The sequence below is a fragment of the Heptranchias perlo genome, chromosome 24 (genome assembly GCF_035084215.1).
Source record: "Heptranchias perlo isolate sHepPer1 chromosome 24, sHepPer1.hap1, whole genome shotgun sequence".
In the NCBI taxonomy this organism is placed as follows: domain Eukaryota; kingdom Metazoa; phylum Chordata; class Chondrichthyes; order Hexanchiformes; family Hexanchidae; genus Heptranchias; species Heptranchias perlo.
The window spans coordinates 31,472,958-32,020,510 of NC_090348.1; the positions used below are offsets into that span (position 1 = coordinate 31,472,958).

At 41.6% G+C, this 547,553-nt stretch overlaps 2 protein-coding genes across 5 annotated transcripts in view; both read right to left on the bottom strand.

Annotated features, from left to right (window-relative positions):
* LOC137341668 (plexin-B2-like) overlaps positions 1–13,812 on the bottom strand; it is a 241,438-nt gene extending 227,626 nt beyond the window's left edge. For 2 of the 4 annotated variants that reach the window (XM_068005020.1, XM_068005019.1), the window contains exon 1: positions 13,518–13,616. The gene's annotated coding sequence lies outside the window, so the exon portion shown is untranslated. The other 2 variants (XM_068005021.1, XM_068005022.1) reach the window with 2 other exon arrangements.
* Positions 13,813–56,402: 42,590 nt separating this feature from the next.
* On the bottom strand, positions 56,403–485,099 carry pcloa (piccolo presynaptic cytomatrix protein a). Its single transcript, XM_068005288.1, has 26 exons — positions 484,900–485,099; positions 483,242–483,887; positions 469,267–470,793; positions 271,302–271,961; positions 254,285–259,427; positions 253,357–253,908; positions 251,789–253,287; positions 210,083–212,231; positions 207,374–207,510; positions 204,942–205,023; positions 173,087–173,212; positions 148,136–148,244; positions 145,787–145,854; positions 142,859–143,067; positions 135,815–135,862; positions 134,553–134,683; positions 129,241–129,267; positions 123,484–123,577; positions 118,302–118,373; positions 110,490–110,670; positions 108,628–108,822; positions 93,447–93,585; positions 92,353–92,453; positions 61,802–61,936; positions 58,917–59,062; positions 56,403–56,576 (listed from the first exon to the last, which is right to left on the bottom strand). Exons 1-26 carry the CDS (start codon positions 485,097–485,099, stop codon positions 56,403–56,405), a joined length of 14,550 nt encoding a protein of 4,849 aa, XP_067861389.1.
* Positions 485,100–547,553: the final 62,454 nt, after the last annotated feature.

The following is a 547,553-nucleotide window of genomic DNA, read 5'->3' on the forward strand; positions in this document are numbered from 1 at the left end:
GTATCCGATACTGCAAATTGGAGTAATGTTCCCAGATCATTATCATAACTTGTCGCCCCAGAACCACTGACCCTGAAGACATCTACGTCTTCTCAGATTTGGTCTCTCCTGTCGCTAGCTGCAATGGGATATTAACAGCGATCACGATGTAAACGTATCTGATGTGACCCTGTACCCAGATTATAGCACCAGGTCCAAGTATTAACACCATAAAATATAACCTTAAAGCAAATTTGTCTCTATTTCTACTGAAATGTTAGGCCAGACACAACCTTGGACTAAATTAAGACCTTGCCAAACTTTTGATGTTGCTTTGATGATGAAAGACCAGAACATGAATAAATATCTTGGATTTTTCAATTGTCTCAAATTCATAATTTCAGAAAAGCTTTTAGATGGTGCAGCAGCTTGTTGGGGATCCGTGTGCATTGTAATGACAAAGGTTCACATCACTACTCTCTACACCCAAGGATTTTTTGGACAACTTTTGCTCCTCCTCACAAATTCACATTGAAATATGGTTCTAGCAGGTTGTCACCAAACAGCAATCACAACCTCATACCCTGACTGAGGTTTCTCGTTTCTAACTAAATAGTGCTCATAATGTTACCCTGGCTGAGATAACTCAGCAGAGTCGGGATACTATAACCACTTCACACATACTAACGCCAACCTAGGAAATTAGCAAAAGCTGACTAACAACTTCAAAAAAACCAAAAAAGCTAATAGACCCCAAAAGGTTAATAACTCAAGAATAGCCCTGAGCTGTGCAACATAAGCTGTAGGTAAAGGAATGTTGGATATACATGTATTGATGGGTAAAACGGTGAAAGTACAGGAGAGCCGAACAAGGAAGATATCCAAATGACAAAGGCAAAAAAATTGGTGCGGAATTTCTAAAAAAAGGGAGGAGAATGTTGGAGGCATGATTCTCCAGGAAATTGTGAATTTTTACATTAAAATAGTGCATTCTGGCTAACTAAATATTTCACAATTGATAGGCTTTTTTAAATCTTAAAAATGGATTTTCAGCAGACTAACCAGACTATCACTTCCCCAAAAGTTACCTCATTCGCCCACAACCAACCCACCCCCCTCCCCCAAATAAACCAGGTTCAGAGGCACACTACGCCTCCAGACCCAAATCAGAGACACTGCACCTCATCCAACTCCTTAACTTTGCAGAGGCACTCTCCTCCTCCAACCCTTCCAGTTCATACTGGCACCCTTCTTCCTCTTCCCCAAACTAGTTTAAACTGTTACTCTTCCACCCCCCATTTGTAAACAATTTTACAACACCAAGTTATAGTCCAGCAATTTTATTTTAAATTCACAAGCTTTCGGAGGCTTCCTCCTTCGTCAGGTAAATGTTCAGGAGCTCCTTGAAGTCTACGCATTTATACATCACAGAACAATACATGGTGTTTACAGACTGCCCCTGCAACTGCCCGTTGCCAAGGCAATCACCGTGTTCAGACAGAGAGGTGTCACCTGCAGAACCCCCGAATACACATTCAACAAAAAAACAAACAGGAAAAAAAAACAGAGAGAGGCAGAAACATCCGGAAGGCAGAGAAAGCCAGCAAATGACCCATTATATTAAAAACAGATAACATTTGTTCACTGGTGGGGTAACGTGTAGCGTGACATGAACCCAAGATCCCGGTTGAGGCCGTCCTCATGGGTGCGGAACTTGGCTATCAATTTCTGCTCGACGATTTTGCGTTGTCGTGTGTCTCGAAGGCCGCCTTGGAGTACGCTTACCCGAAGGTCGGTGGATGAATGTCCATGACTGCTGAAGTGTTCCCCGACTGGGAGGGAACCCTCCTGTTTGGCGATTGTTGCGCGGTGTCCGTTCATCCGTTGTCGCAGCGTCTGCATGGTCTCGCCAATGTACCATGCTCTGGGGCATCCTTTCCTGCAACGTATGAGGTAGACAACGTTGGCCGAGTCACAGGAGTATGAACCATGTACCTGGTGGGTGGTGTCCTCTCGTGTGATGGTGGTATCTGTGTCGATGATCTGGCATGTCTTGCAGAGGTTACCGTGGCAGGGTTGTGTGGTGTCGTGGACGCTGTTCTCTTGAAAGCTAGGTAATTTGCTGCGAACGATGGTCTGTTTGAGGTTGGGTGGCTGTTTAAAGGCGAGTAGTGGAGGTGTGGGGATGGCCATAGCGAGGTGTTTGTCCTCATTGATGACATGTTGAAGGCTGCGGAGAACATGGCGTAGTTTCTCCGCTCCGGGGAAGTACTGGACGACAAAGGGTACTCTGTTGGTTGCGTCCCGTGTTGGTCTCCTGAGGAGGTCTATGCGATTTTTTGCTGTGGCCCGTCGGAACTGTCGATCGATGAGTCGAGCGTCATATCCCGTTCTTACTAGGGCGTCTTTCAGCGTCTGTAGGTGTCCATCGCGGTCCTCCTCGTCTGAGCAGACCCTGTGTATTCGCAGGGCCTGTCCATAGGGGATGGCCTCTGACGTGGTTAGGGTGGAAGCTGGAAAAGTGGAGCATCGTGAGGTTGTCCGTGGGCTTGCGGTAGAGTGAGGTGCTGAGGTGCCCGTCTTTGATGGAGATTCGTGTGTCCAAGAAAGAAACTGATTCTGAGGAGTAGTCCATGGTGAGCTTGATGGTGGGATGGAACTTGTTGATGTTATCGTGTAGTCTCTTTAGTGATCCCTTGCCGTGGGTCCATAGAAAGAAAATGTCGTCGATGTATCTGGTGTATAGTGTTGGTTGGAGGTCTTGTGCAGTGAAGAAGTCCTGCTCGAACTTGTGCATGAAAATGTTGGCGTATTGGGGTGCGAATTTGGTCCCCATGGCTGTTCAGTGTGTTTGGGTAAAGAACTGGTTATCGAAGGTGAAGACATTGTGATCCAGGATGAAGCGGATGAGTTGTAGGATGGCTTCCGGAGATTGGCTGTTGTTGGTGTTGAGTATTGATGCTGTCGCAGCGATGCAGTCATCGTGGGGGATACTGGTGTATAGTGCCGAGACGTCCATCGTGGTGAGAAGTGTTCCTGGTTCAACTGGTCCGTGGGTACTGAGTTTTTGTAGGAAGTCTGTAGTGTCGCGACAGAAGCTGGGGGTTCCCTGTACGATGGGTTTCAGGATGCCCTCGATGTATCCAGAGAGGTTCTCACACAGGGTTCCGTTGCCTGATACGATGGGACGTCCGGGTGTGTTGGCTTTGTGTATCTTTGGGAGGCAGTAGAAGTCTCCCACGCGGGGATCACGTGGGATGAGAGTGCGTAGGATGCTTTGAAGGTCTGGATCGAAGGTCTTGATCAGTTTGTTGAGCTGGTGGGTGTGTTCTTTGGTCGGATCTGCGGGTAACCGTCTGTAGTGTTCCTGGTTGTCCAGTTGTCGGTATGCTTCTTTGCAATAGTCTGTTCTGTTCTGTATGACTATGGCTCCTCCTTTGTCCGCTGGTTTGATGACGATGTTGCGGTTGGTCTTGAGAGCGTTGATGGCGTTGCGTTGTGCTCGGGTGATATTCTGGACTGTCTTCTGAGTGCGGCTGATGAATCTGGCATTGACGCATTTCCTGACAGCTTGAGCATACATGTCCAGCTGAGGGCAGCGACCCTCCGGAGGAGTCCAGTTTGACTCTTTCCTCTTCGGTTGCTGTACCGCGGATCCCTCTGTCTGCTGTTCCGGATCGTCAATTGTCTCATTGGGTTCGCTGCTGAAATCTTGGGGTTTGTGGTAGAATTCCCGGAGCCTCATTCTCCTGATGAATTCCTCTGTGTCCGCCGCGAGACTAGTGGGATCCATTTTGGTAGTGGGGCAGAAATTGAGCCCTCGGCTGAGAACTTCGATTTCGTCTGCTAGCACCAATCCTCCTCCCCTAAATCAAGCTGGTACATTCTCCCCTCTCTGCCCCTGCCACAAGCTGGCATTCTCCTCCCCCCATTTCATGTTGGCATTCTCCTTCCTCCACAGCACAAGCTTCTGCACCTTTGACTTCCCCTTCCCTTCATTGCTATCCATTCCTTCTCCCCCAACTCCTAGCTGCTGCATATCATGGGTGGGAACTCCTCTTTCCAGCTATAGTATACAGAAGTCATAATTATTTCCATTCGCAGCAGGACTCTTACAGCAGTGGTGCCGAAGGAAGAGGGACCTGGTCCAGGCAGATTTTTTAAAATCAGTAAATTCTGACATATGGTCCAGACCCCAAGATGTTATGCTAACTATTGACATGTATGCAAATTGCAAATAGGGAAGGAAAAATATTGCATTTAAATCAATACATTCCTTATGTGATGCTGTAAATTCATCATTTCAAATTACTCCATTACTTCATCCCAGTGTTATATAGCTCAAAGTACATAACACATTTGTAAAGTCTAAAGTCTATAAATGTACTGCAAGGCTTTGCCCACAATTCAAATGGGCATAGCATAAAAATTTCACACACCATTTTCATGCCATTAAGTTTCATAGAAATTCTGACAACACTGAACATTTGCTTACTCAGCAGAAAAACCAATTCCTCAAAATAGTAGTGCTCAGTTATGAGTAACTTTGCCTATTTGCTAATTTTTGAGAGAGATCCTGTATCCCTTAATTCAAAAAGAGAATGAAAATTATGCAAGGTTGTCACTATATTGTTATTTCAGAATACATTTTTCAATCATAGGAACAGGAGTAGACCATTCAGCCCCTCAAGCCTGCTCCGCCATTCAATCAGATCACGGCTGATCTGTATCTTAACTCCATAACCCTCAATACCCTTGCCTAACAAAAATCTATCAATGTGTTTTGAAATTTTCAATTGACCTGGTCTCAATAGCTTTTTGGAAGAGGGAGTTCCAGATTTCCACTATCCTTTGTGTGAAGAAGTGCTTGCTAACATCACCCTTGAACAGCCTAGCTCTAATTTTAAGGTTACGCCCCTTTGTTCCGGACTCCCGCAACAAAAAAAAATAGTTTCTCTCTACCTGCCCTATCAAATCCTGTAATCATTTTAAACACCTCAATTAGATCACCACTTAATCTTCTATACTCGACAGAAGACAAGCCTAGTTTATGCAAACGGTCAGTTCACATCTGTGATCTGTACATGTTGTATTATAACCTTTGAGTACAACACTTCCAAACCAAAAACCTAAAGTAAAAAAAAGTTTTAAGATCTTAAAAAGGTGTTGTTGTAAGAATACTGGGTCGTCCTGGTTTTGTATATACTTCTTATTTCTAATGACTAATTAGGGTAAAAATATGCATGGATATTCAATGAAAAAAAACAGCATTTTGGAAGCCAATAAAGTTCTTTTTCTTAAAAAAACTACAGCCAAGCACAAAGATAAAAATGGCAAAAAGATTTAGACATTTATCCTGAGAACTCGCATAAAAGTAAAGATGTCCCTTTGAAGACACAGTAAGTACATGATTTACTCTTTTACCAAGTAATAGCGATGAGCTATCCAACTACGTACTAATCAGTGCAACTTTTTTTTTTAAAAAGTGTGTATCCCGGCCCTTTACTGGCCAGAAATTTCCAAAATATGAAAATATTGCATCATTGCAATCTGATCCTTCCACTTGACCCAGACAGTCCATTTGTAAAAAAAAAAATTCCTGTACAACATAACTGCTTTGCAAGGCCAAAAAGTGACTCTAAAATGTTGCTCCATAGAGTTTAAGGGAATAGATCTGAGCCCCATTCTACAGGTTTCATGAATATGAAGACACAAAAGGGATGGCAAGATGACCATCAGGACCATCGATACTTACCCTACTCACCACATGATACAATCTCATGAGCCACCCTTCCCCGGGTAACACCCAAAGGCAAAAAAGAAAAATCTTTGGCCAATTTCAGGAAAAAAAACTGGGAATCTCCTTCCTGACTCCATAAGGCATACTCACTCAAAAGACCATGGTTATCCATGGCATATCACTAGATGAACTAAACCACACCTCCCTGATAGGCAGCAACATACCATATCCTCAGGGACTTGATCAGTCCCTTTTTAAAATGTTCATACTTGCCACAAATACCCCAGCCATTGTTGTCACTACTCTTATTTAACATACTAAACCTGCTAAGTCTCATTCTATAATATGGGAAGGGAGAAGAAATAAAATGAAGAACAGAGCAGAGGTCTGCTTTTTCTCCTCAGGGAAGGGAAAGGGATACAGGGGTGGTGCCAGATCCCAGGATCCTTTCCATAGGGGAGAAGAGGTATAAAAAATAAGACTGACTCCACTGATCAGGCAAGAGGCGGTGTGGAACCAGACTCCCTGCTCTCCTTTTGGCCACAAAAGGTACATATCCCCAAGAGGGATCGGTAAAGAGAATAGTAAAAAGCATGCATTACATGAAGCCAACAGGCCCGCAAAAAAAGGTCGACAAATGAATAGCATTTAATAAAACTTTTGACTTTGAAGATTACACATAATGTAGAAAATGAAAGCTGCTCTCTACGGGCCATAATCCTGGGAAAGTCCCGGCAGTTTTCCTCCAATATTACTCAGTTAGAGGTACAAGATCAGCAGCAAATGCCAAAACTCATTATGTACTACCTATTTTCATTTCTTAGCTCAGTTATTACCACAATGGTACCAAAGGCATACACAAAACACAACTTACAATGGCACCAATCTTATCAACTATTTAAAAACTTCATGTTGCAGATTCTGATGTTTGTAACCTGCAAACTGATCAGAAATTCGCAAGTAACTTAATCATTCCTTAATTTCTACCAAAATATGCCCTAAATATACCAGACATTTGCTATAAATTACACATAAATAAAAGTAACCATTGATTTACTGAATATTACTCAATAGATGTGAATGAGCCAAGTTGAAACATATAAGATTATGAAGGGGCTTGATCGGGTGGATGCAGTGAGGATGTTCCCAAGGATGGGTGAAACTAGAACTAGGGGGCATAATCTTAGAATAAGGGGCTGCTCTTTCAAAACTGAGATGAGGAGAAACTTCTTCACTCAGAGGGTGTTAGGTCTGTGGAATTTGCTGCCCCAGGAAGCTGTGGAAGCTACATCATTGAATAAATTTAAGACAGAAATAGACAGTTTCCTAGAAGTTAAGGGAATTAGGGGTTACGGGGAGCAGGCAGGAAACTGGACATGAATTTAGATTTGAGGTTAGGATCAGATCAGCCATGATCTTATTGAATGGCGGAGCAGACTCGAAGGGCCGATTGGCCTACTCCTGCTCCTATTTCTTATGTTCTTATGATCTGGCACAAGTAGCTTATTCTCCATATTTCATTCATTCCCTCCTCTACCACCTCCCACTCCTCCCCCTCCCCCCCCACAAAAAAAGCAGCTTCAGTAGCACCTTTTTTTAAACTGGGGCAGGGTGTTTCATATAGTACAGCAACCAAATTCAGATTGCCAATGCAAATTATATCAAATTGCATCAAGTCAGTATCAGTGCATTAATTACAGAGAGCACGTATCAGTGATCTGCAGTGTTTGTTCACATGTATTAAAACTAACGTGAAAAAATTAGCAAAATCTGGGTTCTTCAGTGCCGATAATGTCACAATAAGTGAAAATTAAAATCTTGGTCTAGCTATGAGTGTTGTAGCACCAACATGCAGCGCTATAGGCTGGTAGGTCTCTCTTTCTCCCCCCATCCCCCTCCACAGACTTCACATAAGTACAGCTGCTGACCTCAGGGTGCTGGCAGAAAGAATCAAGCATAGGCTAGGCACTTTCCCATAAGACAGATGGAAAATAAGGAGTCATTCTTCAGTTCCCATATTACATCTAAACCAAGATAGAACAAAGACTTGCAAGGAATATTGATGCAGCAAATCAATATCATTTTGATAACAGCAAGGGGGGGGGGGGGCAGCAAAGGGCTGGAATGAAACTAGATCCCAGACAAGGTTTATTGTAGGGTAGAAGATAGGCATAGGTGGATATAACTACACTGCTTAGACATCTCTAATGTGAAAAAAGACAAGGGATATGCTGCAGACCACCAGGTCAACATAAGGAGGACACTTTGTTCTATGGAAAAATAGGAAGGATGAGAAAATAGGAAAGTTATTTTAATGGACAACATCAAATCAACCAAATATAAAATGGAAAAACCCAAACAGTTTAGTGTCACGAGTTGGTAAATGCAATGCATGACTGCTTCATGACACGATGTCAGGGAAAACACAAGATTGTGACTATATTCATTTATGATTCAATGTACAGGAAATGGAAGTCATTGCACTTCTGGGATACAACAACCGCAGGATCACTGAGTTTAACATAATCTCCAAGTCCAAAATACCAGAGACAGGAACCAGGTATATAACTTTAAAAACAACCAATTCAAAAAAAAAATGAAGGAGCAACCAAAGCAAATTAAACCTGGGGGGGGGGGGGGGGGGGGGGGGAGGCAGAGTTATTGTTAAGTAACAGACAAGGAGAACATTTTTAAAGGAATGTTTTATGGAGCAACTTGGATTCAGAAGGGGAGACTTATTCCCTCAATCTCTGAGGAAATGACAATGGTCTGTGGAATGCCCTACAATGTAGTGTACCTAGATTTCCAAAAAGGCATGTCAAAGTTCTACATGAACGGCAATTAAAGCGCAGCTAGATAGGTACATGAGGGAGAATGGAATGGAAAGTTATGCTGATAGGATCAGATGATGTAGAGTGGGAGGAGGCTCGTGTGGAGCATAAACCCCGCCATAGATCAGATGTGCCAAACGGCCTGTTTCTGTGCTGTAAATTCTACATAATATAATCTGTGGGGATTTTGACCAGAAATTTAACTGGACCAGCCATATAAATACCGTGGCTACGAGAGCAGGTCAGAGGCTGGGAATTCTGCAGCGAGTGACTTACCTCCTGACTCCCCAAAGCCTTTCCACCATCTACAAGGCACAAGTCAGGAGTGTGATGGAATACTCTCCACTTGCTTGGATGAGTGCAGCTCCAACAACACTCAAGAAGCTCGACACCATCCAAGATAAAGCAGCCCACTTGATTGGCACTCCATCCACCACCCAAAACAGTCACTCCCTTCACCACCGGCGCACAGTGGCTGCAGTGTGTACCATCCACAGGATGCACTGCAGCAACTCGCCAAGGCTTCTTCGACAGCACCTCCCAAACCCACGACCTCTACCACCTAGAAGGGACAAGAGCAACAGGCACATGGGAACAACACCACCTGCACGTTCCCCTCCAAGTCCCAACTTGGAAATATATCGCCGTTCCTTCATCGTCGCTGGGTCAAAATCCTACAACTCCCTTCCTAACAGCACTGTGGGAGAACCGTCACCACACGGACTGCAGCGGTTCAAGAAGGCGGCACACCACCACCTTCTCAAGGGCAATTAGGGATGGGCAATAAATGCCGGCCTCGCCAGCGACGCCCACATCCCATGAACGAATAAAAAAAAATTCAGGTTAAATCTTAGGAATAAATAAGAAATTAGCTGAAAGGTAAAAAACTATGGATTTGGTTGGAAGGTTCAAGTCAAGCTCGCTGGGGGGGGGGGGGCAGTGGAAGAGAAAGAGGAGAGGAGAAAAGGAGTACTGTGCAGAATGCCTCAGTATGACTGTTTCTAATTTACATTGACTTGGATCCAGAAGCTCGATTGAAATTGGTCCAATTTGCAGAAAACTATGCAACAAAATTTCAAACACTTTCCATGGAATATAACAGTTAAATGCTGCAGTAGCACACCATAAACTTTAAAAATCCCCACAATTTAAGCAATCTCACTTATCTATTTTAATGAGTACTTGTACAGATACATACAAGGCGAGGCACTGAAATTGGAGGAGGCAGCTCAGGAATCACAGAACAAAATATGTATATGTGCAGAACACTAGTACATAAAATTTAATGCAGAAAAGTGTAAAGGACTGGACACAGGAGGAAAAATGAGTGAAACATATACTCTGTGAATGATGTTGAAATAGCTATGGAATAGTCCTGACACTCAATGCGTCCAAACAATAAACAAAACCAATAGATTGTTAAACTATTTAGCTAAAACAGTAAAATACCACCAAGACACATTCAAACACTGAAGACGGTGTATCAAACATCTGAGTTATGAGGAAAGACTGGAAAATTTGGGACTTTTCAGACTAGAAAAAAGCCTTCTGAGAGGCAATCTTATTGAGACACAGGAGATAAGTTAACAGGATGGAAAAGATAAATCTGGAATATTGTTTTAAATTAAGTTGCAAAAGTAAGCCAGGACGACTCAGGCTCAATCTAGGAAAATGCAAATTTACAGTTCATATAGGGAAATTCTTCTTCACACAGAGCGATCAACACACGGAATGGACTTTCAGATAGAACAGGGGAGATGAAAACCATAGAATTATTTGAAGATCAACTGGATGCTGGGAGGTAGGGGGGGGAGGGAAAGAGACTTTAGGTTCATTGTGGATGCATGAACTAAGATGGACCAAGTAGCCTTCCTCATCTGTAAATGATCGTGATCACTTCAGTGACTGGTTTCAGAGAGGTATTGGCTGAGGATTGAATACATGTTTCCTACCCATTCCCCCAACAACAGCAGCATAAAAATACCAGAGAGCATTTAGACAGAGAAACACCTCAAAAGGAGCTGGACTTTAGAAAAAGGAAAAATTACTGCAGTTTGCATCCTATCCTTAAAAGCATTTTGATTGTATATTAGCTACAGGTCTTGCACGCAAGGTGAATAAAAAGGAGTAACTCAACATGAAATCAGCAATACAGAACTAACCCACCTCCACATGACATTCAACGGCATTACCATCGCCGAATCCCCCACCATCAACATCCTGAGGGTCACCATTGACCAGAAACTTAACTGGACCAGCCATATAAATACTGTGGCTACAAGAGCAGGTCAGAGGCTGGATATTCTGCGGCGAGTGACTCACCTCCTGACTCCCCAAGGCACAAGTCAGGAGTGTGATGGAATACTCTCCACTTGCCTGGATGAATGCAGCTCCAACACTCAAGAAGCGCAACACCATCCAGGACAAAGCAGCCCGCTTGATTGGCACTCCATCCACCACCCTAAACATTCACACCCTTCACCACCGGCGCACTGTGCCTGCAGTGTATACCGTCCACAGGATGCACTGCAGCAACTCGCCAAGGCTTCTTTGACAGCACCTCCCAAACCTGCGACCTCTACCACCTAGAAGGACAAGAGCAGCAGGCACATGGGAACACCACCACCTGCACGTTCCCCTCCAAGTCACACACCATCCCGACTTGGAAATATATCACCGTTCCTTCATTGTCACTGGGTCAAAATACTGGAACTCCCTTCCTAACAGCACTGTGGGAGAACCTTCACCACACAGACTGCAGCGGTTCAAAAAGGCAGCTCACCACCACCTTCTCAAGGGCAATTAGGGATGGGCAATAAATGCTGGCCTCGCCATAAATGAATAAAGAAAAGGGGGAGGGGGAGGGGGGTGGGGGGGGGAGGAAGGGGAACAGAAGGGTCATGATTTACCAGGTCTTTCACACAGAACTATGTTTTCCTTTCTCCCTTAATCTAGGTCTCCAACACCATTCCCCAAAAGGGTGGCAGGTAAACGGCTCCAAGGCTTCCGTTAACGCTACACTCAGATGTTCGCAGGTGTACAAGGGCAGCCTGGAGTGATTTCCCAGCAGAATTTCTCTCCCTCCCTGTAGGGATGTGTCTGGCCTCTACTTAATGTCTCTTGCTAGAAAACACACAATTAGGAATTCAGCATATAAGGGGAAAAAAAGACAAACCTGTATCCTGCCGCTCACCACCACACACACTCATGAAAACATGTTTTCACACTCTGGATACATTGAAGCCATTCCACAAAGCAATCTCTCCCCATGTCAGTAGTGTGGTCACATACAGCTTAATAGTAATTCAAGTCTGAATCATTTATGCTGGGCAGAGAATTTCCCAGCAATCAAGAACCAAACAACCTCACAAAAGGTAATCCCCTAGTGTGAACGATTAGGAACACTGTGCCTATAGATGACTGCAAACAATACAAAGCCAAGTCATTGTTATTGAGGTGTGCAAGCATACTAAGAGTTGTACATGGCCCACAAGGAGCCGTCCGTATAAATCAGGAAGGTCATCTGAAATCAATTTGTTCTCAAAAAAATATGAAGTCAGCTGAAGCTCGCCAATAACAATCACAATCTTCACATCAATAGGCATCAAGGTGCTCTTTTAAATACACATCTGTGTCAGCAATGGGCACATCGGTGTCAAACATGAGTCTATAAATGCATACTATGTGCCATTCAAGTTTTCTTCCTGATTTCACTTGGCAAAATTGAAGTAAACAGCTATAGAAACTGCAACAAGCTAAGTCATGATAAAAGCTCGATGGGAGAAATAAAAATGTTTAAATATTAACCAGTTTTATTAACTTAGTTATAACCCATTAAATTCTTTTTTCTGACCAAAGACCATGAAATTTGATTAAAAGTCCGGAAAAACATGGAGTTCTATTCACCGTTGACACTTATGTACCTACCTTGTAGCACCACCTGCGCCAGCAAAAAAAATCCTACTGAAAGTAGGCTAGGCTGATTCGAACAATAAAAGAAATGGCTTCATGGAACCACAGCATTACTTTAAAAGACCTTCCACCGCACAGCTCTTCCACCAAAGGGTTAATCTCACATAAGCTCGCTTCAGAAAGTTGGGGAAGAATTTGTCAGCATTAAATTTTGATGATAGCGTCTAAATCCTCAAAGACAAAAAACACCCTCCAAGATGAGTGAAATCGCTAACCACGCCCAACGATTGAATACGCTGCCTTGAAATAATCAGTGTCAAAAAGAAATGAGTCAAACTTTTTTTTTCCTGAAAAGGAACCAACTATGCTGTGTATATTTGACACATTCGTCAGTTGGAGATAGAAACATTGGAAAAAAAGGATCCATTGAAAAGTAAGAATACATCGAGCCAAGAGTGTCTCGACCAGTAAATGGTTAAACCAGAGCCTGACGTCAGGCTCAAACTTGAATTCTAGCGATCCAGAGCTCAACACCCCCCTTTTAGGTATCAATTTGCCACAATTCATCCCCCCGAATTGCTATGGTTATTTTTTTTCCTGTACATACACACAAAGGGAGAAAGAGAGAGAAAGGGAGGGTCGCGCCAACAATAGGAATCAGCCCATGTTCTCCTGTAGGGTTGGGCTCGAGACAGGAGCTCGATTAATCACAAACCAGGGTCCACGTCTTCAATGAGGAAACCAATCTCTTAAAAAATGTTTTAACTGAAGAAAATGCAGATATTTCTGGTCCTTGCATCCCTCGCCAATCTTCCCGGACAATGCAACCAGCTCCCAGGTGAACGCCGAGAGTGAAGTTACAAGCTTTCAAAGTTCAAACCCCGAATCAGCGATCGCGCTCTAGTTCATGTAACTTTTTGGTTCAGTTCTTCCCTTTTTTTTTTGGTTGGTAAAACCATTCGAGGAGGGGGACGAGGAAAGAAAAAGAGACTAAGGATATAGAATCCAAAAAAAAAACCCACACATACACACACACACCAGCGGCAGCTCCTTACCTTTATGGAGTACGACCAGCCCCGAAAGACTTCAGAAAGGTGAGTGACTCACATGACTCGATCTGTGTTTTAATCCTGGAGAGAGAGGTTAACAAAAAAAAAAGAAAGGACTCACCTGTGGGCGATGCGCACATCCGCTCTGGGTAACAACGACGCGAGGAACAGGAAACGGAATCTGCCGATTCCTTGCGAATAATGAGAAGGAGAAAGCCTCTTCCAGCGGGCTGGCCAGACGCCTCACAACGAGGGCAGGCACCAGAGGGAAAAGTTTGCTGTCTGCTCTCCCGGGACTCTTGTTGGAGATCGCTTGTGAAAAGAGCTCGCCGCGATAGATTAGAAAATTGTCATTTTAACCTCTGGGGAAATTATCCTCCCTCCCTCAACCCAACCCCAGACAGACAGACAAACGTCACCAGCAAGAACCCTACAACTTCTCATTTATTGGGAGGACGCGTGTTGCAACTGTGACTTTCTCGTTACTTGTCAGGAATTCGGACTGAATTGGAGCACAAAAACTCCAACCGGGCTTTGTTTGTTTATTGTAAACCGAGCAGAGCTGTTTTATGTTTGTGTGGATTTATATTTCGGTGACCTTTCTCCTTTTTTAAAAAAAAAACAGATTCCTGAGCCCAGCCTTACTGTCTGTGTGTGTCCCCCTGTCGCGTTTGGCTGCGCGCTGTGGTGGGGATTTTACCGGTAGTTACACTGCACAGATTGTGTCGGGGTTTTTTTTTTGCCAAACTGCTGTCGACTTTCGGACAGTTTGGGGAAAGCTGGAAGTTGAAACTTTAATGTTAAAGGCGGTTCAGCAGAGTGTCTGAAGTTCAAACTGGGGAAGAGCAGATATGCGATAATCTGCTCCTTCACCACAAGGACCCTGGCAGTGGGAGGCCGCTGAGCAAAATAAGTATCCACATTAGTCACGTCATTCCAAATATGCTACCAGACATATAACAGCACCATTACACATTGGTTCTTGAATTGGTAATAGTAGCATCTGGTAGTTGTTATAGGTATAAAAGACCATTGGTTTGCAATGACACTGCGAAGTTTAGCATTCAAACCTTATTTTATCTGATATTAAAATACACCCATTATAATAGTGTACAATGGAAGCCCATACTGCTGTATTAAACTTCTGCAGGCTAATCTTCACCGTGTAATTGTAAGGCCCATATCTAGCCAGTGCCACTAGCACTAGTTCATCAGTGTTTTATACGTGGGGAAAGTTGAGGAATTGGAAATGGGGCTAAAAGGACCTGGCTTTTCTGTCCTACTTCTGTGATTTATTGTGTAGATACAACAGCTATTGAGGTCATAGAGGTTTTCAATGAACTTTCATAAACAGAAGCAATAAAACAAACCTCAGAACTCATTCTGATTTCCCATGCCTGCATATGGACTTGGCAAAGGCAGCAACCCTAATTTCCCCCAAACCCACTCCTAACCCGGTACCTCCTCTTTATAGGCTATTGTTCCCAAATTCCACTATTATGCAAATACTGTGTGTATATAATCAATTACATTTAGTAGATAATAGGAGCAGAGCAGAGTGCAAGGTTCTTGCTGGGAGTGGGAAGAAAATTAGCACTCAAGTCACTTAAATCTGATTCTGCCTGCCCCCGAGGGGCTAGTCAGAGTGACATTGGCACTTGGGGCTTGGGAGCAGTCACCTGACAAGTTGCTGTGTTGTGGAACAGTGCAAAAGTAGAGAAACCTGGAGAGGTAATTAATAACAAAATATTTTTTTTACCTCCAAGATCTCTACAATCTAAGGGGTCCACCTCATAAATTCCTTTCTACATATCCACCTGCTTGTCTAAAATTGTTCCACTCTGAGCTTCTGTCCCTGGTGAAAAAATACCTCCCAGCTCCTTTCCAAGAATGCTTTCAAACTCCAAATCGCCCCTCAACTAGCCTGCTACCTGAAATGAGCCAACATCTGTCAATCTACTCCACAACTGCCTTGCCTCCACATTTCTGACATCCATGACTCCTCAGATCCCAGATGACCACCCACCCACTGCTCCCTCGTAGAAGTGCCACCGACATGACCTCAAACCACAAGCTTGATCGCATATGGTAATTAACCAGCCAGGCTGTTGATTGCCGAATCTAACTTGACCACCTTAAGGTGTATTGTTGCTCCCTTTTCTCAGCTGCAAGAACATCCTGGGAGTAGAGCAGAATCAAATACAAAACTTCTCCACTTCCAAACTCCCTCTCATGCACGTCTAAAGTCAAGGCTGTCCACATAGCTGCTTATGTGTCCTCTAATGCCGCCTGTCCTCTGACTCCTCAATTTACAGCCTTCCCTCCTGCCTTCTTCCCAACTGAGTTCCACCCACCCCAGACTCCAATTTTTGTCCAGTATCTCCCCCAGCCCTTGTTACACTCATCCATGAAGCCTCTGCTTCCTTGGTCCTCTCTTTTTCAGCTTCTTACAAATCAACTATCTCTCCTTAACCCCATGCTCACCAACATCATCAACCCGTCTCTATTGTTCAATACTGTCTCTACCTCTTTCAAAAAGCAACATTATCACTCTACCTCTCAGGTCTTCCTGTTCTGTCCAACCACTGTCCTTTCTCCAATTTCACTTTCTTCCAAAGTCCTGGAATGTGCTGTTGCCCTGAAACTACAATCCGAACTCTCTGATAACTCCTTTTTTGAGATGGTCCATCAATATCCTCCCCGCTCCCAGCACTGAGACTTCATGGGTCAAAGTGCAAACAACATCCTGTGCAACTGTGATCCTGGCACGTCATCTCTCCTCATTCTTTTTGACTTCTCTGCTGTTTTGACAAAGTTGACAACCCAGTCATTTTCTAATGTCTCTCTCCACCTAAGATCTCACTCATTGGGGGAGACCAAAACTAGGGGCCATAAATATAAGACAGTCGTTAATAAATCCAATAGGGAATTCAGGAGAAACTTCTTTACCCAGAGAATGGTTATAATGTGGAACTCTTTACCACAAGGAGTAGTTAAGGCGAGTAGCGTAGATGCATTTAAGGGAAAGTTAGATAAACACATAAGGGAGAAAGGAATAGAAGGATATGCTGATAAGGTTAGATGAAGTAGGATGGGAGGAGGCATGTTTGGAACATAAACACTGGCATGGACCAGTTGGGCCAAATGGCCTGTTTCTGTGCTGTACATTAATTACTCCTGCCTTCTACCCTATCACAGATCTCTCTCTTTTGTTCTTTTCCTGCCCCCTTTTCCCTGGCTCTGAACTTGCTTAAAAGCTGTTCTTCTCTAACATCTTCCAGTTTTGTTGGAAGGTCATTAACCTGAAACGTTAACTCTTTTTCTCTCCACAGATGCTACCTGACCTGCTGAGTATTCCCAGCATTTTCAGTTTTTATTGTATATTTTTATGCCATGTGGAACCTGTCAGGTTATAGCCAAGCCTTTGAAGTCTTCAAGCAAACTGAGAGTACAACACCACTCACAACTTGTGGGGAAAGGCATTAATGATGGAATATTACTGTCTTCTTACAAATATCTCCCTTTAATGGTTCAGTGATCCAGAGAGATCTGCTCCATGCTCTGTTACTACATTAACTTTTCAAACAATTAGTCCCAACCATCAAGTAAGCTTTTATTTAATTTCTGAACAGAGATATTGCATCAAACAAAGGGGATCCACCCAAGGCTGATATTTCCCATTGTCATAGTCTGATTGTTACATGTATTGGTCACCCTTACAATGGGGGTAATTTTGATTTTGGGTGATAGTGTAAAATGGGCGATATTGGATCAGCTGCCCATTATACATCTCTCCTGATTTTCACTTCCCATGGAAATGTGTAACAGGTGGCTGATCTGATATCACCCATTTTACTTTATTGCCCAAAATCAAAATTACCCTAATGAGGTTTACCTGGAGATAAACTGGCAGAAGCCGGTTTTTAAGTTACATTTATCCTGCCGATCTAAAGTATGTATAAACTGAAAACACACTATTTTGCCACAGTTATTACCAGATTTCTTTTTGTTATTGTCTGCTTGGCTCAGTTGATAGCACTCTTTCCTCTGAGTCAGAAGGTTGTGAGTTCACGCCCCACTGTAGGACTTGAGTACTAACATAGGCTAACATTACTGTGGACATAATGTCAAATTATATTACATGAGACGAGAAATTGAAGCCCTGCCTTGTGCTTCAACATCACCTAAACAGAGCGACTGATCAATCATCACATTACGGTTTGTGGGATCTTATTGTGTAAAATTGCTGCAATGTTTGCCAACATAACAGTCACTGAATTTCAAAATAATTTACTGTATGAGAAGGACTTCTGAGATATTTCTGAGAGATCAACACAACAAGATAAAGTGATATATCAATACAAGTCACAAAATTACAAGATAATTACAGGTACAGTTAATTAGGGTATGATAGCATAGTGGTTATGTTACTGGACTAGTAATCCAGAGGCCAGGACTAATAACCTGGACTAAAATCCTGCCACTGCAGCTGGGGAATTTAAATTCAATTAATTAAATAAAATCTGGGAAAAAAAACAGCATCATTAATGGCGGCCATGAAACTACCAGATTGTTGTAAAAACCCATCTGGTTCACTAATGTCCTTCAGGGAAGGAAACCTGTCGTCCTTACCCGGTCTGGCCTATATGTGACTCCAGACCCACAGCGATGTGGTTGATTCTTAATTGCCCTCTGAAATGGCCTTGCAAGCCACTCAGTTGTACAAACTTGCTATAGAAAGTCACAAAAAGAATAAAACTGGACGGACTACCCAGCATCGGACCACTAGGCACCGGACACGACAAAGGCAAATGAAGCCCAGTCGGCCCTGCAAAGTCCTCCTCACTAACATCTGGGGACCTGTGCCAAAATTGGGAGAGCTGTCCTGAAGACTAATCAAGCAACAGCCTGACATAGTCATACTCTCAGAATCATACCTTTCAGCCAACGTCCCAGACTCTTCCATCACCATCCCTGGGTGTGTCCTGTCCCACCGGTAGGACAGACCCAACAGAGGTGGCGGTACAGTGATATACAGTCAGGAGGGAGTGGCCCTGGGAGTCCTCAACATTGACTCTGGACCACATGAAATCTCATGGCATCAGGTTAAACATGGGTAAGGAAACCTACTGCTGATTACCACCTACTGCCCTCCCTCATCTGATGAATCAGTCCTCCTCCATGTTGAGCACCACTTGGAGGAAGCACTGAGGGTAGCAAGGGCACAGAATGTACTCTGGGTGGGGTACTTCAATGTCCATCACCAAGAGTGGTTCGGTAGCACCACTACTGGCTGAGTCTTGAAGGACGTAGCTGTCAGACTGGGCCTGCGGCAGGTGGTGAGTGAACCAACATGAGGGGAAAATCTACTTGACCTTGTCCTCAACAATCTACCTGTCGCAGATGCATCTGTCCATGTATTGGTAGGAGTGACCACCGCACAGTTCTTGTGGAGACGAAGTCCCGTCTTCACACTGAGGACACCATCCATCGTGTTATGTGGCACTACCACCGTGCTAAATGGGATAGATTCAGAACAGATCTCGCAGCTCAAAACTGGGCATCCATGAGGTGCTGTGGGCCATCAGCAGCAGCAGAATTGTATTCCAGCACAATCTGTAACCTCATGGCCTGGCATATTCCTCACTCTACCATTACCAACAAGCCAGGGGATCAACCCTGGTTCAATGAGGAGTGTAGAAAAGCATGCCAGGAGCAGCACCAGGCGTCCCTAAAAATGAGGTGCCAACCTGGTGAAGCTACAACGCAGGACTACATGCATGCTATAGACAGAGCTAAGCGATTCCACAACCAACGGATCAGATCAAAGCTCTGCAGTCCTGCCACATCCAGTCGTGAATGGTGGTGGACAATTAAACAACTAACGGGAGGAGGAGACTCCATGAACATCCCCGTCCTCAATGATGGCAGAGTTCAGCACGTGAGTGCAAAAGACAAGGCTGAAGCATTTGCAACCATCTTCAGCCAGAAGTGCCGAGTGGATGATCCATCTCGGCCTCCTCCCGATATCCCCACCATCACAGAAGCCAGTCTTCAGCCAATTCAATTCACTCCACGTGAGATCAAGAAATGGCTGAGTGCACTGGATACAGCAAAGGCTATGGGTCCCGACAACATCCTGGCTGTAGTGCTGAAGACTTGTGCTCCAGAACTAGCCGTGCTTCTACCCGACAATGTGGAAAATTGCCCAGGTATGTCCTGTCCACAAAAAGCAGGATAAATCCAATCCGGCCAATTACTGCCCCATCAGTCTACTCTTGATCATCAGCAAAGTGATGGAAGGTGTCGTCAACAGTGCTATCAAGCAGCACTTACTCATCCAATACCTGCTCACCGATGCTCAGTTTGGGTTCTGCCAGGACCGCTCAGCTCCTGATCTCATTACAGCCTTGGTCCAAACATGGACAAAAGAGCTGAATTCCAGAGGTGAGGTGAGAGCAACTGCCCTTGACATCAAGGCAGCTTTGACCGAGTGTGGCACAAGGAGCCCTAGTAAAATTGAAGTCAAAGGGAATCAGGGGGAAAACTCTCCAGTGGCTGGAGTCATACCTAACACAAAGGAAGATGGTAGTGGTTGTTGGAGGCCAACCATCTCAGCCCCAGGACATTGCTGCAGGAGTTCCTCAGGGCAGCGTCCTAGGCCCGACCATCTTTAGCTGCTTCATCACTGACCTTCCCTCCATCATACGGTCAGAAATGGGGATGTACGCTGATGATTGCACAGTGTTCAGTTCCATTCGCAATCCCTCATAATGAAGCAGTCCTTGCCCGCATGCAGCAAGACCTGGTCAACATCCAGGCTTGGGCTGATGTGGCAAGTAACATTCGTGCCAGACAAGTGCCAGGCAATGACCATCTGCAACAAGAGAGAGTCTAACCACCTCCCCTTGACATGCAACGGCATTACCATCGCCGAATCCCCCACCATCAACATCCTGGGGGTCACCATTGACCAGAAACTTAACTGGACCAGCCACATAAATACTGTGGCTCCAAAAGCAGGTCAGAGGCTGGGTATTCTGTGGCGAGTGACTCACCTCCTGACTCCCCAAAGCCTTTCCACCATCTACAAGGCACAAGTCAAGAGTGTGATGGAATACTCTCCACTTGCCTGGATGAGTGCAGCTCCAACAACACTCAAGAAGCTCAACACCATCCAGGACAAAGCAGCCCGCTTGATTGGCACCCCATCCACTCCCTTCACCACAGGCACACCGTGGCTGCAGTGTGTACCATCTACAGGATGCACTGCAGCAACTCGCCAAGGCTTCTTCGACAGCACCTCCCAAACCCATGACCTCTACCACCTAGAAGGACAAGGGCAGCAGGCACATGGGAACAACACCACCTGCACGTTCCCCCCCAAGTCACACACCATCCCGACTTGGAAATGTATCGCCATTCCTTCATCGTCGCTGGGTCAAAATCCTGGCACTCTCTACCTAACAGCACTGTGGGAGAACCTTCACCACACGGACTGCAGCGGTTCAAGATGGCGGCTCATCAACACCCTCTCAAGGGCAATTATGGATGGCCAATAAATGCTGGCCTTGCCAGCGACGCCCACATCCTATGAACAAATAAAGAAAAGTGAGGAAGGGCATTCAGCCCATCTTGCTTCATCCATACAGAGAGATCCTAACGCCCCCCCCACCCCCGCCGCACCCCTCTATTATACCATGCCAATGTTTCTTAAATGATTCCAGGGTTTGTGACTCTACTACTCTATATAGAAGTTTATTCCACTTGTTGATCAATCTTTATGTGAAGAAGAATTTCCTGATAAGTCCTCAAAGTTCTTTTCTCGAGTTTGAACCTAGTTCTACTCCCACAGTTTCCCTTAAAGTAATATTCCAGATTAACTTTTTCTATACCCATAACAATTTTATATACCTCTGTAAGATCACCTCTCAGAAAGCTTCTTTCTAAGCTGGAAAGCCAACGTTTCTCCAGACTTTGCCCGTAACTCATGCTTCTGACACTGGGGATTAGCTTCATACCTCTCTACAGTGAATATCTCGTTTCCTGGCAATCAGAACTGCAGCAGGGTGGGGGGGTGCAAGGATGCAGTATTCAAGGTACAGTCTGACTCGAGCATTATATGCCCGTCTTTCTTTCTTTAATTAGCTGTATTAACAAAACCAAAAGTATATTTTAAAAATAATAATGCCATTTCTCTGCTGGTTCTAAGATTCTGTGAGTTTATGCAGTATCAACACAATTTTGAGTGCTGCTTTTCATGACTAAAGCTGAAGAATCCCGTTGTATACTTAAACTACTGTTTACAGCTGAGGGTGGGGTTGGGAAGGATAGAACATTAAAAATCACATCTCCACACAAGAAAGCAGTTTTTAATTTACATGCTTGGGTAGACAGCTGATTCTGGAATCCAGTAAGCCTAGCATAATATTCAGCCTCATACCCAACTCCACTTATAAAGAACAGAAGCTGAGATAATGGTTTCAGCTGGTAAGACAGAAATGGCATCGTAAACTGTAATAAAGAGTTTTATTAACATTATTTTTTCCTCCCCCACAGGAAGCCTATTTTTCAGTCTCACTTTTATTGTTCTTGAGTGATTCAGATAAACCCAGTTCTAAAAGAATGCACTATTTGTGACCTCTCCATTTAAAAATAATAGAGACTGAACTACTAGTTTAAAAATAGAATAGAACTTTTACTAAAGATGCTGCCTTCATGCTCTTAACAACATTTAAATTTGAAGGAGTTACACTTTTAAGGGTGTTTTTGTTTCAGGAAAGTTATATGCACTCAAGAGGAAAGGAAGGGTTCAAGAAAAAGAGAGTACTTTAAAAATGTAGGTGCCAAATTAGACGGACTATAATGAAGGATGCCTCAAACATCACCATGCTGTGGGAAACTGAACTTAAATGAACATCACGGAAAAGTTGAACAGTTCATATTAATGGAATCAGTTCTTATTCTGCTGTCGCTGGAAGCTACACAACCCATCCAGGTTTCTAAACCACACTACCCCAGTAGAAGTCTTTGAAAAGTCACTAAGTTGTTCAGTTGTCGCAAGCAATCCTGTGGTAGAAAAGAAATCTTGCTGCGGTGCTGCCCTCCCGCTATTTAATATCATTATATAGAAACATATAGTGGTTCAAAAATTTGGTATGGTCTTATTCATTTATGTTGGTTATTCCACATTCCAATAGTTTAAGCCCAGCCATAGAGAGGGAGAAACCCCAATGGCACAGGCTGTATCAAGAATTTTGAATACATCAACCTCACAAATTTCACATGATTCCCTCCTTTCTCACTGCATAAGTAGCCCCCTTCACAGGCCACTTCCCAGTTTTTTTTTGATTGAGTCAACATTGAAGAAGGCTGAACAGTACTGCAGTAAAGGAAATAAATATCTATTTACCCCACGCTCTACAGACTAGAGACAGAAGCAGGGAATGGTGGAAGGTTTTTATTCCATCGGTCATAACCAGCTGAACACAAATGCCTCAAGATATGCCACTGCACTCTTTTGTCTGCCAGCTCACGCAGCTGCCTGCTTGTCATCATTTTCAGGCTTTCTGTACACAGACCTACCATCTCATCTGTGTTTGCAGCTGACACTCATTGCATCACCTTCGTGGGGTACTGTTCCTCAGCTGTGTGGTAAATTTTCCTGCCCATCAGGACCTTCTTGCCATAACACACACTAAAATCATTCAGGCTCTGCACTTACAAGGCCCCAGCCAAGTTAATTTTCTTGATTTCTTGAACCGTGTCATCAGATGGTTTAACTTATTACCGGATATAAGTTGAGGTGCAGTAGATTAGAAAATAGCAACTTTTCAGTTCAGTACTAACTGAGCAGGGTTACTGTGCAAAGTACCTTTTTGCTTGCGAGCCTGAGAATAAGCCCCTGTGACTTTACCTTAAGAACTTCATCTCATGACAGATACAGGCAAGAAATATATTCCTTCTTCGCAGACAGATCAAATGTTTAGGAAAGTAATGATGATTACACCCAAGTAGCAGTCTTACAAAGTGGAATCTATGGTTCCATAAAGTCTAGCAAATAAGTTGTACCTTCACATAGGATTTTGAGACCTGCAAATCTGCAGATGCTACTTCTGCAACAGTAACAATGATGTTTTACTGCTTGGCATAAAAGTGAGGTGTAACTTGTACACAAGCTTTTTCAGTAATTTTAATGGTGTGCATTGCTCTTGTAGAATGTGCTTCAACCTCACCAATCAGTAGCAAAGCAAATTATATCCTGCAGTCTATCGAGTGAAGTACTGTTTTGTTAAGGGTTTACCTTGAGTCCTGTTATCAAATAAAATTGCTATCTGTTAAAATGAAATTATTTAATTTAATGAAAAAATAGCATAATAAATGGCCAAATAGTTAGAAAAAAGCTCAAAAGACATGAATACAATGGTATGTGCATTTCACTTTTGATGAATGAAAAGTTAAGTAAAAGATGGGATTGCAACCTCTTTAGAGATGAAACACCATCAAAATCTTGGGGAAGAATTTAGGGGAGGCCAAAGGACAGGATTTACTTAACTCCACAGAAAGAAATACTATTTCCCTTAGCAGAGAGGTCAATAACCAGGGGGCATGGATTTAAAGTGATTGGTAGAAGGATTAGAAGGGAACTGAGGAAATTTTTTTTCACCCAGAGGGTGGTGGGGGTCTGGAACTCACTGCCTGAAAGGGCGGTAGAGGCAGAAACCCTCAACACATTTAAAAAGTACCTGGATGAGCACCTGAAGTGCCGTGACCTACAAGCTACAGACCAAGTGCTGGAAAGTGGGATTAGGCTGGGTGGCTCATTTTCGGCCGGCGCGGACACGATGGGCTGAATGGCCTCCTTCTGTGCCGTAAATTTTCTATGATTCTATGATTCTATTGTTTTTAATTTTAAGGCATACAAAGCTGTGTGCTCAAAGGATGCACAAGAATGACGTGGAATGAGATTAGAATCCAAGGCTGTTCAAGGCTGTACTGATTTGCATGCTTCCCTCACAAACCTCCGAAACAAGAACATTGCCCTGTAAGAGTATTGGTAGGCTAATAAGTTGAAATGGTCTCAACATGAACTCCAACAGAACTAACTTGGCTCAGTAAGATTTAAAGATATTGTAAAAGAGTTGGTACGTTACAGCTGACTGGGTAAAACTAAGTTTTTGATTCTATACTGCAAATCTCTTCCATCTGGCATTGTAAGCTTTGAAAACAGAATATTTTCTATACACCAGGGAATATTTATCATGCAAGGAACACTCTGGTTCCCTGAAGTGCCATATGGAGACTTATGAATTAGGGTACTAAATCTGGCCATCTAATTATGAAGTGAGTTTTACACAGTTAATACTGGCTAATTATTAATCCATGCTAAACTCTAGAAGGTCTGAGAATTAGCCTTTTTGCAGCTAGTAAGATATATTAGAATGACTGTGGTATAATTCCTGCTATTTTGTGAAATGCTCAGGATGAGTGAATGGTGGAAATGCGTAGGGAAGTATTTCCTGTCAAGAGAGTGAGAAAACTTTTTGAAGAAATAGCTACTGCTCTGCAATTTCAGGCTCTGCAACAGACTTCCTCCAGTTGCCTGTTCTGGAAAGCAATTAGGAAAACCACATGAAGATGATAGCGTTGGAGTGAAGAATCTACTCATGCAAATGTATTGCATCTGTTACTGCATTCTGTACTGCTTCAAGATGATGAGCAGATAGAGTGATTCAGTGTCAGTGGCTTCAATGCTAACACTGAAATGGATTGAGGTGCAAAACATTGGTTCCACTCTCTGTGTTTGTTCAGATTGTGATGAAAAACCTCATTGTTTCCCCTATGACTGCACCCATTGGTGATACTTGTCAGTATCTCTTCCATCCCAAGCTGGGACATTCCAGGAGGTTTCTCAAAACCCTAGGTTTGTAAATAAATCTGCCCAAGGTTGTTTGGTTTAGAAAATTGGTGTTCCAGGCACAAAGCTTGAAGGTACAAAAAAATGATAAGACAACCAGTCTGTGGTGGATCCAAGCTCCCTATGCATGTCCACCCTAAACGGTGAGAGAAATATCTGGCATCACAAGAGAAATAGCAGCCAATACGTGGCTGATTTTAATTATCCTGTTGTAAAATCATTGCCTCTAGCTGTCCAAGTAACAAAGTATGTGTAAGAGAGGAGCAGATTGGTTGTGAATAAGCATGAGTAAGAATGTTGCTGCACAGTAAAGTCAATTAGTGGCATGAGATGCATCTGTGAACATTTTATTAATTGCCTGCAAGAATAATTACAATTAACAGTCTGGGTTTATAATTCCTGATAGTTTCAGTTGTGGTTATTAAGGCACAAAGGAACATACAAGCTACTGATCCCTAGTGTTGGAGGACAGAGTTATGAGGAAAGAGTGGGAAAACTTGGACTATTCAACCACAAAAGGAAGTGAATGAGAAGGGACCTTATATAAAATACTAGGTGGAATAGAAAAGGTTGAATTGGAGCCCTATATCAAATTAAACTACAACTGCAGGACAAGAGGATAGAAATAGAGACCAGTAAAGGAAAGTTCAGGACTAATGGCAGAAAACATTTCTTCATGCAATGAGGGATTTGTTGGGATAATTCCTTCCTTATCCTTTTAACAGATTTGTAAAGCTAGAGACAGTAATATGTCTGAGAATTAACTTTATTCTTATTTCAAAACATTCATCTTAAACCTTCATACAGAATAGTACACATTTAGCCCTACATCTAAAAGCATCTGTGCAGGGATCATCTAGAGGGAAATCACGAGAATAGCTTATCCAAGCCTTCAACGTTACCTGGTCTTGAAGGTAGGCAAAGTTTCTACTGAGTGAAATGTTGTATCTATTTTTATACCATTTTCTTTTATGGTCCAGTTCCCGCTGGATGTAACACTATTGGGTGTTTTATGACCCCTAGTTCTTTGAACAGATTGCTAGACAGGGATGAGGGGCTCCACACCATACTATTGCTTCTTATGCTTGTTTTTCCTGAGTCATAGTTTTTGTTATACAAATCTTTGATATAAAAGGAACCTATTGCCTTTTTATATTGCATTCTTTTACACTCCCCCCAGCTGTGATCAAAAGCCTGTGTGTTGAAAGCCTATCCTTTCAGAACAATGTCTTCGGCCCTGAAATTCATCCTCTCCAATGTTATCAGGGTCATTGAGGGGAAAAGACAGGATTTGCGAGCACACCGTTTAAATCAATTCTGCTATATTAGCTGTTCTGTCTTTGTTCTGTATTAGAATAATATAAAAACATATCTATATTCTTACAGGATTAGGAAAGGTCTTTCATGGAGAGTAGTGGAAACAAAAACTCTGGAATCGTTCAAGAGGCAATTAGATGCAATCACATAAGGACCATAGGTTTCTATGAGGAATAAGCTGAATGTGTAAAATGGCCTAATTCAGTTACATTTATCTTTATAAAGTTGCTGCCGCTGTGTGATACAGATGATAAAGGTCCCAGTTGAGGTAGTGGCAAGAGCTGAAGAATCCGTGGGTGAGGAACGGCAAAACTGCCCTGGATCTTTCACTTGATTAGTGTACAGTGATTCTTGCTGAAAGTGCATATGTGGACAGGATTGAGCTTGGCTCATCAAGGCTTGCGCATTAATCATGCCCACTTGGATAGACTACCATAAGTTAACAGCCATCCATGCAACCATGCCGCACTAAGGGAGTCAATATCTTCACGAGAAGAGTGAGGGAAGATAATTGGAGAGAACAAGAAGCCTTTTTTTCCATTTCAATTTCTGCCTATCATTGGTAAAAATCTAGTCCAGAGAGTCACATCAACCATCACTCAGAGGTAGTCACTAGCTTACACTTATGTTCTATGTTGGTATTCCTAGCAGAAAAATCTTGTGGCAAAATCCTTTTATTTTTGTATTGTCTCCTTTCTGAGAAAGGCACAATGATTATTAGAAAACCCTGTTGAGTTTCATTTAGTTTGTAGCATGAATAGTATTACTCAGCTGGATACAAATACCAACCTTCCAGTATGTAACCATTACACCCTCAGCCTAAAAATGCAGCTAAACAGAGGGATGAATAACAGACTGGGTGATTAGATAAGACCAAAACATATTGTGGTGGAACATATTGGCTTAGTCACGCTTTTTTTGAAGTATTACCGTGGAATTTGACCAACCAGCTTGAACAAAGATAAAACTAGAAGTGAGCATTTGATGGAATGCAAAAGTGCAGATTAAAACAAATTTTCTATTTTTCTTTCCTGATTGCACCTCATCCTGCATTTACTCTGGCTCAAATGGTAAAAACAATTGGCAAGATCTATTCAAATGATACTGCAGCATTTACATATAATGTACATGGTAAAATAAAAAAACAGCCGATAAACAGAGATAGAGGAGCCATGGGGTATAATTTATCTCCTTTTGCTCAAGCTAATGAGGGAGTGCGGATGAGCCCAACGTCACCATGACATCTGCAAGCACAACCAGAGAAGGAAGGCACCATTGATAAAAATGGACAGCCTATCCATAGTAATAATGTGGGTAAAATCTTGCGGCAAAATCCTTTTATTATTGTATGGTCTCCTTTCTGAGAAAGGCACAATGATTATTAGTAAACCCTGTTGAGTTTCATTTAGTTTGTAGTATGAATAGTATTATTCAGCTGGATACAAATACCAACCTTCCAGTATGTAACCATTACACCCTCAGCCTAAAAAAGCAGCTAAACAGAGGGATGAACAACAGACTGGGTGATTAGATAAGACCAAAACCATAGGTGGTGGAACATATTGGCTTAGTCACGCTTTTGTTGAAGTATTACCTTGGAATTTGACCTACCAGCTTGAACAAAGATAAAACTAGAAGTGAGCATTTGATGGAATGCAAAAGTGCAGATTAAAATACATTTTCTAATCAAAAACAATCAATATCCTGTGGTTCCCACCAATCATGAAAAGCTTTCAATGAACATCCCAGAGTACTTCACAGGAGCATTAGCAGACAAAAATTGACACCGAGCCAAAAGGAGACATTAAGACAGGTGTCCAAGAGCTTGCTCAAAGAGCTAGGTTTTAAGGAGCGTCGGAAAGGAGGAGAGAGAGGCGGAAAGGTTTAGGGAGGCAATTCCAGAGCTTAGGGCCTAGACGGCTACTTAATAGCTTGATTAAAAAGCCACACATCCCAAGATTTATGTCTATGATAGTGAAGTGGGCCATTATGTGGTGGGAAGTTTCCATAATCAGAGACACTGTGGGCCAGCAATTTATCACCTTTGAGACTCACCAGCCATTATGTATGATTGGGATTGGTGTGTCATGATTTGGAGTGGTCTTGAGTACTTGTGCACAGTGTATCTTTATTTCTGTTTGTTTCTTGTAACTGAAAAACATTTTCTATATAAATCTCATATAACACATTTAATACCATTGGTGCATCTGCTTGTTGATGTATACTTCATTATATATGATAGAGTGTGACAAGCAATATACTTTCAGAAATGGTTCATGGAAGTTGCCTGCTCTGTACAGCTCAGCAGCAAACCAGGAGATGATGGTTTGATATTACTGAACTAAGTTTTGTGTGGATAATTTCTGGGAGCAATATCTAAACATTTCTAAATTGGTTTGCTTTTTACTCAGGTAGATTAAAACAGAAGGAACTGAAGCCCACAGTTTTGTGTTTGAAAGGGGAATGTTTGTAAATCGAATCCTGGAGCCATGATCATGGCTGCTGCTCTCAAGCTTTTGGAAAACGGCAAGTGGAAAAAAACACTTATATTAGTATGTTCATTGGGAATAGTTTACAACCTGAGAATGGCAAGATTTCCCTTGTTGTTTATATAAGTTCCTGTGTTAGTATGGGCAAGAGAAAAACATTTCCACCATTGGTCTTTATGTGCAAAAGGGAGAGGGTAGAATAAACACAGTAAAAGCTAGATAAAGTTTTCAATCAAGGTAAAAATTGCTTTGGGCACTTCAGGATTAAAGCTCCTCTGGAATCTCCCTAGCAAAAATTGTATATTTCATTCCTGCAACATCAAAATAGACTTGCATACTTTGTTCCTAATTTTTCCATTTATAGAAGCTATTTTGCTCAGGAGGAGGAAAGTTTTGGTGTTACCATATAATGGCTAGTGCCAGTTTAGTCCAGTTGGTATAACTCGCGCCTCTGAGTCAGAAGGTTGTGGGTTCATGTAAGCAACTAATCCACCTGCACTCCAGTGCACTACCGAGACAGTGCTTCAGAGTTATTCTGCTTCTGATAAAACCTTAAACAGAGGCCCTGTTTGCCTTTTTCAGTGGTTCAGGCAGATGTTAAAGATCCCACGTTTACAAATTTAGTAAACCATCTTGCAACATTATAGAGCTAATTTAACAGGTAACAGGTGCGGTTTGGGAACCTGACGATTCCAAGGTTAATTTTACGTCTTCCAGCCTAGCGACAATGTGAGCCTTGTCCATAAATGCTAGGCACAAAAGGAGTCCTGGGAGTTAGCCGACTGAAGCAGGTTTCTTGAAGAGAGAAGATAAGTTTTACAGGAAGTAATTTTTCTTTTCATTTTCATGTACCCATTGCTGCATTTTGATCCCTGCATTACTTGGTACTGCTGGGGTAGTCTTCCATTTTTGATTTTTTTTTCTCCCTGCCAGTACTTTGTTTCACAATTTTTGGTTGCTGCTGGCTTTGATGTTGAATCTTACAAGGAGGTGAGGATGACTATTCCATTGTGAGTTCCAAATGCGCTGCATAATTGAGATGAGGAAGAGGATCTTTCAAGGGGCCCACAAATGCAGGTTCAACAATCTCCGAAGCGTTTGACCACACCTGTTACTAACTTGGAACCTGCGTATATAGACCATACCACATGTACGTGGTCATGTCAGAAGAGACCTATCTTCACTTCACAAGAGCAGCTGCCAAAAGCTGCACCATCTACTGCATAATGACCTGCACACAACATTGGATCAGGGACGACTCTTCCAATAGACATAATGGTAGCTTTCATGGTATAAGATCGTTGCAAGTCGCTCCAGGTGACATCTGCCACATCAGGCAGTCTACAGTGCACACATGCATCAAGCAGGGGACAACCGCTATGTTTACAAGGGCAACACTTTAATCACTTTTTTTCTGTGGAGAGGTTGAATCATCTGTAGAGGGTGCACAACTGTCAAAGCATGGCAGAGTTTCCTTAGGAATTCAATATATTTGCAGTCTTTGTGAAGTTTTACTAATTTTGTTCCTAAGAAACCTTATCGATGAATCTTATATGACCTCTGGACTCTCGGTCATAAACTTTTTAGAAAATACGCAGGCTAAAGTTTTGTGACTTTAGTGCAGTGTTTAACACTGACATTTTGTCAAAGGCCACAGTCCAAGTTTCGTACTGGGAGGCTGTTCCCAGGAATACCCCAACACGCTGCACCATTAAGTGATGAAATGTGGGTCTGTGTATGCAGTTTGTGACACAATGATCTTAAATATGTCACACAGGGCAGTTGAAAGAGCCTTGGCATATCCCCAAAGGAAAAGTTGGGGGGGTGGGGAGGGAAGCGCAGAATCTATTATTCTATTAAAACTACAGGTTCAGTTGTTTAAGAAGGGGCTTTTAACTTGTCATTAAACATCATAATTTCTCCCCCCCCCTCCATTACGACACTCCCCTTTAATTGTACCTGTCCCTTTAAATTTGACTTGCATACAGTTTCCCTCTCCCACCATTAATGGTTCTCCCAAAGACCTATCTGGGAGTGCTGTAACAAATTCTTTGGGAATAGGAGCCTCCAGCAGCACTAGGTTTGCCAGATTGGGATAATTTGCCTGTCTGTGCTGATGGGGGAGGGCATGGAGCATGTCTCAGACAGCCTGACCTGGCTGGTGTCCAAATGTAGCTCCGTCTCCTCTTCCCATTACAAAGCCCACTGTTAAAGTGCTGGTAAAGTGAATCGAGATCAAAAAAATAATAATTGACAACTGGCAGAGAGACTCATGAGAGCCTAAAGGTCAGCAGGGAAAAACAAACAGGCCAGAAATGGCCAGAAACACTTTGTCTGTAAATCGCAGCTGAAGGTTCTCCCCCTGCAACCTGGGATTGCCATATGCTTTGGACTCGGTGTCCAGAATGCCCTCTAGATGGAGAATGGAGTGTGAGTCTTTGGTGCAATCTTTTTAATATTGAAATGAAAGTCCGGTATCTTCAACTCATTCAATACGCAATATCTGTTCTAAATAAATTTTTAGGAGTTGGCTCAGGAATTGGGCCCTATTGTAAAGTGGATGTGTGCCAACCAGTGTGTATTATGTTCCATGTTGTTTTCTGTCTTAACACCTGCCTGGAATAGTTAGATTTAAAACAGTGGAAAGCACCAACTGACCCAATTCCCTTCACATTATTAACGTCTGTCTCTATTGTATCCCTTTCTTCATTTTTACTTGCAAAGCAACTTTTTGTTTACCAGTATAGTTGGGCGGTGTTCCATTTTATTCTCGGTTGTGCAATACATGCCATAACCAAAGATAGTTTTTATTTTAGATATAATAAGAAATCTAAAATAAAACTTGTATGTATGGAATGCTTTATTTCCCTCCTTTATATATATCATTAAAAAAGCTGCATTTTCACCTCACCTACCATGTTGCATCATTCTCTGGCCCAGAGCAAAAGCAGCTGACTTGCTCCTAGGACTCTCACACTGCCTGTCAAAACTTGTAGGGGGTTGAATTGGATAACCCCCGAAACCGGTTACGGGGGGTCACAGTGCACAATTAATCCGTGCCTGGTCGTTGAGATGCAGGCAGCACGTAACATTGGGGCTGTCTGGTGATTTACCTGATATCTGTGAGCAGCCAGGCCTAGCTGTGTGGTTGAGTGGCTGCTCACGAGCAGGGGGGCCCTGATATTGCACAAGTGGCAAGCATCACGTAAAGGCAGCCTGCACCTCTTAAAGGCAGCCTGCACTCTTATTTGCAAAATATAGGATATGGGTCTGCACGGAGATCAGATATCGCACACATAAAACACAGATGCAGGTCCGGTCCCTATGTTTACAAACTGTTGAGTTATGTTAAAACATTGAATAAGGGTTGCGCGCTACTAAATCCCACATCCTCCAATCTGCATGCAAGACCTCACCAGTCTGCCAATCTGAGTTTGTACCAGGCCCACGAGAGAGAGAGTACACCAAGGTTCTCTGATGATGCACTGGTAGCCTTGGTGCAAGAGGTATATAGAAGGAGGGGCATCCTATATCTGCAGGGGGACAAGAGGCCCTCCAGACATACACTCAAGAGGCATTGGGAGGCAGAAGGGGAACGAAGTCAATGCCAGGCGCAAAGCACCATGAACATGGATGCAGTGCAGGAAGAAGTTCAATGCTTTGACATGAGTGGTCAAGGTAAGTGAGGTCAACTGTCAAGTGGCATCTCCTACCAACTACACCACTAGCCGCATCTACTGCTCCACGCACTACACCCCCATCACCCACATACCAACAAACTCTTTCAATCATTACTCAACTCTTCCAATCGGATGCTTCATCTCACCCTCACACAGTACCACTGTTGCAAGTCGCACATCCACAATTCACAGGTCTCACACGCACTGGCAGCTATTCAACATTGACAGACACATCACTCAAACATCTTGCAGGACACTCACTGACACACGTCCCGCTTTCTTGCAGGAGAAGGTGGCACATAATAGGAGGCAGCAAGTGGCAGTGGCTCCATGGAACATGAACCCGCTGACCTCTCTCAGGATGACAGCATTCCTGTCCCACCACTGCCACTCTGCCAGTGCCCTCGCTGTTGCCTGTCAGCTCGCTCTCTATAGAATATTGAAACTTTATTATAGGAAGATAGGAACAGGAGTAGGCCATTTAGCCTCTCGAGCCTGTTCCGACATTCAGTGAGATCATGGTTGATCTGTGACCTAACTCCATATACCCGCCTTAGCCCCATATCCGTTAATACCTTTGGTTAACAAAAATCTATCAATCTCAGATTTAAAATTAACAATTGAGCTAGCATCAACTGCCGTTTGCAGAAGAGCATTCCAAATGTCTACCACCCTTTGTGTGTAGAAGCATTTCCTAACTTCACTCCTGCAAGTCCTGGCTCTAATTTTTATGCTATGTCCCCTAGTCCTAGTATTCAAGTATAGGAGACCTCCAAAAATAGGTACAAATACATCAGTAGCCTGAAGCAATAATCCAGCAACTAACCTGTAAATCCTGCATGATCCCTTTAAAGAGCACTGTTGGGAGGTCCTCCACACAGTTTAAGACCTGTTCAGCGGTGCCGGGTTAAGACAGTGCGTTGGCTGGAGCGTTGAGTTCCAAAGTCGCATCTGTCCCTTTAAATCAGCGTTGCTCACTGATCTACCGCATATTCACTCTACAAGCTGCCAGCGTTCGCTATCTGCGCGTGCGCAAACGCCTTTACACAGATGACATTCGGCGCACGTCAGGCTAGAAGTGTGCACGCACATTCTGGACACCATTTTGGGTCCTTCGGAGTCCGCATAGCGCCTACACAATAGGAGCTACGTGGCCCAATTTATAGCCCGTAGCTCTTCTACAGCACTGCACTGTTTCATAGTATTTTTGCATGCGCTAGCTTTAGATTTAATTTTAAACAAAATCACAAACTTATGAGCAATCAAATGGAAAAGAACTCATTTTTCGTTTAAATTTCATTACTAAATTATTCAAGATAAGCTCCCCTGGGGGTGGGGAAGTGTGGGTCATGTTTCACATTTTGATGCAAAATGAACATGGCAGCCTCCAAAATTAAGAAAGGTGGACCCCTTTCACCCTTATTGAGGTGCCCATATTAATAGAGCTCTCTCAACACACCTGATTGGGTATAAAAAGCTCCTGCAGACACAGCTCTTCCCCTCTTTCATTAAACATGCATTACCCATGCACAAAGCCAGCATGGTGCAGGTCTGATAGAGAGGCCTGACTAGTAGTTACTGTGAAAAGGTGGGTAACAACCAGCAGCAACATCAGATTTGATTACTTAGTTTATTAATTTTTTTACCTATTTTCATTTCGAGCTCCACCAGAGAGCCTCAAGAACCCATGCGAAGCTTAGTGTCAGCTTGGCTCAGGAGTAGCACTTCCACCTCAATCTGAGTCAGAAGGTTGGGGTTTCAAGCCCCACCTTGGGACGTGAATTCATAATCTAGGCTGACGCTTGAGTGCAGTGCTGAGGGAATGCTGCACTGTTGAAGGTGTTGCCTTTTGGATGAGATGTTAAACTAAATTTAATATGTTCAGTGTGTTTGGGTAGATGTAAAAGATCCTATGGCACTACTCAAAGAAGAGCAGGGAGTTCTGATGTCCTTGATCAAATCAGAATATTTGGCACTTAAGTTTTGTCATCGCTGAACATTTAACCTTTCAAGGAAAGGAATGACATTAGGGTGAATTTTGCAAGGCCCTGCATCAGCAGTGCGGGGGACTCACGCACAGCAAACTGTCATGATTTTCTGTCCACTGAATTTTCTGAGGGGCGTCACCATACTCACCCTGTGGTGTTTGACTATAGCATGTAATTACATATATATTCAGCAGATGGAGCCAAGTTGTTGAGGCAATGGTATCATTCATTGTAAGGAGTGATTTCCAAGAATACTGGTTTGTGTTTATCACAGGAAAATGACAAAAAGAATACAATCCTAAAACAGACCAGTAAAAATGGCAGAAAATAGAATCATGCAATGTAATTAAAACAGAATTTGAATTATTCAGTCACCATAAACAAGTGGGCTTAATTGTAGACAGATGCAATTGTGGAATGCAATCCCCAAGACACCAGCAAAAATCTCGGAATGCAACATAATAAAAATGGAATTTGAATCATTTTTCCTCCCACTTTGGTGTGCTCTGAACCCAGATTTGTGGGTTAAGGTAATTTCCATAGGACCAGTGCACCCTCGACACGACCCCCACCCCTGGTAGGGTTTTGTACCTAGAAACAGGATGGGAAATAGAGCTCAATGGCTGCCAGCTTCATGGCTTTTTAGATGCTTTCCAAAAACAGGTCCGAAGATCTCTCCGGAAGCTGTTAAAAAAAAGGTTGTACTTAGATTCCACAATTGTATTCAGTTATTGGAGGGGGTACAGAGAAGGGCTACACAGTTGATCCCAGAACATAAAGGAATGACATGAGGAAAGATTGACTACCCTGCATCTTTTCTCTCTTGAAAAGGGAAGACTGAAAGGGGATATGATAGAGGTGTTTAAAATTATGAAAGATTTAGACAAATTGGATCCAAGTAAGCTTTTCTGCTGTGTACAGAATTTAAGCACTGGGGTCAAATTTAGAATTTAAAGACAATGAAAGAAAATAGGAAATTCAGGAGCAACTATTTTACTAAAAATAGTTGGTAAGTGTGTGGAACAGATTACTGGCATGGATTGTGGTACAAGAAACCTTAATGGGTTTCAAGAATGAACTAGACAGATTCTTGTCCAGAAACGTGATTCAGGGTTATTAGAAATGGATCAAGGGAATCTATGGATAGGTGGGCTATATGGATCAAAGGTCTTCACCTGCCTGAAACTGTTACTATGTTGCTTATCTTTTTCAGCCTCTCAGTTTGTCTCTCTCAGATCTTCCATTATGAGGTGCAGGGTTTCTGGCATCCCTGTATTTGGGCATTCGAGCTGCGTACCTGGTGCAAAATGAGGCAAGACCCTTACCAGGCCCCTCACATGATGAGTTTACCAACTGAACCATCAGGGTTGCATAAATGAATCTAACTAACTTTTATATATGTGTGTTGTGTATATATATATATATATTTTAATTTAAAAACACTTTTAAATTTCTATTTCCATTTTGCATAAAATGACTTCTTCGCCTTGTAAATTGATATCAGTTGTAACTCTTAGACTGCAGACTGGTCCACAGCACGGACCATTTCCTTGCCTGGTTGGTTTTTATGTTTTCAGCTCACAAACTGTAAAGCTGAAACAAACACTAATATTCTAATACCAATATCTATATTATTATACAGCTAAAATAAACATTTCAAATACGATGTTAATTAAAATAGGTTGCAGACATGTTCATTCTGTTTGAGCTGTTTCCCGTGCCTCTTTTCTTCTTCCTCAGATTTTTTTTTTATATAAAACTTTATAAGTGGGAGATTGATATGCTGAAGTGATAGATGTGACAAGGTCAATCTCACGTGTAGAATAGTATCAAAACAGGAAAGACTGGAGCTGGACCTATGCACTCATAGGTTCAAAATCTCTCATTGTTTTCAACTTATGCTCCAAACACAGACTTTTGTGTTAAAATGTTGGACCGTAAATTGCACTAAGCGGCGAACGGACGTCACCCGTCACTTGGAAGTAACTAACTCACCCACAAACATTTTGCGAGTTTCTGGGCACCATCTTGCTTTAATTGAAAGTTAATTTTCAGTGCCAGAGAGGTTGTCTGGCAGTCATTAATACTTACCACGCTGTCAAAAGTTAGTTTAGACCAGGTGTAACTCAGCCTACCTTTTTTCTGGCGAGATTAGTTAATTTCCAGCTGGGCAGGAGGGCGAGTTCGCGCTGCTCCATTGATTCCTGCGTGCGATATCTCTTTAAAGCTTAGCTGTCAGATCAGCAGGGAATCTGGAAGAGTAAGTTTTGGATTTCCACTTTTGACTGCGCACGTGGGGTTGCCAGAACTTGCTCTACGATTTGCCCATTAATAACATTGAGTGCTGTTAGGCTCTCCATTATTTTACCCAACAATTTCCCGCCCCATTCCTGAGGAAATGGGTTGGACAGATTCAGTGATAGTTTACTAATCTTATGGAATTGTAAACAATTTTACAACACCAAGTTATAGTCCAGCAATTTTATTTTAAATTCACAAGCTTTCGGAGGCTTCCTCCTTCGTCAGGTTCACATCGTTCACCTGACGAAGGAGGAAGCCTCCGAAAGCTTGTGAATTTAAAATAAAATTGCTGGACTATAACTTGGTGTTGTAAAATTGTTTACAATTGTCAACCCCAGTCCATCACCGGCATCTCCACATCTTAATCTTATGGAGACCTCTAGTGGTGGAATGGTGACATTTTTGCCACTCTCAGGATTAGTAATTCGGGGCATCTGACAACAGGATTAGATGAGAACTAATGTGGGCAATGTGACATAAGAGTGTCTCTGGTAGACCATTCAAAGACTCACTAATCTGTAAAACTGTACTTCAAACACAAGGATAAGCAGAGCTAGATTTTGGCATACCAGTGACATGAAGTGAAATGAGTGAACCTAACTTGCATAGATAATATCAGCAGCTGATTCCTACTGTCCATGTTACAAGATCAGTTGTGGTGAGATAGATATTGGTAGGCATGTCATATACAGACTCCAAGAGAGCAATAAAGACAACTATGAAATAATTACATACCTGGAATATATAGTTTCTGGTTCATAAAGAGTTGATGCTTCTGTGAGCAATCTCATCGCCAATTCCCATTGAAGTACCATCCAGATTTTCTGCCAAGATGTGCTAATGGAAGAAGCTCCGTTTGGTGTCCAAACCCTGGACTAGTATCAAGAATAATTCCATAAAATCTTTCCAACTTGACAACAAGCCGACGGATAAGCAACTCCTGAAATGTCTATGACAGAAACGGAAAGGAGCTTCAGAGTTGGATAATTAGATGGATCTTTTTATAGTCCACATAAAGTAGACACTGGACTTGAATTAAAAAAGGTAAAAGCACTCCTCAGAATATTTAAAGTGCCATTTTGATAGAGGAGAATTGGCCAAATATGTGATTTCCAAGTACAAACTATGGTCTCCGGAAAAATCATAGGATGATTCCCTGGCCTTGATTTTCCTCTCCACTGAATTTTATAAGATCAGTTTAATTTAAATAATGAATGCAAGCTCTTGGCAATATCACCCCTACTGCTGGGAGCTTGACATGGGGTTGGTGGGGGGGGGGGAGGAAATGGTTCCTGGGGAGGGATTTCAATAGCTGCTGCAGCAGCACTACCAAAATAAGGTTGTGAATTCACAAAGCCTGACTTTATCTATTCATATCATAGGAAGTGGGAATTTCTTAAATGAATAAATTTGGGCTGCACAACTTTCCAACATCTTTCGTTCGTTAGGTAGAAGAAAGTGAGATGATTTTTCCAGGCATAAAATGTCCCCAGGCTGAGCTTAAGCACGATTATCATTATAAAACAATGCAAACACTGGGAACTGACTATAGTTTGAGTCCCTGGTCCAGAGACAGGGAGAGGCCTGTGTAGATGACATTTCTTACAGGAGTTTCTAAGATAAAACTGATAAGTTTAAGGCTAATTTTAGTGACTTATGATTTTTTTTTAATGTGTATATTGTTGTATAATTAATATTTAGGCAAATGTGATAGTGCATTTAAAACCAACATAGCTGCTGAAAGAAATAGGAATAACATCTTTTGTGCAGTTTGCCTGGTTTTATGGTATTTTTTGGTTAATCAGAAGTAGCTTTCAAAAAAGAAATTGAACAAATTGGTTGAATTTTTTTGGCAGTTGCTGGTTGTTAGTTTTTCCTACATGGAGAATGAATGGAACTGTTTTCTGATTGGTTCAAATATCCCATTGACTAAATGTAAACTAATTAGCATGGCCAATTTAATAGTAGTTATTTGAATGAATCATGGGCCCAGATTTTCCTGGGGACTTGCACCTTTGTAATGGCACATCTACGGTATCGGGACCCTTGAACGGCACAAAAGAGGAAACTATGGATGGAGTAAGTGACTTACACCATTAATTCTGATGTGGAGATGCCGGTGATGGACTTAATTCTCCATCATTAATTCTGCCACTCCACATTTTCCTGGGACTTTTGCACTGCCCCACCTTTACCCTCACTGAAAACAGTGAGAGGTTAATTATCATAGCTCTGCCCCCATTAAAATCAATGGTGATCATGATTTTCCTGCATTTAAGCCGGTTTTCATACCTCAGCCACTTAGACTTAAAAATAATGGAGCTGGAGCCCTGGCAGTGCCGTGATTTATGGACTTGTATTTGAGAAGGAGGTTATTTTATTTCCCAAGCTTTGGGAGTTCTTGTGGAGCTCAGCACAAGCCACACACAAACTCTTGCCTATTGAACCAAATTAGCATATAATAAACATTATTGGTAAATGATCTAAGCAATCCAGGTCTTTCTGTCAATCAATGCAATGCTGGCGACTTGGGAAGTAGCCTGATCCTTTGTGAGATATATTCATGTCTCCTGACTCTACCAATCCAAGAAAAACCATGATCACAGACAGTCACTTTTATACCAGTGGCCACTTAAAATCCAGCCCTTAAAGGGACTGTAGCCATTTGTTACACGACCGCAAAGGTGCCTGAAATTAAAAGTCTTCACAAATAAATAATTGTTTTCATTATAGTTTTTAAAAATCTGATAAATAATTTTCATCTTTGCATCCAATTTCAAGAAAGCAACACAGAAACATATGTAATATCTAAATGAATACAGATACAAAATATGTTACCAACAAAATGGAATTATTTATCTCTTTAAAATGTTATCTGCAACTATAGCTGAAGATATGAGGCTGGAACAAAATAAGCAGTAGTTACTAATCTTTTAACTATATGATCCTTTCAATAAGTGGTAAATTAGCTTTCCCTCTAACAAAGACTGTATTGCAAGCAGCTGTAAATAAGACAGATTGACCTTCCCTTAACACCTTTTCTGCTGTCAATTAGAGCTCTGGAATTCATCCCTAGATTAATCTATATCTGTAAAATTCCAAAAAAAACCCTTTGCATACAGTGGCTTGTTTAAAAAAAATGAAAACATCTGCTACATTCCGGTTTAATTAACTGGTGGCAAAAATCCAGCCCAGTTTCTCAACCAATTTCAAATGAGTTTGCGACTTGATAACAGATCAAGTAATAATGTAAGCAAGGCTTTTTAAATTAGTTTTCCCCCCTTTCGGCCACTCTGGTTTGCCATTACTGTATTATTAAATTTGTGACTGTATAAGAGATTACACCTTTCTAAACAGTTTAACCCCTTGGTCCCTAAATAAATGAAATTACAATAAGTAAAGCAAAGTTCAACGGTGCTGTTTCTTCCCTCTGCACAAGGTATTGTGCATTGGGCCAACTGGAAATGGAAAACCCCCCATCATCTCTGACAAGCTTCTTAAAAAGATATCTCCAGGTTATATCTTCCATTTTCTGATATCTTCAGCTCGTACATCTAACTAATCAATCACAAGAATTCATTAACAGTTAACTGGATAAAAGGTGAATCTGTGGATAAACAGCTGGTAGTGCTGTAGAGCTGGAAGAGTTCAGTAACTTTTGACAGCGCCTTGAGCCACCAACCAAGTGATAGCTTCCACTTAAAATCATAGACCACCAACTGCTTGAGCTTAGGAGCTCTACTCTCTCCGCAGAATATGCCAACGCATTTTAAAACCAGCTTGATAAACAAATTGCATAGAATGTACTGCATAGAAACAGGCCGTTTGGCCCAACTGGTCAATGCTGGTGTTTATGCTCCACGCGAGCCATCTCCCACCCCTCAGCATCTAACTCTATCAGCATATCCTTCTATTCCTTTCTCCCTCATGTGGTTATCTAGCTTCCCCTTAAATGTATCTATGCTATTTGCCTCAACTACTCTTCCCCTTAAATGTATCTATGCTATTTGCCTCAACATTCTTACCACTCATTGGGTAAAGTAAAATTGCCTTATTTTGTGTACTTTAGACTCATTATGTATCATGTTTTGGGAAATAAAGGGCATTTTTTGTAGCAAAGATAAATCGCCCCGTCAGTGGTGGGATCAGTACACTGGCCATTGGCTGCACTGCTTCTGATTCGCCACTAGCTTGCAGTATTGTATTTAGAAAACCGGCAAAATTTAGAAAACCGGCAAAATTTGGAGTAAATTATCGGCACGCTAGACAGCAAAATTTATGATGTACATCACTCATCTCACCATTGTAGGAAAATCTGGGCCATGATGTTTTTTGTCCTGCAGATACTGTTGAGGTATAATGCTTTAAAGTGTGACACCCTATGGACATGTGTTGGATGCAAGACTTGTAGTTAAAGAGATAGGTGTTTCTATTTTGATTACCTTATTTTTTAAAGGAAGGTTCTTAAGCCATAGAGTCTAAATATACTTTTCTCCTGTCATCTCTAAAGACATTCGATTTTATAGACGCGCCAAGGTTATTCTGGCAATTCAGAAAATGACATTATCACAGAGTTGTTATGGCAATGTTGGAGAGAAATGATCACTAACTCTAAAGCTATCAATTGCAAACACTGATCGTTTCATTACCTGACAGTTTCATTCCAAATAAATCAACCCTTGTTACCGAGGGGTGAGAAATTTCCTCTCTAACCAAACAAAGTTGGCGTGAGGATAAAGAAATATTCCCCACTTAAAACACGCAGTGATTTTTTCAATTAAAATTAGCAATAACAGGAATGGTCTTGGTTCAAATCCTAATTAAATGTACTACACGGTATTGCCAATAGAGGGAGTCACTAAACTATATTTAGGTAACAGTGTTGCTGCTGTCAGTAACCTCAGGTTCAGATTTTGTTAATAATAGTTAAAAGGATCATCAAATAGAACTCGAGTATTAATGGGCTTGATGTACAGACAGAAACTCAGATAATCTGGAGGGGAGTACTTCTAACATCATAACTAGGGAATTTTCTGTGATTTTGCTTGTGTTGTATTGGATGATATACTATTTTATGACAAGACTATTATACCACATAACACACAAAGTATTATAATATAGTTGATCTCGAATGACATTGCTCTTGGAAAAAACTCTCTTCCTGTAACTGTGTCTATACATTTTTTCCACACTCAATTCTTTTTGTGTCCCTTGCTGTTTTTGTCTTCTGCTCTTTCTCTTTCTCTCACACTCTATTGTTGTATCTGAATCACTTTGTCCGATACTCTATTTCACTGTTTAGGTTAAGGTCTTTATCTAAGTCCCTCCTCCCCTCTGTCGCCTCTCTCTTCTGCGTGTCTTCAATGTCTCTGAATGGCTTTCACACATTTCCTTTACAGATGTACTCCATATCTATCTCTCACTTTTTTAAAAGGCTAGGATTTGCAGGAAGATGGGAAACAACTTATACCAAGCTGGGGATGAAGGAAAAAGGTTTTGCAATATGGATGGTTGAGAGAGGTGGGGCCAAGGGTTGGCTCAGGGTGTACTGGGGAAAAATTAGACGAGGAGAAAGGAAGGCATTGGGTAGGACCATGGAGGGAAGGAGTGGACCTGGGAGTAATTGTGGAAGATGGAATGTAGAAACACCTGAGTCTCAGAGGACTTTTTGGACGGTTGGGCTATGGCAACACTCGTAGGAGTCTGGGCTTTGAATGATGTGCAAGGCCTGGGAACACTGTAGCAGCTGGCAAGGGGATGTGCCTGGGATTTCTCAGGGGAAAATGGAGACTGGGAGGGTTCAGAAGTTTGGGAGCTTGAGAAAAGGGGTACCTGGCAGTCAAGGGGTGTTTCGGAGGGAGACTGGGGGCACAGGACACTAGGATCTGGAGAGAGGGATCAATGGGCAATAGCTGGGGTGTAGAATACAGTAATATAGGAACAGGTGTAGGCCATTCAGTCCCTCAAGCCTATTCCACCATTCCATCATGACATGGCTGATCTGTACCTCAAGTCCATTTACTTGCCTTTGATCCATATCCTTTGATACTCTTACCTAACAAAATACTATTGATCTCAGTATTGAAAATTTCAATTGACCCAGCATCCACAGCCTTTTGGGTTAGAGAATTCCAACAATAATTTGCATTTATATAGAGCTTTTAACATAGGAAAATGTCCCAAGGCGCTTCATAGGAGTGTAAAGTTCCACTACCCTTTGTGCGGAAAAGGTGCTTCCTGATTTCACTCCTAAATGGCCTAGCTCTAATTTTAAGATTGTGCCCCCTTGCTCTAAATTACCCCACCAGATGAAATAGCTTTTCTGTATCTACCCTATTGAATCCTTTCATCATTTTAAACACCTCAATTAGATTATCCTTCAGGAGTGGTGTGGGATAGACTGGAGTGTGGGAGTACCACAAGCAGGAGTGGGAGCACTGAGGGAACCTTGGAGTATTGGGGGAGAGAAATGGGGAATGGGAGTACAGGGAGGAGAGATGGGGAATGGGACTATTGGGGGGATGAGGAATGGGAGTACTGGGGGTGAGAGATGAGGAATGGGAGTACTGGAGGGAGAGATGGGAATGGGAGTATTGAGGGGCAGATGGGGCAGGAAACATTGAGGAGAGAAGGTGGTAGTTGGGAGGTGCTGGAGTGTGTGGGGTGGAAGCAAAAGTGCGGGAATAAAACACAAGCAAAGCCAGCAGCAGGATAGAAGTGCCATGCAGAATTCCAAAAGTGGTGGTGAGAAGCAGAGGACTGGAGCAATGAGAAGAGGTGCTGGAAAGAAGGCACAGCTGGATATTAACCTCTTAGTTCACATGAGGAACTCTTCATCTCAAGGAACCCGGTTAAAATTCCAGTTGAAGATAATTGAATTCAGCCCTAATCAGCTTTTTACACCCCTCACCATCCAAGTCTAAGTGTTAATTAAGCTTGTAATGGCAATGAATATTTTATAAACTTACAGATGTAAACAGATGACTTCAGCTAGTGGGAGAGGTTTGTGTGTGATTTGTCAATGTGTACGTTAAAGCCAGCACTGTAGCCAACTACTTGGAAAATACTTTTTGTGAAAAACTGCTGGTCAGATAAATTACCAAGTGATCTGTCAAAACTTCACATAAAACATAAAAAGAGTTTGAATTTTTACAAGGTGTTCTTAAGTGTGTGGTACATTAACAATTCTATTCCTTGATTGACCTTTGAAAGAAATCTAAAAATGGGAACAATGTAGCTTCTCAAGAAACTTAAAATTTCAGCTTTAGCACTCAAAGAATGGAATAGGATTCATAGGAACATTAGGAACAGGAGTAGGCCGTTCAGCCCCTCGAGTCTGCTCCACCATTCAGTCAGATCATGGCGGATCTGTACCTCAACTCCATTTTCCCACCATAGCTCCATATCCCTTGATACCCTTACCTAACAAAAACGTATCTATCTCAGTCTTGGAAGCTCCAATGGTCCTAGCATCCACAGGCTTTTGGGGGAGAGAGTTCCAGACTTCTACTCTTCTAATTTCTACCAGGAGCTATAAGGATTCTTAGATAAGATTACAGCACCAGGCAATGCAGGCCAGTTAAATACAGTTTTCTGAACAAAACCCTAATCAAATATAAAACTCTTAATAATATTAGAAGTTACTAGCTGTGTGCTCACTCATAAAAGGCAACGGTCTTCTGCTAATGATCAGGCACTTTAAGGATTGAGCTGACCTAGTAACAGTACCATCTATAGAAGTTTGCTGAGCAGAACAAAGACTCCAAGTGCTGGATTTAAAAAAAAACGGCTGGTGGAGAATTTGTCCATAGTTTGCTTGTTTAGCAAGATTGAGGGGTAAGCGAAAAATTTTGAAGAGAAAGTGCTTTGAAGACACTGTGTTGCTGTATTAATGTAAGTACCATTAAATTTTAGAAGGTGGCTTTCAACTTCTGTATTCCCTCCCCATGATTCTCCACATGTGGAGTTCAATCATATCTCCCAGTGATTTTGTAACTTTGTACGTAACTTATACATTACTTGCTCTGATTGATAAATGCTGAGAGGTGCTTGTCCACGTGCTTATTGCGCCACATCAGGGGATGCATCTTCTTGCTGCTGGAAGAGACATTAATGTAAATTTACAGGGGTTCCTTGTCCTGCCAGAAGTGCAGCAAGTGCATAGAGCTTTGTAAGGGGAGGGGGTGTGGTGAAGATCATTCAGGAACCTCCTCCTAAACCTTTATTAGCAAGAGCTAAATAGGACCAAAATGTGTCCAAAATCGCGACCTCACTCATCTGTCAGGTGATGTGGAATTTTCTGTGAGATATTTGTAGTGAAAGATTTCGAGCTGGCCATCATGTTGGAGGTCATGAAGGTCAGGGCCTCCTTCCAACCTTTTCCTGAGAGTGGGTGTCTCAGGTTAAGCTTCCGGGAACTACATGGGTATTAAAATTTAACCCCAGATAACAATAGTGACAATAAGGTGACATCTCAGCAGGGGGGTCAATAAGTGGGTGGGAAACGAGGAAAAAATTTTCGTGCATGTTCCTGAGCGATCGCAACTCAATTGAAGGCATTTAATTCTACTTCCGGGTTTGCATCTCCAAGCTGCGCAGCAGGCACATTGCACACTTGCATGACACGATTTAAAGCTTACTATTTAAAGGGCCAATGCAACAATGGATTTTGAAGGAGAAAGGAGTAAAAAGCAGAATGGAAGGACATGGAGGAAAAGCAGCGCTCAGGTACTCGGACACCTCCCTTGGGATACTATTGGCTGGTGTGAGAAGCAGGAGGGGGTTGTTATACCCAGGTGACAGGAGGAAGAAACCTGCTTCTGCCACCTAGAAGGCACGGCAGGAGGTGGCAGAAGAGGTCAGCAGCAGGAGCATGGTGCCCAGGTCTTGGCTGCAGTGCAGGAAACGATTTGATGACCTAACCAGGTCAAGAAAAGTGAGTACATTTACTGATTCACCTAAATCCTATGGCGCACATCACCCCCCCTCACTCTGTCTTGCCAAGCCTACTCCATCACATTACTCCATACATCCACTTAAGTCTAATAATCAACTTACCGTCACTTTCTGTGTACTTCCTCACCTTCCCATTTGTGAACCCACCACTCCCACTCACCCCAGTCCTGATGCAATATCATGAATTTGTCTGATACTCACCCTCTGATGCATCATTTTCATGGGCAGCCTTACCCAGAACAATGCATCCATCGGGTAACCCTGTCATCCTCACTCACTCACACATCTGTTCTTTCTCCCCTTGTAGGTGAAGGGAGTGCAAAATGCATGGGAGAGGAGTAGGACTGGAGGGGGGCCACCACAAATAGTGGCCCTGACAGAGATGGAGGAGGAGGCGTTGGAACTAAGCTGGACGCAGGAATGCCTGGCCGTCAGGGATGCCAAGACTGGCTCCCCGCAAACGTCTGGTAACAGAACTTTAACATCCCTCACACACATCATGAATTGATGTTATCAATGATTGACCTCTTGCACACCTCAGGATGCTCATTGCATCATCACTTCTGTGATGATTCTTAATATTGCTGTATGTTCTCTTCCAGGGCCTTCAAGGAGTGCTGAACAACGTGGACAAGGGCGATTCCTCAGAGGAGCTCCGTGCCTCTGAGGGTGCATCGTCACATTATAGCGAGCCATGCGCAGATACTCACACCTCAGTGGGTACTATTCGAGAGTTAGTTGGGTTGTCACCTGGTGAGTCGCCACACGCAAGTGAGCACGAGCAAACACTGGTGGCGGGGGCAGATGTGGAGAGTCTGTGTCAGTGGGTGCAGTCCTCCCCAAGCTCTGCTCAGCAGGACACAGATACTGAACCCTTGAAAAGGAGAATGATCGAGGTACAGACGCACCTTTGCGATGTTCTAGAAGACTTGCCACGCTCAGTCTCCACATTAGCGGAGAGGATGGAAGTGTCCACCTCCAGCATTACTGGACTGGTGTGGGAATACCTGCGATGGAGGGAATAGCAGCCTCCATGACGCTTCAAGCACGGATCACAAATGAGTCCATTCTGGCCCTGACAAAGGCCGCGCGGACTCAGGGTGAACAACATCCTGCCGCCTTAAACAGGCAGATAGATACATTAGCAGTGGCCTTACAAGGCACCATGCATGTCCTCCAAGCTGTTTTCCAGCAGAGTGGTAGGAGTGATGTGGCCCTGGCCCAGGAGAGGAATGATGGCAAAAGGGGACATAGAAGTGGGTACTCCACTAAAAGCACCCCCATGTCTCACCCCTTACTCCCCCCCCCCCCCAACCAGTACCCACAATGCTGCCTTCTCTCCCGATAGCCGAGTTGCCCCTGCACAGGTGCAGGTGGAGCAGTATATGGCGGGGCCCTCACGGGCTCCAAAACCCAGAGGGTGCAGGCCAAGAGCATCTCAGCAGTCAAGGCACGGACCTGAGCAACCTGCCATTACCTCTGCTGAAGGGATGCACCACGTGGAAGTAGTAGGAAGAGGAAGGCAAAGGTTTTGTGATCACCAAGGGTATCCACAAGGGTGTCTGTCGCAATGTTATTTTTTTCATTTATAATTGTTTTTTCTTACCTGCACATTAATTGTTATAATTTTCACCACCACTGCCACGTCTTGTCCATTCTTGGGTCCCTATCATGAAAGCGCCCTTACATGTCCCTCATCATGAACGGCGAGACTTGATTCCCACTCATTGGGTGTGTTTACAATGGGTGTATGTGTGGCTGTAGGACTGTTTTGTGCAAACAGAGGCGGGGGTGGGGGCTGGTGTTGGTGGTGGCCGTTCGAGGTGGTCTGAGAACTTGATTATCTTCACTTTGCAGATTTCCTTGAGAATCTATCAAATACGAGTGATTTTGTGGCATCATGAGCAGCCAGGTATGCCGCTGCTCTGCCGATGGGTTGCCCATCGTCGTTCTCCTCCTCCTCGTCTTCTTCAATGTTGATGGCAGGTGCGGAAGCTTCATGAGCGCATGGGACCTCATCCATCTGTAACCCTCTCTGTTGAGCGATGTTGTGCAGGACGCAATACACGACTATTATTCTACACACCCTCGCCCTTCTGCATACTGAAGGGATCCCCCAGATCGATCCAGGCACTTGAAGTGCATCTTGAGCATTCCTATGGCTTGTTCAATGACAGACCTGGTAGTAATGTGACTCTCATTGTACCGCTGCTGTGCCTCGCTGGTGGGGTTTCTCAGAGGTGTCGTGAGCCATGTCTGCAGGGGTTTCCCATGTCTCCAAGGAGTCAGCCCTTAAGTCTGTTTTGTGCGTGGAAGAGGGCTGGGTCGCAGAATGAAGGAATCATGGCAGCTGCCAGGGAATTTGGCACACGCCTGCAGAAACCTCTTCCGGTGGTCGCAAACCAGCTGCACACTGAAGGAGTGATATCCCTTTCGGTTGATGAACAATTCTGGCTCGTGTGCAGGTGCTCGGATTGCTAGGTGTGTGAAATCAATTGCGCCCTGTACCCATGGGAAGCCAGTCAGAGAGTGGAAACCACTGCCCTCTCAGTCTGACTGATAGTCGGATGCCCTGGCAAACAAGCCACCCGTGACCTGTCATATACACTTATGTGCAGACAACAGAGAGATCCTGGTGATGTCACCGGTGGCACCCTGGAAGGATGCAGAGGCAAAGAAATTGAGGGCGGTGGTGACTTTATGTGCGACGGGCAACGCGTACCCACTAGGCCCACCCGGGAGCAGCTCTGCATGAAGGAGTGTGCAGATGTCTGTGACCACCTGACGACTCAGTTTGAGCCTTTGTCGGCACTGCTCCTGAGAAGGGTCCAGGAAGCTTAGCCTCTGTAGACCCTCTCACGTGGGTAGTGCCTCCTGCGACCTTGGCCCCTCGTTGGTCCCCTCTCTGCTCTTCTGCAGGTTCTTGCATTGCACCTCTGTCTTGTGGAGATGCAACTCCCGGAACTGCACGCTGTGCCTGCCGCGGATGCTGATGTGCCTCCTCCTCAGATGTACTGCTGAATAAATCCACTGCGCCCCTCCCCATCCTGATGGGATCAGTTTGAAGGGGTCTAAAATGTAAGTAAATATGTGTGAACACAAGAATTCTGAGTGTGAACAAAGAAATTTCAGTCTAAACATAAAGAACTCCCAGCCAAAGGTTTGAGAGAACTGATTGCCCTGCTGCAAAAACTTACCTTTTATTCACACGTCAATCACTGGTTTAAAGATCCAAATGAGGGCCGGCTGCAAATCGCCTGCGTTTCCATGGCGTCTTTCAGAGGCCACGGGAGACACGTTAAGGGAAAGTTAAAATAGTTTGTCTGGATGAATACACAAAAATTTTATCCCCTTAACTGCTTCAACGGCATTAATTGGACCTTTAAATATTGGCACGCCGATTTTAAGTGCCAGCCGGACTTTCGGGTTTCAGAAGTGCGCGGGCCCATGCAGATGTGTCTGGGTCAAACCCGGAAGTCGGCGGGTTGGAGTCGGGATTTGGTCCTGCTCCCAAAACCAACAATTTTCACAGCCCACCCGCCCCAACCCACCTGTTTTTAAGCTGCGGTGTCTAGAAAATACATCATTGATTAGTGGGAAAAGATGAGCCTGTAAAGCAGCCCATTGTTACTGAGGGCCAGTTATAATGGGGTCAGTTTGTGCCCTATTTTCCTGACCATGTCAGGGTCCTTAAGGAAGTGTCAGAATTTGAGGTAGTGGAACAGTCATTTTATGCAATATGAAAGTTTAAGTACTTCCTCTAAGGGAATGACTGCTCTTGAACACATCATATTGATGGACTCAAAAAATGACAAAACTAGAGACCTGTAAAATAGGTTACTCACTTTTCCTCTTGGTCAGGGAATTGGGAGTGGAATAAAGAAATAAAAATAGGCTTAGTTTTGATGCTTGCAGTTAAAAGTCTATCACTAAACTATAATGATTCCTGAAGGAGTTTTGTAAGCATGATTTATGTTTTTCATATGTATTCGGACTAGAACAAGAAATGACAATCTTTAACTATCTGAAGAAAAAAGGCCTAAAGGACAATAATGTATACAACTGAAAAATGTGCTTTTAAAAATTCTGTAGCGACCCATCAAAATCACTTACCACTTATTATGAAGGGAGATGAAAGCATCTGGTTTTAAAAGTAAAAACTCTTCAGCGCTTTTTAAAAAGATTATGAAGTTGGTTTGGCGGGTCAAGTACATTCACAGTCTACACATACGGAGTCAGCGAACAAAAAAAATTAAGAGTTAATATTTTAGGAGTCAGATAGATCGCATGACACTCTCACTACAAAGGCCATAAAAAAGTGTCAACATCAGAAAGTGATCACAATTTCCCCCGCCCCTCAAACCTACATTGTTCGGAGACAAATAAGACAGTCAAATCCAAAGAAGCTTCAGGCTGGGACTGGTAATGACTCAACAAAGAGAGGCGTGCCTCATTAACCAGAACATCTGCTGACTTTAGGTATTAATGAAAGGTTCCCTAGAATATTTTTAAATTGGACAGCAGCTGGTCAGTTTAATCAGTGTTCAACAGGTTTGCAGCAGCTTAAAGAAAGTACCTTTAAAATTCATAATTTAACATGCAGAACCGTTCTAAAAGAATTTGGAAACAAGAATAAGAGCTGTTACTATGGGTAACTGTTTCCAGATAAGGGTATGTGCTGCATTTGGATTCCTGATCGGCCAGAGTCTGTAATTAATTAGCTTGCTGAGATGATAAACAGAAAACTCTAGAAATACACAGCAGATTGGTCAGCACAGGTTAACATGTTGGGTGTGACTCTTCAGATATTAGCTGTATAGTTTGACTAACGAGGCTCACTAATGTTAACAAAACTTACACATACATCTCAGAAAGTAGAAACCTCACAGGCAGTTGGCACGATACAGAAAATGAGGCATAAGAGCAATTTGTGAGGCACCTGATTTTCTGAAAGCCGATTTGGGAAGAAATAGTCAGGTTGTGCTACAAACTTACATAGTCGAATTTTCAGAGATGTCAGAGATTTCCTCACCCTCAGCTTGTTTCCTTCCTCCCCTCCTCCTACTACCCACTCCTCCAACTCATTTCCCTCAAAGAGGCTTTGTTTGCTTTCAAAAACTGACTTTAAAAAAAAAAGCTTTCAAATTAGGATGAGAAAAGTTACTCTGTCTGTATCTCTCCCTTTCTGTTTGTGTGTCTCTCTCTTCCTCTATCACAGCTGTCAAAAGTTAGAATGTTTGCATTTTTAAGGGCCACAAAAATACAGGTGTGAAATCAGAGGCTGTTTGTTTCAAAATTGAATTAAAAATACTCAAATTCGGATGAGCTTAATATATTGCTGAGAATACAGAGTGAGAGGTACGGAAGATGCATCAGATGGAGTTAAATATCTGGGACCTCAATTCTTAGAGTTCTTCTGATCTCTTGCCTTGACTTCGGTAGGGACCCTGGAGAAACAATACAAACAGTTGTTTTGAACCATGCAAAGATCAATTTTGGCAGTAACCTGTTGGAGCTTTTCACTCGCCCTTTATACAACATGCCCGCTTCTCATTCCATTGATTTCAACAGAACGAAAATCAGGCAGGTTCTACAATTGGCGGACAATCCACAACACCTGGTTACTGACCAGGCCGCGAAGCTGAAAATTACTCGGTGTGTGTGTCTCTCTCTCTCTCTCTCTCCGTCTCATAGGCATCAGTAAGTAGAATGTTACATTTTTTAACAATCAACAAAGCACAGATGGTAATCAGATGATAATTACAGGCTTTGTTTGCTTTCAAAATGTCACTTTTTTTAAAAAAAAGGAACTTAGATTAGCATGAGGAAAGACAATTTATCTGTGTGTGTCTCTGTCTGCCTCCCTCTGACTCACAGGTGTTAGTAATTAGATTGTTTACATTTTCTAACTTTCAATAAAACATAAGATGCTCTGTGTGTTTCTCCGTCTCTCAAGGTTAGTATGCTTTATTGAAGTTGGCAGAACATTTATCAAAACAAACTAAAACTACAATAGCTGTGTAAGCAGTACAGTTTGCCATGAAATCTTTCTCTTTCATATGCACATACATGTACAGTCTTTCTGTTTTTTTTAAGAAAAGTTTTATCTGAATAAAACTTCAAATTTTTCCTCTTTTTTCAAAATCATTTGAAGGAAAGCTAATCAAATAGATTTTGTTAGGGACTGAGAGAGAAGCATTCAATGCTATCAGTGCATCTTGTATGTACTTTTTTGATTTTTTAGGTTTTATTTAAAGCCCTAATTTGGAGCATTATAAATGTCCGTTATTGAGAAAACAATGTGGTGACCAGTGATTCATCCACAAATAGTAACAGGAAATTGTTTATATAGGAAGATGCCATTATAAAATGTTTACTAAGGCAGTTTTAACTGTGAACCTACTTTGTGTTATTGATGTATAATGACAACTACAACCTCAGAATTAACAATTACAATTTAATGCTTATATTTAATGCTTATAAACATAATAATTGGAAAATTTTATGGCTAGCATATGCTATATAAATATAATTAAATAGCTGGTGTGTGCTATACAGTTGTAATAATTCTTTCTTTCTTTGTGGCCAGGTATCGTATTCTATTAAATATGTAAAGGCCTGACCGCTGTATCTTTTCTAATACTTGATCACAAAAATAATTTTAAAGAAGTAACCCTGATGAATATACTCTGGAGTAAACAAAGAAAGAACAGAAGCACTTTGTTTTTTCAATATTTATTAGTGAGGATAGGGTAACAGCCTTTATACACCACAGTTTGCATCTAGTGTCCCTAGAAACACTCTGTGTACAACCACAAAACCATGACATCATGATCTTTACATAGAATGAGATTCCAGACAGATTTACAAGCATTATTTATACAGGTATCATGTGGAATAATTGTCTTCATTTATACAACCTTCATATTGATTCTCTTTGTAGAGAATCTGGAAGCAACAAAAAAAAATCAACTTCATTTAAAAATTAAAGATAATGAGCCACCCACAAAACATGCAACATCTACAAGTGGATCAGAAGTGTGGCATCACATGACTTTTTTTAAAAATCAGGGACAACTGCGATTTATTTTCAAAAAGTAAACAACAGGTTTGCTGTACAGGTACTGAAAGGTTGACAGCACACACGCAATTCAGCCATCACTGAGCACCTCAGCACTTCACTGAACACTTGGAACAATTATACACAGTAGCTTTTTGTGGATTTTTTTTAAATGTTTCCTTTTGTCTTTTTTTTAAAGTTTTTTTTCAAACAACCAGTACATTTTCACATTCACATGCTGAATGTCAGACCAAAAAAACGGTTCAAAATCTGCTGTAGAAAAAAAGTTATATTTACATGGTACAAAGGGACCACTTTATCCCGCATCAGACAAATGTTTTATTCATACTTAAGACAACTAGAACACTCATCCATCAGGTAAGGTTTAATGGGCATAGGGTTCACTAAAACAGACACCAAACAGCATTAATACAACGATATGGCATTAAAGAAACAGTGGCCCTTTCTGCAGGTCTACATAGGCTGTATTTCAAGGTATTTAAATACAATCCCTACAGTTTTCTTACCAACACCACTAAGAATTATTTCAAGACAGAATTTTGTCGAAAGTCCAATAAAATTGAAGACTATTCTGAAAAATTAAAATCAGGAGTGTTAAAAACACAGATTCCAGTTTCTTGTGTCACACCGACATCTTTAAATAAAGTCAAGGCAAAGTTATATTTCTACTTTAAATCGATCCTTGTCTCACTCCAACTTTCATTAAAACTGGAATGTATTCATGCTGTTAATTCTAATTGTTTTCCGTTTTTGTTTTCTCGTTTGGAAATAAAAGAATCTTTTAAAGATATTTTAGGAAATATAATCTCAGTATGCAAGTAAATTTGATGTGCTCCTTATATACCCAGAAATAAAGACAGCCGCCATTCATGATGGTTGGCATTACTGCGATAACCCATAACAATAACATTGATTGATATAAATGGCCTGTAGGACATGCTGTGAAATTGCTGTCATCTTGTATGTTTCAATTATTTTCTTAGTTCCTTGTTTCTAAATGTAGAATGTTTGGATTGAAAATTGTTAGCAAGCAACATAAATCCTAAGAATTATATTATAGTGTCAGATCTAAAAAGTACTGTTAATAAAAGTTATGTTACCCAAGATACAATGTCATTTTCATCATCTCTTACACACTTAACAAAAGCTGCATAGGAATGTTAAAGCCAGGCAGTGACATGTTGGAGAAAATGTTATCTAGATTTTATTTTTGCAATTTCTTTTTTTACTTTGACATAAAGCCTGTGTAGGCAAGCAAAAGGAGTACCCTCTCTTTAAAATTATGGATTACGAAGGAAATTCGGTGCTGTACAGTTTTCCCTGGCAACTGCTTAATCTATTTTCAGCCACCTTTTTATTTATACAGTGAACACAGTAATTAATATAGCATTAGCACAACCTTTTCCACTGTAAATGCTGTACACGTCACTGCATTAGAGTGCAACACAATAAGAAAACATATATAATGTGCTTTTACTCACAGGTTAGTCCCAACCTCTTTTCATTTTTTTTAAAACGACTGCATCCAAAATTTGTAGAGTCTGTTTTGCATAGAGTACCTCCAGTCAAACTGAGCAAGTCTTATTTTTAATATATAGATATATATATATGTATATATATGTATTTACGTATAGAACAGACCGTACACACTTTGGAAGCATATTCCAAATGCTTTACTGCACAATTCATCTTCAGGATTGATCTTTTCTTCCCCAATCTCCCTCCCCCCCACACACCTAAAAATATACACGCACACTTATATACAGAATTGAAGATATGCATGTTAAATAAGACTAAGCAGCAATGGAACTCAATTAAACATTAAGGGCTGCAATAGTAGGAACATTGGTTGAATCATGCACATGTCCTCAGCAAGCACTCTGGAACCAACAGCAAGTCAGGATTGAAAAAGAAAATCAGTCTTTCTACCAGAAGTACAGCATGATGTAACAGCTCTGTTGCTAACTGGTGATGATTATAGGTCTTCCAGAATCCTACTGGCCAGGTCTGGTACACACTGGAACAATCAAGGCAGGTCTTCACTGTTTATGAATGTCTCTCAAATATACTGCCAGTCTTTAATCATTCTACTCAAACCCCATACATTTGTAGGTGAGCAAATCTTCCAGTTCTACCATCAAATTGTTTAAACAAAGGCTGCAAATTCTGGGAAGAAAATAAGAAGCCCTGTGTAGGATTTAATATACTGCCTAGAAAATGTCAAATTTAAGAATGATTTGTGATTACCTTCGAGTTTCCTGTCAGACAATGTATCTCTTCCTATAATTTATATTATGTCCACAACTTAATACAAAACCATTCTGTCTTCTTCCTATTAATAAACCAGTACATATTTATTTTTTTGCTTATGATTCATATCTACAGTCCTTCACCTGAGTATGTCAGAGAATTACAGTAATCCACACAAAGCCTTCAAAAGAACGTCAGCCCAGCATTCAGTGCCACAAGTCCACATTCAGCCCCGACAGAAAAAGGCCTCGTCTGAAATGCACATGTTCCGTTTATAATCTCTGACTCACATAGCTCTCACCTTGCTTCCTCAACAGATTTCTTTTTTGTAAAGTAACAATAGCCTGAATACTTTTATTTCAGAGATACTTTTTTTGAACAATACAAATTGTAAGAATTTTTTTCTACCATCAAAAATACTGCAAGTTTGTGTGTGGGACTGAATATCGGAACAATGTAGTGATATTTTCACCTGTTAAAGGCAGCTTTCACACACTGGAACGCGTGGTATGGTTATGTTAACTTTCTGTGCCTGTAAGCACCGACCTGCACAAACTTCCCCCTTATGCCACACAAAGGATCAAATTCCATTACCAGATCTCCTTTGTCTCAGCTGGACTCTATATTTGATGCATCAGCACCTGCCTATAGGTGTATATTACTCCTTTCAGCATTTTACTTTCTTTACATTTATACACATTGAGGGTGGTAAGTATGTTACGACCCAGTTTCTCCCTTTTAAATGCTCTCACTCCAAGCCACTTAAGACTGAACTATACTAGACCTCAGTGAGGCAGGATAGCCACAATCCAAACAGACTGAGATGCATTCTCTTTGCCCTTCTAGAAGAACCTAGCTATACAAGAAGACAGGATCAAAGAGCTGGATTTCTGCTTTCCACGTGGTAATGATGTCAGTTTTGCAGATTGAAACCAGGTGCAGCACCTCGCTGGCTTTCTGTCGAGCTGACTAACAACTTGTGCCAGTTAACCACTCTCTTCCTCAGATCCACTTTGTCGAGCCAGATATATGCCTCACCAATCAGTGTCTTCCTCATGAATTTCCCACCATTAGAGACTAGCAAAATCTAAAACAGAGAAGGCAAATGGTTAATCCTATCATATTGAAGTATGAAAGGCACAGTTTAACAAGTGCTTAATGCTGACAGAAGTTACAAGTGTACTATATTTTCACAGGTGCTGCTGATTTTTCCAATTTCTTTGGGATAACCCCAACTTTTTATCTGGAAAGGAATAACTTGCAGAAACTGTATTTTGATGAAATAAAATTATTAGAAAGACTATCTGTTGGGTCACTGTTATATTAATTTTATTTTAGTCCAACACCTGATTCAACACTGAAATTAGGGGAGTAGGGATTCAGCGTTATGCTATGCCATTTCATTGTGCATCATTTTCAAGCACCTTAGTGCTCCAGGAATTAACTTCGGAAGCAACAATCCCAATGCAGAGGATAGGTGTTGGTAAAGGAAAAAATAGAATAACGGAGGTTAGATTCATCTTTGTTTCTTTTTATCAAAAGAGCATTCAATTACTATGATTCCAAACATGATTTCTATGAGACTTTCCTGGAGAACTTTGATGTCCTGAGCTCCACCTCAGTAAGATTGATTCCAGGTTGGTAAGCCCAGTTTGTGCTCTATAAAAAATGTTCCCAACCCCTCTCCATCATAGAGATTTATCTGAAAACTGTGCTTCAAGCTAAAGGAGTTACTGGTCTGCCACAATGTTGACTATTTTTAAACAAAATTGTTGACTTTGCTCTATTATCCACCACTCTTCCTTTTGCCTTTGTCCCCAATTTTTTCTTCAATGTTGACAAGCAGAAAATCACTTCATGATACAGCAGACGGGTGCAATGAATTTCAGGCTCTCACCAGATAGTTATCTTGTGCTTATTGCTAAGAACCACTCCCGTAATCAAACCCTTGTTTCTTATGAACCAAAGTATGACCTTATATAGATAATATCTGGTACTGTGGCATTGCCCAGAGTCAAACAGAAAGCCTTGTTGCTGTCATTTGTTCACTGGAAATATCATGAATCCTCTCGCATTCTTCTAGTATTCAGATAACAGAAGAATTGCTCCGTCAGACCTCGTGGCTTAGGCTATAATCTATGATCAACTTTATTAAAAGTAATAATTAAACATTAAAATAATAAGAGCAGATTCCAGAAAAGGACAACATTTAACTCACAAAATAATAAGATATGATGCTTCGCTAATTCTCCTAATAACACTGAACCTGGGTCAGTGTCTGGAATATAAAATGTATATATGAGGTCGAGTTTACAATCATGGAGCCTTCATGCATTCACTTCTACAGTGATGAACAAGATCTGAGCTGACATAAGGCTGCTCTGCCTGGGCAAGGATCTGTCAATCAACTCCTTCCCCCAGAGACAAAGGACTTTAAAAGCTATCTTTTACAATTAGATAAAACAGTCAATCACAGTAGGGCAGAAAAATATACGGTTATCTCCAGCCATCCGCCTTAAAGCTGATCCCCTTTAGGTAATTTTCAATAAAAGAACTACTTGAAGAGAACAAGTTGTATATATTGCATGGCTGGTAAACAAGGATGTAATTAAAACAGCATTTTAAAGCAGTTTTGTCTCGTTGCAGGAGACTGTAGAGACTGTCAGGACAAAGACACTGTTTAGTGAGTTACCCTTTCTAGTCATGGGATGCCAAGGCTAACGATGGTATTATGGTATCAATGCCTTTGCAAAGGTCAGCTAAAGACAGTGTATTTAACAGAAATTTAGTGCTAAAATTTTCCAGCTAACAAGAAATTAATTCATGGGTTGTAAATATCGCCTATCATGCAATTAAAGTGTTAAAATCAAGACCCAGCACGTTGTCTCCTACTGTAATGTACTTGTTTCCAGGACCTCAAAATTGTGGACCTCTTCACTTCCCTTGGTCTTTCCTTCCTCATGCAATCTTCAGGTGTTAAATTTGGTGTCACCTAACCACTATTTCTTAATTGACCTTGTTCTCTTTCCTATTCTGTTCATTTTTGGTGGTATCTTCCATTAGGCATCTTGGCCTATCACCAAGGATGTCTGAGTAAAAGAAAGACGGAAATGGAACGAACTGGTGATTTGATTGTTTTCTATTGCTGGAGTGGCCTTTAGTGACCACGGAGCAGTTATAGTGCACTGATGTGCTATGGTAGGTTTTTAATGATTGAGTGGCATGAAGCAGATTCTGTAGCCGTGTTTTCTTTGTTTCTTTATTGCAGCAAGAACATACAGGATTAGGAATTCACTGTTTCTCTGGAAACCATGGAGAGATTTACTGTAATACTTTGAACTCTCAAAATGATTGAGCAGAAGAGAGTTAACTGAACAATTCAGTGATATACAACATACTCAGAACCTGACGTTGTAATTAACATTACCTGAAGGGAGTGTCCAGCTGGACTAAGGCTAAAGCGAAATGTCTCATTAAATGATGGCTCCCGGTCGTGCCTGCAGACCCTAGTTTTCTTCTTAAACACTCGCTTTTGTGTTGAAATGTTTATGACGTATAATTTCACATACAGGTCTGCGAAAAGATACACAATAATGTTATGAGAGTTTCATCCCAATGGCTTCGTGAATACATGCATTGCCCTGTGCCGTAGTGAGCCATACAGAACAGGAAGGACCCAGAGTTGACCCGTTATCGGTCCTGATTTAATGGATGTCAACCAGGGGCTGGTGGGGATGTTAAAATTAGCCTCAGCATTCCTGCACCTGGGAGCAGAGAAAAAAACACCCATTCACAGTCACCATTCAGTAACCCTGGTTGAAAATTGTGTGGAACAGCTCAGGTTCAGGCCCAGTTGTGGTGCATTTCATGGTGGAATAGCCTACTCATACTAAGGCCCTGAAATTCTGTGTGGTTCTCCCGGTCTCCCGTTGAAGTTACAGCGAAAACTCAAGAGGAATGACATGAGTGATCGTTTTAAGCCATTTATTCCGTTTCTCCAGGGGTTCCGGCAGTCTTCCGCCAAAGAACCTCTTTGGAATTTCCAGGCATAACTAGGTCTAGATTTGCACATGAAGAATGGCTCTGTGAGTAAGTTAACGGAAGGCTGCAGTTGCCCAGAATGAGTCACTACCTAAAGAGAGAAAATTGGAAAAAGTATAAAAGATTATTATAAGGAAAACTGGGCACCTGGGAGTGGTTACTAGTTAGTAATTTCATTGGAGGATTTACAACTGTCGTCTGTACACCACATGAGATTAGAGTTGTGAATCACTCCACTATATCAATTACTTTAAATCGACAGTGTGAAATTTACAGAATGGTTTGACTCCATTTTGGGTCCTTTTTATGCTAGTCATCATCAACGCAGATGCTGAAGGTCATCACTGTTGTCTCAGGATACCTGCATTGAAGAATTAATGGGAGAAACTTTCAACTTCGGCGGGGGGGCATAAAACATTCGCCCATAATACACCACGTCCGATTTTCCTTTCCAGTGACTTCAATGACTCATTTTGAAAATTTTCTTTTATCTCTATAAACTGTTTATTTTGTCACCCCACTGAACTATAGTGTCACAGGCTACAAAGATGCATGGTACCACGTAGGAATGTGGAATTAAAATAAATCACATGCATTAAATTGATCTGTCACTGCACATTACTGCCTCAATGATTTGCTGCTGGGTAGAAGTCATTTATTTTGTTCTTAGACAACATTAAGAAAACAATATTTCAAAAACACCACAGTGAATAAATCACTTCAGTAATCAGGTAAAAATTCTATCCAACTTCAGTGCCAAATGTGTTACTCAGGTTTCCTCGAGGAGCAATGATAGAGTATAAAGCAGAGTGTGGAATTATATAGTGTTAACTGTTTAGACCACAGAGCTTTATTCTGAGAAAGATGTTGATGCCATGGTTCTGGATATAATTTTACAAAGGGAAATTCTAGGACATAAGGAGGAAGGGAGTTCCTCTGAACTTTCCTTTCTTGTTTCTTGTTTCTTCCAAACTCCAAACATGCTCCTCTCTGTCTCTTTCCCCTGCATCCTCATTGTGTTGATGTCATGACTTATCACATCCTCTCCTACTTCAATTCATTCTTTTCGAGGAGCTCCTTACCTTTCTTAGTCTTTCCTCCTATATTCTAGAGGCATTTAAACTCAAAGGTTGGCATCCCTCCTTCTTGAGTTATTTTGTCTTTTCTCTTATCCTTTTAAGTCTTTCATAATGGTCCCTCCATTTAAAAAAAAGATATTCCCCAGAATGCCTGTATTTCTTGGTAACCAACTGAGTTTAAATTTCATCCACATTAGTATGAAGCACATATTTTTCTAGGTTATTTGGCGATACTTCTGTCATGCCCAAAATATTTACCTGAAATCATACAATCGTACAGCACATTCGGCCCATCGTGCCAGCTCTTTGAATGAGTTATCCCTGCACTTTCCCCATAGCCCTGCAATGTTTACAACTTTAAGTATTTATCCAATTCCCTTTTGAAAGTTACTACTGACTCTGCTTCAATCCCTCTTTCAGATAGTGTATTCCAGATCATAACAACTAGCTGCGTTAAAAAAATTCTCATCTCCCCTCTGGTTCTTTTCCTAATTACCTTAAATCTGTGTCCTCTGGTTACCGACCAACCGATCTGCCAGTGGAAAAAGTTTCTCCCTATTTACTCTATCAAAACCCCTCATAATTTTGATCAAAAACATTGAATAGGTCTCTTTAATACAGTGTGTATTCTATGATTATTAATTGAGTGAAATTGTGTTTCAAGGCAGTAACATACTTTAGACTCCGATTACATGGTTTACAACAACATGTGAACACAGAGGAAGATTTCCTATGTGTGCTATGTGTAACAATATTGTAAACCTGTTTATAAAGAATGTGTTTATGATTTTACTACATATAGTATACTATATACTATATATATTCCCCTGATGTGCTCCTGCATTATGTTCAACCACATGAAACAATAGTACTTCATTTCAAATCATGTGACTCAGCTGTAGCGGCCTGCTATCTGTCATGACACAAGCTGCCAGCAAGCAAAAAAATACACAGATCAAAACTGGCTAAAACGAGAACACAAATCTCACCCCTCCCCTAACCAGACTGCATCTACATCTCAGGAATGAGATGATGTTGATATCCCACTGAGTTGTGCTCTTGTAGTTTATGCCATCAGCTTTGATGTGTTATTGCCTTTAACAGACCCCTGCATACATGTCTTCCCATATGGCATACAGGCCAAAGGGCTCCATTTTTCTGTCTGATATCTGATGTCAGCCAATACTGATACCTGGTAAATGATCAGGAGACTTAAATTTGTAGGTGATGTTTCTGCATTGAAGAATCTCCACTATTAGCTGCTCTCCATCTGTCTTCATTTCCTTCTTCAGGGCTATTTTAATTTCTCCCATCACTTGAGTTTTACCTGTGTACAAGTATAGAAGAAAAAGGAAGGATATTTCAATAAAACTGACTCGATGTGAATTCACCATTTTCAATGCTGCCAGTCTCCATATTTTTCTTCACAAATCAGGTTGATCATTTCAGAAGTTTCATTCTGTTCTAAGTATGTTGGATCAAGTATTCACAGAGAGCCCATCAGCACTGACATTTCACTACTGGGTTAAAAAGCACTGTGTAATATTAATAACAACAGTGTTGATGTGTTCACGAGTTAACATGGTCATGAATAATATTGCAAAGCATTATTTCAACATCTTTATTAGTTAAATAAGAGTGATGTTTACAAAAGAACTGTGGGTCCCATTTTACCCTTTATACTTAGCAAAAAGAATATACAGTGACAGCCCACCCAGGCTAAATAATTGAGTACAGTGTTCTGAAGAGAGGAATAAGAAAAAGGTGAGAAACATTCACAGTAACTAAAAGGAAAGAAAAGTGAGGTCACTTCTTCACTGTAGTTTAATTCTCCATTACATATTTGTCCTAGAGAACCGCATTGTTGAGAAGCTGAGAGAGCACGATGGTATGAAGGTTTGTCTGAGGCTGCACATATACTAAGACTAAGAGCTGTAGCATCAGTTTCGGCCAGGCAGTACTTTGTACCATTATTCTCAGATTGTAATTCTCGTTCCCAGGGAGAATTGTACCCATGTGCAGAGCTCCATTCCTCACTGTTAAAATGTAGTTGCTCTACTCTCAAAAATGTTACTTCAACTCCATATTAGCTTAAAAAGTGTTTAAAATCTTTTAAAACCCGATTTAACTCCATACAATATCCAACTCATGAGGTGTGAGATTGCCTCCTCCAGGGAGTCCCACATTGTTCCTCTCTGGAGTCAGCTTGGGAGCTAAACTGCAACTTTAGCATTGTTGTGAAGAGAAAACTGCTTTGCCGCAATGCTAAAGTTGCAGTATAAATGCACCCAAGAGCACTGCCCTTTGTCTCTGGAGACATAAGGAACGGGTACATTCAGATAAACTGCTTATTGTTCTCCAGTGGTTGCTAAAGGATTGTTCAAAGAAAACAGGTTGTAGCCTTCTGTGTGTAGCAACCAGCTGGCATACATCTAGGGGAATTAAAGTTATTGTTACACTATGCAAGATCTATGCTACCACTTCTGATTCCCAACACACGGGTCTTGTGCAGCTGGCTGAAGGTAAACCTCCTGGGATTTGCTAAGGCTGGTATCCAGGAAGACCCGGGGTGTTAGAACAGATCTCATGTGAACATGAGGATGAGAATTTAAAATGTAAAGTTTTGGGGAAACAGAAGCAAATGTAGATCAGCAAGGAAAGGTGCTGGATGACCAGGATGTGTGGCATAGGATACAGGCTGCAAAGTTTGGATGAGCTGAAGTTTATGGAGGGTAGAGGATGGGACGCTGGTCAGGATTGCATTGGAATAGTTGAGTCTGGAGGTGACAAAGGCATGAATGAGGGTTTCAGCAGCAGATAAGATGAGATAGTGGCATGGTCAATATTATTGAGGTGAAAGTAGGCATTCTTTGTGACGGAGAAGATATGGGGTTGGAAGCTCAGCTTGGGGTCGAGTAGGATGCCGAGGTTGTGAACAGTCTAGTTCAGCCTGAGACAGTGGCCAGGGAGGGGGATGGAATCTGTGCCAAGGGCACGGAGATTATGGCGGAGGTTGGATGATGGCTTTGGTCTTTCCGATGTTTATCTGGAGGAAATTACGGCTCATCCAAGACTGGACATCGGACAAGTGGCCTGACAATACAAAAGCAATGAAAGGGTCAAGAGAGATGTTGGAGAGGTGGAGCTGGGTGTCCAATATAATTGTGGAAGCTAACTCCATATCTGTGGATGATGTTGCCAAGGGAAGCACGTAGATGAGGAAAAGGAAGAGGCCAAGGGTAGGTTCTTGGGGGACTCTGGAGGTAATGGTGAATATGGTCATGGTAATAGCTGGAAGAGAAATTGAGTTCAGAGGTGACAAAAGCCTCCATTAGGTATTTGGCAGAGGTCAGGAAGTGATAATGTACCTCAGTTGCTATCACAGAGGATGTAATTTGTGACTGTGAGTCACAGAGTACATTGATACATTTGTCAAGTTGGGGGTAATTTTTATCTTCACCACTTTGGCAGTAAACTGGTGGAACATATTGTCCACCTGTTATAGAACTCGTCCGATTTTCATTTCCATTGGAAAGAATGGGATATAACTCATGAAGATCTACATGACCGTGGCTGTTCCACTGTTCTGGCTGAAGATGATCAGGTGATGACAACCAAACTATTTACAAGAAATAACCAGATGTTGATAGCAAGATGGATATATCTGAGAATTTGGTTAATTTAAAATTACTCAGATTTTTCTCGTGTCTTCAATCGAAATTCCCTGACTTTCACAGATTTTCTGAAAACTTTCAAAATGAGTCACATGAGAAATAACAAACGTGTGAGAAGCTTCAGTGAAGTGTTAGCTATGAAATATACATGGAAAAAAATAAATTACAGCAGATATTATTAATAAAAAATTGTGCACTAGATTTCATTGTTGTTAATGTTTTATGTAAACATCTTTTTGTCATTAGCAAGTAACACTGAGTCTTGTTGAACAGCAATGCAATGAATCATGCTGTTGTTCACAGCAATTAATTGCAGAATTAGAACTTAATTTGCCTGATTGGAATTAGATCTAAGAGAAAAAAATCTGCATTCTTTGTACTATAACTCAGAAAACTCAGTGTATTCTAACTCAGCTACAGTGACACGGAATTAAGGAGCAAAAACATAGCTACAAAATCCCATTTAGTACTGGTTTAGGTTGCATGGAACCTCTATGGCAACTGTGAGAGAGGAAAGCAATATGCAATTTAGATTCCCCGGAATTTCCCCATAAATTGGCAACAATGCTTACTATACATCTAATCTTTCATTCTTTTGCTTTTATCTCAATCAGGTATACACATCACACCATCTGTTGTCTACAATTTTTCTCGGACTATACTAATACCAGGTAAGACCTAATTTAGACAGAAGGTGTTAATAAGTCCTTGATAAATGTACTAGATTGTCCGAAAGTCACTACTATTAGAATTGTGCACCCAATCTCACATAAGCGGCGTATTAGCAGAACTTTATAGGATTTCATCTATTCTTCACTTACCCTTAAAAAAACCCAATGAGAGACAGATCAGCATTGTGCTGGATCAAGTAGAGACACTGTCATGGTCATTGTCACTGTCGTTACATTGACCCTCTCACTTGCATGCTATTCAGTCAGATCCACTCACCAGTGGGACCCCAATTTACATTCTCTATGCAATTAAACAATCAATGGGGAGTATGTGGCTGGAATTAAGGTATATCGTTGTGGTAGTGAACATTTGGTTTGTGGTCTGAACCTTGAAAGGTTTGTTATTTGAAACTGGGTAGCACAAATGGGGAGGTATTCCATTCCCCAGCATTGATATCCATCATCTTGACCAAAGCATTCACCAAAATGTAGACGTGTATAATCTATCAAGTGACCCAGCTAAATCTTGAAAGAATATTGAATAATTTAGCAGCATAGCTGTGTGAAATTCTAGCATGCCACATGTTGAGATGGCACCAGACCAGCTAGAACTGATCTTCCAGGGAATTTGAACATCTAAAAGTTAAGCTAAGCACCTAATTTTTACTTGTCTAGGACTTCTACAAATTCTTAGAAGAACTATTAATTATGCCAAGATCCATTTTATTTGAGGATGACATGTGGCTGAGTCATTTTAGGCTATTTGGGCTGAAGCATTTTGCGTCTGTAACTGTAGAACCCTTTATCATATCGAATTTATTTGACTTGGAGGGAAGACAATTTTACTACAATTGGAGATTGTACATTGGGGAAATCAAAATCTGAACTTTGTACTCAGAACTCTTGGACCTAAGAATACACCACAATGAATTTTATCTGCAACATCAGGCAATCTCTCTCACAACCCTTCTTGTTATACTTCACTGGAGTGGGTATACATGATTTGAGCAGGACATTTAAAAAGCAAATTTCAGGAACAATAACAGATCTGACTTGACAGTATTTTGATTTGGGATGGACTTCAGTGCTAAACTCTAATTAGAGTTGTGGAAATGCTTTTTATAGCAGTTATGTGCCATCTTGGGACACTGAACCTCAATGGCGTCCTCTCTCTCCGCCGGCGAATCAATGGAGTAAGATCACGAATGCGCACACGCACACTAAAACCCAGAAATCATGAACTTGCTCCCATTGGTTCGCCAGCGGTTTGACAGGTTCGAATTAAAGGGCCACCTACACTGCAATCAATAAAATCATTAAACATTCAGAAACTTACCCATTTGCCCAGTTGGAACAAAGTTACTACGCCACCAAAAGGTGGGCTGGAAAATACCAGCCCTACACTATTTTTTAACAGCACGATGACTGTTAATTACTGCGAAGCAATAAAAAATTAAAATTTTAAAAATGTGGAATGTCATATTACTCTTAATATTTTTTGATCATTAATTTTTTTTTAAATTTAAAAATTAATTTTAAAAATGTTTTAAACTTCTGCAAGTTTCATTTAAATGTTTTTAATTCATTCATGGGATGTGGATGTCTCTGGCAAGACCAGCATTTATTGCCCCTCCCTAATTTCCCTTGAGAAGGTGGTGGTGAGCCGCCGTCTTGAACTGCTGCAGTCCGTGTTAGGAAGGGAGTTCCAGGATTTTGACCCAGCGACGATGAAGGAACGGCGATATATTTCCAAGTCAGGATGATGCGTGACTTGGGAGGGGAACGTGCAAGTGGTGGTATTCCCATGCGCTTGCTGCCCTTGTCCTTCTAGAGGGCGTGGGTTTGGGAGATGCTGTCGAAGAAGCCTTGGTGAGTTGCTGCAGTGCATCCTGTGGATGGTACACACTGCAGCCATGGTGCGCCGGTCGTGGTGAGAGTGAATGTTTAAGATGGTGGATGGGGTGCCAATCAAGTGGGCTGCTTTGTCCTGGATGGTGTCGAGCTTCTTGAGTGTTGTTTGAGCTGCACTCATCTAGGTAAGTGGAGAATATTCCATCACACTCCTGACTTGTTCCTTGTAGATGGTGGAAAGGCTTTGGGGAGTCAGGAGGTGAGTCACTCCCCACAGAATACCCAGCCTCTTACCTGCTGTTGTAGCCACAACTTAACTGCCTGGTCTAATTAAGTTTCTGGTCAATGGTGACCAAGATGTTGATGGTGGGGGATTCGGCGATGGTAATGCTGTGAATGTCAAGGGGAGGTGGTTACACTCTCTTAGACTCTCTCTTTTTGGAGATGGTTATTGTCTGACACTTATGTGGCGCAAATGTTACTTGCCACATATCAGCCCAAGCCTTGATGTTGTCCAGGTCTTGCTGCATACGGGCATGGACTGCTTCATTATCTGAGGGGTTGTGAATGGAACTGAACACTGTGCAATCATCAGCGAACATCCCCGCTTCTGACCTTATGATGGAGGGAAGGTCATTGATGAAGCAGCTGAAGATGGTTGGGCCTAGGACACTGCCCTGAGGAACTCCTGCAGCGATGTCCTGGAGCTAAGATGATTGGCCTCCAACAACCACTACCATCTTCCATTGTGCTAGGTATGACTCCAGCTACTGGAAAGTTTTCCTCCTGATTCCCAGGGACTTCAATTTTACTAGTTCACAAGCAAATTAAATCATTTGCTTGGCTGTTTATAAGATATGTTATCTTTTATTTAAACTAACATACAGAAGTTAATTGTGAAGGAATGATTTTTAGTTGCCTGCTTATGGCCGTGACTTCTCTTCTTGACAGATTCTGTTGGTGCGGCATCCATTCCCACAACCTCTATCGGATCCAAAAGAACCTGCGTTGAATTCACAGCGCTGAACTTCAAAAAAATTGAAGAGGGAGCAAGTGGACGTCAGAGACCACGAGGTAAGTTTTTTCGTAATGTTTGTCCGCATGATGCGCAGACATCCTTGCTACGCCAGTCGGAGCAAGTTACGGACCGATGTTTCCTCATTCAGTACAATGGCAGGTCACTGCTCGCTCCAAAAATCTAAGACTGACATTTTCTATGGAGTCTCCCGGACCTGCTGGTGATGTGGAAGTATCACAGTAATCAGTCCATTGGGACACTCCTTCCACAATCACAAGCAGTAACAAGATTTTGCAGTTTGGATCAGGTACATATGATATGGTCTTCATATAAAGCAGTTGCCAGTTCACCTTACTGCTTCGAAGGATAATTAGAACACTTTCCATCACTTATTCAGTACTTTTTCTCAATAATACTAGTTTTTTTATTGTAAATAACATTACTGCTCAGTAATCTATTATTGTTAGCTTTCATTTGCGAATTGTAATTTCAAGAGTGCAGTAGGATGGAATCTAGACATAAGAACATAAGAAATAGGAGCAAGAGTAGGCCATACGGCCCCTCGAGCCTGCTCCACCATTCAATAAGATCATGCCTGATCTTTGATCTTAACTGCACTTTCTCGCCCGATCCCCATATCCCTTGATTCCTCTAAAGTCCAAAAATCTATCTCTCTCAGCCTTGAACATACTCAACGACTCAGCATCCACAGTCCTCTGGGGTAGAGAATTCTGAAGATTCACAACCCTCTGAGTGAAGAAATTCCTCCTCATCTCAGTCTTAAATGTCTGACCCCTTATCCTGAGACTATGCCCCCTAGTTCTAGACTCTTCAGCCAGGGGAAACAACCTCTCAGCATCTACCCTGTCAAGCCCCCTCAGAATCTTATATCAATGAGATCACCTCTCATTCTTCTAAACTCCAGAGAGTGTAAGCCCATTCTACTCAATCAATCCTCATATGACAACCCTCTCATCCCAGGAATCAATCTAGTGAACCTTTGTTGCACCGCCTCTAAGACAAGTATATCCTTCCTTAGATAAGGAGACCAAAATTGTACACAGTACTCCAGGTGAGGTCTCACCAAAGCCCTGTACAATTGTAGTAAGACTTCCTTACTCTTGTACTCCAATCCCCATTGAATAAAGGCCAACATACAATTTGCCTTCCTAACTGCTTGCTGTACCTGTATTTTTCTTGTACGGGGACACCCAAATCTCTCTGAACACCAACATTTAATAGTTTCTCATCATTTAAAAAATATTCTGTTTTTCTATTCTTCCTACCAAAGTGAATATTCTCACACTTCCCCACATTATACTCCATCTGCCACCTTCTTGCCCACTCACTTAACCTGCCTATATTCCTTTACAGAGTCTTTGTGTTTTCCTCACAGCTTACTTTTGCACCTAGCTCTGTATCGTCAGCAAACTTGGATACATTACACTCGGTCCCTTCATGTAAGTCATTAATATAGATTGTAAATAGTTGAGGCCCAAGTGCTGATCCTTGCGGCACCCCACTAGTTACAGCCTGCCAACCTGAAAATAACCCGTTATTCCCTATTCTCTGTTTTCTGCCCGTTAACCAATCCTCTATCCATGCTAATATATTACCCCCAACCCTATGAGCCCTTATCTTTTGGGACTCTTGGTCTCGGCTGCAGAGAATAGTATCTATCTCCCTCACTATACTATTCCCCTACCACTACCACATCCCTTTTTACTCCCCTCACTTGAATGGCCTCTTGTACCATGGTGCCGTGGTCAGTTTGCCCACCTGTTGGACAAGGTCAAGGCTCCTCCATCACTACATCCTGGGTCCCCATACTTGCCTGACTCATAATCACACCCTACTTTCCCTGACCACTGAACAAATCTAAACTGCTACCTAATCTAAGGAGTGTGACTGCCTCCTGGATCAAAGTGTCCAGGTAACTCTCCCCCTCCCTGATGCATCGCAATGTCTGCAGCTCGGACTCCAGCTCAACAACTCTGAGCTAAAGTTATCTCGAGCTGCAGACACTTACTGCAGATGTGGTTGCCTGGGATCATGCTGCTCTCCACAAACTCCCAAATGCTGCACTTATGACAGACCTCCTGCCCTGCCATCCCTATCTAACCTTGTTTTATTTATTTACTTTATTAGAAATTTTATTCACTCACTAATCTTAGTTTTATCAACTAATTAGTTTATCTACTTTAATTTATTGATTAAAGCTCTTAGTTTAACCCACTGCCCTAACTTAGAGAGAAAAAAACCAATAGGAATATTCACCAACCAATCACCTACCTGACATATCTAACAGAAAACAAGAGTGTTCCGAACACACAGAAGCAGCTTCTCACTAACAATATGCTGCCATTGTATTTGTTGACTTTGATGTACATTAGAGGCACAGGGAAGACCATTTGCTGATTTGTCAACATGTCCCATTGTACTTTAATGAACATATTGACATGAGGTAAATTTCAATTTGGTTTATATCAGAGGCGCACAGTTACATTTGGATCAGGCCCGTTAGACTAATAGTAGTTTCCAAGAGATTCTTTCTGAAATTAAGAGCCATTTAGAATACAACTAATGGCAGAATCTCTGAGCAGACTTCTTAACCTCAACATAATACTCAGTCCAGTAATGGAAACAATGTCAAGAAACATTTGGTGAAGTTTGAGTAACTTCTTGAAATTAGCAACATGCATAATAAAAATAATATCTACCTGGGCAAATTTCAAGATTATAATTTGATTTGGGGTTTCAATACTTGCCAAAAACCATTCTAGCTTTGCTCCACCAATTTGTGATGTCATTTAAACCCCTTAATGCATGACTTCCTTGTAATCACCCACATATCTGTTATTCTTTATTCAATCAGCACTGCTCTAAGTGGTGCAGGAGTTCAAACAAGTCCAAATTGGAATAAACTCATTTGCATGTAATTCTTATCACAATTATCTAACTTGTTTAGGATTTTCTTTTTGATAAGTATTTTAAAAGCTCTAGTAAATGAATAAAGATACTAGGTATTCTGTACCACCAATCAAGCCTCAGAATCTAATTAGACAGCTATCTGCTGCATCAGGTAACAGTGAACAAGTAATTTGTTCAGGCTTAATTTCTGGAGAATTTCACAGAAAGGCAGCAGATGCTTTTTCATTCTCTTTCACAAGCACAAACATACATATTCTGTGAAATCTGTATCATCTCACCTCTCAAGGGACTCATCAGAAGATGATCACTAGACCCTGAAGTAGCATGAGCAGCTAACTACGCAGGTGTGACAGCAGCTCAAAGGCTATGGCGAGCTTCATGGAAATTTGTGAGATAATGAACTGTTATGGGTTATTTGTGTGGTCATGTAACTGCAACCTTTCCCTACTCCAGATTATCATCTTTAGCAGATCTGCACCTGTACAATGAACTCACTCGCAGTCTTACAGAGACACCTATGCCAGTTGTGTGTTATTCTCCTTTAATGATTCTCTCCTCTTTAGATAGAAAGCTCTGTAGTACCTCACCCAAGTTGACTGCGGTGGTTACCTCCATATCCACATAGAAAACAGTGCAGGCAGATGAGCATGGTTGCAGGTTCTGATGTAGTAGGTGGCAGGCCTGCCCAATTGCGTGTTTGGTGAAGTGTACTTCATCATCTCCTCACTAAGGTCCTCAGATAACCTGTGCTGCCTCTATATTCTATGAGGGAGGGTAATATCTGGTGGGCTGTATCCTACTTAAATGTTGCTTGACTCTCCTTTCCTCCATCCTGTGCTCCACCTCTTCCTCCACCGTGATAACGGCACACAAGGATATGCCCATAGGAAATGCCATAGCTGCTCCTGAGAAACCTTACGTGACTGGGGGGTGGTAGTGGGTAAATATGCCGGTGGTGTGAGCCTATCAAAAGCAGTGAAAAGCTCGTTCAGGTTGTGTAAGCAGAATGGCCAAAAAAAAAATCACTGCAAAAGGTGTTTCGTAGCTGTAGAGATTACTAATGAAACTCTGCAGACTCTTCAGGCTTAGAAATGGGACACTTATGTCTTTTAGTTCCTTGAGACATTCTTCATTTAGAATGACGGAAGAGCTTCCAAATTTGGTTAGTCCTCGGGGTCGTTCTGTGCTCCAAACTTGCCTCAAAGGATTTTTCCATCCACTCCTTCAAAGCTGGAAGCACCATGCCACTAAGCACCATGCCATCTCAGCAGATCCCGGCAACAGTTGTACTGTATAATTCTCAATCTAAGTTGGCCTTTGTGCATTGCAAGGGTAGAAGCAGGAAATTCAGAATGGCAGGGATACTGGCCCTCATTATAATATATGTAAATGAAGACAATCGGGACTCGACGGACGGATCATGGGAAAGGCCAAAAGGGTGCGAGGTAACTCAGGGAGGGGGCACAATGGTACGGCAGGTAACTGGTGGAAGTGGCTTCTGCCTGATTTCCCTGCCACAAAAATTTACTTGCCTCGATTATACACCAGAAAAATGCCGAAAATAGTAAGGAAATTCACCCCTGACAACGGAGGAAAATACAATTTTAGACTGTTATCAATTAGATGAATTCATTTAAAGTGGATCTGCAGAGGGTTCAATGAAAATAAACAATGGGCTATCTTTTGGGCAGCTTCAAGGGGACACAAAACAACAAAAAATATTTGTACCGACATTTCCACTGAATACGCTGTCGAGGGCTAATTGCCTACGGCCAGACACGTGCATTGCACATTTACAGACCAACTTTGTCATCATTGAACAACGGAAATTTCATGGACATCCCAGAGACACAGCTGGTTGATGCATTCTTAAAATGATTTACCCTACTTAAAATCAAATAAAAGCACCTTCAAAACACCAACATGGCAATCCTGCAGCTCCAGGATACCACTCTACAAACTAAACAAATTACACAAATAACAGGTAAACCAACAGGAATCGGGCAAAGTGGACAGTATTTGTAACTTTCACAGTAGAACAAACCATTATAGTGAGGTGCCCTATCTAGTGACCTAACCAAGAGGCAACTCTGTGCCCTAATCACTAGGTTGCTGGAGCTGTGAACTGAGCTGCAATTTCCTCATTTTCTGCAGAGTTGTATTTAATATGCAATTGGCAAAGGGATGTATTCAGCAGTTAATAATAGTTGCTATTATTAACATTTACTCCATCCAGAAATAGAGATTGTCAGTATCCGAAGCCACAGTAACAAGACAAACCTGGAGTCATCAATCCCTTCAGTGTTAGCACTGATGCCTTTCTATTTTTCTTAATAGAATTTCAGGAAGGTCAGGAATCAATGCTTAATGGCTTTTCACATCACACAAATATGGTGACCTATTCAGAAGGAATGGTGTTAATTACTTTCTAGCAATGTGTAGCTGTAACAGTTCCAATTGTATTAGAGTATGATTTCACATTACAAGGCCATTAATCACTTTGACGTCTAGAGCTAGATTTTGCTTGAAATAACTGCCCATTTTTAGGTCGTTTTGCAGTGCTAAAGAGAGTTAAAAGAGACAGTAAGGATACAGCCTCAAATGCATCCCAAAAAAATTGCACCAGAATTATCCTCTCAAAATACTGCCATTTCCTGTTTGTCCATGAACGTGATGTACCAAACATATTATTAACTGCTCACCATCGCCTTGTGAGTATCACAAAAGCTGCTTCATTGTGTTTGTTTGTGGTCTTAAAATGTGAGGCCAGTGACTGAATTTTCTATTTGGTGATAGAATTCCATTTTAACAAAATGTCTCTTCTAATGTCTCTCCACCTCTCCTCTCTTGAAGGTGCTAAATTATCTTGGGATATGGCTTCACAGGTACTCGATAGTTTTCATTACCTCTCCTAAATGGCCATTCCTAATGCAAGAACTTAGGTGGTGAGTGTCAGTGGGCCATTTCATTGTAGGAGACATCACATCCAAGCCTTTCCTGGCCACATCCCACACACTTGCAATTTCCAGTCGGGATCACTGAATAGTGATCAGGAGAGGGAACCCACACTAAAGACCACTGGGGATTGAATTTGGTCTGCTTAATTCTACACCTGGCAATTTACCAGCAGAGAACAGAGCTCCTTTACGATGCCTTCAACGACAACTTCCAGAGTCACCTTAGGAAGTAGGACTTTGTGAAGTGAGTGGAACTAACTCCCACATTTTACTATCCTTTTTGGCCATTTCCTGCTCTAAACAACGAGAATCTTCTCTGGAGCCTAATCCAAGCTTATTTTATAAATATATTACCTTGAATGTTTCATAAATTTGATTGAGATGCTAGGACATCAAGAAAGAGAGGCAACAGATAAAAGAACAAAAACAGTCAGCCGTGTAAGTCACTGACATTCTAGCTGTGTAATTCAGACCCATTATCAATTCAACGCGTACACAATTCCCTCTTGCGGCATCTGTTTTAGATTGGCTGTAGATCCTGGTAGTGCTTACATTACAAGTGGATTCCACAGACCTAGTGAACCGTACCTTTAAAGTTATCATATTATAAAGGCAATTAAGTGAAACTGCTTCCTGCATTGATGTAAAAGCTTCAGAAGTACAGTATTCAAAAGCCAGTTATGATTGTGTTTACTTCTACTAGACATCATGCTGAGATCCAGAAATGTACAATGTAGTCCGTCATCTTTACAGGAGCAGCTGCTCTTTTTCCTTAGCAAGTGAATAAACTGTATAATTGCCATTGTAAGATGATAGATTTAAGGTATGGGTCAATGGATCACTTGTGAGTATCACCAAGATTTTCTGCCCATTCGAAACAGATGTCACAAAAGAGAATTACATACGTGTTGAACCAGTAATGAGTGTGGATGATATTTTTATTTACCTGCCAAGGAAAAAGCACAGCTGCTCCTAAAAGGAAGAGTCAGACTGTGTTTGTGCCATCTTGGCCTTGCCAGTGGTAAATGCTAACGCTGAAAGGTCATTCTCTCTGATAATTTTTACCAGTCAGGATCAGAGCAAGAATGTTCAAGGGAAATACCAAAATTGTACAGTATGATTTTTTGCAAGTTTGATTTATGAACGACTCATTTTATGTGAAATGTAGATAGTACCTCTTTACTCTTTTGCTGCTGTACCTCTTTACTCTTTCGTCAAATAAGTTCATTAATACTACACCTATGACTGAAAATTTTTAAAACATGCGTTTATAACTATTTTGCCATTTTTGTTAAAAATAACATTAATAAAATCTAAATTTACTGAATCCCTTAAAAATAAACATTGATACCTGAGTATGGTAAACATAGAAAACTAGGAAGCCCAATTAGCGGTCTTGCTCTCAGTTCCTTTCTGATTGATCTCAACCCTAATGACCTGCCTTTGCATGATAATCCCCTGTCGCTCCACAGTCTGGTTTCCTCTTGAACTTTTTTATTCTATTTGCTTCATGCTAACTTATTCCACGTGTTTATTACCCTTTGGATCTAATAAGTTCCACCCAAGTTCCCTTCTCGCTCCTCTTTTCCAAATTTTTTATGTGTGCCTTCTAGTATCGGAATCCTTTGCTACTGTAAAAACTTTGCCTGGATCAACTTAATAAATCTCTTCCGTAATCAATTTTGCAGCCGATTCTTTTCCAAAGAAGCCCAGGCTTCTTCAGCCTTAACTTAGAACTTAGATTCTGAATACCTCAAATCATGTTAGCTGTTCTTTATGTATACTGTCAAGGCCAATAATATCACTCTTACAATTAAGTGAGCAGAATTGTTCAGGGTACTTATATCTGTTGGATATAACCTCTCTTTTGGAGCCCAGTAACAAGTTTGCCTTTTTAGATGATATTGTTTCCAATCACCATGCTGTGTGGATAGACCAGTTAACAAATACTCAGAGAGATTTTCTGCTATGGATGCCCAGTGGGCATCTGCCCAGCAAAAAGCACCACAGGTGCGCTGCACCTTTGAGGAGGCAGCTGCCTCTGTTTTTCCTCCCCTGGGCCATTTGCATGATCTGGGCAGACTACAGAGACAGGACCACTCCCTGGCTGGGACATGTGTCTGAAAAACCAGGAAATGTAAGCAGAGCATGATTTACACCAGCCTATTACTGCCATTTGTTAGAAGCATTGGCATTGAAGATGGAGGCAGTTTTTGAGCAGACCATGTTTATAGTAACAACTATATTATTTTGTGATAATAACTTGGGTAACATTTTTACAAACAATTCTATGTAACTGGCTGAATTACTATGTGAAAGATGTTGACCAACCATAATTCTACTAGTCTGTCATGAAGTATAGACATTAGAGACTGAATTTGTAGGGTGTTGATTTTGGATTAGTTTTAAAATCAGCATTTGGAGATCAATGCATATTGTATTACTACTATTTAAAATAGTCTCAACAAATCCATCGATTTTGAAAGAGTGAAAACAAACTTCTTTAGATTGCAAACAATTATGCTTATCGTTTCATTCTTTGAGCCAACTATTATTGAAGTTCAATAATTTCTAAAATGGAGCACTTAATAATTTAACCTATGGAATAGGTCGACAGCTATCAAGTGTCTGAAAACAGAAACACTGCATTAACTCATTAACTGCTACTTTATAATTTGTAATGAAAGTCCCTTTAACTTTGAGAATTGTCAAAAATTGGACCTTTTAAAAGCTCTATGCAAGAAAGAACCCATGCATGATACATTTAAGTGGCTAGATCCCTTTAAATTTAGCCATTATCCTTTGTTGCCTGCACAAATTCCCCGTCCTTCCCAGCAAGCTTCCAGCATCAGGCTCAATATGGGCAGGAGGTTCAATGAAACAATTAAAATTAGGCTGACCCTAAAAGTTTCTTCAATGTCAACTCTCCTCCGACTGGGCAGGCTTCATTCCAGGTCTGGACATGGACTCAGTAATCATTCCTAGCATCTCTTTAACTACAGATTGGATGAGGTGAATTTCATTTAAGCTGTTTGATAAATATTAGAACTGAATGGCTGAATAATTAATTGATCACACTTCACTCTTACTAAAATGCTGCCACCAAAGTGAATGTCCTCAGAATTTCACAGCTAAAAAAATAATTCCTTTTTGACTTGTTAGTGCAATGAGGCCAAATGTCTTTTGTTAAACAGGAACCAAACAACTGGGGCCGATTTCCATCTCACTACCGCCCCATTTTTAGGGATAAATGGGGTGATACTGGGACAAAAAAGTTTTAAAAATGTAGCCAGCTGGCACTCCGTCCACTCTGATTTTCGAGCAGACCTTGACTTAGGTGGTCAGCGTCCTGCCCAAAACTGATGGGGTCTAATAAATATATACAAATTAGGGTCAAATGACACAGTCAGGACCCTGACAGCATTTTCTATCTTTGATACAGTAGGAGATGGTTGAGTGTTTTCCTTTGTGTGTTCGTCAAGGACGTGACTCCAGGATGGTATGTTGCCTCCCTGGTGCTAGGGTCAAGGATGTCACGGAGCGGCTGCAGGACATTCTGAAGGGGGAGGGTGAACAGCCAGAGGTTGTGGTCCATATTGGTACCAGTGACATCGGTAAAAAAAGGGATGAGGTCCTGCAAGCAGAATATGGGGAGTTAGGAAATAAATGAAAAAGCAGGACCTCTAAGGTAGTAATCTCAGGATTACTCCCAGTGCCACGTGCTAGCGAGAGCAGAAATAGGAGAATAGACCAGATGAATGCGTGGCTTGAGAGATGGTGTAGGAAGGAGGGGTTTAAATTCCTGAGGCATTGGTACCGATTCTGGGAAAGGCGGGACCTGTACAAGCTGGACGGGTTGCACCCAAGCAGAACTGGGACCAATATCCTCGTGGGGGCATTTGTTAGTTCTGTTGGGGAGGGTTTAAACTAGTATGGTAGAGGGATGGGAACCAAAGGGCAGGTACAGATAGGACAAATTCAGACCAGGAAACGGAAAGTAGAAAAGCAGTTAGTGACGTAGTTAGTGACTCAGAAAGGCAAAAGAAGCAAAGGTTAAATAGTGTTCAGCACAGGAATTTGACGGGGTTAAAGGGTATATACTTGAATGCAAGGAGTATTACAAACAAAGCAGATGAGCTAAGGGCATAGATAGACACATGGCAGCATGATATCATATTGCTATAACGGAAACCTGGCTTAAAGAGGGGGATTATTGGCAGCTCAATATCCCTGGATATAGAGTTTTCAGGCAGGATAGAGTGGGTGATAAAAAAGGAGGGTGGGTAGCATTATTAGTTAAAGAATCAATTACAGTTGTGAGAAGGGATGATATGCTAAATGGATCATCAATCGAGGCCATATGGGTTGAGCTAAGAAATAAAAAAGGGGCAGTCACATTACTAGGAGTGTACTATAGAGCCCCGAGTAGCGGAACGGAGGTAGAAGAACAAATATGTAGGCAAATTTCTGAATGCAAAAATAAGAGGGCAATAATAGTAGGGGACTTAAACTACCCTAACATCCACTGGGATTCAAACAGTGTGAGGAGCATAGAGGGCGCAAAATTATTGATCGGTGTCCAGGAGGACTTTTTTAGCCAGCACGTGACAAGCCCAACAAGAGGGGATGCAATTCCAGATTTAGTCCTGGGAAATGAAGATGGGCAAGTGGGTGAAGTGACAGTGGGTGACCATATTGGGGATAGTGACCACAATTCAGTTAGTTTTAGCATTATTATGGAAAAGGACAGAGTTAAATCAGGAGTAAACGCTTTAAATTGGGGGAAGGCAAATTTTACAGAACTACGAGGTGATTTGGCAGAAGTGGACTGGACACAACTACTTGAGGAGAAATCAGTGGCAAGCCAGCGGGAGGCACTAAAAAGTGAAATTCTACGGGTACAGTGGAGACACCACCCCTCAAAGAAAAAGGGTGGCACTGCCAAATTTAGAGCCACCTGGTTGTCTAGAAGTATATGGGACCAGATAAAGCAGAAAACTAAATACTGCAGAAAGCCTAGAGGAGTATAGAAAGTACAGGGATGACGTTAAAAAGGAAATAAGGAAAGCAAAGAGAAGGCATGAAAAAACATTAGCTAGTAAAATTAAAGAAAACCCAAAGATGTTTTATCAGTACATTAAGAACAAAAGGAAAGCTAAGGAAAAGGTCGGACTTATCAGGGATGATAAGGGTAACTTGTGTGTAGAAGCAGAGGATGTGGGTAGGGTTTTAAATGAATATTTTGTCTCTGTATTCACAAAGGAAAGGGATGATCCGGACGTAGTAGTTAAAGAGGAGAGGTGTGAAATGTTGGATAAGGTAAACATAACGAGAGAGGACGTACTAGAGGGACTGGAATTCTTGAAAGTTGATAAGTCACCAGGGCCGGATGGATTGTTTCTTAGCCTATTGAAGAAAGCCAGGGAGGAAATAGCGGATGCTCTGAGGATCATTTTCCAAACCTCTCTAGATACAGGGAAGGTACTGGAGGACTGGAAGACTGCAAACATAGTACCATTATTTAAAAAGGGTACGAGGGAAAGGCCAAACAATTATAGGCCGGTCAGTCTTACCTCAGTAGTGGGCAAACTATTAGAATCAATACTGAGAGATAGGATAAACTGTCACTTGGAAAGGCATGGTTTAATCAGGGATCGTCAGCATGGATTTGTTCAGGGAAGGTCATGCCGTACAAATCTGATTGAATTCTTTGAGGAAGTGACAAGGAGGATTGATGAGGGTAGTGCAGTGGATGTTGTCTACATGGATTTTAGGCATTTGACAAGGTCTCACATGGCAGACTGGTCAGAAAGGTAAAAGCCCATGGGATACAGGGAAATGGGGCGAATTGGATACAAAATTGGCTCAGTAACAGGAAACAAAGGGTAAAAGTCGACGGATGTCTTTGTGAATGGAAATCCGTTTCCAGTGGTGTGCCACAGGGCTCAGTGTTGGGTCCCTTGTTGTTTGTGGTATATATTAATGTTTTGGACTTGAATGTAGGGGGGCATGATTGGCAAATTTGCAGACGATACAAAAATTGGCCATGTAGCTGATAGTGAAGAGGATAGCTGTAGACTCCAAGAAGATATTAATGGGTTGTTGGAGTGGGCGGAAAAGTGGCAAATGGAGTTCAACCCGGAGAAGTGTAAGGTAATGCACTTAGGGAGGGCAAACAGTAAAAGGGAATACGTCGTAAACGGGAATATATTGAGAGGGGTAGAGGAAGTGAGAGACCTTGGAGTGCATGTGCACAGGTCCCTGAAGGTGGCAGTACAGGTAGATAAGGATGTGAAGAAGGCATACGGAATGCCCTCCGTTATTAGCCGAGGTATAGAATACAAAAGCAGGGGTGTAATGATGGAACTATATAAAACACTGGAGAGGCCACAGCTGGAGTATTGTGCTCAGTTCTGGTCACCACATTACAGGAAGGACGTAATTGCTCTGGAGAGAGTGCAGAGAAGATTTACAAGAATGTTGCCAGGGCTTGAAAATTGCAGCTACGAGGAGAGATTGGATAGGCTGGGGTTGTTTTCCTTGGAGCAGAGAAGGCTGAGGGGAGACTTGATTGAGGTGTACAAATTATGAGGGGCCCAGATAGAGTAGACAGGAAGTACCTGTTTCCCCACCAGAGATTTCAAGAACTAGAGGACATAGATTTAAGCTGATTGGCGGAAGGATTAGAGGGGACATGAGGAAAAACTTTTTTATCCAGAGGGTGGTGGGTGTATGGAATTCGCTGCCTGAATTGGTGGTAAAGGCAGGAACCCTCAACTCTTTTAAAAAGTACCTGGACCTGCACCTAAAGTGCTGTAAGCTGCAGGGCTATGGACCAGGTGCTGGAAGGTAGGATTAGAATGGGCACCTGGTTGTTCTTCGAGCTGGCGCGGACATGATTGGTCGTCATGCCCCCTTTTTTGCTGTATCTTTTCTATGGTTCTATGGTTATCTGCAGTGTTCATTTTACATGGTGGTCTGTTGTTGTTTTTATTTCCTATTGTGATCACCCATTGGTGTGTGTGTGCGCGTGTGCGTGTGCATGCGCGTGCGTGTGTGCACGCGTTTGTACATGAGCTTTCTGGGGTGGTTCAATGACACTGTTGGGCTGCTTTCATGAACGAGTGCTACTGCCCAGGAGCCTTGCCCACTGAATGCTTATGCCAGTAAGTCATGTGTGCGCTATCCACGATTTGGGCATCGATTTTCTGATATGTACAACTGCTAGGCAAGGCTCCCTGCTGGTAGCATACATTTATAAAATTAAGCCTTGCATCTCTCTAGGTCCTTAGCAGCTGGCATACATCCAATTCTTTGATGACATCATGGTGTGTATCCACGTCCCATTGCATGGCAGTCCAGGAGTAGGCATGTGTTTGACACCCTGATGTTCTACTGGTGGGTATGATTCAGTTTCTTGATGGTCTAGTGCCTCATATGCATTAAGTTCTCAAATAGTCATATGGTGGATACAGACACGGTTATTGATGTGCTTTGCTCATTCATACTTTAGGTTCAGACTCTTATTTTTTGAATGGTCCAAATCTGAATATCTGGGGATTTAATTTGAACGTTTATGTCTACTTAATATTACAACAGATATCGGTTCTTATGCAACAAACTTAAACATTCTGAAATTTTCTACAAACTCTGTTGGTACAGGAAGCTGGTTAAAATACGTCGAAGAAAGTTACTTGTGTACATTGTCAATTAAGAGTGTGGAACCCATCTCCCCCTCTCCACTCAGACTTCAAAAGCAATTAAATACAACATGCAAGATTGATGTTGGCGGGGGAAAACCTCCTGATGACATCCATGGGGATTCTACGGCTCATCTATCTTCTAAACAGCAGGCAGTCTTTTCCCACAAAATGAGGTGACACTCATGTGAACTGATTCTATTTCTTTTGCAAAAATGGTGCTGAATGCTGGCAGAGCCTCATACTGCATCTCATACACTCCCTACAAATGCATATCTTGATGATGCATCCCAGTCATATAAAAGTTCACTTCTGCTGAAAGCAGTCAGACCAGAGAGTGATTGTGACAATAGCAATAAATAGACATAGATTTATAATGATTCCCAAGTATGCCTGCAACATTAGCAAAGGCGTTTGTTGTATCTTCTGTGCACTATGACGTGAAAACGGTAATAGTTTGCATCTACGTTCAGTTGCTGTATAAATGGGACACAATTCAGAGCATAAATGAATGAGCGCGAACATGAACATGAAGTGATTCCACTTTTCAGCAACCCTAATTAGTTCACACAAACAAAGAAAGAAGAAAATAACTTGTCACTGGGTTGAATCTCCAGTCACCAGTAGTAATACACATTAACATTAGTTTAAACTTAAGAACAATATAAAATTATAAATGATATATTTGTAGTCATTTTGACAGAGGACAATTGCACAGTATGTCTTCTAGCATGTGCAAAATAATGTGTTTTCCCCTTAAATTAGGCACTGAATAATCAGACTCTGCATGCCAAGTATGCCTAAGATGCTGTTATCTTGCAGAGCTCTGAAAAAAATGGAATGACATTCATTTTACAGAGTCCGTTAGATGGATGTCGGAGATTAGCAAGTAATATGAATCTGAAATGTGACATATTTATTAGTCTACTTCAAACAAACAGCACACTAAATATTTGTTACTTAACATTCAAGATAATCTATGTACAAATGAAATTGTGTGTTAATATGAATAAGTGTTGCCTGGAAACCCAAAATGTGGAATGCTAATGTTTACTATATAATGGTATTGTTTCAGGCACCATGTAGAAATTCATCTTAATCTGGCAGAGCATATAAATAATTTTAAAGTGGTTGTTCAGTGGGTAAAGCAATTTATGGGCCTAGAAATTAGTCCGCACAGTGCCCATTGCAGCAGAAGTCAGAGTGTGGTGGCAGATTGCTCGGCACTATAGTGTAACCTCCTCACCAAGTGACTCATGCTAGCTTGATGCAGAAGTATACAGTGTCCTGGTAATGTTATGGCCTAGAAATTCAATGGCGCCACGCCTGGTTTTTGGGTGCTAAATGGGCGCCTAAGCCTTCAATGTGGCAGGCAGGAAGTGCACGCACATTAGGAGCTGGAAGTGCGCTGACTGCGATATTGGTATTTGCAAAAAAATAGGCGTCCAGCGCCCGCGGCTGAAACAGGCATTAGGTCATTTTCATGCAAATAATAGGCCCAATGCCTGTTTAAGGCCCCCTCTGCAATACTGGTTTGCCCTCAGGCAGCCAGTGCTGGCTGAATTCAGGAAAACCAGGTCTACATGCAGTCCTTCAAGGGATCAAAACATACCGCCATGAAAAAGGTAAGTTTGTTTAAAATACTTACCTGAATGTGGAGCCTGGAGGAGCAGGAGTACTCCTCCCGACCCCACATTAGAACTGCGGGCTGCTGCCGGCTACCACTCGCACCCCCTTCCCCCCACCGATCATGACTTCACGGTGATCGCGATCTTGACCCTCCAACCCCCCCACCTGCCCCTGATCGCTGCTGCAATTGACCCAGCTCCTGGCCACCACTGCACTCCCTCCCAATCATCCCCCTTCCGCTCGTCCCCTTCTCCTAGTCCTCCGCTTCTTCTAATCGTGCCCTCCTCCTGGTCATCCCCTCTTGAAGTCCTCCCTTTCTCTCCATTGTTCTCTCTTCCCAATTGTCCACCCCCTCCCGTTCGTCCCCCCTTCCCAATCGTCCCCCTCTCCTGATTGTCTCCCCCTCCCGATCTTTCCATTCTCCTGATGGTCCCCCTCTCCTGATCCCCTTTAAGGACTTATCTGAGGGCCGCTGCCAGCCTCTTCTCCAGCGAACAACCTGGGGATGCCCATGAGGTATCCGCAGCTCGCTGTGTTCAATGATAATGAGGCCTGAGGCCCAATATTAGGTGCGCCTCGGGCCTATCCATTCTTGTGCTCCCCTGCGAGCCCATTTGTGGCTGCAGATGAATTTTTCCCCCGATAGGTCTTTCTATCTCTTTTCCTGCCATTATATGTGCATATATATTTTTTAAACCAAATTCTTAAAGTTTCAGAGGAGATTAACAACCAAGAGCCTTTACTTAATATTTTCCACAGACCGTGTAAGCATTTTCAGTAATAAAATTTTTCACAAGCTTTCCTTGAAAAAGCCCAATCTTTTTGCTCATATGAAATTACCCAGCACTCTGAGACATTTGGCAGATGACAGTGATTTAAATGCATTTACTCCAAGGACATCACCTAGTTTCAAAGTAAGAAAAGATAGCTCATGAATTATATTGTTGCTAAAGCAGCTAAAGGCATAGGCTGCAAAAATGCGCAGGGACTGAAGTACCAACTTTTGCATATTTTTCAAAATATGATTTACACATTGCTCCACCATTGACGGCCGTGCCTTCAGCTGCCTGGGCCCTAAGCTCTGGAATTTCCTCCCTAAACCTCTCTGTCTCTCTCTCTCTCCTCCTTTAAGACACTCCTTAAAACCTAAGTCTTTGACCAAGCTTTTGGTCACCTGTCCTAATATCTTCTTTATGTGGCTCGGTGTCAAATTTTGTTTGATAACGTTCCTGTGAAGCGCCTTGGGATGTTTTATTTCATTGAAGGGGCAATATAAATGCAAGTTGTTGTTATTGTTCACTCAATGAAAATTAAACTAATGTAGGTTCCATAGCCTGCCCAGTTTGGTTTGACCCCAACAAATTTTGAGTCTGTCGACTGTTTTATGTTGGAGGATGCTGCCTTCACAGTTAATAATTTGTTTGGCAATATTTTGTTCCTAAAAATGTCAGGATTCCCGTTAAAATAATTCAATACCATCATTATGACATGTCCAAGTTTACTGTAAGTTAAGGAATCAGTGATGACTACACAATTATATCGAGGAACCAAGCAAGCCGTTTACCCATTAGCTTCTCAGGTTCTCTGATCATAGACCTATATTTTGTGTATCATAACACATGATACCTAACTCGTAAAAGCAGACATTCACTCTGAGCTTGCACTAAATGCAGAGCTGCCAAATGTTGCTCATTAGAAGTGATAATTATTCATTTTGGCATAAATAGAGTCAATTTTGCTGTATATGCTCTTAAAAAAAATCAAAACAGCTCCATCTGTGTCCCTTTGCTCCCTTCCTTCCTGAAGACTGTGATTTAAGTTGGGCTACACTTGCAAGAGGCACCAGCAGAACTTTAACACGTCACCAAAGTGGCTATTTTTCAAGAGTTAAAATTGGCCCCAAGCTCTTTTCAAGAGAAGGAAATCCAAGTGGATTGTACACAGACTTAATTGCTGTACATGCATATATTTATTTCACTTGGGAGTGTGTGCACTTGATATTCATTCTTCAGTTAAAGGTTTAATGGAAATAAGTGGCAATGGAGCAGTGTTTTAGATCAGTGGTACCTGTCTGTAATACCACACTTGGTGAGTTGTTGAGTCTCAGCTGTGTGATCAAAAGGAGGCGGCTAACACAGATCTGGCAATTCTTCACAGGCAGCGAGGACAAATCAAAGGGTGAACCAGCCCCACACACTCTTATACACCTCCCAGCACTTTATGACACTACACTCAAACTTAATTATGAAAAAACAAGATAACAATTATAGCCTAGAAATTGCTATTAATTTTAAATGGGTTACTGTCTCCACTAAAATAGCGAAGGAATGTCACATGAACATGTTAAGTCGTCTTCTGCTTATACTGTAATTTCTAAGCTGTATGTAATTGAAATACTGTGCGATAGACAAATCTGAAATTCAAGCTGAAAAACATGGTCATTCACCTTATTAATGTCTTTCTTAAACAATTGATGTTGGGAAATTAGTCAGAAAATGGTTTTGAAAATGTCACAGCAGTTAAGAAATACTCTGTAAAGTGCTTTATGCAATTCTGTGTTACAGAATTGATTCCACAACTGGGGAAGGCCTGTTCTACTTCTCACAGCAGTCCCGTCCCTTGCTTCCCTTCACTCTCCTACAATCACTGCACCACACTTCACTCCAGTCAGTCTTTGTCAAGGATCTATCCTTGGCCCCCTCCTATTTCTCATTTACATGCTACCCCTCGGTAACATCATTCGAAAACACACATGTACGCTGACGACACCCAGCTCTACCTCACCAACACTTCCCTCGGCCCCTCTACTGTCTCTCATTTCTCACACTGCTTGTTCGACAACCAGCACTGAATGAGCAAAAATTTCCTTCAACTAAATATTGGGACGACCGAAGCCATTGTCTTTGGTCCCTGCCACAAGCTCCGATCCTTAGCCACCGACTCCATCCCTCACCTTGGCCACTGTCTGAGGCTGAACCAGACCTTTTGCAACCTCGGCGTCCCATCTGACCCTGAGATGAGCTTCCGACCACACATACGCTGCATTACCAAGATCGCTTACTTCCACCTCTGTAACATCTTCCATCTCTGCTCCTGCCTTAGCTCATCTGCTGCTGAAACCCTCATCCATGCCTTTGTTACCACTAGACTGGACTATTCCATTGTTCTCCTGGCCAGCCTCCCATCATCCACCCTCCATAAACTCGAGCTCATCCAAAACTCTGCTACCCGTATCCTAACTCGCACCAAGTCCCGTTCACCCACGACCCCTGTGCTTGCTGACCTACATTGGCGCCTGGTCCGGGAACCCCTCAATTTTAAAATTCTCATCCTTGTTTTCAAATCTCTCCATGGCCTCACCCCTCCTTACCTTTGTAACCTCCTCCAGCCCTACAACCCTCCGAGATCTCTGCGCTCCTCCAATTCTTGCCTCTTGCGCATCCCCGATTTTAATCGCTCCACCATTGGCGGCCGTGCCTTCAGCTGCCTAGGCCCTAAGCTCTGGAATTCCCTCCCTAAACCTCTCTCTCTCTCTCTCTATATATATATATATATATATATCTCTCCTCCGTTAAGACGCTCCTTAAAACCTACCTCTTTGACCAAGCTTTTGGTCACCGGTCCTAATATCTCCTTACGTGGCTCGATGTCAAATTTTGTTTGAAAATTGCTCCTAGGAAGCACCTTGGGATGTTTTACTACGTTAAAGGTGCTATATAAATGCAAGTTGTTGTTGCTGTCAGTCTTTGTGAAGGCTGTAAGGGGAGGGCATAGAAGTGGCAGTCAGAAATAAAGTGAAAGAAAACCCAATGTGGAAGCACAAAATGGAGTCTATGTAGAATTGACAGATGGGTGTAACACCTGACTACCCATCTGACAGCTGCTGGGTGAAGTGGATGTGTTGCTGCATGAGGTGCGTTGCCTCGTTGGCACTCTGTGGCTCCCTGCTCAGCAGTGCACCATGCCTTTCAGCAGGTCGTGACAAGGCTCCACACTGTATACTGTACCTGCAGGCCCAGAAGTGAGAGAAGACGGCACACTTTAAGGAATGTGGCAAAGTAAGCCTACTGAACAGCTTCACTTCCCGGTCTGTGGCCTAGGAGGTTTCTGCGTGCTGAACTGTCTTCTATGCTCCCAATAGTGTGCCGTGGCCTCCATATTGGATAAGACAGATGCGCTGGTGGTAGCAGCGCACGTCGGGAACATTTTAAGTGCAGAATAATTTATTTAAATTTGGATCCTGTGCGTCCCACAGGATCTATTTCCGATCTTCAATTACACCAGCACTTCACTCGCCATGTGTTGAACTCGTACCTCACAACGTGGCGCTAACCAGCATGAAGACCCTCTCACCAGCGATATTTAAAGGGATCATGCAGTACTCACAGTTTAGTTGCTGGTTTATTTTTTCTGCTGCTTGACTTCGGGGCCTTTTTTGGTGTATTTTGTCACTCTGAAAAGTTCACTCTGTCTACGCACAGAAAAATTTTGCTGCTCTTGCACTGTTGTTGTTGTTTGCCTCAGAAATAATCTGGCTGCAGACATGGGTGGTCTCACAGGGCTGCTTTCGGAGCTGGTGGACGAGAGGGAGCAGCAAGGAAGCCACCACGGAGGAGGAGCAGCTGCCAGAAGAGGGAGGAAGTGGAGGTGCAAGGGGCCATATCCATAGCAGGTATTCAGGGTATTCTACATTAACTTTACTCAGGAGCAATGCCTTAGGTGCCTACGCTTCACCAAGGAGGCTGTCACTGAGATATGTCACCTGCTGCAGCCGCAGCTACAGCCTTGAAGCACTGCCTGTGGCTGTCAAGGTTACCGTGGCCCTCAACTTTTATGCCGCGGTGACAGCAGCAACATCTCCCAGTTTGCAGTACACAGATGTATCAGGGAGGTCACCAAGGCTCTCTACGCCACGAGGAATACCTACATCTCGTTTCCGATGAAGCAAAGGAGTACGAGAGAGCACTAGACTTTGCCCGTGTGGCCGGCTTCTCCAGGGTGCAAGGTGCCATTGACTGCACACATATTGCCTTACGTGCTCTCTCTCACCAGCCTGGCATCTTTATCAATCAAAAAGAATTTCACTCTCTCAACGCACAGCTACCTGCGCTGTTCATTGGCTGCACACTTGCGTGAATATTATATGCTGCCCGACTCATACTAACAGGTGCGTACAGTGCACGCCCTGGTCTTGGCGCCATCGGATTTCTAGGCCAAATGTTCAAGATCACGCCATAAAGTGTTAACTTTCAACTGTTCACCCATGGCAAGCCCTCACATAATCTCACTGGTCTTTTAGTGAAACCCATGCTTATCCATACCTCAGCAGGGTTAAACTCATATCTTCACCAATCAACTCATGGCAAGACAACCTAGCTGCATGATCACTTACTGACAATCAGGTTGACCTGTGGGTTGGGCACATTTACAGTGCATGTGGTCCTTCAACTTACTTCTAAAGACTACTTTTCTGGTTGCACAACAAGATGGCACCAAATTTGAGGGAACAGCCTGAACTGGAGAAATGCTCACTATTCACAGGCCCTCTACGCCAATCACAGGCCCTCGACGCCATTCACAGGCCCTCGACGCCAATCACAGGCCCTCGACGCCATTCACAGGCCCTCGACGCCAATCACAGGCCCTCGACGCCAATCACAGGCCCTCGACGCCAATCACAGGCCCTCGACGCCAATCACTGGCCCTCGACGCCAATCACAGGCCCTCGACGCCAATCACAGGCCCTCGACGCCAATCACTGGCCCTCGACGCCAATCACAGGCCCTCGACGCCAATCACAGGCCCTCGACGCCAATCACAGGCCCTCGACGCCAATCACAGGCCCTCGACGCCAATCACAGGCCCTCGACGCCAATCACAGGCCCTCGACGCCAATCACAGGCCCTCGACGCCAATCACAGGCCCTCGATGCCAATCACTGGCCCGCGGCTCCAAAGGAGGAGGCCAGCTTGGACATCAGGCATATAGAGCAAGCAGATGTAATGCGCTAATGAAAATGCGGATGAAACTAGCTGGTAAAATAGAATGAAAGTTTCCAACCTACACTCAAATCTCCAACACTCTTTTATGAAGCCAATTTCTAAAGGCCAGGCTGGTCAGTCATACATCTGTTTTATATAGAGGAGGTTTGCTATGTGGGAGGAGGCAATGCAAAAGACATCAAATCCACTGTGGCACCCCATTGTACTTCTATGTTTCTCTACAAGCTTTTCATTTACCAGCCATCTGGAAGGGGGTGACCAGATATTTAATTTATTTTTTAATTGTTTATAGTTGATATATAGCTTTTGAGTCTCGAACTTAATATGTACATTCAATCTCCCTGGAAGTCTGGTAACACATTTGCCACATGTTGTTTCTGGCAGTTTAATGGGACATGTGGAATTATCCCTGGCAGTGTAGCAAGGTTTCATAACTTTGAAATTTGACCATTAAAATTTCATAGGGGTAGATTTTAACAATTGGGCAGCTGATCGATGAAGTGTACCGGCTGATCGTGCCAACGGGAAGCCTGGTCCATTTTGAGGGACAGGCTGCATTACCATATGATTGGCGAGCTGTGGGCATCAAATGAGCACCTCGCTGCAGCTCACCATCTCCAGGCTGGCGCAACATTGCGGCCCAGAGGCTGATCCGGCCGGAATAAAGGTAGGTCTTGGGAGAGGGGTCTATTCGCAGAAGGGGGAGGGGGAGCCTTTGTGGCAGCAGCTCACGTTGCTCTTGTGATGCCCCAGAGCAGCACTCCTACTCCCACAAGAATATTTTAAAGTTAACCTTTTTTTGGTTGCCCTTCCGCAGGACCTCCAGGTGAAACTGTGCCCAGTTATGTCCTAAAATGCCAAACAAGGTCCTATGTACGTCATAGGACACTGATTTGCATAGAACAAGGGCCTACTGACTGAATTGGGCAGGCGCTCCCAGCAATAGGACCTTCTGAAGATGGGGGGGCGGGAACAGGGCGGTAAGTTTTCCCCCACCATTTTAGGGGCTGTACCGCCTAGGTTCTGCCTAGTGGTGCCAGTGAAAATCTTCCCATTAAAGGCCAAATTCATAAGTCAAAAACCCTGAAAGCTCTTCTGCAGCAGCCTCACCACACAGGCTTCACTGGTCTCGTTTAGCTCAGATTGGATCCCACGTACCTAGAGAAATATTTCTGAAACTGCATGTTTAGCTCCAGTAAGCACGCATGCCACTCTTGATATGAGTTTGGTTTGATTCATATTATGCCTCCCTGAAACCAGTCAATAAGATTTAAAAAAAAACTTCTTTGCCTAAATACTACAAAAATTTCCAACAATGTATCAATGTTAATGACATGTTGCACAATTATACAACTTCTGAAGAATTTTGACGTAGATTTATTTGATCTTCTTTAGCTCCAGTCATTAGCGAAAGGTTACGATGATGTCAAAAATCAAGTATAACTAATTATGATCAGCCACTGTAATACAGCTGGGCAGTGATCTACCTCAGCAGCAATATCTACTTATCAGGTACTTACTTGTGTAGAGTAAGTCTTTGTTGCTGATATCTAACATCTACTATAGCATTAAAATTAACAGTTACACAGTTACAGCCCATTTATCATTGCTTCAGGTTTTAAAATATTTTTGATAGAGTGTGAATTTGCTGGATCTTGGGAATATAAGAGATTTTTTAATGTTAATTTTTAAACTATCTAACATTCTATGGGAATCTACTGCAACCCAAATTCTAATTGTTTTTGTGTCCAGTTTTCTGCATTAAGTCACTGACTATCAGGGGTAAGGATTCAGGGGTAAGGATTCAGGGGTAAGGATTCAGGGGTAAGGATTCAGGGGTAAAGTTTCAGGAGTTTCAGGGGTAAAGTTTCAGGGGTGCTGCCTGCCCTCTGGTACCTCACCATTTTGGAACATGATCATATCTGGGCCTAATTGGTGAGTGTTGGTTGGCTCCTCAGACCTAGAGGGCACCATATTGGAGCCCAATCCCACTCTCACCCCATGCACACTTTCCGTGATGGATCACCCGATAGTGATCAGGACTGGAAAGCTGAGCATTGCTGTGGCCAATTGTAGCATCTCTACTGCTGCCCCAGCTGAGATCAGCCAACTCAGCACAGGCCAGGAATCAAACTTAGTGCCTTTGTGTCGTGACTGTTTTTAGGCTAAACAACAGTTCACATATACAGTGCACACTGGGTAAAAATAAATCAAATACATGCTGCACATTGGCCGGTCATCTTTACCCAATCACATCACACTGTGTATTCACATCTCACATATTCTTACAAACTGCATGCCTCACGTAAATCTCTGGGTCAGCCACTATATCCGAATATTGTGAACTGCATTAATTGTGCATTCGCCATAGTCGAAAAACTGATATTCGACAGTGGTACAAGCTATCCTGGAGGTGTGGTTCATTTGACCAGTATTTAAGATCGGTGCAACAATCTACTTCACATACAGGAAGTGCATATTGCATGTCCAAATAAGGATTACATTTCCATGGGGATTCTCCCGATCGTCTGCTGTAAGTCTGGCGTAAGAGCTGCAGGAAGCTCCGGAGAAACACTGCTGACGCTGTTCATACCGTCTTTCCATGGTGGTTCCTTGGCTCTTCTAACGAAAGTACGTTGGATGAGTGGGAGAGCCCCAGTGGAAACTCAGCTCCTTAGTGTCTTGATCCTATACAACATATATGTCATGCACACATAATACAAGTAGAATCATAGAATCTTACAGCACAGATGGAGGTCATTTGGCCCGTTGTGCTTGTGCCTGTACTAGTGCTGTGTTTATGCATAGATTTTCTGTACTAAATTGAAAATGAAGTATGGCATGTTTTAAACAATTCCAGAATAAGTGAAAATCCCAAATCATTTCTCACCTATGTCTATTCTATTGATTTTAAATAACTGGGTAATGTTACCTTCGTATTCTTGCTATATGTGTACCCTTTTACCCTAATCACATGTTTTGCCAAACTGGACAGCAGATCGCTGTGGTCTTTCTAGTGAATTTGTAAGTTCTTTCAAAAAAGCTGTTTATGCCATTTCTCCAGAGATTCCTCCAGAGAACCCCTGTGAAAATTCCAGGTGCATATTGCTAACTGTACCCCTCAAGTATTTTTGCATGGGCATGGAAAACATTGAATGTTACTGAAATTGGTTGGAATCACATGAAAATATTGGTGTTGAACAGAAATATATTGATAACACGCTTAATAAATCTGCGTACTCCCTCTGGATCTCTTATTACAAACAGCTCATTTAGATACGATCCTCTATGCATTGTATTCCCATCTTACCTTCAGTTTCTGCCAGGCCAAGCCCCTGCTGCTTCAATTGGTCTGATACTTTGTGCTTTTCACCTTTCAGGGTTATATCTGTGTCTTGGCTCATTTTACCCCTATTGAAAAGTAAGAAGTTACATTTTATAGAGTTACAAGTAGAATATGGTGGACTTGATACTTTATTTTAGTTTTTGCCAATATACTTGTCACACCAGATAAAATTACAAAAGTTGATATGTGTTCAAACACTGGGAACTCATACAGCATCTGACACTAGTACAATTATAGAATTGCAAACATTTTTAGTCCAAAATGTTAGTATTTTTGGGAAAGATTTTGAAATGTGTTTATCTGAAAAAGGATCTGATCTTAATGCTGCTACATTTGTATTTTATGATTTACACAGTGACCACTGCCATTCTATATCAAGATTCTGAACAACCCATTATGAAACAGCAGAAATCTCTCATCTTAACTTAAAACTCAAGGGCCTGGTTTCCGCCCAGATATTAACGCAATCTGGGCGGAATCGACTGAAATAGCGCGAAAGAACGGGGAATTTAAAACGTGAGTTTCCACGGTCTTTTACACTGGTTCAAAAGTCAATTTGCCCGAAACAGTCCCCGCCCACAAATCTGGCCAGGCCCCTAGGTTGGCATGGCGAGTTTCCGCCGATTGCACTCATTCAGGGGTGTTCATCACATTGCCCCCAGAATTTTGGGTGCACAGGTATCCGTGGTCACATTAATCCATCCTTAATGACCTGAAGCTACAGTGACCAGCAGTCAATTGAAGCCTCACTCAAGTCTGTTTTCCATACCGATGCTACAATTACTTTAAATTACTTTACGTTCAGTTTAAATGAGTTCAAATTTTCAGTTTAAATTAGTTTAATTCAGTAATCTTGAGGCCCCATTGGCCATATTCCAGTCAATAATCGATTACGATCGATAATGCTGCTTGACTGTGCTGATTCATGGGAGATTTTACGTTCGGGCTTATGCAAATGATTTTGAGCGGAAACTTGGGGGTAACTTCACCTCGTCAAAACCGAGCAATTTCCAGTGCCCTTAGCGGAAACCCCAGGCCAAGATGCTTAGTTAACTTACATTTGAGGGGCAGTGAACACGCTGTATTCCCCTCCCGTTGTGCTGCCTTCACTGTCTACACTGTAGCCACTTCCAACACTGCTGATAGATGAGGCAGTGGAGATAGACGACTCGGTGGTCCTGTGACTGGTAGACCTCGCTATATAGGGAGCAGAACAATGGTTTATTTCACAGTTAGCTCAAAATAGGAACGTTCACCACTGTTGGCCAGCCACGAAATTTAACCATTTCCATTACAGGCAAGTCTGAAAACTCGATGAAGATGTTGGTTACTGGCACCAGAAGCCTAGTAAGCAGAATGTGAGGAGCACAATTGTACTTCATTATAACAGATCCTTGCCATTAAAAACCTCCTCTTCAAACAGGAATATCCTTTGGACGTGAAGGTTCCATTACGCTCAGTAAAGAAGCTAAAACTTCTGATAAGAAGGCCTTCTATGTCAATCCACACAAGTTCTTAATAATTAAGTTTGACTGTATATAGTATGACACAAACTTCTCCAAATAATGAGTGATATTTTTCAGAACATTGTGGCACTCTATTAATCTCAGTTTCGATAACATAAATCTCAATTGAAATCATTTTTTATATAATCAAGTTTCCATTAATAGTAACATATTATTTTACAAAAATGGAATTAATTTTATCAGAGGCTGTTCATTATTACAAACCAGGAGGACATTCCCTCTGGAATAAGTTACACAGTTATACTATATACATTTATATAGGCAAATATTATATATATATATGTATAGATAGTAATAAGGAATAAGTTACATGGTTAATAAGGCAGATACTATATATATGGTAATGAGGACTAAGTTACATGGCTAGTAAGGCAGATACTATTTACGGTGGCAAGCATTAGCCTGAGCACTAACTTTTTCTGACAATGGCAATGCTGTTAGAAAGACTCTTACATTGTCGACGACGGGAGCACAATTTCTCCCATTAGTGAACTCCTAAAATTGCTTTTCTGTCTTTCAAAGTAGTCTAGTTAATTTTTATTTTTAACCAATTTTAATTTCTTCTTTCCTAATTGAACATCTCGGTAAAAATAAAAGTTGCTTTCTGCAATCTTGTCCGTGACTGTGCTGATGTACGTGTTTGTCACTTGATCAGAAGTCTGGCAGTTTTCTGTTGTCAATGGAAAAGGGTTAAAGTACAAAAGCTTCTATGATCTGGATTCCAGCAATCATGGTAAAGGTGACATTCAAATTGACATTTTATTTGAGAAGTGCGCTTGCTGTAAAAGTAGATTATTAGCAGCAGAACATAAGCAGGTTCTATGGCGCCTCCTAATATAATTCAGAACAGTTTAAGTTACTTTTTACAATAATTGGAGATAAAAATACTGTACCTTCAAATAGTTTCCTGTAAGGTTGTTAGAAAGGTGAAGAACATATCATAACAAATCTATGTACAGAATCTTTTCAAATATCACTTATAACTATTATTAAAGAAAATAAAAGTGAAGTCAATTTGATGGCTTGAATTGCATTGAAAGAACAGAAAGAGAAAATGGAAATCACAAATGAAAGATCTGGTACAAGAGAAAAGGATGTCAAAAATAAAAATGGTGTTGATATGATCACCAACTAGTAATTAATTTAGAATAAAAGAGAAAGTAATTTGGACCTCTCTCATACCTCAGGATATCACTGCTCTGTCCATGGTGCAATCTGCACAACTTACTCTCTTTTAGTCTTTAGATATATCAGAACACAGCATTGGGTCTATTAGGTAGATTATAAATAGGGCAGTATTAATGGTAGCTTGGAATCTATCATGGAGCCTCATTGTGCCAAATGAGGGGGCAGAGCTGAGAATCATCCTCCTGCCAGGTTTGTGAAATTCAGACAGTTGAACCCAGCAGCATTACTATCATAACATCGACACGATAACAAATACAAACAGAGCATTTCCAAGGCTGGGAGTTCTTTGGTAAATCTAAAGTTTTGGTAGGTCAGATTTTCGTACAGTGAGACACACCTTGCAACACCGCAGCTATTGAATTAGGAGTTAAAACTATCCTAGCCCTGATTATTCACCCTCCTTCATGCAACGCTCTGTTAGTATTCACTGTAATGTTTGTTACACTGGTAACATTGCTGGGTTGACTGTTTTAATGTTGAAGGCCCTTGTGTTAGTTCTCAGCGCTGTTCCCTCATTGGTGAATAAATCTTATCTTGCAACTCCAGAGATCTTGGATTTTAACCCTACCAAATGGGACCTGGATTCAATTATTTCAATAAAATGAGGTTCAACTGTGTAATACTCACACTTGGATTCTTGACAAGGAGACCAGCTTAAATTACACATAAAAATGTTCCCTTATTATCAACTTATTAATTTTTAGCATTCTATGTATAGTCCATTCACTGCCAAATCGTCCTTTCCGAATAAGGTCTACATGGGCCCGGTTGGAAATTGGGACATTAAGTGGGAACAAAGTAAATACAATCCAAAGAATAACAATGGCATGAATTTTACCAGCAGGCCCATCAGAAAGCATGAATATAATGGATATGGAGAAGATATCATGGTTCCTTCACAAACCACGTGCAAGTTATGAAATGATCAGAAGTACACACACCAGTGCCTAGGACACTAAATACTTTCATCTGATCACCATGCAGAATGAGAAATATTTAGGGAGATTTTCCTCAGTCTGTGCCCAGGTGTACTGGATCACTGGGACATAGTGCATGTTGGAAAATTGGGTCAGTTGGAATGTCGCCTTTACAGCAATTCACTTCCATTTAGGTGATTTAATAAACTTTGGCAGTAATAAAATTAGGTTTGATTAATTTCCATTTCATTTCATACACTAATACAGACTACCTTCAAATAAACTTGATTCCAGGCAAATGCATCCCTAATCCAAGCACATAATCCCAATATACAAGGCCTTTTCCCATCTGCTCCCAAAGTATAGAATTTTGATGTAAAATACAACTTCCTGTCTCCAGCCATGTTATAAATTTCCAATGTATCAAACCATTCCTCATATAGATTTCTTAATCCAAATATAACTGTTCAAGGGTTAGTAATTTATAACAAAAGAAAAAAGTGCTACCTGATTTAGTAGAAATTGATTCATAAATTTTGAGTCACTCCTAAGTTTGCCAAAACTGCTATTTTCAGCTATTAGCACAAGTGGCATCTGGTCAAATTCATGGGTGGATGGGATGGTTCCAATGAATAATTATTTTATTAACTTGGGCTACTTTACTAATTTAGTCATGGACAAAATGATAATAATGTTACCATTGCAATCTTGAAAATGAGAACAATAGTGAGAATGAGAATACTTTATGATGTAGTTGTTTATTTCTTCCAGTGATAAAGTTTTGGACACTATCTAGCTGTTAATTAGTGAGCCTACGTATTGTATAATTTACGTGCTTTGTTGTTGTTACAATTCTAGTTACTTTTGAAAAGTGATAAGCGAGCAAATATTTCTGCAAAGTCAATATTTATTATCACAAAGCTTGTTTCAAAATAAAATCCTTGTGCTATCAATTTTTTAATGTAAGATTATTTCTTCAATTTCGATTTGAAACATATAGATCTGGATTGTGCAATAATAGCATACAAACCCTAAATGTGTTTGAATGCAATTGTTTAGTCTGCTATTTTAGCAAAGGAGATAATCTAATTAAAATAAAATATCGGACAAAGGCATTCCATACAACAGTGTTAAAAATAATGGACAATCGAATTTCATACAAATGTGTTAAGTGTTTGTACACTAATATTGTACAGTGTAATTTCCGGGGCATATCATCAATCTGACTTTGTTAGTTGTTTAATGGACTGTTATGCCATGACTGCTCACTGGGGGTCAGTAGAGACCAACTCATGATGTTGACCACGAGGCTCAAATTAAAACTTGATGAGTAAATAAATATGTAAGCTTAATTTGTTTGTACGCTTGGCATGCGTAGAACCCACCTGCTGCATATCAAATGATTGACTGACCACTTGGAAATCAAGCCCAAGGAAGTTCCTGTAACCTTTTCCAATTGCATTATTTATTACAATTTGTAGAACCAATGGGCTAATCTTCTGAGTACTCCCTCAATTGGGAACCTTGTCCCCAGGCAACATATCAGAAAATTACCCCGTGTCTATGTTCTTAAAAACAGCTGTGCACATACTGTATCCTTTTTGATAAACTATTCATTATTTTCTGCCATTTGTCATACACAATTCTCAATTAAGCCAATGGCCCTATTCTAGAGCTGCGCAATCGGAATCATACAAGAGTGACCTGTGGGATGACTCGCCTTCCAATTCTCCACCAATAAGGAATCATGGGTACAATCTGATGCTATCACTCCATGACAGAGCATGTTGAATCTTACACTTACTGCACGTCAATTCTACAGTGTTAAGCGTTTCTAATCGTACCCCTGCTTATATACTTTGTACATTGACTGTTCTGGACAAGAAGCTTTGAGGGCAAATACAAAGTTTTCAGTTTATTTTTCTTCAGATGAGCTCGGATTCTTTGAAAAATGTGTCTATCTTCCTTTACATATTATTTTTTGTAATTTCTCTCCCGTGCGTTCCTTTCAATTTCCTCGGGAATGGTGGTGAGATGTTTCACCTACTTTCATCTCCATGGTCAACATCTGTGACTGATTCAGCAGGAAGTGTGCTTAAACAATAAGGTAAGAAACTCCACTCTGGCCAATTCACCCTTCCCCAGGTGAGCTATTGAGGCTGGTATTTGCCCCATCTCCCATTTCCTAGAAGACCAGGTGTAAATATGAGTTGAGAATAGAATTCAGACTTGGGTCTCCTAGCTGAAACACCAATGTTTTGGTATCACAGCTATCGTCTCATACTTTCCAACACCTCAAAACTGCGTATCTTTACTTCCCTTAGTCTTCCTTTATTCCTACAATCTATAAACTTTTAAATCCCAAACTTGGCATTATCTCACCACTACTGTTTGATTTACCTCATCTTTCCTCTTAGTGTTCTCAACCTTGGTGGTATCCTACCTACACTAAGGAGCCTGGCCACTCACCTCGGTTTCTCAATAGTTAAACACAAGCGAGTACACGTTTTAGTGATTCTGTTATCTTTGCATGGTACAAAAACACGTTAAGTGCTACTTTTTTATTATATTAGGCCAACGTGTAAGGTCAAAAGTACTCCATAAATTTGACTTCCTTTCTTTTAGAGGCAAATACATTTCAAATCTGTTTTCAAATTGTAGAGCACTTTCTGGCCAATCTGCGGTGCAATATAATTGTCATTTTAATTAAATATTCTTGATATTCTTACGTCCTGTGCAATAAAATGCTATTAACTTCATTCATCAGCCAACATTGAAGAACTCAAAGACTTCATTCAACACAAAGAACATTGGAGAACCTTTTGCTTCTCCAAATCAGTGTTGGTATCATAGTATCATAGTAGGTACAGCACAGGAGGAGGCCATTTGGCCCATCGTGTCTCTGCCGGCTCTTTGAAAGAGCTATCCAATCGGTCCCATTCCCCTGCTCTTTCCCCATAGCCCTGCAATTTTTTTCCCTCCAAGTGTTTATCCAGTTCCCTTTTAAAAGTTACTATTGAATCTGCTGCCACCACCCTTTCAGGCCGTGCATTTCAGATCATTACAACTCGCTGCGTAAAAACTGTTTTCTCATGTCGCCTCTGGCTCTTTTGCCAATCACCTTAAATCTGTGTCCTCTGGTTACCAACCCTTCTGCCACTGGAAATGGTTTCCCCTTATTTTCTCTGTCAAAGCCGTTCATTATTTTGAATACCTCTATCAAATCTCCCCTTAACCTCCTCTGTTCTAAGGAGAACAACCCCAGCTTCTCCAGTCTCTCCACATAACTGAAGTCCCTCATCCCTGGCACCATTCTAGTAAATCACTTCTGCACCCTTTCTAAGGTCGTGACATCTTTCCTAAAGTGTGGTGCCCAGAATTGAATATAATACTCCAGCTGGGGCCTAACCAGTGATTTATAAAGTTCAGCATAACTTCCTTGCTTTTGTACTCTATGCCTCTATTAATAAAGCCCAGGATCCCATATGCTTTTTTAACAGCCTTCTCAACTGGTCTTGTTCAAAGATTTGTGTACATATATCCCTAGGTCTCTCTGTTCCTGCGCTCCCTTTAAAATTATATCAGTTAGTTTATATTGCCTCTCCTCATTCTTCCTATCAAAACGTAACACTTCACACTTCTCTGCGTTAATTTTCATCTGCCACGTGTCTGCCCAGTTTACCAGTCTGGCTATGTCCTCCTGAAGTCTATTACTATCCTCCACATTGTTTACTACATTTCCGAGTTTCGTGTCATCTGCAAACTTTGAAATTATACCCTCTATACCCCCAAGTCCAAGTCATTAATATATTTCAAAAAGAGCAGTGGTCCTAATACTGGCCCCTGGGGAACACCACTGTAAACTTCCCTCCAGTCTGAAAAACGACCATTCACTACTACTCTCTGCTTTCAGTCCCCTGGCCAATTTTGTATCCACGCGGCCACTGTCCCTTTAATCCAATGGGCTTTAATTTTACTAACAAGTCTGTTATGTGATACTTTATCAAATGCCTTTTGAACGTTCATATACACAATATCAACCTCACAACCCTCATCAACCATCTCCGTTACTTCATCAAAGAACTCAATCAAGTTAGTCAAACACGATTTTCCTTTAACAAATCCATGCTGACTTTCATTTATTAGCCTATACTTTTCCAAGTACTAATTAATTTGTTCCAGATTATTAATATATTATAAATTTAAGAACAGTGTTCAAGAAGTCTGAAATTTTCCAATTTTACAGATATCAGGAGTAAGACTGGATTTGAAAACTAAAATCTGATTTATTGCTAAGCACTTTTCAATTAACAGACAAGTGGCATTACAATAGATTGCAATTGAGGTTGAGCCCGTATGTCAGGCTGTCTATTCTTAACTGTAATCTACAGAAAGGTGTCCATTACTGTTTAGTCCTATTTTACAGCTATTTGTAGTTTAAATTTTTTGGGTGAAGGGCTGGGTGTGAGCAAAATTTTACATTTCTTGGCGAACATTATGCTGTTTTTAGAACCCCTCTCCTATGGCTCAGTTCAGTAGAATATCTTACGATGTCATATATTCTCAGTCAAACTTGCCTGTCCTTCAATCAAAATTGAAGGAAATCTTGCCACCAGTTAGATTTTAGATTATGTGCTCTTCAGTTTCAATTGAAGGATATTTGAAACCAATTCAAGGTACCTGACAGAAGTCATAATGCTATTGTGACATTAGATCTGGTTAAATCAGAGACACTGGGGGAGGCAGTATAAAGAGCTCAGTAAACTATGTAAATAATAACAAAATCAGGATTAAAAATATAAACTTCTTTAAAGTGTGATTGAATATTTATAGTGAACAAGCAGACTCACAGTGAGTTAAAGGTAAAGTTTGCCCTTCCATCAACTGCCTGACCTCAATTACTATGTACTGCAGTTACATTTTTACATTACTGCTTAGCTACACAAGTTAATTTTATTGTTGAGTGTGCCAACATTCTGCTTGTCAGTACTACTAAATTGTTTTTTACATTATGAATCACTAAATCACTCATTCTGGAGTGACATTTCACAGCACAGGAAGTTGTTAACACAATGCGGAACCGGTGTTTTTATATTGGGTAGCATCATAAAAGTGTACAACTGTAATGATAACAGATGATTCACAAGTTTGACCCTAGTTTCTGGAAAAACAGACAAGAGAAATTGTATGGAGCACAAATAGACAAATTACATGGTCCAACAATCCTAGTTCGGTGGGTGATAATTAACTCAGCATTTGAAACTATGTACTAAAGAGCTGAGGTAATGATACTGTCTGGGATGGAGGCCCATAGATAGAAGTCAGTGACATTTGACCATTGATATTCAATGCAACTTTTTTGGATTGATACAGAATGTTGAGGTGCAGCTGCAGCAGCTTTTGGCTGGGTGTGGGATCTTGTATGCAAAATGGCTATCGCATCTGTTACATACTCGTTGCATGTTAATTAATTGTATGTGAAGCACTTCGAGGTGTTTCTGAGATGCAATAAGGTGCAATATAAGTAGAAGTCTTCCTTCTTTCTTTTCTGGTACCAGGACAGGCTGGAGATCAAACCTGCAACTTTCTTAGGCACAGTGGCTTTCCTACCCACTGGATAATATTGCTGAGCTATATACACATTGTCATCTTTAATGTGAGGGGTAATTTCAAATCCTAGGCAGGAAACCAGTGGGATGCGTGGGCCACCTGGGAGCTGCAGTGAGGAGGCCTGATCCATTTTAACGGCTGGGCCTCATTAACATCCCACCGGCCAGCTGCCCATCCAAAACGAGTGCCCTGAAGCAGCTCACTGGCTTTGGGCCAATGAAAATCGGGCTGCCTGGATCCTGTCAGGCTGGCAGTCAGGTAAGCCATGGCAGGGGGGGGTGGGGGTTGTTCGGGAGGGGCTTGCGGGTGGGAAGGGGGAGCCCAGGGCCCAGGGAATAACACTCCTGCTCCTCTGGGATTGACGAATATAAGCTTGATACTGACCTCACCCGGCCTTCGCTGGGTGCACACCAGGTTTTACTGAGTCGGGCGTCCATGGTGGGCATCCCTTTCAGTAGGCAGTTAAAATAGTACTGGGGTCCCATCTAAGTGATAGGATTCTGATTTGCATATTTATGCAGCTTCAGTCTGAGTCAGGCGGGCACCTCACCCGCCCAAGAAAACAGCCGTGGGGCAGGAAAGGAGCGGTAAGTGTAGCATTTGAATTTTAACTCTTGTTCTGCTTGGTTTTTGCCAGGCAGAGGGAGTGAAAATTTCCCCCTTATGATGTGACTAGAACCGATTAATTGAATTGCTGAATGTAACTTATCATTTATTATATCACAAAATCAGTTCACCTTACTAGGACAAGAAGGAACGGTTTATCTTCAGATTTTTGGACTGAGTTGTGGAATACTGAAGTATGACTATATGCATAACATCTTCTGTGATTACACCCAGTTAATTTGAAAAAAATCAAATCTGTTTAGTATCCTTCACACGTGTGAATTCAAAGGGAAAAGAATCATCCAGGCAGTTTGAATAAATAACTTTAAAATATGAGTCTGTGCCCTCAAATAGCAGCTTAGCGTGTAGATATTAATCATCAGGGTGAACCCTGTTCATCTAGTTCAGTAACACTCCATCTATTGTAAGCACCACTTCCCAAGAAATAAACCATTCAAAAGGAAACAAATGAGATTCTTTCTTTATCATTACTGTGCTATTCCACTGCTCACAAATCTCAGAAGTGACTGTTGTACCCAGATAGGTATACGTTGAGCTGTATGTTACAATAATGACACTGCTAGACCCCAAAAAATGTTAGTTCATAGATTACCAGAAATGAGCAATCTGATTATGGCCGAGATAGCAGTCATTAAACGTGTAGTGAAAATCCACATTATTAATGCACTAAATGTTCCACTGTTTTAGGCTGCATGGTGAGACTTTCATGCTGTTAATCAGCTCTTGGTCTTTTTTCCCCAGAATAAAATGTGCCCTTTATTACACAGTTATCATGAAAAAAAAATAACTTGTTAGTGCCTTATTACATCTCTCAGAAGCATCTCATAGCACTTCACATACAATAAATTACTATGCCCCAGTGGCTATTGTTATGTAGGCAAACATTTTGCACACAGCTGGATCCCATGAACAGCAATGAGATGAATGACCAGTTAATCTGTTGTTGGTTGAGGGGGGAATGTTGGCCAGGATGATCAGTGAACTCCTAGCTCTTCTTTGAATAGTGTGATGTGATTTTTAATATTCACCTGAACTTGGCACAGACTGACGGTTACATGGATTGTAGTTGTGGTCACTTTCTAGTCCCCTTGTATAGTCGTGGCTGTTATTGGTGCTCCTACTGGGGGCACCTTCTCGTCATTTGCTGTGGCTGCAGTCACTTTCTGACCCTTTGCTGTGCCTGTGGCCATGGTTACTTTCTACTCTCGGTTCCCTAACTCCAATGCTGCTAAATGCCAGAATGCCCCAGTACTGCCTCCAACTCACTGTGAGCAATGCCAGAGATCATCTGCTAGATTATCTTCGAAGCGAGGTCAGAATTCCTATTTATACCTGTTGTCCAGGATTATGTCAGAAGATTGTCAGATATTGTCCTACATTTTGTCAAATATTGTATTGTGTCAAACTGTTTGTCATAAAATTCCTGCTGATCCTCTATTTTCTTAGTTATACAGTGAAACATACTCATTCTGGTGACAATAGCCAAGGGATTCCTTTGGAGCATATGGACTTGCAGCATCAGTCTCAGGGTCTTGTATTTGATCTGTTTTCAGTTATTGCTTTTTACTTTCTCCTCAGTTTTTTTTTACACAAAGCTCTTCTGCAATACCTTTCAATTTCAGCTGCTCTGGAATGTGACCCATTTACGTTGGGGGCGGTTTCAGAACAAGCGAGTTTACACATGTATGGCTGGTGAAAGTCTACATGTTGTGCATGTGGGGAAAATCAGCAATTTTGCTGGTGCTCTATGCTACTAAGGGCATCAGCCCTGCCTTGTTGATATTACTGCACTGCAGCTGGAGCTGGGCTGTCGCTGGCAGCAGTGTTATAATATAATCAAAGTATAAGATGGCTCAACAAAGGGATCTTTAAATTGTCAAGCTTGCTGAGGAGAAAAAAGATATTGCTTCAACATTCTTATATATCCCAGAGATACTTTCTTCCTTAATGCTTATGATATTTGCAGCTCCTATGAGTAGACCAGTAACTATGATATCTCAATTATTCCATTCTGCAGCCCAAGGTTGTTTGCTGATTTGCTTCTTTTGTGCAAACAAGAATATAGACGTCACAGGCCATACTACGTAGGTACATCTGGAAACTGGACTTTGGTTTGGATACTTGGACCCTTTCCAAACTGACCTGAGCCCATCACACTCTTCTAGACTGAACCCTTTAAACCACGGCATATTTTACAAAGAAATACTCTTTAATTTTCCTCACTTATAGTTTAACCATTGCTCACAAACTGTAACATAATAACTTTACGAAAATAGGCTGTATCAGTATTTTACATCAAAATTATTTGTGCATCAGACAAAAGAAAGACAAATGAGGAGTAGAAGCACAGATGTTTAGATGTACTAGCACTATTATATGCTAAATCGAGGAACTAAAATTAATTCCTGGGAGGTTAAGGATATTGTGCCCTGTATGCTCCTGAAGGGCCCAACAGAACCGATGCCTGCTGGGAGTATGCATAGATTTTACTGTGGAACTAGTAATGGCCCCAGAATGGCAGGGCAAGCAAGTAATCGATCCTGAAGAGGATTGATTATCTTGCGTGGATAGCTCGATAACTCCTTTTGGGCTCCTTTAGTCACCAGAACCAGGCGGGGGCCCAATAAATATGTTCAAGTGGGGTCAAATAATGCAGTTCAGACCCCAGCATGATGTTCATGTCAATCGGTACCGCCATCGCTACTTCCCCAACCCGCCAACAAGTCATGGATGGCCCAGGTCGGGAGGTGGAATTTCCAGCACTACTTAAAGGGATCATTAGCTGCAGTAAGGGATAGCTGGAAGCAGGACTGGCACTTACTTTTCTTTGATTCATTTGGGAGTTTTGAGCCTCAAGGCTTTCTTAATTTCTAATACTTGCTGTTGGGTGCGCTCTTTAAATTTCTCCAACACTGAAATAAGCTGCTCCATTGACTTTCTGACCTTTCCAGCCTTCCTCTTTAAGGTACTGTTGCAGGTCCACGATCAGTGTCTGTCCCACAAGATTTCCTGCCCTCCCAAATGTTGAACTGCCTATAAACAGCACAGCTCGCCTATTCAATGATAATGAGGCCTGACTGCCAAAATCGATTGGGCCTCCCACCTGTTCAATCTGCACTCCACACCAAAATAACCCCCCATTCATTCTAAGCTACAGAAGATATTGTGTTTTTTTCAAAACTGCCAAACTTTGTGAAAAATCCATTAAATTCTGCACTGTACACCTACTTCAAATTAATATGCAAAGCTCCAGAGATACATTTTGCTCAATGATTTGTTTCAACTTGCAAACATGGCGAGTTATAAATAGATAGATACTTCTTGTGCATGTTGATTAAAAAAATATTTTAATTAAGTGAATGAAATGAAAGTGAAATTATCCAAACGAGCTGGCAGTGTAGTGATTAAAGAAACTATTAGAAAGTAACACACACAAAATGGGGAATGAGAGAATTCACAAAACTAGTGGCCCAGTAAAGAGATCTTAACAGCAGTGCAATAGACTGGTGGCCTGGGGGAGAATCTCAGCCTCACTTGACATTTGCAGTGAGATTGCTGCCAGATGGTGAACCAGCAATCTCAGTCAGATTACTGGGTGCACCACTGGGTGTTCGAGATATTCAGTCAATGTCAAAAAGGGAGTGGCAAAATAACATTGGCCAGGGGTTCCATATTAGGTTGCACTTTAGCATTTCATAGTAGTTGACGAGAGAATGGTAAAGGATAAGAAAATATCTGCTGTCAGCCATTCCATCCTCTTTGCCAGAATTCAGGAGCCTGGAGAAACTGATTTGAAATACATTGACAAACAGTTCACAAACACAACAGCTGCAATTCCATCATTAATTTAGAGAAGATTGCTGAGGTAAGATGAATGCTTCAAATCAATGGTTTGGTAAGCACTTAAGAATGCTGACAATGCATTCCCATCTGCCCGCTTGTGTAGAGAATTATGAAGATCTTTAATAATGTTGATCTCCTTACCTCCTTCAGACTTCGGCGATCCTTCTGACATCACCTTCCTTATGGCGAGCTGGCTTTGGTCTTTGTTCTCATTGGCTGGTGAAGGCAGATTGTCAGACTGAGTTCTTTGAATAGGGAGGACGCCTGCAATGCTGTGTCTGTGCTTCCTGGCATGATTTTGAGCCTGACCGCTTTTATGTGCTGTGGCAGTGTGGGTGAAATGGAAACCCAGAGTGTGTATCCTCAGATGGAACCAGCTTAAGTGTTTTTCATGCAAACAGAAGTGTTTCATTTAAATAAGTAGTGTAAACACCAAGAAGAGACATATCATGCAGAGCATTAAGGAGTCAAAACTGGCCAGTTCCTTTGCCAAGACCTAATTACATTTAGTTTGGCCAAACATTACTGTGATGTGGAATGTTGACCACAAGTGTCCCACAGACAGGATTCAGAGTTGTAAACAATAATAGTCAAAACGCATTAATAAGAACTCTGGTGGAATGAGGACCCTACATATATATGAACTCAGTCTGTAGGTCCCTATATTTAATTGTGTTATGGTACATGATGATGATATGATTCTGGGATAGTAATCACTTTTTGTAGTCCCATGGAGTTCTTACTAATGACGATTATCTGTACGTGTAATGGATTAAATATCCAACACTAACTTGCATGCAATACCATAAATAAAAACAGATCATTTAATACTGTAAAGCTATTATTTAGGATCATCTGAATAGAGAGATCCATATTCTGGTCACACTAATTTCATACTGCAATTGGGTACAATAACAGAAAACAGTACAACAGGCCTGCTCTGTGTTTTAAAATTCAGCTGTAGTTCCTTGGTGTATGCACAAACACCTCCCCTCGTGCAAAAGTGAACCACTATAAACCAGATTTGGATGAATAAATCAGCACAGAGATATAATGATTACGATGCGTTGACCTGTCATGTTTTAGGTTCTGTCGGGCAATGTGATTAACAGTATAAAGGTCCACAGTGTTCTTTAATGATTAATAATAAGTCTTGTGCTGCATTGGCCACAGGGCATGGCAGAGCGGAATGACTAATCCTAAAGTGCAGTATTTGTTGATAATGCATGCTATTGTTCATACTCTTGTTATAATCATCATTTCATTAATGCAGTAGTTACCAGTTTTGTCAAGTACTAGTACTTGCTTGTTTCTTTCAGCAGGACCAAGTTTGGTACTGGCGTTAATAACTTAGAAGCTCTGGTGTGTGTTCTAGTCTATCATAGACCAATTCATAATATCCAAAATCAATTTAAGAAACTGGGTGCATATCATCTGTAGCCCCCAAAAATGCAGCTGATATCTGTTTTATGAAAGAAATCTTCAAGTGACAAAAGAGACCTACATTAAAAAAGTTAAGAATAAGTAGCTTTTTTCTTCTAGTTTTTTTCCTAAAATGAAGTAGTGTATTGCATTTTAGAATTAAAGGTAGTTTGTGAACAAACCAACGACATCACTCCAGCTGTATAAAATGGGTCTGTTCTGCAATTCCACCCAATTGCAGTGTCATAGCCAATGACAAAAGGCACAGCTGTAAGCACCTTGTAAGGTGGATTGTTGCTTTTTTTTTAAGATCCATCTTTAAGGTACTGTCAACCCGTTCACCTTGCCACCACAGATAGCAAATGCTCAAAGTTCTGCATATAGTAATTATTTATTTGAGTTTTGATCCACATGAAAGAAACTGATATTGAACTGTTTTTTAAATTATTATTTGATGTGTGGTCCCATGGAATTGTAGGATGCGGATTCACATCTACAATTACTAGCACAGGATCTTCTGGGTTGTGTCAGAAGGAGACGAGGGAGAGAGGGAAAGATCAGTGTCAGAATCATAGGCAGTTCTTGGACATCTCTTATGGTTTGCTCAGAATGTCACTTCCAGAGGTCTGGGAGCAGGTCAACTGCTTATTGTGCAACTGAAAAGACTCAAGGACAAGGAGAAAATAAAATTATTAAAATGAAGGGGTCAAGGAGACATTAACTTCAACAGAATGACAAACAAATTTGAAATTTTGAAATAAAAACAATGCACGCTGATATATAGGTTTATGTCAACCATAAGATACTTTGTTCAAACCCATATATACAAAATAAAATTGTGTTGGTGAAGGGGCTAACAGCACAGGAACAGCCAGTTTCACTGCCTTATCCCAAATTAAAAGTCACAGTTAGGAAAAGTGATCAGTGATATATAATACGACTACACAAAGAGGTACCACTACATACAGTGAGCAGACTGTGCAGACAGTAATAGAGAACTGAAGAAAACCAGAGTAACTGAGGCTCAGAAAGTTAAGGGAGCTAAGAAAAAAGGCAACAGATGAACGTTAAGCTGCCATGCTGAGGAAGTTATTTGCGTCGTTTACTTGGCTGGAGTCGGAGCTGATGAACGGCTGCTTCTGCTGCAGCAATGGCGGCCCCAGCATCTTCTAGGTGGGTTTGAGTGACGCTGGTTTTGCTTTGACTTCGTGATGGTCCATGAGAACGTAAATGTCCTTCTGAAGATGATTTTGAGCTAGCAGGGCTGCTCTGGGATTTCTCAATGGTGGGCATATGCATCTCTGAGGAAACAAAAATTGACGATGAATGTTTCACTGATATATTCAATATTATTTATTTTAAGTTTTTGCCTTCGAGTCTTCACATATTTTTTCCTTGACTGTGACCACAGGCCACAGTTCTGCTTCTAGGCCTCAGTTAACTGTGGGAGAACCGTCACCACACGGACTGCAGCGGTTCAAGAAGGCGGCTCACCACCACCTTCTCGAGGGCAATTAGGGATGGGCAATAAATGCTGGCCTTGCCAGCGACACCCACATCCCGTGAACGAATAAAAAAAAAACTTTGCTCCATAACTGGCCACCAGAAATATCAAAGTAATCTGCGGGCTTGGTTCTTCTCCAGTCTTTCCTTCTTCTTTGTGGGCCAATGCTTGGCTTGTTCTTACAGTCCCCATGACAGCATGATTGAGATTAAAACAAGCACCATTGGATAAATTTACACCTTCACTGCATGGGCGCTAATTTGGCAGAGCAGATCGCCCGCCTGTTGTAGAACCCGTCCAATTTTCATGAAAATCCCACTGATTCACATATATCATAAGCTTGTGATTCCAACATTATATCCAGGTGCTGGCCTGATTTCTGACCCTTCCTTCATACTCCTGCTGGATTAATGGTGGGAGTGGAAAATGTTTACCTTCAGTCACTAGCCACAGCAGCGTACATGTTATTTTTTTTACATTGATACCACATGCATCATAATCAAACAGAACAATCTGTTTGCATCATCACAAACACTAGAACATTCAAAAAAGGAATACTGTTTCACATTTATCAGGGTGAGGAAGATGGTAGTGGTTGTTGGAGGCCAATCATGTCAGATGTATCATACATTTTAAAAAATCAATATATCTGCCAATTATAATGTAAATTTTCTTCATACTACGGGCATGAAAGAATTGGAAAAGGTCTTGAGGTGGCATGAATGGGGAACAAAAAAAAAGATATGACTGCATTGTCTTTTCTTGTTCCTATCTCTAATGCTCTTATTTCAGCAAAATCTGAAAAGATCAGATTATTTTGGTGAAAAGTTAACAGAATATGGAATTATCAAATATGATAGCATCAGTAATGTGATGTAAATAACTGATTGTGGCCTTGTGGTTTTTTTGACTTGCTTATCATATTTTTGTTCATAAATCAATACAACAGTCCTGACCAGACGCCTCAAATTACTGAATCAGAAGACACTATCAACAGGCTGAACGATGCCTTGAGTATGCTCTTGCAACCAAACAACATTGTTTCCATGGCAACTCAGATCAACTTGCTCAGTCTTGTACTCCAACACGCAAGAATGTTCTCCAGAATCTTATTTAATGCAAATTTACATTTAAGGCTGGAACAATTTATCAAATTGTTGTAATGAAACATGGAGGCAATTGCTTCTGTTTCAGACCACCTTCTCTCAATTCCCTACTGAATGCTGAACCCACAAAGTATTGTCTTTGTCGTTCCAGAATGAGGATGCACCTCTTTGTACGGCTATGTACTTTCACGTACTTGCAAGTTTTCCTCCTAAAATGTTAGTAGAGCAACAAAGGAAAGAGAAAGACTCTTTCTCCTGTGCAGTGTTATAAAACATAAATATGAGGGATGACCAGAGGTATCAGCAAAGAGGGAATTGCACAAGCACTTCAGTGAAACATGGAAACAGTGTCACATACCCTTGGATGGATCTGGAAAGATACCGTGGCTCCGACTCTTAATGACTGATGGTTTTGACGATTGCTGGCTGCTTTGTCCAGAATGGGACCTTGCATGGTCAATACTTTCAGTTTGCTCCTTTAGTGGATACCACCTCAGTGTGTTATCAAAGTGTGAGGTATTAGACAAGTCAATCAGCACCTTAGAAAGAACAAGATGACAGAGGTTCAAAAGAAATGAACATACCGGAGTTTAAGGAGCCTAACCTACAATCAGAGCCTAAATATATTAATTACATTTATCAAAATGATATAATTAGAGATGAAACCACAAATTTTAAAAAACTTTAAAGCACTGATTAAGAAAGTAATTTGATCACTGATGAAATTTAAAAAGTTCCATTCCATAGGTGTACTGATTTTCTTATAACCATGTTTTGAAAGTCTCCATGTAGTGCATTATGTTTTGAAAATGTACCAGTGGTTCCAATCCACACTTGCATAAGTGGAAGAGCTTGGCATGTGAGACAATCAAATGAAAACCCATACCTGTACTGTTATATTAGATCTCAGGTAAGCATATGTGACTCGGAAGCCAATTGTTTCAGTAAAACTGCAATGAAAAGGCAATTTAAAATAAATACACTAATAATTTCAGAAGAAAATGCATTGTGCCAGAGGCAGTGTTTCAAACATTGCCATTTGTCTTCAGACCAGATGGAATGAAGATATGATGAAGTTGCAGTTTTGCTTCTCTTGATGTTTTTGAAGGTTATATTAAATTCGAACAAAAATAAATCAACTGTGGCCCTTGTTTAATTTTTGTACATATTGTTTCATTCCTTTTTCCTTGAGGGGGCATTTAACTTCAATTGTGGTAGTTTATTTGCTGACATTTACTTACATCAGTTACAGACAAATAGAAGCAAAGGAGGAGGAGGCTCCATGAACATGCCCATCCTCAATGATGGCGGAGCCCACCACGTGAGTGCAAAAGACAAGGCTGAAGCGTTTGCAACCACCTTCAGCCAGAAGTGCCGAGTGGATGATCCATCTCAGCCTCCTCCTGATATCCCCACCATCACCAGAAACCAGCCAATTCGATTCATTCCACGAGATCAAGAAACAGCTGAGTGCACTGGATACAGCAAAGGCTATGGGCCCCGACAACATTCCAGCTGTAATGCTGAAGACTTGTGCTCCAGAACTAGCCGCGCCTCCAGCCAAGCTGTTCCAGTACAGCTACAACACTGGCATCTACCCGACAATGTGGAAAATTGCCCAGGTATGTCCTGTCCACAAAAAGCAGGACAAATCCAATCCGGCCAATTACCGCCCCATCAGTCTACTCTCAATCATCAGCAAAGTGATGGAAGGTGTTGTCGACAGTGCTATCAAGCGGCACTTACTCACCAATAACCTGCTCACCGATGCTCAGTTTGGGTTCCGCCAGGACCACTCGGCTCTAGACCTCATTACAGCCTTGAACCAAATATGGACAAAAGAGCTGAATTCTAGAAGTGAGGTGAGAGTGACTGCCCTTGACATCAAGGCAGCATTTGACCGAGTTTGGCCCTAGTTAAACTGAAGGCAATGGGAATCGGGGAAAACTCTCCAGAGGCTAGAGTCATACCTAGCACAAAGGAAGATGGTAGTGGTTGTTGGAGGCCAATCATCTCAGCCCCAGGACATCACTGCAGGAGTTCCTCAGAGCAGTGTTCTAGGCCCAACCATCTTCAGCTGCTTCATCAATGACCTTCCTTCCATCATGAGGTCAGAAGTGGGGATGTTTGTTGATGATTGCACAGTGTTCAGTTCCATTTGCAACCTCTCAGATAATGAAACAGTCCGTGCCTGCTGCAGAAAGACCTGGACAACATCCAGGATTGGGCTCATAAGTGGCAAGTAACATTTACGCCAGACAAGTGCCAGGCAATGACCATCTCCAACAAGAGAGAGTCTAACCACCTCCTCTTGACATTCAACAGCATTACCATCGCCGAATCCCCAACTATCAACATCCTGGGATCACCATTGACCAGAAACTTAACTGGACCAGCTACATAAATACTGTGGCTACAAGTGCAGGTCAGAGGCTGGGTATTCTGTGGTGAATGACTCACCTCCTGACTCCCCAAAGCCTTTCCACCATCTACAAGGCACAAGTCAGGAGTGTGATGGAATACTCTCCACTTGCCTGGATGAATGCAGCTCCAACAACACTCAAGAAGCTCGACACCATCCAGGACAAACCAGCCCGCTTGATTGGCATCGCATCCACCACCCTAAACATTCACTCCCTCCACCAGCAGTACACCGTGGCTGCAGTGTGTACCAACTACAAGATGCATTGCAGCAACTTGCTAAGGCTTCTTCAACAGCATCTCCCGAACCCGAAACTGCTACCACCTAGAAGGACAAGGGCAGCAGGCACATGGGAACACCACCACCTGCACATTCACCTCCAAGTCACACACCATCCCAACTTGGAAACATATTGCCGTTCCTTCATCGTCGCTGGGTCAAAATCCTGGAACTCCCTTCCTAACAGCACTGTGGGAGAACCTTCACCACATGGACTGCAGCGTTTCAAGAAGGTGGCTCATCACCACCTTCTCAAGGGCAATTAGGGATGGGCAATAAATGCTGGCCTTGCCTGCGACGCCCACATCCCATGAATGAATAAAAAAAAGACATCCATCAAGCTGGAATAAAATCCACAGGAAAAAGAACAGCTTGGTTCCCTACTTCATCTTGCAGTGAAATAACAAAATGGAAAACTACAGTAGTTGGTTCAAGATTATCTCAGCCTAAGCCAAGCTGAAATTGGATTCTTTTAAATTTTCTTTTAATTTATATTTTTGGTCCTTTGTACACCATACAATTGTCTGTCTCAGAAGGTGGGAAAGCAACCTGCACCTAGGGCTGTCAGTGCTACACTTTGTAATGAGGTTTATTTATAATCAATAGTCAGCATGTTCTCTGCTGCTCCATTGTCACTTTATGCTAGCTTTCAAAGACATACACAGTCTCAGCATTGCTTCTGCAATCAGTATTAAAGAGATAATTCTATTTAATTACTATACCATGAACTGATAGAGCACCTCCAATCCATTTAAGATAAAACTGTATCAATACCATCACACTCTAGAGCTGGCTCACTGAGTCTCATGTTCAGAAGTATGATCGCTGCCCCTCTGAGTTTTTTCTGCCTCTCTGATGTCCTGACTGAGGTTGATATTCGGGAACTGAACCTGCAACATATCCCTGTGTGCCATGATAGACCATTAATGCACTAATCAACTGGGGAACTGGCTGCCCTCAGTTCTGAGTCTATCCATTCTCATTGTTCTGCATCAGAGTTGTTGATGTGAAATTAAGAGAGCAGAGAGCAGCCAACAATAACAAAAGTAAATTCAACGCATCATGGGGTTAGCGCAGTGGTACAACATTACCGTCACCAATACAAAGTTTGGTGGATTGTCACCTGTGAGCCCCCATATGACCAACCTCGACCATGCCACCACGTACAGCCAGTTTACGATAGGCCCTAGACACTTCCTCAGAGGGGAAGAGAAAGATCAGGGAGAGTGGTATTCCTAGATGATTCATGCTCCTTCTAGCAGAAAGCTCAAGGACTGCATGGGCACTGGAAGTGAAGGCACCTGCTTCCTTCTGGACCACAGTCAAAAGGAGAAAATCAACTTGAAAAAAAGGGGTACATTTGTTATTCAAAAGAAAATTTAAAACTAAATAAAAATATACATACCCCATCATTCAACAATAATTAAAAACCTAAAGGTTTGTGTTATTCACCTGCCCCATGTGCTGCCCACCTGGACTCTGGCCCATTTGCACCCTTTGGAGGAGGTCACCTCATCTCTCTCAGCAAACCAGCCTCCAATGAGTCCCTTCTAAGCTGGGGAAATGGGCATTCCTGGCATAGGGAGACCCTGCCCCTTGCTCTGTCTGGCCCCTTGATATCATTCGCCTTATAAGGATCAGATGGAGGCTCTATCCCTTACAATGCTGACCATGAACTCCCATAGTCGGTGGGGACCTGGAGTATCCGGGTCACTGACATATTCCAGAACCTTCCACTGGACTCCTGCCAGAGTTATGGTGGGAGTCCAGAGGAACAAAGGAGGAAATTCAGGACCTATTAGTTGGTTGATACTCAAATTACAAAGTTGACATCAAGATGAAAGGAAAGAGAGAGCTGCATTAACCTTCCAAGTGTTAAACACCCTTTCCCATTTCCATAACCATGGCAGGAGTTTTAACCCCCAAGAACGGGAGTGTTGGGGGCAAGTGGAAAGTTAAAATAATACAATTTTGCAGCACGACCGCAACCCGGCTCCAACATGCCCACTTCCGGGTTTAACGGAGGTGCGTTTGGTTGCGTGAGAGCAACCTACTCGCCAAAGGCAGGTCAACAATTAATGCAGGTGGGTAGGTACTTATCGGAGCAATTTAGCTGATTATCGCATTTCAATGAGGCGATTTTAAATTGAATTTAACAGGCATTAGAATTTAACGCCTCCAGCACAGGTTTCCTGGGCTGTGTGAATCCTGACAGGTGAAAGGAGGCGAGAAGGGCAGATCCATGAGGTAAGTGCCTGTATTGCACAGCTTCTGGGCCAGGAGGAGCAGGAATGCTTCCCTGCTGCTCACCAAGCTTTCCTTTTAAACAACCGTGATCGGCCGACCCCCTCCCCCATGATGTCCGATGCCCCCAATCTCCCCCCCAATGATGTCTGACATCACCCAGCCCACGATGTCTGACTTCCCGGAACCGGGATCGGCCACCCCATCCAAACCTCGAAGATCCCGATCTCTCCCCCGACCCCCCCCATCCAAACCTCGAAGATCCCAATCTCTCCCCCGATCTCTCCCCCGACCCCCCCCATCCAAACCTCGAAGATCCCAATCTCTCCCCGACCCCCCCATCCAAACCCCGAAGACCCCAATCTCTCACTGGCTGCTTTCCCGCCTGACAGGCAGTCAGCCTGTCAATCTGGCTGGCTGTCGGGCACGAAACCTGTTGAAAATATTTTAAAGATGTCCTACCGTCAAAATCATCACGACGTGCAGGAAACCATTACTTCCGGGTTCCCCATCTGAAAATCCTCCCCCCACCGCTCTCTTCCCGGCTCTGAGTTAATATCCAGCCTGCCATCTTTTTGATATCAGCAAAACATTTCATTTTTCAGCTCCCAATACTAAGTACAGTTGAGTATACACCTAATGTTCCAAGAAATTACAAGCCTGGACCATAATGTGGGAGAAAATGGCAGGGAGTAGACTGGAATTCAATGCTTGGTATTTACTTATAGAGAAGGCACAGAATTTTGAAGAACTGGATAAATTAAAAGAATGACAGAAATATACTTTAATTTGCAATATTCTCTACATTTACTTCATTGTCTGCATACATATACATCTTCTCTTTGTGTAAATACATTATCATTAATTTGAGCATAATCCTAATTTCTGTCACAACACTGACAAAGCTGTCTTTGGTAGCCCAGAATAAATCATAACACATAAATGCATCACTTTTTTTTCCCACTATGGCTTGTAAAACTTCCATCATCTATTGCAGCCATCTGTTGTCACTATGTCCGTTCACCAACTGAAAGGCTTGAAGATTTCCACTCACGTAATGTACTGTTTTTGACAAGCGAGATAGGAGACCTATTTTGTTGGGAAATGTAATTTTAAATGATTCCTTGTTGGAAAAATAGTTCTTTATGGTTATGGACTGTGAGGTTATTTTTTGAAACAGAGCCAGTGTAACAGCTTTACAACAGCTTTTATCTGCATTCATAAAACAGTAAATGATCCTGACTAGATAGTTCTTTGCCAAATGACTTTTAATGATTTTTACAGCACTAGAGAAGCCATTAGAGCAAATGCTTCATCTGTGATCAGCTTTCCGATGTTTGCAGTAGCATTCTGTACACTCTGCAAAGGCAATTTATTTAGACCATGTAGATAATTGGTATTCAGCTATTATTTGTGATGAGACATGTTGTCATGGTTCTATACACTAAGTGAATCTCAGGCTGTATTTAAGATGAAGTGATAAGTCTATGATTTCCACCAACCCACCCCTATTCTTAATTGTACAAGCAAATGACCAGTTACCAAAGGAAATCTGAAATAAAAACAGAAAATGCTGGAAACATTCAGCAGGTCCGGCCGCATCTGTGGAGAGAGAAACAGAACTAACGTTTTAGGTCGGTGATCTTCACCAGAACTAGACATCTTCCAGTTCTGATGAACGGTCATCGACCTGAAATGTTAACTCTGTTGCTCTCTTCACAGAGGTTGCCTGACCTGCTGAGCATTTCCTGTTATTCATTTTGGCCAGTTACAATATGGTTAAGGAACTATTTGCTTCAGCCTTATGTGTGAGATACAAAGAGTACTATAGCGAGACGTTTATTTTGCTTAATTTTTAATGGTACCAGTAATGTTCATTATTACAGAAGTGCACTGTATTGTGCTCAGTAGTTGCTCAGAAGCCATGCTCAAAATTAACCCTGCAGTTAATTTTATGATGATTATTGCCTGGGAAATTAATCTATTATCAGTGATCTCATAAATACTTCCAATGGCAATGTCCCATAGTAATCATCATGGCACATTGATTCAGACACAAAAAACAAGATAGCAAAAGTGTCATTAAATTAGCTGTGAAAACACAGATATTTGGATATTCTGGTTATTAAGAAAAGTACACATCAAGATATTCAACCAGGAAAAAGAAAAGTATTTTTCATTTGAGCCCTTGATTCAACAAGAGAATCATTTCCATTTCACGTAATACAGAAAGTGCATAATCTAATGAGGATATAAGTTTATCCCACAAGTGAGTGAGATCTCATAATTGCAAAGGATTATGAAGAATCCTATTCACTAGTGGGAGCAACTCAGTAGCATATTATATTTAATAAGGAGAATTGGGGGTTGCTTGCAATAAGCAGTAAGGCTGGAATTTAAGCAGTTCAATCACTATATTAATTTGCAACTTTTTATTATTTACCATCTGTGGTTTAAATAGGCACATCCTGAGGTCAATTAGAGACAAATTGTTGTGGAAAGCTTCTGTAGATTCAATCCTTGATTCCTGTCCTTGGCGAGAGAGCAGGTTAACAAGGTCAGAAGCAGGAAGTGGCTAGCTTTCTATCATAACCCTTGATCATTTTGAACACCTCTAGCATATCTCCTCATAACTTTCTTTGTTCGAATGAAAAAAGCCCCAGTTTTTCCAGTGTTTCCTCATGATTATAGCCTCCTATCCCTGGTATCATCTTAGTGCATTGCTTCTGCACCCTCTCCATGGCCTTGACATCCTTCCTAAGATAGGGCATCCCAAACTGGACAGTGTGCTAACTGCAGCTTGACCAATGATTTGTATACATTTAGATTGACCTCTTTGCTTTTGCACTCAATGCCTCTAATTTATAAAACCTAGGATCCCAAATGCTTTATTTTATAGCTTTATCACTTTTTTTCTCCTACTTTTAAAGATTTGTGTATCTGAACTCCTGAGATTTTCTGCTCCTCTATTTCTTTTAAAGGTTTACCATTTCACACAGGAAATGTATGTCTAAGACTTAATATACAAGCTGAAGATGTGATTAAAAAAATATGGATATTGCTCTAGGTGATACAGAACATTTATGAATATTAGAAATTCAAAAATAATGCTGAAAAACTGAAAATAGCGAAAGTGACATAAGTAAAAGCTTTATTTGGGTTTAATTTGAACAACTGATTTACTGTACTATAATATTTATCTTGCATGAAATAAAAAGTACTCACTTCACCAAGAAAGTCATTGGAGGAGAACCTATCATAATCCCAGACAGTGACTTCCAGTGTCTTCTTTTTGAGCTGCAGTTAAAACAAAATATCATTAACGGGGATTCGATCATAACCTCTGGTATAGTTACAGTCACCATTTTATCATCACGACACATTTCCTCTTTCTCAGCTCACTGAGGCAACAAGTCAGTTTGCTATACAATAACAGTATCGATCCATATAATTAATTCTGGAAGAGAAAACATTGTACGTTTGATGGAGTGAAATACAAAATGGGTACCTATCGCAAGCTAAGACTGTGGAGAGGTGAGATTGACGTTGGTAATTGTATTTGCCTGAGCAGAAATCACTGGCGAGGCTGTGATGAGTGATGGCACATAATCTGTAGGAGATTCAAATACTAAAACAGAAAGCTACAAAAAAGCACTGTGTTTGTGTCACCATTGGCAGTTCACTATTGAGCCGGTTACGTGCTCTACTGTAATACTGCCTGAGGTGAAGTCAAATAGTTCATCAATTTCTTTAGCTGAATTCAATATTTCCTTTAAAACAATAAAGCCTTTAGATACACTCTTGGTATAGGTGAGTCAAAACAATACCTACTCTGTGCATTCTTGATTAAATGTACTCTAAAAAGCATATGGTTTTTAAAATAAGCTTGAAAAGGAACATAAGTGTACTCCTCTAAAACATTTCTTTCAAATTAGATTTGTTGTATTTTACGCAATACATTATTTGATATTAAACAATACATGAGTGAGTGCTAAGACATATCCTGTTTCTTAGGAAGTTGTTATATTACTAATTTCATACTGATGTGAAATGATTTCCACTTCATAAGGATGCAAAATGGGCAGTGTAACTTGAGGGTCTATTAAGTGGTTTGCACCTGTAAAATGGGCGTGTGCCATGGAATTTCTAGGCCTCAGCGTCAGCCATTATCAAATATGTCGAGGTCAGTTAGAATACAGATACAGAGTACAGATCCTTCCCTTCTGCCTCAACATGCTTTAATCCCAACCTCAAAAGGACACCCGCAAGTGCACTTGTGTGGCAATTTACCTATTTTCCACACCAACCATCTTAAAGGCCTATCTGAGTGGCATTGCAAATTAGTGCCTAATTAAGGGCAGTTCTGCACTGTAGGCCCATGCCTGTTAGGAACTGTATTGAGGCTGCCCAAACTCATTTCACATAGAACCCTTACAGCCAGCACGTGGAGGAGACTTTCATCCATCAGTCTGGAGTAGATTTGAACCCAGGTCTCAGACATGAAAATGCCAGTGTGTAACCCATTGTGCAACTCAGTTCCTGCAGGGCTTAGGGAATTTGAGTATATAAATAAAAATGTATGAAATGGGTGGTGAAGTGAATAACTACACTGACCTTTCAGCCCTGGGACTCTCCTTTTTGTTATTTATAAAGATATGAAGGAAAATCAAATTGGACAGTTTAAACCCAATTTTAAATGGAAGTGGAACCACTGTGTAAAACGGAACATAATACTGAACTAATTAGCACTGCCCTGTTTAAACTTACTGACCTAGGCATGTTCTGATTCCTGCTTCCCAAGTTCCAGATGTCAATTTTTGAAATGTGGACAGGTTTATATATTACACATTCAATGGAGGTCAGTATCCACCATATCAATGGACAGTATCAGACATATGCAAAACAACTTATGTTCGGTTCTAGGTATTTAGCACTTCCAAGCCTGACAGCACTATTCCCTCAGATGGCACATGCCTACTTAGCTTTTCCAACCTTGCTCGCTAATTTGGTGGTGTGGTCCATCATTTTCAGCTAAGAACTGTGTACCCTGACCCTTTTAGGCAGGCTCTGACTGGCAACAATGGTTTCGGGACTCATTATGTAGAGAAGCCAGAACAAAATCCTTATGTTTCATTTGATCTATTTTGAATACTTCATGAGTGCACTAAGGGTTCATTCACACGACAAATATAGCGTTGATGCAAAATGGTTTTGCTTTGGACCAATGCTGCGGTTACAGTGTAAATGCAGCCTGAATCCAGAGTCAGTCTGACATGAAACTTGAAAGAAGCAAAGAGAGACTCCCAGCAAAAGGGAGCCTCATTCCACCTCACTTTAGAGTCAGTTCAGGCCTTCACATCCAATTTGCAATCCAAGCTTTGGGTCAGTGTTGAACTTGTGGAGTGCAAAGGCACCATATGGTAGTTGGTTGAATTTGAAATCCTTCCAAAGTAATGGGGAGATTAGAGGAGCTTACATCAGGATGACTAGTGTGCAAAATTCAAATATCACACAGCTGCAGTAGCAAATACACGGAGGCAATGTAGAAAGAGCTTGATATCATCCATCGCTTTCATGAGTGCAATATTTGGACAAAAAACACAATTTTTTAATGTAGTATTGAGTTTTTTAAAGATGCAAACAGAGACTGTATGAATAATTTTTAATGAAAAGGTCACAAAATATATTAGTATAATGGTATAGACATAAAAGGATCAGATCTATGAATTAATGAGACTATTGTATATATGCATTCATTTGGGTAAATCTTTGGTTGACACTTTCAAGAGATAAGGAGATTAGAGGTAGTGGAAATATAAATGAATGTCAGGAAATGTAGAAAATAATTAGAAGAAAGTGAGGCCATTCTGAGGGGCAATTGCAAGGTTATATTTGAACACACTGAGACCCATCAATCATACAGAGCTATGAAAAGAGTTGTCTATAGGTTCAGAGACTGTCAGAATAAGAAGGGGACTTAAAAACTGGAAAACTCTTTCTCCTTTATAGAATCATAGAAATCATAGAATATTACAATAAACTGGTCATTTCACCCGTTAAATCTATGCCAGTATTTTCTCCATGAGCCTTCTATCTAGTCCCACTATTCTGTTCGCTCTTCATATCCTTCAATATTCCTCTTTCAAGCAAACATCTAATTCCATTTTAAAATAATTTATGGACTCTGCTTTAACAACATTTTGGGGCAGAGTTTTCCACATTTGAACCACCCTCTGAGTAAATACATTTTCTCTAACCTCCACTTTAATTCTATTTTGCGATTATTTTGTTACTGTCTCGCTGAACAATGAAAACAATCTATCATTATTTAGTATATAGACATTTGTTTGGCTAATGTTAACCTAGCTAGGAGGAGATAAATCATGAAGGCTGCATTGGGCAGTAAAGTCAATATGGGAATGTGCATCTATAAGAGAAAGAAAGAAAAATAGAAAGAATTTGCATTTAGGTAGCGCCTTATTACAAATCTAAAGATGTCTCCAAGTGTTTCAGAAAGAATCAGTAATTTTGAAGTGTAGATTAATAGAACAACTAGTTTGTACATGGCAAGGTCCCACAAACAACACTGTGATGAATGACCAGTTAATCTGCTTTTGGTGGTGTTAGTTGAAGGAGAAATGCTGGTGCAGGGCACCAGGAGAACTCCCTGCTCTTCTTCGAATAGTGCCATGGGAGCTTTAAGATCCACCTGAGTTCACGTGCAACATTCACGCCCTAACACATCAAAGTTGCTGCTGAAGCATATTAAGATAATGAAAATAAAGAAGGATCCGCACTTGAAACATTAACTTGTCTGTTCTCTTCGCAGAGGCTGACTGACCTACTGCCTGTTTCCAGCACTTTCTGTTTTTGTTTCAGATTCCAGCATCCGCAGTATTTTACGTAATTAAACTATGCTGCCACCTTTCTAAATTATGTTACGAATAAGCAATCTACTCAGGATCCACAGATATTCTGCTGAACATTCATCTAGAAATGTACATAATGGTACCTTGAACCACTGCAGCATTGTGCGCTTGGTTGAGAATCTGATCTGTAAACCAATAAGTTTCTTAATATTTTAAATAAAGATGAGGAAATACTTAAAAGATCAGTGCAGAGCATTATGTATTTTCTTTTAGCAAACTGTTTGGCTTAGGCTCTGTGTCTCATACTAACAGCCTAATTAATTTTTTTGCAGGTTGACAAGATGTCAGCCAGTGCACATCAGCCCACTCTGCTCTTTCACCTTCTGCTACACCAGATGTGCCTCATTCCTCTTTCCATCCTACTTCTACACCTGTAACAACTGCTGCAAAAAATGGGTCACCTTGAAAGAATGGGGCACTTGCCATGCTGCTTCACCAAGAAGACATCCTGAGGAAAATGTTCCGCTGGAACTATCGGGTTGATTCTAATTGTTCCCATCAGGTGGGAAATAGGCGGCAGCAGTCTTCCACCCGTTTTACACCCCGCCCGACGTCCAAGTCAATGGATAGGAAAACCGGGTGGGCTGTAAAACGGGTGGCAGCGGCTCAGAACGAAATTCTCTTGTGTGCTATTTTAGCGAGGCATTTACCTGTTAAAGGTAAGAAGGTTAGTAACTCAGTTCAAATAGGGACTGAGGAATGTCATCCAAATATATTAAACACTTGTACGCAAATGTAGCAAAAACTGAGACTATTCTTCAATGAAACATGACCTTGGCAGTAAAAAGCCAAACAGAAAAATGTACTGGCAACAGCTAAAAATGTTCAATCTTACTTCTGTGAGAGTCAAAAGTATTCCAATCTACATATGTAAAAAAATTAAAGGGTACATATATACGAACAGGCAAGGTTAATCCTTTCACCTTCCATCCCTCCCTCCAGTACAAAGAAAATAGTGCAAGGGGCTTAAATATTGCCAGACCTGAAGAGTTAAATAGGAAGTCATTTTTCTGAATGATATTTATGAGTTCCATCTCTGGCTGTGGAAATAGAGATGGGGATTGCAAGTTTGAAGGGGACTTCTGATGTTTTTTTGTCAAAGGTGAAAATACTTTTAGGAGGAAAGCAATATCACAAAAATGTTCATACTTGAGAAATGTCATTAAAAAGACTGAGCAGAGCATGCATGTGTCTACCAGTGCAAGTTTCCAGATTCAATCATTTCCTTTCACCATATTCAACTCATGTACTATTAATATACCAGCAAATGTTAGCCTCAGGATGGCTTATGCACATCTCCATGATCTGCTACAAATTTGAATTCTTCCCACAATTTATTGTGGTAATTTTGTGGTTGTGCTATTCCAAGTGGAATCAATTCTTTTTCTGCTGCATCTTATTTTCCCAAAGATATGCCTTGTCTCTAAATCACTCTGTCTCCAATGCAAATATACTGAGTTGTTAAACTACAGTATTACCTGCTCCATTGAGATGTTTTTGTAAATCACAGTTTGATTCCATTCTGGGTTGAGGCTTTTCTGCACATGCTTAGTTCTGCGCTTGTTCTCTACACTGTTGTAAAACACAATGCATCATTAAATAAATCAGATGCTAGGAATTATATATATGTTGTATTTAAAGACAAAAGTAATTATAGAAATAAGAAAACATATCTGCATTTTCAGTTTTTTTGAGAAAATGGGAGAATAGTTTCATTCTAAGCTTTTGCTTGCCCAATTGGATTCAAGTTGGTAATTTTGTTTTACTTAAAGAGCAACTCCACTTTAAATAAAATGTATGAGAGAATAGGCTCCTTACACTATTGCAAGTGTTTAAACTCAAAGTTCTAGTATAGAGTCTTGAGATGTTTTCCTACATTAAAGGCGCTATATAAACGCAAGTTGTTGTTGTTGTAGTGAGCACTGGCATGTGAAAAGAACAGTGAGACAACTGCCAATACATTCCAATTACATAAGTAGCTCAAAAGATAACCTTATTTTCATCACAAAATTCAGGTTAAACACGTATAATATGTCTGTGCATTTACCCCCTACTAGTGAACAATCTACATTTGTCTTGGTTAAAGTGCACTTGCCTCCCATTATTTTCAATGGCCACAGAAAGTACTAATCCCTTGACCTTACAGATAAGCTGTCTTTCTAAACAGAACTAGTTGAATAGGATATATTAAATAGTTTCTTTACAAAACCTGGTCACTGATCACTGATTTCCAATAGGTTGTTCATATTTTGTTTTTCTTTAGGCCTATGTAATTATGTGCAAGAATTCCTCAGTATAAACACTTTCTGCTATGGTGATAACTTGCAAATGCTTTCGAATTAATATCCCAGAGAAAATTCCTGTCTGCCATTATGTTACTACAGCTAAAACAAAATACCAATGCAGATATACTGTGGCCTCAATGGAGCTAATTGGCTGACTACACTGCTGTACTAATGCCGTATATTCTATGTGACAAAACATGGGTCTGACCATCAGAGGTAGGGTTCTGGCAATGTTTACCCAGAAGAGGATAGTGAAATTGAAGGGTAACTCAATTCATGCTGCTCTTGTGAACCTTTTAGCATCTGGCTCAGCAAGAGTTGCAGAAAGCTGTGAGCAGATTGCCTGCTTTCCTATCCTGGTACATTGTACGCCAATGTTTTATAATGGGTGGGAAAAAAAGATACATGGTGATCACTGCATAATTGTCATCAACTATTGTTTTAATCTCTCCCATCTCTTTATTATGCTCACGAAGACCGTGTGTATGAAAGAAACAGTCTTGAATTTCACTTAACTGGGTGAAAATGTAGCCAAAAATATGGTGCCATTTGTATATGTAATAGAATGAGATCACTACTGACTCTCAGTACAAACATCCAACCAAAAATAGTAATTCTGAACTGTGCCTGTGTTGAAATGAATTTACAATTTAACTGTTCTATTCGGCTAATAAATGAGTCTCAGGAGAAAAGCCACGAAAAAAAATGTTTTTAAATGTGTTTTACCCAAGATTATTTCAGTTTTCCTTAAGCATTTCTGTTAAAAACTGAGAATGCAGAGACCTCAATATTTTTAAACCGATTAAATTTTTACCGCCACCAAAAATGCTTCTGTTCAAATGTATATCTGCTAAAGAAAGCCTGGTGAAAGCAAAACGTTAATATCAATATCCAGGTTCTTGGCCCACAGTCAGTGTCAATCTCATTAAATAATCTTTCAGATATTCAAGCTCTGCCACAATACTTATTAGAGTTTAATTTCACGTTTATTAGTAATAGATATAAACCCATGTAACATTATATTGATATAATTGCATTTCCTTCTGTCTTCTGCCCAAAGAATCAGTGATCTCTCTACACCATCTGGACATACAATGTGTATGACAGTGGGACAGTTTTTACCTATGGGAGGTAGTTGTAATCAATGCAATGGGAGAGTTGATGACACATCAAAGAGGTTAGTCATCAGCATTTGATGTATATGAACTCATGAGCAAAGTGATATGAAGCTTATACTGGCACCCTACTGGATAGCTTGCTAGTGTAAAGGTTAAGAAACTTGCTTTCTGAATTGGCGATCTTAGGCAGACTATCTAGGAGGGCACTGAACAGGCGTGAATCATAATCCCACCCCTCCAGGAGCAAGGCAAGATTGGAAGACTGATGGGACTGTTGTTAAACTCATTAGCTGGAGTAAAAACAGCGGTAGCAGTGCTGGGACCTGTTTAGCTCCCATCTTCTATGTCAATGTGTAGTATTTAACAATAAAGGACTCAAGAGGAGAAAGTTTTTCCAATAAAACATGAAGGGAATAGTATGAAAATGAAATATGATGGGACAGAAAACTGCAGGCTTATGATCCTAGTTTAAATGCCTGGATTTGCCTGTTGATGACCTCCAGTGCTGACTCTGCCAAAGTTTGCAGGGTTAGGGGGAAAACACCTTATTTGCAAAACCTGGGCAGGTACCTCTACCATTAGGGCTGTCCACCATGGTGGAGATGTGGGGAATCCTAACGTAGGGTGCGGGGGGGTGGGGGGAAGGGAGTTGATGGGTCTCCCCTCTTCGGAAATAAAATGGAATTGCCCCTTCAGCCCCCTCTCTAAGGGTGCTGAAATATCCTCCAAAAACATACTCAATCTTCAGGAGTCCAGGCCACAGTCAAGGCCTGGACCCGAGGTGGGCTTCACTCTACCAATGGATGGGCCAATACACTTGGTCCAACTTGGTGTACCAGTCTGCAACACTGCAACCAGCTTAGGAATGTAGGAACTCCTGGGCTAGGAGTTCCGGGCCCCGTTTAGCTAAGCCCCCTCCTATGCCGCTGACTTTGTTTGGGAAGGTGGAGGCTCTGTCCCTTGCAAGGCCAGGCGGAAACACCTGGGTAAGGCTGGGACCCCATGTATCCAAGTCCTTGCATTATCTGCACCCTTCTGCCACCTTCCCAATGGAGTTATGGTGGGAGTGTGCCAGAATGGCTGCAGATTTTTGGCTCCAATCATTTTATACCACTGCTGATAAGCTTCAAGTTAACATTCAACAAACAGAAAAATAAGTTTATTACTAAATGCCACATCAACTATTTTAAAATCTTGAAACTTTGCAAATTAGCAGAGGTGAATAAAATCTATTTTCAATTTGCTAATATATTATACTTCATTGAAATTAAGGGATACTCGAAGCTTATATTTTACACTTTGAAGACAGCAAATAAATGCTTCATCTGAATATTAAATGCAGTTATCCATATTTTCCTCTATTGACAAATTTTAGCAAAAAAGTAGATGGAAAATGCTATTTTATACCTACATCAACTTTTTCACAGAAATTAGTGAAAAGAGCAAAACATACTAATGTAAAGAGTTTTGCCAATTGTCTGCTGGACAAATAAACATGAAAACCTATGGATGCCAAATGCTTGACCGTGGAATATTTCATCTATATTGCCCTCCATCAAGTATGGATAACCATGGGGGAGGAGCGGGAGTCCTAACCTACCTTCCTAGCTGAAGAAGATTAATTGGAGGCAAACTGCTTAATTGGAGAGGAACCAATAAAGGATAAATTTGTAATCGTGTTTGCAAAAAAGAAATAAACTACAATGGTACTGGGCTCCAGAAACTGATGACAGAATTATTAAAGGCAAAGCTTGGTTATAATTTGAGCATTAGGAAATAAGCAGGCCAAGGAAATGGAATATCGTCTCTTAACTAGAAGTGCCCCAGATTCAACACTTGTTATATTAGGATATTTTATTTTTCGATCTGCACATGCACAGAACAATATTTGACAAACTACAAAATTTGACACAAAGGGATAGATTTTGATTTTGTGCGATAGTGTAAAACAGAGGATAGTAAATCAGCAGCCTGTTTTACCTCTCTCCCAATTTTTTTCCACTGACTTCAATAGAAATAAAAATCAGGAGAGATTTAAAAGGGGCTGCAAATTCGCCATCACCTATTTTACACTATTGCACAAAGTCAAAATCTACCCCAAAGACTTGTTAATCTGCTCTTTTGTCATGCATCTCATGAATGGAAATGCAGCTTTGATTTTGAAAAAAAGAACTGGTTGATAGTAGGTCCCATTTTTTGATACCTTTAAAACTTTTATTAATAAAAACAGTAATTGAAAATGGAGAAGTTTGGAATCAAGATGTAAATCCTAATATTTTGGTAAATACTTTGCTTAAAATTATATAGTTAAAAATCTAAATTCAAATAGTTAGCCTTGCATCAATTTAACCATACTGGGCTGGCTGCGTTTGGGCCAATTGTTTAATCTAGCTCCACAGTACACACAACACAAAAGCTGACATTGGTATGTATATGTAGAGCACATGTGTATCAAATAGTAACCATAAAGGGGATATTTACCATTTGTACAGGAGGTATACAATTTATATGATGCTAGACGAACAAACAGTTGCTCCTCGAGCATCACTACAGCTTGTCCTAATTTCAAATAGTGACTCATCTACTATTGTCACGCCTTACAGAAGGAATGGCGAAGCTTTTTGTTTTTGTGGGCCACCATAGGGGCTCACAGGCCATATATAAATATCGCAATGTGGGGTACGAGTAAATCTTTGAGTTCTGCTGTAGTATATAAACATCAATGAGATTACAGTGCTGAGAATACCCATTTCCAAACTCCCAGGCCCACAAAACTGAAACACGACAAATCAAAAAGTAAAAAATATAATTGCAAATAGAACCGAGTTACTTTGGCTTTGTGTATAGACTTGCAGGATTCATGAGGTAAACATGGCCTACAGGCTTTACTTTGGACACCTCAGCTATACAGGATTTGAAGCTGAGGGGATAGAAAGCCAGAGTGAATTGTCAGATTTTATCTGGTGTGTACTGTACATGCACATTTGATAACTTTATATCTACTTTAGGAAGTTAAAAAAGGTTTGGATTTTGTCCTTTGTTGATTACCCAAATTGTATGCTGGCTGACTGTAGTATGGTCTTTGAGAATGTTCAGCTATAAAAAAAGGAAGCAATACTATTTCTTTAAGTAGGATTGTTGTTTGATTTTGGATGTTTTAATGTAAAATTGAATTCTCCATTTAAGAACATATCATAACCACTGAAGATACAATGGTGATGTTGATAATATAAGGCAAAACTTAACTTCTCCAAGTGTTGTGTTGTTTCTGTGCAGATTTCTTCATATCTGCTATTTTATTAAAACCTGTACTGGTATTGGTCTGATGTAAATTCTGTTGCAGTTTGGCTTGACTGAAACAAGCAAATTTACATGGATTCAAATCTGGATCTGGTACTGTATTCCCATTCTGTCCCTCTCTTCCCTGCCCCAGACCAAAAGCATTGTACTGAACCAGCATAAAACATGGGTAACTAAGTCAGAAAATTGGACATTCTTTTTCATTATTGCATTACATCATTTCCATGAAAACCCAATAATTTCTAACTATCCTGGTACAAACAGTCAGATTATCAAGTCAGAATCGTATTTCTTTTATACTTAGGAAGTGACTAACTTTAGAGGTGCATTCTTATTTTGAAGTGTTAAGGAGTCATCAAGAAAATTACTGGTTAGTAGAACAAATAAATAATGCCTGTTATGCCACACAGCCCGATATAAATGTGCAAAGAAAATCCAGCTCTAAAGTCAGTCCATCCAGGCGTTGTTAGTGTAACTTGCACAATGGTCTGCTCAACAGAAATTACAAGCAGAAGGAAAAAGCAAACACTACCTTGCATTCTGGACAACCATAACTTGGCTGAATACGCCCAAAGGTTGAGGAGAGAGCAGAGCAAATAGAAATAAAGAAGATGCACAAAGGCAAAGACAAATCAGAGTGAGATAGAGAGTTAAGCTGAGCATGTGAACTAATTCATATTAAAAGTGTAGGGAGGGGAGGAAAAATAAGTATTTGGGTTAGGACACTAAAACAAACAGCTAATGTAATATGAAACAGACAGTTACCAGCCTTCTCCCTGGATTATACAAGGCTCTGTACATTATTTAAAATTAATATCTAACATAATAAAACCGACAAAAAAAAAAATCAATATTTTGTAATTACATTTTTGATAGAATGAATATGGAAACATTTTTATTTCCTCCCTCCACTTCAGCCCAAGTAGCTACTTTTCAAGTGTGATCCTAGAGAATGAGTGTCTATAAGTTACTTTGTCATGGGGAAACCAATGCTAAGTCTAATCCTGCCCTCATTTGACATCCATATTGTGGAATGACCAGAATGAATACCAGTGCTTTCCTAAACAGTTTAGATGTTCTGAAAAAAGTTAAGTTTTGGTTCAAGTTGGATTCCAAATGGCCTTTCCCTTGTAAAACTTGTAGTGCTGTTGATAGATGTCAGGTTAAATTACTTTATGGATTGGTTTTATCGACATGTGGAAGGCAGTAGAGTGGCAACATTATAGGATAAGAAAGCCTCAGTCCATGTATACTTCTCAAGTTCGGTCCTCAGCAGACAAGGACTCCAGTCACGTGTTTGAATGGGATTCCACTGGCGGGTTGTTTATAAAAACACTAAATGTTTTCCCATTTAGCATTCAGTTTATTACTGGGACAGATATCTTGCTCCCTTTTCAATATTTTGGGTGTTAAAATAGCTGAATACTTACAACAAAGAATCTTAATGTTCAAAATATGGAGTTAGAGTCAGCAACAGAGGATAATTACTACAGCAAGCTGTACCACCTACCCATTGGAAAATACAGCCCTGTGCCAGAAGCATTATACAGAAGCTTTGCAGAAGAAAAAAATATTACATTTGAGGTAATTACTGATTGTTCCAGCTTTGGTAGCTCTAGATTGATATTCGGTCTGATCTAAAGCACTAATTTCTCCAGTAACTCATGTCATTGGAATGGCTCCATTGAGTAACTCAGTGTGAGAGGAGATCCAAAATGGTGGGTCTCCATAAAAGACAGAATGAATAATGTATCTGCTGCAAGGAGACACTTGCTTCGATTTTTTATATTATGTAGTTAAAGGAGCACTTTATGCTAAAAGTATTGCTCTGCATGCTTTCCTACATATTTAATATTTGAGGAAGGCACCATTCTGGCCCTTACTTCAGTGTCTCTCCTGTTGGACTGCCCTTCTCCAGGAGTGTACTGCGCAGTTCCAATATGCCTGTTTGCTTACAATGGGGCTACTGCAAGTTGTCGTGACAGCTCATATTGGACAATGAACTTTAAGAAGAACTTTTATTCAGAATCAGACCACATCAAATACAGATGGTCCAAATCTGAAGCTTGAGAAAGCAATCTGGCCCAAGTGTGAAGGAGGGAACCCCTTTGGATGACATTGGCACAAGCCCCCTTAAAAATATTAACAAAATATATCATACATAAGGCCTATTGGTAGAGTTTCTATTCTTTATTAAAAGGTTTATTTAGGTCAGTTTCTTCAAGGCATTTATGAAAGCAATGAAGTGAGGGGGGTGGGGGGAGGATAATATATTTCTTTGACCTTCAGTGAATACTGCTTCAAACCATTTTTGTGAGAATTTGCAATGACATTTTGAATTCATGATCAATATAATTTGTCCTATCTCACACCTGTAACTATAGCTACCTAGGACATGGTAATTGGGCTTCTGGCATCATACAGCACCAGCCAGCTAATAAATCATTCTTTGTGCTGGATTTTAATAGGTCAATCTAAAATTGATTCTCCATCTAGTAGCTACAAACTTAGGTAAAGCCAAATCAGATTGTTTAGAAACTGTTGAAATGGGTTGTGTTGTTTTGGAGGGGAACTTTCTGGTTAGGCTCAATATTGGAAAAGGCTACATCCCAAATTCCTGATCTTTAGGAAAACCTTGGTTGATACGGAACTCTGTTGGCTGCAGGGCAGATGTTACTGCACTTATTTTTGTTTTAATAATTTTGGAGTCTAATTTTGAATTTCAATATGACCAGTTCAATAAGCATGAAGTGACTTGATACATATTAATGATGTTATTCCACACACAGTGTTCACAGGAAGGGAAGTTGCATTGCAAAATTTAATCCCCTGGGGCCATATTTTCTTCCACTCATTAATTTTAGCAAAAAGTAGACATGAGTATAAAGGAAGGAACACTGCTTTACACTCATGTCTGGCTTTTTACTAAAATTAGCAAATGGAGAAAAACATACCCTTTAATGTGTACAGAGCCTGATCCTTTTCTTTCAGATCACTTACTCGATTAAGTCTTAAATTTTGCCATGTTCCATTTTTATTCAATAAATGTCTTTGGTAATATTAAAACATTTTATGAAAACAGCTGACATGACCTTCAAGCTAACGTTTGGTAAGCAACATCCAAAGAATAGTACAGTATTAATTTCAGTGTAGAAAATTCAAAGGAGAGGTATCATAGATTAGATCAATAATTTATTGGCCAGTATTTTCATGAAAAAATGTTTGCTAAACCTCTTTAGTTGGGAAAGAAGTGACATAGGAGCTGTGTATCATTTTTATCACAATGTGGTCAATTGTTTGGGGGTAAACAATAATGATTTTTGACTTAATTAATATCATTGTGTTGTGTGTTAATAAATAAAAAAAGACTTTTGACAATTTTTTTTCATGAGGATAGTACTTTTAAGAAGTGTGTAGCATTTACACAAAGAAGGGAAATCAATTGTTTTAAACTCAAATATTTCTTCTATGGTGCTGAGTAGTGGTTCACACTTAACATTTGTTCTCAGGTGCATCTGTAGAGTATAGATAGTTATAACTTTACAAATATGTACATGAAGTGTGACAGGAGGTCAGGAATGGCACTGATTAGCGAGTGCAAATGGAGGGGGAGTCAATGCAGAATGGTGGGGACTGGTAACGGAAGAAACTAGGACTAGTTCCTTGGAATAAAGTACTGTCGTCATTAATATCCTTTGTCGTCTATTGTGACAGAACTCTAACACAACAGCATCAACTGCTAAAGGGTGTGCTTACATAAAACTTCAGTTTTTCTTCCATTGAAGTGGAATGCTTTCCAATTTTATAGAAACCAACCAATCCCCAAGATGAGAATTGATTAAAGTTGCCTCAGGTGTGGAGGTGGATTAGAATGACGGGCAACCCAGGGATATGAATTATTGACCAGTAGCCATTGGGGATGTCAATATTGGCTATTTACAAATTGATATTTAATCCATATTCCTATTTCCCAATTAAAAAGCTGGACTTCAAAAATTTTTGATGTTATAGAATTGATTTTCTTGGGTCCCTGTCAGCCTGACACCGGGACAGCAGTACACCTGAAGTGCACTACTCCTGTCAAGGCCCAAGTGTTTGGCATAGCTTGGGGAACCCTCAGCACAGGCACACCATGCTGCCAAAGTCTAGCACTGGCAGAAGGGGTAGCAAATTGAAGCAGAGCTACAGCCCCCCCTGGTCTTCCAGTTGGCAGGAGTCCAAAGGCAGGCCATTGTACACTGTCTCAGTGGGTACCCCCGCACTGAGGTGCCCAGCCGGTGAAGCCCCAGCAAAATAATGCAGGAGGCCCTGAAAACCCCATTCTGCCTCCTTAACATAGCTGTGTTGGCTCTACCCCCTCAGGGAAGCATGGAAATCCCGGAGCAAAGTAAAAGGGACCTCTGCTGCCTTTTCCTGACCTTTGAGCTTGGGGAAATGGGCATTCCCTGGGCCTAAGGGTCAGAGAAATCTACCCTTATATCTTTTATTGAATTTTTTTTACTTACCAAGATGAGAAATATAAGTGACGGGAAATGTAAATTCTTCAACTTATTGACACATGGTGCTGGCAACAAATACTTCCAGACATATCTTGGGCCAGATTTATTTACTCAATCTACTTAATTCCAAAGTTGTACATTAATCCAATCCTTTAATGCACCTATGCAAATTTTTCCATTTCTCACCCCAAGTATTCTTGTTGCCTCTCTGAGTGATTTAATCCCAATTTGTCCAAAACGTATGGACAGCTTTCCCTGTGGGTGCACACCCCCTAGGAACTGGGTTGAGACTGCCCAAGGTCTTTACAGAGACACAGGCAGAGAAAGAGGAAACATTGATTATTTTCGTCTGGGATGGGTTAGAACAAAGTTTCTTAGAAGTGACAGGAGAGTGTTTTAACCCACTGAGCCACCAAGGCAATAATTGAAAGTTGGATTCTATTTTATGTAGGCAAAATATTTCTGTTACTTCTCTCATTCTGGTCAGGGGATATTAATTTATTCTTTATGAATTAAATCAACAGCTATATAAAACTACAATGTGTCAGTAAATTTCATTTTGTGTAAAAACAGTAGACCTTAAGCATTATCTATAAATTGCTTTCTGGATTTCAAGGCTATATAATTGGTCTTTGGAATGATCAGTGCAGTTTTTGTTATTGGAGACATTTCCAAATACCCTTTCTTTGACCATTCTACATATATACAATCCTAAATTAAATATGTTTCAGAAGTTAAAAAAAAACAATAATCTAAGCTTTGTTATGCAGAATACACTGCTTTATATTAATGCCATTGTGGTAATATCTGGGACAATATGTGTAGTTCCAAGGTCTCGTACCTAGCCTATGCCGTCCCTAAATTATTTGTGTGCAGTTCATGGTAACTGACATAGAAGATAACTCTGATAATCAGGTGATAGCATTGTCTCCACCCCCAATTAAAATTCCTTTCCCCAGGTAAATTGCAACACACTGTACACATTATGGCCATAACTCTTTGCAAAGTTTTAACACACTGCAAACCCACAACCAGGAGTCCTGTGGGTCAGAATCAGCTTCTGTGTTCAATTTTACTTACTGTGCACGAAGGACTTAAGTAATAGTGTCACCAAGGTTACAGAGACTTAAAATACAACTCTAACCAGTATCTTAGTAGCCCTTAAAATCTGCAAACAATTTCTGCGGAAAAGGCTGGAATCTCCATGAACATTATTTATCTGCAGTTCAACATTGTACAAAGGAAACATAATCTAATATCAGCCCCAAAGCAATTTCACAAGAGCAACAGGGGGAACAATGTTTTATTTTGCAAAAACATTATAGTTCATGAATACTTTCCTTACCCTCTGCCTGGAAGTAGATAAACCTTAACAAATGGATCTGAATAACCATTGTTGTCTCTCGGAGCAAGATTCCGGGCTTGTAGCACATGAACAATGAGATTTCCAATGTGCTTGTCATAGTTCATTTGTAACTAAGGGGAAAAAAAGGATTCTAAGTGACAGTAAGAAAAAGGAGTTGACATCTCTTTTTTTGTTGATTTTATTTTCTGACGCCTTTTCAAGTTGCAAAATGCAATGAATGAATGAATGAATTTAGGTTCTGTAAGCTTATCCACTTAATTCTCCATCTCCTACTCCCCTATTGCCATAACTAAATGCTCATTTCCATAAACCGTCCTGCAGTTTGCAGAATAAGTCAATTGACAAGAAAATTTTATATCCAATACCACTCTATGATTTCACTACAATATATAAACAGGTACAGTCCAACAATCAAATAGATGCCAGTTGAACATAGGATTACCTCTAGTTACTCTGGATCCAGTTGGATCTAGTCTGACCATATGATGCATGGAACTAACTATATGAATTATGTCTCACACTCAACAAATCATTGGTATTTGCGTTATCCATCACAATGCACCTGTCATTTGCCAGGAAGGAATAAAACCTTACTGTGATTATTATGAGCTCAATCGTATCTTTCACTCTACATCAAAGGAGCTTGCAGCCAGAATGGGGGAGGAGAGGGAGGGAAGGTGAAAGAGTGAGGTCGTAAATCATGTGTGTTGATTTAGAGATAATTCTGTGTGACTTTTAGTGTAAATACAAATTTCCAGTGGGAGCCTAAATTGTCTCCATGTTTCCAATTTCATTTGAAAATATCCACTTATACTCTAGGATCAGCTTAAACCCTGATAGCAACATAATTTAATAATGTATATTGTACTGCTATCATTCTATCATTACCACACACTTAAGAAAATCCATTAGAACTGACCTATAATGCTCTTGGTTTATGGATCTTTCACATTATGCATCAGTCCCGGTATGACATCATATATTTATTTGCTATTCCAAAATGTGAGACTTAAAATTTAAAGAATGATATAAAGCCGCAATTATTACCTTGTTCTGCTTTAATTTGGTACCTATTTATGCAGTATATCTTTACAATGTGATTTCAGATCAATAATCTTATGTAGATATAAAACAGAACAGTAGACAGATTTTGGAAGCTCAATTGATAACCATGTCTGGTACTGTGTAGTGTTAGAAAAATGAAGCATAAACTGCAACATAGAATGAAATGACACTTTTACCTGAATTTCACCGGTAATTGGATGTGACTTGCTTGCTGTTTCAGGAGGCTGCAAAATAATGAAAAGAAGATGTAATAGCTCTCTCATATAATGATTAGACTTTTCCTGAAATTGTTACTTTTAGCTCTTGGATGTCCCTGGATCTTTGGGTTGATTTTCCTTTTTTTAATGCAACAATGAATAATACAAAAATACACACAAGAAAAAGAGTGATTCAAAGTTATGAAATTGATATGTATGTTATCTATATTGTTTGCCCCTGCTTCAATTCTGTTTCTCTTTTTTTATTGTATTTGTTCCTTGCTTTCATTTTCTCTTTCACCTCACATTTCTGATCTCAATTGCTTATTGATTACCTTCTGCCAAATCTCTCATCTATCCCATTTTATTCAGATGTCCTGACATTAAACAGTGTTGCTGGGAAAAAGCAGTCATAGTGCAAAAGTTAAAGGAAAGCACCAATCCGAATTCTACCCTTTTAACACATTGCAACTTCAGTGTTTCTCTGCTATTTTTCTCCCTCTTTTCTCTTCAATCTTTCTCTCCTTGTACTTCTCTCTCCTGTATCCTTTCTTAATTTTGTTTTACAACATAAAAGTACTCTGTGACTGCTCTTGGAACTACATTTCTGTGTAAATTTTGTGCTTGCCCAGATAAAAGATCGGTTCTACAGAGTGAAACACATGAACATAAGAGAGTTCAGAGAGAAAAGACCAATCAGCCCATTCGATAAATATTTGTCCAGTTTTATGACATAGTTTCATTATGAAACACTTCCAGGTCAATGCTGTATGGCTAAATCCATTGGACCTTAATACACCTTAACTCCAGCTTTAGAAAAACACCTCCTACTGGGCTACTTCCATTTTCCAAACCAGCTGGCCTTGAGTGAGACTGTCATTTCAGTGTAATTTTGTTCTAGATTGTGAGATGATTTGTGCTTTTGACTCATGACCATTCAGAACTACGTTAAGCCTTATAAACTTAATTTCATTAAAGATAACTACAGCCCTTAGAGAAAGATTTCAATATCATCAATTTAAGCTACATCCAAAACAATGTTAGAGTTCAAAGTCCATTATTGCAAACTGCTGCATTACCCAGCCCTTAGATAGGCATTACTTTTGCGTCCTGATGGCTTAGTGAGTTTATCCTTTCAGTAGCTGATCCATACAAACCTGGTAGGTCTTAGGTTTGATCCCTGATCGTACTGAGGCTGTTGGGACACTACAATTGACCTCAATATCAGTAGGGTATGGAATTAGAATAATTGGCCAAGGTCCTTGCTGCTGATTACTATCCAGTGACTCCTGCTGGGAGTAGTGGGTGTCAGGTGAGAACAGCACGGTTATTATGCCCCAACCAACGATGGTCAAGTTTCCTGCTGAAACTCACTATCAAGGCTCACACATTAACAAAGATTCCTTGGGGAAAGATATTGGATAATGATTGGTCCTAGTAGAACCGTACCCCAGCAAGGAGTCAACAACTGCAGGAGAGGAGAAAACTGGTGAGAAACTAAACAACAGAAATACATTACTCTTCATATTATTTACATGACTTCAAACTTTGATTATACTGAATGTATGAAACCTAATGTCTCTACAAGGTTGGAGTATGGTGAGTTCATATAAAGCATAATAACTTTTTTTTTTATTCGTTCACGGGATGTGGGCGTCGCTGGCAAGGCCAGCATTTATTGCCCATCCCTAATTGCCCTCGAGAAGGTGGTGGTGAGCCGCCTTCTTGAACCACTGCAGTCCGTGTGGTGAAGGTTCTCCCACAGTGCTGTTAGGAAGGGAGTTCCAGGATTTTGACCCAGCGATAATGAAGGAACGGCGATATATTTCCAAGTCGGGATGGTGTGTGACTTGGAGGGGAACGTGCAGGTGGTGTTGTTCCCATGTGCCTGCTGCCCTTGTCCTTCTAGGTGGTAGAGGACGTGGGTTTGGGAGGTGCTGTCGAAGAAGCCTTGGCGAGTTGCTGCAGTGCATCCTGTGGATGGTGCACACTGCAGCCACAGTGCGCCGGTGGTGAAGGGAGTGAATGTTTAGGGTGGTGGATGGTGTGCCAATCAAGCGGGCTGCTTTAACTTGAAAACACCATGCACACAAACATGAAGAATGACACCTATGGGGAACTGTACCAGTTAGGATTTGCAAGTATTTAATTAGAAGATAACAAAACTATTTCACTGCAGAAATTGCCTATACAGATAAGATAGACAATCAACAGAATAAGATTTATTACAGACATTCACAAATTCAGTTTCTTTCATTCCAGATTTTCCACACAGGTTGGTTGTTCTAACCCATAATAGCAACATGTTTCTTTGAGATAAACCAAGTGAATATGTTATTCTTTAATTGTATAATCTTCTGCTTGAAGTTGACTGGTACACAGAGACCCACTAGTGTTCATCTACAACAGCAACATTACTTTATAGTGCTAGTTAATACTGATGAGTAAAATCGGGCCTTCTCAGGATTCTGGCTATGCTATCAATGGCGATTCTCAGACACAATGACCTTTTACACCCTCAGGTCATCGGCAACGTTAGGATTGCAGACTTAACCCCCGAGAACAGGTGGGTTGGGGGCAGGTGGGAGGTTAAAGTACCAGCTTTTTGGAGCAGGACCGCATCCTGGCTCCAACGCGCCCACTTCCTGGTTTAACCCAGGCAGGTTTGGATGCGTGTACAACAGAAACCCAGAAGTCCTACCGCCACTTAAAGCCAGTGGGCCGATATTTAAAGGGTCAATTCAGGTAGTTGAAACACATTAGCTACTTAATTTTTTGTGGATTCTGCAACAGAAACTAGTTTAACTTCTCCTGAATGTGTCTCCCGTGGCTTCTGAAACACGCCATAGAAATGGAGGCGAGATGCAGCCGAAGGTCATTTGGCCCTTTAAACCAGTGATTGACACATCTTAATAAAAGGTGAGATATTGCAGCTGGGCACTCAGTTCCCTCAGACAAATTTATCTACATTTTGGAGCCTCTCAAACTGACACGATCAGGATGGGGGCAAAATGGATCTCTTCAACAGTACATCAGAGGAGGAGGCACATCACCATCTGCGGCAGGCATGGTGTGCAGTTCTGGGATCTGCAGATGAATAAGACAGAGGTGCATAACAAGGGCCTGGCGAAGAGCAGGAAGGGGCCCAATGGAGGGGCTGAGGTCGCCGGAAGCACTACCCATGTGAGAGGGTCTACAAGCAGAGGCTAAGCTTCCTGGACCTCTCTGAGGAGCAGTGGCTATTTAGGCTGAGATTGAGTCTGCAGGCTTCTTCATGAAGAGCTGCTCCTGGCCAGACCTGGTGGCCATGCATTGTCGATTGCAGTTATAGTCACCACTGTCCTCAATTTCTTCGCCGTCGGATCCTTCTAGGGCGCCAAAGGTTTCAGCTCCAGGGTGTCTCAGTCATCTGCACATAGGTGTATATGATAGGTGACGGATGGCTTGTTTGCCAGGGCATCCAACTATGTCATCTTCCCCCGCGACGACATCAACCAGACTGAGAGGGCAGTGGTTTCTTTTTTATTTATTCGGTCATGGGATGTGGGCGTCGCTGGCGAGGCTGGCATTTATTGCCCATCCCTAATTGCCCTTGAGAAGGTGGTGATGAGCCGCCTTCTTGAACCGCTGCAGTCCGTGTGGTGACTGTTCTCCCACTGTGCTGTTAGGAAGGGAGTTCCAGGATTTTGACCCAGCGACGATGAAGGAACGGCGATATATTTCCAAGTCGGGATGGTGTGTGACTTGGAGGGGAACGTGCAGGTGGTGTTGTTCCCATGTGCTTGCTGCCCTTGTCCTTCTAGGTGGTAGAGGTCGCGGGTTTGGGAGGTGCTGTCGAAGAAGCCTTGGCGAGTTGCTGCAGTGCATCCTGTGGATGGTACACACTGCAGCCACTGTGCGCCGGTGGTGAAGGGAGTGAATGTTTAGGGTGGTGGATGGGGTGCCAATCAAGTGGGCTGCTTTATCTTGGATGGTGTCGAGCTTCTTGAGTGTTGTTGGAGCTGCACTCATCCAAGCAAGTGGAGAGTATTCCATCACACTCCTGACTTGTGCCTTGTAGATGGTGGAAAGGCTTTGGGGAGTCAGGAGGTGAGTCACTCGCCGCAGAATACCCAGCCTCTGACCTGCTCTCGTAGCCACAGTATTTATATGGCTGGTCCAGTTAGGTTTCTGGTCAATGGCCAACTCCCTGGCTGGCTTCCCACGGGTGTAGGGTGCAATTGATTGCGCACATCTAGCAATCCGAAGACCTCCACATGAGCCTGGACTGTTCATAAATCGAAAGGGATATCAATCCATCAATGCACAGGTGGTGTGCAACCACCAGGAGAGATTTCTGCAGGTGTGTGACAGATTCCCTAGCAGCTGCCATAATTCATTATTTTTGCGTGAGTCCAACATTCCAGACCTCTTCCATCCAGAAGACAGACTTAAGGGCTGGCTCCTTGGAGATGAGAGATACCCACTGCAGGCGTGGCTCATGACACACGTGAGAAACCCCATCAACGGGGCATAACAGTGGTACAACCAGAGCCACATCATCACCAGGTCTGTCACTGAGCAAGCCATAGGAATATCGAAGATGCGCTTCAGGAGGTCGAATGCACTCATGAAGCATCCTCATCTGCTGGCAACATTGAAGAAGAGGAGGAGGATGAGGATGAATATGAGGTGGAGGATGGGGACGAAGAAAATGAAGATGGAGAACCTATCGCTAGTGCAGCAGTGCACATGGCTGCCCATGATGCCAGGGATGCCCTAATCTCTAACAGGTTCTCATGTTGAGATGTGCAAATTGAAGACTTTGAAATACTCAGGCCGCCTGGAACAACCATCACCACCAACGCCCTCCTCCCTCCGGTTTGCACAAAACAGTCCTTCAACCACCCATTGCACAAGCAACCAATGGGTGGCATCATGTATTGGCATTCACGACGAAGCACATGAAAGGGCGAATTCACAAAAGGGCCTCAATAATGGCCAAGACGTGGCGGTGGTGGTGATAATTATTAAATTTAATGTGACATTACTAAAAAGATATAAATTAACAACATGACATTTCGTCAAACACCCTTGTGCATACCCTTGGTGAATTACAATTGCTTAGCCTTTCTCTTCCTACCGCTTCTACATGATGCGTCCCCTGAGGCTTCAGCAGAGGTAGTGGCAGATTGCTCAGATATCTGCCCAGACTACTGAGATGTTCTTGGCCTATGACCTCTGGGTTTAGGAGCCCGTGAGGGCCCCGCCAAAGACTGCTCCACCTGCACCTGTTCCGGGGCAGACTCGGCCATCTGGACAGCGAAGCAACATTGCAGGTACTGGTTGTGGTGGGGGGGGGGGGGGCAACAGGTGAGAGGTGGGAGTGCTTTGAGTGGAGTCTGCACTTCCACGTCCCCTTTTGTCATCATCCCTCTCCTGGGCCAGGGAGTCGTAGTAAAATTAAGTGCTTTCAATTGAGCTGTGATCGCTCAATCCAACGCTCTAAAATTATTTCCGGGATTCCCGCGTGATTATTCACCTACTCGCTGAGTTCCCACCGCCATACTAAAATCATGCTCTACATCTCTACTCACTTGGAAGGACCAACAGAAAAATAAACAATAACGCCTGACAATGTCAAATCATTTCATTTTGAAAAAACAGGTTCTCTTGAAAGAGAATAAAAATAATATTTTCGGGAATCAATTAATATTTTGTAAATCTGTTAATTTATTATCTATTACTATGTAGTATATTGAAATCATTATTGGTTTATAAGGAACATTAAGGCAGCTATGGAGAATCATTTGAACTAGATAGGTGGGAAGGGAGGGTAGGGAGGTAAATGGATCCCATGCGAGACTGATTGAAGAGTTTCATGTCGTCAACAGCTGGGTATGAATTTACTGTGAGCGGCAACGCCCATAGACTTTTTATGAGCTTTTGCGCTGAAAGTTGCTGTAAGTTAGAGATCCAAACAGCGTGGCGCCCTCTACAGGGCATCTGGGACCTGTGTGAACAGGGCAAGCAACTGTGCATCTCCGAAACCAATCAGATTGAAGAATCGTTAATGAGCAGCGCAGAGTCTGAACCAGGAAGTGTAAGTTAGAATCGTGAATTCAATGTCAAATCAGGTACAGAAAGTGAAATAAAGAGAGGGAAAGAAAGATTGAATTAAGAGAGAGAGAAAAAGAGACAGAAAGAAAAAGTAAAAAAAAATGTTATTTAAATTTTTAAAAATAATCTCTAACAACAATTAAAAGCTGAAAGAATGAGACTGCACACTTGTACATGTTAATTTTCAGTGCCAGAGACATTGTTTGGCAGCAATTAAGACTTATCACGTTGTTAAAAGGGTACTTAGACTGGAACGGACAAGCCCTAACTTTTTGTGGCGAGTTTAGTCTGTATCTACCATGTAAGTATAGGAACTTTATGCCATTCAGTGTATTGGAATGGTGAGTCAGACAGTGAGATGCCGTTTTCGCGAAGCTGATGGAGGGGCCGCGCATCTCAGACAGCAACTTCCGGATTTTCGTGATTAACTGCGCACGTGCGCTCGCCGGAAGTTGCTGTCCGATTTGTGCATAAATAACGGTAAGCGGTTAGCCTCACCGTTACTTTCACAGTATATTCTGGGCCATTATGTTCCCTGATCAAGGCCCTTGCCATCCATGAGCTTATTGTGGATGATTACATCGACATCATGGTCTAAAACCTAAATTTGGCCTTGTTTTTTGGTTTACTTCTCATTATAGATGTAGTTTCCACTGCTAGATTTTTTTGTTCTTTAATGCCTGATCTCTAAACAGAGTGAGCCCATTAACTTTTTGCTGACAGCAAAATATATTCCTTTAATGAATTACTAGATATTTTATTTCACTTCAGTAAACTTTTTTTTGTAGATGTATAACTTATAAACTATATTTTATTGAATTCAACCAGTCTAATGTCTGATTCCTGTAAAACATGTTTCATTGGTAAATTGAGTTTGCTTTCGGTATTAGCAAGCAAGCTTATCGTTTGACAGCATCTGCTCACCTTGCTGCTGTGTCGTTTTTTGCTAACTGAAGGTGAACCAGGCTGCCCAGGGCTGGGGACAGCACTAGAGGTAGCTGATGTAGTTCCTGAATGGGTGTGGGGTCCTTTTTCTGTGGCTGAGGTAACCACAGAAGGTGCCTGCTGAGACACCTTCTGTAGTTCAGCAGCCAGCTGTTTAGGGTCAACTCCTGGAGACTTTTGCTTTTCTCCTGAAAAAAAATATTGAAAACATTGCTTAAGAGAAAGAAAAGAAAACCCAATGTAATCACATACAAAATGGCAGTGATGCTTCTGCAACTTATATTCCTGCAGCCTCAGCTAGTGACAGAAACCAGAAGTGTAGTGATTCCAGAATGTTTCTTTGGCTAAAGCAATTAATTGTGAGGAGCAAGAATTTCCTTGTCACCCAAAAGTGAAAATTATATTTACATAGGATTTCCTCTGCACATGAAGTAGCAGTTCTTAATGTTCTCACACTACCCATAAATCTAAATGAATACTGATGCCACTACTAGCTGAGACCCTAAATAAATTAGAGAGTACTTTGAGCGCAGTTTTAAGAAACAACTAAAAACACATATTTTGGGGCAGGAAATTCAAGAGAAATATTGAGTAATGTTTTGTTACTGGGTAGTTTGCCTTTGAATCTAAAACACAGACTGTAAAGGACTGTAATCAATATAATGAATGCCACATCCTGGGCCATCATTTCATAAAATAACCTTAAGAGCAGAGGCAAAACCTTGCTGTCAGAGTAGCCTTTTTGTGGAAGACTGGTCAGTTCCAATGTTCTCAATAGTTAATAGGCAAGTACTTATTAGAAGGAATGGCTGCAACTGTTTCTGTATGAATATGTTTGTGTTATGTGTCTGTGCACATTTAAAGTGACTGTGTGGCTGGGTGTATTGCAGCAGGAACAAATGGCATTAGCTTATAATGGTCCCTCCAAACAGTTACTGTGAGGCTGGAGTACTGCTGAGGCACTCCAGCTGCATTGTGGGGTGGGTGCCTGCCTCATTTCAAAAGAACTTGAGGGCCAAAAGAGCGTAACATGTGTGCTGGCTGCCAGCTCCTTTTGTGCTCAACGAGCACCTTGGGTGAATTGTAGGCCTCAGGCCTTTGCTAGCTCTGGTAGGGGAGCTAGCACTGGCACAGGCACGATTGGTTGAATAGCTGCACCAAAATTTCAATCATTTACCATTATCCCAATTGATAGTTTGTCAGTGAAAATGTTACAGTTCTAAATATGGCAGATACAGGCCCCAAAATTCTTCAGATTGTGCCCAGCAATGCCCCCCAGCGCTCAAGCTGTTGGAGATTGCAGGCTCAGCATTAGGGCATCTCCTTTGCAAGGGTCAGGTGGGTGCAAGCACCAATTCGGTCACACCTGCTCAAAATTGATAGAAAGTCTTGTGCGTGGTTGGTTGCCCAGCCCTCCCTCTCCATCTCCCTCTCCCCTCCCCTCTCAAGGCCGGCCATTATGCTGAGCAAGGGGACTGACCTTTGAAAATTTTTAACCCCAAAAAATATTTTACCTTTTCGGGAATTCAGGCTGCTTGCCCGGCCTGGCCCCATTAGTGAGGCCTAAAAATGCCCTTCTGGAGGCTGGTACTCTTTTACTCATTTGGCATACCAGCTGCCAGTACAATGCTGGGTCCCGACTGAAGCTCAGGAGCGGGGACTTTCCAGCTTAGGGTGTCCCAACCTCTGGCTCCGTCCTCTGGCTGTCATTTGCCTTGTAAAGAACAGAGGCTGCACTCCTTACAAGGCAACCAGTCTGGAAAGAGCAGAGACTCGGCACAACTGGGTTGAGAGGAATTTCGGGGCGATTGCAATCATTTTTATTTTTATCCTAACAAAGTGCAATCACGGAATGATTATATTAACAGAATCAGTCTGGATGAAAGGAATGTTCCCTAAAGCAGTACTTATGTTATGCACGTCTGATTGCACTCATTTATAATGAGCATGAAAATAGTATAGTTCAACACTGTCGAAAGGAAAATGTATTAAGACCATATTAGGGCCAATTATATAATTTCATGGATGATTTCTTTTAACTTGATTTGGTGAAAGAATGCAAATTATTTCTTACAAAGTCTATTTCTTCCAAAGTTGTTATTCCTTAATTATTATACATAATGGAATTGAAGAAAAGTTATGTGCTACTTTGTATTTAAGAGTAATTTTCTGTTACTCCAGTACTGCATACTCACATGCTCAACCTTTCTCTCAAAAAAGAAAATCAGAAAATCTGTAATGATTTGGAAACATTTTAATTTTTCTATGGTATTTTTGACCTCATGGATTTCACCTGCCATACCCCTTATTAATCACTCTGATGACACTCTGTGTGTGCCCTGGGGTGGTTTTATTATATTTTATGGGAGCCAGTGCTTTAGGCCATCAGTACCGTTATCAGAAAGCAAGAATAGACTGTACCTATTTAGTCATTGTTAGATGAGGTCTGGGAACATGATCTGGATGACTAAATGAGCAGGATGGACTCAGTGAACCTTTATGCTACCTACATTCTTATATTTATCATCACCTCCATTTATTCATCACCTCCACTACATCACTAAGTCTCCTCCTTTTCATAATGTAACGCTTCTCTCCTTTGGGATCCATACAGTGTTCTCGGGACAACTGGGTGGACTGGCAAACTTGCTCTTTGACCTGCCAATACTAGATAGCTCAGCTTAAACCATGTGGGAGATCATGGCAGCAAACCTGCAGTCTACCGCTTGTTGCATTAGGTGTTAGTTAACCAACATACTGCATCACCAAACCAGCCCACATCTGTTCAATATTAAAGCATACTTACTGTTCACGATAATTTCAGACATTATATTTCAGCTGATGTTTAGTCTTTACAGTTTAATAACAGATATTTTACTTAGCATAAACACTTGTAATTTTTCCTACCAGCCTTTGCTTGGTCGTGCAACTCCAAATGCTGGAGGTTCTCCGAATCGGATAGCATGTTGAGGTCCCTAAAGGAAAATATTAATAGAATTTTCAGATCACTGTAAATAGCCCCATTAGCATTTTACTATTTAATCGCAAAGATAATATGAGCAGTGGTTAATGATACAAGGGCAGTTTCCAGGCATCCTCCATTACCGATGCACCAATAAACTGGCTGTAGTGTAGTGCCAAACAGCTAATGGATGGGTTTGTTTAAAGTGAAATCTTTATTATCTGAACAAGTTTGAACCATTATTATAATGCATTAGATTTTATACCAGTCAATTCAAACAGTAATTAACCATGTATCAATAAAGGTCAATGGTCATTGATTTCTCTACTGCAAATGCAAAGTGATTTGTATTTTAATTACAACTGTAAATGAGCTGAAAGACCTTTACTATTATGGCCCATTAATAGTGGTCTCTAGCTGTAAAATGCTGCTCATGTTAGAAGTTATTGCTTTAATTCATATATTGTAGAAAATTGGGGAGCAGAAATAATGGCCCAAATCTTGCTGGAGCAGGGCATCTCGCGGTGCATGCCGTTAGTTAGATTTTCCCTGCACCCTTCCGCGTGAAAACTTTTGCCCTGTAACTTGCTGGAAGTGCGAGCTGATAACGGTGTGGCGAGGGCAATGGGCCGTCTGAAACGTAGTGAACGGCGGGACCAACAGTCTAGCTCTTTAACCTATGAGATTTAAGGATTGAGAAAGAAACAGAGGAACAACAGAGAAGGAGGGTGAATTAGAATGGCTGAATTAGAGTCAAATCAGATATGGAAAGAGAAATAAAGACGGAAAGAAAGATTGGATTGAGAGAGAGAGAGAAAAAAAGAGACAGAAAGGAAGAGTAAGAAAAACATTAAAAATTTTAAAATTAATTTACTACATGCAGGAATGAGACTCAACAGTTTAAATAGTTCCCTTTCTGGGCTGGAGAGATTGATTGGCATTGCATTAACAATTATCACGTCGTTAAAAGGGTACTTACGCTGTTAAGTACGAGCTCTAACTTTCTGCGGCGAGTTTAATTTGAGTTGAATGTGCAAATCCAGCAAGTTCTTAAAAATAACGGGGAGGCTTAGGGCGAGATGCCGTTCGTGCGAGGCAAACAGCAGAGCGGCATAAATCGACCAGCAAGTTATGGCGATTCGCAACTCATGGCATATCTCTTCTTTGCCTGAACTTGCTGGCCGATTTGTGCATTAATAACGACGTTATTTTTCCAGCAGGACTTGGGCCATTGGCTTGTTCTTGAGATGGTGAAGCAGCCAGCCCTCCCCCTATTCTCCAATAAACAGATAAACAAATACCATGGCATAGTACTAAGCAACACAGACCTGGAGGTTCCCAAATTTCATCCTTGAACTTTGCTGATTTAACCAGTCTCACTGGGAATTGCTATAAGAACATAAGTAACAGTAGCAGGAGTAGGCCATGCGGCCCCTCAAGCCTGCTCCGTCATTCAATAAGATCATGGCTGATTGTTTACCTCAACTCCACTTTCCTGCTCTATCCCCATATCCCTTGATTCCCCCAAAAATCTATCCATTTATATCTGGCTTCAGTATCCGCAAGTTGTGGTAGAGGGAAAGGCAGAGGGAGGGAGAGGGGTTGTGTTGTCATTGGTGCCATTGTCAAGTGTCTAACTAGCCCTGACTGCAGGCTCACGCAATGACCATTTGAGGGAAAGTCATTGGTATATGGAATCACACTCCAGAATGAGTTGCTCTTTTCAGTATAGGAGGCAAAGGAAGAAAATTATGGGAGATGAGATAATTCAATATGGGCAGATAGATCCATTTAAAATGCTTTCTATGGTTGTTGATTTTTCTTTCAGTTTTTGTTAGCTGTCATAATTATAGAAAAACATCTTTTAACCTCACCCTCAGTAATAACTTAGGTTGAGGTTTTCTTTGAAATGCTCAATTGTTGTTAGTATGTTTCATGAACACTCTTTGTATATCAACATCTTTATCGTATTCATGATGAGGATTTAGGCCTGAGACAAAATAAACATTGAGGTACTGATACTTACTTTGGGAAGAATGTATAGTTTTAAGCTAAGAGAATAATATGCACAATTATTGATACTAAATGTAATTTTTCCTTATTGAAGGAACAGCTGAAATAAAAAGGCATCTCACTAGTATTGTAATATTCCTTTGTATTTTAATGCACACCAATTATGGGAAATTATAGCGGTCTCATGTAACAAGGAGTTTTATAAAGGTTTCACCTTAACATGATATAAAATAAAAGGCATGAAGTTTGAATGGTAAACAGAAAGGTGGGGAAAAACTCACAGTCTTACACATATTTCAGCTTCCCCAATTGGTACACCAATGATGCACTGTACTTCCTCATAGGTTTTACCAGTCAAAGGAATTCCATTCCATTCAAGAACTTGCATTCCTACCAAACAAAAAACACAGAGTGAGACAGTCAAAAAGCTCACAAGTACAGTATTGGCTATATATGAGAATCATCCAATTCTTTTAATCCTAAAGAAATCACTTCATCTTCAATTAACTCTCCATCCCATAAAAGCCTGTCATAATCTATAATGGTAAACAGTGTGAAGCACTGCCCAGAGCAGCAGTTTATTATTTCAGTTAGTGGGCACTAATATATTTAGCGGATATGGAAATGATTGCTGCTGAAAACCATCTCTTTAGAAATACCACAATACTGTGGAGTGTGCCAAAGAAATACGTTGCAGCATCCAAAATGTCTAACTAAATTTGGAAGACATTAATAGCTAAAACACTTTAATGGGTTAAAGAGTTGTTTCACAGCAAACCTAGGGAAAATCTTTTTGAAACACAGCAAACATGCAATTTTTTTTTAGTACTTTTACATATTAAATCAAAACACATTTCAAATTTTTCAGAGAATGGTCAAAGACAAGAAAAAGCGGTAAAGGTTAAGCAAAACAACTGATACTCCAACTTGCACTTACAGTAATGTTAGCGAGTCAATAGAAAGGGTCGGTAATTATGGCCAAAAACATTGAGTGCTGCACAAAATAAATGGCAAAATAAAAATTACAATAAATATGCATTTACAAAGAAGACTATCTTTTCCATACTGGTATAGTCTATCTTGCATTTTCTTTTTTTTCCAAATACAATAGCCTGCCAGCATAACATACGAGACAGCTTATAAAACACGCTTTATATCACACACCTTTAATTGAAAGGCAGTTTTTGAATAACTTGCAAACAGAGGACCACAAAGAGGGTTTATTGTAGATTTTATCATCATCAATTGCACAAATCTTCCCATATTTCTTTTGCATTAGCTATGTTCACAAAATCTTTTCAGCTGATTTCAGACACTGATATTCCCACGGGTACTGCCCGTGCTAGGCTGCGATCAGTTGACAGCAGGTATGCTTAGAAGAAGTCAAACTAGGCAAACTTATTTTGCTATCTTGAGATATGATCTGCCTAGTGGCCTGGCTGAAAATTGACATAACTCACCACAAACAAACATGGGGGAAATTCAAGTGCCATGCAGCCTGTGGTAATTGCTTGGCTCTATCTACATACAATTCTTTTCTATTTCTTGGACACGCAGTTCAAATGCGGTCAACGTTATCTGCTGAATCAGAACACCTGAAGCATCCCGGTAGGCTATGAGAAACTTATGACTTGCACATTTGTACCTGGGACAATTTCTCTTGAGTCTTTCTATGGTCATAGAGACATCTATCTTCATCACATTTGCTCACTGTTACACCCTGTTGTTATGCCACCTGTTATATATAAAAAGGGATCCTACAGAACAGATTTTAAAACTGTGGCTGTGGCCAAAAGAACCCTGAGGTTCCAACTCTGAAGGCCTACTGTCACATGTGAAGCAAAAATCAATATATCAACTCAGCTGGTTTAGACTCCTTTGTATTCAAACACAGAGTTCAAAAGCAGTGGTTACATCTTTATTCCCAATCATAATCTAGAACTTCAGCATCAAAATCTAAAATATGATGCGATTTTAAATTTTAAGTCTGTTCTACGAATAGCATTGTAACCTTTCTGATATTTGGGACAAGACCAATTGACACATCAATTGAAACTGAATAACTATTGTTTTTGAGATATCAAGTATTTTACAACATGTAGTTGATAGTTTGCATAGAAAGCTGGGATTTTAACATTTAATTGAGCCATTTTAAAAGACTCCTGTAGAAAGAGTTCAGCAAGGAATTTAGCAAGGACGAGAAAAGACCAAGGCCCATCTAGTTTGCCTTTTATTATGCTGATACAACGATAATGGAGTTGTTGACTAATCATAGCAATCAATCTCTATCAATTAGTCTACAACAGACCGAGGAAAACCCCAGTGGTGGAGAGCTTTGGGAACCATAGGTCCTAAGTCACCTTTTTCCTCCCAAGCATGCTACACCTTACCACACATCATGTCTCAAAATACTCATATGCTGTATCCCAAAATGTTATTTTCTGAAAGAAATCTCTCTAATTTGCATTTGAATGACTCAATACTCTATGAATGAATCGAGGTTTTACATTTCATGAAATGCTCGTTACAACTTCAGTTCCAGTTTATAGAATTTAGTACCGCAAATTTATGAAAAGCCGTTTTGCTAACTTGAAGCACTTTATATTATTATTGACTCTACAAAAATAATAAATCAGAATTTTGATTGCTCTTCAGTTTATAATTTGAAAACAGCGTATGTTCTTGTGTATTCCTACAACTACAACTTTCACTTATATAGTGCTGTCAACATAGTGAATATTCCAAAGTGTTTCACAGGCAATGCAAGAAAAGGGAGAGGATTTAGGGAAAGTGGCTGACGATGCAATTAAAGATGTAGGTTTTAAGGTTAGGATTTTGTTCTTGAACTTTTAGAAAACAAAAATGATGGAAATGTTTATGCTTTGTCAAATAAAAATAGTTTTTAAAGCAAACAGCACCACAATATTTTGAAATGTATAAATGGAGCCCATTTTTGTGAACTTTTGCCCAACACTGTACAGTTAACGAAGATTTTTTAAAGTTATTTTTTTGCTCACACACTGAGCTCCATTCTAGTAAATGTCTTTCTCTATTCTATTTTTCACTCTCTGGGAAAAAAACCCACTATGCAATCCTATTTATTTCAAATGTTACCCTGTTGAGGCAAAATAAAAATCATTGACAACTACCAGTGTGCAGTCTAAACCAATTGTTCAGACTGTGATTAGAAATATTGAGCTTGTAAACTATTTACTAGCTTACAATGAAAGTCTTAGACCTTTTCTTTAGAGGACTGGTCTTTTTTTGGGGAAAATTAAATAACTGATCATTTTTAAGTGAGATTCCCATATACTCTTGAATATGTGGTGCAGAAGAGATTTATTAGAATGGTACCAGGGATGAGGGACTTGTTATGTGGAGAGACTGGAGAAGCTGGGGTTGTTCTCCTTACAGCAGAGAAGATTAAGAGGAGATTTGATAGAGTAAATAAGGAGAAACTGTTTCCAGTGGCAGGAGGGTTGGTAACCAAAGGACACAGCTTTAAGGTGATTGGCAAAAGAACCAGAGGCGACATGAGGAAGAAAAAAATTACGCAGCGAGTTATTGTGATCTGAAGTGCACTGCCTAAAAGGGTGGTGGAAGCAGATTCAACAGTAACTTTCAAAAGGGAATTGGATAAATACTTGAAGGGAAAAAAATTGCAGGTCTATGGGGAAAGAGCAGAGGAGTGGGACTAATTGGATAGCTCTACCAAAGAGCCAGTACAGGCACGATGGGCCGAATGGCCTCCTTCTGTGCCGTATCGTTCAATGAATCAAGCATTTCAAAAATAGTGTGGTTTGAATAAAAAACATTTCATACTGTATATGTAAACTACATAATCTTTGAATAGAAACATGCTGAGCATAAATATACATTGGTGCCTCTGGGAAGTAAAATGTTTACAATGGTTTAAATGACTTAATCGTAAACCTGCATTTTTGTTATCAAGTCCTATAGTTCTCTAAACCACATGAACTGACACAATGCAGTTATATAAGCCTATTTCTGATATAAGTGAGTTGTCATCTGAAATCTTCTCTCTCCTACTTTAGTGAAATTGTTAATCCACTTATTTTAATCTGATTAATGGACTCCATTAAAGGAGTGAGCAATTTCAGATGCACTTGTTAAGTTGGTAACACTAATTAATAGGATATCGAGTTTTCAGAAGCATTAGAAACAGCAAAATAATTCAAATTCATCGAGGCACAGGGCTGGATTTTGAAATTGGGTGGTATAGTGGAGGAAAATGGAGGAAAAATGGGCAGGGAGGCCAACCGCTGGATCCCTGCCTCTGTAACTATCGCTGGAACTGTTCCTCCTCTCCCCCCCTACCCTAGCAGAGTACTTGCTGCCTGATCTTCAACTGCCCAGTCGCATTTAAATGATGGTAGAGGAGTGGGGGGAGGGTGTAGGGTCATGGAAACTGGCAGATTTTGCTGCCTCCCACCTGAAGTACTGCCAACCCCAGCAACGGCAGGAGAGGGGCAGCAATACATGATAGGGCAGTGACAGAAAGTTTGTTGGAGAGAAAGGGCCTAGTAGTGGTCATCTCTCTCTCTCTCTTTTGACCCTATACTTGTTCTTGGAGGGCCCATGAAGAACTTATCTTTTAATTTTTTTTAATACAACCTATGATTCACTCTTCCCCCTTTAATCCAGCCATCTGCTCGTTCTGGTGCCACTGAGTTTGCAGTTGTAGGCTTCCTCTATGTGACACAGATACTACCAGCTGCCTGCCCTGCATCTCCAATGAACCCCTTTCCAGGGAGATGGGTCAGCACCACGGTGGGATTGGGCAGAAGTCCCATCCTGTCCCACCTCTGGGGGTGAACCCATTCCAGAGGAAAATATCCAGCAAGAAACATTGGGACAGATTCTTTGTGCCCCTGCCTGCCGTAAACAGGGTGGTAGTGGCCTGAAAATGGCATTGGTCACTTACCGTCCCGCTTCTGTTGGCGCTCTGGCCACCATCATTTTGGGTAAAGTCCGGAGGTGGGCAGTCAGAATGCCCGCCTGCTTCAGGCAGGTGGCCACTTGTAATATGCAAATCGGGGTCCTATCATGTACATAGGATCCCAATTGCAATTTTGAGATACAAATGGGAGGAGCATGTTCTGTCCATTTGTGCCGGCACTGAGTGGCCTAAGCAGCGGTCTTTAAAGGAATGCTTCTCCTGGGCCCAGAAAAAAAACTCCAGCCCCCTGGAGGCTCATGTGAGGCCCCCCACCCAACCTCCTGGAATTGTCTCCCCCCCCACCTGGCTCCAAATGTTGGCTGGCTCTGTGTAAATTTCCCTCCCTCCCCAGCTGGCGAGTTGCTTCATAGCGCTGGGGTGCTGCCCGCAGCTCACCAGCTGCATGTAAATGAGGGTTGGGGCAATGGCTCGGGCTTTATGGCGGTCACAATGGGCAGGCAGCTGGCACTCTCTGCTCGCCGATCACCTCATATAAAAACAGCCCACATTTTGTTAGATAAGAGCAAACAATCGTAATACTCTGTAGTCCTATCGACATTAATGGGTGGAGCAGCAGTGCAATGACATGGGGGTAGAAAACTAAATATAATTTTGTGTCTGTAGTCCCTCATATGCATAAACCACTGAATTAGGGAGAGTTGGGGAATTTAGGAAGTCGAGTGGGAACTGCGGAAAGGCAGAGCATTGGGACGTAGTTTGGATGGGCAGGGTGCTTCAGTCCTGTTTGGTACAATTTAGTGCCTGTCTTCATATGATGTCTGTCTGATCTCAACTGTGCGATTGAGGCAGGGGGTTAGGCAATGAATGGAGGTTAAATACTTCTCTGTATGGAAAGAAAGAAAGCTGAGGATATGCCACCTTTGACACTTTTGTGTACCTCCTAATGGTCAGCTTAAGAGCAGCATTGACAAAGTCATGGGTGCATACTGCCCAGTTGCTGGTTTAGTTGGACATCAGTCCATAAAAAAGCAGAACTTAAAAATAAACCCTGTTATTGTATAACTGAATTTTGAATAGCTGTGCACATATATGGGTGGGCAATTACAGATGTACACTGTTGTACAAAAATTAATTAGATTGGACTGCAATGAACAATGAAGTGTTAATTGGGCCTCTTTAGATGAAAAACAAGAAGTATGTATTTCACAGGAATAGAAAGGGGTCATAATTCTGCAAGTGAAATCATAAGCATGTTTATAAGGAGCATGATGTGGAGATGCCGGTGATGGACTGGGGTTGACAATTGTAAACAATTTTACAACACCAAGTTATAGTCCAACAATTTTATTTTTAATCCCACAAGCTTTCGGAGGCTTCCTCCTTCCACACCACCTGAGGAAGGAGGAAGCCTCCGAAAGCTTGTGGGATTAAAAATAAAATTGTTGGGACTATAACTTGGTGTTGTAAAATTGTTTACAATTATAAGGAGCATGTGAAGGTATGACTTCACTACACCTAGCAAATGCTCCAATATGTGGACTGCAAACTGTACTCCAATTAAAATCAGTCTCATTAGTAGACAATTAAAGGAGAACTATATTTGTCTGAATTAATTTTAGAATGGAGATCACTGTTCATTAATAATAATAAAAACAATCTGTCATGTCTCTCAGTCATTCCTTACTTCGATGTTTTATCCGCATCTGCATTTTGTCTGTGTATATCTATATATATATATATATATGTACCAAATCTAGACACGTAGATAAATATACCAAATTCCCCCATTCATGACATCATGGAATTGCATCATGTCACTGCAGGAAAATACAAGACATCTGATGCCAGGATGCCAAAGAACAAATGAAACCTGTGGTATGACTGACCATAACATAGTTCTTCATAATGCTTTTTGAATTCAAAAATACTAAAAAAAATACTAGTTTATCTCCCACAACATGGCTAATATCATAGTATCATAGTAGGTACAGCACAGGAGGAGGCCATTTGGCCCATCGTGCCTGTGCAGGCTCCTTGAAAGAGCTATCCAATTAGTTCCATTCCTCTGCTCTTTTCCCATAGTCCTGTAAATTTGTTCCCTTGAAGTATTTATTCAATTCCCTTTTGAAAGTTACTATTGAATCTGCTTCCACCACCCTTTCAGGCAGTGCATTCCAGATAATTAGAACTTGCTGTATAAAAAAATGTTTCCTCATGTCGCCTCTGGCTCTTTTGCCGATCACCTTAAATCTGTGTCCTCTGGTTACCGACCCTTCTGCCACCGGAAATGGTTTCCCCTTATTTACTCTGTCAAGGTCGTTCATGATTTTGAACACCTCCATCAAATCTCCCCTTAACCTCCTCTGTTCTAAGGAGAACAATCCCAGCTTCTCCAATCTCTCCACATAACTGAAGTCCCTCATCCCTGGCACCATTCTAGAAAATCTCTTCTGCACCCTTTCTAAGGCCTTGACATCCTTCCAAAAGTGTGGAGCCCAGAATTGAACACAATACTCCAGCTGCTGCCTAACCAGTGTTTTATAAAGGTTTAGCATAACTTCCTTGCTTTTCTACTCTATGCCTCTATTAATAAAGCCCAGGATCCCATATACTTTTTTAACAGTCTTCTCAACTTGTCCTGCCAGCTTCAAAGATTTGTGTGTGTGTACCCTCAGGTCTCTCTGTTCCTGCACCCCCTTTAACATTGTACCATTTAGTTTATAATGCCTCTTCTCATTCCTCTTACCAAAATGTATCACTTCACAATTCTCTGCATTAATTTTCACCTGCCCATTTCATCAGTCTGTCTATGTCCTCCTAAAGTCTATTACTATCCTAGTTTCGTGTCATCTGCAAACTTTGAAATTATACCCTCTATAGCCCCAAGTCCAAGTCATTAATAGATATCAAAAAGAGCAGTGGTCCTAATACTGACCCCTGGGGAACACCACTGTATACTTCCCTCCAGTCTGAAAAACAATCGTTCACCATTATTCTCTGCTTTCTGAATCCTTGCCAATTTTGTATCTATGCTGCCACTGTCCCTTTAATCCCATGGGCTTTAATTTTACTAACAAGTCTATTATATGGTACTTTATCAAATGCCTTTTGAAAGTCCATATATACAACATCAACCGTACTACCCTCATCAACTCTCCCCATTATTTCATCAAAGAACTCAATCAAGTTAGTAAAACACGACTTTCCTTCAACAATTCCATGCTTTTTATTAGCCCATACTTTTCCAAGTGCCAATTTATTTTGTCCTAAAAGTTTCCCCACCACTGTTGTTAGGCTGACTGGCCTGTACTTACCGATTTATCCCTCTCCCCTTTTTTGAACAGGGGTGTAACATTTGCAATCCTCCAGTACCGTCCCCATATCTAAGGAGGATTGGAAGATTGTGGCCAAAGTCTCCGCAATTTCCACCCTTACTTCCCTCAGTTTCCTAGGATGCATCCCATCTGGACCAGATAACTTTTCCACTTTGAGTACTGCCAATCTTTTAAGTACCTCCTCTTTATCTATTTTTATCCTATCCAATATCACTACTACCTCCTCCTTTACTGCTACAATGGCAGCATCCTCTTCTCTGTGAAGACTGATGCAAAGTTTTCAGTTAGTACCTCAGCCATGCCCTCTGCCTCCACAAGAAGATTTCCTTTTTTGTCCCTAATCGGTCCCACTCTTCCTTTGATTACGCTTTTACTATTTATATATTTATAAAAGACTTTTGGGTTCCCTTTATATTAGCCGCTAATCTATTCTCATACTCTCTCTTTGCCCCTCTTATTCCCTTTTTTAGATCTCCTCTGTATTTTCTGTGTTCAGTCTGGTTCTCTACTGTATTATAAACCTTACATTCGTCATAAGCCTCCTTTTTCTGTTTCCTTTTAATCTCTATATCTTTAGACATCCAGGGAGCTCTAGCTTTGGATGCCTTTCCTTTCCCCCTCATAGGGATGTGTCCACTCTGTACCCAAACCAACTCCTCCTTGAAGGCCTCCCATTGTTCAAATACTGTTTTGTCTAACAATTTTTGATTCCAATCCAACTGGAGAAGGTGCCTTTTTAACTCATTGAAATTTGCCCTCCTCCAGTTAAGCATTTGCACATTTGATTGTTCCTTGTCCTTTTCCATAACTATTCTAAACCTAATGATATTATGATCACAGTTCCCCAAATGCTCCCCCACTGAAACATGCTCCACCCACCTCACTTCATTCCCCAGAACTAGATCCAGAACTGTTTCCTTCCTGGTTGGGCCGGAAACACACTGTTCCAGAAATTTCTCTTGAACACCTTTCAGGAATTCCTCCCCATCTTTGCCCTTTACACTGTTACTGTTTCAGTCGATGTTGGGATAATTGAAGTTCCCCATTATCACTACTTTATAGTTCTTGCATCATTCTGTAATTTGCCTGCAAATGTTCTCCTCTATTTCCTTCCCACTATTTAGTGGCCTATAGTATAGAAACATAGAAAATAGGAGCAGGAGTAGGCCATTCGGCCCTTCGGGCCTGCTCCGCCATTCAAAATGATCATGGCTGATCATCTAACTCAGTACCCTGTTCCCGCTTTCTCCCCATATCCCTTGATCCCTTTAGCATTAAGAGCACTATTGTACACTACTGTTCCTTATTTCTAACCAAATAGATTTTGTCTTTGACCCCTCAACTGCATCATCCCTTTCCAGTGCTATAATAGTTTCTTTGATCAATACTGCCACCTCCCCCCACCCCCCTTTCAATCCTTCCCTTTCCTGAATATCCTGTAGCCAGGAATATTAAGGGATCAATCTTAGGACGGCCGAGTGGGTGCATTCGTGGCCGGGGGGGGGGGGGGGTCCTAAAATTGGGGAATCCCGGAGGGGGTCTGGAGCCCGGCTCCAACCCGCCCACTTCCGGGTTCCACAATGATGCAAATCGGTGCACACGCAGCCCCCGCATGCGGGAATCCCACCGGCAATTAAAGCCAGTGGGATGACAGTTTAGATAGTTAGGGAGGTACTTGAGGTCGTTGACAGACCTCATTGGGAAGAGATTTTAGCAGGGATGTGATTTTGGACTCTCCTCAGCGTGTTTCCCATGCTGTGGGAAACACTCCCTGTTGTTGCAGACGTGTTTCAGTCAGCAGCCATTGGGAGATGCACAAGATTCCTTGACAGTTGGGGGGAATACCTCATTCATTGCAGCAGGGCACTCTGTCAACCCAGACAAAGTTTTGACTGCCACACCGTTGTCTCCACACTCAAAATTATTACATCATTCCCTAAACTCTGCTGTCCAAACACATTTACCTACTTTGCGGACCCCCTCACACTCACACTGTCAGGATTGGGGGGGGGGGTTCCCTAGCTGCATTCATCACATCATTGGAGGAGGAGCAACATTACCAGCCTCACCAGGCACGCCGTCCACCTCCGCCACATGGAGCTACACAACACAGTGCCGCGCAACAGGCACCTGCGCAAAGTAGTCGTGCAACTACACATACACCCACTGTAGGGTGACCCAATGGGTGGCATCAAGGGTGTTCATGGAGAACCTCATGAAAGGGCCTTATTGCACAAGCCAGTCAAGAATGGCCAAAACGTGGCAGTAGTGGTGACAATATAATATGTAACGTGAGTTGATCAGAAATCAAATATAAGTAAAAACCATGAGAAATCCTCAAACACCCTTGTGCATCCCCTTCATGCTCGCCCTACGCTTCCGACTACACATACGTGATGCATGCCCTGTGGCTGCAGCACAGGTAGTGGCAGGTTGGGTGAGGCTGACCGTGAAAGAGATGCATGAGAGGGTGAGTATGAGATAGAGCCAAGAGATTGTATGAGGATTGGGTTGAGTGCTAGTGGTGGGATGAGTACTGGCGAGGTGAGTAAGTGCAGGTAAGATGAGGATGAGGGTTCTGTGGGTGTGAGGAGTGATGTGATAGAGTAGTGTTGGCAGTGCGGAAGGAGATATGGGGTGGGGGCGGTGATATGGCAGACGGAGTGTAGGGGAATGCATAAGAGTACTCACTTCGGCTGACTTGGTTAGGTCATTGAAGCACCTCCTGCACTGTATGCAGGTGCGTGATATGTTGGTGGTGCTGGTGACCTCCTCTGCCATCTTGAGCCATGCCTTAGTGGTGGCAGAGGCAGGCCCACTTCCTCCCGTCTGCCGGGTGGAAGATCTCCCTCCTCCTCCTCCTCACCCCATCCAGTAAGACCTGGAATGAGGCATCATTAAACCTGGGAGCAGCTTTCCCCCTGGGCTGCTCCATGCTGTAATTTTGCCTATTTTCTGCAGCATCAGTCAGTGGAGGACTGTCCCTTTAAATAGGGCTCCTCCAGCTGACAGCCTATGATGCGGGTGCACAGTCCGCCCGCAGCGTAGCTTTCCAGCGTGAAACCCGGAAGCCAAGGTAAGTGGCTTCAATTTACTTACGATCGCGTGCCAAACCCACTGATTTCACTGGGCGCGTTACCCACGCGCCCAGTCGACCCCCCCACTGCCAACCCGCCTCCCTCCTAATATCGGGCCCTAAGTACCCGATCATCCCCTTCTTTGAGCCAGGTCTCTGTTACTGCCACTATATCATAGACCCATGTGGCGACTTGAGCCTGCAGCTCACCAACCTTATTCACCACACTACATGCATTTACACACATGTACTCCAATCTAATCTTAGATTGCCTCGCATTTGCCCCCTGTCTGATCCCTCCTATTTCTAAACTATTCTTTACTTTGGTACTACTTGTCCCTCCCAGTCCTCTGTGAACCTTGTTTCTCCTCTCTAATGTTTCATCCTGGTGCCCATCCCCCCACCAAATTAGTTTAAACTGTCCCCCACAGCACTAGTAATCTCCCCGCAAGGACATTGGTCCCAGCTCTGTTGAGGTGCAACCCGTCCATCTTGAACAGATCCCTCCTGCCCCAGAATTGATCCCAATGCCCCTGGAATCTGAACCCTCCCTCCTGCACCAATGCTTAATATACAAAACTAAAGGTTAAAAAATCTGTTTCTTTCTTTCTGTAATAATGGAAATGAAAATCGGGTGATTTCTATAATGAGTGCCAGTCCACAATGGGTGGCGAGTTGAAAATCCACCCCTTTATCTCTGCTTTTCTCTCACTAATTCTTTATTTCCCACTCCCTGTCATTCTGTTTGTCTCGTACTTTTTCTGTCTCTCTCTTTCTCTTTGTATGGCTCACACATTTTCTTTTGTTGCTGTCCATGTTTTTCCATTGTCTCAGACCTTTTCATACACCTTTTTTTCTGCAAATTGGCCCTCTGTCACTTCTCTCTCTTATGCATGCCTCCCACTCTCTCTGTATGTGTCTCATTTATGTTCTTTCACTGATGTACCAAATTTATATCCTCCATAACCTACTCACCGATGTTCAGTTTGGGTTCCGCCAGGATCACTCGGCTCCAGACCTCATTACAGTCTTGGTCCAAACATGGACAAAAGAGCTGAATTCCAGAGGTGAGGTGAGAGTGGCTGCCCTTGACATCAAGGCAGCATTTGACCGAGTGTGGCACCAAGGAGCCCTAGTAAAACTGAAATCAATGGGAATGAGGGGGAAAACTCTCCAGTGGCTGGAGTCATACCTAGCACAAAGGAAGATGGTAGTGGTTGTTGGAGGCTGTAGGAGTTCCTCAAGGCAGTGTCCTAGGCCCAACCATCTTCAGCTGCTTCATCAATGACGTTCCCTCCATCATAAGGTCAGAAATGGGGATGTTCGCTGATGATTGCACAGTGTTCCGTTCCATTCGCAACCCCTCAAATAATGAAGCAGTCTGAGCCCGCATGCAGCAAGAAATGGACAACATCCAGGCTTGGGCTCATAAGTGGCAAGTAACATTCGCGCCAGATAAGTGCCAGGCAATGACCATCTCCAACAAGAGAGAGTTTAACCACCTCCCCTTGACATTCAATAGCATTACCATCACCGAATCCCCCACCATCAACATCCTGGGGGTCACCATTGACCAGAAACTTAACTGGACCAGCCATATAAATACTGTGGCTACAAGAGCAGGTCAGAGGCTGGGTATTCTGTGGCGAGTGACTCACCTCCTGACTCCCCAAAGCCTTTCCACCATCTACAAGGCACAAGTCAGGTGTGTGATGGAATACTCTCCACTTGCCTGGATGAGTGCAGCTCCAACAACACTCAAGAAGCTCCAGGACAAAGCAGCCCGCTTGATTGGCACCCCATCCACCACCCTAAACATTCACTCCCTTCACCACTGGCGCACCGTGGCTGCAATGTGTACCATCCACAGGATGCACTGCAGCAACTCGCCAAGGCTTCTTCGACAGCACCTCCCAAACCCGCGACTTCTACCACCTAGAAGGATAAGAGCAGTAGGCACATGGGAACAACACCACCTCCATGTTCCCCTCCAAGTCACACACCATCCCGACTTCATCGTTGCTGGGTCAAAATCCTGGAACTCCCTACCTAAAAGCAGTGTGGGAGAACCTTCACCACACGGACTGCAGCGGTTCAAGAAGGCGGCTCACTACCACCTTCTCAAGGGCAATTAGGGATGGGCAATAAATGCTGGCCTCGCCAGCGACGCCCACATCCCATGAACGAATAAAAAAAAAAATCATTTTTGAAGGCTAGGGCATTCAACAAGATGGCAGCTATCAGGTGCTGGGTTGGAGGTGGGTAATAGGGTTGGGCAGGGAGAGGCTGGGCTGGTTTGGAAGAGGCCAGCTGAGAGCTGCAGTAGCATGCACGGGGAGAGAGGAAAACTAGTGGGCTGGGTGGGAGTAAGTGCTTTGAGTGGAGATGTGGGTTAGGAGGCACATCACATGACTTGCTGATTGATGCTGCTTGTAAAAAAAAATGAAGCAGAGAAGCATCAGGATCAGCATTGAGCAAATCAATGATTCAAAAATGGGATTAAGATAAAGAATGACTAATTAGATGGGTAACATGTTCACTTGGTTTAGATCATTGAATATCTATGTTCTTTAACTGCTGAATTCTACCAGAACAAAAAACAAGCTGCTGGAAAAAGGCACACACCGAACATGTTACCAAGCAGTTCTGTTTCCCCAAGAGTGTTTTCCTCCTGACTTGCATAACAGCTGCTGCCTCCTCAGGCGAAGCTGGTTTGTCAGACTCGACAAAAACAATCTGAGCTGACATCCTTTCATCCACCAAAATATAAAATACTTTTAGAACAGGATCTCAGGGAAAAATGCCACAAGCACTTTATTGATTTATATAAAAGCTTTAATCAAAAACTCAAAAAAATTAAACTTTTTACAACAGTTCAACTGTTGCACTTAGCTTTACGGACAAAAGGGATCAATCCCTGCGCCTGAATGGATGGGCCCAAGGCGCACTTAATATTGGGCCTTAGGCCTCATTATCATTGAGCCGGAGAGCTGCAGATTGGGCTAGGATTGCCTTTGTCGTGTACTGATCCGATTCCTAGGTCGCAGCCAAGTGGTCCACCCAGTTTTATTCTTGCTATTCGTTGTAGCACTTTGATACAACTGAATGGCTTGTTTGGCCACTTCAGAGGGCAGTTATGAGTCAACCACATCTCTCAGTAACCTGTTCTGCCAATGGTTGAGTGGACTTTCTCTTCCACCTGCTCCATTGTAGGTGCAACAAACAACAGACTACAATGATCTTTGATACCTCATCACAGCTAGAAACCAACATCCCCCAATTTGTCCTAACATTCAAAGCTTTGTTTTAAAATTCCTATGGAGTGTTCAACCGTGATCCTGGCTGTTGCATGTGACTCATTATATTGCTTCTCAGCTCTTGTTCATGGCTATCTCAGAGAAGTTATGAGCCTGAGCTGACAGAGATACCATTGGTCCTCGAAGAGGCATCTGTCCATTCTTCCAGCCCCCACAAGTTAAGGTCCAAGGTACTACAGTAGATTGTCATCAAATGAAGGTGTCAAGACTGATACCGTGGTAGTGGACATTCATGTGCATAATCATAGACATAGGCCAGCTGCACATTAATGGAGTGGAACTTTTTGTACAGCCTTTTTCTTTTAGAAAGCTGTGCTATCAGGGGTTAAGGCCTGTATGGCCACATACATGTCAACAACTATGACCCATACTTGGGGGAAAACCGGCCACACAGAAAAAGTGCAGTGCTCTCTTGTGCTTCTAGCTGCTTCCTTGAGGAAAGTGATAAAGACAGCCCAGACAAATAAGACATCTGTCACCTGCTTCATGCATTGTTGTACTGCTGTTGCGAATGTATCACCTGCTGTTGTTTCAAAGGGTCCAGTAGTGTAAAAGTTCAAGGATCTGGTCAACTTGGTAGCTATCGGCAGAGCCATCCCTGATGTGGAACTTGTCCGAAATTCTGGCTTCACGAGATAGCATACTTCCATGACTCCTCTCTAGTGAATCGTCGCTGGATCAAAATCCTGGAACTCCCTACCTAACAGCACTGTGGGAGAACCTTCACCACATGGATTGCAGCGGTTCAAGAAGGCGGCTCACCACCACCTTCTCAAGGGCAATTAGGGATGGGCAATAAATGTTGGCCTTGCCAGCGACGGCCACATCCCATGAACGAATAATAAAAAAAAGTATAGTGGCAAAGGCAGATACACGTCATCGGGTAATGGTGGGTGCAGCAAGACCACCTCACATGTAAAGCCTCTTCAAATCTTCCTTTGCCTCCTCCAAAACAACCACAATGAAAGGTATAATAAAAAACAGAAAATGCTGGAGAAGCCCAGCAAGTCAGGCAGCATCGGTGGAAAAAGAAACAGAGTTAACGTTTCAGGTCGAAGACCTCTTGTCAGAAGATCTTCGACCTGAAACGTTAACTCTGTTTCTTTCTTCACCGATGCTGCCTGACTTGCTGAGCTTCTCCAGCATTTTCTGTTTTTATTTCAGATTTCCAGCATCCGCAGTATTTGATAAAGTGAAAGGTATACCCAGAGAAATGCCCATCTTCAGAACTGTGATTCTTAAAATATCAGCTGGCAACAAGCCACACAAACTATATTTTACATCCATTATTTCCTGTGTTAAAGTGGTAGGTTGTGGAAACACCACAAGATCAGTAATTCTGGTGCTGGGGTGAACAGTAGCTCCTCATAGTGGTATACGTTAATATACCTTGCTCAAACGGCACAGTTTGATGGATACTTCAACAGCAGGTGGAATTTATAACGGCAATTTTATAAGGCTCCATTTCCAGTGCAAAGCCTGTTTCGTGGCGAGGGCAGATCGGAAAGTTGGTGTGATAATGTTGTTACCCTATCTCTGACACAAACTCGTGGCTACGAGGGATTCTGCCAGCAGCAAAGCCTCTCAAATTTACCTCAATATTATATGTCATTGCCAGCTGAAGTATCCCAAAGGGTGATCTTGCTTTTGTTTAACCTAAGTACACACTGAATTCTTCCACACTAGTCAACTTTATTGCCATCACTGTAACTTTTTGTGAAGAGGTACATGCCATGTAAACATCTGGAGCAACAACTTCATCTGAATAGGCAAAGACAGGTTTACCAACAGCAGAGTTCAGGGTGGATCTCCTATAGACTAATTTTGGTATGCAAATGGCTACTGAGCTGACATTACTTGTCGTGGCAGGCATATTTGATGGATGTTACCAGTGTTTAGAGCTGCCGGGCCATCCATGACATATACAGTCAATAGTCTTTTTTTGTCCATGTGTCATATTCAATTTACAACAGCAGTATCATTGATGCATAGTTGGCCATATCCTGGCACCCATAGAATTGTACCACTTCAAAACAGGGACTGCATTGTGTCTCCGCACATGGTACGCCACCTTTCACCCACTTCATCTGAGGACTACACTTGCTCTTGACTCTCCATGTGTAATGCTTTAGGAGATCAACCCATATTCTACAAAAACCTTCAGTGCATTTTAATTGTAGAAAGAAATTGATGATCTGAAAATAACACATTTTCAAATAGATCCCTTAGTACTTTTGAGGAAGTTTTATTGCTAAGTATTTAAATTGTCTGAGACAGATGACGAGCCCCATCATTTCTTGTCACCTGTGGCAACTAGGATGAGTTTTGAGAGCATTTGGGTTGGCTCCTTTGCAGAAGGATCCAGTAATCATGGATTATTAAATCTGAAGGTGCGCAGACCAGAGGAGAGAAGGGAAACTACACCCAGTTATAAACTTGATTACTGTTCGCTACATGTACTACAAGCATTGACAAACAACCATGGACAAATCGAGAACCTGGACCTCTTTGGCATGATCCCTTAATTTTCATTGAGAAACCTGGCAAAGATAAAGCTAGATAAAGGAATGGATAACTAAGGAATTACAAAATTGTTATTGGTATTAAAAATAGTTTCTTCTATAATTTAAAATTAAGAGTCTGTCCATTTACAAATTGAAAGCAGCAACATTAGAAGTGTTATTATTCCAGCGAGCTACTTCTATAAATGCAAATGAGATCACTGCTGAAGATATTAAATTGCAATTAGTCTTCAAAGAAGCATCTCTTGTATAGCACATGGACAGAGTAAAATGCTAAAGCACAAGGGTACTTAGGTAACAAATAAGAAAGGACACATTAAAATGGAGTGGCATTTTATATGGCCAATTGGGAAACCTTAGCAAATAAGAATTAATTATTTTAATACAGTGATCTCCTGACCATTCCATGTGCAATGTTTGTTGCCCTGATCACTCTGCTCCCAAATATGGGTGTGATGAATTCATAATGCTGTCTGATCCCCAACACGAATCGTTCTATTCCCAGCTGGCTAAGTTGACAAAATAGACTTTATAATCTGAGTTCCACAATGAGCAGTCTGCATATTTACATGGGTTTTGCTGTGAAAATTTATTTCTGGAACTTAAAGCAACCCACTTCAACCCCCTCTCCAATATACAAGTATAACACGGGATAATTCCATCGAAATGCAGATGCAATGAAGAAGAGTCAGCTTCAGTAACACATAACAATTCCTTTTCAGGAAGGAGGGGAAAAACACTATTGTAAATTTCTTGAATAATTTAACATCTAAAAGCATCATTTTTTAAATACATTTAAGGTTTAAAGGAAGATTACTTCATCAAAAAACCTAGTTTGACTTAGTGTGAAATTTTAATTTATGCTGTTATATATTCTAATGTTTTATATTATAAAAACAATATTTTCTTTCAGTCCATTCTCCTGTTGTGTTGAAAATGTATCTTCACAACAGCTACTTCTTGTCCTTTGTTTCACTTGTAATTGCACAAATTATCTTGCCTCTAAAATACGGATTGCAACTGATAACAACATTAGCAATTTTGATAGCGTTATCAATACTAATTAGTTGAATTCTGAAGATCAACCACTCAGGGCAAAGGTGCAGAAATCAATAACAGTAATAATAGGTTTAGAAAACAAATACCCTCCTCTCCCTCAAGATACAATACAGGGTCCCAAGATTTTTTTAAAGAACAAACATCTCTAACTAGTTGTACAGTTTACCATTTGTAGCTATATATCTATCTTTGCCTTTTAAAGTTATTTCTATATGGCTGAAAAAGCTGTAATGGCTCATCCCATATGTGATACTTTATCCCTTGATTACTTGGCTAACGATATCTATATCGATCAACAATTAACTCTTCTTATTAATGAGACTTGAATGAATTACCCAATATATTGACCTGTGCAAGTCTATGATGAATAACAGTCACTATATTCCACCTACACAGATAAACATTGTTTAACTGCTATGTGAATTATAAAAGACAGTTTATACAGATAAATTTAAAGCTCCCCTTCACTCACAAGGTGTATAGATCAGAGAAAGACCTACAACACTGTAGTGATGCTTGTCTGACCTGTGTTCCCTTCACAGCTTCCCACATGGACTGCTGAGTTTACGCTTTAGGGATTGATCTGTAATCGAGACCTAACTTTTCTTACTGGTGTCAATGTATAGATAGTTTATCATTGATTTATTACCAAACATTTTCAATGTCTCAGCAGATTCCAGGCTCATACTTCTTAGCAATCATATAGGGCTTTCTATTCATAACATTGCAAAGGAATTTAGGATGGCCTAGGTCAATGGTTAAGGAATGTATGATGAATAATCAAAACAGCTGACTATTCCCTTAATAGTCCTTTCCCTTTGGTCCTCAAAGGTCATGAACAGAATGAAAAGATAGGCAGTCAACCAAATCATATGGAGAGCCAGGAGGTGGCCAACTGGAGGTCTTTGAGGGTGGGGGGCGGTGGTAGGCTCAGGTATGGGCAGCAGCCAATATAAGCCTGAAGGTGGATACAGGTAAAAACCTTAAATTGTACAGACAAGAGGCAGAGAGCTAGGCATAGCAAAGAAGTCCATACCAGAGGGTCTGATGATTGGAAATAACCAGTCTAGCAGTTGGGTAAAGTTGATGAGACTAGTCTATGTGCGTGTGTGTGTGTAGGTCATGTGATGAGACACTCTGGCAGCTTCTTGTAACATTCAAACCATTTTAACAGCTGTGATGTATTTTTGACATACACAGGCAAAAAAACATTGGATACATATTTAGAATAAAGAAAAATTACTGAACACAGTTTACTATGATTGAATGTATGAGCCAATTAGAGCCTTTTCCTTCTTTATCCAATGGACTGAATCCTGCCAAGGTAGACCAGATGAAGATCTTTCCTTGGAATAGCTGTTAACCAAGATTAACTTGTGCTATCTCAAGCCAGAACCAACTGGACATGAGTAAACGACACAAACATTCGCTATGAACACAAAGATGTTAAAATGGACAGTGAATTAATTCTACTTAAGAGTTTGGAAATATAGAGCTTGGTTAAGTCATCATGTCATATACTGTTAAAATATTAACTGAGCTTTAATGTTACATGAGCTATTTAGGTCACATTGGCGATTGCTGTTGCTTTTTGTTTAAGAGAATGGCAGTACCTCATGGCTGGAAGCAAGCAATCTCATAAAAAAATTATGGTGCAAGAAATAAAAATCTATTATTATTAACAGCAGTTATTTTCAATATAGGCAACTGGCATTTAAACTGATAGTTTGCCTGATTTTATTCAATTACTAAATTTCAATCCAAGGTGCAGACGAATGACCATTTTGTTCTTTGAGCTTCCTTGTTATATTTTATTTTTCAGCTACTGCAAAAGGAGGTAAGATATTCGTTACCAAAGATCAATCTGACAAACATCATAAGCTATCGTGAACATTTGTCTTGTGGCCTAACAACATTTTTAGACAATATGGTCATTTAAAGCCACATTCTATTGCTTGTTTGCTCATACCACAAGAGCTTATTCATCAGGTCTCACATCACTTTATAGCTGCTATTCACTTCACAAATGGTCAACCCTCCCCCTTCCCCTTCCACCCTTTACACTGTAGATCACAGGAAGGACTCAAAAACACACACTGTGGTGAGGGCAAGCGCAGGCCATTTTTGCTCAGTTAAATCATATCATGACTTCTGCTTAACCGTGAACAAAACAAATGCCATAATGTCAATGTTTATCAGACATATTACTGATCTGTATTCTCCACACAGTTTATACTTATTCTGTATTAACACAAAGATGCCAAGTGCTCAAAGGGCAATTTTTATACTATTTCCCCACTAGTTTAAAGCCTGAATGCCATTTACCCGTATGCAATATCTGCTTGAAATCAGTACGAAAGCATCCGAGTTCAATCTTCAAAGGTCCATTTAAAGTACATATATCTCACTGTTTTCCATGATGTACGTGACAATTCAGTTACATCTACTTGGAATTGTTCTCTTTATCTACTCAACTAACTAAATCTTTGGATACACTTCTGAAGATGTCACTATTTCCTATGAAATAATAAAGATATTTTTTTCTCTAAAATTCACTTTGACCACAAACATGCAGTTATTACCGTGGGTTAATTAAATGGTGGTGAATTCTTATATTATAGCTGGAATTTCAAAATAATTTACTTTTACTTTATGAATTCCAAAGAATTATTAAAAAAACCATCACAGAAAAAGTTTAATTTTGATGGGCACTTTTTTATGATCCACACTTTGATAAATTGTGAAATAATACCAATATCTGTTTATTTTCAGAGATTTCATTTCTATTGTGCTGCAATAGCTGAAATGGCTTAGAGGCTTAACATAATAAAATATTACAGTATGTGTATAAGTGCCTCTATAATATGTGCCTCCCACAATTAATAACTAGATCAGAGACAACTTCCTCCAAAATCGGGCGGGCGGTGGGCTATACACACACACGATGATGTTGTCGTGAGATGAACCATTTTTGAGTTTGTACCTCATTACAATATTTATGCTCAACTGCCAGCTCTAACTGTGCTTGTTATTGGCAGCTTGACCATGAGGAAGAGTGGGGGGAGAGGGGAAGGTAGAAAGTCTGGCAGGGCTGCTGCAATATAAAGGCAGCCTGCACCTCTTCCAATGCTGAGCCTTGCAAAGTGTTTCTTTGACAATTCTAGAGAAAACTACTGCAGCCAGGAGCTCCAGGTTCTCAGATGGTGATGCTGAGGCGTTGGTGGAGGAGGTTGCAGCCAGGAAGGAGATAGTCTTCCACACAATTGGCCACAGGGTACGCAAGCAAATAGTGCAGCAGCAGTGGTTAGAGTTGACGGTAAATGTCAATGTTAGAAGCACTGATTCCTGGACATGGAAGCTAGGGTGCAAGAAATTTAATGACCTGACTGGAGCTGCTAAGGTAAGAATCCCATTCACTTTTCTTACTCTCTGCACAGCCGTGCACCATCTACTGAAGGCTCAGCACCACCAAGTGTTCGCTCCCCGCTTCCCATCTTTCTCCTCCAATCACAACAGCACAATTCACTGCTCATCCTTCTGCTTGGTCTTGCACACTCAGCATCTACTACAGCCCTCAGATCTGTAGCTTCTTTATCTCACCATGCACACTATGTTATGCTGCTACATACAACTTCACAATCCTTCATCAGGGCAAACACTAACCCGCTCCTGCTCTTCTTGCACGACAATCTCACGCACAAGAGAGAGATGAACAGAGCAGGAAGGGTGTCCGCAGCCATACAAGTGCTCACACCAATGGAGACCAGCATAAACATCATTGGCAGAGGGAGGGGACACAGCATGGAAGACAACAACGCTGGAAGCTATGAGCAGCAGGACAGGAAGGGACACTGGATCCCAGGGCAAACCTTTTCCCTTGACCATCACTTGACCGTTTCTTTTTGTCATGGTAATTTTCAGTATAAATAGCAAATTTGGTATTTTATGAGCCTTAGCCTTCTTTAAAATCCCAGTAGTGGACAATCAGGCAACTAACGGACAGAGGAGGCTCCAAAACATCCCTCAACCATGGTGGAGCTCAGCATGTCAATGCAAGAGCTCCACCAATATTTGCTTGCATCTTCAGCAAAAAGTACCAAGTGGATGATTTCACCTGTCCTCCTCCTGAGGTCCTCAACGTCAAAGATTGTGATCATCGGAGGCTAATCGTCGCAGCCCTAGAATATTGCTGCCGGAGTTCCTCAGGGCAGCATCCTTTGCACAACTATCTTTAGCTGCTTCATTAATGGCCTTCCCTCCGTCATAAGATTAAGAGTGGGGTTTATTGCTGACAATTCTACAGTGTTCAGCTCCATTCACAACTCCTCCAATAATGAAGCAACCCATGCCAGCATATGGCAGAACCTGTACAACAACCAGGCTTGGGCTGACAAGTGGCAGGCAACATTCAAACTACATAAGTGCCACCAATGATCATTTCCAACAAGAAAAGGCACAATCACATCCCTTTGTACTTCAAAAGTTCCACCACTGCCAAGCCCTCCACCATCAACATCACTGACTAGAAGTTTAACTGGACAAGCCATATCAATATCATGGCTACAAGAGTAGGGCAAAGCTGGATACCCTGATGAGTAGCTCATATCCTAATCACTCAATGCTTCTCCACCAACTACAAAGCTCACGTCAGGAGTGTGATGGAATATTCGCCCCTTGCCTGGATGGTGCAGTCGCAACAACAGTCAGAAAGCTCAACACCATCCAGGACAGAGCAGTTTGCTTGAATGTTGCCCCTGCCACTGAACCCAATATCCACCTTCTCCACCATCAGTGCATTGCAGCAACTTGCCAAGCTTACTTTGACAACACCTCCCAGCTCTGCGACCTCTACCATGGAAAAGGACAAGAGCAGCAATGTCATAGGAACACGATCACCTGCAATTTCCCATCTAAGTCACACACCATTCCGACGTGGCTATGTATTGCTGTTCCTTCATTGCTGCTGGGTCATAATCCTGAAATTTCCTATCTAACAAGATTGTGGGAGCACCATCACCACAATAACTGTAGCAGTTCAAAGAACAGGCCCACCAACACGTTCTCAGAGCAACTAGGAATGGGACTTAAATGCGGCCTTGTAATAGTTGCCCAGATGTCCAGCACACAATTTAAAAAAAATGCATTTCAAGTACTTCCTGACACGATACAAAGTAATCTGGGATAGCCTCCCCGGGTGAACAATTACCCCTTACTCTACTACTGGATAGTATTTAGGGGTTCCAATATAGAGTTAGCCATGCCAAACACTTTTAGTAACAGTCTAAACTATCAAAATAAGTTTATTCATGGAGAGAATTATTGGATCAATTTTAATACCGCAGGCTGGTGACAGTTAACAAAGCATAAAACAGATTGACCAGTCAGATGAGATCCTTTGAAAACTTCCTTGAAGAACTTGGGATAAAACAAATGCGACAGTTGACAAACTGATTATTGAGCCAAAAGAATAGTCTTTGCAGGATTTACATAGGCATGTACCCAGAGAGCTGTGTTCCGTATCCTCCCAACTCATGGCCAGACCAAAACTAAACTGTTTATACTTGAAGTGTACAGGATCTTCATCAAACACTTTGAAGTCAGTCTGTGAGAGGTAATCTATTTGAACAACACTAGCAATCTATACACTGCACAAAAGTGTGACGGTCTGTGATTAGGCTGTTTGTCTTCCCATTGACACGTGGTTCACAGCACCATGAAGTCAATTGACCAATTTTATATCAGGAAAACTGCAGTCTCCCTGATTGGGTTACTGAGATTATTTCTAGTTAAATTCACTTTTGATAGGTTTTTGCAACCAAAATGTTCACATAGTGAACTATAGATATACAGTCTACAGACAGTCGATATTTTGGCTTTATTGCGAATATGTTGGCTTTTAAATGAATGTGTAATTTCAATTTTGTGTCTTAAAACTAATTTAAACTAAAAGTTACAGTAAAGAAAAAATAAGAAACAATAAGCAAAATTCTTCAATTTGTCACAGCTGACTCATGCGTCCATGCACACTAGCATCCCTCGTAGTTTGCCTAAGTGATCGCTCTTCCTGTGTCAGCTTAGTGTCAATGGACCATTTAACCATAGAGGACGTCACAGCTGAGCCCGATCTTGCCCTAAAATCTAAATGTGCACCTTCTGGTAGGGATTCCTGGACAGCAATCAAGAGCAGGCACCCTGGTTGATTTTTCCTTCCTTTTTCAGGAGCATTGAGGCCTCCAAAATAAGATTGGCTATCTCAGCAAAAACCTTAAGATCTATTGGTCTGCATTATACCGGGTGGTGCATTTAAACACTAAGGTACTAGGGTAGCTTATAAGCAATTTTCAACATTAACGATTGAGCAAACCCCAATCTGTTCACTATTATAAGACACTTACATTTTAAGAATTAGACACTTGTCACAGAAATCTTACTTAGCAGAAACAGAAGCTAATTGGTACAACAAATCCAAATTATTACCTTCTGATGACTCCAATAAAATCACCTTTAAGTGTAGATTTGCACAATAGAACAGGTTTGTACCAATGATAAATGTAAATCATAACTCTTTACAAAGGATTTTTGTTGCGATGTTTTGCCTGTAGTTATTCTAAAAATTCCTTTTTATTACTTTCCATTGCAATAAAGTATCTTGCATTTAGTACAAATAAAAAAGAATCATGCTGCAGTGTCTTCCATGGTGCAAACTTGCCATAGCAACCAAATATGTGGCATAGCAACAGAACAGAGTATGTGGGTAAAGTGCCCATTGAGGCAATAATGGTCCTTTAAATTGTCTCTGCAATGGTAAATGGAGCTTCAGTGCATCAAAACAACTGTACAGAGTATGCTAATCCAGAGCCAACAAATATTACATCTGATTTAAAAGGGATTTGATCTTTTCTCATTGAAAGAAAAATCAATGTATAGGTGTGATTAAAGATTCTGTCATATCTTGAATTAGTTACTTAAAGGTTTCTCAGTGTAATTGGGAAAGCTCTTTACCTTCTGTGAGCTTGCCTGTTTGCTCTGCAGTTCCCCCGGGAAAGATCTTGGCAACGTAAGCACCGATTTCTCCATTTCTTCCTGGAATCTCTTTCCCACCAATAATCCTGATTCCTAATCCATTTCCTGTTATAACAATAAAACAACAAACATTAGTAAGGAGAAACAATAAATATTTTGGGACCACATATTTCAAAATTACATTTATTTGAATTTCATCTTAAGCTAATTTGTTGAAAGGTAATGTGGAGGTTCAGCCATAGTAGTTTTGCACAAGTGGCTGGCTGAAGAGCAGTAGCATTGGATGAATGGACCACTGACCTAATCTCTCAGTTGGAGAGTGGTGCGTAGTGACCAATAAAGGAGAAGAAAACTGTGTTTTGGGTCGGAGGGAGAGGAAAAAAGAAACTCATTTCTATTTCGCTAAATTCGAATAGGCCAAAACATTTGTATTTTCTGTGTCAGAAACCAAACACAAAGTATGCAGGCACTGTTTAAATTAAGTGTTCAGCAGAAGTCAAGGTCCTGTGTTGGGGAACATGGAGCCAAAGGAGTCAGCGAGGAGGGAGTGATGGATGGCAGAGGTTTAGACAAGTGATTGGAGTTTGTGTAGAGTGGAGCTTGGGAGCTCTGATTAAGGAGAGCATTGAAGAAATCAAATCTGGAGGCAAAAAATGTGGATAAGGGTTTCTGCTGCAGTAGGAGTGAGGTCAGTGGAGGCATTGTTGAGGTGATAAAAATAAGTGATTTTTGGTGATGAATAGGAGATTGGGTTTGAAACTCAGCTCAGGGTTGAACAACATACTGAGACAGCCCACCATCTAGTTCAACCTAAGTGTGTAGGTGGGCACGGAATGGAGTCAGAAGCAAGAGTATGGGGTTTTTGGCAGAAGACAAATAAAATGGCTTTGGTCTTACCAATATTCAATTAAAAGAAATTCTAGCTCTTTCATGATTTAATGTTGGACAGTTTGACAACATAGAAGTGATAGTGATATCAAGGGTAGTGCAGAGAGGTACAGCTGTGTCCCTGCCACAGCATGGAGACAGCCCTAATCTAAGTCACAAATGACATCCTGTGACTGTAACTATGACCGTGGTGCTTTAACCCTCCTCGCCCTCTCTGCAGCCTCTGACACAGTAAACCACAAGACCCTCCTCCAACATCTCTCTTGGTTCCACGCTTAACTATCTGATCGTAGCCAGAGCATCTCCAGCAATGATTTCTCTTCCAGCCTCGCACCGTTACCTCTGGACTCCCCCCAGGATCTATCCTTGACCCTCTCCTCTTCCTCATCTACATGCTAACCCTTGATGACATTATTTGAAGACAATGGGTCAGCTTCTACATGTACACTGATGACACCCAACTCTACCTCTCCACCACCTCTCTCAACTCTTCCACTACTTCTATGTGATCAGACGGCATATCTGACAGGCAGTCTTAGATGAACCACAATTTCCTTCAGCGAAACTTTGGGAAGACTTAAGCCATCGTCTTTGCCAGCGTCACAACCTCCTTACTTCTTGCCAGCAATTCCATCCCCTCCCCGGCCATTGTCATAGATTGAAACAGATGATTCGCAACCTCAGCATCCTATTTGACCTTGAGCTGACCCCTCATTCTCTCCATCAAAAAGACTGCCTACATTCACCTCCATAATATCGCCCGCCTACCCTCCCAACTCAGCCCACCTGCCACTGAAACCCTAATCTATGCCTTTGTCAACTCCAATGGTCTCCTGATCAGGCTTCCATCTCCAACTTTCATTAACTTCAGCTCATCCAACATCCTACTGACTGTAATTTATCCTGCACCAAGTCCTGCTCACCAATCATCACTGTCCTTGTTGACTTACACTGACTCTCGGTTCCTCAACAACTCAAATTTAAAATTCTCATGCACGTGTTTAAATCAATTCATGGCCTCGCCCCTTCCTATATTTGTAACCAACTCCAACATTACAACCTTGCTCTAACTGTCTATACTCTGACCTCTTGTGCATCGCCCCTCCCTTCACCCCATCATTGACAGCCATTCTTTTAGCCGCCTAAGCCTTATGCTCTAGAATTATCTCCCTAAGCCCCTCAATCTCTCTCTACTCCTCAAAGATATCCATTAAACCCACCTCTTTATCCAAGCCTAGATCACCCCTCCCAATATCTCCTTCTTTGGCTTGGCATTCATTTATTTTTATTACACCTCTATGAAGGCATATGGAATACTTTCCTTTATTAGCTGAGGCATAGAATGTAAGAGTAGGGAGGTTATGCTAGAACTGTATAAAATACTAGTTAGACCACAGCTAGAGTACCATGTACAGTTCTGGTTACTACATTACAGGAAAGATGTGATTGCACTAGAGAGGGAACAGAGGAGATTTATGAGGATGTTGCCAGGACTGGAGAATTTTAGCTATGAGGAAAGATTGGATAGGCTGGGGTTGTTTTCTTTGGAACAGAGGAGGCTGAGGGGAGATTTAATTGAGGTGTATAAAACTATGAGGGACTTAGATAGAGTGGACAGAAAGGACTTATTTCCATTAGCTGAGGGGCCAGTGACCAGGGGGAATAGATTTAATTTTCTGGTAGAAGGATTAGAGGGGAGTTGTGGAGAATTCTTTTCACCCAGAGGGTGGTGGGGGTCTGGAACTCACTGCCTGAAGGGTGGTAGAGGCAGAAACTCTCATCGCATTTAAAAAGTACTTGGATATGCACTTGAAGTGCCGTAACCGACAAGGCTACGGACCAAGAGCTGGAAAGTGGGATTAGGCTGGATAGCTCTTTTTCAGCCGGCACAGACACGATGGGCCGAATGGCCTCCTTCTGTGCCGTAAATTTCTATGATTCTACAACAAAGTGCATTTGGACATTTTTCTATACTAAAGGCGCTATATAAATGCAAGTTGAAGCTGTTGTTGTGTTGCCAGCGTATAAATGGACACTGACTCCATGCTTATGGATAATGTTGCTGAGGGGCAACATGTAAACAAGGAAAAGAGAGGGCCAAGGACAGAGCCTGGGGATACCCCAGAGTTCACCATGTTGGAGTGGGAGGAGAAGCTATTGCAAGAGAGGTGCTGCCTATATTGGAAGAAGTAGCAATGGACCCATGCAAGTGTGACTGAGATACCCAAACAACCTTGCTCAATGAACCACCGCAGCTGCACCAACATTGCACCAACACTGAAAGTATATTATTTCTCAGTGAAACAAACTCTTCTTGTCTGTTAATCTATAATAATACCAGTTTTGTATCATAATATAGGAGAACAATTCTTATATATGAAGTAGAGTTGCATAAAAAAACTTGGTGGTCAAGGTGAAAGTGATAGCAAAAGAAAGGCTGATGATAAAATCAAACAGAAAACCGCCAAAACACTTTAAAAACACAGAAGATTACATTAAATATTAAAATCAATGATATCTGGGAGCACATTCAAGATTTCAACACACTGTCAGGGTTTCTCTGATTTTATTACATCATCTGACCCCAGGTATTATAGAGCAATGTTATTTTGAAGTAATCCACTGCAAATTAACTTCCTGCGCTTTGCAGCAATGTCATTAAAGAAGTAATTCTGAATGCTAATACCATTAGGAACCAGCTCCAGCTGCTAATACTCAGCCAGCAAGACACAAATAGAACAAACACGACACAGTGGAGAAGAAAATGACTATAAAATACTGGAGTCATGAGTTCAAATCCCACCACGGCAGCTGGGGAATTTAAATTCAATTAATTAAATTCAATTAATCAAATAAAAAACCTGGAATTAAAATACTAGTATCAGTAATGGTGGCCATGAAACTACCAGATTGTCATAGAAACCCATCTGGTTCACTAATGTCCTTACCCGGTCTGGCCAATATGTGACTCCAGACCCACAGCAATGTGGTTGATTCTTAATTGCCCTCTGAAATGGCCTAGCAAGCCACACAGTTGTAAAATCTCGCTAAAAAACGTCATAAGAAGAATAAAACTGGACGGACCACCTGGCATCGGACCACTAGGCACCGGACACGACAAAGGCAAATGAAGCCCAGTCGACCCTGCAAAGTCCTCCTCACTAACATCTGGGGACTTGTGCCAAAATTGGGAGAGCTGTCCCACAGATTAGTCAAGCAACAGCCTGACATAGCCATACTCACAGAATCATATCTTTCAGCCAACGACCCAGACTCTTCCATCACCATCCCTGGGTGTGTCCTGTCCCATCGGCAGGACAGACCGACCAGAGGTGGCGGTACAGTGATATACAGTCAGGAGGGAGTGGCCCTGGGAGTCCTCAACATTGACTCTGGACCCCATGAAATCTCATGGCATCAGATCAAACATGGGCACGGAAACCTCCTGCTGATTACCACCTACCGTCCTCCCTCAGCTGAATGAATCAATCCTCCTCCATGTTGAACACCACTTGGAGGAAGCACTGAGGGTAGCAAGGGCACAGAATGTACTCTGGGTGGGGGACTTCAATGTCCATCACCAAGAGTGGCTCGGTAGCACCACTACTGACCGAGCTGGCCGAGTTCTGAAGGACATAGCTGCCAGACTGGGCCTGCGGCAGGTAGTGAGCGAACCAACACGAGGGAAAAACTTACTTGACCTCGTCCTCACCAATCTACCTGTCGCAAATGCATCTGTCCATGACAGTATTGGTAGGAGTGACCACCGCACAGTCCTCGTGGAGACAAAGTCCCGTCTTCGCACTGAAGACACCATCCAACGTGTTGTGTGGCACTACCACCATGCTAAATGGGATAGATTCAGAACAGATCTAGCAGCTCAAAACTGGGCATCCATGAGGCGCTGTGGGCCATCAGCAGCAACAGGATTGTATTCCAGCACAATTTGTAACCTCATGGCCCAGATTATTCCTCACTCTACCATTACCAACAAGCCAGGGGATCAACCCTGGTTCAATGAGGAGTGTAGAAGAGCATGCCAGGAGCAGCACCAGGCGTACCTAAAAATGAGGTGCCAACCTGGTGAAGCTACAACTCAGGACTACATGCATGCTAAACAGCGGAAGCAACATGCTATAGACAGAGCTAAGCGATTCCACAACCAACGGATCAGATCAAAGCTCTGCAGTCCTGCTACATCCAGTCGTGAATGGTGGTGGACAATTAAGCAACGGGAGGAGGAGGCGCTATAAACATCCCCATCCTCAATGATGGCGGAGTCCAGCACGTGAGTGCAAAAGACAAGGTTGAAGATGGTTTGCAACCATCTTCAACCAAGAGTGCCGAGTGGATGATCCATCTTGGCCTCCTCCCGATATTCCCACCATCACAGAAGCCAGTCTTCAGCCAATTCGATTCACCCCACGTGATATCAAGAAACGGCTGAGTGCACTAGATACTGCAAAGGCTATGGGCCCCGACAACATCCCAGCTGTAGTGCTGAAGACTTGTGCTCCAGAACTAGCTGCACCTCTAGCCAAGCTGTTCCAGTACAGCTACAACACTGGCACCTACCTGACAATGTGGAAAATTGCCCAGGTATGTCCTGTCCACAAAAAGCAGGACAAATCCAATCCGGCCAATTACCGCCCCATCAGTCTACTCTCAATCATCAGCAAAGTGATGGAAGATGTCGTCGTCAGTGCTATCAAGCGGCACTTACTCACCAATAACCTGCTCACCGATGCTCAGTTTGGGTTCCGCCAGGACCACTCGGCTCCAGACCTCATTACAGCCTTGGTCCAAACATGGACAAAAGAGTTGAATTCCAGAGGTGAGGTGAGAGTGACTGCCCTTGACATCAAGGCAGCATTTGACCGAGTGTGGCACCAAGGAGCCCTAGTAAAATTGAAGTCAATGGGAATCAGGGGGAAAACTCTCCAGTGGCTGGAGTCGTACTTAGCACAAAGGAAGATGGTAGTTGTTGTTGGAGGCCAATCATCTCAGCCCCAGGACATTGCTGCAGGAGTTCCTCAGGGCAGTGTCCTAGGGCCAACCATCTTCAGCTGCTTCATCAATGACCTTCCCTCCGTCATAAATAGGTCAGAAATGGGAATGTTCGCTGATGATTGCACAGTGTTCAGTTCGATTCGCAACCTCTCAAATAATGAAGCAATCCATGCCAGCATGCAGCAAGACCTGGACAACATCCAGGCTTGGGCTGATAAGTGGAAAGTAACATTCGCGCCAGACAAGTGCCAGGCAATGACCATCTCCAACAAGAGAGAGTCTAACTACCTCCCCTTGACATTCAACGGCATTACCATCACCGAATCCCCCACCATCAACATCCTGGGGGTCACCATTGACCAGAAACTTAACTGGACCAGCCATATAAATACTTTGGCTACAAGAGCAGGTCAGAGGCTGGGTATTCTGCGGCGAGTGACTCACCTCCTGATTCCCCAAAGCCTTTCCACCATCTGCAAGGCACAAGTCAGGAGTGTGATGGAATACTCTCCACTTGTCTGGATGAGTGCAGCTCCAACAACACTCAAGAAGCTTGACACCATCCAGGACAAAGCAGCCCGCTTGATTGGCATCCCATCCACCACCCTAAACATTCACTCCCTTCACCACCGGCGCACTGTGGCCGCTGTGTGTACCATCCACAGGATGCACTGCAGCAACTCACCAAGACTTCTTCGACAGCACCTCCCAAACCCATGACCTCTACCACCTAGAAGGACAAGAGCAGCAGGTACATGGGAACATCACCACCTGCACGTTCCCCTCCAAGTCACACACCATCCCGACTTGGAAATATATCGCCTTTCCTTCGTCGTCGCTGGGTCAAAATCCTGGAACTGCCTTCCTAATAGCACTGTGGGAGAACCTTCACCGCACGGACTGCAGTGGTTCAAGAAGGCGGCTCACCACCACCTTCTCAAGGGCAATTAGGGATGGGCAATAAATGCCGGCCTCGCCAGCGACGCCCACATCCCATGAACAAATTAAAAAAAAACTTTGTCTTGATCACCACCATGCCGCATTATACTGAGCATTTTCACTTAACATTTTTAATAAGCTTCAATTATTCCACCAAATTTGTGTAGAATTTTTTTTTAAACAAAAAGTCCTTCATACATCACACAATGGAAAAATAAGTGCTCTACACAGAGCATTTACAGGCTCCCACGTTCCACCGACTGTGCACCAACAAGTTGGATTTCGTTTCAGTTTCTTTACTTCATTATTTGTGAAACGCAATGGTGGGAGGTGGGAGTTATTACAATGAAAATAATACAACCGTGATACTCAGAAGGCAACAGAATGCTTTTCTTTGTGGTTTCTGATGTCTCTGACCTTCTCTATGAGATTATTTTCTCTTTCAATCACTCCCTCCTACTTCTCCACATATAATATACTCCCACCCACTGCTCTTCATCATCTATCATTTTGCAGGGTTCAGCACATCAAATAAAATCCAAGTTCTCAATTACCAGCTCTGTATCCAAAATTTGAATAGCTCCTCTATCTTTCTATAGCATGGCTTTAGCTTTGTTGAATCACTACCCCTGTAATAACAATACATATAGTGTTCTAGCTTTTTAACCCATAAGAGTATGAGAGGAATTTGCATGTTTGAAACTATGCAGTTTAGCTCCTGATTGCAGGTACATTTTTATTTATTACTAAAAGTGCTTCTATGACCTCCCAACTGACAATATTCTGTGGAGCAATCACCTGTAGATAGATACATATCTGTCCCAAACAGAATTTACAGTCCCAGCACACTAAGACACCCCTCATTCACTGGCCTAGAAATTCAAATGCACCCATAAACAGGCGCGCATGGAGTGATCCATGCGTTCAGTGGATAGACCTGAGCACGTAATATTGGGCCTCATTATCACCGCGCCGTCAAGCTGCATACACCTTATGGGTGTCGCCAGGCAGCTGCCGGAGAAGAGGACTCAAAGAACGGGCTTCCGTGACGCCAGCAGCGGCCCTCAGGTAACGACTGCCTATTAGGCCGCATGTAGACCTGGTTTTCCAGAGCTGGCTGCGTTCAGGGCAACCCAATACTTCAGGGGCCTCAAACTAGCGTTAGGCCCGTTACTTAAATATGCAAAGGACTGTTTCAGATGTGGGCCCAGGATGCCTATTTTCTTTATCTACACCAATATGGCAGGCGGCGCACTTCTAGCTCGTAATTAGAATGCACTTCCTGCCCACCTTGGTCCTTCTGGTCTATATAACTTAGCATTAGAACATCATTTATTCACTGTACAGTAGTGGACTTAGATGTCTAGAACATTGATGTGGCTGGCACAGTGCAAACTGTTTTCTGTAGGTTCTCTGCCACGCCAAAGGGAACTCTCCATCATATAATTGATGAAAACATTCTCTATTGAGGGATGGGTTTGCATCTACTGGAAGGTACTAACTGAAGGTAGAGTAAAAAAATACATGCACCTGGATCCAGGGTTTCGTACCTACCTTCACTCGGTTGAAGACAAGCAATCAGTTGCTGCTGAAGCTCACACCTCTAACTGGTGGAACTACTTACTGTTCAATGACTCAAGCCCGTGATTGCCAGTTGTCTAATGATCAACTGGTGAACATTAGTCAACTCCTGGGGAGGGGGAAGGTAAACAAGGTGTTTTTGTAGTTACGTTGACTCCAAGCTGGCACACCTGGTGATGGAAGATTTAAGCAGGCTTGATAATCTGATACCTGAGTCAGGCAGCTGATAGTACTGCAGGATTCTTTTTGGTGATTGGCCAGCCAGTCTGGCTGGAGGGGTAGACTACTTGTGGGAGGGGGCTAAGATTTTTCTGCTCGGTTCCAAAGAAACCTGAAAACCAATGGGTAAGATGATCCAAGCTGGTCAAACAGCAAGAAGCTCATCAATGTGCTGTGATGCTAAGCTGCTCGGCTTTAGCTGCTTAAACCCCAGCAATAATCCTGCACGTGCCTGGGAGTCGCTAAGCCATGTATTTTTCAAATTTATATGCCTAAATTCTCTGAGCTTAGATATGTGGCCCTTGTGTTCCCAACAGGAAAAGAGTGTACACTCCATTTTGGCCAAAGAGAAACTACACCTCTGTGGATTTTTCAGTAGTTTGGTTGGAAGATTCTTAAGCATGGTGCTCAGAGTTTCCTCATGTCAGACACCTAGCTGACCAAAAAGATGTATCCACCCACTATGTATTTGGAGGAATTCTGGGGTAGTTATTAAAAGATGTTCTTGCCTGTGCACCATGACTTTTTTTTAAAAAAGGACACAGGTAGAGAAGGTGAGAGCCTTTTGCAACATAAAATGCTCTCACAATGTAGGTAAATAACTTTTTAAAAAAATCATTTAAAAACTCCAACCCGTAAGTATTTTAAATTAAAGGATATTTTTCCTCCTCCACAGAGACCTCCAGGGTGACTGACTCACTAGGCAGCTGCATCAGCTATCTGGCCTGTCACCTGAAAATGGCATCCGTTCAGGACTTGTACGCTGATTGGAAAATGACTGAACCAGCAAACATCTGGACCAGCCAGGTACACAGCACTACTTCATCTCAGTGCCCTAATGTTGATTCAGGGAAAAACACAAATGTTTGCCTTGATTTCTATGCAAATTATGGATGCTGATGAGAAACACTTTGGAGCATGTAATTATTGCAGCTGCTATTTCAACCAGAAATTCTGAAAATCTCATGCGAACTGCGCAAACTAATATATGCCAATCTGGAGGAAAACAAACATTTTAAATAAATGGTTGGTGCAAGCTGAATCCACATGCAATATTGTTGGGGAGGGAAGAGTATAGATGATCATTCACAGCAGCAAATTAATAATAGGTAGGGGAAAGCAACATGTGAGAAAACACTTTGAATCCTCCACTTTTATTTTATCCCTCTAGCCAATTTACGTCCCTCCCTTTCTGAAGGTGTCAACGCTTTGCTGAGCTATGGTTCCACAGATTCTGGTCATCCTCGAATATCTCACCCAAGTGAACATTAATCATATATGAACCATGACAGCAAATGCGGACACAGGGGATGCGTAACTGCCAAGCTTGATCCTATCCTCACCCAACAAATGCAGAGTTCAAACAGGGGTCACTGGATACTGTATAGCATTGGTAACCCTGGTCGATTTTCTCCCTTCCTACCTGAGTAATGCTGAGGCCAATGTTAGTGCTCCTATTAGCATCCCAGCTGAGATTAGCTAACTCAGCACAGAGGGGGATGGAAACTCCCTGATCTTTATGGCTCAGCCATGCACTGAATAAACTTGCTAAGCCATCAGGGGAGCCAGATCCTCCACCTTCATAAAAAATATGAAACTGATCACATTATGAAACTTACTCCTTGCCTTTTGCTGATGCATAGAATTTAATTCTAACATATAGGATGCTTGTTTCTATCCCTCAGATCAATTCTGAAAATCACAACCCATGAGTAGAGAGACAGAAGAGGCAATAACTTCAATTTAAAGCAGCGGTTATTTTTATTTTTAGCGGTTACCAGGCAGGTAGCTCACTATTTGAGACTGCAGTGTGTTGCTGATAAACTCCACCTGCCACCAAACACATTGTGCGCAACCTCCTTGTAATGAAACATCAGATTGTAATCAGTATATTGAATATGCCCATCTTCAACTGATTCATTGTGCACCATATATAATTATTGACAACTGGACAGGAATACCCAGGCAGGCCTTGTCCTGCAGCTCCTCCCCGTTTTGATGATTCATATTCTCAGCAGCTACCAACTGCTTTTCTGAAGACCTAATTTCACTGACAGCCAAAGGTGTATTCCAAGGGAGGTGCAGTCTGGATGATTCAGTTCAGGGATATTTTCTTACTACAGGGCTATACTGAATCGAGGATAATTATGGATATTGGCAATGCTTTTTCGGGAGAAACATTTTTCAAAATTCATTTGAATGTCATTTCCATCCCAGCTTGAAGGAACAGCTGTTCACGAATAAATATAATAAATCTGAAGCTATATCAATAATAAATCTGAAGCTATATCAATATTCTAAGAAATATTTTAAATGATACTATATATACCTTCCTGACTATATTATTCAATTATTTCTCAAGCCTATTTTAAGACAAAAGGCAGAGAAGAGGAATAAATATAAGGGAGTAGATTTTTATCTTTTTTCCTGGGGTTAAACATCGCCTGGGGGTTAAACATCGCCTGGGGGTTAAACATCGCCTGGGGGTTATGCATTGCCTGGGGGTTATGCATTGCCTGGGGGTTAAACATCACCCGGGGATTAAGCATCGCCTGGGGGTTAAACATTGCCTGGTCCGAGCGCGGAAAGGGAAATCTGACGGGAAGGTTTGCATGACCCTAACAGAACCCGCTGGATTTCCCTTACATTAATTTCAATGATTGTGAGGGTCTGATTGGTCTGTGGTGTCACATGGTTAGAATGAACCAAGCCGTGCGGTTAATATGTGGCTAAAAGGGAAATGGTTGCAGAGAGGATGGGGACCACTCTACACCGAGCAACCTGGAATGGGAGCCAGACTCATGTTGTTTTCATTGGTCAATCAAATTCTCTATCAGATGAAATTTCTTTGACATCAATGAAATGTTTTAAGGAGAGTAGCTTATTAATTATGAAATATGTGAGTAATGTAACCATGAATATTTTTAATGGACTTGTACTGTACAATGCTCAGTCGGTTGAACAGCTCAGCACCCAAGAATAGTTATTTGTTGACTGATTGGGATTATATTTTTAATCAGTCTTACCCATGAAAAAAATTGTTGACCCAGCTGAATTGAAAAGTGCTGACTCTGGGAGAGCACCTCATTTACATGCTCTACAGCCATTTCTGGCACCTGTCTGCTCGAAACTCTGACGCTTGGCTGCCATCAGTTGGGTGGTGGGGGGTGGTGGTAATGCGATGCCTAGATCCTTCCCTGCAGGTTCCATATGGACCTGCTCTCAGGCCCCTGTGTAAGGGGGCTAATAGAAAAATTAACTTAAGCACCTTTTGAATGATCCATGCAATGGAATTGTTGAATCAAGATTTAAAAGCACCGCTCAAGGAGTTCCCTGATTTTGGTCAGCACCTCAGTGTCGTGCCTCTCTGCCCTATCGGTTGTCACAGTGATTGATATCATTACCCAGCATCAAAGAGGATATCCAGGATCCCCCAGGAGCCATCCACCCAGTCTGCCATCTCTTGTGGAACAGATCTTGAATGTTGGACTGGTGCAGGGTGAAAGAATCATGTCAACATCCAGGACACCTGGCATTAATGTGTAGAGCACTGAGGCTGACATTACAAACTATCTGCACATTGACTGAAGAATATCCTTTTCTATTTTTTTCTGGCTGTTGCGCTTGATGGAGTCTGAATGAACATGTGAGCAACTCATAATGTCCTACATCCTTGGAAAACCGTCAATATCAAAGAAACTTTGCTGTCTGGATCTCGCTGCGGCGGCTTGGTGACTAAGTATATGCCTTAGCAGTGCTTCGGTGGCATTCTTGACTCGTCAGTGCACTGGAGAACATTTTACTCCTATCAAATCCCCCGTGGCAACTTTCAAGGACTTTGAAGCATAGAAATTCAGGGCTGCTATCGCTTTAGAAGGAACAGGTTGTGCTCATGTTGGGATTGTCCCTCCAGCTGGGGCCCCACAAGATGGCACCACCACCCGTCTCCTTGGCAGTCAGTGGCATTGCATGGTAGTGCTCTGCAGTCATATCCAGGTTATTGGTCCTGAGGTGGTAGGCCATTCTCACAGATGACTGATGAAAGGGCAGGGAGGACCCTATGGAGTCACTCCTCAGCCTTCTTTACCTATGGATTCAATACAAACATTGGCAATGCTGCTTATTATGTAAACTGCACAATATTTGCTGTACTCCTGCTATTTTAACTTTAGTTTCCAGTAAGGGTGAACAATGACTGGAGTATTTACATAGAATTTTATAGCACAGGAACAGGCCATTCAGCCCAACAGATCTGTGCCGGTGTTTATGCTCCACACGAGCCTCCTACTTCATCTCAGCTTATCAACATATCCTTCAATTCCTTTCTCCCTCATCTACTTATCTAGCTTCACCTTAAATGCATCTATGCTAATCACCTCAACCACTCCATGTGGTAGCTTGTTCCACATTCTCACCATTCTCGAGTAAAGGAGTAAGTGGAATCAGTGAAAGATAGTATTGATAGAACCAATAATGCTGCAAGCAGGTCGTGATTGGCCTTAACAGGCTTGATACCAGCAACAAAAAAAAATTACACTAAATATTTTAGCCTAATTCGGACTGACGGATGAAATCTAGCTTCCGTCTGCAGGGGCAACTGTCGTTGCTCCCTCAATGTTTGATGTTTTCTGTCGGGTTTAGTGACACACATTCTGAGTGAAATCTCACAGTGCATTCTATTCAGAACGTCTATTGTAAATTCACTGTGACTATGACCTTTCTGATGCCATTACTATTAATAAACATGCTGCTCAGCACCGACGGCTTTCTGTGCAGCACAATGTCTTGTCAACAGTCTTTTCTTTCTTCAGGCAAGAAGTTCTTGACAACAGAGGAACTCCATAATTTCAATCAATTTGTAAAATACTTGCAACTAATACCAATCAGTGTAAGGGGGATGGGCTTTGAGGGAAGATTAGAGAAGCTGAAGCTGTACCTATCTAAAAGGGCAGTGGTTATGGGGAAGGTATATAAAATATTAAATAGAACAGATAGAGATACATTTAAATGAGTGAAAAGTACATTTAAAATAGATATTAGGGAGAATTTCTTGAACTGCAAGAGGCTGATTAAGTGAGTTGCTGATGTAGTGAATTTTTGCTGAGAGAAGGTAAGGAAGGGAGCTTGCTACTGATACAAAATAGTCCTGAATCTGGAAAATGGGCAGGTAAGTAAGAAGTATTTCCAATTAATTAAGTCCGCAGTAGCACAGAAGTTAAGAGGAATATTAAAGGTAATGGGGAGTGAGCAGGATAGTGGGATTAGGTAGGCAGCGCCTGTGGAGAAAATCACTGCCATAGACTTGATTGGCTAAATTGCCTGTTTTGTGCAGTAACATTTTTGATTAACTGGTCATATATCTCGATGTTATTTGTGGGATTTTTGCTGTACATTAAATGGTTACCATATAACAGCCATTGCACTTCAAAATAATTCACTGTATCTGGGAGATGTGACAATGCGCGATATGAACACAATTGTTTAGAAATTCTGGAAGCTCTACTCTGTTGCCGGAAGTCCGATGGAGTGGGATTTTTGCCTGCTTATTTGCTCTTGTCTTGATCCCATCCCAAATCCCAGGAATTAGATCATTTGAATAATAGAGGCAGGTGCCCATCCCACAGAGCCAGTGGTATATTGGAGAGACATCTTGTCGCTCAGTCGGGGTCACAGGCCATCTTGCCTAAGTTGTACAGGCCAGATGTATGAAATTTAAGTGCTCTTTTGGTAATTTGATGTTGTCCAAGTAAGAATTGATGTTTCTTCAATGGCCCTGGAATCAGTGCTGGGGCCGTTGCTGTTTGGCCATGACTTTGGCCATTAATGACTCTTGCAGACATACATGCCACTAACCATATGATAGGCAAAATGGGCAGGATTTCTGGGAGAACTAGGATCCCCCTAGTCTAGCCTCCAAAAAAGTCAGCACAATGAAAGGGATGCAGGCAGAGTAAGCATTCGTCCCCTCCTCCATCGGGATTTATGACTGAGCCCAGGAAGGGACAGAAGCAAATAATGTCCCAAATTCTCCCTTCCTGGCCAGAGTATGCTAATATTGTGCTGAAAATGTTGAGGCTTTCCATTATATATATTTATATTGCTTAAAAATTAGCACAAAGGTATTAACAAAAGGGCATTTTAAAACATCCATCTGATTTTCACATACAAGTCAAATTTACATGCCAGTTCACTCTAAATGAGTGATCTAAATGGTGCTGTTGAGAGTGTATAATAAAAGGTTACCAGATCCAAGGTAAGTCCTGAATACTAAGTGCCAATTTCAATCATGATAAATCACGGCTCTACAGATTTCAAATCAGTTTACCTGTTATAATAACGCACTTGTGAACATTAATGTCCACATTCTCCAAGTAAATATTAGTCACTAGACTGTGTTAAAACTAAAATTTGTAACAGGTGTCAGCAATCGTTACACCAATTACTGTGCAATGCCCATATGCATTCACATTTACCACTACCCACTGCCTGCATTCATTATGAGCCCTATTGATAGTCATAATAATTTGATACTGACAGTCTTGTAATAAACCCAATGTGATTTGCATAGGCTATATTACATTTGATAAGATTAAAGGTCTTAATCAGCATTTTAGCACTAAATGGTTTCCTGGATGTAGTAAATAGAATATGTATAACAAGATTTGAAGTACACAGAAAATAACTTTTGCAGATGTATTTAATAGAAAAAGGAGAAGTGACTGCAGGCAACAAAGGCTCCAGCCTAGACTGATCTGTCACCGAGTACCCTGCAGGGAAAGGCAGCATCATGATGAGCAAGACTCCTTGCCAAAGCTCCTCACACGAGGACCTGAATTAAGCAGTTGATGATGAGTCAGCCTAGCATGCAGCACTGAACATCAAGGTGGCTGGCACAATGTGTGCTGTTCTAAGTAGGTCATTCCACCAATTTGAAAGCAGAAAGCTGTTGTATAGCTGATGAGGAAACTAAGACTTGGGATGACAGCTTTTGGAAGGCACTCCCTGGAGGTTGGTAAGAGAACACGCAATCATACATTCAGGGCTTGGTGCTTACCATGATTGGACTGCAAAGAGGAAAGCAGTTGCTGCTGTAAGTCCGTCCCTGTAACCAATGGAACCACTGTTCAAGGAGACATAGGGGTCAATTTTAGGATGGCTGAGCAGGTGCGTTCGTGGCGGGGGGTTCCTAAATTTCGGAGCGGGTCTGGAGCCTGGCTCCAACCTGCCCACTTCCGGGTTCCCCACTGATGCGAATCGGTGCGCGCACAGTCGCCACATGCGGGACTCGCACCCGTAATTAAAGCCGGCGGGATGACAGTTTAGATAGTTAGGGAGGTACTTGAGGTCGTTGACAGACCTCATTGGGAAGAAATTTTAGCAGGGATGTGATTTTGGACTCTCCTCAGTGTGTTTCCCATGTTGTGGGAAACACTCCCTGTTGTTGCAGACGTGTTTCAGTCAGCAGCCATTGGGAGATGCAGAGGATTCCTTGACAGTTGGGGGGAATACCTCATTCATTGCAGCAGGGCACTCTGTCAACCCAGACAAAGTTTTGCCTGCCACACCGTTGTCTCCACACTCCAAATTATTACATCATACCCTAAACTCTGCTGTCCAAACACATTTACCTACTTTGCGGACCCCCTCACACTCACACCATCAGGATGGCGGGGGGGTGGGGGGGGGGTCCATTGCTGCATTCATCACTCCACTGGAGGACGAGCAACATTACCAGCCTCGCCAGGCATGCCGTCCACCTCCGCCACATGGAGCTACACAACACAGTGCTGCGCAACAGGCACCTGCACAAAGTAGTCGTGCAACTACACATACACCCACTGTAGGGTGACCCAATGGGTGGCATCAAGGGTGTTCATGGAGAACCTCATGAAAGGGCCTTATTGCACAAGCCAATCAAGAATGGCCAAGACGTGGCAGTAGTGGTGACAACATAATGTAATGTGTAAAGAATCTTACAACACCAGGTTATAGTCCAACAATTTTATTTGAAAATCACAAGTTTTCGGTTGCGAAAGCTTGTGATTTTCAAATAAAATTGTTGGACTATAACCTGGTGTTGTAAGATTCTTTACATTTGTCAACCCCAGTCCATCACCGGCATCTCCACATAATGTAATGTGAGTTGATCAGAAATCAAATATAAGTAAAAGCCATGAGAAACCCTCAAACACCCTTGTGCATCCCTTTCATGCTCACGACACATTTGCCTTACACGTCCTACTACACATACGTGATGCATGCCCTGTGGCTGCAGCACAGGTAGTGGCAGGTTGAGTGAGGTTGACCGTGAAAGAGATGCATGAGAGGGTGAGTATGAGATAGAGCCATGAGATTGAATGAGGATTGGGTTGAGTGTTAGTGGTGGGATGAGTACTGGGGAGGTGACGAAGTGCTGGTAAGTTGAGGATGTGGGTTCAGTGGGTGTGAGGAGTGATGTGATAGAGTAGTGTTGGCAGTGCAGAAGGAGATGTGGGGGGGTTGGTGATGTGGCAGACGGAGTGTAGGGGAATGAGTAAGGATACTCACTTCGGCTGACCTGGTTAGGTCATTGAAGAGCCTCCTGCACTGTATGCAGGTGCGTGATATGTTGGTGGTGCTGGTGACCTCCGCTGCCACCTCGAGCCAGGCCTTCTTAGTGGCAGAGGCAGGCCACTTCCTCCTGTCCGCCGGGGAGAAGATCTCCCTCCTCCTCACCCCATCTGTAAGACCTGGAGTGAGGCATCATTAAACCTGGGTGCAGCCTTCCCCCTGGGCTGCTCAATGCTGTAATTTTGCCTATTTTCTGCAGCATCTGTCAGTGGAGGACTGCCCCTTTAAATAGGGCTCCTCCAGCTGACAGCCTATGATGCGGGTGCGCAGTCCGCCTGCTACGCAGCTTTCCAGTGCAAAGCCCGGAAACCAAGGTAAGTGGCTTCAATTTACTTACGATCGCGTGCTAAACCCACCAATTTTACTGGGTGCGTTACCCACGCGCCCAGTCGACCCCCCGCTGCCAAACCACCTCCTCCTAATATCGGGCCCATAGTGTCCATCCTGTGATCAGGAGGATGGTGGCAAAACACTCACATATCTAATGGAGAGTTTTATTTCCATTTAGAAATATGACTATCACATAGAAGAAGATGTTTGGGACAAAACCAAGTCAATCCATTTGGCTGATTATAAAGCAGTGTTGTCCAATTATAGAGCATGTTTGTCATAGTTGTGGACAAGTCTGTGGCATGTACTGCCACAATTTCCAGAGGCAGGTGAGGCAAGGATGGGAAAGAGAAGATTTCCCTCCCTGAAACTGCTATAAAGCAGCTTGCAGGATTCTTTCTTAGTTTCACAGCTGAGAAGGAGACGAGGAGAAGATTGAAAGGAAAAAAATGGTGTTATAAAGATTATTACAGGTACATAAAGATTGGCTACTACCTCTATGTTCCTAGTAACAAATTTCCAATCTCAAGATGTGTAAATTTCAAAACTGCACATTTACACAATTTTGTTAGCTGGTCAAAAATAATGCAAAGCAAACTTTCTTTTAATCTTCTTTTTCTGAGCAGAATACAGCTCTTTATTGTGGCTGATTTGATTTCTGGTTGACTTTGGATAATCTAGAATGGACATAAATCCATGGAATAAAAGGTCCTGAATGAATTTGATTATTCCAACCCTGAATGATTTAGGATTGCCAGTGGGGACAATATGTATAGCAATCTGAAGTTTGGACTGAAGAGCAGGGCAATAGGAACCTTATATCAGCAGTTGTCAATCTCACTGTGGTTATAAGGTGTATGACTTTATGACTTAAAAGTGAGAACTGTCACATTTATTTCTCTCTTTTTGTCTCATTTGTGCAAGCAGTTATCCTAAGTGGATCAGATCAATGACGACAAGAGAGCAAAACAGGTCCTATTTCTCGGCACTCTCATTCCTCAATTTATGGATGAAATCTTTTATCTTTTGCCTCTCATAAGCATAAAACTGTGTGGAAAAAAAATCAATGCTGAATCCAAAAATTAAAGACATTAAAGAACACGATAGCATGTATGAAACATTAAAACTTAGCCAGTCATCTAGAGGCTTTAATGCAATAAGCAGATGCTTTGCCATCAGCTCATTATTGCGATTTCGTGTTGTATGTTTTCCTCCTTATTATTAACAGTCCTTCACATACAGGAGCACAGTTCACCACTATTGACAATTCTTTCTCGTTACCATAGAAATCTACAAACAGGAACATTGTTGTGCAGCATTCAGTCACTTCAATGAAGCAATTATCAGTAATGTTATAAGCAGGCTACTCCTGGTAAATTCAATTTTGCTTTTGCTCTAAAAATTTAATTATTCAGTCATTTGAATTAAGCAACATAAATAACACAGCGAACTGGGACTTTAGTGCTTAAAAAACTGAATTGGATTTGTATGGATCTCCGATACATATCCTGCTTATCAGGTGTTTGTATACTACCGAAAACCAACACTGAATAGTGGGTCTGCTGTACCTGGAAAATCCTGTAGTTTTGGCAAGAGAGCGTGTTATTAATCTTTTGTTTCTAACAATAAAGCTGCTGTTGCTCCCATACGTAAGGATAATAACACATCACAATTCATTAAAGATCTCTTCAGTCTATTTGTTTCCTATTATTACGAGGTTAACAAGATCACGTACTATATATAGTAGCTAATCTTTCCAGAAAGAATTTATCTCTGTAATTTCAGTAAAGCTTATGCACGATGAGCCATCTTCATGAATGTTTTTTAAAGATTGTCGCTTAATGCTGCAAAAGTATGGTAAGTTTACGAATTCTCTGAATGGTATGATACATTAACCAGTGTTTCTGATCAATTTCTTTTACCAGCTTAGAGTGAAGATTCAATCTAACTCATGAAGGGAAGGAATATATAAGGTCTGTGTCATTAGAGTTCTCAGTTAAAATGAAGCTGATCCTGTGGGAAGGGAAGAAACAACATAACGAACTACTCTGGTTACACACTTAAATATGAAAACATCCAATTCAATGCCATGGGTATGCATAAGAAGAGATAGATATGGTCTGTGAGAATAGGAAACTTATTTTAATGGGAGACTTCAATCAACCAATATAAATTGGGAATAACCACATTGTTTAGAATCAGAGTCAGTAAATATAAAGCATGTCTGCTTAATGGTCCAATGCATCAAGGAAACCAAGAGAAGCATCGTGACCTACTCTTCATTAATGAGGTGAAGGTGGAGGGGGCTTACAGGGGTTTAAGGAGGTGGCTGGTCATGGAAAAGGGTGCCTTCATTTGACTTTGCTGTCTAGGGTGTCCCTGAAGTATTAGCAGTTTTGGCTAAGGAGAGTGAAGCACAGTAATGCTTGAACAAATCTGCCAATTGATGACTAGGGCAGTTGTGCACTAGATACGTTCGAGTTGGTGTCCATCAACTTGAGGAAGCGAAGATGGGGGCTATATCAACGCAGTAGAGCAGCACTTATCTGAACCAGTCCATAATGAACATTGCAATTTGTTTGTACCAGTGACTGACTCTACTTACAATAAATGTAACTGCTTGTCAGTTTACTGTTAAGGCAGGTATGTACTTTAATTTAAATATGTATGACGAAACTATCACAACTCTGAAATATTCAATAGTGAAAATAAACATAAAATTATTAGCACTGCTTTGGAACAGCATTCAACAAGGAAGCATTTGTTTCAAACTTTTGAACCAATGCCCTGTGCAATAGAAATTGCTCCCTTCACCATTAGGAAGAGCTCTTTTTAAAGCAACATTTCTCACAAGGTTACTGATCTGTGCGGACAGCTATTAGATTAATGGCATTCCACTGTAGATAAAAAGGGGGAAAATAGAAACAGGGGAGAGATGGTCATTGCTGCATGCATGAATGGGTTCTTAAGTATTCTCAGATGTCATGGATTTGCAAATTTCAGCATTTACATTACTAGACTCACTTGATGTGGCAGAATCCAATTGCTGGGCTTAACTTTGGTTGGTTTACAATCTCCTACTAAACATATTCTAGAACATACAAAATTGACAGGCAGGTGAAAACCAGCTGGTCAATCAAGCCTGCCCCACATAATGATGGCCGGACCAACATAACCAAACATTTCTTCCCTCCCCCTCCCCCCGACTCATCCCTGCAGCCATATAATCCCATGAGAGAGGAAAAAAATCAGAGGAAAAACTCAGGGCCAATAAGGGAAAAAATACTCTGGAAAATTCCTCTCCAACCCCCCTCAAGCGATATTCTATTGAGAAATATTCAATTTTCTAGCAACATCCTCTCTTTCTTCATGAAAATGCCATTTCCTTTTTACTCCCAAGATCAATGCTGTGTCTGTATTCTTCCATCTGCTGGGAGGGAGGTTGCATGGATCAATGAATAGTCCTGATTGGGAGGCACAAGGTAAGATCTCTCCAAAACTTATCTCATTATGTAACTTCTACAGAACTGGTGGTGCAGTGTGTTAGAAAGCGATCATTTCACCTCTTTTTGATTCCAATTCAGCAGAGTCAGGATAAAAAGCCCGAGGGGCTTTCATAAGACAAAGTTGAGTAATTTTAATACAGTCTGTGGTGGATATAACATCACAGTTTAAAAAAAAAATAATTTTCTCATTAAGTCCTCTAAACTGCTCATTATAAGGCTGAAATCCACATGAGATCACAAGGATGAGAATTAATGGTAAATGGAAAGTTGAAAATTGTACACGTGTGGGGAGATTGAGCTTCTCTTCTAGTATTGGGCATTGAGGTCAATTTTGAAGGTCTTGTAGGAGCAGTTCTGCATTCTAAATGGCCTTTGTCCCACATACTTGATCTGGAAGTGGTTCAAAAAATAGAAAGTCTCATGAAAAGCTGCGGAGTGATATAAATCAGGAAGGTCCCAGGTTCAGCCCTTAGTCTGTGCTGAGTTAGCTGATTTCAACTTGAGCAGTGGTGGGATGTTACAACTGATCTCAGTTGGGAAAGAATTAGCCTGAATTCCCACTCCTGATTATAATGCAAGAGGTGCTGTTGGAGGCGTGAATGTGTGGACATCGGGTGAAGACAGGGCTGGGCTTGGCTGTGAAAAGCGCCATGGATAAAAACCCAGCTGGTGACTCGCATTTGATTTTCGTGCATGAACAATGACTGCTTGGCTGAGATGCTAGATGGCTGTTGTTGCCTGTACCCAGCATATGTAACTGCCTTCGGGCTGGGGGCTGAAGAGAAAACTATTATTTAGCACTGCATTATCTCTCAATAGATGAGCACATATGCATATTTTAGTACTCAGCATATGAGTGCATATATATATTTTAGCACTGTTATTGCATAGGGTATGAACACATTTCATTATCTTAGCACTGTGTTACCTCTCAGCATATGAGCACATATATTTTAGGGCTGTGTTATGCCTCTATGTATTTGTGCACATTCTTACGTTTTGTAAAATAAATGTCATTTCTTCCTTAATATTTGGGGCTAATTCAGATATTTAGAAATAATTATTATTTTAAGTAACCTCACAATTTTGTGAAGACCTGGAGAAATCCTAACACTGTTGTGTGACTCTCGAAATTCTACAACATCAATTTGGTATGTGTGTGTATAATACACAAAAAAACCCCAAAGAAACTGGCAAACTGAATAACCTAAGGAACAAAGAGTCAGACGAGGCAAAGCCTGCAAATGTAGCTTTTAGCCTTTAAATTATTCTTTCAAGTCCATGTTGATTACATTTATCTACTGGAACCATAAAGAAAAGCCTTAAGCAGATTCAGCAAATGTAGGCAGCAGTTCGTAATGAAGAATTCTTAAAAATTTATCTAACAGCTGAGTCTGACGTCACAGAAAGATCAATGATTTGAGCACAAGGTCGTTTTCAGAACTAATTTTTAGATTCCAGGTTATTTATACATAGATCCCATAGCTGTCAACAATCAAGAAGCAAACTGGGGCACAAGCAGATGGTAAGATTAAAAAGTCGATTATTTCCATGCTGTGCACGCAGAATGAAATTCTCTCATCAGTGTCAGATTGCTGTCAGTTTGGTTCAGCTAACAGCACTCTCGCTTTCAAATCAGTAGGTCATAGTTTCAAACTGCATTCCAGGACTTGGAACACATAACATAGGCTAACATGTAAGTGCAGTACTGAGGGAGTGCTGCATTGTCAGAGATGCTGGGGGGAGAAATCCAACTCGCTCTGGTTTCCCGCGCAAAACAGGTAGCACAATTTGAACGTTTGCTCGAAGACCTGGCTTGAGGCCTAATCGAAATTGGGTCTCCAGCCTCATTTGCATTGCACAGTCAAACTGCGGACGCAAATCGGGCGTCTCGTTGCAGCTCGCCTGTTGGGGCCTGACCAATTCTGAGTCGAGCCGGCCTGCAGTTAAGCCCTGGTGGGGGGAGGGTGCGGGGGGTGTAGGCAAAGCAGAGAGGAGACAAGCCTGGCCTGACAGTGGCCCGCAGTATTTTTTGTGGAACCAGGAGGAGCGCATTGACATTTATTGTGCAACAACAACTTGCATTTATACAGCGCCTTTAATGTAGTAAAACATCCCAAGGCACTTCACAGGAGGGTTAGCAAACAAAATTTGAAAGCGAGCCACAAAGGAGATATTAGGACAGATGCTCAAAAGCTTGGTCAGAGGTAGGTTTTATGGAGCTTCTTAAAGGAGGAGAGAGAGGTGGAGAGGTTAAGGGAGGGAATTCCAGACCTTAAGGCCTAGGTAACTGAAGGCACAGCTGCCAATGATGGAGCAATTAAAATTGGGGATGTGCAAGAGGCCAGAATTGGAGGAGCGCAGAGATCTCAGAGGGTTGTAGGGCTGGAGGAGATTACAGAGATAGGGAGGGGTGAGGCAATGGAGGGATTTGAAAACAAGGGTGTGAATTTTAAAATTGAGGCATTGCTGAACTGGGAGCCAATATAGGTCAGTGAGCACAGAGGTGATGGGCGAACGGGACTTGGTTCGAGATGGGTTACGGGCAGCAGAGTTTTGGATGAGCTCAAGTATATGGAGGGTGGAAGATGGGAGGCCAGCTAGGAGACCATTGGAATAGTCAAGTCTAGAGGCAACAAAGGCATGGATGAGGATTTCAGCAGCAGATGAGCTGTGGCGGGGCGGAGACGGACGATGTTACGGAGGTGAAAGTAGGCGGTTTGGTGATGGAGCAGATATGGGGTTGGAAACTCATCTCAGGATCAAATAGGACACTGAGGTAGCTAACGGTCTGATTCAGTCGCAGACAATGGCCATGGAGAAGGATGGAGTCAGTGGCTACGGAACAGAGTTTGTGGTGGGACCGAAGACAATGGCTTCCGTCTTCCCAATATCTATTTGAAGGAAATTTCTGCTCATCCAGTACTGGATGTCGGACAAGCAACATGACAAATCAAAGACAGTAGAGGGGTTGAGAGAGGTGGTGGTAAGGTAGAGCTGGATGTCATCAGTGTACGTGTGGAACCTGATGTGTTTTCAGATGATGTCGTTGAGGGACAGCATGTAGATGAGAAATAGGAGGGGGCATGGATAGATCCTTGGGGGACTCCAGAAGTAAAGTGCGGGAGTGGGAAGAGAAGCCATTGCAGGCGATTCTCTGGCTACGACTGGATAGATAAGAATTGAACCAGGCGAGGGCAGTCCCACTCATCAATATTGAAATAGCAATCTGTAGTACACCCTAATGGATACTAATGATACCACACTTCAGAATGGCTAACTCTAGGTGAAGCAGTAACCAAATCACTGTTGATATACGTAGATGGATTGGATAATGATGGGACAAATGAAATACTATCTTCAACCCAGGGAACACCAAACCAATAACTCTGTCAAACAAAGACAGACTCTGAAGGCTACTTTATTCTATAAGGTTATAAATCTGCTCAGTTACAAACACTCAGTTCCTTATGATAGCATATTGTAGTCCAATTTGGCAGCCTACAGAGAAATCCATCACTTGTTCTGGGGCACAAAGTCTAAAAGTCATACACAGACCCATATATATGACCAGGATAGCCTGTTTCATGCCAGACTATCCCACTGCCACCCTAACACTGAAGAACTGTGGTTGGGCTGTCAGATATCTAAAAGGGCAGGAATGTAATAGTACCATAAGCCTTGCTACAGCTCTGAGCAAATTCGGTGCCTATATCACAAATACAAGAACTGCTGCTCTGCACTTCAACATTCAGAATCAATTTCCAAAGATTCTGTACAGAGTTCAACCGTCACTTCTCCTGTCAGTGGAATTCTTTGAGATGATGACATCTGAAACTTGGTTCCTGCACACAGTTTACACCCGGAGTTAACTATCACTTCATGATCCAGGGTTACTAGAGCATGTATTGGCTAATAGGAAAAATGTGTCTGTCAGTAGGCTAGTGCAGGTATTTCTCTGCTCCCAGGCACCACAAGAATAAACATCTATCCTCGTCGGTTATCTCTAGCTGTACCCTGCTGCTGTGCAGAAGGAGAAGATTTTTTAGTAACAGGAAACAAGCCATTTAGCCAAACAGACTCGTCCCTATAATGCAATAGCTAGCTTTATGGATATTAGAAATTGTCCATTACCAATTGGAAAATCTACGTTCGAAAATCATTCCCCTCCCCCACCTTGTGGCCAGGTGATTTAATAGAGGATAGAGTGGTGATTCTGTGGTAATAATTTGCTTCCTGACTGAATTCAGGCTTTGTATATCAGTTTGATCTGCCTTATACAAAAAGTTAGCTGCTTCAAATCTACAAGATCTCCACTTTGTCTCTCATTTCTGTTTGTGGTAATTACCAAGATAGATCTCTGGGTCGCTGACCCTTTCCATTTGTAGATTACCTTAATGTTTATGCTGCACTCATCAGGCAGGTTACTTTCTCATTATTGTCAACTATCTAGTGACCTTATCGTCAATGAATAGTGACCTCTGTTCTGTCATCCTTTCATCGTCACTAACATGATGCGATAAAGTTAGACGACCTTCTCTGCCTCCTTTGCTTGATTGGCAAAAAATGAAGAGGTCTATCGTCCTATTTTTTTATTATGAACATTTCCACTACCAAGTGAATGGCTACAGGCTCTTTAATGCAGCTGATACCATTTTGAACTTGATGGCTTCACAGTTGTTTCTTTGATTCACCTGGAAAGTGTGGATTTAGAACAGTTATCAGGAAGAACTTCCTTTCTAAAAGTGTAATAAATGTTGGTAATAAAAAGTTACATAAAGATTGTGGGGAATGCAAGGGTCACTGTTATGTGCATGGAATTGTTCTTAGATTCAGTTGGAGGTGCATCACTGGGTAATACAGATGGTGTACTGTAGTGTGCTGCACTTCCTAATTTTTTATTCACAAAATTGTGATAATGGAGCACTTGATGCAGCTTTTCTTCACTTTATAGAGGTTTTAAGGCATTTAAAACTGAGAAGAAATGATGCAATTACTCTTATCCACTTCTAAATAAATCCGTACCGGAGTCTATTACTTCAGAACTGCTTATATAAGGCAACAAATTGTCAAATCTCATGTCTTCAGTAATGCTATCTACTAAATAGCCAGTGCAATTATCATTCCAATTTTGTCCTGAAATTGTATTATTATTTATTGGTATACAACTACTAAGTAATTATTGCTATAAAAATGTGACACAGTTGACAAATTTGCATTATTTCTTTACAATCCTTTGTATCTATGGCCATTAATTGCAATTGTTCTTGCAAAGTCTTATGAAACCTGAATAAACCTGAACAAAATTGCGGAAACCACTTAAGTGTCCTAACTATACCATATCACTGCTGTTACGTAACTGTCTATATTAAATTAATAATACAAAATGGGTACATTTTATTCATCATAACCAGAGCACAACTTACTGATTTATTTATTTGATTCAAACGCAAAGCAGGAGTCATCCTAGTGATAATAAATACGTTACTTTTTAAATAAAAGTTAATTTTGCTCCCTTGCTTTCATCTTACCTCTGTCCTTTTCCCACTTTGCACTACACTGATGGAACAGTAGTCATCGATTCCTTTGCAAATTTTGAAGACTAAGATGCAATCAACAAGAGACTACTTTCCATGGGTGAAATGAACAAACCTCTCAGTATTATCATATTTTAGGATGCTTTATTGAGCAACACAATTGAAAGCTGTCACCATTGGTATTGGTTAGTTGATTTGACTGTCCACCCAATATCTGGGTTGTTCGATGGATCATGGACCGAAGTCCAGTCGTCAAGTACACTTGGATTTCATAGGAGTAGCCCAGTAGTAGTATAATACTTTCTGCCACTGGGGTGCTTTCCTTTTGTAATATGATACCGTATCATATAAAATCATATATCATATTACAACCTGCTTTGCTGTCAGAATTTTTACTGTGAACAAGGAAAGAGTTTTCAAGCAACAATTTGGAAATAATAAGTATTTTGTAGCACAAAAATGCATTTAGAATGAGAAATTCCTTCAGGACAGACGCTTGATGTGTGGTCAGCAAAACCCAATCAATATATTCCATTTTATTTGCAATATACTGATGGATTTAAAATCCATCAAGATAACTAATGTACATGGCTATCTGTGGCATTGTTCCGGTAAGCTAATTGTTGTCTTTTGTACATAAATTCAATGACACTGCCTAGTGTCCTAATTGCTTTATAAAATTCCTATTTCTAAATACGTTCTTCTATTGTAGACTGCTTGCCTTCCAGCAGTCTCTTCCAACAAGGATTGGAGGATATTTTGGATGACAATTTAAGGAAGTTGACTGATGTTGGCTTTTGACTTCTTAGTGACAGTCCATCTGTTGGACTGAAAAAACTCTAATAATGGTTGAGGCAGTGTGCCCTGCTGGCTCCTCTAGCAGTTCAAACCAAATGATAGGTTGAGTCATTATGGCACCTTTTATTACCTCTGCTGACATACTCCTTAACCCTGGTGATTTTAGTGTGCAATTCCTCTATTTGTGACAGGATTTTAGAAGTATGTATTCCATAAAATCATATAATTTTACAGCACAGAAGGAAGCCATTCAACCCACTGCAGCTGTGCTGGCTTTTCAAAAGGAGCTATCTACTTAGTCCCATTCCCCTGTCCTTTAATCTTTTTCAAATATTAATCCACTTCACTTTTAAAAACTATTATGAATTCTCGTTCTATCACTATTTCTGGTAGGACATCGCATGTTGTAACAATCCTCCATGTAAATAAAAAATCGAAACCATCCTTTTGTTCTTTTGGAGATCATTTTAAATTTATGACCTCTACTCGTCAACCAGCGGAAATCGTTCTCCCAATTTAGTTGAAGTTGAATTTAATCCCCCATATCAGAATTTTTGACGAGCTGAAGTTTATGGAGGGTGGGAGGCTAGCCTGGAAAGCATTGGAATAGTTGAGTTTGGTGGTGATAAAGGCATGGATGAGGGTTTTGGTAATAGATGGGCTGAAGCAGGGACAGAGACGGGCAATGTTAAGAAGGTGGGAGCAGGCGGTCTTTGTGATGGGAGGATACGGGATTGGAAGCTCAGCTCAGGATCAAACAGTATGCCAAGTGTGCAAATAGTCGGCTTCAACCTGACAGTGCCATTCTATTTGACAGTGGCCGAGGAGGGGGCTGGAATCGGGGAAGAGGGTACATAGTTTGTGATGGAACTTCGATATTCCCCATGTTTAATTGGAGGAAATTGCAGCTTATCTAGGACTGGATGTCAAACAATTAGGCTAACAACACAGAGGCAGTGGAGGGTTTGAGAGCAGTGGTAGAGAGGTAGAGATGGGTGTCGTCAGCGTACATGTGGAACCTGACATCATGGGCATGATTTTGACCCTGAGCCGGGAAGGGGGTTGGGGGGGGGTCAAATTGTGGATGGGAAGCCTGGAAGTACAAGTTTCCTGGAAGTCCTTACGATTTTGAAGTCAGGGCGTCTTTTTTTTTGTTGGTTTGTCGTTGCTGGGGGGGCGGTGTCGGGGGTCATTGCAGGGGTCCGCGATTGTTGGGGGGGGGAGGTCAGGGATCGTTGGGGGGGGGGGGGTGGACGTTGTGGGGGGGGGGCTGTTGCAGTTAGGCTTGTTGGGCCTGGGGGAAGTACTCCTGTTCCTCTGGGCCCACAAGCTGTGCCAGAAAGGCATTTACCTGCAGTTTCGGGCCTTCTCGCCTCCTTTCATTTGGCTTGAAGGAGAAGACCCGGGAATCCCAGCCCCCAGGGGTTGAAATTGCAAATTCTGCAAAAATGGAGGCCCGTAGTCTCCTTGAACGGTTTTAGTCACCAACCCGCATCCTGGGAGCGGGTTGGTTGCCCGCCCCTCGTCCCACTCCGGTGAAAACCGGAAATGGGCAGGTTGGAGGCGAGTCTGAAATGGTTGCGGTTTTGAATGCACCCCGCTCCCAATTCACCCATTTTTCAATGTTAAAATCATACCCCACCTCTTCGAATGATGTTACTGAGAGGCAGCATGCAGATGAGAAATAGGAGCGGGTCAAGGAGGCTCCAGAAGTAACGGTTCAGGAGTGGGATGAGAAGCTACTGCTGGAGATGCTCTGGTTACGATCGGAAGGTAATAGTGGAACCAAGTGAGGGCAATTAACTGGACAACGGAGGAGAGGCATTGGAGGAGGTTGGTGTGGTCAACTGCCAAAGGTTGCAAAGAGGTTGAGAAGAATGAGGAGGGATAGTGCACCATAGTTATAGTCCCATAGGAAGTCATTTGTAACTTTGATTAGGGCAGTTTCAGTGCTGTGGCAAAGGTGGAAACCTGATTGGAAAGATTCAAACATAGAGTTGCAGAAAGATGGGCGTGGGTTTGGGGGGGCGACGGCACGTTCAAGAAATTTGGAGAGGAGAGGGAGGTTGGAAATGGGGGCGGTAGTTTCCAAGTTTTTGGTCACCCCTCCTAATATTTTCTTCTAGATGTCAGTCGTGGTTCAGTGGGTAGCACTCTTGCCTTTGAGTCAGAAGGTTGTGGGTTCAAGTCTCACTCCAGACACTTGAGCACAAAAATCTAGGCTGCGCTGAGGGCGTGTCATGTCTGCCCTCTCAGGTGGACGTAAAAGATCCCATGGCATTATTTCAAAGAAGAGCAGGGGAGATATCCCTGGTGTCCTGGCCAATATTTATCCCTCAACCAACACCACTAAAAACAGATTATCTAGTCATTATCACATTGCTGTTTATGGGACCTTGCTGTGCACAGGTTGGTTGCCGCGTTTCCTACATTACAACAGTGACTACACTTCAAAAGTACTTAATTGGCTGTAAAGCTCTTTGGGATGTCCTGAGGTCATGAAAGGCGCTATATAAATGCAAGTCCTTTCTTTGTCTTGACGTCCAATTTTGGCTGAATACACCTCTGTGAAGCGTCTTGGTATGTTTTTCTACATTAAAGGTGCTATGTAAATGCAAGTTATTGTAATTATGAATTGGGCTGCTCTCATCTAAGCATGCCAGTGACCTGACGAATACATACATATACTGCTCTCTGGCTGATGTTACAGAGATCCCCTGTGGCTGCCTGAAATGACACTGTGCTGTAGAAGTTGAGGATGGTGGTCACCTTCATAGCCACTGAGAGAGCAGTGCAGCAGATCTGTGGGGCTTCAGGACTTCCTGTAGTAGGTTATAGAGATGCCCCATTGACTCGTTGGTGAAGCACACTCTTCTACTGCAGAGCTTCTTAGAGAATTCCTCATTTAACCTGTGCTGCCTGTATATTCTATGGTGGGCTAACTCTCCTTAGCTCCACCCTGTGCTGCTTCTCCTTCTCTTCCATGATAATGGTATACAGTGGCTTCCCATAGGGAAGGACACACCTGCTCCTGAGATGTCCGGCTGTAGGTTGGAGGGGTACAAAAATCTTTCAGCGGGCTGACCCTGTGAGACGCAGTGAGAAGCATGTGCAGGTATTTGTAGATAAATCCCAAAAATGGGTTCAAAAGCATTTCCTAGCTGCAGAAATTAGTGTTTAAACACTCCAGACACTGCAAGCTCACAAACTCCTCACTTCCGCCTTGATCTGGTGATCCTGCTCCAGCCTCCTAAATCTCAGACTGTTACCCCAAATGCATTAGTAGTGCAAACCCAGGAAAATCGCAGCTGCTGTGCCACTGGCTCACACTGTGACATGTGCAAATGAGGCCAGTTGAGACTCAACAGGTGGACCGCAGGAATGGTGAGAAAGTGCATGGGAACTCAGAGGAAGCGTTTTAAAGGTGCACAACAGGTGGAAATGACTTCCACTTGATTCTCCTCACTCAGAAAATGTCCTACATTGTTTATGATGTGGAGATGCCGGTGATGGACTGGGGTTGACAATTGTAAACAATTTTACAACACCAAGTTATAGTCCAGCAATTTTATTTTAAATTCACAAGCTTTCGGAGGCTTCCTCCTTCGTCAGGTGAACGATGTGAAAATGAAATCCTCGAAATGAAAATGATTTCATTTTGAGGATTTCATTTTCACATCGTTCACCTGACGAAGGAGGAAGCCTCCGAAAGCTTGTGAATTTAAAATAAAATTGCTGGACTATAACTTGGTGTTGTAAAATTGTCTACATTGTTTATACACAGCTAATGCGCTGAAAATGGTGATGGAACTCACCCCATAAAGTCTTGTGACCTTAGAGTACTCCATACGGAAGCCCGACTGAGAACTGCTTACATAACTGATGGAGGTGACTCAAGTGAAAGTGAGACCTTGCGACCCACTACATCAACGCATAGTAAGTAGAAATTTGTAAATCGGTACTTTATAAGTTGCAGTATAGCTGTCAGAACAGCTCATTTGTAATATCATCAGTGAAACTTGACCAAGATTCACTCAAACTTCACAATATTTTGGTCCTAATCTATGAGGTATTAATTAGAAGAGCTTTTCCCAATAAAGTTACACATGGAAAACTGACGTTGGAAGAAAAATATTCAAATATTAAGAACATTATAGCTTTATACAGGTCGCAGGGTTGTACTTAGGGTTTTAAAGGCTGAAAAGAAAAAGCTATTAACAGAACAATAATATTGATACATTCATGATATTGCAGTCACATATCTTAACATTATTGATATGTGTGCCTCATATGAAAATGCAATAGACAACTAGCATTAAATTAAAGCATAGCAAGTATAGCAGGAAGGGAATCTAAATTAAATTAGAACAAAGCATACTCGGGGTGGGGAGGGGGCTGGAGACAAAGTTATTCTACCTGATACCGTGTGGTCCTTTGGATCCCTTTGAACTCTGACTCGAGAGTGGGGGAAATTGTACTGAACAGGCTTCCCACCAACCTAGAGAATAAGAAACAAGAGTTCTATGCTTTAAGGTATTCTCCTTTTGGAAAACGCTTTGCACACAAGAAACAGAAACAACACTCGTAAAAATGAAGCATGTAGTCCTTTATTCATGAAGGAGCGGTGGCCAATTAAATTAAGAATCAATAAACTACAAACCATGTACAATTCTCCAGGGAAGGTTACTTTAGCACTCTATTGATTTCCATCGTAAAGCCAGTTAAATATTACTCTAGTCAAATACTTTTTAAGTGTTATGCTAGAATGTCTAATGGTAATCATAGCCCAGCAAGAGAAGATGAGAAAATGTAGAAAAAAATAATGGATACACTTTCCACCACTTTTAAATAAATTATTATTGAATGTTTCTTTGGAAACTAACATTGTTCTGATTAACTTCAATATTAAATTTGAATTATCATTCTCTGTCAGGGATTTTGAATTGTTAATATGCTCAGTATCTGTGTCTTACAATGAAATGCTAAGTAATTTGATTTTTAATTTATCTTTCTCAACTGACTTTCTCACTATGCCCCCCCACCACCCCCATGCCACACAGCTTCCAAAAGGTGGCCGTGGGATCCATGTTTCTCTTGCATACTGACTAGTAGGGATAAAATGAGGTCCACTAGAGAATATTTTGCAGTGATGCTCCCCCACCTACCCCAGCCTTTACTGACAGCTCCCCACAGCAATATGATTTAAAAAAATACTTGGGATGTGGGCATCGCTGGCAAGGCTGGCATTTATTACCAGTTGCTCTGAAAGATGACGGTACAAGTGAGTGGCTTGCTAGGCCACTTCAGAGGGCAGTTAAGAGTCAACCACATTGGTGTGGGGCTCGAGTCGCATATATGCCAGACCGGGTAAGGACGGCAGGTTTCCTTCCCTAAAGGACATTAGTGAACCGGTTGGGTTTTCAACAATCCGACAGCTTCATGGTCACTTTTACTGATACCAGCTTTATATTTTCAGATTTTTAAAAAAAAACTGAATTCAAATTTGCAAACATGGTAGGATTTGAACTCTTGTCCTCTGGATTATTAGCCCAGGCCTCTGGATTACTAGTTCAGTAACACAACCACTACACTACACCCGTCTATTCCAATGATCTCCTGTCTGACCTCTCATCTTCCACCCTCCATAAACATGAGCTCATCCAATACTCTGCTGCCCGCATCCAAACTCACACCAAGTCTCATTCACCCATCACTCCTGTGCTCGCTGACTCATATTGGCTCCCAGTCCGGGAACACCTCGATTTAAAAATTCTTTCTTGTTTTGAAATCCCTCCATGGCCTGGCCCCTCCATATCTCTGTAACCTCCTCCAACCCTACAAGATCTCTATGCTCCTCCAGTTCTTGCCTCTTACACATCCCCGATTTTAATTGCTCCACCATTGGCGGCCGTGCCTTCAGCTGCCTAGGCCCTAAGCTCTGGAATTCCCTCCCTAAACCTCTCCACCTCTCACTCCTCCTTTAAGACGCTCCTTAAAACCTACCTCTTCACCTGTCCTAATATCTCCTTATGTGGCTTGGTGTCAAATTCTGTTTGAAAATGCTCCTGTGAAGCAGCTAGGGATGTTTTACTACGTTAAAGGCGCTACATAAATGAAAGTTGTTCTTGTCATTGACTGAAAGATTGGGAACTCAGCTGAATAGAGGATTCCACCACTCCATGGCAACAAGTAATTCATATTTGTAAAATCTATTTATTTTGTTTAGTTTTGCAAAGTCATCTTTAGTTTGTCCCACTGGAATGAATGAAAACTGGCAGAGTATTGTTTGTAGAGTACTGTGCTTATACTATTAATTATATTTCATTCTTCAAAGATTCAGTGAGCATTCTATAAACGCCTTCGTTTCAAACTCATTTTAGAACGTTCAGTTAACGTGTAAAAAATGGACACCAAGTACTCAGCACTGAGTCACAATGATAACAAATTATCATGTGGTCAGCTCCGTGATATACAAGCCTAAAAATGTCTTTCTTTATCACATTCAAACATTTAATGTGTCTGTGTGACATCCCTCTGTCTATTATTTTAACAGAGGTGCTGATCTATTTATTTTAAATGGACAGAGGAATATCATATGGACATGTTAAGCACTTTATGCTAATATTGCTAATTTCTAGGCTAAAATATTGGTTTAAAATATTTTCTAAATACAAAAGTCTACTGTCCATTAGGATCTGGTTTTCAAAATTGAAGAAAAGCAGATCAATACTACATTGTACATTTTATAATTAACAAAGATTTTAAAAAAAAATTAATACTTTTAATTCATATTTAATCATGAATAAGATGGGTCAATGTAAAAGTAAAACTAATAAATGGTTTCTTACTTCTGTAGATTGATGTTGAGATTGTCTCGAGTGGGCTAATTTCTCTGGAAGTTTGCGATTTATGCCAGGTACATCCTCAAGGCGAGATTCACGTGGCTTGTCAAACCAATCTGTTTCTTCCCGACGCAGATGATATGCTTTGAAAATCAAGGAAATGTCAGTTCTCCAGGCCAGGCAATAGGAGTTTAGGAGTGGCAGCTAGCTACCAGGAAAGGAGGGCATTTGTGCTATTTGGTTACTGCAGCATGCAAGTCTATGCATTTTTCAATATGTTCATGCAAGATTACAACCTATGACACAGGGCAATGGCAATTCACAAGAAGTGCAACTGAAGAGCAGAAAGGCAATTTGTAAACATATCACAGATTTATTAACTAGAGACTAAAGGTGTGCAAACCATCTGATGTTGAAATCATTAGATAGTTTTCTGAACGTTAATAGGGTACTAGTTTTTGTACAGGAATACTGTGAATACCCCATTATTACTACTTGTCAAATTTTTTTGTGAAGATTTTTTTTCCCAAGAATGAACTATATAGTTATTTGTAAAATATATATTCAAAATTAAATATAAAAGAACCTTCATAACCCAGGGTTATAGCCAGATTAGTTGGTCAAAAATATCTTCACTGAGTCAATTATTTTTCATAGTTGTGATGGGAAATTGGAAACTAGTCAGGACAACACCAATTCTGCCATAGATTCTGGGAAACATGCAATGCTTAGATTCAAAACCAAGGGTCAAGAAACTGGACAATATAAGAATATAATATTTGGAATGAAAAAAAGGCTAGTCAGCCCACTCCTTCTAATGTTCTATATCAATTTGCACTGTCATGGATTTTGCCTAAATGATCACGGGCTAGATTTTCCACCCATTGACGATGAATGTGTGAGGAATCTACCCGTAATCTTTTGAGGGCAGATCTCTAAAACCAGCTCTATGCCTAGAAACTGGACAACGTACCAATACAATTTGGTTTGGGATTTGCATTTGTCTAATCTGAAGCAGTAATATCCTCAGTTAGAACATGAAGCATGTTTCATATCTTAAATGTTTCATATCTTAATTGTTAAGATGAATAGCTGAAACTGAAAGCCTAGCAACAATAGTGCACATAGATTGGTCTTTAGTTTCCTTTGGTATTTTCAATACACAAATCTTCCCAAGAACCAATTACCATGCCTTGCATATATACTATATAATGTCACTCAGTGCTCCTTCATTAGCTAGCAAACTCAATTTAACAAAGCTGAAAGTCCAACCAAATCATTCAACTCACAATTGATTTCAATGAACCTAGTTTGGTTGGGTTCAGTTAATTGATTCAGTGCTGTGCACACCCCTGTTTGATATAAAGCAAGAGAAGGAAAAAGAAAGAAAAAAAGCAGTATCAGAATAGTTAGGTTTCTCAGATAATCTTTTTTTATTTATATGCGATGTAGGGCACCAAGAATTGTAACTGCGGTGACCCTTTGCTTGTTAAAATAATCAGCAGCAGCATCTCCAAACTAAAATCTGCAAAGTCATTATCTGTACTTATTTCTTCAGTTAGTATTTGGCCAAAGGGGGGGGAGAAAAATGCATACAGTTGTAATAAATTCTGAATGTCGTAAAGCAGCAATGGAAGTCTTTGTTCAATAAGCATTAATAAAATTAATGAGAAATCTGTATAACCCTTTTGGAAACTAAATAAAATAATTTTAAAATTGAGAAATAAACTTTGTGCGTCTGTACTCTACTATATCACTTTGCACTTAACAGAATATTTGGAGTGGAGTTCTATAATGATTAAACATATGCAGCGATTGTAATATTGGCAGAGTACACACTCACTGATGCAGTCACTAACCTAAAGTTGCATACAGCTATGGCACAGAGAGCATTACTTGTCTGAGAAGTCACATACATTTGTGTATTCTATTTGTTTTACTTATTAGGCTCTGCGCACAGACATTTCCAGAGTGGGATTGGCAGCTTTCTTGTGCAGCCAACTCCAAAATATAAAAGTAAATAAATTAGAAATAAATTGACAGAATCTCCTCTTTGTTGGCCTAGTTAAGCTATAATTCAAAATGATCAAAACACACCTCTTCCAACATTTTCCAATTTTTTGTCATTTGTTTAAATTAAAAGAAATGTTGTAGAAAGTCTTCAAGACAGCTTCCCCATTTTTATCAAATTATCATATACGATTAAAAGAAACCATGGCATCCTACAGTACAGTCTGACATTTCAATACAAATGCTGCCGATTTCTCTATGGCTACACAGTACTTAGGGCTAATAAATGGGAATGGTTTTAATAGCACTAAAATGTGGACTGATTCACATACAAAAAATTAAATTATAAAGAAAATAGAAAAAAAACAAATTGTTCCTCACAAAATCTTTATAGGTAAGCAATATCATAAATTAAGTAACATCGTACACATTCAACTGAAAGAAATGTATGGCAGTTCATTAACATCCTAATTTCCTTACTTGCAAATAGGTGACAGAATATCCTCTATGTAAAAAGAAATCTGTAATGGCTTTGTAACATGCTTGCATGAAAAACTTTTCTCTGCTGAGGTACACACAAATACACAAATGAAAATAAAGTACAGGCAAGAACAAGAGAGTCCATGAAGAATGAACAGAAATGATATACATGCATAGAAGTGAAATTTGGTTGATGATAATACAACATCCTGAGTCCCATTTTACCTTCACTATCTGACATGGCATGTTGGAAGTCATCCATAATGAATGCTATGTCACGGTCATATCCACGTGTCCGTGACTCCTCTCTCATGTGTTGTTGTACTTCAGGCAGTGAGTGGCTCGAACCAAACTGTTCCCTTGTATCAGCAGATATTGGTGGCAATGGACCAGCTGCTGCACGGGCCATACCCATAGGCTGTCCAACTGGACTTAAGGGGCTTTCTTCCTCAGAATTCTGGGCTACTATGGGAATTCTCCCTCTACTGTGGCTAATAGGTAAACTGGATGGTTTTGTTCGTACGGAAGGAGTGCTGTGTGCATAGGCGATATCTAATGGGTCATTTTCCTGACCTTTTATCCGTAGTGATGTACTTGAAGGGTCTCTTTTAATTGACAAATCAAGTCCATAAACTGACGAGGGCCTGGATCTGGTTCCACTGGTGTACGCTTTGTCAACTTCATCATCTAATGTAGATCTGATAGTTGGCCCAAGAAACTTCTGCTGGTCACGGATATTTTTTCTTAGGCCAAATGTTATGTCATCCTGAATAAGCCTTGCCCTAGAAGTAACACCAGTTACTGATGAAGTAGTGCCCATGTAGCTAGCATAGTCAGGCTCTGCATCTCTGGCTTCTTGAATGGGCAAAAACTTGGAGATTTTGGGGTCCAGCAACTGTTTTTTGTGTTTGCTTTGCTTTTGGTAAATAATGGATTGCGGCAATTGTTTTGCAGCTTGCTTTTCAAGAGTAAGCCTGCCTATGCTGTATTTCTCAGACTTTGGAAAATGCCTGTAGCTGCTATCTCCATGGTAGTAGTGGGGAAGGCCAGAAAGATGTTCTAAACCTTCGGTACCTCTGCGAAACTCTTGTTTGATTTGTTGCTTCAACAGCTTTAGTTCATAAGGATCCTCCATAGGATCCTCATCTGCTTTTCCATAGGAGTGTAACCGGGATGAGGTCTGCAGCGGTCCAATAAAATCTTTCACATCCCCAGCTCTGCGGGCTTCACTTGCACGGAGCAGACGCTCGCTCTTTTGTACTTCCTTTTGTATTTCGTGAAGATTGAATCCGGTAGTAAGGGAAGTAGATCCTTTAGTGAGTTCCCCAATGTCATCAATCAGAACATAATTCCGAGGTGTGTGCTGCTCTAGGTCAGCATAAAAGGATTCTGCAGAAATGCTTGACATTGGGCTACTTGTCATGGTTCCCCTTTCATCCAGCCCTATTCTAAGGTCTAAATTACTGTATTTATTGCCCAAGTGGGGAACTGCATAAGTGCTGTCTGCCGAAGTGGAAGCCATCAGCAGAGGCTGATTACGGATCACCTCATAGTTTGTAGTTATTTTGGGTTCAAGGTCAACAAGTGTTGCCTGCCTTGGTTTTTGTTGAATCATTATCATCTGTGATGGATGCGGGTAGACTGTTGGTTGGGTTTGAGAAGGAGGGGACTGTTGTTGATAAGTGATAGTGGGGACAGCCTGATATGTAGGCTGGGTTTGATAGGGAGAAACTTGCTGATGGTACAATGCCTGCTGTTGGTAAGGAGACTGCTGTTGGTATTGAGTTTGGGCTTGGGTTGGTGGAGGAGGAGAGTACTGGTATTGTGTATAATGGCTGGGAGTGGTCGCATACTGAGGCTGCGACTGGGTCTGAGGTGATAGAAACTGATCATAGTCAGGCTGTGGAGCAGTTCTAGGTCTCTCTAATCCACGTTGACCATCCATTCTGGTCTCTCTTATGTTGCTTACTTCACTGTCTGACATATAATCTCTTTCCTCAGCCACACCCTGCAAATAAGCACGCTCCCTTTTTTCTCTCTCCTTCAGCAAAGCTTCTTTCCTTCGATTAATGCCCATTTCCAAATATCTTAATTTGGCATCAATTTCTTTTTCCTCTTCATCCAGTTCTGCCTGTTTTTTCCTGAGTTTGGAGGACTCTCTTTCCACAAGTTCCAATTCCCTGTCAATGTCCTGGAGAATCTTAGCTCTGGCCATGGTGTTGGTCCTGCAGGCTCTTCTTCGGGAAACAGAGCCGACAGTGGAGAATGCCGCCTGGCTCCCAGCAACGCCAGCCTCCTCTGGAGGAGGGTTGGGAAGAGTTCTCTTCACTTTTTTCTGAGTACCTACCGGTGTGGTACTTTGAGAACCTTTGGTCTGAAACGGAAACAAAGTACTCAAATCAATATTGTTTGGGATGGTCAAGAAATTGCAACCGAAATATTAGAATCGAAATAAAATTGACTGAAAGTGCATGTTAGTTCAGGTAAGTGTGCAGGACATCCTCACTTGCTATCTGTTATGATTTTAGGGCTTCACCAGAGATCGTGTTTAAGTGCCAAGAATCACTGCCATACCTGAGCCCTTGCTTCCTACAAAACAAAGTCTAACATTATGCGCACAATATCTGGCAATGTAGCATTGTCCAGGGATTGAGCATAAATCCTTGTTGCTGTAATTAGGTCACTAAATTGGCACAAATCCTCTTGTATCTCCCAGTCTTTGGATAACAGAAGAGTAAGCACTTTATCAGACTGAGAGTTTTAGGCTACAGAATACAAATAAGGTTTATTAAAAGTAAGGCATAGACAGTAGCATAAAATTAATACAGCAGATTTCAGTCCACTCCAGAACTTTTATCTTACATCTCCTTTGTTATAGAAAATAATAAAATTGAACAGAACGCTTTTCTAACTCGCAGCAACATTAAATCTGGATTAGCGTCCGTAGCATAAAACTTAGACATGAGGTTTCTTTTAACCTCCACCTCAATGAGCTCAGAAGGATTGAAGAGCTGTAAGGGGCTGCCAATATATATTCCTCTAGCTGGGCCTACAAGTGTCAGTTAACCCCTTCCACGGAGACACCTTGTGGACCAACCCCTGCTGTGAGAAACTGTGCCACTCCAAATCAGATTGAACAGGTATCTGGATTGTAAACCCACTTCCTGCAGATGAAATGGTGCCTGTTATAAATCATGCAATCTGTTACCAGAGATTGTCTTCTGGACAAAGCAAGCAGAATGTGTAAAGTGGTTTCTACTTGTTTTGCAATCAAATGGTATTCGCATATGAAAAACATAACAATTTCCAGCCGCCCATAAGGAATGTAGATTCTACCCCAAACCAGAGATACTGTCCATGTAAGTGGGAAGTTACATTCGAAATTTGTGGGCCCATTTTGCCGATATCAATTTACTCTTAAAGTTCCTGCTAAATGTATTAGCATACGCAGAAATGTAAAATGCGCCTTAAACAAGCGAAAATCAGGGTAAACAAAGCTAAGTGGAGCCCGAGGAAAGCGTGGAAGTCACACATAAATTCCTTCTTTAAGTTTCAAACCATCTAACCATCATGCACATTAGGTACAGCATGTTTAAGAACATGCAATCTTGGAAGCTTTTCAATTTTTAACGCGACTCATACTAAAGCCATAAAAATGCATTCAAAGAAACAGAAAATACTGTGCAGGGCTCAGTGAGGATAAATAAAAAAATTTGCTTAAAAAAAAATCACAATAAAACACTGGAAAAGTGACCATATTTCCTGCTACTTCCAGGTCATCGGCCTGAAATGTTAACTCTGTTTCTCTTTTCATGGATGCTGCCTGACCTGCTGAGTTTTTCCAGTATTTTCTGGTTTTATACTGGAAAAATGGACTGTGTTTCCTGCTACACCTAAAATTCTGGGTTTAATTTTATACCCGTTTTGAACCGGCTCTTTAGCCGGGAAGGCGGAACCATTATAATGAGCTGTGATGTTCTTGGGTGCAAGCCCGATAGACGGGCATAAACGATCAAGGAAATTCAGGCTTAGCATAATTACGTGCGTTACACACTTGTGCCCGAGGTTATTCGATCTTTAATGCCAGGTATTTGCCCCGATTACAGTTGTCTCTGGGCGCAAATACACAGGAAAGTCCATCCCAGTATTATTATGTGTGCAAACAGAAAAAGATTACAATTGTGACCCCATGTTCTCTTCCATGGAATTTGAATACTTCTCTTAGAAAGTTCTTTCTAAGTTACTTTTCCCATTCCATGGGTTTCCCAATGACTTATGCCATATCCGGAGAGGGTTGGCCTGTTTTCGTGCCAATGCTTCATGACTACTTTGGGCTTCACTTGCTGTCTGATTTGCAATGTTGACCACCTCCACCTCATCCTCAATACTCCTGAAACCTTTATTCATGTTTTCGACACATAGACCTCAAAGTGCTGACAGCTGTTCTCCTGATCACCACCCTCATAAATTATGTCCCATTTGCCTGTTGTCTGTCCTATACTGGTTCCCAGTTCTGTCAACTACTCAAATTTAAAATCCTCATCCACATTTATGTGTCCCTCCAGGCCTCACCCTACCATACCTCTACAAGAACCTCCAGCCATGCAGGTCTTCCCACGCCATCCATTCCTCATGACTCTGATCTTCTGTGAATCACCCTTTCCTCCATTTCATCATTGGTGCCAAAGCCTTCAGCCATCTCAGCTGTCATCTCTGGAATGCCCTCCCTAAAATCCCTTACCTCTCTACTTCCTTCCCCACATTTATAAGTCTCCTTAAACCCATCTCTTCAACCAATTCTTCGTTGACTTCTCTTAACACCCGACAAAGGGTTCCTTTCTTCTTCTGTGAAGCACCTTGGGAAGTTTCTTCACATTAAAGATGCGACATAAATGCACGTTATTGTTGATTTTCCCTTCTTACGTGCCTTATCTCTGCTCAGAGTTATAGTGGAAGCCTAACTGAGATCAAGAGGTCACTGTGTGGGGAGTTAGGGGTAACATCAAACTAGAAGCCTGTGTTATGCAACATAGTTCATAAACCAGAAACCATTTTAAAACATGCTATTTTTTCTAAAATCACAGATTTTTAAGCAAAAATTCTCAGACTTAAATTATTTTTAAGAAATCAAATTTTAAAACATTTACATGACCAGCTGTGCACTAGTTAAATATCACATCTTTGCTTTCACTAAGTGAAATAATTAGAAATTATATAATTCCCTGTTAAATATTTGTACACTCAGCTGCTGAACAATATGTCAATAACATAAGGACCTCATAAAATAAATCTTTCCAAGTAATCTTTTACCCTCAACATGAATTCAGTATAACTGCAATAACAGTTCTTACCTCAGAGTCTTTGTTATGCATGATGCATAGGAATGTGCTTCTTTCACAGAGAAAGAGCTGAGGCTCAATTCTCAACAGGAAGGGCAACCACCAAGTACAATGTTAATGCATAAGATTCTGAGTTGGTGCAGTGTCAAAATAATTTTACAATAATTCATTCCTATAGGGGTTGATTATGCAGTGGAGGTGGGACTGCTGCACAGGTGATGTATCGTCTGCCAAGAGTGGAGAAAGCTGACAGCGAGGTCAGCTAGTCTGAATATCACTGAGTCGCTCCCTGCACAGACCGCCTGGTGTGCTGTGAGCGCGTTTGGGTCAATGGGTGGAATATCTGGCAGTTGTTAAAAGGCTTACAGCTGCTCTGCACGTTGCTGTGCGAGGATGTTTCTCACTACAAGTTGACTGTGGCAGCAAGTAGGGTAAAGGGCAAGATTGTTTCTTTTGAGGACACTGCTTTAGACTCCCTCAATTTCCAGTCCATTTGAAGTGGAAGTATGGGGAAAAGAAACACACTATTAGAGAAATAAAATTGGGTTAACTGTAATTCTAATGTGTCCTGACAGTTTAAGTGGAATGAGGCAAGATAGTAGTCAAGGAAGGGAATAGTTTCCGTGGTAGATGTTGTAAGGCAGAGAGTAATATTGTGTGTGTTTTATAACTATTTCTTCTGACATATCTCTACACCATTCCATTTATAGGCAGGAGTCCTATCTCAGGCCTTTGCTTATGCCAGTCTGCAGCTGGTTGATACGTATGTGAGATTTGGGACAGGTTAACTCATCCTTTGATTTTCTTTTCCTCAGTCCCTCATTGCCCAGACAGTGCAGCTCAGATTGGGAACACACTGAATTAGAAGCGATAACGTTGTGGTAGTGAACAGCTTAACTGCCACTGTACAATCCTAGCCAGCATTTCTTTTTCAATGCCTAAATATCTTCTCACATTACATTCTGAGTACACATTATTCTGTGATAATATTATAGAATCATAGAATTTTACACCAACTAAGGAGGCAATTCAGTCCAACAAACATCATGTCATATAGCCACTTGATTATCCCATGTATAAACGGGTATATTTTTCCAACACAGATCCATTTTTAAAATTTACTGCTTAAAAACTGTTAAACTCAATACTACCTCTTATCCTTCCACAGGGTTCTATCAATAATTATATTTATTATGACCCTAAACATCGTATAATAATTATTTTATAGAAAACAAAGAAAATGAATATAGATATAAAATGCTTTGATAACTGCCCACTGTTATATGTGTGTAAGAGAAAATAGTTCAGGAAAATTCTTATCCACTTTAAGCAGGTCATAAAGATGGAGAATGGGACAATTACAAAGCTGAATAGTTGAAATAGGTGAAAACTTCCATTCTCCTGCATGGTCACCCCCATCCTAATCAGCTCACAAAAATATTTGTAAAATATAAATTCTGAAACACAGCCTTTATAGTTTTACTAAAATATACATATGGTATACACATTAGGAGGTGGGAGATATGCAAAGTAAAGGGCTCTATGGAGAAAGGTACCTTAAAGCACATGGGAGACTGGTTAAGGAGAAAGATAGTGAAGGAAAGAATTAAAAAAACTGAAAGGAAAAGGGTATTTGAGCAGGATGAGTATGCCTGAGTTGCAATGTTTCGATGTGAATGTGCAAAACATTGGAAATGAAGTTGGGGAAGTCAAGAACTCCAGCAGTAATTAAAAAGGAGGAATATAATTTTTTAGCCTTTTCAGAAACTTGGCATCAGCCAGGGTGAGACTGGGAACGAAATAGTCCCAGCTATAAAAATTTGACTGGAGCGATAGCAAGAGATAAAAGGGAGAGAGGGAGATGGCCTTATTGATTGAAGATACATAGAAAAGAAAGTTTTAATTGATGGTGGTGCTCACAGTCCATCTCTGTAGAGTTAAGAAACAGTAAGGGATCTGCCACCATATTGAGAGGACATTATAGATCACTGAATAGTGGGAAAGAAATGGAAGGTGAGATTCGCAGGCAATCGAGAGAGGTTTGCGAGTAACACGGTGTACATCAAAGGCTGGAGTTTCATGGATAATTAGGTTAAAGCAAAAATGAAATTAAAACAAAGAGGCATATGATAAATATAGAAGGGATAATAAAGAAGAAAACTGAGAATTATACTATGAAAAGAAAGCAAGAAATAAAAAATAATTAGGATGGCTATGAGGAAATATGAAAGAAGATTGATGGTCAATGGAAATAGCAAGGTGTTTTATAAGCGCATAAGAAATAAAAGGATAATCATAGACGGGTTGAGGCTGCTTAGAGATCTTGAACTTGAGGGGATGGTGGAAATGCTTAATAAGTACTTCTACAGAGGAAGCTGAAAATGAAACTTTTTAGGAGAACCCAAGAGGATGTGCAGGAGTTATTACTGGGAATACATATTCTGAAAGAAAGTGTATTAAAAAAGACAATGAGATCAAAAGTAGAAAAATCACCAGACCCAGATGGTATGCATCCAGAATTCTGACAGTGGTTAAGGGGAAGATTACAGAGGCACTAAACGTAATTTTCCAAAAATCTTCAGAAATTAGAAATGTGCCAACGAATTGGAGGGTGACAAATATTATAGTCGCGTTCAAGAATGGGGAAAAGGCAGAGACCAAAACATCACTTAAAAGGGAATTTGAAAGGGAAGAATATTAAAGATGTAGGAAAAGAACAGGGAAATGGGATTGGAGTAGATACATGTAGCTAAGGAGCTAGCACTATCACTGGCCCAACGTGACAAATGGCCTCCTTCTTTGCTGAAATTTTTAAAATTTCTATGAAACAACTGAGGAAGAAGCTAGACCTCAATTGATTTGTGAATCTTAACAGCCATTTATGAAAAGAAACCTTCAGGTTTTTCCCATGTGCTGGGTTTGAGCTCAGTAGGTCTCCGGAGTGAAGGGAATACAATCAATAGCTTTCACAGCTATTTACTCAAAGATTATAATATAACTTTGCAATGCACTCGGTAGGTCAAAAATAACAACACTAAGGGAGTTATCAACTGTGTTAATTGTCACAGACTTCTCACTGCACCCTTATAATATGCAGCACATTTTGAGTTACTTTGAACCAGTTCCTACCGATAAGGCAGCTATATTTCAGGTTAGGTCACAATAGTTGCACTTCCCTCTGATTCCGAAGGCTGTGGGTTCAAGCCCCACATCAAGACTTGGGCACATAATCTTGATGGATACTACAGTGCAGTGCTGTATTGTTGGAGATATCATCCTCTGGATGAGACATTAAACCAAGGCCCCATTTATGTGGTTCAGATGAATGTTTTAAAAAGAGCAGAGAATTCTTCTAGTGCCCGAGCCAACATTCTTTACTTAATGAGCACCACCAAAAGTAGATTATTGGTCAATCATCTTCTAGCTATATGTGGGGCATTGCTGTAAGATGGCTGTTGCACTTGCTTATATAACACTGAGTGCACTACAAAGCAATTCATTGTACCTGAAGCGCTCTGAGATGTCTGAGAGACATAATAACGTGCTATAGAAATACAAGTTCTTTTATCTTAAAATGAATGTGAAAAAAGCCCTTTAATTTTCCAATGACAAATCAGTGCGGATGGGAAAGCCAGCTTTTCTGGCACAGGAAATTTCAGCCAATGGATGAACAGAACTCTTCACAAGCATTTAAGTACACAGAGGCTCTCTCTAAGGACCATGCGTATCTATTTAGTAGCAATATATAGAATTATATAGAATTTTACAGCACAGAAACAGGCCATTCGGCCCAACAAGTCTATGCTGGTGTTTATGCTCCACACGAGCCTCCTCCCACATTACTTCATCTCACCCTATCAACATATCCTACTATTCCTTTCTCCCTCCTGCACTTATCTAGCTTCCCATTAAATGCATCTATGCTATTCACCTCAACCACTCCTTGTGGTAGCGAATTCCATGTTCTCTGAGTAAAAAGTGTCTCCTGAATTCCTTATTGGATTTATTAGTGACTATCTTATACTTATGGCCCGTACTTTTGGACTCCCCAACACCGCCACTCCGCGCCCCCCCCCCCCCATCATACTAAAAGATGTAGCTAAGAGTTGATTGCAATCCAGCATATTGATATGCTTAATACACAACTACAGGGATAATTTAATTTTTTCTGCATGTTTTGTCAATTTTACCTGTACCCCCATTGCTAAAACTAAGCATTCAATGCTCATCGGGCCACTACTGGACTGAAAAGTGGCATTCTCATAGCATCACTTATTCATTGGGATGGATTAGAACTACTGCTCACTTTACAAAATATAACAGAAACATTTAAAATATAGTGTAATACTGACCCCTACTTGTACCAATTAAACACTCCCATCAATTCAGCATGTGAGTGACATATGTTACCTTGTATACATGGGGACATTTAAATCTTGAAATGGGATTAGTGGTTAATGTCAAGACATTTCAAGTGTTTATGCAGCATTGAAGTATTTACTTCAATATTTATGTGTCAAAAAACAAAATAAGGAAAATAGAAGTACATAATTGCAGTGATGTATGTACACTAAAAGGCAGAACACAAGTGATAAATTCTTCAGAACATAAAGCAAACAGAATTTAAGGAAGCTTCATTATTATTGCAAAGGTGCCTTTGGTCTCTCCAATTTAGTTCAGGCCTGGTTCTCATCAATAAGTGACTTGCTCAGTAGTGTGGGCCATCAGGCAGAAAACTACTTTCTACATCACTGCACATCAGCATTCGGAATGCAATTTATATGTTACAGTTGGGTTTTTTGCTTCCTCCCCATGTCTTTTTCTCAGCACTCTGATGCCCTACTAACCTGCAGAATACTGGGCTTACAAACCTAAGAACTTTGGTTACCATATGTTGATAAGAAAAGTGAAATTATACATAATTTATAAAAGTATTAAGAATTTACATTATTAACATTAAACACAAAAAGAGACTATAACAAAAAGGGTCATAAGTTAATAGTTACTGGTAGGAAGCAGACAATGTATATTGAAGTGTACATCAAGTTGTATATTATCCCAGTCAGTTCACTTGGTTTTGAGGCACCTCCCCCTTAAAAGTAAAGTAGAAACTACCAGTCAACCAATACTAGCAAAATAGGGGTAACGTTCTGACTTTTTGCTTTCAGTGGGAACTTTACCTGTCCGCAATGCAAAGTCAGAAAACTAACCCTTATACATTACAGGATGAAAATGACAGCTGGTCAATAATCAGGAACAGAAAATGTTGGAAACGCACAACGTCTGCAAAAAGAAAAGATGGGCCGATGTTCAAGGGGGAAGATCCTTTAACAAAACTCTTCAACAGAATGGTTTTGACCAATTATATTTTGAAATGATAAGAATAACAATCATTCTTACATGCCATTTCGAACGTGTTTATGTTCCACCTGCACCATTCATCCTTCAGTACCTCTCCCAAGGGCCATAATTCATGTCTAATCCTCGACAAGGAGTGTCAACAGGCTATTCACCTGCCGGGGGGCCGGGAAGAGCTGTGCCTGATTCGGTTTTCTGCCGACATCCACCCATGTACAACTCTGGCAGGCTTGGCTGGATAGGAATCAGGAATGGGAAATCAGGCCCATTTTCCCTAAGGTCAACTGTAGTACCCCTACTTCCACCTTGGCTGAGAACAATTAGCTCAGCACAATCTGGGGATGGAAACATGGAACTTCCTGGTATATATGGCTTAGCTACTCTCTGGTCATTTTTTTCCTGCATTTGCAGAACTACCTGATTCAGGAGCTCATTTGTTAAGAAAGATTTTAATTCTACTGGGAATATTCAGGCACCTGCTACAGTCTCTGTAGCATACACCAGGTATTATGTTGTATCACGTCATGATACTGACAGGTTCCCTCACCTCCCCAGTGTGATTCACACAGATGAGAGGTGATTTCCAGTGTGAATTCAACCCCTCCTGTGATATGGCCATAATCAATTGGGGACAGATTGTCACTTGTGCCTTGTGGAGAGTAGCAATGGAGGGTGAGGTCAACAGGGACTCTTTTGCTGGCTTACACAATTTAAAATATGACTGATATTTGGTATCCCTGAAGCTCATTTTTTTTTGCTAGGAAATGGTTTGAGGAGCTAGCTTGGGAATAAACTGGGAAGCGCAATTACTGAAATTAAAATTATTTAAAAAAAAGATTTGGTTGACTGCCAAAAATTGGCTAGGAACAGCTGTGAGACTGACATCTAAATTTGGAATAATTTTTTCAAATTAAAAAAAAATGAATCAGCACAATGCTTAAAAACAATAAAATCAGGTATTAATATAACTCTTTCACAATTTTTTTTAAACAATGTATGATCAACAAGATTTTTGGATGAAGCAGTTATATTTGTTTCCTGGTAGACCATCGAGATGTGATAATGCATGTGGATGATGCAAAGCAGAGTTCATCCATGGAATTCGGAACTTTTGCCAGACTAAAGCTGAGCAACGAGAGCTGTGATTGCAATGTCTTTCATGTTCTAGCCATTTTTTTGATGCAAGCAAACAAGACTGAGAGTTTAAAAGTTCCCATATGTCGTGATGATGCCTGGACCCTCACTATTTCCTCAGCATTAGAATTGTCTTTTCTATAGTGCGTCAGTCTGCACACAAACTGTTTCTGCCATGAGCCAGTGTTTGAATTATTTGGCTACTGAATGAAGATTTTGAACCTAACAAAGAAAATTTCTGTAGAACAGGTGTTTCTTATTGAATATGCTGTCAAAGTCTGATTTTGCAGTCAGTTTTGTGTCTTGCTACTGAAAAATGGTGTCCTCCCAGAGACATTGGTGGCTAAAATTTTTAAATCAGATTTAACCTATCTTCCACCACATAAAGACAACCTATTCCCTCTGAATATTATTTCCTAAGACAAATCTACTGTAAGTGTGATATCCAGTCTTGGGAAGATGTACAGAGGAAATGACAACTTACAGATATTAACACCTCATCTCAACAGGTTTAAATCTGTTTAATTCTCAGTTCGTTTGTGTTCTTAAAAATAACTGGCTGTAACATGAAAGATGTTCCATGGCATACATCTCTGGTTGCTAAATTTTAGTTTTGACAAAAGATCTGAAATTCATGGGTGAACTGAAATTTCTGTCATAACATCTTAAAGGTCTACAAAAGAAACAATTGTGGTTGTTCATTTTAAGGCCCCATTGCTTGTAATAACCTGTAAGAAATACCATACTGAAAAAAGATTTATTAACCATTGTGGACTGATTCTAGTTTCATTATTTTTAGGTATCGTGCTGTTTAATATCTCTCTGTATCTCCTTTGCTTGTATTATTCCACTTGTAAATAAATTTAACTAAGTAGTTTTAACCTATACACAATGCTGTGGTGAAGTAATATCTTCTACCTTCAAAGTGGATTGGAGAGTGTGGTGGCCATTCCATGCAGTCACCAGTAATTGTTTCCCATGGTTAGGGGCTAACCATTATACTTCAGTGCACTAATCTGTAAACAGCATGAATAAGGAAACAACTTTTGGAACATAAGATTGGTCTGGTTGAAGGAAACTGCCATCTAGCAGTGAACTAGATAAAATGTTGGGTAAAGGCCAAACTGTAACTGTTCCCCCTTTAATTACAGAGGATGACAAACAGTTCAGGTAAATTGATCAAATGTGCGTTATCATGAAATTTTCTGACTTACTTACCTCCTCAGATTTCCATGGTGACTGCCAGTGGCTCTCTACCACCGGATTACACCATATAACTGTAGTTAAATGAGGAGGAAATATGCTGATAGTACACACAGTTGAGGTATCATGCATATAACCACTAATAGTTTATTTGATTTAAAACCATTCTGTGTCAGTACAGATTGACTCAGCTGTTTAGGTGCAGAGGAGAAAATATTTATATTAAATAAGCCAAAATGGAGTAATCAGGCAACAAGATCAATCCATTCAGGAAAACAAATCCCTTAGTAATTCAGCACAAAGCAGTACGACATGTAATACTCTAATGTGGGACAGCTTGCTGAGAGAATATACTGCTCTAGTGTTCAAAGTAACAACCATTCTCTGATCAAATTGTAATTAGGGTACTACTAATTTCTGTAACCATTTTCACCCATTAAGAGATTTACAATGTGTTCATTGGGAGCCTATTCACCAATTTTCTTGCGTGCTATATCAGTGCTCAGGGGGCTGTTTTATACCCACTTCACGTTCCTGGGTCACAGTGTTCCTTGAGTCATCACTCTAATACGCAAGACTTTGGTAAACATTCTCTTAATATAACAGAAAAGAATTCACAGCACAAACAACCCCTCAAGATTTAATAACGCAATGAAGCTCACTGAGTCGGTAGTCTTGTCCTTGGAAACTCGTTGTGTATCCAGAAACATGTTGTTTGAATGATGATGTTAGGAGCATAATAATTATAGATTTTTGTGGCTGAGTAACAGCTCAATACTCCGCGTTTATTTATTGGTCAGATAATTAGATTTTAAATTGCACATTAATTTCCCATTGTTTTTCATTAATTTTGGACTGTAAATGAAGCACTCTCCAGAGGCATTAAAATATAGATATTGCACAGATGTGAATGACATGACTATTGAGATTCAAAGATCCCCCAAATGGAGTCAGGAATGATAACATTAGTCAGCTAAGAAGTAATAATCGACTCATATTAAACAGTTTATTAACTGAATTTAGATATTATAGCCACATCACTTAATTTACTAAACTTTAATTTACTAAACTGCCCAGAAAATTCAATTTCTTTCCTTAATTCCTTTTTAAATGATTTCCTGGTATGTAGATAAACTTATCATTTCACACACTCTAAAGCATATAACTGGCTTTCCATAATTTGCTGGGGTATATGGTAGAGCACTATAGCATTCGAAGATATAATATAATTATTTATCCTATTCCATTAATGTAGTGAAATAATGAAAAAGCAATTACCACGTAATATAATTATTTATGGTTGTAATAATAGTTCAATAAATATATGGCTGGGTTTTCCACCAATCTCCAGCCCAAAAACTGAGCAATATAGTTGTGGAAAATCAAACGGAATTAGTCAGGGAGGCCTGCCACTACATCCCCACCTCTACCAGCAGCTTCATGGGTTTTCCTTCACCTGCCCAGCAGGGATGTCGGCCAGCTGCCCTGTGACTGCCCTGCTGTGTGGGGGCCGGGAAGCTTTCAATTTTCCTGGCCCCTGCTGCTACTACTGCTGATCCCAAAGACCGCCAGGAGAGGGGAGGTGGGGCAGCAATGGAAGGCCTGCTGAAGGCCCTCTCAGAGGGACAGCACCCAGTCAAGGGTATCTCTTCTCCTCAGGCCCCAAGACTGATCTTTTTTAGGACTTGGCTCAGTCTGAGGTCTAGAATAACAATTTTCTGCAGAATTTCAGGGCTATTCTGCAATCTTTCGTTAGGTCCCTCATGTTTGGGACACCCTCTGTTGCACTAGTGCATTCTGCAGTATTCCAGCAGCGGGCTCTCTCTTGGTAAGAGGGATCCTGCTGTTATCCTGCTCTGCATATCAAATCAACCTTGACCCAGGAAAATGGGTTGGAGTCACAGCAGAGATCAGTGGGTGGAAGTCCCACCCTGATCCTCCTCTGATGGTGCACTTGCCCTGGAGAAAAATCCAGGCCATGGTCTCCTAAACATGTGGCCTAAACCCAAGTCTCTGCTTCAACTCATTGTTCAACTTGGCAGCTGTCATTATCCCAGTGCCAGCTAGGTTGTTGGATGAAGCACCCTTTTCCTGAGTATGGGAAAATTGCCTGGTCTAGGCCCACCCAGCAGTAGCACTGGTTGCATTGATTACAGACAAACCAGGAATGGAAATGAAAAATCAGTGGGAGGGGCATAAATATTTTTTAAAAATGTTATTTACATTGACAATTACATTAAAGGATATTCTCCACTGATTTCACTGCTGGTTAATATAAAGAATAACGGCTTCAGGAGTTATGATGTTTCACAACAGATTTTATACTGAGTAGTAATCCCAAGGTAAGATACTAGACTGTAGCATCCAATTAACTATAAGGCATTAAACTAATCATTAGAATTTAATACTGATATAATTTGCATTTGTGAAAGTAAGAATAGGGGCCATTTGTTGTTTAAGTGCACAATGTACTGGTCTGAGTAACCAGACTTCACTACAAACTGGCTTGAACCAGCATATTCTTCCAATATTTTGCTTTCGTGCTCCATATATTTTTGCAAATGCAGTACATTTTTAATGAGGTTTTCTAGTTGACTCAGACGTCAATAAAATTTAGTGGCTTTTTCTTGTTATCTCTGGTCATACTGGAAATTGCTTCCCTGAAATTTAACTCCAAGATGCTTGAATAAATTGAAATATGAATGACCTTAAATCAGGATAGTCTATAATAAAGCTGTCAATAATTACATATTAATTGAGCTAATGACAGGAGCTGATAAAAACCTAACTTCATGCAGTTTTCAATTCCTGCTATGCACAACCTTTCTGTACATCACAACCTCTAGTATATCACACATTCTTTAATAACTTTCATCAGTTCAAATCCATATAGGCAATCCTCTTACCCTGTTTACAAACTACAGTGGAGATTTTCTGATAGTGATAGGGCACAAGTGTATTTTGCATCATGGCTGCATGGAGGGGACCTCCCAATATTTTCTGAGGGACAGTCATTTAAATAATTCTGCAGTGCTCCCAACGCTGATTGGGCCATGCACTCGCAGCACGGAGTTGGGGTGCGATGAGATATGCTGTACCTTAAACTGGCGCCTTCACTTCCTGTAAGGTGAAAAGGCAGTCAGTTGAAAGTGTTTTTTGCTACAGCTTTTGAAGTTGTCAGAGAAGATGGAAAGGGCTCAGTCCCTCCTCCCTTTGCAGACAGAGCCTGAGAGGTAATGTTGAAAGAGGTGCAACATAGAGGTTGCTATGTATAGGTTGGAAGGGCGCCTTCCTCTAAAGTGAGCTGTCTGGGTTGCATTGTAACAGATGGCGGAGCAAGTCAATGTAACTTCTGCGATAAGGAGGGTCCTTGTTGTAGAGGAGGAAGAAAATTAACCCAATGAAGATATTTGCCATGGTTAGTAGCCGTTGAATTTACCTCTTCACAGTGCTATGGAATGGCAGCAAAATGCACTTTCATTTCAACCATATGCATCCTTAGATGGTTTTCACGTTCATCGTTGGGAACCTTTCAGCCGTTGGAAATAATCCTAAGGAAATCATATCCATGCATGACACATCTTCCAATTTCAAACCTTTTAATGATGGTGGATAGAACCATAAAAGACTCCATTAACACCCACCTGCCTAAAGTAAATTATTTTAGAGATTGTGAGCTCCCACTTGATACTTCCCATTGGATAAGGTCAGCAGGTGACCAACGCCCATCTCCAGGCTGGTACCCATCACTTCAACTTAATCTTACCTCCATGCATTTATCACACATTCAGGCAGTATGTCAACCGGAAACTTAGTAGGCATCAGATCATCATAGCATAGCACCTGTTGGTTACAAGGTTATAACTGCTTCTTATTGTATTTCTATAGGTGTACTTGAGGAGCACGACTGAGGATAGAGGGCTTCCATCTCACAACACACAGCAATATTCTCTCCACCTGTAGCGAGTCGCAGCTCAGGAATGTACACTTCCAGGATTCGTATTTAGAGTTAGACTTACAGCAGGGATCACTGCATAAAACATATAGCATGAGAAGGAGGAAATGTAAGCAATAGCAGAAGATCAGGAAGGAGTGAATGAGAGGACCGCCCTCAGCTGCTGAGTTCCAAAATTGGTGCCATCCAGGAACTGCATACAAAAAAATTCCACTTTCTGAGCACAATCAATTCAATGAATCGTCTGAAAGTGTGCAGAGCATCCTACACGATGTGATGGCCAGTGTGGAGGAGTTCATTATGCATCTGTGCAGTGCTGTTTTACTATTTCACAGAATTGCAGTTCATGACACTTCTAGAAGAGCCCCTCTTAATGGAGTCCTAAGTGCAGTTGTGGTTTCTTTCCAGAATGTCAAACTGATGCTAATGAGACCTTTGGCACCAATGTCCATGAGTCCGTTCTGCCTGGATTCACCATACTAGGGACTTGTCTGGACAGCACTCTGGTTCAGGGCTTCAGCAACCCATTGCAGCTCTGTGGTCTACTCCCACACAGGTGGCAGGATATACCGAGGGAGTGTCCAGAAGCAGAGGTAGGCAATCTCTCAGGGCAGCTCTGCATCCATACCATCCAGTTGCCCCACTCATGTGACCTATACAGAGTCAGAACGTGAGCTGGTCTAGGAAGCCACCACAGTAGCAGAAATGATGCCAGCAGTTTTATCACCATCTTATGGCTCTACAGAAGGAGGTACAGAGCCACCAGCATGCAAGGAATCATTCAGGGCCATGCAGCAGCCAGCTACCTCATTTCTTTCTTCCATAAGTGCAGCATCTAGAAGGAGCACTAGAGCAGGTAGTGAGAGAAACACTCCATACACAGTCACAAAGAGGAATCACTGGAGTAAGAGGCACTGACAGACAGCAAGAATGACTGCACTATTACATCTTTGGAGTTGAATTTGGAATTTGTGCAGAGAGTTCATTTGCCCTGGACCATATTTCTGCAGCAGATGAATGGATGTGCCTGCATGGTGAGTAAGGTGAAGTATCACATCAGTTCACTGGGAACATGATACAAGAATTCTTGTGCTGGGTGGGGGGAGACTTCAATGTTTAAATAAAATGCTGCAGCTCCAGTGGAACTGGAAACTCCTCAGCCTCCATCTTATTGTTTCATTCCTCATTTCCCTTCCAGACCCTGTTCATGCACCTGCTGCATGATACCTCCTTCCATAATTGTGCAGTATACAGCATATTCTTCTCATTCTGGACACCTTGTGGCAGCTGTACAGCAGGACACTCCCAGATCTATCCAGACAGTGGAATCTTTGCTTTGCATACCTGTTGTATGCTCTAGCTATGTCTTAGTGAAGGCATTACAGCTTTAAGAACTTAAGTTCTGAATACCTGGAAGCAAGTATGCCTGTTTTACAGAGGTGCACAATGATGATGTTGCTTTGGAAGAGCAAAGCAGCAAGAAGTGAGGGAAGTCCTGCCCTAATTCTCATAGCTTCTGGCCTTTCAGTTAGGTCATGCACTCCAGCCGAGTGAGCACATGGAGCCTCCAGAGCTGCTCGGATGGAAAATACCAGGCAGTGTGCAGCTGGTGCATTTCCAGCGCTCTGAATTGGTGCCTGATTTTCCACCCACCCCCGTGTGCCTGCTGCGCTCATTTGCCGCTGGTTGACGGAAGCAGAAAATCTCCCCTTCTGCGCCTTACAGTAACACATATTTTCTTTGACTCACACAGAACAGTATCATAGAGTTTGCTGAATTTCAAATATGAAAAATGTCACATGTCTGCTGGGTTGCAGTGTTCTTTCACATCCTCATTGCAGGTGCATATCCTGGAGGTAGGTGATATGTTTTATGCACTAGCTAGGATCTAGCGTTAAGCTGGAATAATTAGTGAGATGTCTTTGATAAACAAACATATTTGTCTCCAGGGAAAAATGGACTTTTCAGTCTTGCCCCTCAGCAAATACGCAGTCCTAAAAAGCGTATAAAGCTTTCAGAAGTCATGTGGGATCGGCTGACTCTCTAGAATTAAATTTATTGCAGTATCTGGCCAGATATTCTAAACAATTCTGATAATTTATTTCTAGCCTTGGGTTTGAAGTGTTGGAGTTCATTTGAATGAAACAAAACAGAAACACAGGAACATTTTCCAATTCGCTCACTCCCAGTCAACTAATATGCTGCCCATGTGAGAGGATTTAATCACCAATTTCAAAAGATGTATTGGAATGCCTGGTAATGATGATCATCACTTGTCATCCAGTACTGAAATAGTTCAGCAGGCCTGGCTTCATGCTGACAGAGCAATTTGCCTGACATCTAAAGCAGTTCAACTGATGGCCCAATGATGCAATTTTCCCCATGATACATTTCCCACACTACCTCTTTGTGCGGAGCAGTTTCTACTGCTACCTCAGTACATTAATCTGCATGAAAACGTAAAGTGCACAGTGACTGCTCCAATGACCAACTATTTTTGTCAAAGATAAAGGGGGAGATATTGGTCCTCATTGCACCTGTTTTCTAGGCAGAAAATGTGAGCAAAAAGGACTAATTTCAGGTTGCAATGTCGTGCCCCAAGGAAGCCTGAAATACGTCTGGCCCCATATTGGGTCAGGTGATATTCAGGCGTCCCTAGTGGCAGTCTAAAACAGATGTTAGGCATCTTAAATATGTAAATGAGGGGCCTAACAGCTGTTTATGTACCTTTCCATGATATTCTGTCAGTGCTGATGCTGAGCAGAGCAGGCACCAGGCCTGCTCTGCTCAATATTTTGGTTCCTAACATCATGGCTTAAACAGTGGGCCTTATCGGTACCACTGGAGGCCGCCACCAAAAAGGCAAGTAAGTCTTTTTAAACTTACCTTTATGTGAAGCCGGGTTGTGGGGGGTGCGAGCATGAGTGTTCCTCCTGGCTCTACAGCACTACTGTGGGCTGCTGTCAGCCCGCCATAGCCTCCCTCCCATTCTCCTCTCCCCCCCTCCCCCCCTCCCCCCCCAGGACTTACTTTAGTCCCACGCTGATCAATGAGCTGCCTCTGAGCCTCCAGCTTTTAAACGCTGACACTTTCAGGCCCGAAAGTGGGCCAAGACAATTTCTAGTCCAAGCAATTCTACAGACGTTATAATTTCCCAGTATTGCACCTTCTTTTTGCCCACAATAATTATATAATTATTAATTTGTTTTAAGTGATCTTTTTTTCTAATCAAGGTGAGAGGTGTAAAAGTTGTGGATTGGAACAATTTTCTCAGTTAAACACTTATGCATCATAAATTACATTAGGTATACAGAATGAAGTGCTCTTAGTGTTGTCTCAACAACCTGCCTTAATCTCAGGCCCAGAAAAGCACCCTTGTGGAGCAGTATGGCATTTTGTTTACCCACATCAGCTAATGTACGGCTTCTGAGTGAGTTTGTACTCTGTGTATTTTGTGGCAAACTAAAGGCAGTGGTTCGGTGATACCAAGCTTGGGTTTTTAAAGCTTGTAGATTGTAAGAGGAAGAGAAGATTGAATTAGGCAAGTATTTCCCACAGTTATAAGGTCCTGGGAAGAAATGAGTTAAGAATAGGAATTGGTGTGATGGGTCCTGATTGCAACACAGATAGGAGAAAGAGCATATTGGACCCTGTATTTTGAGCTTAGAAGGAGCATTCTATAGTCAGCATTAAACTGCTTGAGAGGAATTGAGAGATTTCAACACTTATATTTACACCAGGCTTATTATGCAAAATAGCTCCCCAATGTAAATGGGAGTCATGATTCTAGGGTCTGCAAAATATTTGAATGATTTTCTAAATTCATCCTTCATCACATCATCAGAAAATGTCATAAATAGTCCTTATGAAAGATTGCAGCAAAAATATGTTGGCCATTTGTGTATGCTGTCTATCTCCTTTACCCAAGTCTTGCATTTTATTTTTTCAGTTTTTTTTCAGCTATAGAGCTCCATTCTGCATAAACTACAAATTGTCCAAAGCTCCACCACTCCCACTAAAAGTGTGGAAAATGGGGCAATTATTTTCAAATAAAATTGCAAGAACAAATGTTACAACTTGGGTTTGCTCCCAAAACTCTTTACTTGTGTTCACCACAAGAGATAGCTCTTATGTGCAGGTCTGTGGCTCTCATGAACCGAAAGCTAGCCTCTTGTATGGAGTGAATGGGACATAGCACGCCTCAGGGCTAACAACTTCCAGCACTGAGTTATAACAGTTATAGTGGACTTGAAATTCTATATGGCCATTTGCCCTGATGTTGCACTGCTGAGCTGGGGCTTCCAGCTGCCGATCCACGTCAGTATTGATCCTACTGTAAATTGCGAGGTCAATTCAATTAAATATCCACTGGTGTTGGCTGAACTCAACTCTCATATAACACAAGTGTATTGGGCTGGAGGGGTTCACAAAGCAGCCTTTAAAAAGCCTAGAATGATTGAAGATTGCAGCAACAAGCTGGGGAAGTCGCTGGTAATCATTAAATGGTTTAAACTGTTAGGTAGGGTAGCTGCAATAGATGACCCATGTGAGGTTTTGGTGGCACTTTTGAAAAAATGCCTTCAAGTGGAAAAATAGGCAGAGGCACCCAAAGAAGGGAGCAGGGAATTGGAAGGATGCAGAAAAGAGCAAAACGTTTTATTGAGGCCGATTTATAGACAGTCCTAGATGAAGTGCTGATGCGGAGATGCCGGTGATGGACTGGGGTTGACAATTGTAAACAATTTTACAACACCAAGTTGTAGTCCAACGATTTTATTTGAAATTTACAAGCTTTCGGAGGCTTCCTCCTTCCTCAGGTAAATGTTTACCTGAGGAAGGAGGAAGCCTCCGAAAACTTGTAAATTTCAAATAAAATCGTTGGACTATAACTAGATGAAGTGCACCAAAGGAGAAAAAGACTTCTGGCTGCCTAAGACCTGCAGAAGGATGTTTGAGGAATGTCACCTAGATGCAGACTTTGAGGTCAATCTCTGAGGATGTGCAGCAACTGACTGGATGTGATTCTGGAGACAACTGCCCTCATTTGCGGTAACACCAAGGAAGCATTTTGCTTTTTTGCAAGCATCAATGAAGCATGTAGCGGCTGCACTGGAATTTACGACAGCCCCCCCACTTCAGAAGTGGCCAGGGACCAGAGGTGACTGTCTCCACGGAAGAAGACTCTAAACTTCTATGATTCTATTGGGCCAATTGCAGGCAATTGGGACTAGCTTAGTGGTATAAACTGGGCGACATGGACATGTTGGGCCGAAGGGCCTGTTTCCATGTTGTAAACTTCTATGATTCTAAGACTGCTGACCTTAAAGGACAGAATTAGACAGCACTCGATGTTCCAGCTTTCCCTGGATACCCAGGGCTTTCAGGATCTGATAGCTGTCATTTGACCAGCCTGCCCACTGATCAGTGGATACACAAATGCAGGGCTTAGCAGAATGGAGACGGCAGGAGTGGACCTGCATGGGGATGTCATTTCTCAGGTCAGCAGCATGTGCCAGGCATTAGGCTTTCCCCTCAGAGCACCACACAAGTAGCACATGGAAGTCGATATCAGGTTGTGCAGGCACAAGCTCCAGAAATGCAGCCAGCAGTGGTTCCCTCCCAGGACAAAACTTCTATGAGAGGAGAGCCACTTCAGTCCCATGAGCCTTTTGTACCACTGCCTCATGATACAGGCCATCAGATTGCTCCTAGGAAAAGCAGTACAATAGGGGAACGAAAAGCACATTTAGACATCCAAGGAATCATGGTGTGAGGAAAAAAATAAGTTGGCCCATGTTCATTTTTGAGTTTCTTGTAATAAAGGAGAATGTGCACTTAGTCCATGCCCAGTTATTCATAGAATTATAGGCATACAGGAAAGGGTGCATTAATGGCATGGTCAGTTATTCATTCATATTATTTAGAACTTACATGGACATTTTGGGTTAAAGAAGTCTGATGTGAAGCGATGTTCTGGGATGCTTACTGGATTGAAGGCTTTGTTGTTTATGTGACGGTGAAGGATAAGGAATAGTGGTAGTGGTGACAAAGGAAGAGAGTTAGGTGAGAACACTTGATTGATAAATTGAGTTTTCTGATGCTCTTTTCAGCCATCACTATGAATTCCACTGAGTGCGGGGCCTCCTGATGCTGCACTCCATGACCTTCTGCCTCTAAAGCAACTCAGGCCGTCTTCTCAGGAATCTCCATGTCCAGGTCTTTTTGGATGGAAAAGTTGTGCTCGGCCCAGCAAACTACAACTATGAGGGTTATCTTCCTAGACGAGCTCAGGGAGGCCAGAGTTCTTGAGAACGAATGTATCATGGCAAGAAAGTTGAGGGGGTTAATGGTAGGACCTTGCAAATTCTATGTGTGTGCCATCTATTGCACCCTGCACTTTGGGGAACCCAGCAATGCAATAAGACTGGATGGCCCAATAACGTTGCTGGCTTGCTATCATGCCACATTGGACGTATTCCTTAGCTCGCCTAAAAAATGTATCAGTTACCAGACTCCATTTTGATGATATTATGGAGATCTGCTTTGGCTGCTTGAAATGAGCCAGTGGCATAGAAACTGAGTGTGATCATCACTTTCAAAGCCATGAGCCAAGCTGTCCAGGCAGATAATCTTGGCCACAAGTCTTCATGCAGTAGCTGGCTCAGCTCCTCTATTGTCCCTTTGATGAAGCGCACCTCTCTCACACAGAGCTCCTCACTGAGATCTTCATATGATCTGTGTGGTCTGTAAATTCTTTTGGGGAGGGGAGTAATACCACGTAGGGTGAATCTTCTTCATTTGCTGCCTCACTCTCTGCAGCAAAATCCCTCCCTCGTCAGGTAGGTGCCTCAGAAACTGCAAGGACACCCACCCAAAATACTCAAAGTAATCTGACCCCAGTATTACTGATAGGGTCAAGGACACTGGCTTTGGCAGGCGGAAGTTCTATTCCACCTCAGAATCACCCCCTTCCAGACCTCACTCGAAATTTCAGGGCCCCGTTATTCAAATTTTTATGGTTAAAACAGGATATATCTTTGTATCGGCAGACTTAGTGTTATGCTGTATTAAATCAATGACCATTTACTGAATTACTGCACTGATGCCTATCTTTCTGGATCCAAGATGATGGACTGAACACTCATAGTCTGGAAGACTCTGCTAAAAAGAGTAAATCACCTTTTTTTTGCTGATTAATATTGCAACCGGTCAGTCCTCAGCAAGCAGTTACTGTATTCAGTTCTTGAATGTACCTTACTGCCATTCAGATAAAATTAGTACATTAATACTGCTGTCAATTAAGGTAGCAGCTCGGGTAGATAAGGTGGTTAAGAAGGCAAATGGAATAATTTCCTTTATTAGCCGAGAGCAGGGAGGTTATATTAGAACTGTATAAAACACTAGTTAGGCCACAGCTAGAGTACTGCGTACAGTTCTGGTCACCACATTACAGGAAAGATGTGATTGCACGAGTGAGGGTACAGAGGAGATTTACGAGGATGTTGCCAGGACTGAAGAATTTTAGCCATGAGGAAAGATTGGATAGACTGGGGTTGTTTTCTTGGAACAGAGGAGGTTGAGGGGAGATGTAAGTGAGGTGTATAAAATTAATGAGGGGCCTAGATAGAGTGAATAAGAAGGACCTATTTCCCTTAGCAGAGAGGTCAATAACCAGGGGGCATAGATTTAAAATAATTGGTAGAAGGATTAGAGGGGAGTTGAGAAGAAACTTTTTCTCTCAGAGGGTGGTAGGGGTCTGGAACTCACTGCTTGAAAGGGTGGTAGAGGTAGAAACCCTCAACGCATTTAAAAAGTACTTGGATATGCACTTGAGGTGCTGTAACCTACACGACTACGGACCAAGGGCTGGAAAGTGGGATTAGGCTGGACAGCTCTTTTTCTGCTGGCATAGATACGATGGGCTGAATGGCCTCCTTCTGTGCTGTAAATTTCTATGATTCTATTATATATAGCAAAGCAAGTAATCATTATTAGCATTCTCTATATCTGGCTGGTAAATGTTATTTCATTATGCTTTGCACATTATCAACCACACAAAGAACTAAGGAAGCTATTATTTACAACTGCAGTAATATGATACAAAGAGGATGTGATTAATCCCAGCCTTTGTTGTCCTGCTTTCGTATCATCACTGTCCTTGTCAACCCCCTTGTCTCCCCATCCCTAATGCAGTGAATTCAAAATGCTTGTCCCCCTGCACAGCTTTTCCTCTCCCTACTCGTGCATCCTCCTCCAGTACATACTCCATTCTTCTGACTCTGGCCTGCTCTGTACCCCTCTGCCACCCGCTCTCTTTATTCCACCTTTGATCGCAGAGCCTTCAGCTGTCTTGGCCCCACACTCTCCCTAAACCCATCTGCCTTGCTATCTCTTATCTCGCTTTCCAAAATCTCCTCATGACCTACCTCTTTGACCATACCTTCAGTCAACTCCCCAACTCTTCTTCCAACACTGCTTAGTGTCTGTTTTCACCTCTGTGCAATACTTTGTTTTACTAATTTTAAAGATGCTTTCCAAATAGAATTGCTGTTGGGAATAGTGGAGTGAATAGTGATACAGCAGTATATTATTATATCACTATCAGTATATTATCTTACTATAGCTGCAGATTAGCAAGACATTCAGAACATAAAATGTTGCCTTTTCAAAGGATCATCGCTATGTTATGTTATTTCCCTAGGACAAAATGCCATCGGGCTTATGCACTCTCGCCCCATTTTTTGCTGGACTCATTTTCACGTACCCACCCTTCCGCCACCCCATCCCCTTGGGACAGGCCACGAAGCAGAGAGACCATAGCCAATTCAGGGCTCCTCTGTTAAAAATTCATCTCTAGCCCCTCAAAAGTGATTAGGCAAGCCCCAGGAGGGGCTGTAAACACCACCATCCCCAACAACAGCTATATATCTAAAGCACCTTTAAAATAGTGAAACACCTTAAAGTTATGTGCAAAGCTGGGAATAATTGTGGAGTGCAGTGAAGTAGTACTATTCCAGTTAATGTAAGTGTTTGTGGTATGCACTTACACCAATGGCTGGCCTGCTAATTGAATGTGTTCACAAGCCCAATTCTTACAGATCAAAAATGCATGTGCGGTTTTTTTTTGAAAGTCTCTTATAGTGTGCAGATAAAAATCACAGAATAGGGTGTCTGTGCATGATTTTGACATCTAACATTTGAAGGTACATTAGACGGCAGGAAGCTTACATTTGGACTCTTACCAGCCCATACCCTAAAGTATCACCTGTACTAACTGGGAGGCAGGCTGTGAGGAGTGGGCCTGAAGACTGCTTCATGGCAAGAACTGATTTTTTTGGAATTGCTCAGGTACAAATGGTATTTGCCTCTGAATAAAGAATGTTTATAGCCTTGGATGGAGGGTAAATCAGTTTTCAAATATTTTACCAGGACTTGAAATATGTTAATCATTCAATTTTTAATATAGAAATGATTTGTTCACTGAACATTGAAATAATAACCTACATTTTACTGCAAACTCACATCTAACACCAAAAATTCTGAAAACAAATACTCCATTATCACATTGCTGTTCGTGGTATCTTGCTGTGAGCAAATTGGCTGTTGCATTTCCTACATTAGAACAGTGACCACACCTCAAAAATAAAAAAAATACTTCACTGGCTGTGGGAATATTCGTATTTAATAGCATTTCAGTCTATTGTAATGTTATAGCTTTATACAGAATAACTTGTGCCTTAATGTAACTTACATCTATGCTCCTAATTATATGTGGGGAAATTGGAAATACATTCCAGCTGGGTGGCGAAACTTACACCACCAGTACTTCACTCATCTGTACTATCCATTCCTTCACACACATACAGTCTCATCATCTCTCTCTTATGCACGCATAAAACTACTTCACTCCTTTCCTGCAAGATAGACATGGTATTAGTCGCACTGCCTTCTTGTAACCACTAAAATGCTGCAATCACTTTGGCATAAACATACCACCAACAACCATCACACCAGTAAAACCCATTCCACTTCTAGAACACAGTTACATTGATGTGCAGTTAACTATTAAACTTAAAACTGAAACTTCACAATGACCCATTCCTGCAGCATTTACCTAATATCTTAATGGAGACAGAAATTCCAAAACTGATGTCCCTGAATACTGGCTCCCCTATTAGGTTCATAACAATCCAATAATTTTTTTTTACCACTTATATATATTTACCAGTTATTGTATATATTACACATGAAAACTATTGAATATGACTAAGGCAGAGAAATGAACGTCTCCCTTACCACTGACTGTGCACAGAAATTTCTCGTTGATAACACAGACGGCAGTTTTGTTTGCTTGTCTTCCAATATTTCACTGAGCTAGAGGATCATTTATTATTTAAGATAGTATGGAATGGCTTGGATGCTTCAGTAACTGTAAAATCATTTGCCAGCTCTCCATACAGCTGTTGATTTAAATGTTACCTACTGTGTGCTTATTAACCTCCAGGTCAGCTAATACTTCAGTTTGCAATATGTACAGTATTATGGAGTCCTTAGTGTGCTGGATTGCACTACTCTTCACATATTTACATCTTTTGCACTAATTTATTTTTGATTAACAAAATCTCATTGATGACACACATATAGTAATAATACTCTGTATTGCTGAATAAAGGATAATAACCTATAATGATCAAACATGCCTTTTACTTACTGAAACACTGTAGAATATCTAAATCAAATGTAGCATCACATAATATCTAAAATAACAACAGTCCTTTTCATGAAAGACTCACTTGACATAATATACAAAGTAATGGCCTAGGATAGGAATGCATCTCACAGGCTGTGGAACGGTAATCCTGAGTGGCTTCATATTAACAGTGTACATTGTCATTTTAATGCATCACTCTCTTTAATGGGTTTAGTCATAATAAATAATTAAATATTTCTCCTGCTTTAGAGATTTAAAGTCAGTATAACAGCCTCAATGCTGCTTCTCAATTCTATGAAAGAGGCAGAAAAAGATTTAAGAGATTTATAATTAAATTGTTATAAATTACAAGTACATTTACAATTATTTACATCAAATTTGTGCAGAAGAATTATGGTTTTCTTTAAACATATGCATATTTATTATCTGAACACACAAGTAACGTCACAATGTGGATAACACAATATTTTATACATAAGCACACCAACCTTACCATCTAAGGTAAACAATATAAGGGATGATAGAAAGGTTCAGTGGCTCTTCTTTATTTATAATCTTTTATTCTCCCTCCCTACTTTCCCATGTTCTCCTTGTTTCAGCCTCTCTGCCTCTGTGCTGTCTTCCTTCAACTGAGAGGACAGGATTAAGTGTCTCCTTCAGATGGTCTGACGCAGAGCAAAAAATCAGCACCTGGTGAATAGTGGGCATAAACTCCCATCCTCCCATTCAGTGACTCAGCACGAGGGTACACCAAGCATGAACCACCTATTATGAATATTTATCTTTCTGTCATTCCCTCTCAAAAATGATTAATTGCTGAACAGTTCGTAAAATATCCTTGTACATCTAAATAATTCATGGCTTAAGTTTGCTGTATTTTATCAAAGTAAGTGGCACAAAGGGGGAGAAAATGTTTTAGGATGTAATGAATATCTAAACAAATATTTATAGTATTTCACTAAGATTCCACTGAAACTTTTGTTAATAATTCAACAATTAGAATTCTTAGTTTCATTAAATCATTCTTCTGCTCTGCTCCAGTTCTATTGAAGTAAATAGGACTTTGTTTCTGAGATGGAAGATGCAAAGGCATTCTGTTGACTTTGATGATATCAACCATTTGTGATTCTTCAATGGTTGATTCATTCCTCTATTTATGTAAGCTCAAGTCTTGAGTGCTGTCACTGAATGAAATGCAGCTAAAATATTCTCTTCATTATGAATAAGGGTGATAAACCTGAAGACCGAACAGAACTGTGTCTATCTTGACAGGAAATGATACAAAAAATGCTTCCTTTAAGAACTGTCAGATGGCAAAGTAATGCTTCACTTGTGGCATATAAATGAGTTACTGTAAATAGATTATGAGTGGTTATTAGATTGTGCAGACAGCTGCAAGAAATCATTATGCCATTAGATGTATCAGAATATGCATAGTGCATGAAAGTTTTAATATATACATATTATATATATATATATATATATATATGTAAATATATTTATCACTCAGTAATTCATTATGGAAAGAAAAAAAACACTTGCCAAACTATAGTACCTGCCATAAGATGCATAAACTGTCTCAGTATTATTTGTATTATTTTCTGATACTTATGCCTGTTAGGAAGATTACAGTACATTAGGGGAGGAGTGAAAAAATCTATGCTAAGAATGCTGATGTGCAGTAATCCCCCTCAAGAACTATTATTCTTTTTAACATGATATTTTATGCATGTTAAATATCTTCAGCAACTGCTTAGGAGAGCCTGAAATTTTTTTTAGCATTTTGCAATTTGCCTGCCTGGTGAAGTGTTTGATATCTCTATATCCTACCCTATTCCCACTTTCCTAATGTCCGTTCCAATTCTTTCACCTGCTGGATACCCATCTTCAATTCACCTCACACCTGGTCTGGCCTGCTCAATGTCTGCATCATTGCTGTCTACTGCTCCCAGTTAGACTTGCTCTCACAGCAACAGGAAGTGGGCCTATGCTGGCATCCTTAGTGCCAGTCATTGGTGTTTATGACAGCTGCATTGTTCTACATCTGTAATACTCCTCTCTCCACCTAGTGAAAGTGCAAGTGAAATGAAATGACAAAAGAAGGAAAGTAGGAGTGGTTGGGAAGCACAGACATGTACAGGACCAGAAGAGATCACTGCAGTCCATCTGCCACTCCCAAAGTTCAAACAGCACCATACTATACCTTATCATTTATACCCCTCAATTGCTTCTTTTTCCAAAGTACTATCCAGCTTCCTCTTGAATTTGCCAAGTCATCTGCTGCCAATGTTTCCCCGGTCAATCTGTTCAACAAATTCACCACCCTCTATGTGAAGCAATTAAATGTAGACTGTCTGTTTACCTTCCCTCTTCTGAGCTTCAATTTGACACCACTAGTCACAAAGTTTGTGGTTCTATCAAACAAGTTATTATGCAAACAATTCATCAGGGTGCTTGCTGGGGAACATGGAGAAAGATTTCACAGGTAAGGAGTGGGAGGTGATCTCGTAGAAATACAAGGGGCAATGATAAATCTTGGAAACAAGCATGAGACAGGTGGAGTGTAATTAGGCTGGGTTGCTATCTTTATGGTGCCTAGAGTGGGTGGAGATGCATTCCCAACTATCCTCTCATATCTGTCTGCCTCTCCCTCTATCATTATATCTTACATCTTATGATTGACCAGAGTGAAAATTAAAGTATAACATTGGCATAATTGATCTTTCACTTGTTCATTTGGGTGCCTCACTGTTGATGTCACAGAGCTACCTACGATGATTAGCTGACAGCTATGAAGGATAGTATAACAATAGGACTAACCGCTATTGGTACTTACGATAATCTATCCTGTTGTTCTTTCCAAAATTCCACTAAGAACTGATTTAAGTAAAAGAGATCAGAATTGAAGCCAATAGAATCAAGTATCAACCAGCCTTGTAACATCAAACTATGCATCAGGATATGAAATAAGTGCTTATCTGGCCACCAAAGAGGAAGGAAGAAACAGATAACTTACCATGTGGTATTTTTGCATTGTATCACACTAATTTGAACTGTGGAAAATGAAAATGTAAAGTCCCCAAGTAACAGCTTGAAAATCAAGATGCTTGTAAGACAGAAAGGATCAATGGAATGTGTAATAGAACTCCACATCCTTTCTGGTTCAAGTCAGGATAGTCAGATTTGTGTTAGAGAACCATTAACATCTGAACAAATTAAAAATACACAAGTTCATTGTTCTTTTGCCTCTCAGTTGAATTGGTCTCGAGGTGGGGATTTTAACTCTCCACTGCTTTGGCACACCAGAGTGGAAATACCTATACATTCACAAGGTCATAAGATAGATACAGATGAGGAGGAACATTCAGTGCACCTTAGCTTATCCATCTAGAAAGACTCTACTATTCCCCCATCACAGCAGCCAACTGATTCTTAAATGATTTTTTAGATTTTAGTTTCCATTACTCTATCCAGATATACTCTACATTGGTCCATGGGTAATGGTCGATGGGTGTTTTTGCGACTTGAAGGCTGTTTCCCGTGGGGTGCCTCAGAGCTTGGTACTAGGTCCTTTGCTATTTTATGGTATATATTAACGATTTAGACTTAAACGTAGGAGGCATGATTAAGAAATTTGCGGATGGCACAAAGATAGGCCGTGTGGTTGATAGTGTGGAGGAAAGCTGTTGACTGCAGGAAGATATCAATGGACTGGTCAGATGGGCAGAAAAGTGGCAAATGGAGTTCAATCCGGAGAAGTGTGAGGTGATCCATTTGGGGAAAGCAAACAAGGCAAGGGAATACACAATAAATGGAAGGATACTGAGAGGTGTAGAGGAAGTGAGGGATCTTGGTGTGCATGTCCACAGATCCCTGAAGGTAGCAGGACAGGTAGATACGGTAGTTAAGTAGGCAAATGAAATGCTTTCCTTTAATAGCCGAGGCACAGAACATAAAAGCAGGGATATTATGCTGGAACTGTATAAAACACTAGTTAGGCCACAGCTTGAGTATTGTGCACAGTTCTGGTCACCACATTACAGGAAGGATGTAATTGCATTAGAGAGGGTGCAGAGGAGATTTACGAGAATGTTGCCAGGACTGGAGAACTTTAGCTATGATGACAGATTGGATAGGCTGGGGTCGTTTTCCTTGGAACAGAGGAGGCTGAGGGGTGATTTGATTGAGGTGTACAAAATTATGAGGGGCCTTGATCGAGTGGATAGGAAGGACCCATTTCCCTTAACAGCGGGGTCAATAACCAGGGGGCATAAATTTAAAGTGATTGGTGGATTAGAGCAGAAATGAGGAAAAATGTTTTCACCCAGAGGGTAGTGGGGGTCTGGAACTCACTGCCTGGAAGGGTGGTAGAGGCAGAAACCCTCAACTCATTTAAAAAATATCTGGATGTGCACCTGAAGAGCCGTGACCTGCAGGGCTACGGACCAAATGTGGGAAAGTGGGATTAGGCTGGAGGCTCGTTTCTCGGCCAGCATGGACACGACGGGCCGAATGGCCTCCTTCTGTGCCGTAAATTTTCTACGATCCTATGATTCCATTTGTTGATCACTGTCTGTAGCAAGAAGAACTTCCTGGCATCATTCCTAAATTTGCCATTTACTAGTTTGATTCAGTGCTGTTTTGTCCTACTCTCACAGGTTACTGTGAAATGGTGTTCTGGATTTAGCTTTTCTATACCATTCACTATCTTATATACTGATGTTAGGCCACTCTCAATTGTCTCCTTTCAAGGTCCAACATTCCCCAGTCTTTCCTATTAAGACTCAATTTCAAAATAGCTCAGCAGCTTTAATGGTAAAGCTTTCCAAGTTTGCAGACGACACAAAGCTAGGTGGAATGTGAGCTGTGAGGAGGATGTAAAGAGGCTCCAATGTGATTTGGACAAGTTGGGTGAGTGGGCAAGAACATGGCAGATGCAGTATAATGTGGATAAATGTGAGGTTATCCACTTTGGTTGTAAAAACAGAAAGGCAGGTTATTATCTGAATGGTGATAGATTGGGAAAAGGGGAGGTGCAACGAGACCTGGTAGTCCTTGTACACCAGTCGCTGAAAGCGAGCATTCAGGTGCAACAAGCAGTTAGGAAGGCGAATGGTATGTTGGCCTTCATTGCAAGAGGATTTGAGTACAGGAGCAGTGATGTCTTACTGCAGTTATACAGGGCCTTGGTGAGACCACATCTGGAGTATTGTGTGCAGTTTTGGTCTCCTTATCTGAGGAAGGATGTCCTTGCCATGGAGGGAGTGTGACGAAGGTTTACCAGACTGATTCCTGGGATGGCAGGACTGATGTATTGAGGAGAGATTGGGTCGACTAGGCCTATGTTCACTCAAGTTTAGAAAAATGAGAGGTGATCTCATCGAAACATATAAAATTCTAACAGGACTAGACAGACTAGATGCAGGGAGGATGTTCCCGATGGCTGGGGAGTACAGAACCAGGGCTCACAGTCTCAGGATAAGGGGTATGCAATTTAGAACCGAGATGAGGAGAAATTTCTTCACTCAGGGGGTGGTGAACCTGTGGAATTCTCTACCACAGAAGGCAGTGGAGGCCATATCATTAGATGTGTTCAAGAAGGAGATTGATATATTTCTTAATGCTAAAGGGATCAAGGGATATGGGGAAAAAGCGGGAACAGGGTACTGAGTTAGACAATCAGCCATAATCATTTTGAATGGCGGAGCAGGCCCGAAGGGCCGAATGGTCTACTCTTGCTCCTATTTTCTATGTTTGTTTTTTCTATGCACCAGTGAAAACACAAGGCAAACCATTTGAGTTTGCAGTAAAAAGCAGAAGCTGTATTTTGCCCATACATATAGCCAGAATTTTTAATTGTTGAAATTTCACAACTGCACAGAAGTGGAACTTTTTTTTGCTGTGGTAGCCAGTTGGGGTCAATGGTACAATGGAAGATGGGCATCTGGCTGTTCTCCTGATCACTCAGCAGATAAATACACCACGTGAAACATAAGTAAACCAGATTAACCAGGGAGGTTCCAGGTTCAATCTCTGATCTGCACTGGGTTAACTGATCTCAGCTGGGATGGACTTAGGAGCACTACAGTAGGTCTCAGCAGCCTCAGCTAGTTTGGGGTGGGAAGAGAAACACAATATTGGCCAGGAGGCAGAGCTTTTGCCCCTTACAATGCTGAGTGGAAAATCCTGGAATCTGCAGAAACCTGGTGCCACTGGGTCCCTGCTGTTTTCTAGTGGGTTCTACCAAAGAGATGGCTGGAGTCCAGCAGAATCTCTGAGGAAATTTGGTTCCCATATAATGAATGAACAGTGCCTTAGCTTAAAAAGCTACAATTTGAAAATGCATTTGAGTACAGCAATATAACTCTGTGGCTCAAATCAGTTTACTTCTGCTTAATAATACTGCGAAATTTACAATGCTATTTGCGCATGTTTAATTAAAATGTATAGGCTTATTACATAGAATTATATAGAATGTACAGTACAGAAGCAGGCCATTCAGTCCAACTGGTCCATTCCAGTGTTTATGCTCCACACAAGCCTCCTCCCGCTCTTCTTCATCTAACCCTATCAGCATAATCATCTATTCCTTTCTCCCACATGTGTATGGAAGTCCTTGGGAGATTTAAGTCTGATAAGACAAATGTTGGAATAACTATCGTAATTGTTATGTTCTATAATTATATAAATATTAACATTTAAAATATGAGCAGTGACTAATTAATGTTAGATAACTTTCGACTCTATAGGAAATTTGATTAACATAAATTAAATCAATAAAATGACATTAAGTGTCATGCCATGATTAGAATACTTGTTTGACTTTTCCCATGCTGCTAAGTTCCTGATCTCAGTTGTACTCCTGGAGGAGTCAGGTGCCACCCTACAAAGAAGAAACAAAATTAGAGGGACATGCATCCCAGGGCCTTTTTTTTACCCATCTCTCAGTGTCTGCTTGAGAGCAGTATTGGCAGAGATCAAAAAATAAATTGCCTGCCCTCTTGCCCACAGTTGGGGAATGACCCAAGGAAATGGAGGAGAAAACCTTGCTATGGAAATTATTGTTTCTTTTATTGTTTTTTGCTGATACCTTTTGTGAAATAAGAAGGCATAAACAATTTAACCTTAAAATGAAAATAACTTTAGTTGTGACAGTTGATCTACATTCTGCACATTATCACCACTGTCTATGAAAATAATTACTGACTCCACTCAATTGATAAGATGCACAGTTTGACTACCTTTACCACTGTTCAGGCATTTCCAACAATCCTTGTCATCACAACAAATTAGCAGCCCATCATATGCAAGCATTTTGGGTGTTCTTTGTCAAGTGGAAAGAGCAAAAATAATTTAATGGCATTTATTTCCCTCTTTGGTCTTTTTATATTGAATAAAACCAACTTTCAATGTCATCTCTCTTTTTAAATGAATATGTCAGACCTACAACCAGTAAGCCACAAAAGCTCACGTAGCAAGCTTTGGGCATGATACACCTCAATAAAAGCCAATGCTGCATCACTGAAAGGGTGAAGCCACATGATGATATAGCATAAAATAATTACAATTAATTCTATGAAGTCATAGGTTAGATTTTGTTTGTTGAATATTAACATATATCAAGCCTGTGACAATGCACTGGGCACATTGACAAATGATTTAATTCCAGTTAAACTTTTTCTGTTGATATAGCACATGATAAGTAATAGTTTTCAAAAGCAGTGCCAGTTTCAATTTGCAATTTCTTTTCCATCGTGCAATACTAAAAGCAGGTATTTAAGAAATTTGCTTTGATTTCACTCAATTAATTAACTTATGAATCTCATGGGCCCTGATTTTAACCCAACCCGCTCAGAGTGAATGAGACAGGTGAGCAGTTAAAATAGTGAAAATCGACTTACCACCCAGTTCATGCCGACCTCCATTTTTACTGTGGAGCTGACTCAGGTCTCAAACGCACCCGTCATAAAGAGGCGGGTGTCTCATAAATAAATTCTAATAGGGTCCAATGACATCATTTGGACCCCAATGCGATTTTAACTGGGCTGGTCAGAATTCCTACAGAGAGCAAACCTACTGAATAAAATTTAATGGCATTGGCTTCACAAACTGACTGGCATGACTGGAAGCTGCATTTAAAGAGACACTCACCTGCACTTACTTAGGTCATTAGGATTTGTGTGCCATTGTGAGTATCACAGAATCATAGAATGGTTACAGCACGGAAGGAGGCCATTCAGCCTATCGAGTCCGTGCCAGCTCTATGCAAGAGCAATCCAGTTTGTCCCACTCCCCTGCCCTATCCCGCAGCCCTGCAATTTTTTTCCCTTTAAGTATTTATCCAATTTGAAAGCCACAATTGAATCTACCTCCACCAACCCCTCTGGCAGTGCATTACAGATCATAACCATTTGCTGTGTAAAAAAGATTTTCCTCATGTTACCTTTGGTTCTTTTGCCAATCTATGTCCTCTGGTTCTTGACCCTTCTGCCAATGGGAACAGTTTCTCCCTATCTACTCTGTCTAGACCCTTCATGATTTTGAATACCTCTATCAAATCTTCTCTCAACCTTTTCTGCTCTAAGGAGAACAACCCCAGCTTCTCCAGTCTAGCCATGTAACCGAAGTCCCTCATCCCTGGAATCATTCTAGTAAATCTCTCCTGCACTCTCTCTAAGGCCTTCAAATCCTTCCTAAAGTGCGGTGCCCAGAACTGGACAATACCCCAGTTGTGGCCGAACCAGTGTTTTATAAAGGTTTATCATAACCTCCTTGCTTTTGTACTCTATGCCTCTATTTATAAAGCCCAGGATCCCGTATGCTTTTTTAACCGCTTTCTCAACCTACCCTGCCACCTTCAACGATTTGTGCACATATACCCAGATCTCTCTGTTCCTGCACCCCTTTTAGAATTCTACCCTTTAATTTATTTTGCCTGTCCTTGTTCTTCCTACGAAAATGTATCACTTCACACTTTTGTATGTTAAATTTCATCTGCCACATGTCCGCCCATTCCACCAGCCTGTCTATGTCTTCTTGAAGTCTATCACTATCCTCCTCACTGTTCACTACCCTTCCAACTTTTGTGCCATCTGCAAATTTTGAAATTGTGCACTGTACACCCAAGTCCACATCATTAATATATATCAAGAAAAGCAATGGTCCTAGTGCCGACTCCTGGGGAACACCACTGTATACCTTCCTCCAGTCCGAGAGACAACCGTTCACCTCTACTCTCTGTTTCCTGTTACTTAGCCAATTTCATATCTGTACTGCCACTACCCCTTTTATTCCATGGGCTTCAACTTTGATGATAAGCCCTATTATGTGGCATTTCATCAAACACCTTTTGGAAGTTCACATCAACCACATTTCCAAGCCAGTGGTGTGCTTCCAGTTTGCCTCTTCCTGATTTTTTGCCCCTTACCTATCCTCATTAAGCACTCACTGCTTATCATGGGTGCTGTTGTCGCTTCACGCCTTTGTACGGATAGATAGTTGGAAGAAGTGGAGCAGCAGTAGCGTGAACAACCAGGACAAACAACATCTGGGCCTGTTGGAAGACAGCAGATGAGGGGAGCTGCCCAGTCCAAAGTTGATTTACTTCCTTAGATATTTTTGAAGAGCAGTGCAGGAGAAGGCTGCCCTTCACCAGGGAGACTAACGGTGACCGATGCAGCATCTTGCAGCAGGACCTTCTGGACCAGGGGGCCATGCTTTGCCAGTGGCTGTCAACGTCACCACTGCTCTTAGCTGTTTTGCCATAGACTCGTTGCAGGCTGCTAAAAGGGACATTACCTGCATCTCCCATTTTGCAGTGCAAAGCCATATCAAACAGGTCACCACTGTCCTTCTTGCCAAGGCAAATCAATACCTTACCTTCGCAATGGACACCAACAGCCAGAACAAGAGAGCTCTGGGTGTTGCAGCTATGGCCAGCTTCCCTTGCGTCCAAGGCATAATAGACTTCACTCATGTAGCTATCAGCGCACCAGAAGACGATCCAGCAGCTTATGTCAACAGGAACAGCTTCTACTCATCAATGTTGAACTGCAAAAGGATCATACAAGTCTGCACCAGTGTTACTGGCAACTGCCACAACGCTTTCATTCTGCGACACTCATCCATACCCCCTCCCCCTCCCATCTACACCCTGCCCTCTGACTCTTCCAAACACCCAGAACGTCAGAGCATGGCTGCTAGGGGACAAGTTATAACCCCTCCATACATGGCTGATGAAACTGCTCTGCAACCCCACCACGCCTGAGCAGTATTGGACCCCAGGTTCATCGTAGATGGGCCAGTTTGTGGATGTCACAACTGATACAATCAGAGTCAAATGTCTCGTTTCAGGCCGGTAGCTAGAATGGCTTCCATTCACCTTGAAATCAGTAGGAGAAAGTCCTCCTTAAAACTCACATCTCACCGTGGGAAGAGAGGTAGTTGGTTTCATTGACAGATTTACTGGCAATTCACAACAGGGAGGAAGCCATGATCACAGCCCTTCTCCTGGCTGGGGACCTAAAGAGACTAGGGCCACATGGGAAGCCAAGTTTTGAACAAGAGATTGTGGCCTGGAGCTGGCAGCTGAGAAAACGCAGGGGGTCAGTTTTCCATAGCAGTCTGAAAGAAAAGTAATGCCAAAATAACTAAATCAGTCCACGAAAGGGAGAGAGTGCGTGGTTTATTATTATTTTTTTCTATGTTTCCGAAGAGAGAAATGAGATTGAGCAAAGTAATCAGAATTTGCTTTGACTGATTTACTTTGTATGTTCACTTGCTGTCTGTGAAATAAAGCAGCCTAATGATTTGTATCTGGCCTTGTCTCATCAAGTGTTCCAGTCTGTCTGAAAAGATAGGAGAAGTGCATGTGTGGACATGTGCGAAAGACACAATATCTAGTTCAGATTACTAAGTGGTGTCTATTATTGTATTCCTGGGTTATGCTATTGTACAGATATGGGGCAGTGTGGGCGCACTCCTGAATACAAGACACTAAGTGCACAATGGGAATGACCAGCACCACTGTACCTCAAAGAATATCGAAGGCAGACCTTAAACTTCTAACAACAGCACAATTGTAACAATCATAATTACGCACCTAAACAGCAGGAAATGAGGCAATTGACCAGGCAAAGCCAATGCTGCCAAAGCAGATTTGGAAATATCCACTCTTATGATTTCACTGAACAACAAGAGGTCCCACTGTGGAGTGGGAAGCCTTAGCCAGGGGAACAGAAATAATTATAACTGATCTCAATCTTCTGAATCCACACACTAGGAGGGCACGCCCATGAAGAGATTGCATAGCAATTTACTACAACCCAAGTGAACAAAAGAACTGGGCAAGAGTTTAGAAAAAGGTTCAAAGATGTGATAAGAAACAACAAACAGAAGGTTGCACTCAATCACCAAGCCATGATATATAACCATGATACATAACTCCTGCTCTGAGATACTGGACTACTGAATGGCTTCATTGCAGCCCATAATGGTAGAAAAAACATCTGACATGGTGGGTGCCATAAAATTATCTGTAACTCAGAGATTCAGACAAAGAAATCAAAGTGCTCAAAGAAATCAAAGTGCTCTAACTGTGATTAGGCCTGACCTGTGGTCATATCTTGAAATAGGTATGCATTCAGGGAAGGCAGGTAAGGGGACATTGTAGTTAACCATGACGGAAGACTTGGCCACAATAAATAATGGGATGAAAGAATAAGTTTGAAGATTGTAAGGAAAACTATGAGTGGAAGTAATTAAATACTAGAATAAATTTTGCGAGCGTCCATTCCCAGGATGGACTATCACTTTACGAGACCACGGATTGGCGAATTGTGAATAAAAGTCGGCTTGTTTTTCTGCTGACCTCTGCACTTCATTCTTTGATCCACAATTCCATCCCCATTGTGTGAATGCAATAATTGCTGTGCTGTTTGGACTATGGAAATGCTATCTGTGGAAAACAACCAGTCACTGTTTAATAATGTAAATTGTAAGATTAGCCAATGTGGAATTCTGAGCAAAGTTTTGCAGCGCTTTCCTTCAGGAGATTAACTGAATTAGGTAGAGTTCATGACAGGGCAAAATGTACTATAAGAAACAGGGTTGATGTGCTGAATGGTCTTTCTCTTGGTCCATGCAGCTTATGACGAGCCCTGGACTTTTTTTGTTAAATGATGGGAGTCCCTGCTCAGCATTTGCAATTTTCTAATGAATATCAGTTGAGGGCTGGAAAAGAAAAAAAATGGCACAGGTTTGGCCATCTAAATGTTGCAATGAATCTCCTTGTATTACGTCACCTTAGCGTATCTGTTGTATTTAAATGGGTACAATCAATACTGCCGATGGTAACCCTGAAAATGCGATAACAGTAGAGGTGATGAAAATAGTAGTACACCACTCGTTCATCGGTAAATGATCACTTTGACTAAAATTCCCCTTCAAAGAATTTTAGGTCTCATGACTTGTGAATGGTAGTAAAGACTGAACTACAATGCAGCTGGATCTTTAGCTTGATTTAGTTACAACTAGACATCACATTAAGGTAGTTGGCGCAAGGGATTGGACAATTGTGGGAGCAAGCCTTAGACATTTTTTGCACGGACTCCTTCTGCTGCAATTTTACATTGGCTGCATTTTGTGTGAATGTGTTTGTACATACTCATGTTATAGCCTTATTAAGGCCCCAGAATACCTGATGAAACTTTCCAGCTTTTGCAATGGGATTGTACTTTTTCCCTACAAAGCCCATTTTGAAAGGGTACAAAAGATGCTCCCTGTTTACTGGAGATCGTAAAGGGGGACAAGCTTTGGATTTTTTGGTTTTTGTTCTTGCAACATTTGCAGTATTTTTTATTAGTATGTGTTGGTTTTATAATTTTAAAAATGTTCCTGAAATGTTTTATTCATATGAATTTGTAGAACATTTTGGGAATTTCTATTTACTCATTATGAAAAGTTTGATTTTAAACTATGGTGCTGAAAAGTAGACTAAGTGAAATAACTTACACGATTTCAGCAGTACAGAAACGAGTGAAAAAAGAGGGCAGATGAAAGGGAATTCTTTCATAACAGCAACAACTTGCATTTATATAGCACCTTCAATGTAGAAAAATATCCCAAGATGCTTCACAGAACCATAATCGGACAAAAATCAACATTAAACTAAAGAAGAAGTTCTTTCAATACCAACTTTCAAGGGAGTTCGGGGAACCACAAGGCGTCTAGGTACAAACTGTAGACTCCTGTGGTAGGCAGCAAGTGAAGGTAAAATTTAGAATGGGAATTGGTTGGACTGCATCCCAAATAATGTATTTTATGAATGAAGTGGTACAAGATGTAAGAAGGCAAGCCAGGGAGATCACCAGGCACCTAAGTTTCACTGGCTGCACTTGGCACTATGCCACCAACCATACTTGCAGGCCTTGACAAACCAACCTGTCAATGATAGAATACAACTGCCTCTACAGGCTCCAGATCAGCTCACTGCCAATGTTGCAGGGTGGCTGCAAGTGTTTCCGCCATCTGCTGTAAGGACACCAGTATCCAACCTGCAACATTGGAATGGCACTTCAGTCCTCATCTATTATACCTAAAGCATACTACACTTCTGCCCTTGTGTGCCAAAATAGGTAACCGTTTTCAAACACACCTCATGCAGCATAACGTGCACTTTGCCAGCCACAAAAAGGCAGTTGGGTCTGCACTGCTCCATTGCTTGCCCCCAAAATTAGTATCATTCCTCAGTATGGTCTAATTTTACTTAACTTTTGGCTGGCTCTTCTTTCATCCATCTGCCCTTTAGCCTTGGCAAAGCTTGCCAACAATTTAAAAGGTCCTTTGAACCTTTCTAACGGCTGTAAGATACTTGGCCTACATGCCGGCACTTACATTTAAGTGGCTACATCCCTTCAAATTTCACCTCTGTGATTTTCCAGTCCCCCACCCTGCCCCTGCACAAAGCCAAGGCTGCATTGCAAGCTGTGAATAATTAAGGAAACAAACTGACCCAGGAAAATTGCATGCAGTCAATATACTACATTTCTGGCTATATTTGCACTAGAAGTTAGCCATACTGGACTGAACTCTGTCAATTATTAGCTGTGCTACACGGTGCGACTGCTATAATTGCCAGAAGTACCACAGGCAGATTCACCACAATCTATTTGGTTAATAGTAACTTTTCATGGTACAGACAATCAGAAACAATTAAGTAGCACAATGCTTACCGAGTAGCTGTCGCTATACTGGAAATGTAATCTAGAGCTTTCTTCTGCTGTAGGACTCAGTGGTTTTGGATCAGACATGGATCGCTGCATCACCTTGATGGTCCTAGGACTTAGAGGCTGACTCTTTGGAGGTTCAGGAGCCATTAGCTTCTGCGAGCTTACGTCAACTGCAGGGGATTTCTCATAGGGCACAAACACTGCCTCCAATTCTTTGCTTGGGGACATTGGTGAGATTGGTGAGTACAATACCTTAGGAGATTTGGGTGGGGAGGGAACAACTTGAAATGAGGAATCTGCTCGAAGGTGATTTGAATAACCTATTTCTAATGGTGTTGGACGCTTTTTATCAGTTTTTTGTGGGGATACAGTTGTAATTACCTTATGGCTCAAGTACTGGGGGCTTTGTCCATCTGAGTCTGTTTCTGTCTGGCAACCTAAACTTTCGCCTTTGTATGTTTTCTCTGGAGCTGAAATGTGCTTTACAATTTCTATCTTGGACTCAATTCGAGCCCTTATTGAAGGTGTCCTTATTATTCCTTCAGGTTCAGTTTGAACAGAAATCTCAGCTACAGTCTGCACAGCAATATTAGAGAGTTTTGCAAAATGTGGACGTTTTGCTTTATCTATCTCTGTTCCACCATCAGTATACTTTCCCACACGAGACCTACGCCTTCTGGTGGGAATGTCCCAGTCTTCCTGATTATCTTCATCATCAGTCTGAACACTCGTATCAACACTCTTTTTAGTTCTCCTTCTTCTACTAGTGTAGCATCTTTCTGTCCCTTCCTCATCATCAGTTTGGACTCCACTGTCAACTATCTTTTTGTATGATCTTGGCTCCTGCAAACTTTCATCAAGATCATCACTGTACTGACCACGCAGCCTTGGCATGGAGCTTCTCTTCTTCAGTGGTCTTCCCTCTCTAACATCAATGTCTTTCAAAGACATTTCGGATACTGAGCTCGGCATGCAAGGCTGAGGCATGTGCTGAGGAATGCCATCCGACTGAACAGTATACCATGACTGCGTCTGTGGTACATCATGTCCCATCATGGCTGAAGCTGTTGTACTAGCATCCTGGCCATGCCAGAACTGACCATTTTCTGCTGTTGTGTACTGGGATTCTATCATTGCTTGATCTGCAGTTGTCTGTGGTGTGGCTATACCAGAAGGGTCATAGCTGTACTGATATATCTGTCGAATCTTTTGCTCCTCAAGCTGTTGTTGGAGTTGCTGCTGCAGCTGTTGTATTTGCTCGAGCTGCATCTGTTGCTGGGCTATGGTTTCTTGCTGCATCATAAACTGAGTTTGCCGCTCTTCCTGTTGCTGATACAGGAGTTGTTGCTTCATTGTTTGGAGCTCCTGAAGTTCTCGCTGAACGATGAGCTTTTCTTGCTCTCGGAATATCTGGATCTCGTGCCGTTCTCGCTCAAGCTCTTCAGCTAAGCGTATCTGTTTCATCTTCTCAAACTCCAGCATTTCTCTTTCCATCAGCAAATGTTTGTTCTCTTCAGATACAGGTGAAGCAACAGGTGACAGGTTTGGAACCACTGAAGATTCAATGCCATGTTTCTGCATGTAATCTGTTTCAGGCTGCATAAAACTGACTTCCGATGATGCATCCGGATATATTGCTGAAACTGTTAAGTTAGACACAAGTCCAGCTTGCAGTGCTTCCATGCTAACAGATTGTAAGGTTGATGTATTTAAACCTAGAGGAACCCCAGCTCCCAGTTCTCTTCCTACGTCAGCTGTTGTCAAGAAACTGGAAGACTTGGGCATTGGTTGAATATGCTGTAATGCTGATAGTGAAGGCATAGTATCACTGGTATGGAGACTAAGAGAAGTGCTGAATATTGAACCTGGCTGGGTAGTAATTGCAAAAGTGGATGGGATTGGAGTTGCCACAGAAGAATAAACAACACCACCAGAAGACCTTAAAACACTTGGCATGCCATAGTGACTTCCTATAGTTGGCGTTATTCTTGCTTGAGAATACTGTGGTGTGCCAGTGGCCCCAGTGGCTGAAATCACTTGACGTGTCTCTGGATAGCTCAGTGTTCCCTTGCTGAGATGATCTTGAGGCTGAGTACAAACTGCAGAATAGTCCATTAATTCACCTGTAATTATAGGGTCAGAAATACAGCTCATTCCTAGAGGATCAAATTGATTTGTGGGGATAATCATTGCCATTCCATCCAGGTGATTAAAGCAAAGACTGCATGCAATTCTTCTTTATCATTAATAGTTGCAATTAGATGGGAAGCAAAAACAATGCTGAAAAACATGCAGGCACATGCAAGCACCTGTGTGCAAAAAACATAAGGCGAAACAAAAAATTAATTGCATTCCATTTTCTCATGCTTAAAGTTCTGTACCAAAATGAAAAATGAAGAATTAGAAATGACGCAAAAGAAAAAACTTAGCCCAGTATGAGTTGAGGGAAACCATGCAGTCTTAATTTTAAGGAAAGATCTGTTGCTGTATCATACTGACCTGTAGTCAGTTTTCCTGCTGTAAGGTCTACTGCTGCATCTGTAGCACCACTACGATAGTCAAAGCTATGTTTGCTTTTATATAGAAACAGACCAGCTTCTGCCAAGTTTGTATCAGACATGGAAGGCTTCATGCTTCCAAATCCTCGGTAACCATGGGACCCACTACGGTCATATAGATAGTGGTCATCTCTGTACCCATAGCGATCTTCAGGTAGTGTGGAAGCAGGTTGCTGTGTCAAAGATGAACAACTACGACCAAATGGAAACTTGTAAACCACATCACAGCAAACATTACGTCTTCCTGCGGTAAGATCTACAGGTTTGTCTTCTTCCTCTACAATTGTAGTAACAATTCCAGATGTTAATTCATCCATCGTCACCATCATTCGATGGGGTTTTGTTGTGCTCAAATCAACTGCTCCAACCTCTGTAGATTCTACATCTATCCATCCATTTGTTGTACCAGTAGGAACTATTGTCACTGGTTTAGTAATAGGCCAAGTTGGCATGGGAGCAGCAGTGCTACAAGACAGGTTGATTGGAACTTCTACTGTGCTTGGGGCAGGTGACTGACTATGAGCAACATTGAATGCTGCTTCATCAATCTTGGTTGTTAGCTGAAGTGGTATAGACACGGCATGCCCAAGATCCACAGGTCTTTCAGAAATGTCAGTGGTTGCAGTAAATGTTGTGGTAGCTGTGCAAGTAACTACAGTTATACTTTCAGTAGATATTGCCAGTGTAGAAACTGGAATTTGTTCATCTGATCCGGTTGTACTTAGATTCACAATGGCAGGCTGAATCGCACTGATATGGCGTACGCCACCTGCCTCAATTACCAAAGCATGCCTTCTTCCATCTGTCGAGAAGGTAGACAAATCCATACCGTTATCTGTCATACCAGCATCTAAATTAAACAAAGTACGAAGATCAATCACATCACTTGTAAACTGTGTTGTGTGTTCCAGTGTTCTCCCGTTTTCTTGAAATCGTGGTTGTTCGGTATATTTTCTTTCAGGGGGTATGGTTATAGAGACACTAACTGTACCTGTACTTGGTACTTTATCATATACCATAGAAACTGGTGTCTTTGTGACATCAGTTGATATCCCATGTGCCACGGTTGATACAACACCCTGTGCCAAACTCTGATAAAAATAAACTGTCTCTGTTTTTCCCTTTTCAACTATTTCCTGAGTTTCTACAGATTTAGTAAAGTGAGCCAAGGATATGGTTGATGGTAGACATGACAGACCATGCTGTTTTGAAGGAGATACTGATGGCTGGGTGGAAGATGCTTGGCAGGTTATAGATTCTGTTGGAGTGCCAGGTTCAGATGGCAAAGTGATTACTACATAGGTAGCTTGAGAATGCATAGTTAACTTTGGAGAAGATCTATTTGAATGTGGGGACATAGGAGATGTAGGAGAAATCAGTTTGAAGTCTCCTGGTGAGGCCAAGTTTAAAGACAAAGTTGTAGTTGAGTCTGAAGTTTTATGTTGTAATTCACTTGGCTTATGCACAGTTAAAGGAAGGTGAGCAAGTGAAGGCTTTGGAGGAATTGTAGGTCGTATTCCGTCTGCTGGCCTAGTGGTGAAAACCAATCCTGACGGAATTGAGGCTGGTTTAGGAGGGATAGGAGGTGGCATTGGGTGAAATATTTTTCCATTTGTTGCTAAACTGCTTTGATCTAATGTAGTAGTTAAGCTAGTTACAGCACTAGTGTGTGTAGGGGTTCCCATTCTACAGACTGGTACTTGAGCTGGGGACTTCTTCTTTGGGATGATAACTGGCTTTGGAAGAGTTGGAGGAGGTAAAGGAGGAGGAGGTGGTGGTGGTGGATGGAGTGGCGAATTAGTAGTAGGCTGTGATGATGAGCTTGTGAAGAATGAGCCCATTTTAAAAGGAAAAGAAGAAGCCCAAGAAGTAGTTTGTGGTAGTTGTGAGGCAGTGGTGGTTACAGAAGTGGAAACCGTTGTAGAGACAGAGGAACTTGGTGCTGTTCTTGAGGCAACTGCATGTTTTTCTTTTCCTGATACTGACATAGTGGAAGCCAGTGTAGCTGTTGGTATTGGTTGTGTTATCGCTGGGGATCCACAAACAGCAACCCCCATTGAAGCTGGTGCCATAGACACTGAAGAGATAGCTTTATCAGAAATACTATCCACAGTAGATTGTTTATTCAAAAACTTTCTAGTTTCTGGCACTGAAGTCACCATAGTGGAGGTGGGAATCTCAGAACTGTCTAGATTAGGAGGCACAGAAATAACAACATGATCTGACATGGTTGATAGTCCAGAAGGGCTAGTGGTTGAAATGGGATATACATGAGAAGTCCTTACTGTTGCAGAAGTTAATGGACTCGTTGTAGTCTTGATAGTAGATATGGATGTCGGTGTTGAAGTGAAATGTTCTTCACTTGTGGTTATACTAACTACAACAGAATCCTTTGCCTTTAATACACCAGCCGGCATAGTGGACCAAACTGGAGAGCTGCTAGTTGTGGTAACAGTAGAGGCAATTGTGCTAATAGAAGGTGAGACTTCTGTAATAGGAGTTGCAAAAGCCGTAGATGTTGCTGTTGTTGATACAATACTGCTGGTTGTAGTCCCTGGTTTATTCTGTTTTACTGTTTCAGTGGTTTCATGTGACATCTGTCTATTGTCTACATGATAAGGTTCTCCATATTCTGCTTCATTATCGTCTTCCACAGTAAAGTGCTGTGTAATTTTGACATCAGGGATAGTATGCATCATACTACCTATTGATGCAATTTGCTCTGGCTCTGTACCAGGAAGTTGTATTGAGGTTAACAATTCGTTATGTACCCTAGTGGAAGCAGAAGAGATACCAGAGGCCTCTGATTCAGCAGACGCAAGGGACTCAGGGGAACTTGGCTGAGTTGGACTGGTTCCAGGTGTCAGCAGTGCTCTTTGTCGCTTCATGAGCTCCTCATAAGCAGCATCAGCATCTAATAACTGTTTTTCAGTCTTTGTGGAAGATTCTATGACATCTGATGGAAGTGTAACAACAGTTTCTTCACCAACATGCATAGTGGAAACCAATTCCTGTTGACGGAGGTTTACATCTAAAGGTTGGGTGTAATAATACTGTTCAGCAGCACTGAAACTGGTGGTTTTTCTCATTATTTCTTCATAAATTTCATCTGGACTTCTTAATTTCTTTTCAGATTCCTGCAACAAACGAGTGCCGGTCTCCTGTCCTGTATTAAGGAAATGGTTGTCTGTTGTTCCATTATAAGTATCTTCTACTAGAGATTCATATATATAATCTTCTATTAACATGCCCCCATATAAAGGCTCCTTTTCAAATACTTCATCAGGTTCTTTTTGATTCTGAAGTAATTTTGCTTTATGCATCATTTCTTCATATGCTTCTTCTGCACTTTTCAAAGACTTCTGACTAATAGCATCAACTCCTTGTATAATGCTGCCAGTTTTCTCATCTGTTGGAGAATACAGTGACACAGAAGTAGGCAATTTGTAAACTTTCTGAACCTCTATAATTTTTTCTGGACTTATTTCAAATCCTTCAGGCTCAGATTCAATGCTTGGTGAATATTCAGAACATGAAGACCGATGTAATTCCTCCATTTCTGCTGCTTGTCGCAATTCTTCTGTTGGTGAGGCATCTTCAATTGGTGATAGGTTGCTTGGAGGCGTTTTTGGACGCTCACGTCTTCTCTGAGCTCTTAATTCATCTTTATCTTTTTTTGATTTCTTTGTTGAACTCTTTCTTTGTTGCTGTTCTAACTCTCGCTGTTTTTCTTGTTCCCGCAAAAGTTCTTCTTCCTCCCGCAATTCTTCTTCTTCAGAAGAGTCTTCAATAGTAGGCAACAAAGGACCATGTGATCTGTGTCTAGCCTTTCGTTGCTGTTTACTCTCTCCGAGCATCTTCTTGTGACTTGGACTACTGTCACTGTCTTCATCCAATGATGATACTGACGTAGGTGAAGTACCAGGTGTAAAACTGGATGTTGCATGCAGACTGGATGAGCCTTCACCTCTTGACCTATCTTCTGGTGAATCAGTTAAGCTCTCCATCTCTAGCTCTGGTTCTTCTTCATAGTACAATCCGCCCTTTTTGTGCTCAGATTCTTCTTCTGTGTATTTATTTGTAATAGAACTGTTCAAATCAATTGTTTTAAATCGTCTAAGGCCTCCGCCAGCTGAGACAGACAACTCTTCATTGTCTTGACTTTTAGTCTCTCTGTACTTAGGCTCAGGACTCTCATCATACACTTCTTCATCATCATCATCATGCCATGAATGACGCCTCCCTGAATCATCATCATGGCTTGTGCTACTTTTTTTTGAAAGACGTCTGTGTTTAACAGTTGGTCCTTTGCTCTCTGGTCGTTCTTTTCCACTGATCTCTTTCAGCTGACTCCTGATATAGTCATCCTCATCAGATCCTGATGCATCTTCTTCTGCACTCATCTCAATGATTTGTTTTCGAATAAAGTCTTCTTCATCACCAGATCCTTGGCTATCACTGTGGTCTTGTTTGTATTCATCACTACTTGATGATCCAACACTGATCTTTCTCTGCCTATGAGGACGTGGTGAGTGCTCACTTTCACTACTGTCTTCTAGAGAATCATACCGCTGCCTCCTCAATGCTGCTTCATCCTGAGAACCATGGCTTTCTCTACAGTCTTTTCTAGGCAATGTATCCCCATGACCATCATCCTCCAAAGCTTCCTCATCTTCTTCCTGAATATCTTCCAGGTCCTCTTCATCTGAGCTATAAGACTCTGGTGTAATTGACAAGGTTCTTGGTCTGTGTCGTTCTCTTTCTTGGTCAGCGTAAAGTCCATAAGGATCTTTGTACTGACCTGACTTCTCATTATTCAGTGTATTTGCCTGAGCTTCTAAGATTGAAAGAACTGTACTTTCTAACTTGGCAAGATCTGATGGGCTTGAAGGACTACTTTCCTGAGAAATTGAATCTTTCCTAGCCGGTTCTTTGAGCAAGTCTTTATCCTCACTTTGAAGAACGGTTGGAATTTCACCCAGTGAACTTGATATACCATCAGATGAATATCCTGTATCACTCAAACCCTGGGGGCTTCTCTGCTGATGAGGTGCTGATGAATCTGACTTTTCTTCCTCTTTCTCCTGTTTAAGAAAAGATAGTATTTCATTGAAATTAATGCAACCACTAATCATATAAATCTACAACCCCAACAATTACAACTGGTTTCTTACTTGCATAAGTAACCTCTCATATCACAACAGAACCCAACAAGAGGATACCAGCTATGCATAAAATTCAAATTTGCAGCAGAAATTTTATACCAAAATATTTCACAGTATTATTTGATATCCCATCTTTTCTACTTTACTATGCTTTACTTTTAACTACCTACCAGTAACAAATCTAATGTGCATAAAAATGCTATTACATTACCAATATCTAAGTACTTCCATGTATGTCCTGGACATTAAGGAAGCGTGCAATTATATTTCTCAAATGATTTACATCAGAAAATGAATGAAAATGAAAGTGTTAATGCAGAATAAGTTAAACTAGAGACTCTTAATAAATAATGCGGTAAATAATGTTTGATTAATTTATCATTTTCTAAAAGACTGGGACATCTTGACATTGAACAGTTGAATTGTTCATAATGATCCTGCGTTTCTAAGTCATTTTAGGTAAGTACTTGTAACTTCTTTGATTTTTGAAGGCTGAGATTAGGATATATCTTTAAAACAATCGGTGTCTTTCACTGCAGTATTTAATGTTGAGTTTTATAATTAAAAAATTTAAAATATAACATTTTGTAATAGTTATAACTGTAAACATAAAATTCGTTACATTGTTTAGGTTGAGCCTACAAAAACATATTTGGGCTTACCATGTGACAAACAGCAGTAAAATATTATAGAAAAAGACCTGTCCTTGATGTTTACAAATTAAAATATGCTTCTGGATCAATGACATTAAAGATGCTTGTAAGTTGAGGCTCTCCAAATGCCAGATCCCTTGACAGTCTCCAGAAGGAAAGGCACTGTATTAAGAGAAGGAATGAAGAGTAACTGCCAGACTTTCCACCTGGGGCTGAATTACAGCAGCTCTCCCTAACCTGACCACTGGAAGTGCGTAAATGGGGTTTTCACTACACTTCTGATGAAGTAATGCCGATGGATAAGGAACTGCTCCGAGGAATTTCCCGGCCAATGTCCATGCTCAATCATTTTGAAAATGTGATCCAGGAAAATCACAAAAAGGATAAATTTTAAAAAACTTTAAAATAGTATTGTACATTATTATGCTATTTATCATCCTTTGCGAATAATATGCAATCTGAGTTATGGTTGGACCCACCTACAATCTTAGACGTTTTTTAAAAATCTCTTACATTAGTCCTAAATTGTTTAAATAGTTTTTTTTGATAATTCTGTCAAAAGCGCAGCCTGGAATCATAATAATTAAGAGTAATTTCACAAACTAATTTTACATCAGTGAATTGAAACCAAGGTGTCAGTTAAAAGTCTTCATTTTTACAAATAATTCAAGTCTGTGTAAACTGCTAGCAGAGTAAACAATAATCAAAACCTAGACACTAACCCCATGGTTCTTTGTTCTCTTTAACTGTCACAAAGGTTAGAGGGTACATTTTTCTGATCTTTGCCATTAGGAATCAACTATTTCCCCAGGCACAAAGGTCAGGAACATGCTACGGAGACCCTTTTTCCTGGGGCTTCGCTGGAGGAGAAGCTTTTGGATTGCCATAAAACCCAACTGGTTGACTAATGTCCTTCAGGGAAGGGAGTCTGCCACCCCTACTTGGTCTGGCCTACAGGTGACTCTTGTCCCACTCTAAATGATTGATGTTTAGTATCCTCTGAAGAAGCCGAGCAAGTCATTCAGTTGTAAACGTTCACTACCAAGTTCAAAAATAAGGGAACTAATGATGGACCTATTGGCGGCAACCAAGGCATCGTATTAGGACAAGACTTAAGCAACCTCAAGCCAATCAACCTGGCAAAGTCCTTCTCATCAACACCTGGTATTCTCATTTCCTACCTAACACTATTGTGGGAGCACCATCACCACAAGGACTGCAGCAGTTCAAGGAAAAGGCTCACCACCACCTTCTCAGGGTATCTAGGAATGGGCAATTAATGCAGCCTGGTCCTAAGAAATTTTAAAACAAAGTTTTGATGTGTACAAGTTGGGAGAACTGTTTCACAGACTAGTTAAGCAACAGCCTCACATAGTTGTACTCACAGAATCATATTTATCAGCCAACATCCTGGACACCTCCATCACCATTCCTCGGTATGTTCTGTCCAGCTGTCAAGCTAGACCAACCAAAGGTGGGGGCACAGTGGTACACAGTCAGTTGCGAGTGACCCTAAGAGTCCTCAACATTGAGACTGGACCCCATGAAATCTCATGGGTTCAGGTCAAACAATGTCAAGGAAACCTCCCAATTGATTATGCCCCCGTAACTGACTAATCACATTGAACATCATTTGGGAGGAAGCTCTGAGGGAACAAGTTTACAAAATGAATTCTGGGCAGGGATTCCACCACCAAAAGTAGTTCAATACAATCACTGGCTGAGCTGGCCAAATTATGAAGGACATAGCTCATGGTCCAACACATCCCTCACTCACTCAATCACCATCAAACTGGGAGACCAACCCTGGTTCAATGGGAAATGCAGAAAGGCATACCAGGCACAGCTTTAGAATGAAGCAACTACACAGGGTTACCTGCATACTAAACACCAAAAGCAACAGGCAAATGACAGAGCTAAGCCATCCCATTAATTCACCTATTAATGATTAAAGAGAGATGACTATCATATCAGAACTTTTCAATTATTAAATACTGTCACTACAAGAGCAGGTCAGAGGCTGCGTATTCTGCGACGAGTGACTCACCTCCTGACACCCCCAAGCCTTTCCACCAAGTACAAGGAACAAGTTAGGTGTGTGATGGAATACTCTCCACTTGCATGGGTGAGTTCAGCTCCAACAACACTCAAGAAGTTCGAAACCATCCAGGACAAAGCAACCTGCTTGTGTGGCACCCCATCCGCCACCTTAAACATTCATTCCCTCCACCACCGGCGCAGTGTGTACCATCTACAAGATGCACTGCAGCAACTTGCCAAGGTTTCTTTGACAGCACCTCCCAAACCCGCAAACTCTACCACCTAGAAGGACAAGGGCAGCAGGTGCATGGGAACACCACCACCTGCATGTTCCCCTCCAAGTCACACACCATCCTGATGTGGAAATATATCGCCGTTCCTTCATCATCGCTGGGCCAAAGTCCTGGAACTCCCTACCTAACAGCACTGTGGGAGGACCTTCGCTACATGGACTGCAGCGGTTCAAGAAGGTGGCTCACCACCACCTTCTCAAGGGCAATTAGGGATGGGCAATAAATGCCGGCCTCGCCAGCAATGCCCACATCCCATGAATGAATAAAAAGAAAATCTGCAATGCACCCAGACAATAAAAATATGGCTCCCTGTTCAAACTGCTCTATAAAAAGAAGACTGTACTTTTTTGCAGCCCGTGTCTGTTTCTCTCCTCTCACACTCTCTTTCTCACAGTCCATCTGGTCGTGGGGTTTGTCAATGCTGCCATTCAACTTTGCTTTCTTTCTCTCACTCTTGCCCTACCATCCAAAGGAGAAGCGAGGGTCTCATAAAACTTATAGGCCCTATAGTTTTAATAAACCCCTTCGACTTACACTATGGATGCTGAAATAGTGTTACTTCTACAACAGCTCTTGCTGAGGGTGAGTGTAAGAAAGAGAAAAGAGCAAATCAGTCAGTGCAAGTGGAACAAGCAATTTTTGCACCACTTGAATTGGGTCATGCCAAATGATCCGGGACACTTCGTAGTCTCAGTCACAGTTTGTGGGTTCAAGCCCCACTCCAGAGACTTGAGGTAGATATAAAAGATCCTATGGCACTATTAGCAGAGCAGGAGCGTTCTCCTGGTGCCCTGGCCTGTATCTATCCCTCAACCAACATGACTAAAAAAAACATTATGTGGATGTTGCTGTTTGTGGGACCAAGCTGTCTGGAAATTGGCTGTCGTGCTTTCCTACATTACAACAGTGGCTACACTTCAAAAGTATGTTTTGGGATATCCTGAGGTTGTGAAAGGCACTGTATAAATGGACGTCCTTTCCTTTTTTCCTTTAAGCTCTCATACCTTGGTTGGCTGTCAGGTAAACAGTCAACCGTACTTGGAGATTGTTGCCCTATTTCACCATGTACTGTCCTTTATGTCTTATTTGGGTTATAATGTAGCTCCATTGCTAAAGATACCCAGAAATCACAACATATTAACAGTGCTGGTCACTGTTGAAAAGTTTGAGAACTAATTCAACATGAACATGTGTCTATGAAAGAGATTTTTCTCCTTTTCTTTAATTATTTGCAGAACTACATCCATTAAAAAATTTCTATTCACATATGGCCCTTTAAATGTGGAAGTCTTTTTGATATACAATAAAAGATACTGGGGCTGAAAATCAGCAGCAGCTGCATACTGGTGCAAGAGCTGCAATGTGCCTGGCTGGCTCCACCAGTCTATCCACACTTCCTGTCAACTTTTCCCATTATAAATTCTTATGTCCACATTTAGGATGGAGACTGCCTTTGTGAACTTGTCACACTGTAATTACACTCTCCCCCCAGTGGAGGCACTGCAGCACCCACTGGCTGGAGGGTGCAATTTCAGCATGACAACTTTACAGAGACGGTTCCCATTATAAATGTGCATGTAGGAATTGATAATGGTAACATAAAAATAAAAACAGATGTATGACTTTAAAATTGGGTCTGAATTATGTCTGCATGCCCTGATCCAAATATCCCCACCCTCTCAGCCCACTTCACTTGAAGACTACATTTGGTCTTAACTCCCAGTGTGCAATGCCACAGGCAATTGACTGGTTGTGTCTTAAAGTTGCTAGGTCGGCCATAGTGTTCCATTTCAAGATGCATTGAAAACTTCTATGTCAGGTTATCTCTGTGGGAAAAGACATCTTAAAAGTGACCACAAGTACCTGCAGCAGCAGTTGCTCCTGTAGGCGATGCTATTAAAAGATCTATCATGTAATGTTGGTTCCAAATAATGAAGTACTAGTGCAGTATTGTAGCCTTTTGAGGCAGCTTACATCTTCACACACAGCCACTGGGAGAGTGTGCACCATAATTCTTTCATGTATCTGCGTGTGCATAATGTTCAAGCATATCCCAAAGTCATTGAACAGTATGTGGAAGTAAAAAAAAATGTAAGTATTTTTTTAAACCTAGCAGTGCACACATTCTGCATTATGTTTGTTCACTCTGCAGGGCCTTCAGTATGTATCCCACCTGCCCTCATATGCAAGACCAGCTAAAGTGTATTGACCATTTGTAATAATGTCTTGTGATTGAATTGATACTGGCAGCTCAACCATGCAGATAGACTCTGCTTTGGTGTTGCACAATCTCCCCGCTTGAAGAGCTTTCCAGCATCCCCCCCACCCCCTCACACCCAGAGCCTTTTGCCAATTTTACCCACCTCCTCTGAACCGTTAGTGCCTCCTGCCCCAGATATTACTGCCAGCTATTGATTGTGCATCCATTTGCCTTGATCCCCTGCCCTCTGCTGACTGAGTTTTCACCCCTTACCACTCCTAATGATAGATTTCCCTGAGCCTGCCCCCTCCTTGCTGAGAATGCTTGCAGGCCCCATTCCTGCCCCTCTCCTGTCCCATATTCCATGCCCCCCTCTTCAGCCCCTTCCCCACATCTTTCTCCTTTCTCATCTGCATTTTGGTATGTTGATAGGGTGAGATAAAGTAAAGTGGGTGGAGGCTGGTGTGGTACATAAAGACTGGCATAGACTTGTTGGGCTGAATGGCTTGTTTCTGAGCTGTAAAATTCTATGTAATTTCCTATTCTTCTGTTCTCCCCTTTCTCCACTCCCCCTCCTTTCTATTTCCTCCCCCATCTCGGTCCAATTATCCTCCCACCATCTCACCCTGCCTGACCGGAATACTACAATTTGTGTTGACTCCCTGTGTGTGCAACACCACAGGAGGGGGGGGGGGGCGCAGATGCTAATACAGAGAACACAGAAGGGAGAAGTACAGATGATAAATGGAACACTTTCAAGTCCATACTTTGAGGATACAATAAAGTAAATGAAGTGCAGCAGAGGATAAAAGAAACCTCAAGAAAATCTATAGTTCGATTAAGAGAGATGTATACATGAATAAGAGCCTAGAAATCAATAGTGAATGGCCACATAACGCATTCATCTGAAATCCTTCTCTGCTTTTTTTAGTGGAGGTACTAAGTTGTTTACAATAAATGGGCTAATGTTTCTGCGAAAATAGCACAGAGGGATTTTAGATGAACAAGTGCCTGTACACTATTATTCCACACCATAATTTCAAGACTAAATTAAAATTGAACACAAGACTAAGATTGCGGGAAATATAAAGCACAGTCTGAACAGTTTTTTATTAACATTGTATTCACAGAGAACAGATGGTGAGGGAAACAGTAGGACCACGGAATGATTTCAAGGGTGATATATCAAGTGATCAAAAGGGTGGCAGATATTCTAAACAATTTATTTGACTCAGTGTTCATAAAAGCTCTCTTCCTAATGCAGAGGTGGGATTTTGAAGGCGGTTGTAGGAGATATTAAAATTTATGAGTAAGGAAGTAATAGACTGGTTGAGAGCAATAAAAGAGATCAAAGTATCTGGATTGGGTAAGCTGTGCAAAGGGTACCTAAGGAAATAGCTAATTAAATCAACTACACCCCGAGGGGCATTTTTAGGGATTTGTTGTAAACAGGAATAGTGTGTGAATTATACAAAAGGGACATAAATATAATGCTGAGAAGTATAGGCCAGTGAGCCTGATATTCATAATAGATAAAACCTTGGAGGACATTTTGAAGGAGGCAATAATGAAGCACCTAAAGAAATGTTGACTGACAAAAATAAGTTAGCATGGCCTGACAAAAGTCTACCGGACTTTTTTGAAGAGTTAATGGACCTAGCAGATAAGAGGAACTCAGCAGATGTTATAAATTTAGTGACACAGAAGACTGGTTCATAAGGTCAAAAATAAAGCAGAGTTTCAGGAGGAAGCAAACAACTGCATCAGAATGGAAGAAGGTAATTTGCAGGATGCCTCAGAAATAAATGCAAGGAACATTGCTTATCTTATACGGGGACAGAAAAGAAGCTGTATGTTTGCCGAGGATGCAGAACTGTTGGGGTGAGGCTGCAAATAACAAAGAACAAAGAACAAGTAGACCAAATACAGAGGGATCTAAATAGATTGGTGGACTGGATCAAGAAGGGCCAGATGTAATTTAATCTGGACAAATGAAAAGTGATGAGACTGGGGAAGGGAAACAAGCAATGGGAATATAACTAATAGGACAACACAGAAGAGGGTTCTGAGAATAGCTTTCTGCAACCGTCAAGTCCTACAAGGTAATAGTGAGTTTGTGTAGAGCTTCTGTTTGACCCAACCTGCTGTATTTAATGCAATTCTGGTCATCATACTACAGTGGAGACATCTGACTTTAGAGAGGGCACTGGGATTAGGTGTTACAAATTGGATAGCCAGGTCGTGAAGGATAGAATACTAGAGCCTAGTCTTCAGTTGCTTCCAAGCCTTTGTTCACAGAGATCAACGCTTACACATCGTGCATCCCCTAGATAAGCCCCCTCCTATAAATGGTTACAAGAGAGTCCCCAATTGATACCCACCACCTGAATACAATTAACACTAATTGATACAATTAACACTTGGGTACAATTACCATTAGGCACCTTAAGAACAGACTAAGGAAGCTGCAAATGTTTACACTGGAGAAAAGGTGGCTCAGGGGTAATGGTATTGGGGTTTTCGGGTTTTTAAGATTTTAAGAGGCATGGATAAATTGAATGAATTATTTATTTATTCATTCTCGGGATGTGGGCATTGCTGGCAAAACCAACATTTATTGTCCATCCCTAGTTATCCTTGAGGTGGTGGTGGTGGGCCTTCTTATTGAAATGGTTTGATACGTATGATGGCTTGCTGGGCTACCTCAGAGAGAAGTTAAGAGTCAACAATGTCTGTGTGGGACTGGAGTCAGATATAGGCCAGGCCAGGTAAGGATGGCAGGTTTCCTTCCCTAAAGAACATTAGGTGATCCAGCTGGATTTTTGGGAAAATCTGACAGCTCATGGTCACTTTTACTAATACCAGCTATTTATTTCTAATTTAAAAAAAACTTGATTCAAAATTAAAAACTGCCATGGTGGGATAACGACTCACATTCTCCGGATTATTAGTTCAGGTCTCTGAATTACTAGTCCAGCGACACAGCCACTGCACTACTGTACCCATATTGTAACCACAGACTCAAGCTCACCACAGGGAAGGTGAATAGACAGTGTAGATTTAACTGCTACATACAGAGGGTAGTAATTGTATTACATTGTTACATTGCGTCTACAGCACTGAAACAGGAGATTCAGCCTAATTGGTCTACGCTGGAGTTTCTGATCCACATGAGCCTCCTCCCTCCTTATTTCATCTACCCTTATCAGCCTAACCTTCTATTCCTTTCTCCTTCGTGTGCTTATCTAGCTGCTCCTTGAATGCATCTATGCTGTTTGCCTCAACTACTCCTTGTGGTAGCGCATTTCACATTCTTACTACTCTTTGGATAAAGAAGTTTCTCCTGAATTCCCTATTGGATTTATTAGTGACTATCTTATATTTATGGCCTCTTGTTTTGGACTCCCACACAAGTGGAAACATTTTCTCTACATCACCCTATCAAACCCTATCATTATCTAAAGATCTCGATCAGGTCACCCCTCAGCATTCTTTTTTCTAGAGAAAAGAGCCCCAGCCTATTCAGCCTTTCCTGAGAAGTATATCCTCTCAGTTCTGGTATCATCCTTATGAGACTTTTTTGCTTCTCCAATGCCTCTATATCCTTATTATAATATGGAGACCAGAACTGTTCCAGTACTCCAAGTGTGGTCTAACCAAGGTTCTATACAAGTTTATCATAACTTCTCTGCTTTTCAATTCTATCCCTCTAGAAATGAACCCCAGTGCTTGGTTTGCCTTTTTTAACGGCCTTGTTAATCTGCGTCGCTACTTTTAGTGATTTGTGTATCTGTACCTCGAGATTCCTTTGCTCCTCTACCCCATTTAGACTCTTATTATCTAAGCAATATGTGGCTTCCTTATTCTTCCTACCAAAATGCCCTCCTCACAATTATCCATATTGAAATTTATTTGCCATTTACACGCCCATTCTGCAAGTTTATTAACGTCTTTTTGCATTTTAACGCATTTTTTCTTTGTACTAACTATAGCCCCCAATTTTCTGACATCCGCAAATTTTGAAATTGTGCTTCCGATTCCCGAGTCCAAATCATTGATGTAAACTGTGAACAACAATGGTCCCAGCACTGATCCCTGTGGAACACCACTTCCCATCTTTTGCCAGTCTGAGCAGCTACCCCTAACCCCTACTCTCTGTTTTCTGTTTTGTAGCCAGCTTGCTATCCATTCTGCAACTTATCCCCTGACTCCACATGCTCTGACCTTAGTCATGAGTCTACTATATGGTACCTTATCAAAGGCCTTTTGAAAATCCAAATATATTACATCTACTACATTACCCTTATCTACTCTTTCCGTTACTTCTTCAAAGAATTCAATAAGGTTGGTCAAGCATGACCTTCCCTTCTGAAATCCGTGCTGACTATTCTTTATTATATTTTTGTTTTCTAGATGTTTTTCTATTACATCTTTGAATAAAGATGCTATTATCTTTCCAAACACCGATGTTAAGCTAACTGGTCTATTGTTCCCTGGACTTGTTCTATCCCCCTTTTTAAATATAGAATAACATTAGTCCTCTGGCACTATTCCCTTTTCTAATGAACTTTTATATATATGTAATAGTTCCTCTGCTATCTCTTCCCTAACTTCTTTTAATATGCAATCCATCCAGTCCAGGGGTTCGATTTTACAATGGTGGCGGGTTGGCAGTGGGAGGGGTGATGGTGAGGGTGGCGAACCTGCATGAACAAAACTTACCGTTTCCGGAGCGATCGCATGTTGATTGATGATGATTAACGTCCCCTCCGGGTTTTGCGCCTGGCAGCCAGCCTGATTGACAGGCTGGTTGCTGTGAGGAGCTGCAACGCGGGGGAGCGCGAGAAAGAGAGAGCAAGACGTCATCTGGCACTGGAACGGAAGATCGGGGGGAGGGGGGAATGGCGGGAGGGGGGAAAGAGAGGGGAAGATCGGTGGGAGGGGAAGATCGGGGTGAAGAGGGGAAGATCGGGGTGAAGAGGGGAAGATCGGGGGAAGATCGGGGGGTGAAGAGGGGACATCGGGGGAGGATTGGGGGTGAGGAGGGGGACATCGGGGTGGTGAAGAGGGGACATCGGGGGAAGATCGAGGGGGTGAACAGGGGGATATCGGGGTGGGGGGGGTGTGAAGTAAGAGACATCGGAGCAGGAGACATCTGACACCAGAGCAGGGTGCAAAGGTAGGTTCATTTAGTGTTTTCACTTCCTTCCATGGTTTTTAATTTAATTTATTTAGTTTCTTGTTCCCTGATCTGGCCCTTTACCAGGCGTTACCAGGTTTTACCAGGTGTGATTCAGAGGCGGTGGGCAAGTCCCCCTGGTAAGTTAAAAATCGTTCTAATGACTTACTCTATTACAGGTTAAGTGCCTCAATGAGGTACATTTGGCTCTTTAACTGTCATCCCGCTGGCTTTAATTGCTGGCAGGACTTGCGTTTTCGGGTCGCCCACGCGCACACAGGTGGGTCCCTGGGAAACTCGGACGTCGGCAGGTTGATGCCGGCTTCCGAAGCTGAACGGGATTTCCGCGATTATCGGAGCCCCCCCTCGCCCCCAACGCACCCGCAATTGCCTCCTAAAATCACCCCCCAGGGGTCTAATCTTCTCTAAGTTTGATTAGTTTATCAATTATCTCCTCCCTTTCTATCTTAAATGTCTTTATACCTTTTTTGATCTCCTCTTCTAATGTCATACCCACCTTGTTAGTCTCCCTGGTAAATACTGAGGCAAAGTAACTATTCAATATTTCTGCCATTTTGCTGTCTTTACTTGTGCATCCCCTGCTGGCCCTAACCCTATCCTGAATTTCTTTTGTTATTTATGTGTCTGTAGAATATTTTACTTTTTCTTTTTATATTCCTTAATGATTTAATTTTGCTTTCTTAATTGTTTTTTTTGACATCCTTCCTAACCTCCTCTTGCTCCCTTTTGTCATCCTCTCCTTTACTGTCTATGTACTTAAGAGTATTCCATTTTTTTAAGTTTCAATTTTACCCTTATCTCTTTATTGGTCCAAGATATTTCATTATTGGCGAGGTTGTTCTTGTTTTTTTTTTAGAGGAATATATTTCTCGTGAACTCTATTGATCACTGTTTTAAATATTTCCCACTCTTGTTCTAGCCTTTTGACTGTCAATTTTTTTTGCAGTTTACCTTCCTTAGTTCCATTCTTATCTCCTCAATATTAGTGTTGAAAAGACTACCTTATATCTTAGATAATATAGCTAAGTGTGAAAATTTGATGCTGACATTGGCCACTAAAAGTGGTAAAGGATTCAATTCCTCCACATTGTGAAGGATGTCAATGAGCAGAAAAACTTCCCCCCTCCAAAACAAAAATTATGCACCATATTCAGCAGGTGTCCTTACAATTGGGTCGAGCTATCTACCAAGACCCTGCCTAGGTCAAAACGCATCTACTGAAACTTTTAATTATAAATGATAAGAATTTCATTTTACTTTGCCTAACCTTGGCAAACAGTACACCTGAAAAATGGACGCAACGCATATCAATTTATACTCAATTCTGTGGAAAATTACACATGTGAAGCCCTATCCAAGAACTCTTTATAAGAAAGGAAAATCAACAGAAGCAAGATGTTTACTCACCATTGTAACTTTTTCTTTTGCAGTCTCCAGTAGATCAGGTTTTTTTAGCTGTACACTCTCCACCTTCATGGATACAGAGGGCAATTTTGGAAGGTCTGTAACAGGTGGGGGTTCTTCAAGTTTCACTGTCTTTATTTCAGCTGGTTCTTTCTTGACTATTGACCCCATATCTTTTGGTGCAGTAGTTTTTTCTTGTTGTTTATCAGCATCTTTTTGCACAGGCGCAGATGGAAGCTTCCTTCCTTCAACTGCGGGAGCTTTTTCTTTTACGACTTGTTTTGTGATGTGTAATTCCTCATCTAAAGGCTTCTGCTGTTTTACTGTAGGTGGAGTTTCTACTGGTTTGGCAGCAACTTTAGCTACCATTTCTTTCTTCTCTGCTTGTTTTGAAGCCGTTGCCAGGGGACTTGCCTTTAGTTTCTGAGTTTCTTTTGGTTGAGAGATAGTTGATTGTTCTGCTGAAGGTTTTGAAGGTGTTGGACTAGCAGAAGTTGGACCCTTCTGAGATTGTTGTTGTTTGGGCCCAGACTGACCAGGAGCAGTCTGTTTTGGTGATGGTTTTGAAGAGATTGGAATTGAAGGTGGCATTTTTCCAAGGTCTCCCAGTTGTCCACTTAGCGCTCGTTGAGTTTGACAATTCAAGCACAGCCATTCCTTGACCTAGAACACACAAACACTGTTTTAAGTAAAAAAATCAATTTTGTTTTTTTATCTACTCACTTACTGGCCAATTTTTGGCTTATTTTATAGCCTTATTTTGCAAAGAACACAAAATGGAAGAAACTACATGGTTATCATTTCCATCCTACTTTAATCATATTATAGTGCACCATTAAAAATGAGGCAAATAAATTCCTGCTTGATGGATTCATTAAGTGAATTTTTCTGCCATAATATAGGAAGGAGACTTTACCACATAGCAATGGAATGTTCCAATCAAATGTTCCACTTTCAAAAGTAGTGATAACCAAAAAACTGCTTGTTGACTTTTAAGCATTTTTTATACAGAAACCTTTACATAGTTTTCAGAATAAACAGAAATAATTGTATAGGTGTTAAATTATTTAATAAAAAGACACTCTTTGAAAACATGGGCAGTGGTCATCAACACTATAGAATAATAGCACATTTGTACAATGTGAAGTGCCAGTTAATGCTGTTGAGGAGTGTGTACTCAGTGAAAATGTCAGGTTGGTTTTCCCAGTGAATAAAGTAACTGGAAACCGCTAAGAATATAAGCCAAGAAATGACTGCTGGCGATATTACTGTATAAATGTTTAACATGTTTGCACGACATTTCACCGCCTGCTATTTTTATGGCGATGTTAACACATTTAAAATAAATGTTAACAAAACAGAGGAATGTCATATTAATGCATTAAGGCCTAGCATTTCCAGTTGGTGTTATTTTATCAATGGCAGTTACCCACTAATTTTAATTAGTTTGTATATGAAGTTTGAAAGCAGTCTATGCAGTTTACTATGCAGATTAATATTGTAAAACACAACACATGTTAGCCAACTAGGGGGATAATACCGTACAACAATAACAGGACTACAAGTTGTGGTTTCCCAGCAATAATGGCTTTAGTCATTATTCAAGGTGTGGAGGCAGTGAGAGGCTGGAGCTGAATTCTATAGATCGGGTTAAATGACGCAGATTTCTGGTGAGACAGTGCTACAGATTACACCAACAGCCATTTTCGTCAGTTGCTGTGCCGACTGGAGTTTCTGATTTTTAAGCCTAAATACCTCCTGTTACGATGTCACCCTTCACAAACTTTCAAGTTTAACACTGAATCAAAGATGATAGCAGACGGGTTGAGATTGCATCTAGGTGCTTTTACTCAGTCAGTAGGCTTCAAAACTGGATTCTTTACAGAATGTTCCAATCTTTAAACAAAAATGTATTTTTGTGTAAACAAAATAAATTCTGTCAGTGAATTTGATTTGTCTGGTACTATCTTTGAAATTCAGCAAACTGACTACTCTGTGAGAGGAGACATTTTAAACAGCAGTTTCTGTCACACAAGCCAGAAAACACAAACGATTTTATGTTAGCTTTGTCTCATAATGTAACAGACTATTTTTGATATGATATATAAACAAAACATACATTTGACACTCTTCAATCTGCTGGAAATTATTCAGTCTGTTAAGTATTACTAAAAAATACTGCTGTACTGCTAGTAATCACAACCATTTAAAACACTTATTGAGCAAAATGAGAGAGTAGCGATTACTACATTTACACAGCCTAATCTAACAATTTAATTTAATTCAATTTAATTCTGATGCACACCATTTTTTATTCTAAATTGTTTACATTCAGCACAGTTTATCTATTCAGGTATCAATCTAGACTTTGCAATCTCAGCAAGTTCCGTGTTAGGAATGGCTGGCTGCTCAGCCCAAGTCAAACCACAGAAGACTGGGTTCAATTTTTCAGCGGCTAACATGTTTGAGTATTTAGCATAAGCTTCCAGCATCATTTTAGTCCTCGCTAAGTAACTGAATGGGGATGTCAAGTCTTTCTTGAGTGATGGAGGTAGGAAATGAACCAGTAGGTTAATTAAGTTGCATCACTCTTGCACATCCACCCTTGACTGGGTCAAATCATCAGCAGCAGGGGCCTTGAATCTGGGTGTTTCATCCACCCTCAATAAGGGATGTTTAAGGCACTAGGGAATCTCAGAACACTGTCAAAAGGTTCTCCATGGTGGAAAGAGTCAATTTTTGCACGAGTGGCCTTGTCGACGCTTTTTCCTACAGTGCCTTATTAGGTACTTTTGATGTGAGACTAAGGCCCCGATATTAGCGGGGAGGCGGGTTGGCAGCAGGGGGGCGATTGGGTGTGTGGCAAACCCGCATGAACCAAACTTACCGTTTCCGACGCGATCGCACGTTGATTGCTGATGATTAACGTCCTCTCTGGGTTTTGCAGGGAGTGGGGGGTGGTGGGTAAGAGAGAGAGCCAGACGTCATCCGGCGCTGGACTGGAAGACCCGGGGGGTGGGGGGTGGGGAGGAGAGGGGAAGACTGGGGGGGGGAGATCTGGGGGGGGGAAAAGAGGGGAAGATCGGGGGGTCATGGGGGACATCGGGATGGTGAAGAGGGGGTCATCGGAGCGGGAGACATCGGACATCGGAGCAGGTTTCAAAGGTAGGTGCATTTAGTGTTTAAACGTCATTGCATGTTTTTTTATTTGGTTTATTTAGTTTCTTTCTCCCTGATCCGGCCCTTCACGCCTGGTTTCACCAGGTGTGAATCAGAAGCGGTGGGCAAGCCGCCCAGGTAAGTTAAAAACCTTTCTAATCACTTACTCTATCACAGGTAAAGTGCCTTAAGTACCTCAATGAGGTACATTTGGCTCTTTAACTGTCATTCCGCCGGTTTTAACTGCCGGCGGGACTTCCAGTTCCGGGTCGCCCATGCGCACACAGGTGGGTCCCTGGGAAACTCGGACGTTGGCGGGTTGGAGCCGGCTTCCGAACCCGAACAGGATTTGTGCGATTTTCGAAGCCCCCCCTGCCCCCAACGCACCCGCATTTATCTCCTAAAATCACCCCCTAAATATTTGTTTTGAGTGACAACATTAACTGAATAGCTGAGTTGGGTGGCATGACGGTGAGCAGTGCTGTTCAGTCCCCAATACCCGAGGAGCCGATCTCCTCACTTCTGCTGTGATAAGCTGTCAAGCAGAAGCCAAGCGCGTCCTGAAAGAGGTAATGTTAACCATGGACCATTGTCAAGTGCCTCCAAAGTGCAAGCTAAGATTTGTATTAGCCGAGGCCTGGGAGTAAGTTAGCCACTCATTTTCATAGACTTAGATTATGTAAACCCCAAGTAAACTAGGGGAATTAGAAAGAAAATAAAGGATTGTAAATTCATGGATTTACTCCAAAACAAACTGAGATTGTGCATTCCTGTTGTGAGATCAAAAATCTCAAAAGTTAAAAGTTCTAAAGTGGTTGATTTGCATGATCAAATGAGTGATTGATGGGATATAATGGGAGGTTAGATCATGTGCTGTCTAGATCATGTACATCTCGTCAACATACTTAGCTATATATTTATTTAAATGCTGCTGTAAGATCACTGTTAATTATCTGGGTTGCAGCTGCACAAATGTGTGTTCCAACTATTTGGTATTCATTTGTTATATTTGTCTTCATCATTTGAAGAAATATTCAGCATTGTTATATATGAAATGGCCACCGATAGTCATTATATCTTTGAAATAAACTTTTATCAATTCTTTGTAAATTATAACTTCAAACATCAGTTTAAATAATGGCCATTTACTGATTCTGAACACATTAGCTGATTCTGAAATCTGAGGCCAGTCAAAAGGAGGAACTCCATCACGCAAGAGCTGGCATGATGCACATTGTGATTGTAGATTCAATCAACACCAGGACTGCAAGGGCTAGGAGAGGTTAAAGTCAGGTACAATTTGTCCAGCTGGAGAATAAGAGGCTGAAATTTCTCCCGTCAATAATGTGATTATCGGTTTTGTAATCACACTGACTTTTCTGGTAAAATTATGCAGGACATATTTCAGCCCTAAGTTATTTACAAAAGGTGTTCTCAGGACTGTAGAAGATATTTGAAATAGATATTTAACCCCTTATAAGACATTGCACATCAGATTTGAGTTCTATTTTATCTACAGCAATTGTTAGGTTGATTGCATCACTTGTTTCCCTTAAATATATACGTTAGTTATGTTAGCTTGCAAAAATTCCAGTCTTATTTTCTATTCAGGTGTTCAAAGTGATTGCTAGTGTAGTATATTCCAATAAGCAGGTTACTCCAAGTACAGGTAATTGTTAGCAGCCCCATCTGAAAGTGGAGGCTATGAGAAAGGTACTGATTCTGAATTATAGGTCTGCTTATTGTGAAGTCATGGAAAAACATAATGTTAAAAGCCCAAAGTTATAACAGAGAAGGATTTATAACATCCTTCAAATATCTGAACAAGAGCTTAATCTCCACTGAGGGAACATTTATAAAGGACCAAACCACATTGGCTTTCCTGTTAGTTTGCAGAAGTAAATTTAATTTGGAATGATCTGGAATGATAGGAATAGCTCAAATCACTGGAGGATTCAAAATGCACATTTGTTTCTTTGTTAAATTGTTGCATCACGACAAAATGAAGGTGTGTAATACCCTTGTACTATTGCATTCTGCAAAAATCTCATCTTCAATCTCTCGCCTGTCAAATACCAAAAATTGAAGCATGTGATAACCCTTAAATGCTACACACATGGCTGGTTTCATTAATGAAAAAGAGGCCATGAGGCAAAAGCTCTTTCAGCTAGGTAATGGGTTCAATCTTTACAGTATGGAATGTGGAGCTCCAATGTCCCATAATTCATTTATTTTTCATTCATAATTAATTTATCTCCATGTGGCACGAGCCCAACTATGAAAATATATATTCACACACCCATGCCATTTTAAAGAACCCACTTCTGTCAGGAATGGTTAATTGTTTCGACTTGTCCAGCAAGGAAGAAGTCTGCTAACTAAACGTCCTTGTTGGTTGACCCTCGACCCCGACAATCTCCAGACCAGCACAGATGCTCTTAGGGATGGATTCTTACAGAATGGATTATGCAGCAGTTGTTTTGGAGGATCTTGTAAAGTTTGAAAACAACGATTCTGTCAGCACTGGTAGTAATGGCATTCTGCTGCTTTAAACACCATGATTGCCATGTAAAAGCTGCTGCATGAAGTACGCTTGGTTAAAGCTTTTCCAGGAAATTACTTTTGAAAAAATGGTGACAATTCTTCAGTCCCTTGGTATCTAGGATTTTGTATGGGTGAGGTGTTTATATAGATCAGTAATTTGTGGCTTGTAAATCATGAATTAAAGACCATGGCCTAGAAAATTCTTGGGGGAGCGATCCTTGCAGTTATGCTGGAAGCTCTTTAAAACCAATATCTCATGGTGTTGCTCATAATGAGTTGAAGGATACGCTGGCCCCATAAATTTCTGGTTGTTTGGTGGGTGTTTCCTGGAACAGCCACAAACTTATCCAGGATCTGGATGCACCAGGTCTCAGCCTTAAGGCAGGATTGCCTGTATGACTTTGTGGAGTGAACCAGCCACCTACCCAACAAGGCCATTGATGCAAGGGTGGGGGGAGGGGTGCTGGCGCCAGGGCAGGGACTTCCTAAGACGGGAATTCCTGCTCCTGGGTCCTCAGTGGGGAGCAGGCGTAAATTTAATGGAAAGAAAATTGTGGAGTGGCAGTGCAGAATTTCAGAATATGCGCCTCCGGCAAGTTTGTACAGGGCAGTTGCTAGGTCACAGTTAGAGTACTCCATGCAGTTTTGGGTGTCCCGTTAGAAAGGATATTAATGCCTTGGAGATGTACAGAGTAGATTCACCAGGATGATACCTAAGATAAGAAATTATAGTTGTGAGAAAAGATGTGAGATACTGGGACTATTTCCACTATAGAAGGTAAAGAGGAGATCTAACAGAGGTTTTTAAAATTGATGGATTTTGGTAGGATGAATAGAGAAAGAATATTTCCTCAGGTTGGCGAATCAGTGACAAGGGATCATCAATTTAAAATTGTCACTGAGGAGAGAGTTTAGGAGAAATTTTTACGCATGAGAGATTTATTAGAACATGGAATGGTTTACCACAGGGAGTAGTTAAGGTAGAGACCATTGTATCTTTTAAGGGAAGAATAGATGAATACCTGAAGCAGAGGAAGATGCAGGGCTCTGAGCAGGGAACAGGGCAGTGGATTGGTTTTGAATTGCTGTAGCAAAGAGCCAGCCCATACTTGATGAGCCAAATGACCTCCTTCTGCACTGTAAACTTCTATGGTTCAAAACCGCTTTAAGAAATTATGAGTAATTTTGAGTGATTGCTTGCTGCTCAGTGAATGGTAGTTCTTTTTAAATTACTAAATTGATTTCTCAGCTTTCTTCTGCTTTCTTATTCCTCAGTGGTGGTGACTTACTGAATCAAACCATTTTTGTGTCATGTTTAGTAAATGGGGTATTTGATTTGGTAGTTTTACAGATAAGTTCCCATTTCAGTCAAATTTTTCCCCATGGATATATGGTGCCCTGAAGTGTGACACCTTAATGATTTGATACAACAGTTGCATACTAGCCACAAAACTTTTAATTATATAGATGGGCATTAAAAATACTTCAATGCAGTATTCAGGTCAGCTGTGGATAATACCTGACTTGGAGGGGCTAGGGAATGGTAAAAAATGAAAAATTAATGTAAAATCAAATCAATCTTATTCATAAGATGAAAAGCAGCCATCTCAAAAAAAATTGGTTTAATTCAATTTTGAAGATACATGTTTTTAAATGTAATAACAGCACCCAAGGCAAACAACATTCATTTGACCAATTCCTTCAGCAATTCCCTTTAATGGTTTTTGACAGATCTGATCTGTGTAACTTCAGTTAATGAGAATGCATGCTGTGTCAGTATAATTGAAAGTCTTTCTTTTCTGATTTACACAATCTTTTACAATTAATAGCAAAGTGTTATACGGTTCCTATTTTTACATTAAAAAATGTATATTGCCAGGCACCAATATATCAAATGGATCAGATGGTATCACAAACAGAGAAAAGGCTACAGTTTGCCATTGTTGCTGAATTCATGTTTTTTTTTGTAGCATCTTTATACACCCCAAGATGAAGGATGTCAATGCTCAGAAAATGGAACAAGCTTTTGGTCATCCCTGCTGATATCTCCTTCTTTGGCTTGGCGATCATTTTTTTTTGATTACGCCTCTCTGAAGCGCCTTGGGATGTTTTTCTACGTTAAAGGCACTTCATAAATGTAAGTTGTTGTTATGTAAACCTAGCCAGTCAGTGTTGTCAAGTTATTTATTTAACAGTAAGGGACATCACAGCAGAGTTTAATGCTGTCCATTTACACATGTGCTTTCCATTGGGTGTTGCTAGGTAGCAATCAGGGACTTTATTTTTGCTTCTCACACCAAGTATCCTTTTCGGAATTTTCAGCGAAACTGCAAATTTAGTCCTAAATATTGGGTAGTTTTGTGATGAGTTATGGGTAATTTTCGCTATGTTTTTGCACGCTTAGATTTTTTTTTTCCCCAGTGTATATTCATTATGTTCTCCTCTCCCTTATTGACCATTGACATGGCCATTGTTGCATTATCACCAGCACTAGGAAGTATTCAAGAGAGGACAGAAGTGACTCCCTCTCATATTTGCAGGGAAACACCTGGCTTCAGTTCAAGATGACAAAATACCAGGGGAACAAAGGAACCTAAAAATAAGTCAAGGGGAGGAATTTATTAAATTTAAGCTAAAAAATGGTAGTGGTGAAAATAATGGGACTTAAGATAGACAAATTTCCAGGACCTGATGGTTTCCACCCCAGGGTATTAAAAGAAATAGGTGAGAAAATTGCAAATGCGTTAGTCATAATTTCCCAGAGCTGTCTAGATTTAGGAACTGTGCCTTTGGATTGGAAAATTGCAAATGTTACTCCATTATTTAAGAAGGGGGGAGGGAGAAGCCTGAAAACTAAGTCTGTTTAACATCAGTTGTGGGGAAATTACTGGAATCTATCATCAGGGACACAGTGAGCATTTGGACAAGTATGAGCTGATCAAAAGAGAGTCAGCATGGATTTGTGAAGTATAGGTTATGTATGACAAATCTAGTTGAATTTTTTTGAGGAGGTTGCCAACGTGATGAATAGGGGAGCGTCTATGGACATTTGGAATTCCAGAAAGCATTTTATAAGGTTCCGCATAAGAAATTATTAGCCAAAATAAAAGCACACGGAATTGGAGGCAACATTGTGATACGGGTTGGTAATAGGGAGGTAGGAGACAGAGGGTGGGGATAAAGGGAATGTACTCAGATTGGCAGAATGTGACAAGTGGTGTTCCCACATATCTGTACTGGGGCCTCAGCTTTTCACCATATATATCAATGATTTGGATGAAGTAATAGAGAATTGTTTAAGTTTGCAGATGACACCAAGTGAGGAGGCACAGTAAGTTGTGTGGATGGGAGCAGAAAGTTACAAAGGAACATAGACAGACTACGTGAGTGGGCAAAACTATGGAAGAGATCAACGTGGGGAAGTGTGAGGTCATCCACTTTGAATTTGAGAAAGATAAATTGGAATATTTTCTAAATGCCGAGAGACTAGGAACTGGGGAAGAGCAAAAGGATTTGGAGTACATGCACACAAATTATTAAAAGCTATTGCATTGGTGCAAAAGGTAATCAAAAAGGCAAATGAATTGTAGGTCTTTATCTCAAGGGGGCTAGAATACAAAGTGAAGGAAATTATGCTTCAGTTGTATATACAGAGCCTTGGCCAGACTCCACCTGGAGTACTGTGTTCAGTTTTGGGAACCACACCCTAGAGATATATTGATCTTTAGATAGAGTACAGCACAAATTCACCAGAATGAAAGGGGTTTAAAGGGTTAAATTATGAGGACAAGTTGCATCAACTTAGCTTCTATTTCCTTGAGTTTAGAAGGATGAGGGGTGATCTCAAGGCATATAAATTGATAAAGGGATTCAATAGGGTTGACACAGAGAAACTATTTCCTCAGGTAGAGAAATCTAGAATGAGGGAGCACAATCATAAAAGAAGAACTAGGCCACTTAAGAGTGAATTCAGGGAGAAATTTTTCACACACAGGATAGTGGAAATCTGGAACTCTCTCCCCCAAAAGGCTGTTGATGCTGGGTCAACTGAAATTTTCAAGACAGAGATCAATAGACTTTTGTTACATCAGGGTATCAAGGGATATGGATCAAATACGGGTAAATGGAGCTGAGGTGACGACCAGCCATGATCTAATTGAATGGAGGAACAGGCTTGAGGGGCTGAATGGCCGACTCCTGTTCCTATATTCATTTTAAACAGGTTAGCACCTTCATTAAAATAGCAAAGAAAGGAATTTCATACAAATGTACTGGTGTGTTTGTCACAAATATATTGCACAATTTCAAGGCCTAATTGTTACTGTTGAAGTTTTCAGTGAATGAAATTTCTGTATCATACCCTACTTCATCAGGCTTTACTATTAAACTAAGATCATAAAATGGTAAGAACAGGTGACAAGGGAAAAGCTAAAATGTATTGTTTTTAACAATCAAGTAGAACGGGAGGTTGTCAGGCTGCTGCTGCAAGAGAGAGAGTTTCTTAAAAACCAGCAGCTCAGATCTGTAGGTGGGGGGTGGAGGGGGGGGGGGGGCGGGGGGAAGAGTGGTGTTGGTTAGGATCAAGTAACAACACAGTTTAGTTTCATAGCGCACATTTTGAAAAGGATTCGTGGGCAACATTGTCTGGTGCTGGATAACCTCTGGTGATGGACACTATTATGCTTTATCAAAATCTCGGTGACAATGCTGCAAATAATTTTAATTATAAAAATGGCAAATGATTTATGTACAACATTGTAAAGTTCCTTTTGTCAATTTCCTGTGGACTACTTATATTTTGTGGATGTAATCCACCCACAAATATAGCCCATGGCTCAGTCATATAGATTGGCATAGCAGTGATCTTCCACTACTTTTCATACATTCACTGACTCATCCATTCCCTTTTACACACCAATCAACTCAAAATCACCTGCAGGCAGGCAGATCTAATGCAGCCTTGCCATGCATACATTTTTCTGAAGTAAATGTTAGAGAGTTAACTCTAAAGGGAGTAGCTATGAAGCATTCATCATCAGACTTCCTTTGTAGCCTAAAATCGAGATTTCTGGTTTTAGTTTTTGTGCCCCAGAGTAACGGTTATGTTTATGACCTCATACAGAAAAGTCCAAAATAAACTTGGATCAACCCACACCCATTAAACACCAGATAAAATTGAAATGGCAAACTGATTTGTACAATGTAGAGGAAATTGGTATGAAAAGGATGCTATAGTAATATGTCATATGTAAGGTGGGAAAGTTTAGTTACCATTTTCATAATGGATACTGGTGATCAAAACACTTTCTAATCATGTTTTCTACCACTCTTCAGGAAGCCAGTGCCAACTCTTAATAGGAACAACTCATCAGCAAGAAGGATCCTCATTCCTATTAAGTTATAGAAATGGGGGTACCTGGCAGATTGGTGGCCATACACATTGGATTGTAACATACTGCACTATGGAATGGGAGGGTCCGATTCCCCAAATGTTGAGTTTGTAATGTCAGCAGGGACCTACGAATAAAGTACCGAATAGAAGTAAAATCCCAAGGGTGGATCAACCAGGGCCACCGTTACACACCTCCACATAGACAGTCACATAACTGTATTAGCAGAGGCCAGGAGGAAAATGTCTTGTTGTCTGTTTAACTGGGAAATGGAACTGCAGGGAATTGGAGGAGGGAGGGGGGGGCAACAACTGAATTCTGAAGAGGGGAAATACAACATTTCTGAAACTAAGTGTTAAAAATTAAAGTCAACAATCTACGTCTATTGGGTTTACATCAGAAGTGAGTGTAATTCTAATCTTAGCTCTGCTGTTATGAGAGGGCACAGACTGAAGGCCAGTTACATTCTTACAGGGAGGGAAATCTGAAGAGTAAGTCTCTCCATTCTTACGAATCTCCCTTCGGGCAGCCATCCAACAGTGTGAAGAGGAGACACCGCAAAGATGAAAAGCTGTCACTGAGCTGCTTAGGAAGTGGTTTATTCCAGAACAGCAGTAGGTTGTGCAAATCTATTTAATCATATTAGCTATGTATAGATATCCTAATTTACATTCATAAAGGGTCACCGTCCTTGTCTAACTTAAAGACAGATGATCCCTCCCTACTGCAGCTTTTCTTTAAAGCGCTTTACTTTGAATCAATTCAAAAATCGGGCACATCAGACTGTTTTGGAAAAATCCAAGATTTCCAACATTCTACATTCCTCTGTTTTTACACACAGACACAACTCCCTGTTATGGTATCAGGAAAGAACATGCATTTAGGATCGCACCCTTCACATCCTATGGGCAAGATCTTCACAGCCAATGAATTACTTTTGAAGTATACTCACTTGTTTTGTAGGGAAATGTGGCAGCTAATTTGTGCATTACAAAAAGCAGTGAGATGAATTTTTTTTAAAAAATTCGTTCACGGGATGTGGGCGTCGCTGGCAAGGCCGGCATTTATTGCCCATCCCTAATTGCCCTCGAGAAGGTGGTGGTGAGCCGCCTTCTTGAACCGCTGCAGTCCGTGTGGTGACGGTTCTCCCACAGTGCTGTTAGGAAGGGAGTTCCAGGATTTTGACCCAGCGACATTGAAGGAACGGCGATATATTTCCAAGTCGGGATGGTGTGTGACTTGGAGGGGAACGTGCAGGTGGTGTTGTTCCCATGTGCCTGCTGCCCTTGTCCTTCTAGGCGGTAGAGGTCGCGGGTTTGGGAGGTGCTGTCGAAGAAGCCTTGGCGAGTTGCTGCAGTGCATCCTGTGGATGGTGCACACTGCAGCCACAGTGCGCCGGTGGTGAAGGGAGTGAATGTTTAGGGTGGTGGATGGGGTGCCAATCAAGCGGGCTGCTTTATCTTGGATGGTGTCGAGCTTCTTGAGTGTTGTTGGAGCTGCACTCATCCAGGCAAGTGGAGAGTATTCCATCACACTCCTGACTTGTGCCTTGTAGATGGTGGAAAGGCTTTGGGGAGTCAGGAGGTGAGTCACTCGCCGCAGAATACCCAGCCTCTGACCTGCTCTCGTAGCCACGGTATTTATATGGCTGGTCCAGTTAAGTTTCTGGTCAATGGTGACCCCCAGGATGTTGATGGTGGGGGATTCGGCGATGGTAATGCCGTTGAATGTCAAGGGGAGGTGGTTAGACTCTCTCTTGTTGGAGATGGTCATTGCCTGGCACTTATCTGGCGCGAATGTTACTTGCCACTTATGAGCCCAAGCCTGGATGTTGTCCAGGTCTTGCTGCATGCAGGCTCGGATTGCTTCATTATCTGAGGGGTTGCGAATGGAACTGAACACTGTGCAGTCATCAGCGAACATCCCCATTTCTGACCTTATGATGGAGGGAAGGTCATTGATGAAGCAGATGAAGATGGTTGGGCCTAGGACACTGCCCTGAGGAACTCCTGCAGCAATGCCCTGGGGCTGAGATGATTGGCCTCCAACAACCACTACCATCTTCCTTTGTGCTAGGTATGACTCCAGCCGCTGGAGAGTTTTCCCCCTGATTCCCATTGACTTCAATTTTACTAGGGCTCCTTGGTGCCACACTCGGTCAAATGCTGCCTTGATGTCAAGGGCAGTCACTCTCACCTCACCTCTGGAATTCAGCTCTTTTGTCCATGTTTGGACCAAGGCTGTAATGAGGTCTGGAGCAGAGTGGTCCTGGCGGAACCCAAACTGAGCATCGGTGAGCAGGTTATTGGTGAGTAAGTGCCGCTTGATAGCACTGTCGACGACACCTTCCATCACTTTGCTGATGATTGAGAGTAGACTGATGGGGCGGTAATTGGCCGGATTGGATTTGTCCTGCTTTTTGTGGACAGGACATACCTGGGCAATTTTCCACATTGTCGGGTTGGTGCCAGTGTTGTAGCTGTACTGGAACAGCTTGGCTAGAGGCGCAGCTAGTTCTGGAGCACAAGTCTTCAGCACTACAGCTGGGATGTTGTCGGGGCCCATAGCCTTTGCTGTATCCAGTGCACTCAGCCGTTTCTTGATATCACGTGGAGTGAATCGAATTGGCCGAAGACTGGCTTCCGTGATGATGGGGATATCGGGAGGAGGCTGAGATGGATTATCCACTCGGCACTTCTGGCTGAAGATGGTTGCAAACGCTTCAGCCTTGTCTTTTGCACTCACGTGCTGGACTCCGCCATCATTGAGAATGGGGATGTTTGCAGAGCCTCCTCCTCCCGTTAGTTGTTTAATTGTCCACCACCATTCACGACTGGATGTGGCAGGACTGCAGAGCTTTGATCTGATCCGTTGGTTGTGGAATCGCTTAGCTCTGTCTATAGCATGTTGCTTCCGCTGTTTAGCATGCATGTAGTCCTGAGTTGTAGCTTCACCAGGTTGGCACCTCATTTTTAGGTACGCCTGGTGCTGCTCCTGGCATGCTCTTCTACACTCCTCATTGAACCAGGGTTGATCCCCTGGCTTGTTGGTAATGATGAGTTAATCTTTTTTGGTGGTGTTGGTTCAGTTGTAAATGTTGGCCAGAACAACAGGAGAACTCCCTGTACTGCTTCAGAAAAGTTCTATGGGATCTTTTATGTTCACCTGAACAGGCAGACCAGGCCTAGGTTTAAAGTCTCTTATGGAAGATGGGATCTTCAATAGTGCAGCATTCCCTCAGTACTGTACTAAAGCGTCTGCCTGGATTTCTGCACCTATGTCCTGGAATGGGATTTCAACCCCACAACCTTTTCACTCAGAGATGGGAGTCCTACCAACAGTCAACATGATGCCCCATTTCAATTACCTGCATCAATTTCAACTGATTGAACTAAAAGGTAATTTTGTATTCTCCAACTGTAAAAATAACATTTCATTATGTTATTCCAGTTTGACTTCAGATTTAGTAATTTGATCAGCTGAATTAAAAAATAACTTATTTATTCAGTCCTAGAAAGTAGTAGTGGCATTCTAATTTTTTCAATAATCCAACAGTTCTTCCATTACAATTTTTACTGTTCTTTCAATAAATGATGTGATAACTGGCAGGAAAAGAAGAAAAAACAAAATTGCCTCCTAACTCCACAGTATGTGTAAAAAAAAATAATTAAAAGGAGCCTATTATTTGTGTTCCTCATGGATTATTGCCCCCAACATACATTAGGATGGGCCGGACTCCCATCTTCCATAAACTTGAGCTCATCCAAAACTCTGCTGTCTGTATCCTAACTCACACCAAGTCCCATTCACCCATCACCACTGTGCTCGCTGACCTACAATGGCTCCTGGTTCAGCAACGCCTCAATTTTAAAATTCTCATCCTTATTTTCAATCCCTCCATGGCCCCGCCCCTCCCTATCTCAGTAACCTCCTCCAGCCCTACAACCCTCCAAGATCTCTGCGCTCCTTCAAATCTGGTCTCTTGAGCATCCCCGATTTTAATCGCTCCACCATTGGCATGCTTTCAGCTACCTAGGCCCTAAGCTTCTCCACTGCTCTCTCCTCCTTTAAGATGCTCCTTAAGATCTACCATTTTGATCAAGCTTTTGGTCACATGTCCTAATATCTCCTTATGTGGCTCGGTATCAAATTTTGTTTGATAACGCTCCTATGAAGCACCTTGGGATGTTTTACTACGTTAAAGGCACTATATAAATGCAAGTTGTTGTTGCAGGATGACAACAGCAATATATGAATAAGATATAAGATTATCTATACTGCCAAGCTGTTCCAGTACAGCTACAACACTGGCATCTACCCGACAATGTGGAAAATTGTCCAGGTATGTTCTGTCCACAAAAAGCAGGACAAATCCAATCCGGCCAATTACCGCCCCATCAGTCTACTCTCAATCATCAGCAAAGTGATGGAAGATGTCGTCGACAGTGCTATCAAGCGGCACTTACTCACCAATAACTTGCTCACCGATGCTCAGTTTGGGTTCCGCCAGGACCACTCTGCTCCAGACCTCATTACAGCCTTGGTCCAAATATGGACAAAAGAGGTGAATTCCAGAGGTGAGGTGAGAGTGACTGCCCTTGACATCAAGGCAGCATTTGACCGAGTGTGGCACCAAGGAGCCCTAGTAAAATTGAAGTCAATGGGAATCAGGGGGAAAACTCTCCAGCGGCTGGAATCATACCTAGCACAAAGGAAGATGGTAGTGGTTGTTGGAGGCCAATCATCTCAGCCCCAGGGCATTGCTGCAGGAGTTCCTCAGGGCAGTGTCCTAGGCCTAACCATCTTCAGCTGCTTCATCAATGACCTTCCCTCCATCATAAGGTCAGAAATGGGGATGTTCGCTGATGATTGCACAGTGTTCAGTTCCATTCGCAACCCCTCAGATAATGAAGCAGTCCGAGCCCGCATGCAGCAAGACCTGGACAACAGCCAAGCTTGGGCTCATAAGTAGCAAGTAACATTCGCGCCAGACAAGTGCCAGGCAATGACCATCTCCAACAAGAGAGAGTCTAACCACCTCCCCTTGACATTCAACGGCATTACCATCGCCGAATCCCCTACCATCAACATCCTGGGGGTCACCATTGACCAGAAACTTAACTGGACCAGCCACGTAAATACTGTGGCTACAAGAGCAGGTCAGAGGCTGGGTATTCTGCGGCGAGTGACTCACCTCCTGACACCCCAAAGCCTTTCCACCATCTACAAGGCACAAGTCAGGGGTGTGATGGAATACTCTCCACTTGCCTGGATGAGTGCAGCTCCAACAACACTCAAGAAGCTCGACATCATCCAGGACAAAGCAGCCCGCTTGATTGGCACCCCATCCACCACCCTAAACATTCACTCCCTTCACCACCGGCGCACTGTGGCTGCAGTGTGTACCATCCACAGGATGCACTGCAGCAACTCGCCAAGGCTTCTTCGACAGCACCTCCCAAATCCGTGACCTCTACCGCCTAGAAGGACAAGGGCAGCAGGCACATGGGAACAACACCACCTGCACGTTCCCCTCCAAGTCACACACCATCCCGACTTGGAAATATATCGCTGTTCCTTCATCGTCGCTGGGTCAAAATCCTGGAACTCCCTTCCTAACAGCACTGTGGGAGAACCTTCACCACACGGACTGCAGCGGTTCAAGAAGGCGGCTCACCACCACCTTCTCAAGGGCAATTAGGGATGGGCAATAAATGCCGGCCTCGCCAGCGACGCCCACGTCCCATGAACGAATTTAAAAAAAACGTGGTTGTAGAGAATTGGACTGGATAAGATCCAAGCAAGAGGGAATTTTAAACTGCAATTCAGTTAATTGTTCCTCTGCGTGCTGTCTAAATTTGGAAATCTGTCGTGACTGATATGTTTGTGTAACCTTTGGAGCAACCTTGCCATAATTCTATAAATTGCAATCAGCGACAACACAAATTATTCCCCATCAGGTGCAGCTCAGGTCAGCAGCAAGAGTGGAATCACTGGCAATGTTCTGATAGCAGAGCATCGTGTTTCATTGTGCCATGGGTGTTACAATGACAGTATGATTTAACCTTTGAAATGCTATTGTGATATATCAGGACTTTTATAAGAAAAAAAATGGCATGGACCTGCTTATTTTCCCAGAAAATGTAACTAATTTTTATCAGTTCATAAGAGCTTATTACTGCTTTCTAGTACTTTTTCCTTCCATCTGTTATGGTGATTAAAATTATGAAGAATATTGTACTTTTAAATCACAAAGAGAAATTTAGTGCAGACCAACATGTAAGTATTTTTGTGTTTGCTTCACAAGAATGACTAACAAATGAAACATTTTGCATCATGCAGAAGTATCCACACCAGCAGCCTCTCATTAGGATGATGTGATGGAAGTCCAGATTCACCCAGCGAGGGAATATTGCAGACCAGTTTAGCAGGCTGCAATGAAAAGGCTGACGAGAAGGTTGATATGTGTGTGTCATCTCTTCCTATTACACTCCCTTCTCTCTGCTACCTATTCATTACTTCAAATATTTTTAAAAACACATGCTGCATTTCTTACTCTGTTCATGATCATTTGAGTTTATTACCCTCTGAGATTACTGCTTTAGATTTGTTACAAAGATGAATTTGGAGCCTAGGCCTCCAGAGAAGAAAAACATCTTCAACTATTATATAAGGCAACCACTTATCTCTCTGCAAAGCTCCATCAATGCAAATTTGTCCCAGAGTCATGATAAACAGATTGACATCCATCACCTGGTCATTATTTAAAATGTGAGGTGATAATCTTGCCAACATGCAAAAGACTATATAAAAAAACTTGCTTTGGGTTATTGTCAATGTTATTATTTAATATAGTAAAGATGCTAAAGTTGCCTTGTTCATTGGCTATTTTGAGGATCAAAATAATTGATTTTGAATTACTTTTTAATGGATCTGTTATTTTAAGAGGTGTGATAAGATATGCATTGTGAAATCATTTCTGAAATGCTGGATCATTGAATTTTTGAGCACTTCTAATTTAAAAAATTTTTTTTGAGCATTTACAAAAAGTCATTGTTAAAACTATTGCCGTCATGTTTTATATTTGTGTTTTGCATTCACATCCCACCACAGATAATTACACAATTTACAATCTAATAAAAGATCTGCCATTTTGGATACTGTTGAGAAAATTGATTGCTCCTTGTCGCAGCTCAGCCTGTTACAATCAGTCTATTATAATCTCTCCAGCTCTTTATTTCCCCCAACCAGATCAGAGAACCCCTTAAAATAGCTCGACGATTTTCGGTATCATCTTTGTATAATATACTTTCACCAAAAAATAGACAACAGGATATTTTTTAACTTTTCTTGTCTTGCAAAGAAAATTATCATAACTCTTAAATTGCCAGTAGGTCTAGGAAAATTCAGGGTCCCTGGCCAACCATTCTTTAAAGCTCTAGTTCACAAATTTAGGTACTGAAAAAATTCTAATGTTCGCCTTACACAGTGCAACTAACAAATAGTTTACTTTTTAAAATTTAAAATTTCTTAGCACTTTACTTCTGATTGTTTTATGTTTCCATTTCCTGCATTCTCTCTCCATGATTCTATATTTATTCTATTTTGATTATTTTCATTTTATTGAAGGAAGGAAAAGAAAGAACTTGCATTTATACTGTGCCTTTCACGATTTCAGGATATCCCAACGTGCTTCACATCCAATAAAGTACTGTTGAATTGCAGTCATTGTTGTAATATACTTCTACTTTAATTCCACCTCTTATAGCCAGTTGCAACTCTTGTAAAAGAAAGAGTTAAAGCACTTCATTTAACTACTTTTCAGTGCCTTGGAGTTATATCTTTTGGAGGTAGGACCAACATCCAAGAAAACTGACTCCAAAGGTTGTTTTTTTTGGTCACTGGAGTGCTACAAGATTATGGTCATGTCATTGTGACACCAGGATAACATAATTAACTGCATATCATATATTACTACTGCCAGTATATATAAAAATACACATTGTGCCTCAATAATATACATTATGTACTGACTTGTGATACACACTATCTGTGCCAATATATAACTGCACAGTCAGTGTGTAGTGTATGTCAGCAAAAATCTAATAACAACTGTGCTAAAAGCTGGTGGAGAGAGATGGAGAGAAAAACCAACGTAACTGACCCACTAACTCCATTATATATATAAAAAGAAATAACCGTAATGCTTGCATTTACTGCCTATTGCTCATCAATCTCTCTGTGTACTTGTTATCACTGATGTAAACATCAAATAGAAAATTAAAGCACTATAACAAACTGGGTTTTAAGAATATTGGAAGCTAATAATTTGAAGTAGTTTCCATACCACAATTTTAGACAATTTCTGAGAATACAGCACTGCATTATAAAACCTTGCCATACATGCTGTGTTCTCAATCTGACAGCCACAAAATATATTCATTTTAATGCTACAAAGAAAAACTGCCCACACAACAGACTCAGAAACACCAAACATGTCACTGTGCTGTGCCAAATTACACATCACTCAGCAGTGAGTTATTTAAAAGCATTTATGTCAGCTTCTACAGAAGCTAAATGTTGCGTTAAACCGGTTTTGCTGCGTTTGGTGTTAAACTATGAATCCTGTGCTAAAATATTCTGGAACAGCACTGCCATTATAGATGAAGGAGGCACTGGCTTCAGACCAGTTTGCAGTTTCACATTAACATTCCAAGCTGAACTCATCCCCTTCTATTTACTTCAGTCGGGAGTTTCTAAGTAAAGTTGTTTTTAAAAGAGGTAAGATGAGGAGAATTTTTTTCCACTCAGTGAGTTATGATGATCTAGAATGCTCTGCCTGAAAGGGTGGTGGAAGCAGATTCAGTAATAACTTTCAAAAGAGAATTGGATGAATACTTGAAGGGAAAATTTGCAGGGCTATGGGGAAAAGGCAGGGGAATGGGACTAATTGGATAGCTCTTTCAAGGAGATGGCACAGGCACGATGGGTCGAATGGCCTCCTTCTGTGCTGCATCATTCTATAATTCTATGAAACATTCCTAGACCCAACCTAATGACAATTCCAGGGACAGTTACAAAATCTAGCAATTAGAATGTTTTTTTTTCCCAGCTGCAAAATCTATCATGTGGCTGTCATGACTGAATGGTTTGATGAGAAGAGGAACGTAATCATAATTACATATCAGCACAGGGTTATTCAGTATCCCTGCAGCATGGTTAGCAGCTGCTTCGTCTGTACTCCTGCTAATCATGCAGGAGCCCCGTATAATTGAAAATGTGCAACAAAATCTTTTCTAAACAGAAAAACTAAAAATTAAGTGTCTTGTCAATCAGAATCAAAGGCAGAGGAGGGCCAGAGAATTCTGAAGAAGCTGGTTTTTATTCTCCCAGTTTCCCTGTGCTGCAGGATTTGAATGATCTAAATATAACTCACATCTATCTGTCCTGATTAGATGAAAGCACATTTTTAAATAGCAGACACAGTACTAATGGAACTTTTGGCTAGAAGGAAGCAGAAGCTTTAAAGGTGTATTGGGGCCAAAATTCCTGCCTTTGCAAATTTAAAAACCATAGATGTGAATCAAAAGTATATTAATCACAAATAATTAAATCCATAATTCCCTAACTATCACTTGTTTGCAGTTCCATAGGGCTGAATATTACATTTTGGCCTTGATGGCTTTTTAAAAATTATTTTTACTGTAATTTTAATTCGTTCTTTCTAAAGAAATTGTTTTTTTATTACCTTTTACTTTTAAATGTCGGTCTGTACTACCCAACTCTCTGTTGCCTCTTTCAGATGCACTACTGGAGATTAATTCAGGCTATAGATAGACAGAAATATGCAGGCTTGGTTTGATCACTTACTTGGGTTTGAGGGTAGTGCAGATCAATAAACAAATGCAGGTTTTATTTTTGCTTTTTTCTTTACAGTTAGAATTTCAAAAAAAAATCCAGTTTTTAATGGCAACAGATATAAAGAAAAAATAGTTCAGAACCAGCCTGAAGGGAGAATGATAACCTGTTCTTCACCCTCCAATGGCTTAGCCAAGCAATGAAAAACTTCCTTTTTCAATTTCACAGGGAAAAAAAATTATAATTTTTTTCATTTATTTGAATTGTGCAGTGATGTGAAATGTATTGAAATACACAACCATGTTTTATTTCCCTCCCAAAACAAATTAAATAAGCACTTTATCCCTCATTAAAATATCCAATCATTTGGATTTTTGCACCCGACTGAATGGATTGTTTAAATTTTTCTATGAAACTAGATGACTAGACACTAATGCACATACTGCGGCTAAGTTGTTTTGGATATTGTTTCTGCACTTTGTTGCTCTCCTCTGCATCGCCTTTGGAGACTGGAAGTGCACCCATTCGCTCCAGTTGCAGCCTGGCCAAGACACTGTATAGCAATAACATAACTTCTGGAGATTTCAACTCTACTGATTTGCCAACACAATCCAACAGTTACAATTCAGATTTTGGCCGAAGATCTTTCATGGCGATCACAGCTAAATAGCTACCGGGGAGGATGTGGTGTGACTACCAGGTTCTCTTATCACCTTAGAAGGTGTTGGGAGGGGGAAACATACAGTTAGACCACTGCACATAGGCTAAAGCTACTGTCCAAATTTATTTTCAGATGAAATACGTAGAAGCAGAAAGATAGGCATAATACTAATGCAGTGCAATCACCAAACTTATATTATGTATAAGCTGGGTTCGCTGTTGAAAACAAAAAGCAGAAGTCTGGAATTCTTGAAGGTCTTCTAAGCAAGTTCCTGGAAACACAGCTTCTGATGGCAAATATGAGATTTTTTTTTAAAGAGAGTTCCTATGGGTCTCAACATGTGTAGAGTGCTGCAGTGAACAGAAACTGGAAACCATGAGAAGGTACCTGGATTTCTTTTGACGTAGAACCATAATTCTTGAGATGACATCGACCAGCAGTTTTGACTGAATTAGTCATCGTTTCTACAGTGGTGTCTTACCTCATGACAGTGACACGAATCCCAAATCACACTGTGCAATGGATTCTACAATTAATTAGCAATCATGGAACACAAACATGGAACTGCATGTAGCAGTTAATTCATAACTGAAATGTCACAGCAACTACATATCTGTCAAATTATTAGAGCAAACACCTCTTTTTAGACTGTTGATCCAATCTCCAAAGTAAGTACCTTGATCTGATTTCTGAATGAACAGTATTTGCCCCCTTTTTCAGAGTGCCAACTCCTGCTTTCTATTTTCAAACTTAATGATCTGCTTCCATCCTAACCTCAGCTGTTTTTAACATGTAAATTGAGGTCAGACTTCACCATTTTCATCGCACCACCATCTTATCTGCTTTATTTATTGCACCCTCACATTGTTGGGGAGTGATGAGTCAACTAACACCCCTAAACACTTTCAGATGCCCATCAACAATTTCTATCCCACCCATTGAATACGTGGGTACTAATCTTACTTCCAATATCCATGCATTTGTCCACATTAAACTTCTTTTATTATTAATTAGCCCAGGGGAAAACTTGTTGATTTCACTTTGTTAAATCTTAGCTCCAAGTACACAGTCCTCACCAACTTCTTTTCATTTGTGAATTTAATTACCTTCAATTGAGACTGATATTTTAGGCCATTTAGGGAACCCAGTATGGACCCCTGAAACACTCCATTCAATAACTCCCCTTATGCGACCCACGACTCCTTATTATATTCTCTGCCTCCTTCTCTTTTACTAGTTGATAATCCATGTCCATGCCTAATCTTTAGCATCCACTAGCCTTACTTTCTCATAGATGATACCGCGTCAAGATCATGTTGAAAGTTAGATACACCACATCACTTGGTTTCTACCCCGCACCCTATCCCATCCCATCCCATCCCGTCCCGTCCACCTGGGATGTTATTTCCTCACAAGGTTTTAAAAGGTTAGTCCCCTTTTAAAACCGCTTGCTCTTTTATTTTGTTTGTGACATTGATCCCACTACGTTTCTGATTATTGACAACAGGCTAATGGGTCTGTAGTCACCAGGTATGGCTCTGTCACCCTTGTTTGAATATAGGAACTAAATTTGCCTGTTTCCAGTCTGTCAGAACCTCCCCAGTGTTCATTGACTCCCTCACTTTTGATTGTCCAAAAGGCTCCACAGACACAAATTACCTTGGATCATCAAGAATTCAATACACAGTCATTAATGCAACAGTCAAACTGTTCTCTGGCCATAGTTACAATGTAAAATGATGAAGTACAAGTCAGATAATCAGAGGAAAGGGTGTTCACAGGACTGCAAAGATAATGAATTACATAATTTTATGGCAAGTACCTCTTGATGCGTTACCAAATTGTGACTTATTTTCAGTCAGGGAATACTGAAAAAACTCAACTGTTTTGCCTCAGACTGGAAGGTATTTGAAAACAATACAGTTGTTCCCTTTCCTATGTGCTACTTTCAGTGCAATTCTTTGTTCTTCATTGATAAAATATTTATGTCAAAGAGCTTTATAATGCTTTGACCTTTTTAGATGGTATTCACAAGGGAGCTAACTAGGCTAACAATGAAGTGAACTATGCGATGAACACAGAGGACATTTTATAATTTATTCAAAAGTTATTGTCTTTACATTTTTACTCTGATGCCTCCTTATTTTCTCTGACCGAGGGGGCAGCCTGGATAGAAGAACCCAGACCACCTCCAAAACAACACCATGCACAAAACAAAAATTAATATTAGTTTTTTAGGCATTTTAAAATTTGTTTTGAACATTCATTGGTGCCATCTTCCATTAGATTTCCCCTCTCTCCCTAAGCAGCAACACTTGGTCTATGTTCAGCACTGCCTGACAATGGTATAACTGACATCAGTCATTCGTTAAAATTTCTCGAATAATGGTTTTAAAGAAATACTATCACTCTCTACATCTTCCATTCTCACTGTTGACTCATGGAGATCTTCACTAGTAACTTTGGGTTCAGTTCCATGCTACATCCTAGGGCACTGGGTCCCTGGCAGAGATCAGTTACGGTTTCCCTGTGACATTAGCACATCTGTCAGCTTTTGCTCAGGTGCAAAGTTATACCAGTGTCCTCTGTACATCTTGAGCTAGATTCATAAGCTTGTATCATTCTAAGGTTAAACAGACTGTATAATAAAATGCAAAAATGACACCTGGAAATATGTATGCATTTATTCCCTTTCATTCTGCACAAGAAATGTGCAAATGCTATTCAGGGGGTTTAAACTACCTGATACAATGCCAGACGTAAGAAGATCTGATTATTGAAGGAAAATTGTCCAAGACAATATCCCAGCTCTCCAAAAAATATATATATTTTTGGAGGGTAGATACCATCTTGCTAAGATTGATTACACCTCTTCCCCTTAGTTTCTTCTTTTTACTTATTCCTCTAAGATCATACACCTCTGGCTAAGATGGTGTGGCGGGTGGCTTCTTCACAGGCCACGCTAATGTTATTCTTCACTGACCACGATGAAGTACAAGAGAGCAGACTATCTGGCATTCCTCGGTCAAGTTTCCCTGTTTTCCAACAAGGAAACATCTGCTTGGCACTTTCCCACAGCAGCAAGGTTAAGATCAGAAACTTAGTGTGGGAGATGAAATCTGCCTATCTAAATCCATGTTGGTGTTACAATGTGCTGCACCAACAAAATACACTTGCATTCCTCAAAGAATTCGACATGACCCTGAAAGAGTCAGGGATTCCTTCAGCTTCACTTTGGCGATATCTCTAGACTCCCATTGATGTTACATCACAACTCCATTTGAGTGTTGGCAATCCTGAGCTTATTTGATATGTTTTTTTAATGAATACATAAAGGGCCGGAACTTGCTGAAAATATGTGTGTGAACGATGTACTCCGTTATTAACGTGCAAATCGGCCAGCGATTGACTTGCAAATCTCTAGAACTTGTTGGTCGATTTATGCCGCTCTCCCGTTTGAATCACACAAACACACCTCACCTTAGCCACCCCGTTATTTTTAAGAACTTGCTGGATTTACACATTAATTGCCCATTAAACGCGCCACAGAAAGTAAAGTCAAATAACTAATAGCATAAGTAACCTTTTAATGACATGAAATTTTTAATGACTGCCGATCAACTTTTCTGGCCCAGAAAGTGAACAATTTAAACTGTGGAGTCGCATTCCTTCAGGTAATGAATTACTGAAATTTTTTAAATGTCAAATATTGAATTTTTTGTCTTACTTTACCTTTCTGTCTTTTTTTTCTCTCTCTCTCTTAATCCAATCTTTCTTTCCCTCTCTATTTCTCTTTCTGTACCTGTACTGTCAAAAGGCGTTTGATACATAATAGGATTGTCAGCAAAATTGAAGCCCATGGAATAAAAAGGGCAGTGGCAGCATAGATACGAAATTGGCTAAGTGACAGGAAAGAGAGAGTAGTTTGTGAACAGTTGTTTTTTGGACTGAAGGAAGGCATACAGTGGTGTTCCCCAGTACTAGGACCGCTGCTTTTTTTGATATATATTAATGGCTTGGACTTGGATGTACAGAGCACAATTTCAAAATTTGCAGATGACACAAAACTTGGAAGTGCAGTAAACAGTGAGTAGGATAGTAATAGACTTCAAAAGGACATAGGCAGGCTGGAGGAATGGGCGGACACCTGGCAGATTAAATTTAATGCAGAGAAGTGCCAAGTGATACATTTTGGCAGGAAGAGCGAGGAGAGGCAATATAAACCAAAGAGTACAATTCTAAAAGGGGTGCAGGAACAGAGAGATCTGGTGCAGGAAAAAGTCTAACTAATGCTGTACGCCGTGAGATGCCTTGCTCTAGCAAGCCCATTATTATTTAGTAAAAGCTATATAGGATAAATAAAATGTATCTCTTTACTTATATATAAAAGCTAGTAAGGATTGACTGTTGGTGCATATATGTATTTTTACATACAAGATGGTGACAGAGTTGGGAGACATTTCAGAAACTCACTCCACAGAGCCACCTAGTGGCCAGATCTTCCAACTACATTGTGACAGTTGACAAAGCAAAATTTAATGGAAAATGTTGACAGAGCAATTTAGAAAGATAAATATTGACAGGAAATTATGAAAAAAATTTAAACAACAGGAAATAAAGTTTCTGGACAGGAGGATGCACCCGATGCAAGATTTTTAATAATATATAGAAATATATAAATAAAATCAGATAGATATTTTCCTATCTACATTAATCAATAGTGTGTAGGGTTACCCCATGTTATTTTCAGGGGAAATTAGCAGCTGTCAACTTTTTCAATATGTACATCATTTCTTCCATCATTACATGCTTTTCATATTTAAATTCCTAAAAAACTTCCAATAAAAATGCTTGTTTTATTTATAACAGTCAAGCCTTATTTTTGAAAACAACTGCTCTCAGTTTGAGGGTTACAGCACAGAACAAGTTATTCTTATGTTACATGGTGTACTATAATTTCTCAAGTCAAAGGTTAGCATTTATCAACAGACAAGCAATGGCAATAGTGTTTTAGTGATTATAACTGGCAAAATCTACTCCAATGTACTCAATTCAGTGAATATCTCAGAGGGCACAACTTTGTTGTGATATCAAAAATGACAGATCTCTCTGTTATTCACTGTTCATTTGACACCTTTCTTTCTTAAGTAACTATTTCTCTCTTGAGTGAGCCACCAGGCCACAATATCAATTCTTTTGTGCCTTGTCATGGCCTTATAACTAATTACATGCAAAATCCCAATAATTGTCTGTACAAGCAGGGCAGAAGGAATGTCTCGTGACTGGCTTAGAACTTCCCATCTTTCTAGTTGCAGGCTTTAGATGAGTATAGGGTGACACTGTAACTGAATAGCACTTCAGCTTTCAAATAGCACTGGGATTGATTGAATAGAAGATGTACAGCTATTTAAAGGGGAAGGTAAGTCTAACGTGAGCACTTGCATTACCTACATTATTGCTTAACTCTACCAATACCATTGTGTCTGCCAGAATTAAGCAACCATGAAAAGCCGATAAAATTTTCAAATTATTGGAAGTGGGCCTATTTAGGATTATTATAATGGATGACAAAAACATTCTCACAATTTACTCTGACACAATGAGTTAAATGTTTACAGCTGTAACCACAGGAATGTAGACCATGGTGAAGATCCCTAATTCATGCCAGAGAGCACCATCTTCAAGCAGATATTACCAGGTTAATGACCAGAATAGAAGATTATGACTAGAGCAGCTACTTGCTAATCCTTAAGCCATATTTCCAAGTTAATGCTAAGAACACAAGACCTGATGCAGCTACACCTTGGTATTCTGTATCAGTCCATAATATCGGCAAAGAACAGGAGTCAGTAAATCTTCATTTGATGAATGAATGACCTACTCCTGTTAGAATCATAGAATCATAGAAGTTTACAACATGGAAACAGGCCCTTCGGCCCAACATGTCCATGTCGCCCAGTTTATACCACTAAGCTAGTCCCAATTGCCTGCACTTGGCCCATATCCCTCTATACCCATCTTACCCATGTAACTGTCCAAATGCTTTTTAAAAGACAAAATTGTACCCGCCTCTACTACTGCCTCTGGCAGCTCGTTCCAGACACTCACCACCCTTTGAGTGAAAAAATTGCCCCTCTGGACCCTTTTGTATCTCTCCCCTCTCACCTTAAATCTATGCCCCCTCGTTATAGACTCTCCTACCTTTGGGAAAAGATTTTGACTATCGACCTTATCTATGCCCCTCATTATTTTATAGACTTCTATAAGATCACCCCGAAACCTCCTACTCTCCAGGGAAAAAAGTCTCAGCCTATCCAACCTCTCCCTATAAGTCAAACCATCAAGTCCCGGTAGCATCCTAGTAAATTTTTTCTGCACTCTTTCTAGTGTGGCCTAACTAATGTCTTGTACAACTTCAACAAGACATCCCAACTCCTGTATTCAATGTTCTGACCAATGAAACCAAGCATGCTGAATGCCTTCTTCACCACCCTATCCACCTGTGACTCCACTTTCAAGGAGCTATGAACCTGTACTCTTTGTTCTATAACTCTCCCCAACACCCTACCATTAACGGAGTAGGTCCTGGCCCGATTTGATCTACCAAAATGCATCTCCTCACATTTATCTAAATTAAACTCCATCTGCCATTCATCGGCCCACTGGCCCAATTTATCAAGATCCCGTTGCAATCCTAGATAACCTTCTTTACTGTCCACAATGCCACCAATCTTGGTGTCATCTGCAAACTTACTAACCATGCCTCCTAAATTCTCATCCAAATCATTAATATAAATAACAAATAACAGCGGACCCAGCACCGATCCCTGAGGCACACCGCTGGTCACAGGCCTCCAGTTTGAAAAACAACCCTCTACAACCACCCTCTGTCTTCTGCCGTCAATCCAATTTTGTATCCAATTGGCTACCTCACCTTGGATCCCGTGAGATTTAACCTTATGTAACAACCTACCATGCGGTACCTTGTCAAAGGCTTTGCTAAAGTCCATGTAGACCACGTCTACTGCACAGCCCTCATCTATCTTCTTGGTTACCCCTTCAAAAAACTCAATCAAATTTGTGAGACATGGTTTTCCTGTTCTTATGATTCTATATTTACACCTAGTTTCCTGTGTCTGTAAATCTCTCCGATTGTGGTCATCTAGTCTGCTATCCTTTGGGTCACTGAGAGGCCCATCATTTGATGAACCAGTGTTGCTACCCAACTTCCTGGTTCTGACTCTGCGTGGCTTATTAACATGCTTCAATTTGATTGGTTAAGGGGATAGACAGTTGCTTGCCCTGTTCGCACCGTTCCCAGATGCCCAGGAGAGGGCGCCGTGTTGGATTGAGTGCCCCATGAGAGGAACTCGCCGTACAAAAGCCCATGAAAGGTCTGTGGGCAAGTGTAATCCTAACAAACGGCAGGCGCATTCGATCGCCGCTCAGAGCAAAATGCGGCCCAATATATTATATTTTCAGTCTGTCCCGTCTGTCTAGGTCTCAAGCTGGAGCTGTTTGTGACTGGAGTCTGCAATATCATATCTGATTAGTCATTTTTGTGACTGAACCAATCATACTCTACCAAAAAATACTGTATAGCATGATTTCTGATCATTTTAAACATACAATAAAATCAATTCATCTGGTGTTTAAATTGCTAGGCTAGCCACAGCCATCTATTATTTCCTTCTCGTTCCAGTGCCAATTCTACATGCAGCTTTCTCACTGCTCGCAGCCTCCTTGCTCACCACCCTATGCCCCATGGACCATAAGCAATACCGAAGCTGATCAACCAGCAATCTTGACAACGTTTGGGTTATATGTCAAACATTTTTGATGTTCAGTGGGCTCCTGTCAGCACTGGTCATGATTTTTATGGTTTCTCAACCTAGACATTCTCACAATGAGGAAACAGAGATCCTATTCCTGTTAAGTTGTAGAAAGCACAACCCCTTATCCATTAGTCACTGAGTGGCACTGGAGCATTTGTTTGGTGTAGAATTACTCTTATACTATAATACAATTAGATGACTTGATTAAGAAGTATAATATTTAGGAAAGGATTAATAGATTCCTGGGACGCACGTGTGCTTGACCTTGGTCAAATCATGACTGTGAATACTTTTTCTTCAGTCTCCAAAGACTTTTGCTGCAAGCCTTAATTGAGCTAATTTCATACATCCTTAAATTACAGAAAACCTCATGAGCTGTTCCTTTATGTGGGCCCCTCCCTGAGCTGAGTTTTGCAACGATTTTTTCCAGGATTTCCGACAATTTTCTGCTGAAGTTAGGGCGGGAGATCTGGACCATTGTGTATTAAAAAACTGATAACATATCCTCTTACAAGTGTGCTGTGATGTGAATCAGTAATGGACTTCAGACAAATGATCATACCCATGTAAAACTTAAAATGAGTGCTAGGACATTTAAGAGTGAAATCAGGGAAGACTTCTTTGCACAAAGGGTAGTGGTACTCTGGAACTCACTCCCCCAAAAGGCTGAGGATGCTGGGACAACTGAAAATTTAAAGACTGAGATCGATAGATTTTTGTTATGTAGGGGTGTCAAGGGATAAGGAGCAAAGGCAGTTAATAGAGTTGACATACAGATCAGCCATGATCTAATTGAATGGCGCAACCAGCTCGAGGGACTGAATGGCCTACTCCTTTTCCTACGTTCCTATTAAACGAGTGAAAGTATCACTGTCAAACAGAGAAAAATATAATTAGCTAACATCCAAAATAAAGTAATCATGGAATAAGAATTCATTAGCCATATCTTATTGTACATGAGCATTACTTCACAATCCATGTTGATTTAGCTGCATTGCAGGCTCCCTCCACTAATAGAGGTAGTCAGGACAATCATCCAGTATTGATCACTGAAGCTCTTTTTGGACTACAGATGTAAATTCCCATTTGATCTCATGTGAAACAGTTTATTCTAATCCACTTTGAGCTTTGTTCACAGCAAGATAGCTCCTGTGGACCTGATCTAATCTAGGGGGTCAGAGATTTGCTAACTGGCAATGAAATGTCAGCTGTTGAATGTGATTTTAGTCCGCCTGCAGGAGGACAGGTCTCCACATGCACATGATGTTCTGGTATAATTATAGCTGATGCTCACATGATCCATCGCAGACTCAGCACGACTCCTGAAGTGACAATGGCAAGCCAGTATTATTGGTGTCTGCTGCTGAAGGAGTCAAAGAGGAGCCCATGCCAGATTGGTGAGGGTGTTCATTACAAAGCCTAGTACAATCATGTGTGTGCTTTACATAGAATGTACAGCACAGAAACAGGCCATTCGGCCCAACTGGTCCATGCTGGTGTTTATGCTCCACAAGAACCTCTTCCCACCCTCTTCATCTAACCCTATCAGCATATTCTTCTTTTCCTTTCTCCCTCATGTCTTAAATGCATCTATGCCAGTCACCTCAACTACTCCTTGTGGTAGCAAGTTTCACATTCTAACCACTCTCTGGGTAAAGAAGTTTCTCCTGAATTCCCTATTGGATTTATTTGTGACTATCTTATATTTATGGCCCACAAGTAGAAACATCTTTTCTACATCTACCCTATCAAACCCCTTCATACTCTTAAAAGGCCTCTATCAGGTCACCCCTCAGCCTTTTCTTTCCTAAAGAAAAGAGCCCCAGCCTGTTCAATCTTTCCTGATAGGTATAACCTCTCAGTTATGATATCATCCTTGTAAATCTTTTTTGCACCTTCTCCAGTGCCTCACATCCTTTTTATAATATGGAGACCAGCACGGTATTATAAGTGTGGTCTAACCAAGATTCGATACAAGTTTAACATAACTTCCCTGATTTTCAATTCTATCCCTCTAGAAATGAACCCCTGTGTTTTGTTTGCTTTTTTATGGCCTTATTAACCTGCATTGCTTCTTTTAGATTTTGTGCTGTTATTGTCATCAGTTTCAATAAAAGGTTCAGACATAGCACAGCTAATATTTAAGGTTAACATTTAGAATGTACATTAAAATAAAGTTGGTCATACCTTTGAACTTGGAATTTGTATTTATTGAACCTGTATAGGGAGAATGCAATTTAGAAAATGAATTGCAGCTTTTGTTATTGCTATGCATCATTCCGAGACCAAAACACACTTGAACGAAGACAACTAAAAGAACAAATCATTGTGACTCACTAAGACAGAAAAAAGGGATTTCATTAACTACAACTGACAGGTGCTGCAGCTATTACAGATATAGGCATAATAAAGAGAAGCAATAACTGCAAATGCTGGAAACCTGAATTAAAAGCAGAAAATTCTGGAAAACGGAGAGCTGGTCAGTGAGCAGCTGTAAAGCGAAAAGACAAATTAACATTTTGGGTATGCACATCCAAAACGCAAATAGCAAGCCTTACATAAAAGGATGGATCCATGTTCAATGCCAGCTGTTTGCTGAGTTGGCTGATCTAAATTGGGTGGTAGGGTGCTAGAAGGTTATGTTGATAGATTTGGATGAAGTAGGGTGGGAGGAGCTTTGTGTGGAGCATAAACACTGGCATTGACCAGTTGGGCCAAATGGCCTGTTTTGGTGTTATAAATTCTATGTAATTCTCTGTAATCACCCTATGTGCTCCTGGGTTAAGGAAGGGAAAATCAGCCAGGATTCTGGGTCTTGATTACTATCCAGCATCTCTTTCTGGAAACGTGCATTTGTCAACACTGGATAAGCTCAGGATCAGGCTGCGCTCTGACATCCTTGCAGTTGAACAGCCACTGACACTTCATGCCAAGGCTCACACATGAATAATGGCAAGCTGGGTGAAGTACCAGACTGTGCCCGGTGCCCATGGAACTGTAGAGCAGCAAAGAGTCAATGCCTTCAGGAGAGGAAACGGGAGGAAAAAATGGCATGAGAAAAGAAATTACAAGATGGCCAGGTAGGAGAAAGTGGCAGCAAAGGAGTGGAAATGAATAGCTGTAGTTCTGTAAAATAACCATAACTGCAGTTTGCTCTGGTGAACATTTTAAATGACTATATATTATAAAAAATCTTGGACAAATCAGTAAAATCGTGAAAGGTTTTCTAAATTTAGCTAGGATACATTTAAGCAGTTGAAATCATTAAAGTGCCAACAATTTTAGCAACAATATGCTGTTACTGAAACATGGAGTGTATGCAACAACAAGAACAGCATAGAGCAGCTATCTGTAAGAGACTGTAAAGAGAGAAACAATAGGTAAAAAACCAATAGGGCACAGAAGGAGAGAACACACAAGGGGACAGTATGAGGGAACAAATTGGGGGACAGTGAAAGTGAGAAACACTTGGGACAGTGTGAGAGAGAATATACTGGGGACAGTAAGAAGGAGAATACACTACGGACAAGGGGAGGAAGAACACTGGGGGACAGAAAGAAAGATTGAGGGCAGAGAGAGATAGAAAAACAATGGGAAACACTGAATCTGTTGAGACAGAGAACTCAATGGAGGTGGTGAACTCTCAAGAGAGTAACTGTATTCCTTAAATACAATAAATGCAAGGATAGTAAGTTTTAAATAATATGGGTGCCAAATTCTGTGATCATTTTGGGGCAAAAGTGGGGTATTTCAGGCATAGGGGTTTGGAATTTGAGTCGTAAGTCAGATATGTCCTTTTTAAATACAGGTTAAATTCTGGTAGAACTGGGTACTGGCAGAAGATGCTCCCACCAGCAAAGTGATGAGTGTATGCTGATGACAGGATATACAAATAAAGCCCACAAGACGCTTGTACATCAATGGTTTGGTTCCTCTCTAGACACATGGCCAGACACAAAGCCTGTACTTTAGGGCTGTTGTATCAAAACATCTGGCCTATTTTCTATAAGTGAACCTAGTTTTTAATCCTACATGTACTTTGATAGAAAGAAAGAAGCCTTCAGGAGAGGAAACTGGAGGAACAAAATGGCAAGAAATGACACATTGCAGATAAAAATGGTTCTGTCAATTCACACCTTGTTCCATCTATTTCTGTAATCTCCTCCAGCCCAATGCTTCAGGTTGCATTCTCCTCTCTTCAGTTGGGACTCTGTGCACCACTCAAACCCCTCCACACTCCACCATCAGTGGCAGAGCCTTCAGCCCTCTTCCTCTACCTCTTTCCCCTCCCAAAAGCTTCCCGAAAGCCTACCCCTTTGGCTGCCTCCCCTGACCTTCTCTCAATTCTTGTTTAGTGTTTGTCCCCTCTCCCCCATTTTTGAAGCACCTTGGGACTTTTCACTACTTTAAAAGTATTATATAACTTATGTAAGTGTCATCCAAGTTGATGTATAAATTTTAGCAAGACACTAATTTGATACCATAGTTTACACATATAAATATTATATAAACATATATATATTCAGAAGACACTTTTCTGTGCTAAATGTTGTTGTGGAGAAGCAGCGGCAAAATAGGTAGTTAGAATGGTCTCTGAGGGTCAAAGGCAAAGGCATCCTTTAGGTGTCAGTCTATTTGTGAAATCCTTATTATCTGTTCCCTTAGACTACTGGGGGCAATTCTAACCTCTTGTTATGAACAGAGTTAAACAGGAGATATACTTTATTTATAAAACTAATAGCTGGCTAAAGTGACTCATGTAGTGGCCATAACATAAGCTTCTTATAGCTTAGTTTAGTTCAGTTGTACTGTTACTCTAACAATATTCCCCCTGCTCCTTGTGACCAACACTGAAAGTTCTGTTTCCAGTTTGGATCACTGGAAGATGTCGACCATTCTATATCTTGGTCTTTCCACATTTTCTAAGTGGGAAGATTCTACTTAAGTATCTGTGATGGGACTATGCAATCACTTTCAGTTCCATCTCGTCATACCATGTTAATTCAAGGCACATCAGATATTTCACAGCAGACCATGACTGACACATGAAATAGTTCTTGACTAATATCAAATGTTTACAAATCAACCATGCAATGAAGAAATTTTAAAACCTACGTAACATTCAGTGTTGTTATTATGGAGCTGGAAAGTAAAGTGCCAAATCTTTCAAAAGGTAAACTGATCACATAAAATATGATTAAAATAAAGCACATTTTTTCTACATGGTGCACATCTGTTATCTATGTGTCTATCATTTTTACCATTATAGGGTATAATATATTGCTTGGGGATGTGAGCTGAACCAATTTCTGAACTGAACTGAGTTTCCAAGTGTCCAATGTTGCCCAGGTGATGGTTGGCCTTTCTAATACCCCCTTGTCAGCATCCTATCCTGGATCCTCCATAAGTTCCAAATCACCCAGGGCTCTGCTGTCAGAATTCTGTACTGCTCTAAGCCTCACTTGCCCATCACCCCTATTTTTGGGGACCTACACTGGTTTCCCATTTCCTCAATGAATTGAATTTAAAATCAGTGTCCTTGTCAACAAATCCCTTACTCCACTCTACCTCTGCAACCTTCTCCTGCGTTATGCCCTCTAGTGTCCAACAGTCTTTTGTCTCTGGCTTCCCCTCTTCCCTCTGCTTCAGCTGCCTCAATCTAACTCTTTGGAATGGACTCCACCTCTCTACCTTTAAAAGTCTTACCAAAACACATCTCTTTGACTGAACCTTTGGTCACCTCTCGTATTCCTGCTGCAAAGGCTCAATGCCCACTCTGCTTCTCTTTTGTAAAGCACCTTTTTCTACGTCAAAAGGTGTTTTATTAATTGTTGAAGTCAAAAATTTGTCTGATAGTTATATTTTATAGAGACAAATGGACTATCCCTTACATTTATTTTTCATGTTTGATGATGCAATGGATAATACAAATCAGGAATAAGAATGCAAGTTTGGGCATTATTGAAATGGTCAAGAACACAGAAATATTGCCGTGATTTTTCTAGCATGTCTGTGTTACTCATGGTTCAATGTATTAGACCAGGAGGAACTTGCCAACTCTGAGTTCGATGGTGCTGTGTCACAACTATTAATACTAGCAGACACTTAGGTGATAGATAACCTAAAGTGGCCTCAAAGGCCCATGCCTTAAATTAATGCTCTGTAGAAGATTTGTGGGTCCAGTGTGTCCTCATATCTCTCAGTGTCTCATTTGGTAACAGTATTTCTTTTTCACTTTCCAAAAAGCCACTCCAAGAGATAATCAATATGTTTTTTTTACAGCCGTCCTTCATAGATGAAGGACAATCATTTAGCATCTAGTCAAGAAATAAATAGATAATAAAAAGAGCGTAATAAGCATATTTTTTTGCTTGCCAGCTGCAGACAGGTAAGTAATATGATTCTAGTTCTTCACAGGTTATTACTTTTGCTAGTATCTGTTCAGTTTTTCTGACTAGCTGACAAAAACTCATTTACATTTTACTACAGACAAGATCAATGAACAAAGCAGTTAGTAATGTTAAATCACTTTCCCCTTTTTTGCAGCTTTACTCTGCTGTACTTGCATTTCTGCACTATTTTTTGATTTATTTTTCAATTCTTTGCCTTTCTGTAATTTCTCACTGCCACTAGATCTTTCTATCAAGAAAGAGAATAGCCTCATGGACAATACAGAGGGAGAGGGAGCTGGATGCTCCTTGGGGCTCAGATGAGAAGAGTGTGTGATTGGGTACGATGGAGAGTGGAGGAAAGAGCGAGAGCGAGCGCGAGGGGGAAAGAGCGAGAGCGAGCGCGAGGGGGAAAGAGCGAGAGCGAGCGCGAGGGGGAAAGAGCGAGAGCGAGCGCGAGGGGGAAAGAGCGAGAGCGAGCGCGAGGGGGAAAGAGCGAGAGCGAGCGCGAGGGGGAAAGAGCGAGAGCGAGCGCGAGGGGGAAAGAGCGAGAGCGAGCGCGAGGGGGAAAGAGGGCGAGCGAGGGGGAAAGAGGGCGAGCGAGGGGGAAAGAGGGCGAGAGAGCGAGCGAGGGGGAAAGAGGGCGAGCGAGGGGGAAAGAGGGCGAGCGAGGGGGAAAGAGGGCGAGCGAGGGGGAAAGAGGGCGAGCGAGGGGGAAAGAGGGCGAGCGAGGGGGAAAGAGGGCGAGAGAGCGAGCGAGGGGGAAAGAGGGCGAGCGAGGGGGAAAGAGGGCGAGCGAGGGGGAGAGAGTGAGAGAGCGAGCGAGGGGGAGAGAGTGAGAGAGCGAGCGAGGGGGAGAGAGTGAGAGAGCGAGCGAGGGGGAGAGAGTGAGAGAGCGAGCGAGGGGGAGAGAGAGAGAGAGCGAGCGAGGGGGAGAGAGAGCGAGCGAGAGAGAGAGCGAGCGAGGGGGAGAGAGAGAGAGCGAGCGAGGGGGAGAGAGAGAGCGAGCGAGCGCGAGGGGGAGAGAGAGAGCGAGCGAGCGAGGGGGAGAGAGAGAGCGAGCGAGCGAGGGGGAGAGAGAGAGCGAGCGAGCGAGGGGGAGAGAGAGAGCGAGCGAGCGAGGGGGAGAGAGAGAGCGAGCGAGCGAGGGGGAGAGAGAGAGCGAGCGAGGGGGAGAGAGAGAGAGCGAGCGAGGGGGAGAGAGAGAGCGAGCGAGGGGGAGAGAGAGAGCGAGCGAGGGGGAGAGAGAGAGAGCGAGCGAGGGGGAGAGAGAGAGAGAGCGAGCGAGGGGGAGAGAGAGAGAGAGCGAGCGAGGGGGAGAGAGAGAGAGCGAGCGAGGGGGAGAGAGAGAGAGAGCGAGCGAGGGGGAGAGAGAGAGAGCGAGCGAGGGGGAGAGAGAGAGAGAGCGAGCGAGGGGGAGAGAGAGAGAGCGAGCGAGGGGGAGAGAGAGAGAGCGAGCGAGGGGGAGAGAGAGAGAGAGAGAGCGAGGGGGAGAGAGAGAGAGAGAGAGCGAGGGGGAGAGAGAGAGAGCGTGAGGGGGAGAGAGAGAGAGAGAGAGAGAGCGAGGGGGAGAGAGAGAGAGAGAGAGAGCGCGAGGGGGAGAGAGAGAGAGAGAGCGCGAGCGAGCGAGGGGGAGAGAGAGAGAGAGAGCGCGAGCGAGCGAGGGGGAGAGAGAGAGAGCGAGCGAGGGGGAGAGAGAGAGAGCGAGCGAGGGGGAGAGCGAGCGAGGGGGAGAGAGAGAGCGTGCGAGGGGGAGAGAGAGAGCGTGTGAGGGGGAGAGAGAGAGCGTGCGAGGGAGAGAGCGTGCGAGGGGGAGAGAGAGAGCGTGCGAGAGGGAGAGAGAGAGCGTGCGAGAGGGAGAGAGAGAGCGTGCGAGAGGGAGAGAGAGAGCGCGCGAGAGGGAGAGAGAGAGCGCGCGAGAGGGAGAGAGAGAGCGCGCGAGAGGGAGAGAGAGAGCGCGCGAGAGGGAGAGAGAGAGCGCGCGAGAGGGAGAGAGCGTGCGAGAGGGAGAGAGAGAGCGTGCGAGAGGGAGAGAGAGAGCGTGCGAGAGGGATAGAGAGCGCGCGAGAGGGAGAGAGAGAGCGCGCGAGAGGGAGAGAGAGAGCGCGCGAGAGGGAGAGAGAGAGCGCGCGAGAGGGAGAGAGAGAGCGCGCGAGAGGGAGAGAGAGAGCGCGCGAGAGGGAGAGCGAGAGCGCGCGAGAGGGAGAGAGAGAGCGCGCGAGAGGGAGAGCGAGAGCGCGCGAGAGGGAGAGCGAGAGCGCGCGGGGGGAGAGGGAGAGCGAGCGGGGGGAGAGGGAGAGCGCGCGGGGGGAGAGGGAGAGCGCGAGGGGGTAAGGGAGAGCGCGAGGGGGTAAGGGAGAGCGCGAGGGGGTAAGGGAGAGCGCGAGGGGGTAAGGGAGAGAGTGGAGGGAAAGAAAGAGTGAGATCCTGTTGAATTGGGAGGGCATCTCTGACTCCATTGGGAGAAGAAGAAGGGACTGTGGCAGTTGAGGCTCAGCAGTCGCCATGTCACAAAACAGTGATTCTTTGCCTCAATGTGAGCAACACCATGGTTCATCCACTTTTTAAAAAGAAACACAATTCAATTGTGGGAGACAGGTCATCAGCTCGGTCGTCTCTATGCCCATCCCATTCCCACCATAGTACTGAAAAGGTCGTTACTGAAGGGAAACTAGTGTGTCTATATATTTGAGTATTAGCGTAATCACTTTTTTTTATTGCGCAGCAGTCAAGTGGAGAAATCTAATCTTTGTGCACAGGTAGAATGGCACAGAATTTGCAGAATTTGATTTTGGATACAGTTGGTATCTTTGTCCCAATAACAGCCTATATTTTTAATGAATTGCTGGGCTTTCATTCTTCTGGAGAAATTTCTTACCATAAATTACTTTCTGTAAGCATTTGGTATCAGTTAGTTGTGAACTGTAGCGGCACTTTAGTGCTATAGATTTGTACTTGCAAAAAATAGATCAACTTTTCATTTTACATGGGACCTGGGGATAGCCATCAGAGCGAGGCTGTGTCATTATAAATTTGAAGCTAAAAATAAAGAACCATTTTGGTGCTAATTAGACAGTTAAAAATTGTCTATCAACCGGGCAACTAAAAATAATTGGACGAGTTGCTGTTGAATGATTCAATGAGAACAGGGCTGTGACACAAAGAATTTGGATCACAAGGAAAAGTTCTAGTTGAGACTGTGCTAAAACTTTATACAAACTTCATCAATTTTTAAAATTTATATTATTGTAATAGTTTTCTTGAGCTTTCCAACTTTTCCATTCAAGTTGCCCATCAGATATCATGGTTGGGAATTTCCTGGTCGGCCGCAAAACTTTGGTGGAGAATTAGTGGAAACACCGATTATGTGGAGTGTTTGGGTTTTCCACCAATGTTACGGCGGCCAATGGGAAGGACCTCTGAGGACATTCCCAGTGCATATCTCCCACAGTACTGATTCTAGATATTTTGTTATTAATCACTGCCATGGTGGACAGTGAATATTTGCATGCCACTAAAAGAGGGAAGCTTACACCTTTCTCTGCTACACCACCCAAAATCAAAAAAAAATGGACAGGGAGGTCTACTGCCACATCCTGGCCCCAAACTGAATTTTCCTTATCTCCCCCACCACCCCCCCCCCCCCCCGGCCCCAACAGAGAAGGATGCCAGCCACCTCTTCTTTGATCCCAGAAACTGCTAGTAGAGAGGTAGGGTTGCCCTGCGGCAGCAGTAGAAGGTCCAATGATGCCCTCTTTTCAGGAAACAGCATAGGAGGGAGCAACTCTCCCTCTACTCTAGCCCCGCAACATTTTTTGAGGCCTCGGCTCAGTCAATGTGCTGAACTTTGGGGCTCTTCTGCCCCCTTTAAGTAGCCCCCTCTCTTCTGGTGCAGTCACAGCCTTCCAATTGGAGGTGGAGATCCTGCCAGGAGCCTGCCCTGCATGGTTAATGATACGACCTAGGAAATTGGGTTGAGTCAGCAGGCGGAAGTCCCACCCTGACCCTCTTCAGGTGGGCCAGGGAAATCCAACCTGGAGTTTCTTACAAGATTCTGATACTGGACTAGTGCCATTAAAGGAGGGAGCAGTTCATTGAAATGGAATACTGACATTATATTTATTTAAATAATTAAAAGGCTTGTGCAATGCCATTAAGTCTGTGGATGACATATGAAATCTGTCTGAAGAAGAAAAAAAACAAATGTTACATTTTTCTCATTGGCTCAAATAAGCAACTTAACCAAAATGATTCACTAAAAAGGCAACGATCCCACAGGAAGGTAAGCATTTCAAAGGGTGCAGTTTCAATCAATCTCATTTAATTTTTCCAAAGTGGCTTTAACCACCATTTTTATTTACTGACTCAGCTGAATACATAGCCATATAAATAACATTCGTAAAATAACAAACCCATAAAATTGTGTAATTCTGGAGAAAAAACCCACTAAATTATCCATGGAATCAGCTGTTGCATGTTAGAAATTCCTCCAAGAGGTTTCCCATGCACAGGCCTGTCGGAAGCAATGAGAGAAAGAGTCAGGTACAGAGAGGTATAGAGACAACAAAGTGAAAAAGTACGAGAGCCATACAGAGCCACAGAAGGAGTTCAAGAAAAACAGAAAGACACAGAATGAGGATGGGAAAGAAACTGTAACAGGAAGAGAGACACTTGGCTCGATTTTCCCTGGAAATTGCGGATGCATTGGGGGCGGGGGCTCCAAAAATCAGGGAAATCCCGTTCGGGTTTGGAAGCCGGCTCCAACCTGCCGACTTCCGAGTTCCCCACGGATGCACCTATGGGCGCGTGGGTGTCCTGAATCTGGAAATCCCGCCAGCAATTAAAGCCGACGGGATGATAGTTAAAGAGACAAATGTACCTCATTGAGGTACTTAAGGCACTTTACTTGTGACATATTAGGTAGTTAAGAACAATTTTTAACTTACCTGGGCAGCTTTCCCACCGCTTCGGCCGGATCAGGCAAAAAAGAAACGAAATAAATTAAATAGAAAACCATTGCACGAGGTTAAAACACAAAATCAAACCTACCTTTCCACCCTGCTCCGATGTCCGATGTCTCCCTCTCCGATCTCCCCCTCTTCACCCCTCCCCCGATGTCCCCCCGATCTTCCCCTCTCCACCGCCCCTGATCTCCCCCTCTTCACCCTCCCCGATCTTCCGTTCCAGTGCCGGATGACATCCTGCTCTCTCTCTCTCCCACATCGCGTTGCAGCTCCTGACGGCAGCCAGTCTGTCAATCAGGCTAGCTGCCGTGCGCGAAACCCAGACAGCACGTTAATCACCATCAATTATGATGTGATCGCGTCGGAAACGGTAAGTTTTCTTTATTCGGGTTTGCCACGCTGCCAACATCGTAAAATCGAGCCCACTATGTTTGTTTTTATTTTTGTCCAGGAGCAATGCCACAGAAGATTAACCGGTGTACGTTTGTATAGGTTGTACTGTTGGTGTTTGCTGACTTTTGTGCTTCATCTTACATTCTAGTTGTTAATAAAGATACTAGTCTGTAACCCTCTGGTCAGTGTGGCAATATCTGTCATTTTGAAGAAAGTGTGGTAGCATACTGCAAAGCTACATTAAAACCAATAAACAGATCTCTGCATGTGGGTAGTTAATAATCAGGTACAAACCTCTGTAGGGAAAAGAAATGGAACACTTCTTGATCATAGACGACAAGATCCACTTACAGGAACTTCTATTAGACCCATTGAGAGAAGGCAATTATATAAAAGTACAAAAATGTAACACTCTTTCTCACACACCAGAAGATAATAATCCAAATAGTACAAGAAAGCCATTAAATCTGTCGATTAGTAATCTTGTCAGCTTTCAATAGCTGTCAGCATTTTATTCAAAATTGTATTCATAAGGCTGGGTTAACTGATGGTTTATCCTCTGAACTGCATAATTGTTACTAGACAATTACTTCTCAAGATCTACTGATATCCAAGATTGTGCCATAGATGCTGTCAAAAAAGTTATCATAGGATCTCTTGTAGCTAAAGAAATAGTGATGGACAGCCCACAAATAACAACTGAGGAACATGTGACCAGTCGTACTTTGGAGCTTCTTCTCCTTTATACAACCCAGAATAAAACACTACCAGGCTGTACTTTCATGAGGCAAATGTAGGGGTGTTTCTGCAATCCTTACTGAGTTGCAATTAAAGCAATATTCCATTACCCTCAGCCCCTACCTGCTCCTGTATTTCTATAATTTCATACATTTAGAATTATTGGACTGGATTTTCCTTGCAACAGTGGAGTAGCAGCAGGGTCTTCCGTCTGTCCTCCGACCTTATCACAACTTTGGCCATGCAGGGCAGGCTCCCGACTTGATTCCTTGATGCCAAGAGGGAGCCCATTAGGGCCGAAGAAGAAACTGAGCTGGTTAATACAAGAGGCGGTGAGGGACCTTAAAGAGGGAGAAGAGCCCCAAAGAAAGCTGGGGCTGTAGCCTCACCTAGAAATTGCATATATCTTTAATTTGATATTTTTAAATATATAACATTTGTAATTAATATGAATTGATATAGAATTGTATACAATTAAATATTTTGATATATTTAAAATTAAACATAGTTGTATATATTTATACAATTTTTATATTTTAGTTAGTGTATGTTTCTAATATTTTCATATGATTGGATATAAGCATTCTCCTGTCTTTACAGAAGGTGGACTGAAAAGCATTCTGGTGAGATGAAACAGAATGCAACAAATTGGTTTATTTTACAGAAAATTAAATGAATGAAGAGAATACAGTTTTCACGGTGAGATCCATCACTTCCCTACCTGAACAAAGCAACAATGATGCGAATCTACAGCACTCTGGGTGAAAGGCCACTATCAAACTAGCCATTCCTAACCTAACTGGTTCTGTAAACCTGTTCTTAAACGTTAACCCTATCTTCCTTTCTCCATAGATGCTGCCTGATTTGCCAGCATTTTCTGTTTTTATTCCAAATTTCCAGCATCTGCAGTATTTTGCTTTTTGCTTTCTTGGAATTGTTGCTTGATTACCTTTGAGCATCAAGGAAATATATCAGAGTACCACACTGTTTAGAAGCTTTGCCTGTAGTTATTAATCTACATCAAAGCATTCCAAATGTTAGGAAGAATCTACAACACTGTAAATTGTGTTTGGTGCACTGGGAGGAGCGAGCTTGATATACCTGCTAGCCTTTTCTCATTGCAATTTTTATGATCTTCTCAGACTGGGTCAACTCACTTCCTAGGGAAATGTGATCATGAACGTCAGTCAAGATTGGGCTTCAAGCTTGCCCAACAGCTGAAAGCATACCTTAACTAACTGTAGCTGTTGAATATTATAATCTTCAAATAGATTTTCAGGTTCTGAAAATGCACAAAAATTGATTTTTTTTTAACATGTAATATTATACATGCAATTTAAAATATAAAATACCACACGTATTTTCTTAACTATCAGAACTCTGAAAGTGAACTAAAACTAATCGTATTATTTCATTTTGGTGCAAGAACGCTAGTGTCAGCCCCAGGGGCTCAAGTTCAAGGTAATAAACTGTCTAAGACATTTGACATCCATTACAGTCTAGTTTAATGACATTTCCTGTGTAATTAGTTAAATCCACTGTGCTTACTTCACATTGCACCGTGTCAGATCATAGATGTCTCAGACTGTTAAAAGCAAAAGGTTTTTACCACAAGCTGTACTGCAGCCAGGAATAAGAGAAAAGACTCCAAGTGACATAAGTGACAGTTGACCCAGAATTTGAAACCCACTGAGCCTTTCCTGCTTTATAAGAGATTACAAGAGAGGAAGTTTCACCCACAGAGAATATTAATGCCACATTGATCACCATGAATATCGAGTAAGGTGGAAAGGGCAGTAGCCTGCTCACTTCAGTAACAAACGACTAAAAAGGTTGTTTACAGACGGCTCAGATATTTTTAACGGTGGACTAAATCCCACATGAATTGCATGATGAATTTAGAAAAACTTGTGTGTAATATGCTGACTTCTATTTAAGGTAAAATCAATACCTCAAAATTAGAATTGGATTAATAGTGAGACATTCTGCAGATTTAATGAGGGACTTCCTCATCAATCTCAATTAAACACAAATTCAGTTGCAGTTTTACTGCACTTCTGGCCAAGTTACGGCGGCAGAATGGGAACAGCTCTGAGGAAATTCCTGGTCTAAGTTCCTGCTGCAACAATGGAGTACTTCGGTGAGGCACACAGACGGGTTGTACAGGATCAGTTCACCACTCATTCAGCCGTATGCATGAGAGGGAAGGGTAAAATAGTTGAGGGTGTCTCCTGCTGCTTTATAGAATACTTCCTATTCTTGTTTAACGCATGTAAGAGTAGGAATAGACTGGATGTTAGGCGGTTCTTCATTTCCCAGAGAATTGTGAGCCTCTGGAATACATTGCTGGCTGGTGTGGTGGGTGCTGACTCTCTGTATGCCTTCAAAAGGGAGCTGGACTGGTTCTTGACTGGGGCAGAGATCACATCATATAAAAGGTAAGTGTCTTTATAGATAACACTTGGTCCATGTGATCTCCGGGGCTGCTTTCGATCGGCTGAGGGGTTGGAGAGGAATTTTCCAGAGTACTTTTTTCCCCTTATTGGCCATGGGTTTTTTTTCTTTTTCTTTGCTTCTCCCAGGAGATTACATGGCTGTGGGAAGTCGGGGGGGGGGGGGGGTAGGGAAAAGAGAGAGGGAGAGATTGGGGGGCAGTAGCGAGGAAGTGTTTAGTTATGATGCTCCAGCCCCCCTCCCCACCCCCATAGTGTGGGCAGGCTTGACGGACCAGCTGGTCTTTTCTTGGCCATCAATTTTGTATGCTCGTATGTTCAACTAAACAGTAGAACTGTAAAAAGCTGCCCACGGATTGGGCCATTCCCACAACTGCTACACATTCAAATTTAATTTAAATAATCATAATGTTCAACTTTTTCTCCTGCAGAAAGATCACTTCAACAATTTTGTCTCAATTTAGTGTGCTTTCAAAAAAAATGATGGCTGCACTGTCCAACCATCCCTCTCCCAGCAATACCACCAAAATCTAATATTGCCTGAATCAAACTGTTCACTTAAACCCCGTGGATCCAACCTGCTAAAATCAGCAGCTCATTATATTACCAAGCTTTCACTTCAGAAGTCCAGCATCAACATCGTTCTGGACGGTAACCTCTGTTCTTAACCCGACTCAGTTTTCTATCCTCTTCCTTCTGCTAGCTGAAGCAATGCTTTATCTGAGGAGTCACGTAGTGTTTCATTGAAGGGCACAGCCTACAACCTCGATAAAATGGTGGTAAAACTATGGCTGGGGACCTTCAAATATTGACTTTTTTTTTTCATTATATTTTCATCAGGTGCTTTACACCCTGAGCCTGCTCTGTGGTAGGGTTCCAAAGGAGGTTTGTGACACAATTATATATTGAAATATTAGTTGGGGAAGAACAATGACTAATGAGAAAGTTTTTGAATGAGCACAGGAAAAGAGGTGAGGCTAATAATGATAAGAAAATGACATACTGTGGGCACATTTTTCAGGATCCACAAGGGTCGTTGCTGTCTGGAAGAATCAAAGGTAATGGTTCAAGAGATAGGTGAAGAAGAACAAGGGTAGATTCGGTGATAGAATGGAGAGGTGTAAGATCAGAGGCTGCTACAATCCATCTGTACAAAGACTAGAAAGTATGGAGTGCACTAGACGTCAACCTTGCAAGAGTTCTCTGAACCCCACTTTGTCACATCCATAGATATTTCCTGTTTAGTCTGAATTTTAGCTCAGCGAAGGTTGACAAATTAACTTGACTGAGTAGAACATCATTAATGGCTTTTAGGGTTGAAATAACCTTTCCACAACCTTTAATTATTATGCAATTAGAAATAAGCAGCAATCAACTGCAATGCCATAAAATGAATAAAGACGGGGGTGAAAATGGACTTTAGTGACATCAGCACATTATAACACAAGGAGGCTGCAGAAAAGCTTTGTGAAAGACTCTCCTATTTATCAACTTTATTCAAAAATAGAATTGAGATTTTTCATAATAAATAGTATTTCAGATTCCCAAGAGGTATCATTTCTGCATTTTAATTTGTCTTTTTAAATCTTACTGCAGGGACTGTCGTGACCTACTTCTCATGGCCCAGGGGTCTATTACTGCTTTAATCACACCAGGCTTATAGCAACCAGCAGATACATGACATTGATTACAGACAAGGTTTCAGCAAAGATTTCTGTTGAACCAGATTAAGAATTACATTAAAAACTGCTGAATTTAAGAATTTATCAGGAGAGTTCCCCTGATAGCTCAAAGAGTGGACATACCAGGGGTTATTTTACAGTTTTGATTTCCTGGTGGGGAGCCTTCTAGCCGAGATCATATACTGGAAATTCTGATGTGCACTGTGCATGATTCTCTCAGCATTATTTTATATGGGTGGAAAATCATGTGCAGCAAATGCTTGAATTTCCATTATGGGCTTGACTACTACAACAACAAATGACAAAACGCTTCAAAGAGGCTTAAAAAAAATGGATGCAGGAACAAAGACGGAGATATTAGGGGAGTGACCAAAAACGTGGACAAAGAGGTGGGTTTTAAGGAGGGCCTTAAAGGAGGAGAGGGAGATGAATCGCGGTGGGGTTTAAAAAGGGAATTCCATACAGGAGGCCTAGACAGCTGAAAGCATGGTGGGTCAAAAGGAGGGAGGGATGCACAAGAAGCCAGAGTCAGAGGAATGGAAAATTCTGAGGCGCGGGGAGGTTACAAAGAGGTTTCAACAAGAGGATGGAAATTTTACAATTGAGGCAATGGGGGGACTAGGAGCCAATGTAGGCCAGTGAGGACAGGGGTGATTGATGAGCAGGACTTGCTGCAGAGTAGAAAGTGGGCAGCAGAGTTTTGGAAGAACTGAAGTTGACAGAGGGTGGAGAATGGGAGGCTGGCTGGAGAGTTGATATGATATGATGGAGAGGAAATGGTGTGGGGAGCTCATCTTGTGGTCGAATAGGATGTAAACATTATCAACAATCTGGTTCAGACCGTGAAAATGGCTGGGGACGGGGATGAAATTGGTGGCAAGGGTACAGAGTTTGTTACAGGGGCCAAAGATGGTGGTTTCAATCTTCCCAATGTTTAGCTCGAGGAAGTTGCGGCTCATCGAAGACTGGATGTCGGACAAGCAGTCTGATAACACAGGGGCAGTGAAGGAGTCAAGAGAGGTGGTGAATAGGTAAAGCTGGGTGGCATCAGCTTACTTGTGGAAGCTGATCACTGTCTGCAGATGATGCCATCAAAGGGAAGAGGATGGAGTCAAGTGTAATCAAGGATAGTCCTTGGGGAACTTCAGAAGTAATTGTGCAGGGGAAGGACGAGAAGCCATTGCAGTAGATGCTCTGGCTACAATCAGGTAGGTAAGAGTGAAACTAAGTGAGGACAGTCCCACTAAACTGGACAACAGAGGAGAGGTGTTGGAGCAGGATGGTGTGGTCAACCCAGTCAAAGGCTGCGGACACATCAAGGAGGATGAGGAGTGATAATACCTCACGGCCACAGTCACAGGGGATGTCATTTGTGATTTTGGTTAGGGCTATTTTGGTGCTGTGGCAGAGGTGAAAGCCTGATTGGAAAGATTCAAACATGGAGTAATAGGGTAAAGAGTTTAGGGGAGGGGTGACAGCAAACATTTGATATTTCTGCTACAAGGTGTAACACTTATTGAAGAAAATGTCCTGTGAAATTCATTGTAGCAACCTCTAATGGTTGAGTAAAATGTGTATTTGATGGCTTCTAAACCAATTCCAATTAGAATTGTTCTAATCAGGCCTGACCAGTGCTAAGCGCATTAAGAAAAACGCAATAGATTTTTCCCTTTGCAGACGTTACTGTTTGACTCTCATGTATTAATAGGCTCGTCATCAACCTTATGCAATAGTTCTGTACAGGGTAACTATGACAACCAGTTAATACGCTTGCAGTAAAACACTGCTGCCATCAATTTAAAATGCTGTCTCTGCACCATTCCTTCAAGAATGATAATGCACTTTCCAGTTACTGTAGAAAAATACTTAGTAGACATATATCAGCTTTTTTATTAATAGAGGAATACAGGAGCTGAGATTATAGCAAAGGCGCCTGCACTATATGGCTGATGATTGGTACCATCAGAAGTGATGAAATGGGTCGCAGATGGGAAAATATGATATGGAAGGCCAACACTGAGATGGTGAGACCGTGGCCAGGAAATTCCTTGGAGCTGCTCCCGCTCCGCCAGCATTACTTCGCCAGAAATGCGGCCTTTGAACACTTGTTCACATGTGTAAAAGGGATTTCTGCCACACATCCAGCAAAGTAACGAGCAGCTCTGAGAAATTTCCCAGTCTATGCAAACAAAAACTGAGCGGAAGATCTTTGCTGAAACGTTTCAACATTTTCGCTACTTTGAACTAATGAGTTAGACAAAATACATAAGTGGACAGATAAAATTTAACATCAACAAGTGCAAAGTACTGTGCATAGGAAGAGAAAATAGTGACATAAGTACTCCATGGATAATGTTGATATAACTAAGAGGAAGTTGAAAGAGACCTAGAGATTCTAGTGGACTTGACACTCAATGTGTTGAGCCATTATAAAGCAGCAATCAATAAAGTAAACAGAATGCTGTCTATATGGCCAATACGATACAGTACAAGTCAGAAGAAGTCATGCTCAAACTAAATACTACTCTGGTCAGACCACATCTTGAGTAATGTGTTCAATTCTGATTATAGAGACACATGGAAGACATTCAAGCTCTGGAAGCAGTCCAGAGATGAGCTGTAAGGCTGATCCCTAGTATTGGAGATCTGAGTTATGAAGAAAAACTGCAGTTACCAGAGATTTCCAGCCTCAAAAGGAGGTAACTAAGAGATGATCTTATATAGGTATATAATATAGCAAACGGTAAATCTGGAAGACTGCTTTAAACTTAACTGTATGAGTAGGGCAAGGGGGCATAGATTCAAACCAGCAAAAGGGAAATTTAGGAAAGTTCTTCACAGAGTGATCAACACATGGGATGGACTTTTGTCTAGAGTAACAGAGGCAAAAACTTGGAATAATTTAAGAAATAGTTGGATACCATGATGGGTTGACTGTAGAGTCCTTTTCTGGATGAATGAGCTAAAATTAGATGCATAGCTGTCATCATCTGTGTCTGCCTTGAAAACTACTCATTTAATACAATGGGTGTAGCTTCAGGAGGAGTGTGAGCCAGTTTCTCACAAAGCTGTTTCCAGAAATTGTCAGGTAAACCTCATGACCAGGAATCACTGCTGCCATCACTATTCTCAATTCAAAATTAAGAGGAAAGGCAAAAGAAAAACACATCAATGATGTATTTTCAAATAAATAAACATTAAAATAAAAACGATCATATCAAGAACAAGCCCTTCAAAAGCTTTATTCATAATCTCGAATGTCACATGTCTTCATAATCCCTCTGTGCAACGATGGAGATGCCGGTGATGGACTGGGGTGGACAAATGTAAGGAATCTTACAACACCAGGTTATAGTCCAACAATTTTATTTTAAAATAGACAGTTTCCTAGAAGTAAAGGGAATTAGGGGTTACGGGGAGCGGACAGGAAATTGGACATAAATTTAGATTTGAGGTTAGGATCAGATCAGCCATGATCTTATTGAATGGCGGAGCAGGCTCGAGGGGCCGATTGGCCTACTCCTGCTCCTATTTCTTATGTTCTTATGTAAAATCACAAGCTTTCGGAGATTATCTTAAGTTTTTTTAAAAAATTACCCGTTGCAGATGTAGAACACCACACAGGTCTGTTGTGTGATACCAAATGTAAATAAGCTGTGGAGTTGACTGGATCTCATGCACTTACAACATTGTTATTCATATTACACATTCAGGTGCACTTATTTTAAATGTGGCATTACATCAGAACTAGGGCCTCAATGGGGAAAGATTTCCTCTGTGCACTTGGTGCAACAAAATCATAAATGCATTCTTTAAAATCCCATTTACAATTTTGTTACATATGCATACAAAGAAAAGCTATCCCTATAAATCTTAAGCAGGAACAATAGGGTATATGAAATATCAAGAATTTGCATGCCCTCTGGGGAGAAAATGTGCATAATACTACATGTCACAGACGACAAGAGTCTGGGAAAATAGGACCAGCTGTTCCTTTTTGGTTACCTGCACAAAATAAAGAGTGGAAAGATAGACAGATGCAATTTATATTCCGTATAAACTGGACCGGACAGTGCAAAAATTATGTAATTCAACAATATTCGCTGAACAGTCCACAGATTTTCATCATTTCGAATTCTTGCAGTTCATCAAGTTCGTTACATAATGTAGTTATTCAAAATGGATGAGGGATGTAAGAAAGTGAAAGGAAATCAGGCTTAAATCAATCATGGATATTCAGTAATGGGAAGTTTAATATAAAATGTAATATTAAAGATAACTTTAATTTGTGCTATTTTGGGTATGGAGCTGAAAAGGATAAGCAATCTGTAAATTAGGCAGATATGGAAAGCTATTTAAAATTCAGAGAAAATTGGAGCAAATGTTTTTGAGCATCATGAACTATTCTCTCATCTCTTGAAACTAGGCTTCTCTGTGGACAGGGGGGTCTCCAATATAAAATATTTCACCCATTTATACAATAGTACAAGTCAATGTAAAACTCTCTTGTTATAATTGTCACATCTTAGACCCACTTTGCTGCCATTAGCTGATGTCAGAACCACCAATAAGAGTGGTTCCCAAACATAGCTAAGAAAACTCATGCAGATTAGTTTATTTAGGTACATTTAAATATTGCAGATCTGGCGTCCCTTGGAGTGTTGACAGAAAAAGGAAACTGTGAGCGATTTCTGGAGGCAATATTGGGCAGGACAGCAGGGCTACCTTCTAGTCTTTATAATTAATGCCAAGGGATCTTTATGGTTCACTAAGATGCGTTAGCTCAATTTAACATCTGACCTGAAGGGCAACGTATTTAACTCTGTTGTACTTCCTTAACACTAGCACTGAGGTATCAGTATCAAATCACAACATCCACAGAGGGCTTGAACCTATAACATTCTGGGATATTAATTGAGGTTCTAATCTAGGTTATTGTTCAGAGACACAGTTCTTAAAATTGCAAATACATAGGACAAGCCTTTTCCACATTGCAAAATATTCCACTGACGATTTTCATAAACTCCCTTGCTGAGTCACAAGTGCCAAAACTGCCTCAGACTGTCTGATCTTTATTTTAAGAAATCACAATCTTTTACCATAACCAATTGCACTGATGACACACCTTTAACATGCAAAACATCCTAAGGCCTTTCACAAGTGGAAATGGACAGGGAAATGGAGACTAAGCTTCGGAGGGAGAAGTTAGGAGGGGTAATTCAAACCTGGCCAAAAATAATGGGTTTTGAGATGGTTTTTACAGGAGGAGAGAGGTAGAGAAGTAGAGAGGTGATGGCCAAGGTGGCTGAAGGCTCTGCCACCAATGGGTGGTGCAAAGGGAGGGGGCACTCACAGAAAGCCAGAGTCAGAGAATTAAATACCACAGGGGAGGGGAAATATAAGGCTGGAGGAAGTTGCAGAGGATGGGGCAATATCAGAGAGGGATTTGAAGATGAAGGCAAGAAGTTTAAATTTAATATGTTGGGGGATAGAGATCCAATGTAGGTCAACGAGGACTTGGGTGATGGACGAGTGGGACTTAGTATGGGATAGGATATGGAGGGGGATGGAGTTAAGTTTTGGATTTGTCCTTAAAAGATATGAGACTTTTGTCAAATGAAATCATTTTATAACCGCCAAATTTAGTTTGAAAGATCCATAGTCATAGGTTCTTTAAATTACTGTAAAATTGATAAAAATGTAAATCAAGAATTAAAGTAAAGATCTGATTTGGTTAAAACTTCTCAAATTATTTTCTGTATAAGTCAATGTCAAGTAATTTCCAGATTTTTTTAAAGATAATTTTGAATGTGATTGTGGTTTTGATTTTAGTTAGGTTATTTAGACTTACTATGACTCTTAGTGAATCTATGCATCTCCTCAATTTCACAAATACATTTAACAGAGTCATTGTTCTTAACAGGAACAACTCCCCGACCTCCATTAGCAATATTTTTATAGTCTAGGGTTACAACCTGCTCTGTTTTAATGCTTCCAAAAATCTGACTAAGTGTTGTAAGAGTAAATGTAATATCAAAGTACCTAAATATTCAGCTCAGTTTGCAGACTGAATATTTTGGTACTTTGATACTACATTAACTCTAACAGATAGTCAATAAGATACAACATAAAGGTTTCAAGCCATTCAAATTGGGTGTCCTGTCCACATAATAACAATAAGACCGTTATCAGGTCACCCCTCAGTCTTCTCTTTTCTGGAGAAAAGAGCCCCAGCCTGTTCAATCTTGCTTGATAGATATAACCTCTCAGTTCTGGTATCATCCGAGTAAATCTTTTTTGCACCCTCTCCAATGCCTCTCTATCCTGTCTATAATATCGAGACCAGAGCTGTGCACAAAACTCCAAGTGTGGTCTAACCAAGGTTCGATACAAGTTTAACATAAGCTTTTCAATTCTATCCGATTTGTGAGCGTTAGACAAGTGAATGGAAACCACTTTACTACCTTAAATTTACCCTCCTGATCATCTTGAAATTAAGAATTTAAAGATGATAAAAAAAATGTGGAAAAATTACAGGGGAAATTGTGCAAATCTTTTCTCCCTTTGCAGAGCCTCACTCAGAAGGAAAAACAGATCAGAGAATCTGGCATGGAATTCAGTGAGCCCAATTTTCTCTTGAATAAAAGAGAGCATTGGACAATCAGGAGCGCTGCAAGTCGGCTGAGGTAACCTCCACATCCAAATCTCCAATTTGTGAATGGTTTAATGAGTGAGGTCCAAATATCTAGTAAGTTAAAAAGTTTGCAGGCTGAACAACATTAGCCTAGCCAGATAGCATTGCTAAAACTAAAGCTACTCATTTTATATTTGTTCCTCGTAATACATTGCAGTTTCACTGTACTCTTAATATCTCGTTTGTAATCTCAAAAGCTGAAGAAAATTGAATAATTTAGCTACCATTTATGACCTTAAACATAATGAATTAAATCAATAAAAAATGAGTAGGAGGAAGGATTGTTGCAGGAGAACAGGATTGCAGGGGAGGCTAAGATGGCTGGGTGTATTGGGATTGTTGGGCGAGGATGGAAAATAGGCAGGCAGGCAAAACCTGGAAGAATTTTTATACTTATTAGATTTTTGTCACTCCTTCAGGAGCGTGACCTCCACATGTCATTCTCTCCCTTTTAAAGTCTACATCAGGAGCCGGTCTCTGTACCACGGCTTGGCTCTAATGTACAATACAGTGCAAACATGAAAAGCGTTTGCTTTGATGAAAAAATGTCCTTAACCTGATGGCACATTTGTAGCCTCACATTTTCATCAGTTCACGATCCTTTCAGTTTCCTGAACACTGGGTTGTTTACAATATGGAGTGAAGATGATGGAGAGAAAACCATACATCAACCATCAGCTTCACTCCTGCAATGTAAAAGCACTTTAGGTTATTCAGGCAGCTTCAATAACTCCAATTACTGCCTCCAAGTGATTATATTGCAGCTCTGAGCATAAACCAGGATTAATATTACACTGCTTCCAAGGACTAATAGCAGAAGATTTAACTTTTCTCTTGGTTCTGGTGGAACGTGAACATCTTTAATCAGCATCATATAGGAAGTGCAAACTGTGGCTTTTTTGGTCACCTTGCTTCAGAATTCTTTTCAACAGGTCGAGCAGATATCCCATGGCAATTTTTATGTCAGAGGATGCACTGCTTTTCAGATTAGGAGTGTCGTGCTACTTAACACACAATGTATTAAAATAAAATGAGTGAGATGTTTATGGCTTGACAGCTTTTTCTAATCGGTGCAAAGACACTGCTTGGAAGAAAGAGTCTCTACGGACAGTAGATCCTAAAGACCTGGACTAGGGATTTATTTTTATTTTTAGGTTAGGGCCATGTAATTTGTTTAATTGTAATTTTTAGGAGAGGGGCCTGATAATCAGGGCAATAAAATTTTTTTAAAGAATATTTTTGGGGTTGGAGCTGGGTTGGACCCAGTGGAGTCTGCAGAGGGCGTCCAGAGATTTTTTTTTTCATATTACTTTACGGAGCGGGGGTGGGCTTGAAAGTGGGCCCTGTGGAACTGACCCCAGAAATGTTCTATTTAATATTTTAGAGTGTAGGGTCGGGGTCAAGAGGGGCATAGGATCTTTTTAAAGAAAAATATCTTAATAAGCGGGGCTGGGCCAGAGAGTGGGTCCTGAGGAGCAGGGCCAGGAATTCTTTTTTTGTATCATTTTCGGAGACAGGGTCAGGCTAGAGAACAAGGTCAGGATTTGGAAGAGACAGAACACAGGAAACAGGAGAGGACAGCGGGGGCCAGGGAAGAGATTGGGCAGTGGCCCAAGTAATGAGGCTGGAGGCTGGGGGGGGCGGGGGGGGGGGGGGGGCAAAGAGTAGGTCAGATAGAAGTGGATAGGTGCACAGCACTACTAGTGGTGGGAAGCCTGCAGCTACAATGTGACAGGCAGCTGTATACATTGAAAATTGCCAAAATAAATGCTTACAAAGGCAGCTTCAATAAAAATGTTGACATAAAAAGCTCAAAATCACAATACAGATCCCAGCTGCACCCCCAAAAATATTCTTATAAAAAATTCCTTGCCTTGATTATCAGGCCCCTCTCCTAAATACTCTTCCTAATCCACAAAAAGTGCACAAATATGCCAGAATTTTAATAATATATGGGTACATACAGGTAGATACATAAGTAGAGATGGAGACACTTTTTCAAATTTAATAATGAGATTTTACTAATATTCTGAAAAGGTGTTCGGTTCATTTTCCACTTAAAATTGAGCTATGCAATTTGCAAATGCTAGTGGTGAATTGAAACATAAATGCCAGGGAGCAGGTATATTTTAAAATGGAGAGAATCTAAATAATAATACAAAACTGAACAATACCAGTTAACTGCCACTTTCAGTAAAGAAAAGGGTGCCATTTATTTTAAAATGGTTCAAAATACAAAGCACTTCAATAATAAATACAGCAGTGATTTTTACAGTTGAAGTGTAAATATTAAGGTTAATGTAAAGTGCAGCACTGAATTGATGGAATCATTAGCAAACTTGACTTCAGACGCTCATTTCCACTATACAAAAATTGGTCGCACAATGTATATGTAGTTGCATGAAATTGGTTATGTAAAGCATTAAATTGAAACTGAACCCAGCATTTTATTAAATATATTTTTTGAATTGAAAATATTCACATCACACTAAAATACCTAGACCTTCATTAACTTTCAGTGAACGTAAAACAAAGGTTAGGTTCTTAATCTTGAACCTCGTCTTCCTGTGATTGTTTATTTACTAAAAATCTAATGTAGAAACAGAAGAACATAAGAAATAAGAGGAGTCGGCCATATGACCCATTCAATAAGATCATAGTCGATCTTCTACCTCTACTCCACTTTCCCGCCCTATCCCCATATATCTTGATTCCCTTAGTGTCCAAATATTCATCGATCTCAATCTTGAATAAACTCAATGACTGAGCATCCACAGCCCTGTGGGGTAGAGAACTCCAAAGATTCACAACCCTCTGAGTGAAGAAATTTTTCCTCATCTCGGTCCTAAATGGCCAACCTCTTATCTTGAGACTTTGATCCCTAGTTCTAGACTCTACAGCCAGGCGAAATAGCCTTTCAGCATCTACCCTGTCAAGCCCTGTAAGAATGTTATACGTTTTAATGAGATCACCTCTCATTCTTCTTCTAAACCAAAATTTTACAGTTCTCCAGGAGTGATCTCACCAGAGCCATATATAATTGCAGCAAGACCGCCTTACTGTAATTAGTGGGGTGCCACAGGGATCAATGCTTGGGCCTCAGCTATTTACAATCTATATTAATGACTTAGATGAAGGGACTGAGTGTAATGTATCCAAGTTTGCTGACGATACAAAGCAATGTGGGAAAGTAAACTGTGAGGAGGACACAAAGAGTCTGCAAAGAGATATAGACAGTTTAAGTGAGTGGGCAAGAAGGTGGCAGATGGAGTATAATGTGGGGAAATGTGAGATTATTCACTTTGGTAGGAAAAATAGAAAAACTGAATATTTTTTAAATGGTGAGAAACTATTAAATGTTGGTGTTCAGGGGGATTTGGGTGTCCTGGTACAAGAAACACAGAAAGTTAACATCCAGCTAAGCAATTAGGAAGGCAAATGGTATGATGGCCTTTATTGCAAGGTGGTTGGAGTACAAGAGTAAGGAAGTCTTGCTGCAATTGTACAGGGCTTTGGTGAGACCGCACCTGGAGTACTGTGAAAAGTTTTGGTCTCTTTACCTAAGGAAGGATATACTTGCCACTGAGGGGGTGCAACGAAGGTTCACTAGTTTGATTTCTGGGATGAGAGGGTTGTCCTATGAGGAAAAATTGAGTAGAATGGGCCTGTACTCTCTGGAGTTTAGAAGAATGAGAGGTGATCTCATTGAAACATATAATGCTCTAAGAGGGCTTGACAGGGTAGATGCTGAGAGGATGTTTCCCCAGGCTGGAGAGTCTAGAACTAGGGGTCATAGTCTTAGGATGAGGGGTCAGACATTTAGGACTGAGATGAGGAAAAAAATTTTCACTCAGAGGGTTGTGAATATTTGGAATTCTCTACCACAGAGTGCTGTGGATGCTCAATCGTTGAGTACATTCAAGACTGGGATCAATAGATTTTTGGACACTAAGGGAATCAAGGGATATGGGGATAGGGCGGGAAAGTGGAGTTGAGGTAGAAGATCAGCAATGATCTGAATGAATGGCGGACCAGGATTGAGTGGCCGTATGGCCTACTCCTGCTCCTATTTCTCATGTTCTCACTCTTATACTTCAATCCCCTTGCAATGACGTCTAACATACAATTTGCCTTCCTAATTGCTTGCTGTACCTGCATGTTAACTTTCCGTGACTGTGTACAAGGACACCCAAATCTCTCTGAATACCAACTTTCTTGGTCTCTCACCTTTTAAAAAATATTCTGCTTTTCTATTCTTCCTATCAAACTGGGTAATTTCACATTTCCCCACATTAAACTCCATCTGCCACCTTCCCGCCCACCCATTTAACTTGTCTCTATCCCTTTGCAGCCTCTTTGCATCCTCCTCACAACTTACTTTCCCATCTAGCTCTGTATAGTCAACAAACTTGGATATCTTACACTCGGTCCCCTCATCTAAGTCATTAATTTTTTTTTATTCGTTCATGGGATGTGGGCGTCGCTGGGAAGGTCAGCATTTATTGCCCATCCCTAGTTGCCCTTGAGACGGTGGTGGTGAGCCACCTTCTTGAATATATATTGTAAACAGCTGAGGCCCAAGCACTGATCCTTGCAGCACCCCACTAGTTACAACCTGCCAACCTGAAAATGACCCATTTATTCCTACTCTCTGTTTTCTGTCCATTAACCAATCCTCAATACATGCTAATATATTACCCCCAATCCCATGAGCCCTAATCTTGTGTAACAACCTTTTATGTGGCACCTTATCGAATGCCTTTTAAAAATCCAAATATACTACATCCACTGGTTCCCCTTATCTACCCTGCTAGTTACACCCTCAAAAAAACTCAGATTTGTCAAACACAATTTCCCTTTTGTAAAACAGTGTTCACTGCCCAATCATATTATGATTTTCTAAGTGCCCTGTTATTATGGCCTTAATAATAGATTCTATCATTTTCCCTACTACTGATGTCAGGCTAACTGGCCTACAGTTCCCTGCTTTCTCTCTCCCTCCTTTCTTGAATAGTGGGGTTACATTTGCTACCTTCCAATCCACAGGGACCATTCTAGAATCTAGGGAATTCTGAAAGATCAAAACCAATGCATTCACTATCTCTGCAGCCACCTCTTTTAAAATCTTAGGATGTAAGCCATCAGGTCCAGGGGATTTGTCGGCTTTTAGTCCCATTAATTTCTCCAGTATTTTTCTTTACTAATCTTAATTGCTTTAAGTTCCTCACTCTCATTAGACCCTTGGTTCCCCACTATTTCCGGTATGTTTTTTGTGTCTTCTATTGTGAAGACAGATACAAAATATTTGTTTAATTTCTCTGCCATTTCCTTATTCCCCATTATGATTTCACCTGTCTCTGCATCTAAGGGACCCACGTTTACTTTTGCTAATCTCTTCCTTTTTACCTTTGGTAGAAGCTTTTACACTCTGTTTCTTTATTTCTTGCTAGTTTACTCTCATTCAATTTTCTGCCTCTTTATCAATTTCTTGGATATCCTTTGCTGATTTCTAAAACCCTCCCAATCCTCAGGCTGACTACTCTCTTTGGCAACATTGTAAGCATCTTCTTTCAATCTAATACTATCCTTAACTTCTCTAGTTAGCTATGGTTGGATCACTTTTCCCGTAGAGTTTTTATTCCTCAAGGGAATGTATATTCATTGAGAATTATGAATTATTTCTTTAAATGTTTGCCATTGTTTATCTACTGTCATATCTTTTAATCTAATTTCCCAATCTACCGTAGCCAACTCGCCCCTCATACCGACATAATTGGCTTTGTTTAAATTTAAGACACTTTGTTTTAAATTTAAAACATGAACTAAATTATTAGCTCCTCCCCCTTTAAAACTGGGATCTGCCCTCAAGCTACAGTATGAATAAAACCATCTTATGCTGCTTTTCATGACCTGAATCCCTTTGGATTATAATGGATCACAGATTCAATCATCAAATCTTCAAACACAATGCAGTACAAAAAACCACTGCAGACCTAAAAAATGTGGTTAATGATTAAATCTTTATAAGATGCCTTTCATCTACTTCCAGTTGGCATTTTCCCCTTCATTATATTTTATATGATTTCTAGAGTTCAGCTTTGGATCATCAAATATTGAGGCGGGAAGTACCAAATCAAACACTTAGATAAGAATCTACATCCTTACTGTAGTATATTGATAAGGTAGCTAAATATAATGCAGCCCTTTTAAGGGACTCAAGTGATTAGAGCCAAATTGTCTGAAGTGTGTGAGGCCTGTTGGACTTTGCAAACGTATTTATTGGGGAGGCTGACAACTGCAAAACAAAACTAAACAATTGTTAATCTTTTAGTGCTCCCATTCCCACAAAGAATGCTAATTCTCGATTTACAAAGTCTATTGATTCAGTGCTTAGCTTAAGAAGCTGGTGAACAGTTTGGAAAATTAATACTTTGTTAAAATAGTAGGCAAAAGAATTTCATTTGAAAATTTTGAAGTGTCCATTACTAATATTGCATAGTGTGATTTCAACCTGTTTATCTTTTTTGTAGTCAAAAATCTGGTTATTTGATGGGATTTGGAAATAACAACAGCTACTTCCATTTCTATAGCGCCTTTCGGGTAAACAAAGTTTCACAGATAGGCGTTAAGTGAAATGAACACTGAACCAGGAAAGGAAAGGTTACGATGGGGTTACTGAAGGCTTGGTCAAAGAAATAGGTTTTGAGTAGGCTTTTAAAAGAAGGAGAGGCAGGTGGAGAGATTTAGGGAGAGAATTCAAGAGAGAATAATTCAAAATACAGACTGCATGCATAGTGTATCCAACTTCCACATACACTAAATGTCGTGCACAAGTTGAATATTCATGCTTGCCTTTATTCACACACTCTCTCTGTCGCCCTCATATATATTGCATAATTTTTCAGTTCATAATATTTACATCCATCACATAATTAAGTCTCTCTGTATTATATATTAAATTTGGTATATGGGGCCAGCATTTCATTAAAAACTCATTATACCTGCAGTACTTATTACTCCTGTAGGTGGTGCTGGTATAGGTCTTTTGAATGTTACCGGATCACTGTGTGACACACAACAGCTGCTACTTTGTAATAAGAATATACCATCCTGTGATTGTAGGAAACCAATTGCACAAATAGCTAAAATGCTTTCTGAAATTTTTTCACTCATCATTTTTTTCTCTCAGTTACTACAATTTCTAATGTTAACAATAAAGGTTTGAACAAAAGTATGAAATATGTATGTTTTTGAATATTTGCATAATTAAATGTATCCACTGAATTATCTTTAATTTCTTTTAATTCCTTCATTAAAGTTTTTAATTGAGGCTTCAGCTTCTGCTAAAAGCCTGGGCTTGGACTTGATATTTTTGAAGAGAGCTGTGACTCTGTGAGCAGATTTTTCATTATGCAGTCTTAGTATGTGCAGTGTACTTAATTTCCCAACATGTATCAGGTAATATTAGGTACTGATGGGATATTTTTCTTTAGCAGGAGATAGAGACGTTTTTCATTTAACATTACTTCCATTTTCAAAAGAAACTTCAGTTGAACTCCACCTGTGTTTTGTTGACAGAAAAGGTCAATGCAAGTTACTTACCTGTGTGCCACAGAGATTCTAATTTCTAACACCTATGAGACAGAGAGAGAGAGAGAGAGAGAGAGAGAGAGAAAGAAAGACACATGGACAGGCAATTTCTTTCCTCATTCTAATTCGGTTTCTTAAAAAAAAATTGATAGGAAGCGAGTGTGGGAGGGAAACTGGTCGAGGGTGAGTGGGTCACTGTCCTCTTGCCACCTGTCCTTGGTGGGAGTCAAGGGCGGAGTGGGTGGAGGCTACGGGCGGAGTGGGTGGAGGCTAAGGGCGGAGTGGGTGGAGGCTAAGGGCGGAGCGGGTGGAGGCTACGGGCGGAGCGGGTGGAGGCTACGGGCGGAGTGGGTGGAGGCTAAGGGCGGAGCGGGTGGAGGTTAAGGGCGGAGCGGGTGGAGGCTAAGGGCGGAGCGGGTGGAGGCTAAGGGCGGAGCGGGTGGAGGCTACGGGCGGAGCGGGTGGAGGCTACGGGCGGAGTGGGTGGAGGCTACGGGCGGAGCGGGTGGAGGCTAAGGGCGGAGCGGGTGGAGGCTAAAGGCAAGTATAGTGAACAGTGAGGAGGATAGTGATAAACTTCAAGAGGACATAGACAGGCTGGTGGAATGGGTAAACACGTGGCAGATGAAATTTAACCCAGAGGAAGTTTAACACAGAGAAGTGCAAAGTGATATATTTTGGTAGGAAGAACGAGGAGAGGTAATATAAGCTGAAGGGTACAATTCTAAATGGAGTGCAGGAACAGTGAGATCTGGGGGTATAGGTGCACAGGGCAGGTTGAGAAAGCGGTTAAAAAAGCATACAGGATCCTGGGCTTTATAAATAGAGGTATAGAGTACAAAAACAAGGAGGGTATGATGAACCTTTATAAAGCACTGTTTCAGCCACAACTGGAACACTGTGTCCAATTCTGGGCACCGCACTTTAGGAAAGATGTGAAGGCCTTGGAGAGAGTGTAGAAGAGATTTGCTAGAATGGTTCCAGGAATGTTCTCCTTAGAGCAGAGAAGGTTGAGAGGAGATTTGATAGAGGTGTCCAAAATCATGAGGGGCTTAGACAGAGTAGATAGAGAGAAACTGTTCCCATTAGGGGAAGGGTTGAGAACTAGGGAACACAGATTTAAGGTGATTACCAAAAGAACCAAAGGCGACATGAGGAAAAACTTTTTTACGCAGTGAGTGGTTATGATCTGGAATGCACTGCCTGAAAGGGTGGTGGAGGCAGATTCAAATGTGGCTTTCAAAAGGGAATTGGATAAGTGCTTGAAGGGAAGAAAATTGCAGGGCTACAGGGAAAGGGCAGGAGAGTGGCATCAGCTGGATTGCTCTTGCAGAGAGTCAGAATGGGCTCAACGGGATGGAGATTAAAGGCAAGTGGACGGAGGTTAAGGATGCGTTCAATTACAGCAGACCAAGAACAGGGGAGGATATATGGGTGGAGTGGGTAGTTTAAAGGGCAAGGGGTAAGGGTAATGATGGGAGTCGGGGTGGTAGGAAGGGGAATGAGTAGTAGCCAGGTGAAGGGTGTGAGAATGTGATGGGAGAAAAAGGGTACAGGGAAACACGTGTGATTGGGGGAAGAGGAGCTTCATTTTACCCACAGCCTCCACCTCAAATACAATCTACAGTTATTGGTGGCTTCTTTCCCACCATCTCCCACCTGAAAGGAAAGCAGAAGAGAAGAAAAAGTGAGAGAAGCCGAAGAGGCCAGGAGAGAGATACAAAAAGAGTCACGGGGAGAGGAGCAGAAGAGAAGAGAAAGAGACAAGAGACTCCCATCATTACCGCTACCCCTTGCCCTTTGAACTACCCACTCCACCCATATATCCTCCCCTGTCTCTTGGTCTGCTGTCATAGAGAAATGGCATCACAAAGACATAAGAAGCAGGTAACAGAGTGACCATATTTTCTGATTTAAAAAAAAATTCATTCACTGAATGTGGGTTTCACTAGCAAGGCCAGTATTTATTGCCTACCCCTCGCCTCCCCTGAGAAGGTGGTGGAGAGTCGCCTTCTTAAACCGCTGCAGTCTGTGTGATGAAGGGGCTCCCACATTACTGTTGGGTAGGGAGTTCCAAGATTTTGACCCAGCAACGATGAAGCAACGGCAATGTATGTCCAAGTCAGGATAGTGTGTGACTTGGAAGTGATGATGTTCCCATGCCTTTGCTTCCTTGTCGGTGGCGGAAGTCGCGGGTTTGGGAGATGCTGTCGAAGAGGCCTTGGCGAGTTGCTGCAGTGCATCCTGTATAGAACACATTGCAGCCACTGTGCGCCGGTGGTGGAGGGAGTGGATGTTTAAGGTGGTGGATGGGCTGCCGATCAAGCGGACGTTTACCACTTGCAAAGCCACGGGAAATTGACTAGTACACTAAGAGTCCTCACTGTAGCACACACTTCTTGTAAGTGTTACACTTATATCCTGCAACATGTTTCCCATCACATTTTGTTGCTATAAAACAGCTGATCTCCATCTCAGTGAGCAATGCTTTGAGAGATCTTCCAGTGCATGTATGGAAGAAACTTAAACATGTGATGGATGCAAATATTGTAAACTGAAAAACTATGCAAATATGCCTTACTGTAAGCTTCATTTTCTTTGACACAATGAATAAGAAGATACTTCAACAACAACTTTCACTCACATTTGCTTTTGACCCAAGCAGAAGTCAGAAGAGGATTTCGGAAAGGAACAGTGATTCCAGATGAAGTTGCGTAGAGTATTACTTTCTATTATACCTGGAGAATTATGGAATATCTTACCCTAATTGCAGTGTTAAGGAGGGCTGTAATAATAGAAATCATTTTCCTAAAATGATGCAAAACAGAGCACATTGTTTACAGAATCTCAGCTTTAATACAGGATTTCAATTTCTCAGCTGTCGGTACTGCGGAATGCAAAAGGATAAAGCTGATGTCAAGTTGACCTTCTGCCCAGAACAATTACATCAATACGTTAATATAATTGACAGATACAGGTTATACTTTAAATGTGATAAACTGAGGGGAAAGGCCCTGACAGAAGGCCACCACACTTTCGCTGCAAACAGGCCCACTCATCTAATGGGAGGTTGAACTCAATATATGCAGTATCTTATCATTTCACTGAACCCAGTGCCATTATGAGATTTATTGGCTTGAGATATATTGATTACTTTCTATTTAATGTTGTTAGGCAGTTTTTACTTTTGTGGTCAGGCACCCTGTGAATGAGCTTTTACTGCCTGTTTCATCACTAGGATACATAAAAGAGGATACATAAAAGCAAGCAGTTTCCTCAGGAAATAAAATCTCAGCAACTCCTGGTTATTCATCATTGACAAGCACCCATGTTGTAAAAGGGCAATCTGTAGACAATGTGCCATGTTGTTTGCCGCACCTTCAGAGTGAGTTCCTGTTCAGAGCCAAGCTGTCAGGGACATGCTGAGAAGAGACAAGTTGGTTCTCAACAGTGGAGGGGAAAAGATGAAGGCGCTTTTATGCACCTGGAAGCAGAGGTATACAATGTGGCTTTGCCGTTCCTCTCCGTTGGGGAACACCAACTAAAAAAGAGAAAAGCTGTGTCTGCCTTTTAGCAAATACTCTTAAAACTTGTCGGAGGTCAGGAGAGAGAAAAGTTCCCTGTGGTCCCCTTCTTTTTCAGTACCAGATTTGTGCCTATTCTTAACCTTTTAACCGCATTGGAGATCCAGGATCTCCATCCAGAATACAGAAGGATACCACTTTCCCCCTCATGAGCATGTCTTTTCTAAGAACTCTTGTTGAGTGGCATAATGAATGCAATGTCATCACCCTCCTGACCCTAACATAAACACATGTCATAACTCAGCAAATAATGCTTCAACTGGCTGGAGGTGCAGAGATTCAGTAGCATTGGTTTGTCTCTCTGGCAGCCTAATCACAGCAGGCACAGAACCTTGGATACATGAGTGCGTATTCTCATACCTGGCTTTCCAGCAGCTATTGTCCTAAGTCTCAGGGTTTCTTCATCCAATATGCCAGACATCTGCCTTCAGCTTGGTGGAGGGACCTATAAAAGTCTGCTTGTGATGTGCCAGCCACTTTGAGGTCCAAGTCCAATGCTATATACCAGGCTTGTCACTAACTGCACAATTCAGGTCCATATGTGAGGAACTTTGACAAAGTGATGTTCCCACCATGAGGCCGACTCCCTCTCTGAAAGCATTTCTCTTTTTCCCATAAAACCAATTTGGTTCTGGATCATGCATAGGGACTGTAGGCAGCCCTGCCATTGCATGCCTGGGCGTTCCAAACCATGAAGGAGAACTGTTTGGACAAATGTCTTGTGCACCACACGCTTAACCTAGATTGGAACTTTGTGTCACTAAAGAAACTTATTAAACAAGCAATTAATATTAAAATGGCAAAAATCAGATGCAAACTTTTGATGCATGGAATAGAGTGGTTCTGGAGATTGTTTTTTCTCACTGTACTATCTTTTGCCAATTGTTACGTGCACAAAATATTTAAATAGATTCATGAGATGAATGTGGGATAAACCCCCATCCATGACTCAATGCTACTTACCTTATCTACGCCACATCCTCATTTTCTGTCCACATGAAGCAGTTTACCATTTAACCCTACATACAAGCTGACTCACCATTACTTCAATAGAAAGTTTCAACCTCTCCACTTGTAATGTCCTAGACAAATTGCACCATCTTCATGGAAAAGTGTAAAAAAAGTTTGTCAAACATTTCTTATGAAAATAATGCCCCTTTAACATTTACAATCTGTCTAGGGCATCAGGAGTAATATATCAAAATGCTATGGAAAGTAAACGTTGAGATTGTGAGGTTTTAAGCTAATGCTCCAGACGAGAACAGGACATGATCAGGTCAGATTCCCGATTTACATCCCACCTGATTTTCAACTCCATTACAAAAAGGCGAGATGTCAATCGGGAATCTGACCTGGTTGTGTCTCGGACTTGACGGGCGCGTCAGCTTAAAATCGGGGCTTAAGTTTTTGAAAAAGTAGAGAGGTATTCAGGAGTGCAAACACTAACAAAATTATATTCAGGACACTGAACAGGGAGGAGGACATGAGTTATGTTTGAGGTTGGGGTAGTAGGATAACAAGTGGAAGATTAATACGGAAGGCTGTGCTCAAAGACAGTATTTTTGAAAGCAACCCAAAGATTTTGGGTGTTTGGAAAGAATTGAGTTCAGTCTTATTGGGAGCTCCAAGGTGTCATTTTACTAATATCCCGAGTGATGCCCTGCCAGTTGTACTTCTGTTTTAAGATCCAAGAGCTTTAACAAACTTGAAGATGCCCAAACCAATAAAAAAAACTTGCTGAATCATTCAGTGCAACCATTAGCACGTGGATCAGAAATAGCCAGCGTTGTTTATTTTACAGAAAATATTTTATTCTGTTTTCCATTCACAGTAAGAATACTTAGTTTGATTCTGGGAGCGTCATTCAAAGTGCAATCAGCCGTTTGATACAATTAACAGGAACAACAGTGTAAGGGAATTATCCTGATTATAGTGAGGCTGACTGATCAGTTCTTTCCAAGGCAGTTGATGGTTTTTGAAGGAAACTTTATCACAATCTGATGCTCCTGCTTTTAAATTTCAGCCTGCTGATTGTCTCAGTCTTGTTGCTATTACCCAGGAAGTTATGGTCTATCAGAGTAATCAATTGGATTGGGTTCAGTTCCACCATCTTGTTCTCACTGCTGTGGTAATCAGATCCAGAGTAGTAAGACTTACTTTACAAGTCAAAAAAAGAACCAATACACTGTTGTGTAGTGTTCTTTTTTGATGCAACGAGCTCTTCAATAAACATTAATATATCTGATAGAATATTGTCTCAGCAAACTCTGAGCTTATTTAAACGTAAAGTTCTGAAACATAAATACATTCAAATGTGAAGGTTTCCATGTTTCTGCATATATTTCTCTCGTTATGTTTGTGTCCTTTAAATAATTTGTTTTCAGTTTAAAGCATCGACATTGGGTTTTGTTTGGAAACTAATATTAATATTAGAGATTTCATCTGTTTTGAAAATCAGTCACAATGTTTGGAACTTGGTGTTGATGAGTGACCTTACGGTAAATATAACACATCCTAATTTTACAGATTTATTTTATTGGAATCAAGCCGTTGACCCTCTTAATCTACACAAACTTGTGTTGCTAATTCAACCCCATGTGGTGCTACTTCACATTGAACTCCCACACTCACTGCACAGCTGTCCAAAATGAATGCAGCAAGCAACAGAAATGAGTTCCACTGCAAATAAAAAATAATATCCAGCAGAGTTTGAACTTCTTTACCCAGAGAGCGGTTAGAATGCGGAACTCGCTACCACAAGGAATAGTTGAGGCGATTAGCATAGATGCATTTAAGGGGAAGCTAGATAAACACGTGAGGGAGAAAGGAACCGAAGGATATGCTGATAGGGTTAGATGAAGTAGGGAGAGAGGAGGCTCGTGTGGAGCATCAACACTGGCATGGACCTGTTGGGCCGAATGGCCTGTTCCTGTGCTATACATTCCATGTAATTTTATACAGTGAGGAACTGAATTGCTGCAAATTTCAAAAACCTACCAGGCAAGACAAGATGGTGGCCCAGTGAGGTAAATGTTGGTTAGGGAATTTCTCGGCTGGTTGCGCCACTGAAAATATTTGAAATTGAATCACTGGGATGCGATTAAATAGACCACTTAGTAATGAAGAAATACTATGGGATGGGAGGATGTATTTCCGCAGGGTTCTCCTGCTCACCCTCTGTTACTTTGACGGAAGAGCCGCTAAGCCCAGGAAAAATGGCGTAAACGCATTTAAACAGTTTTTCAGGGTTTGGTGAGACCACACCTGGAGTACTATGTACAGTTTTGGTCTCCTTACCTAAGGAAGGATATATTTGCCTTAGAGGGGGTGCATCGAAGCTTCACTAGATTGATTCCTGGGACGAGAGAGTTGTCCTGAGGAGAGATTGAGTAGATTGGGCCGATATTCTCTGGAGTTCAGAAGAATGAGAGGCAATCGCTTTGAAACGTATAAAATTCTGAGAGGGCTTGACAGGGTAGATGCTGCGGCTGTTTCCCCTGGCTGGAGAGTCTAGAACTAGGGGGCACAGTCTCAGGATAAGGGGTCGGCCATTTAGGACTGAGCTGAGGAGAAATTTCTTTACTCAGATGGTTGTGAATCTTTGGAATTCTCTACCCCAGAGGGCTATGGATACTCAGTCGCTGAGTACTTTCAAAACTGAGATCGATAGATTTTTGGACTCTAAGGGAATCAAGAGATATGGGGATCAGGCAGGAAAGTGGAGCTGAGATCGAAGATCAGCCACGATCTTATTGAATGGTGGAACAGGCTCGAGGGGCCGTATGGCCTACTCCTGCTCCTATTTCTTATGTTCTTGCCCATCACCCCTGCCCTTGCTGACCTACATTAGCTCCTGGCCCCTCACAGTCTCAAATGTAAAATTCTCATCATTGTGTTTAAATCCCTCCGTGGCCTCACCCCATCCTATCTCTGTGACCCCTTCCAGCGTTACAATCCTCCCCGAACTTTCCATAAAAGGTTTAATCCTAACAGATCATGGCGATTCCTGTTTAGGGTGACCACCCTCTGTCTATTTTTTTGTTGCCAGCCCATCTATTTTTGACAGATTTTTATCAATTATTATAAAATCTTCAGTAAAATATCAAAACTGGACTGATTCTAACTGTTCTGGGTGGCTGCAAAATCACCAAGGCCTTAAAAGGAAGTTCAGTAACACCAGCAAGTATGGGAGACGCCATTCCTGGGAGCAACGCATTCAACCGAGTAGGGGACAAAATATGGTGGAGAAAATTAGCAAAAAAAAATAGGTTTATGCTTTGGTTATGACTTTACATCAGAACCCTTGAAAGTTTACACTGGAAATCATAACCTATTGATCTCTTTCTGATGACTGACGCTGATGATTGAGTCAACGTTCATTTGTTTATCACCTCAGGTTCAGTTCGGTACTGTAGCTGACTAATTGGCAAGTCTCCAATATATAACTAATTAAAAATGGAAATACTGCAAGTATACAACATGGCTGTCAGCATCTGGAAAGAGAACATGAGATAGCTTGCTGTGAGAATAAAAACAGAAAATGCTGGATCAGAACTCTGAGGAACGGTCTACACCAGAAAAGGATTTTTTTTCCCAAACGCTGATGAACCTGCTGTGCATTTCCAGCATTTTAGATTTCTAGCAAGTCCGGTATTTTTCTTTTGATCTCTCCTATAACAAATGCTGTATAACTCCCTTATAATACACACATGATACATGTGTGACACAGGCTAGAGACTTGGTTCAGTGTTACCTTCATACCGTAGATTTAATAAATTGAAACCTTTACTAAAATTGACTTTACACAGCCTGTTTTAGCACATTTCATTTTCACTAATATCAGCAGAGATCCAGCACCAGTTCTATCAAAGCTTTCTCAGCAGCTGTACTAAAAATAACAAATCCTCCCAGGGAAGAGGCACAAGAGAGGCACTGGAAAGTACAGACCCTGCTTAGGTTACCTCAATCTGGATCTGTAGTGGCTTGTGTTGCTACTATACATCTAATACCTCTATACGAAAGCGCTGCACCTGGAGAACGCAGTACGGGCTGAGCACAGTATTGCTGATCAAAAATTACTTCTATCCCAGTTTTATTTTCTCATCTCCCAAAGACATTGATTCTTGCTGGGATACAGTTCCTCAGGCATCAGCCACACCTCCAGTCCCTCGTCCAAGTGGCAATTCTCCCTGCGCGACCTCATACAGTGTTAACAAGTTATTTGTCCTGGGAAGCATAACATCTGAGCCCAATCCTGTCATCACTGACTCCCGACTCTTGAGCCCCCCGCCCCCCACACATACACAACTCCTGATTGTTCATTGTTTCCATATCTCTGTGGTGGCAGGGTTCACGACACTGAGCGGGTGGGGGATGCTGCTGAAGTAGGAAATTTTAATTGCAAAGATCTCACGGGCTGCTAGCAGCATTGCCTGGGAGACACAGGCCCCATCCTCCACGGGAAGAGGCACAGGCGAAGCACTGAAAACAACAGGCTCTGCTTAAGTTAGCTCAATCTGGGCAATCCGAGAAGGTTGGCAACCCTAGTCAACACCCAACATTTACGTGTGCACACTGAATAGCAAGGGTCACTGAATAGCAATCAGGAGTGGAACACTCGCTATTTCCCCTCCCTTACTCACAGGTACTGGGAATAATTGTAGCACCCTGCTACTACCATTTCATCACAGACCAGAGATAAAATCTGGGACCTCAATCCTCCTGGTGTGTATAGCTCAGTTCTACATCAGATGGCACCTTTATCCACCAAAGCATTGGGTTGCCAATATTACTTTTCTTTTTGAAGTATTGGTCAAAAAATTGTGGTTGTAGGTTGGTATCAGTACCATTAATCTTCAGTGGCCTGAAAAGAAGCTTCTATGAGTTTTGCCACAAAATGGTAGAATGCAGTTTTGCACACACAAGTTCTGACTCACTGCGTCCTTATTAGGAGGAGATGCTAACCAGCTACTTCGCAACAGGAAAGAAGAAATAATCAGTAAATGTGGCCAATTCTTCCCCATCCCCTTGTTTCCCATTGGATGGCAAGTTCCCTCCACACCACTGTTGTACTAAATTATTCCCACAAACATTTTTGGCCTTTGTACATTTGTCCCATAGGAAAATTGAATCAGCAGTTTGGTCTATTTATCACATTAACATTGGACTATACACAATGCATGTCTGTCTCTCTCTCTCACACACACACACCAAACTGCTCCCATATGTTGTGAAATGACATTTTCCAAAAACAAATGACAAGAGCCATGCAGGCCTAAGAATAAGAGGACTCAGTCCAAAGGGACAGTTTTATTTTAATGAATGATTCATGTTCATTTACTGCACACATGCATTCGTTATATCAAATATATTGGAAGTATTTCATAACATTGGAAGACAATGACAAAAGCAGTCTATCAGCACAGTAAATCAATTCATCAGAAAAGGAAGCTGCATACTGGAGGGTACATTAGTTTATTGGAAAGCACAGTAGCGGAATATTGCAATGTCTTAAAGGTCAGGCAACGCATCAAGAAGTATTTCTGTACGAACAGTCAAAACTTTCTAATGATGAAAATCCACAGCTGTGTATGGCTTTATCTGAGCTTGCAGAGAATTTCTGCATTACATACGCTAAGCTGTGTCCCTCGGGATGCTTCTTCAACTCACAGCAACAGTCAATGTGCCATGATACTAAATCTGCTACATTTGATTGTGACTGTCAGCCCATATCTGCTGCTGTTAAAGATGCATTGCATTGCTGTTTCTGCTGACTCGTGTATTACAGCTTCACAGTACAACTACATTTTGACACTGTTTATTAACTATTGCTTGCACTATTAATAACTATGCGCAATAAGCTACATTTGAGCTTTAGTTTTAGGAGGTGGGTGTAATGATTCATTCTACCATTTAATTTTTATATTTTGTATATTCAATTGGTTCCAGGAGACAAACTGAGGAGGAGTGACAAAATCTTTGTTTAAAAACTAGATTGTTATTTGAAAAGCTGCTTGATTTACAAGTTTCCATAAAGATTGTTTTCCATAGGGAAAAGGGGCCAGAGGAAGGGCCTGTATTAACTACCTATATATTTTTTTTAAAATTGTGAATGTTTGTTAATACAAAAATCAATAAGCAATTAAATCAACACATGCACACTATTGCCATTAGCAGGTCTCAGCCAGACAGCAGCATTATCAAAATGGTTGGGCTCTGTAAAATTTAAAGGCCAGTTCTGAAACCTGCTCTAAGTATTTGAAGACTTTTCTAATATGTGAACACTTAATAAACTAAAGGCTTGGTTTCTCTCTGCACAGGTGGCAACAGATTTACTATAGTTAGTGATATCACTGTTCTCCCTTCAGTGACTGAAAAGCAGTATACTGGTATGCACTAGGCAACTAATGTCAATGATGGAATCCATGAGTGGGTTTAGTCCCTTCTCTAATGCCTAGGAGTAATCTCCTACCACTAGCACTCAAAGATTGAGAAAAATTAACAACTTGGCAAGACTGGAAATTGGGCTTTTGGGAAGTAGAAAATAACGTTACTATCAATAGTGGCAGAAAATTTGCAGGGCAGAGACAAGATAAGGTGCTATATAAATGTAAGTCTTTCTTTCAATTTTTAATAGAATAATTTAGATTTTGTGCTGGTTTGACATAGCTTGTGACTCACTGACAGATTCAGTGGTATAACTGTAGTTTAAGGCAGTGCAATTTTATCAGAGACACAGAGGGTCGCCTCTTGGATGAGGTTCTTTTTCGACTTTGTACTAGTTGCAGTATAAAGAAAGATGGAAAAGTTCCCACTCAATCTGAGTGAATGGGGAAAAACGGTTAAAACAATCTAATTAAACTTCAACAGCCTAATATCCTCATGAGTGGAGTTTACTGCAGTGTTAATTCACTGTTGACATTTTAATAGCTTTTTCTAAAAAAACAAGTGGAGGTTGCTGGAAAAGGCAGGCGAGCTACAAGTCCGGATCACTGATATTTTGCTCTCACACATGATGATGGCACTGGCGTGAAGCTCACATGTTATTCCTTTACCATTATAGTACCTGTATCCTCGGTCACTAATCTTAAAATTACTCTTCACACATCCTCATAAACCAATGCTAGGTGATTCCAATATGAGAACCTTGAATTTTGCACTATTTTTCCTTTTTTGAACACTAACCACAAAGTCAAACCCCAGTCCGTGCACACACCTTGTGTGTAAACGACCTTGCCTATCTGATACTAGTCTTGTGCCTATATAACTAACTATCAAACACACTGATTATAAATTGCACCCAAACACATCTTGAAGTACAATTCCCTTGACACATACGAGTCACTCCAGACTGCTTTTCCCATGTCTAGAGTCTGTCACACTCCAGTGGATGATGAACAACTGTTCCACCCTGACATCTAGAAGGACATCACATTTATAGTCCAACCCTAGGTAAAAACATTTTCAACAATGCAATTCATTACATAAGGAATTTTTAAAAAAAATCAAGCAACACTTGTATATACAGCATACCTGATGGGAAAGGAATGATATCTTTTTATTTTACAAGACTCATAACGCTGTCACATTTGATCTCACTCACGTAATGGAGAATATTCCAATCTTCATCCCATTACAAAATGACTCATTTATTTTCTTAACAGCAAATGTAGCAAGCACCTCTTAGTAATGGGAGAAGATTTCCTCTGATCACTATGCGAGTAACATTGTATAGAGAACAGGAAGATTTCCTCTGGTCGATATGTCTAGTCAATAGGAAATATGTTCCTTTTGAATACTTTTATTCTTTCTCTAGAAATATCAAACATGGGAAATCTTTCTGCTATGTTCATAATGTCACTAATACATAGGGACAAGATGAAATCTTCCCCCAAGATTAGCAATTCAATCTTGAAAGGAAGCACTTAAAAGAACTGATTATGGCACGACACAAATTTGTGCCATTATGAAACTCTGAAAATGTGTAAAACTTCTAACTTAATAAATTAACACTTAAGTAGATTAAATTTGACAAGTTTATATTTGCTATAACTGCAGTCTAAGCTGTAATGTCTTTACAATCCTGAACATCCTGCGCTCAGTTCAAAACATGCAGGCTCATCAACATCATTTTTTTTTCAAAACGTGAATATTTATTTTGTGCACATGTGCATTACTTTCCATTGCTGAATAAATAGATTAGAGAAATCTGTGCATCATGGAGCATTGCTTAAATTATTGTATCCTGTTACAAAACTGCAAATTATTGGGCTCCCACTTTTCATTTTTATCTGTATAGTAATGTTGTGGTCCTTCCCAAGATCTGAGCATTAACTGCCTGACATTAGGCATGATTTTAATGGCGGCCGGAAGTCAGCGGGTGGGTGATTAGTCATGTGGGAAACCTGGAAAAATATTTGCGCATCGGTTTGAGCGATCGCGACTGAATTGAATGGTCTTAATTTTACTTTTGGGTTTCGCGTCTCCAAGCTGCGCAGCGGGCGTACTGCACACTCAAATGATGTGCTGTGAACTGGAGAATTTAAAGGGCCATTGTAAAAATAGATTTTGGAGAAGAGAGGAGGAGCATCCAGAATGCAACATTATAGGGCCAAGGCAGCACCCCGTTTCGGCGACTCCTCCCTTGAGTTGCTACTGGCCGGTGTCAGAAGCAGGAGGGAAGACGTCTAACTGGCTGATTGGAGGAAGCACCCTGCTTCTGCTACCAAGAAGGCGTGGCTGGAGGTGGCAGAGGAGATCAGCAGCAGGAGCATAGTGCCCAGGTCATGGGTCCAATGCAGGAAGTGATCTAATGACCTAACCAGGTCAGGAAAAATGAGTACTTTTGGTGATTCACTCACAGCCTGTGAAAAGAACCCCCACCTCTATCACTCCGTGTTGGAAAGCCTACACCATCACATAACTCCTCACACCCACTTAAGTCTCATCCTCAACTTACCTTCACTTTCTATGCACTTCCTCTCCTCCCCACTTGTGAACCCACCATTCCCACTCACCCCAACCCTGATGCAATGTGATGTATCTGTCTGATAGTCACCCTCTGATGCATCTGTTTCATTGTCAGCCTCACCCAAAGCAATGCATCCGTCGGGTGAAGACGTCACCTTCAGTCACTCACAGGTCCGTTCTTTCTCCCCTTGTAGGAGAAGAGAGCACAAAATGCAGGGGAGAGAAGTAGAACTGGAGGTAGCCGACCACAACTAGTACCCTTGACAGATGCGGAGGAAGTGGCGATGGACATAAGTTGCACGGTCGCATGCCTGGCCATCGGAGATGGAGAGACTGGCGTCCACAGATGGCTGGTGACAGAATTTTAACATCCTTCACACACATGGTGAATTGATGTTATCAATGATTAACCTGTTCCACACCTCAGTATGCTCAATGGAAAGATTGTAACTTCTCCGATAATTATTTCAGGTTGGTTTACGTTGTCTTCCAAGGCCTCCACAGATTGATGAGGAGATAACCGCCATGGAAGAAGGCGCTTTCTCAGAAAAGCTCAATTTCTCATGAGGGTGCATCGTAACATGGCATCCATCCACGCACCAGCGCTGTTACTGGCACTTCGGTGGGTCCCGTTAGACAGATAGTTGGGTTGTCACCTGGTGATTCAACACTCAAGTGTGCACGAGCAGACACTGGCAGGGGCTGCTGTGGCGAGTCCGTGCCGGGGGCACACCCCTTTCCAAGCTCTGCTCAGCTGGACACAGATGCTGAACTACGGGGGACATCAGTGAGAGTGAGAATGATCGAGATACAGCTCCGCCTTCACGAGATAATGAAAAAGGTGTCATGCACACTCTCCACAATAGCACAGTGGCTGGAGGAGTCCAACTCCATGGTTTGTGGACAGGTGGCGCAGGTAAGTGCGGGAACGTCTTCAATGGAGAGAGTGACAGCCTCCATTCAGCTTCAACCACGGCTCTCAAATGAGTCCATTCAGGTTATTACAATGATCGTGCAGACTCTGGATGCCAACATGTCTGCTGCCTTAAACAGGCAGACAGAAACTTCAGCCATGGCCTTAGAATGTGGCACATCTGCTCACCAGCCCGCTGGCCAGTAATGGGGTGGGAGTGATGTCGTGCTGGCGCGGGAGAGGGATGATGGCGATAGAGGACATGGAAATGGGGACTCCACTCAAAGCGCTCCCACCTCTCACCTGTTGCCCCCCCTCAACCGGTACCCACAATGCTGATTCCTCTCACGAGGGCCTAGTCTGGCGCTGCACAGGTGCAGGTGGAGCAGTCATTGGCGGGGCCCTCACAGGCTTCAAAGCCCAGAGGTCGTAGGCAGAGAGCATCTCATCAGTCAAAGCAACTTGCCACTACCTCTGCTGAAACCATAGGGGATGCACCATGTAGGAACATAGGAACAGGAGTAGGCCATTCAGCCCCTCGTGCCTGCTCCGCCATTTGATAAAATCACGGCTGATCTGTGATCTAACTCCATATACCTGCCTTTGGCTGATATCCCTTAATACCTTTGGTTGACAAAAATCTATCTATCTCAGATTTAAATTTAGCAATTGAGCTAGTATCAATTGCCATTTGCGGAAGAGAGTTCCAAACTTCTACAACCCTTTGTGTGTAGAAATGTTTTCTAATCTCGCTCCTGAAAGGTCTGGCTCTAATTTTTAGACTGTGCCCCCTACTGCTAAAATCCCCAACCAGCGGAAATAGTTTCTCTCTATTCACCCTATCTGTTCCCCTTAATATCTTATAAATTCGATCAGATCACCCCTTAACCTTCGAAACTCTAGAGAATACAACCCCAATTTATGTAATCTCTCCTCGTAACTTAACCCTTGAAGTCCGGGTATCATTCTAGTAAACCTACGCTGCACTCCCTCCAAGGCCAATATGTCCTTCCGAAGGTGCGGTGCCCAGAACTGCTCACAGTACTCCAGGTGTGGTCTAACCAGGATTTTGTATAGCTGCAGCATAACTTCTGCCCCCTTGTACTCCAGTCCTCTAGATATAAAGGCCAGCATTCCATTAGCCTTCTTGATTATTTTCTGCACCTGTTCATGGCACTTCAATGATCTATGTACCTGAACCCCTAAGTCCCTTTGGACATCCACTGTTTTTAACTTTTTACCATTTAGAAAGTACCCTGTTCTATCCTTTTTTGATCCAAAGTTGATGGCCTCACATTTGTCTACATTGAATTCCATTTCCCACAGTTTTGCCCATTCACCTAATCTATCAATATCAATATCGCTTTGTAATTTTATGTTTTCATCTACACTGCTTACAATGCCACCAATCTTTGTGTCATCGCCAAACTTAGATATGAGACTTTCTATGCCTTCATCTAAGTTGTTAATAAATATTGTGAATAATTGAGGCCCCAAGACAGATCCCTGCGGGACTCCACTAGTCACATCCTGCCAATGTGAGTACCTACCCATTATCCCTACTCTCTGTCGCCTTTCGCTCAGCCAACTTCCTAACCAAGTCCGTACTTTTCCCTCGATTCCATGGGCTTCTATCTTAGCTAACAGTCTCTTATGTGGGAGCTTATCAAATGCTTTCTGGAAGTCCATATAAATAACATCCATTGACATTCCCCTGTCCACTACTTTAGTCACCTCTTCAAAAAATTCAATCAGGTTTGTCAGGCACGACCGACCTTTCACAAATCCATGCTGGCTCTCTCTGATTAACTGAAAGCACTAGGAAGAGGAAGAGGAAGGCGCAGGTTTTGTAATCACCAAGGGTATGCACAAAGTTATCCAAAAGTATGTCATGTTTTTAATTTTATATTTGTTTTTTGTTAACTCCACATGAAATGTTAAAATTCTCACCACCACTGCCATGTCGTGTCCATTTTTGTGTCTCTTTTGTGAAATCGCCCGTTCAAATGCTTCATCATGAATGCCAAGACATGATGTCACCCATTGGGCACGTGTCCAATGGGTGTATGCGTGGTCGAAGGACTGTTTTGTGTAAATGGAGGGGGAAGGGGGACTGGTGGTGCTGGTTGTTCCAGGTGGCCTGAGTACTTCACATTGTTCAATTTACATATCTCAATATGAGAACCTGGCAGCCATATGTGCCTCTACTCTGGCGATGGATTCCCCATTTTCATCCTCATCCTCCTCCTCTTCTTCAATGTTGCCGCAGATGTGGATTCTTCATGAGCGCTTTCAAGCTCCTCCACCTGTAACACACTCTGCTGGGCGATGTTGTGCAGGACGCAACGCACGACTATTATTCTGCGCACCCTCGCCAGTGTGTACTGAAGGGACCCCCCAGATCAATCCAGGCACCTGAAGCGCCTTGAGCATTCCAATGGATTGTTCAATGACAGACCTGGTGGTGTTGTGGGTCTGGTTGCATCATTGGTGGGGTTTCTCACAGGTGTCATAAGCCACGTCTTCAGGGGGTATCCCTTGTCTCCAAAGAGCCAGTCCTTATGTCTGTTTTGTGTGTGGAAGAGGTCCGGGATATTGGACTCGCGCAAAACGAAGGAATCGTGGTAGCTGCCATGGAATCTGGCATTAACCTGCTGAAACCTCCTCCGGTGGTCACAAACCAGCTGCGCATTGATGGAGCGATATCTCTTTTGGTTGATGAACAGTCCTGGGTCATGTGCAGGTCCTCGGATTACTACGTGTGCGCAATCAATTGCGCCCTGCACCCATGGGAAGCCAGCCAGAGAGTGGAAACCACTGCCCTCTCAGTCTGGCTGATGTTGTCACGGGGGAAGAATATGTAGTCGGATGCCTTGGCAAACAAGGCTGTCCGTCACCTGTCGTAGACACATGTGCAGATGCATGAGACCCCCCTGGAGATGTCACCGGCGGCGCCCTGTAAGGATCCAGAGGTGTAGAAATTGAGGACAGTAGTGACTTTAAAGCAATGGGCAATGCGTGGTCACCAGGCCCAGCCGGGAGCTGCTCTGCATGAAGGAGGCTGCAGATGTCTGCGACCACCTGGCGACTCAATCTGGGCATTGCTCCTCAGAGAGGTCCAGGAAGCTCAGCCTTTGCCTGTAGACCTCTCACGTGGATAGTTTTTCCTGAGACCTTGGCCTCTCCATTGGCCCCAGCTCTGCTCTTCTCCAGGTCCTTGTTGCGTACCTCTGTCTTGTGTACCTGCAACTCCCAGAACTGCACGCCGTGCCTGCCGTAGGTGGTGCTGTGCCTCATAGAATCATAGAAGTTTACAACATGGAAACAGGCCCTTTGGCCCAACATGTCCATGTCGCCCAATTTATACCACTAAGCTAGTCCCAGTTGCCTGCACTTGGCCCATATCCCTCTATACCCATCTTACCCATGTAACTGTCCAAATGCTTTTTAAAAGACAAAATTGTACCCGCCTCTACTACTGCCTCTGGCAGCTCATTCCAGACACTCACCACCCTTTGAGTGAAAAAATTGCCCCTCTGGACCCTTTTGTATCTCTCCCCTCTCACCTTAAATCTATGCCCCCCTCGTTATAGACTCCCCTACCTTTGGGAAAAGATTTTGACTATCGACCTTATCTATGCCCCTCATTATTTTATAGACTTCTATAAGATCACCCCTTAACCTCCTACTCTCCAGGGAATAAAGTCTCAGTCTATCCAACCTCTCCCTATAAGTCAAACCATCAAGTCCCGGTAGCATCCTAGTAAATTTTTTCTGCACTCTTTCTAGTTTAATAATATCCTTTCTATAATAGGGTGACCAGAACTGTACACAGTATTCCAAGTGTGGCCTAACTAACGTCTTGTACAACTTCAACAAGATATCCCAACTCCTGTATTTAATGTTCTGACCAATGAAACCAAGCATGCTGATTGCCTTCTTCACCACCCTACCCACCTGTGACTCCACTTTCAAGGAGCTATGAACCTGTACTCCTAGATCTCTTTTTTCTATAACTCTCCCCAACGCCCTACCATTAACGGAGTAGGTCCTGGCCCGATTCGATCTACCAAAATGCATCACCTCACATTTATCTAAATTAAACTCCATCTGCCATTCATCGGCCCACTGGCCCAATTTATCAAGATCCCATTGCAATCCTAGATAACCTTCTTCACTGTCCACAATGCCACCAATCTTGGTGTCATCTGCAAACTTACTAACCATGCCTCCTAAATTCTCATCCAAATCATTAATATAAATAACAAGTAACAGCGGACCCAGCACCGATCCCTGAGGCACACCGCTGGTCACAGGCCTCCAATTTGAAAAACAACCCTCTACAACCACCCTCTGTCTTCTGTCGTCAATCCAATTTTGTATCCAATTGGCTACCTCACCTTGGATCCCGTGAGATCTAACCTTATGTAACAACCTACCATGCGGTACCTTGTCAAAGGCTTTGCTAAAGTCCATGTAGACCACGTTTACTGCACAGCCCTCATCTATCTTCTTGGTTACCCCTTCAAAAAACTCAATCAAATTTGTGAGACATGACTTTCCTCTCACAAAACCATGCTGACTGTTCCTAATCAGTCCCTGCCTCTCCAAATGCCCGTAGATCCTGTCTCTCAGAATACCCTCTAACAACTTACCACTACAGATGTCAGGCTCACCGGTCTGTAGTTCCCAGGCTTTTCCCTGCCGCCCTTCTTAAACAAAGGCACAACATTTGCTACCCTCCAATCTTCAGGCACCTCACCTGTAGCTGTCGATGATTCAAATATCTCTGCTAGGGGACCCGCAATTTCCTCCCTAACCTCCCATAACGTCCTGGGATACATTTCATCAGGTCCCGGAGATTTATCTACCTTGATGCGCGTTAAGACTTCCAGCACGTCCCTCTCTGTAATATGTACACTCCTCAAGACATCACTATTTATTTCTCCAAGTTCCCTAACATCCATGCCTTTCTCAATCATAAATGCCGATGCGAAATATTCATTTAGGATCTCACCCATCTCTTGTGGTTCCGCACATAGATGACCTTGTTGATCCTTAAGAGGCCCTACTCTCTCCCTCGTTACTCTTTTGCCCTTTATGTATTTGTAGAAGCTCTCTGGATTCACCTTTGCCTTATCTGCCAAAGCAATCTCATCTCCCCTTTTTGCCCTCCTGATTTCTCTCTTAACTCTGCTCCGGCAATCACTATACTCTTCAAGGGATCCACTTGATCCCAGCTGCCTATGCATGTCATATGCCTCCTTCTTCTTTCTGACTAGGGCCTCAATCGCCCGAGTCATCCAAGGTTCCCTACTTCTACCAGCCTTGCCCTTCACTTTATAAGGAATGTGCTTACCCTGAACCCTGGTTGACACACTTTTGAAGGCCTCCCACTTACCAGACGTCCCTTTGCCTGCCAACAGACTCTCCCAATCAACTTCTGAAAGTTCCTGTCTAATACCATCAAAATTGGCCTTTCCCCAATTTAGAATTTTAACTTCTGGGCCATACCTATCATTCTCCATAGCTATCTTAAAACTAATGGAATTATGATCACTGGTCCCAAAGTGATCCCTCACTAACACTTCTGTCACCTGCCCTTCCTTATTTCCCAAGAGGAGGTCAAGTTTTGCCCCCTATCTAGTCGGGCCATCCACAAACTGAATGAGAAATTCCTCCAGAATACACTCAACAAATTTCTCTCCATCCAAGCCTCTAATGCTATGGCTGTCCCAGTCAATGTTGGGGAAGTTAAAGTCCCCTACTATTACCACCCTACTTTTCTTGCAGCTGTCTGTAATCTCCTTACATTTTTGTGACTATTTGGGGGTCTGTAGTACAATCCTATCAAAGTGATCTCTCCCTTCTTATTTTTCAGTTCTACCCATATAGACTCAGTGGGCGAACCCTCGGATATATCCTCTCTCACTACCGCCGTGATGTTCTCCCTAATCAAGAACGCAACTCCCCCTCCTCTCTTACCTCCTGCTCTATCTTTCCTATAGCATCTGTACCCTGGAACATTGAGCTGCCAGTCCTGCCCCTCCTTAGCCATGTTTCAGTAATAGCTATAACATCCCAGTTCCATGTACCCATCCATGCCCTGAGTTCATCTACCTTGCCCATCAGACTTCTTGCATTGAAATAAATGCAGTTTAATCTAGACTTCCCTTGGTCTTTGCCCTGCTTTCTCAGACCATCTGTCCGGTCATGTTTTGTACACTCTCCCTTACTGCCTTTTGTTTCTGTCACCACTTTACTTCCCACTGACTTCCTGCATCGGTTCCCATCCCCCTGCCACTTTAGTTTAAACCCTCCCCAACAGCACTAGCAAACACTCCCCCTAGGACATTGGTTCCAGTCCTGCCCAGATGCAGACCGTCCAATTTGTACTGGTCCCACCTCCCCCAGAACCGGTTCCAATGTCCCAGGAATTTGAATCCCTCCCTCTTGCACCATCTCTCAAGCCACGTATTCATCCTCCTCCTCCTCAGATGTACTGTAGAATAAATCTATTGCGCCCCCATCCTGATCCTGTCAGCTTGAGGGGGTCCAAAATGTAGGTAAATTTGTCTCAACAAAGAAATCCCACTCTAGACACAAAGAACTCCCAAACAAAGGCATGTCTTAGAGAACGGAGTACCCAGCTGCAAATACTCACCTTTTATTAAGATGTGTCTATCACTGGTTTAAAAGGGCCAAATGAGGGTCGGTTGCAACTTGCCTCCGTTTCTATGGTGTGTTTTAAAGGCCACGAGAGACACGTTCAGTTTGAGTTAAATTTGTTTCTTTTGCAGAATCCACAAAAATGTAATCCCCTTAAGTGCTTTAAGTACCTAAATTGACCCTTTAAATATCGGCCTGCTGGCTTTAAGTGCCAGTGGGACTTCAGGGTGTCTGTTACCCCCACATGTCCTAACACGCCTAGGTCAAACCCGTAAGTGGGCGCGTTGGAACCGGGATGCGGTCCCACTCCAAAAGGCTATTATTTTAACCTCCCACCTGCCCCCCACCCATCCGTTCTTGGGGGCTAAAATTACCCCGATGTCTCTCCATAGTTTTCAAATACAATAGAGAGAACTGAGAATATCAGAAGCTAATTTGAAATGTGGATACCAGTGTTGTTTACCGGTTGTTATGTCTCATTTGTCCTTTGACTGTCAGGATAAAGAGCTTCCCAATAGAGCACACCTCCGATTTGTCCTTTAACTCCATCCCCTTAGAGGATGCCCAACCTTATGTCACGCATTTACTGTGTCAAAAAGGTCAATGTTCCCTTCCCCCTGTGGTGAGACATCTAGCATTTCTCTGGTGCCTTACCGCAAAAGCAAGACTGAGATTGGAAACTCTGTATAGAGGGGGATGAAACTTGTTTCTGAGTGCTGCATTGTTGTTCCACTAATGTTCTCCTATTGAAATGTCCGTAACTAGCCTTTTAGAATTCCACTGAATATTGTCTATGTTTTGATATATAATTAGTGAAGACTTAAATTGAAAAAAAAAGCTTCTGAACTGACCCTAAACAAAGTGCTACCACTGACTGTGGGATGTATGTAAAGATGTACGTTTGCTTCCCATATATCCATTTTTGTGAGATTGATGGCACTCTGAGTTACGATATCTTTCAAAAACATAAGAACGAAGAAAGTAAAAACGTGCAGCTTATCCAGCTCATTCCATATTGCAGCTGCTGTTTCGGAACTGGGTCTGGGCACTTTTGTTAAGAGCATTTTCTAACTCAAGAACAAATCCTTCTCTGTTCTTTGCTGAATCAGCAATTGATCTGAATACTTCAACAGAATAGATATGAAATGCACTTAGGTGACATGTAAACCATAAATTGAAAATAAAGAAGTTTAGATTAAATTTCTTTGTCTATAATTGTGTCCTCTGCTTCTCCTATCCTGATTTTATAAGAAAAGCTCTTTCTATATTCTGACTTTATCAATTCCATTTTTTTCAAAATTTGAATTATAGTCTTATCCTAATTTTCTTCATTTTTAAATGAATTCGGGAAAATTGCCTCTATTTGTGGTGAAATCCTAAACACAAGGATAAAGGTATTTTAGAGTGACCCTGAAATTGCTGGGGCTTTCCTGAGTTTATTCTCAGTGTCCAGACTGTTGTATTACGTCGGTACTACAGATACAGCCTGGCTACCAATAATAACAATCATGAATTAACCCACAAATATATTCATACATCAAAAACTTCCTTTCAAATTTCAAATAAACTAAGTTGTGTTAATAATAATTCTTAAAAGGCAAAGTTAATTCATCTGATGTTGCTTAGACCAAAGAAATGTAAATATAACCATACTCTCAGTGGATGTCCTTATACATTAATAAAACAGCAAGTGTTCAAAGCAACGGCAAGTTTAGCTGAATCATGAGCGGACAGATCTCTGTCAGACACAGGTGTGTTTTGGTCTCTGCTGAACAATTGTTTTTCTTAAAAGAATATTCTTCCTGTAATTGAAATATTGCCTCAATGGTGTTGTGTCAACATGACAGGCCATATTACTGTGTGGGACATAGAATGTACAGTTTTATCAAGTGGTGTGAGTCAATCTATAATTGCTTGGTTTACATCTCTCAATCAACGCACATGCCCAATTACCTGACCTAAAAGGTTTCAGACACTGTGGTAGCTCCTAAGCCATGGGTTATTCTCCTACTTTCCAGTGCATTTTGAGTTCCTGATTTCAACCTAGGTTATCTTTTGAAGAGCAAAAACGCAACACTCGGTCATCACAGCTGAACTACTTCTGATCATATAGTGGTAGCAAAAAGTGATCTCCCTCACAATGAGTTCCCTGGCCTAGCCATACCAACATAAGGAAGTGCAGAAAGGGTGCCAGATGCTTCCCTCACAGTTAAGGAGAGTAATCCTGGGTCACTTTTATGCATCTCATAGTGACCATTTACACACTTACACCTGCAGGGGGCTGAAGCAGGCTGTGCATCAGTCGTATGCTGCATAAAATGGTGAGAATCAGAAGGGAAGGCAAGAAAAATATAAAATAATTTACCCCCCATTCCACCAAAAAGGCACTGTTCAGAAATGAAAGTAGTTAGATTTATGTTTGCCCATGTAACATTCACAGAACTAACCAGATGTTAGTGGTTATTAATTTTATTGATGCATGCAACGCACTATATTTTCCAAAGTCAATTTGTGAATAAGACTTCCTATCACTTTGCAAGGTGTCATATCCCTCAAGTCTGAGTCACACTGAATGGTTACATGAATTTGTTGCTCAGCTTAGTGCTAAGTAACTGCCTCTAGCGTCAAAATTTCCTCTCAAATAAAGTGCATCAAGTCTTTTTTTAAACTTTAATGTTTTTGTTGGTAGATCTTTTCAAAATTGTACATTTTATAAAGAAATACATTAGAACATGTTTAAAAATAACACATCTTGGGATTCTGATAATGTTCATTAACTGCTCAAGTTTCACACTCATGGTTCTGACATTATCTGAATCAACAAAAATGTTGTGAACATATTCTTGGGTATCAAAAATGCTCTAAGTGTCATTTACCGCACTTCATGCCTACCGTTCTATATACATTCCGTACTTCATCCCTTAGGTACCTAGTGTTCTACATATACTGGAGCTCCCCCAGTTATCTACGTATGTATACCATCAACTCCTAAATATCTATAATACTTTCACCACATTCTAGCAATCCAATTTCTTCTACACACTGTATTTCACTCCTTCACCATTACATAAAGATTAATCTTAATTACTTCCTTCCACAAGTCATCAATTGCAAATCGCCATCTGTCACTTCCAGCTGTATTTTCTCTTGTTTGCTAATTTTAGTGAAAAAGTAGATGTGAGTCAAGATCGGTGGTAAATGGTATTCCAACCCCTCCAAATTTGGACTAATGAACTTTAGCAAAAAAGTTATGAAGAAACATCAATTTAATATGTTATGATCTTGTTAAGGGCCAATCATGAGAAACTCAACGTGAATTACACAACTGAAGAGGTTAATCTAAAACTGAGCATTTAACTTCAGGGGTAAGTGGGTGGAGTTTTCTGCTTCTGCACTTACCAGCCCTCATTAAAATGAATGGACGCAAACTTGTGAGCGCAAAAGTGGAATACCCTGTTCAGTGAAATTAATGAAGGTGAAAATTTAGAAGAATCGCCATACAAGTGGCAGAAGTGAACAGTACAGAGGACCTTTCTGGTGAAGAACACGGCCATTGCTGCATATCTTGCAGCACAGCAACAGATAGAGCAGATGAGAGCCAGGAAGTTCAGAGTGCATCGGTAGTGCATTACTCATAGCAGGCACTACTGCCCCGCGGTTAGTCTACCGTAACAGTCAGCTACCTCCCATAATGGAATAGCAGCATATGAAAGAGTTCAGCCATACTAAAGAAGCTGCAGCTGAGATGTGCAATTGGTTCAGGCAGAGCTGCAGGTACAGTCACACATTCCCTACGAGTGACAGTGAAAATTAAGACTACCCTCATTGTTTATGTCACAAAGCCCATCCAGCTACCCAGGGGGACATCTTGGAGTCAGCTTTATCTTGTGCAGTAATTTGTTATAGTATCAGAATATGTCAAATTTTCCTTGTAAAGCTCAAACAATTCCTGTTATACAGTATATTAATAGCATTCAGTTTTGTTTTATTTCTTACCATTACAATAATTGACTCCTTTGTCTATGATGCTGCATTATTGGTAACCTGGGCTAAAATTATAGTATCACCCTCTGCATCAGCAATTTAAAAATTATGTTGTGGTCACAGAATTTCCTAGAAATCAATTAAATTATTTGGAAGAATATTACATTTGTTAATCTTTCACTTTGAATGTTATCACTGTCAACGAGCAGTTTCTTACCAGTCTGGTTTAGTCTCATTGAACGTTGTCATCATCAAAACATTTCAGTTACGTATGACAAGTCTTAAATAGCTAATTCAAAGCAACCTCTTTCACCCTGCCCTCGTGTAATGACTAATTAGATGAAATCTGCCTAATCTACGCATCCTTAATTCAAATAATGCATCAACATATTTACCTAATAACTAGTTAGGAAAATGATTCCACTGATACAACAATGGTAATTCTTTAATTAGAATAATTGCTGGGTAGCAGATAGGAAAGAGACAATCTGCAGAACACAAGCCAGTGCAATGTTTTCCCAAAGAATAACATGTTAATCAATAAACAGGGAGCAGGGGAGGGAAATACTGATCCAATTGATGGATTCACCTATAGGCACATACTAAATACACAACCCTGAGTGAGTGGCATTCAAATGGAAACCTGCACCTTCTTTGGGACACTCAACTTACCATTACGAGGTGACTAGAGACTCATGATAGTTCACAGGACCCACAAAAATCATCATTGCCATCGGTTCTTCAGAGGTCACCAGTTTTATACTAGAGATTGCTGTTGGCAGCAGGAGAACAATGTGCCTGCCTTCGGTGGCATTTTACCAATATAAAATCACGTAGAATTTACAGCTCAGGAACACAGGCCATTTGGCCCACTGGTCTATGCAGGTATTTATACTCCACATGAGCCTTCTCCCACTCCTAATTACCTCTTCCCACCCTGACCCCATATCCCTCTATTCACTTCTCCCTCATGTATGCATCAAACCTTTCCTTAAATGTGTCAACGCTATCTGCTTCAACCAGTCCATGTGGTATTGAGTTCTACATTCTTACTGCTCTCAGTGAAAAGCAATTCCTCCTAAATGCTTTACTTGATCTGTTGGTAGCTATCTTATATTTATGCCCCCTTGTTCTGGACTTACCCATATTGCGAACAGTTTTTCCACATCTACCCTATCGAACCTCTTCATAATTTTAAAGCCCTCTATCGGGGCTCCTCTTAGTCTTGTTTTTTCCAGAGAAAAGAACCCCAGTCTGCTCCTTCAGTGCCTACAAACTTCAAGAATGAAGACAAAACTATTATTTGAACTCAAAGATTAGATTATTGCAATATTTGCAATGCATTTATATAGAAGTTTGGATGGAGGTTTTATTGAGTTTTGAGGCCATTTGTGCACCAGTAATGAATGTCAGTCTAGACAGTGATCATCAGTAGTCTCGAGATCTTCAGTGTATGATAACCTACACCTAGTATAATTAAGACCAATTTTGTCTTATCACTGCAAGGTTATCAAAAATAATCTGGCACGATCACAATGAGATTTTGTGGCCAACATATATGACATAATAGATCCTGAAAAATGAATAAAGTTCAGTTGTCATCTGAATTTACTGATGTTACATTACAGTAGAGTCTCAAAGTCCAAAAGGATCAGCATAACCTTTAAAATATGGAGACTTTGATATTCCTGCTCCTGGCTCAGTTCCATTTTCCAGGGGGGTGATTTTAACCCCCAAGAACGGGTGGGTTGGGGGCAGTTGAAAATAATTGTTTCTTGGGTCGCAACCTGGCTTTATTTCCGGGTTTAACGTGGGCACGTAAAAGTACAGGCTTCTCACTGGGAATGCAAAGTCTGAAAATTTTGCAGTTGCGACCCAAAAAAACAACTATTTTCAACTCCCACTCGCCCCCAACCCACCCGTTCTTGGGGGTTAAAATCAACCCCCTGGACCCCAGCAGCAGTCTCTCATGCTCTTAGCCTGCTTACATTTGCTACGTATACAGTACAGTGTCTGTATATCTAAACCTAAACCAACATCAATATGATAGTAGCCTGCTACAGTAGTACTGTGCCGTCGGCGCAAGTCTGCCAGCCTACCTTCTCTGACTCCCAATTAGCGTGCAAAATAGATACCGCAAGACTGGCAGTCAGAACAGCAAGCATTATATTTGGTTTGTCTGTTTGAATTTGATATGGCCAATGGCATAGGGAATGTCTCTACTTAGTGGATAACATCTTAAATCTGCCAATGACCTAAACCTGCCAATGAGGAGAAATGCTGAGAACAGACTAATTCACCATGACTGGAGTCAGAAAGGGAAAACGAGGAGACCTGGAGTTACAGTGAGAAGTTACCAACCACTGATGTTAGTTCAGAACATACTAAGGTGCTGTTCAATATAGAGCTGCACTGTACCTGTAGAAAACACAGCAATAGAAAAATTGCCACTGGAAAGCCCAGCAGAGTGGCACCAGACCAAAACTGCTTCGCTAAATCAAGATTTACTTCAATATATTGAAGTCAAATTCAATGCAAGTTAACACTAGGGACCAAGGCCATGGCAAAACTTTGATATACTGAGATATCAACGTTTGATATATTAGGACTCCACAAACCATAACAGCAAAACTCGAGCAGTTCGTAAATCATCTACTGAACCCAAAATGAGATTACAGGCTTGAAATCAATCTGTCTATTCATCAATATTTACAATCCATGTGTGGAATTTATGGGAGTGGCATGTTACAATTCTCTTGGCAAATAATGAGTTGTGCCAGATGTCAGTGACTATTGTGCCCCCAATAGTTCAGCTATAATGAAGGATTAATAATTCTCATTGCAATCCTATGAATTCATTGTGTCAAGCCACAGTCAGTAATTCACTGTAATAAAATATCCCCTTAATACTTTAAACAGCAACATTCTCTACACTACTGACCTATTGTTAAATGCATGCCATCAGCATATTGCAGTATATTTATATTCTGTTCAAGCATATTAATAAATTCAAAAAAAGTATTGACATGGGGATGCCCAGAAAAAAATGTCAGTGAAAATGTTCCATATACTTGAATACCTGAGAATTACTAGTTCATTCTAGAAAGTTAAATGTTTACACATGGGCCAAACAGAAGCTATATAATTAGCTAAGGCAAATGAATTATACTTTTTTCATAAAACAGATGAAGATGTAATGTAAGCAATCCCAAAGGCAAACTGAATAGTTGACAGGTGTCTGAATGAATTACTTAACAAATCTATTGTTGTTCATTCCTGTTTACAGTGTAATCCTCGTAAGCAGTAATTCAGGTTGGCACTAATTTCATTCTGGAATTGGAACAGTTTATTAAATTCTCAGCACACGCTGAATAGGCAAAAACAATGATTTGTTCTAAAAGCAGGCAGCTCTGTAATATGGAGATTAAAAGCTTACACACAGCCATGGTCTTCTTTCCAGATTCATCTTTGCATGTAATAACAGATGTATTGGATTGAATGTGCTTGAGAGTGACGTACTTAAGTCTGAAACTAGAGTCTTAAACTTAAACAAAGCCAATTACATAGGTATGAGGGGCAAATTGGCTGAGGTTGATTGGGAAATTAGATTAAAAGATATGACGGTAGATAAGCAATGGCGAATATTTAAAGAAGTATTTCATAATTTTCAACGGACATACATTCCATTGAGGAATAAAAACCCCACGGGAAAAGTGATACATCCGTGGCTAACTAAAGGAGTTAGGGATAGTATGAGATTAAAAGAGGCTTATAAATGTAGAATAGTAAGCCTGAGGTTTGGGAGAGTTTTAGAAATCAGCAAAATATATGAGAGTAAACTAGCAAGAAATATAAAATCAGATTGTAAGAGCTTCTACAAGTATGTGATAAGGAAGAGAGTAGTGAAAGTAAACGTGGATCCCATAGCGGCTGAGACAGGAGAAATTATAATGGGGAATAAAGAAATGGCAGAGACGTTAAACAAATATTCTGTATCTGTCTTCACAGTACAGGACACAAAAAACATACCGGAAATAGTGAGGAACAAAGGGTCTAATGAGAGTGAGGAACTTAAAGTAGTCAATATTAGTAAAGAAAAAGTACTGGAGAAAATAATGGGACTAAAAGCCGACAAATCCCCTGGACATGATGGCCTATATCCTAGGGTTTTAAAAGAGGTGGCTGCAGAGATAGTGGAGGAATTGGCTGTGATCTTCCAAAATTCCCTAGATTCTAGAATGGTCCAGCAAACAATTAGGAAGGCAAATAGTATGTTGACCTTTACTGTAAGATTCTAGAATGGATTGGAGGGTAGCAAATGCAACACTGCTATTCAAAAAGGAGGGAGAGAGAAATTAGGGAACTAGAGGCCAGTTAGCCTGACATCAATAGTAGGGAAAATGCTGGAATATATTATTCAGGACGTGGTAATGGGGCACTTGGAAAATCATTATATGATTAGGCGGAGTCAACATGGTTTTATGAAGGAGAAGTCATGTTTGACAAATCTGCTGGAGTTTTTTGAGGATGTAACTAGCAAGGTAGATAAAGGGGAACCAGTGGATGTAGTATATTTGGATTTTCAAAAGGCATTTGACAAGGTGCCACACAAAAGGTTGTTACACAAGATAAGGGCTCATGGGGTTGGGGGTAATATATTAGCATGGATAGAGGATTGGTTAACATCAGAAAGCAGAGAGTATGGAATAGACAGGTAATTTTCAGGTTGGCAGGCTGTAACTAGTGGGGTGCCGCAAGGATCAGTGCTTGGGCCTCAGCTATTTACAATCTGTATTAATGACTTAGATGAAGAGACTGAGTGTAATGTAGTCAAGTTTGCTGACAATACAATGCTAGGTGGGAAAGTAAGCTGTTAGGAGGACACAAAGAGTCTGCAAAGTGATATAGACAGGTTAAGTGAGTGGGCAAGAAGGTGGCCGATTGAGTATAATGTGGGGAAATGTGAGGTTATTCTCTTTAGTAGGAAAAATAGAAAAACTGAATATTTTTTAAATGGTGAGAATCTATTAAATGTTAGTGTTCAGAGGGATTTGGGTGTCCTTGTACACGAAACACAAAGTTAACATGCAAGTGCAGCAAACAATTAGGAAAGCAAATAGTATGTTGACCTTTACTGTAAGGGGGTTGGAGTACAAGAGTAAGGAAGTCTTGCTGCAATTGTACAGGGCTTTGGTAAGATCACACCTGGAGTACTGTGTACAGTTTTGGTCTCCTTACCTAAGGAAGGATATACTTGCCTTAGAGGTGATGCAACAAAGGTTCATTAGATTAATTCCTGGGTTGAGAGGGTTGTCTTATGAGGACAGATTTTGTAGAATGGGCATGCGCTCTCTGGAGTTTAGAAGAATGAGGTGTGATCTCATTGAAACATATAAAATTCAGAGAGGGCTTGACAGGGTAGATGCTGGCTGGAGAGTCTAGAACTAGGGGGCATAGTCTCAGGATAAGGGGTCAGACATTTAGGACTGGGATGAAGAGGAATTTCTTCACTCAGAGGGTTGTGAAACTTTGGGATTCTCTACCCCAGAGGCCTGTGGCTGCTGAGTATATTCAAGACTGAGATCGATAGATTTTTGGACTCTAAGGGAATCAAGCAATGTGGGGATTGGTGGGAAAATGGAGTTGAGGTCGAAGATCAGCCATGATCTTACTGAATGGCGGAGCAGGCTTGAGGGGCCGTATGGTCTACTCCTGCTCCCATTTCTTAGCATAGAATCAAAGAATGGCTACAGCACAGAGCGAGGCCAATCAGCCCATCGAGCCCATGCCGGCTCTTTGTAAGAGCAATCCAGTTAGTCTCATTCCCTGCTCTTTCCCTATAGCCCTGCAAATTTTTTCCCTTCAAGTATTTATCCAATTCCTTTTTGAAGGCCACAATTGAATCTGCTTCCACAACCCTTTCAGGCAGTGCATTCCAGATCATAACCACTTGCTGCATAAAACAGTTTTTTCTCATGTGGCCTTTGGTTCTTTTGCCAATCACCTTAAATCTGTGTCCTCTGGTTCTCGACCATTCCGCCAATGGGAACAGTTTCTCTCTTTTTACTTTATCTAAACCCTTCATGATTTTGAACACTTCTATCAAATCTCCTCTTAACCTTCTCTGCTCTGAGGAGAATAACCCCAGCTTCTCCAGTCTATCCACATAACTGAAGTTCCTCATCCGTGGAACCATTCTAGTAAATTTTTTATGCCTCCTCTCTAAGGCTTTCACACCCTGTGCAGGGCCCAGAATTGAACACAGTACTCCAGGTGTGGCCGAACCTGTCTTTTATAAAGGTTCAACATAACTTCTTTGCATTTGTACTCTGCCTCTATTTATGAAGTCCAGGATCCCGTATGCTTTTTTAATCGCCTTCTCAACCTGTCCTGCAACCTCCAAAGATGTGTGCACATATTGTCCCAGATCTCTCTGTTCCTGCACCCCTTTCAGAATTGTACCTTTTAGTTTATATTGCCGCTCCTCGTTCTTCCTGTCAAAATCTGCCATGTGTCCGTCCATTCCACAAGCCTGTCTTTGTCCTCTTGAAGTCTATTACTATTCTTCTCACTGTTTACTATAGTCCAAGTTTTGTGTCATCTGCAAATTTTGAAATTGTGTCCTGTACACCCAAGTTCAAGTCATTAATATATATCAAGAAAATCAGTGGTCCTAGTACTGAAACAATACTGTATACCTTCCTCCAGTGAGAAAAACAATCGGTCACCACTACTCTCTGTTTCCTATCACTTAGCCAATTTCGTATCCATGCTGCTACTGCCCCTTTTAGTCCATGGGCTTCAATTTTGCTGACAAGCCTATCATGTGGCACTTAATCAAACGCCTTTTGAAAGTCCATATATACAACATCAACCGCATTGCCCTCATCAGCCCTCTCTATTAACTCATCAAAAAACTCAATCAAGTCGGTTAAACACGATTTGCCTTTAACAATTCAGTGCTGGCTTTCCTTTATCAATCCACACCTGTCCAAGTGCCTATTAATTTTGTCCCGGATTATCGTTTCTAAAAGCTTCCCCACCACCAAGGTTAAACTGACTGGCCTACAGTTGCCGTGTTTATTCTTAAACCCTTTTTTGAACAAGGATGTAACATGTGCAATTCTCCATTCCTCTGGCACCACCCCCATATCTAAGCAGGATTGGAAGATTATGGCCAGCAACTCTGCAACTTCCACCCTTACTTCCCTCAGCAACCTAGGGTGCATCCCGTCCGGACCAGGTGATTTATCTACTTTAAGTACAGCCAACCTTTCAATACCTCACTTTCATCAATTTTTAGTCCATCCTGTATCTCAGCTAACTCCTCTTTTACTGTGACTTTGGCAGCATCGTCTTCCTTGGTAAAGACAGATGCAAAGTACTCCTTTAGTACCTCAGCCATACCCTCTATCTCCATGCGGAGATCTCTTTTTCGGTCCCTAATCGGCCCTACCCCTCCTCTTACTTCCCATTTACTATTTATATCCCTATAGAAGACTTTTGGATTCCCTTTTATGTTAGTCACCAGTCTATTCTCATACTCTCTCCTTGCCCCTCTTATTTCCTTTTTCACTTCTCTGTACTTTCTATATTCAGCATGGTTCTCACTTGTATTATCAACCTGACATCTGTCATACACTCCCTTTTTCTGCTTCATCTTACTCTCTCTCCCTTTCATCATCCAGGGAGATCTGGCTTTGGTTGCCCTACCTTTCCCCCTTGTGGGAATGTACCTAGACTGTACCCAAACCATCTCCTCTTTAAAGGCCACCCATTGTTCGATTGCAGTTTTGCCTGCCAATCTTTGATTCCAATTTACCCAGGCCAGATCCGTTCTCAAGCCACTGAATTTGGCCCTTCTCCAATTAAGTACTTTTCCTCTAGATCGCTCCTTGTCCTTTTCCATAACTAATCTAAACCTTTTGATACCATGATCACTGTTCCCTAAATGTTCTTATGTGATTAGGTCAAGAAAGTCATGCTTGCATAAATGTTATTCTGTTACAGTGGGAACCTCTGCAGACAGAATGTTAAAAACAGTCCACTGTGTTGATTCACAATTGGTCCACATGTTTATTAGAAGAGCAGACCTCTAGCTACTGTAAATGTCTTGCAAAGAGAAGCACATTGACAAGATTTATACAATATTCCCGATATCTGTTCTGCCAAAAACTGGCCTTATGCCTGCTTTTGACTAGCAGAATACTACAGAAGGGCTCACAAATTAGCATGATGTGCTCCCTCTCCATCCTCACCAGATCTTCATGTTAAATTTGTCATATCCACCTCACTGACTTACATAAATTGGATTGTAAAATGATGAAACCCATCTTAAAGGCCATTCGTATGAAAAAGCCAGATGTCTATTTTTATCATTTAATGAATCCCAATGAATCAGACTCAAGTTTGTGCTTAGACAGCATCCGTTTAGAAACAGCACGTGAAGAAAAAGTGGTCATTATAGAGAGGTTACATTCTATGTACATTTGGAGATGCACAGCATTCTCTCCTAAACGTCTACATCATTTCAGACTGAATGTTTTTACAACGGTCAGGACTAAGTACTAGTCTGGAGGAGTGAGGGTGAAAGTATTTTTAGTAAATGCACTTGTACTGCAAATACAATGTGACATCAATACCTGTTTTAGAATGGTGCAAGCAGACATCACATGAGTTATACTGCCACACCCACACCACTTTGGGAAGCAACTCTCTGCATTTGTGTATTTAAATGTACTCTGTTAGAAGGTCCGATTTAGAGTGAAAATGTAGTCACAAAAGTAACTTAGATTTAGAATGAACGAGTAATCACAAAACAGATTTGCTTTATTTGATATACATGCATGTTTAAAATAGAGGCTATTGGATTCTGAACTAAAATACTATGTCGACCACTGAAACTATTGAATTGCAGGTGAACTTAAAACACCAGCTGTTTAATTACCCTTTTTATATAAACAACCTCCTGACAGATATACAAAGACCTTGGGACCATCCAGGTCATGTGTACATGTGTGAGTGCGTACGTGCGAGAGAGACAGAGCACAAGTGAGCAAGAGAGAGAATGGCTGTTCCCACCCTATTCATCTTTCCAGTTTCACAGGAGATATCTGACATCTTTATGATTGCTAGGTTTGATCACAGGTTGATGAAGCTGATATTCTCTGCACAGGAAGGAATGTTGTGGAGAACATAAGAACATAAGAAATAGGAGCAGGAGTAGGCCAATCGGCCCCTCGAGCCTGCTCCGCCATTCAATAAGATCATGGCTGATCTGATCCCAACCACAAATCTAAAGAACACAAGAAGTCGGAGCAGGACCCGGCCACTCAGCCCCTGGGCCCTCTCCGCCACCCTCAGGGCATTGACCGATCCGAACTCAGCTTCATGTCCAATTTCCTGCCCGCTCCCTGTAACCCCTAATTCCCTTTACTTCTAGAAAACTGTCTATTTCTGTTTTAAATTTATCTAATGATGTAGCTTCCACAGCTTCCTGGGGCAGCAAATTCCACAGACCTACCACCCTCTGAGTGAAGAAGTTTCTCCTTATCTCAGTTTTGAAAGAGCAGCCCCTTATTCTAAGATTATGCCCCCTAGTTCTAGTTTCACCCATCTTTGGGAACATCCTCACTGCATCCACCCGATCAAGCCCCTTCACAATCTTATATGTTTCAATAAGATCGCCTCTCATTCTTCTGAACTCCAATGAGGAGAGTCCCAATCGACTCAACCTCTCCTCATATGTCCACCCCCTCATCCCCTGGGTACGGTAGCATAGTGGTTATGTTACTGGGCTGGTAATCCAGAGGCCTGGACTAAAATCCAGAGTCATGAGTTCAAATCCCGCCACGGCAGCTGGCGAATTTAAATTCAATTAATTAATTAAATTCAATTAATTAAATAAAAATCTGGAATTAAAATACTAGTATCAGTGATGATGGCCATGAAACTACCGGATTGTCGTAAAAACCCATCTGGTTCACTAATGTCCTTTAGGGAAGGAAACCTGCCGTCCTTACCCGGTCTGGCCTATATGTGACTCCAGACCCACAGCAATGTGGTTGATTCTTAATTGCCCTCTGAAATGGCCTAGCAAGCCACTCAGTTGTAAAATCTCGCAACGAAAAGTCATAATAAGAATAAAACCGGACGGACCACCCGGCATCGGACCACTCGGCACCGGACACGACAACGGCAAAACACCAAGCCCAGTCGACCCTGCAAGGTCCTCCTTACCAACATCTGGGGACTTGTACCAAAATTGGGAGAGCAGTCCCACAGACGAGTCAAGCAACAGCCTGACACAGCCATACTTACAGAATCATATCTTTCAGCCAACGTCCCAGACTCTTCCATCACCATCCCTGGGTATGTCCTGTCCCAGCGGCAGGACAGACCCACCAGATGTGGCGGTATAGTGATATACAGTCAGGAGGGAGTGGCCCTGGGAGTCCTCAACATTGACTCTGGACCCCATGAAATCTCATGGCATCAGGTCAAACATGTGCAAGGAAACCTCCTGCTGATTACCACCTACCGTCCTCCCTCAGCTGATGAATCAGTCCTCCTCCATGTTGAGCACCACTTGGAGGAAGCACTGAGGGTAGCAAGGGCACAAAATGTACTCTGGGTGGGGGACTTCAATGTCCATCACCAAGAGTGGCTCGGTAGCACCACGACTGACCGAGCTGGCCGAGTCCTGAAGGACATAGCTGCGAGACTGGGCCTGCGGCAGGTGGTGAGCGAACCAACACGAGGGAAAAACTCACTTGACCTTGTCCTCACCAATCTCCCTGTCGCAAATGCATCTGTCCATGACAGTATTGGTAGGAGTGACCACCGCACAGTCCTCGTGGACATGAAGTCCCGTCTTCGCACTGAGGACACCATCCAACGTGTTGTGTGGCACTACCACCGTGCTAAATGGGATAGATTCAGAACGGATCGAGCAGCTCAAAATTGGGCATCCATGAGGCGCTGTGGGCCATCAGCAGCAGCAGAATTGTATTCCACCACAATCTGTAACCTCATGGCCTGGCATATTCCTCACTCTACCATTACTAACAAGCCAGGGGATCAACCCTGGTTCAATGAGGAGTTTAGAAGAGCATGCCAGGAGCAGCACCAGGCGTACCTAAAAATGAGGTACCAACCTGGTGAAGCTACAACTCAGGATGACATGCATGCTAAACAGCGGAAGCAACATGCTATAGACAGAGCTAAGCGATTCCACAACCAACGGATCAGATCAAAGCTCTGCAGTCCTGCCACATCCAGTCGTGAATGGTGGTGGACAATTAAACAACTAACAGGAGGAGGAGGCTCTGCAAACATCCCCATTCTCAATGATGGCGGAGTCCAGCACGTGAGTGCAAAAGACAAGGCTGAAGCGTTTGCAACCATCTTCAGCCAGAAGTGCCGAGTGGATGATCCATCTCAGCCTCCTCCCGATATCCCCACCATCACGGAAGCCAGTCTTCGGCCAATTCGATTCACTCCACGTGATATCAAGAAACGGCTGAGTGCACTGGATACAGCAAAGGCTATGGGCCCCGACAACATCCCAGCTGTAGTGCTGAAGACTTGTGCTCCAGAACTAGCTGCGCCTCTAGCCAAGCTGTTCCAGTACAGCTACAACACTGGCATCCACCCGACAATGTGGAAAATTGCCCAGGTATGTCCTGTCCACAAAAAGCAGGACAAATCCAATCCGGCCAATTACCGCCCCATCAGTCTACTCTCAATCATCAGCAAAGTGATGGAAGGTGTCGTCGACAGTGCTATCAAGCGGCACTTACTCACCAATAACCTGCTCACCGATGCTCAGTTTGGGTTCCGCCAGGACCACTCGGCTCCAGACCTCATTACAGCCTTGGTCCAAACATGGACAAAAGAGCTGAATTCCAGAGGTGAGGTGAGAGTGACTGCCCTTGACATCAAGGCAGCATTTGACCGAGTGTGGCACCAAGGAGCCCTCGTAAAATTGAAGTCCATGGGAATCAGGGGGAAAACTCTCCAGTGGCTGGAGTCATACCTAGCACAAAGGAAGATGGTAGTGGTTGTTGGAGGCCAATCATCTCAGCCCCAGGGCATTGCTGCAGGAGTTCCTCAGGGCAGTGTCCTAGGCCCAACCATCTTCAGCTGCTTCATCAATGACCTTCCCTCCATCATAAGGTCAGAAATGGGGATGTTCGCTGATGACTGCACAGTGTTCAGTTCCATTCGCAACCCCTCAGATAATTAAGCAGTCCGAGCCTGCATGCAGCAAGACCTGGACAAAATCCAGGCTTGGGCTCATAAGTGGCAAGTAACATTCGCGCCAGATAAGTGCCAGGCAATGACCATCTCCAACAAGAGAGAGTCTAACCACCTCCCCTTGACATTCAACGGCATTACCATCGCCGAATCCCCCACCATCAACATCCTGGGGGTCACCATTGACCAGAAACTGAACTGGACCAGCCATATAAATACTGTGGCTACGAGAGCAGGTCAGAGGCTGGGTGTTCTGCGGCGAGTGACTCACCTCCTGACTCCCCAAAGCCTTTCCACCATCTACAAGGCACAAGTCAGGAGTGTGATGGAATACTCTCCACTTGCCTGGATGAGTGCAGCTCCAACAACACTCAAGAAGCTCGACACCATCCAAGATAAAGCAGCCCGCTTGATTGGCACCCCATCCATCACCCTAAACATTCACTCCCTTCACCACCGGCGCACTGTGGCTGCAGTGTGTACCATCCACAGGATGCACTGCAGCAACTCGCCAAGGCTTCTTCAACAGCACCTCCCAAACCCGCGACCTCTACCACCTAGAAGGACAAGGGCAGCAGGCGCATGGGAACAACACCACCTGCACGTTCCCCTCCAAGTCACACACCATCCCGACTTGGAAATATATCGCTGTTCCTTCATCGTCGCTGGGTCAAAATCCTGGAACTCCCTTCCTAACATCACTGTGGGAGAACCGTCACCACAAGGACTGCAGCGGTTCAAGAAGGCGGCTCACCACCACCTTCTCGAGGGTAATTATTGATGGGCAATAAATGCTGGCCTCGCCAGCGACGCCCACATCCCGTGAACGAATAAAAAAAATTTTTAAAAATTAACCGAGTGAACCTTTTTTGTACTGCCTCGAGAGCAAGTATGTCTTTTCTTAAGTATGGAGACCAAAACTGTATGCAGTATTCCAGGTGCAGTCTCACCAATACCTTATATAACTGCAGCAATACCTCCCTGTTTTTATATTCTATCCCCCTAGCAATAAAAGCCAACATTCCGTTGGCTTTCTTGATCACCTGCTGCACCTGCATACTAACTTTTTGATTTTCTTGCACTCGGACCCCCAGATCCCTTTGTACTGCAGTACTTTCCAGTCTCTCGCCATTAAGAAAATAACTTGCTCTCTGATTTTTCCTGCCAAAGTGCATAACCTCACATTTTCCAATATTATATTGCATCTGCCAAATCTCCGCCCACTCACCCAGCCTGTCTATATCCCCTTGTAGGTTTTTTATGTCCTCCTCACTCTCTACTTTCCCTCCCATCTTTGTATCATCTGCAAATTTTGATATGTTGCACTCGGTCCCCTCTTCCAAATCGTTAATATAGATTGTAAAGAGTTGGGGACCCAGCACCGACCCCTGCGGAACACCACTGGTTACTGGTTGCCAGTCCAAGAATGAACCATTTATCCCAACTCTCTGCTTCCTGTTCGATAACCAATCCTCCACCCATGCCAGAATATTACCCCCAATCCAGTGATTTTTTAATCTTAAGTAATAATCTTTTATGTGGCACCTTGTCGAATGCCTTCTGGAAGTCTAAATACACTACGTCCACTGGTTCCCCTTTATCCACCCTGTACGTTATATCCTCAAAGAACTCAAGCAAATTTGTCAGACATGACTTCCCCTTCATAAAGCCATGCTGACTTTGTCCTATTAAATTATGCTTATCTAAATGTTCCGTTACTGTCTCCTTAATAATAGACTCCAAAATTTTACCCACCACAGATATTAGAGTAACTGGCCTATATTTACAGCCTTCTGCCTACTACCCTTTTTAAATAACGGTGTTACATTAGCAGTTTTCCAATCTGCCGGGACCTCTCCTGAGTCCAGGGAATTTTGGAAAACTATCACCAAAGCATCCACAATCCCTACTGCCACTTCCCTCAAGTCCCTAGGATGTAAGCCATCAGGTCCACGGGATTTATCCGCTTTGAGTCCCATTATTTTACTGAGTACCATCTCCTGAGTGATTTTCATCGTATTTAGCTCCTCCCCCCGTAGAGCCCCCTGTTTGTCCAGTGTTGGGATATTCTTAGTGTCCTCTACCGTAAAGACTGAAATAAAATATTTGTTCAGCATTTTTGCCATCTCCATGTTTCCCACCATTAATTTCCCGGTCTCATCCTCTAAAGGACCTACGATTGCCTTAGCCACCCTTTTTCTTTTTATATAACTGTAGAAACTCTTGCTATCTGTTTTTATATTTTTTGCTAATTTCTTTTCATAATCTAACTTCCCTTTCTTAATCAATCCTTTCGTTACTTTTTGCTGTCTTTTGAAGACTTCCCAATCTTCTATCCTCCTGTTAAGTTTGGCTACCTTATATGTCCTTGTTTTTAGTCGGATACTATCCTTGATTTCTTTACTTAGCCACGGATGGCTGTCACTTCTTTTACACCCTTTTTTCCTCAGTGGAATATATTTATTTTGAAAGTTGTAAAATAACTCCTCAAATGAACACCACTGCTCATGTACCGTCTTACCCTTTAATCTATTTTCCCAGTCCACTTTAATCAATTCCGCTCTCATACCATCATAGTCTCCTTTATTCAAGCTCAGTACGCTTGTTTGAGAATCAACATTCTCACCCTCTAATTGGATATGGAATTCAACCATGTTGTGGTCACTCATTCCAAGGGGATCCTTAACTAGGACATTATTAATTAATCCTGACTCATTACACAGGACCAGGTCCAAGGTTGCCTGCCCCCTTGTAGGATCAGTTACATACTGCTCAAGAAATCCATCCCTGATGCACTCAATGAACTCTTCCTCAAGGCTGCCCTGCCCAATTTGATTTGTCCAGTTAATATGATAGTTAAAATCCCCCATAATTATAGCTGTTCCCTTATTACATGCCCCGACTATTTCCTGATTAATACTTCTTCCAGCAGAGTTGCAACTATTAGGAGGCCTATATACTACGCCCACTAGTGTTTTTTTCCCCTTATTATTCCTTATCTCTACCCAAACTGTTTCATTATCTTGATGCTTTGTCCCAACATCATTTATCTGTATTACAGTGATTCCTTCCTTTATTAACATAGCCACCCCACCTCCCCTTCCTTCCTGCCTGTCCTTCCTGATTGTTAAATACCCTGGCATATTTAATTCCCAGTCGTTGTCACCCTGCAGCCATGTTTCTGTAATGGCCACAAGATCATACCCATACGTAGTTATTTGTGCCGTTAACTCGTCCATTTTGTTACGAATGCTACGTGCATTCAGATAAAGAACTTTCAAATCTGTTTTGTGACACTTAATTCCTGCTTTTTCCTTTTTTAACACTTTACCTATTACTCCATACCTTCTGTCCCTTCCTGATATGCTTTCCTGTCTCCCTGCTCAGGTTCCCAACCCCCTGCCACTTTAGTTTAAACCCTCCCCAACAGCACTAGCAAACACTCCTCCTAGGACAGCGGTCCCGGCCCTGCCCAGGTGCAGACCGTCCGGTTTGTACTGGTCCCACCTCCCCCAGAACCGTTTCCAGTGTCCCAGGAATTTGAATCCCTCCCCCTTGCACCATTCCTGTAGCCACGTATTCATTTGAAATAGTCTCCTATTTCTACTCTGACCAGCACGTGGCACTGGCAGCAATCCTGAGATTACTACCTCTCTGAGGTCCTATTTTTTAATTTACCTCCTAACTCCCTATATTCTGCTTTTAGGACCTCATCCCCTTTTTACCTATATCGTTGGTGCCTATGTGCACCACGACAGCTGGCTGTTCGCCCTCCCCCTCCAAAATGTTCTGTAGCCGCTCCGAGACATCCTTGATCCTTGCACCAGGGAGGCAACACACCATCCTGGAGTCTCGGTTGCGGCCGCAGAAACGCCTGTCTATTCCCCTTACAATTGAGTCCCCTATCACTATAGCTCTTCCACTCTTTTTCCTCCCAGCCTGTGCAGCAGAGCCACTCGTGGTGCCAGGAAGTTGGCTGCTGCTGCCTTCCCCTGATAAGTCATCCCCCCCAACAGCATCCAAAGTGGCATATCTGTTTGAGAGGGGGATGGCCACAGGGGACCCCTGCACTACCTGCCTGCACCTCTTACTCTTCCTGGTGGTCACCCATTCACTTCCTGCCTGTATACCCTTTACCTGCGGTGTGACCAACTCGCTAAACGTGCTATCCACGAGTTTCTCTGCATCGCGGATGCTCCACAGTGAATCCACCCGCAGCTCCAGCTCCGAGATACGATCGGTCAGTAGCTGCACACTTCCCGCACACATGGTCGGCAGGGACACTGGTAGTGCCCATGACTTCCCACATCTTGCAGGAGGGGCATATCACGGGTGCAAGGTCTGCTGCCATGACTTGCCTTAGCTTAGTTACCCCTTTTAAATTACATTGAAATTAGAAAATGTTAACTATACTAGGGACCTCGGTTCACTAAAAAAAAACACTACCTGCTATTAAAGCTGCAGACCTTCCCTTTCTTATAACTTTACTTACAGTAAAACGGTAGAAATACTCACCTGAACCTACTCACTAATCAGCTGCTTCCCCTGTGCCGCGTCACTTTCTGACTGGTGACGTCACCCCGAACTGCCGCTGGTCTCAGAGTCTCGCTCTCAGAGTAAGCTCTGGTCTCGCTCTCTCCCGCCGCTCACCGACTGAACTCCCGCTCTCTCCGCGCTGTTTTTATCCCCGCTCTGGTCTCGCTCTCTCCCGCCGCTCACCGACTGAACTCCCGCTCTCTCCGCGCTGTTTTTATCCCCGCTCTGGTCTCGCTCTCTCCCGCCGCTCACCGACTGAACTCCCGCTCTCTCTGCGCTGTTTTTATCCCCGCTCTGGTCTCGCTCTCTCCCGCCGCTCACCGACTGAACTCCCGCTCTCTCCGCGCTGTTTTTATCTCCGCTCTGGTCTCGCTCTCTCCCGCCGCTCACCGACATGAACATCATTCTGCTCTCTAGTCTATGGGCAAGGGCATATGTCTCAACTATAAATTTAAGAGGTTTATAGTTCCAATTAATTCCTGAAGCACAGGAATTGTGAGATGACAGTAAACAAAGGAACTGTTAGTTACAAAAACAATCCTACAAGGCCACATTGCAGGGAATGCACAAAGAATGCAGCTAGCTGATAAGGAAGTAATACACCTTGCAGTTGGATCGAGGGCCTTTGGTAGTTCATTAATTTCACACTTTTAGGTTGTTTGTTCTGTAACTTTCCTTCAGCATGAGTTAATTGACAGATGTAACAAGAATCACGCAGGCTGTAATCTTCAGGTCTTAAATAGAGGGGCAGTTAGCAGCTTAGTTGAGAGTCTGCACCCCCAGAATAAGAAAGCTGACAGCTACAGTTAAGGTGGAACATTTTCTGGTGCCCCCTGGATGTGGTCACGATTAATCTATTCAGTTTGCAGACGAGCTTGTTAGACGAAGACCTTTACTATATAACTGTAATATTGCATGAATATTACAATACGTATTACTTTGTAGTATCTCTTATAATAAATATTTTGTACTCATATAGAATATGAGTCGTATTACTGTGAAATCTACATTTTAAAAATAAAGTCTGACTTCAGGGGGACTAATGTGTGTGGAATATTTCATTAAAGGTCTTGAACTAAAAACAGAAATACGCAAAGAGCTTAACAACTCGTAGAGCTCTGCTCACCATCCGCGAGTAACTCCAGGTGAAATTCCTAATGTTATGAAAAAAAGCTCACAATATAGTCAGATCTTTTCAGAGGTACTTGGTTCTTAAATCTATCCCTGGCATAGAAACACATTAGGTTAGTCCAACAAATCCTCTGGGTTCTTATAAACTTTAATTTTATAGTTGAAGAAGTTGGCTTTGCACAAGTTGCAGACTTACTGCAGAGCCAACGCAATATGAGACTACTACCTCAAGGTGGTCTCCATCCACATCAAATGCCACTTCAGTATCAACATCCTTGTTGCTGTGAAGCAGAAACCATTTTATGTGTATATTATATATCTATATATATATATATAAAATGTTATAGATATTATATATTCATACAGTGCTGTTGAACTGAATCTACTAAACTGCATCTGGATTACCAAACCTTGTAGGGGAGAGGGGGAAACAAGCAGCAGCAAAACCTATTGATCCCATATTGCACCCACGTTATCCTTTACACTTCCAGCAGGTACAATTTACAGTAGTAGGAATAAACGGGTCTTTTACTGGGTGGTAGGCAGTGACTAGTGGGGTACCGCAGGGATCAGTGCTTGGGCCCCAGCTATTCACAATATACATCAATGATTTCGATGAGGGAACTAAATGTAACATTTCCAAGTTTGCAGATGACACAAAGCTGCGGTGGAATGTGAGCTGTGAGGAAGATGCAAAGAGGCTCCAATGTGATTTGGACAAGTTGGGTGAGTGGGCAAGAACATGGCAGATGCAGTATAACGTGGATAAATGTGAGGTTATCCACTTTGGTTGTAAAAACAGAAAGGCAGATTATTATCTGAATGGTGATAGATTGGGAAAAGGGGAGGTGCAACGAGACCTGGGTGTCCTTGTACACCAGTTGCTGAAAGCAAGCATTCAGGTGCAGCAATCAGTTAGGAAGGCGAATGGTGTGTTGGCCTTCATTGCAAGAGGATTTGAGTACAGGAGCAGGGATGTCTTACTGCAGTTATACAGGGACTTGGTGAGATCACATCTGGAGTATTGTGTGCAGTTTTGGTCTCCTTATCTGAGGAAGGATGTCCTTGCCATGGAGGGAGTGCAATGAAGGTTTACCAGACTGATTCCTGGGATGGCAGGACTGACGTATGAGGAGAGATTGGGTCGACTAGGCCTATATTCACTAGAGTTTAGAAGAATGCGAGGTGATCTCATCGAAACATATAAAATTCTAACAGGACTAGACAGACTAGATGCAGGGAGGATGCTCCTGATGGCTGGGGAGTCCAGAACCAGGGGTCACAGTCTCAGGATACGGGGTATGCCATTTAGAACTGAGATGAGGAGAAATTTCTTCACTCAGAGGGTGGTGAGCCTGTGGAATTCTCAACCACAGAAGGCAGTGAAGCCAAGTCATTAGATGTATACAAGAAGGAGATAGATATATTTCTTAATGCTAACGGATCAAGGCATATGGAGAAAAAGCAGGAACAGGGTACTGAGTTAGACGATCAGCCATGGTCATTTTGAATGGCGGAACAGGCCCGAAGGGCCGAATGGCCTACTCTTGCTCCTATTTTCCATGTTTCTGACACCTCTGATCTTTACTTCACTGAAGGTCAAATTCAAAGTTGACATTTCCAAAATGAATGCACTTGCCCCATAAACTGGGCTGAGATTGCCAACACTCATTTAGTTAAGGGTTCAATAATGGAGATCCATGCCAGGGATAGATTTAAGAACCAAGTACCTTATAAGTAGAGAGATGAATTTGATTAATTTTAGTCCATGCTGAACAACCCAATCTCGATGCTGACCTTTGTAAAAACCATGCTGTAAACTGATATGCATCTTTATTTCTTTGCAGAGATTCCATCAAGCTCTCTGGACCAATTATCAACTGCAATTACAAACTAAAGCTAATTCTTAATCGTTCTTAATCAAAAGATTGGTGCATTGGTGCTGAAGTAGGACAATCATCGACATTCAAATCTGAATACTTTTGACTATAGCAATGCAAATAGTATTACACACAATTAGGGTTTTGTGAAAATCTGCAATAAAATGAAAGTTACTAATTGAAACATTATGCTTGAGGGAAAAAGTAAATTTGAAGATGTTGAGAAAAAGGTATTTCACAATAAAAGTACAAGAAAGCATGACATGAGTGTTAATCACCCATCTTGCTCATTCCACAGTCTATGTTGAATCTACTATGGAACTTACTTCTTGTCCTGTGTGGTTAAATGGTTCAGATTTCTTTGAATGCTATTCTTCTTTCTTATATTTGTTAGGTAGGCAGATAGATTGGTGGTATAAGCAAAATTTACAGTATTACAAAGTACTCTACTCGATACTATTTCTGAACCTCACCAGTAAGGAACACTAAACAGAGCCCACAGAACTCCGTTCAACGGGTCATTCTCTGTCTTTCTCTTCCTTTCGGATGTTTCTCCCTCTCTCTCTCTGTCTTTTGTTCTGGCCATTTGTATATTCGGTGGTCCTGTAGGTAACACCTCTCTGTCTGAACACTTTGATTGCCTTGACAACGGGCAGTTGGAAAGATTATCTGTAATCATCAGGTATTGTTCTCGTAATATAAATGCGAAACGTTCAAGGAATCCCACACTCACCTGACGAAGGAGACAATCTCCGAAAGCTTGTGATTTTCAAATAAAATTGTTGGACTATAACCTGGTGTTGTAAGATTCTTGACATTTGTCAACCGCAGTCCATCACCGGCATCTCCACATCATACATGTCAGAAGCCAAGCAAAATACTTGAGTTAAAGGTAGTCAATGGATAAAGGAAGCCTGGAACATGCTTAATTCCCCCCGCCCCCAAGCTGGATTAACATCTTATTATGTTTCAACTGGAAAGAGTTTGTGTGTTTTGATACTTCTCAGTCAGATGATTAAAATATGAAAGCCCAACCAAAACTCATTGCTACTGTGGAGTTGTAAGTTAACCAGATAGGTGTTAAAATGGTCATACTGTAAATCATGTCCATTGCATACCCTTCATGCAGAGTAACATCCGATATCTTACTCCCTCCAAATCTGGTTCAAATGAATCTCAATGTCCATACATATGTTGTGTACCAGCAGATTTAGTTCAACACCTGGTTCTATATAGGCCATTCTTGCTGTATATGTTTCTGCTACCTGAAAACATTCCTCAGTTATCTGTGAAGTCAGTTCCCTCCTTTGCAATCTATTTAACTGTCAGCTTCTGAAGTCAGTTTTCCTGCTTATTCTTTCCATGGCCCCAAATGCAGCCCTAACAGTATTGTAACCACTGTCTAAAACTTGCCATCAAACATGTACTGTATGTACTTCATTTAATATTTGTCCCTATATGCAACCCCCACTACTGGATTAACTCTCCTGCTTATTAGCCCAACTGGTTTTAAAATAAATTACAGTATTAGCAAAAAATAATTCCACAGGTATTGCAATTTGATTTTACAGTTTGAAAAGGATAATCTGTCGGATATTTTAGGGAGTAATCTGTTTTTGATAAACAAACACCACAGGTCTAATCCTGTCCTGCAGTTTCTTAGAAAGGAAATCTAATGACACTTCAGTGTCAACTATCTGTTTATACTCAGTAATGCCATATGATAGAAAATGGAGTGCTGATTAGAAGCAGTAGCGGCATTCTGAGAATAGCATTGGCCATATGGAAGCAAGGAATGTTAATACAGCAGGACACTCTCATGATTCAACAGACACCAGCAGGGTGGAGAAATTCACTCCTTTATCTGCCTAAAGTAATAAAATATTCAATGCTAAGCAAAATAAATTGTACTATCAGCTGTTCAGAGGGCATGCAAAGTTGAAATCCATAATATTTCAACAACCCAGTAAGTCTAATAGTGTGAATATGGATAGTTAAATGGTGAATATTTTACCACCGTCGCTATAAAAAAATAAATGCAGTTATAAAATCTTTAATACAGAAAAATACCCCAAAGCCCTTCACAGAAGCATAATAAAAAAAATGGACACCGTGCCAAAGTAGGAGGGTGAGCAAACCCTTGGTCAAAGAGGCGAGTTTTAATCTGAGTCTTAAAGGAGTCGAGGGTGTTGGAGAAACAAAGGCGTTTAGATAGGCATAGTGTGGGGCCCACGCCGCTGAAGGCATGGCCGCCAATGATGAAGCTAAGGGATGTATAAGAGGCCAGAGAAACAGAGTTTTTTTTTTGGTGGGGGGGGAGATTGTATCATTGGAGGAGGTTACAGAGTTAGGGAGGGGGGCAAGGCCGAGGAGGGCTTTAAGTACAAGGAAGGGTTGGGGGGCTGGGAGCTAAGCCACTATTGGTCAGCAAACACAGGGATGGTGGGCAAGTGGGACTTGGTGTGGGATAGGATGTGGCAGCAGAGTTTTGGATGAGCTGAAATTTAGTAAAGATGAAGGATGGGTGGTTGGTCAAGTCAGCAGTGGAGTAGTCAAGTCTGGAGGTGGCAAAGGCATGGATGAGGGTTTCAGTGGCAGATTACATAGAATTACATGGAAATTACAACATGGAAATAGGCCGGTTGGCCCCAACCAGCCTATGTTGGTGGTCATCCTTCACACACTGGCTGAGGTAGGGGTGCAGGCCGGCAATGTTATGGAGTTGTTAGTAGATGCTCCTTGTGATAGAGGACATGGGGTCAAAAGCTCAGCTCAGGGTCAAATAGGACACCAAGATTGGAAACAGTTTGATTCAGGCTGAGACAGTGCCTGAGGAGGGAGGAGGAGTTGGTGGTGAAAGTGTGGAGTTAGTACCGGACGCTGAAGACGATACCTTCTATCTTACTAACGTTTAGCCTAATCCAATACACAAAGCACAAATTACAAGAACGTGAAGAATATTCAGCGAAAGCTGATTATAATTTTCATCAGAATAGTTGTTCCGTGATGCATAGTATGGTGTGGTACTGGGCTTTACAATCAAAAGGATTCCAAATTTTATTCCTGGTTTGTCCTGAGTCAGATAATATCAGGTAGTGGAGCAATGAAACAGGACAGCATTCCCAGGCAATGCAAGGGAAAACTGGCCAAGATTTCCGCTTTTTCTTTTATTCATTCATGGGATGTGGGCGTCGCCGGCATTGTCAGCATTTATTTATTTTTTAAAAATTCGTTCATGGGATGTGGGCATCGCTGGCGTGGCCGGCATTTATTGCCCATCCCTAATTGCCCTCGAGAAGGTGGTGGTGAGCCGCCTTCTTGAACCGCTGCAGTCCATGTGGTGAAGGTTCTCCAACAGTGCTGTTAGGAAGGGAGTTCCAGGATTTTGACACAGCGACAATGAAGGAACAGTGATATATTTCCAAGTCGGTATGGTGTGTGACTTAGAGGGGAACGTGCAGGTGGTGTTGTTCACATGTGCCTGCTGCTCTTGTCCTTCTAGGTGGTAGAGGTCGCGGGTTTGGGAGGTGCTGTCGAAGAAGCCTTGGCGAGTTGCTGCAGTGCATCCTGGGGATGGTACTCACTGCTGCCACAGTGCGCCGATGGTGAAGGGAGTGAATGTTTAGGGTGGTGGGTGGGGTGCCAATCAAGCGGACTGCTTTGTCCTGGATGGTGTCGAGCTTCTTGAGTGTTGTTGGAGCTGCACTCATCCAGGCAAGTGGAGAGTATTCCATCACACTCCTGACTTGTGCCTTGTAGATGGTGGAAAGGCTTTGTGGAGTCAGGAGGTGAGTCACTCGCCACAGAATACCCAGCCTCTGACCTGCTCTTGTAGCCACAGTATTTATGTGGCTGGTCCAGTTAAGTTTCTGGTCAATGGTGACCCCCAGGATGTTGATGGTGGGGGATTTGGCGATGGTAATGCTGTTGAATGTCAAGGGGAGGTGGTTAGACTCTCTCTTGTTGGAGATGGTCATTGCCTGGCACTTGTCTGGCGCGAATGTTACTTGCCAATTATCAGCCCAAGCCTGGATGTTGTCCAGGTCTTGCTGCATGTGGGCTCGGATTGCTTCATTATCTGTGGGGTTGCGAAAGGAACTGAACACTGTGCAGTCATCAGCGAACATCCCCATTTCTGACCTTATGATGGAGGGGAGGTCATTGATGAAGCAGCTGAAGATGGTTGGGCCTAGGACATTGCTCTGACGAAACCCTGCAGCAATGTCCTGGGACTGAGAAGATTGACCTCCAACAACCACTACCATCTTCCTTTGTGCTAGGTATGACTCCAGCCACTGGAGAGTTTTCCCCCTGATTCCCATGGACTTCAATTTTACGAGGGCTCCTTGGTGCCACACTCGGTCAAATGCTGCCTTGATGTTAAGGGCAGTCACTCTCACCTCACCTCTGGAATTCAGCTCTTTTGTCCATGTTTGGACCAAGACTGTAATGAGGTCTGGAGCCGAGTGATCCTGGCGGAACCCAAACTGAGCATCGGTGAGCAGGTTATTGGTGAGTAAGTGCCGCTTGATAGCACTGTCGATGACACCTTCCATCACTTTGCTGATGATTGAGAGTAGACTGATGGGGCGATAATTGGCCGGATTGGATTTGTCCTGCTTTTTGTGGACAGGACATACCTGGGCAATTTCCCACATTGTTGGGTAGATGCCAGTGTTGTAGCTGTACCGGAACAGCTTGGCTAGAGGTGCAGCGAGTTCTGGAGCACAAGACTTCAGCACTACAGACGGGATGTTGTCGGGGCCCATAGCCTACGCTGTATTGCCCATCCCTTGTTGCCCTCGAGAAGGAGGTGGTGAGCCGCCTTCTTGAACCGCTGCAGTCCGTGTGGTTGATTACAGCCCAGTGATCCCTTGACTGTGGTGCTCTCTCTTCTACATGATATAAGAGTGTTCCATTAATCATGCCTTCGGCTCACCCGTGAAGAATCAGTTTGTGGGTGAGGGACTGAAGAACAGGTGTGACCTGTGCAACCATACCTCAGTATAAGGAGAAATGAAAAAAAACTGGAGAGAAAATAGACTTTACTAAACTTCGTTCATTTGAATGTATGTGAGCATCTGGTACAGGACTCAAACTTACTGTGTTTTTATCCTGTACAATTTTTGATGTATTTTTCCTCATCAAATTGAGGGTCAGTGTCGGGTAAAGTAAATCTCAGCATCAGGCTTTGCAACTCAAGGAGTAGGTGTTTAATGACAGCCCTCCTTCATTGCCTCAACAATGTACCTCAATCTACTTGTTGCTGTTTAAAAATGAGAGGCTAACTACATATTCCAAAACTGCTTTTGCTGTGTATATTATTCATTAATCCATCAAATTATAATTGACTACTATCTGAAATGCAAGTACAAACTATAATAGCGTTTCACATAGGCCCACTACAGCTTCAAACCAAAGGCAGCTGAGATAAGGGAGCACAGTGTCACTGCTGACAAATGATCAGATGGCTTATTATTTCCATGCACCATTCCTTCCATCATTAGATGGCCCAATAATTTTCAGTCATGCTTGACATTCACCAGCAGAATCCAATAATGGCTCTTTCCAAAGGGTTACACACTGTCATAATTATAGCTCTTCAGTGACTTACATGCTGTATTAATATTCAGGTTGAGCAATTATTGCCTATCGAAATGCATGAATACACACTGTAGCTTTCAATCTTTCAACACTTTTTTTTTGCAATTTAGTTCAGATACAAATAGTCCTTTTCAATACTGTATGAGAAACCAACAAAACAACATACGAATTAAGAGCAGGAGTAGGCTATTCGGCCCCTCAAGCCTGCTCTGCCATTTGATAACATCATGGCTAATCTGATTGTGACCTCAACCTTACTTTCCCGTCTACCTACTATAACCTTTGACTCCCTTGTTAATCGGGAATCTATCTAACTCGGCCTTAAAAATATTCAATGACCCTGCCTCCACCGCTTTCTGGGGAAGGGAGTTCCACAGACAAAAATTTCTTCTCAGCTCCATCTTAAATGGGAGAGCCCATATTTTTAAACTGTTTTCCCTAGTTCTAGTCTCTCCCACAAGGGGAATATCCTCTTTGCATCTACCCCTTCAAGTCCCCTCAGGATCTTATATGTTTCAACAAGATCACCTCTCATTCTTCTAAACTCCAATGTATACAGGCCCAACCTGTTCAACCTTTCCTCATAAGATAGTCCCCTCCTCTCAGGAATCAGTCGAGTGAACCTTCTCTGAATCACCTCTAAAGCAATTATGTCCTTTCTTAAATAAGGAGACCAAAACTGCACACAGTATTCTAGATGTGGTCTCACCAATGCCCTGTACAACTGTAGCAAAACATCTCTACTTTTATATTCCATTCCCCCTGCAATAAATGACAACATTCCATTTGCCTTCCTAATCACTTGTTGTACCTGCATACTAACTTTTTGTGATTCATATACTAGGACCCCCAGATCCCTCTGTACCTCAGAGTTCTGCAATCTCTCTCCATTTAAATAATACACTGCTTTTCTATTCCTTCCGCCAAAGTCGACAAGTTCACATTTTCCCACATTATACTCCATCTGCCAAATTTTTGCCCATTCACTTAACCTATCGATATCCCTTTGCAGACTCCTTATGTCCTCTTCACAACTTACTTTCCTATCTACCTTTGTGTCATCAGCAAATTTAGCAACCATACATTCGATTCCTTCATCCAAGTCATCGATATAGATTGTAAATAGTTGAGGCCCAACAACAAGCATTTCAAAGCATAACGAATGATCCTTTGAACTGAGGATTTCATTCTACATCTATTAACTTACCTCAGGCCATATGTCCTCGGCACCTATACAATCTCCAGTTCCCTTTCAGTGCAGTGGCTGAATTATTAGGGCAAATTTCCTGGGCGGGCGCTGATCAAGGGAAGATTGCTAGCCCCTGGATTTCCTGATGGCCCCCATTAGAGTAGAGGACAGATTTCAGGTGCACATGGTGGCACATAAGTGCTAGCGAGAGCCTAGGTGACATTACGTTCCAGTACACCTCAGGCCTTAAAGGCCCAAGGCTTCTTTAAGGGGCATAGAGCATCAGGAAGCCAAACTAGAAGAACTGCTGCAGAATCACTGTTCACTGAGCCTGAGGTTCATGGAAGGTGGTGAGTGAATGTTTTGGCTGTTTCTGTTTTAAAGTTTAAAATTGAAGGTGCTTTGTTAAAATGCTTTAAATGTATCCCTGATATGTAGGTCCTCTTTGCTGGTTTTAAATTTCCATCCCTTGATATTGGTTATCTGCTCCTCTGACAGGAAACTTTACCACATCAAATTTTAAACATTCTTGCTACTCACTTCAAGATATACAGCAATGAATTCTTGTAATTTTATCATCACATTAGTTAAATGACAGTTGCTAAAACTGAAAGACTGGCACCTGCAATCAGCGTAGAGTATTGAAAGGATTTTCTATCTATTCCCACACATTTCGCTGTCCTTTAGGATGCTGCTTATCTAACTTTATTTAAAATTTAATTACTCCAATGCCTATAAAAACCACGTATATAGCTTTTATTTCTTTCACATAAAACATAAATTACATTAAGGGTGCTCTCATAGATATGATTATACGGTTCAAAATGAATGTGGTTTTACAGGGGAAAATTGAATGTGTCAGTTTTTATTCAAAGGACCTTCTTTCTTACATGATTTTCTGAGTTCCAGGAAGAAACCAGAACTATAAAAAGCCAGAGAGTTTGGAAATGAAAGTTATCAATAGAGCCAAGCTTTACTGAATTGAGCATGTATATTCCCATAAGACTGATTCTACTTTAGAAACTGACTCTACGATAGGAACACAAGTACGGGAGTAGGCCATTCAGCCCCTCGAGCCTGCTCCGCCATTCAATCAGATCCTGGCTGATCAATTAGTGGCTTTGAATATGCTGAAGGCCTTAATTTCTACAGGCCATTTTTGCTTGCTTGCTTGCATTGACATACAGCAAAAACCAAGAGAAATCACAGTTGTCTGTATTTAAATCCCAACGACTCCATTATCCATTGCAAACAATGGGGAATGATGCTGTTCACTGAGGTGAGATGCCATGCTGACGTCACCAGCAGGCTGCCTCCAGGTTTCAAGTGTTCACATCAGCTCTTCACTGCAGTTGTCAGTAGAGTTTGATTGGGCTTTCACATTCAGAAGACCAAATTTGAAAATGTCAAGCTGATCTTCAGGAAAAAATAAATAAATTCCTGCACTTCAACAGAAAGATAACTGCAGCGAACACTTGGCTGTGGAGATTGTCCGGTCTCCATGTATGTTCAGTTACTAGATTCTAACCGGTTTAATTATTATAGATGGTGCTTGTGCACATATGTAGGACATGCACAGAGAAAGGAATGTGACTGAGACTGCTTACTAAAATTCTGAATGAAATAGCAAATGAAATTAGCGAGGTGAGGAAGAAATATTTTTATCCATAGGAGATCGGAGTCAGGTGATTCAAAGGAGCTGAGGCAAGCAACTATGAACATAGTACATGCCCCTCTCTTGGATCAAAAGTTGTAGTAAATGGCATGAGATAGAATTCTGAAGGGGGTAGTCAGAAACATGAAGTGTGGGCTTCAGTGGAAAACAAAATAGAAGGATGGGATGAATGGAGATCAAAATGAACAAAATCTAATTTGATGAGATGCTATCAGCAGACATGGTAGGTATGATTTTGGGGGTCTCAAGTCTTCTAAGAGATGTGCAGTATTAAAGAGAAAATAAAGGTAAAGTATTCACAAAAGTAACAAATCCTGGTCACTCATCCACATTCCTCTTTGATCTCCATCACAGGAAATATTCTGATTTTGTGAGCTCTTGTGCGACCGATTCATGTGATTTTTCCAATGGGTGAGTTGGGGGCAAAAACAGAGGCCATGCTGCAGGGCTTCATTTCAATATTTAAATAACAAAAGAGGTCCCATGGTGAATTTCATGCCATCAGGTGAGGCTCCGCACATAGCACGAGTCTCACACATTAAAAATTAGGTGCATAATGAATCCTAGGACCTTGGAACAATTTTCCTCCTTTTATTGCACTTTGTAGTAATTGAAATCGTACTTCCACAAGGTTTGTGCCATGAGCAATGGGTACTGAAAGAAACGTGTGCAAGGATGAGCAGCACACTTACCTTTGCCTTCCTCCTCATACCAGCAAATTTCTTCATTTGCAACCAGATACAATGAGATGTTGACTCCCACCATGCAGCTTATAACTGTGCTTTTACTGAAGGGCTGGAGTGGGGGGTTGCCTTCAGCCCTAAATAGGGCCACTCCCCTTTAGTGCATCTCCTACAACAGGACCTCAAATCCTTCAGCAAAGGAAACAGTGTTGCCGACATGTCTCCACTGTGCCACTGCGAACAATTAGTCCACTGCTCTGCCATACTACACCTTGTCTTTTAATGGCTAGCTGCGGCCCTTTAAAAGCTGCTTCCTTGCCGGAGTTTATGTTCCCGGGCAAATATTCTGCAGGCCAAACTCTCAGTGCAAGCAGAATATTCAAATTAAGGGAAGGGACTTCCATTTCAAAATTTGATGGGGCCTGCCCTGAGCTGACAGCATAGGCTAGCTTTCACCATGGGCCTGCACAATCCTATATTTGCCAGTCCTGCAAAATTATGGGTTTAAGTGTTACCAGCACAATACCATATACAGATACTGCAATAATCTTAATGAGAACTGTTCAAAGGCGGCCAAAATATTCTCTGGCTTTGATTGTTCCTCCTTTGATCATGTATCATGGAATGTACTAACTCTTAATCTGTGCCTTTCTGGATGTTCTGTTTAAATATTATATTTAAATATCCCCATTAAAGGGTGATCGGTAAGTGCACTGTAACATGAAAGCTCTAGGTCCACCTAGTGGACTACCATCTGTATAACATTACTTGTGTTGGAACAATGGCTTTCTCGGTTAGATTAAATCAGATGGTGCTCTGTTTTTCCTTATTCTGTTGCCAATTTCATGACAGGAAGCTGATTCTATGTGGTCATGAATTCTACATTACCACTAATGTTATAAAATTCTCAAAGCCAAACTTCACCAGTAAAAAAGTTTAATATACTTATATTTGTACAGTATACTAATGCTTGATGGTTTTAAAAACATTGTAATCTGACTTTTCCCCCCCCATAAGAGACAATGGATGCCATTACAATCAAGAACAGCTTCTAAGTCCAAAATGTTGAGAAGTTATGAATACTTATTCTTCCTTTTCCAATTCTCTTCTCTCTGGAATTTCCTTGATGTGATTTACATTCCAGTGGCTGGTGGCCTCAAGGCGGGAAAAACACACAAGTTTCCTGGGTCTGCTCATCTGCAAATTCATAAGTGCAAAACTGGTGCAAGCAGGTGAAAAGCAGGAAATTTCTGTCAGCACTGTTCAGCCTGTGTTCTTCAGCAGCACATTGGAGGACAAGTAAGACAGGAATAGGGCTTGGCTCTTTCATTTCTCTCTCAAATGATTTCACTGCATGTCTTACAAATATTTTTATTGCACTTGGACAGAATTATGCTATCTGTGCCCACAGGGCAGCTGGGCATGACACCAAGCCAGAGGAGAAGAATGCACAATTTCATTTATTCAGACCTCTAAGACTTCCTGCAGGGCACTGAACGCAAGACAAACAGGCTCCTGGGTGTGTGGGTGCCAGAAAGTCAGCCGAAATTATCACTCATGTCACTTGAGGGAGGCGGCACTATTACTGGTGCCAACTCTCTCATCCCCAGGTATGTAGAACAGTGCTGCAAGAAGTTCCACATCCTCAGCAGGGCAGGCAATGTAACACACTGCACACCTCTCTCTTTTTTTCCTTACCCACCCTGGGCACTGGCTAAGTCTTGACCGTCTTAAAGTAACATTTCCACAACTAACCCTTCACAATGATCTTTGGTTAAGGAGGGTTCCAGCAAGACATCTTACATTATGGCTAACCAGCAACCCATTCACATAAATACTTACATGCACAACCCTAAAATTCCTTCCTCCACTTTAATACCCTCATAGCCAAACATCTCTTGATTCACCTCTCCCATGCCACTTGGCACACACTCAACTGCAAGCCTTATCCTCATTCACATGCAGCTGCATGATACTGCTGGCTGTCAGGACAGCAGTAAATGCCAGGTCTCCTGTTGTCACCCTTGTAGCACAGTGCCAGTGGAACATGGGAGGCGAGACCAGCCTGCCCAGGAGCACGCGCCAGGGATGGATCCAGCAGCGGCTCTATGCCAGGAGCCAGCTGCATTGAGATGAGGGCCACCTCAGTTCCACGACTCTTTTGTGCATCATGAGCAGCCAACTACTTGATGCGATCCTGGCCCTCAGGTAGCACCTAGAATTGCCATACCTGCTCCTGAAAAGCCCCAACAGTGAGTAGGGGCTGGGGGTTATGGGGGGTCCAAACATCTGCACGTTAGAGCCTGGGAAGGAGCACTCACAAGCAAGTGCAGGTCACTCTAGACTGAACGGCAAAAAAAAACTGCTTAAAAATTGTTTCCTACCTGCATAAATCTGGATTAAAAGATTTTCAGCCTCTTCTGGTTCAGGGACTTCTGCCTTGAACAGCTGATCCCAACACCTGCTGTGCCTCATTGAACTGTGTCTAATATAACCCGGGCGTAGCAGCTGTCCAAATGCAGGGAACTCGGAGCTGCTTCGGCATTGGCTCTCACTCAGACATATTTAAATAAGGCCGACGGGGACTCGGCAGGGAGATCGTGAGAGAGCTGCAGAAGCCCAAGGAAAGTCAGGAGAAGCCGTGTAAATGCAGAAGTTGGACAGAAATAGCTTCCACCTGACCTTCCTTAAAAAAAAATTGGCCATGCTGTTCCAGTGCCGCGAATGCGCCCGAAGCGACGAGGAAATTCACCCCCGCAGATATTTGCTGAAGTTCATTTCCATGGATACCAACAGCCCTTTGGTACCTTGCGATTCTTTATATGTAAGCCTAGATAATGAATGCTAGTACTTTATTTGACCATGGAGGACATCACATCTAGCCCAATGGTTCACACACGCAGACACATGCACAGCTGTCACTTGATATCAATCAAGGGTGGGAACTCCTGGCTTATTTATCCTCTCTGCAACAATCCCCTCTGCCTTTTGCTTGCCATTACTAAATGTTATATAAATGCAAATTGTTAGTGTTATTGTTGTTGGGGGACTGAGATCAGGTGTCAGGATCACCATACAGTGCATTTACCCACTGAGTCACATTGGAGGTATGACAAGTGCTTCATTTAATGTTGCTTGCTCTCTGATCAGTGCTTTATTTAAGGTTACAGTGGGATCACTTTCTGACATTAAAAAATCTTGTACCTTTTTAAAATGCCATTGTCAATCAATTTGGTTATCTCTATACACTTTTGAAGATAAGTAAATTGATAAATTGAAATTATTTCTATGACATTAGATTATAATAAAATTTTCTTCATTCTCTGTGTAAAATTGGTTATATTTTCTCATCTGTACCGGGAACCTTTTCAATTAGATTTAAAATTTTCAAGTGGCTCATTTATTATGCATCAGTTTCCAGTTCATTTCCTTCTGGGATTTTTATAATTCAATAGCAATTGCTTGAAATTTGACACTGTATTTGAAGCAAATACTTATGGAAAACTTTGCAGACAAATGGAGATCCCGGGGACATTGCATCTCATTTTTAAGTATTGCCAAATTGACAGTAAATTTGGAATTAGCTGTAATTTTGCTATGCACTTTAAGTAGGTTTATTTAACTTCAGATGTTCTATTTTTCTTATTTATGTTATCATAAACAGTCCTATTACAGTAGTATTTTGCTCCTTTTGGTTTTAAAAAGCATTTGTATAGTTTCACAAATTTCCCCAAAGGTTCTCTAGGGTCATTCTTTCAGTAAGCTCATTTTATAACATAGGAACATAGGAACAGGAGTAGGCCATTCAGCCCCTTATGCCTGCTCCGCCATTTGATAAGATCATGGCTGATCTGTGATCTAACTCCATATCCCTGCCTTTGGCCCATATCCCTGCCTTTGGCCCATATCCCTTAATACCTTTGGTTGCCAAAAAGCTATCTATCTCACATTTAAATTTAGCAATTAAGCTAGTATCAATTGCCATTTGCGGAAGAGAGTTCCAAACTTCTACAACCCTTTGTGTGTAGAAATGTTTTCTAATCTCGCTCCTGAAAGGTCTGGCTCTAATTTTTAGACTGTGCCCCCTACTCCTAAAATCCCCAACCAACGGAAATAGTTTCTCTCTATCCACCCTATCTGTTCCCCTTCATATCTTATAAACTTCGATCAGATCACCCCTTAACCTTCGAAACTCTAGAGAATACAACCCCAATTTGTGTAATCTCTCCTCCAAACTTAACCCTTGAAGTCCAGGTATCATTCTAGTAAACCTACGCTGCACTCCCTCCAAGGCCAATATGTCCTTCCGAAGGTGTGGTGCCCAGAACTGCTCACAGTACTCCAGGTGTGGTCTAACCAGGGTTTTGCATAGCTGCAGCATAACTTCTGCCCCCTTGTACTTTAGTCCTCTAGATATAAAGGCCAGCATTCCATTAGCCTTCTTGATTATTTTCTGCACCTGTTCATGACACTTCAATGATCTATGTACCTGAACCCCCAAGTCCCTTTGGACATCCACCGTATTTAACTTTTCACCATTTAGAAAGTACCCTGTTCTATCCTTTTTTGATCCAAAGTGGATGACCTCACATTTGTCTGCATTGAATTCCATTTGCCACAGTTTTGCCCATTCACCTAATCTATCAATGTCACTTTGTAATTTTATGTTTTCATCTACACTGCTTACAATATAACATTTTAGTAGTCAAGACTCCTTTAGGTCAATATTACAAGAGCAAACCAGGCACAATTCTTCAGTTGAAAGGTTATATACTTGAACGTCGCTAGGCTACAACAATACGTTTCTCAGCTGCACAAATATGGACTTCATCACCTTCCTAGCCAGGTATATAGGAAATACTATTTACTGACAATGAGGCAAGTGTGACAGAAGTTCAGGAAGAAACAATCAAACAAAGTCTAAATGCTTAACAGTACTAGTTTTATTCTCCCACCATAAACTGGTCAGAAAACCAATTAGTCCAAAACGTCCTTTATTTTTGCACAGTTGATATGGAATCAGATTGGATCAGATCAGACTAGATCAGATCAGACTAGATCAATACCATGGTTTATTGCTGGGATATAACCAACAATAGATCTTTTTAGGCAACCTGCTATTTAAGGTTGGCTCACTGGGTGCTAGGATCTGAATTTCCTTCATTGATTTTCCACACAGTAAGTGGTCATTCCATTAGGGGGAGTGATGTTTGCTATGGAGAGGAAAACTGAATTGGAAGATGTGTCACTCTTGGCTACTGTTGTGAATCTCTTAGTAAAATAGGGGAAGAAATACAAAAACAATCCCTCCTCCTTCCCCCACCTCTCCCACTCCATGAAAAAAAACAGGCATCGCACTTTTTATAGTGCTTGATTTTTAACATTTAGATAAATGATGGTACACAGGGCCTGCACAATGAATTAAACATTCTAAAAGGTCATATAACATTCAAATTAGCAGACTCTTTTTCATTTCTTCCCCGCTATTTAACATCAAAATATCTTTTAGATCGATATAAAGAATTTTAGAAGGCATGTATTCATTAAAATCTTTATGGCAGGAAAAATAAAATGATTCAAATCATTCAGCATTTTGGATTAAAAAGTTGATGGTTAAAAAAGTTTTGTCCCAAATGTGACTTTTAGTTCATTCTTAATGCTGTTCGGCATTTCTTTCCTGTCATGGGAGCTGTTCTCACGTCAAATATAAGTGTAGAAAGGCTGATCTACACAGTAAGAGTGGATTATATAGCAATTGCAGTAATAGTGAATGAAAACTGCTACCAAAGTTTTGCACCTGATGCAATGGCTGCTTTATTAAACATCCATCTTAGGTATTGAAACCCAAATGTTAGTGGGTTCAAGATTTTATCTAACACTATCAGAGGAGAGGATACAGAATATAAGTGCAATATCATAAAAATTTGGTCAACCATCATTGCCAATTCTTGTACTACTAGAATCCCCACCCCACCAGTGCTAATGTTGGTTTGCACTGGAATCTGAACTTAGATCTCCTAACTGGGAGTTAAATACTCCAGTATTGCAGTTACGGGGTCACCTTACTGGTTATATTCATGTTTGCTGTCTGTTTCACACACCTAACCAAAGACTGCACTTCTGATTTTATTAAGTGGAACTGGCTGACCTTTGGACTCAAATTCGCTTAGCAACCCAAGTATTTTGCATTTTAATGGACCAGGCATTTCATTGCTCTATATTTGTCACAAATGAGTTATTTTTAATAAAAAAAAGGTAATAGATAGAATGAACTAAATTTTTAATTTGCTTGTAAGACTGGCGTTACAAATTGGCTGTCCATTATAGAAACTGCCTAATTTTCATTTCCATTGAAAAAGAGTTTAATGAAACTGGTAGGTTCTCTCATTGGAGAGGAGATCTGGAAATGGAATCTATGTAGAGAAATATCTACACAGCTGATTATCGAGGATTCACTGTGCTTTGTGGAATAAGCCATTACTGTGCCTGTGAGTAGATATTACAGAAAATGCAAAGCAGTAAATTCTAAACCTGATTAAAAGGAGCCTGATTCTACTGTCACAATATCCAGAAATGCTATAAAAAGAGATATCTCTGTGCTTGCTGTTATCTCTTATTTTCCTCTTGTTACATAGAGGTTACATAGAGATTTATATCCCAGGACTGGGCTGACCTGATAATTCATGAGCAACAAAGTAATTAATAATTTACGACTAGCGTCACGAGTGCAATATAAATTGCATGCCATGGCCTTCATCCTGTATTCTGTTCATACCACATTATTAAGCATATTCTTGTTCCTCTTCAGCATCAAATATATCTCATTCTTCTCCAACACCTTTCCTGGAGCTTGTTACCTGCCAGTCTTCAAATCCTAATACAATCTACAGGGTTTTAAGAACCCATGCCTGGCATCAGCAAATAACAACTGTGCAAAATGGTTCTGGTGTTTGCTTACGTAACACAGCACTTCATATGTGAGGCACTTGGGGATGTTTGTGAGAGATTGATATGGTGTTATAAATGGTAGTTTGTTTCTTAATTCCTAATTTATCTCCCCTATTCTTTCCAACCTTAAGCGATGCTCCCTACTATGGGCCCTGGTGTAACACCTAGGTCAAACAGTAAAAAAGGGAAGTAATTTAAACTGAAGAATTAAATTAGAATATTCATTTTGAATGTGACCTAGTTTGTGTTTGCAGCGCAAACTGGTGTCGCCGATGTCACTGTGAATGCTTCCTCCCCACCTTGCCATCTGTTCTCGATGTGCTGAGAAATCCATGAAACACAAAAAAAGTCACACAGCTGAACATCATTATCACAAAAATCATTAGGTACAGAAGAGGGAGGCCATTCAGCACATCTAGCTCATTCTGCCTCCACTGCAGTACTCAAAATACCATTCCAAGTATTAATCACTCTTTGTACTAAGAATTGCTTTCGATGCAGATTTGAACTTGTTTTCACTGGTTTGTACCTATCTCTCCTTGCCATAGACTCGTGGCTTAGCTTAGCTCCAAGCATCTTGTATATCTTTAGAAGTTTACCTCTCCTTTGCTGAAGAATCCAAGCTTTTCTAATCGTTCAGCGTAATTCAGTTGTCTGACACTATAAATGGAAAGGAAAGGACTTGCATTCACATAGCACCTTTCACGACCTCAGGACATGCCAAAGCACTTCGCAGCCAATTAAGTACTTTTAAAGTGCAGTCACTTTTGTAATGTAGGGAAACGTGCCAGCCGATTTGCACAAAGCGAGGGCTCACAGCAATGAGTTATATATCTGGATAATCTATTTTAGTGATGTTAGTTGAGGGATAAATATTGGTCAGGACACTGGGAGAACTTACCTGCTCTTGGAAAAATGCCAATACCCGAGAAGGTGTACGGGACCTCAGTTTAACAGCTCATCTGAAAGACAGCACCTCAGACAGTGCAACACTCTCTCAGTACTGCACTGAAATGTCAGTTGGGTTATGTGCTCAAGTCTCTGAAGTGGAACTTGCATCAACAACCTTCTGACTCAGAGGCAAGAATGCTACCACTGAGCCACGGCTGACACAGCCTCAAAATGCCAGTAGGACCAGTGTAACAGTGGAAGAATGACAGAGTAGACCAAAAAGTTAACCTGAGAGGACAGGCCCAGACTCTGTCCCAAATCCCCGGGTCATCTACATGGAAAGGGTAGGTCGTTGAAGCCTGCAAGGACACATCAGCTACCTACCCTAACACTGCCTTGGAGAATCAGGGTAGCACGATGCCATTCAAGAATATAAAAGGAGACCATGGAAAGGCCCAACGACCAGGAGAGTTTTTTTTACCTTCTGTTCTCATTAGTTTCAGAATTCAGGCCGTTTATGTGGATTAGAAACATTAGAGCTCCAGCACTGATCTCACGGCACTCCACTCAGTACAAGTCCCCGGCATGACACAATTCCCCTAACTAGTACTTGCTCCTTTCTCTCTTTCAGTCAATTCTTTATCCATCTCTATGTTTTCTCCAGGATAACCACTACTACAAGCTTGTATAACAGCCTTTCGTGTAGGAGTTTTATCAAAGGCTTTATAAAAGTCCAGATACACTATATAATTGGGCTTTCCAATGTGCACTTCCTCAAAAGAATCAAGGAGGTTTGTCACAACATGGCATAATGTGCTTCAAAATGGCTGGCTACAGGTGGCCTGGCAACAGATATTTTGCCCGGGACATCTTACTGTCATCCAGTCACTCCAGCGATATCATCAAAAGTAGAGCCATCAACTCATGTTGTCACCAGACTTTATGATGTCACATTACAGGACAAAATATATACTCTGAATGCCTTTAATAAGCTGCTTTAAAACACACATGTTAAAAAAGGACAACCATGAAATATCAATATGTTTCTAGATTGTCCTATGTACTCCTTTAAAACATTTAAGATAATGTGACAACACCAAAAGAATAAAATTTCCCTTTCTTCTCTTCAGTTTTCTTCACAAGCTATAAATCTCCATTGTAGGCACTATAGAAAGCTCTTTCCATCCAAAAATTGTTTTTTTTTGGTGATTTGTATATTCTGTGAGACCTGGCAGGTAACACCTGTCTGTCTGCACACTGATTGCCTTGGCAACGGGCAGTTGAAAAAACTGTCTGTACTCACCAAGCATTGTTCTGTGAATTATAAATGCGATTTCATTTCGAGGATTTCATTTTCACATCGTTCACCTGACGAAGGAGGAAGCCTCCGAAAGCTTGTGAATTTAAAATAAAATTGCTGGACTATAATTTGGTGTTGTAAAATTGTTTACAATTGTCAACCCCAGTCCATCACCGGCATCTCTACATCCAAAAACAACTCGATAATCCAATTAAAACTTTGATAGAGTTGAGCATCTCTGATCTCAAACAGATTACATCTTTTATCTTCAGATAACGTACAAGTTGCCTTCAAAACCTTTTCACTAATCATTCCATTTCATGGGCAGTGGCCATTTTATTTAAACACAGTCATTGATATACAGTAATCTGAAGCAAATAGTTCGACAACTTGAGTTCTGATTCCGTAAACATATTTTGTAGTGATGTTAAGGAGTAGATCTTCTATTTACTGTTTGTTCACTTGATAAATAATGGATTTTTAAGTCATCCTTCACCGAGTGTACGATATTGCTCTGACAAAGCCCACAGCTACCAAAATGAAAAGCTGTTAATACTTTAGTGCAATTTGCAGTACTGCACAATTTGTGTCAGCTTTAATCTAAATCCCATGCACTATAAAAGAATTGCTGTTAGGCTGCAAGACATTTTGTACACAGCACTTTTTCTTGGACTGACATGCCAAACACCTAAGTTATTGAAGGGAATAAAGCCTCAGTTTCCACACTCCTCTCAGTTACGGGGGGCCATGTAGCACCCGTTGTTTCAGCTCTACACGGCCTCTCGAACATCCAAGATGGTGTCTTGGCTGTGCACTCACGTTTCCGGCATGACGTGCGCTGGACACCATCTTGGTATATGTGGTAGCGCATGCGCAAATACCAAACGCCGGCTGCATGTAAAGTAAGGAGAAAATGGATACAATCAGTGTGCAACGCTGATTTAAAGTGATAGACGTCATTTTGGCACTTAATGCTCAATTCAACGCACAGTCTTAACCACGACCATCTGAACATGTCTTAGAATGCCTGAAGGACCCCATACCAGCTCTATTTAAAGGGACCATGCAGGATTTACAGCTTAGTGGCTGGATTATAGCTTCTGGCTGCCTAGACAGTTTTAACTGTATTTGGAGGTCTCCTATACTTGAATTCTAGGACGTGGGGACATAACCTAGAGCCAGGACGTGCAGGAGTGAAGTTAGGAAACGCTTCTACACGCAAAAGGGTGGGAGAAGTTTGAACGCTCTTCTGCAAATGGCAGTTGATGCTGGCTCAATTGTGAATTCTAAATCTGAGATTGATAGGTTTCTGTGAACTAAAGGTATTAAGGGATATGGGGTTAAGGGGGGTATATGAAGTATATTGAATGGCAGAACAGGCTTGAGGGGTTAAATGCCACTGCCACTTCTGCCTCCTGTTATGCGCCACCTTCTCCTGCAAGGCCTCCAGTACATCAGCAGAGAACCTTGGTGCCACTCTCTTGCAGGCCCGGTACAAACTCAGATCGGCAGATTGGTGAGGTGTGGCATGCAGATTGGAGGATGTGGGATTTAGTAGTGCGCAACCTTTATTCAATGTTTTAACATAACTCATCAGTGTGCAAACATAGAGACGTGATCTGCATCTGCGTTTTACATGTGCGATGTCTGATCTCCGTTTAGACTCCGTGCAGACAGCAGACTGTTATTTTTTAGCAAACAACAGGTTCCGGCTACCTCTAAGAGATTTTAAGAGACATCCTCCCTTTAAGAGATTGGAGCTCCCCCGGCTGGTTGATAGTGCAAATTGCATTGAATCCTCGTGTCAACGCTGATTTCCAATGCTGTTGAAGGTAAGTATGGAGGCTGGATGAAAGTCTTGTCCTGCCTGCACAGGAAGCGCTGGGCACGGGTTAATAGTGGACCACGCTACCCACGCCCAATAATAGGCCCTATTGAATTTTTTTTCTTCCTCCCCCCATCCCCCCACAGGGTGTCATCAAGCTCCATGTTATATACCTGAACCATATGAAATTAACCTGAACTGAAGGAAAATTCATCCCGTTAGGAAAAATTTGAAGACTCAGGGTGACGGCAGCTGCTAAGTAGATTGAGATTGTAGTTACTTTGTTGATGTTAGGCATGTGGCAAGATTTAGATCACCAACCACTTTATTGTCATTATCTTGATTTTGTCCTGGAGTTTCAATGAGTGAATGTCTTCCAAAGTTTAAATAGAAATACCTTTAGTTGCTGCCAAATGAAAACTAATAAATTTCCCCAAACATTTTTTGGAGCCAATTCTGACAGTAATAGGAATTATTTTACCTTTGTACTGCTTAGTGCCTAATGGCATTTTCAAATTTTACCTGATGTTGGCTTATTAAATTCAAAAATTGGAGACACACATCTGTCCTTATCTTACATAATACATTAAGATGTTCCCATTCTCAAAGTTCTGTACTCTGTTCTCTTGCCCAAAAGCAAAATCCATTGAACAGTAATTACATTCACAAATAATTTGCAATTAAAATACCAAATTAGTTTAAACATTTCTGAATAAATATGGAACAGGCTAGCAACTTGGGGATCATATAACATCACAATGGAAGATCAGAGAGACACAATTCCCAAGCTGTCATTACCAAGGCTGGAATTTCCACTCAAATTTAACTAAGGATGGAGCTAATAATTTAGCTAGCTAAGGAATTCTTTAAAATGTTCCGAGTGCTCCAGTCTGCCCAGCTGAGCACAGTCCCTTTCTCTGAGGTACTGTTGTGCATATTGCCAACCTGAAAACAATCTTCATGTCCAACCAAAATCCTCTACAAGGGAAATCTAATGAGGCAGCTTTCTAAGAGCTAATAAGGAAAGAGGAGGAAGCTGCCACACATGTATCAATACAAACATAAAGCTAATCAGTCCAAATGAGCAAAATAATAACCAATATGATGACCATTTCATGTACCATTTACACCCTAATGATAAAAGCAGCTAAACACAATGGGGTACGGTTTTCAACTTACTGCTCAGGTATGAAGTAGGTCCTGCAGATTGGCCATCCCTTACAGAAACCGCCTGATTTTCCTTTCCAGTAATTTCAATATATTGCACTTTAAAAGTATAGGTACTTTTTCTTGGGTATTTTTGTGCATATTGGCAGAATGGGGAGATTGGTAAGGAACTTGGTCTCAGCTGTCCACCTTTATAGCTCTTGATCTGCCAACAGAAAGGCTTACATGTAGTCTGGTCAATTTATTAATCCATTTTCTCTCCCTCCTACTAACCTTAGGGTCTCCATCAGACTACCAGACCATGATCAGGAATTCATTATGTGGAAAAATGCCCTGGCAACCATGGGATAGCCCAAAGTGCTTCCCAAGCAATGCATTACTTTTATTCTGTAGTCATTGTTTTGTAGGTAATCATGGCAGCTGAGTTGCATATAGCAACATTCCACAACCAGCAAATGAGGTAAATAAACAGATAATCTGTTTTGGCGGTGAAGGTTGAAAGATAAATGTCCCCCAGCATACTGGGACAGCTTCTAGCTTTTCTTCAATCTTTTATGTCGACCTGAGCAGACTGACAAAGTTTTGGTTTAATGTCACATCCGAAAGATAGCACCTCTGGCAGTGCAGCATTCCTTTAGTACTGAGTCCTGGAGTGGGGCTTTAACCAAAAACCTCCTGACTCAGAGGCAAGAGTTCCACCAACTGAGCTAAAATAATGTACTAACATGCTATGCACCAACCTGTCCTGATCAGAAAATTGTTTAATTACTTATTCTACAAACATGTCTTTATGTTAAATCATCAGGCAGAATGTGTATCATTGCCCATGCAGCTTTTGCACTGTTGTTTTACGTAGGAAGGGAAACAGACAGATAAGAGAATGCTTAGAGTAAGGGTGACAACAGAAACAAAAATACGACTCAAGTCATTTGTACGGATGATTTGGAATAAGATTGTATAACTAGCTAAATTTCTGATCTAAGTATTACATTTTGAAAATGTATGGAATGTTAAAATTGATTTTCCACCTTTCCCATTTTTACAATTATTCTCTTTTACAGCTCCGCCTAAGAGGGCAAGAAGAGACATGCATAGATTGTGGCCACTGTCGGTCGCTCTTCAGCAAGCCATGAGGTTAGTGAATGCTACTCCACCTCTGATAATCCCTTGTGGAGAGGGCCTAGCCTCCACTCAGCATCTTTTTTTAATGGCGTGGCAAGATCAACCATGGGAGCAGGCCCACATGCTCCATGTATAACTGTGCTACTACTTCATATATGCCATTGTTCTGATTTTAATTGATGGAAATTCTTGGTGGATGTTCAGAGTTGCTACTTTGAGTGATGTCAATTAGTGTACATTCCAATTCTTTGTGACTTATCAGAATAGATGACTCACTAACCATGTCTGTCCTTCTGCCAACTTTTCTCCCTTTTTCACCTCAACACATTGGGCCGGATTTTACTGTGAGTGGTGAACCAACGGCGCCAATAGTCCTTTAGACTTACACTTGCCCAATGAGCTTTCTATGAGCTTTTGCATGGCAAGTTATTGTCAACAGGCCAGCCAAATGACATTGTGCCCTCTACAGGGCATCTGGTACCTGTGCGAACAGGGCAAGCAACTGTGTATCTCCTTAACCAATCAGATTGAAGAATCGTCAATAACAGTGCAGTCAGAACCAGGAAGTGTAAGTTCGAATAGTGAATTCAATGTCAAATTAGGTACAGAAAGCAAAATAAAGAGAGGGTAGAAAAATTGAATTAAGGGAAGAGATAAAAGAGACAGAAAGAAAAAGTAAACAAAAATGTATTTACTTTTTTAAAAATATGCCCAACAATGATTAAAATCTGAAGGAATGAGACTCCACACTTCTAATAGTTAATTTTCAGTGCCAGTGGCTGTTTGGCAATAATTAAGACTTACCATGCTGCTATAATAGTACTTAGACTTGAAATGACTTGACTTAACTTTTGTTGGCGAGTTTAGTATATCTGAGGTCAGGAGAGGAACTTAACTCCGTTCAATACATTTGAATGGTGAGTCAGCCGGTAAGATGCCGTTTTCGCGCAGTGTTTGGAGTAGCAACGCATTGCAAACAGCAACTTCCCGATTTCCACATTTAACTGAGCATGTGTGGTTGCCAGAAGTTACTGTTCGATTTGCACATAAATAACAGTGAGCGCTGTTAGCCTCACCGTTGTTTTTACCGCAAAAGCTGGCCCATGTTTCCTGGGGTACAGTTTCACAGGCATCCGTCACCCTCCGGTGGGTACAGTTTCACAGGCATCCGTCACCCTCCGGTGGGTACAGTGTCACAGACACCCGTCACCCTCCGGTGGGTACAGTTTCACAGGCATCCGTCACCCTCCGGTGGGTACAGTTTCACAGGCATCCGTCACCCTCCGGTGGGTACAGTTTCACAGGCATCTGTCACCCTCCGGTGGGTACAGTGTCACAGACACCCGTCACCCTCCGGTGGGTACAGTTTCACAGGCATCCGTCACCCTCCGGTGGGTACAGTTTCACAGGCATCCGTCACCCTCCGGTGGGTACAGTTTCACAGGCATCCGTCACCCTCCGGTGGGTACAGTGTCACAGACACCCGTCACCCTCCGGTGGGTACAGTTTCACAGGCATCCGTCACCCTCCGGTGGGTACAGTTTCACAGGCATCCGTCACCCTCCGGTGGGTACAGTTTCACAGGCATCCGTCACCCTCCGGTGGGTACAGTTTCACAGGCATCCGTCACCCTCCGGTGGGTACAGTTTCACAGGCATCCGTCACCCTCCGGTGGGTACAGTTTCACAGGCATCCGTCACCCTCCGGTGGGTACAGTTTCACAGGCATCCGTCACCCTCCGGTGGGTACAGTTTCACAGGCATCCGTCACCCTCCGGTGGGTACAGTTTCACAGGCATCCGTCACCCTTCAGTAGGTACAGTTTCACAGGCATCCGTCACCCCCTCCGGTGGGTACAGTTTCACAGGCATCCATCACCCTCTGGTGGCTACAGTTTCACAGGCATCCGTCACCCTCCGGTGGGTACAGTTTCACAGGCATCCGTCACCCTCCGGTGGGTACAGTTTCACAGGCATCCATCACCCTCCGTTGGATACAGTTTCACAGGCATCCGTCACCCTCCGGTGGGTACAGTTTCACAGGCATCCATCACCCTCCGTTGGATACAGTTTCACAGGCATCCGTCACCCTCTGGTACGTTGCCACGGATGCTTGTGTGAGCCCAGACAAGAGTGTTGGCAGCCCATGGAGAGTATCACAGTTGGGTTGAATTTGTCCTCACTCGACTTGCACAAATGCACAATGTCCATCATGAGTCAGTGGATACCTATCGAAGATGAGAGCCCTGGCGGGTTTTCCCTTGCTAGCTTACAGACCAGATGTAGCGCCCATACGGCCATGTCGGCTGAGATGAGGTATCTCGGCAAAGATCAGGAATCAAGCCTGGGATCTTCAACAACAACAACTTAAATTTATATAGCACCTTTAACGTAGTAAGACGTCCCAAGGTGCTTCACAGGAGCAATTAGCAAACAAAATTTGACACCAAGCCACACAAAGAGATATTAGGATAGTTGATGGTCAAAGAGGTAGGATTTAAGGAGCGTATTAAAGGAGGAGAGGTAGAGAGGCGGAGAGGTTTAGGGAGGGAATTCCAGAGCTTAAGGCCTAGGCAGCTGAAGGCATGGCCACCAATGGTGGAGCGAAGAAAATCGGGGATGGGCAAGAGGCCAGAAATGGAGGAGCGCAGAGATCTCGGAGGGTTGTAGGGCTGGAGGAGGTTAGAGTTAGGGAGGGGCGAGGCCATGGAGGGATTTGAAAACAAGGATGAGAATTTTAAAATCGAGGCATTGTCAGACTGGATGCCAATGTAAGTCAGCCAACACAGGGATGATGCGTGAATGGGACTTGGCACGAGTTAGGATATGGGCAGCAGAGTTTTAGATGAGCTCAAGTTTTCAGAGGGTGCAAGGTGGGAGGCCAGCCAGGAGAGCATTGGAATAGTCAAGTCTAGAGGTAACAAAGGCATGGATTTCAGCAGCAGATGAGCTTTAATGCCATCTTTACCAACTGAGTCATTCACCAACCTACCACAGAAAACAGACACAGGCTACCCTCACCTCTTACAAACAACCAACTACCATGCTAAGTATAATAAAAAGTAAAGCAAATTTCAATCCTTTGACTAGCTCAAGAGACATTCAATTTGCAGGTGCCCTACTATTTAAACCAGATGGGGATATCAGTACAGGATCACAAAGTGCTAGCAGACAGCCGAAGCGTGCACTCTTAATCAAATATATTTCAGTGTTGTGACCTCAGGTGCAAGATAAAATTGTGCTTGGCATTTAGCCTTGTTCTGCAATTATCCTCAGCTTAGGAAGAACAGTCCCATAGCTACATGCAAAGACTGAAAATAAATGAAAATGTGTTAATTTAATGACAGAAACGGAAGTGCAGCTTTGGTTTGTTATTACTGAATGAGCAGCACCAAAAAATATCAAACTATCAACAAAGTCAAACATTAATAGTACAACAAACAATTTGGTTGAGCTCCACAACCGTACACTGTTGATATGGCAACTGGAAATGTAATTATTTTAGTTGTTCTGCATTAAAAAGCCATTAATTTATCTCGACAGGTTTATTCCACTGATAATAATGCTAAATAAAAATGAAATTCTGGTGCAGTACTCCTCAGCATGTACACTCTCCAGTGCAGCAATGAACCATACAGATCAGGAAGGTTACAGGTTCAGTCCCTGAACTGAGTCGTTGATCTCAGCCAGCATAGGTGCAAGTGGCCTCAGAATCCCTGGACTAGGAAAAAGGAGGGGAAAAAAATAAATCAACTGGTATTGCCATTCTTGGTTGCTATTCAGTGCCTTCTTCTGGAAAATGCCCGTGCGAATGCTGGGTGAGGTCAGGATCTGTGCCTGTAGGACAATACCCTGACACAAAGACGACCAAAAAGTGGAGGGGAAACATTTAAATAAAGTTTGGTGCTTCTAGTTTTATCATGGTTAGAGATCAAAATTAATTGAATCATGATCATGCAAATACTATAGCCTTCCCCTCTCCCAATTCAAATCTGTCCGTGCACAGTCAAATAAAATGTTTCTAAACACTCCCACACTGAGCAAATACCCTCCAAGTTTTTATAAGTGGCACAAAGAAATGGTAAAAGACCAAATGAGAAATATCAATACCTCAGACTGTGTGTGATGAACGCAAAGAGTAAGAGAGAGGAATGTAAGATCAGCTAAACTAAAGCAGAATTGTTGAGGGAGGCCAGCACATTGGACCTAAGATATATTTGTTTGTGATTGTATTCACCAAGGTCAGGAATATTAGGTGCTGGGGAACAGTACAGTTTTCCCCTTCACTGCCAAGGAGGGGGGTTACGTGGAGGGGGTTTAGCTCCCACCCACCTATTTATCGCTTGAAGAATGGCCAGCAGAGGAAAATCGGGAGTGGGGAACCTTGGCCAGCTTTGGATGCCCAAGGACTGCCTGATGTCAATTTCAGGCGGAGTCTGCAAATGGACGCACAGCACAGCCACATATTTCGGGCGGGAGGCTGTTTACGTATGCAAATTCAGGTCCCACACCATTGTAGGACCCCGACTGAATTTTGAAGTACAAATGTGCAGAGTGTGCGATGACAGTCCACAATTGCCTGCACCCCCCCCTGACCTGCCGGCTGGCTCAGTGTAGGAGCCAGACAATTTCCCACCCTCCCAAACTGGTGCGATGCAGTGGCAACTTCCAATTGCATTCAGATGAGGCCCAAACCTGAAAATGGTTTGAACCTCTCGATGCCAGCATTGGGCACATGGCGCGTCCACCCAGTTGACTTCATGCCAGTTTTGGGCGCAAGTCGAAAATCCCCCCTCCAGTGCATCAGATCGATATTAGTATAAAAAAATCGAGATTAGAAATCACAAAAGTTTAGACAGGCAAGTTAAATATTCAAGTATCGAAGAAACTATTTCAATTGTGAGCCTCTGGCAACTGTTCAACTAGTGACATATACAGGCCTGCACCAGATAACTGCTTGGAAACATTTCCCCTGGCTCATAAATAAGATACCTCTGCAGAGCAATGGTAGCTCACGATTTATTGGTACAAGGGCTTGAGAAATTTTTCGTCAGTGGGACCCTTAGTTTGCCTGTATTGAATGGTGTGAAGAATCACAATTAAGTTGAGTGATGACAACCTTAGTCTGATCCACAGGGCTAAAAAGAGCAAAGAATACAGCAATAACCTAAATATGGCACTTTATTCTGCAGGCTCAATTCCCGAACTTTATGCAGCTAGGTGGACACCCGGGATTAAATACAGACATTTTGTAAATCTAAAACAAACAATGGAAAATATTGCAATCTAAATAGTCCTTCTGAAAATCACCAGTCATCTTCAGATTTGAATAAAGAAACTTGGTTTAGTTACTCTTCCTTTTGTGAAGTGTGGGGGGGGGGGGAAAGAGGGGAAAGCAATGAAATGTTTTGCAGCATTAATTAATCACAAACATGGTCCAGAAGTGCGGGGAACTGCTTCCGTTCAGCAATAAAATTATATGATTGTGGTCAGATTAATATTTTGGGCCTTGAAGTGACTTCCAGTTTCTCGGATATCTTCAGAATTTCTCACAAACAGTTGCAAAAGTGAATTTTCAAACAAGAGGTATAAATCAACACAGCAGTTATTGCTTTAACTGGGAGTCAATTTCACACATCCATGACTGAGTGAGAATAAAAATTATTCTTGTCTCTGTTATTGCATGTGGTTTCTTAATTTTATATTCATGCCCTCCATGATTGTGCTCACATTCAAATTAAGTAATTTGCCTTTCCGAGTCCACATTATTTACATTGATTAGACGCATTAGGGTCACCTGCACTCATTCTTAAAGCACTCCAGTCAGTATATCTCCTCAGTCCAACATCACTCTTCAAACTAATACCCACTGCTTCCTCTCTTTCGGTCAATTCCTTGCCCACATCCAGGTTTTACTTGGGATACTCATTTAACCTTGTGCAGCAAGCTTTTTATGCAGAACTGTAATCAAAAGCTTGCTGGATGGCTCGGCACACTACATCATAGAGCTTCCAATATCCACTTGGGATGTCGCCAACGAAAAAAAAGTCAGAGGTTGAAGAAGCATAATCACCCCTTCTGAAACTGTGTTGGCTGCAAGCTTACAAGCTTATTTTCATATAGGTAATCCTCGAGTTTGTACATAATGATCAACTGCATTATTTTGCCAGTTATTGATCTATGACCAATGGGTCTGTGGTTACCCAGGTTTGTTTTGTTGATTTTTAAAAAAGAAAATAATACCATTGGCTTGTTTTCAATTGATTGGCGCCTCTCCTTTAGCCGCTGACACCCTCCTGATAACCATCAGCGCTTTTATAGTTTTCAACCACTATCTCACTTAATAACAGGCATGTGCCATACATTCCTGGATATGTATAAGTTTTGAGCCCTTTGAACTGCTCCTTGCCAGCATTGGCTCCAAAATGCAGTTTTGAGCATTTCTGCAACTTAAGTTTGGTGCAATTTACTTGACTGGCCAGCAAATTGGGGCAGTGGCTATTTCTGCCAGTTTTCCACCCCGGAAGAGGAAGTACCCAAATTTCCAAATGTGATTTGGCTCTTCCCGCAATCGGCCTGCCGAATTCCTTGCACATAAATAACATATCTTGAAATGAGTGCCAGTGATCCTGCTCACCCCTATCTCCTGTATTTATGATCGCAACGTACTAGGTCCAAGTTGGAACGAGAAATACAAGGTGCACAGCTGTTGCTAGGATCAGTTGAAGCTGGTGGAAGTCAGAAGTTTTTGACTGCTGAAAGATTAATTAATGAAACTTGGAATGGCTTTTTGGAGCATTTTCATTTTTTTTGCTATGAGCCAAGACCATCTTGGATTTGCCTGTCTGTGGGAGTGGGAGATCACTGGGATATTTTGTCCCTTGCCCCACCACAGTGGGAGCTTCTCAGGAGCAGGAATGGCATTCCCTATGGGCACAACTTTGCTTCCATTATCAGAAGATGAAAAGATTGAACCAGTATTTAAGGAGGTGCACCTTACCAGATATTCCCCCCTTAACGAACAAATAGGCAACACAGGTACTATGAAGACCTTAGAGAATGTGCTTCAGCAAAGGGGCAATGGGGGAGTTTTGCCATCTACTGCATAAGGAGCTGCATCCACCATATCTTCACACACTGCTCTGTTAATGGATAAGAAAGTCATGACCACACTCAACTTTTATGGCACTGGGTCATGTCGGGGTAATCTGTGTAATACCAGCAAGGCATCCATTTGTCAGGTGGTGGATGCACTTTCCCACAGAGTTGGGGAATTCAGCCAGTTTGGTATCACAGCAAGGCAGCAGTGAGAGACGGCCATCCAGTTTTACAGGGTTGCTGGCTTTCTCGCTGACCAGGGTGTAACAGGTGGCACTCAAGTTGCTTGGCAAGCTCCAACAGTTAACGCCCTCAATTTACTTAATTTTTTTTTACTTGTTCATGGGATGTGGGCGTTGCTGGCGAGGCCAGCATTTATTGCCCATCCCTAATTGTCCTTGAGAAGGTGGCGGTGAGCCGCCTTCTTGAACCGCTGCAGTCCGTGTGGTGAAGGTTCTCCCACAGTGCTGTTAGGAAGGGAGTTCCAGGATTTTGACCCAGCGACGATGTAGGAACGGCGATATATTTCCAAGTCGGGATGGTGTGTGACTTGGAGGGGAACGTGCAGGTGGTGTTGTTCCCATGTGCCTGCTGCTCTTGTCCTTCCAGGTGGTAGAGGCCGTGGGTTTGGGAGGTGCTGTCGAAGAAGCCTTGGCGAGTTGCTGCAGTGCATCCTGTGGATGGTACACACTGCAGCTACTGTGTGCCGGTGGTGAAGGGAGTGAATGTTTAGGGTGGTGGATGTGGTGCCAATCAAGCGGGCTGCTTTGTCCTGGATGGTGTCGAGCTTCTTGAGTGTTGTTGGAGCTGCACTCATCCAGGCAAGTGGAGAGTATTCCATCACACTCCTGACTTGTGCCATGTAGATGGTGGAAAGGCTTTGAGGAGTCAGGAGGTGAGTCACTCGCCACAGAATACCCAGTCTCTGACCTGCTCTTGTAGCCACAGTATTTATATGGCTGGTCCAGTTAAGTTTCTGGTCAATGGTGACCCCCAGGATATTGATGGCGGGGGATTCGGTGATGGTAATGCCGTTGAATGTCAAGGGGAGGTGGTTAGATTCTCTCTTGTTGGAAATAGTCATTGCCTGGCACTTGTCTGGCGCGAATGTTACTTGCCACTTATGAGCCCAAGCCTGAATGTTGTCCAGGTCTTGCTGCATGCGGGCTCGGATTGCTTCATTATCTGAGGGGTTGCGAATGGAACTGAACACTGTGCAATCATCAGCGAACATCCCCATTTCTGACCTAATGATGGAGGGAAGGTCATTGATGAAGCAGCTGAAGATGGTTGGGCCGAGGACACTGCCCTGAGGAACTCCTGCAGCAATGTCCTGGGGCTGAGATGATTGGCCTCCAACAACCACTAATATCTTCCTTTGTGCTAAGTGCGACAGCAATGTCCTGGGGCTGAGATGATTGGCCTCCAACAACCACTAATATCTTCCTTTGTGCTAAGTGCGACTCCAGCCACTGGAGAATTTTCCCCCGATTCCCAATGACTTCAATTTTACTAGGGCTCCTTGGTACCACACTCGGTCAAATGCTGCCTTGATGTCAAGGGCAGTCACTCTCACCTCACCTCTGGAATTCAGCTCTTTTGTCCATGTTTGGACCAAGGCTGTAATGAGGTCTGGAGCCGAGTGGTCCTGGCGGAACCCAAACTGAGCATCGGTGAGCAGGTTATTGGTGAGTAAGTGCCGCTTGATAGCACTGTCGACGACACCTTCCATCACTTTGCTGATGATTGAGAGTAGACTGATGGGGCGGTAATTGGCCGGATTGGATTTGTCCTGCTTTTTGTGGACAGGACATACCTGGGCAATTTTCCACATTGTCGGGTAGGTGCCAGTGTTGTAGCTGTACTGGAACAGCTTGGCTAGAGGCGCAGCTAGTTCTGGAGCACAAGACTTCAGCACTACAGCCAGGATGATGTCGGGGCCCATCGCCTTTGCTGTATCCAGTGCACTCAGCCGCTTCTTGATATCACGTGGAGTGAATCGAATTGGCTGAAGACTGGCTTCCGTGATGGTGGGGATATTGGGAGGAGGCCGAGATGGATCATCCACTCGGCACTTATGGATGAAGATGGTTGCAAACGCTTCAGCCTTGTCTTTTGCAATCACATGCTGAACTCCGCCATCGTTGAGGACGGGGATGTTCACAGAGCATCCACCTCCCGTTAGTTGTTTAATTGTCCACCACCATTCACAACTGGATGTGGCATGACTGCAGAGCTTTGATCTGATCCGTTGGTTGTGGAATCACTTAGCTCTGTCTATAGCATGTTGCTTCCGCTGTTTAGCATGCATGTAGTCCTGAGTTGTATCTTCACCAGGTTGGCACCTCATTTTTAGGTACGCCTGGTGCTGTTCCTGGCATGCTCTTCTACACTCCTCATTGAACCAGGGTTGATCCCCTGGCTTGTTGGTAATGGTAGAGTGAGGAACATGCCAGGCCATGAGGTTACAGATTGTGCTGGAATACAATTTTGCTGCTGATGTCCCACTGCACTTCATGGATTCCCGGTTTTGAGCTGCTGGATCTTTTCTGAATCTATCCCATTTAGCACGGTGGTAGTGCAACACAATGTTTACATTGTGTATAAGAACTTGTGAAGAATTCTGCAGGTCAACGCACAATTTGCTTAATGTTGCCACAATACATTCATCCTTCGGAATTCGGCCTCCCTGAGCTCTTTAAGCAGGAAGATCATGTCAGCTGATGGCTTGTGGGTGGCATGGCATGCTGCATCCTCCAACCTCACCAAGAGTTGCATGAACTGTAGCAGAGGAGTGCTGCAATAAGGCACATACCTCTATCATTGAGTTATCATCAAGAGGACCATTGAAAGGCACTTTTGCTGTCTTGACAGGTCGGGAGAGGTTCTGCAATATACTGCAACTTCTATGTTTCACACAGTTGTAGCCTGCTGTGCGCTGCACAAATTTACTATATAAAAAGGCCTCGACTTCAACACTGTTGGGGACGTGACTCTAGTTTCTTTGGAGACAGAAGCATCAGGATAACCATCACACGGAGGACTCTTCAGTGATTGCTGTAAGATTCATCAGAGAACAATTGATCACTGAAGTGTTCTCATCTGTTTGAAAGTGACTGCTAGGTCTCCACAGGAGGAGCACAAAATAATGTGCCTTATACCATATGGAGGGAGGTGGCATGGCACTGAGTGTCAACTCTCTCACCCCCAGAACTGCAGACCAGTGCCGCAACTAACACTTCACACTGCATCTAGTTAAGGGACACTAACTTGGGATCTTACAGTATGTGTTGCCATCTCCCCAAACAATAATTTTTAGTTCCCTCTTTGTCTGTCAGACTGCCTCTGCTTTTGCATTTTCTGGAGGTTCCCAATGGTTTACCTTAACCTTTCTCCTCATCAGTTTGTGGAGTTTGCTTTTCTTATCTATTTCACTTTTAGGGTCACGTTTATTTAATCTGTGCTTATTAGCCCTCGGCATGTATTTATCCTCCATGCTCCGGATACTAACCCCAGTTGATTTGTTTAAACTCTTTTCTCATTCCTTTGAAGTTGACTCTTTTAATGTGCAGATATGCAAAACTAGTGAAAGCAGTCAGTGTGCTGAAGCAGTCAAAGGACTCCAGAAGAACCCAGGTAAAATTTACATGTGAGCAGAACTATGGAAAATGAAATTCAATACAGGTAAGCACAAGGTGTTGCACATTGACAGAAAAATAGGGACAAATTTACTCAAGGACTTGGTAGAAGAGATGCTGAAAGAGATCTGGTAGTGATAGTAGATTTTATACCTACCCTGTCCAGTCATTGTGACGATGGAATCAACAAAGCAAACAGTGTGTTGAGTTATACTGACTAATCAATAGCACCCAAGATCATTATGCTAAAGATGAATAGTATTCTGGTCGGGCCACACCTTGAGTACTGTGTTCAGTTCTATTCACCGAGGCACAATGGAAACCCCCAACCCCTGAATAACAACAGGGCTGATTCCTAATGTCAGAGCGCTGAATAATCAAAAAACATGCCCATAAAATGAGTGGCAATAATTCAATTCCACAAGCTAGTTACAAATGAAGGCCATTTGGCCCATCTTAGCTCATCCATCATTATAACATCCAATGTTTCTTGAATTGATTCCAGGGTTTTCGCCTCTAATACCCTATCCAGGCACTCAATTCATGTGTTGATCACGCTTTGTGTGAAGATACTCCTGGCATTACTCTTAAATTAGCTTTTCACTAGTTTGAACTTGTATCCTCTTATCCTACTCTCATGGTTTCATTTGAAGTAGTGTTCTGGATATATCTTTTTTACAAAATTACTATCTTATAAATCTTTACAAAATCAACTCTCAGTAGTCTCCTGTCAAGGCTGAAAACCCCAAGTTTCTCAAATATTCCTTCTTAACTTGATCTCATGACACCAGGGATTGGTTCCATGGCTGTTTCTTCGTTATCACAGCTACACACAATACTCAAGGTTTGTTATGACTACAACACTATACAGTTTAAGCATGACTCCCTCCGACATGAACTCTACTAATCTACTACCTAGTCTACTAACGAGATAATCATAACTATTATGCATGCACTATCCAGTTAGTTATGCTGCATCAGTTTATGTTAAGCTTTCTGCAGAAGTACTTTCAATGTAAGGTACTTCCGCATTATTTAGCTAAGTTCTACATCCAGGAAAATTCCTGCTCAACAACCCCGCCCTAAGGAGACCTAATAGGCAGAGACCTTTATTTGAACTCAATTGGTGCCAGTCACTGGTTCAATCGGCAATCATTTCACTGACTGAACAGAAACTGTCATCCCTTTCATTCATGAATACCAATCTAAAGGTGTCAATCATTAAATGATTCAGCACCATCTGAATACACAGCAGCAGTCCTAATGTAAATATTCCTCTGCTACAACTTTGCTTTTACTGCACTACAGCCACACACTGGGGTGGCAGTTAAAGAGGTCACTCGCACTGCCACTATAAAGCATTCCAAAAATGAAACTCCTAACAAAATCCTCAAAAATGCCACAAATATGGTTTGTGGTAGCTGTCATTAAGATGACACATTTCATTTTCTCAACACAGCAACTGAACTAGTTCTAAAGCACAGTGCTTTAAAGTCAAATAATCTTGTTGTAGATACAAGCAGCTACAGTTCTCAATTTTATTTAAAATTCATTCTCGGGATGCGGGCATTGCTGGCCAGGCCGACATTTATTGCCATCCCTAGTTGCCGTGAGGAGGTGATGGTGGGCCTTCTTCTTGAACTGCTGAGTGGAGATTATTTGACACAATGGAGTAGCTTGTATTCTGAGACTAAATGTTCAGGATAGATTAGTTGATTTGACAGTGATGCTTCTCTATTGAAGTATCTTTATAGTGATGATACTGATTTACAGGGAAAAATATGGGTCTGGGAACTATTATTTAAAACTAAGCTATCCAAAAATACTCTGTACTGCCTTTAGAATATAATACTTATGATTTCTATTCAAATGCAAGAACATGTGGTATGGACAGTTTATGTGCAGTGAAAGAGAACACATGTTTTTAAAGGGGAACAGTGTTTGTGAATTTTATTTATGGAGAAGAAAAAGGGCCAGAAAAGCTGTATGACATTTTTGTCGTCGTAATGTCAAACAAAAGTGATGTCAGAATGTCTTTCAATGCAATTTAAGTTACTGCAGTGCGTAATTGTAAGGAAACAAAACATGGTTGCCATTTTCTTATGAAGACAGTGCCCCTTTACAGCAATACTAATGTTACATCATAAAAAGAAAAAGACTGTGGCTGAAAGGACTGTCTTATAAACTCTGTGCAAGTAAATTACTTAAATGCAGCAGTAGAGATTTTATTCAAAGTTTAATAATAATGTTCCAGTTTTTGTAATATTTGCTGTATTCATTTTGATTTGTGAATGTCAAAGATGTGGAAACATTTTCCATTCATACAATTTAAATTTGTTTTCAAAGCCTTTAAATTATTACTAATATGGTAGGAAGGACCATCTGAAATGCACCCTTATTTGTCTTCGGGTAGATAAAGGTGATGTGCTGTGCTGAGTCTCAGTGATCATCCATCCATTGTGTCATAGTATCATAATATGGTATTGTATAGAAGGAGGCCATTCTGCCCATTGTGACTGTATCATGAAATTAATTGTTTTTCATTAGCTTTCTTTCCCAGTGTTTTCAAAAAGAGAAAAATGGAGAGAACAGAATAGCAAAAATGAAGTATTCGGAAAAAATCCTTCATAAATTGGACCCCAGCCACTGAAATGCACTGGTGTGGAAGAAATAATACAATATGGGAGTTATTATGGGAATTCATCATGCAATCCACACACATAAAAATCTATGGAGCTTCTTTTCTTATTAAACCCACCATTTTGGATACAGTGGGATCGATTTTCCTGGGAAATTGCGGGTATGTTGGGGGGCGGGGGGGCTCTGAAAATTGGGGAAATCCCGTTCGGGTTCGGAGCCCGGCTCCAACCCGCCGACGTCAGAGTTTCCCACAGACACAACTGTGTGTGCACGGGCATCCTGAATCCAGAAGTCCCGCCAGCAATTAAAGCCGGCAGGATGGTAGTTAAAGAGCCAAATGTACCTCATTGAGGTACTTAAGGCATTTTACTTGTGATAGATTATGTGGTTAGAACGATTTTTAAAAACTTACCTGGGCAGCTTTCCCATGGCTTCTGATTCACACCTGTGAAACCAGGAATGAAGGGCCAGATCAGGCAAAAAGAAACAAAATAAAATATGTAAAAAACCATTGCACGAAGTTAAAACACAAAATCAACCTACCTTTCCACCCTGCTCCAATGTCTCCCTCTCCGATCTCCTCTTCTTCATCCCCTCCCCCCCCCCGGTCTTCCCCTCCCCCCCCCCCCCCCGGTCTTCCCCTCTCCACCCCCACCCCGATCTTCCATTCCAGCGCTGGATAAAGTCTCACTCTCTCTCTCTTTCTTTCCCCCACTCTCGCGTTGCAGCTCCTGATGGCAGCCAACCTGTCAATCTGGCTGGCTGTCGGGCGCAAAACCCGGAGAGCGCGTTAATCGCCATCAATTATGATGCGATCTCGTCAGAAACGGTAAGGTTTGTTTATTCGGGTTTGCCACGCGCATCTTCACACCCTCTGCTGCCAACTTGCCACCTTTTCCAAATTGAGCCCAGTGTGTGGATCAAGGTACAAACAGAAGGGCAGCATCTTCCGTAATGTCAAATTGGTCATGGTGGTAGTTTGTCTCATGGACTGAACAATGGAAACCACAGTATAATATAGTTAATATAATATGATGCAGTAAGACAGATATCTCCTGCTGAATTTGAAATTCAGTCCCAAAATCTGAGGTCTTTATAAGCCCTTGGCTGCTAAGCTGACAATACTTACCTAGGATCTAGTCTCAGCCTGTGTCACCTCCAGTCTTAAAGTAGACATGTGATGTAGGAAATGCATTTAAAAAATAACAATGAAGTGCAGAGTATCATAAATAAGCAACATTCTGAAGTAGTTGAAGGTTTGTGTACTGTGTGCAGAAAAAAAAGTCTGTTAATGGTTATAGCAAAATACGCTGAATGTTTGAACCCCAACAGCTGTTCCCCTTCATCCACGTACTTCAGAAAATCCAACATTGAACATGCATTGTTTAAGTAACAACCTATAAATTAGCAGAAGGCTAAAAGCAACTAATAATAAAAAGTCTCCAAAATCACACCCATGACAACAACAACTTGCATTTATATAACACTTTAAAAGTGGAAAAACGTCCCAAGGCTCTTCACAGTAGTGTCATCAGATATCAAAAGGGGTCACTAAAACCTTGGTCAAAGAGGTGAGGTGTTAAAGAAGGAGAGGGAGGTGGAAAAGCAGAGAGCTTTCGGGAGGGAATTACAGAGGATGGGCCCTAGATGACTGAAGTTGGCCAATGGGAAGGGAATGAGGAATACACGAGAGGCCAGAGTTGGAGGAACGTGGGACTCTCAGAGGGCCATAGGGCTGGAGAAGGTTATAGATAGGGAGGGGGCGAAGCTATGAAAGGATTTAAACACAAGGATAAGAACTTTGAATTTGAGATGCTAGCAGACCAAGAGCCAATGTAGGTCAGCAAGCATTGGGGTGATGGATGAATGGGATATGGTGCGGGATAGGATATGGGCAGCAGAGTTTTAGATGAGCTGGAGTTCACGGAGGGTAAAGGATGGGAGGACACCCAGGAGAGCACTGGAATAGTCAAATCTGGAGGTGACAAAGGCACTCCCCCAACCCAAAAACTTAACTCCTTTGCTTTGTACTTTTCAGTCATTTGTTATCCATTCTCAGAATGTACCCTGAATCTCCACTGCTTTGGGTTTAACTAGCAGTGAGATTTTGTCTAATTCTTTTTGGAAGTCTAAGTACACTATATTGTAGAGCTTTCCACAATCCATTTAGTATGTCATTTCCTCACAAAACGTCAAGGAGATTGGTCAAGCAGGATCTTCCCTTTCTGAATCCACACTGTATGCTGCCCTATTAGGTTATCATAAGATAAACCTGAAGTTTAGTCCCAATAATCAATTCCACTATTTTCCATGATACAGAAGCAGGACTCGTGGGTCTATAGTTGACTGTCGATTTATTCCCTTTTTTGAAAATGGGGACCACGTTAGCCTATTTTCAATCTACTAGAACCTCTCCAGTTTTCATCAACTCCCAATTAATCACCATCAATACTTGACAAATTTCCCTTTATCCCTGTCTTCGTATCCTGGGATAAGTGCCATCCATTCCTGGGGATTTACGTGCTTTGAGCCCTTTTAATCTGTCTAGGACATCCATCTCATTTATATTAAAGTCATTAATCCTACTTGGGTTATCACTACTTAGGGATAAAGCTGTAAAAGCACATGGGATACTAGGTTTTATAAATAGTGGCATAGAGTAAAAAAGCAAAGAAGTAATGCTAAATCAATATAAATCTTCAATAGGCTGTGGTTAGAATATTTTGGGGTACCTTACTTTAGGAAGGATGTCAAGGTCATGGAGAGGGTGAGCAAGAGATTGGAGGCTTTAATAATGAGGACAGACTATAGAAACGGAGGTTCTTTTCATTACAGCAGAGAAGATAACGAGAAGCTCTGAAAGAGATGTTCAAAATTATGGGAGTTCTTGATAATGTAAATTTGAAAAAAAACTATTTCCACTGGTTAGTGAGTCGGTAACTAAGGGGCATAAATTTAAAATCATCACCAAAACGAAGGGAGAAATTAGGATTTTCTTTTATGCAGAGAACTGTTATGACATGGAATGTCCAAGCAGAAGCAGTGGCAGAAGCAGAAAGCAGAATAGCTTAAAAATGAAAATGGATAAATATTTGAAAGAGAAAAATGTAAAAATGCAAGGTAGTGGGACTAAGCGAGCAAGTCGTTCAGGAGCTGGCACAGGTGCAATGGGCCAAAAGGCCTCCTTGTGTGCTGAAAAAGTCCATGAATTTATTTTAATGCTCATGCCTTCCTTTGTGAATATTTGGAGGAAGTAATATTTAATGTTAATTGTCTTGTGCACATCCTCAGTTTCAGCCTTGTTACATCTACTAGGGTTCTCACCTCTTATTTGACTACCCTCTTATTGTTATAATATTGAAAGAATTTCTTACTGTTACATTTTATATCTGCCACAATGCCTTTTTACCCCTCTCTCTTTGCAACACTCATCGTCATTAGATGGAAAAACAGCAGGGCATTATAATGCTTACTGGAAAATCCTGCAGGATTTTGAATTTCTCCAATAGCAGCTCATTCGATCCTGGAATGCAATCTTGTAGGTATAATAGCATCCTACCCTCTCATTGGTGCATTATTTAGAATCTTACAATAACTGCAACTTGATAGTTTGGAAAAGGAGATAACTGTCTATTGGAATTAAGTATTTTGATATTGTATAACATTAGATCTCATTTTAATATTGTTAAACTGTGCAATGAGTCCAGACCTGGTCTAGGATCTCACTCTTGGTGCGTGTATCCATAAGTACAGCACATCTGATATGAGTTAAAACTATTAGTGCTACTAGATACAGTAGTTATTCAGTCAATCCTACAAACAAGATCCCATATTCCCATTCTGTTAGAAAGTCCATTAGAAGCCTTTATCACCAGCCAAATGACTGGGTTACTTGCAGAGTATGAGTAACTGTAGTCTGAGCTGTCGCTACCATTCAAGTTCCTGACCCAACTCATTATTCTTCTTCTCAAGTCACTCATAACATCTCATGTTTGTAACAGCATGTATGCCTGATCTAATTAACTTTTTAAAAAACATTCTGTTCAGATTGTGTTACTGTGTGTCCACCATCTGTTACTCAAAGTTTTAAGAATATGTTAAAAGCTTGATAAAGTTAAATATATATCATAGTTGTACAATTTCTTCTGCTTAGGCTCCAATGCAGAGCGTTAGAGTTTAGAATGAAAGATTATTAATTCCTAGACTTCTCAGTACATTTTGAAATAGTGTTGTGCTTTGTTTATTTTTTACTATGTATTTGTAAACTGGAGGTATAAATTGCATTCATTACTTGGGGATGTACTTAAAATCTGTTTATAGAGGGCTCCCCCCTTCAATACAGCGGGTGAGGATGGTATCTAAGCTCTAGAAACAAGGTAGGTCCCAGGTTTGATCCCTCGTCTATGCTGAGTTAGTTGATTTTAGCTGAGATCGTAGTCAGGGCTTCACAACTGACACGCAAACCCTGCTGGAAATGTGCCCGTGACTGTTGGATGAGGTCAGGATCTAGCTTCGCTGTGACACTTCCCCTTCCCCTGCCTTGTGGATCAACAATCTGCTGACACTTGCCGTCTAATCTCACACATCAGAGTGGCCACTTGTGCGAAGGACCAGAGGGTGGAACCGTATCTCACCAAGGACTCTGTGCCTTTAGGATCTCGGTAGAGAAGGGGAGAAAAATTGGTGGAAGCAGAACAAAAAAAAAAACTCATTATATTTGCTCTGGTGCACCTCTGACTCAATTAGAATGATAGATGAAATATAAATCTTAATTGTATCTCCCTCGGTCACATGGGCAGTTTGTGAAATGGGATTGGGCTGTAAGTGGGTGGGAACATGCACCACCAATTTGCTCAGCCCACCACTATTCAGAACACAGAGTCTATTCCTATCAAATATCAGGCCAGTTTATCAATCGCTTTTGAAGGAAAACGACAGTCAGTGTCAGGTTAAACCAACAACCCATAAATACGGAATCAATCGCTTATACTGATTTTCAAGCTGTCATTTGACTTGATATAGATAACATCGGGAGGGTGTAATTCAACCAATTCATCTGATTACGTCCTTTTGGAAATGCACAAGAACCAAATAACAGCAATGAGTTTCTATGTCTGGAGTCAGTGTCTGTGACTATAATGGGTTGGAAAATGACAAAAAGTAGTGCTATCAGTGATTTAGTGTTTGTATGTCGACATAGTTGATATCCTGTGGCACTACACACACAGATTGAAGGCAAAGTATAGGCTTCAGGTGAAGCGGGGTTACAGGTTGGGAGCCAATTGAACCATGGTGCACAGACATAATTCAGTCCTGTAACTTTGGTGGGAGACCTATAGAACCCCAAAAGAAATGGTGTAATGGCCATTTTCTAACATCTGCCAGTTCTGATGAAAGGTCATTATCCTCGAAACATTAACTCTGTTTCTCTGTCCACAGGTGCTGCCTGACCTGATTAGTGTTACCAGCATTTTCTGTTTTTATTTCAGCTTATTAAGGATCCTTTACCACATTTGGTCCTGGTTTACTTTGTTTCTTCTAACTTGAGATTTGACTTTCATTTTTACTGGTTAGAATTCAAATTGAACATTTTTTTGAACGCTTTTTCCTTAAATTCATGCATTCAAATGAATCCGCTGAATGTGTTGAGTTATGCTCCAGATTCAAAAATCAAAGAATGAAATTTTCTTCAGTTGCTTTTGTCATTTTCTGTGCTAGCAAAGTCAGGGTATTGCGAAGCTGCTGTGAACTGTTATAGCTGATGTTCATAAAATCTTTTAGCACAGAAGAAGGCCATCCGGCCCATTGTGGCTGAGATAGCTCTTTGAAAGAGTTATCCAATTCGTCCCACTCCCCTGCTCTTTCCCCATAGTCCTGCAAATTTTTCCTTTTCAAATATATATCGAATTCCCTTTTGAAAGTTACTATTGAATCTGCTTCCACCATCCTTTCACATACAACTAAAAATGGATAATAAAAGCCAAAATTCTTTCTACAACCTATGCTGTACAATGTACCTGTATACTGTATTAAGTCACTGCACAAGGATTGGGACTCAGAAATGCCTGACAAAGTGTTTATTTTTACTGAGAAGGCTAGATGAAGGGTCATGTCCCATAGTGCAGGACACCACCAAGGTTGAAAAGAGTAGGAAAGAAGACAACAGTAAACCAGTTGTGATGAGGTGATGTTGAGGTTCAGAGGAAAGAACGAACGAGGTCAGTAAGGAGTTCAGAATTTGGACATTTTAATACATCATGATTATACAGTCACTGGGAATTTTCTCTCATCATTTTGTTCTGGTCACTTCTCCAAAATTGCAACAGGCTGACTATATGTAAGAATTTCTGGAGTTAGTCATTCTGTAATGCCCAGTACAGACAGTACAAAAGCATCACTTAAAGCCATCCAATTACAGAGTCTTACGGGGTACTCAAATACCAATATAATGGCTCCCACATAGATTTACATTGTGTTGTTAAGATTTAATAGTATCCCTTAGAATAAACTGAAAATCCAACAGGATTTAGGACAAACAGATTGAATGCAGAGGCAACGTCAAGTGAAAGTACACAAATTATTTACTTAACCAACCAGTACGACATGACGAGTTATAATTTACAGTACCGCAAATAAAGCAGTAATTCAGCAACCAGATCTCATTTTCTAAGGTACTTATAGCTACAGATTTTGTCTTTAGGAAGCAGATTCCACAGTGGCCACATAATGATTTCATCTGACATAATGCTTCAATGTAAAAGCATTATTACCAGCCTGTCAACAGTGCAAGTATTGTGGTCCAAATCAAAGTTCCCTGTTAAAACCACACTTAGGCCAATGGCCTGATTCAGCAGTCTTAAACTGTCATGTTAAAATGTTAATAGGACACAAAGTTAAGGTGGCTGAATTAGAATAAACCCAAGGGAAAACTGGCTGAAAATAGTTAAAAATTTATGAAACAACGAACATTTTCCCATTGTTAGCTCTGAGCAGTTACACTTTTCAGTCTTGTTACAGAACGTGCTGTGGAGATGCCGGTGATGGACTGGGGTTGACAATTGTAAACAATTTTACAACACCAAGTTATAGTCCAACAAATTTATTTTAAATTTCACAAGCTTTCGGAGGCTTCCTCCTTCCTCAGGTGAATGTTGTGGAAATGAAATCTTCGAATCCTACGCATTTATAAATCACAGAACAATGCCTGATGGCATTGCGTTGTGCTCGGGTGACATTCTGGACTGTCTTCTGAGTGCGGCTGATGAATCTGGCAGTCCAGAATGTCACCCGAGCACAACGCAACGCCATCAAAGCTCTCAAGACCAACCGCAACATCGTCATCAAACCAGCGGACAAAGGAGGAGCCATCGTCATACAGAACAGAACGGACTATTGCAAAGAAGCATACCGACAACTGGACAACCAGGAACACTACAGACGGTTACCCACAGATCCGACCAAAGAACACACCCACCAGCTCAACAAACTGATTAAGACCTTCGATCCAGACCTTCAAAGCATCCTACGCGCTCTCATCCCACGTGGGAGACTTCTACTGCCTCCCAAAGATACACAAAGCCAACACACCCGGACGTCCTATCGAATCAGGCAACGGAACCCTGTGTGAGAACCTCTCTGGATACATCGAGGGCATCCTGAAAACCATCGTGCAGGGAACCCCCAGCTTCTGTCGCGACACTACAGACTTTCTACAAAAACTCAGTACCCATGGACCTGTTGAACCAGGAACACTTCTCACCACGATGGACGTCTCGGCACTCTACACCAGTATCCCCCACGATGACGGTATCGCTGCGACAGCATCAATACTCAACACCAACAACAGCCAATCTCCAGACGCCATCCTACAACTCATCCGCTTCATCCTGGATCACAATGTCTTCACCTTCAATAACCAGTTCTTTACCCAAACACACGGAACAGCCATGGGGACCAAATTCGCACCCCAATACGCCAACATTTTCATGCACAAGTTCGAGCACGACTTCTTCACTGCACAGGACCTCCATCCAACACTATACACCAGATACATAGACGACATTTTCTTTCTATGGACCCACGGTGAGGAATCACTAAAGAGACTACAAGATAACATCAACAAGTTCCATCCCACCATCAAGCTCACCATAGACTACTCCTCAGAATCAGTTTCTTTCTTGGACACACGAATCTCCATTAAAGACGGGCACCTCAGCACCTCACTCTACCGCAAGCCCACGGACAACCTCACGATGCTCCACTTTTCCAGCTTCCACCCTAACCACGTCAAAGAGGCCATCCCCAATGGACAGGCCCTGCGAATACACAGGGTCTGCTCAGACGAGGAGGAACGCGATGGACACCTACAGACGCTGAAAGACGCCCTAGTAAGAACGGGATATGACGCTCGACTCATCGATCGACAGTTCCGACGGGCCACAGCGAAAAATCGCGTAGACCTCCTCAGAAGACTAACACGGGACGCAACCAACAGAGTACCCTACGTCGTCCAGTACTTCCCCGGAGCGGAGAAACTACGCCATGTTCTCCGCAGCTTTCAACATGTCATCAATGACGACGAACACCTCGCTATGGCCATCCCCACACCTCCACTACTCGCCTTTAAACAGCCACCCAACCTCAAACAAACCATCGTTCGCAGCAAATTACCCAGCCTTCAGGAGAACAGCGTCCACGACACCACACAACCCTGCCACGGTAACCTCGGCAAGACATGCCAGATCATCGACACAGATACCACCATCACACGAGAGGACACCACCCACCAGGTGCACGGTTCATACTTCTGTGACTCGGCCAACGTTGTCTACCTCATACGTTGCAGGAAAGGATGCCCCAGAGCATGGTACATTGGCGAGACCATGCAGACGCTGCGACAACGGATGAACGGACACCGCGCAACAATCGCCAGACAGGAGGGTTCCCTCCCAGTCGGGGAACACTTCAGCAGTCAAGGACATTCAGCCACTGACCTTCGGGTAAGCATACTCCAAGGCGGTCTTCGAGACACACGACAACGCAAAATCGTCGAGCAGAAATTGATAGCCAAGTTCCGCACCCATGAGGACGGCCTCAACGGGGATCTTGGGTTCATGTCACACTACACGTAACCCCACCAGCGAACAAATGTTATCTGTTTTTAATATAACGGGTCATTTGCTGTCTTCCTTCCGGATGTCTCTATGTCTCTGCCTATCTCTCTCTTTTTTGGGGGGGGTTTGTATATTCGGTGGCCTTGTAGGTGACACCTCTCTGTCTGCTCACTGTGATTGCCTTGACAATGGGCAGTAATCACCAGGCATTGTTCTGTGATTTATAAATGCGTAGGATTCGAAGATTTCATTTCCACAACATTCACCTGAGGAAGGAGGAAGCCTCCGAAAGTTTGTGAAATTTAAAATAAATTTGTTGGACTATAACTTGGTGTTGTAAAATTGTTTACAATTGTTACAGAACATTCAAGGAGTAGCAACAATGAGGAATCCAGGACTCATGGTTCTAAATTATGAGGAAAAACTTAGAGAACTGAACTTGTTTTTATTTGAGAAAGGATTGAGAGGAGACATGAACAAAATATTAAGAGGAATGCATAATGCAGATACCAACAGGTGTTTTAACTTCTACTGTGAGCACAGAACAAGAAGACATGGGTATAGAGTTGACAAATGATCAAGCAAGACTTGAAATTAGAAGAAATTCTCCCTCCCCCACACCAGTAGTGGATATCTGAAATGGATTCAGCGGAAGCAGTTAATGCTCTGAAAATTAACACATTAACAAAAAGAACTGGATCAATACATGGTTAGGAACGGGATTAGGAGTTATGAGGGTGAGTAGAGAGAGATATAACCAAACGTTGTATGAAACATGATGGCTCTTGGGTTGCTGTAATTATGGAAGTGTCAAAGATGTATAATGTTACATATTGCTTGATTTATCTGTGGGGGTCAGGGGGAGAAGATTAAATGGGTTGGATCAAAGACAGAACATGGGGGCTGGCTTACCATTCATTCATAGTCAATGAGTGGCTAATGTAGCCCATATTGCACATGGGCTATAGAAGGGCTACTGGGCCAAACAATCTTTTCTCACTCCACTCTTTATTTTATATTTGAAGAGGAGTATGGGTGCAAAATGTACATTTCCACAAGATTAATTTAAAAAAAAACTTCAATAAAGTGCAAAGCATATACATCTACGGGAAAGCAAAAGAACATTGCTCTGACTCCCAGAGATAGCCATGAATTTTAATATAATCTAGTGCAAAGGTCATGCAAAAGTAGATCCTTTGTTCTGCTAGCTGTGCTCGGTACGGTCGCATAGTGGTTATGTTACTGTTCTAGTAATCCAGAGGCCTGGACGAATAATCCGGGGTCATGAGTTCAAATCCTGCCATGGCAGCTGGGGAATTTAAATTCAAAGAAATAAAATCTGGAATTTAAATACTAGTATCATTAATGGTGGCCATTAACTACCGGATTGTTGTAAAAACCCATCTGGTTCACTAATGTCCTTTAGGGAAGGAAACCTGCCGACTTATCCGGTCTGGCCTATATATGACTCCAGACCCACAGCAATGTGGTTGATTCTTAATTGCCCTCTGAAATGGCCTAGCAAGCCACTCAGATGTAAAATCTCACTAAAGAAAGTCATAATAAGAATAAAATCGGACGGACCACCCGGCATCAGACCACCAGGCACCGGACACGACAAAGGCAAACCAAGCCCAGTCGACCCTGCAAAGTCCTCTTCACTAACATCTAGGGACTTGTGCCAAAATTGGGAGAGCTGTCCCACAGACTAGTCAAGCAACAGCCTAACATAGCCATACTCACAGAATCATATCTTTCAGCCAACGTCCCAGACTCTTCCATCACCATCCCTGGGTATGTCCTGTCCCACCGGCAGGACAGGCCCACCAGAGGTGGCGGTACAGTGATATACAGTCAGGAGGGAGTGGCCCTGGGAGTCCTCAACATTGACTCTGGACCCCATGAAATCTCATGGCATCAGGTCAAACATGGGCAAGGAAACCTCCTGCTGATTACCACCTACTGTGGAAATGCATAAAGAGATACCTGACCATATTAACTTTCTAATACCCTTAAACCATGAAAAGAAGAAATGCATGATGGATATTTGACCATATTAACTCTTTGTTGGCTCACATAATGGGGTAGCTACAGCACACACATAGAAAGGCACAATTGTGTAATTACGTTTAAGCCTTGGTATGTTGATAATTAAGTTAGCTGAGCAGGTGCTTAGCACCGTCTGGCCCCCCTAGCAGATAAGGGTATTGCTGACTATAAAATATAATGAGAATACAGTTTCTTGAAAGGCCATGTGGCCTTGAGACTGACTTCAGCCCTACTGATAACCAGGACAAGAATGTGGGGAGGATAAGTGTGCTCAGGCCTACGAGGCCTACGTGCCAAGATAGGAATGAGCTATGGATGTTCAGAGGGGGCAGGCTCACTACTTGATTGACCAACTACCTGAACCAATAAAGAATGTACGTGTACACCCATATTCTACGACAGGTGGGCGTTACTGATTAACTGTACAAACATGAGCTGTTTCACTGACTCGAAGAAGCTGCGCCTTCAACCTTTGCTTGAGGGCGTTCTTCCCTTGTATACAAGTCAATTAAAGTAAAACTTTTCCCTTTGTGATACTGGTCTGGGTGTGTTAGTGCATTGGTATAGTGTGAAGTTTCGACACTCCCTCAGCTGATGAATCAGTCCTCCTCCATGTTGAGCACCACTTGGAGGAAGCACTGAGGGTAGCAAGGGCACAGAATGTCCACTGGGTGGGGGACTTCAATGTCCATCACCAAGAGTGGCTCGGTAGCACCACTACTGACCGAGTCCTGAAGGACATAGCTGCCAGACTGGGCCTGCGGCAGGTGGTGAGCGAAGCAACACGAAGGAAAAACTTACTTGACCTCGTCCTCACCAATCTACCTGTCGCAAATGCATCTGTCCACGACAGTATTGGTAGGAGTGACCACTGCACAGTCCTCATGGAGACGAAGTCCCGTCTTCGACTGAGGATACCATCCAACGTGTTGTGTGGCACTACCACCGTGCTAAATGGGATAGATTCAGAACAGATCTAGCAGCTCAAAACTGGGCATCCATGAGGTGCTGTGGGCCATCAGCAGCAGCAGAATTGTATTCCAGCACAATCTGTAACTTCATGGCCTGGCATATTCCTCATTCTACCATTACCAACAAGCCAGGGGATCAACCCTGGTTCAATGAGGAGTGTAGAAGAGCATGCCAGGAACAGCATCAGGCGTAGCTAAAAATGAGGTGCCAACCTGGTGAAGCTACAACTCAGGACTACATGCATGCTAAACAGCAGAAGCAACATGCTATAGACAGAGCTAAGCAATTCCACAACCAACGGATCAGATCAAAGTTCTGCAGTCCTGCCACACCCAGTCGTGAATGGTGGTGGACAATTAAACAACTAACGGGAGGAGGAGGCTCTGTAAACATCCCCATCCTCAATGATAGCAGAGCCCAGCACGTGAGTGCAAAAGACAAGGCTGAAGCATTTGCAACCATCTTCAGCCAGAAGTGCCAAGTGGATGATGCATCTCGGCCTCCTCCCAATATCCCCACCATCACAGAAGCCAGTCTTCAGCCAATTCGATTCACTCCACGTGATATCAAGAAACGGTTGAGTGCACTGGATACAGCAAAGGCTATGGGCCCTGACAACATCCCAGCTGTAGTGCTGAAGATTTGCGCTCCAGAACTAGCCGCGCCTCTAGCCAAGCTGTTCCAGTACAGCTACAACACTGGCATCGACCTGGCAATGTAGAAAATTGCCCAGGTATGTCCTGTCCACAAAAAGCAAGACAAGTCCAATCCGGCCAATTACCGCCCCATCAGTCTACTCTCAATCATCAGCAAAGTGATGGAAGGTGTCATCGACAGTGTTATCAAGCGGCACTTACTCACCAATAACCTGCTCACCGATGCTCAGTTTGGGTTCCGCCAGGATCACTCGGCTCCAGACCTCATTACAGCCTTGGTCCAAACATGGACAAAAGAGCTGAATTCCAGAGGTGAAATGAGAGTGACTGCCCTTGACATCAAGGCAGCATTTGACCGAGTGTGGTACCAAGGAGCCCTAATAAAATTGAAGTCAATGGGAATCAGGGGCAAAACTCTCCAGTGGCTGGAGTCATACCCAGCACAAAGGAAGATGGTAGTGGTTGTTGGAGGCCAATCATCTCAGCCCCAGGACATTGCTGCAGGAGTTCCTCAAGGCAGTGTCCTAGGTCCAACCATCTTCAGCTGCTTCATCAATGACCTTCCCTCCAACATAAGGTCAGAAATGGGGATGTTCGCTGATGATTGCACAGTGTTCAGTTCCATTCGCAACCCCTCAAATAATGAAGCAGTCCGAACCCGCACGCAGCACGACATGGACAACATCCAGGCTTGGGCTCATAAGTGGCAAGTAACATTCACGCCAGACAAGTGCCAGGCAATGACCATCTCCAAAAAGAGAGAGTCTAACCATCTCCCCTAGACATTCAACGGCATGACCATTGCCGAATTGCCCACCATCAACATCCTGGGGGTCACCATTGACCAGAAACTTAACTGGACCAGCCATATAAATACTGTGGCTACAAGACCAGGTCAGAGGCTGGGTATTCTGCAGCGAGTGACTCACCCCCTGACTCCCCAAAGCCTTTCTACCATCTGCAAGGCACTTGTAAGGAGTGTGATGGAATACTCTGCACTTGCCTGGATGAGTGCAGCTCCAACAACACTCAAGAAGCTCGACACCATCCAGGACAAAGCAGCCCGCTTGATTGGCACCCCATCCACCACCCTAAACATTCATTCTCTTCACCACCGACGCACTGTGGCTGCAGTGTGTACCATCCACAGGATGCACTGCAGCAACTCGCCAAGGCTTCTTCGACAGCACCTCCCAAACCCACGGCCTCTACCACCTAGAAGGACAAGGGCAGCAGGCACATGGGAACAACACCACCTGCACGTTCCCCTCCAAGTCACACATCATCCCGACTTGGAAGTATATCGCCATTCCTTCATCGTCGCTGGGTCAAAATCCTGGAACTCCCTTCCTAACAGCACTGTGGGAGAACCTTCACCACACGGACTGCAGCGGTTCAAGAAGGCAGCTCACCACCACCTTCTCAAGGGCAATTAGGGGTGGGCAATAAATGCTGGCCTTGCCAGCGACGCCCATATCCCATGAACAAATAAAAAAAAAAGAAACTTTAGGGAAACAGAAGCAAAATCCTAACATCTATGTTTTCTTTGGAGAAACACTGAACACAGAATTAAGTTAGTATCCTGGACTGCAGCTGCAGTGGAAATAGGACTGTACGCATTTATTTAAAAACATATTTTGCAGTTGCTGAATTTCACTCGGTAGCTTTTATTTCGGTTTTAGAGAGAGCAGCACAGAGGGATAATGGGTCAGCTTGCCACAAAGAGAGCCAACCTGTTCCATTTCATATTGGCCTGCCCTCCAGAACACCACAAATACCATTTCCTTATCATTATCACCATGATGGATGTGAAAGCACCATCTCTGCCTGTGCAACATCTGCTATGACGATAGGCCCAAATGCACATTAGCAGTGGTGCAAATAGCATGTGTGCCAAGGCAAACATTTTGATTTGTAATGTGTCTGTAATTTCCTACCTCGCAACAGACTGCTGCTACGGAAAAAGTGAATGAGTTCTCGCACCCCTATTCTAAATCTTCTCTGACGGTGTTGTAAGTTTTATGTTTTTATTTGATCAGGAATTTATTTTTAAAAGTGCTTTTCTCGTAGTATAAATGCTGTACATAAAAAGTTGAAATCTCACTGACATTGTAGGAGATATCAATGTGGGATTCAAATATACAGTTGTGACAGAGTGAAGGGAGTTTTACTCCGCATCTGGTCTGTGTTAAATCACGCAATGCATAATGCTGAGACTGTGAAGTGGAGGGGTGAATTTCTGCCAGGGTTCTCCCGATTGCTCGCTGTGACTTCAGCGTAAACGGCATTTTTCGGTGGCTTTCACACTTCTGCTGTCAAAGTTATCGTGAGCCATTGGGAGCATCCCTGTGTCAAGGGTGGAAAAAGGGATTGGTGCCCAGCACTGACACATCTCTCCTTGGGTGAGTACTAAAATTCAACTCCACAAAAAAAATTTGAAAATGTACAGTGGAGGATTTTCCAAGTTATTGCTTACGGTGTATTGGAGCATTGTAGAAGTTGAACACTTGCATGCAAACCAAGTTTACAGGACCTCCCAACACTGGTATATGCCTATCTGAGACAAACTAATTTTGTCAATTGGAAAGAACGTCACATAGAAGTAAGATGTTGTATTGGGGTAGGGAGAGTGAGAGTTTGGGGGAAATAAATAAACTGACAATTTTCAACTTCTCCCTACTTGGAGTACTTCCTGCTAATCAATTATGTAGCAGTAATGAGGATGTCCTTAGTCCAGACCATCCCACTCTCCTAACAGAAGGATGGGTGGGTGATGACAACCAGTGTGAAAATGGAGAAGTAAATTTAAATTGAAGCAGGAAGGGAAAGAGTCTTACTTATGTAATTATCAAAGCTGCAATATTCCAGAAGACTTTAAAGCAGGAGATTGGCAAGAGATTCCTACAAGAGACAGAAAGTGACACAGCAGGGCCTCCTGGGCAAAACTGCATTATTGCCTCTCCTCGAGAGAAAGCCTTATTGCAGAATCTCTGTATTTACAGACTCAGAAAAGCTATTTGGAGTTTTGGCCTGCTGGTCCACTAAGGAAACATAAAAGAAGTAAGTGGATATGGATTATCCTCAATTCACAACACGAACTAAACACACCTGTTAAATTGGTCAGTCTTGTATGCACTTTCAAAAACTGCTCTTCTCTAGTCAATGGGTGTGTTGGACCTTCAAGCCTTTTAGGACTTTTCAGAAAGCTATGACTACATCAGTTAAAGACTTTAATGCATAAAATCATCTGGTAGCTGCAATTTAGATCCCAAAATTAAAGATGCTTTCTGAAGATGTTGACTGCAGCCTCAAATTCCGACAAATTATATTTTTGGTTAAAACCAATACTCAAAACCTTTAGGACAGACCCTAAACTGTTCCCTCTTTAGTTCATTTATGAAAAAAGATGAAATGTTGGCATGCATAGTCTAAAAGATTTAAAGACAGTTCCTCACAGCCTCCCAGTTCAGTTAGCTTTTTTCCTATCTCATTATTCTAAAGTATTATTCTGCACATCAAAATAAACTAACACTCTGCTAAATTAGGCAACTAATTGCATTCTTGCAGTACATCTTACAGTTCAGTCTGTTGTGGTTTACTGTTAGAGTAATGTAGGATGTCATTCATAATCCTTGGGAGGCTATAATAGGATTTTTCAACCATAGCAAAACAATCTGAGATTCATTATTTTCCACTATCTTCAGAATGTATGAATTACTTTGCGTAAATGAGCTGCCAGTTTTGGTGCCCACACTAGGACCACATCAGAAATACGCACTGCCCTGAAGATGTGCGGGTTTGACATCTCTCAGGAAATGACTGCAGTTGGCAAAGTGCAAACATTTTGAATCCACCACCACCCAGGAGATTGGCTCCAGGAGATGCATGGCAATATGTATGGAGTGAGGGAGATAAACGAAGATTGAAAATAAAAAGATAAAAGGGGAAGAGGGGGTCCAAGCCAAAGCAATGGCTTGGACCCTGAAGAAATGTCAGGATTTAAAAAACACTTTTATTGGATTGGGCCCCTTACATTGGGACCCCAAGGGGAGATGATTGGAGCTTTGAAGGGGGAGGGGGAGACTTTGGCAAGCTCCCCCACTCAATGGTGGACAGGTACTGGATTTTGCCAGGCTTGTGGCCCACAGATTTTCAGGGCCACAGTCTCCAAATTTCTGCTTGTTCTATTTCCAGACACAATATTCTATCTGCAGTGTAATAAATTCTTTGGCTGCTGTACTGATCTAATGCTGAAAAAGAAATCTGGATGTTACTTTAAACTGTTGCGAATCTAAAATGCACACATATGACATATGCATTGCACAAGGTTCAAGGAAGATTGAAAAGGTTGATTGAAGATTTCCTCGGATATGAAGGATCAGCCTCCTGGCCTTTGTCGGTTTCCATTGTGACCAGAACTGAATACAGTGTTCAAGAGGCACCCGAACTGGAGCACTGTACACCTTCATTGTGAAATCTCAGATTTAGACTCTACTGATTTGGCAATAAAGTGCAGCATTCTTAGTTTGTTAATTTTTGCCCTTCAATGACTAGATATATTTAGTGTCGAATATACTATCACTTCCACATCTCTTTCAGCCTCTCCCCTAGCTAGTTTGACACATTCTTCATTTTTTTCCTCAATGTGTAAGAGCTTGCACTCATCTGAATTGAATTTCACCTGGAATAGTTCTGCCCACTTGCAAATATTGTGTAGGCCCTTCAGTAATTCCTAAGCCTTTTCATGAGCCTGCTGCCAGATGGCTCTAACAACTGACCTTCAATTTTTTTTTTAAGCTTTGCACAGTTTTTCCTTTCCACCTTAAGCCACACACCATATCTGGCTGAGAGAGTAGGTACACAATTTAATGTCGCTCCATTGGCTGCAGCAGGTGGATAATACATAGCAGGATGGCTCACTCTCCATTTTTACTTTCACCTTGTAGTAAAGTCCCTGACCTTTTCTCAGGACCTTCATGACAGCACAGCTAAAAATAGAACCCGCGTGTGGCATAAACCCACACCTTACGTAATAAGCTGTACAGCACACTGGCACTCTGCTGCCCTTTGGGACATCTCATCAGACATCATCTGAACCCAAATAACACTTATTTTCTGTGAAAGTATCCAGGTACATAAATGACAAGAATTGGGTTTAAATCCAGATGCTCATTACCTTTGTCTGGATGTCCTAAGACTTTGTTAGGACTTGATGCATTGAAATTTTTGTTCGGTTTAATGTTCCATTTTTCTTTTCACTTGCAAAATACATTTGCATAGCCACAAGAGCCAAGAAATGTCACAAACTTGTTCTTACAATAAATTTCCATTGATAGGCAAATGGTTAATAGTTGTCACTCTGATGTTGCTGTAGTGTGGAACAGCTGTGGACCTCAGGCATACTGTGTCTGACTTGTGGACCCATCATAATTCGTGCACCAGGCAAAAGATGGACTTATAAGGAGAATGTGCATGTGATGTGATAGGGCTCTTTATTATTTACCATTTATTGTACATTGCCATTTTACAGAAAACTGTGCAACTAAAAAGGGTCAAAAAGGTACAAAATGTTTCTCAATGTTATAAACAGAAGACAATTTGTCTGCTGGTTGGAAGTAAGTGGGTTTTAAAAACTAAAATAGGATCTGCAATTTAAAGCTGTGGTGATTTGATCTTGGTTAAGTGGTTCTCACACTAAGTGTTTGCAAAAAATGAAATAAGTTTTAGAAAATTGCAACTGTTAATGCACTTTAGATAAAAACCCTGCAGCCATACAGAGCAAGATTATAAATCAATAAATGTGTTCTATAAAAGGTCATAGCAGGTGTTTTAAATTTCTTCCAGCTCAAAATTTAATGAGGAGGCATTTTATTCATTTTGATTGTCTCTAATGGTGTGTAATTGCACTGAATTTCATTCAAAAAAAAGCCACACGTGAAAGGTCCATCTCACAATGGGATCAATACTAGTTTACAAAAGCTGGACTGGTGCCAGTCCATAGTGAGGTCTACCTATGAGTCCCATTAACACTCTCATATTACAAAGAGTGACTAAAAACATGGTCAAAGAGGTAGGTTTCAAGAAGGGTCTTAAACGAGGGCAGAGAAGCGGAGAGGTGTAGGGAGGGAATTCCAGAGCTTAGATCTAGAAGGGTGAAGGCACAGACTCCAATGGTTTGGCAAAGGGAGAGGGGGATGCTTAATAAGAGCTGGAGGAATGCAGACTTCTCAAGAGGGTTGTAGAGATGGAGAAGGTTACATAGATAGGGTGAGGCAAGGCCATGAGGGAATTACGTGGATCAAAATTTTTAAATTGAGGCGTTGGGGGACCAAGAGCCAGTATAGGTCAACGAGTACAGAGGGATGGGTGAGCAGGACTTGTAGTGGATTAGGATACGGGCAGCAGAGTTTTGAATGAGCTCAAGTTTATGGAGGGTGGAGGATGAGAGGCCAGCCAGGAGGCCATTGGAATAGTGGAGTCTGGAAGTAACACAAGCCTGAATGTGGGATTCAGCAGCAGATGGGCTACGGCAAGGGCGGAGACGGGAGATGTTATGGAGGTGGAAGTATGCAGTCTTTTTGATGGAGATATAGGGTCGGAAGCTCAGATTAGGGCAAATAGGACGCCGATGTTGCGAACAGTCTGGTTCAGCCTGAGACAGAGGCCAGGAAAGAGGATGAAATTGGTGGAGAAGGAACAGAGTTTGTGGTGGGGGCCAAAGATGATGGCTTCGGTCTTCCCAATGCTCAACTGGAAGAAATTGTGGGTTATCAAGAACTGGATATCGGAGAAGCAGGCTGACAATGTAGAGGCAGTGGAGGGTCGAGAGAGGTGGAGCTGAGTGTTGCCATTGTATATGTGCAACCTGATGTCATGTCTTCAGATGATGTCACCGAGGGGCAGCATGTAGATGAGAAATAGGAGGGGGCCCCAGGATAGATCCTGCAGATGGGAAGGTATTTTGGAGAAACCAGAGACATCAGTGGAAATTAGTACCACTGTTTGCACAGAGACATGAAGGTCCAGCAACACAAGTGGAGATAACTAGGCAATCCACAAGGAACATCTGTAGCCATAACAACAAACAACAAAAGTAATCAACAAAACCACAAGCCATCATCACAGCTCCATATCCATTGATACCCTTACCTAACAAAAATCTAGCGATTTCAATCTTGAAAATTTCAATTAACCCAGCATCCACAGTCTTTTGGGGGAGAGTTTTTCAGATTTCTACTACTCTTTGTATGAAAGTGTTTCCTGATTTCACTCCTGAATGGCCTAGATCTAAATTTAAGGTTATGCCCCCTTTTTCTGGATTCCCCACTAGAGAAAATAGATTATCTGTATCTACCCTGTCTAACCTTTTTATTATTTTAAACACCTCAATTAGATCACCCCTCAACCTTCTTAGCTCAAGGGTATATAAGCTAAGTTTATGCAACCTGTCCTCATAATTTAACCATTTAAGACCGGCTTCATTTTGATGAATCTGTGCTGTACCCACTCCAAGCCCAATATATCCTTCCTGAGGTGTGCTGCCCAAAATTGAATGCAGTACTCCAGATGGGGTCTGACCAAGTCTCTGAACAACTGAAGCATAACTTCCTTCCCTTCGTGTTCCAGCTCCCTTGAAATAAAGGCCAAAATTCCATTAGCCTTTTTGATTATTTCTGTACCTGGACATTAGCGTTTAGTGATTTGTGTACCTGGACACCCAAATCCCTTAGTTCCTCCACAGTTCCTAATCTCTCACCATTATGAAAATATTCCAATTTGTTTTTCTTGGATCCAAAGTGGATGACTTCACACTTCCCCACATTGAACTCCATCTGCCATAGTTTTGCCTAATCACTTAATCTTTCTATGTCCCTTGGTAACTTCCTGCTTCCATTTACACAATTTACTATGCCTCCTAACTTCGTGTAATCTACAATTTGGATATACAATTCTCTATTCCATCATCCAAGTCATTAATATATTTGTGGAAAAATTGAGGCCCCAGTACAGATTCCTGGGGAATACTTGTCACATCTCGCCAATCAGAGTACATTCCCTTTATCCCTACTCTCCATCTCCTATTTCCCAACCAATTAGCTACCCATGTCACAAGGTTACCTCCAAATCTGTGTGCTTTTATGTTTGCTAATAATCTCATGCGGAACCTTATCCAATACTTTCTGGAAGTCCATAATAATCCATACACACTCCCCTATCTACCATGTTAGCAACCTGCTCATAAAATTCAAGTAGATTAGTCACTCTTTCCCTGATGATAGATTCCAGTAACTTCCCCACAACTGATGTTAAACTGACAGATCTGTAGTTTTCTGGTTTCTGCCTTCCTCCTCATATAATAGTGACATGTGCAAATCCAAAGGCACAATTTCTGAATCTAGAGTGCTTTGGAAAATTATATCTAACACATCAACAATTTCCTCTTTTAATACCCTGGGGTGGAAACCATCAATTCCTGGAGATTTGTCTTTATTAAGTCCCATTATTTTCTGCATTACCACTTTTTACTTGTATTAAATCTAATAAGTACCTTCCCTTGACTTACTTTAAGTTCCTTAAACCGGTGTATTGTCCTCTTCTTTTGCTGTGAAAATGGATACAAAGTATTCATTTAACATGTCTGCCATTTCCTTATTTTCCATTACTGTGTACAGTTTCGGTCGACTTACCCAAGGAAGGAGGGGGTGCAACAAAGGTTCACTAGATTGATCCCTGGAATGAGAGGGTTGACCTATGTGGAGAGATTGAGTAAAATGGGCCTATATTCTCTATAGTTTAGAGAATGAGAGGTGATCTTATTGAAACGTATTAAAATTCTTAGAGGGCTTGACAGGATAGACGCTGAGAGGCTGTTTCCCCTGGCTGGAGTCCAAAACTAGGATGCATAGTCTCAAGATAAGAGGTTGGCCATTTAGGACAGAGATGAGGAAAATTTCTTCATTCAGAGGTTTGTGAATCTTTGGAATTCTCTGCCCCAGAGGACTGTGGATGCTCAGTCTTAAAAAAATGGCAGCAGAATTAGGCCATACGGCCCTTCAAGCCTGCTCCGCCATTCAATAGGATCACGGATAATCTTTGACCTCAATTCCACTTTTCCGTCCTGTCCCCATGTCCTTTGATTCCCTTAGTGTCCAAAAATCTATTGATCTCAGTCTTGAATATACTCAACGACTGAGCATCCACAGCCCTCTGGGGTAGAGAATTCCAAAGATTCACAACCCTCTGAGTGAAGAAATTTCTCCTCATCTCAGTCCTAAATGTCCAACCTCTTATCCTGAGACTATGTCCCCTAGTTCTACACTCTCCAGCCAGGGGAAACAGTCTCTCAGCATCTAGCCTGTCAAGCCCTCTCAGAATCTTATATGTTTCAATGAGATCACCTCTCATTCTTCTAAACTCCAGAGAGTATATGCCCATGTTCTTCTGATAGTCTCACCTGCATCTGTCTTTAATGTTCCCTTTTGCACCTCTTATTATTTTCTAACACTTTGTATCACTTTGTTGCTATTTTAGCTCTCCCAGTTCATGAATTTCCAATTTTCCTTGCATATGTGTAAGACTATTCTTTTAGCTTGATACTGTCTCTTACCTCATTTGTTGTCCATCATTGCTTAACTGCACAAGTGGAGCTTTTTCCCTTTAGGGGTATGTACTGGGTTTGTATTATACCAAAAACATCTTTGAATACTTCCCACTGTTTATCTGTAGGTTTACACATCAACAGTTCAGCCCAGTTAACTGTGGTCAATTTATTTCTCATCCTTTACAAGTTTGTCTTATTTAAATTTCAAACCTTGGTTTGTAACTCTCCTTCTCCCTCTCAAACTGAATATCAAATTCAATCATATCATGCGCACCATTTGCAAGAAGTTCCCTTACCATCAGATTGTTAAATAATTCTGGTTCGTTACTCATCATTAGTTATTCCTTGTCGGTTCTAAAATTGATTGACAGCTGCCAGCAGCTTAGTTGAAATGGCTGATCAACAAACAGCACATGTTTTGAAGCTCTGAAGTCTCTTGTAGTTTGTTAACAGCTGAACTTAATAACAAACACTATCTGCTGTCTTGCTAATGCAGTGTTTCAGGAGCACTAGCAACAGTTAGTCGGTAGGTTTAGCTGTATAATATTTTTGCAGCCACTGGAGTGAAACAGCATGAGGGTCTCGGGAGAGGGGGAAGGAATTCTATGGAAATATAACTACGTTCATAGTATAAATGAGAAAAAAAAATCACAAAGTATGAAACATTTCAAAGCTTTCAGGAAACTATGAAGAAAAAATAGTCTTTGATTATTTTTAGATTCTGTCCATAATGGGAATGTAAAGCAATCTTACCAGTCTGCAACCGTTTGCACAATCCCTACTTAGTATGCTAAGGGAATCACAAAGTAATTGTCATTGCTCTCACAGGTACATGCAAAGTTCAAGTAAAACACATATCACACAAATTGCCTGTAGCGGCTATGTTATCAACAAAATCCAATCAAAATGTTTTGAGTCGTGGCGCCAAATCTAATCCTGGCACGAAAGTTAATAAAATGTGTTGCATCTCATTAACTCTGGAGACTAGAAATATGAAGCTTGCAGTTTTATAAGTCATTTTGTAGTATTGATGTGATCTCTCGGTCTGTTGGGTCTAATTTTTCCCCAGTAGATTTCTACTGAACTACTTAGTTGTTCCAGACCTAAGCCTGTGCAAATGTGTGGCCACATGAGCACAAGGTCTCAATTTTTGTTGCAGGATTGGTGGAGTCATGAAGTCCGCTGTTTGTGGGTTACTTGATCTATAAGAATATTATCCAACAGGGAATGCATATCAACATATCCCAGATAACTATTACAATTTTTCACAAGAGAAATAAAGTGTTAATACTTAAATAACAACCTTGTGCATATCTTCAGACCCAAAAACCAGGGAATATGGCTAAATGAAATTTTGGCGTAAGAAGGTATAAAATTATGGGTGGGACTGCTGTGCTGGTACATGCTGGATTACAGTCGGCATATTCTTTGTCAAACTATTACCACTGACCATTGACAGCAACAAGTAGAGAGAGCAAGTTGAAAGGAAACCTGCAGAATAGAGTATATTCAATGAGTGAAGATGTAAAACAAAGATGAGTTATCAACACAAAATAAATTAGAGTAGACATTCCATTGGAAGGATGGGATTCTGGCAGAGTCGTGGCGGGAGGGTTACAACTTGGGGTGGAACTTGGATCGGTCAGCTCTTCCCACCCCTTTTAAGCTGCCCAAGAAACCCCAAGCCAGGAAACACAGGCGCTTCAGTTACATTCAACCAAAACCTTTGGGCCATATCTTGGGTGTTCCTAAGCTATCTCAGAATCCTGATAGATGCTCACCTGATAGATCTTGCTGGACCTATGTCCATCGAGAGCAGGCAATTGACCCCCAGGAGGATTGATTATCATTGCTACAGGATCATACATTGCCCTAGTAAAAGATTTGTAAAACTCTGGCTCTTTTTGTGTGACCCAAACTAGGTCTCTTTCTCCCCAATCTTGGAGCGACAGGATGCCACTCAAGGTTCTGATATGTCTACACCGGTGGTACAGCAGTGCCATGGGACTATAAGGGTATTGTCTTTAAAAATGTTTAATTAGGAACAAATAAAAAATATTTGAATTAATTTGCAGATGACCTGAGTGAGAACTCTTACAACAACTTGCATTTGCATAGTAACTTTAACACAATAGACACTTCATAGAGGAGGGAGATGGACTGTGAGGTAAACAATTTAGGAGAAATGGCTGATGGCACAGTCGAAAAGGTACGTTCGGAGAAGGTTTTCAAGGGTGGGGAGGCAACAGAAAGAGGTTTAGGGAGTCGATTTCCAGAGGATGAGGCCAAGGCAGCTGAAAGCTCTGCTACAAGTGAGGAGCACATGCATCGAAGTCCAGAGTCAGGGGAGCGCAGGGTGCAGGCTGGAACATAAGGTTGGAGAACGTTGCAGAGGTCGGCTTGGACGAGGAAGGGGATCTAATTATAAACAAGGACATGGATTTTGAATTCAGTGTATTGGGGGGGGAAGAGGAGCCAGTGGAGGTCACCAAAGACAGAGGCAATGAGTAAGGGAGACGTAGTGTGGGACAGGAAGTGGGTAGCAAAGGTTTGGACAAGATAGAGTTCAAGAGGCCAGTAAGGAAGGCATTCAAGAAGTTGAGTCTTGAGATAATGAAACCATGAATGAGGATTTCAGCAGTGGAGACGAGAAAATAGTATATTTCATCCCTTTGATAAATACATTATTGCAATCTCTTCTGTTGATAACAGTGAAATGTGTTTTACAAGACACTGCCATATAGGCTACTCCTTTAATTATATAGGTAAAAAATTCCATTCCAGTTTGAAATCTGAGCTTCACTCACAGACTGCCAGAAGAAAGTTAAATAAAATTTAAAAATCTAGTTCTCACTAAACTGAAAGAAAACCATTATAAAATTTCTGGCAGGAAGGAAAATTAATAATGAAAAAATGAGTGACTTTTTTTGTCAGTTTGCTTCTGGAAAGCAACAAAAAAAGTCAATTTGAGGGTTATATGCAAATACCAGAATTTGGGAACTTATCGGATTAGACAGTTAGAAATGATCACAGCTGCTCACTCCTTCAGCAGTCAATCACAACACTTGGTTTGATCAGAGTTCCTGGTTGCAGAAAGGAGGGACGGGATATGTGTATTTTAAATAGCAATGGCTCCTACTGACAAGATAGGTATGTTCAGCTTGAAAAACAAACTGGAAACTACAACACATCTCACTTTGATTATCAATGCTGAAGCCCAACCAGAAGTAGTGGACCCAAGCAGGTCCCAAGTTCAATCCTGGGCAGATGCTCAGTTAACTGATCTCAGTTGGAGCAGTAACAAAGTTGCTACAATTGGCCTCAGCATTTCCAGTCCAGAGAAAGTGAAAGAAAAAAGACACTAGTGCTTCCCATTCCTGACCATTAGCTATGCTGACAAGTGCATGGGGAATGGACATTTGGTGAGGGCATGTTAATATTCTAACAGGAAAATAAATACAGTACTACAAAGATATATTAGGTAAAAATAGGCCGGAACCCCTTAAGAAAAGGGTCCATATCAAATAACAGATATCCTGATAGCAGTCACAAGGCTGTAACCAAAGTGAGAGTTTCAGATGATGTTGCAAAAGACAGAAGCAAAGTTCAAATACTTTACAAATACCATCTGAATCTTGGATTCTGTTACAATCTTTTACCTTTTCCTAGATGTCCGTTATCATATATATTATACAAACAGGATAGCTTTGTTTGCATTTTTCTTGACAGATCAGCACGAATTTGTTGGCATGTACAGCATCAATAACGTTGCTCCACAATTAATACAGACTGTAAGCGGCATGTTATGATGAAAATAAGTGAAATAGAGAATTGTGACAAGTATCTGACAGCTTTTTTTCTAAGTGCAATACTTGTTTTTTTTCTTCTCTTCACCTGCAGTTATACTGTTCCTTTCGCACTGATGCAAAGTAGTTTTGCATGTGCAGAGGTGCAAAAGTACAACCTTGGGTGCCAGTTCCCAAACTGATGCCTGCGCGTACTGAAACCAAATGTTGTGAGGTTCTCAGCGGGGGCCATCTTACATGGGTTTCAGTTTGCGTTGACTGGATTATAACTGACATTTTAAAAGTTGCCAGCTGGGAAAAGTTTTTAAATGTAATGCTACCGGTGTCTGAACATTAAAAGATAGCAACCTGGAGACTGCAACTCCGCCTGTTTCCAAACACACTGCAGAGCTCCTTTGTGCACAAAGCAACAAAGCAATTCCATCAGTCGGATGTTTTTCTTGGTACCTTTCAACCTGTGGATGTACACGTGAAAGCAATGATTTATAGGGGGAAAAAAATCAAGGGAAATTGTGTAGAGGAAAAGCTTGTACATAATGTGGGAGCACAAACATTTCTAATAAAACTCTTGTGATTTCAAACACTGTTTTGGCACAAAAATGGTACCTTGCTGAAGGAGATTTAAAAATTCTTCTGGGAGTACATTTGCTTCAAATCCTTTCTAACAATATTTATTTCCTGCCCTAAGAGATGCATTATGGCATGTAAATTTTTCTACTGCAAGCAGAAAAATAGTGGAAAGCATGCTAAAATGACAAGGTCATGATCATTTATTTTGATTTCTGACAAGTTGCAGACATTGTGCTATTATTACCAAAAGGATATTTATTTACGAAAGTTACACCACAAAGCAGCCATTCATTGTGCTTTTTACTGTCAAGCAAAAAATAAAATTAAATACATTATTGATTTTTTAAAATAATGGAATGAATTACAATTTTAGCCTCACACAGCCCTTGTGAATTACAATCAGAATACGTTGAAAATCTGGATAGGATTTTTTTGTGTGACTTTGTAAATCAAGTCAGCCTTAATAACCCGATTATTGCTATTGTGAATATTTATCTAATTTTAATTGATGCTTGATCTTTTTCTTCAGCTGAGACTCTACAAAAAGCAAAGAATTATAAACTCACTCCATTTATATTCTGAACACAACCAGCTTTTGGATTCATAAATAAAACAAGGTCTTTTTAGCCCTAATACACCAGGATTTGGACATTTTAACTATGAAGCTTGGTTTCCATAGTCATCAATACCTCAAGTGTGTTATAGCCTTGAATACATTTGCAAGCACATTCAATATCTTATACAGTTATCAATTCATATGAGAACTTAAGAAAACCTTCCTACTTTCCATAATGCAGCAATGTTGTCTCCTCAAATGACAGGAAAATACTATTAGATGAAAAGGAATCTTTTTAAAGTGGATTGTAAAATTCCTGGATAGGTTTGATTTCACCATATTCTGTACCTTGAAAGGTAATATTATGCTCAGCATGAACACTGTGGGAGTTACAGCCAGCTGGTAGTATCATGTTATTGCTGACTAAGATAATTAACAGCACTAGAAATAGTAAACCCATTACTGATGCACAAAAAATATGTGCGATGGAATGTAGACATGTGAATGAGTTGAACAGGACAAACAGTGAAGCACCTGCCATTGGTGACACACAAGCTTTTCTGTTTTAAAACAAAATTATCTCACCATATCACTATTTAAACACAACAGTGCAGCCCCTGTCTGCTGAAGACACAACTACAGTTGTAAGCAAAATCACATGAAAAAAGTGCAAAAAGTGCTGATTATTTTAGCCCTCATCGGCACTGAATTACAGAACAACAACAACAATTTGCATTTATATAGCACCTTTAAACATAGTAAAACGTCCCAAGGCACTTCATAGGAGCGTGATCAAACAAAATTTAACACAGAGCCACATAAGGAGATACTAGGACAGGTGACCAAAAGCTTGGTCAAAGGGGGAGCATCTTAAAAGAGGAGAGGTAGAGAGGCGGAGAGGTTTAGGAAGGGAATTCCAGAGCTTAAGGCCTAAGCAGCTGAAGACACGGCCGCCAATGGTGGAGCGATGAAAATCAGGGATGCGCAAAAGCCCAGAATTGGAGGAGTGCAGAGATCTCGGAGGGTTGTAGGGCTGGAGGAGATTACAGAGATAGGGAGGGGCGAGGCCATGGAAGGATTTGAAAACAAGGATGAAAATAGACAGGATCAGATGGTAATTTCATATTATAACATACTATTCTGATAATACTGTTCATAATTGGAATATTTGGTATTACTGACAATTTGGACAATAACTGAAAAACAGTCTAAGAGTAAAAGAATGCAGGATAAACTCACAGGTGATGAGAGCAAAATGGCTGAAATATTAAATAATTACTTTGCCTCAGTATTTACCACGGAGACTAACAGTGAGTTTGACATTAGAAGAGATCAAAAAAGATATAAAGGCACTTAAGACAGAAAGGGGGGAGATAATTGATAAACAAGACAGAAAGGGGGGAGATAATTGATAAACAATCAAACTTAGAAAGGATAAAACCCTTGGTCCGGATGGATTGCATCCGTGCATATAAAAAGTTAAGGAAGAAATAGGGAAGAGAGAGCAGGGAACACTGCCAGAGGACTGGCGGACAGCTAATGTGATTCCTATATTTAAAAAGGGAGATAAAACAAGTCCAGGGAACTATAGACCAATTAGCTTAACATCGGTGGTATGAAAGATAATGGAATCCTTACTCAAAGATGTAATAGAAAAACATCTAGAAACTGAAAATATAATAAAGAATAATCAGTACGGATTTCAAAAGGGAAGGTCATGCTTGACCAATCTTAGTGAATTCTTTGAAGAAGTAACAGAAAGGGTAGACAAGGGTAATGTAGTAGATGTAATATATTTGGATTTTCAATAGGACTTTGCATTGTAGACTCATGACTAAGGTCAGAGCATGTGGAGTCAGGGGACAAGTAGCAGAATGGATAGCAAGCTGGCTACAAAACAGAAAACAGAGAGTAGGGGTTAAAGGTAGTTACTCAAACTGGCAAAAGGTGAGAAATGGTGTTCCACATGGGTTGGTGCTGGGATCACTGTTGTTCACCATTACATAAGTGATTTGGACTTGGGACTCAGAAGTATAATTTCAAAATTTGCAGACGACACCAAATTGGGGGGGAAGATAATACCGAGGAAGAATGCGACAAAATACAGGAAGATATTAATAAACTTGCAGAATGGATGTGCAATTGGCAAATAAATTTCAATATAAAGAAATGTGAGGTATTACATTTTGGTAGGAAGAATAAGGAGGTCACATACTGCTTCGATATTAAGGGCCCGATATTAAGAGGGAAGCGGGTTGGCAGTGGGAGGTCGACTGGGCGCGTGGGTAATGCGCCCAGCGAAATTGTGGTGCTCCGCACACGATCGCAACCTAATTGAAGGTACTTACGCGTGCTTCCGGGTTTCCCGTTCCAGACCTGCGCAGCGGGCACACTGCACACCCACATCACAGGCTGTCAGCAGGAGGAGCCCTATTTAAAGGGGCAGTCCTCCAATGCTCCTCCTGCAGCATAGAACCATTTTTGGAACATGGAGCAGGCCAGAGGTAAGGCTGCTCCAAGGTTTTCTGACTCCTCACTCCAGGTGCTGCTCGATGGGGTGAGGAGTAGGAGGGAAATTTTTTTCCCATCGGATGGGAGGAAGTGGCCTCCCTCTGCCACAAAGGAAGCCTGGCTCGAGACAGCAGAGGAGGTCACCAGCAGCAGCAATGTGTGCCGAACCTGGGTCCAGTGCAGGAAGCGCTTTAATGGCCTAACCAGGTCAGCCAAAGTGAGTATACTTACGCATTCTCCCACACTCCGTCTTCCACATCACATCCACCACCACACAACTCCTTCTGCACTGCCACCACAACGCTCTCGCATCACTCCTCACATCCACTCAACCATCATCCTCACCTTGCCTACACTTACTCACCGCCCCAGTTCCCATTCGAACACTACCACGCAACCCAATCCTCATACAATCTCATGGCTATGTCTCAAATGCACCCTCCCAAGCATCTCCCTCACGGTCACCCACACCCACATCAATGCATGCAGCAGGTCACCATGCAACCATCACGCAATCACGCCTCTCTGTGTTTTGCCTTATAGAATCATAGAAGTTACAACATGGAAACAGGCCCTTCGGCCCAACATGTCCATGTCGCCCAGTTTATACCACTAAGCTAGTCCCAATTGCCTGCACTTGGCCCATATCCCTCTATATCCAACTTACCCATGTAACTGTCCAAATGCTTTTTAAAAGACAAAATTGTACCCGCCTCGACTGCTGCCTCTGGCAGCTCGTTCCAGACACTCACCACCCTTTGAGTGAAAAAATTGCCCCTCTGGACCCTTTTGTTTCTCTCCCCTCTCACCTTAAATCTATGTCCCCTCTTTATAGGCTCCCCTACCTTTGGGAAAAGATTTTGACTATCTACCTTATCTATGCCCCTCATTATTTTATAGACTTCTATAAGATCACCCCTTAACCTCCTACTGTCCAGGGAAAAAAGTCCCAGTCTATCCAACCTCTCCCTATAAGTCAAACCATCAAGTCCCGGTAGCATCCTAGTAAATCTTTTCTGCACTCTTTCTAGTTTAATAATATCCTTTCTATAATAGGGTGACCAGAACTGTACACAGTATTCCAAGTGTGGCCTTACTAATGTCTTGTACAACTTCAACAAGACATCCCAACTCCTGTATTCAATGTTCTGACCAATGAAACCAAGCATGCCGAATGCCTTCTTCACCACCCTATCCACCTGTGACTCCACTTTCAAGGAGCTATGAACCTGTACTCCTAGATCTCTTTGTTCTATAACTCTCCCCAACGCCCTACCATTAACGGAGTAGGTCCTGGCCCGATTCGATCTACCAAAATGCATCACCTCACATTTATCTAAATTAAACTCCATCTGCCATTCATCGGCCCACTGGCCCAATTTATCAAGATCCCGTTGCAATCCTAGATAACCTTCTTTACTGTCCACAATGCCACCAATCTTGGTGTCATCTGCAAACTTACTAACCATGCCTCCTAAATTCTCATCCAAATCATTAATATAAATAACAAATAACAGCGGACCCAGCACCGATCCCTGAGGCACACCGCTGGTCACAGGCCTCCAGTTTGAAAAACAACCCTCTACAACCACCCTCTGTCTTCTGTCGTCAAGCCAATTTTGTATCCAATTGGCTGCCTCACCTTGGATCCCGTGAGATTTAACCTTATGTAACAACCTACCATGCGGTACCTTGTCAAAGGCTTTGCTGAAGTCCATGTAGACCACGTCTACTGCACAGCCCTCATCTATCTTCTTGGTTACCCCTTCAAAAAACTCAATCAAATTCGTGAGACATGATTTTCCTCTCACAAAACCATGCTGACTGTTCCTAATCAGTCCCTGCCTCTCCAAATGCCTGTAGATCCTGTCCCTCAGAATACCCTCTAACAACTTACCCACTACAGATGTCAGGCTCACCGGTCTGTAGTTCCCAGGCTTTTCCCTGCCGCCCTTCTTAAATAAAGGCACAACATTTGCTACCCTTCAATCTTCAGGCACCTCACCTGTAGCTGTCGATGATTCAAATATCTCTGCTAGGGGACCCGCAATTTCCTCCCTAACCTCCCATAACGTCCTGGGATACATTTCATCAGGTCCCGGAGATTTATCTACCTTGATGCGCGTTAAGACTTCCAGCACCTCCCTCTCTGTAATATGTACACTCCTCAAGACATCACTATTTATTTCCCCAAGTTCCCTAACATCCATGCCTTTCTCAACCGTAAATACCGATGTGAAATACTTATTCAGGATCTCGCCCATCTCTTGTGGTTCCACACATAGATGACCTTGTTGATCCTTAAGAGGCCCTACTCTCTCCCTAGTTACTCTTTTGCCCTTTATGTTAGGAGAAGAGATGCCAGAATGCCCAGGAGAGGGCAAGGACTGGAGGGGGCCCGCCACACCAGGTGGTCTTAACGGACGCGGACTAGCAGGCATTGGAACTAAGCCGGATGTGGAGTGCCTGTCCGTGGCGGACGCCGAGACTGGGAGTGCACAAGTGGCTGGTGAGAGAAATCTTAACACTCAGCACTCATGATAGCGAATGATCTTAACATCACTTGGCATCTGCAGCACCTCAACATCTGTCCACATGCTTAATATTGCTTTCTGTTCTCTTGCAGGGCCATCTGCGACTGCTGTGACTGCGGAGGGCGATTCCTCAGAGGACCTGCCGGCCTCTGAGGGTCCATCGTCACATCTGAGCCAGCCATCGACCAGCGCAGATACACACACCTCGGTGGGTCCCCGTCCTCACTTAGTTGGGCTTGCACATGGTGAGTCACCACGCACATGTGAGCACGAGCAGACCCTGGTGGCAGGGGCAGCTGTGGAGAGTCTGCGTCGGTGGGAGCACTCTTCTCCAGGCTCTGCTCAGCTGGACCCAGATGCTGAACCCTGGGGGCCAGCCATGAAAAGGAGAGTCATCGAGGGCCAGCAACACATTGCCGAGGTACTGGAACAGTTGCCATGCGCACTCTCCACAATCGCGCAGAGGATGGAGGAGTCCAACTCCTGCATGAGTGGAATACTGTCATAGGGACGTGAAGGCATCTCTGAGATAGTGTCGCGGGTAGGTGCGGGAACATCTGCGATGGAGAAAAGGCTAGCCTCCATCGAGCGTCAAGCACGGCTCAACAATGAGTCCAATCAGGCCCTAATAATGGCCATTCGGATTCAGGGTGAGCAACATTCTGCCACCTTAAACAGGCTGACAGATACCTTACAACTGGCCTTCCAAGGCTTCACACAAACTGTCCTCCAAACTGTCATCCAGCAGGGTGGAAGGAGTGATGTGGGCCTGGCCCAGGAGAGGGATGACGGTGAAAGGGGACATGGAAGTGGGGAGGCTACTCAAAGCACTTCCACGTCTCACCCGTTGCCCCTCTCTCAACCAGTTACCGCAATGCTGCCTCCTCTCCAGGTGGCCGAGTCTGCCCCTGCACAGGTGCAAGTGGAGTAGTCTTTGGAGGGGCCCTCACGGGCACCGAAACCCAGAGGACGTCTGCGCAAAGCATCTCATTGATCAGGGCATGGACAAGAGTAACCTGCTACTACCTCTGCTGAAGCCACAGGGGTAGCACCACATAGGGTTTCCCATAAACATAAGGCTAAGGTTTTGTGAGCACAAAGGGGATGCACAAGGGTGTATGACAGAATGTCATGTTTTTGATTCAGTTTCGTTTGCCTTGCAAAGCACATTAAAATTTGTATTCACCACTACTACCACGTCTTTGCAAATCTTGTCTGGTTTGTGCAATAATTCCCTTTCCTGAGGATCACTATGAAGACCCACACCTGATGCTACCCAATGTGTCACTGCAGAGTGGGTGTAGGTGTATTTGCAGGGCTCTTTTGTGCAGATGACTGAGAGACGCCAGCAAGGTCCCCGGTGGCACCCTGGAAGGATGCGAAGCAGAAGTTGTTGAGGGCAGCGGTGACTTTGACAGTGACAGGTAAGAAGATGGTGCTCGGGCCAGCCAAGAGCAGCTCGGCATGAAGGAGGCTGCAGATGTCCACGACTACATGTCGAGCGACTCTGAGCCTCCGTGTGTACTGCTCCTCAGAGAGGTCCGGGAAGCTGAGCCTCGGTCTGCAGACCCTGTGGCGAGGGTAGTGTCCTCTGCGACACATCTCTCTCTGCGGTTGCCCTCCCTCCTGCTGTGCAGGTGGATGTGTCACAGCACTGTGTTGTGGAGCTCCACGTGTCAGAGGTGGACGGCGTGGCCGGCGAGGCTGGTGATGCTGTTCGTTCTCCGAGGAGGTCACGACTGCAGCTATGGCGGCCCCCATCCGGAAGATGTATGTTTGAGGGGGTCCACAAGGTAGGTAAATGTGTCTGCACACCGGGGTTGAGGTTGCAAGTTGGTGAATTTTTGTGTTAGGAGGAGGGTGGTGGAGGCCAAACTTTGTCCAAAGTGACAGAGCGGCCTCCTGCAATGAGTGAGGGTCCCCCACCACCCCCCCCCCCACCTGTCAAATGACCTTTGCAGCTGCCACAAGCTGGTGGCTGCAACACGTCCATTTCAACTGGGAGAGTGTCCCCCAGTATGGGAAACACGCTGATTTGTCCCCTCCTAAAATATCCTCCCAATCAGGTCTGCAAATGACCTGAAATATCGAAATAATTGGTTTAATTTGGATCCCGCCGGCTTTAATTGCCGGTGGGAGCCCCGCACGCAGGGGCTGCGCGCGCATCTAAGCTGCAGGAATCCTGAATTTTCAGATCCCCCCTGCCACGAACGCACCCGCTAGGCCATCCTAAAATAGACCCCTAAGAGTCTAAATGGGGTAGAGGAACAGAGGGAAGTGGGGTACAGATACACAAATCACTAAAAGTAGCGATGCAGGTTAATAAGGCCACAAAAAAGCAAACCAAGCACTGGGGTTCATTTCTATAGGGACAGAATTGAAAAGCAGAGAAGTTATGTATAGAACCTTGGTTAGACCACACTTGGAGTATTGTGAACAGTTCTAGTCTCCATATTATAAAAAAGGATATAGAGGCACTGGAGAAGGTGCAAAACAGATTTACTGGGATGATACCAGTGCTAAAAGGTTATACCTATCAGGAAAGATTGAGCAGGCTGAGGCTTTTTTCTCTAGAAAAGAGAAGACTGAGGGGTGACCTGATTGAGTCCCCTATGAAAGGGTTTGATAGGGTAGACGTAGAGAAGATGTTTCTACTTGTGGGAGAGACCAGAACTAAGGGCCATAAATATAAGATAGTCACTAATTTATCCAATAGGGAATTCAGGAGAAACTTCTTTACCCAGAGAGTGGGTAGAATATGGAGCTCGCTACATGGAGTAGTTGAGGTGACTGGCATAGATGCATTTAAGGGGAAGCTAGATAAACACATGAGGGAGAAAAGAATAGAAAGATATGCTGATAGGGTTAGATGAAGTAGAGAGGGAGGAGGCTCGTGTGGAGCATAAACACTGGCATGGACCTGTTGGGCTGAATGGCCTGTTTATGTGCTGTACATTCCATGTAATTGCATGTGATAAAGGTCATTTAGGCCAACCTAACTCTTCCAGATCTTGATTCACGATTCAATCTGAATTTTATTCCACATCCAAACTCGGGCATAACTGGACAGCAGGGCAAGAGGGAATGGTTTCAGGATAATATACAGCAAATTTAGGAGAGACGTCAGGAAGTATTTCTTTACACAGGAGGCAATCAACAGCTAACAGATTGTCAGAGAGGCTATTTGAGCCCAGGATACTGGACTCATATAAAAAGAAAAATGCTACAAGAGAAAGATGATAGGTTAGGTATTCTGAAAAGACGAGACAAAAATGGGCTAAAGGGCTTTCTTTATCTCAATCGATCTTGCAAGCTTATCACTAATTCCCTACTCAGAACAGAGTTAAATCTTACTCCACAAAGTGACAGGCTGTCACATGAACCAATGACTGTAAAGCATGAAGTCCCGAAATTTCTTGGGGACCCACTCTGCCAGTATAAGTGCGTTGGCCAGAACCTCCGCCCACCCTAGTCCTGGGTCGCAAACCCCCTCCAAAATTCCGGGGATGGAATAATTTGCATATTCGGGGATGCCCACCAACGCTTGCAAGGTAGCATCAGATCCTGACCCTTCTAAGGTGGAGTTGTGCCTTGCTGCTCCTCGTTGCCACTCCCCGAGGTCCACCCCTGAGGCCCAAAGCAAAAATGTTTTTTTTATATATAAAACTGTTTGGCTCTCAGTGGAGCCACTCTGATGCCAGAGAATGTAATCAATCCTCTGAGAACAATTATCTTATTAGAGTAAAGGTTTGGGGGTATCAGAAGGCAAGTGAAGCTGGCAAGTGCCTCATGCCAGGTCTCAACTGGCAGGGGATACTGTTGAGGCTTTTCAAGGCCTTAAAAGGGAGTAAAACCCCGGTGCAGGCCACAGAGCCTCCCTCCTTCCCCCCCAACATGCTTCCTTGATGTAGGAGAGTGGCTGGCAGATACACCCACAGCCACCCTGACCAAAATTTCAAGGGCCAGTCTAAATGAGGCAGAATCCTGGTACAGCTGGATTCATGTCGAAATTCTGCCAATCTTCCCCAGGAGGAAATGGCCCTCTCCCAACCTAGGAATTTCAGGGCCCAAGTTTTATTCATTAAATCTATTTCAAATTGTGGCATCTTTATGATATCCTACCCTCTGGTTTTTGACCATACACTTCCCTAAATCCAAATGATCAACTCTCATTATTTTGATAAATTGGAAAAAGTCTTCTTCATTTTCTATTCCAACTAGAATTAATTTAGCTTCTGTAGCCTTTCCCCCAGCCCACGATCTAATCTCTATAATTAAAAAGTTTTCTATCTGTGTGATTGTAATGAAGACTCTTGTGTGGTGATTATGGTACTGGGCTAGCAACTTAACAAAAGAGGTCAAATGCTCAAATCCCACAACAGCAACTTGTGAAAATTAATTTAAGAAATGTGGCAATTTATGAGCAAGTATAAAAACTGCCAGCCCATGTTTCTTGCTTTTGTAGCTGCTCCCCTACACTGTGAGAATACTTTCAATATTCAGCAAAACAATCGAACCTAAATCTTTTCCCTTACTCCCCTTATTTAACAATAATGATTGTCAAATGTCTAACTTTTAGTATCAATAGGCAATGTCTTGGCATCTCTCAATGTTGTAATTCATCTGCACAGTTGCTTTGGTGTAGATTTTCTATTTTCACCGCCTGGACCAGATCACTCATCCTGACTGATTTCAAATTCATTGAAAGCAATGGAATGAAAATCGAATGGCTTCTATAAAGGGTGGATGATCTGCTCCGCCAGATTACCAGTCAGGTGTGAAGTTGAAAATGGACCCCTATATCTCTACAGAATTTTATCCCTTTCCTCCAAGCATCCTGTTTTTCTGCACAGTCTGGTATCATCTACACACCTGCGTATTTTTCTCTGAATACCTTCATTGTCATTTATAAATATATTGACCAGCAAAGACACTAGGACTAACTCTTGGGTCACAGCTATCCAATCTGATCTGTCATCATTGATCATTACCCTAGCCAATTTCCAATTCCTTCATTTACTACAACAGCTTTCATTTTAGTCACAAGTCTCTTACGAAGCACCTTATCATATTCCTTCTGAGAGTTAAGATTTATAACGTCTACTGAATCATCCGTCACCCTCGAAAAATATCCCAATACAATAATCAGGCATGATCTGTCTTTCACCCATGCTGACTTCAAATTATAGCCATTTTACTTAACTGCAATGTTCACTTCCTTATTGTTCAATAATTGCATTTGCAGGAATTCATCTGCAGTAGAGTTTACTTCCTTATGTTCAAGAAAGAAAATAGATAACATTTTATTCTATTTTATATACACAGTTTAAATAATAACTAGTTCAGTCCCAAATGTAAGGATGTTGTTCTGTGCCAACACTGCTGATTCAAGCCGTGTAATTTTTTCCAACATTCATAATCTTATTTCCCAGTTTTTTAAAATCCCTACTTGATCATCTATTATCCGTTGCAATTAGACTTCTATGCACATCTGCTACAATTGATGTGAGGGCAGAGGTCACAGACTCAACAGTGTGCTGCAGGCACTTATCATAGGGACCCTCATCATAACAACTGCCCATTTTTGCGGATTCATTTTGACAAAGTCTAATTTTTTTCCATTTCATTGGGCCTGTGAATGCACTGGCACCTCTGGGTCTCTAGTCCTGTACCCCGGACAGGAGTTTAAAACAAATGAAGACATAAGTTCTTTGTTGCAATATTTTACTGTACAAAGATGTTCTTTTGTGTTACATTGATTAGATATGACGTAAACACTTAAGTGATAACCATATGCCCATCCCCTGAATCTAGCTATCTGTGTAGAGAACTGCAAATAGAAGAAAGCATGCAAATATCCATATCAACAACAACTTGCATTTATATAGCACCTTTAATGTTGTAAAATGTCCCAAGATGCTTCACAGGAGCAATATCAAACAAAATTGGACACCGAGCCATGTAAGGAGATGTTAGGACAGGTGAAGAGATAGGTTTTAAGGAGCGTCTTAAAAGGAGGGGAGAGAGATGGAGAGGTTGAGGGGGGGAATTCCAGAGCTTTGGGCCTAAGCAGCTGAAGTCATGGCCATCAATGGTAGAGCAATTAAAATTGGGGATGTGCAAGAGGTCAGAATTGGAGGAGTGCAGAGATCTTGGAAGGTTAGAATCATAGAATTGTAGAATGGCTACAGCACAGAAGGAGGCCATTCTGCCCATCGAGCCCGTGCTGACTCTTTGTAAGAGCAATCCAGTTAGACCCACTCCCCTGCTCTTCCCCGTAGTCCTGCAAATTTTTTCCCTTCAAGTATTTATCCAATTCCTTTTTGAAAGCCATGATTGAATCCGCTTCCACCACCCTTTCAGGCACCGCATTCCAGATCATAACCACTCGCTGCGTAAAAACGCTTTTCCTCATGTCGCCTTTGGTTCTTTTGCCAATCACCTTAAATCTGTATCCTCTGGTTCTCGACCCTTCCGCCAATGGGAACATTTTCTCTCTATTTCAACCCTTCATGACTTTGAACACTTCTATCAAATCTCTTCTTCCTTCTCTGCTCTAAGGAGAACAACTCCAGCTTCTCCAATCTATCAATGTAACTGAAGTTCCTCATCCCTGGAACCATTCTAGTAAATCTTTTCTGCACCCTCTCTGAGGCCTTCACATCCTTCCTAAAGTGCTGTGCCCAGATTTGGACACAATACTCCAGCTGTGGCCGAACCAGTGTTTTTATAAAGGTTCATCATAACTTCCTTGCTTTTGTACTCTATGCCTCTATTTATAAAGCCCAGGATGCTTTTTTGAAACCACTTTCTCAACCCGTCATTCCACCTTCAAAGATTTGTGCACATGTGCCCCAGTCTCTCTATTACTGCACCCCCTTTAGAATTGTACCATTTAGTTTATATTGCTTCTCCTCATTCTTCCTGCCAAAATGAATCACCTCACACTTCTGTGTGTTAAATTTCATCTGCCACGTGTCTGTCCGCCCATTCCACCAGCCTGTCTATGTCCTCTTGAAGCCTATTACTATCCACCTTGCTGTTTACTACATTTCCAAGTTTAGTGTCATCTGTGCTCTGTACACCCAAGTCCAATTCATTAATATATATAAAAAAAAGCAGTGGTCTTGGTACCGACCCATGGGGAATACCACTGTATACCTTTCTCCAGTCCGAAAAATAACCGTTCACCACTACTCTCTATTTCCTGTCACTTAGCCACTTTCGTATCCATGCTGCCACTGTCCCTTTTATTCATGGGCTTAAATTTTGCAGACAAGCCTTTTATGTGGCACTTTATCAAATGGCTTTTGAAAGTCCATGTACACATCAACCACACTGCCCTCATCAAAAAACTCAGTCAAGTTAGTTAAACATGATTTGTCTTTAACAAATCCGTGCTGGCTTTCCTTTATTAATCCACACTTGTCCAAGTGACTGTTAATTTTGTCTCAGATTATTGTTTCTAAAAGTTTCCCCACCACCAAGGTTAAACTGACTGGCCTGTAGTTGCTGGGTTTATCCTTACACCCATTTTTGAACAGGGGTCTAACATTTGCAATTCTCCAGTTGTCTGGCACCACCCCCATATCTAAGGAGGATTGGAAGATTATGGCCAGCACTTCTGCAATTTCCACCCTTACTTCCCTCAGCAACCTAGGATGCATCCCATCTGGACCGGGTGACTTATCTACTTTAAGTACAGCCAGCCTTTCTAGTACCTCCTCTATCAATTTTTATTCCATTCAGTATCTCAGCTACCTCCTCTTTTACTGTGACTTTGGCAACATCTTCTTCCTTGGTAAAGACAGATGCAAAGTACTCATTTAGTACCTCAGCCATGACCTCTGCCTCCATGTGTAGATCTCCTTTTTGGTTCCTAATCGGCCCCACCCTCCTCTTACTTCCCATTTACTATTTATATCCCTATAGAAGACTTTTGGATTCCCTTTTATGTTAGCTGCCAGTCTGTTCTCAAACTCTCTCTTTATCCCTCTTATTTCCTTTTTCACTTCTCCTCTGTACTTTCTACATCCAATGGTTCTCAATTGTATTATCAACCTGACATCTGTCATATGCCGTCTTTTTCTGCTTCATCTTACTCTCTCTTTCGTCATCCAGGGAACTCTGGCTTTGGTTGCCCTACCTTTCCCCCTCGTGGGAATATACCTAGACTGTACCCAAACCATCTCCTCTTTAAAGGCTGCCCATTGTTCCATTGTAGTTTTGCCTGTCAATCTTTGATTCCAATTTACCCGGGCCAGATCCGTTCTCAATTCACTGAAATTGGCCCTCCTCCCATTAAGTATTTTTACTCTAGATTGCTCCTTGTCCTTTTCCATAACTAATCTAAACCTTATGATACAAGGATCGCTGTTCCCTAAATATTCCCCACTGAAACATGCTCTACCTGCCCCTCTTCATTCCCCTGAACTAGATCCAGCAATGCCTCCTTCCTCATTGGGCTGGAAACATACTGATCAAGAAAGTTCTCCTGAACACTTCAGAAATTCCTCCCCCTCTTTGCCATTTACACTATTACTATCCCAGTCTATATTAGGATAGTTAAAGTCCCCCATTATCACTGCTCTATAGTTCTTGCACCTCTCTGTAATTTCCTTGCAAATTTGCTCCTATATATCATTCCCACTAGTTGGTGGCTGATAGACTATCTCCAGTAATGTAATGGCACCTCTATTGTTTCTTAACTCTAACCGAATAGATTCTCTCTTTGACCCCTCAAGGACATCCTCTCTCTCCAGTAATGTAATATTCTCCTTAATCAATACTGCCACCCCCCTCCATTTTTTCCTTCTCTATCTTTCCTGAACACCTTGTATCCAGGAATATTTAGTACCCAATCCTGCCCTTTTTAGAGCCAGGTCTCCGTTATTGCCACTACATCATATTCCCATGTGGCTATTTGCGCTTGCAGCTCACCAGCCTTATTTACCATGAAGCGTACGTTTACACACATGCACTCTAAACCTATCTTAGACCTGCTCGTACTCTCTCTTAGTCTGATCCCACCTAATACTGTTCTATTTCTTATTCTAGTGCTATCTGTCTGTCCCAATCCTTTGTGCACCTTGTTTCTCCTTTCTAATGCTACATCCTGGTGCCCATCCCCCTGCCAAATTAGTTTAAACCCTCCCCGCGAGGACATTGGTCCCAGCTCTGTTGAGGTGCAACCCGTCCTTCTTGAACAGGTTCAAAGCCCCAAAAATCTGAAGCCCTCCCTCGTGTACCATGTCTCTAGCCACGCATTAACCTACCTTATCTTCCTATTTCTGTACTCACTAGTGTATGGCACTGGGAGTAATCCAGAGATTATTACCTTTGAGGTCCTGCTTTTTAACTTCCTCCCTCGCTCCTGAAACTCTGACCGCAGAACCTCATCCCTTTTATTTCCTATGTCGTTGGTACCCACATGGACCATGACTTCTGGCTGTTCCCCTTCCCCCCGCAGAATGTTCTGCACCCTCTCAGTGATGTCCTTTACCCTGGCACCAGGGAGGCAACACACCATATGGAACTCACGTCGGCGGTCACAAAGGCGCCTGTCTGTCCTCCTGACTATTGAATTCCCTATGGATACTACATTTCTACACTTCACTGTGCTCCCCTATGCAGTCCTTTGCCCATGCTCAGGACTGTAGTCCTTCGAGGTGTCGTCACCCTCACTGGTGAATACCGGTTTGAGAGTGCCACACACCCAGAAGGTTCCTGCACTGCCTGCCTCTTCCTACCCTTTCGGATGGCCACCCACTTGCTATCCTAAACTCTTTGTGGCTACAGGGTGACCACCTCCTGGAACGTACGATCCAGGAAACCTTCAGTCTCCCTTATGCTCTGCAGTGACTCCAGCCGTCCCTCAAGCTCAGAAACCCTCAGCTTGAGCTCGAGCAACTGGAGGCATTTCCTGCACATGTCCCTCCAGGACACATGAAATGTCCTGAAGTCCCCACATGACGCAGGAATTGCAGGCAACGGGTCTTAGCTGCCCATCCATTACATTTAAAAACCTTTTTTTTTTCCTGAACTCCCTTTATATACTCGATTATTATTAATTTGCTTACCCCGATTAACCTACCCTTTTATTCAGGTCTGTCAGAGCTCCTCCTCTTTGTTCACTGTGACAAACCTTCTGTAGGGCTCGAGGAGGTTATAGAGATAGGGAGGGGCGAAGCTATGGAGGGATTTGAAAACAAGGATGAGAATTTTAAAATCGAGGCGTTGCCAATATAGGTCAGCGAGCAAAGGGATAATGGGTGAACGGGACTTTGTGTGAGTTAGGATACAGGCAGAAGAGTTTTAGATAAGCTTAAGTTTACTGAGGGTGCAAGGTGGGAGGCCAGCCAGGAGAGCAGTGAACTAGCATCGGGATAATCATCGCAAGATCTGGTGGTGTAGTATTTGTTAATACTCTATGCAGGTTGTAAATTGCACACTTTAGAGGACTGGAAATAAGTTTATCACACCTTTTTGGTTAATTCTAATTTAAACGATTAATAATCTCACATCATTCCCCAACAGTTGGCCATTTAAGATAAAGCCCTCCTCAAATGGCTGCTCATTTACACAACAAAAACCCATCTAGATTTCAGTGGCATTTGTTCAAAAATACTGTAGTTGAATTTGGCAGTTTAGGTAACAAGCTCTTTGTACTACTTTGAGATGGGAGTTTCCTGAACAATTTCTATCCAATTTAAAATCTATACTTCTATTTTGACACAAGTCACCTAAAAGCAATTGTGGGTGGTTGAGAGTTTTTCTAGAATATTATCAGCACATTGTGCTGAATGAGCACTCTTATCAAATGCATCTGGTAAAAGATCTATCCTTAGTGAAGCCCATTTTAAAGACGAGGAGATTTTATTAAAAAAAAGAATAAAAATATAAAATGTTGCTGAGAGAGCAGCACATACTTAAAAAGAGGGCATATAAAGCAAAGTGGGAGTGCAAACAGCAACTTATTTGAAAATATGGACATTTTCAGCTAAATCCTTATAGATTATTAAGAGCTTACAGGCCAGTAGCTGATTGACACATTCTTTATACCTGCAGTTATGATTTAGATTCAGATCCAATCATCTATTTGCACTCAAGCACTCTGGTGTTTCTCTAAACCTTATTTTCAACTAATGTAGAATTTTATATTCAGTCCGGTACATGTGTCATTCAGTAAGATTGGTCATTTTTTTAAAAAAGTCTGTACATAGTTATTTAGAAACACATAAATAAATCAGACAGTTTGTTTATTAAATTATTTATAGACACTAGGCTGGTTTAAAGGTTTTCTAAATGATCTGTAATTCAGCATTTTTCTTGTTAATTCAGCAGAATCTGTTTTGACAAATATGTTATTGAATCAATACTGAATAGATTATTCAATGTGTGCAAATAACAGGCACTGAAATTTGTTGACAAGTGTAAATTGAAATGATTGCTGCTCAAAGCCACTGCCTCACAACCTGGTGGCCAATTGCTGGAGATTGGGTTGTCCGACCGCCCATAAATTGAGCTCACGTACCATTGCTGTGAGTGGCAGCAGTCAATAGATCAATGGATTGAACATCATATTGAATTGGGACAAAATACATCAAGCCTCTGTTTAACCCCATGCTTCACAAAATGAGGCAGCATGCTAGAAAATTACTGGTACAAAGAAACAAAAGGAATAAATAATTAAGAGTATTTTATTTGCTCATCAGTAGTAATAGCATTCCTGGTTATTCTTTCCTTTAATCAAACATACACTGGGTAAAAAGGGAACAATGCACTTACGCCTGTTACATACAGTATTGTAGAATTGTGTTCGCAACCACATGTGGATACTGTAGAGGGTATGGTATATACCCAACCTTCCACAGCAACTGATGGATTAGTGCAGGATTAGCTTTGTTGATGCTATAGAGTCTTCCAATAACTGCAGTAATATTGTGCATCTCTCATGCAACAGTGTTCAAATCTCCTGTACGTATAGTGTACAGTTCTTATTTAACACATGCTCTATGTAAAGTGGGCCTTTTCTAAATCCACATGATACAAAGGGAAGACATGTAGACATGCAAGTAGTCTTGCAACCTCTTAAAATATTTTACCCAGTTACTAAGCCCTTATGCCCATCACACTTTAATAACAGCAATAAGATTTCACAATGTCCAATCATCAGAAGATCATTTATATTATAGAGCTAAAGGAGACAGATTCTCCAGGAATTTCCTTGGGGTTTCTCCTGATTGGCCACTGTAGGACCCCCAAGGAAATTCCTAATGATTATCTGCCACCATCTTTCCTAACTAACCAGGACCCTACATTGCAAATTCTTTTGCAAGCATAATAAATTTAAAATGTAAATGGATGAAACAGGAAACAATCCAAAAGAGCCAGTGATTTATAGCAATCATCTCCTAGAATATTCATTTATTGTCTCTTCAATGAGCAGCAGACTAGTTCTATGAAAGAGCTCAAAATCATACATTCTTTACTTTCACAATTGCTTCTGCAAGAGCCTTAATAATCATCCCTGTTCCTTTCTTTCATTTCAGTGATTATACTGTAATTTCCTGCCTCAAACATTTGTTGTGACATGACCTGTAACTTGCAATTGTAAGTTTACTGCTTTTACCCTTTTACTGCCTTCACTAGAATGGAACATCCCCTTATGCTCACTACCCAATAAACACTGCTTGAAAGCAGAGGCAGTGATAAGTATTTGAGAGGTTTAGAGAGGAGGGTACATGGTATCACAGATACTAAAAAACCTCTTCTTTGTCGGTTCCTTGCAGAATTACGCCAGAGTATCCTAAAATATCAGCAGAAGTCATTGTGCATCCACATACAAACATTTCCACCAAGATGTATGCATGTCGATTGCAACTGATAATCATTGTGCTGTATGGGGAAGCAGATTATCTATGGGACAATTTTAAAAAAGGGTAAAAATTAAAACCTAAATTCAATTAAATCAAGTGAGAATACTTTTGCCATATATGTAAGTCTGTACCCCATGTTTCCAATTTACTTTCAGTGGACAAAATAGAAGCTTCTAGTTTGAAGACATTTCTCTGAAACGAAATGAACATGGCTTGGGAAGTGAGTAAAAGGGACTATATTTTGGAATTTGCCACTTTTGCTGAGAGAATTGCTAATGTTGTGACTCTACCATCAGCAATCTGTTAAATATACATGTTCCGACATCAGGGCTGTTATTTTTCAGCTGATTCCAACTGCACGTTTGTTCCTCACCTTCAGCTGCTATCATCCAGTGCATGGTATATTGACAAGACATGATGGATTCTCTCCAGGTGACCCACAGAAAGGTGGAGAGGAGAAGGACTTGTTGCGTCAAGGGATCAATTCCACCGTTTAAAAAATGCTATATATTTTTAAATGCTCCGCTTCAGGAGGAAGGGTACATACATATTTAAAGAACTCTTCTACCTTTACATCTTCCACATTAAAACAGACTTTATTTATTATGTAATCAAACTCATTCTATTTGATATACAAATGATTAATTGCATTCAACATGCAAACAAATCTATAGTATTTTCTTTGGGGGTCATATATAAATAAGGGGTATATTATGAGGCTTTACATGGTTTTTGTATTTAAAGCTATTCAGTAAGTAGAACAATTAATATCATGTGTACCTACACGTCACAGAGTGTTATGGTGATGGCCTCTGAACTTAACTTTTTAAAGTCCCTATTTGAAGTTACTTGTGTGGCAAAAATTAAGCGTCCAATGGATTTTTTTTTACACAGAGAATGGACATCATTGCATCAATCACTAGTTTTCATTTATGATGCTAGTGTGTCAACTTTTCAATTGCAAACAGGCCTCAGAACTAATATATTGGTTGAGACTGCTGGTAGTCTGGAGGAAGCTAAATGGTAAAAGGAATGCCAATCTACTTTACGAATAAATTAACTTTTCAGGAAACTGTTTATAATGATTAATTGTATATAGAGGCTCAAACAAGTGATCCTGTGTCCTTACAGAGGGCCAATGTCAAAAATCAGGATAGAGTTTAAAGTTAGACGTCGAACAACATTTTATTTGAACCCCTTACTTGTTTGTAGCTTGCTTGTAAGGACTGCAATGGTTTCATTTTTACTAAATCAGTGCAATGGAGGAGCAGCAACTCAACTCCCAGCAACTGCCCCAAGAGATGTTGAGCCTCTCATTTTGGCAAAGATAATGCAGAAACTAAGGGAGAAAATAGCTTCCAAAATGAGAAAGCCTGAAGTCAAAAGATCCTTTTAATCCCTTCATTTCATCTTGTAAAATTCAATTTAGACAGCATAATGCTGTTCAATCAGCTCCACTTTTGCTGGAAATTCCAGATTGCCAGGAATTACTTGTAAGCGAGGCTATTGGTTTATGCTGAGTGACTAAGTCAAATTCTGTTTTTAATACATGGGATTCTTATCAGTGTTGTGGGGATTGCATCTGGAGATACTGTCCATTTTCCCCAGGGAAAACCAAAACCCAGTGGCTTCGCTATAATAACCCATTATTAACAGGTCATGTGTTACATGGCCATTCTAATTACTGTGAAACAGAAGTCATACTGACAAAACACCTGCCTATAATTGATATTAAGTTGACCCTGTTTAGGCTGACCCCAGTCACAAAAATGCACCTCAAGGAGGAGTTTAACTGGCACAATAGAGCTGTCAAACTGCTGCATAACCAAAGGATGAAAGGACTGCTTGGAATATTCAACCAGTTAAAATCCTTCGCATGTGCATGGAAATCAGGTTTTGGGTAGAGCTTTTTATACTTGATGCAAAAATAGTGCTGTAACGTGAAGGTAACTTAGAACACTCAAATACTTATAAATCATTAATTATATACCACATTGAAGAAACAAAGGTACACTTCAGGAACAAGAAGTGGATCACAGAAAATAAACTGTTCAAGTCACATCCCGCATAATTCATTCACACCTACAACATTTATGAGCTATGCTCTCAATGGTATTGGATGGTATACTTTCTGTACACCATTTACCCGAAGATGCTTCCTTTATGTATATAAAGCAGAGGCAGACTAACTGGAGTTTGGAGTAAAAATTCAATCTCTCAGTTAACTTCAGTTGCTGAAATGATATTTTCCGTACCAAACAAAAAATTGTGGTCCCAGTGAGCTGCTAATTTAACAACACCTGCTGAGTGATCTGAATTGGAGGCCAGCTGTAAGAACAGACCATGGATTTTGAAGAGTCTGCATACAGCTGTGGTATAAATGTGGCAGTCAAGGTTAAACAGGTGAAATCAAATCATTTGACATTCTTGCAGAACTAAACAGCAGATTATAAAGAAAGTCAAAAAAAGGGAATTGTGAAAGAATAGATCAACCAATTCACAATCAATCACATTAACAAAGAGAGAAACAAAAGGTGGTATAGTATTGCACTAAGCAACTACATTTTAAATTAAACTGGGAGAGTTCTGATGAAAAGTTCACATCTGAAACGTTAACATCTGAAAAGAGGAAAGATGGGCTGATGGATCTCCTGTGTATTTGCAACATTTTCTATTTTTATTTCCTATTTCCAGCATTTACAGTTTTTTGTTTCTTATCTATTATACAGCAGCTTTCTCGCTGAACATTTAAAAACCAAGTGGCCCTGAAATTACACCATGGGATACTATGGGAGAAATAATTAACACATTCTTCTGAAAGTTCTATCTTTGCTATTTTAACAGAGACATTCATCCATTTATTTTAGATGTGTTAATGCCTCCACTAAAATATCCTACCAAAACTAGTCAGAGTCAAAGTTCAATAAGTTCCTAGGTGTTCTAATGGAACCAGTGCAAAGCTGAAGTGGAGCATGGCTGCTGCCTAGAATTGGTCTCACACCACTTCCCTAAATTATATTTGGGTGCCTTCCTATACCTAACTATTCAGCCTGTGTTAATATCAAGCCCAAACCATTTCTCACTGATGCAAAGCATATAGTAAAACTGGCTTGTAAAATGAATCATGTCAATGTGTTACTGTAACAAAGTAATATCAAACCTCTACCTTTATATCAGAAGGAAAACTAAGCAATTTTATATTGGATTCACGTGCAATAAAGATTAGCAAACACAATTTTGTGGGAACTATTCATACACAGTCATTCTTTTTCCTTCAGAGACAAAGCAAACATTGCCCAGTGTACATATGGTAGCACAGATGGTGAAGCAAACAAACTGTGACCACAGATTCTCACCGAGTAATGGAACATTTATCTGCCCCTATACACAGCACCAATCACTCCTAGGTCAGCTAAAGAACAGGTACATGCAATGTGTGGAATTCTCTCCAGGTCCACTACAGAAGTGATTACAAGCAGTATATGGACTTCTTAGTTTATACCAATTGGAGCCAACTTTGAAGAAATCTACAATCCTACGAAAGCTTTTCCAGCCTCTCATCTTCTCCAAATGTCCCCTATTGGAGAATTGCGATTGGCACATTCTTAAATCATAAGAAAAAAAAGTTGCAACAGTTTTAAATGCTTAGTCACAACTTATACACGTCATATTCTGAAATTTACAACTTTTCTGCAATGTACAGGCTTCAGATTGGAGCATTTATGTAGTCAACAACTGCAAAGAGAAACCGATTTGGCCATGATTTACAAACATACTTTAAAAAAAAACCTGTAAAAACTTTTTTTGAAATTACAAGTTAATATAATTGTTCTGAAACATTAGATGTTGGTCTGAAAGGGTTTTGAAAAAATAAACAAAAGTGGGTAAAGATCTTCACTCCAAAACAGAAATTGAACACAAATTAATTTACATGATTTCCCACATGACAAGCTGCTAATTTTAGGTTTCTTTTACATAAACTGTGTAAAATTGCCTCAGGTTGGAACGGTGTTACTCATTTGAAAGATTTTACATCAATTAATGGCCTTAAAGTTAACTGAGTTCCCACAACATCTTTTCATATCTTCCCTTCCTGGAACCTAGTCTTATTTTTGTAATGTTCAAAGGACCATTTCCTCTCCTTCCTACAAATTGGTTTCTACTGCTTTCAAGTTTTATGATTTTTAAAATATATTAGAAGACAAAGATTTGGATTGCCAGGTAGTGAAGGGTGAAATACTATAGCCTAGTCTTCAGTTACTTCCAAGGCTTTATTCAGAGATCCACATTCCCCACACCACACCCCAGATCAGCTCTCATATAAATTGATAGAAGAGGGTCCCCAATTGATACGCACCACCTGAATACAATTAACACTAATTGATATGAATCATATGGATACAATTAACATTGACCATTGCTACAACTGCCTACATAGCTGAATGTCAAATGACAAGAAATATCGAAGTTAGAAAGCTTTTACCATTAGGTACCACACAATGACCTCTGATGTTTTACAACTAGATTAGACCAAACTTAAGGCACACAAAACTTTTTTTCCAGAAAAGTTCAGAACAGTATTATGTTTAAGATGCAGCTACTAATGAGAAAAAGCACAAGGACAATTGCAATGCATGTATGAAAGCAACTGTATAATCTAATCACTGTGTAAAATTGCCTGCCCCTGAAGGAGGCCGATATGACTTTTTACTAACAATGAACTGAGAAAAAAAATTCTGTTCTAACCCACCTTCCTTAGTACAGACAAAAAAAACTATGTCTACTAAAGTCAGGGCCAACTATGCAGAAGGAATGGGTATTATTGAGCAAACAAGTAAAAAACAGAAAACAAAGGAAGAACAGGAAAGAAGGAACAAAACATTGTGAATAAATTAAGTGTTAAGTATCTTTAATTTATGCATAGAAACTGCCACATGAAAGCATCTGAAATTCTTTCTAGTCTCAGGGCGTGATAATAAAAGGAAAGTACCTGCACACTGTTGCCACAAACCATGAATTTTAAATGCTACTTGAAACTGCAATGAGTTATTTTATATGCAGTACCTTGACTATGATAGTAGTAACCACTGTGTTTAATGAGGAGAATGACCCAGAGATCAGTTGTGGTATGAGGCTCCTCTCAGCACTACAATCAAATACAAGATCATACAAGTTACAGGCAGAGTAGTTATCTGCAGGCAAACCACACTCATTCCCCTTTGTTACATCAGTGGCCTTTTGGCCAATTCATTTTGTCCTGACATTATATGAATGACCGTTGCTTGAATCTATAAATAATCATTTTGAAAGGAGATAATCACTTTTATAATTACCCTTCTTTGGATTTTTGAAAACTGAAAACAAATACAGAATACCAGAAGATGCTGCAAACAACTACTAATAACTACAAAATATGTACAATGAAAGTAAATGCAGTTCTCAGTAAGGGTGATCTGGAGATATTTAACAGAAGGGGAGAGGAGATGACCAGTCATTCGGTGCCCAAATGCAAGGTATTTTGGCTTGGCTCTAAATTTTCACATCCAACCCCAGATATCTCTAATGAAGTTTCCACACATTTTGTTTCACTAGTCCTGCCTGGGCAAGCAGCAAGAAGCTTACCAGTGCTGTGTGCTGATAAGATGCATAGTTTTAGCCAGTACCCCAACATACATTTGTGGTTGCCCAACTCTTGGCTCTTGTCAATGAGCATCTAAACTCTCTGGACTTCGAAAAGTAGGATGTGTCCCTGGAAGGGAGGAGTGCACATTCCATATCAAGGAATTGGTCTGGATTTTTCAGCAGATCAAGCACAGGGTGGCAATGGGCTGCAGATTTTTGTGGAGTCAGGTGGTACAGTCCTGCTCCTACTAGGCCCACGAAAGTTCCCCTGAGAAAAATTCTGGGCCTTTTGTGGAGCAGCCACCAGCAATCCCTTTTAGGGCAGATGACCCAGATTTGTCTGACTGAAAATTGCATCAGGTGGGCCTTGGGCATCCATGGTGCCCCCTCCCCCGATTTTCAACTGTCAGCTCCCTGTGTTTCACTTACAGCCAGAATACCATGTAGAATCATAGAAAATTTATGGCATAGAAGGAGGCCATTTGGCCCATCGTGCCGGCCGAAAATGAGCCACCCAGCCTAATCCCACTTTGCAGCACTTGGTCCCTAGCTTAGTAGGGTGCTGCACTTCAGGTGCACATCCAGGTACTTTTTAAATGAGTTGAGGGTTTCTGCCTCTGCTGCCCTTTCAAGCAGTGAGTTCCAGACCTCTACCACGCTCTGGGTGAAAATTATTTTCCTCAGCTCCCCTCTAATTCTTCTGTCAATCACTTTAAATCTATGCCCCCTGTTCATTGACCGCTCTGCTAAGGGAATAGATCCTTCCCATCCACTCTATCTAGGCTCCTTCATAATTTTGTACACCTCAATTAAATCACCCCTCAGCCACCTTTGTTCTAAGGCCTATCCAGTTTTTCCTCATAGCTAAAATTCTCCAGTCCTGGCAACATCCTCGTAAATCTCCTCTGTACCCTCTCTAGTGCAATTACATCTTTCCTGTAATGTGGTGACCAGGACTGTACACAGTACTCAAGCTATGGCCTAACCAGTGTTTTATACAGTTCCAGAATTACCTCCCTGCTCATATTCTATGCCGCTGCTAATATAGGAAAGTATTCCATATGCCTTCTTAACCACCTTATCTACCTGTCCTGCCACCTTCAGGGATCCGTGGACATGCACTCCCAGGTCCCTCACTTCCTCTACACCTCGCGGTATCCTCCCATTTATTGTGTACTCGCCTGCCTTGTTTGCCCTCCCCAAATGCACTACCTCACACTTCTCCGGATTGAATTCCATTTGCCACTTTTCTGCCCTCCAGACCAGTCGATTGATATCTTCCTGCAGTCTAGAGCTTTCCTCCTCACTATCAACCACACAAACAATTTTTGTATCATCTGTAATCTTCTTAATCATGCCCCATACATTTAAGTCCAAATCATTAATATATATCACAAAAAACAAGGGACCTAGTACTGAGCCCTGCGGAACCCCACTGGAAACAGCCTTCCAGTCACAAAAACACCCATCGACCATTATCCTTTGCTTCCTGCCAATGAGCCAATTTTGGATCCAACTTGCCAATCTCCCTTGGATCCCATAGGCTTGTACTTTTTTGACCAGTCTGCCATGTGGGACCTTGTCAAAAGTCTTTTTAAACTGCATCAAATGCACTACCCTCATCGACCTTCCTTGTTACCACCTCAAAAAATTCAATCAAGTTAGTCAGACACGACCTTCCCTTAACAAATCCATGCTGACTGTCCTTGATTACTCCGTGCCTTTCTAAGTGACGGTTTATCCTGTTACTCAGAATTGATTCCAATAATCCCTCGCTCCCTTTTTAAACAATGGTACAACATTAACAGTCCTCCAATCCTCTGGCACCACACCTGTATCCAGTGAGGATTGGAAAATGATGGTCAGAGCCTCCGCTTTTTCCATCTTGCTTCTTTTAGCAGTCTGGGATACATTTCATCTGGCCCTGGTGATTTATCTACTTTCAAAGATGCTAATCCCCTTAATACTTCCTCTCTCACTAAGTTTATCCCATCCAATATTTCACACTCCTCCTCCTCAACTACAATGTCTGCATCGTCCCTCTATTTTGTGAAGAAAGACGCAAAGTATTCATTAAGAACCGTACCAACATCTTCCGCCTCCACACAGAGACCAAAAAGGTAACCTAATAGGCCCTACACTTTCCTTAGTTATCCTCTTGCTCTTAATGTATTTATAAAACATCTTTGGGTTTTCCTTGCCAATATTTTTTCATGTCCTCTCTTTGCTTTCCTAATTTACTTTTTAATTTCACCCCTGCACTTTCTATACTCCTCTAGGTTTTCTGTAGTATTGAGTTCTTGGTGTCTGACATAAGCTTTCCTTTTTTGCTTTACCTTACCCTGTATACTCCTTGACATCCAGGGGGCTCTAGATTTGGCAGTCCCACCCTTTTTCTTTGTGGGAACAGTGTGCTGAAAAGAAACATTTATTTTCAATTAAGTATTTATGTGTATATTGTAGTTCAAGAAATTACCTTGTGTATGGCTCCTGTGTCAAACCTAGCATAATTGCTATAGATTTCTTTCCAGCTGACAGTTGAAGAGGAACTACTGTGCAGGAGATAGAAACATTTATTTTCTGAATCTACTGACATCACACCAAGTACATTTGTAACTGGGAAGCAAGGGCTAATCTGTCATTCAGTCATCTCATTTCTCTGGTCTCTAATTTGTGAAAAAAGCCCACAGGCAGATAATAATTCAACAACAAAAACACTTCTGCGAATGTTTCTTTTAATTCATGAATTTGCGAAATGATAAGGCTACACAATTGAATTCATTTCTTCACCCAGTATCCACATTCTGGTAAGGTATAGAACACACCATGTAGGGAACTGCACACAAAACAACCCCTTGTACTCATTCTCAGAACAAGTCCCTCAGCTTCAAGATTTTCCATTTCTCACCCTAGTGTTCCACCCCAGATACCATTATTCAACCAATGCTGAATTATGGGTAATTTCTGCTGTGGAGTAATAACTCCTGGGAATTGTACTGAAACTCCCCAAGGTCATTCCACCTAGCAGCAGCAGCAGCCACCAGGGAACAGAGGCTTATCCCATCTGCTTTGATTGGATTTGAGGTCAGATCTCAAAGGTGAACATTCACTGTGCCGCTTAATCCCTTTCTTGGTTCGACAAACTAGCAGTTTTTAGACCAGTCAATAAAGATGACATCAACTTAGTAAGCAAAATATTAAACTTAATTACTTTTAAGATACACTTCACATAAGTCCTAATTTAGTAGAACCTTAAATGCCCAGCTGATTTTGAGCTACACTTCAAATTACTGGAATGATCAACACATTTAAAACACCAGATTTCAGTGAGCAAGACACCCAAAAATGTTGAACTGATTTAAAACTAAAAAGCACTGATATACTGTACTGATATATAAGATGTACAGAATACTATGAAGATAGCTTTGTTGTATTAAAACAGCATTTTTTTCCTAACAGCAGTAAATTATTAAAAGTACGTCAAATTCTACTGTGATCCTACCACAATTGATATTGGTCTGATACCAGAGGTGCAAGGCAAATACATTTTCTAAATAAAACGGTTTCAGAATCCCTAATATTGAATGACTTAATTATTCTACATTATTTTAGTGTTGCTGGAAGAGATTTCTTGTTTGGTACTTGTAACAAAGTTGTACTTGCAAAGACATTTTAAATTGCACGACAAAAGAGCAAATAGAGGACAGAATTCAAACCCAGATGTCAGAGGTGAAACTAGTGTCCTAACCCATTGCACCACCTAAGTTCCACAAATTTATCAGAAACTCATACAAATTTCTAGTATTCATGGATTTTAGATCTTGAAACTATTCATGATTATAACTGCTAGAGTATGATTTAGAGTAAGGAAATAAATCAGAATTTATATGCAATATAGTGACACAACTGTGAATAAGATCGCACGTGCTAGAAGTCATACTACCTATGCCTTTACAGTCTTATACATCTAGGATCAGGTTCCTTTTTAATCTTTCAAAGGAGTCTGCCTTCAAACTAATGGATGTGTCATTGTAGTGACAGACCTAGACTACATCACTACAAGAACAGAAAAAATATCAGAGCTGACTTCTACTCTGCTTGATAGAAGTTCAATTTGCCATTTAAAGGAAGACACTATTAAGGAGTACTTTTGTTTCAAAGTATGTTGTAAATAAAGATTTGACTCACCATATATTTCTTACATTTTAGTAAAATTTGTTAATTTTATTGCTGGTATGGAAACCCTCGAGTAAGGAGCTCTGGGAACGTCTTCACTGGAAAGTGTTCCAGAATGGCTCCATAGCAAACAGTACATCTTCTATCCTGTCGAACAGCAGTTCATGCCCAGGAAGCACACCATGCTCATTTCTCAGCTGACAGCATGGTTTGTTAGGATTGGGCAGCTCGCGAATGGGTTTCAGGCTAGTTTGATGTTGTGCCCACCCCACTGTTCACTGTAGAGCTATTTCTGGACACATTGGGACTCTCCCCTGCAGTGGTGTCATGCAGCACTCTAGCATTTTACTAGAAAGTCTGAAAATTATGAGGAGTCTATTATTTCTTTCTATAAAAAGGGGAGTCCTTTGAACAAAATGTACTCTCTAAAGGCATTCTTTCCACAGAAAACTAAAGAAATATAATTACCCTGAAAGTTTGCAGTAGAAATTTGCTTAACAATTAGGAGGGGGAAGGCACTTCTATACTTAATATACATCAACAATTAAGAAATGATATGCATAATGTAATAGGAATTTATGATGCTAACGGTACATATCCTTAGCAAATATTGATTTTATCTGGCAACAGATGCATTTCAATTTTCACCTCTCAAAGGAGAATCACTGGAGTAATGTCAGTAAGTCATAACATAATTGAAATAATTGAGGACAGGTGTGCATTCGCAATCTATTTTTCTGATGTTGGGCAAGTACACTGTATTTTTCATTTTTCCTGTTTAATGCAATTTTTTCAATTATTGTTTTGACACTATCCTATGTGTGTTTTATTCACCAGCTAATCACAGTTAAGACTACAGTACTAATTCTCGAGGACGTGTGGGGAATCAATACCAAAGCCTAAACTGTGAATGGGTCGTGAATTGAAAGCATGTGGGATAGTGTCAAAGAATAATTGAAATCATTGCTTTAAAATATTTCCTTTGTGTGCTATTTGCAGCAAAATAAATTTATTAAAATATTGATAGTCACAGGTCAACGAGTACAAAAATGATAATACACAGAACCTTAGCCTTTCGCACATTTCATAATATATACACTCATCTCCATATAAATTGCACTAGAAGGTTTCATTGCTTCAAAGATACTAAACACACATAAGTTTCAAACATTTTCGGAGATTTCAATCAGTCTTTAAACTGCTAGGCTGTAAGGAGTTTAAGAAAATAAGATAGGAATTAGAAAAAACAAGCACCCACTGCCCCATACCTCATTCAGTACTTGTAAAAGTTTAATCAGAAAAACGTTTGAATCGCAATATTTCTGATGACGATAAAATCACCTCAGAAGAACAATTCTTTCAAAATGCACCAAATCTGGCTGAAAAGGTAAGCATATGTTCTGCATAATTTCTGTTCTTTGATTAATTTATAATCTATAGTCATTAGACATGTAGGCCTTGATAATATAATTTAGATAAACTGCTTTGTGTATCAATAATTTCCTTTATTATATGGTGATTATTCTTAAATTAGCATTTTGTATTATCTCATTGGTATGACCGTGCACCTTAATGGGAGTGAAATCCTATACTGGATGGCACCTGCTAATGTCAACATGCAGTATGGTAAAAATGACTAGCCTAGAGAGACATTTTACAAGTTCTAAAGTCTGTCTCTCCTATACAGTTGTACATAGCAAGAAAAGGTATAAACATTGAATATAAATATGAAACTCTCTCTCTAAGAAAGGTCATCACAGCATTGGCTATGAAATGTCCAAAAACGTGAATTAAAATGCCAAATCTGCAATCTAATGTTAATTGCAAAAATGACCTAATTTCTATTGTCTAAAAAAAGTGATCATTTCCTACCTCTGTTAGATGCGGCATTGGATTAAATCCACAGAGATTGCACACAACAGCCTTGCATTCTGTACATGTGTTGAAGTTAGGAGGAGCCTCGGAACCAATATTCAGACCAGTTTTACAAAGAGGGCAAGTTGTCTTCAGCAGAGCAGCCTTTTCGGGTTCTAAGGGTTTGGATGGCTTTTTAACCATTTCTGCCACTGGTTTGCTTTCTTTCACTGCTACATCTTTCTTTGTGGGCCCAGTGTCCTTCATGCCTTGTGCTGTCACAGCAGCCTTCTGCTCTAATTTTTCTGCTACAGGAGGTTTAGCTTCTCTTTTACTGGCGTCAGGTTTAGGAGACTGCTGTGAAACACTGCTCTCCTTGGAGGCAGCCTGAGTTGCGGTTGAAGGTGCAGCAGGAACTGGCTGTGCAGGTGGCTGCTTTGCAGCAGGTCCGTGCGGATCTGGTTGCTGCGCGGTAGGCTGAGATGCTGTTGATATCAAAGTCGAGGCTTGGCTGAACAGTGATGCCCCGAACCCAAAGAGTTTTCCAGTGACAGTCTCTTGAGGAGTTGATGGCTGAAACTGCGGTGCTTGGGCAGCACCCAAGTTTAGGCTGAAACGCCGTGACTGTTCAGGAGGTTTCTGAGCTTTTTGAGTCTCTGGTGGAATTTGTGAAGACACAGCCTTCGCAACTGCTGGTTTCTGGATTGGTTTTGCTTGCTCTTCCATTGGGTGACCAGTTTTGGGTTCCACTTTCAAAGCAGGCTGCTTGATCAATTCAGGAGCAGCACCACTAGCAGTCTGTTTCTCTTGTGGTGGTCTGTCCACTAATGCCTGCTTCTGTGCCTGTGGTGGTTGTTTCTGTTGAGCCACATCCTGCTTTTGACTCCTTATCCCAGTGTCAGGTTCTGCATGTTGTGTCCCTGGAGCGGAATCTCCCTTTTTTTGTAACTGTTGTGGCTGCATTCTAGGATCGGACTCCTTCTGTTTCTCAGTGGGCTGCTGAGCCTGTGGTGTTGGCTTTGTTTGCTCAGGTCTCTTAGTCTGGTCAGACCCTTTCTGTTGTGTAGCTGCCTGAACCTGGGGACCCAGTGAGGGTTGCTTGGTCTCTGGTGCATGAGAGGTAGAAACTACTTGCTGTGGGGGCTTTTTCGGATCTTGCTGTTTCTTTTGATCCATCAGCTGCTGTGATGGTTTAACTTGTTCTGGTTTCTGGGCTGTTTGCTGTATAGGTTGTTGGTCCCGAGGCCCATGTGATGGTTGTTTGGCCTTTGGCGGAGGAGAAGCAGCCATTGATTGCTGCTTGGTAAGCACTGGCTGCTTTCTAGGTCCTGGCTGTGATAATGGCTGGGCTTGTTCAGGTCTTTGAGCTGGCTCTTTCTTCTGTGGTGGCTGCTGAGCTGGACCCTGTTTGGCTATTTGTGGGGCAGAGGGAGGAGCTCCCTGCTGCTTGGGCTGAAGAGGCTGTGGCTTGGAGCCAGGGGCTGAGGTCATGTCCATGCCAAGAGCTCTTTGCATCTGACAATTCAAACAAAGCCATTCTCTGACCTGTAAGTAATGTGCATAAAAGCATATAATGAATCAAATACTATTTGACTAAGCTGCATTTTGAGTCAGATCTGTTAATAGTTAACCAGCTTTTTGAACTAGCAGACATCATAATCTGTTTTTACTAACATGCACACTGATCACATCAATAAAATCAGTTTTATTTACTCATTTACAGTTACAAGTAGAAAAACACTACCAGCCATTATTGCTGTATAATCGCCCTATCTAAATGATCTTAAATGTCCATTCCCAAAATATACTCTGTGAAAAAGGACAATTTTAGTTGAAAGACCTCTTCAAGAAGACACACTTAGTAAATTGAAAACCTGTGTCAAATATTAATTGCACTGGAAAACTGAAAGAGCAATGTCTCATTTCTGTTACAATGACATTGCAAGTGACTTAACGCCATTTGTACTTTTCCATGAGAATGACAGCATTACTTTGAGTGCTTATAAAAAAGTGGGATAACTTTCCTAACTGCTTTGTAGACAGACAATACAACTTATACCATGAACTTGATTTTCTTGAACTTTAAAAAAAAAATTCTGTCCCTTTATAATGATTTGGTTACATTCATCACAGAAGGCCTCTTACTCAAATTTGTCCCATTAATTGTTTCTGGAACTAATATATCCCAATCCTTGATTGAGTTTTGCAATGAAATAACAGAGAGGGTTGATGAAGGTAGTGCAATTGATATTGTGTATATGGACTTTTAGAAGTGCTTGATAAAGTGCCACATAACAGACTTGTTAGCAAAACTGAAGCCCAATACATTAAAGGGACAATGGCAGCGTGGATATGAAATTGGCTAAGAGACAGAAACCAAAGAGTAGTGGTGAACGGTTGTTTATCAGACTGGAGGGAAGTATACAGTGGTGTCCCCCAGGGATTGGTATTAAGACCACTGCTCTTTTTGATATTTGTCAATGACCTGGACTTGGGGGTATACAGGGCATAATGTCAAAGTTTGCAGATGACACAAAGCTTGGAAAAGTAGGAAACAATGAAGAGGATAGTAGCAGACTTCAGGAGGACATAAATAGACTGGTGAAATGGGCACACATGACAGATGAAATTTAATGGAAAAATGTAAAGTGAAGCATTTCGGAAGGAAAAATGAGGAGAGGCAATATAAATGAAATGGCACAATTTTAAAGGGGGTGCAGGAACAGAAAGACCTGGGAGTTCACATACACAAATTTTTGAAGCTAACAAGACAAGCTGACATGGCTGTTAAAAAAGCATACTGTATCCTCGGCTTTATAAATAGAGGCAGAGAGTATAAAAGCAAGGAAATTGTGGTACACCTTTATAAGTTACTGGTTAGGCCTCAGCTAGAGTATTATGTCCAATTCTGGGCATTATATTTTAGGAAGGCTATCAAGGCCTTAGAGAGGGTGCAGAGGAAATTTACCAGAATGGTACCAGGGATGAGGGACTTCAGTTATGTGGAGAGACTGGAGAAGCTGGGGTTGTTCAGAGAAGATTACGGGGAGATTTAATAGAGGTGTTCAAAATTATATGGGGTTTTGATAGAGTAGATAGGAAGAAACTGTTTCCACTGGAAGAAGGGTCAGTAACCAGAGGACACAGATTTAAGACAATTGGCAAAAAATCAAGTGGGGAAATGAGGAGAATTTTTTTTTAAACACAGCGAATTGTTACGATCTGGAATGCACTACCTGAAAGGGTGGTGGAAACAGATTCAATAGTAAATTTCAAAATTAAATTGGATATATACTTCAAAGGGAGAAATTTGCAGGGCTATGTGGAAAGGGCAGGGGAGTAGGACTAATTGGATAGCTCTTTCAAACAGCCGGCACAGACATGATGGGCCGAATGGCTTCCTTCTGTGATGTATGATTCTAGATCGGTTGAAGAGCTATAATTAGCCTCAATACTCTGGGGATAGGAAGGGAAAAATAAAATTAGCCAAATTTCTCTACTCTGATCCATATTCAATGAATATTGTTGGAAGATGTGTTTGTGAAAACTTTGGGTAAGGACAAGAGTGGGATTGACTGTAATGTCACCGTCTGAGTGAGATACCAAACAGTAGCTGATACCCACGGAACCAAACTCCATCATTAGCCATTGGTGAGCCACTATCAATGTCACATTTTTAATTACATAGAGATACACTGTGGAAGAACAGTAAAATACCAAATGGATTTTGTAAGTGAAGAAAACTGAGTAATGATTAATGGAATTAAGTTTTAAAAGCTTCCCAATGAATGTACTAAAAAGGATAAACCACTGCTCCCCTCTGTATACATGTTCATAAAATAAAATTATACAGTCACATTTTATTGCATTGAAAATTAAATAGATTTCTTTTAATATAAATTACAAATATAAAGGGTGGTTTAGAATGCTACTTTACCAGGCTAAGGATGCCATCATTTTCTAAATCTAAAAGTAGACAGGTGACAGGATAAGGGAAGGGGATGGGATCCTGGCTTTAGTTTCTGCTGATGAAAATTCATTGACAATCTTAACTAAAGGCTCAAGATCCTGAAGGTACAGAAGTCAGTGGGGAAAATTAACTTGCATTTAGAATGGTTAGAATCATAGGATGGTGACAGCACAGAAGGATGCCATTCTGCCCATCGAGCCCCGGCTGGCTCTTTGTAAGAGTAATCCAGTTAGTCCCATTCCCCCGCTTTATCCCCTTAGCCCTGCAAATTATTTCCCTTCAAGTATTTATCCAATTCCTTTTTGAAAGCCACGATTGAATCTGCTTCCACCCCCCTTTCAGGCAGCACATTCCAGATCATAACCACTCGCTGCGTAAAAAAAGCTTTTCCTCATGTCGCCTTTGGTCCTTTTGCCAATCACCTTAAATCTGTGTCCTTTGGTTCTCGACCCTTCCGCCAATGGGAACAGTTTTTCTTTATTTACTTTATCTAAACCCCTTATGATTTTGAACACTTCTATCAAATCTCCTATTAACCTTCTCTGCTCTAAGGAGAACAACCCCAGCTTCTCCAGTCTATCCACGTAACAGAAGTTCTTCATCCCTGGAACCATTCTAGTAAATCTTAGCTGCACCCTCTCTATGGCCTTCACATCCTTCCTAAAGTGCGGTGCCCAGCGTTGGACACAATACTCCAGTAGTAGCCGAGCCAGTGTTTCATAAAGGTTCAACATCACTTCCTTGTTTTTGTACTCTATGCCACTATTTATAAAGCCCAGGATCCCGTATGCTTTTTTAACTGCTTTCTCAACCTGTCCTGCCACCTTTAAAGATTTGTGCACATATACCCCCAGGCTTCTCTGTTCCTGCACTCCCTTTAGAATTGTGCCATTTAGTTTATATTGCCGCTCCTCATTCTTTCTGCATTAAATTTCATCTGCGTTAAATTTTGTCTTTAAAAAAGAAATCAGATATTTGGTGATTGCTTACACACCACTCAAAAAACTGTCCAAAACTGACGGAGTGGCAGACATCCTCAAGGAATGTCTGACAACATCATGAAAATCCCTTAAATAGGGCCATATACTACTCAGTGCTATCTCAGACTCGTATACACACTTTCACCAGCAAATCAGGGAGCCTGAGGGATGACATAAACACAACAAAATAAAATATAAAATTCTTGATTTGCAGTTACCTTCTGTATGCAAAGAAAAGATACTCCTGCTACTTCAAATCATTTACTGTTTATTTTACAGCCATTTGTGAGTTATAGACATTAGGAGGTTCTAAAATCACAGCAGCAAAGTTTTATTTTCAGATATATAATGCACTAGTGAGAATTATCTTCAGATTTGCAGAACAGTTCAGCAGTTCCCTTTTGTATTTTACTCAGTGGAAATATTCTCACAGGATTTTCTTGAGTTACCATGCATTCTTCTCTCTGGTTACCTTACAAAATGGATTATAAAACAGACACACTTTAGACGGAGAGCAACTGGAAGTTGCTGAACACAGGTCAAAGGTACTGTCAGGTTAAGTCGCATACCTCAACTGAAAAGACATTGATTGAAACAGCAGTTACCTGAGCCAGGTACAGGCTCAATTCATTCCACTTTAGTCTGTCTATCAATAGCTCAAGAATCTAAAAGCTTAATCCAGAACAAATCCAGTCTATCCGAATCGGAAATCATGGTTTCTGCAACACCTGGATTGATTCAAACAGGTGCGAGTCTCGCCAGAAGTTCTTTCGCATCATCAGTTTTTTAAAAATTCTAAATTTGTCTGATTCCGTCCATTTGTGTTCACACTAAAGTGTTCTAAACAAAAAAAGTGAGTGCTGGTGAAATTTTGGCCGAAAGCAGCTTGCAAGATCATGAATTATTTCACAGTATATAATGAGTGACCCTTAAAAAAAAATCTATGGTCGCACTCTGGCCTCTGAATCAGAAGGTTGTGGGTTCAAGTTCCACTCGAGAGATTTGAACACAAATCTAGGGTGACACTCCAATGCAGTACTGAGGAAGTGCTGCACTGTCAGAGGTGCCGTCTTTCGGATGAGGCCTACCTGCCCTCTCAGATGAACCTAAAAGATCCCATGGCACTATTTTGAAGAAGAACAGGGGAGCTCCCCCAGTGTCTTGGCCAATATTTATCCCTCAACCAACATCACCAAAACAGATTATCTTGTCATTATTATATTGCTGTTTGTGGGACCTTGCTGTGCACAAATTGATTGCCGCGTTTCTCACATTACAACAATGACAACACTTCAAAAATACATCATTAGCTGTAAAGTGCTTTGGGTCATCCTGAGGTCATGAAAGGCACTATATGTGCGCACAGCAAGGTCCCACAAACAGCAATGAGATAATGTTTTATTGATGTTGGTTGAGGGATAAATGATCTTCGAATAGTGCCATGGGATCTTTTACATCCACCCGAAGAGGACAGACCGGGCCTCGGTTTAACGTCTAATCCGAAACATATCTCCTCTGACAGTGCAGCACTTCTTCAGTACTGCACTGAAATGTAAGCCTATTATGTGCTCAAGTCTCTGGAGTGGGACTTTAACCCACATCCGTCTGACTCAGAGGCGACAATGCTACCACTGAGTCATGGCTGACACCTGCTTCAAATGACTTTCTCTGCTAAAAGTATTCCACAAAATTTATAATCCTTTGGGTAAAAGATAAGTTCCACTCAAATTCTTTTTTAAACCTAACATCCTGATTTTCAATTTGAGATATGAGGAGTTTTTTCCCAACAATATGTTTGGACAAAAATATAATGAGAAGTTGCAACCACCATAAAAAAAATGATCTAAAATTATAATTGATTAATGTACATTTACCATATATGGAGCATGCAATGGACTGAAAACAAAGCAAATTGAAACATCAATGAGGGTCCCTACCATGCTGCAATTGTTTTTAGGCCAATCTCTTGACTTTTTCTTCCCCTTAGGTCTTCTTGTGTAAAATACCATTCCCTGTTTTCCAGGCCTCTTCTCAGTTGCACTTTCTAGTTGACTATAGGGAGTTACTATCTCTTCCCATCAGGAAATTCCTGGCCCGTGTTGTGCACATTCCTCTAGTGGCACAGCTGTTGTCAGAGATTGACCATGGGAGAAATCATGTGCACAAATCTGCGAAATGTCAGTCCAACATTGCAGTGTAATGCAGCATCAGAGCAATGCAGCATCAATGCACTTCACCGCTGCACTACCTCTTCACAATTTATTCTCTTGTAAAACTTAAAAGGAACAAATTTCAGTGATTTTGCAAGTAAAAATTGGCCTTGTGTCAACAATTTTTGGATTTTTTTTGTGGGGAGAAGGGAAAACTGAGGCAGTAATTGCAATAATAGTGGGAATAGCTATCAGCATAATTATGGTAACATGCTTCTAACAGTGTAAGGATACATTTCAGTGCAAAAAACTTTCGTCAGTCGAGACAAAAACAGATCAGGTTACAGTTATACTGTTTCACATTTCACTAGGATTCTCTCCACAGTCCACTGAAATATGTGCAACAATCTTATTCTCACTGTCAGTCTGGACTGGGACTTGACCCTGATACTTAGGGATTATCAAAAATGGCATCAAATGGGCCCATTCTAATTTTCATAATGCTGTTCAAAATTACAGTTCTTGAGAAAATTACAGGAAATTTCTTTGCTCACCACTATTTTCAATATTACTAACTTGCTTCTAATTACGCACAATTTTTGGCTTGGCATACAATAAAACTCTGCGTATTTTACATGATAGAATATAAATTGTGTGCAATATAGCAGAGGTGACTTACGAATTAATATCTTTTTAATCAATAATTTGTTAATTCACATATGACAACACTCAAACTACCTGTAAAATGAAATTCTGAGTCAAGTTCTACAAAAACAGCACCATAAAGAAACTGGTGAGATTGAGAAACCTAACTAATTGCAATCCATGCTTCGGCACACCTTGCTTCCTACAGTGTTCCATGAAAGAATACTGGTATTGGAAATCATGACTTTGCAGCCTCCTTTTTGTTTACACTCACTCTCTTTTCTTCTCCCCTCCTCACCCCCAGCACCCCACCCCACTCTTTGGGGTTTCCAATGCCATATACTATTCCATGGCCATGAGGTTAGGCAGATATGTTGCTCCCAATCATCTGCCTCTCTCATTCTTCAGCTGACTTGGGATGAATTGCATGAACATTCTCCATCCCTCCCTCTGAGGAAACTCTAGGTTCCGCTCAGCTCCTCCCCTTAGCATCACAGCTGGGACTAGAAATTGGCACCATGGGAAACTGTGTGCTCAAACTGCCTACTACTAATTCTAGATCAGCCCCTCTTCAGCTTCTGGATTACAAGTTTGAATCCAGTTCAGACTGACTAAATTTAAAAACTCCTGACTGACAGTGTCCTACATAAAGTAGGTGTGGCCAGTCACAAAGTAGAGTTCCTAGTAAGTACAAGTCCACACGACTGAACTGGCAATCTCATTCAGAATAATAACTAGAATAGTTGGTGTGGGAAATGGAAAAGGCATTGGTGTGTGCTGGGGAGAGGGGGGGAAAGCAGTTTGAGACACAATGGGAGAAGAACTGCTCTGATTAATGCATGGATCAATGACATAAATTCTTTGAAAAGGAGCAGGGTGCAGGGAACTTTCTGTCCAATCCATGTTATAACTGATCTGAAAGTGCTTCAAGTTAACATTGGATGCAAAAAGTGGAACGTATTCCACTTCCCAATGTCTGCAAGCCTTCGATGATACAAAGAAAAAGTATGGCAAGACATTTTTTTTAAAGTTAAAATTTGTCTTGAATGTTGATAAAGTGCCTCAGTAGAGAATTGCAGCTGAAGTGAAAGCTCTTTGGACAAAAGAAGTAGTTAATTGGTTAATAAATTGGCTAATTATGGGAAACAAGAGTAGTGATCAATGACAGCGATTATACCTAAACAGCTATGACCAGTTATGCACCTTGTCAACCCTTGAACCACCACTGTTCTATTAAAAATATTATGCAAACATTTTCAGATGATACCAAGCTGTTAGGGCAAATGAGTTTGTGTGGGAAGTGAGGTTATTGCTTAGATATGAGCATTTTCACATACCACTGGGAGTTTTTATGTAAAATACTTGGATAGCAAAGTGCACTAAGTGAGTAGGTGTAGGAATTTGCAGTTTGTTGTGGGATGTTGCACTTTACTGAACAACTAGTTAGCTCATGTTTCACCAGAAAGCAGTAAAATTTGAAGAAATATGCAAAGACTGAGCAACTTGGCAGATGCATTCAAAACAAAATTTATTACAGAGGAATGTAAAGTAATACATACTGGTACCAAAAGTAACAAATATTGCACTGCCCTGAAGCAGTGGCACCTAGAGTCAAATCTCCCAGTCCACTGGTTTGCTCTCAGCCTCAGTGCTGTGGGGAAATACTGTGCTATGCACCACCATGGGATGGGGAGAAAATTAGAGGCCACTTCTTCAGTTTATAGTGGTCAATGCAGGGCAGCATTGCTGAAGATCTGGTAACAAAGACAGCCTTTTGATCATAGTCTCTGCATAAGCTAGGGTGTCCAATAAGAAAATAGGAATTTTAGTTTTAAAAACTTCTCGAGGGCAATTAGGGATGGGCAATAAATGCTGGCCTCGTCAGCGACGCCCACATCCCATGAACGAATAAAAAAATATATATGTTTGCCTAATGAAGGGTATATTAATATATGTCAAGAAAAACATCTATGTATGAAAATTGTCCAAAACCTGAAAGCATTTCGATAATGTTGGACAGCGATCAGGTGTTAAATAAATGGATCCATAGAACATAAGTACAAAAAAGTTGATGCTGACAGATTAGTGAGAGTATGTGTGCAGTATTGTTTCGAGCTGCAGTCACTGTACTTAAAACATAAGCACAAGGAAGCATTACTGGCATGTCACAAATCATGAGAACACATGTGCAGCTGTGGCCAATGTACATACAAAGCGGTACAGAGGCGGTGGAAATAATTCAGACAGTAACAAATAAAGCAGGTTTTAGATCACCAAGCTAGGAAGGAATTCCAAGGAAGTTCAATTTACCATTGTAAGAGGATTAAGAGGGATACAATTTTTTTTTAAATAATGAAAGAACTTGATCATTGGGAATTACAAAAATAATGTGTACAATATCAGAATAGGAGAAACAGGGGCCACAATCATAAACTACAAAAGGAATAAGTTAAACAAAACTGTAATGAAAGCTTCACAATTGGGTCAATGAATCCTACGTAAGTTCATTAAAGCATTCGAATAGGAACTGGATCAATTCATGGTTTTAAAAGGTTCTAGGTTTGAGATAGGAAAAGGATGAAAAGTGGTCAGACGTAAATAACAGAGCAAACCAGATAGGATGACTGGCTACTTCTTGTTCCTGTTTTCTTATGTTTGATTGTTTCAAAGAGACATTACAAGCAATTGTTTACATCTCCAACATACAGTGCTGCTGAAGCCAGTAGGTTTAAAATTTTGTTGCATTTACTTATCAATTGCAAAGTTTTAAATAGGCCTCATTACAAAGATAAACACAAGGTCTAAGGTGCAAAATAGGTCTGTAGGAAATGAAGTCTGGAAGCTATGGAGAGAGGACAGTGTGTTAGGCACAGAAGGGAAAACTAAGCTCCATGGAGCCAGCATCAACAATAGAAGAGACATGGGAGATTCACTTAAAGTTAGAGGAGATAGTGAGCCAAGAACATCAATAGATGGAGGACTAATAATTAAGCCTTCAAAATACAACAGGTGAAAGCTATTTGTTAGACTTGTTACAGACAAGAAATTGGCTGTGAAAAGTTGAAAATAACAAGATTTTCATTGCCCCATTGAATAGCATGGAGGAGATTAAGATGTAATGTTGATTACATGGCTAGCTGGGGGGGAGGGGTAGTGTCTAGTTATGATGTTCCAGCCATTATGGTGTGTGGGGCAGGCTTGATGGACCAGTTGGTCTTTTCCTACCCGTCAATTTTGTATGTTCGTAATGATTCAGCACTGCCATAGGAATCTAGGTTGTGATCCCAGTGTGCAATCTAAAGGAAATTATGAACTGGAGGAACACAGAGTTCTTGGAGAGTTGTAGAGCTGGAGGAGGTTACAGAGATAAGGAGGGACGAGGCGATGGAGGGATTTGAATACAAGGATGAGAATTTTAAATTTGTGGTTTTGCCGGAACAGGGCCAAAGACAGGTGATATCATGGAGGTGGAAGTAGGCAGTTTTGGTGATTGTGAGGATATGAAGTCGGAAGCTCAACTTAGGGTCAAATAGGTTGCTGAGGTTGCAAACAGTCTGGTTCAGCCTCAGAAAGTCACCAGGGAGGCGATGACAAATGATTCATCAGCTTTCTAAAGTGTGGCTCCAGAAGTACATGGCATAGGCAAAAATATCAGTGGAACATCAATGAAAAACCATATTGGCAATCAAAGAATAGATCAGAATTTTGTAGGTGATGAATAATTTGAGAATTAACAGCTGCTTTCAGACTAGCAAATGCTAATCTCAAAAATGACATTTGTTTTTCATTAGTACATAAAATAAGGCACCATTTTAAAGATGAAATGTTGGATTTATTTGTGTATATGAATGCAGAGGCACAATACTAAAATGCAAACAGAAAACTAATTAATATACAAGCAATAGTCAAGTGCTTTATTTGGCTCAAGTTCTCCCATTTACACTATAACTATAAATGAGAATGGAGCAAACCACCAATAAGATCCTTCATTCCCATTAGCTAATACCATATAGATACATATGCTGTTGTAAAGCCAACTACCATTGACTGGAATGATTAGAATATGTTTTGAAAGCAAAGTAAAATGCACATATTTCATTCAATTTTTCTTTTTAAACTTAGTGTCTTTGGTTTAGGAGATTTTATATGGTCGATGGACGTATTTTCTTATTTGCTCTTTCCTTATGTTATATAGCAAGTGTACATAAAAGGTGGTTTTACTGTTGAGGACTTTAATCGACAGAACTAGCTGCACACTTGTACTCCTGAACTGTAGTGACCATCATATATCAGCACTCATTGATATTAATAAGACCATTTGTGGCTCTCCAGATGGCTCAGGAAGTGTATCCAGTGAATAGCTGAGCTGTGCAGGTCAGCAAAATCTCAAATTCAATCCCATCTGTACTGTTAATTGGTATCACCTAGTGACAGTGAAGTGTTTGGATTAAACTCCACCCATAGGGTAAGGAGGAAAAAGTCAGCAAGGATTCCTGCTCCTGATTATTATTCCAATAGCCCCTGCTAGACAGTGCATGTGTTGATGTTGACTGTGGACTGGATCAGGTTCAGCTGTGTTGCACTCGTGATAAAATAATCTGCCAGCACTCACCGTCAAGGCTCAGACATGAATACTTGGACATCAGACCTGGTACTTCAGTGAAGTACCAGAGAGCACCTGTGCAACCATCCAGCAAGGAATCAATATCTTCAGGAAAGTAGGGGAGAAAAAATATTTGTAGAATACATGTTGGTGTAGCCAGGATTTGGGGAACAGGGAGAAAAATACTTGTCGATGATATTTAATATATCCCATGTGGAGGATTTGTAGAGACTATTGCTCCGTCACTCTCCTCAGCCTCATCCTTGATTCTGCCATGTATCCTTTAAACCTGGTGCATGACTTACATCTCTATGCAGGTTTTAACATGACCTAAAAACTAGGGGGGGGGTGCAACTCATATTACAAAACGCTATAGCTATCAAACCTTAAAATGAAATTTGCAATGCAAATAAAATGTTCATAAACTATACAATAAATGTATCGTACCATTGCATATATTGGAATTAAATCTGTGCAGATTTAAAAGATTTTTATCTTACAGAGTATGAAGATACTTAAAGTATGCCTGATCCAGCTATCTGTTTCAATACAGCGATGACTTTCCCCGGCCAATTGGTTAAGACACAATGCAGAGTGTTTGAAATGTGAATTAGGGGCTTACAACCGAGGGCTCTAATCAAAATCAGTGCCAACAAAAACAAGCCACGTGACTTTAAAATGAACAAAAGTTACCAACGTATGATTTTGATCACATTACCCTGTGGCTCGATTGTGATAAAATTACTTACAGCCCTGCTCTCCTCCGTCCCTTACAAAAAAAAAGTGACTGCACCTCTAATTACAACCTGAAAATATGCTCTTCAGTACAGGGATCCTTAAATGAGAGTGTAACTACTATATATATAAATAAATAAATAAACAGCCTTAGTGACACATTTGTTCTCAGATCCCACCAGGAACTATTTCCACCGGCCTATTTTGATCTTCACAAGTTAAAGGTAATACATTTTCCACCTTTAACACTCCGCGACCTCTCGTTGCCACCTCTTGCCCCGGACGGCCAGAGGCTTGTGCTGATTACCCAGCGCTCAGTGCATCGCATCAGGTGAAACCAGGACAACACCGAACAGTAACCGCCCGAGCAAAGCTGCACTCGTACAACTGGACCCACGTCCTAATCGATAGGAATAAATGCCGACTGCAATTAATCAGTGTTCAATTGGTTTCAGTCCCGTCGCCAAACACGGTCACTGCATTTATTAACTGCACAGACGATAAGCTGCGACAGCGGCATATTGTAACGTCAGATCTTCATCACACCGTTGCCTGTATGGTGGCTGTTAGTTGTGATCACGCACTGCCCCCCACCCACCATCCATTGAATTTGGCATCTATCGCCATTTTAGTTTACAGGAGCTGTAGATTGTGTAACTGGGTAACACCCAGCAGGGTGTACTGTGCCTGTTCATTATGCACGCATACTGTTTAATCTGCTCGGAGTCAATGCTACATACGGTATATATAATGGAAGGATATTATTGTCAGTCATAACTAATTTTACTGGCTGAACATTTTTCCCTGGGTATGGAGGAAGCGCTTCCCTTCCTTTAACGGCACGCCCAGCACTCGCGAATGCTGGAGGTCACAGTAAGATGATCACAGCAATAATCTCCCAGTCACTCACCTCGGTTATGTGCGGGTTTGGATTAAACCCACACTGGCTGCAGACCACAATCTGACATTGGGTGCACTGGTTAAAATTGGCCTTCTCCGGGCTGTAGAGGTGCAGTTCTGTGGTTGTGCAGACTGGGCAAAGGGTTTTCTTTGGAACGGGAGCTATCTGTGGTACTGAATATTGCTGCGCCGAGGCTTGCTGGGGAGAAGCGGCGGAGGGAGGCGGCTGCTGGGCGGGATGTTTCACGGTTCCTTTTTCATCGGGCTTCGGGGATGTTTTCACAAACTGTTGGGAGGTCGATTTAACGGGCGCCCTGCTACTAGATTCCGGCTTCTGAGCTGTTTTCTGCTTCCTGGCCGCCTCGTCGCTCTCGGATTTGGAATCGAAGAGGCTGAATTTGTTCACGACCGAGGACACCGCACTCAAAGGGTTGCCCTCGGAGAGGAAGCTGGGCATCATGTTTACCTCGTTCTCCTCTCCCCGCAGATCAGTCCTTGATCTGGATTCCTTCAGAGAGCTGGTGGACAGGTTCCTGTCACGAAGAGGTTTTTCCTCTAGTAATCCATCTCCGGCTTGGCTTATATCGCCAGAAGGCTCGGGATCTGGTGGTTTTACTGGCTGCTTGGGTTGGTCATTAGCATTTGCCTCTGGTTTTCTGAAATATTCAATAGAGAACAAAAAATACAGTTACAAACTAAAATAATCCACCAAAAGCAATGATCTTTCGATTCCCCCCACCCTCTAAATATATATCATGGCAGAAATGTAGCATGATTTCCTATTCGACGTTACACTGAAATTATTTCACCAAAACAGCGCAATTAACAGAGTAATTTTTAAAAATCATCAATGTATCCCAGACACAAATCAAACGACAATTTTGAACATCAAACGCGATAGCGTTACCTTAAATGCAGAATCAAATATTCCGCCCTAATCAGTCCCCAGAAAAACAACTCAACCTGAAATAAGTCAAATCTTGCATTAAAGCAGATCCTGAAACCTTGCACATAATCTCCGACTAAAGCAGATAATAATGTTTAAAGGAACGAAGTGCCGGCGCACAGCCTTGCAATAATAATAAAACAATATTCGGTCGCTGCATCGGAAATAAATGCCACTGTTATTGTACACAAGAGTCTTTGGTTGTCGTAATACTTTACCTTCACCAAAAAGCCAACTCTGGTGTGTGTGTCTGTGGAATGATATTCTGCAATCCAGGTCCGCGAGCGACGCGACTTAACCAATCAACGGTCTAAAGAAACGACTGCTAAATCCCAAACATCCAAACCCGACACGATGTATTTTCCACACCGAATCCTCATTACACAGAGGCAACGTCGTTTTTTTTTTCATTCTGCAACCAACCCTCTCAGCGTTAACTGCCAGTACATGCAATGCTATACCCGCATGTTCAACGGCAATAATAATGTAGCAAAACGTTAAATAAATGCAATGCACTTTAATCACTGGGTGCACTGTAAAGTCATCGTGTGCATAAAGCCTGATCTTGAGCTAGAGGAAATTGCTGCCCAGTGTACTTGACAGCAAATGCGATGCTATGCATGCAATTTACACCGACACTGCACAACACAACACACTGGAAAGCTGCACATCAAAAAATCAATGGGACGCCTATTGTTTGGAACAGAAGTGCCTGAACGTGCCTCTGTGCTGAGGGATCCTTTACAGCCCCCTGGGCCCTTGACATTACAGCGGCGATCTGTTTCCTCTCATCCTCGGTCAGTTGGCTGAGATCAGCATCCATTCCTGGAGGGATCTGAAAGCCCCTCACATCGGCTGAAGCCAGCTGTCCCTCGGTCATCCCAGCCAGAGCCCCGGCCTCCAGACTGTTCTCATTCCCCATGGTTTTTTTTTTTTTGTTGTTGTTTGTTGTTAAACTCTGCCTTTTCTTATTATTTTAAAATTTTATTTTGCGAATTCTGTGATTGCTCTTCCATTTTGATCATGTCATGTCATGTCTCTCTCACTCCCCCTTTTTCTATGTCTACAGATCTCTCCGAGATCCTTCCGAAAAAAAAAAGCCGACTGCCGCAACGCGCATGCCCAGAGCAGGTAATCGCCTCTTGATCTGTCGCCAAAAGCATTTAAAGCTGTACCATCGCACAGAAAGTGTGTCCGGTGTTTGTGCTCTAAACTACCGTGTCCATACCAGATACCGCTCCGGACAAATTGAAGTCGTCTATTTCATAACCACGAGAGAGAGAGAGAGAGAGAGTGTGCTGATTTTTGGGTGACTTTCTCTAAATCCTTGTATGATTGCTCAGAAGCTCTCATTGCGGTTGGAAGTTTTACCCTGCAACAATCAATGGCAGCACCTGCAAGGCCGCTCCCTCTGCAGAAACACGTGTCACTTGAAAAAAGTTTTTGAATCGTAATTTTTTACCATAAGCCATCTCAAATATACAGGTTTAACTTTGTCAAATGGCTTAAGAGAAGTCGGCAAATCAAGTGTCTCGAAATCATCAAATTCTGATTGTAAAGTACTTTTGGGGTGTCCCGAGGACGCTAGATACATGTAAGTTTATCTTTATGTTCTATTAAAAACAGCTCAATAATAGAACCCCCATTAAACCATCTTGTACTATTAAAGTGTGAAAAACAAAGTATGATGGTTTGAACACAATTCTCCATTTCACCAGTGAGACTTGTGTGCTTGATGCACCTATTCCCACTAGGAGCACAGTTCTATTTATATATTTTAATTCATTTTCTTAATAGAGAAGGGCAGTGTAGTTGATGTTGTGTACATGGACTTTCAAAAGGCATTTGATAAAGTATCACATAATAGACTTGTTAACAAAATTGAAGGGGCAGTTGCTGTATGGATATGAAATTGGCTAAGGGACAGAGAGCAGTGGTGTTTTTCAGACTGGAGGCTGAAAAGTGTGCGGTAGTGTCCTCCAGGTGGGTGTTGGGACCACTGCTCTTTTTGATATACATTAATGACCTGGACTTGGGTATACAGGGCATAATTTCAAAAATTTGCAGATGATACAAAACTTGGAAATGTCATGAACAGTGAGGAGGATAGTAACAGACTTCAGGAGGACATAGACAGACTGGTGAAATGGGTAAACACATGGCAGATGAAATTTAATGCAGAGAAGTTTGAAATGATTCATTTTGATAGGAAGAATGAGGAGATGTAATATAAACTAAATGGTACAATTTTAAAGGGGGTGCAGGAACAGAGAGACCTGGGGGTGTGTATATATACACAGTTTTTGAAGGTGGCAGGACAAGTTGAGGAGGCTGTAAAAGGCATATGGGTCCTTGGCTTTATAAATAGAAGTACAGAATACAAAAGCAATTAAGTTATAAAACACTGGTTCGGCCCCAGCTGGAGTATTGTGTCCAATTCTGGACACCATACTTTAGGAAGGATGTCAAGGCCTTAGGGAGGGTGCAGAGGAGATTTATTTGAATGGTACCAGGGATGAAAGACTTCAGTTATCTGGAGAGGCCGGGGCATCCTTGGATAACTTGCTGCGAACAATGGTCTGTTTGAGTTACCCAGTTTTCAGGAGAACAGCATCCACGACACCACACAACCCTGCCACGGCAACCTCTCCAAGACATGCCAGATCATCGACACGGATACCACCATCACACGAGAGGACACCACCCACCAGGTACATGGTTCATACTCCTGTGACTCGGCCAACGTTGTCTACCTCATACGTTGCAGGAAAGGATGCCCCGGAGCATGGTACATTGGTGAGACCATGCAGACACTGCGACAACGGATGAACGGACACCGCGCATCAATCGCCAGACAGGAGGGTTCCCTCCCAGTCGGGGAACACTTTAGCAGTCAAGGACATTCAGCCACCGATCTTCGTGTAAGCGTTCTCTAAGGCGGCCTTCGAGACACACGACAACGCAAAATCGTCGAGCAGAAGTTGATAGCCAAGTTCCGCACCCATGAGGACGGCCTTAACCAGGATCTTGGGTTCATGTCACGCTACACGTAACCCCACCAGCAAAAAGGGAAAAAAAAGTATGTTTTTAATATTCTCTCTCTCTCTCTCTATCTCTCTGTGCCATTTGGGTTTCTTTCTGTCTGTCTGTGTAATTGACACAATGTGTATCCAGTGTACTGGGACGTGCTGTTCTCCGTGACTGGCCTGTTTGAACAACAACGACACCTTTTGATTGGTGTGATGCTGTCCCAGCCTAGTATAAGATATGCGATTTGAGAACCTTTTCACACATTCACCTGACGAAGGGGATAATCTCCGAAAGCTTGTGATTTTAAAATAAATTTGTTGGACTATAACCTGGTGTTGCAAGATTCCTTACATTTGTCCACCCCAGTCCATCACCGGCATCTCCACATTAGAGCAGGGAAGATTAAGGGGAGATCTGATAGAGGTGTTCAAAATCATGAAGGGTTTTGATAAAGTAAATAAGGAGAAAATGTTTCCAGTGGCAGAAGGGTCTGAAACCAGAGGACACCGATTTAAGGTAATTGGCAAAAGAACCAGAGTCGACATGAGGAAAAAAATTTTATGCAGCAAGGTGTTATAATCTGGAAAGCAGTGCCTGAAAGGGTGGTGGAAACAGATTCAATAAGAACTTTCAAAATACTTGAAGGGGAAAAATTTGTTGGGCCATGGGGAAAGAGCAGGGGAGTGGGACTAATTGGATAGCTCTTTCAAAGAGCTGCCACAGGCACGATGGGCTGAATGGCCTCCTCCTGTATCATTCTATGATAACTAGTTCTGAATTGAGATTCTAATGTATTCCTGCAAACGTAGAGGAGCGTATATGGGGGTGTCACGTGTATATCAGGTTTTACAGATACTAGCTTTGTAATTCTGTCAACAGAGCCGACTCATTGATTACCAACTTGTAGTTTGATACCAATCAATATAAATAAATGCTAACTGGTTCTGTCCTGATAGCTCAATTGTTGATTCATCAGTTCTCAAGTCATTTGATAAATCAATTAAATCACAATCATGTGGCTGTTGTGGAGCTTTGCCCCCTCACACATTGTAGCCTATACTGGATTTATATGCACCAGAATTCAAACTGTTTTGACATCACAACATGATGAAGTATATTGAAATAATCCCACATATATTTAGGAGGATGAGACCAACCTTTCAAGCTAGTGAGCTTTCACCTGTAAGCAGATTTAAAGTGTATACAACTGGTTGACTGCTTTGACTCCCTTCACCAACAAACATATTAAATATTTCAGTTCACTTTGATGCTTGGAGTACTCCTGCATATATTATGTTTATATTACTACATTAAAGGTGCTATATAAATGTAAGTTGTTTTATGTGAATGTCCATCATGTGTACTGTGTATATGTCATGCCCTATTATACAAATGGCTGTGAACTGTTTACCTGACATTATAAGCTGCTGCTTGATTATATGTTAAATGCAAAGCATCGCCATCTGAGTGAAAGCTTTTGGTTTCAGACATATGAAATGTACCGTGAAGCAGTAGGTGATTACATTTTATATACATTTGATATGTTGGGTGTCTAGAGCAGGGGTTAAAACCCTTGAACATTGTGATTTTAAAACCTGCTGGACTTTGTGATCCTACACATGAAAGGTGCCCCTTTTGGACATTTGAAGGAAAGGGTTAACTCGCCCCTTGACATTACATTTGGACTGTATAAATTCAAAACTGCAAAGACAGCAAAATGCAGTCAGTTTAAAACTGGACATTTGGACATCAATTTTAAACTGCAAAAGCAGCAATGTACAAAAACGTCAACAAGCTTTGGTTTTCAATAACACCAGATAAGAACGAAAGCAACAATATATAGAAGCGTCGAAGGTTTGAATAGGTCTTTGGTTCTCCAAACAGAGATTCTCATAACTTTTTTTCTCAAAGCAATTAATTTGGAAAAAGAGTGCTGAGATAATAAATTCTTGAGGAAGAAAAATGCACCTGGATTCACATGCATAAGAAGATATAATGGGTTCACATGACTTTTGAGTGGTCCAACTAACCATCATTAATGCAACGATGGGTGAGAGGCCAAAATGCGACTTCTCTTATCTTTTTTCACGCCCTAACTGCCAAAAATACTATAAAGATAGGATTCGTAGCAGCTTCAATAGTTGAAGCGCTGTAGTCGGAGGAGCTACAGACAGAGAAGCTTGATGAAGCTTCGCCTGAAAGGTGAAACTCCAACAACAAGAAGACAAGGAAACTCAAGACACGAGAAGCTGATCACTTCTGAATTGCCTTGATAATAAACCCTTGGTTTATAAAAGATTGTATGTATTGCTTGCTTGTTTTGCTTCATGCATGTTTGCATGAATTGTTAAATCCTTAATTAATTACATTGCGAACCATCAAGTGTATAACTGGTTGAGTAAGAGTATATGTATTGATTGATTTTGCTCCATGCTTGTGTGCACTTTTTAACATCATTCAATAATCACTTTTGATTAACGAAACTACCGTAAAGGTGACTTTTTTTGACTGAACTATTGTCCAGGTCCACGAACCATAGGCAGATATTTCCTTATAAGATTCTAAAGGAAGCCTGAGACTATTGGCATCTTTACAAGAAAATGCAAAGATGCTGAAGTTTTCAAAAGGAAAGTCCAATCTAACTAGAAACAACTCCGTAATGAGCTCTCAAGCTCTTTTTTTTCCGAGCATATTCCTCTCAAAAATATTATGTCCTGAGACCCAGGTCCCCTTCCCAGTACCCTCTCCACTGATTCCATCCCCCTCTCTAATCAATGTCTCTGGTTGAATTGGACTTTTCACAACCTCGGTATCCTATTAGACTGAGCTTCTGACTTCCATCCACTTGATCAGAGACCACCTACTTCCACTTTTGTAACATTGCCTATCTCCGCCTCTGCCACAGCCCATCTGCTGCCGAAACTTTTATCCATGCCTTTGTCACCTCCAAATGTTACTATTCCAATGCTTTCCTGGTTAGCCTCGCATCCTCCACCCTCCATAAACTTCAGCTCATCCAAAACTCCGCTGGCCATGTCTTATCTCGCACTAAGTCACACTCACCTATCACCATGCGTTTGCTGACCTATATTCGCACTTGGTCCCCCAGTGTCTCTAATTTAAAATTCTCATCCACGTGCTTAAATCCCTCATGGCCTCATCCTTCCCCCCCCCCCCCCCACCCCACCCCCCGACCTTATCTCTGTAACTTTCTCCAACCCTTTGAGAACTCTGTGTTCCTCCAACTCTGGCTTCTCTCACTCTCCCACTCTCCTCGCCCCACCATTAGTTGCTGTGCCTTCAGCCATTTAGGCTCTAAGCTCTAGAATTCCCTCCCTAAACATTACAACAGTGACTACACTTCAAACATACTTCATTGGCTGTAAAGCTTTATGTGGCGTCCTGAGGTCGTGAAAGGTGCTATGTAAATGCAAGTTCTTTCTTCCTTTCTTAAACTTCTCCACAATCCTCTCATCCTTTCGGACTCTCCTGAAAACCCACTTTGATCAAGCTTTTGGTTATCGCTCTTGCTACATCTTTGGCTCAGCATCTATTTTTGTCTGATTACGCCTCTGCGAATCACCTTGGGACATTTTTCTATGTTAAAGCCACTATAGAAGCAAGTTGTTGGTTGCCTGAATTAAAAACTTTGACAATTCAATCTCCAGTTTCAAAATCTTTTGGAGAAAATAACAAAAAAGCTCTCATTCATAAAAGATAAAGGCATATATCATTTTGCCTTTCAATTCCTGTAAATGCACAGATTGCATGCTGGGAGATTCCACAAACTGCACATGTTCAAAATCCACCAAGCTCTGACCATCTATTGTGAGATAAAAATATTTAGCTGAAGCCGAAGCTTTTGAGAGAGACTGAGAACTTAAGTAAAAAAAAAATCAGTGACAGTATTATGTAATTTGATGTTTTAATTTTTGAATGTTTTATCTTTGTTAAAACCTTAGTTTGGACACTGAATAGTTAGTTAGTGAAAACGGCAGATTATTTTTTCAAAAAATGTTTTGAGCGACTCAATTGGTTTATCAACAAACAGTAACAATAAAATGTTGACATGTTCCTATGGGTTTTTTCTTTATAAACATTTACATAAAAGTATTACCAAAAAATCATGACTGCAGGAAGTAAGGTTTGTGGACAGGGAGTGTGCACATGTGCAAAATTTTTAATCAGATATACAGACATTAAAGCCCCTAATTATTAATCAAGGTGGCTTGGTGAAACTGAGATAAAATTAATGACACATCTGAAAAGACAACGGGCTCGATTTTAGGAGGGAGGCGGGTTGGCAGCGGGGGGGGGGGGGGGGGGGGGGGGTCGACTGGGCGCGTGGGTAATGCGCTCAGTGAATTTGGGGTTCTCCACACGCGATAATTGAAGCCACTTGCCTTGGCTTCCGGGTTATGATGCGGCTGCACAGTGGGCGGACTCCGCAGCCGCATCATAGGCTGTCAGCTGGAGGAGCTCTATTTAAAGGGGCAGTCCTCCACTGACAGATGCTGCAGAAAATTGGCAAAATTGCAACATGGAGCAGCACAGGGGAAAGGCTGCTCCCAGGTTTAATGATGCCTCACTCCAGGTCTTACTAGATGGGGTGAGGAGGAGGAGGAGGGGGAGGACAGAGATCTTCTCCCCGGCGGACAGGAGGAAGTGGCCTGCCTCTGCCACCATGGAGGCCTGGTCCGAGGTGGCAGAGGAGGTCACCAGCACCACCAACATATCGCGCACCTGCTTACAGTGCAGGAGGCGCCTCAATAACCTAAGTAGGTCAGCTGAAGTGAGTACACTTATTCCCCTACACTCCCGTCTGCCACATCACCGCCCCCACCCCACATCTCCTCTGCACTGCCAACGCTACTCTATCACATCACTCCTCACACCCACTCAAAGCTCATCCTCATCTTACCTGCACTTCCTCACCTCGCCAGTACTCATCCCATCATGACCACTCAACCCAATCCTCATATAATCTCATGGCTCTATCTCATACTCACCCGCTCATGCATCTCTTTCACGGTCAACCTCACTCAACCTGCCACTACCTGTGCTGCAGCCACAGGGCATGCATCATATATGTACAGTAGGAAGCATAAGGCAAACGTGTCATGAGCATTAAGGGGATGCACAAGGGTGTTTGAGGGTTTGTCATGGTTTTTACTTATATTTGATGTCTGATCAACTCACATTACATATTATTGTCACCACTACTGCCACGTCTTTGCAAATCTTGTCTGGTGTGTGCAATAATGCCCTTTCCTGAGGATCACAATGAAGACCCACACCTGATGTCACCCATTGTGTCACTGCAGAGTGGGTGTAAGTGCATTTGTAGGGCTCTTTTGTGCGGACGACTGAGAGACATCGGCTATGTCCCCGGTAGCACCCTGGAAGGATGTGGAGGAGAAGTTGTTGAGGGCAGTGGTGACTTTGACAGCGACAAGTAAGACGACGGTGCTCGGGCCAGCCGGGAGCAGCTCGGCATGAAGGAGGCTGCAGATGTCCACGACTACATGTCGAGTGACTCTGAGCCTCCATGTGCACTGCTCCTCAGAAAGGTCCAGGAAGCTGAGCCTGGTCTGTAGACCCTGTGGCGAGGGTAGTGCCTTCTGCGACGCATCTGTCTCTCTGGTTGCCCTCCCTCCTGCTGTGCAGGTGGATGTATCACAGCACTGTGTTGTGGAGCTCCACGTGTCAGAGGTGGACGGCGTGGCCGGCGAGGGTGGTGATGCTGGTCGTCCTCTGAGGAGGTCATGACTGCAGCTACGGTGGCCCCCATCCGGAAGATGTACGTTTGAGGGGGTCTGCAAGGTAAATGTGTCTGCACACCGGGGTTGAGGTTGCAAGTTGGTGAATTTTATTGTTAGGAAGGAGGGTGGTGGAGGCCAAACTTTGTCCAAAGTGACAGAGTGGCCTCCTGCAATGAGTGAGGGTCCCCCCCCCCCAACCTGTCAAATGGACCTTTGCAGCTGCCACAAGCTGGTGGCTGCAACACGTCCATTTCAACTGGGAAACAGTCTTAGTTGAGTTGAAAATCCCACTCCTCCTAAAATATCATGTCAATCAGGTCTGCTAACGACCTGAAGTATCTACTTAATTAGTTTAAGTGGCATCCCGCTAGCTTTAATTGTTGGCGGGAGTCCCGCATGCGGGGGCTTCGCGCGCATCTAAACGCGTCACTGGGGAACCCGGAAGTGGACGGGTTGGAGCCGGGCTCTGGACCCGCTCCGGGAATCCCCGATTTTCGGAGCCCCGCCGATTCGGACGTCCGAAAATCGAGCTCAATATTCATCCCCCCTAAAATGACTCCTGTGCTACAGAGAGATAAAGTAAGAAAGACTTGCATTTATATAGCCCCTTTCACAACCTCAGGACATTCCAATGCGCTTTACAGCCAATGAGGTATACCATCTTAATTTACAGAGTATGATAATCCATAGTGTTCAATCTGAATTTAGAAAAAAATACAATGCAAGAGTCTAAAATATATTTAAATCTTTTAGTTAGAATCTAAATTTGTAGTTAAATTTATCAAAATAATTACAAATGACACCGATTAACAGTGTCAGCTAAAAGATCAATGGTAAAAGAAAATGTCCCAGCTATTGCATGTTTTTACATTGAGACTATGGGGTAGTCCATTAGCGCAACTGCCTCTCAAACTTCATATCCTTTCTAGATTGCTTATTTCCACCTGCACAATATCACCCAACTACACTCTTACTCACACCCACAGTCACTGAACCTTATACTTACACTTTTGTTACATCTAGACTTGATTTCTCCATTGCCATCCTCGATAACCTTGCTCAACCTAACACAATTTCGAGCTCGTCCAACATTCCACAGCCTGAATCTTGTTCTGACCTCCATTGGCTCCTTGTAGCCCAACACATTGAAATGACAAATCCTTCCATAGCTTCACGCCACCGTACCTCTTCAAATTCTTCCTGCCCTACTTCATAATCTGTGCCCATTGATCCTCCTATCCATTTCTCCCTCTTTTGTTTTGGTTCTAATCTCTTGAACTCCCTCCCTAAAACTCCTCACTTTTAAAAGAATCCTCGAACTCTATCTCTTCAGCTATGCTTTTGATCATTTCTCCTAACTCTTCTACTGCTCAGCAGTCATCCTCTGTGAAGCATCTGGGGACTTTTATTGTGTAGAACGTCCCATATAATTGCAAATGTTTGCTGTTCCGAGTCACTCAAGCTCCCCTGTGTATGATTTTTTTGCTATTTTACCATGATAAGATCCTAAAAAATTGAACCCCCTGTTATTCTTTGTTGGCTTGCTCCATAGTAAGCAAAACTGTTTTTATAGACTGTGGATTAGTACTGATGGTTCAGACCATCCTATCTGCAGGGGATTGAGACTGTATCGGGATCAACAGCTTCCATGATGAATTGAAGATAGACAAGTTAATGGAAAAAATATCAAGAATGAGAAAAGTTACATTTTAAATATTTAAGAAATATCTGCAAAGTATTCTAGCATTCACACTATCAAAAGCTCACTGTACTACAAGTGTACACACTGGTGGATTAGATAATAAAGTGACATGCAAGTAGATACAAAGAAGTTCATTATCTTCCGTGTTCTGGCCTATCCTTCCACCTGAGGCTATGCAGTGACAAAGAACTTTGATGGAGTGCTAAAAGCAGCGACAAGGATCAAATTAACATGAATCGGTCCATTGCTAAAGAGATAATTACAGTATTATTTATACTGTAAAGTTGTGATATCTAATTTGAATATTTCCACAGAAGCAGATAGAGCTACACTGCAGAGTTTAGAAGAACAGTATGTACCTAGCTGATCACCCGTGATGTTGCTCATGAGTAATTTGCAGATGTGACATCCAGATGCTCCCTTTTGGAAGCGGTGTAAATAATTGTGTACTTAGGTCAATTATAGGACAATTGCTGCTGCTGTTTGAGATTGGCAGCCACCTGCTCCTCTTCTTTGGGAAACACAAGGTCATTTGAAGGTCAGAAAACCAACAGAAAATACCTTCTTAAGATCGCTGAATTATGATTTGTTGGAGTTTTATATAAATTCTGATGTCCAAGTGTGTCCAATGTTCCATACTTTAAGCTTTTATTTATATGCCATCAGACCTCCATGGCATTTCTCGTGGTGGTGGGGGGGGGGGGGTCAGAAATCATAGTAGGAACATAGGAACAGGAGTAGGCCATTCAGCCCCTCGTGTCTGTTCTGCCATTTGATAAGATCATGGATTATCTTTGATCTAGCTCCCTATACCTGCCTTTGGCCCATATCCCTTAATACCTTTGGTTGCCAAAAAGCTATCTCACATTTAAATTTAGCAATTGAGCTAGTATCAATTGCCATTTGCGGAAGAGAGTTCCAAACTTCTACCACCCTTTGTGTGTAGAAATGTTTTCTAATCTCACTCCTGAAAGGTCTGGCTCTAATTTTTAGACTGCGCCCCCTACTCCTAGAATCCCCAACCAACGGAAATAGTTTCTCTCTATCCACCCTATCCGTTCCCCTTAATATCTTATATCTTATAAACTTCGATCAGATCACCCCTTAACCTTCTAAACTCTAGAGAAAACAACCCCAATTTGTGTAACATAATAGAATAGAATTTCATATTGAGTTTGAGAGTGATGTAGTTAAGTTCAAAACTAAGGTCTTAAATTTAAACAAAGCCAATTACGTAGGTATGAGGGGCGAGTTGGCTAAGGTAGATTGGGAAATTAGATTAAAAGATATGACGGTAGATAAGCAATGGCGAACATTTAAAGAAATAATTCATAATTCTCAACGAATGTACATTCCCTTGAGGAATAAAAACTCCATGGGAAAAATGATCCCACCATGGCTAACTAGAGAAGTTAAGGATAGTATTAGATTAAAAGAAGAGGCTTATAATGTAGCCAAAAAGAATAGTAAGCCTCAGGATTGGGAAGGTTTTAGAAATCAGCAAAGGATGACCAAGAAATTGATAGAGGGAGAAAATTGAATGTGAGAGTAAACTAGCAAGAAATATAAAAACAGATTGTAAGAGCTTCTACAAGTATATAAAAAGGAAGAGATTAGCGAAAGTAAATATGGGTCCCTTAGAGGCAGAGACAGGAGAAATTATAATGGGGAATAAGGAAATGGCAGAGACATTAAACAAATATTTTATATCTGTCTTCACAATAGAAGACACAAGAAACATACCGGAAATAATGGGGAACCAAGGGTCTAATGAGAGTGAGGAACTTATAGCAATTAAGATTAGTGAAGAAAAAGTACTGGAGAAATTAATGGGACTAAATGCTAACAAATCCCCTGGACCTGATGACCTACATCCTAGGGTTTTAGACGAGGTGGCTGCAGAGATAGTGGAAGCATTGGTTTTGATCTTCCAGAATTCCCTAGATTGTAGAATGGTCCCCATGGATTGGAAGGTAGCAAATATAACCTCACTATTTAAGAAAGGAGGGAGAGAGAAAAAAGGACCTATAGGCCAGATAGCCTGACATCAGTAGTAGGGAAAGTGCTAAATCTATTAATGAGGACGTAGTAATAGGGCACTTAGAAAATCATAAAATGGTTAGGCAGAGTCAACGCGCGGTTTTATGAAAAGGAAATCATGTTTGACAAATCTATTAGAATTTTTTGAGGATATAACCCGCAGGGTAGATAAAGGGGAACCAGTGGATGAAGTATATTTGGATTTTCAAAAGGCATTAGATAACGTGCTGGACAAGAGGTTGTTGTACAAGATTAGGGCTCATGGGATTGGGGGTAATATATTTGCATGGATTGAGGATTGGTTAATGGACAGAAAACAGAGAGTAGGAATAAATGGGTCATTTTCGGATTGGCAGGTTATAACTCGTGGGGCATCGCAAGAATCAGTGCTTGGGCCTCAGCTGTTTACAATCTATATCACTGACTTAAATGAGGTGACTGGGTGTAATGTATCCAAGTTTGCTGACAATACAAAGCTAGGTGGGAAAGTAAACTGTGAGGAGGATGCATTGAGGCTGCAAAGGGATATTGACAGGTTAAGTGAGTGGGCGAGAAGGTGGCAGATGGAGTATAATGTGGGGAAATGTGAAATTATCCACTTTGGTAGGAAGAATAGAAAAGTAGAATATTTTTAAAAGGTGAGAGACCAAGAAATGTTGGTAGTCAGAGCAATTTGGGTGTCCTTGTACACGAATCACAGAAAGTTAACATGCAGGTACAGCAAGCAATTAGGAAGGCAAATGGTACGTTAGCCTTTATTGCAAGGGGGTTGGAGTATAAGGGTAAGGAAGTTTTGCTGCAATTATATAGGATTCTGGTGAGACCACACCTGGAGTACAGTGTACAGTTTTGGTCTCCTCACCTAAGGAAGGATATACTTGCCTTAGAGGGGATGCAATGAAGGTTCACTAGATTGATTCCTGGGATAAGAGGGTTGTCCCATGAGGAGCGATTGTGTAGAATGGGCCTATAATCTCTGGAATTTAGAAGAATGAGAAGTGATCTCATTGAAACGTATAAAATTCTTAGAGGGCTTGATAGTTTAGATTCTGAGAGGTTGTCTCCCCTGGCTGCAGAGTCTAGAACTAGGGGTCATAATCTCAAGATAAGGGATCGACCTTTTAAGATCGAGATGAGGAAAAATTTCTTCACTGAGGGTTGTGAATGTTTGGAATTCTCTACCCAGAGGGCTGTGGATGCTCAGTCATTGATTATATTCAAAACTGAGATCGATGGCTATTTCGACACTAAAGGAATCAAAGGATATGGGGATAGGCCGGGAAAGTGGAGATGAGTTAGAAGATCAGCCATGATCTTATTGAATGGTGGAGCAGGCTTGAGAGGCCGCATGGCGTACTCCTGCTCCTATTTCTTATGTTCTTATTATATTATCAGGGCCACAGCAATTGAATATGTCAAGTTAATTTTTATTACATTGTATTCTGGGAGTTTTAGAGGTATTTTCAGGTTCACATTACATGAGTATATTTTTATTTCTGTGGAAATTATTAATTCAGTGACCTTGATTATTATAGATTTGTTTGTTTGGCTGTATACTAAAGAAGATGGCAGGGAAGATGTTCCTGGTTGTAGGTAGATAGGAGGCACGTGGCAGTACTGAAGAGTTGGAGAGGATTGTGTGGTTTGGTAACATTAGGAGGGTGGTGCTGTGATCTAAGTGCCCTGGATGGAGTGTGATTGGGTGGGTTTAGGAGGAGCAGAGAGATGTTGGGGTCTTGGGGTATTGGAGAGGAAGTGCTTGGGTCTGGGAGTTCTGAGAAGGAGTTGGGGGGGGGTGCGGGTTTAGGGCCAGGACATCTGTGGAAAACTGAAAGTAGCAGGAGGGCAGCCTCAGGTGTGGTGATGGCAAGGTGTGGGAGCATTAGGGCAGGGGGTTGCCGGTCTGTAGAAATACTCAGGCCTTACTTTCAGGTGTGTTGTGATGGTTGTGCTAGGTGCTGCACTAGATCTCCCATGATATTGCTCTCAGTACATCAGATGACATGCTGTTTTATCTGGGCAAAAGCCATGCCCAAGTAATGCACAATGTTTTAGTCCGCTGCTAAGTGAAGCTATGTACCTTTTAAGGCCATTAAGTCTAATTGCTACTGGGTGATGTCACAATTTAATTGCTGTTTTATTACAGGTCAGAACTCTGATTTGCTTTATTTTTTTAAGATGCGATTGATGAGCCAAATCTGGGGTTGCACACTGTCTGGCTTCAGTGTTAATTAAGGTATTTTTAATTGCTAGGGGTTCTTTGTACATTCTAAGCGGCTGCATTTATTTCTTTATACTTTTTTGTAGTGTGACACAAAGATTTGTAGTGTGACACTTGAAATCTGATAGACAAGAAATAAACACGAGGTACTGTTGTTATTACGTTCATTTTTATTATATTACTAGTGGATCTTCATTGCATTGCTCGTGGTAAGCCAGACAATATGCTGTTTCATCTTATGTAACATACAATATGTTATGAGGTCCACTGATTTACTGTGATTGAAAAAGTCAAATTGCCTTTTTGTTACTGAGTGTTCTGGGTCTAGGAAGATTGGAAGTGGGGGTTATGAGGTCTGGGAGCATTGGGCTGTGTGAGTGGGTCTGAACAACTGGGGAGGGACTAGTGAGATCTGGCAGCACTTGTGAAGAGATGTACCAAAATGTGGTAGGACAGGTAGTGGGATGTTCAGGAAATGGAAGCACGGAAAAGACTCTGGGGTGATGTGGGTGGGTGGGGAGAAACCAGTGCAACAATGGTGGGTTTTGCCAGTGATGAGCTGGCAATCTGGCTAAAGGTTTGGATGTGGAGGGAAGGACAGGGGTTGCAAGAAGCAGTAAGGGAGAACGCCAGGTAAAGTACTGAGTGTGAAAAGGCAACGGCAGCAGCAGCATTGAGTGTGGAACAGCAGGTGGTCCAGGATCCCACTGGGAGTGACAGTGGGCAGGGCTGGAGTTCTGGGTACCTGGCACCTGGCAGGGTCACAGGTATGAGAATATAGCAGACAATGGGGCTTTAAAAAGAAAGAGTTTGGAATAAAAAAAAGACCCACAGTCAGGCCTTCAAAAGAAAAACATACCAGGAGAGGGAATGCCTGGGTGTATTACAGAGGCTGGGGCAGGAGGTATTCCTGCTAAGAGCTGCTAGTGGAATTAGATAGTCTGAGAGAGAGCTGGGAGTCACCACTGGGAAGACTACGGCTGCAGCTGATCGCATAATCTAGTCAGCCAATCAGGGATAGGAATAATTAATAACACAGCGCTGCTAACTTGGAGACTCAGCTTTGAACACTGAACCATAGCTCTAAATAATAAATAGGAAAATTGAAGCATGAGAGAAATAGTCTGATAGGAAAGTATTACAGGAAGTATGTGTGACACTTACAGGAAGTAATTATATATGCAATGATTTTAGTATAGATATAGATATAGATAGAGATAAATACCAGTTAGCACCCAGCTAATATGAACCTAAAGACTTCCAGCAATTTACAATCTGTGATGGTACTTTTTTAGTGCTTGATTACAAGTACAAACACTTGAGTGTCCTAAGAGTAATTATCCTGAAGAATTCTTTAATTGGTTACTTTTCATTACATAAAAAAGTATATTTGGAAAATGTTTAATTATTTACTTGGACTACCAGAACTGAGGACTATAATTAATTAAAACATTCTGTCATTGAAGGAAATGACTAATCATTTTTAATAGAACAATAATTAATAGTTCCTTCTCCTGCCCCCTCACAGCTGAAGTAAACAGCACAGTGCTGGTTATTTGAACAACCCATCAAACACTGCTTGCACAGTGATGGATTTTTAAAAATGACTCAGTTCATGGCTGTTAAAGACGTATTTTCAAAAAAATTTAAAGTTTTGAGTTTACAGATTTGTACCTCCCTTCAATTACTCTCAATTTGATCCAATATTTTAAATAACTTAATCATGAACCATCAGTATAAATTTTGCCTACTTGATATGATTAATTACTATCTTTATGTAGCTGGTTACTGGAGCATTTTTTTTATCAACCGAATGAGCTATAAGACATTGCATCAGAAACTGGCAAAGAAGTAATAAAATGGTTTTCTTCTCACTTAGCTAACTGCTGGCAGAAATTCACAATTCACAATATTGAGTCCGGTTTGAAACCACACCCAGTCTGTATCTAGGGTTATGTTTTAAACCCAGCTATAATTTATCAGTCTCAGAATGATTTTATTTACTGCCAGTTACAGACAACTATAATGCCAGAGGTCCATTTAATATGAACTTTGAAGTGTCCAGAGAATAAATCTTTCTTCTGGGTGGGAACACATCCTTAATAGGAAATGCCTAATTACAGAGAAATGTGTCAATATGGTAAACCAATGAGTTGGCATTTTTATTTAAAGCTGCAACTGCTTTTCAAACAATGGTCTTCCTTTTGGGGAAAACCACAATGGCCCCATCAACAACAATCTTCAGTCATGGCTGCTCACGGATGGCTACACATTAAATACTGACATACATGTTCTGGCCCTATCTCTATATACTGCAATTGTGTGTGAATACAGCCTTTGAGGTAGTGGGAGGTCAAAGTATTACACAATTCAGTCAGCGTTAATCTTGATGGGCAAACCAGTTTGATTGACCCCCAATACTAAAGGAAAGGGCAACACGTTCAATCCACATTTAAAATAAACTGGTTAACACCTCTGTTAAAATAGGAAGGGGATTTAATGCATGTACTAAATGTTTGTATGATAACGTTGCCCACAATTTCCAGACAATAATAACTTTTTAAAGTTTAGTTTGATTGTTTTCATTTGGAGCTGACAGTGTAACTCTGACAACAAGCTCCAGATTGGAGTTTGTTGTTCAGCAAACTCATACTACTTTGAGAAACACACTTTTCTGTGTGGTTTTCCCATTTCATACCTGTGTAATTGAACTCCACCCCCAGGACTAATATTATTGTATTTTTACAGACCGACCTGATCTGCATAAAAGGTTCTCTAGCTCCTCTTATTCAGGAAGTCCATAATAGCTATCAATTACAACTTTCTTTTTTTTACTACCTTTGACCTAAGTCCAGACTGTTAGTGCTGTATCAGCCCGAGCATGTCCTCCTATTCTCATATTGCCAATCCTCCACCTGCTTTGTTATGTCTATTCTGTTTCTAGGCTGTAACCCTTTATTGAATCAGGTTTCTGTTATTCCTTTTACATCGCATTTTACTTTCAGCAAGTAAATCCCAAACTTGTTTTAGAAACTCCTAACATTTGTATTAAAAAATAGTCTTTCTTTGTTTTATTATTTCTCTCTCTCTCTTTCTGCCTTTTGTGTTTTCTCCACATTTATTTGTAAATACCTATCCTTGTGGTCCAGGGTTCCTGCATGGTATTACTGTAGCCCCATAAATCAGTATAAAAAAAATGCCAGGTTATATTCTGTATTAGTGAATAGTCTCCCTGCCTCTGTTCAGCTGAAATACAGCTCATTACTCCTGGGTCATTCAGACTGAGCTCTAAAACAGTAAAGCATCTATAAATCCAATGCTTTCTGAAAGGCACCATATGGCCAACCACTCATTTACACCAAAATTCTAATGGGAAGTTATTGCCTTCACCAAAGATTGGTGGTAACGCAGAGAAAATGTACCTTTTCCATGAAAGATATCTAAGCTATTTTTGAGTACTTCTGATTGTGTCTCTCTCTATGTTGATTCCCACATGTGCAACCATCAGTTCATTTCCTGTTCCTCGTACAGACTAATTCATCATCTCGTAAATATTCCCAACTGTTCACACATCACACCAGAAAATCTCCTATCATTATTACCTCCCTTTTCCTTTCTCACAGCGCTGTTTTCTTCCTTATTCCTTTAGGAATTCTACTCCCCTGCCCCTCCCCAACAACATCTTCACTGTTATCCAATATATAGAATCTATTTGACACTTCAATTTCCTGTATTACTCCACTGATCTTCCCACCTCACTTACTGCTTCTTGTTGTTCTTGCCTTCTCACTGTCCCATCAATCTGACACTTCCTCCTCCTATTTCCCAACAGACACATCTTCCTGGTCCACCCTCTCACCTGTCTTAGTCAACTGAATTCAATACCCACTGCTCTCTCAATGCATATCTACCCTACTCTCCAACACTGCTACCCATTCCCTCAGAATCTTAATTAGCAACAAAAATGCTATTGAACCTTCATAGCACTGACTATAGTAAACATAACGATAGAAGCAGATTGTGGAACTCATTTCCATTGCACTTCAAATGTCACTCTAATTTGAAAAGAAGTTAATGACAGCTAGATCTTATAATGTATTTTTAAAAAAAGAAAGAACAGGTCACTTAATTGCACTTACCTTTCACTTCAGGTAACTTCTGGGAACATTATTTGATTGCAGTACTAAGGATTGATAGGAAAAAAATTAGCACAAGATCCACTCGTGCCTATTACCACTTGTGTTTAATCATATAATCTATTGTAAAAACAAAAAAACGTAGTAAAGTGCCACCTTCTTCATTTCATGTCTTCTCTTGTGAAGTAGAAGATAAACCAAGAGTTCCATTTCCGTGTGGAAAGCGGCAAACAAGTCTCAATGTTTTTATCCCCAGGCAAACTATCTCTCTTCTATTGCCTTTACTGGTGCTGGAATAGAGTCATGGTAACAGCACAGTGTATAAATGAATAATGAGATACTTGATCCAGTTTGAGCTGCACAAAGCATCAGGTGAACTATTTGTAGGGGCTGTTTATTTCAAGTCAGTGTTTAAGATGATACAAGAAGAGGTCTTGGCAGCATAACTTTTAAAAGTTCAAAGATCCACTTCAATTACCCTAGTAAAAGTATAATTGAGATCTGCTGACATCTGATAAATGAATCTGGAATATTAATAAATAAATATTAATGTGACACAAACTCCATCATTGAACATTATTTTTATTCTCTCAGTATAATCCCACTATAGCAAGTGCATGAAACAAATATAAAAAAATATAATTTTAGGGGTAGAACTGAAAAATAAGAAGGGAGAGATCACTTTGATAGGATTGTACTACAAACCCCCAAATAGTCAACGGGAAATTGAGGAGCAAATATGTAAGGAGATTACAGACAGCTGCAAGAAAAATAGGGTGGTAATAGTAGGGGACTTTAACTTTCCCAACATTGATTGGGACAGCCATAGCATTAGGGGCTTGGATGGAGAGAAATTTGTTGAATGTATTCAGAAGGAATTTCTCATTCAGTATGTGGATGGCCCGACTAGAGAGGGGGCAAAACTTGACCTCCTCTTGGGAAATAAGGAAGGGCAGGTGACAGAAGTGTTAGTGAGGGATCACTTTGGGACCAGTGATCATAATTCCATTAGTTTTAAGATAACTATGGAGAATGATAGGTCTGGCCCAAAAGTTAAAATTCTAAATTGGGGAAAGGCCAATTTTGATGGTATTAGACAGGAACTTTCAGAAGTTGATTGGGAGAGTCTGTTGGCAGGCAAAGGGACGTCTGGTAAGTGGGAGGCTTTCAAAAGTGTGTTAACCAGGGTTCAGGGTAAGCACATTCCTTATAAAGTGAAGGGCAAGGCTGGTAGAAGTAGGGAACCTTGGATGACTCGGGAGATTGAGGCCCTAGTCAGAAAGAAGAAGGAGGCATATGACATGCATAGACAGCTGGGATCAAGTGGATCCCTTGAAGAGTATAGAGATTGCCGGAGTAGAGTTAAGAGAGAAATCAGGAGGGCAAAAAGGGGAGATGAGATTGCTTTGGCAGATAAGGCAAAGGAGAATACAAAGAGCTTCTACAAATACATAAAGGGCAAAAGAGTAACTAGGGAGAGAGTAGGGCCTCTTAAGGATCAACAAGGTCATCTATGTGCGGAACCACAAGAGATGGGTGAGATCCTAAATGAATATTTCACATCGGTATTTACGGTTGAGAAAAGCATGGATGTTAGGGAACTTGGGGAAGTAAATAGTGATGTCTTGAGGTGTGTACATATTACAGAGATGGAGGTGCTGGAAGTCTTAACGCGCATCAAGGTAGATAAATCTCCGGGACCTGATGAAATGTATCCCAGGACGTTATGGGAGGTTAGGGAGGAAATTGCGGATTCCCTAGCAGAGATATTTGAATCATCGACAACTACAGGTGAGGTGCCTGAAGATTGGAGGGTAGCAAATGTTGTGCCTTTGTTTAAGAAGGGCGGCAGGGAAAAGCCTGGGAACTACAGACCGGTGAGCCTGACATCTGTAGTGGGTAAGTTGTTAGAGGGTATTCGGAGAGACAGGATCTACAGGCATTTGGAGAGGCAGGGACTGATTAGGAACAGTCAGCATGGTTTTGTGAGAGGAAAATCATGTCTCACGAATTTGATTGAGTTTTTTGAAGGGGTAACCAAGAAGATAGATGAGGGCTGTGCAGTAGACGTGGTCTACATGGACTTTAGCAAAGCCTTTGACAAGGTACCGCATGGTAGGTTGTTACATAAGGTTAAATATCACGGGATCCAAGGTGAGGTCGCTAATTATATACAAAATTGGATTGAGAGGGTTGTTTTTCAAATTGGAGGCCTGTGACCAGCGGTGTGCCTCAGGGATCGGTGCTGGGTCCGCTGTTATTTGTTATTTATATTAATGATTTGGATGAGAATTTAGGAGGCATGGTTAGTAAGTTTGCAGATGACACCAAGTTTGGTGGCATTGTGGACAGTGAAGAAGGTTATCTAGGATTGCAACGGGATCTTGATAAATTGGGCCAGTGGGCCGATGAATGGCAGATGGAGTTTAATTTAGATAAATGTGAGGTGATGCATTTTGGTAGATCAAATCGGGCCAGGACCTACTCTGTTAATGGTAGGGCGTTGGGGAGAGTTATAGAACAAAGAGATCTAGGAGTACAGGTTCATAGCTCCTTGAAAGTGGAGTCACAGGTGGATAGGGTGGTGAAGAAGGCATTCAGCATGCTTGGTTTCATTGGTCAGAACATTGAATACAGGAGTTGGGATGTCTTGTTGAAGTTGTACAAGACATTATTCCAAGTGTGGCCTTACTTTTGTATACAGTTCTGGTCACCCTATTATAGAAAGGATATTATTAAACTAGAAAGAGTGCAGAAAAGATTTACTAGGATGCTACCGGGACTTGATGGTTTGACTTATAGGGAAAGGTTGGATAGACTGAGACTTTTTTCCCTGGAGAGTAGGAGGTTTAGGGGTGATCTTATAGAAGTCTATAAAATAATGAGGGGCATAGATAAGGTAGATAGTCAAAATCTTTTCCCAAAGGTAGGGGAGTCTATAACGAGGGGGCATAGATTTAAGGTGAGAGGGGAGAGATACAAAAGGGTCCAGAGGGGCAATTTTTTCACTCAAAGGGTGGTGAGTGTCTGGAACGAGCTGCCAGAGGCAGTAGTAGAGGCGGGTACAATTTTGTCTTTTAAAAAGCATTTGGACAGTTACATGGGTAAGATGGGTATAGAGGGATATGGGACAAGTGCAGGCAATTGGGACTAGCTTAGTGGTATAAACTGGGCGACATGGACATGTTGGGCCGAAGGGCCTGTTTCCATGTTGTAAACTTCTATGATTCTATGATTCTAGTCTTTTCCATTTTGATAAGGCTAAAACTTCTGTCCCTCTTCCTTCCTAAATAGTTTTCTCTCTTCAAAATCTTGGCCTTCCTGAGCCGTACACCATCCACTGATGTGGAGGTGGGCATTCAACCAGCCTTCAAGCTTCTTCCAGAGCTATTCTGTGGTTGGCCTGCAGGAGCTGTATGTCTTGAGGTTACTCCCAGTTCTGATTCCTCTTATTCCCTGTGACACCACACCAGCCTTGACATCCTTCCAATTGTGGTGTGATGTATTCATTCCATGTGGAAGTTGTGGAAAAAGTGCCCTTCCACACAAAGCATATCATGATATAAAATGTTGTTTTTGCTCATTCACTTTCTTGAGTTTTCCAATATTGTACAGGCTAAAAAGGACAGGGCAACTGTTTCCTGCAAGGCCTTTGCAAATGGTTCAGGATAGATGCTCATGGTGATTGCAGATAAATCATCATGAAAGTTCTGGAATCTCTTATTAATGACTTGGAGTGTTGTGGAAATCATACAACTGTGATATTGATGGATGGGATAAGAGCTAAACTCTAATTCTTCTGTAACTGGACAGCCAGAAACCTGGCTAATTTGTCACTATGTTCATAGTATAGTTGCTTAGTGTAGTTCAATAAACCCTCCACTCTGATAGATAAGAGGCATAAGACCAGGTCAAACAATGTCTCATCCAGCACTTTTTCTGTGTATACTCTCCAGAGGGGCAATCTTATCCTTTAGCTCCTATTGTTTAGCAAAGTTGTTTTTTTTTCAATCTTTTGACAAGTAAAAGCAATAATTTGGCCCCCTCGGATACCTTATCTGTTTCCATCGGCAGTGGTAGTGATACTTCGGGGAAGCATTAATGGCAAAAAAAATCCTTTTACTTGCAAGTTCAGTTCATCTAGCAACAAAGTGCTTAGTTGTCAGGTTCTGTTTGTGCAGGGTGACTTCTTAGCTAAAACACTAACTCACTGGCGCATGAATTTATCTTGATCTGATTTGCTTGGGCCTAATGCAGCCAAAGCAGCAGTCCTAAAAAGGACCCTGGAGGCTGCCACAAAAGGTCATTAAAACAATGTGGAGCCAGGACGAGCAGGACTGTTGCTGGCCATTGCTTGGCCCCTTCCTATCTTCACCATCCCCCCCCCCCCCCCCCCCCGCCTCCCTCAGGACTCACCGTGGGCCTGGTGCCGACACTCCCGATGGCTGAGTTTCGCCAATTCAGGACCGAGCGCATTGCCTCCTGAAGCACAGCTGGTGCTCCCAGAACGCTGGTCGTGTCCCAATGACGCAAGTGGACCAATTTCGCATGCTCCTTTTGAACATCAGGTTAGGCGCGGCGGTCCTTGTCACTGCTGGGTTCACGCCCAAATTTGGGTGCGAACCAAATTCTACCCGCGTGTGTGTTATTTCACAGGTTGGATCCTGTTCCTCTTCTGGATCTCTCTCCTGGAGGCAATGGTGCAGCCGCGATATTGTTGCTGTTTTCCTTCTTGGTGGTAGAAGTCACAGGGGTTAAGGTGCTGTTGAAGTAAGCTTGGTCAGTTGTTGCAGTGTATCCACAGTGCACCAGTATTGCATATTGAGTCCAGTTGCAAGGCTGCTTTTGTCCTGGATGATGTTGAATTTCTTGTATGTTGTTGCATTTGCACTCATCCAGGCCAGTGGTGAGTATTTCATCACACTCCTGACTTGAGCCTTATAGATGATGGAGCAGCTTTGAGGAGTCAGAAGGTGAGTCACTCATTGCAGAATATCCAGGCCTGCCTTGCTCTTATTGCCATGGTGTTCATATAGCTGGTTCAGTTAAGCTTCTGGCCAGTGCAGAACCTCAAGATATTGATGGTGGAGGACTATGCTCTAGGCCGCCATGAGCTGTTTCATTATCAGAATCTTCAGCGAACAGCTCTAACCCTGCCCTTAAGATGAAGGGAAGGTCATTGATGAAGCAGCAAAAGATGGTTGGGCAGTGAATGCTGCCCTGAGGGATTCTGAAAGTGATATCCTGGAGCTATGATGATCGGCCTCCAACAACGTTGTCCATCTTCCTGTGTGTCAACCACTGGAGGGTTTTCCCTTTGATTCCTTTTGATCTCAGTTTTGCTAAGTTTCCTTGATGCCATACTCTGTCGAATGCTGCCTTGATGTCGAGGGCAGCTACTCTTATCTCTCTTCCGGCTTTCAGCTCTTGTATACATGGCTGAATCAAGGGCGATGAGATCTGGAGCTAAGAGGTTCTGGCAGAACCTGAACTGAGCAGGAACGGGGCGCGCGGGTAATTAAAATGGTGGTTGGATGCTTCCCTCTGCATTCCTGCTCGCTGCCATTTTGCGCTGCTATTTGGTTGCAGGAGAGGTGTCTACTACAGGCAGGCAGGGGCCTCATTAAAATGTAGAGGTGATCCACTAATGACGTCATTAGGGTGAAAGGAGTGTTATAAATGCGATTTCATTTCGTTCACCTGAGGAAGGAGGAAGCCTCCGAAAGCTTGTGAATTTAAAATAAAATTGCTGGACTATAACTTGGTGTTGTAAAATTGTTTACAATTGTCAACCCCAATCCATCACCGGCATCTCCACATCGTGAAAGGAGTGTTGAGTGAGCTGGAGAGATGAAGAGCTGTACTCACCCCTGCTGCTTTTGTAAGGATATTCGTCCTCTTTCTGCATTGTACCCAGGTCCTGGGACTTACGCTGGTGGCACTCACCCTTTCAGCCACCTCTATCCAGGCCTGTCTCATCGTGGCCTTGGGGACACTCTTGCAACTACTGGGGAACAGTTGTTCTGTCCTTGCCCTCACTTTCTCCAAAAGGACCTGCAGGGAGCCATCAGAATAGTGGGCCTTTCCACTCATCCATGCTACCACTATCTTTTCTAGCATTCTTCCAGCAAAAATCAAAGCGAGGAATGCAACCTCACTTCAAGATGCGTATCCCTGCTTTAAATAGGCATCAGGAGTCGGGACAGAAATTGCGTGCAGCAAGTGGGCTATTCCCAACACAATCGGATGGGTAGCCTATCAGTCAAATGGTAATGAGGCCTGGGAGTTAAAACTGTCCGAGCCTCATGCCGATAACATCATCGGGGGTGGAGGGGGGTGCTTCCTGCCCACCCAGTCCCCTCAATTTGTGCCCCGAGTTAAAATTGGCCCTTAAATATTATTGCCAAAATAATCATCTGTTGTTAAAAGAATTAGCCTTTAGCCATTGTTCAAACATGGTTGAGAATGGCTGAGTCACACTGCATGACATCAACAGTTGAGCAGCCACTGAGAATAGAAAGAGCATGAATCATTAGCAGTGACATTGTAGGCATGTATAGCATTCCAAAATACTTATTTTGATGCAGATTTCATTTGGTTGAACAATGTTAGAGCTTTCTTGCTAATCATTTGGTGAAAGAAAGATTTAATTTACATTTAAAGAATTCAACCATACTTAAGATTGTGGCTGAGATGCCAATATCAATACGGTGACAATAAGAACATTAGGAAGCATGAAATGAGAAAAGGCATTCAGCCCATCAAAATCACTCCTTCCAATGACCATGCTCGATTTTTCTTATGAGGTGTTACCCAAGTTATTTCAACTCCTTTGGGACGTGCTGAATATTTTTTCCTCTGATCTCCGAAGATAATCAAGCAAAACTCTAGAATATCTAACCTTACACTCCATTATTCATTTCTGGTTACTTGCTTTCCATATATGACATTTCCATGGCCCAGCAGCAGAAGAACTATTGTGTTCCATGGAGTAATTGATCATCTCTGTCTGTAGTTATCTTTTTAACTTTCAAACACATTCCGAACCAGATATTTGCTCAGCTTTTTTAAGGAGCATTAACTGGTTTTGGTGTGAGTTTGCACCTCATTTTCTCTACTCTGGGAGGAGGAAAAAGTAATTCTTCCAATCATTTGTTTCACTTGAGGCTGGTTAACTTTATGCTTAACCATATATTGTGTTCTGGGGCAGATATCGTCTGATTTAATTGTGGACAGGAATTTCCTGTCTCAAAGTATTTCTTGTAGAAGGGCATTTGGTATTTCTGATTTGTCATCCCTCAGTACAATATTTGCAGCAGGAAATAGTTACATTTTTTCTTTTCCTACAAATTCTTTCCCCTCTCTTCCTCGTTTAGGCTTTGAATGCTTGCTGGGGTATTGGGCTGGTTGCTGTCCAAAACTTTGCCCGAGTAGCGATTCTTTATGTGTGAAAATTGGCAAACCATTCCACCACAGGACATCACAGTCAAATCTTGACCTCACCAATGTCCACACCCATATGTGCAGGAGGAAATACTGGAATTTTCTCTGCTCTAGCCCAAACACACTGAGATAGATTATAACACCCTTATTATGACCACCATGACTGACATCAGAAAAGAAGTTAATGCTCTTGTTTTATAAACTACAAAGTAAGCTGCCATTTAAATTCTAGTCCCTGCTCTATTGTACAACTGAACAAAGATTAACAAGGGTACACTGACATTTAGGTCAACAGAATTTTAATTACCATTAAATCCTTTTAAAGAGTATTTATGTTCATTGGTTCATTTACAGTCTTGATAGTACTGAGTTGTTTCAGAAATGTGCTGAGTTATCCTGGCTTGGGTTCAAATTGTTCTTTGTGCACATTGGCTGGCTTTGTCTGAAAAATACCATGAACTTTTCTCTGGCTTGAGTGCTTGTTATCTTCAGTTGCAAAGTACCAAGTATCTTCAATCTAAAAAAAAATAATTATTGACCAGTCTGTGATGATAAGAGAATACATTTATCATTAACTTATTGATCGAAAAAAAAGCTATATACCCGAAAGAAACCAGTAACTTTTTAAACCCATTTAACCAGTAGCCGGCACAAAATGGTAAACTTTACTCATCATTTTCTCTGTCGTTCATATGAATGTTCTACATACAAAAGTAAATCAATAAGTATTGGAAAAAGTCCTGACCAAATTATTTTCTTCAATTATCCAAATACCATTAGTTTTTAATCTAATATTAATTATCTGCGGGTACAATTTTGTCTTTTAAAAAGCATTTGGACAGTTACATGGGTAAGATGGATATAGAGGGATATGGGCCAAGTGCAGACAATTGGGACTAGCTTAGTGGTATAAACTGGGCGACATGGACATGTTGGACCGAAGGGCCTGTTTCCATGTTGTAAACTTCTATGATTCTATGATTCTATAATATATTTGCAATTACAAAGCAATGGGGTACAAATGGTAGGTGTAGGATACGCACTAAAATGGAAAAAAAATTAGAGGTGATATTTCCTTAGATAAAACCTACGGGGAAAGAAAATGGAGAATCTGAGTTGGGGGGCAGTGACAAATGGAGTTCTGTAGGGCTCTGTTGTGACTTCAGTGCTGCTCACACTATTGTTTATTCATCAACAGCAACAACAACTTGCATTTATATATTGCCTTTAACATAGTAAAACATCTCAAGGCGCTTCACAGGAGCCCTATTGATCAAAATTTAACACCGAGCCACATGAGATATTAGGACAGGTGACCAAAATCTTGGTCAAAGAAGTAGGTTTTAAGGAGGGTCTTAAAAGAGGAGAGAGAGCGAGGTGGAGAGGTTTAGGGAGAGACTTCAAGAGTTTAGGGTTTAGGGTGAGGAACAACAGAAGAAGGTGATTTCTTGTTTTATAATATTGTAAAGTTTGCTAATGACAGTGAGCTAATTGACTAAGTAATGCATCTACGAGAAATGAATAGTATTCCAAGAATCTCGACCAGTCAAATGATAGAAATTGTTAATGGATTTTAAATATAAATTAATGTGGGTTTATCTACAGTGGAAGAACAAAAAATATATGCACATGTTGAAGAATTGTCCATTTGTAAAAGTAGAAGGGAAAGACATTTAGATGTGATTATTAATCATTCACTGAGGGTTCCAGTCAATGTGAAGTCACTAAAAAGAAAGCTAATCATGCACTGGGTCACATTTGTTGATAAATCACTTGTGAGACATACTTGGAATTTTTGCATGCAGTACTAGGCATCCGCCTTCAGAAGGATATCGATGCAAGAGAAAGGGCGAAGGGAAGAACAATAATGATGACTTCAAGATTATGACACTAGGTGATGAAGAAATACTTACAAAGCTGAGCTTTTTTCCACTTGTTTTAAAGTGTTGAGAGGAATAGATAATATAGATGAAAGCAAATAATTTAATTTTAACCATGAATGCAGAATTAAAGGGCAGGTGCATTATATTAACAAGCTTAAAGTAAGATTTTAGATTAGAAGGAATTACTTTTTCAGAAAGTGTCGGACATAAGGGCAGATTTATCTCCAAAAATAGCAAAATTCAACAGAAAGGGGGAGAATTGGGCAGTTAATCAGCAGTACTTCCACCCTCGATTTGTTGACTGGTCTTTCCCTTCCTGAACCACGGCAGTAATTTACTTCAGCTTGTGACTTGAAAAAATGGTACAGCAGAAACTTGGCAATTACCTATTTTTACTGGTACTGGTACTTGGAACATAGCTTGTCACCAGTATCCATACCATTCACCCCTACCACTAACAAAAAAAACTGTCAACCAAATGAAGCAGAATTCAGGGGGCTGTTTCCTTTCTAACATAAAACAAGACGTATTATCCTCTACGTCAAGCAAGATGATGCAACTTCTCATCACACCTTTATGTCTTCTATAAAATGTATCCTTCCATAACAATATTGGTCTGGCATTGTGGTTTGCATTGGAATTCAGAATAATTTATCATGTCTAAAAATTGGAGGTCTCTTACCAGAAAAAAATTACAATGCTGCTTCTTAGTACAATAGATACTGTTCATTATTGGATCTCCATCTATTAACTTTTCCGATGTGTTAGAAAGAAAGAATAACTAATTCTAGGAATAAGATCTATATCGGTGAAGATTTTTAGAAAGTCCCCAGGATGCAAAATCTTCCACATAATAGTGAATCCTCATTGTTCTCTGTGCAATGGTAATTTGCACAGGGAAAGTTGAACATGATTCCACTGCAATGTCTCGCTCTGGAGTTTGTCCTGAGTCTGGAGAACCAACAAGATAGTAAAGAGTACAACAGAATTCTTGTAGAAAGAGGTTGAGGAGTTAGGACCTAAGTTAAAGAACAAGACCTCAAGGGTCATATCTTGGGATTACCCCTGATGTCAAGTATTGGACTACATAGGAAATCCCTGGCTTAATAAATGGTGCAAAAGGGACAGTTATAGATTCCTGTGGTAATTGGGCAAATTCTGGGAAAGGTGGAAACTACACAAAAGTCTAAAATGCATTTACATGAATGCAAGAAGTGTAAGGAATAAAATTGGGGAAATAGAAGCAATAATTGTGGTAGCAAAAATGTGACTATTGGTTTAATTAAGACATGGCTTCACCCAAAGCACGACTGGGAACTAAGAAAGAAAAAACAATCATAAACAAAGTTCATTTAATTAGCGAAAAAACCACTGCAGAGGGGTGAAAGAAGGGATAGCCTAAATAAATTGGAAGGAGATTTCATGGAAAAGTTTATTGATAAAACAGTGGAGCAACAGGAGGAAATGTTTAAACTGTGAAATTGATTCAACAACGTCTCGAAATATCTTGAGGTAGAAACATCATTGGAACCCAATCTGCATATTTAAAGAAGGAATTCACCAGCTTCAGACTAGTGTCCTTGGCACCTGGAATTTAAAATTGCAATCGGCGGGATTGAGGTGGGAGGGAGGGAAGGAAAGAACAAAAGGGAAGGTCTATGATAGGTGGAGGGTGGCAGTGATTAAATGACTGAAGGGATGATGGTATAAGACAAAGGGGGTGATAATAGGACAAGTAAAGAAACAAAAGATGGGTCTAGAGGAGCTGTAAATGACAACAGCAGAACCATTACTGGCACCTGCTGTCTGAATAAATGTAAGGAATCTTACAACACCAGGTTATAGTCCAACTGTTTTATTTGAAAATCAGAAGCTTTCGGAGGCTTTCTCCTTCGAAAGCCTCCGAAAGCTTGTGATTTTCAAATAAAACAGTTGGACTATAACCTGGTGTTGTAAGATTCCTTACATTTGTCAACCCCAGTCCATCACCGGCATCTCCACATCATGAATAAATGGAAGCAGCGGTTATAATCTGAAGTTATTGAAATCACTGTCAAGTCCGGAAGGTTATGAAGTGTCTCATCAAAAGATGAGGTGCAATTCCTCGAGGTTCTGTTCAGCTTCATTAGAACAATGTAGGATCCAAGGACATAGAGGTTAGAGTGAGAATTAAAATGGCAAGCGAACGGAAGCTCAGGGTCATGCTTGCGGACTGAGCGGAGGTGTTCAGCAAAATGATCACCCAATCTGTGTTTGGTCTCCCTAATGTAGAGGAGGCCGCATTGTGAGCAGTGAACACAGTATACTAAATTAAAAGAAGTACAAGTAAATCGCTGTTTTGCCTGGAAGGAGTGTTTGGGGCCCTGGATGGTTAAAAACTGTTAAATCTTTACTTCTTCCAGTTTTGATGAAAGGTCATTGACCTGAAACGTTAACTCTGTTTCTCTCTCCACAGATGCTGCCTGACCTACTGAGTATTTCCACTATTTGCCAAAATTAATCTAGTTTAGCTAATATTCTTGGGTAAAAAAATAACTATAGCAAAGGTCAGAACAAAAATCAAATAACAAAAGAAAGACTTACATTTGTATGGCACTCAAAGTGGCCACACAATCTGACAGAATGAGTTTACAGAATCTCGTTCAGTGACCTAGTTATGTCTGCTTACTAATGGACTATTCCTATAGTTTACGCACTTACAATTTTCTGCATGGGAACAGTTAAAAGTTACCAAACATTTGTCCTCATTACTGGGACAATATATTTCATGTCCATGCAGTTTGTGGAATGATGCTTTTAGCTGGCTGAAAGTATACATTTGCAAAGCAGTACTAATAATTAGAGCATTCAGAATGCCATTACTTGCATGTGAGTTGAGTTTCACCCTGTCAATTCTAAGGAGCTGAAAGTCCTATTGATGGTAGTGCTTTCCTGTTGGCACTGTGCCTGCTGGGAACCCTATGGCTCAATTTCTTGCTGAGCATTGGAAAGGCAATTTTATCCTTGGAAAATCTTCAGTTTTGTGGGAAACGCACTATTATATTTAATTCTATTCTCCTTTAGTATTAATACACTTTTCATATTCTCAAATTCCTGATTAGAATCATACAGATTGAAATCATTTTCTTTGCAATTAAATTCCTTCTTTCTGGACTGGATGGAGAATCAATTTGGAAATGAATAATATTGATGCTGAATGATCTTGAATGATTCACATCAGTAATTTATGCCACTAGGATGCTTTTTCCTCACTTGATTTTTAAAAAAATCTTCTAGTTAGCTGAAAATTCTTTAAGGGCCCTCTTAACAAGTTATAGTTATCTTTCACTACAGTCCTTTTTTTCTTTGTAGTCTTTTCTAGCTCAAAATAGTCTGAAGTTAATACTACAGTTGAGGTTATAAATGTTCCGGTTTTTTTGCTCCTATTGTTACATCTCTGTTCGGCAGGTATTAAATTTTGACATAAATAGCAATACATTGATCATACCAACATTAATATTTACATGGGTCAAAAGTTCAAAGCAATTTAGGTTTAAACCTGAAACAGATTAGCTAGATTGATTCTTTTTTTGTCCGTAAAATTAGTTGAGTTGAAATCGCTGAGGAAGATTTATTTGTTTTAGGCTGTGTTTCTGCTATCCAATACCTGTGTTCTTTTCTGTCCTTAGAATCTGATTCTCCTTCTCTGATGCTTTAGTTTGACAAAATTAATCATAATATCTCCCATTGGCTCAGTCTAAAAATATGTTCCTGAGGAATGTCAGCTGTAAAGACACTTCAAATAGTATTTGGCAGCAATTGCACGTGTGTACCAATATGCTGCTAATGGGACATAGTCTAATCCCATTGCATCTTAATTTGCCATTGGTGGTAGGCTAAACAAGTTAATCAAACATTTATTCACATTATTCAAAGTTACCATGCTCACAAGTGGAAATTAGCTACTTGGCCTATGTAAATGAATGCAACATGCAACACTTGTGGTGACAAAAGGACAGAAAATTGTAATGAGAAAGAAATCATTTGGGAACCTTTTCTTTTCACCAATGCTGCCTCCTTAAGATGGGACACTGTGGAGCTGTCTTTAGACCCAGTGACACTTTCTTTCAAATGAAACCAGAATCAAATCATAAATTTATTGTTGGTGTTGAGGATGCACTCCAGTCTCTGCGGTGCTTTGGGAACCTTTTATTTAAGTGGAGCTGAATACAGAACATCAAACTCGAGCATATTGTTTTGGAAATAAAACACCCCTGAGCACAGCAGTTGATCATTGAAAAGTCAGACCATCATTGTATTTAAAGTTCAGAACATTTATTTTAAGTTATATGAAATCCAGAATAATAATGAAAATATATCGATGAATGAAATAGATTTTGAAGGGCAACATGGCCCTGAAAAAGAAACTTGATGGGCCAGTTGCACTGACAGTGGTAATCATTTACCAATGAATTAAGTCTATACTGGATATGTGGAAGTGAATTTAATATTGTTTAAAGTGCCTACCATGCCTATATTACAGTACTCTGCTTAGTGGTAAAAGGGCGGTGAAATTACTGACAGTCCAACTAGTTATGCCTTCATCTCTTCTTGGCACTGTCTAGAAACCTTATTTCATGCTTTCCACAGCTGTGTCCCTGCCTTATTATAGTTTGATGTGGTGTATATGGATTATTTTAAGAACAAAACAAAAGTCAGGAATAAGAAAAGGCCATTTGCTTTTCAACATTGATCCCACTGGTACGTTAAGTCTCCCAGGAAGACATCTAATCTTATTTTGAAATGAATAGCCCTGAGGTTTTTTTCTCTATTACCTTGTTCAATAGATAATCACATGCCTTGAGCAAGATTAAAGATTAGAAAAACATTTTCTTCCTACAGGATAGTGGATATGTGAAACAGACTCCAAAAGAAGGTAACTAATTTGGGTCATATGATTCTTTTAAAAAGGAGCTGATCGATATTTCTTTGAAAAGTGGGATTGAGGCTTATAAAGATGTTTAATAGGACTGCTTTCAGGGGGCTGGTAGGGAACAGAAATTAGAGTTTCATAAAGTAGCGGAACAATGGATAGTGTGGGAAGGAAGTCTGAGATAGAATAATCCTACATGGACTCTGGATGGAGTGGGCTTAATGGGCAAGGTGGTCTTTCCTTGCTCTGGATTTTCTTAAACATTTATCATTATGAGCTAACATATTGGCCTGGAATTTGCTCCAATAATAACGGAGAACCGAAGGGCAAATGGAAGAGCAACTTCTGGTGAGCGCGCATGCGCAGTCGAACACACAAATCCGCAAGGTGCTCTACGAGATTCCCTGCTCGTTTGAAAGCTGCACAGGAAGCACAGCTCGCCAGTGAAATGGATGGACCAGCGCAAAGTTGCTGCACTGCCCAGCTGGAAATGAACTAATCTACACAGAAAAGGTACACTGGGTTTTTTAGGTCGAAACTAACTTTTAACAGCGAGGTAAGTCTTAATGACTGTCAAACAACCTCCCTGGCACTGAAAATTAACTTTTAAAATTGTGGACTCTCATTCTGTCCGATTTTAATTATTGGAGATTTTTTTTTTAAATGTTTTTAATTTTTACTTTTTTACTTTTTATTTCTGCCTCTTTTATCTCTGTCTTTTAATTCAATATTTCTTACCCTCTCTTTTTATTTTACTTTCTCTAACTGATTTTACATTGAATTTACTGTTGTAGCTTGCACTTCCTGGTTCTGACTCTGCACGGCTTGTCATGGATGCTTCAATCTGATTGATTGAGCGGACAAAGAGATCCTTTCCCTGTTCACAAAGCTCGCAGATGCCTGGGAGAGGACGCTGCACTTTTTGCATTAGAGCAAGTTCCCGCACTAAAGCCCATGGATTGTTTGTGGGCAAGTTAAATATAATGAGCGGCGAGTGCCGCTCAGAGCAAATTCCGGGCCATTATTTTTCTGGTATTTCTACTCCTAAGGTGCATTTGAGCTGCAAACTTAGCATCAGTGTGATGTAACTTAGTTTTGTACCAATGCTAAACAAGGAAAAGAAATCTGGAGTCCGGGCTCATCCTAATTCTAGGAGTGAAGCATAGTGAGACTCCTTGGAGGGAATAGTCTCACACCATTTCAGTTTGAGACCCAATGGAACCTTTGGACACTTTGCAAACCTACACGGTCTTAATTTAAAAAATTAGTGTGCAGTGATTCTCCCCTCCCCAGTTTCTAAACATTTAAATTTCAAAGTTCTGGATGACAGCTTTGTGTATGCAGATATCCAAGCATTGCACATCTCTGTCCTAAAGAGGACAGTTCCAAGTAGGCAGGGGCCAAGCAATGTAAACAGAGTTCTGCTTTACTGAGACCGAAACTGTACCTCATGCATCTAAGACCCAATCTACAAACGTTATTACAGTCTGCACCGCTTATAGTGGGCATGTCGGTATTATTGCGATTTGCCCACAATAAGAAGCAGATGGTAAAATCACTGCACACGGTATACAAAAAGCAAACTCATGGATTTTCTCCGGGTCTCCACCTCTGGACCATTGTGATTCTTCCCATTTAAAGCATATCGAAGTAATTCAATAAGTGTTGCGTGTTTTTATTGTTGAGCTAATCAATTCAAAAGCTATTTAAAAAGGGCTGGTGGCTAATTGTGAACATTAAGAGGACAAAGCTTCCACCTCCCATGTGCCCGATATAACAGGCACACTTAATGGCCCAGATTTTGCTGTCATAGTAACGGTGAGGCGAATGGCGTGCGCCATTATTTATACACACATTGTTTCAGGCAAGGGGCAGATGCGCGGTTAAATCCAAAAGTTGCACTCTGTTAGCTTTGCGAAAATGGCATCTTGTTGTCTGCCTTACCATTGAAATGCATTGAATGGTGTGAAGTTGCTGTATTTTTGCAATAGATATGAACTAAACTCACCGCAGAAAGTTAAGTCTTGTCCATTTCAGTCTAAGTACCCTTTTAACGACGTGATACGTGTTAATTACTGCCAATCAACCTCTCGGGCACTGAAAATCAAATATTACAAGTGTTGTTGGAGATTTTTAATTTTAGTTTTTTTACTTTTCCTTTCTATCTCTCTTTTTTCTCTCTCTTAATCCAACCTTTCTTTTGCTCGCTTTATTTTTCTTTCTGTACCTGATTTGACATTAAATTCACCCACTCTAATTTACTCTTCCTTCTCAGCCCTTGCACTGTTAATTTCACAATCCTTCAATCTGACTGGTTAATGAGATACCCAGTTGCTTGCTCTGTTCACACAGGTCCCAGATGCCTGGTTTCCCCTCGCTGCACTGTTATCAGCTTGCACTTTCTGCAATTTGCCATGCAAATATTTAAAAAACCTAAATGTCCAAGGGCAAGTCTAACTAACGGCAAACTTAGAGAATTAGAGAGAAAATGTTCAAACCCTTCCTTCAGGAGATTAGATGGATTGGGTAGAGTGCATGACAGAATGAATTATACATGGTCTGTGGAAGGAATGACCTTGATGGGCTGAATGGTATTTTCCTTTTCCATGCTTTCTTATGCTCACACACTCCCACCTCCATGCTAGTCTGTGTGTGCACATACATCAGACTGAAAAAAATGTATTACGCTCCATACTGTTGGAGACTAATAAAGTAGTGAAAATTGGCTGTATGTCACTACCTTGGGCCACCACTTTGGACAATTGGTCCATAGCACTTTAGATGGCAGATTTCCATGATCCAAATTATGAAAACACGTATGAAGTATAATTCATCTTTAAGCTTTCACATCTACCCATTAGTGACAGATCTCAATTTTAATTGACTATTATACAGCAATAAGCAAGATCAATTTCCATTACAATTTTATAGCGCCTGTTATGAAGTCTTAAATTCCTTTGTTAATGATTCAGATGTATGGCTTTGTGCAATGCATAAAATGAAATAAAAGCTGTGAATGAACAAACAGGATTGCATTATCCAGTTATACTTCGAGGTGATCTAACAAAATTGTGTGTGACTGAGAGTAGGCCTTGCATCAACTCAGTACCAGGATTGCTCGAGTTGGAGTTTTATGATGCAACTGTGCTGCTGCCGCTTGAGGCTTCTGACGTTAGCACAGTGCAAACTTATTACAGGCTCAAAAGATATGTAAATCAGGACAGGGCTTTCCTGTTCCTCATTTTGTTTGGTTTGCTCCAGGGAACCAATGCCATCATTCTGGGCAAGTTTAATGCAGGTGCATTTTGAAACTCCCTTCCAAGACTTTCGCAGTAGAGGTGATTCCACTCTTGGGGAGTACGGGGGCGGGAATTAGAGCTACAATATTGTAGCTCTATCTCTGACGTGTGCTCAATGCAAGCATGGCTTCCCCACAGTGCGCACTTCATCGCTGAATCATCACTAGTGAGTTTTCTTAAAGATGTATTTTAGAAGTGACCGATTTTCTTCGTATCTTTGACATTTTAGGTTGCTCTTATTACATTTAATTAGCTATTTTGTGTTCTTCTGGTCTTGTCCTTTTATTTTAACATTTTTTGAAATGTTTTATTTCTTCCCATTTTCACTTCCTACCTTTTATGGGGAGTTTAACTCACTTGCTTCTCTACTGGTTTAATTTACACCAGATGGATTATTGGTGGGTTTAGTCAGACCAAAATGGAAGTGTGCTGTTTATACCCAATTTTTCCCAGGTCACTTCATGTGCAGATTCAAATGGTTCTAAAGAGCATGCTAGCGGTGGGAGTGTAAAATTACATGCACACTAAATTTAAAGGGTGCTGACAATTAAAAAGGAATGTCAAATAGGGGACAAGAATTCTGAAAATCTTTGGAGAACCTCTAAATGTATTAGAAGCCTTTACCAAGACTGAGGGGGGCAAAGGACTGAGAAAAGACAGGCACAAATGAAGGGACAGGAAACACAAGATGAGGAGAATTTCTTTTACTCAGTGTGTTGTTATGATCTGGAATGCACTGCCTAAAAGGGTGGTGGAAGCAGATTCAATAGTAACTTTCAAAAGGGAATTAGATAAATGCTTGAAGGGGAAAAATTGAAGGGCTTATGGGGAAAGAGCAGGGGAGTGGGACTAATCGGATAGCCCTTTCAAAGAGCCAGCACAGAAACGATGGGGCGAATGGCCTCCTGTGCTGTATGATTCTCCAAGGTGCAGGCATGTTTCTTCAGAATAGTGAGAGTAGCCCAGCACCCAATCTCCTGTTTCATGGCTGATGAAGTGGTGTTTGTGCTGTATGAAGTGATTGGGTGGAAGGTGCCCCTGTGTCACTCAATGGCACCATACCCATGGGTCAGCATTGCAGTGTAGCTATAAAGAGACGGGGTAAAATTTCAGGCATAGTGACTGCATATGCCAGCCCTATGCCTCACAATAGCTGTGGGTGTCCTGGCAAGGGATGGCACAGCACTACATATACCTCTCTGCTGACCCAGATCCTGAGAACACAGTTCCCCTAGTTACTGCCAGGCAGGTGTGCCAAAGCCTGCAGAAATGTTGATTGCATCTTGGTAGGTCTGCCCAAAAATACTATACTGGCTTTTGATCACCTTGGCTGACACTCCAGTGCAGTACTGAGGGTGCACTGCACTTTTGGAGTGAAGTATTTCTGATGAGACGTTAAACCGAGGCCCCGACTGCCCTCTCATATGGACATAAAAGATCCCACGGCACTATTTCGAAGAAGAGCAGGGGAGTTCTCTCCAATATCCGAGCCAATATTTATCCCTCAACCAGCAGCTAAAACAGATAACCTGGTCATTTATTTCACTGCTTGTGGGACCTTGCTGTGCGCAAATTGGCTGCTGCGTTTCCTACATTATAACAGTGACTACACTTCAGAAGTACTTCATTGGCTGTAAAGAGCTTTGGGGTCCTGAGGTCGTGAAATGTGCTATATAAATACAAGTCTTTTTAGCTTACTTTCTTTCATGCAGCGAAAGACTGTCATATTGGGGTACTTTCAAGGCAACATCCAACAGTATGATTAGTCAGATATTCACATATCTTCGTGATGCCATTGGATCTGCCACTCCAGCTTCCTATGGGAAGAGGAGCCTGCACCGGCACTGAACATCCGCAGAAGTTGGGTATTTTCATCTCCGTCTGCAGATGCGGAAAGTGGGTATGAATGAGTGGACAGGGAACATCTCTCATGCAATCTAACCTGCTTGACTTCTCTCCATTATACTCCTCTTCCAAACATGTCAATTAGGGAATTCCTGTTGGAAAACCCATTGATGCCATTATGGAGCAGGGCGGGGGGGAATAAATAATGCACAACAACTAGTCAAAAGCCTTATGAAAGCCTGAGTACCAGTGGGAAAAAATAAAAAGAAAGAAGAACAGCAAAGAAATAACTGAAAACATGTACTGTTTTATTACTGTGCCTTGACCCTTCTCTGGGAGTCTCTTCCACATGGTGCACTGTCCTGTGAAGAAAAAATGTTTTTCTACTCTTTAACCTTGCTCAAAGACTGGCAATTTTGTATTTGTGTCCCCTGGTCCTTTGTTTATTGTCCAAGTTAAGTTACTTGAACTTTATCTATATCTTTCACTAGTTTTAAAAACAGTCATCTTTTCTGCAGCAAAATAAAACAGTTTAATTGCTCCAAACTTCAATATCCCTACTTTTGGAAATTCAGCCTGGAAATTACTGTTGGTGATAGTGTCGGACAAGGGTTTAATGTCTTCAAAGGACATTCCTTTGTCTGCTATTTTAAGTCACCGTTAACCCGTTTCCTTTAAATGGATTAACATCACTACTAGAGTAGTCGGGAAAGGAATGTTTCCAAAACATTTTAAGCATTTGTCCACCTATATTCCTAACAGTAATTTTCAAGCTCTAATTCCCAATAAGGAAGCATCTGAGGTGTTAACTGGAAGATACTGATTTTTGAATTGCTGTTGGGATTTTCATTTTTTTAATTACTTTTTTTTTAACTGTGGGTGTTGCTGCTCAACAGAACGAGGGGTGTTGCTGCTCAACAGAACGAGGGGTGTTGCTGCTCGGCATGGATTTCTTTTCCATTTCAGGCATTCAATGACACCATCAAGCCTTCTCAAGTCAGGCATAGCACAGTAACTCTCTAGTTGTCCCAACAATGTATTTCAATCTTGACCCCAGAACAACTTCTACTGCATCAGTGGACATTATTCAATGTCCCACATAAGCCATTCTGTGCCTCCTTCTTGTGAGTGAAATGGTGCTAATGAAAGGCAGTTATATACAGTGGGCTCATAGTAACTAGGAACCAGATTGAGACAGCCCAAACACATTTAACGTAGAAGACTGGCAGCCATTAGACAGAAGAGATTTTTACCCTATCAGCCTGGATTAAATTTTAATCTAAATCCCAAAAAGACCAATGTGTAACCCACCCTGGTCACGTGTTTAGGGATTTCAATGCATCGATGATGATATTCCACTCTCTACAGAGAAAGATTGCCTCAGTCCCTAATGTTTCTGCTCATCCTGCCCATACATACCCACAATTTACTTTGCACACAACTTGACCTATTATCATCAATGTTTCCAGTCAGTAATCCCAGCAATTTTTTTATGACTCCTGAGTAACATGCTCAAAGTATGTTGTTTTTATCAAGATAATCAGCCTCATCACTTTTCTCTTGTCTTACCTTTGTTCAAGGACTCTCATTTTTGTCAATTAATTTTAAGCATAATTCTGTAGCACCATAACTCAAATCTCTCCAGTTTTCTTCTCACTGCATCATTGAGGGTCGAATTTCCATATCCATTCATAGAATCATAGAAGTTTACAACATGGAAACAGGCCCTTCGGCCCAACATGTCCATGTCACCCAGTTTATACCACTAAGCTAGTCCCAGTTGCCTGCACTTGGCCCATATCCCTCTATACCCATCTTACCCATGTAACTGTCCAAATGCTTTTTAAAAGACAAAATTGTACCCGCCTCTACTACTGCCTCTGGCAGCTCGTTCCAGACACTCACCACCCTTTGAGTGAAAAAATTGCCCCTCTGAACCCTTTTGTATCTCTCCCCTCTCACCTAAAATCTATGTCCCCTCGTTATAGACTCCCCTACCTTTGGGAAAAGATTTTGACTATTTACCTTATCTATGCCCCTCATTATTTTATAGACTTCTATAAGATCACCCCTAAACCTCCTCCTCTCCAGGGAAAAAAGTCTCAGTCTATCCAACCTCTCCCTATAAGTCAAACCATCAAGTCCCGGTGGCATCCTAGTAAATCTTTTCTGCACTCTTTCTAGTTTAATAATATCCTTTCTATAATAGGGTGACCAGAACTGTACACAGTATTCCAAGTGTGGCCTTACTAATGTCTTGTACAACTTCAACAAGACATCCCAACTCCTGTATTCAATGTTCTGACCAATGAAACCAAGCATGCCGAATGCATTCTTCACCACCCTATCCACCTGTGACTCCACTTTCAAGGAGCTATGAACCTGTACTCCTAGATCTCTTTGTTCTATAACTCTCCCCAACGCCCTACCATTAACAGAGTAGGTCCTGGCCCGATTTGATCTACCAAAATGCATCACCTCACATTTATCTAAATTAAACTCCATCTGCCATTCATCGGCCCACTGGCCCAATTTATCAAGATCCCGTTGCAATCCTAGATAACCTTCTTCACTGTCCACAATGCCACCAATCTTGGTGTCATCTGCAAACTTACTAACCATGCCTCCTAAATTCTCATCCAAATCATTAATATAAATAACAAATAACAGCGGACCCAGCACCGATCCCTGAGGCACACCGCTGGTCACAGGCCTCCAATTTGAAAAACAACCCTCTACAACCACCCTCTGTCTTCTGTCGTCAATCCAATTTTGTATCCAATTGTCTACCTCACCTTGGATCCCGTGAGATCTAACCTTATGTAACAACCTACCATGCGGTACCTTGTCAAAGGCTTTGCTAAAGTCCATGTAGACCACGTCTACTGCACAGCCCTCATCTATCTTCTTGGTTACCCCTTCAAAAAACTCAATCAAATTTGTGAGACATGATTTTCCTCTCACAAAACCATGCTGACTGTTCCTAATCAGTCCCTGCCTCTCCAAATGCCCGTAGATCCTGTCTCTCCGAATACCCTCTAACAACTTACCCACTACAGATGTCAGGCTCACCGGTCTGTAGTTCCCAGGCTTTTCCCTGCCGCCCTTCTTAAACAAAGGCACAACATTTGCTACCCTCCAATCTTCAGGCACCTCACCTGTAGCTGTCGATGATTCAAATATCTCTGCTAGGGGACCCGCAATTTCCTCCCTAACCTCCCATAACGTCCTGGGATACATTTCATCAGGTCCCAGAGATTTATCTACTTTGATGCGCGTTAAGACTTCCAGCACCTCCCTCTCTGTAATATGTACACTCCTCAAGACATCACTATTTACTTCCCCAAGTTCCCTAACATCCATGCCTTTCTCAACCGTAAATACCGATGTGAAATATTCATTTAGGATCTCACCCATCTCTTGTGGTTCCGCACATAGATTACCTTGTTGATCCTTAAGAGGCCCTACTCTCTCCCTAGACATACTGACCACATACAACTCCTAAAAGTTTTACTTTTTATCACTGCTTGATTTTACTGTTGCACAGAAACATTTAGTTTTGTTGAGGAATACTCTGGTATTCTATACATTCACGGCAATATTTTTGAAAATAAATCATCAAATTATGTGATAGTCACAAAATTTATAATTGACTGAGACTGTCCAGGAAGGCATTGGGGGCATACTGAGATTAAAAATTCAAGAGGGAATGTGATGGATGTTTGGTGAGGGGCGCAACTGAGACAGAGACAGAGACGTGTATAAATATTATTTGGACTTTAGAATCAGCCTGCTGCATCACAATGGCTTCTTCTGGCATACTCCTGTATAATATAGCTTTATCCTTTGCATGTTTTGTATTTCACACTGATCAATGACTCCACTGATCGGCGAGAGACAGCAGGAAAGGAAATTCCTGCCTCTGTAAAGGATCATTTCCAGTAATTTCCGCAGGGGTTCTCCCGACCTCCCACCATATCTTCGGCAGGAGATGGATGGAAACCCTGAGAAATGGTGGAATCAGCTGTTGACGTTATGGTGGGAAATCTGGGAACCCCTGTGGAAATTCTACCCCCATAATAGGTCAGTAGTCACCAGGGATAGAATTTCCAGAGGAGCTTCCTTCCATTTATGCCATTTCTCTGGGGTTTCTGCCAAAGTTACAGCGGATGATTGGGAGAACCCCATAGAAATGACTGGTGTGCATCTTCAGAAACTGGCTAGACTGGTGAATGTTTTGTTAAATAATGTTTGAACTACTTGTGTCCTTACTCACTACACTGGTGGCAAGTATCACAGTCTGGACACAGTAACTGCAAGTCTTATATTACAATTCTTCTGTGTTAAGATTTGTAACAAAAAAGAAAACTATCTTGTTCTATCTGTTGGTTAATGAGACTGTACAATGTCAGCTGGCACTCAGTGGTCTACTGATTCACACATTTTCTGACAGCTCTTGATATAACAGAAAATATCAGGAAAGAGCTATGTTGTTGCTATGTAGGTGGAGGAGTCTATGATTTTTTTTTTGGAATACTTCCAGAAATTGACTAATTGGCTATGATGTAGCTGTGGAAAAGCGCAATAGATAGCTTATGCCAAAGAAAGAAATGTGTTCTAATAAGCCAAGAAAAAAACTTGGTGAGACTTTTGGACAAATGCCATATACAGCTCAGAGTTAGCAGCCACATGTGAATTTAATGATATGGATGAGATAAAATCTCAAATTATCCAAAAATGCACATTCTCAAGCCTACACATGTACATTGCAAGACCCCACTATTGTCTAATGGAGTATGACAAAAGCCTTTGAAATGTCTGAATTCAGACTTCAGGCATTGAACAAATACAATGGGGGGAATTTTCACCTTCTCCCCTTGGTGGTAAACTGGTGAAGTTCATCACTTTACAGAACCCACCTGAATTTCATTTCCACTGACATTGGCCTGCTGCACCAGGCTTTTTCTGACATATTCCAGTATAATATAGCTTAAAGAAGGAGAGTTTCACCTAAAAAAAAAAAGAGTCTTAAAAACAAAATAAATTTCTATTCTGTAACAGCAACTACAGGGACACAGGCCATTTATTGTTAGTAATATGGTAGTGGTGGGTCAGATGGTGTCAGCTTCTGTCTGGCCCTTTTCAGTGGTAGTGTTAAAGATAGCAAAGTTCACACAGCAATCATGAGGTGAGGGCATGACCCTGAACTTCTTGGCATAAGAATTCCTCTGGTCACGGTTGATATGGTGATGCAAGTGACATTAGGACTATAAATAATGTAGAATGCAAAGGGACAGAACTGAAATAACAGTAACCAGAACTACATGCTGTGACTGGAGATCAAACAACATGTCTGGCCAGAGGCAAATCCTGCAGATCATGTAGCAAACAATCATTTCAAAAGATCCTGCAGCTGTAAACCAGCAGATGGCTCCAGGAAACAGACTGCACCTGGAACTCAATACAAGGAAAACCATGTCATGTGACCAAAATACAACCAGGGGCTAAAGCAACCAAAACAGGCCATGCAGATACCAATTTATTCAGCATAGGCAATAGGGAAGATTTTCATCTCCCTTCCACCTCATTTCTTAGCATGAAAGGGATGCATCAGGATGAAAATCAGAAGAATAAAAATCACCAAATCACCATTTGCTGCCAAGGTTGCCAACTCTGGTTGTAGATACTCCTGGAGATTTGATCACATGACATCTGATCATGTAATGTTTGATCACGTTGTTCTGTCTGAAGAAACACTCAAGATTGGTGTAATATTGAACTGCTTTTATTTCCAGACCCTCTAGAATAGTCCCGTCAAAGAATAACAAAAGCAATACAAGAGAAGTGTAAACACTACAGTGTGTGTCCTCCTATCAGGGGCCATCTCGTGTTCAGTTAACAATATGCAAGTGCTGTACATATCAATGTGACATTTGATCATGTGATCACCTCCAGGATCACCTGTTTATAATCTATATAATATTAGAAAATATTCCGCAGGATGTACATCCCCTGCCCACGAACCTTACTTCCTGTTGTCCCAATTTTGGGTCACACTTTTCTGTCAATGATAGTACTTTAGTAAATGTTTGTTCTGTTTCTCTTTCATAGCATTCTTGCAATTTTGCTAGAAATAGCACAGGAGCTTTTCAGAAACCTATTTAAGATTTTGCTACACATAACCATTGCAGGAATTCTTTCCCACTGTGATTTTCCTTGTGACTCATCTCCCCAAGCATTTTTTGTGCAAATAAATTACATAAAGCAAAAAAGGATTTTCTAAGACTCTTGGGAAGGATCAATATATAGCAATATAATCAGGCTCGCGTTGCTCCAAGGTATGGTGTAAAGAGACTGCAGTTGTACTAAACGCCACAACTAATCACAGTCAGTGTTGAGTTCAAGTTGAACAATGACACTCATCCTTCACAAGCATAAATGCAATTGAACTGCCCTGCAGAAGTCCCATTAACCAAGCTGACAGCACTGCACAACAGAACAGGCAAAGACTCTCTTGTATCGGACTGTACTGCTATCAGTGCAAAACACGGATATGGAAGTCATTTCTCCATGAAATTAAATCAGTACTGTTCTTCGACAGAACAGGACTTGAAGGTGGGGAATCAAGAATTTTTTAAAAAAGGAGCTTCTCTCCCCTCTCCTAATGGCTGAAATTTGACAGTGTTGCAAGGCACTATCCCACAATGCTGGCTACATATTACTCCTTACTGCATGGACTTCATCTGCTTGAATTAGGCTGGGGCGTTGTGTTTTGAGCAGATATTGGTGAATTTAGAATTTATCTACCAATAGCAGTGCAGAGTGCAGCTCCGGACTATAGAGGCACCAAGTGCCAATAGTTTCCTCCTGGCCACTAGGGGCAGTGCCTGGGAGGTCACTCCTCGGCTCCGGGAGACTCCCCGGGAGGTCGCTCCTCGGCTCCGGGAGACTCCCTGCCAAGCCAGGAGAGTTCGCAGCCCTATCATTGTCGATAGTGCTTGCTCGGACACTTCAGAAGACATAGTGTGTGAAGGCACCACATAGATGTCTCTTTGTTGAAGGACATCAGTGAACCAGTTGGTTTTTGCAACAAATTACCAGATTTTTAAAAAATGTCTAACTTACCATGTTGGGGTTTGATCTCATGACCTGTAGGTTGCTGGTCTAGTTCCATAACCACTAGGCTAACATGTCATTTCAATTCTCCAATTCTTATTATTGTTTTAACTTTGTTTATTTTGTGTGTTTTGTCCCCTTTCATTTCTATTTGTTTTACTTTGTCTTCTGTTAGTTCAACTGAGTGGATTGTGAATGTACACTGACAGTACTGTGCCACAGTGAGGGAATTGCTACCACAAATTACCTCCTTATTTCGTTAGGAGGTAACACAAGGAGACTTTGAATGATTCCACCTGGTGCGAAAGGATGAGCAGAGAGCATGCAAGTAGATCTTCGAGCCATAAAGTGAGTTGGTGGGAATGCATGCCACAATTGCATGAATAAATGGAAGCCGATCACTTTGGTTGTCACCAAGATAGACGTGCAGCTTCAAAGACGGTAATTAGGAGATTTAAGATGTGAAAGGTGCAGCCAGTGCTTTGTAGGTTGTGTTGCAAAAGTGGCTGCAGGCTGCCTCCTCATGCTTGGTGCACGTACACTCCGGCCATCTTTGCTTTGAGTGGGCGCCCATGAATGCTCACTACCTTGGCACACTTCCTCAGTCTGTAGAGCTTTTTCCTCAATTGCTCCCAAGAGTAATGTACAGAAGAGACATTAGCACGATTGGCCTCCTCTTGCTAAGCCTGCTGCACGGTAGTTGTGTTAGAAGGGATCCCCTCGGCACCAAAAATGGCCACTTTCCTGAGTGCCATCTCCTCCAGCAGGACTTTCTTCGGGGAAGGAGGAAGCTCTTGCATCTTCTCCAGCTATCTTCTGGCCACACTGACAGTACTGTGCCACAGTGAGGGAATTGCTACCACAAATTACTTCCTTATTTCATTAGAAGGTAACACAAGGAGACTTGGAATGATTCAGCCTTCACCAAAACCTGTGAAGCACCCCTTTAATGCAGGTGACTCGGTGCTCCTTACACATGTGAAAAATATGCAGGGAGCTTAAACAGCACAACCAGCAACAGTGCCCGGAAGTATGGACCATTTTTTTGGGGCTGATCATACAAACAGCCCAAAGATGTGTTGATCTTCTAAAGATTCTAGTCATGTAAAAACACAGAAGGGTTGCAATTTTGGGATACAAACTGAAGCACAGTAATGTTTAACTTAAAAATGCAAGAAACTACTTGGTGTTCTTTATAATGTGCAGTAAATACAGACTATTATCGATGGATTACAAATCATAAGCTACGTTAGCTTAAGTAGCTGTAAGGGATAAGTGTAAGAGATCATGAGGTGACACCAAATTGGGGACAACAGTCCTTTATTTCAGGCACAAGAGAGTATTAATACATTTCAGTATTTAAGCAGTAATTTAGAGAGAAGTAAAACAATATCATCCCATTCCTGCTCTGGGTAGAGCACGTAATCCAGCTGGTCCCTTCCGGTGAGGCGTCTCGACATCTACAACTAGATGTTGGTTTATTCTGCATTTATATACACCCCTTTTAGTCACCCGACTCCTGAGCCATCAAAACTATCATGGTTGGCATGTCCCTAATTTTGTCTCCGTTCTTTAGATAATGGCCATCCTATTTGTTTAACTGCTAAACAACCTTTTGTTTCCTGTCTGGCATTTCAAAGGAACATGAGATGCCTTGAACCCATCCCAGACAGTTAATGTGATCTCAGGGCTGGTCAATCAACCAGTTTCTGCCCCTCCATTGTTCCCGCTAATCTCTGATATTAATGCATCTCAAAAGAATCATAGAATCATAGAAGATACAACATGGAAACAGGCCCTTCGGCCCAACATGTCCATGTCGCCCAGTTTATACCACTAAGCTAGTCCCAATTGCCTTCACTTGGCCAATATCCCTCTATACCCATCTTACCCATGTAACTGTCCAAATGCTTTTTAAAAGACAAAATTGTACCCGCCTCTTCTACTGCCTCTGGCAGCTCGTTCCAGACACTCACCACCCTTTGAGTGAAAAAATTGCCCCTCTGGGCCCTTTTGTTTCTCTCCCCTCTCACCTTAAATCTATGTCCCCTCGTTATAGACTCCCCTACCTTTGGGAAAAGATTTTGACTATTTACCTTATCTATGCCCCTCATTATTTTATAGACTTCTATAAGATCGCCCCTTAACCTCCTACTCTCCAGGGAAAAAAGTCCTAGTCTATCTAACCTCTCCCTATAAGTCAAACCATCAAGTCCCGGTAGCATCCTAGTAAATCTTTTCTGCACTCTTTCTAGTTTAATAATATCCTTTCTATAATAGGGTGACCAGAACTGTACACAGTATTCCAAGTGTGGCCTTACTAATGTCTTGTATAACTTCAACAAGACATCCCAACTCCTGTATTCAATGTTCTGACCAATGAAACCAAGCATGCCGAATGCCTTCTTCACCACCCTATCCACCTGTGACTCCACTTTCAAGGAGCTATGAACCTGTACTCCTAGATCTCTTTGTTCTATAACTCTCCCCAACGCCCTACCATTAACGGAGTAGGTCCTGGCCCGATTTGATCTACCAAAATGCATCACCTCACATTTATCTAAATTAAACTCCATCTGCCATTCATCGGCCCACTGGCCCAATTTATCAAGATCCCGTTGCAATCCGAGATAACCTTCTTCACTGTCCACAATGCCACCAATCTTGGTGTCATTTGCAAACTTACTAACCATGCCTCCTAAATTCTCATCCAAATCATTAATATAAATAACAAATAACAGCGGACCCAGCACCGATCCCTGAGGCACACCGCTGGTCACAGGCCTCCAGTTTGAAACACAACCCTCTACAACCACCCTCTGTCTTCTGTCGTCAATCCAATTTTGTATCCAATTGGCTACCTCACCTTGGATCCCGTGAGATCTAACCTTATGTAACAACCTACCATGCGGTACCTTGTCAAAGGCTTTGCTGAAGTCCATGTAGACCACGTCTACTGCACAGCCCTCATCTATCTTCTTGGTTACCCCTTCAAAAAACTCAATCAAATTTGTGAGACATGATTTTCCTCTCACAAAACCATGCTGACTGTTCCTAATCAGTCCCTGCCTCTCCAAATGCCTGTCGATCCTGTCTCTCAGAATACCCTCTAACAACTTACCCACTACAGATGTCAGGCTCACCGGTCTGTAGTTCCCAGGCTTTTCCCTGCCGCCCTTCTTAAACAAAGGCACAACATTTGCTACCCTCCAATCTTCAGGCACCTCACCTGTAGCTGTCGATGATTCAAATATCTCTGCTAGGGGACCCGCAATTTCCTCCCTAACCTCCCATAACGTCCTGGGATACATTTCATCAGGTCCCAGAGATTTATCTACCTTGATGCGCGTCAAGACTTCCAGCACCTCCCTCTCTGTAATATGTACACTTCTCAAGACATCACTATTTATTTCCCCAAGTTCCCGAACATCCATGCCTTTCTCAACCGTAAATACCGATGTGAAATATTCATTCAGGATCTCACCCATCTCTTGTCGTTCCGCACATAGATGACCTTGTTGATCCATTTTTTTCGGACAGCAGGTGCTGATAATGGTTCTGCTGTTGTCATTTACAGCTCCTCTAGACCTATCTTTTGTTTCTTTACTTGTCCCATTACCACCCTCCTTGCCTTGCACCATCATCCCTTTTGTCATTTAATCACTCCTGCCCTCCACCCTATCTCAGACCTTCCCTTTTGTTCTTTCCTTTTTCCAGTTCTGACGAAAGGTTAACTCTGTTTCTTTCTCCACAGATACTGCCTGACTTGCTGAGTATTTCCAGCATTCTCTGTTTTTATTTCAGAAGAACATGGGATGCCTTTCACACACAATGTGGAATGGAAAGAATCTTACAACACCAGGTTATAGTCCAACAATTTTATTTGAAAATCACAAGCTTTCGGAGATTATCTCCTTCGTCGAGTGAGTGTGGGATTCCTTGAATATTTTGCATTTATAGTCAGAGAACAACACCTGGTGATTACAGATAATCTTTCCAACTGCCCGTTGTCAAGGCAATCAAAGTGTTCAGACAGAGAGGAGTTACCTACAGGACCACCGAATATACAAACGGCCAGAACAAAAGACAGACAGAGAGAGAGAGAGGGAGAAACATCCGAAAGGAAGAGAAAGACAGAGAATGACCCGTTGTATTAAAAACAGATAACTTTTATTCGCTGGTGGGGTTACGTGTAGCATGACATGAACCCAAGATCCCGGTTGAGGCCGTCCTCATGGGTGCGGAACTTGGCTATCAATTTCTGCTCGAAGATTTTGCGTTGTCGTGTGTCTCGAAGGCCGCCTTGGAGAACGCTTACTCGAAGATCGGTGGCTGAATGTCCTTGACTGCTGAAGTGTTCCCCGACTGGGAGGGAACCCTCCTGTCTGGCGATTGTTGCGCGGTGTCCGTTCATCCGTTGTCGCAGTGTCTGCATGGTCTCACCAATGTACCATGCTCCGGGGCATCCTTTCCTGCAACGTATGAGGTAGACAACGTTGGCCGAGTCACAGGAGTATGAACCATGTACCTTGTGGGTGGTGTCCTCTCGTGTGATGGTGGTATCTGTATCGACACAGATACCACCATCACACGAGAGGACACCACCCACCAGGTACATGGTTCATACTCCTGTGACTTGGCCAACGTTGTCTACCTCATACGTTGCAGGAAAGGATGCCTCGGAGCATGGTACATTGGCGAGACCATGCAGACACTGCGACAACGGATGAACGGACACCGCGCAACAATCGCCAGACAGGAGGGTTCCCTCCCAGTCGGGGAACACTTCAGCAGTCAAGGACATTCAGCCACCGATCTTCGGGTAAGCGTTCTCCAAGGCGGCCTTCGAGACACACGACAACGCAAAATCTTCGAGCAGAAATTGATAGCCAAGTTCCGCACCCATGAGGACGGCCTCAACCGGGATCTTGGGTTCATGTCATGCTACACGTAACCCCACCAGCGAATAAAAGTTACCTGTTTTTAATACAACGGGTCATTCTCTGTCTTTCTCTTCCTTTTGGATGTTTCTCCCTCTCTCTCTGTCTTTTGTTCTGGCCGTTTGTATATTCGGTGGTCCTGTAGGTAACACCTCTCTGTCTGAACACTTTGATTGCCTTGACAACGGGAAGTTGGCAAGATTATCTGTAATCACCAGGTATTGTTCTCTGACTATAAATGCAAAACGTTCAAGGAATCCCACACTCACCCGACGAAGGAGATAATCTCCGAAAGCTTGTGATTTTCAAATAAAATTGTTGGACTATAACCTGGTGTTGTAAGATTCTTTACATTTGTCAACCCCAGTCCATCACCGGCATCTCCAGACAATGTGGAATGGGGCCGACCTGCCTGCTAGTTCCTGCTTTTCCTTTGTCCCAGCTAATCTCCGATATTAGCATATCCTTATCTGACAGTGACCCCAGGATGTGATTAACTTTTGATTTTTACATCAACAGTTTAGCAGTTTTGAGATTTAAATTTGATCAATTTGAATGATTCATAATACAGGATGGTTAATAAGGCCAAACAAGTGATGTCCATTTTACTTCTATCCCCAATATTTTTACAATAATTATATAATACTTATTAAGTAGTTTCCATAAAATGCATGACATATATAGGGATCATATCCCCAGTATAGCACATAGCTCCCTCTGAGTTAGAAGCTTGTATGTTCAAGCCTCACTCCAGGACCCAAACACGTAATCTAGGCTGACGCACAATTCAGTTAGATGCTATGTTAAATGGAGGCCTGTTTGTATGCTCTGCTAATTCAAGTGGATGTTGAAGATCCAACAGTACTATTTGAGGGAGAGCAGGGAGTTCTCCTGGTGCCAACATTCTTCCCTGAACCAACACTGCCAAAAGCAGATTAACTAGTCATTCATTTAAATAATGCTTGTTGGATTTAGCTGTGTGCTGTAGATGACTGCTACATTTGCCTACATAAGTTGCTGCATTTTCAAAAATAATTAATTGTAGGTGAAGCATTTTGGGATGTTTGAGAGCTATAATAAGGCGCTTAATAAATGCAAGTTTTTTTTAAAAATAGGGACTGCTAGATTATGCTGTTTTTTTCAGCGCAATCCATCCGGATCAGCGCAAGAGACCGCAGAATTTCGATGCACGCTGGGCATAAATTACGTACAGTGTAATTTGAGTTTCTGTGACCTTTGGACCTGGCGCTGAAGCTGGCCCCGCCCACAAAACAGTCCATGCCCCCCCCCCCCCCCCCCGAACAAAATAACAAGGATGGCAAGTTTCCGCTGATTGCGCTCCCTGCAGCTGTTTGATGGAGGTCTTCAAATTAAACTAGTTTTCTTCGGTGCACAGCCACAAGTAGGCACGTTTTTAAATATTAAAACATATTTAATTTACTGAGAAACTGACTAGTGTACACCAATGAAAGTAGTAAATGCTTCAGTAGAGTTTTTTAATGTCATTTTGAGTGATTTAAGATCAGCTTACTCGCAGATGAAGGATTCGACACTTCTTAAAAATGCTTATTGTTTGTGATAAACCCATTTTCAGCCATATTAATAAAACTGCACCAGGTTACCACTCTTAATTACATCTTAAATACATCAATGAATATTTTTTATTGCAAAAAAAATAAATGATTACGTTCCATTAAGCTGCCCATTGCCCTGATTCATGGAGGATTTTTACGCTTGTGATTATGCTCATCCATTTTAGCGGAAACTTGCAATGAAACCCAGCCAGTGCAATTTGCACCCAGTTGTCGATTGCACTCAAAGAGGAAATTCAGGGCCGTTATCTCTTTATTTTCAGACTTAGTTGATTTTGATTTGTTTTAACCAGTTTAGTCCCTAGTGCTCAATTCCAAGTTGGCAGTCGCGAGTTTCAATCCAAATTACGAGTTGCATTTATGCCTACTATTCAACTAGACGAGACACTTCATCAGTCTTAGCCAAGCTTCCTTCGAGCTGAAGAGAACTTGGCGAGTGCTCCTTCACCTCCCACTCATTAAGTCTTTGGCACTCAACAAAACTAATTGTCTTCATGAAACCAGCCTCTCCTTCCTCAACCCCCCGCCCCCCAGAATGAGATTCAGTCCATTATAAAAATGTGTATGAATCTTACAACACATGCTGATTTGAAGCATTTCAGTGTGTTGCTACATATTTACCTGACGTATGGGGGAAAATGTCCTCTATGTGCTATATATATATATATAATATATATATATATATATATAACAAGTGCACAGTTTAATTACACAGAATGTACGGAGAAAATCTTTCACCTTGGAGAATACAAATTTAGCTTTACGGTTTTGTTGAAGAAAAATAACTACAGTATAAGGTATACACAACCTTTTAGTACAAAACTGATGAAGTTGACCAGTATGATGTTTTATTTTGTTTGTTTTTCATCTAAAGAAAAGATGTTTAGTAGGTCACAAATGTTAAGCTTCAGACATGGCTGCAATTGCTGGCTGTGTAAATTAATCACTACTTCCATTCATGGCTGTAAACATAATAGAATTCTTTCTGTTGATTATGTTTGAGGCACAGCAGGTGTTCACATATAGAACTCTGAGATGTAACCTGATCTGTTGGCAAGGTCATTGAACCTGTAATTACTGCCAGTTAATGTCTTTTAATGAGACATATAAAATTTCTCTGACACTTTATAAAAATGATCTCTCAAACAATTGAATTTAACATCGTGCCTAGGATATTGATTCCACGAATAAGCTGGCTTGTGTGTGGGGGCGGAGAGGAGATAGGCAGGGAGAAGACGACAAACTGGTGTTTGAGGGAGACTTCCTGTTAACCCAGCTTAATTCTATCATCAACGATGAAATCACGATCATGTTACTCAAAAAATGTACGGATTGTGCGTGAGGATGCTTTTTTAAAAATATCTATTTCTTGAGACCCATCAGTCTACTCTCAATCATCAGCAAAGTGATGGAAGGTGTCATCGACAGTGCTATCAAATGGCACTTACTCACTAATAACCTGCTTACCGATGCTCAGTTTGGGTTCCGCCAGGACTACTCGGCTCCAGACCTCATTACAGCTTTGATCCAAACAGGGCATCAAGGAGCCCTAGTAAAGTTGAAGTCAATGGAAATCAGGGGGAAAACTCTCCAGTGGCTGGAGTCATACCTAACACAAAGGAAGATGGTAGTGGTTGTTGAAGGCCAATCATCTCAGCCCCAGGACATCGCTGCAGGAGATCTTCAGGGCAGTGTTCTAGGCCCAACCATCTTCAGCTGCTTCATCAATTTTCATCCCTCCATCATAAGGTCAGAAGTGGGGATGTTTGCTGGTGATTGCACAGTGTTCAGTTCCATTCACAACCCTTCAGATAATGAAGCAGTCCGTGCCCGCATGCAGCAAGACCTGGAGAACATCCAGGCTTAAGTGGCAAGTAACATTCACGCCAGACAAGTGCCAGGCAATGACTATCTCGAACAAGCGAGAGTCTAACCACCTCCCCTTGACATTCAATGGCATCACCATTACCGAATTCCCCACCATCAACATCCTGGGGTCACCATTGATCAGAAACTTAACTGGACCAGCTACATAAATACTGTGGCTACAAGAGGCTGGGTATTCTGTGACGAGTGACTCACCTCTTGACTCCCCAAAGCCTTTCCACCATCTACAAGGCACAAATCAGGAGTGTGATGGAATACTCTCCACTTGCCTGGATGAGTGCAGCTCCAACAACACTCGAGAAGCTCGACACCATCGAGGACAGAGCAGCCCGCTTAATTGGCACCCCATCCACCACCTTAAACATTCACTCTGTCCATCACCGGCACACAGTGCCTGCAGTGTGTACAATCTACAGGATGCACTGCTGCAACTCACCAAGGCTTCTTTGGCAAAATCTCCCAAACCCATGACTTCTACTACCTAGAAGGACAAGGGCAGCAGGCTTATTGGAAAACCACCACCAGCACGTTCCCCTCCAAGTTACACACCATCGTGACTTGGAAATATATCGCCGTTCCTTCATCATCGCTGGATCAAAATCCTGGAACACCGCACCTAACAGCACTGTGGGAGAACCTTCACCACACGGACTGCAGCGGTTCAAGGAGGCAGCTCACCACCACCTTCTCAAGGGCAATTAGGGATGGGCAATAAATGCTGGCCTTGCCAGCAATGCCCACATCCCATGAATGAATTTTTAAAAAATTACATTCTTGGAAGCTTTGATATATTTCTTGAGCTGTTTCCCTCCAGTGAAGAAAAAAAAGGCTTCAGAATCAACTCTTCCCTTTGCCTCCATTATGTATGAAAAGATAAGCCAACCTGTTTACTACAAAAGCAAGATTTATCTCATAAAACATATAAAATACTATAAAGTATATGTGAAATATTGTTATTAGTTAAAACAAGAATGTAACTCATCTTGGTATCTTGATGACGTGAATTTTCTAGCCCTGTTCCAATGAGGCTGTGTATAACAGATAAATACAGACACATAGATGCCAACTGTCTGCAATTTGTGCAGACTGCTAACTTTTTTGAGGTGTGTCAGCATTTGGTGATGAAAGTCTATATTTTTAACTTCTGACAGCCCTTCAGGCTGAGATGCTTCAGAAGGTATTTGTGCGCATGTGTGGTTCTAACTCTAAACTAATAATTCGGTATAATATGTAATAGTTCTGCTTTTATTTATGACTTCAATTATAAAATGGAAAACATTGACAGAGAAGGCAGCTGTGGCCTTAAACCTTTCTGTAACCCAAAATGTGAAGTGAAGCCTTGTGTGTCCTATTCAACCCCGAGCTGAGCTTCTGACCCCATATTCTCTCCATCGCAAAGACTGCCTATTTCCATCTCCTTAACATCGCCTGCTTCTACCCGTCTGCTACTGAAACCCTCATCCATGCCATGGTCATTCCCAGCCTTGACTTTTCCAATGTTGTCCTGGCTGGCCTCCCGACCTGCACCCTCCATAAACCTCAGCACACCCACACCTCTGCTGTATATATCCTATCCCTGCACCAAGTCCCAATCACCATCACTTCTGTCCCCGCTGACCATGCATTGGCACCCAGTCCCTTAATACCTCAAATTTAAAATTGTCTTCGTCATTTAATTCCGTTCATGGTCTCGTCTCTCCTGATCTCTGTAACCTCCTCTAGCCCTACAACACACCCCACCTCAGCTGTCCATTCTTCTAGCTCTGGTCTCTTGTGGGTCCCCTCCTCCCTTCATCTCACTATTGGCGGCCTTGTCTTCAGATGTTCTTGCCTCTAAAGCTCGCATCCTCTCCTCCTTTAAGACCCTCCTTAAAACTCACCTCTTTGATCAAGCTTTAATCAATCTCCTAATATCTCTTCTTTGACTTGGCATTCGTTTTCATGATTATGCCACTGGGAAGTTCTTTGGGATGTTTTTCTATGTTAAAGGCACTATATATCAATCCAAGTTGTTGTTATTAGAGCCTGGCTTCTTTTCTCACAAAGTAAAAAAACAGGAATGATGTACCTAACCTGCAAAAAGGCAATCCCTGAACTAGCTTGCAAAATTAAACCATGAGTGTGTGGTCATTAAAGGCAAATGGGGCAGGAGAGGTAGAGAAACAAAAAAAAGTCTATCCTGGCTATCAAGAACCAAAACACCAAGCAGTGGGAAATTTTAAAAAGCACCTTTATTTCTAATTTGAATTTTCAGGAGGAGAGCTGTTTCATTGCATCTTACTGTTTGGATTAATCTGTCTACCACTTCGACAAGCTTGACAGACTGGAGGTGATTTTTAACATTTGTTGAGAGTGTAAAATGGATGATATCGGATTGGTCGCCCGTTAAACATCTTGCCCGGTTTTCTGTCCCATTGAAGTCAACAGAAGAGAAAATCAGGAGTGGTGTGCAATGGGGGGAGGTGTGCAATGGGGGGCTGATCCTATATCGCCCATCTTACACTTATCGGCAAAAGTTAAAAAATCACCTCCAGTGACTTTTCACATAAGATGAACTTTCTATTTGTCAATTATGTGTTGCAGTCTGTACGTTTGCTTTTATGATCAATATTGTATCTTCAAAGGAGAGCTTAAACTGAATGATAAATGCTTACGAGGTGAGAGATAACTTTGTTTTTCACCAGCTCAGTTCAGGCTGTAAACCGGATGCATCCAATTTAGATGGGAAAAAAACAGCTGTCATTGCATTATGTTGCCTTTTGTTGGAGCTTGTTAGTAGCGAAGAGTATAATATATTCCCATTGCAGTCACTTTCTGTGATGTACAGAGAAGTCTTGTTTTTACCATCTGCATCTTAATAAATAAACTTTATAGACAACCTGGTGAAAATGAATCACAGTATCCTTTCAGAAGTACTTCATTGGCTGTAAAATGCCTTAGCATGTCCTCAGGTCAGGAAAGGTGCTCTATAAATACAAATTCTTCTTTCTTTTGCTTTTTAAAATTTGTTTTTTTACTTGTCACTTTCCTTTGGAAATGGGTGCAACGAGGTCCAATTTATATCCTATTATGTCTAATGGACGAGCTGACTTTACACATTTGAATTTTAAAAGTTTCAAATTTAAATATAAATTTAATGTTATAATTATTGTCTTCTAATGCTTGCCTATAGCGATAATACATGGGCAAGCAGAAAAGATCAGAGTTCAAGAGAAGGGGAGATAAAATCACAGACACATATTTGGAATTAAATCATTAGTTGAAATCTATACAAATGTTATCAAAGATTGGTATTTAGGACACTTATCACCAGTTTTAGTTAGAGATAGTGCTTCCAATCTCCTGGACATAGATGCTATAGTCATTTGGGCATACAATACGAGATGGGACATGAACAGTCAGTTAAAGATATATAATGCAAGAAAGACAATGATGCAGTTATCAGTGAGAGAATTAAAGAGCCTGGTAGGTTCAATTTAATGCCATTTTATGACAGGAGAGTTATACTATACAATGCACAATGTATTGTTTTGCAGCAAAAGTGCAGCTGTAATTAACTTGATCTGGGCAAAAGTTGCTGCAAGAGTTCCTCAGGGCAGTGTCCTAGGCCCATCTTCAGCTGCTTCATCAATGTCCTTCCCTCCATCATAAGGTCAGTAATGGGGATGTTTGCTGATGATTACACAGTGTTCAGTTCCTTTCGCAACCTCTCAGATAATGAAGCAGTCCGTGCCCGCATGCAGCAAGACCTGGACAACATCCAGGCTTGGGCTGATAAGTGGCAAGTGACATTCGCGCCAGACAAGTGCCAGGCAATGACCATCTCCAACAAGAGAGAGTCTAACCACCTCCCCTTGACATTCAACAGCATTACCATTGCCGAATCCCCCACCATCAACATCCTGGGGGTCACCATTGACCAGAAACTTAACTTGACCAGCCATATAAATACTGTGGCTACAAGAGCAGGTCAGAGGCTGGGCATTCTGTGGCGAGTGACTCACCTCTTGACTCCCCAAAGCCTTTCCACCATCTACAAGGCACAAGTCAGGAGTGTGATGGAATACTCTCCACTTGCCTGGATGAGTGCAGCTCCAACAACACTCAAGAAGCTCGACACAATCCAGGGCAAAGCAACCCGCTTGATTGGCACCTCATCCATCACCCTAAACATTCACTCCCTTCACCACCGGCGCACTGTGGCTGCAGTGTGTACCATCCACAGGATGCACTGCAGCAACTCGCCAAGGCTTTGGGGCGGACATATGAGGAGAGGTTGAGTAGATTGGGACTCTACTCATTGAAGTTCAGAAGAATGAGAGGCGATCTTATTGAAACATATAAGATTGTGAAGGGGCTTGATCGGGTGGATGCGGTGAGGATGTTCCCAAGGATGGGTGAAACTAGAACTAGGGGGCATAATCTTAGAATAAGGGGCTGCTCTTTCAAAACTGAGATGAGGAGAAACTTCTTCACTCAGAGGGTAGTAGGTCTGTGGAATTTGCTGCCCCAGGAAGCTGTGGAAGCTACATCATTAAATAAATTTAAAACAGAAATCGACAGTTTCCTAGAAGTAAAGGGAATTAGGGGTTACAGGGAGCGGGCAGGAAATTGGACATGAATTTAGATTTGAGGTTAGGATCAGATCAGCCATGATCTTATTGAATGGTGGAGCAGGCTCGAGGGGCCGATTGGCCTACTCCTGCTCCTATTTCTTATGTTCTTATGTTCTTCGACAACACCTCCCAAACCCACGACCTCTACCACCTAGAAGGACAAGAGCAGCAGGCACATGGGAACAACACCACCTGCACGTTCCCCTCCAAGTCACACACCATCCCAACTTGGAAATATATCACCGTTCCTTCATCATCGCTGGGTCAAAATCCTGTAATTCCCTTCCTAACAGCACAGTGGGAGAACCTTCACCACACAGGCTGCAGCGGTTAAAGAAGACGGCTCACCACCACTTTCTCATGGGCAGTTAGGGATGGGCAATAAATGCTGGCCTCGCCAGTGACGCCCACATCCCATGAACGAATAAAAAAAAGTCTAATTTTTGTAAATTAGCAAATCCTGAGGTTGAATGGGTGTCATTTGTTTAAATGAAAAATACTGCAGATGCTAGAAAACTGAAATAAAAACAGAAAATGCTGGAAACTCTCAGCTCTCAACTCTTAGGCAGTATATGTGGAGAGAGGTTTTTGTAAATTCCTAGCTCCAGTTTGGAAAAAACCATCATAAATGCCTTTCTTGTTTTTTGAATACTTTTGGAAATCTGAACTATGATATCTGAAGTTAGAATGTGTGCTCGTTGCAACACTTTTTATTTATCGATAGAGAGAAAGAGAACTTGTTTTTTACATTGTTTTCTATTTTGATCATGGGTGATTAACTTCTAAAACAAAAAAAGTCAATTGTACATACCTTGTATTTTGCCAAGCAGTCTTCACTTAGCCAAATCTGGAGAAGCGAGGCACAAATTGGCAATAGCCCAGGCTTGGGACCCTCAAATGTGCACAGCAGTATTAGTTGACTTTAATCTGCTAAAACCACACAACTCCCCAGAACACAGAACTGGTAAGGTTCGAGTGCTTTTCGAACTAGGACTACTTGAATGGTCAATCATCTACAGTGCTCTGGAGTACTGCGGACCTGTATGAATTGGGGATTAGACTACCAACTCTGCCAACGAAGGCTAATTCGGTTCTAATCTACCTTCATCAGGATCCTCATCTTGGAGCCAAGTAACCTCCAAAGAAATTCTGCATAACCACCCCCACCTAATCTGAGAAAGAAATGACAAGGGTTCATCCCAAATATACCAGTGATGTATTATTTATGTATTTATTGTTGACTGCTAGTTTTACAATTCTTGAAGGATTTTTTTTCGATGAAATGTTGGACTACATGTTTGTGTTCTGGAATTTTTTAAAACACCAACCTGATAATATTTAGATTTTAAATAGAATATTACACTGTGGTTGACATATTCCAGTTATTCACTTGTCAACAAATTCTTCATCGTTCATTTATATTTATGGTTCTTAATAGCTAGAGATTTTCACACTCCTAGAAAAATTATGGCATCTATCACAACAAGTGGGATGTTGTAAATTCCACAATTAATTGAGATTGGCTTAGTGTTAGCAGTCTCACCTCTGAGTCAGAAAGCTGTGGGTTCATGTCCCACTCCAGAGACTTGTGCACATATTCTAGGCTTCAGTGCAATACTGAGGGAGTTCTGCATTGTAGGAGGTACCGTCTTTTGAATGAATCATTAAACTGAGGCCTCGTCTGCCTTTTTAGGTGGACCTAAAATATCCCATGGTACTAACAGCATGGTAACTAACTGATATCATGGCCAATATTTATTTCTCAACCAACATCATTAAAAACAGATTATCTGGTTATGATCTCATTGCTGTTTGTGGGATCTTGTTATGTGCAAATTGGCACCTGTGTTTTTCTTACACTTCAAAAAAAGTACTTAATTGGCTGTAAAGCACTTTGGGACGTCCTGCGGTCGTGAAAGGCGCTATATAAATGCACGTTCTTCTATACAACCTGGTAGTTACATTAAATAAGATGCAATTTTCTCCATTTATCTTTCCTCTAGCAGACTCCATCCTCACCTTCTGCCATAATAAAGTGTTTTCTCAAAAAAGTCAGAGGAACACAATCCACTGACTTCTCAAAGGCCACTCCAACTTCTTGTTTTGTTGCATGGATATAGAAAATATGCCAGGATAATGTGTGTGGCGGAGAAGAGACTTCCACATTGTACAGTGCTGAAAGAATATATTAAGTTTATAATTGCTGGGATTCCGAGTAATTAAAGAGAATGCGCACCATACTGGAAGTCTCTTGCTTCACATGTGAAACGCCTACCACCAGCTGATTACAGAGCATACCAGTGGGATCCTAAATCAGTGCTTCAGATGTTTTTACAGATTAGGGATACATTGTAGCACAATCCCCTGGAGTATCAGGAATCAATGTCATCGGCGGCAGCTGCATAATTTTGCTCTGCAAGGACACCTCAGCATGAAGCAAGATAAGCAAAATCCTAAAGCCAACACAGTGTGAGAGGGCAACAGTGATGAAAACGAAGTAGCTACCAAAACACCGGTTCAGCGTAGACGACTAGTACACCAGGCATGCGTACAATGTGCATTCCAAAATGTTCCTGAGTTGCTCGATTTCTGAAACCTCGTGGGCACATCTGCAAAATAAACTGCCACATAAAATCTGCTAGTTTCCTGCTGCTTTTGCAAATACCATTCAATTCCCATCTTTTACAGTGCTCCTACATTATTATAAACAATTACAAATAAGTACTCAGCACAATGCTGTAATCAAGTGCAGTGTATTCATTTAATCAACTGCATGCTCTCTGAATGTTAACGGCATAACTTGCTACTACAATGTTCCCCTTTGTGCTGTGGTTTGTGATTGCCTTATGGATGAAGATAGTGTGTTGGCTGGCTGGAGGGCTTCACTGACTGCCTGCTGGGATTTTGGTTGTCCTAGATCTCCGAGTGGTGCACTTTGCATTGATCCATCTGGTGCTGTTGTAGCTGGTCAATCCTTACTTTTTGGTGTACCTACTGTCACCTTTGCAGGGATGCTTGATAACCCAAATTTGGCATTGCTTTGCGAGACAGCTATCTGACCAATTCCTACAAACAGACATTACCCTAATGTTGGGGACTTCTCCAGCATGTTTGCTGACCTGTGTGAGACTAGAAGTTTGGGCAGCTATGAGGTGTGTGACTCCCTGCCTCAAGGTTGTCTCTCTGTGATATCCTAATATGTAGAAGTTAGCCAAGATGTAGGCCCAGATTTTGCTGGAGTGGGGCATATTATGGTGTGACCTGTTAGTTAGACTTGTTCGTGCATGTTTAGGTTTTAAAATATTTTGCCCACAAAGTTGCTGGAAGTGGGAGCTGATAACAGCAAGGGCAACAGGGTACCTGGGACCTTGGTGAACAACGGGACAAACCGTGGATCTCCTTAACCAATGAGATTAAAGGACTGAGAAATAAACAGAGGAAGGACTGAGGTGAAAGTTGAATTAAAGGGGGTGAATTCAGTACAAATCAAGTACAGAAAGAGAAATAAAGAGAGGGGAAAAAGATTGGATTAAGAGAGAGAGAAAAAGAGACAGAAAGGAAAAGTAAGAAAAAAAATATTTATAATTTGACATTTTTTAAATCTCAAAGAATTCACATCCTGAAGGAATGAGACTCCATACTTTTAATTGTTCACTTTCTGGGCAAGAGAAGTTGATTGGCAGTCATTGACAATTATTGCCTTGTTAATTACTAGACTTAACTTTCTATGGTGAAATAATTGAATTATACATAAATGTTCTGCTTTGTTGCTTCGTCACATGTCTATAATTAATAAGAGTGTTACTGATTAATCACATATTTTCAATCTTAATAAATTCATGGCAAACAATTCTTTCCCATTTTCTCCCCTCCTCTCTCGAAGGTACTCATCTTGGGTAATGATTCTGCAGGAGCCAAGTTGCCATTGTTTACCTGCAGGGGAGCTTTCTGATATGCCAAGGAATGGGAGCAGGGAGAATTGGAATGTAATTTTTGTGTGGAAGAGGTTGATAATTACCCTTATAGGGGGTGATTTTAACCCCCAAGAACGTGTGGGTTGGGTGGGGCGGGAGTTGAAAATAGTGGTTCTTTTGGGTCGCAACTGCAAAATTTTCAAACTTTGCATTCCTGGTGGGAAGCCTGTACTTTTATGCGCCCACATTAAACCTGGAAATAAAGTCAGGTTGAGGTCGCAACCCAAAAAAACAACTATTTTCAACTCCCACCGGCCCCCAACCCACCTGTTCTTGGGGGTTAAAATCACCCTCATAGAGTCTAAGTGTTGTTGTCTTACTAGGTCTAAAAATCCATGCAGTCAGTGCCTGAGTGAAGGTTGTTAAGTATTTCCACTGCTGCCATAATGGGAAAATATTAGATTTTCCAACACTGGGAAAGAGATCCTCTATTTGCTATTTGTAGCAAATGTGCGCATGAGGGGTATGAAGAGAAACGGACGGTAGTGGCCCGTAAATTGCAGTGCTGTACTTTCCGCCCTGATCTTGTCCTCCGTCACTTTCCAGGAGGCCTCTGTAAGGGCGGCCAAGGCTCCTGCCTGCTTCAGTTGGGAGCTTCAGTCAAATACGCTAATTGGGGTTCTATGACGTACGTGCTTATGCTATGCCCATTGATACCAGGTATCAGCGGTCCTTAAAAGGACCATTTGGGAAAAGATAAGTTTTTAAATTTTATTTTGATTTTTGCAGAGCCAGGAAAATCCCCCCCAGGTTACAAGTTCCAGCCACGTAGGAGCCACAGGAAATCCTGCTCCCTTCCCAACAGTGCTCACAGTTCGGTGGTCTAACGTAAATGAGGCCCTACCCCCTAGATGACCCTGTGCTTTTGGCAGAGACTTTGAATGGTCAGAACAATCACATCACCCGTCACCCACCCAAAATCCACCCAAACTTAAAATCGACCCCAATGTGTTTATGATTTTACTATGAAAAGTGAAC

Coding starts and splice junctions, on each gene's coding strand:
- pcloa (XM_068005288.1), bottom strand. CDS start 485,099: ATGGGGAATGAGAACAGTCTGGAGGCCGGGGCTCTGGCTGGGATGACC. Junction 205,024..207,373: donor CTCAACATCAATCTACAGAA/GTAAGAAACCAT, acceptor CTTATTCTCTAG/GTTGGTGGGAAGCCTGTTCA. Junction 143,068..145,786: donor GCACGACCAAGCAAAGGCTG/GTAGGAAAAATT, acceptor ATTTTTTTTCAG/GAGAAAAGCAAAAGTCTCCA.